Below are 414366 nucleotides of genomic sequence, written 5' to 3' on the forward strand. Positions count from 1 at the left end.
CAAGTGGAGGACGATTTGCGGACCTGTCCATTGTGTGGGACGTGAAGAGAAGTGTGCGAGCCGATGACCTACCGGATAAAGTTTGCCCAATTGTCCATAAGTCTACACTGACAGCTTTAAGCAGGATGAAATAGTTTGGTTCACATTTAACGCTCATAGAGTAGTGGAAACATTCAGTCTCCTACAGAAGATGCGCTGCGGATGGTCAAACAGCAAAATCAACGCCAGGTACATCAGCAATGGTTCAATCTAGAAATACTAGAATAATAGATCGGCAAAGACGCCAACTTGTTTCCAATCGAACCGTCAAAAACAGTTCCAATTCGACTTGTTTACTTTTTGCATCCATAAGAAGCCAGCAAAAAGTTCAAGTGCTGCCAGTATTATTTACGGTATTTCATGCATTTTCATACGTTGCCAATTCGACAGTTTTTCACTCCGCCGGTCTCTGGCTATAGGGTTGCTAGTTCAATCCTAGAGAACACTCTGAAAAATCTTCACGTCATATTTACCTGAAAACAAATGTGGTTCTCATCCACCATACTTTTCACGTAAGAGTGACCTGAATGACATGTAACCTGAACAAAGTTTAGCTTCGTTGAGTTACGTGATTTATCCGGTGAATCTGACTGGATTTACCAGTACTAATGACGTGAGCTTTTAGTGAAAGCTACATGAAATCAGGCAACCACTACATGGTTTGAAATATATTGCAAAAATGTTTTTTTTAATGAATACAAAATAAGTTAGTGACGCCCGCAGCCGTAAAACGGAGACCTCTTCGCATGTTGATGTATTGAAATGCATTTGATGCAGAACGATATTTTTATCATTTGACAGAGAATGCTGTCATTCGGCCATTGCGCTTCGAAGTTATCGCAAAAACACTGTTGGAGAACAAATCTCGCTTAACTTTTCAAAAGGACCTAAGTAACATTTTTTTCATGAATTAATTTGAGTACTGCAATCGAAAGCTTTCATGTTTTTATGTTGATTGCGCTATTCAAAATAATTCATGAAAAAAATGTTACTTAGGTCCTTTTGAAAAGTTAAGCGAGAAATCAAAGTTACTGACGAATATCGAATGGAATTTATCAGATTTGTTGAGAAATTATGAAACTATAGTTTCTTTCTAGGAAATTGCTGCTATTTCCGCTGTAAAATCATTCAAAAAGTAGTCCACCCTTGGAAGACTAAAATCTGGAATAACATTTCAAATTAACGCTATCGAAAAACTGCTTCGTCTTCTTCCATATCACTACGAATCTAATAAATTTCATCCGACTTCCGTTGATATTTTTTTCAAAATCCCCGCCTAGTTATACTTGAAATATCGCTTACTTCTGCGAAGCCTAAATATGTTTAGGTTATATGTCATTCATTCGTAAGTGAGTGTCAAGTCAATCTCACGTGAAAAGTATGGTGGATGAGAACCATATTTGTTTTCAGGTAAATCTGACGTGCAGATTGTTTAAAGTGCTGTTTTTCCGCAAATACCGAAGCTGCAATCACACGAATACAATCTCACTTACATTATATACGAGTACATACAAACATATTCACCATGATTTTTAGTACAAGTTACGTGAATTTCAGGTGAACATTACTAACGTCACGTAACAATCGTCGTTTGTTCAAGACAGATCAGTTACGTGATTTTTCACGTGAATATGACGTGATGATTTTTTAGAGTGAAGTGAAGTTGCGAGAAGTGAAAGGTGACACACACACATATAAATGGACCAGGCCTACGCCGCTGACCAGGGTGTGCTTACGACAGTTCAAAGGAGAAAGTGAAGACAACAGAATCAGCACAACAAGTCTGAGAGACGCACTGAGCTAAGGCGAGGAAAACAGCAAGAGATTGTTAAAATTCATAAACGAAAGAAAACTATACATGCAACTGTAAATGGCGGAGGAAGGAATGCAGAGTGCACAACAAAATAGGAAAATCAGGATATACGGCAGAGGGAGCGGTAGCCTTCTTTGCCCTGATCGCCGGCTGACATCAGTAAATGGAGCGCACCCAGCATCAAAAACCGAGGAAAGCAGCATATACAATAACGATGGAGTCGACAAAACTACACAAAGTATTCCCCAGTGCCGGTCGTTGCCGGTATTCCTGGAGCAGGAAGGAATCGTGTAGTTGTTTCGACACGGCTGGCACTGTGTGGCAAGTCTTACCACAGGCTAGTCCTCAGTTTTTTTCAAACCGCAAACGTATACACCATACCTTATCACCACTATAGATAGTGGAATATATAGATGAGCGAAGATAAATCCTCTGTCTCCAAACGAACTGTCAAACGTGTCTCCAAACGAGCATGACGTCACGATTTCAATGGAAACGTTAAGGGCTGTGACGTCATATGCGCGTGTGCACGGGCAAAAAAATCGACTCAGCCATGCTTTCGCTCATCTATAGATTCTACTATCTATAATCACCACTGTCACCCGAAGAAGCTGCCCTCTGCCGTCCTCGCCGAATTAATATCACACAAAACGTATCCCCAGTCGTCGGTGTTGACAAAACTAGTGTGATGGTAAATATTGATTAATCCTATTCGTATCCAGAAGCTACGCGGCACTTTTCACCGCACAGCTAATCCAACTAGATGACATGCATCCGTATCCTCATCCAGTACAGCAATTTCTCAATTTCAATGAGAGATGTCACGTAATGTTTACATATCTCCCCTTCTTATTCTCTATAGAAACGCGAAAGATGAAAGGAATGCCACAAAAATCTCGCCGGTTGAAGATGATGAGGAGAAGGGCTATCCCAGCTACTTCTGCCGGAAGATTTAGGAGGAAAAGATGATGGAAAAAGGAGATATCAGTAATATGACCCAGAGCAATTGTATATCTAGTCCCTTATTCCTGACATTAATGCATCAACCTGGCGTTAGGAGTCACAAATAAATCGACACTGTTGTTTCATAAGGGCGAAACGTAAACAATGCCTTGTCCTGCAAATTTCTCAACAATTAGGACCGCTCCCAGCTTACAACCACTTGGAACTGGTAGCGCTCCGCGCCTTTTTTCGAACGGAAATGGAAAATACCTCCAGAAGTCACTAATCTTCCTGAAATCAGCAAAAGAAGTTAATGTTCACGTTTGCGACTTTCGCCCTTATAAAACAACAATGTCGAAATAAACAAACAAACAGCGAAAATATCAATTGATATTTGTTAGAGCAGTTTAAGAAAGATAGAATGACTAAATCCTTACAAGTGCTTCATTTATTCTGTTTTAAGACGTGTTTCTGAAATGAGTTATAGACACATTTTATTTTGGTCGAAATATGTTCGCTAATTACTGGCGTGTGGTGTCCAACTTACAGAAATATCAAATTCATAGCTATCATAAGATAGCTTGCGAACGTACAATGCTGTCAATCAACAACGAGGCACCGACACTTCAAAATTGGCTTCATCGTCGTCGTCTGAGGACGAAAATACAAAAATATCTTGATGAGTGGAGATTTTACGGATTACCACCAACAGAATTTTGGACTGATTTATGACTCCCTGTGGCTACATAAATCAATTGTAATTCAACTCCAACCGATGTTCCCGCATTGAATGAAGTCACCTTGTGATTTCATCTTAATCATAATGCCTGGCTTAGTGGCCAAAAACACACCGTCAACGAACGGCAAATTCCCGCAGTTGTTATGCCCAACTAACAACACCAGATGATGATGCCACTAATGATGGCATGCTTTAAATTCACTCTCACTTTTCCGTCCAAGATCACTTAATTCGTTACATGAAAACTTCTGACGACGCTGCGTCCTGCTGCCTTTCCCCATCGTATCGTACACCGTACCATGCGTTCGCGTCAAATCGTCTCGCGAATCAAAACGATTTTCCGTGTCACACCACACAGTGCGTGATAGAATGAGGGAAGGTGGGTGGGTCATGTCACGATACCTATGCGACGTGAAGTTGTGAGTGGGTCCTACCGCAACGAAATCTTAAAGGCAACTGAGAAATGAATTTGTTGGCTCTTTCTGCTTTCTTTTCGACCGTCCGTGGTGGTTAACGAAAGAGAGATTTCCACCGACGCCTAAGCATGCGTCTTTTGTTGAAGGTAGAAAAGTAAATAATGGAAAATGGTTATCACGCGTTGTAGCCATGTTGAATCCTATAGTAGCACAATACTGCCCTTCTACGCATAATTGTCCCATGTTAGTTTTTGGAGAGTTTGACTTTTTATCACAGAGCGCTCTATTTCGATGGGTTTTTTCCGAGAACACTTGAAGATATCAAATTTTGCTCAAAAAATCTGTGAAAACAACATCAAGTCGATTTGTCCCATTGTTGAATTTCTACGCATATTTGCCTCGTATGGAATAAGCTCATCATTATGGCAGAATCTGTTATTTTAAAGAGTGTTGCTTAGGGATCCTATTTCAATATTTATTTATTTATTGTCGTCAATCATGTTTGTAGACCGTTTGATACAGATTTAGTCTTATAATATAGTTCTCCGTTACTTAAAATTACTAAACACTTTTATCCGATATGAAAATTATACACCAAGCATTTACTGAGTACGCAAGTATTGTTTCAATTTAGTCTTAGATGTATTGAAATCAATAGCATTCCAATGTTTATTATAAGCAGCCATCATTTGATTTATGGGTCCGAATTTCGCATAGTTTGTACGATGACTACTACAGGCAAATAAAGTTCGATTTCGCAAAGGTCGTTGTGGGATATAAAATTTAATTTAGATAATATTGCCTCTGAGTCGACCTTGTTCGAGATAACATCATTAATGAAAGATAGCATCGCATATTCCCGTCGTTCCTTCAATGTTTGTATACTAATTAGCATGCATCGTGCTTTATAAGACGGGAGTGGAAGTTGAGTCCACCCCAACTTGCGTAGTGCATATAATAAAATTGCTTTTGTACCGACTCAATTCTTGTGTCATGCGTGACTGTGTAAGGTGACCAAACTATGCTGCAATATTCAAGTATCGATCTGACATAAGCAATATATAATGTTTTTATAGTGTATGGATCGTGGAAGTTGTAGCCAAACCTTTTATGAATCCTAACATATTATTAGCTTTGTTTATAATAGTATTATAATGGTCAATGAACGTAAGCTTAGAGTCTATAATTATGCCAAGATCCCTAACTCTATCACATCTTGTCACCTTTTGGCTACCTAAAGTGATTGTCATATTTGGAATACTTCGTTTTCTGCTTATAGTAATTAAGTTGCATTTCTTTATATTGAGCTGTAACAAACTTTTTATACACCAGTTATGAAATATCTGGATCTCGTGTTTGAATGTGTTCATGTCTTCAGCGTCTTTGATCTCAATAAAAGTTTCATATCGTCAGCGTAAATCAATACTTTTAGATGCTTTAGAATGAAGGACAAGTCGTTTACAAACAAAATAAACAATAGCGGACCTAAATGAGAGCCTTGCAGGACTCTGATGTGGAATGAATAGCTACAGATTGCTTTCCTTTGAACCTAACTATTTGATTGCGACTGGTCAGATATGCTTCAAGCCATTTAAGGAGTCCAGGCTGGATTCCCATTTTTGCAGTTTAAAGAGAAGCATTGGTATATCAACTCTATCGAACGCTTTACTAAAATCCGTATATAAAACTTCAACGTGATTTCCTCTGTCCATGGCTTCAAGAGAATAATTCACAAATTCCAGTAAGTTCGTAGCTGTCGACCGACCTTTAAAGAATCCGTGCTGGCTTGTAGTGATCCTATTTTTATTTGGTTGAATATTTTCTCATTGACAATTGCTTCGAGTAATTTTGGAATGGTGGAGAGAAGAGCGATTCCGCGGTAATTGCGGATGTCGGATTTTTGCCAGACTTGAAAATCGGCACCAGAAAGGAAGTTTTCCACGGTTTAGGAAATTCTCCAGATTTTAGTGACATATTGAAAAGCCAAAACAAAGGAGCAGTGAGCTCAGCTGCCATAGTTTTCAAAAATACGGGGGAACACCATCTGGACCGGTACTCTTGGTTACGTCCAATTGTTTTAACGCGTCCAAGATGTCAAGAACATTAATTTGGTCGACGCTTATATCGTTTGAGAACTCAGGATAGAAATCAAAAAACGCGCGATCACGGTCCTCCTCTGAGTGTTCAGAGTAAATTTCACGGAAATTGCAAATCTCATCAGATCTCATCAGAATTAGTACCCACTTTGCTGTCTATGTACATTATTGAGGGAAAATTGTCAGTCTTTAGTTTGGTGTTCACATATTGGAAAAATATTTTGGGACAAGATTTAATTCCCGCTTCAGTTTTTGCATTATACTCATCAAATGCTGTGTGCATAGCCGTATTAAGTTGATCGCAAATGTTCAAATAATTTTCCATACTACTTGAATTATTAAATTTTTTGTGATTTCTATGCGCTTTTTGCTTTCGATTTTTTAAGTTCTTTATTTGCCTATTGAACCAAATTGGTTCTTTTGTAGAAAAAAACGTCTACGTCTTTTAACTGGAACTTCTTCTTTTATTATTTTGAACAATTTACTGTAGAATAAATTAGCAGCATTTTCGATATTATCTTGATTCCTCAAAGTTGTTTGCCAATCAATAATGTTTAATTTATTTCTAATGTTCTCGTAATTAGCTGCTTGATAATCCAGAACTTCCTCAATTTGATAATAGTCATTAGGTGGGAAACATCGTGTAAAAACAAAGAGTATTCGATTGCCGTGTGAAACACTTCATTTCTCCATAATGGTGTGAGTGATTCGTTCACACTAAAGTCATCATAAATGTTAGTTAGCAATAGGTCCAAATGACAGTTCTGTTGATTTTTTACATGGTTGACCTGATTAAGTCCCAAGCTTGAGATTTTGTCAAAAATAAAGTGCAGATATAGGATCCCTAGTGGTATCTATTAGCATGTACATCGTATTTTCACAAACATATTCTCCGCTTCATTCCTAAGTGTGTTGCTGCTAATGAAATCAATAGTTATTTTCATTTCACGTTTTCATTTTTCCAAAATTGAAGCAAATATTCAATACATTACAATCCTACGATTTTGCTTGCTTGGCTAACTGGAAACCGTACACAAAAAAATCAAGTCAAATCCAAGCTTAATTTAGTCCAAATCCAATTCAAATTCAATCCAAACCCAAATCCAATCCAACTATGACCCAAATAAATCCAAATCCAATCCAAATCCAATCCAATCCAAACCCAATCCAAATCCAAATCCAGTCCAAATCCTATCCAACTATAATTCAAATCTAATCCAAATCCAATCCAAATCCAATCCAAATCCAATCCAAATCCAATCCAAACCAATCCAAACCAATCCAAACCAATCCAAACCAATCCAAACCAATCCAAACCAATCCAAACCAATCCAAATCCAATCCAAACCAATCTAAACCAACCAAACCAATCCAAACCAATCCAAACCAATCCAAACCAATCCAAATCCAATCCAAATTCAATCCAAACCAATCCAAACCAATCCAAACCAATCCAAACCAATCCAAACCAACCAAACCAATCCAAACCAATCCAAACCAATCCAAACCAATCCAAACCAATCCAAACCAATCCAAACCAATCCAAACCAATCCAAACCAATCCAAACCAATCCAAACCAATCCAAACCAATCCAAACCAACCAAACCAATCCAAACCAATCCAAACCAATCCAAACCAATCCAAACCAATCCAAACCAATCCAAACCAATCCAAACCAATCCAAACCAATCCAAACCAATCCAAACCAATCCAAACCAATCCAAACCAATCCAAACCAATCCAAACCAATCCAAACCAATCCAACCAATCCAAACCAATCCAAATCTAAACCAAACCAAATTCAATCCAAACCAATCCAAACCAATCAAAACCAAACAAAATCCAATCCAACCAATCCAAACCAATCCAAACCAACCAAACCAACCAAACCAATCCAAATTCAATCCAACCAATCTAAACCAATCCAAATCCAAATTCAATCCAAATCCAACACAACCAATCCAAACCAATCCAAACCAATCCAAATCCAACCCAAACCAATACAACCAATCCAAATCCAATCCAACCAAATCCAATCCAAATCCAATTCAAATCCAATCCAAAAACGAAACCAAACCGAATCTAAATCCAATCCAAATCCAAATCCAATCGAAATACAATCCGAAACCAATCCAAAACCAATCCAAATCCAATCCAGACTCAATCCAAACCCAATCCAAATCCAATCCAGACTCAATCCAACACGGATACAAATTTCATCCATTTGCTTCAAAAATATACATGTTTATTTCCAAAATGGTAATATGTTTGAATCAAACATATTTATTTTTAAAACCAAATTGAATTCCTGTTTGTTTTATACATACACTGAAAACATTACACACGCCCATGCGACTGGTTTCACACATGAATTTTCACTAGTTGTATAAAATGGGAAAATAACGTGTATTTCCAGTTCCTAATGTCAGAAATCAAAACGTTCGATACATTTGAAGTACATGGAGAATAAAAATGGAAAACACGTTAAATCCGTATGAATTGTTTTTGTGGGAAACTTCAGAATGGGCACTTTGGGTATTTTACCAATTTTGAAATGTTATTAATCTTTAAGCAATAAATAAAACACTTTTGAGAAATATTTCATTAAAATATTCACGACATTTATTTTTAGATTGTTTTGAGAGGATATTATTGAATAAGCAAATATTTTGGATGGTGAAAAACGAGCCATATTGTGCTGTTTAAATGAACTTATTTGCCATATACTGGACCCGGGAAGCGGCACTGAACAGCTGGTCACTCATCTACCTGTAAATCAAGCTTCAAAATTATTTACTTTTCACTGAATTTTTCACACTAGATAATAGACTTACATTAATAGGAAACATGTTTAGCGAAAGACGCATGTTTACATGTTTAGCGCAACTCCCTTTTCTCTTGAAACGAGTTGAACGTTTAATTTCATTTTTTATATTTATAACTTAACAACACAAAATTTTCTCATCAGCTTAATGACAGCATACCAAAATTTTAACTATAAAAACAATGCTCAAAACACGTTACATTCAACAGAATTGGCAAGTGGTGTCGATTCAATTTTGTTTCTGATGAGTTTAATGTGAAACGTAAATGAAAATGAAAAATAATAAAACGCGATAGATGCATGTGAAAAGGAACATTGAGTTTAACGTGGAATATTAGTGAAAAAAAAATGTCATAAAACACGTTAGATTCACGTGGAAAAGCACGTTTAACGAACGTGTAGATTATTTTCAGTGTACACTAGTGGACAGCCCCTCGCTCGCTCTTGCAAAAGTAAACAAAACCTCGAGTTCGGATCGGATCCGATCGGAAGTCAGCAGAGGAGCAGGAGCAAAAATAGAAGCATATGTTTTCTTGCTTCCAAATTGAGGATAGAGATATTTTTCAGGTACAGAAAGGTAAGTAAATGAAATATGAACGTTTGTGAAATCTGGTAGTCAAATGCTACCAGAATATGAAAATTGGTAGAATTGATAAGAAAATATTATGAGGGGTCGAACCAAAACAATAATATCCATGTTTGCTTCAAACATTTAGCTGGTTAAAACAACTTGAAACGCACATTTGATTCAATAAAAAGTTTTTGTTCGCTTCAAATGCAACAATATGTTTGTTCCAAACAGATTTATTTTTGATGCCAGGACAAACTGAATTTATGTTTGGATTTACCTAGAATATGTTTGTTTTTAACGTAGTTTTTTCTGCGTGAAACCCAATCCAAATCCAATCCAAATCCAATCCAAATCCAATCCAAACTCAATCCAAACCAAATCCAAACCAATCCAAATCCAATCCAAACCAATCCAAACCAATCCAAATCCAATCCAAACCAATCCAAACCAATCCAAATCAATCCAAACCAATCCAAACCAATCCAAACCAATCCAAACCAATCCAAACCAATCCAAACCAACCAAACCAATCCAAACCAATCCAAACCAATCCAAACCAATCCAAACCAATCCAAACCAATCCAAACCAATCCAAACCAATCCAAACCAATCCAAACCAATCCAAACCAATCCAAACCAACCAAACCAACCAAACCAAATCAAACCAAACCAATCCAATCCAAACCAATCCAAACCAATCCACATCCAATCCAAACCAACCAAACCAATCCAAACCAATCCAAACCAATCCAAACCAAACCAAACCAAACCAGATCCAATCCAAACACAACGCAAACCAATCCAAACCAATCCAAACCAATCCAATTCAAACCAAACCAATCCAAACCAATCCAAACTAATCCAAACCAATACAAACCAACACAAACCAATCCAAACCAATCCAAACCAATCCAATCCAAACCAATCCAAACCAATCCAAACCAACCAAACCAATCCAAACCAATCCAAACCAATCCAAACCAATCCAAACCAATCCAAACCAATCCAAACCAACCAAACCAATCCAAACCAATCCAAACCAATCCAAACCAATCCAAATCCAATCCAAACCAATCCAAACCAATCCAAACCAATCCAAACCAACCAAACCAATCCAAACCAATCCAAACCAATCCAAACCAATCCAAACCAATCCAAACCAACCAAACCAATCCAAACCAACCAAACCAATCCAAACCAATCCAAACCAACTTAATCCAACCAAACCAACCAAACCAATCCAAACCAATCCAAACCAATCCAAACCAATCCAAACCAATCCAAACCAACCAAACCGAATCCAAACCAATCCAAATCAAACCAAACCAACCAAACCAATCCAAACCAACCAAACCAATCCAAACCAATCCAAACCAACCAAACCAATCCAAACCAATCCAAACCAATCCAAACCAATCCAAACCAATCCAAACCAATCCAAACCAACCAAACCAATCCAAACCAATCCAAACCAACCAAACCAATCCAAACCAATCCAAACCAATCCAAACCAATCCAAACCAATCCAAACCAACCAAACCAATCCAAACCAATCCAAACCAATCCAAACCAATCCAAACCAATCCAAACCAAACCAATCCAAACCAATCCAAACCAATCCCAAACCAACCAAACCAATCCAAACCAACCAAACCAACCAAACCAATCCAACCAATCCAAACCAATCCAAACCAATCCAAACCAACCAAACCAATCCAAACCAATCCAAACCAACCAAACCAATCCAAACCAATCCAAACACAACCAAACCAATCCAAACCAATTCAAATCGAATCCAACCAATCCAAACCAATCCAACCTCGAATCCAAACCAATCCAAACCAATCCAAACCAATCCAAACCAATCAAACCAATTAAATCCAAACCAACCAATCCAAACAACCAATCCAAACCAAACCAATCCAAACCAACCAATCCAAACCAATCCAAATCTAATCCAAATCCAATCCAAATCCAATCCAAATCCAATCCAAATCCAATCCAAATCCAATCCAAATCCAATCCAAATCCAATCCAAATCCAATCCAAATCCAATCCAAATCCAATCCAAATCCAATTCAAATCTAATCCAAATCTAATCCAAATCCAATCCAAAACCAAACCCAACCGAATCCAAATCCAATCCAAATCCAATCCAAAACCAATCCAAAACCAATCCAAATCCAAACTCAATCCAAACCCAATCCAAATCCAATCCAAATCCAATCCAAATCCAATCCAAATCCAATCCAAATCCAATCCAAATCCAATCCAAATCCAATCCAAATCCAATCCAAATCCAATCCAAATCCAATCCAAACCAATCCAAACCAACCAAACCAATCCAAACCAATCCAAACCAATCCAAACCAATCCAAACCAACCAAACCAATCCAAACCAATCCAAACCAACCAAACCAATCCAAACCAATCCAAACCAATCCAAACCAATCCAAACCAACCCAAACCAATCCAAACCAATCCAAACCAACCAAACCAATCCAAACCAATCCAAACCAACCAAACCAATCCAAACCAATCCAAACCAATCCAAACCAATCCAAACCAATCCAAATCGAACCAAACCAATCCAAACCAACCAAACCAATCCAAACCAAACCAACCAAGTCCAATCCAAACCAATCCAAACCAATCCCAAACCAAACCAAACCCAATCCAAACCAATCCAAACCAATCCAAACCAATCCAAACGCAATCCAAACCAACCAATCCAAACCAATCCAAACCAATCCAAGTTCAATCCATGTCCAGTCCAAATCCAAACCAAATCAAACCAAACCAATCCAAACCAATCCAAACCAATCCAAACCAATCCAAACCAATCCAAACCAACCAAACCAATCCAAACCAATCCAAACCAATCCAAACCAATCCAAACCAATCCAAACCAATCCAAACCAATCCAAACCAACCAAACCAATCCAAACCAATCCAAACCAATCCAAACCAATCCAAACCAATCCAACCAATCCAAACCAATCCAAACCAATCCAAACCAATCCAAACCAATCCAAACCAATCCAAACCAACCAAACCAATCCAAACCAATCCAAACCAATCCAAACCAACCAAACCAATCCAAACCAATCCAAATCCAATCCAAATCCAATCCAAATCGAATCCAAATCCAATCCAAATCCAATCCAAATCCAATCCAAATCCAAATCCAATCCAAGTCCAATCCAAATCCAATCCAAATCCAATCCAAATCCAAATCCAAACCTAATCCAAATCCAATCCAAATTCAATCCAAATCCAATCCAAATGCAATCCAAATCCAAATCCAATCCAAATCCAATCCAAATCCAATCCAAGTTCAATCCATATCCAGTCCAAATCCAATCCAAATCCAATTCAAATCCAATCCAAATCCAATCCAAATCCAATCCAAATACAATCCAAATACAATCCAAATCAAATCCAAATCAAATCCAAATCCAATTCAAATTCAATCCAAATCCAATCCAAATCCAATCAAAATCCAATTCAAATTCAATCCAAATCCAATCCAAATCCAATTCAAATCCAATTCAAATCCAATCCAAATCCAACCAAACCAATCCAAACCAATCCAAACCAATCCAAATCCAATCCAAACCAATCCAAACCAATCCAAACCAACCAAAACGTAAACCAATCCAAATCCAAATCCAATTCAATTCAAATCCAATCAAATCCAAATGCAATCCAAATCCAAATCTAATCCAAATTCAATCCAAATCCAATCCAAGTTCAATCCATGTCCAGTCCAAATCCATTCCAAATTAAATTCAAATCCAATCTTAAACCAATCCAAATGTTATACAATTCCAATCCAAATACAATCAAAATACAATCCAAATCAAACCAAACCAATTCAAATTCAATCCAACCAATCCAAATCCAATCAAAACCAACCAAATTCAATCCAAACCAATCCAAACCAATTCAAACCAATTCAAACCAATCCAAACCAATCCAAACCAATCCAAACCAATCCAAACCAATCCAAACCAATCTAATCCAATCCATTCCAATCCAAATCCAATCCAATCCAAATCCAATCCAATCCAAATCCAATCCAAATCCAATCCAATCCAAATCCAATCCAATCCAAATCCAATCCAAATCCAATCCAAATCCAATCCAAATTCAATCCAAATCCAATCCAAATTTAATCCAAATCTAATTCAAGCCAAACACAATCCAAGCCAAATCCAATCCAATCAAAATCCAATCTAATTCCATCCAAATCCAATTCAAATCGATTCCAAATCCAAACCCAAATTTTATCCAAATCCAATCCAAATCCTATCCAACTATAATTCAAATCCAATTCAAATCCATTTCAAATCTAATCAAAATCTAATCCTAATTCAACCCAAATTCAAACTTAATCCAATCCATATCCGATCTTAATCCTATCCATATTTATTCCAAAATCGATCCAAATGAAATCCATTCTGAATATAATGAAATATTGCTGAGATGTTGGCAAATACAATGATAAAACAATTCATTCTTATGGTTTGATCAATCTATATCCACTTTGCAGAACAAACCAGGTGGGTCGCAAGCAATACGGGATTCTGTTAGGTGAGTCGCATATCCAAAAAGTTTGGGAACCTCTGGAGTACCTTGGACATATCGTATTCAAGAACGTTGGGTTTACATGGTGCGCATATGCTTTTTGAACCGAATGTGGTATATGCCGATGATGAGGACATTGCAAAACTCTTGGTTGATCTGGTAGATACCGAGAGCTGAACTCGAGAACGTATTGGAGTAATTTGAATATACCGTATTCAGAAAATTAAGTTTGCATGATGCGCATATGCTTTTTGAACCAGATTGGGTATATGCTTATAAAAAGACAGAATTACCGTCTTCGACCAGAGGTCGTACAGACTGAAAACTTTATACCTAGCGTTGGACAACGGACAGGACATTCACACAACACCCTATGGACCAGTGGAGAATTTTTCGCTTTACGAAAAGTTTCCTCCTTACCAGGGCGGGAATCGAACCCACACTCCAAAGCACCGCAAGGGCATGAAGCCCACATGATGAGGACATTGCAATAGCTTCGGTTGATCAGGTAGATACCGTGGTCTGAACTCGATAACGTTTCGGAGAACCTTGAGTTCCTGAAAATTGATCACTGGCTTGACGTTCAGGATGACTAAAATTGATTGGGTGTTCAAAATTATCAAACAATGTGGTCTAGGATTCAAATATTTTAGATTCATTTGCATGCTCTCAAATCGAAATCTTCCCAAAGTTTCGCATATTTGATTCTTCAGGGTATAAATAGTCACACTTGACAGATTTTTCCTGTAAAGCCAACATCCTGATGAACAACTTTGCTTAAAAAAATGGGGGTTCTTTCACAAATTACGTAATGCTGAAGGGGGAGGGAGGGGGTCAAGCCGAACGTTACGATCCATACAAAAAAACTAAACCTTCCATACAAAAAATGTTACGAGGGGTAGGGTGGGGGTCCAAAATCACCAAATTTAGCGTTACGTAATTTTAGAAAGAACCCTGGGGAGCTAGCTCTCTTCTATGATTTACACAGCAAATCTAAAACCCATCCGTCCCGAAAGGGTGAACGTGGATCAATTAACACCCGGGTAATTTGAAATGAGATTACGATGTTTTTCGTCATTAATCCGGCTATTCAAGAAAAGTAGCATCATTTTAAAATCCAGCAATTACCTTTATTACACTCATTTATTGGTCTATTTGGACACCCAATGGACATGCTAAACAACATTCAAATATTTAAACTATAAACACCCGCTCACGCACTCGTTATCCCACAAAAAACGAATCACTACTAATTTTAGAATGAATCATTAGCCGTGTCGGCTACCAGATCGAACTGTTCCATTAGCGTGCTCAGGTTGGCCCGGAGCTGCTGGATCTCGATCCGTTGGCTATTAATAATCTTCACCTGTTGATAGATTCGTTCCTTAAGCTGGCGTATTTGCTGCTGTAGGACGGCATCCCCGGTGGCGTCCAGTTCGTTGCCCGTGGGGATGAATCGCGGCAGGATGGCCGGCGGTATCTTGCATACCCGCTTGTCGACATTGTAGATGATTTTGCGCTGGTGCACCAACTTCAGCAGCTGTTCGTAAGTATCACAGTCCAGTGAGTTGTGCTCGACGTCGAGAATTTTCAGCAGCGAGAAGCGCTGGGAGATTATCTGGACGTCCAGGCGTGTGAGCAGGTTGTCACGCAGAGAGAAATTTCCCAGACGTGGAAAATACCATTGCGCGAGGAAAGTTCCGTTAAACAGGAAATTGCCGGAAAGATCCAGATGATAGAGATTCGACAGTTGGATGTTGATGGTTGCGGCGATGGTTTTGATACGGTTTCCGCAGAGTAGCAGTTGCTTGAGGTAGGTCATGCCAGCAAATGTGTCGAAAGTCACGTGCTCAATTAGGTTGTCACAGAGATTCAACTCTATGAGATTGGTGAGAGACTTGAAGTTGGACGCATCTCGCAATTTGTTTACATGAATCCTGAGATATTTCATCGAATATTTTGTCTTGGGTTCAATTTCCACGAAAGTGACACCGTTATCTCGGAAGTAGAGTTGTTCGATCGTGTTTGGTAGCGTCAAATGACTGATCTTCGTTCCACGGGCAAATATTCTCAATACACCGGCTTTGAACAGTGCCAGATTCATGATATGAGAGAAATGTGGTATCGAGCCATTGAGAAACCCAATTTGCTGAACCTCAGGAAATTCTACCATTTGAAGATCTCGATCGGACCTGATCGTAACATTATGTAGTTGGCACCATGATAGCACATAATTATCACAACTGTACCGCTTCAACAGAAGTCCCACTGAGAACTGATGACTGATTAAAAGCGTGCTGCAACACACAAATGACACCGTTAGTTAGTCCAAGATGCTTTCATCCATAATAACAAGGTGGCTTACCCAAACAACACGAGGCAATTCATTGCGCCGCAGCACTTCCAGTTGCATCCCCCTGATGGGATGGCTATAAACTAACTAAACACTCGCCAAACCGCTTCTAATCCGATTGGAGAAAAACCGTTGTTATTTTTCGTTCGCATTCTATGCTCGCCTATTAGCGAGCATTTAAATTCAATAAATTCATCTAAGCGCGCCTAAGGTCACGACGACTTGTGAGTCTGTACAGTAACTGTCGAAGTTCCCGCGAAAAGACCCATTCAACACCGACTTGTTAAGAGATCAACAATTATGTGCAACTGGGGCAGTCTCAGGCTGCCAAAGGGTTGAATTGCACTTCGATTCATGCAACACACCTGCGGTATTATTTATCCGAGCATCTCTCGACGGTACCGGCGTACAGAAGGGTATTTTTCAAACTAGCTGGTTAAAAGTTGAATGAATAGTCGAATGTATTTAGGTATTAGGTACATGATTATAATTTGAATCCAGTGATAGTTATAGTGCGGGTATCCCAAAAGGGGACCTAGTGAAAGGAGTGAGAAAATTGAATGGTTGTAATAAAGGTCTTATGGATATGGGGCGATAAAGATGCCTTGTATGTCCAAACACGCTTTAAATATTTGATTCGATTACACAAGTTGAAAAGAAAATTACTTCAGGCTTTTTAGTGGATAATACTGACTGAGAGAAAACAAGTTTGTATTGCCCCACTTATTTTCTGGAAAATAATGACCTTTCCATTCATTCGTGATAAACGTGATAAAATCGACCAAACAGATAGAAGACACACCCCACTGTATGGACAGACATGGTATAAATTTTTTAAGCATTCTTTGAGACTATGCTGCTGCGACGTTGACTTATAAATGTCTAATCTCTGGAATAGAATCGCCTGCCAATAAGATGTGAGTCACTCAGAACGGAATGACCGTGTGTCTAGACACGTTTTGGTTGTCGGCGTGGTTTTACTTTCGATTTTTCAACCGTACTCCCTGGATACTCTGGAGGTTTAGTCAAGACCATTAGCTGAAATAGTATGCCGACTAGTTTCCACTACTAAGACGCCAGTTGGTTGGATAGCTTGCCATACTGCTGGCGGTGTTGTGAATCAGAATCTCGGTGTCATTACATCAATCGGCGCGGTGGATGACCGACGACAACAACGCCAACGGCGAGAGTGCATGGGAAAATTGGTCAGCCTCAGTCGGTTTCAGATGATTACGTTAGGTAATCTTTATGATTTGCTCATCGTAATCATCTTGAATTGTAAATTATAGAAGAGTCGTCCAAGTCAATGTGATAAGACAGATTCATCTTATGACATGCAACTTCAGATCGCATGTTTCGTTTCATGTTATTCGATCTCTTTAAAGGCGATAATTTGATGACTTGAAATGAGAATTTAGAAATACCTATAGGGGAGGCTGAGGAGACTTCAGGAGAGGAGAGAAAAAGGGATTTCTTATTTTCGATATATCACATAAAAAAATATAGTCTCATGCGGTTTTTGCACAGACTCTCTAAGAAATTTACAATTTAACTTTACTGATGTGTCACAGTCTTTGTTCGAACAACTTGTTTGAAGAAATCCCAACGTGAAATATATGACAAATGTTCAGCTTCTGATTTTTAGAATTTAACGTTAAATCGCACATTGACAATTATATGAACAATAAGATGAACAAGATGAACAATAATATAATAAACTAAAAATAATTTGTAATAAATTCAAGAATTTTGTAGATCAATGACAATGACTGAACGGAACGAATCGCATTGTTCACAAGACTTGTAGAGTACACCAGAAGCTTCCGTTTAGAGATTGTTGGGATGATTTTAGCCCAAAAACACTAAGGCCCGATGCCCACGTAGCGTCTTTTCAACAGTGCGTGCACACGGCGTTAAAAAGACGCATGTGTGCATCGGGAAAAAGCGGTAACGCAGCGTCGCCGTACCGATGCACACCTGCGTTTTTTCAACGCCACGTGCACGCAGCGTTGAAAAATCGCTACGTGGGCATCGGCCCTAAATCAACTTGAGCCACCTTCGGATTTTATCCGAATTAGCTGAAAATTTGACAGGAGGTTTATTTTAGCATAAGAATTGTGATTCTGGGCTGACCGGTTGAATTTTTGATACTTTTTGAAAACTTGCAGAAACATGCAAGAAGATGATGAGTAGCGGCGAATAATGAACCACGAGCTCGCTTAGCTCTACGGCGAACCCAGTATCCAGAAGCTGGGAGGATACAATGGGCAGGGCATGTTACAAGAATGCCGAACAGCAACCCTGAGAAGATGATGTTTGCTTGCAATTCGGCGTGTACAAGAAGGCGGGGAGCGCAGCGAGCGAGGTAGGCTGACCACTAGAGTGATTCAAATTTTGACTTTTTTGCTCCCCTATGCTTAAACGATGGCATTTGCTATTTTAATAATCGTCCTAAATTTTTAGCTAATTTGGATGTAATTTGACTGAGCAAAAGCAGTTTGTACCTTATAGGAAAATAACTATGAAAACAGTAACTTTTGTGAACAACCGTTCTCCATCATTGGCCATTAAGCTCTAAAATGTATGAATACGTTAGCAACATAGGGAATTTAACAAGGGAAAATATCGTCGTTGTTGCTAAACGATTTGATGCTGGCAACAAAAGTTATTAGGGAAATACTGAATTGTGGGAAATTCAATTCAAAGAATAATATCAATATCAATAATGAGCATTTCTGTTTTCTTTATAATTTTGCTCACAAAAGTCAAATTGCTTCGCAACAACAACTGCCTTTCAGCTCAGGATCTATTCTATGATAGCGATGCATTAAATATAGGGTATCTGTTCCTATATCAATAACAATAAGCCAATGCGCATATGAAATGCATTTATTTCTCACCCAATAATCAAGAAACATGAGAATAATTATGCTCAACTCACGTCATTTTGAATTGATAACAATTTGGTAACTTCAAAAATGAAATTGTTATCACATTATAGAAGTATTTAGCTAAAAAACATCATCACTGCCATGTAGGGTTTCTTACCCCATTCCCGGCCTAACATGCGCACGACTGCATTATTTAATTGATATTTATGACTAGGAACAACTTTTCCTGAATTTTGATGGCCGTGTAATATTGCGATGGGGTTCACCTATGCTTAAAAAATAGTTATTCTTGCTAAACACCGCTTGAAAAAGCTTTTATTTGATTTAAATTAACATGGTGCAGCACTCATTTCAGTCATAGGCGATTGCTTATCCGGCATACCCCAAGTCTCTTCGGCATACACGCTTAAAATCAATAACACAGAGATGTGTTTGCATCACACAAAACGGACCTAATGCGGAACATCCCCTAGATGAGCGATAGTTACACAGCCACAAAAATAGCTCGTGTGGTTTTATTGAAGCTTGGATTTCAATATTTGCAACAGTATTTGGTTCCTCATGAAACAAGGAATCTGTAAAAACGTTTACATGTTGAAAAGGACCGTTATCACGACCGTACGAGGCATTTTTGTGCCTGTGTAACTGTCGCTCATCTAGGGGATGTTCCGCATTAGGTCCGTTTTGTGTGATGCAAACACATCTCTGTGTTATTGATTTTAAGCGTGTACGCAATATTTTACTCAATCTCTCAACATCTTACTCTCATTCTCTCTCTCGGGACGGTAGAAAATGCGACGTAAACAAAAATATGCACGTTCCACGATAACGTGATGCCAGATGGTATTATTTATATTAATTTTTATTTGGTTAAGAAGATATATTCACTCATCCAAATTCCTTCCAAATACTTGAAGAAAAATTTTGTTTACTCTTTTAAATTGAGATAATTATAAATAACATGAAAGCGTCAACGTTTTAGACAGTTTTTCTATTAAGAATGAAGGATTATCTTCATACTGAAATAAGACTCCTGGCCTTTTGGCAGCACTGTACAGCTAGAAGTTCTTGGGCCGAGGTGATTTTTTGCTCGGTTTGAGAATACATTTTCAAATGTATTCCAATATGTTTATATAAGATCTAGTGATACGAACAATTAGGAAAGATTGAAGTGCGTGAGTGTAGCATTATTGTGTGGTGATAAACAGTCTGAAGCAATGGTTGTATCGAGCACTGTGACGATTTTCAGGTAGGTGTTTATTTGATGATACCGTTTTGTAAAAGTGGAAAGAATCACTTCGGCTCAGTGGTGTTGCAACGAAGAGCAAAAGTTTGAATTCTACATTTTTATTTTCTACAATTGGATCAATTAGGAGTGAAATAAGTGGTTGGAAAATATTGAGTATTGTGAGAAATAAATAGGAGACTTTTTTTAAATTAACAAAAATAAACCTACGGGTTCCAAACAGTATAAATCCTTTGTATTCTGTGCAGTGAGCCGGGAATCGTTTCCATAGGCCCAAGTAGTGATTTACCCTACCTATTTCAATAACATTCAAAAAAGTTAATCCTATGCCTGTACCTATATCAATAATACTGTTTCCAACATAAAATACGCACACTATTACTTGTGTGTGTATGTAACGATATGATAGCAGTGATGCCGAATTCTTCAATGTTTTGTATTTGAGTTGAAATATAATTACACGCAGCACAATTTCTCACGATTGAATTAATAATATGTATTATTGATTTCAATAATTTGTCTATTATTGAATTAAAAAGTTTTGATTGTTGTTTCAACAATATTTACTGATTAAAACAACAATAATAATTGAATTTCAACAATATTTTTTGTTGTTTCTTACTTGCTTGAATATGATTAATCGTGTATATTTCTACGTGTATTTTCTCTTCTTGTGTTCCTGTGTCAACAATTAAATTAAAAAAAAAAAGAAAGATGTTTTCCATCCTAGAGAACATTTTGGTTTTAAAAGATTATCATGTCTGGTTGGGCTGGCTCAGGTAAGTTCAAATATTTGAAACACATTGAAAATCAAATGTGGATTTTTCTTGAACTTTTTCAGAATAAAACGGTTCTAGTGGCCGGATTGAAAAATGATGGAAGCTGCACGCGTTGCCGAGAATAACTTTATGTTTTCCAATAAACAAATGGCGAAAATGTGCTGGTGAATAAAGATATAATTTTAATTTTGTAAGCAAAATCATAAATAGGTTTATAACAATATCTTATTTTCAGATTGTCTTCATTGATACAGTGTCACATCCTACAGATCATCAGCATCAGCATCAACAGATTTGCTACAATTGATAATTTGAATATGACCATTTGATTGAAAAATAAAGAATTTGCTTAACATTAATTCGTTTTGTTTACTTTTCTTCTAAATTGAAAAAAAAAATACAAGCTACATATAAATGATTATTATTTCAACAATATTTTATTGTTGCATCTATCGTATTCATATATTGAATCAACAATGCGGTTAGAATTATTTCAACAATAATATTGTTGATTTAACAATAGCGAAAAATTGAACTCTAAATATTTTGATTGTAGAAACAACAATATTCTGGATTAACTCAAACGGTAAATATTATTAGCCCTGAGCTAACAATATTTATTGTTGAATTTGACCCGAAATATTGTTGTTTCTACAATACATTTCTGTGCGTGGACGTTGTTCGAAATAAACCTATATCAAACTATAGGAAATCGCGTTAGTTTTTCAAATATGATTATATTTATAGTGAAATTGTGATGTGCTCTATATGTTGTGAAGTGTATTTTGAAAGGATTCATTCGTTTTAGCTTGAAATTGAGTGGAAAACAACGGCGTGAAATGAGATGAATCTGCTAGTAGCAATCGAGCAGTGCATCAAATCAACAGTTCAGAGGTAGGAAAATGAAAATGAATGTGTTTTATAATTTTGTTTTTAATAATTTGAGTCTTGTGAACTAAAACATTACTCAAACGGAATTTTAAATAATATTCCAAACATTGGAGAAGGTGGTCTATTCATTATTGTGTACATACGATGTGAGAAATTGTAATCAAATTGATTTTTTATTTGGTTTATCGACGGTTGAGATTAATATACGGGCTGTTATTAATATGGGAACAGATACCCTATTCAAATAGATTCTGGGCTGCTTTTCGAAACGATCCTTTACATAAGTGGCAATTCTCATAATAATTTTCATATAACCTTCAAATGGCACGTGCACAATCAAATTACATCCAAATCAGCTAAAAATTTGGGAGGACTATTAAAATAGAATAAAAAAAAATAGAAAAAAAAACAATCGTTTAAGCACAGGGGAGCGAAAATGTCAAAATTTGAATCACTCTACTGACCACGTACCTACGGAACGACTTTGCGACTGTGGGGCGCAATCGAGGATGGTGAGATGCAGCCTCGAACCGTGTATTGTGGGTTCAAATTGTTGATTCAGTGTTATCTGTTTAGATGTGCGCTAAATAAATAAAATGAAAATTGATACACAATCGATTTTTAGGAATGCTGTTAAAAAACGAATTTGAAGATATTCGATATTGAAGATATTCCCCAATCTCTCTCTCCAAAAACTTGCTATGATAAAGGTGCTCTTTGGTTTTTTTTTATAATTTTCCTCCAAAATACGCATATTTTCCGACTTACTGTGAGTATTCATGAACGATTTTTGTAATGGAATTCGACATTGCACGCAATCTTAGAATTTGGGGATAATTGTACCCCTTTCTATGATATCTACGCGATAAATATTTTTTTCGAGTCAATCCTTCATCAAATCTGTCAAATCTGCTAAAATAAATGTTTAAAAACACATTTTTTATTTTTTTTTTCGCCTGATTTGGAAATGGATGACTAATGAGCGATCATGTGTCCCCATATTGAGGCCTAACATCCAAATATTCTAAAATTTTGATACAATGTTGACATTTCTATCAATACAGATCATTTAGCATATTTATAACTATGCGCTGTTGAAAAATAAAAGCATTTGGTCATCTATAGGATAAATTGTTCAAATTTTGCGCGACAGCTTAAAACAATCTTTAGGTGACTTAAAACAGACAAACTGGCCTGTAGAAAAAAAGATTGTCAATTCCAAAACTAGCTCACCACTCAACGATCATTTGTCTAGAGCAGCAATTCTGAACCTTGTCCTTGAGAGGTACCCCTTCGATCTTTTGCGTATATTGAGGTGCCCCCTATTTTTTAGTTGTAAATGAAAATAAGCGTAACTCATAAAGTATATGGAAAACGGACCTGAAAACTAACGAGATATATGGCTCCCCAAGAGGCTGTCTGAAATTTTCGTTGCTCCGTGAACGAGTATTTATCAAACTTCTAACAAGACTTTAAGGATTTTTGGATGCTTCCGTGCCTCTTGAAAGGAGGCTTCCGAGCCTCTTAAAAGGAGACTTCCGAGTTTCTTGGAAGGAAGCTTCCGAGTTTCTTGAAAGGAGGCTTCCCAGCCTAATGAAAGGAGGCTTCCGTGCTTCTTGGAAGAAAGTTTTCAAGCCTCTTGAAAGGAGGCTTCCGAGCCTCTTGAAAGGAGGCTTCCGAGCCTCTTGAAAGGAGGCTTCCGAGCCTCTTGAAAGGAGGCTTCCGAGGCTCTTGAAAGGAGGCCTGAGCCTCTTGAAAGGAGGCTTCCAGGCCTCTTGAAAGGAGGCTTCTGAGCCTCTTGAAAGGAGGCCTTGAGCCTCCTCTTGAAAGGAGGCTGGAGCCTCTTGAAAGGAGGTTCTGAGGCCTCTTGAAAGGAGGCTTCCTGAGCCTCTTGGAAGGAGGCTTCTGAGCCTCTTGAAAGGAGGCTTCTGAGCCTCTTGAAAGGAGGCTCCTGAGCCTCTTGAAAGGAGAGGCTTGCGTGAGCCTCTTGAAAGGAGACTTCCGAGCCTCTTGGAAAGGAGACTGAGCCTCTTGAAAGGAGACTCTGAGCCTCTTGAAAGGAGACTTCCTGAGCCTCTTGAAAGGAGACTTCTGAGGCCTCTTGAAAGGAGGCTTGCGAGCCTCTTGAAAGGAGGCCTGAGCCTCTTGAAAGGAGGCTTCTGAGCCTCTTGAAAGGAGGCTTTGAGCCTCTTGAAAGGAGGCTCTGAGGCCTCTTGAAAGGAGGCTTCTGAGCCTCTTGAAAGGAGGCTTCTGAGCCTCTTGAAAGGAGGCTTCTGAGCCTCTTGAAAGGAGGCCTGAGGCCTCTTGAAAGGAGGCTTCTGAGCCTCTTGAAAGGAGGCTTGAGGCCTCTTGAAAGGGGAGGCTTGAGCCTCTTAAAGGAGGCTTCTGAGCCTCTTGAAAGGAGGCTCGAGGCCTCTTGAAAGGAGGCCTGAGCCTCTTGAAAGGAGGCTTGAGGCCTCTTGAAAGGAGGCTTCTGAGCCTCTTGAAAGGAGGCTTCCTGAGCCTCTTGAAAGGAGGCTTCTGAGCTCTTGAAAGGAGGCTTGAGCCTCTTGAAAGGAGGCTTCTGAGCCTCTTGAAAGGAGGCTTCTGAGCCTCTTGAAAGGAGGCTCTGAGCCTCTTGAAAGGAGGCTTCTGAGCCTCTTGAAAGGAGGCTCTGAGCCTCTTGAAGGAGGTTTCCAGGCCTCTTGAAAGGAGGCTTCCAGGCCTCTTGAAAGGAGGCCTGAGCCTCTGAAAGGAGACTCTGCAGCCTCTTGAAAGGAGACTCTGAGCCTCTTGAAAGGAGACTCTGAGCCTCTTGAAAGGAGACTCTGAGCCTCTTGAAAGGAGACTTCTGAGCCTCTTGAAAGGAGACTTGAGCCTCTTGAAAGGAGGCTTCCTGAGCCTCTTGAAAGGAGGCCTGAGCCTCTTGAAAGGAGGCTTCTGAGCCTCTTGAAAGGAGGCTCTGAGCCTCTGAAAGGAGGCCTGAGCCTCTTGAAAGGGAGGCCTGAGCCTCTTGAAAGGAGGCTTCCGAGCCTCTTGAAAGGAGGCTTCCTGAGCCTCTTGAAAGGAGGCTCTGAGCCTCTTGAAAGGAGGCTTCTGAGCCTCTTGAAAGGGGAGGCTCTGAGCCTCTTGAAAGGAGGCTTCTGAGGCCTCTTGAAAGAAGGCTTGAGGCTCTTGCAAGAAGGCTTCTGAGGCCTCTTGAAAGGAGGCCTGAGCCTCTTGAAAGGAGGCTTCTGAGGCCTCTTGAAAGGAGGCTCTGAGCCTATTGAAAGGAGGCTTGAGCCTATTGAAAGAAGGCTTCTGAGCCTCTTGAAAGGAGGCTTCTGAGCCTCTTGAAAGGAGGCTTCTGCGCCTCTTGAGATGAGGCTTCCGAGCCTCTTGAAAGGAGGCTTCCGAGCCTCTTGAAAGGAGGCACCCAAGCCTTTTGAAAGGAGGCATCCAAGCCTCTTGAAAGAAGGCATCCAAGCCTCTTGAAAGGAGGCATCCAAGCCTCTTGAAAGGAGGCATCCAAGCCTCTTGAAAGGAGGCATCCAAGCCTCTTGAAAGGAGGCATCCAAGCCTCTTGAAAGGAGGCATCCAAGCCTTTTGAAAGGAGGCATCCGAGCCTCTTGAAAGGAAGCATCAGAGCCAATTGAAAGAAGACTTCCGAGCCAACAAAATTTAGGATTAGTTTATGCAGTAATTTCGGAAGAAATTTCATATGGTTTACTACAAGAATTTCCGAAGGATTTCCTGGAAGTTTCTAACGAATTTTCAGAGAATTCTGGGAGGAGTTCTCAAAAGAATTTCTGAAGGATTTCCAACATATACCGAAAGAATTTTCGAACACATCCCAAAAGAAATCAAAAGAAAAAAAAATAAAATAAACATTTTCTGTAGGTATTCCTGAGGAATATCTGAACGAATTTCCTTAGGTATTTCCGAAAAAAAATTTCAAGGGAATTTCAAATCAATTTCAAATGATTTTTTGAAGAAACTTAAAGGAATTTCCGAAGAAATTTTCGAAATTTTCTTAGAATTTCATCTTTGATTTTTGTCTTTGAATGTCTTAAGGAATTTTCAAAGGAATTACTGGATTTATCTCCGAAGTAATTTTCAGATGATTTTCTAGAGAAATCCCTAGAGTAAATTCCGAAAAAAATATTTGGAGAAATGTCCAAACGAAATTCTTGGAGAATTTTGATAATTTTGGAAATTCCTTCAGTCAGTATGAAAGATCCGTTAGGTATTTTCTTAGAAACTCTTAAGGAAAATCCTGAAGTTTTGTCCTAGATTTGTGGAAAAAAAAATTACTGGAAATTCCGGAGGAATGACTGGACAAATTGCCGAGGGAATGGAATTTCCGATGATAGCCGAAGGAACACCTAAAATAATTTTTGAATTCAAAGTTTTTGATACACATTCCAAAGAGTTTCTAGAGTCGTTTTCAATAATTTAGTACACGATAAAATACAATAAAAATGTCGGTTGGTTTATCGCTTGACTGAATAATGCCTCCAAGTATAGTTCTTACTAGTGACGCCAAATTATAGATAAACCAATTACGCCAAAAATACTGGTGCATACCAGTACCAACCCTCCTCCACAATTTCTCTTGGATCGGACGGCCTCTTTATCTGTCAGTGATGACTGTATCAATCAGGACGATCCAAGTTAAACTTTTTTTCATCAGAAAAAATCGCTAGTGGCGAATATGAGGCACTGTCCCTCAAGCCAAAAAGGCAAAAAAAAATCAGAAAAAATCATATGGTCCCATTCATTAGTCCAGTTTATGTGGTTCTGTGCGAATTCACAACCTTTTGACTTTGTTCTGGGGTGTATGTTTTTGTTTCGACTTTGGTTTTGTCCATTTTATGTGTGACGACGCATTAGGAACGACTAATTGTACTTTTGTGCACCGTGAGATCAAAGTTTGATGATGATCTGGCGGTAGAGGTGTGCGCCGGCGACATTTTTGCATTGGTGCGCCACTGTTCAAAATCAACGGTGCAGAATAGCTAGTAAATCCCAACCTCTATTCACTTGAATGGTGTGCAATGTAGTGTAGTGCAATTTACACCAGCTCTGATCAATCACGGAGTAACAACCATTCACAGTGTGCAAATTCGAGCCAAAAAACGGACGCAATTCAACCACGGTATGTAAATATCTGGAAATTACCTTAAAAAAATCACAAAAATCCAAAGAATCTGATAGTGCCGACCCCTTTGCCGTTAGAATACTGGAAGTGTCCTATTTTGTCCAATTTCCCCTACAAATAGAGGATTTTGCTAATGCATATGTTCACATCAATCGAAAAGACAGGGAAAACCTTGACTTGTGTTATGGAAATATCATAATAGGCCTCCCATATATTTTTGAACACGGATAAGTGTCTCATTTTGTCTAATACCCCCTATAAAATGCTTCAGATGATACACATTTAAGATACGAGGAGATCATCAATTGAGTAACTGTCAGTTATGAAATTCAGGACGATGAAATAGTGTTATCCTCGGACAATTCACTGGGAATCTGTTTAGTGTCTGTTTTTGTCTGATGCCCCCTATAATTTAAAAATATTTTTAAAAGTATAACATCAAATCAATTTTCATTTTAGGAAAATGTACTAAGATCCTTGAAGACTTTTGTAGGCATATCAAAAGGCTAAGGGGCTAAGGCTAAGGGGGTATTAGACAGAATGAGACACTGGACTATGCACTCTAAAATAGAAAAAAAGAACATCTCTTTATTATGTCTACTGGGAACGTCCACAAATTACGTAACGCTCAGAGGGGGGAGGGGGGGTTGAGCAAAGTGTGACGGTCCATACAAAAATTTCAGATGTTTTATACAAAAAGTGTGACATAGGGGGAAGGGGGGGTTGAAAATGCCCAATTTTTGCGTTACGTAATTAATGGATCTTCCCAGTGAACAAGGATGCCAATATAATTTTCATAGTTATTAATTAATTTGCTCTATCTGATTTTAAAATTTCATTTAACTATAGGGATATTTGACAAAATCAAAATTTTTAATGAATGCAAAATTTTGATGAATGCCCAGAGAAATTTCGACGATTTTTTTTTTCGTAATTTTTGTTCCTGAGAAAACTATCAAGAATTTCCAGAAGGAATTCTGAAAAACTCCACGACCAAATTTCAAAGAAATTCTGAAAGATATTCCGTAGATTTTCAAAGAATATACGAGAAAATTGCCGTGTATTTTAACAAATTTGTCATGGAAATTGAGATAAACTTACCGAGGAAATTTTGAAGAATTTGCCGAAAAATTTACGTAGGGGGCTTAAGTGATTAGAAATGCGTATTATTGAAAATAAAGCGGTTCTTTTCAAGAGAACCATTTTATACAGAAGAAGCCTGATCTGAGAAGAATTTCTTTAAAGTACAATTCACAATCGCTTGGCGACGGCCAAAAGATCAATCGCAACAAAGGCCTCACGTTGTCCAACGTCTACCTTTCGGTAGTGTCTTGTATGTACACAACACTTCTAAAATGTTTTCACTGATGTGGCGTGTGAGACTGAGACATGATTCCACTGGCACTGATCTATATTCCAGAAAATGAGATCGGCGAAAATTTCCTACAGAAGTGAATCTAGATCAAATCTAATACATACTCAGTTTTTCGCCGGAATCTCTGCAAGTTTTTGTACTTTTGACGAGATTCGCACAACCATGTTCTCAGCACACGTCTATGCGGTTTTTTTACGACCTATAAAAAGAAAAGCCAACTTTATTCACCTATTGGTGATACTGCCTTTCTCGCATTTAGGCAAGACACCAACATTATATGGCGATTATATAGTTCGATTCCATTTTCTTAATTACTTTTAAACGCAATGGTCGATCGTTATCAAATTCAATAGTGATCAACAAGGCTTTGTCCCCTGTCGAATGCAACTTGTTGCGAGAAAATCGGTTAAGAATTACTATATGAAAAAGTGGCTTATGTTTTTCGGTTTCGTGTGCACACACACACACATACACACGGACAGGCAGACATTTGTTCAGTTTGACGAGCTGAGTCGATTGGTATATAACATCATGGGTCTCCGAAACTAAAGTTCGATTTTGGAGTGAAATGATAGCCTTTCGGTACAACTTTGTTGTACGAGAAAGGCAAAAATGAATGTGTGACACCCTCAGCTTCATACTTGAAGAAAGATTCATACGTTCACTGAAATAGCATTACTAGTTAATTAAAAGCTTAGAAATAGCTCATCCATTTAAATTTTTATTTAGTGGAAGCTGAATGTAAAAATATCCACGCCACCTGGTATTTGTCAAAATAGAGAAACATAATCTACCCATCATCCATATTGCATTCCACGCACGTCAAAACAAACCGGCAAATTATCCATTTACATCACTTGATCCCGAAGGCCCGCGTGGGGGAGAAGTGTGCGTTTTTTTTTATTACTCGATGGTTCTGGTTTTCTTATTCGTGTTCAGCCTAATCCTTCCTAATCTTCTCGCTGACAGGCGAGTTTTGCTTCCTCTGTCGCCGGACGTTGTTGCGGCTTTGATGGCGGCAGCAATGAAAAATGTAAACTACCTTTCAACCTATTTTTCCACTCGAACGCGCTCGGGGACTGCTTATGGGTATTCCGCCCGTCACGTTGAAAATGAATGTGCACACCTATAGGTATTTATAGGTTCTCTGTTCTCAAACAGCAGGTGATTTATAGGGGTAGTTCATTTCGCGCCAACGCGATTTTCAGATTTTCCTTTGGATTTGGCACTGACCAGTACAGGGCACGGTGACATTTATTATCTTAATAGGTAATATTAAAAAAACAGTTTTCAATGACAACTGAGATACAATGAGTAAGATAATTGGATTTAATTTACATGTTCTTGCAGTCATCTCATAGCTGGATATTTTATGATTTATTTTCTGAGTGTCCTCTATTCCCAGAAAAACTGACACGTGGATCAACGAGCAGCTTAAAAATGATAAATTGTTGAAATTGTTAAGGTACTTGATGCTATCATCTCCGGTTTGTTCTAAACTATGTTAAAGATTAGCCAGTGATGTGAAACTGTTTTTATTGCTCAGGCTAATTACCCACCAGTGACTGAGCATGTGTAGCTTAGCTTTTACAAATTCCTGATCATTTTGAGTTTAGTACAAATACGGGGACTCGCCTTAGGAGTGGTATTGACCCACTGCCGGGGACGGGCTATCCAGTAGTCGCGATCGAGGCGGAAGCTAAATTGCTCGATGGAGATCCAGAAGAAACGGAATCAGAGCCAAAGGGCTCAAACAAACGATGCCAGTTAGAACGAAGGAGGCGCAGAGTACGCCAATTTAAGAAGTGTGCTGAATGCACGAAGGAAAACCTTACTTTACAAAGTAGTACCGAAAGACGGTTCCAGGTGGGCCTAGGTTGGAGTCCAAGATGTTTCCTAAGTGAGTATTTCCTGGAATTTTCTGTCAGGACAAGTCCTACACTCTAGCGCACAAAACTGTAGGAAGAGGATTTATTACTTTATTCAAAGCTAATTTCATTTCCGTTCGAACCATAACTCTTATAACAGAACACACAGGTCTATAATCGACCCAATCACCCTAACCATGTCATGAAAAATTCTCCCCACAAAATGATCTTGTCGGAGGAACGCGCTCAAAAATTATAATAAATTCGTGTTTTGACTGCAGGCGTTTTGGTGGTAACTGCGCGACGCGCGGTTATGATTATGGCGCGCGATGGCTGGTGGCCAAAATGCTTAATTAATCTTTGGCGAGTGGGATACGGACAGCTATGGAAAATGAGCGAAACAAGTCATATTGGCTGCAACGCTATATTATACGCAGATATTTATATAGTCAATGCCGTAGAACCCATAAACCACTTTGCTTTCAAACAAAAGTGAAAAATAACACATTTTCCCGATAATGGATACCTACGGAGTTATGAAATATTTAATTACAGCTGTATGGAAATAACGGCGTGTGATGCAGCAAGTGAATCGTGGGCGGGTTAAAGACATACATATTAACTATATGTAACCCTTAAGGAGTTGGGACGACACTAACCTCGTTCAAAATCCTCGTTCTTAGTAACGCGATGACCTATTTTCATAACCTTGAGTTTTTCTCAAATTGAATTAGTAAAGTTTTGTTTTGACCTAGGTACCGCACCACCCGACCCCTCCCCTCGTGGATGAAATATATAACACACACATATAATACAGAAGTGGGCTGCAAAATGGTGGGTTGACATCTGGGAAGGAACGCCCAACAGAGCTCTGGTCCCCACAAGTCCCTATCTCACGCTTCCACGGGTCGTCCGATGACAAAAGACCGCCAGCTAAGGGTTGTGTACTTAGCTGGTAGTGCAGCCTGGGCACTGTTGTCCTTCTGACATCAGCTAGAGTGAGAAGATACGCCTCGAGCGTCTGTTCACCAGGAGGCGCGGCTCAAACAGCGTCTGCCTGGTACCCAGCGGCTGATTAACGAAATGCTGTATCGCGTCAGCTATACCTAAGGTGGCAGCCCCATCATCGCGATGTAGGTAACACGACCCCGGTAAGGTAGCTTAACCCTCTCTTTCCCACGACTTTTTTCAAAGATTTCAATAGGAAGGAATCATCTATGGAAAAAATGCTAGAGCAAAAGTTAATTGGCATAGCTTAAATAAGGGGAAAATGAAAAAAAAGTTTTTGATTGTAAATAAATAGTTACTTGATTGTTTTCAATAGTTTCACTATTTTTACTCAAAATTGATTATATTTGCAGTCTAATGAAACCATAAAGTTGTGCCAAATACTGCTCTTTGTTGTTGAAATAATTCGATGAATGTTGGAAGGTGCAAAATTTGATGGAGCTCTACAGCTACCATGGGAAGGAAAGGGTTAATGAAGCCTCTCAAATATCATGAAAAATGGATATAGAAGAAAAAGAGAACGTTATTTTTGGCAACCGATCCGGCAACGAAATAAGGACTATGATTGGAAACTCGGTACCTGGAATGTCAGGACCCTAAATGAACCTGAACGAGTGAGCCTTCTGGCTCGTGAACTGCAGAAGGTTGGAGTGAACGTGGCTGCTATTCAAGAAGTCCGATGGCCTAGATCCGGAGAACGTGAATTCCGAGCCGTGGACCCCACGACCAACACTGCATTCAAGTATAACATCTATCACAGCGGTGGTGAAAAAGCAGAGCATGGAGTTGGTTTCGTAGTGATGGGCAAGCAGATGAAGCGAGTGATGCGGTGGAAACCCATTAGCGAACGAATCTGTGTGTTGCGGATACGGGGCAAATTCTTCAATTACAGCCTAATCAACGTTTACGCACCGACAAACGATAAATCCGACGACGCGAAGGACACGTTTTATGAATGTCTTGATAAAGCCTATGGAGAGTGCCCAAAGCATGACGTGAAAATTGTTATCGGAGACGCTAACGCTCAGGTCAGTAGAGAGGACTCTTTCCGTCCCATAATCGTTAGGGAGAGCCTTCACTCCGCTACCAATGACAACGGCCTACGGCTAGTAAATTTTGCTGCTGCCAGAGGGATGGCCATCAGTAGCACCTACTTTGCACGAAAGAACATCCGAAAGCACACCTGTAGACACCCAAATGGTGAAACTTGCAACCAGATAGACCATGTTCTGGTGGATGGGCGCCATTTCTCGGATGTTATCGATGTGCGGACATTCAGAGGTCCGAACATTGACTCTGATCACTACCTCGTTGTCAGTAAAATTCGATCACGGTTGTCATTTCTATCGAAGGAAAGATCACAGCAAACGATGCGTTACAATATCCAGCGATTGTCGGCGGAAGGAGTATCGGCTGAGTACCGTCAGAAGCTCGACGAATGGATAAGTGCAATAAACTTTAGCGACAACATCAACGATCTATGCGAGTCGATCCATGGAGCGGTGAGCACAACAGCACGAGAAGTGGTAGGCACTGCACAGAGGCGACCCAGGACGGGTTGGTTCGATGTGGAGTGTCAGAGAGTGACAGACGAGAAGAACGTTGCCAGAAGCCGGATGATGGTGTCGGGTACCCGATCGAATAGAGATCGGTACAAGGAAGCAAGAGCAGCCGAAAAACGAACCCACCGCAGGAAGAAAAAAGAGTACGAAGAACAAGTGATTAGTGAGGCGCAGGAAAAAATGGAGCAGAACGATATGCGGAGGTTTTATGAGTCTGTCAATTGCGTGCGGAGAAAGACAGCGCCATCTCCCGTCATGTGCAGCGACCAACAAGGGAAGTCGCTGACAGATAAAACTGAAGTGGCTGCCAGGTGGAAGCAACACTTCGAGACTTTGTTGAATGGAGGAAAAGACGGTGCATCGGTGAACAGAATGAATATTAGCGACGATGGACAAGCTGAGGAGTCACCTACACTAGATGAGGTTAAAAAAGCTGTTAAGGAGCTGAAAAACAATAAGGCTGCGGGGAAGGACCAGCTCCCGGCTGAACTTCTCAAACATGGCAGTGAGCAGCTTTATGAAGTTCTGCACCATATTATGTCGAAAATATGGGAAGACGAGGAAATGCCTGCTAGCTGGTTGGACGGCCTCATTTGCCCTCTCTTTAAGAAAGGGCACAAACTGGAGTGCGCCAATTACCAAGGAATAACCCTCCTTAATTCGGCGTACAAAATTATGTCCCGTATTCTGTTCAACAGATTGAGACCGCTTGAAGAGTCCTTCGTCGGCGAATACCAAGCAGGTTTTCGTGAGGGCCGATCAACGACGGATCAAATGTTTACCCTCTGAGACAAATCCTTGATAAATTCCGGGAGTACAACTTGCAGACACATCATCTGTTTATTGATTTCAAGGCGGCGTACGACTCAGTGAAACGGAATGAATTATGGCAAATTATGCTTGAACATGGTTTTCCGGCGAAACTGATACGGCTGATTCGTATAACGTTGGACGGATCGAAATCAAGTGTAAGGGTTGCGGATGAAATATCGACGTCATTTGTTACCTTAGATGGATTAAAGCAGGGTGATGCACTCTCGAACCTACTGTTCAATATAGCGCTCGAGGGAGCGATTAGGAGAGCTGGTGTGCAAAGAAGCGGTACCATTATCACAAAATCGCATATGCTCCTGGGATTTGCGGACGATATCGATATTTGTTTATTTGTTTATTTGTTTGCTTATTCATCTGACATCAATTAGTCTTAATGAATATTTTAAATCTAAAAATTATAAAAACAAAACATCTAACTTCATCACATTCTTTTCAGACAATTATTTCACAAACAGACATAATTATACAGAAAATACTAATTCACAATATCATAATTTATCACAAACAGCAGTAAAACATTAACTCTCGTATTTAAAACTCAACAATAATTCACAAACCATTTAATAATTTCAAAGTTACAAGCATTTCTAACTAGGGTCGCCACGTATTATTATGCATTTGTACAAATTCCCTAAACTTAATGTTTACTGGCCAAGTCGATGCATTGAGAGCTTGAGTTTTCCATTTATTACTTACAATAACTTTAAATGAGATAAAATCTAGTGGTCTTCTGTCATTCCAATTTCTACTCAACTTCACTACATCAATGCGTTCGGATTCAGAGCTACCTAAAGCACGAGCAACCATTCGATGAACGTCCCACTCAGTAACGCATGGATCAATGTTCGAAAGAAACAATGAAAAGTTATCGTCGTCTGTTGAGTCGCGCAGTGGTTGAAGATTGCCATTGGTAGTGGAAGCATCGCCTTCATTTGTCCCGCCGGATAGTGTGTACGATGAGATTGGCGTTGAGTGTAGTACAGCACCGCATACAGCAGACGTTGGTTTGATTTTGGAGAGCGAAATCAAAATTTCTTCTACTGTGCCTCGCAGTTCTTTTACTTCTTCTTCGATCGTTTTCTCTTTCTCAGTATTCTCATCCGTTGTAGCAGGTCTAATACCATCTCTCGTCTTTCGAAACTTATCCATACACGCATCACACATCCATATTACATTTTGTGATCTTTGCGATAATACGTCCAAGTCGTGATCACGTAATCCAACACATTCGGCATGAAAAAGGCACGCACAATCACCTTCGCAAACAGTATATTGGTCCACTTGTCCATCAATACACATAGAGCATTTTTTACACACTCTGTCGTTCACCATTATCGACCGTGATAAATTTGGCAGGCCACACGAAATTAATTGTATCGATTCTTGGAAATAACTAATTCCAAACGAATATCCACAAATTACTCAGACGCAATGAAGGCTAACAAATGTCAAGTTTTGCTCTAGTCGAATTTTTAATAGATCACACACCCAAAAACACTAAACGAATTCAGATCGATAGCAATAACGACTCGCAACGATGGCACACACACAATATCATATTATCGAGATTGATCGCCGTGCCGTGGAAGAGGCCTTTGCGCCTTTAAAGAGGAAGACAGCCAGGATTGGACTCACAATCAATATATCAATAGCAGTACATGGTCGCTGGCAATCAACGTGGATTCGTTAGTGGTGGTGGTAGCGAAATGGTGCTGGATGGTGAAAAATTTGAAGTGGTAGAAGAATTTGTGTATCTTGGAACATTAGTGACGTGCGATAATGATGTTACCCGCGAGGTGAAAAGGCGTATTGCAGCTGCAAATAGGGCTTATTACGGACTTCGTAACCAGCTTAAGTCCCGAAAACAAAACTCGCACTGTATACTACTCTGATTCTTCCGGTGGCTTTATACGGCCATGAGACATGGACGTTAAAGGAGGCTGATCGGAGAGCTCTCGGAGTGTTTGAGCGTAAGGTGCTGCGGACAATACTCGGCGGTAAACAGGAGAACGGTATCTGGCGGCGTCGCATGAATCACGAATTGTACCAGGTGTATAAAGGGCTGGATATTATTAAGCTTATACAACACGGCAGACTACGGTGGGCTGGTCACGTTGTTCGTATGCCGGAAGAACGTCAAGCAAAGATAATATTTAGTAGAGAACCCGGAAGAGGCCGCAGGCTTCGTGGAAGGCCGCGTACACGATGCCTTTTTGCAGTTGAAGAGGACCTGAGGGCACTTAATGTTCAGGGCGACTGGAAGCGATTGGCCCAGGATCGAGTCCAGTGGAGAAGGATACTCCATTCGGCGTAGGTTCATCGAAGTGCTGTAGCCCATCAAGTATCAAGTAAGTATAATACAGAAGTAAATTTGAACATTTCTCAGTTAACTTATTACTGTAATTACTGTATGGTCATATTTCTTGACATTTTAACACGTGATATACCTTATCGTGATAGATAGGACGGAAAAATATCATAAAAAACTGTAGACATATATGCAATCAATTTTTATTTGATGAGGATGCTATTACGGACTATATTACGCAAAATATTCTAAGGTTCATCTCGTAAAGCATATGTAGCAACGCCCTCCAAAATGTCCTCGGCATCAATCAAAGTTCTTCCCAACAGACGCTTAGATGCGTGTAAAGATATGCGATACCGAACCTTCCTTACAGTTCATAATGTGCACATCACCATTGTAAGGCCGATACAAATATTAAATTTATTTCATCGAGGGGGGGGATAAAAAAATAACAAAGAAACGAAAAAAAAAGTCCAAAATGCAGTTATTGCTAAATTTGAAATATTATTGAAAAATGGTAGCAAAGAACGTTTAGAGAAAACAAAGAATATGAATATTTGTAACATATTTTTATCCAGTAGTGAATTTAACACAAAATTTTATATAAATTAAAAAAATACTGAAACTTATTTCTGTCGAAAATTTGCTTTTTCTTTTTGGAAAAGTGCAAGTTTCTGCATAGGTTCGGAAATGTAAACGGAAGAGTTCAGTGCGAGATTTCTCTTGTTTCGGACAGCAGAACGATGGCGCGATCGGACGAAATATTGTGTTCTGCTTTGCGCGGCCGGTAATAAAAATCAGTTCAGTCAGTGCGAGATTTCTCTTGTTTCGGACAGCAGAACGATGGCGCGATCGGCCGAAATATTGTGCTCTGCTTTGCGCGGCCGGTAATAAAAATCAGTTCAGTGCGAGATTTCTCTTGTTTCGGACAGCAGAACGATGGCGCGATCGGCCGAAATATTGTGTTCTGCTTTGCGCGGCCGGTAATAAAAATCAGTTCAGTCAGTGCGAGATTTCTCTTGTTTCGGACAGCAGAACGATGGCACGATCGGACGAAATATTGTGTTCTGCTTTGCGCGGCCGGTAATAAAAATCAGTTCAGTGCGAGATTTCTCTTGTTTCGGACAGCAGAACGATGGCGCGATAGGCCGAAATATATTGTGTTCTTTTTTGCGCGGCCGGTAATAAAAATCAGTTCAGTCAGTGCGAGATTTCTCTTGTTTCGGACAGCAGAACGATGGCACGATCGGACGAAATATTCTGTTCTGCTTTGCGCGGCCGGTAATAAAAATCAGTTCAGTGCGAGATTTCTCTTGTTTCGGACAGCAGAACGATGGCACGATCGGACGAAATATTGTGTTCTGCTTTGCGCGGCCGGTAATAAAAATCAGTTCAGTGCGAGATTTCTCTTGTTTCGGACAGCAGAAGGATGGCGCGATAGGCCGGTAGTTAGTTTGTACTACTTTTCGCGCCCGATTCATGGCTAGGTAAAATCACTTTGTATAAAGAATGACACGGTCGTATCGCTTATCAGAGTGAATCCAGATCCAACGATGCCTACCAATTAACTGATAATCCTTCCTGTGGTTTTTGTGGAGACGCAGAGGTAAACACGGTCTTCAAATAGCAAAAACCACCTACTAATATTCCTTCCTTCTTCCTAACTGACTACAAGGACGTGACCTGGCGCCGTTATTGATTATTTGAATTTTAGAGTCACTGAAACTTGCACACTGAGAATGCTTGAACAATCCCAGTCAATCATTCAGTTGATTCTTTGTGCAATTTCACTGATTCTGGTCAATCACGGAGTAGCAACCATAGATATGTGTAGTCAGTCAAAGCTAAGCTAAAGCTAAGCTAAGCTAAGGTTCGGAAATGTAAACGGAATACATAGGTGTTGCGGGAGTGACAAATTAGCAAGACCAATTCAGTAATTTATTCTACAAAATGAGATTAATTACAAAATTCCTGTAAAGACATATCCTTAGAGTCGAAGCCCGCATAAAACATGTATCGGTCTTACTATTTGTGATCTCACTGCAATCGAATTCTCTCGCAACTATCTTTCTGCTAGGTTTGGGAACCACTGTACCTATACTTGCATTGAACAGGAATACTGAGCACTGACTGTATGAGCCATAAGAATTTGATTCTTACCTTCGAACTAACTATCGCTACTTTATACTGGCAATCGGAATTCGGCAATCGGACTTAGTATTAAACGGTTCTTGGTCTGACTGGAATAGTTCGAATAATATAGGGTCCTGAGCCATCTATCACCTACCTGTTGGTGCAATATGGTGAATATAATTCTAAGTCAATAGATATGTCTCTAAGTCTCTAATACACAAACGGTAATATAATAAACCTAGAATACATCTGAATTCAATAAAGTTCATCTAATAAATTAAGCTAATATACAAACTTTGCTTTACTTGAGCTATCACAAAAAGAGAGCTAGGAATCTATCAGGGCACTATGATGGGATTTGTTGTGTGGTTTCAGTCTGTTTACAATGTCTTCTCGGCATTAGTGATATTTCTGCCTGAGCTGTTAGTATCAGACATTCTGTTGGCGCTGTGTGTGTTACGTAGTGATGCGGAGCTGGATGGGACTTTCGGTATGCTGGTGTTAGACGAGGCGCATTTAACAATAGGATAAGTATGAAGTAGAATCGGTGGAGCACGTCATGTATTCAGCATGCCCACGTTCCTAAAATTATTGGAATGCCATGCTTGTTAGCGGCATAGTTACGACCTCGGACAAACCCATAGACAGGATACAGGACGCTAAATTCACCCATGCAAGAAACACTGTGCATACGGGGTCATTGTGGCTCATCTGAGGCACGATCTGAGATGTCTTCTCAGGTGTCTGGTTGCAGATGCGCCTTTAAATGCCTTGCTCTAAGGAAAGGTACGATACACTGAGAACAACCTTGCTTTTTGGGAGTTAAAGTTCCACTTGTTTTATGAAAAATTAGCAGACTCAACGAACTTCATTTTGCCTAAAATTAATTAGTTCTCGAGTTATGCAGAAATTTATGCTTTATTTGTATGGGAGCTCCTCTTTCCAGAAGGGGGAGGAGTTTTGAACCATCACTGAAACATATCTTCCCTTCCAAAACCTCCACATGCCAGATTTGGTTCCATTTTCTTGATTCATTCTCTAGCTATGAAGAAATTGATGTTCCATTTGTATGGGAGCCCCCCCTCCTCCTCTCTGTACTGGGGGGGGGGGGGGGTCTCGAATAATCTTAAGAACCTTCCCCGGCCCCAAAAAAACCGCTGTATGCAAATTTTCACACTGATCGGTTCAGTAGTTTATGTCGTGCTCTTTGCGGATCATAATAATCCCAATCCTGATAACAAACACAATCACTTACTCGCAATCAAAACCGCACCACGTTCAAAATAGGTGTTCACTCGGCAACTGTTCTCCAACAACTCCAACTATTTTGAACGTGGTGCGGTTTTGAGTGCGAGTAAGTGATTGTGTTCGTTATCAGGATTGAGATTATTATGATCCGCAAAGAGCACGACAGTTTACAAGTTTATAAGGTTCAGATAAACAGAAATTCATTTTTATGTACCGTCGTGCGGGATTTTTTTTGACTCCGAGGGCTACTTTGGATTTTTGATTTTCTAAAAAAAAACTAAAACAACAAAATACCAAATTTGAAATAAAAAGCTACCATCCAACTATCAACAAGATATCCGAATGGTGATAATTGTAATTTGAGAGTAGTTAACGTTGTAATTCTTGTTTCAAAATGTCCAAAGTAGCCCCCGATTTGTCAAAAGAAGCCCCGCTCGACGGTATAGATAGATAAAACATTCTTCCAAACAAGTTTAAACTCTATTACTTTGTAAACATAGCGATGGCTATTGTTACATTGTTACATAGGCTACTATACGGAACTGGGATTAGGTTACTCATCTCTCCATCTTCATCCAAGCGTTCGTTGAAGAACTTGGAAGATTTAGGAGCGTAGAGTAGCAAAGGCTGAGAAACGGGAAGAACCAGAGGAGTAAATTACGAGTCCCGTCAACGGTATGTTTATCTGTAAGTGGGAGTCGGGCGCTGCTGCAGACAGGACAGTCGGGCATAGGTGGACATCCTGACCGATGAAGAAAGGATGGCTTAGCATCCGGATATTATTGCCTCAATTACTCACCGACTTGAACAGCTGAAATGTTGGTTCGAGCACTTTGAACAGCTTCTTCAAGTCTCAGCCAGTGTTCTTCAAAAATCAGCCATCCGACGAAGCAACTATTATGCAATATCCGCTCCGCATCATTCTGGAGCAGGTCAAACAGGTGGAAGTGTCCCTTTATTTGCTAAATATTCATTGACTACGGAAGGGATTTCTATTGTCTGAATCACGAAAATCTGTGTGGCGCCCATTGATGCAAGGGATTTTCAGATAGCTTCACCGACCCCATTCAGAAAGTCGCTGATGTGAAGTAAGGACGTATTTTATCTCCACTGTTACTTCTCATCGTAATCGATGAGATCTTGATAGGCACGTTTGACCGTGTGCCATACCTTGAGCTGTTTGACAGTTTATTTTTGTGAAACACCTAGACGACTCCGATTTGGCTAATAATCACGAAACACTATATCAGTACTCAGGGAATCATTTGTTTGGAATGCGCATGCTAAACAAGCGACAAAAAAGAATCAACGACAAAGCTTTGTTTTTTTTTTTTTTATCTTTCGTTTATTTGGAAGGCTCATTTGCCGTGAAGCGTTACGGAGCCGAAATCAAGTTTAACAATACATTTCTTGATTCTTATACATAGTGTTAGTTTTGGGGAACCGAAAGACTCGCGGTTTAGTCGAGGTTAGGGAATACAATTATACAGTAGGAAAGGAAAGGATTTTAGGGTGCTTAAGTAATTACTATGCTGATGTTCACAAAGTTGACATTCCTCGCATTTTTACATCTGTAACGGGACAAACAAACTTTTTTTTGGGAGACAACGACGAGAGGAAGACATACGGAAGGGATTAACGACAGACATGGAAATGTACAACAAGAGGAAGACATTCGATATGGGGTACGACAGACAAGGGAATGGGCAGACAATGATTACAGTTTTACATCAGCAACTTTCAAAAATTGGTGGACCAGGGACATGTACTCGAGATCAAGGCCCGACAACACTTCCCTAATAGGCTTTGGTTGTTTTCCTCGGACCCGGAGATGTTCAGTTAGCGCAGATCTGGGGCCACGATGCTCCTCGCACGCCCACACGACATGATCGATGTCCTGATAATCCTCGCCGCAAACACAGAGATTTCCTTCCGAGAGCCCCACTCTCAAAAGATGTGCATTTAGAGTGTAGTGATTGGACATTAGACGACACATGGTTCGAATGAAGTCTCGTCCCATATTCAATTTTTTGAACCATGGACGCTTCGACACCTGCGGGCGAATTGAATACAGCCATCTACCCAACTCCCCATTTGTCCATTTCTGTTGCCAGCTGTTCAAGGTTTCCTGACGAACTAATGTGAAAAATTCATCGAAGGTGATTTTCCGATCGTAAATATCACCTTCCATAGCGCCCACCTTAGCCAAAGAGTCCGCTTTCTCATTTCCCGGGATCGAGCAATGAGAAGGGACCCAAGCCATGGTGATTGTGTAAGATCGTTGTGATAAGGCACTCAAAGCTTTCCGTATCCCATTTAGAAGATACGCTGAGTGCTTAACTGGTTTCATTGACCGAACAGCCTCCAAGGAACTTAGACTGTCGGTGAAGATGAAAAAGTGGTCAGGAGGTAGGGATGCGATTTGCTCGAGTGAATAGTGTATAGCTGCTAGCTCAGCAGTATACACGGAACAAGGCTCTTTGAGCTTAAAGTAGGCGCTATGAAAAACGTTGAAAACACCGAAACCAGTGGAGTCATCAATTTTTGACCCGTCTGTAAAAAAGCTTCTCTCCTCACTGGCGTGCCCGTATTTGCTTGCAAATAATGGAGGAATGACCTCCGCACACAGAAAGCCTGGTATTCCATGAACCTCCTGCTTCATGGACAGATCAAAAGTAACAGAGGAACTGTAAGAGTCTAAGAAGTTAGCACGATTGGTATCTACCGAAGAAGGGCTTACCTCCAGCGTTATGTACCAGTGGTAAATACTCATGAATCGAGATTGAGGGTTTTGTTCGAGCAGCTTCTCGAAGTTATTAATGACCAATGGATTGAGAACCTCACAGCGGATGAGGAACCGGAGCGATAATTCCGCGAAACGATCTGTTAGTGGCAGTACTCCCGCAAGTACTTCCAAGCTCATTGTATGTGTCGAATTCATACATCCTAACGCGATACGGAGACAGCGGTACTGAATCCTTTGAAGCTTCAGCATGTGTGTTTTAGCCGCGGACTGGAAGCAGAAACTACCGTATTCGAGGACCGACAAAATGGTTGTTCTATACAACGTCATAAGATCTTCGGGATGCGCTCCCCACCATGTTCCGGTTATTGATCGCATGAAGTTGATCCGTTTCTGGCATTTTTGTGTCAGATACACAATGTGCTTCCCGAAGGTACATTTCGAGTCGAACCAGACCCGAGGTATTTAGAAGATATGCTATGAGTGATTGTCTTACCCATCAGTTGGAGCGGGAACTTTGCCGGCTTATGTTTTTTTGAAAAGACAACCATCTCAGTTTTCTCCGGAGAGAATTCGATACCCAGCTTCGTAGCCCAAGTAGACAAATTGTCCAAAGTATCTTGTAATGGTCCTTGCAGATCAACCGATGTTGGCCCCGAAACGGATACAACACAATCATCCGCAAGCTGTCTCAACGAGCAATTCGGCATGAGACATTCATCAATGTCTCTGACGTAAAAATTGTATAGTAGGGGGCTCAAACATGAGCCCTGGGGAGACCCATGTAGCTAATTCGTGAAGTTGCCGAGTCACCATGAGAAAAACTCATGCGCTTCAAATTGTACAAATAGTTGTTCAAAATTGGTGAAAGTCCACATGCATGGAGTTTGTCGGGTAAGACATCGACGCAAACAGAATCAAAAGACCCCTAATGTCCAAAAACATTGAGCCCATTTTCTCTTTTTTAGCGAAAGTAAGCTGAATTTCTGAAAAAAGCAACGCAAGACAGTCGTTCGTTCCCTTGCCCCTGCGGAAACCAAATTGTGTATCTGACAAGAAACTATTCGATTCAACCCATTTGTCTAGCCGGAAGTGCATCATCTTCTCCAACAGCTTCCGAAGACAGGACAGCATCGCGATGGGGCGATACGAGTTACAATCCGACGCGGGTTTTCCGGGCTTCTGGATGGCTATCACCCTCACTTCCTCCAATCATCCGGAACAATGTTGCACTCCAGTAACTGATTGAACAAGTTCAATAAGCGCCTCTTCGCGACGTCTGGGAGGTTTTTGAGCAAATTGAACCTGATTCTATCCATCCCTGGAGCGGAATTGTTACATGAAAGGAGAGCAAGTGAGAATTCAATCATCGAAAAGGGACGATCCATATCATCCCTGTCTGCAAAAGCATCACGTAGCTCTTGCCTCACCGGTACCGAATCCGGACAAACTTTCTTTGCGAAGTCAAGTATCCACCGCGACGAGCTTTCACGATCTTCGTTTACGGACGACGCGTTGCGCATTCTTCTCCCGACAGTCCACAGAGTTTTCATTGAAGTCTCGCGCGATAAACCTTCAACAAAAGTGCGCCAATATCCGCGCTTCTTCACTTTGACCAGTTTCTTGAACTGGATTTCGAGCGCGGTGTATCGTTTGTGAAGAACGATCGCCCCGTGTTTCCGAAATTCTTTGAACGCGGCGGATTTCTCGCGATAAAGTTGCGTACACTCGATGTCCCACCACGGACTGTAGGGTTTCCTACGAACCGAAGCTCCTGGCACCGGCCGACGTTGTGCCTGAAGAGCGCTTTCAAGAATCAACTGCGATAGAAACTTGTACTCTTTCCGCGGGGGAAGTGCTTCTATCGAATGTATGCCATCGCTGATGGCGTCCGCATATTTGCCCCAATCGATGTGCTTCGTGAGGTCATATGAAAGATCGATGGAAGCAGATTGCTTATGTCCATTGGAAATCGAAACTTCGATCGGCAAATGATCACTACCATGGGGATCTTGGACCACCTTCCAAGTACAGTCCAACGATAATGAAGCTCGAACAAATGGAAAGATCTAGACGGCTATCTCTTGCTGGAGGAGCCACTCGTGTAACTTCTCCTGTATTCAAAATTGACATATTGAAGTCGTCGCAGAGGTCGTATATCATTGATGAACGGTTGTCGTCGTACAGTTCCCCAGCCTGTTCCGTGGGAGTTAAAATCTCCCAGGAGCAACCGTGGCTCGGGCATAACCGAGCAGATGTGCGAGAGATCTCTTCGAGATATCGCGGTGTTTGGAGGAAGATATATCGAGGCGATACTGAGGTTTTTCCTCGAATAGTCACCTGACATGCGACAGCTTCGAGTGCCTTGAACATCGGCGCAAGATCGACTCTATAGAAGGAGTGCTGTTTTTTGATCCCTAAAAGCACTCCTCCATATCGATTTGCCCGATCGCGGCGGATTATGTTGAAATCAGGAAAATGAAGGTTCACATCTGGTGTTAGCCATGTTTCACATAAAGCAAAAGCATCGCATTGTAATTTATTAACTAAAAATTTGAAAATATCTAATTTTGGAAGAATACTTCGACAGTTCCACTGTAGAATCGAAATCATGTTACCCTTATTGACTAAGTTAGCCATCGAAGGATACAAATGACTCGAGGAGGGGCATTTTTGAAGCCAGCTGCTTCAGGAGAGGAGTCAGAATAGGAAGAACAGTTTTGACCATGTTCTTCACGGGGTCGGAAGCATCAAAGAAGTTGAGGATGAGCTCCACGATGCCAGAAAGTGTGAACATTGGAGCGCTCGGGAGTTCTTCTGCTCGCTCTGTATGCTCTCTTTCTGGCTGAGAAATCGCAAAAAATGGGGTATCTGGGATTTTAGATGTTCCCGGAAGCGGTGGAAACTCTCGATCATCCCGATGTGAAACCACAAAAGTTGATCGTTTTTGAGTATTTCCATGTTGGATTGGGGCTCACTTTGAGGCTGTTTTCTAGGCTTTTTCGAGGGTCGCTGGCTCTGTTTTATTCTCTTCCTCGTTGAGCCATTGAAAACAAAGGGAACCCCATTTCCAACCTCGGAGTCAGAGCTACCTTGATCGTCCAAAGGAAGAGACGAATAGTGTCAGAAACGACTGGAGGAGCGGCCTTCCTCAACATTTCGGCGTAACTTCGCCGAGAACGCTGCTGAAGAGAACGCTTCTGGTGGATTCGCTGCTGTATATACGTTGGGCAAGCTTCACGAGCATGTGGAGAGCTTTCGTTACAATAGACACATTTCGGTACCGTCTTGCACGCTCCCTCCACATGCCTCTCTCCGCATGATGCACAGCGAGGTTTATTACAACAGTACTGAGCGGTGTGGCCCAGCTGCTTGCAATTAACACAATTCATCACCTTCGGTACATACAGCCGAACAGGTAGACGAAGTTTGCCAATCACTACGTAGTCAGGCAGTGCGGACCCGGAAAAAGTGACGCAGAAAGAGTCAGACGGGGAATAACTCCGCTTCTCTCCCTCCTGCGACACCGAATACATTTGTTTGCAATCCAGTATCGCAACAGGAGGCAAAGAAACGTTCTTGAAACGACCGAAACCTTGTTTCAAATCGTCGCATGTCATACTTCCCTCCGTCACCACCCCGCGATCTCACAAACTGCTGACGGTAAATACACCTTATATTCGAGAGTGAAAAGCTCACAGGTGGCAATCTCGTTGGCCTGTTTGCGATCACTGACCGTGACACGGAGTTTACTGGACCCAACCATGTCAATGGTCGTGACAGACGAAAATCGCTTTTCCAGATCTTTGCTAATCTGGCTGATATTCAAACGTTTGCCTTTGGGTCGAAAGAAAACAACATACGGCCCACTAGAGTCGTGAGGGTAGACCTTGGGACGGGGGCTCGTAGAGGAAATTTTAGCGTTGCTGGTGTCCATTTCGTTTTGGTTTGGCACACCTGAATGCAACGAAACATCTGACATGGAATACGAAGTACCCCGCCACCTCCGCCTTCCCGCATTGCGGACCCGCAATGCGCCCCCGCAGCGAGGCACAATCTCTTTCAAAACTAAACACTTCGCACAAGGCCAGAAAAAAACACCCACACAACCAACATAATGATTTGAGACAGAGGGGAAGACGAGTAAAAAAGAAAGAAAAAACTATTCCAATAAGATGGAGAAGAGAGGGGAACAATGAGAGGGAGCTCAATTAAATACTTGCGTTCACACTGCTGTGTTGCCGGCTAACACACTAGCTCGATGGACACTCGCCGGTGGTGCGGTCGAAGCGAACCTCGCTATTGTTGGTGTTCTCGCCGCACCCAACACTGCAACTGGGTGGATGGATGGTGGCAGGACGGCGGCGTCTGTGTTGGTAGAGACGCACGATGGATGATGACTGTCGGCGTGGGACGATGATGCCTGCGCCTGCGATGGACGCCGAATAAACTGCAAAGTTTTGCGTAGTTGCAAAACCAACGAAATGGCTACTTAACTGCTACAGCTAAGCACCACTTCCACTCAAGCACTATGCTTCAAAACACTTTCGGAAAAAAAACCACTACCTGTACTTCAGGAAAAAACCGAATGAGAAGCAGACCGTACGCGGACTTACAACCGTCTCGCACGGATGCTCGACGTGGAATGAAGCTTTGTTTTTGTCGGAGATAATAATGACAAAGATCCGAAAAAAAAAATGTCAGCAACAAAAAAGAAGACAATCTTGTTGGTAACTTTTCATCCCGTTAGTTTGAATTATTTCTAGACCAAATTTCGGTTTTATGCTATCATAGTTTCTGCTTTTATGGAAATATTCGAGAATCGAACAATGATTACAAAATTAGCATCGTATTTTCGGAAATATCAGAGCATGCAAGGCAAATGATTCTTGTCATATTGTGTTCGGTTTCTGATAAAGGTTTGTCGCTAGGTGCGTTTGTCACAAACTCTGTTGATGACAAAGAGTAGGGGAACAGGTGGTAAAATGAACACGTTAAGTATTTGCGTTGAATTCAATCATAAAACGAGGATAATTTGCTAGTTTTACCACTTGGTTCAGCAATTTAACTCATATTTTTATTGCACTGAACATTTTTTTCGCTAATAAACATTGTTTTATGTAGTTTTTCATCGAAATAAAAAACATCGAAATTTCGTATGTACAAAAATAGTGCGGGTAAAATGAACACTGCCTGGTGGTAAAATGAACATTGCTTCTAAAACTCTTTTGAAACATTTAATTTTCTTTTTTTAATTCAAGCACTGTATATACAACCAGTTAAGATTATGAGAGCCTTTTAAAAAATCTTGTATAAATTTTGAAAAGCTCTTAATTATCAATATAATAAAAAGAAGAAAAAAAGTTTTGAAATATCAGTTATTTTTAAATTAAATTTACATATTCAAAGTTTTATCTTGGTTATTTGATATGGTTTGTTTCTTGAACTTCCGCTTCACAATTGCACAACTTTTATCATAAATTTGTGAAAGTTTGATACAAGTGTTCATTTTACCCCCATATGTGCCTTGTGATAAATAACTCTTCCTCTAACTATGCAAACCAATAATTTTACTATTTACCCCTGCAACATCTTTGTGAAGGTTGTCCTATTTGCCGCTGTGGTTAGAACAGGTTTGAATCAATGTTATTATGAATTTATTAAGAATTAAAGCTTGCGGAAAAATGGTTAAAAATTACATCAGACCCTATTTTTACGGCCTCGTTTGATATTTTGGATAGTAATAGCTATTCATTCGGTCTCAAAACCAAAATACTTGTTCAGGTACCTTATTTTATTTCATGTTTTGCATGATTAACATATGCCTAAATAGTGTTTTAATATAAATATATCTAACTGTTCATTTTATCACCTCTTCCCCTATATTATTAGGCGTTGCTCGAATATTGATTCCCTGTCAGTACTGCAACGCTCTTTTCTGCGGAGTGGGCTCAACGAGCTGACCGTATGCTTCTTTGGGACGTCTCACCATCAACGTCAGCAGGACCATGTGGTTGAGTGTCATCGAGAACAGCCCCTCAAACTTTGAAGTAGTCGAACGATCGAAAGATTTCAATATCTTGACAGTCTGATATCATCAGATTTCAAAATTGAAATCGACATGGAAGCACTAGTCAGAATGGCTACCTTCGCGAGTTTTCGAAATATTTGGAGACCCAACCGGATTGGATTGATAAACGCACCAAAATTCGAATGTAATACTCTATCGTGAAACGCAGATGATGTCTAAAATTTATAATTCCGACGAAAACAGTTGGATATCGTGTACCGATAACAATAGATGTTTGGAATCGTGGATGGAAATGGGTCGGCCACATATTGCAAGGGATTTTAGACGAAATTTGTAAGCAAAAGTTTAAAGAGAATCTCATCTAGTTAATTTTTATACTGGTACATTCTACTTATAACTAATTTATACAATTTATACAATAACTTCCAAACAATTTTATGGACTTCCAGAGATCTTTTCAGATTTCAAAAGAACTCTCTAGACTGAATTATCAGGTAAAGAAATTCTCTACGATTTTCAAAACAATATTTGCATCTTCACACAAACAAAACAAATATTACCATTTTTTGTATTAAATCTTGGCATATTCAATTCTTTAAGGTAAAAAATATGTTTTTCTTTTTCTAGATGCTGCATTAAACTAATGCAAAATTATATGCCAAAATTGCAAAATGCTGTGCAGGATTTATTATAGACTAGTCGAGCCTGCCCAATCTTGCTCGAGTTGTTTTTTTCGACCTGTCAATAGTTTAATTGATTACAGGCGACTCTTGACCGATTCCAGTTCGAGCTTGATGGTTTTCTTTAAAACTAATGGAAACGTTGTAGGGTATCTGTTCCTATATCAATAACAATAAGCCAATGCGCATATGAAATGCATTTATTTCTCATTCAATAATCAAGAAACATGAGAATAATTATGCTCGGCTCACGCCATTTTTAATTGAGAACAATTTGGTAACTTCAAAAATGAAATTGTTATCACATTATAGAAGTATTTAGCTGAAAAACATCATCACTGCCATTCACCTATTTCAATAACATTCAAAAACAGTTAATCCTATGCCTGTACCTATATCAATAATACTGTTTCCAATATAAAATACGCACACTATTACTTGTGTGTATACGTAACGATATGATTGCAGTGATGCCGAATTCTTCAATGTTTTGTATTTGAGTTGAAATATAATTACAAAATTCCAGTTTTCGTTGTAGTTTTCCAACTTTATGTTTGTCATAGCTTATCTCTTTTATTATCTTCTATTTATCTCGTTTAATTTTATGTTTGTCATAGCTTATCTCTTCGATTTACCTTGTTTTACAAACAAAATAGTTGAATTTCACAGTAAAAGTTCATTCAAGCATTTTTGAAATAAAAATCTAGGTCGGCAACCCTTGTCGATGCTGCAAGCCATGTAAATAGTTTGGAATACGGACAAGAATAATTTAGACGTTGTTCGAAATTAACCTATATCAAACTATAGGAAATCGCGTTAGTTTTTCAAATATGATTATATTTATAGTGAAATTGTGATGTGCTCTATGTGATGTGAAGTGTATTTTGAAAGGATTCATTTGTTTTAGCTTAAAATTGTGTGGAAAACAACGGCGTGAAATGAGATGAATCTGCTAGTAGCAATCGAGCAGTGCATCAAATCAACAGTTCAGAGGTAGGAAAATTAAAATAAATGTGTTTTATAATTTTGTTTTTAATAAATTGAGTCTTGTGAACTAAAACATTACTCAAACGGAATTTTAAATAATATTCCAAACATTGGAGAAGGTGGTCTATTCATTATTGTGTACATACGATGTGAGAAATTGTAATCAAATTGATTTTTTTGGTTTATCGACGGTTAAGTTTAATATACGGGCTGTTATTAATATGGGAACAGATACCTATTTTTACATTTGTTCAACTTCCCTGCGAAATATTTTACCTTTTCAATTATATAAACAAATCTGATTAATATGGAGAGAAATCATCTCAAAAATGCTTTCAAGAAGGCCAGGTTTAGAATGATATCTATTGTATATATCGTTTCTGTAAAATGGAACATGACACCTCAAAGCATCAACTTTCCAGTTGCGGTGCATTGTAAAAGTGATCATCTGAATTCCTGGACAGTGACTTCTTGCAACCACGAGAAACCTTGGACGCAAATCCTGGGAAGATAGCGGGTTTTATACCTTCAACTCCGCCAAACTGGGAGAAGACGCGTCTTAGGCTGTTTACTTGACAAATGAAATGGCCATCAGCTTTCGAGATGTCAATAGTAAACAGGGGCTTACCACAATTATTCAACTCAATGGGCGCAGTAGTTCTAAACACCAACATAAACATCAAATATGTCATGCCAGATAATTAGCTAGCATAGTTATTTATCTAGATGATATGCACTCACCATAATCATGGGTAGGACAATGCTTCTATTGTCCTTTCCTGCTACTTTTATGCGTAGGATATGTCCTACTTGTCCCACCCACTACCGGCGCCTCGGGTGGGACTAATTACGTGGGGTATCACTTATCCAAAATCTGTTGAGAAGAGTTTTGATAAATATTTTTTGTACGTTGGATATACTCAGACCAGCCAGCAATGCGGGTGCTGTATAATTATTTACGGTACTGTACTGTACTTGAGAAACCTGTACAATCTCATCGCTTTCGCCTCACTTCTTCCATTACTATTTCTGGCAATCAATTTGTTCTAAACAGGTAATTCTATGCTTTATTATGAGGGGTTCACATTTTTGTCTTAGTTTAATGAAATAGTTTAGTTTCCAACAAATTCAGTTTAAATAAAAATAATAATGTCATTACGAAGCCACCACTCCATTTTTGTGAAATGTTAAGTAAAAGAGTAGTCAGCCTTATTACCTAATCTAACATAAACTATCACAAATATTTGACTACCAACTAAAGAAGCTACACTTTCAAATGTCATATTCTGGTAACAGTTTTCTATTCAACTCAGTTCGTCTTATCCGTTCGCGTAAATCCCCCATCAACCCTTATCGTCGTAGCTGCGAGGTTTGGCATCCCAGCGGTACAGTCTCCGCTTGACCAGCGACAGGGCAAAGTCCTCAGGTTCGCTCGGTGGCAGCGAGAGACGGTCGAACACGATTTCGTAGTCTACGCCCTGCACTACGAAGCCAGTGGCAGTTTTCTCCAGGCGCGATGATCGTTCGATGTTCCGCACCTCCGATATGGCTTTGATTTTGTCAAGGTCTGAAAATAGACAATCAAACAAGTGTTGGTTATGTAATTCGTTGAAACTAATTCTGTGTTATATCTATAGGAAGTGGAGAACTGCAACTTTTCTCGTGCAAAAAAATATAAAAAATATGAGTAAGTGTTTTTAGCGTGTTTTGCGCATAAAAAAGTATTTTTTTATAACTTCAGATAGTCCAACCATAGTCCAGCCTGGCCAATTTTCAATAGCAAATAACAGGATTCCCCGTCAAATGGAATTTGTTGCAAGTTATCGGCCTCGCCCGAGTTTCCGGTGTGCGCAGGTTTAGAGGAAACGGCGGAACACGTGTTGTTCGTGTGCCTGCGTTTTCGCACAATACGTGACTACATGTGGTCTGGACACTACCCCGGACAACCTAGTCCGGAGGATGTGTAAAGATGAAGTTGGCTGGCACACCGTTTTATCGGCTATCGTCCAAATCGTCTCGGAGCTACACAGAAGGTGGCGCGTGGGCTCGAGGAATGGCTAGTTCAGGCGCAAATAAGAGGTGGTCCAACGGTTCGGAGTCGGCTTCATGGGTCATATCGGTGCCCTGTGGTCGAAATCGATCTTTTTATCGAACAAGTGGCCGCGCGAAGAACAACATGGTATCATTGCTTTCGCGGCGTCAGTCAACCGGGCGGGTTCCGAGCCCGAGGATGGAAAGGGGTCCTCGTCAAGGCTGGGGTAGGCGTAGGCACCGCGTCGGCAAGTCCCTCTATGTGCTGGCGAATAGGCCCTATCGCAGAGATGTGAGTTTGGGGTGCACGCGGCATCATCATTTTTGATACCAGTCGTGCAGAGGGAAGCAGGCCCCTTCTTCCAATGACATAGGGGCTGCCCTAGCAGCACACATGTTCCAGTTCGCTTAGTGCAACTAATATGTGACCAAATTTAGTCACAAACAAGTTGCTCCAACCATGTTTGTCTGAATTGTGCTTCTTGGGTGGTAAGGCCACCTGGAAAGCCGGCAATGCGCTGGCATGATACAATGGTGTTCTTCTAAAAAAGCGATTCACGATGTTCGATGCTGCAAGAACACGCAGCTAACCTCGAGGGTGCGTTGTGCACTGGCCCCCCTTTGAAGCATTACCTTCTGTTTGTACCGAAGAGACGATGGGCCTGGCGGCAATTGAAACGGTTTGGCGGATCGGAGATGTAGTCCTGCCTCCCTCGTTTGCTGTTGGAGGTGGTCCCTAACCCCGCACTTCCTGGACAACCCAGGTTGTCTGTTAAGCAGATTCCCCCTCCATTGCTTAACAAGAAAAAAACACACATACACGATCGTTCACACCGCGAAAATCGAATGTCGAGCAGTATCCCAGTGAAAATGCTTGTCGACAACGATTCGATGGGAACAAGAAGGCGGGAAGCGAGCAAAGCGAGCGTCAGGCGAAGACGATTTGCAGAAGACTTTTGTGCACTGCACAGACCACTCCGGCCTTAGCCTGAGCAAATTAATAATGAACTTATAGTGCCTTTTCTTTGTTAGCCATTATATTATATTGTTTGGTTAAAAAATCTGTAATGCTATGCATGTTAGTTTAAAGATTTTGACGTCTTTGTTGTAAACGTTTTAAACTAATGTTTATGATGAACAATTCTCTGGAGAATTTTTAAAGTGAATCATTCGTTGTTTGATTACATAAAAAATCTTAATCACTACAGTGTCGGATGATGTCATATCGAAAATGCGGAAATCAAATTAGTCAACATCGAACAAAATGTTCAGACCTGATACGTTATCGGTATATTTGAGAATTGTATTATTTTGCGCTTCCTAGATTACCCAATATGCGGAGTGCCCGAATATTCTAAGAATGGCTGATCCTGCAAAAAAAAATTTATTAGCCAAGGCAGGCCTGCAGTATAATCCAATCAGCCAACCAACTATTAGTGACCAGGCAAACAACAATCATGTTTACAGAAACGTACAAAGAGCTTCCGCACAAGGGTGGAATCATTACAGAATTAGCAATAAACACATTGCTGTTAAATGAGTAGTAGTTACTTCAAGCTGTTACATACAAAATACAAGTTACTACACAGGCACCGACGCAAGCATGTAAGTTTATCGGACGGTCAAGGTGTTAACATCCCGACCGAGTGAATATTTGACTCGAATATCTATTACTCAATATCAAAATAAGTTATTCGTCAAGAAAGATCAATTAAGTACGTCACGTAAAAAAACCTTATCTATGGACTGTCGTTTTACAATTCTTCTTATACACAGGAGTTTACATTCATTCGAGTATTTATTTACTTATGAAGCTTTCTCGATAAAAAAGCTTCCAGACGAACACTGGTTCGTAAATGTATTCTGGCAGTTACGGTGTAATACCAGAAATGAACATGGTGAACATACATTATTGTTTGCTACTCGGGCTAGGCGTCGCTCCCATCGCCTCTCATGTTCCTACCCCGGCATATTAGAACGAAGGAGATCCTACGCATCAACAAGATCTCCTGCCAAACAACCTAGGTACGAGTTTAACGTTAGATGCTGAATCGTAGATGAATGCCGCCATTCAGTCGCTTTTGATTATCGTTTTATTCCTCCATTCCCTTCTTTTCCAAACAATGTTTTTAATTCTACCAATAACAGGGCTGGTTACGAACGACTGTAAAAATTGTGATTAAAACATGTTTCAAGTTCAAACTGTCAATAGTTTTTTTTTAATTCCTTTCTTATTATGCAAATCTTTATTGAAATATTTGCTCAAAAATAGGAGTTTTGTTTTTGTTATTAGCTCAAGTTAAAGTTTTTTGCTCGCCTCAGCTCGTGTATGGCAATCTTAGTGCCTATAGTTCAAACAAGCGTCCACTAAATGATCTGCAACCAGCCCTGCAATAATGATTCAGAGCGTACGAGTGACTTGATGGCAAAACACCAATCGTTATCTAATCTTTGCGCATACATTCAAGTGCTATGCGATAAACGATGCTAGTTGGCCGCCAAGAAAGATAATTATGTCGCATTTGCACCGATTTTCAATCCCGTTTCTTATCAGTCGCTGTTAAACAAACCACCTGATTTGCTCACATACCTCTGACCACAAAGTACCAATGATTGGTGCCCCCGGTCTCGGTCAGCCTGGACTGACCTCTCCGCATGAAATTTTCCCACTGCAGCAACCGTTCGTTCTTTTTCAGCGTTACCAACGTGAAGAATAGGGCCACGCATATAGCAAACAGCAAACAGGTCACCAGAAACATCTTGCCGGGAGCACTGATCACCATTTTGCAGCCCTGGCCGACCGCTCGTCTTCACCGTTCAAATGATCGCGAACCAGCTGCTCTCAAAACTCTTCTCACAGATCAAGATCATCTGGTTGGTGGCTGCCTTATGTCTGCCGTTTTTTGTCATTTTTTGTTCATTCTTCTTATACTAAGGACACACCTGTGGTACTTGTACCATGGTACAAGAGAACAAGAAAATTATTCCAAGACTATCTTTAATAAAGACAATAATTGGTATGGTACTCATTTCAAGATTCTTGTACCATGGTACTTGTACCACTAGTGTGTCATTAGTATTACATAGCTAGCTTTGATGACCGGTTTGGCACATCACGTCAACTGGCAGTAATTGTCACTCGCGATCACCCTCTACAACAAGATCAAAGCGCGTTGTTTTGCTTTCTAACAAAAACAAAAACTATCTTTATTTGATGATCAAAATATAAACTAAACACGTCCGAGTAGGGCAGTGTGATGACGAATATTACTCTCGCGAGACGACGCGTGGATCGCGATAATAAACCAATCACGACGGCGGGTTTAGAAGCTTAGCCCACGAGTGAAGTGCAGCCGTGTATGAGCTGAGAGAGCAAACTAAACTTCGATCCATACTCGCCAACAAACACACTGAACATGTGGTTTTGCGAGCGCATGTGTGAACTGAACGCAGAAGTTACTGAAGTGTGTGCGATTCCTCGACATCTCCACGCACGTTTCTGGTGAGCATGTGTACAAGAAATCCGGTCAATATGCATGTTTTAGGCCCCGTGAAAGAAGCACACTAATGCGCGGTTATCTAATTGCAGGTGATGGATTACTAACGCGAATACAAATCGATGTTTGTTATACGGGCCGGTGTTTTCGTTCGTAGTAGGCCAGTAAAAATTGATTTACTGAGGATAAACATTGTAATAAATACCTATTGGAACTTTGATCCATTATCATAATATATGCACTATGCAGTGACTAACGAACGATTTTATGGACAATCCTTTCATGGTGCTCCCAGGTGCGAATATTACGGAACTCGCATGAACCTACGTGGTTTTCCCAGAACAGAAAGCTAGAATTATTAGGGAAAAACTGTGTATCGGGTATCCCCGAGCAGAAAAAAATAATTCAAGACATATCAAATTCTGTTATTGATACCCGATACCATATACTGGTATGAATTTGGTGTGTATAAGAGGAAAATTAACAAAGCAATAATACAAAAAAATTGTATGCCAAGTATGGGGCTGTGCTCATGCACTTCTTCTAAAATTCCGGCCTCTAGCTTAGGCTAGTTCGCCGACTGGCTTGCTGAGATCCACTGCTACGTTGTCTCGATCCCTCGGCGGTCGTGCCGCAAACTTCGTCACTCGAATCCTCCTGACTTCCCCCGGCGTCGAGGGTGGCCCACCAGTTCCGGCGAAGGAAACTTCCACACTGATGGTGCCCCGGCTACCGGCGGCTACCGCAGGGGACGCTTTCGCGCATTGCGCCGACTTCGTCTTCGGGTTGCAGTGGTCCGACAGTTCCGGTGGTGGATGACGTCCGCACTGGCGGTGCCCTACATACCCGAAGCACTTCCTTCTTCTTTCTTCTTTCTTCACCAGGTTGGCTGATCGAGTGCCAACGTCGGTCCGATGATTCCGGTTGGCAGAAGACTTCCGGTTCACCGGCACCCCGACGACCCGAGGCCAAACACTGCTCACTATGCTGGATTTTCCTCCGAGCCGACGCTTATTTGCTGGTCCCTTCTCCATCTACGCTGCAGCTCTGACAGTATTTGCCTCACGACTCTGCTTACCGTATTCCACGTATCTTCATCGTGACACATTCGCTCTGTTTTCTACGCTTAGGGCAGGCATTCCTCTACGACTCTACGTGCTTCCGCAAACCTCGGACAATCGAATAACACGTACTCTGGAGTCTCCTCAACGTTGATACACGCCGGCCAGAATGGCGATGACGCATGGCCACACTGGTGCAGATATTGGCGGAAACAACCGTGTCCAGATAGAAACTGAGTGAGGTGAAAGTTCACCTCTCCATGCTCCCTGTTCACCCACGTCGACACATTGGGGATGAGCCGGTGGGTCCACCTTCCAATGTCTGCATTGTCCCACTCCTGCTGCCACTTCACCATAGAATCCAGTCTCACCGTCTCCCTCACATTTCTGGTAAGTCTCCGTTGGTAGCACTCGATATCCTCTGCTAAGGTTATGCAGATTGGAATCATCCCTGCGTTAACACAAACTGCCTCTGACGAAATGGTTCGGTACGCTCTCGCCACTCGAATGTCCAATAGACGAAACACGCTATTCAACTTCCTGCGATTACGTTTCGTCTTGAGTGCAGCTCCCCAGGCTGGAACGCCGTACCTAAGTATTGAGGATGATACGGTCGCCAGCAGACGCCTACTGCTTTCGGTCCGCCAACGTTCGGCATGATCCTTGCAAGCGCAGTGACCATCTTAGCCGCCTTCTCGCAGGAATAGTCGACATGAGTGTTGAAATTCAAACGGTCGTCGATCATCACTCCTAGATGTCTCAAAGCCCGCACGGACGGTATGTCGTGCTCTCCGATGATAATCTGCATTCGCTGTATGATTCGGCAGTTGCTGACCAGCATCACTTCTGTTTTGTGGTGAGCAAGCTGCAGCTTGACTCCATTCATCCAGTTTTTAACTGCGTCGGTCGTCTCCGCCACCAGCATATTTACCTCTTCCAGCGACTCTCCGGTTATCGTTAGAACGACATCATCCGCGAATCCGAAGATCTTCACGCCTTTGGGCAACTTCAGTTTTAGCACTCCGTTGTACATAACGTTTCACAGCATTGGGCCAAGTATGGAGCCTTGCGGAACACCCGCCGTAACCCTAATTGACTTCTGTCCCGAATTCGTATCGTAGACCAGAATCCGGTTTTCGAAGTAGCTCTTAAGGATTCTACACAAATAGCCCGGAACCCGCATTCCATGCAGCGCTACTGTTAAATGCGTTTTTGACGTCAATCGTTACTACGACGCAGAACCGATTGCCGCACCTATTTTTCTTGGATGCTTTCTCTGCAACTTCAACGACCGCCTTAATTGCATCCACCGTCGATCTGCCTTTTCGGAATCCAAACTGCTTCTCCGACAAGCCGATCTCGCCCTCCGTGAACTGCGTCAGCCTATTAAGGATAATCCTTTCCAGAAGCTTCCCCACTGTATCCAGCAGGCATATGGACCTATACGAAGCTGGACTCCCCAACGGTTTTCCTGGTTTGGGCAGTAAAGTAGCCATCTGCTAGGCATTTCTGCAGCACCACCCTGAACAAATCTGGAAACGCCAGTATCGCAGTTTTTAAAGCCACGTTTGGAGTTCCATCCGGACCCGGAGTTTTCTTCATCTTTAGACCTTTTGCCACTGATGACAGCTCGTCGTTGGAGACTTGCATACCTGCAATGGTGACTCGGTCTTCATCCTCGTACGGTGGTGGCGGCCACATCGTAGAATCATGCTGCGGGAAAAAAACTGTCCACGATGATCTTCAGCTTGTCTTCACACATCTTCCCTGGCGTCGCTGGACCCTTGATTTTCGTTATTGCCACACGATAAACATTGCCCCAAGGATCAGCAACCTACACCGCGGTTAGCTCTCTTTTTTTCAAATTGAATATCTTTCGGATGCTTGATTTGTCCAATCTCCACATGTGCTTTACTGTTGTATATCCACAGTCAAGCGAGTGCACATTGTTTATTAAAGGAGGAGAGGATGTTGTTGGGGGCATGTAGTGCGATCCTCTCGTTTAATAAACAATGTGCACTCGCTTGACTGTGGATATACAACAGTAAAGCACATGTGGAGATTGGACAAATCAAGCATCCGAAAGATATTCAATTTGAAAAAGAGAGCTAACCGCGGTGGGGGTTGGTACTCGGGTTCTGATGGCTTTTCCGCAAACGTGACCTTTAAGTGGTCTTGTTGTGTAGGGGTTATCACGCCTATCTAGAAAGTAGGAGGCTGAGGGTTCGAGTCCCTCCAAGACACGTGGATTCTTTTTCGCAAATTTCATATCAATTTGTCCATTTCGAAACATGTGCTGGTGCTGTGCATATACACAGCCAAGATATTTAACAAAAAAAAAACTCAATAGTAACAAATTTTGTTATTGATACACTATCATTATTTTATTCATTAATCATCAATCTAAATCATTGCATACATTGCTTTTATTCATTAATCTTTGATCATAATCATATAACTTTTATACATTTTAATAACCTAATTTGGTAGCATTGGAGAAAGATTTCTTGAGTATTGATCACTAAGCGAATTATTCAATTTGATTATTCATATTTGATTGAAATCATTAACCATATAAATATTGTGTCAATTTTTGATCACGATCGGTAATCGTTAATCATACTCAAATCGTTCAAGTCATTAATCATAATCGTTAATCATTTTCATAAAATAATCTAATCGTTATTCATAATCATTATTCATTCTCACGGGGCAAATGCTGGGTAAAGCGTACCATTGGTACTACGCGTACCTGAAGGAATAAAATAGACCCCATTTCGCGGTCCTTTGCCTCTTACCCAGCAACTCCTATCCCTACCTCCTCATGGCGCTGGCCGGGATACGAGCAACTTTAGGGAAGATCGGGTAACCAACCCCGGTGGGAACTATGGTCGTATGCTGACAGGGAAGGAGGGATTTGCTCCTCCACGTTAGGAGCGGCACACAACAGCGTCTGTTCCCCATGTTAGGGGCGGCTGATCATCGTCCGAGTGCCAGCGAGGGACTCTAAACTAAACTGTGCACATCATGACTAATGGTGTTGGTGCTGAGGTAGTGCTCGATGGGGATGTGTTTGAAGTTGTTGAAGAATTGGTTTACATTGGAACGCTTGTGACATGTGACAATGACATTTCCCGTGAAGTGAAAAGACGTATTGCTGCTGCGAATAGGGCCTTTTACGGATTACGTAACCAGCTTAGGTCCCGCAACATGCAGATAGAAACGATATTTGCTCTATACAGTATACTATGATTCTACAAGTGGCCCTTTATGGACATGATGCATGGACGTTAAAAGAGGCTGACCGGAAAGCTTTTGGGGTTTTTTAGCGAAAAGTGCTGCGTACAATACTGGGAGGGAAACTAGAAAATATTGTGAATCGTATAAAATACGGCAGACTTCAGTGGGCTGGTCACATAGTGCGAATGTCGGAAGAAAGAATAGCGAAAACAATATTCAAAAGAGAACCAAATAGGGGCCGGCGACTTCGTGGAAGGCCACGAACACGCTGGCTGCACGCGGTGGAATCGGACCTGGGGACACTGAACGTTCGGGGAAACCGGGGAAACCCAAAACCGACGATTATGGAGCTCTACAATACGACAGACATAAGTGTATCGATGCTGTAGCCAACCAGGTATCCAGGTAGGAAAGTGCGAAAACCGTTGTAGGAAAATGTCTTTGTAAGGCCAACGGCCAAACATAAACAATTTTTTTCTTCTTAGAAATCCACCGGACATGTGGACAATGTTTCAAAAAATATGGTAATTGTTCTTAGGGAATTTAAGGAATTATTTCTGAAACACCTCCGGGAATTTCTACAAGAATTTCTTTAGTAGAAATTCAGTGAAACTTCTTAAAATTCAACTATTTTTTTAAATATTCCAAATTCTAGAATTTTTTCATCAGGTTTTTCAGGATTTTTCCGAGAATTTCTCCTGTGAGCGCATTTGGAAACTCACACATTACATTGAAAACTCATTCAAGAGTATATCCGGAAATCCTCCAGGGATTCAAACCTTAAATTTCTTTAAAATTTCTTCAGTAAATCCCCCTGGAGTTATTTCATAAAATCTTTCAGGACCTCCTTCAGATTTTTCTATAAAAATTTATTCGTGAATTCTTTTTTAAAAAATATTCCGGCAGCATTTATGGAATTTTCTAAGGAATACCTTAAGAAATTTCTGGGAGAATTTATAGAGGAATTTCTATAAAGAATTTTTGAAGTAAATTCCGCTGATATAACTGGATATTTTTTTTTAAAAATCCAGAAAGGTTTCCTGGTTGATCTGACAAACTGTTGGGGATTACCTGGAGAACTTTTTAGAAGAATTTCGGCTGTAACGTTTGGATATGGGTGGTATATTTCCATATAAGAGTTAATGACTGAAGTTGTACATTTAAGATTGATGTCTTCCGGCGATACCAGTTTTAATAAGTATTAAATATGTTTTTGTTCCGACATTTCGATTAGTAGAGAAATATCCGGGTGGATTCTCAGAAGAATATCCAAAGATGTTTTTATAGAAATTTTCGGAAGAATTTTTGAAACATTTTCTGCAGGAATAACCTGCAGAATTTCTTAAGGAACTCATTTAGGATTTTGTAGAATAAATTCGTAAGGAACTTTTTAAGCATTTCTAAACGTTTTCGAGTAGAGTTCTTGGAAAAATTTTGCGGTTAAATACCTTGTAGAATTTCCAGTAGAATTCTCAAGAGCTGGATGGGAGATGGGCTTAGAAAAATTCTGAGTAAGTGAATTTCGAAAGGAATTCAAAGGGAATATCAGGAGAATTCTCGAAGTAATTTATTAAAGGATCTTGTATCAGTAGCTTCTGGAAGATTTCCCGGAGGAAATTGTGGAACAAATACTGGACGATCTTCTGGAGAAATTGGGGATAAACTTTCGGAAAAAAATTCTAAACAAATTTCTGGATGAAATCCTGGAATAAATTCCCGATGATTTCCTTAAGAAACTTTTTTAGGAATTCGTGGAAAAATTTTCTGGATGATCTTCCAGATAAATTCCTGAAGGAACTTTTGCAAGAATTCCTGGAGAAACTTCCTGAGGAGTTGCTGGAGGAGCTTCCGGAGGAATTCTTGGAGGAACTACCTGAGGAATATCTTGAGAAAATTTCGAATTAATTCCTGGAGAAACTTCTGGAGCAATTCTTGCAGAAACTTTCATAGAAATGTTTGGAGGAACTTTCGGAGAAACTCCTGTAGGAACTTCTAGAGGAACTAACGAAGGAACTCTTGAAGGAACTACCGGAGGAGATTCCGGAGGGATTCCTGGAGGAAATACGTGAAGGGAATTCCTGGAGGAATTCCAAAAGAATTCATGGAGGAAATTCCAAAAAAAATCCCGGATATACTTCGGGAGGAATTCCTAGAGGATCTTCCGGAGGTATTCTTGAAGGAACTTCCGGGGGAATTCTTGGAGGAATTCCTGTGGAACTTCCCGAGGAATTCTTGTGGAGGAACTTCCGGAGGAATTCCTGTGCAGGAACTTCCGGAGGAATTTCTGTGGAAGAATTTCCGAAGGAACTCTTGTGGAGGAACTTCCGAAGGAATTTCTGTGGAGGAACTTCCGAAGGAATTCCTGTGAATGAACTTCCGATGGAATTTCTGTGGAGAAACTTCCGAAGTAATTCCTGTGGAGGAAATTCCGAAGGAATTCTTGTGGAGGAAATTCCAAAGGAATTCCTGTGGAAGAACTTCCGAGGAATTCCTGTGGAAGAACATCCAGAGGAATTCCTGGAGGAACTTCCGAAGGAATTCCTGGAGAAACTTCTGGAGCAATTCTTGCAGAAACTTTCATAGAAATGTTTGGAGGAACTTTCGGAGGAACTCCTGTAGGAACTTCTGAAGGAACTAACGAAGGAACTCTTGAAGGAACCACCGGAGGAGATTCCGGAGGGATTCCTGGAGGAATTGCTGGAGAAAATTCCTGGAGGAAATACGTGAAGGGAATTCCTGGGGGAAATTCCAAAAGAATTCATGGAGGAAATTCCAAAAGAATTCCCGGATATACTTGTGGAGGAATTCCTAGAGGATCTTCCGAAGGTATTCTTGAAAGAACTGCCGGAGAAATTCTTGGAGGAATTCCTGTAGAACTTCCCGAGGAATTCTTGTGGAGGAACTTCCGGAGGAATTCCTGTGGAGGAACTTCCGGAGGAATTTCTGTACAGGAACTTCCGAAGGAATTCTTGTCGAGGAACTTCCGAAGGAATTTCTGTGGAGGAACTTCGGAAGGAATTCCTGTGAATGAACTTCCGATGGAATTTTTGTGGAGAAACTTCCGAAGTAATTCCTGTGGAGGAAATTCCGAAGGAATTCTTGTGGAGGAAATTCCAAAGGAATTCCTGTGGAAGAACTTCCGAGGAATTCCTGTGGAAGAACATCCAGAGGAATTCCTGGAGGAACTTCCGCAGGAATTCCTGGAGAAACTTCTGGAGCAATTCTTGCAGAAACTTTCATAGAAACGTTTGGAGGAACTTTCGGAGAAACTCCTGTAGGAACTTCTGGAGGAACTAACGAAGGAACTCTTGAAGGAACCACCGGAGGAGATTTCGGAGGGATTCCTGGAGGAATTGCTGGAGAAAATTCCTGGAGGAAATACGTGAAGGGAATTCCTGGGGGAAATTCCAAAAGAATTCATGGAGGAAATTCCAAAAAAATTCCCGGATATACTTCTGGAGGAATTCCTAGAGGATCTTCCGAAGGTATTCTTGAAGGAACTGCCGGAGAAATTCTTGGAGGAATTCCTGTAGAACTTCCCGAGGAATTCTTGTGGAGGAACTTCCGGAGGAATTCCTGTGGAGGAACTTCCGGAGGAATTTCTGTACAGGAACTTCCGAAGGAATTCTTGTGGAGGAACTTCCGAAGGAATTTCTGTGGAGGAACTTCCGAAGGAATTCCTGTGAATGAACTTCCGATGGAATTTCTGTGGAGAAACTTCCGAAGTAATTCCTGTGGAGGAAATTCCGAAGAAATTCTTGTGGAGGAAATTCCAAAGGAATTCCTGTGGAAGAACTTCCGAGGAATTCCTGTGGAAGAACATCCAGAGGAATTCCTGGAGGAACTTCCGCAGGAATTCCTAGAGAAACTTCTGGAGCAATTCTTGCAGAAACTTTCATAGAAACGTTTGGAGGAACTTTCGGAGAAACTCCTGTAGGAACTTCTGGAGGAACTAACGAAGGAACTCTTGAAGGAACCACCGGAGGAGATTCCGGAGGGATTCCTGGAGGAATTGCTGGAGAAAATTCCTGGAGGAAATACGTGAAGGGAATTCCTGGGGGAAATTCCAAAAGAATTCATGGAGAAAATTCAAAAAGAATTCCCGGATATACTTCTGGAGGAATTCCTAGAGGATCTTCCGAAGGTATTCTTGAAGGAACTGCCGGAGAAATTCTTGGAGGAATTCCTGTAGAACTTCCGGAGGAATTCCTGTGGAGGAACTTCCGGAGGAATTTCTGTACAGGAACTTCCGAAGGAATTCTTGTGGAGGAACTTCCGAAGGAATTTCTGTGAAGGAACTTCCGAAGGAATTCCTGTGAATGAACTTCCGATGGAATTTCTGTGGAGAAACTTCCGAAGTAATTCCTGTGGAGGAAATTCCGAAGGAATTCTTGTGGAGGAAATTCCAAAGGAATTCCTGTGGAAGAACTTCCGAGGAATTCCTGTGGAAGAACATCCAGAGGAATTCCTGGAGGAACTTCCGCAGGAATTCCTGGAGAAACTTCTGGAACAATTCTTGCAGAAACTTTCATAGAAATGTTTGGAGGAACTTTCGGAGAAACTCCTGTAGGAACTTCTGGAGGAACTAGCGAAGGAACTCTTGAAGGAACTACCGGAGGAGATTCCGGAGGGATTCCTGGAGGAATTTCTGGAGAAAATTCCTGGAGGAAATACGTGAAGGGAATTCCTGGGGGAAATTCCAAAAGAATTCATGGAGGAAATTCCAAGAGAATTCCCGGATATACTTCTGGAGGAATTCCTAGAGGATCTTCCGGAGGTATTCTTGAAGGAACTTCCGGGGGAATTCTTGGAAGAATTCCTGTGGAACTTCCCGAGGAATTCCTGTGGAGGAACTTCCGGAGGAATTTCTGTGGAGGAACTTGCGAAGGAATTCATGTGAAGGAACTTCCGAAGGAATTCCTGTGGAGAAACTTCCGAAGTAATTCCTGAGGAGGAAATTCCGAAGGAATTCTTGTGGAGGAAATTCCGAAGGAATTCCTGTGGAAGAACTTCCGGGGGAATTCCTGTGGAAGATCATCCAGAGGAATTCCTGGAGGAACTTCCGCAGGAATTTCTGGACGAACTTCCGTAGGAATTCCTGGAGGAACTTCCGTAGGAATTCCTGGAGGAACTTCCGCAAAAATTCCTGTGGAGGAACTTCCGCAGGAATTCTTGGAGGAACTTCCGGAGGAATTCCTGGTAGAACTTACGGAGGAACGTCCGAAGGAATTCCTGGAGGAACATCCGAAGGAATTCCTGGAGGAACGTCCGAAGGAATTTCTGGAGGAACGTCCGAAGGAATTCCTGGAGGAACGTCCGATAGAATTTCTGGAGGAACTTCAGAAGCAATTCCTGGAAGAACTTTCGGAGGAATTCCTGGAGAAACTTACAGAGGAATTCCTGGAGGAACTTCCGGAGGTATTTCTGGAGGAATTGCAGGAAGAACTCCCTTAGGAATTTCGGGAGGAACTTCTGAAGGAATTTTTGGAAAAACTTCCGGAAGAATTCCTGGAGGAACTTTCGGAGGAACTTCCTCTAGGAAATCCTGGAGAAAATTTCGGAAGCTTCTGAAGAAATCTGCAGATTTGTATGCATAAAATTAGCCCGCGCCGGCACACGCCGCCGGTGGCTGAAAATGATCTATCACGCCACCGCCGATAAAATTTCAATCGGTGCACAGGTCTAGTTTTTAACCTCGACCTAGAACCCTAAACCGATGAAAAAAAATCCTTTAAAAAATCGCGTATATTTTTTTTAAGAAAACGTATGTCTAGTGCCACAATATTTAAGTGAAGAAATGTGAAATATCACGAGGAAATAAAAACCATTCGATTTTGCCAACATAAATGTTCCGAACGTGTTGCCAAAATCGAATGGTGTCTGTATGCCAATTCACTTAAAATGAATGTATTTGTTGAAATTACAATTTACTAAAATTTAGTTGCGTTTTTAAATCAATTGACTAAATTTAACTTTTACGAACAATACTATTCTTATATGAAAATTATTTTGCGTGTAGAAACAATAAGTGGGGAAGAGTTTATTCGGAAATATATTGTGAGCGTAAGATCTTGGGCGTTGGGTCATTCTTGGCTTAGTTGGTGAAAGTACTAGTCTAGCGTACGACAGCATAATGAAATTCACATGAAAAATTATAAATTTTCCATAAAAAATGAGAAAATTGCCAATAAAGAAATCAGATATGAAGAAAAATGTCCACAAATAATGGAAAATGTCCATAAACAAATGTGAATTTTCCGCAAAACAGAAATAAATTAGCACTTTTAAAAGCAAAAATAGCAATTATAAAAAATAACTTTTCCATAAAGAAATCTACATGCTCCACGAAAAAAATTCAAAATTTCTATGTAAAAAATCAATATTAGCAATAAACGTTAACAAATTTTTCGACAAAAAATCAAAATTTCTCACCATATAATCAATAAAGAACAATAAAAAAATAATAAGAAAATTCCCATTAAAAAACACAAAAAATCAATAAAAATAATAAAATTTTCCATGAAAGGCGTTTAGCTTTAAAGATGGTTTAATTCCAATATTGATTTATTTAAAGAAATTTATATTTTTTTCGGTGGAACATTTTGATTTCTTTATGGAAAATTCTTCTTTTGTAATTGCAATTTTTGCTTTTAAAAGTGCTAATTTATGTGTGTTTTGTGGAAAATTCTTAATTGGTTATGGAAATTTTGCATTATTTGTGGAAATTTCATATTCATTTATTGCTCATACTCATATGGGAAAATTTCCAATTTTTTAGGGGGAGTTTTTATTTTAGTCCTAGCGCACTGAGGATCGTGGGTTCAAACCCCACAGAAGGAAAGTGGTTGCCTCCAATATTTTTTTTTAATATAGGATTTTTTTCATTTATACTTCCATTAAATATCGCATGCTTGTTACCAATAACAGTCGAAAATAAACCCCTAAAGAAGCATATGCAAGAACTTTATAATCCGCTAAGGCGCTCAAATGTAAACATTTTTCGAATCAAATCCCTTACTCGCTGTGCATATGCACATCGATCACATTTGCCATTTTTGCAGCGCTTCCAAATTTGAGCTAATTTGATTATAATTTGACTGCAAGCATGTCATTTTAAGTTTGTATGAGGATTACTATAGCAATAGTCGCCATTGCGAAAGCCCGATCCATGAGATCGTTAACTATTCAAAATTAATTTTGTTTTTCACTCGACTGTAGTATTGAACTTATTTTGATAGATTTTTGGCTTCGCAATCTTGAAGGGAATTGAAAACTATGTTTTTAATCCTTTAATCTGAACTGGGCCGAAACGTCGAGAAAAGATTAAAAACATAGTTTTCAATGCCCTTCAAGACTGCGAAGCCAAATATATTAGATCTTCAACTAACGTGTGCACAGTCAAATAGCAATAGAATTCACTCAAAATGTTGAATGATGCTATTCAAAAGTGTCAAATGTGATCGTTTAAGACTAAAGTCAAAAGTTGAATAACTCTAGTGAACATAATCAAAGTTGCAGTACATAAGACACACGAGAGCACACTTTAGACGGAATTTTTTACAACAACTTTAATGCGACTGTTTTTAATCCCAAAGCAACACATCAAGCGCAAGTTTGCTGCTTCTTTCATACTCCCAGCATGTTTAGAAAACACCAACGATAATTTGAATTTCAATCACTTTATTTAACAATTCTATCGGTACAGAGTTTCTTTTTCTTTATTCGGCACACTTTACGTATTTCTAACGAAATACGGAAGCATATTCAGAGGAACTGCATAGTTTCTGATCCATTTGGGTCCAGAATGTGTCGTGCCCGAGTTGCCATCAACCCAGTTACCGGCCGGTAGATAAATATCCCTAGCCCGAGCGTTCTCCTTGGTCACTGGCGCCGAAATGATGTTGTCTCCCAGCAAGAATTCTGTTGAAAATTTGGTTCCACATAATCATCTATTATTATCCAAAATATTTGATACTTACGGTCGTAAACTTTTTGAGCTTCTGTATCGTTCGGCGATATCCACCAAAGAGGTGGGTTCACCGGGTAGCCATCGGAAACAGCCAACCTGAAGCGTTCCATAATCTGCGGAGTATACCTCTCGTGTAGGTTAGTCATCGCCTTGGAAATCTGTACCGTTTCATTATCGTAGTTCCACGGTACGTACGAAAACTGGATGCTGGGCATGAATACATTGGCTTGCAACCAACGGATGAACATCTCTTTGTTCGGGGGATGATCGTTGTATCCATTTCCCCCGACCATGTCCGGAAGTACCAACGGGTATCCGACCATGTTCATTTGCAACAGGGTTGTGATCAGAGTTGGCAACCCGTTGTTCCAGTTCCACTCGGAATCCTTGTCAATCATGCGGACGAAAATTGGTAGATCCTGACTGAGATGAGCGGAACGTACTTCAACCAAGTCACCAAATTTCGCTACTGTACGAACGTAATCGTCTACGATCATATTCGGCTGGTTGGACCTCGGCCCATTAAGCACCGGATCTGGAGGAGTCCAGCTGGTCTCTCCGGCGTCGAACTTAAAACTATCGATCCCACTCTCGTCTAGAATTGCCTGCAATCGGTTTGTAAACCATTCTGCCACTACTGGTTTAGTGAAGTCTACGTAAGCGGCCTGTCCCGTATTGCTGTTCCACCACTGCGTATCGGTATTTCCGCTACGATCCGCTACCAAATATCCATCTCGTTTTGCTTGAGAATATATCGGCTCACATCCCTTGTTGATGAACGGGTGAATCCAGATCGTTACTCTGGGGAAACCTACCGCTCGTATGGCATCGATTGTCTGTCTAATATTGGGAAATTTCGTAGTGTTGAATTTCAACGCCCCGTAGCATGTTTCCCAATCATCGTCAAGCTCAAATTGACTGTTGGGCCAACCATTATTGACTATTTCATTTGCAAACTCCAAAACAACATGTTGATCAATATCCCTTTTGTATCGCGCCCACGTAGACCATATTGGATATTTGACCATCGCTTCAGCGGGATGTCCAGTGGGTTTGCCCAATATATTGCGTATTGCAGCCATGTGCGCTTCCTTCGCGTCATTTGCTACTCCGATCTGGTATACGAATGAGTACGTGAAATCATAGATATCATAGGGTAGAGATTTTTTCGCCTCCAAGCACATGTATCCAGGTTGACCGTAGTTCTGATCGATGAACAGCGGAGTTTCATCGTGCACGTAGACAAACGAACCCAACGAGTTCAGCCAGTACCGATCGGCCACAGCACAGTTGTCCGCTTCCTTGGTCAAAAACGAGTACTCACTAAATCGTAGCTTTTGTATCGGCCAGTATTGATACTTTTGTTGCGGTCCGCCGTACCAGTTCGAGCCAGAAATCCGAACGCAATCCGCTACTACTTTTGAACGGTGTCGAACCCTTCGTGCAATCGTAAACAACGAAAAGTCCGCTGTATCTACATCCTTTACAAACTCAATCTCTTCACCATCTGCGTTGGATATCTTGAATCCATTAGCGATCTCCTCGTACTTCGCCAATGACACCAAGTCCTGTCCCAAGAGGACACTCTGCACCACTCTACCACTTCTTTGTACAGTCAGCACCCTCGAAGTAGTATTCAGCGTTGCGCCTGCATTGGCATTGTTGAACTGCAATGTATAAGTCGCGGCCCGAACCGTACTCACTAGAACCAGTGAACTGGCAATTATCAAAAAGACACTTTTCATTGCTTAGCATGTATCTTCCAGCACTTCATAATTAGTTGAAGCGTATCGGTGGATCAAGATCTTTCGTCACTAACGAGTTTTTAACGGCTACCGAACGTGTTTTACGACAGATTGTTGATTACTGGACGACTGAAGGGATCTTATATAGCATTCAGCTACCGGTCGATAAGCAAATGACAATATTTGAAAAAATTGCAACTTCCTATCATTGTGCAAGCAAAATACGACAAGTGGCTCACTTCAATGTTATTCGAATCTTGAGTATATCGAAAGATGTATACACAAAAAACAAACATTCACTACCTGGTTGAATCATTGCCATAGAATCGCGCGGGACGTATGATGTAATGTAATTGTAATTAGAGAATTATTCTTTCCGGCAGATTATCATCCGTTACCGTAAATGCTACAAAAGGTGTGGATGAAATAAATCCCAGGTGGAGCGTGCCTGTGTTTTCTACTGCACGTGCATTTTATTCTACAAATCTCATTATTTACCATCGTAATGGTACCGAGGCTTGCTCTATATATGGAAATATAAGTGATGTCCAGCTTGTAATCTCTATTTATAAAAATGAAATAGTTTGTGTTCGTATCTGCATAATTCGAAACCGACTGGATTGGTTTCCTTCATTCCTTCAGCAGAAACGTTCGATACAGTTTCCGACGGGTTTATATGATATTTCTTAATGCAAAAATCAAGAGTAAAGTTCAGAACGTGAAAAAACTTAAATTTAGATTCGTATGGAAATTTCGCATGGGCAGTTCACAACGCGTATTTTTGCCTACTATGCTGGACAACGTCTGCAATGTGAACTAGTAGTTAATAGTGCTACTTTTGGAGTAAGTCGAGAGCAACTGTTCTCATGTACTTCTTCTGAAACTCCAACCCCTCGCTTAGGCTAGATCTCCGACTAGTTCGCTGAGATTCACTGCTACGTGATCTCAATCCCTCGGCAGTTGTGCAATAACTTCCTGACTCGAATCCGGCGTCGAGGGTGATCCAGCAGTTCTGATAAGAGAAACTTCCGCACTAATGGTGCCCTGACTAGCGGTGGCTATCGCCGGGGACGTTTTCACGCATTGTGCAGCCTTTGGGTTGAAGAGATGCTCCAACAGCACTGGTGGTGGATACCGTCCTCACTGGCGGTGCCCTAAATAGCGGAACCGCTTTCTTCTTCTTTCTTCAGCAGGTTGGCTGTTCGAGTCCTGAGGTCGGTCCGACGATACCGGTTGGCAGAAGACTTCTGGCTCACATGCGCCCCGACGACCCAAAGCCAAACACTGCTACTTCACTACGCTGAATACTGCACTTATTTGCAGATGCTGCAGATCCGACAGTATTTGCTTCACGACTCTGCTTACCGCATTCCACGTGTCTTCCTCGTGACACATTCGATCTGCGATATTATCGGCCCTTGAAACAGCCATTCCCCTACTTATTAAAGCGCGGACAATCGAACACCCCGTGCTCCGGCGTCTCTTCAACATTCTCACATTCTGGACTTAACGGTAAATTAGTGTGTCCGATCCGATGTAAGTAGAGCAGAGTGGGGCAAGAGTGCGCGTGGGGTATGAGTACGTTTTCGATTTTTTGAAGTAATAAAAAAAGATAAACTAGTAGAACTGCATCAGTTTGACAGGTATTCTGGCCAACTATTATCATGTGTAATTGTGAACGATTTGAGATAATTTTTTGGTCATTTTGCTAAAAATAATTGTGTTTTCGCAACTAGTTTTTCATTACCATATATACAATCAGGTGAACATTATACCATTTCGATAACCTATTGTATAGAGTACTTTATGGTGCAGAACACCAATCCGGTTGGTTTTCCAAGAAGTGAAAACCATTACTTGAATAAATTTTGGGACTGTGGGGTAAAAGTACGCAGGAACGGGTGGGGCAAGAGTACGCATGTGAATCTCCAAGTTCTGATGTCAAACCCGTATCTCCGGCCGAAATAAGACTACTTCCAAAGCGTAAAGATCCACAACTAAGAAAAAAGGGACAGAAATCGATAATTATCACAAGTTTTAAGGATAAGTTGAAGTAATTTGGTGTTAGAAAGGACTCAGCGAACAAAGCACTGAAGCGAAATAATGTAATTGTATTAGATTTCATCTAAATGATAATTTCATTTAATCAAAAGAAACATTCATAAATTACGCAACGCTTAGCAGGGAGGGGTTGCGAGATGTATGACGATCCATATAATTTTTAGAGGATTCATACAAAAAGTGTAAGATAGGGGGGAGGGGTGATGAAATAGCCAAATTTAACGTTACGTGATTGGTGGACTTTCTTTAAGAAAAATTCCTTTGTTTAAGCCACGCGAGGCCTGATAAATTTTTACCTCTGTAGTATTTTTTGTACATAAAAACAGAGGTTTTTCGTATGAAAGTGCACATTCACAGCAATGTGATTGCGCGGTAGTTGATACAATCCAGCTTATCGCCCTTTTTATAGATGGGACACACGACACCTTCCATCCACTCCTGCGGCAAAACTTCCTCCTCCCAAATCTTGGTAATCACCCAGTGCAGCGCTCTAGCCAGTGCTTCACCACCGTGTTTAAATAGCTCTCCTGGTTGTTGGTCAACCCCAGGGGCTTTGTTGTTCTTCAGCCGGCCAATCTCCTCCTGGATTTCCTGGAGATCCGGAGCCAGTAAAATTATGTCCTGCGCGCGTTCTCCCAGGTCCATCACCATACCGCCATCTTCGTCTGCCACATCGCCATTCAGGTGTTCTTCGTAGTGCTGCCGCCACCTTTGGATCACCTCACGCTCGTTCGTAAGAAGGTTCCCGTTTATGTCCTTACACATATCAGGCTGTGGCACGTGGCCCTTACGTAAACGGTTCAACTTCTCATAGAACTTTCGTGTGTTATTAGCGCGGTACAGTTGCTCCGTCTCTTCATGGTCTCGATCTTCCTGCTGGCGCTTTTTCCTCCGGAAAATCGAGTTTTGTCTGTTCCGCGCCTGTTTATATCGTGCCTCGTTCGTCATCGTGCGGTGTTGCAGCAATTTCTCCCATGCTGCATTCTTCTCTTCCACTAACTGCTCACATTCGCCATCATACCAGTCGTTTCTCTGATCCAGGGGCACCGTGCTAAGCGCAGTGGTTGTGGTGCTACCAATGGCGGATCGAATATCTCTCCAGCCATCTTCAAGAGATGCTGCATCTAGCTGCTCTTCCGTTGTACACCGTCGAGAGTTTTGAGCGCAGGCATACTGCAACGAGGTAGTGGTCGAATTCAATATTCGTACTGCGGTAAGTGCGTTCGTGATGTCGGAGAAGAATTTACCGTCGATTAGAACGTGGTCGATTTGGTTTTCCGTTACTTGGTTACACACTTAATTTTTTTTAACGGGCTCGGTAAGTGAATTACCGATTTCTCAACAGCTGAGCTCTCGGTAGGCAGCTCAGTGAAAAGTTGAACATTTTACCGAGCCCTCGGTTCTGCTTTTTCGTTGGCGAAATGTCAAATTTTACTGAGCTGATCTGTAACGATTACTGAGAACTCGGTAAAAAGTACAGGTGGATTTGTAAAAAGAATACGGATCACCGTAATAAAAATTACTGAAGAAAATGCAATTTCACAATTGAAATGAAAGTAATAAAAACAAAGTTGATTAATTTTTTGATCATAATTATTATTTTAAATTTATTTTAAGTTCAATGCTTTTAGTTCAAACAACACTTATAGCCCCTCTCGATTTGAAGACCACACCCGATGGAGGATTCATGTGAATTAGCGGCACGGATACAGAACGGCAATTTTCTGAAAAATTTGAATGATTTTACATTTAGCTGGCACGTTGGTTTGTTTCTACTTACCGGAACTTCTAATATTCCATTTGAACCTTGATGATCTTCACATGCTGTTCTGTTTCATAATTTCGCTCTCATGGGGGATAGCTTACGTGTGTAACAAACCAAAATCCGGAAAATCGGAACAGCTCCATCCACTCCGCATGCATAATTCTCAGAGAAGATCATCAGGTTGTTCGGATCGTCCTCAAAAGTCTTCATTGTAAGTAATTTTGTCACTTTTAGTGGCGATTCGCACTGCTAAATGTTGAAATTTCACTTGAACTATTTTTTCCACACGCGAGGATTTTTAAATATGGCGCCACATCAAGCGTCGTGCAAGTATTCTTGGAACAGGGCTCGGTGAAATTATTACCGAGAAACTCAGCAAAAATAATTTTTTTGCTGAGTGATCGGTATTTTTTTCGACAACTTCAACAGATGTTTGTTGAACTGGCTAGCTCGGTTATTGGTTTTACCGATATCCTGTAACCCGTTTCATATTGCTGAGGTATCGGTATACTTCATTACAAAAATCAGTAAACACTTCACAAATTACTGATTTCTCGGTTAACATTTCAGTTTACCGGATGAAATCTGTAAAAATTATTACCGAGCCAAAGTTTTGGATTTAAGTGTGTAGGTGATCTCGATGTGGCCTTGTGGATATTTTTGCGGAGAAAGAAGGTGCTTCGGACTACCATTCCGCGGGAGGCTACGAAGTTTATGCATCGTTGGCCGTTGTCATTCAATACGGTGTGCAGACTATCCGGTGCGATGATTGGTCTATACATTTTCTCCCTTCCTACCTGAGCGTTCATGTCACCGATGACGATTTTGACGTCGTATGTATGTCGTACTGTCGTATGTACATCCATCGTATGTCTGCTCCAGCTGTGCGTAGAACGCTTCTTTCTCGTCGTCGGGTCTCCCTTCGTGTGGGCAGTGCACGTTGATGATGCTATAGTTGAAGAACGGCCTTTTATCGTCAGCTTGCACATCCTCGCTTTGATTGGCTGTCACCCAATCACACGACGGCGCATCTTACTCAAGTACCGCAACCGCTGCACTAGGCACGATGGCTCCAGATCAGAGAAACGACTGGTATGACGGCGAATGTGAGCAGTTAGTTGAGGAGAAGAATGCAGCAGAGGCGAGATTGCTGCAACACCGCACGATGTCGAACGAGGCACGATACAAACGGGCGCGGAAAAGACAAACTCGATTTTTCGGAGGAAAAAGCGCCAGCAGGAAGATCGAGAGCATGAAGAGATGGAGCAACTGTATTGCGCTAATAACGCACGAAAGTTCTATAAGAAGTTAAACCGTTCACTTAAGGGCCACGTGCCACAGCCCGGTATGTGTCAGGACATAAACGGGAACCTTCTTACAAACGAGCGTGAGGTAATCCAAATGTGGCGGCAGCACTACGAAGAGCACCTGAATGGCGATATGGCAGACAACGGTGGCGGTATGGTAATGAACCTAGGTGCACGCGCGCAGGACATGCGACTTCCGGCTCCAAATCTCCAGGAAATTCAGGAGGAGATCGGCCGGCTGAAAAACAAAAAAGCCCCTGGAGTTGACCAACTACCAGGAGGGCTGTCTAAACACGGTGGTGAGGCACTGGCTAGAGCGCTACACTGGGTGATTACCAAGGTTTGGGAGGATGAGGTTCTGTCGCAGGAGTGGATGGAAGGTGTCGTGTGTCCCATCTACAAAAAGGGCGATAAGCTGGATTGTAGCAACTACCGCGCAATCACATTGCTGAACGCCGCCTACAAGGTACTCTCCCAAATTTCATGCTAACACCAATTGCAAGAGAGTTCGTGGGGCAGTACCAGGCGCGATTTATGGGTGAACGCACTACCACAGACCGTTCGTCAGGTATTGCAGAAATGCCGCGAATAGAACGTGCCCACACATCATCTATTTATCGACTTCAAAGCCGCATATGATACAATCGATCGGGACCAGCTATGGCAGCTGATGCACGAAAACAGATTTCCGGATAAACTGATACGGCTGATCAAAGCAACGATGGATCGGGTGATGTGCGTAGTTCGAGTTTCAGGGGCATTCTCGAGTCCATTCGAAACGCGCAGAGGGTTTCGTCAAGGTGATGATCTTTCGTGTCTGTTATTCATCATCGCTTTGGAGGGATAATACGAAGGGCAAGGATTGACACGAGTGGTACGATTTTCACGAAGTCCGTCCAGTTATTTGGTTTCACCGACGACATTGATATCATGGCACGTAACTTTGAGAGGATGGAGGAAGCCTACATCAGACTGAAAAGCGAAGCTAAACGGATTGGACTAGTCATCAACACGAAGTACATGATAGGAAGAGGCTCAGGAGAGGTCAATGTAAGACACCCACCACGAGTTTCTATCGGTGGTGACGAAATCGAGGTGGTTGAAGAATTCGTGTACTTGGACTCACTGGTGACCGCCGATAACGATACCAGCAGAGAAATTCGGAGACGCATCATGGCACCGTACTTCTGACTCCGCAAGACGCTCCGATCGAAAAGAGCTCGCCGCCGTACCAAACTGACTATCTACAAAACGCTTATTAGACCGGTAGTTCTATACGGACACGAGACCTGGTCGATGCTCGGGGAGGACCAACGCGCACTGGGAGTGCTCAAAAGGAAAGTGCTGTGTACCATCTATGGTGGGGTGCATATGGCGGAGAATGAACCACGAGTTGCACCAGCTGTTGGGAGAACCATCCATCATTCACACCGCGAAAATAGGAAGACAGCGGTGGGCCGGGCACGTTTCCAGAGTATCGGACAGTAATCCGGTAAAAACGGTTCTCGGCAACAATCCGACGGGAACAAGAAGGCGAGGTGCACAGCGGGAAAGGTGGATCGATCAGATGGAGGACGATTTGTGGACCCTCCGCAGACTGCGTGGTTGGCGAAGTGCAGCCATGAACCGAGCTGAATGGAGAAGACTTTTATGTATTGCACAGGCCACTCGGGCCTTAGTCTGGTAATAAATAAATAAATTACCTATTATATGCAAATATCCTATAACGGTTCGCTTGCCGACATTGACTAGACCATGACTTTGCCTATTTCCTCGTCGGGCAACGAACGGAGTCGCACGCTAGATAAGACAGCACACTATCGATCAAAACCAATGGATAGCTCGTTCGGCGGAATTTATCCGCACATCATCTTGGTTGCTTCGTGCAGTCCCTAGCAATGCGTCCTTCTCCATCACATTTCCTCATAAACCGGATCTGTCCAGGCCTTTGCAGTTTCGCGTCTGGTGGCCAAACGTCATGCATCGCTCCATCTGTTTGGACTCGTGGGGTGAATCTCAACGGGCACGCCGACCATCCTGCTATACCTTGGATTCTTGCTGACGGATGATAATATTTAACGTTAGTCGTGAAATACGAAGAAGGCGCATCATCTGCATAATTTGTGCCTACTGGGGTCTTCTTCGGTATGACATGAGACTTGCCAGCACTCGCAGTTTTTGAGCGTCATGTGTTTAGGACACTGCGTGCAAGAGAACGTTGTGTGGCGACGAAGGATGAACAACGAGCTCACCCAACGACGTGACGAACCCAGTATCCGGCAGATAGCTAAAGATGGAATGATACGAAGAAAGTTGTTCGGGTCAGATCCTACCTGATGGATCGGCGTGAAGGCGAAGCCGAAGACGTGAAGCACTGCGAGCTAGGTGGGACCACGTGAAAACCAACTTGGCGAATGTGGGGCGCAGCCGTGATAGGGAGGATTTGACCGCAAGTCGAATATTGTGACGCCAAATGGTTATTTCATTGTTATCTGTTTAGGAATAAGCTGATGAAATGAAAAGAATATTATGAAATGGGATCTAATTGAAAATGATAGTCGTCTTGTGAATCAAGCACAGATGAATGCTGTTGAACGGTATGATAAACTTGTCACTCAAATGCAACCACACCGAGACGATTCGAAGATAACGGTAGATCACATCATTCATATAATATGATAATTTTAAACAACAATCACCATTATCTTTTCTCTATTTGCATTGTAAACCCGAACTGGAACATTGCCATGCTCTGTAAGCTAAACATTTTCGCAGCAGCACGAAAAACTATGGTCAGGGAAGTAGTGAAATTATCTCACCTGAAAATTTCATACACACCGAGTTGAGATTCTTTTAACATATGAGTATGTATAATATAATTGAAGCCATGGGCGTAGCCAGGATTTCGAGAAGGGGGGGGCCAACTTTTTCGGTCTTCTAAATCGTAGTTTTATAAAAACACATAAATAATAACACATGAAACCAAATCGAAACAATAATGATTAAAACAATAATGGATTTAAAAATGCGTGATTCATTGCTCATCAGATTTTTTTAAATAAAATGAGAAAAATATTAACGAACTTAGTATTCAGAAAGAATATAAAATCAGCTATAACAATTATTATAAAAATCCTGCATTCTTCCATAAGTCTTGTCTTATGCAATCTTCCATAAGTTTAAGAAAACTAGAACCATACATCTGAATTTCTAAACAAATCCTCTCTGAAATAATATTTATTATAAAATAGGCAGAAAATCAATATGTAAGCTTTCTCCAGGAATTCCTTCGACAATTGCTCCTGGCATTATATCCGAAATTCTATCAGGGATTCTTTAGGAATGCCTCCAGCAACTTATTCGGCAGTGTCTTCAGGAATTCCACCATAAATTTTGCCGGGAATTGATCCGAAAATTCCAACATTATTTACTCCAAGAAAATCTTCACGAACTTCTTTATAAGTTCTGCAGAATTCCCTGCAATAATTCAAATAATTTCGTGCTGTTTCCCATAATTTTCAAGAATAAGAATATTCCGTGGAAATTCTGCAGAATTGCCAGTAAACATTCCTGAGAATTTAACGAAAGATCTTCGAATTTCTTGTGTAAATTCCATAAAATTTTCCGTGAATTGTTTCGAATAATTTCTTGTGAAAATTTCAAAGAATTTCTCCAGGAATTCCACCGGAAGTTTATACAGAAATTATACCGAAAATTAAATCAACAATGGAATTTTCGGAGGAATTCCTAGATTAATTCGCAATAAAATCCTGAAAGAATTCCAGTAGAAACTTCAAGATTTCCACTGGGAGATCCTCCAGGAGTTTCTCCGAAAATTCCTCCTGGAATTCTTCCAGGACTTCCACCGGCATTTCCAATTTCTCTAGGATTTCCATCGAGAAATAATTCCGGTAGTTCTATCGGCAGTTCCTCTGAAAATTCTTCCGGGAATTTCGGCAGAATTGGAATTTATTTAGGCTTCTTCAGGAATTTATATAGATTTTCCACCAGAAGCTCCTCTGAGAATTTCTCTGCGAGCTCCTCAGGGAATTCTCCGGGAGGTCCTCTGATGATGAGGATGTTGTTTTGTTTGTTTGTGTATTTACGACACGTTACACCGGAAGGGTGCATGATGATTATGATGGTCCAGCTACAAACCCCAACAAAGGTTTCAGCTAGACGTGATTTGTCTATAAGATGAATTCTCTTGTTTCCGAGAATGCTTCTGGTAGTTTCCCCGGGGTTCCTTTGAAAATTCTCCCAGGAGTTTCTTCAGAAATTCTTCCAGAGCATTCCTTCGAGAGTTCCTCCGGGAATTCCATCAGCAATCCGGGAGTTTCTCCGGAAATTCCTCCGGGAGTTCCTATTCCACTATTCCAGGAAATTATTCAGACTTTTTCAGGAAATCATTTAGGCTTTCTTCAGAAATTAAGCTGGAAATTCCTCCAGAAGTTCTTCCGATAGTTGCTCTGGGAGCTCATCCGGGAGGTCCTCTAGGAATTCTTCTAGGAGTTCCTCCTGAAATTCCTCCGGGAGTTCTTACGGGAGCTCCTCCGGCAGTTCCTTCGGGAATTCCTCCGGGATATCCACCAGCAGTTTCTACGAGAATCACTCCGGGAGTTTCACCAGCAGTTTCTCCGGGTGTTACTCTGAAAAGGAACTCCCGAAGGAACTCCCAGAGTAATTTCCGGAGGAACTCCCGGGGGATTTTCTTTAAGAATTTCCGGAGAAATTATCAGAGGAATTCTCAGAGGAACTGCCGGTGGAACTTCTGGAGGAATTTATTGAAGAACTACAGGAAGAATTTCCGATTTTCGAGGAACTCTCGTAAGAATTCTAGGATGAACTCCCAAAGGAACTTCCGTAAGAAGAATTCTTAAAAGAACCTCCCGGAGGAATTCCCGTAAGAACTCCCAGAGAAATTCTCCGAGAAACTTCTGGAGGAATTTGTAGATAAATGCCTGAAGAAATGCTAAATGAATTCCTGGAAGAAAGCCTGATTGAATTCCCGAAGGAACTACTGGTGGAACTTCAGAGGAATATCCGGTGGAATACCCTAGAGAAAAAGAGAAAATATTTCTGAAGGAACTTCCGAAATTCCATTTCCCGTGAAATTCCTGCCAAATATCGTCCAGGAATTCCTTGTAGAGTTCTTGGAGGTATTACCGGAGAATTTCTTGGAAAAACTCCTGGAAGAACTCCCACAAACACTTCCGAAGGAATTCCCACATGGAAGTCCTGAAATAATTCTTAGAAAAGTTCCTAAAGGAATTTCCGAAAAAATATCTGAAGGAATTCCCAGAAAAATAGCAGGAGGAATTAATGCAGAAATTCCCAGATGAAATCCTGAAAGTATTCCTAGATGAATTTCTGAAGAAAATCCCTGCGGATTGTTCCGAAGAAATTTCTGGAAGAACTCTTAGCAGATATCCGAGTAAATTCCGAATGAAGTCCGGAAGGAATTCTAGTACACTTCCGCGGAAAATCTCCCAGGAAAATTCCTGGAGAAGTACCTGAAGAAACTCCAGAAAAAATACCTGTAAGAATTTCTGGGGAAATACTTGGACGAATTCCAGGAGAAATTCATTAAGATATTTCTAGAGGATTTCTTGAAGGATATTCTGAAGTAATTGCGAAAAGAATTCCAGATTGGAATGCTAGATGATTTCGCTATTGAATGTTTGGAGGTATTCCCGGAAATTTCCTGGAAGTAATCCCGGAGGAATTAAAGGAAGAGTTCCGAGAGGAATGCCCGGAGAAGTTCCTAGAAGAATTTCCAAAGGAATTTCTTATAGATTTACAAGTGAAATTATGGAGCTAAATCGGAGGATTTCCGTCATAAATTTTTGAAGAAATTTCTGGTAGAATTTTGGGAAGAAATTCCGTATGTATTCTTGACGGAACTCTCGAATGCATTCCTGAAGGAAAGCCTGATTCTTCCTGAAGAGAGAATAGCCGAAGAAATATCTAGAAGTAAATCTTGGAGAGAAGAAAAGAAATCTTCAAGGAATTTCCTCGTGAATTTCCTAAAAAAAAATTTAGTGGGGGTTTCTAGATAAGGAGGAATTACAATTACATGAGAAGGATTTTCGAACGATTTTCAGAGGAATTTGTGGATAACTTTCCGGAGGAATTCAGAAGTTCCCAGGGGAGCTTCTAGAAGGATTTCAAGGAGAATTTTTGAGTCCGAAATGTTTCGAGTTGTTTTGAACTTTCATATATTATGAATCCTGGATGCCCTAATAAGTTTTGGGAATCTTTTGAATTTCAACCACCAATTTCTGTATATGATTGGATCGAAAAGTGCACATGTTTAAGGGAATTCATTTCAGTACCCGTGCAATCTTTCCACTATTTAGGGGGGGGCCCCCCCTGCCCCCCCTTGACTACGCCCATGATTGAAGCCGCGGATCTTATCGGTGGGCTACGGGAGTTAAACAAAAATAATCATCCATGAGGGCGTATAAAACATCATCAGACATCAAATGATAACTACAGTGTTTAGATAGTTCCGTGATATATAGGACCGACTCGTGAAAGTAGTTTTAAGAAGTGACGAAATGGAAATAATATTTGTGTCACAATTCTTATTAATGATCCAACTTCTTATAGCAAGTGCTTACGCATCCAACTTCCAGCTTAACTTCCGTTCTTCGAATACTCATGTCATAATCAACACCAATCAAAGATCGCTAACAGTAGAACGGGATGGAAGAATAGTCCAAAATATCTTATTGGATCTCGATATTTTATCAGCAAACGAGTATGAAGAAACGCTCCAGGGATTCGTGTTGCGTAACAGACAGCGAGAACAAATTGAATTCCTCGTCAATGTAGACCGGCCCGATCTAGCTCTTTTTACCGTGGCCAGAAGAAGCAGATATCGTTCGACGGAATTATCCGATTGCGTGAAACTAAAAGGATCGAACTGGTTTGGAGGACCTGAACAGAAAAACCAACACTGGCCGATTCAGAAGCTACAACTGCAAAATTACTCCTACCTATCAAAGCAAGTAGACAACTGTGCGGTGGCCGAGCGCTACTGGTTGAACTCGCTAGGATCGTTCATCTTCGTAGACGACGAAACGCCATTGTTCGTAGATCAGAACTCCCGTGAGCCGGGCTGTCTGTGCTTAGAAGCGAAGAAACATCTGCCCTATGACACTCGCGAAGAGACCTTCTCATTCGTCTACCAGATCGGGGTCGGCAAGGATGCCAAAGAAGCTCATCTAGCCGCAGTTGAAACTGTTCTCGGAAAACCTGGCGGACATCCAGCTGAGGAGATGGTGAAGTACCCGATTTGGTCTACCTGGGCGCGCTACAAGAGAAACATAAACGAGAGTGTTGTCTTGAAACACGCTGATGACATTGCGCAAAACGGGTGGACGAATTCCCAATTCGAAATAGACGACTTCTGGGAAACGTGCTACGGCTCGTTAACGATGAACCCCACAAAGTTTCCGGACATGAAACAAACCGTTTCGGACGTCAAAAGCAAGGGACTCCCCAGGGTTACTTTGTGGGTGCACCCATTCATCAACAAGGATTGCGAGCCCTTCTACTCGGAGGCTAAAGAAAATGGATACTTGGTTACAGACCATAACGGTAACTCCGATCACTGGTGGTGGAACAGTGAAATGAATCAATCAGCCTCCATAGATTTCACGAACCCAGATGCAGCAGAGTGGTTCACCCGTCGTCTACTGAATATCCAAGAACTGTACGGAATCGATAGTTTCAAATTCGATGCTGGCGAAACCGATTGGATTACCTCGGATGCCATTCTTAATGGACCTCGTTCGCAGCATCCGACCGTATATACAAACGATTTTCTACGAACTGTTGCCAAGTTCGGAAACTTGATCGAAGTTCGATCTGCTCATCGCACTCAAGATCTTGCGGTATTCGTGCGTATGCTTGACAAGGATACCGAATGGCATGGTACAAATGGATTACCCACATTGATCACCACATTGCTGCAGATGAATATGGTGGGGTATCCGTTGGTTCTGCCAGACATGATCGGTGGAAATGGGTACGATCCTGGTGTTGCCGATGGCAATAATCCACCAAGCAAGGAGTTATTCATCCGATGGCTGCAGGCGAATGTATTCATGCCGAGTATACAGTTTTCATACGTCCCATTCGACTTCGATGAGGAAACCGTTACAATTTCCAAGGAAATGACCAACCTCCACATGAAGTACACTCCATTGATAATGGAGCGTTTCAGGGCGGCTGTTTCCGGAGGATATCCAGTGAATCCACCAATTTGGTGGGTATCTCCAGAGGATACCGTTGCTCAAGTAATCGATGATCGTGAGTAGGCTTGCGTTAAATGTAACCGAATATGTTTTGATCAAGAGTGATTGTGTTTCAGAATACCTTTTAGGCGATGATGTGATTTCGGCACCGGTAGTCGTGGAGAACGCACGTGCCAGAGACATCTATCTTCCGAAAGGCAAATGGATCGATGGAAATTTTGCAACCGTTTACGAGGGACCAATTTGGCTTCGGGATTATGAGGTCCCATTGAGCATGTTGCCTTATTTTGTTAGAAATACTCTATATGAGAAAATGCAATAAATATTCATAAACAATAACGGAGCTTTCGAGTACTATCTAATAATATGAAGTTTTCGTATCTGTATTAATTGTATTAATTAAAATGAATTTCTGTCTGTCTGATCCTTATAGACTCGGAAACTACACAAGCGATCAGCGTGAAAATTTGTATACAGAGGTTTTTAGATCCGGGGAAGGTTCTTAACATGGTTCGAGAGCCTTCAACCTTTGGGAAGGGCTCCCATACAAACGAAACAACAATTTCAGCATAACTCGAGAACTAATCAGAGAATACAGTTCGTCGGGTCCGCTATAGTCTAGAATAAACAAATAATATTTCGTTAATTCCGAATCAATATGGATTGGCCGTAGTTGTAACCGCTTCTCCGGTGTCTGAGGAACTTTTGAAACCGGATACAAGGGCCAGTTAAATGAGAAAAATCTAGGGATCACTTTAAAAAAAAAATTGAAAATCGACTTGAAAAATGTCTATCCTGGGCGATGCCCAGGACGTTAGGCAATGTCTTACCAAAAGGTACTGTGTGTCAAATCAGAATCTAAAATTGGGGAGCATCACGAAGTTAAATTAGATTTTCAACATTTCATTTCATTTATTTAGTTTACATCTACATAGATAACACTGAATCAACAATTTGACGCCACAATACACGGTTCGAGGCCGCATCTCTCCATCCTCGTATGCGCTCACGCTCGCTAAGTCGTTTTGCACCTGGTCTGCCCACCTTGCTCGCTGTGCTCCACGTCGTCTCGTACCTGCCGGATCGGGAGCGAACGCCATCTTTGCAGGGTTGCTGTCCGGCATTCTTGCAACATATCCTGGCCATCGTACTCTTCCGACTTTAGCTACCTTCTGGATACTGGGTTCGCCGTATAGCTGGGCGAGCTCGTGGTTCATTCTTCGCCGTCACACTCGTCTTCCTGCACGCCCCCAAAGATGGTCCTAAGTACCCGTCCCTCGAATACTCCGAGTGCTTGCAAGTCCTCCTCGTCCTCGTCTTGCAAGTCCATTCTCCATGTTTCGTTGCCGTAGAGAACTACCGGTCTTATCAGCGTCTTGTACATAACACATTGGTGCGGTGGCGAATCTTTTTTGACCGCAGTTTCTTCTGGAGCCCGTAGTAGGCCCGACTTCCACAGATGATGCGCCTTCAAATTTCACGACTAAAATTGTTATCAGCCGTTAGCAAGGATCCAAGGTAGACGAATTTCTCGACCACCTCAAAGGTATACCCGTCTATCGTAACACTGCTTCCCAGGCAGGCGCGGTCGCGCTCGGTTCCGCTCACAAGCATGTACTTTGTCTTCGATGCATTCACCACCAGTCCAAGTTTTGTTGCTTCACGTTTCAGGCGGGTGTACAGTTCTACCACCTTTGCAAATTTTCGGCCGACAATGTCCATGTCATCCGCGAAACAAATAAATTGACTGGATCTATTTATTGAAAATCGTACCCCGGCTATTACAACCGGCTCTCCACATGACACCTCCTAGCGCAAAGTTGAACAACAGCCACAAAAGTCCATCACCTTGAATCAGGCGCACACGGGCGGTTAACATGATCTTTAAGCTGAAAAAGGACTCCAAGAATAAGAGCTCATCAAATAAGGAGCTAACGGAAAAGGTGGTGGGCGATTAGGCACAGGTGAGAGCTATGACGCCTGAAGCGTGCCTCAAATGTGTGGACCTGGACGAAATTACCACGGCAGACAAGGTAACTACCGCAATGAATGAGCAACTCAAGTTGGGCGATGTTGACATAACAATTCGACTAATAAGGGGTCCATCAGGCACGCAGATCGCTGCTATAAAGCTTCCGGCAGATGCTGCTGTCAAAGCACTACGAATCGGCAAAATAAAAGTCGGTTGGTCGGTGTGTTCGTTGAGCCTCTCTCAGCAACCAGAGGTGTGCTTCTGGTGCCAAGAGTTTGGCCACTCGGCACGGAACTGCAAGGGCCCTGGTAGGTCAAAACTTTGTAGAAGATGCGGTGAAGAAAGTCATCCCAAGTAACAATTTCCATGCTTCTTGGATTTATCTAATTCTTATTGCAGACTTATGACAGCAATCACCAAGCTAATTGCTCAGTTTTATTGACGCTCTTATCGCTATCAATAAACCTTTCATAAATCTGCTGAAAAAAGCTTCAAACGTCAAATGCTTGTTGACCATATGAACAGATCTATGGTTGTGATAAAGAGCGTAATAAATCTAATTCTCAACACTCGGATAAAGCTTCAATTTTTGGTCATAATGTGGTCGAATGAATTACCCCCATAAGAATGTTTGCATTGCGAAGAGTTTATGACGGTGTTTAAAAAAAGCGGAAATTGTCTGATCAAATTCCATGATGGCCATATTGAAAATGGAAATGCATTTCGAAGTCAGTGAAAAATATCACTGAAATTTACGATTAAACGTAATTTTCACCGCGTATCATGCCTTTTCTGACAACAAATTTTACTTATTAATAATTTCGGTAAAAGTACTAGTCAATTTAGCAGATATCTTAGATAATGTGGTAATAAATATTTTCAATATATTTACCCGAGGGACGTTATATTGCCGGCGCGTGGTGTTCAACCTTATTTTTTCACCAGCTTTGACCATGAAATCGGACGCGCACCTCATTTTCAATGACAGTAAATCGAAAAACAAACCTGAAAGCAAATATTATTTTGTTGTCATTGTAGTAGGTATCTATCCGGGAGCCGATTTGCACCAGCCGAAACTCAGCACTATTAAAATGCACAGCACAGAACGCGCACTTCCGTTCGTTGGAAACTTCGTCTACAGAATGACCAACCTTCCATTTACACATTTCATTCAGCCTTCGTGAGTAGGCTTGCGTTAAATGTAACCGAATATGTTTTGATCAAGAGTGATTGTGTTTCAGAATACCTTTTAGGCGATGATGTGATTTCGGCACCGGTAGTCGTGGAGAACGCACGTGCCAGAGACATCTATCTTCCGAAAGGCAAATGGATCGATGGAAATTTTGCAACCGTTTACGAGGGACCAATTTGGCTTCGGGATTATGAGGTCCCATTGAGCATGTTGCCTTATTTTGTTAGAAATACTCTATATGAGAAAATGCAATAAATATTCATAAACAATAACGGAGCTTTCGAGTACTATCTAATAATATGAAGTTTTCGTATCTGTATTAATTGTATTAATTAAAATGAATTTCTGTCTGTCTGATCCTTATAGACTCGGAAACTACACAAGCGATCAGCGTGAAAATTTGTATACAGAGGTTTTTAGATCCGGGGAAGGTTCTTAAGCTGGTTCGAGACCCCTCCCCCTTTGGGAAGGGCTCCCATACAAACGAAACAAAAATTTCAGCATAACTCGAGAACTAATCAGAGCTAATACAGTTCGTCGGGTCTGCTATAGTCTAGAATAAACAAATAATATTTCGTCAATTCCGAATCAATATGGATTGACCGTAGTTGTAACCGCTTCTCCGGTGTCTGAGGAACTTTTGAAATCGGATACAAGGGGCCAGTTAAATGGGAAAAATCTGGGGATCACTTAAAAAAATATTTGAAAATCGACTTAAATAATCTCTATCCTGAGCGATGCCCAGGACGTTAGACATAATGTCTTACCAAAAGGTACTGTGTGTCAAATCAGAATCTAAAATTGGGGAGCATCACGAAGTTAAATTAGATTTTCAACATTTCATTTCATTTATTTAGTTTACATCTACATAGATAACACTGAATCAACAATTTGACGCCACAATACACGGTTCGAGGCCGCATCTCTCCATCCTCGTATGCGCTCACGCTCGCTAAGTCGTTTTGCACCTGGTCTGCCCACCTTGCTCGCTGTGCTCCACGTCGTCTCGTACCTGCCGGATCGGGAGCGAACGCCATCTTTGCAGGGTTGCTGTCCGGCATTCTTGCAACATATCCTGCCCATCGTACTCTTCCGGCTTTAGCTACCTTCTGGATACTGGGTTCGCCATATAGCTGGGCGAGCTCGTGGTTCATTCTTCGCCGTCACACTCGTCTTTCTGCACGCCCCCAGAGATGGTCCTAAGCACCCGTCCCTCGAATACTCCGAGTGCTTGCAAGTCCTCCTCGTCCTCGTCTTGCAAGTCCATTCTCCATGTTTCGTTGCCGTAGAGAACTACCGGTCTTATCAGCGTCTTGTACATAACACATTGGTGCGGTGGCGAATCTTTTTTGACCGCAGTTTCTTCTGGAGCCCGTAGTAGGCCCGACTTCCACAGATGATGCGCCTTCAAATTTCACGACTAAAATTGTTATCAGCCGTTAGCAAGGATCCAAGGTAGACGAATTTCTCGACCACCTCAAAGGTATACCCGTCTATCGTAACACTGCTTCCCAGGCAGGCGCGGTCGCGCTCGGTTCCGCTCACAAGCATGTACTTTGTCTTCGATGCATTCACCACCAGTCCAAGTTTTGTTGCTTCACGTTTCAGGCGGGTGTACAGTTCTACCACCTTTGCAAATTTTCGGCCGACAATGTCCATGTCATCCGCGAAACAAATAAATTGACTGGATCTATTTATTGAAAATCGTACCCCGGCTATTACAACCGGCTCTCCACATGACACCTCCTAGCGCAAAGTTGAACAACAGCCACAAAAGTCCATCACCTTGAATCAGGCGCACACGGGCGGTTAACATGATCTTTAAGCTGAAAAAGGACTCCAAGAATAAGAGCTCATCAAATAAGGAGCTAACGGAAAAGGTGGTGGGCGTGCCTCAAATGTGTGGACCTGGACGAAATTACCACGGCAGACAAGGTAACTACCGACAAGTAACTACCGCAGGAGCAACTCGAGTTGGGCGATGTTGACATAACAATCCGACTAATAAGGGGTCCATCAGGCACGCAGATCGCTGCTGTAAAGCTTCCGGCAGATGCTGCTGTCAAAGCACTACGAATCGGCAAAATAAAAGTCGGTTGGTCGGTGTGTTCGTTGAGCCTCTCTCAGCAACCAGAGGTGTGCTTCTGGTGCCAAGAGTTTGGCCACTCGGCACGGAACTGCAAGGGCCCTGGTAGGTCAAAACTTTGTAGAAGATGCGGTGAAGAAAGTCATCCCAAGTAACAATTTCCATGCTTCTTGGATTTATCTAATTCTTATTGCAGACTTATGACAGCAATCACCAAGCTAATTGCTCAGTTTTATTGACGCTCTTATCGCTATCAATAAACCTTTCATAAATCTGCTGAAAAAAGCTTCAAACGTCAAATGCTTGTTGACCATATGAACAGATCTATGGTTGTGATAAAGAGCGTAATAAATCTAATTCTCAACACTCGGATAAAGCTTCAATTTTGGTCATAACGTGGTCGAATGAATTACCCCCATAGGAATGTTTGCATTGCGAAGAGTTTATGACGGTGTTTAAAAAAGCGGAAATTGTCTGATCAAATTCCATGATGGCCATATTGAAAATGGAAATGCATTTCGAAGTCAGTGAAAATATCACTGAAATTTACGATTAAACGTAATTTTCACCGCGTATCATGCCTTTTCTGACAACAAATTTTACTTATTAATAATTTCGGTAAAAGTACTAGTCAATTTAGCAGATATCTTAGATAATGTGGTAATAAATATTTTCAATATATTTACCCGAGGGACGTTATATTGCCGGCGCGTGGTGTTCAACCTTATTTTTTCACCAGCTTTGACCATGAAATCGGACGCGCACCTCATTTTCAATGACAGTAAATCGAAAAACAAACCTGAAAGCAAATATTATTTTGTTGTCATTGTAGTAGGTATCTATCCGGGAGCCGATTTGCACCAGCCGAAACTCAGCACTATTAAAATGCACAGCACAGAACGCGCACTTCCGTTCGTTGGAAACTTCGTCTACAGAATGACCAACCTTCCATTTACACATTTCATTCAGCCTTCACAATCTTTCATACGAATATTCCACTCTAGCACACGTTAGAGTGAAATCAGTAGTGATTCAGTTTGGTTGCAAATTTTCGAATACTATTCTAGTTTAAATATGAGCCAAAATAGAACAAACTCACAGGCTTCCCCAGCAGTGTTCTATTCATGTTTGATTGTTTTTCCATTAAATGAAATGATTATGTTGCTGCTGAGGAAGGCGCGGTAAATGCAAAGTGGATTGATCCGTACATAAAACGACGCATTCATGCACCAAAACAATTGAAAAATATTTGAATCTCGTGATTTATTCGTGGTTCAAATCTGCAGAAAATAGAACTGAGCGGTATAACAGTTTTAAGCTTTTGAATCTCGACTGTTATAAAAAATGAATCCTGAGCCCCTGCTGGGAAAGTGCATGATTCAAATTCATATTCAAACTGACAGCCCCGAACGATTTGAATCACTGCTGATTTTACTCTTAACATTCGTCTTCATTTGATACTCCGGCACTCAGTCGTCGTCATATCCTCAGTGTGCTCATGTGCTCATGTGTGCAGTGTGATCATTAGCTCAACCACGGAGGTGACATGCACATTACTCTTCTTCGAAAAATCTTCTGTTTCGTATAATCATTTTGATGACAAATATCATTTTCTTTCAAGTGATTAAGGGAGACAAGCATCCAACTTTTTGACTTAGGACTTACGTCTTTCTTTACTATACTGGGTGTCATTTAGATTTTTGGAAATCGAGAGCGTTACGCTGAAGGGGAAGATTTCTAACGTTACTAGCGCCTTTATCTTTTGATGGATTTTGAAGATTCATATATCAATCGACTCGGACACTCTTCAGCAATTTGCCAATTTCATTGAAACTTAAGGTTGTAAACGATAAGCTATTGAAAATTTCAATTCTTGTCAAAGCCAGTAAAAATTTTATATGTAACCAATCTCGTGCATTCCTAACACGGACATCAGAATGCGCTGAGTCACGAGCCTTCGGGTCCACCGCAAGATTTTCTTTGTGAATAAAAGAAGCAGTGCGTGCCGTGTGTGCGAGTCATTACAATTCGTGACAGCAGCGCGTACTGACAGGCTTTTTGCTCGCGCATTTTTTCGTTTCGTTCGCTCGTTCGCTGTGTTTACCTGGTTTACCTACACAGCATGCAGTCGCTAGCGGGAGAGCTGCCGGTGGGTGGTGGGTCTGCGAATATGCATGAAAGAAGAGGGCGTATTTTTTTTATTCTGTGCTTGATGATAGTCGGATGCTGTGGTATCGGTTGCGATGGATGCAATCGCCCATCGCATCGCTCGGAGTTCACGGCTAGAGGCCGATTATATGACAGCGGTGGCGGATGAAGAAGAATAAAATTAGCACAGGGAGATTTGGTCTGCTCATTCACGGAAACTGATTGGTTTCATACTCCACACCATATGATACCGTGATTGGTACGCCTCATGGCATATGACTGACCATATGTTAAGTTGTGCTTGGTACTAAACAGGACGTACATTCAAACATGGTTAAACATGGTTAACAGTTCTGGTTCCCCAGCAAAAGAAATCAACTACACTGATGAAAATAAAAAATTGATTAAAATAATTACTTTCATTCATCCGCAGAAGAAATTAACAATTAAAGATGCACAATAAGCAATACCCAACAAACATTCACCAGTTTAACTAACATCAGTGTGATGATTCAGTTCAGCACTGTGTTGAATTATGTCTGTACTATTTCTTATCGCAACTTCTGTTCAGGCATTGTTCACACAATTTTGGAGAAGTTATACAGCCACAACATCTCATTTTGAAAAACAACTTTATTACCTGATTCGTTAAACCTTTGATAAGCATTTTACTTAGCCTTAATTCAGCTACATGTAAATTCTTCGAAAATAATAACGCATTGAGAGTAACATCATCAAGATCTCCATTGAACGTATTGCATTTGCTATTTTCATATAATCATTTTAAAATTTTCCTAAATCGGGTCTCGAACTGCTGACATTTGATCATCCGCCGGTAACGTTGCCATCCGCGCCATCCTTGATTTATAAGTTATGGCTTACTCAATGCAAAACATAAATAATCGTATGGCTGAATATGAATCATAATTGGACTCTTAATCAACAAGTCAATCTGTCAAACTACAGTTTGTTAATAACTGTACAAGATTTTTATTTCAACCATTGTTCAGCCAGTCATAACCATTCAACACTGGGAAAAATATAAGAAAATAATGTCAAAACGATAAAATAAAATTCGTCTCCAATGATGGGGTTTATGAAATTTTAATGAATTTATGTTCGACCTTGCTCGGATTCTCTGAATAATCGGATGCGATATTATTCTGCCATCAATACCACACATGCCGCGTGTAAATATAATAAAAAACAACTAATACATAGGAAATCTATAACAGGCAATAATATGGTCGATTTTTATGAATTTGTTTGTGTTCGTTTCCGCACAACTTTACAACAACTGCATGAATTTTCTTCATTGCACCAGCAATTTTGTTCGTTATAATCTCCAACAGCTTTTTCCTAGATCAGGAATTAATTATATATCACGAAACAACTATGCATTACCCCACGAATATAAAAGTCCTGAGTGTTCTTGACAATGAATCCAACAATGTCTTGAAAATAAATTATCATTTTCCTATCCAAATATTTTAAATCACGATTTTCTTTCAAACGGAAAAGCATAAACTAATATTATGATGTTTTCTTCCACTGTGCGATAGATCCGGTGAAGGTGAAATCCAATGGTTAAGAAGGACAACGGTTAAGAAGGATTTCTAATGCTTGCTTATTAATCTACTATTCAAACTCAATTCGACCACCCTTTTAGAGCATCACATCATAGTCGAACAGAGAATTTTGAAAAACATTAGTTCAGCACATTGATAAACTTCCCCAATGTGCTGAAATGTGATAAAACTAAAACGTTAATTAGACCTAAAATAAAGGTGGTAAACAAATAAAAATGCCAAGTCGAATATTAGTTGTATCAAATGCTGAGATGAAATCTGTCTAGCGAATGATTCAGCATCCATTTTATTCAGCTATGAAGATTACAAATAAACAATAATTCAACTTAGATGCTTATTTGTAGCTTGTCGTTGTTTGTTGGGTAGTGATAATATCCACTTTAGATTAGAAAATTTCGCCGTATTACATGTAAATGTTCTAACGAAGTCTGCAAAAATAATTTCCAGAATACTATTTAAATAAACATTATGTTACACTTTGGTTTTAATTTTCTGAGAAATTACATTATTATTAAGCTTGACTTAGACTGGAACTTTGGAGCCAAAACATTAAATAATTTTTCTTTTGTCATAAGACGAGTTTGTACAATCCCCTTGAATTCCACCACTTAATTGTATCTTGACATTCCACTAAAAAGCTCAAAATAATTTTCTTAATTTTTCTTTGCCGTTTTAGCAGTACCTCCCATATTTTAATAGGGTTACTGCTCCTTGACTTGTTTCTCATTGTTGTGATTTTTATAGCAATAAAGCACGTATGTTAGTAAAAAGAAGCATATAAATTGGTGCTGTATTTCTTTGTTTGGAAAACGGGACAGTTCCCCTAGAATAGCACATTTTGCATAAGTCTAAAAAAAAATATTAATACAGTCAAACCTCCATGCGTCGATGTTCTATGACTCGATATCGACTCATGGAAGCAAATTATGCCATATTAAAAAATATTTTCTGGTTTACTGCGATGGTCCCTTCAAACAGCTTTCAAAGGAATTTCTATTCCACATCTCGATATTTCCATGAGTCCTTCAATATCGACTCATGGAGGTTTGACTGTAGAATTTTAAAACTTTAAATACTATCGTCAATAAGGTATCTATAAATGCCCTACGTTTGCTTAAGTAAATAAGGGCTCAATAGTTAGAAACAAAGCAATTCTAATTATATATTTAATTATTAGTTTTATTTCCAGAAGTTTTGAATTAACAAATTGCTAATAATTGTACACAGCATGGAAGTTGTCGTTTCCAATATCAATACCTATAATCAAATTCCATAAATCCAAAAGTTAATAGTTAAATGTAAATACGTTACGTTTATACAAGTCCTACGTCTACTCGCGGTTATGTTAAAAACATTACCCATTGCTCGTTTTATTTAATGACTATTAATTACCTATTGCCATGAACCAATAATATATTTATTCATGATATAACCTTATCATAATTTATCTTCAATAATGAAATATTGATCAATACAAAATCAATGTTCAGTTACACATCTCTTCACTACAGTCATCATCATAACTTCCATCAAAAATCCATTTTGTTATTTTTTTTCTGCAAAGTTTTGTTTCTCTTTTTTCAAAGCAACATTTTGACAGCTGCCGCAGCCAAATTCCCTTTTTTGCTAGTGGTTTAAAAAAGGTTTCTAAATGCTTTTATGATAGGTTTATAGTGGTTATCTGGAGAGGGCCACTTGGCAATATCTTACTCTTATAGAGGTCATCCGAAGGTTGCCGTGTATTATTCGGTTTTATTGTTAGATCTTATAAATTGATCTTGAAAACCTTTCCTAGAGCGGAATAAAACTTGAAATGTTACTTGGGATAAGGCACAAAGTTGCAAAAAGCCACCGAAATGCCAGATCTATAAAAGCGATGGACGCAGAGACCATGTTACTGATTTTCAAAAATGTCCAGCGTTCAAACAGCCGATGTCAAGTAAATTACAGTGGAGGTAGTACATATTAACCTCAACCACTGTGATACTGTGCAGCACCTGCTATGGCAATCTGCGAGGGACTCGAAATGCGACGTTGCAATCATGTCTGATCCATACCGGATCCCATCAGGAAACGGTAATTGGGTAGCGGATGAAGCAGGAACCGCCGCGATATGTACGGTAGGAAGAGATTGTGTATCGTGCAGCTGAGGGCTTCGTGATCGCCAAAGTTAACGGAATCTATATATGTAGCTGCTATGCACCGCCACGATGGACGATTGATCAGTTTAACCGGATGCTGGATAAGGTAGCAGCGAAACTTATCGACAGGAGGCCAGTCGTCATTGCTAGGTACTTCAACGCCTGGGCAGTAGAGTAGGGCAGCCGTTGCACTAACCCTAGAGGTTGTAGTCTACTAGAAGCACTTGCCAGGCTCAATGTAGACTTGATTAATGAAGGTATGACGAGTACATATCGAAGGGACAGCAGAGAGTCCATCATCGATGTTACCTTCTGCAGTCCTACTTTAGCAAGGAACACGAACTAGAGAGTCTGCGAGGACTATACGCATAGTGACCATCAAGCGGTCCTATATTGTGTTGGAGGGAGGGTACATTCGGAACCACGCGAGAGCAGTATCAAGGAGCGAAAGTGGAAGACAGAAGCCTTTGACAAGGATGTGTTTGCGGAAGCAATGCGATTCGAGCGCAATCTGCAGAATCTGAGTCCAGACGAGATGGTTGCAGCATTGACCCGAGCCTGCGATGCAACCATGGCGGGAAAGGTACAGCCACGGTATGCACGTAGGCAAATCTATTCGTCGATCGAAACGATCGCTGAATTCCGTCGCAGCTGTTTTCGAGCAAGGAGGAGGATGCAGAGAGCCCACAGCGATGTAGAAAGAGAAGAGCACAGACCAGTGTTTAGGGCGACTAAAGCCGCTCTCAAAAAAGAAATTAGGACTAGATGGTATCCCCAATCTGGTCTTGAAAACGGACATCCAGGTTAATCTGGACATGTTTCGCACCACACTGCAGAAGTGCATAGACAAAGGAAACTTCCCCTAGTGCTGGAAACGGCAAAAGTTAGTACTGTTGCCGAAGCCGGGTAAGCCACCCGGAGATCCTATTTGCCTGTTAGACACGATCGAAGATGCAAACGGATTATCAAGCATGCAGCTCGGGTTTCGGAAGAGCAGGTCCACAGTTGACGCCATCCGGGTAGTCGTCGAAGCAGCTGAAGCAGCCAAGAAGCAAAAGAGGAGAGGAAACCGCTACTGCGCTGTGGTAACCTTAGACGTAAAAAACGCGTTCAACAGTGCCAGCTGGGAAGCACTAGCCAGCTCCCTACATAGGATGGGGGTTCCAGGGTACCTGTGCATAGAGATGTCGTAAAGTCCCGATTAATCGATTAGTTACTAATCGATTACTCTTGATTCTTGTCGATTATTGAATCGATTAATCATTGTATAGTAATCGATTCAAAATTAATCGATTATCACAATGATGAATCGATTAATCGAAATAATCAATTAATTTTCGACATCCTTATGATGTCGTAAAATTCTGATTAATCGATTAGTAACTAATCGATTACTCACGATTCCTCTCGATTATTGAATCGATTAATCGTTGGGTAATAATCGATTCAAAATTAATCGATTATCACAACGATGAATCGATTAATCGAAGTAATCGATTAATTTGCGACATCTCTACCTGTGCAGAATTCTTAAGAGTTACTTCGAGAATAGGGAGTTGGTCTACGAAACACATGAAGGCCTGAGGAGAATAGGCATAACAGCGGGTGTTCCCCAAGGCTCCATTCTGGGTCCGACGTTGTGGACCGCGATGTACTGTTGCAGTTAACACTACCAAGATGTGTGAAGATCGTTGGGTTTGCGGACGATGTGGCTCTCATGGCATTCTGAGAAACAATAGAAGAGGTGGAAGTACGAGCATGGCAGGTGCCCATCACAAAACTGAAGTGATGATGATCAGCAACCGAAAGGCAGTGCAGCATGGTACGATTACGGCCGGAGAAGTCACCATCGCCTCGAAGCGAGCGGTGAAGCATCTTGGGGTAATGATCGATGACTGGCTCAATTTCAATAGCCACACAAGCGATCACAACGTTGACCAGAATGATGTCAAACAGTTCTGCGATTAGTAGCAGTAAGAGAAGACTCCTGGCCAGCGTATATACGTCAATTCTCAGATACGGAGCTCCTGTTTGGGCGGCAAGTGTAATCACGAGGAGGAATCTGACTCGGCTCAATAGCACCTATAGGCTGATGGCCATGAGAGTGGCAAGTGCATGCCGTACCATATCGATCGTGCCATAGTAGGAATGACCCCCATAAACATTTTATCGAAGGTGGACTGTGAGTGCTACAGACTGCGAGGAACGGTTGGTGCTTGCATGATTGCGAGAGCCGATTCGATGAGGAAGTGGCAGCTGGCTTGGGACAGTAGTTCGAAAGGAAGGTGGACAAATCGGCTCATCCCGAACCTGCCGCTGTTGGTGGACAGAAAACACAGAAATTCCTGACACAATTCCTGTCGGGCCATGGATGTTTCAGAAAGTATCTGCACAGATTCGGACACGCAGAGTCCCCCCTTTGCTCGACCTGTCCGAACTGCGAGGAGACACCGGTCGATTAAGGACAGAGCGAAGTGTGCTCTCAGCGGGCAGCGTTAGTAATATAAACCCCGAGAACATAGTGCAAGAATGAAAATACGTGGAACGAAATAGGAAGAGCGCTAATGCAGATCGTGATGTTGCTGCAGCGAAAATGGCGTGAAGACCAGAGGGTATCTGGATGCGATCATAATAGCACGGTCGGTTACGGGGAAGCTTCCGTCGTCGGGGAACTTCCCGTTGGGGTAGGATAGATCCGCCGCCGAGGACTATCTGAGTAAACCGCGATCGAGTTGGGAGCTTAATGGCTCAAGAATACAGAAGATTGGTTTCGAAGAATTTCCGCCGCCGGGGAGCCTCTAGTCGGAGTAGGCTAGATCCATCGTCGGGGACTAGGCCGACTAGAACGTGACGCGTTGTAGCACTGGTTTCGAGTCGTCGGAGCACCATTGAACCGGATGCTATGCTCCACCCGGAATCTCTGGATCTACTTCGGCACTCGGATCGGTCACTCGCTGAAGTAAGAAAGACCTCCAGACCTGCGCCGATCTGGAAAACACCAGAAATATTAAAATTGGTAAAAGATATTCAAAAAGTCTTACACGGAAGCGAGTCGTCGGTTCCTAGGGAAATTCCAACTTCGGGGAACTCCCTGTCGAGTAGGATAGATCCGCCGCCGGGGATCATCTGAGTAGCCCGCGATTTAGCTGGGAGCTTAATGGCTCAACGAAAAAGTACAGAAAAAAGTCAAACAAATTATGCTGGAAGCCGAACGGCTCAATCTCAAGAAAAAATCCGTTCGAGGGAGTTTCCGCTACCGGGAAGATTCTAGTTGGAGTAGGCTAGATCCACCGCCGGGGACTATGCCGAATAGTTCGTGACGCGTTGAATAATCGGCTTTGGGTAGTCGAAGCGCCAGTGAACCGGACACTATGCTCCACCCGGAATCTCTGGACCGACTTTGGCACCCAACCGGTTTCCTGTTGAAGTGAGAAAATGCTTCGGACTATCTAGGTGAGACATTAGTGTTGGACACGCAATAAACTTCCACGGGTCGTCGGTTTTCGGGGAAGCTCTCGCCGCCGGGGGACTTTCCGTCGGAGTAGGATGGATTTGCCGCCGGGGACTATCTGAATAGGCTGCGAGCACGTCGAGAGCTAAATGGCTCAAAGATGCAGTGGTGCTGAATGGCATGAGAAAAAGAGACAGTGAGCGCCAAAGATCAAGAGACGCGCAAACCGAATAAACTATGCTTCGATGAGAAAAATGTAGCGAACTAGCTGTGCTTGCTAGAGGCTGAACGAACACGTGAAGTGCATGAGCACAGCCCCCCTCCGAAGTATTGAAATCCAGTAAGTCCCGGGGGAAACAGGGCATGAGAAGAGAGGGTAACTCAAGTAACCTTCTGTTACTCGGGTGGGTTTAGTGGGTCTGGCGGTCCGGCCTTCTGCCTAACGCGTCAACCCCACTCCTTGAGTGCAGATTTGCCTTCATCCCTCTAAAAACCCTGATTAATCCACCTAGCGGTGATGGTGCCTTTCTCGTGCATTATAAAAATAGTATTTTGGCCATTACTCTTGAGCCCATAGTCCGATCTGGCCAATTTTCAATAGGAAACAATGGGAGAGTATTCTGCGTCGAATGCAACTTGTTGTAAATCGGTTAAGGATAAGTGCCTGAAAAAAGAGTGACATTTTTTTACTCAATTTTTTTATAAAAAGTGGTATTTTGGCCATAACTTCCGAGCCCATAGTCCGATCCGACCAATTTTCAATAGGAAACAATGGTAGAGTATCCTGCGTCGAATGAAACTTGTTGCGAGTAAATCGGTTAAGGATAAGTGCCTGAAAAATGAGTGACATTTTTTACTCATTTTTTCTTTTAAAAAAAGTGGTATTTTAGCCATAACTTTCGAGCCCATAGTCAGATCAGACCAATTTTCAATAGGAAACAATGGTAGAGTATCCTGCGTCGAATGCAACTTGTTGCGAGTAAATCGGTTAAGGATAAGTACCTGGAAAATGAGTGACATTTTTTTATTGGGTAGGTGCGCACAGACACACACACACAGACATCACCTCAATTCGTCGAACTGAGTCGATTGGTATATAACACTATGGGTCTCCGGGCCTCCTATAAAAAGTTCATTTTTGGAGAGAACATATAGCCTTTACGTATACTTTGTATACAAGAAAGGCAAAAAACACACTTAGTATACGAGAAAGGCAAAAAATAAAAGGAGGATATCCACCTTTCCACGCTCACCATAATGGCGGCTGCTATACATAAATATTTCTGACAGTAACTGCTTCCGACGCCGATTTGTATTCGACGCTCTCGTATCTAGGCAACTATTTTCACTTTGTTTATTTATTGATCTCAGAGAAAAACTATCTGTACAATCGGGTTTGAAGTATTTCTTTATATTTAGAACATTTCTCATTATTTATTTGTATTTTGTAGGTTTTTGTGAAAATTGGTGATATTTTCACGAATGTCTGGTGCAGCAGTACCTGGATTTACCAAGGAAACTAAATTGCGAGAAAAGTTACTCAGGCTGAAAAGGGCGGATCCGAGTGCAGATTTAAATACAAATTATTTTGTTTTGTTCAAAACTGAATATCTCCGGCTACGAACCATTGACGAATACTTACGAATACGAATACGAATAATTCGTCAATGTACGAACTCTTATGATCTTCTTAAAGTTAATCACGGACGGTTCGTAATTTCTGGAGAAATCTTAAATAGAAAAGGAAACAAATAGCATAAATTAATTATTTTCTAATGCAATTTATGCAATATGCAATTACGGAAAAAATCATGGGAATTGCTCATAGGGGATTCTTATAATAATATAAAGTTATAAAAGAAAATATTTTTTTATATTTATAGTTAATAAAGAATTATTTCAAATACAATCTGGAAATACAGTATCCCCCCGCTTATCTGGACCTCGCTAGTCCGACGACTCGTTAGTCCGGATCTCACTAAAGGCTACATTACACCTCGGGAAAATTTTCCGCCGGATTTTGGTCCCCGTGCATTTTAAATGGGGCCGGGATTTTGGTTTTCCGTGCCCAAATCCCGAAAACATCGCATATGCAAAAATACATGGGAAAAAAATCCGCGGACCAAATTCCCGAGGTGTGAGGCTACCTTAATTCGGAATTTTCCGGATTAAAAAGTATCAACACCCATTTAAACACATTATGCTGTCAGTTTTCAAATTTGTGCTGTGATTTTGTTTTGGTTCGTTTGTATGGATTTGACAGTCGGATTAACGAGAGAAACCCCGATAGTTCGGCCATACATTTGTCGGATAAGCGGGGGTATACTGTATGTATTAGGGTTTTTTTTTGGAAATTTCTTGAGCAATTTTAATAAGTAACAACTTTTGGAGATTCTTCAGAAATATTACATTAAGATTGTGTGTAATCAATAACTTTCTAAGAAGCTTTTATGGACTGTTGAAAAAAAAATTTGTTTTCAGAATTAAACATAAATATCTGGTTATTAGAGTTTGTTGTTTGTAGTTTATGCAGATTCGTAGCTCTTCAGAAATTATTCATGCTCTATTATGGTTCAAATGTAATACATCAAATCGACTTCTTTTTCTTGCTGTTCGCTTCTTTTTTTTGCGGAGAGCCTACTCATTTGCTCAGATCTGATTTTGTCCAAAATACGCAAACATTTCAAAAGGTATCAAACTCTATATATTTCCACAAAATATTAACGTCCTTTTCAATACCTGTACAGCGCACAGATTATAGTGATACGCATAAACAACCTCAAACATGCAGCTGAGATTGATTTGTTGTGCATCCTTCTCCTAATTACACAATTTCCTACATGCATTTTACATGAATGTAAAATTATGATGCAGTTGACTACCTTCTCAAATGTTCGTCCAGATTCAATGGATCACACCAAATTTTTTTCGCTGGAAACCAGCAAAATTTTGCTGGATTTTGCCGAGCTGTAAAACCAGCAATCCATCCAGCAAAATTTAATTTGCTGTTCTTCCAGCAAACATGAAAACCATGAAAATGACAGATACTCAACTGTATTTTCAGAAATGTTGAAAATGCTTTGCTGGACGGACAGGAAAACCAAAATCAACACAATTTGCTGCATTTTCAGCAATTTAATTTTATTACTGAATATATCAGCTGTTCGGATCTCGAAAAAACTGGTTTTTGTAGCAGCTTTGTTGTTGCAGCTCAAAACTGAAAATGTTCTGTTTTTAATAATTGTCAACCATTTTGTGTTTCATTTCAACTTACATGAGTAGTTTTTTCCTCCTTCCAATACAATACAATTATTCCTACTCCGCTTCTAATTCTGTAAGCTAAATACACATTTCTTTATAATACACTCCTTCCAGTAGCTTTTCTAAAAATACCTTCCGCTAATTTACTAGCAACAACCGATTTAATTCAACTCAATCACTTTATCCAAATTCTAATTAACAATTTATTTCCTTTTCAGGTTTCCCAGCAGTTCACCGTAGTAGCATCAATATACAAATCGCCGTAATAAATCAACAGCCTCCAATCTTGTTTGTTTATATTTTTACCTTCAATGAATTCACCTACCAAATTGATCCACCCAATTCACCAACCATCACGCCGTGTTGCCGAGTGCCGCAACAGCCCCTCCCGTAACTCTGGCGAAGGGTCCTTTAAACGTAGACAGATGTTCCGTCTCCTATCTCAGGCACTGCAATATACTCGCCTATACAACTTTCCGCCGGCTCGAACTACCACTTGACGGACTCTACCATCAGCTCCTTTGAAAATTTCTTCCACTATTCCCCGGATCCAGCTTCTTCTGTTCGCCTCATCTGCCATATACACCAGATCACCTACGTGTACTAAACCTTGCTCTTCTCTCCACTTTGCTCTTAAGTTTATCGTTGGCAAATACTCCTTCACCCAGCGTTTCCACAGCTTATCAGCAAGCACTTGAGATCTCTCGTATTGATTTCGCAACGCTGCAGCTTCATTCCCTTGGGGTAGCCTTCCGTCTCTTTCGCACGATGGATACCCAAGCAAAAAATGGTTCGGAGTTAATGCTTCTGGGTCCGTGTTTTCCTTCGAAACGAATGTCAAAGGTCTTGAATTGATAATTCCTTCTGCTTCAGCCAACAGAGTCTGCAGAACATCATCCGACAGTGAACGACCGTCTTGTAACTTGTACAAAGCTTCCTTCACCGACCGGACCAATATTTTGCACACTCCTCCATGTGTGGGGCTGCTGGATGGTTGAAATTTCACCTCGTTCTTACGTTCGTGAAATTTTCACTGCACTCTTCCTCAATCTTCTCCAACTCCTTACTCGCTGCAACGAATTTGATGCCATTGTCCGAGAAAAACTCTAGCGGACTCCCTCGTCGACACACAAACCTTCGAATTGCCATTAGACAGGATGTCGAAGAAAGACTCCTAACAACCTCTAAATGAACTGCCCTGGTCGTGAAACAAGTGAACAAAGCCACCCACCGCTTTTCGCTGCGCCGACCGACTGTGACTGTAATCGGACCGAAATAGTCAACACCCGTGTATGTGAAGGGTCGCAGGAACGGTGTCACCCTTTGCACTGGTAGTGGTGCCATCTTTGGCACGGCCGGATGGCATTTGTACACCTTACACCATACGCAGTTTCGCATTACCTTCACCACCTCAACTCTAATCTTTGGAATACAGAATCTCTGCATCAGCTCATTTACCACGGCTTCTCGATGTCCATGCCCCAACTGCCGATGATAATGCTCGATCACTCGTGATGTTATCAAGTGTCCCTAGGTAGAATTACGGAAAACCGCATCTCAAATGGTAGAAACTCGGCTTGAGCTGTTCGACCATCTACACGAATTACATCCTTATCGTCCAGGATTGGTGAAAGCTTATAAAGAGGACTTCGCTTCTCGATCTTCGCGTTGCACTCACCGTTGTTATCCCGCAAACGGCGCAAAATACATATTTCGTCTGCGAATGCTTCCCATTGCGCTTGTTGCCACAATATCTCCTCCGCGCGCTGGAACTCTTCTCTCTGCAGGCCCATTCGTACCGCATTCACCTTATGTTGGTAATTGAAGTTCCGCAGAGCTCGAATCGTTAGTATTGCCTGATTCTGCACTTTTCTGCGTAGGTTTGCCACAAACCGTATGACTAACGCTACAGTTCGTACTATCACATTCCACTTTGAGATCCTGGACACATTTATGAATTGGAATTCCGTTTCCGTTCTATGGAACGAGCAAGCGGCTCGAAACTCTTCTGGGACGTTCGGTTCTACCACTGCGTCACTGGGCCACTCGCTCTCGGGGCGATACAAGAATGCTGGTCCTCTTTGCCATACGGTACTCGTCTGTAGGAGCGATTCTTTTGACCACTTCGTCAGCTTATCGGCGACGTTAAGTTTCGTCGGTATCCACCTCCAATCAGGGACCTTTGTTCGCGAGACGATATCGCCAATACGGAATGCGACGAACTGACGATACTTTCGTGCATCAGACGTTATCCACGACCGTACAGTTCGTGAGTCAGTCCAGAAGAATAGTCTTTTTACCTGTAGATTGTGACTTGTCAGTATTGTATCCTTAAGCCGGGCTCCCAACACCGCAGCCATCAGTTCCAAACGTGGGATAGAATGCGGCTTAATTGGAGCAACCTTGGAACGGGCTTGAACTAGCGAACAACGAGGAACCCCAGCTGCCGATATTCGGAAATAACCAACAGCCCCGTACGCGTTCTCACTCGCATCCACAAAAATGTGAAGTTGAAGTGAGTCGTAATCTAGCAAAGCACCATTTCCGAAGTAATATCGAGGAATACGAACTGCTGCCACATCGTTCAGACACGCCGTCCATCGAATCCACCTTGCCATCGCCTCTTCGTCGATCGTGTCATCCCAATTGCACCCGCTTCTCCAAAGATCCTGAACTATAATACGCCCATGGATTGTGAATAAGGCTAGTAATCCAAGGGGATCAAAAAAGCTCATCACACAACTTAACACAATCCGTTTTGTCGGCCGATGGCCACCGATCAAGAATGGCTGCAGGTCTTCTCTGATTTGCGTTGAGAACGTGAACACATCTTGTCTGGTATTCCACACAAGTCCCAGTACTCGCTCAAACTCCGTCTCTTTATCTCGGTGAAAGTGAATCTCCTGACTTGTTTGACGTTCTCCCAACTTCACCAGTACTTCTTCTGCATTTGAAACCCAGTTTCTAATTTGGAATCCTCCACGGAGTGGATATCTCTAACGTCTTCAGCTTGCTTGACTGCTTCCTCTACGGTATCTGCGCTGTCGAAATAGTCGTCGACGTAATGCTTCTTCACTACTGCTTCTACTGCTCTTGGATACTCCTTGGTGAACTCCTTCGCGTTCTTTTGCATAACGTACAATGCTTGACTTGGTGAGCATGATGCTCCAAAAATGGCACAGTCCATCACGTACACTTCTCCTCCAAATAGAAACCGCTGCGCTTGACGATCCTCAGGACGTATTCTCACTTGGTGGAACATCTCGCGAATGTCGCCACCGAACCCTATCCTTCGCTCACGGAACTGGCTTATCACTGACGGCAGGGAAACCAGCAGATCCGGACCCTTCAGCAATGCGGAATTCAAAGAAACGCCTTGCACAGCGGCCGCTGCATCCCAGACTAAACGCACTTTTCCTGGCTTTTTTGGATTCAGTACGATGTTTAACGGTAGATACCACGCCTTATGTCTCTCTGTGGTTTGTAGCTCCTGCTTTGTCGCTTTGTGGCAATATCCCTTCTCTATGTACTCCTCCATTTGCCTCTGTACATTCTGCTGCAGCATCGGGTTTCTTGCTAACCGCTTCTCCAGACTCTTCATCCTCTTCTCTGCCATTCCGTAACTATCTGGAAATTTGATTTCTGCCTCCCTCCACAGTAAGCCGGACTGAAAGCGTTGACCGATGCGCACTGTTGTTCCTTCAAGTATCTCCCTGGCTCTCCGATCGTCGTCTGACTCAGGTATTACGTCCACCATGACTGCCGAATCTTCCACCACGTAATGCGACTTCAAAATCCGATAAAGTTCTTCATTTGACACACTAGCGCATGTGTGGTGCCCAACGAATGTGGAATTCTGCTGCGACTTCTCTTGTGGGCCATACACTGTCCATCCTAGCGCCGACCTAACCGCAATTGGTTCCCCTGGATTACCAACCCGTGACTCTAAAGGTGCAAACAGGTGCAGATGCTTTAACCCAATTAGAATACGTGGCGTCTCCATAGGGTAATCTGCCACCTTCAGGCCACGAAGGTGCTGGTACTGCATTGCAAATTCAGCAAACCGCATCGTCTGCTTCGGTAATCCCAGCTCTCTAACAGTGTGCGCACTCCTCACTACGGTTTTCTGGGTTGAATCCAAGCTCGATAACGCCAAATCAATTATCTTCGACTCCCGCTCTAGTCTTGTCATTCCGGAAGTCCATGACACGCGCAATGGTTGCACGATTCCATCGCAACCAAGCTCTTCCGCGACCGAATCTTCGATCAACGTATACGATGAGCCTTCATCCAAGAACGCCAATATCTTCACAGCCTTGGAACCATTATACACCATCACTGGGACAACACGAAAGATCACCGACGTCTGTACTATGCTACTGTGCATGTTACATGACGAATGTGCGTATAGTTGATGCAACAAGGTGTTATGCGTTGCGTTGCAATTCGCCACCTTACAGCGAATATTCATTTTACACTTGGAATCTCCGTGTGCATTTAGACAGCTTTTGCAAAGCTGCCATCTCTCTACCGCCTTCAACCGCTGTGCTGGATCAAGCTTCAAAAAATCCTCGCAATTACGCAACCTGTGATTTGTCTCGCCACATTTCACACATGGAATTCGCTTCTGGGGCTCGGTATCTCGAACGGTCCGTTCGTCTTCATTATGAACGTTCACAAACGCTCCTTGTTGCTTCACCTTGCTTCGCTCTCGATTCCGCTCCGGATTGCACACACGACTACTACTGGGTTGCCCGTCCACCAGATTTATCGCCTCCGTAGCTACAGAGACTATCTCCGCAAGAAAATCTGCCATGGTACGTAATGTAACTCTCTTCCCGTCGCCTAATTGCCCGCGCTTGTATCGAATCCAATCCATCTTTGTACTCGGTGGAAGCTTCTTCGCCAACTCACTTATCAGTAACGGGTTGATCAGATGTTCTTCCAGGCGTGTTGCTTCCATGTGGTCGCAGAGTTGCTGGACCAATCGACCGAACGTAATGTACGACGCCGGCTTCTCCGTCTTCGGGGCGTCCGCGGATCTCACCTTCACCAACAACGTCTCCAAAATTTGTTCAGGTTGGCCAAACTGTTCTCTCAGCTCCTGAATCACCTTCGGAACAAACTGCGGCAATAGAAGTCGCGATCCTACCGCTTCCAGTGCAGCTCCCTTCAAGCACTCCTGCAGCCGTACTAGGTTTTCTAGGTTGGAGAAACCACACGCTTTCGTCGACGCCTCGTAGCTCGTGATGAAGATCGACCACTCTTCCGCTTTCCCGGTGAACGTCGGCAACCGTCGAGCCAAAAACTGACGCGCAGACAGCTGGGCTTTGGTTGGAACCACTTCCACTTCGTCACCGTTAGCACTGGCATCCTCACCACTATCACTTTCACTATTCGACGCCGATTCGCTAGTATGAACATTTCCCGCGCGAGTTGCATCCGCGTTGACTTTCGATGACCTTGCATTTTCTAGGGCATTACCTAAGCCTACTGTCGGAGTTGATGTCTTCCTACAGAATCGTATCGTACTTTGTTCCTTCTCTAACTGAACACGCTCCGCTAAAGCCTTATCTATTCTGCGCTGAATCTTTGACTGTTCTGCTTTCTTTTTCTTATTGAATTCTTCCTCAGCTACAGCCTTTGCTTCTAATTCCTGCTTCTCTAACTGCCACATCGCTTCCCTCTTTTCTTTCTCTAACTCTAGTTTCATACTTGCCACCCTTTTCTTCCGCTCTATCAAAGCAGCAAGACGCTCTCGCTCGCGAGCTATCTCCCTTTCTGCTTCCAGCAACTCATTCTCCTCGGCCCCGAGGGCAGTCGCTCCGTTTGAGTCACCAGCGCAGTCGTTACAAACCCAATCGTTGTCTTCCTGTACTGCTGACGTCACTCCTTGGCAGCCGAAATGGAACCACACCTGGCAGTTGTCGCAGAATACCATCTGGCTCTCATCTTCGTCCGGCCGGTGGCATTTCCCGCAATTGTAGGCCGTCTCATTCGGGTCGGAAAGGCGCGAATTCGATCCTTTACTCATTTTTGAGAATGTTCGGATCTCGAAAAAACTGGTTTTTGTAGCAGCTTTGTTGTTGCAGCTCAAAACTGAAAATGTTCTGTTTTTAATAATTGTCAACCATTTTGTGTTTCATTTCAACTTACATGAGTAGTTTTTTCCTCCTTCCAATACAATACAATTATTCCTACTCCGCTTCTAATTCTGTAAGCTAAATACACATTTCTTTATAATACACTCCTTCCAGTAGCTTTTCTAAAAATACCTTCCGCTAATTTACTAGCAACAACCGATTTAATTCAACTCAATCACTTTATCCAAATTCTAATTAACAATTTATTTCCTTTTCAGGTTTCCCAGCAGTTCACCGTAGTAGCATCAATATACAAATCGCCGTAATAAATCAACAGCCTCCAATCTTGTTTGTTTTTATTTTTACCTTCCATGAATTCACCTACCAAATTGATCCACCCAATTCACCAACCATCACGCCGTGTTGCCGAGTGCCGCAACATCAGCATAATTAAAACTGGACGGCGTATAAATTTTAAAAATATAAATAAGGAGAAATAATTTATCTGGACATATATCAGGGCATTCAGGCAAGAAAAAAAAGTTATTATAGATTTTGCTTGACTGCTGATACATGTAATGGAAAACGTGGGAAAACTTCTGATATATAGCGATTGTTGTATTTCATTCATACAAGTAAAAGCAGTATTTAGGTTAGTTAATAATGTCTATCGGAACCATCCGCTTATATGCGACACACGTAAAAAAACAACGAATTGCCGCAATTACTCCAGTGTTTCCGGTTCGTGTTCTGCAGGGCTTGTCCAAGGACCAGAGTTAGCTTTTTCATCATATTCTTCTCGTGTTTCGACATTTCCTTAGGCGACTTTGATGCCGGCTTGACTCTGATGTTACAAACCGTCAACATGTCCTTCCACAAACCGTTTGCAAAAAGCACCTTAATGCATCGCCTTCCTGTCCAGTACCCAATGTCTGCTAAGAAAAAATAACACTTTATTCACCTTCATAATTCTTCGAGATTGCACCTAATTGTCTCATTTCGGTGTCTGAGTAATAGATGGATGTTCTGGATCTATTTTAAAAATTTAAATTGGAAAAAATGCAACTTACACGCAAACATGTGGAAATGCAGATAATATGGCGATTGTGATCTTCTCGCATGTTTTTATCTCCAATTCGTGACATCAATTTGACACATCAACTTGATTGCTGGATTTCCAGCAGTAACATGACTTTCGCTAATTTCCAGTAAATCATTTAGGCAATTGCTGGATTTCAGCAAACATCTCTATTGCTGGTTTACAACCAGCAATCTGTTTTGCTGGAACGCGAAATGAAATTTTGGTGTGTATAATTATTGTGCCTTGCAACAAAATGACATCTTTCGTGATCATTTTCCAAGGCTCTCATAGATGTGGAAAATTCATCTGCAGTGCAAATAGCACGTGCTATCAAAACATTCATCGCCACAATCCATTACGTTGCGGCCGAATTTTCAAAAATATCAAAGTAGCTTCTTTTCTGGAGGAATATTTTCTTAGGCGATCATCTGGCGCTCATTTTTTGCTGCGATTATAAATAAGCAGATCTGGCGCTTGGAAGAAGAATCAAAAGGAATGAATTTTGACTGTTACGCCCTTTTCAAATGTTAGTCTAGATTTGTCGTTGCCAATCAACGATGCTGGCAATCCTTCGAAGAAACGAATGAAGCAGCAATCGCCGCTGCCGCAGGTGCAACCAGACCGGAAGGAGAAGTGCCCACCTATGATTGTGGAGAGCCACCAGATTTGCGCCCGAAAACTCAACAGCTGATCGCGAAGGGGCTGAAATATACTTTTCGGCTCTGCAGCGATGGCGTGAAAGTGATGCCGGCAAACGAGGGCCATCATCAATCCGTACTGGAGTTTCTGGAGTATGAGTACTACATTTACGACCACCCCGGAACGACGCCACTTAAAACTTTGGTGAGTGGACTTCACGACATGGAGGCGGAGGAGCTCCAAGCTGAACTCGAAAGTTGCGGCCTGAAGCCAGTAGCCGTTCACAAGTTCGCTCGTCACGACAAGGCGAGGAGATATCGCGAAAAACTTTACTTGATTCATCTGGAGCACAACGTCACGCAGTGCACCTGGGCACCGCATGAAGCCGCGCTGCAAAAAGTGATGGAGTTGGTGGATCCCAAGTGCGCCAACTGCGGCGACAAACATCGGGTCACCACAAAGGGCTACCCAAAGCAAACCGAGTTCCTGGAAATCCTGAAGAAGGCTTCCACCAGGACCCTACCGAAGAAGAACCGCCCAGTAAACACAAAATCGTATATGACGCAACATAAGCTGCTAAAGTGGAGGCGATATACGTACATGTTGTACAGTGATCGTTCGCTAATTGGGGCACGACCTCACCCCAACTAGCGAATGCCGTTCGCTAATTGGGGCGTTTTGACAAGCGTAAATGTTGTTTACTTTTTGCATTGAACAAAGGAAAATTTTACGTGCCAGAAAATATCGATCCCGCCAAACACGGAAGCAAAACGTCAACGCGTTTTTGACATCACTTTCTGACGATTAGCTGCTTTTTAATTGGGTTTCGCCCCAATTAGCGAACCCCCAACTAAAAAACACCCCAACTAGAAAAAACCCAATTAGCGAACGTTCACTGTATAGGGAAGTACCTATATTGCCTCCGCCTTATCGACTTATATGACATCATATACGATCTTGTGTTGACTGAGCGTGTTCCTGTACTCAACAAGCCGAACTATCCGGCCATCGCGGCTCCTTGTCGAGCGATTCCAATCCTTCCACCGTTACAAACGCACAAACAACTGGCAGCAGCAGCTGCGTCGGGTCAAGCTCCAGCACCGTCAACTCCATCCTTCAGCAAATGGCCCCCGCTCCCGCCGACAGCAAGATGAGCATCCTCTACCCCCGGAGGAATCCACTCCGCTCTACACCCCGGAGCAGCTGGCTCCGATATTCAGCCTACTTGCAGCTCGACTTCGAAGCTGCAAATCCCGGTTCGATCAGATCTACACTCTGGACTTTTTCGTCATTGAAAATGGCTTCTAGGTTGGGTCTGGTAAACTGGAACGTTTGCTCGTTCAAAATCAAAATCGTCGAGCTCAGCGATTTCCAGGTTTTAAGCTAGTGAGGTTCGATCGAACAAGCTCCAGATGATGGCAATCAGGTAGGAAGGAATAGGTCGTCATTGCCGGAGACCTGAACACAAAGCACCAATCATGGGGCAACACCATCTCAAACCGAAACGGAGTCGTCTGGTCCAACGACGAGTTGGAGGGCCACTACACCATCCTGAGCTCTGACAACCCTTCTCGGTTGACACGGTCCGGGGCACGTGAAACGCTCGACATCTTCATCACGAACATGAACGATCACGTTTCTCAGCCGGTCATCTTCCAGGAGCTCCAGCAACACCCTAACCATTGATACACTCACCAAACATTTGATCCGTCTGTGAAATGTCACTCGCAGGCAGTACCTACACACTGGGCTGCTTGCGCGGCGCAATCGCATGACCAAAACTATCCAGGCCAGAATAGTGGACCTCAGAAATAGTGATTTTTCCAATAAGATCCGCGTTCTCCCAGACTGTGCTAAGCCGTCCTGGAAACTAACCAAAATTCTAAAATCCAAGCCTCGGCCCATTCCACCTTTGATCCCACAAGACAACAATGACAGCAGAGAAGGCTGCCGAAATAGGTCGCCATTTCGTCAGCTGACATAATCTTGGACAGAACATCATCAGTCCGCATGAAGCAGCCGTCAGCGAGCTTGCGAACGACTTCACGGAGGAGTTGGAGATCACAGCTGACGAATTAACGGCCTATATCAAATCATCAAAAAAACATGAAGGCCCTATAGGCTTCGACAGCATCCCAAATCTCGAGCTCAAACACATGAGTGCTCCAAACCCTATCGTCCCTCAGACTTATTTCAGGGTTATCCGATCTGTTTGATAAAGCAATTTACCATCGTCTACTCGATTCTGCCGAACAACATATTATCTCTGAGATGCAAAAAGTCAGCTACGCCATAGCTCCGGTTAGCGCAGTAAGGGCTCAATACTATAAAGGATCCCCTGGTGCTCCGTTAGCGGTTAGTTTCTTTGTAGGCCCCCAAAGCCTAACATTCGTAGGCACGGTAATCATATAGCCGCGTCATACCGAGATCGTGCCGCTTGCCTTTGATGACAACCTCTGCAGTGTCAACCACCGATTTATTGGCGCTCAGTGCCGTACGGCGACAGCCTGTTCATGATTAACTTCTCCAGTACCTAGCTTTCGTACAGTATATATTAGACAGATTAGTCTGTACGCTTAGGGGTCTCCTGGTGGCTCGTCCTTGCACCCCTGCATAACTGACCCGAACATTTCCGGATTTGTGACATGCCTTCAACGCCATGTTTTAAATCCCATCCAGTGCATCTAGGTGCGTCATTAGCTCCTCTACCATCGCCCTCACCACCTCTTCTTCGCCTAGTCCTATTCTCGCTGCTAGCGATCAATGGGTTGGGCCGTGGTGTGGTAAGAGTACTTCAGCCGATAGGCGTCTCCCCATGGGTTCGAGTTAGCACAGTCTGTCGAAACAGGATTTCTTACTCTCTTTGACTCGTAATCAGTACCTCCGTCTCAGCTACTTCCCATTGTCCAGGAAGTCGTCGAAATTCATCCCCATTCGGAAGCTAGGGAAAGATCTTTCCCTGGGCTACATGAGTCGGACTACGATCCGATATTGTGATTTTCGACAACCCTCGTTGACATTGCTGTAGTACTGCTAGACCATAGTTTTCAAGCAACATTCTCCAACAATTAAAGAAGTACCACGACTTGGCGGAGGAGTTGAAGCAGATGTGGCACCTGGAGGACGTGCGTATAATCCCGATAAGTATCTCACCAGCCGAATCCGTCCCAAAATATCTGCTGAGATCCTTAGGAGAGCTATACTTATCTCAGTCACCCGGCGAATGAAATCCACAGAGAATAATTCCTTTTAGCATTCAGATTGCCCGGAGTAAATGAAAAATCCCAGCATTTTTGCTGAGGAAGTGCAAAAGATCTGTAGAACAAATAATACCTAATAAAAAATTTGGAAGCTCATATCTTCTTTCATTTAAACTCTCTCAGACATTTAGACGGTTTCTTCAAAATATTTCAAATTAGAAAACAATTTTAGCATTAAAAATGTTTGATTTTTTACGAGACTACTTTTTTGTAAATAATAAATAAATAATTTAATTAAATAAACAACAGTCTTTTACATATCCCATTGGTAAAGTTCAATGGGGGTCACCCTTTCCTGTCCTTTGAACAACACTGATGAGGATGGTGATGCTGTGAATGCTGGTGGTGCATCCATCGGTCTTCGAAGAGCAAATCATGAACGGCATCCATTTCCTGTTTTTCCTTTGCAGCAATGCAGTTAACGTCTTCTTCAAAATGATCGGCCCACCATGAACTCTTCTTTTTCTCCTTGTACTCCTTACCCTGGATCAATTCGCCGAGCTTTTGCTCGTCTTCAAGCTTCATTTTGTGCACCTGGCGAATCATCTTCGCCCATTGTTGCTTATAGAACAGCTTTGATTTCTCTAACTCTTGGTACTGCTGCTCGAGAGCCTTACGCTGGTTAGCATATTCCTGAAGCTCGCCCTTTAAATCTGACAGTTGGACCTCTAACCGTTCATTAGCTAGTTTTAGGATGTCGTTGTCCCGTATTAGCGAATCGTTCTTTTCTTCCAGCTCCTGGCAGCGTAGCTTCTGTAGTTTGGTCCTATGGGTGAGATCCTCTTCCAGGCGGGTGGCCTTTTCACGAATGTCAGCCAACTGTTGCTGATGTGACAGTGCAAGTTTGGTACGGTGGTCCTCTAGCGTCCTGTCCTGCTCGACCCTTTCTCTGATTTGCTGAGCGATGCTCTTCTTGGTTTCCTCGAGGGCTACCGTTAATGCAGATGCGTGTTCCAAGCGTTGTGAAAGTTCCTAAATTGGAGAATGTTAGTTTTCTGGGATTGAAAGGACTTAACAACTTTTACAAACCTCTCTTTCCTTCGCTTGCTTTCGCTTCCAGTCGGTAGTCAGTTTTGTCAAATAAGCCACCTCTTTTTGTTTTAACTCGATCAGAAACTGCTCCCGCTGTTGCGTCATCCACTGCTTCAGTTCCTCTAACATTTTGTACGATATTTGATCGTCCAGGTGACCCTTGGCAGATGGTTCCACAGCAACAACTTCGGGTCCAATATGCGGAGCTCTGCTGTTAAAATTAATTCCCACTTCATCCAGGAAGCTGAACACCGTTGCCATTCCGACACTCTCCCCAGCTTGATCTTCAAGAATCAGAACCCCGGCCTGCTTTTCCTTTGTTCCAATGACCAGACTTTGATTATCCAACCGAGCAAAACCAAACAACCCATGTGGGCCGTTTACGCTCAATTTGGAACATTCAGCAGTGATCGTTGGAAGCACTCGATCCGGAAGTGCGGAGAAATATAACTGAAGCTGAAGATTGGGGAACTCTACCGTCTCTGATTCAATCGAATCCAGTTCCATTGTCACCTTCGTGAAGGGTGTGTCCCCACGAGGATGGTAAAGAGACATCTGCCAGAGACCGGGAGGTGGACGGTGCGTAAATTTTACACTTTGAAGTAGCAGATTGTAGCTGAAAGTACGCGGAACGTCCCTGAGATCTCTATCCTCACAATGCAGGATCGATTCGATGTCGGTTTTCTCTGGTGGAGCTGCAGATGGCATCGGGAGTGGTCGAATTGGATTGAGATTTATGGATGGAATAGAAGGCACTTCTGGAATATCTACTATTGGTAAATCTTTTTCTGGGATTAAATCCAGGATCTTTTGTACAGGTTCCGGCACCGATTTACGATCCGAAGACAGGTATTTCAGGCTAAATTTGCATTTAATAGATGTCATTGTTGAGGAAGATATGTCTGAAATGTCATCCTCTTGTCGTTTATCCTCATACTTTGTAGCCACGGACTGGATCGGATAGAATTTTTCTACTTCCTGAGTTGCAGTTTCACGCTGTTTGCTAAGAAATTTTGACAGTGGTTCGTCCTGTATCAAATTGCCAAACCGGAAGTAACACCGACCTGAAATTCTACGATTTAGTAAATATGAAATATGTTTTTTATTTAACTAGAACTCACCAATAACCTTTTCAGCATACAACACTTCTAACCGAATGAGGAATATCTCTTCAAAATATCTTTTCAAAGAATGCAGCGTGGTCCTGAAGTTGATAACGATTTTCTCTTGAATGGCAAATGTCCCGTTTGGTCTTTTCTCCAAAGAACAAGGATAGTTGTCTCCCAGCAAATCGTACCGCATCCGAAAGTTGCCCTCTAACACCTCTTTCTCCCCATCCGGTAGCAGTTTGGCTAACTGTTTAGCATATTTCAGTACTATTTTTACCAAGAAGATATCACATTCCTGGTCCTCCGAGCCAAGCTGAAGCAATCCCCGCTCTTCCAGTAATCGAATCGGTAACCCTTCACCGGACCCTAGTCGTGACGGTTCCGGATTAGTGAAAATTACTAAATTCCGATCACCTTCCTTTTCCGAATCGACCTCGCCTGGTTTCCTCCTATCAGGATTCAAATATTCTTTGTCTGTTATGACCACAGCCAGTTGCACTTCCGGTTTTTGGCTTTTCCACTCTGGCGCAACAAGCCCGATCACCCGGAACCAGCGTGGTTTGACACTATCTGCTTTTGCCCACGGCAGCAACGGAACTGACCTTAGCGGTAGCACCAGATGGCCGATCAATGACCGTCTGGGCTTGGCTTCAGAGATCGCCGTTGTCGGGTCAACGGCGTAGCATTCCACCTTGATGGGAAGGTTCTCAGTTTTCATACGCTTGACCGAACGTCGATCGGTTTCCCAAACCAGGTTGCTGTCGAAGCTGGTAGAAGCGATTCCGGGAAGGCGACATTCGGTCTCCAGAACGTTTCGGTCCAGCGATGCACTCAGCATAATCGGGGTATTCTTCGACCGGTGGAAGTTAATGGCTGACAGTATTAAAACTTTTAGTTTGATAAGATCCCAATCAAAATGAAAAACTTACCGTCCAAAATGTGTAGTGCAATAACAAGCTGATCAGGTGGATGCTCCATTGAAAAATGTTTGATTTTTTTTTATTTTTAATGTAAATTCAGTATAACAAATAAAATTTATTATAAATTTTATTTTGTTTTCAGTTTTGTCCCTACTTTCCGTTAGGTACTTTCAACCCGACCACGAATCACGATCATAAACGTAAACAAACTAAACGAACGTGAGTGGCAAAGTTTCTGATTAGACTCCGGTGCGGGGGTGTCTGTCGGAGCTTTGCTGTTAAAGAGTAAAAGCTTTCCAAATTCATCCTGTGGTGAGCGAATGAATTAATGAACGCAATGGTACTCATTCTGCGGTGCTCCAGTTCAAAGATATTTTCAAAATGCCTAAAAACCCAATAAGGGATCGTACACTAATTACGTAAGCACTTATGGGGGGAGGGGGGTTCGACCATTTTCTTACGCTCCATATAAATAAAAATTAATTTATATGGAAAAAATCTTACATGGGGGGAGGGGGGGTTCAAAAACCCAGAAAAATTGCTTACGTAATTAGTGTACGGCCCCTAAGGGATTAGAAACTTTGCCACATTGTGGCAACACCGACTTTCGCACTACAAAAACACCCGTGTAGATTATTTTCAGTGAATTAAGCACGGGTTCATGTATGGGATATACAGTCGAGATTCGCTGGTTGGGATCTTAATACTTGGGTCACTTTTTAGTTGGGCCTCCGCTGGTTGGGCCATGGCCCAACTAAAAAGCAACCGTACGTCAAAATTCAATGTAAACACGGAAAACGGGATTGGGCGTCACTGGACATCATTTGTGATGTTCAAGTCGAAATACATGTGTTCAAATGGCTGTCAGTTGGTCCAACTAAAAAACCGAATTCGTTAGTTGGGCCGAGGTCGTGGCCCAACCAGCGAATCGCGACTGTATATTTCAAGCTAATTATCACGAGATGTATAAAATAAAACGTTGTTTTTAATGCATTCTATGTATATGTAAAGCTTTGAAAACTCATTAAAAAATTTCGAAGTAGTGGATAGGATCAAGTCGAGTCAAAATAGTTTAAAATGTCTTTCTGGCATTTGTGTCGATAAGATTGGAGTTGAATTCCAATTAATTATAGCACAGAGAACAGACATGGAGGCTCGAACAAAATTTCTTGCAAAACATGTGTAAACAAACACACCGAACCTCAATCAACCAGGAACTAATAACTAATATTAAATAGTTCCTGGCATAAACTTGCAGTAAAGTGATTCGCTTAGTTGCATTGCATTGTAATAGTCGATTGAAAAACAATGTATCGACGTTTGCGGCCGTGCGAGGACATCTTTGCACTGAGTGTTTCTGTTTTGCTTCCATGATTCGGTGGGTGGTAAACGTGGAGAGGTAGAAGGCGATAAGACAAAACGTCAGTTTTCATGTAGCAATAAGTTGTATAGGCGGCGCTAGCGAGCAGTGCAATTCCAACGTATTTGGATTTGAAAATTTACACAGGAAAATCGAATTCAAATGTATGAACTTAAACGTCTGTCTGCGCTTAAATTAACTCAAATTGGACTATCTTTTCTGAGATTAGAAATGCTTAGAAACGGATATTTTAGGATATTTTCGTTTACGATACTGTCAAGATGCTGTCAGAATGACAAACAAAGAGGAAATAATATCCATGGTTTTCTTTTGATACTGTTCTATACAATAACCTCTAGATTTTTTGCCAAAGCCAAATAAGTTCAATAATCGGCACCGAAGTCTCCACCTTGGATGTACGTGGGTGAGAATATGTATGTATGTTTGTTGTCGGTGTGCTCGAAGGTGAGTTAAATGTATTTCAAATTAGTGACATGGTGATAGAGACCGTCACTATCACGGCTTGAGATCGACGGGTGCTGAGGTTGCCACCTGGAAGTCGATGTTGTGTGTTTTGAAACGCATTGCGCGTTAGCAGAAGTCTGAGCGTTCTCAATAGTTCTTATTCCCCTTCATGTTTTGCTCAATTGCGAGCCGGGGGATGCGGACTAGAGGAAGGATTTGTGAAATACTATATGACATGACACCCAAGATGACACCTATCCCCACACTACCTGAGAACCTCCTCAGGTATCTTAATGCAGGTTTTCATTAACCCTTTCTCAAGAAAAAAAATATTCTTGTTTGTTTTTGTGTATCTCTTTTGTATCCTTTCATCACATCGTTTTGCCTTTTCTCATCTGACTTGACTTGTCAAATTTTGACATATGCTTGAAAGGAATATCTGGAAATATAAAGGGTTAGAAACAGATATTAAAAGGATAGACGAAGAAAGTGCACGCTTAGATTAATTTGATAGGATATTTTACCACAGAGAACAGACATGGATGCTCGAACAAAATTGTGTGTAAAGATTTAATTCGCACCTCAGCGCCGCCAACGCAGGCTGTCCGACATAAAAACTCAGTTCCACTAAGTGATGGCGTTGACATACACTTCATAAACAATGTAGTGCTGCCACCTAGGAGCGAGCCTAGGAGCAATTCGGAATGAACACTAGCGCTAAAAAGTAAAACGGCAAATTTTAACCATATTTATCAGCACACTAGCACCGCGTAACGGGGGCATAACGACATACTTTAAAATGACCAGTACAAACTTTTACACAACCACGCGAATGAAGATGAACGTCTGTTCTCTGTGATTTTACAAAGTGTTAAGTTTGATAGGGTTTTTGGCGATTTTTTCCAAAAAGGCGGAAGTGTCGTGCCCCTTCGTTAATTTCGGTATCATTTTAATCCATTTTCTGCTTTTGGACTACAGTAGCCTTTCGATAACTGCAAAATGTTTACTTTTCAGTTAACGAATGCCGTTCGATAACTGCAACTCATTCTGGACGTCAAACGGTTATCAATCGACGTCAGATGCAATAAAAGTGCATCTAAATGTGCAGCGCAATGCAGCTGTCATTGAGTTTGACACCAGTTTGAAGTTTAGCTGTCCGATAACTGCAAAACTGTTGCAACTATCGAATTTCAGTTGAAAAGCATTGCAGTTAAATGACTTGCAGTTATCGAACGTCTACTGTACAATGCACAGGGGATCAAGACGCTTGAAAAAGCATTGAATACACTTTTCTTTGCCTTGTTTGATCTCGTAATCAAGATACAGTCGACTCTCTACATCTCGATGTTCTATATCTCGATATCTCTCCCTATGTCGATGGTTTCCTCAGTCCCTTTCTTGAGCTTTCTACATCTCGATAACCTCCCTAACTCGATATCTCTCTATCTCGATGTGCTCATATCATATTTGGTTTAGGATTCATTCTCCTTATGTCGATATGTTCGAATTTTTAGGCTACTAGACCATCTTTGGACAAACACATCAACAACAGGAAACGACATTTGTTTTGTTGTCGTTTTTCATCGCAACGAGCTTTTTTGGATCTAGTACCCATTTCAACTTTCCTTCCATTCCTCGATCTCTCCCTATCTCGATGGTCCCTTCAATATCGAGATGTGGAGAGGCGACTGTATTCTCTCCAGTTATTGAGCTGGTACCGTTCCAGTGGTTTCGCGTGAAGGTATGGATGCTTGATACCTTCTTTGTGGGTCCACCGAAGGGGCATGACGACAGCGGTTATGTAGCTTCTTGTGCCGTGAATTTATCTTCAATGACTTCGGCCTTCTCTTGATTTTAACGAGATGCAGCCTTTTTGTTCGATAATGCCGCAACATCTGCATCAAAAATCCGCATTTTCTCAACGTTTTTAAAACTTTTTTTCGATATAATTTGAAAAATTCAAAATAAAAACAAAAAGAATAATTTTGGAAAGAGGAATTCGAAGAGCGGGAAGTATTTTCCAGCTTAGTAACTGCAAAATAATTTTGCTCATGGGAATGATTTCAAAATATCCCTCTATTCGCTTGAGAGTAGAAAAGCTGCTCTATCCGCAGCACCCAGCTCACCACCAGTATCTTGCTATAAGAAGACGTGAATCCGCACCTAGTTATTTACCACATTGATCAAAATGCTCGGAACGGTGGGTACAGTTGACACAAACGTCAAATCAGAGACTAGCCCACATGCAAGTAGCGGCTATTACTGCTCGTGGAGAACTGGATTCAATCTTAAGTTCCTGGAGGAACTTCCGGAGGAATACCTGGAGGTACTTCCGGAGGAATTCCTGGAGGTACTTCCGGAGGAATTCCTGGAAGAACTTCCGGAGGAATTCCTGGAGGAACTTCCGGAGGAATTCCTGGAGGAACTTCCGGAGGAATTCCTGGAGGAACTTCCGGAGGAATTCCTGGAGGAACTTCCGGAGGAATTCCTGGAGAAACTTTCGGATGAATTCCTGGAGGATCTGCCGAAGGAATTCCTGGAGGAACTTCCGAAGAAATTCCAGGAGGACCTTCCGGAAGAATACCTGGAGGAACTTTCGGAGGAACTTCCGAAGGAATTCCTGGAGGAATTTTCGCAGGAACTTCTGAATACTATGTAGGGTAGAATACGGCATTGGCAGGGTGCGACGGTTGTTGGCACCCTCAACAATATTTGCGTTTTCCAGCAAACATACACTTTTTATGAACATAATTATGATTCAATCACACAATTTCATGTCTAAGCTTTCATTTGAATAAGTTGTTTGTGTAAAAGTAGCAAGATTTGATGTTTTAATCACCGAAACAAATTTGCACGTACGAAATCCTTGCTATTATTGCATTGCCAAAGAAAGCAGCGCACGAAAAGCAAACTGTTACTTACTTTTTTGGATCGCCTGTTTCTCCTCTTTATTGCATATGACACGACAAATTAAGTACGTAAACTACTTTTTACACTTTATCAACACTTGATTATCACCACATAGAGCAAATTTATGCAATATTTGCTCTATGTTTCACTAAATAAAATCGGGACTGTTCGTTTTCTTTGACAGCAGCACACTTCGGAATAGAGCGAGAGAATGTGTTTGTGAGCATATCAAACACACGCTAAAAAGATACCACGCACAATTCTATGTGATTTTATTTTAAATTATTTTTATTATTTAATTAAATATTATTATTTAAAAAAAAAATGTTAAAATACAAATGCTTCTATTCAGATTTGGACGCAGACCATGAATTATATCAAAAGTGATAGCCACACCATAGTATTTTAACCCTTATGTGGCTGACAGGACCGTTTTCCATTTGCAACTTCAATACTTTCCAAGCTCTTAAAAACAATCATAACCATTCCCGTTCCTACATAGCGCATTTCAACCATAAATAATTGCCTACTTTTATCTGGGATTGGGATTGCCTATTATCTATTATTCAACTGTGAAACGTAGTGTAAGAATGGGGTGGCTCCAGCGGCTGGATAGGACAGTGCTGCTTATTATTCACATATGAAGACTCACGAGGTGGAATATATTTTTAATATACTATACTACCAGAACCGACGAGCTTCGTTTCACCTAACATTGATTAATTATATATTTTTTACATTATTTAAAAGACGATTAAGTATTCGAAATTTGCAAATTTTGATTCTATTTTTTGGATTAATTTTCGATAAAAGCAGAAATTTGTATTTCATTTGTATGGGAGCCCCCTTCCAGAAGAGGAGGGGTCTAATACCATCATAAGAGCCTTCATCGTTCCCAAAAACCTCTACATACAAATGTTCACGCCGTTTTCTAGTCTATAAGGACAGACAGACAAAAATTCATTCTTATGTGTATAGATTTGGTTTTATGTAGTTTACGTCGAGCGGTCGTGTCTTGTACACAACCACCATGATTTTTTTGATGAAACAAACATATCATGTAAGGACCGCAAAGAGCAAGTTGTATATTTGAAACTGGTTGATAGACTTTTGCTTACGACTCTAAGGCATTACAAAAGACAAAAGATGTAAATCTTGGCAGCGGACAAAAAGCATTTAAGTTCCCTTCTCCAAAATGGCCAACATTATTGAAAATAGGTTGAAAATGGTAAAAGTTATGATAATATCAATATCTGGGTACACGGGTACCCTATCTGCCATTCACGTCTGTTTTTTGTTGGCCGCATAAGGGTTAAATTTGTTTTATAATGTGTTTAAATGCTTTTGCCTATATGTCTACATCACATAAAATTGATGCCTACACCGAAAAAATTCTTTATATTGAATATATTTGTCGCACACATAAATTTTTGCAATTTGGCAACCCAAATATATGCTATTTGTACCCACACATAAATTCAATAACTGCATATCAGAGACCACACATACATTTTATTTGATTATAGATTATATTTGTACTTCGCGTGGAGAGTGGTTATGTGTGCACTAATTAGAATCATGAATTAAATTAATGGATTTTTGCCAATAAAAATGTGTGGAATTTTTGTAGTGTAGGCTAAAAATCCATTTTTTGTTTTAAGCCAATTTGATAAACAATAAAGTTTGTTCCAAAATTGAGTGAAGCGAGATGAGCGTGCGGCCGATTAATATGAATGAATTCTACTACTGGAGGATATAAACAACCAGCATTTGGCACCAATACATTACCAGTTTTCTACTTCCATGTCTAGTTGCTAAAGGGAACAAACTCATTGCTGATAATAGAAATTGCTATGCCAATAGAAGAAACGTTGACCTGTTACTTTACATTAAATTTACTGAGTTTGTGGTAAAAGCTGTTATATTTAGTGAACACCAATCATCAAAGAAAGAGCATACAAATGTATACCAGTTGAACTATACCTGTGTTTTAGTGTATTTATTCATTATTTTTATCATTCTATTTGGCGAATGTCTTAGACTGCCAAGAATAGGTATTTTCCCCTATTCAGATTGAAACAAAACTAAATGAAAAATTCAAACGATTCGATGAATGGTTAATTTATATTCATTCTTTTAAATGAAATCCATCCGCCCAGCAACTCTTCTCGCAACACTGCTAGGTGAGTGGTCATGTGAAAATAAAAAGAGCAAAAAAGCTCGGCCGCATGCACTTTTTTGAGTTCCGTTGTTCGAAGTCTCGAAGCTCACAGAAGCAAAGCAACCGAATTTGTCTCGTGCTCGAAATCAGAAGTGAACCAGCTAGAGCTCACGTCGGGTTGTTCCGCGATAATCTGCTGCCGTCTCGTCGTCCGAATTTCTTCATCGTTTTTTTTTCTTGCGTGGGACTAGCAGTTAATTAATGGGAAGAAGAGACCCATAATTGTGACGGATCTGGAGATTTTTATGACTAGCAAACAGGAAGTGGTCCAGAAAAATTGGGAGTGCCGTGGAACAGAGTGAAGGATTTTGGTCTGGTGTGAGGTTTGGCCTTTTTTTCCGGAGTGTAGTGGAAGTGAGAGCAGGAAGAAATATAACGGGATTAGGCTGACAGAGAGCCGAAGAACCCCCGTGCCAGTGTCAGTGGTGGTCCATTTTCAGTGAGTGAAGGGAAGAAAAAATTGCCTAGCTTGAATTGGTTGCCGAAGGAAATGTGACTTATTGTGGTAAGTGTTTATTTTCTTTTGTTAAATCCAGATTATTGGTTCTAAAATTTTAGAAGTTAGAATGGAAGGGCGGAGTAATGAGAGAAAAAATCGATCAAAATGAAATATTGAGCAAAAATTGTCTTCGACTGTGCGATGGCTTCCCGTTTGTTTGTGTGGGTTTGTGATGCGGTTGCACAAATAGTCGCACGCACACCGATAACGGAGCAACTGTTCACTCAACGTGCTTTCGAGCAGTTGCAGTCTGAGATACCGCGAGTTGTAAAAATTTTGATGATTGTTGAGTAAAGCCAGTGCTGCTGATTAGTTTTCTTTAAAAATTATTGGAAAATTATTATTAACTCGCCGGTGGTTAATTTGGTGGGGCAAGTGGGTAAAGGAAATCGTAAATAGTTCATGTTCTTCAAGTCATACAAGTAGAATATAATATTGAAATTGATCATATTAAATATATATAATATATATAAATTTTATGCCATAACGAATCATTTATCCAATCTTTATATGCCTGCGAACAAAATCTTTAAAAAATACTTTTAGGATACAAAATATATGGAAAACCAAAAAATTTGTTTGAATTTTTCACTTGCCCCACAAAAAGGATTTTTCAATTTAAGAACACATTTTCTGTCCATATATTTCAAGCAAATGATAAATATCATTATTATACTAAATAGAGCATAACGTGGCATAACTGTGATCTGTTGTGATGCTTTTTGACACTAACTTCATGAAAGTCAAAGGGCACTAGAGACCCGAGCAAAGCTTGAGAGCAAATCGATAACTGATTTTGTGAAAGCGCCTAATTTTGATAACTCAGGTTGATATCCTTTTGATCAACATTTTTTTTCATGAATTAATTTGAATAGCGCAATCAACAGGACAACATGAAAGCTATTGATTGCAGTATTCAAATTAATTCATGAAAAAAATGTTACTTAGGTCCTTTTGATCAACCGAGATCAAAATATGTTTTCTAAATGCTCTCATTATGTTTTCAGACTTTGCTCGGGTTGCCCCGCCAAGGGCGCCAGGGAGCAAGGAGAAGGGAGAAATGATATAGTAAAGATACTTTGTAAAGTTCCTTACATATGTTGCCATATTTGGCAAATAATAAAGACTCGCTTAACTTTTCAAAAGGACCTAAGTAACATTTTTTTCATGAATTAATTTGAATAGCGCAATCAACAGAACAACATGAAAGCTATTGATTGCAGTATTTAAATTAATTCATGAAAAAAATGTTGCTTAGGTTCTTTTGAAAAGTTAAGCGAGAAGAAATGTCACAAAATTTCAAAACTTTTCTGGGGTATACCGCCAATATTGCTTGTTGTTTGAAACATCTTCGATCCACTAAACTTTATCTTACTTTCTGTTGAGATTGAAAATGTTTACGGGAATGTAAAATATTGCACATTTTTTCCTTAGTATGAAAGTGGCGCCTAAATAAAATTCCGCCAAGGACGCCGGGAATCCCGCTACTGTTTGGACATTATTCTACAACGATCATTCGGTAATCGGAGCACGGCTTCAAACCAACTAGCGATTAGCGAATATCGGGTTTTGACCCAATTAAAAACGCTCATAAGAAACCCTAATTAGCTAATGTCTACTGTAAAAGATAAAGTATCAGCATCGAGGTCAACTACAGAAGCGGTTTTCATCATCGTGGGGTCGACTAAAACCCAACTGTTAAAAAAAAGAACTGGGTGTATTGTCCGTCGCGGTTATTAAAACAAACAGCGGACAAAAAGTCGATTCAAGTACGAGACACTGAAGACGGCTTCACAGTTGAGGTCGAAATACGTATCTGTAAAGATAACAAAACGTAGTGGAATTAAATGGACAGTACTAAACTCGTCTTAGACAGTTGAAGACATTTCACTAAAAGAGCCTAAATATTTTTTATTGAATTAAAGAAATTCGATTCCGTTATGCTTTATATCACATGATGGGGGGCTTGAGGGCTTGACAATCCCTCCCCAGGCCATCTGCGAGTTGTGGCGCCTGCCTAGGATGTGGTGGGGTTTGACAGTGGGCCCTGTTAAACCTCTATAAAAAGCTGCATGTATCCGCAAGTAGGCTCCGCCAAAGCGACCGTGTGCCGCTCAAAGCGCACAAGCCCAAGTCCTGGTGTTAGGTGGGACGCTAAACAGCCCTGACACGACGGCCCTCCGACGAGACAGGAGGTTTGCGCAGGCCCAATAAGCCGCCTTTAAAAACAACTATTACGAACGACATAGAAGATAATACGACTCGATACAATCGGCAACGACCTAGGCGACGAATAAAGGATCACGATTGGAAGCTTGGAACATGGAACTGCAAGTCGCTAGGGCTTCGCAGGTTGCGATAGGATAATCTACGACGAATTACATCCCGCAACTTCGATGTCGTAGCGCTGCAGGAAATCTGCTGGACAGGACAGAAAGTGTGGAAAAGCGGGCATCGAGCGGCTACCTTCTACCAAAGCTGTGGCACCACCAACGAGCTGGGAACCGGCTTCATAGTGCTGGGAAAGATGCGCCAACGCGTGATTGGGTGGCAGCCAATCAACGCAAGGATGTGCAAGCTGAGGATAAAAGGCCGTTTCTTCAACTATAGCATCATCAACGTGCACTGCCCACACGAAGGGAGATCCGACGACGAGAAAGAAGCGTTCTATGCGCAGCTGGAGCAGACATACGATGGATGCCCACTGCGGGACGTCAAAATCGTCATCGGTGACATGAACGCTCAGGTAGGAAGGGAGGAAATGTATAGACCGGTCATCGGACCGGATAGTCTGCATACCGTATCGAACGACAACGGCCAACGATGCATAAACTTTGCAGCCTCCCGCGGAATGGTAGTCCGAAGCACTTTCTTCCCCCGTAAGAATATCCACAAGGCCACATGGAAATCACCTAATCAAGTAACGGAAAACCAAATCGACCACGTTCTAATCGACGGTAAATTCTTCTCCGACATCACGAACGTACGCACTTACAACAGTGCGAATATTGAATCCGACCACTACCTCGTCGCAGTATGTCTGCGCTCAAAACTCTCGACGGTGATCAACACGCGTCGGAGTCGTCCGCCGCGGCTTAACATTGGGCGGCTACAAGACGGTAGACTAGCCCAAGACTACGCGCAGCAGCTGGAAGTGGCACTCCCAACGGAAGAGCAGCTAGGCGCAGCATCTCTTGAAGATGGCTGGAGAGATATTCGATCCGCCATTGAAGCACCGCAACCGCTGCACTAGGCACGGTGGCTCCGGATCAGAGAAACGACTGGTATGACGGCGAATGTGAGCAGTTAGTTGAGGAGAAGAATGCAGCATGGGCGAGATTGCTGCAACACCGCACGAGGGCGAACGAGGCACGATACAAACGGGCGCGGAACAGACAAAACTCGATTTTCCGGAGGAAAAGCGCCAGCAGGAAGATCGAGACCGTGAAGAGACGGAGGAACTGTACCGCGCTAATAACGCACGAAAGTTCTATGAGAAGTTGAACCGTTCACGTAAGGGCCACGTGCCACAGCCCGATATGTGTAAGGACATAAACGGGAACCTTCTTACGAACGAGCGTGAGGTGATCCAAAGGTGGCGGCAGCACTACGAAGAGCACCTGAATGGCGATATGGCAGACAACGGTGGCGGTATGGTAATGAACCTAGGAGCACGCGCGCAGAACATGCGACTTCCGGCTCCGAATCTCCAGGAAATCCAGGAGGAGATCGGCCAGCTGAAAACAACAAAGCCCCTGGAGTTGACCAACTACCAGGAGAGCTGTTTAAACACGGTGGTGAAGCACTGGCTAGAGCGCTGCATTGGGTGATTACCAAGGTTTGGGAGGATGAGGTTCTGCCGCAGGAGTGGATGGAAGGTGTCGTGTGTCCCATCTACAAAAAGGGCGATAAGCTGGATTGTAGCAACTACCGCGCAATCACATTGCTGAACGCCGCCTACAAGGTACTCCCCCAAATTTTATGCCGTCGACTAGCACCAATTGCAAGAGAGTTTGTGGGGCAGTACCAGGCAAGATTTACGGGTGAACGCTCTACCACAGACCAGGTGTTCGCCATACGTCAGGTATTGCAGAAATGCCGCGAATACAACGTGCCCACACATCATCTATTTATCGACTTCAAAGCCGCATATGATACAATCGATCGGGACCAGCTATGGCAGCTAATGCACGAAAACGGATTTCCGGATAAACTGATACGGTTGATCAAGGCGGCGATGGATCGGGTGATGTGCGTAGTTCGAGTTTCAGGGGCATTCTCGAGTCCCTTCGAAACCCGTAGAGGGTTACGGCAAGGTGATGGTCTTTCGTGTCTGCTATTCAACATCGCTTTGGAGGGAGTAATACGAAGGACAGGGATTGACACGAGTGGTACGATTTTCACGAAGTCCGTCCAGTTATTTGGTTTCGCCGACGACATTGATATCATGGCACGTAACTTTGAGAGAATGGAGGAAGCCTACATCAGACTGAAAAGCGAAGCTAAACGGATTGGACTAGTCATCAACACGTCGAAGACGAAGTACATGATAGGAAGAGGCTCAAGAGAGTTCAATGTGAGCCACCCACCACGAGTTTCTATCGGTGGTGACGAAATCGAGGTGGTTGAAGAATTCGTGTACTTGGGCTCACTGGTGACCGCCGATAATGATACCAGCAGAGAAATTCGGAGACGCATAGTGGCTGGAAATCGTACGTACTTTGGACTCCGCAAGACGCTTCGATCGAATAGAGTTCGCCGCCAAACTGACTATCTACAAAACGCTTATAAGACCGGTAGTTCTCTACGGACACGAGACCTGGACGATGCTCGTGGAGGACCAACGCGCACTGGGAGTTTTCGAAAGGAAAGTGTTGCGTACCATCTATGGTGGGTTGCAGATGGCGGACGGTACGTGGAGGAGGCGAATGAACCACGAGTTGCATCAGCTGTTGGGAGAACCATCCATCGTTCACACCGCGAAAATCGGAAGACTGCGGTGGGCCGGGCACGTAGCCAGAATGTCGGACAGTAATCCGGTGAAAATGGTTCTCGACAATGATCCGACGGGAACAAGAAGGCGAGGTGCACAGCGGGCAAGGTGGATCGATCAGGTGGAGGACGACTTGCGGACCCTCCGCAGACTACGTGGTTGGCGAAGTGCAGCCATGAACCGAGCTGAATGGAGAAGTCTTTTATGTGCAGCACAGGCCACTCCGGCCTTGGAATTTTGGCCATAACTTCGAAACCCATAGACTGATCTGTCCAATTTTCAATAGGAAACAATGGGACAATGCGTCGAATGAAACTTGTTGCGAGCAAACCAGCTAAGAGTAAGTGCCTAAGAAGTGAGTGAGAATTTTTCTCCCTGTCCATGGATAAGGGGCTTGACGTTGATATTTCAAGTGTCTTAAAAAGATTTTTATTTTATTTTTATTTTTGTTGTTTAAAAGAGTGCTTTTTTCAAACAAAGGTTAAGTTCAACACTAAATTAAAAAATTAATATATTTTTCCATTTTTTATATCTCCTTCACAAGAATATCGTTATTTTAATGGTAATGGTTTGAAAATAAGCTCCGTAGAGAAACTTTTATCACATCTTACTTAAATAAGGTCAACAGTTATACCAAACACTTAAGGTACCATGCCTCCAAGTTAACTAATGGTTAGTGTCGCACGATCTAACAACAACTGCCTATTGGTAAATTTGGAGGTGCCGGCAGGGCTCAGTAGGGGTCTAACTAACATAACTCTAATACTAACAAGACCCTGAAACAAACGCTTATCCAAATAGCATACATCTATTTAAACTTGTAGTAGTAGCTAACAATGATTCATTTTGTACCCGTATACTGCCGTCATACGTATATTTGTCCCATGTTTGCTGGGATTCCCTATATACATGGGACAGTTATGCGTATAACGGCAGTATAGCTGAAGTAGAATTTTAGTAGTGAAAAGTAGAATTTGTAGATTTACTAATTTGGCATTGGAGATAGTGAATGTATCTATTATATCTTCTCGATAATCTTTTTATTTTAGTCTCTCTAGCTGCATGGATCAACGCAAAAAAACTGTTTCTCTCTTCCTTCTATTAGGTTAGTTAGAAAAATTAGCGGACATATAGGGGACATGACTTAGTGTTTCTCGTATTAAGACAAATTCGCTGACCTTTACCTTATAATAAAATAAATGACCGATAGTAAAATAAATGACTGAAATTTAATGATATCAAATAAATAATAAAAAACGAAAATAAATACATGATCATCGGTGGACAGAAAGACAAGAGACAGAGTTCTGTTTAGAATAGTTAATTGAGACCATTGCACTCACAAGATAGAGAATAACTAGTACCACTATTATTGCTACAAGACTAATAACTTGACCACTTACGGAAATGAGGATAGACCATATGATGCGTTCATCCACTATTATATTGAATATTGTATACCCTGAATTTGAATAACTGAATTCTAGACCTCATTATTTTAATAAATAATAAAGGTTTGAATATTAGAACCAAAAAAATTGAATATTGACCAAAAAAAAGCAATTACGGAACAACTGGACAGAAATTTTGTATAATGATCACTATTAGACTACTGAAACTTTAACATATGACATTACTGTGACTGATAGGATACAATTAACTCGACGACGTATTGACAAACATCCGATACTCAACCGTGTTAAAATAAGGGAAGCTCTTCAATGTGTCCATTTATTACAATAGTACTTAAATTAATCTATTTTGAAACTACCCTACCAGAATGATATCATTACATCTTTATTCGAAATTGTTACTTGGAAATGGCAACAGTACCACCCGTTGTCAACATAGACTACTATTAGGTATTGAATGTCGGCTCCAAGTAACTAATAATTAAATTTACATGTTAACTACTTATTTAGAAAACATCTATGTACATGTTGAGCTTCCATTATTTGTTCGGTTTATAATTGACAGACTGTAGATAGAAAGAATAATGTATCGGTCTGATCACAATACAAACCCAGGCCGCAGTGACCTAGTGAGCAACATAGCTTGAGTCGTCTGCTAGTATTGTGTATCACATGGAGAGCCCAGCCGAGATACCAGTCTATTAAGACTACAACTGGTCAATTCTCGAAAAAAAAAAGAAGTGGGTGAGAATTTTTCTAGTAAAAAGTATATTTTGGCCATAACTCCGAAGACCATAGTCCGATTGAGCCAATTTTCAATACCAAACAATGGGACAGTATTCCGCGTTGAATGCAACATATTGAGGGAGATGAGGGAGATAGTTTGCGCGCACACAGACATCACTTCAATTCGTCGAGCTGAGTCGATCGGTATATAGCACTATGGGTCTCCGGGCCTCCTATAAAAAGTTCGTTTTTGGAGCGAACATGAGGCCTTTACGTATACTTTGTTTGTATACGAGAAAGGCAAAAAAAGCAAGGAAATTACATTTTTAACAACACTACAATTTTCATTTCAGACCTCAACCTCATCATCTTTTTCTTATTGGCATTACATCCCCCCTGGGATATTGCCGCCTCCTTGTTCATTCAGCACATCCTCAGTTATTAACTGCGAGGTTTCTATTTAAGCCAAGTTACCATTTTCTTATTATTATTATTTGTTCAGACTAAGGCCGAAGTCGCCTGTGCGGTATATAAAAGTCTTCTCCATTCGGCTTGGTCCATGGCTACACTGCCGTGAATCGCAAGTAAATCCAATCTGTATATGGCATGCATATACAGATGGGTCTGAATTGCGATTCACGGCAGTACACGTCGCCAACCACGCAGTCTACACGGAGGGTCCGGAAGTCATCTTCCACCTGATCGATCCACCTTGCCCGCTGTGCACCTCGCCTTCTTGTGCCCGTCGGATCGTTTTTGAGAACCATTTTCACTAGGTTACTGTCCTACATTCTGGCTATGTGACCGGCCCACCGCAGTCGTCCGATTTTCGCGGTGTGAACGATGGATGGTTCTCCCAGCTACTCACGCAACTCATGGTTCATTCGCCTCCTCCACGTACCGTCCGCCATCTGCACCCCACCATATATGGTACGCAGCACTTTTCACTTTCCAAAAACTTCAAGTGCGCGTTGGTCCTCCACGAGCATCGTCCAGGTATCGTGTCCGTAGAGGACTGCCGGTCTAATGAGCGTTTTGTAGATTGTCAGTTTGGTACGGCGGCGAATTCTATTCGATCGGAGCGTCTTGCGGAGTCCAAAGTACGTACGATTTCCAGCCACTATGCGTCTCCGAATTTCTCTGCTGGTATCATTTTCGGCAGTCACCAGTGAGCCCAAGTACACGAATTCTTCTACCACCTCGATTTCGTCACCACCGATAGAAACTTGTGGTGGGTGGCTTACATTGACCTCTCTTGAACCTCTTCCTAAAGCCTGTCCACGTTAAATTTCGGACAGTTAGATAATGTTAAATTGATTTATCGCCATTCCATCAAATTTAACAAGAGCTAAGACATGCTGGAAGCAGCAGTAAAGCGAAGAGATTGAGCTGTCATGTAAATAGATCGTGGTTGGTAAAAAAGTTTAAATATCGCGTTTGGAGATGGATGTCCGAAATTTAACGTGGACAGGCTTTATCATGTACTTCGTCTTCAACGTGTTGATGACTAGTCCAATCCGTTTAGCTTCGCTTTTCAGTCTGATGTAGGCTTCCTCCTTCCTTCCTTCCTTCCTATCAAAGTTACGTGCCATGATATCAATGTCGTCGGTGAAACCAAATAACTGGACGGACTTCGTGAAAATCGTACCACTCGTGTCAATCCCTGCCCTTCGTATTACTCCCTCCAAAGCGATGTTGAAAAGCAGACACGAAAGACCATCACTTTGCCGATATCCTCTACGCGTTTCGAAGGGACTCGGGAATGCCCCTGAAACTCGAACTACGCATATCACCCGATCCATCGTAGCCTTGATCAACCATATCAGTTTATCCGGAAAGCGAACCAAGTGATGTTGAGCTAATTGTACCCCCGCTGCCTCTCCTCATTATTGCCATTTGTTCTTCGCATTGACATCAATGACGCACATTTGAAGTATACTAGTGGAAGCTCGGATCAAACTAACAATTACGATTTTCAACGCTGTAACTTTGGTGAGCTGAACAAAGCTGTTTCTGTAATTGATTGGGCAGCGATGTTTTGCAGGCCTGGTAGCGGGTCACTTTTTAGTGACTTGGTCACTTTTTTCGGGCAAGTCACTAAAAAGTGTTTGTTTTTTGTTGTCCTTATTTAGGAGACTTTCAGCCCGAGGCTGGCTCATCTCCTCACTAAAAAGTCTCTTTTTTCGACCTCAAGTCACTAAAGTCACTTTTTCTAGCAAAAAATCACTATTTTATTGACTAAGATTATTTTAAATAAAGCTTTATGTATCCGTCGGATGATACTTTGATCATGGCGGAAATGAAATTACGGATCTTGGAAAAATGATCGCTCAGAAACTTCGCCAGACATTTAAATCGCTGCTTTTATTGGCATTTCACCAGTAGCTAACTGAAGTTGTTTTATGTCACAATTCATAGATTGGCATTCAGTCATGCAAGCAGGAGACCTGCCGATTCCAATTTTGTTTCAAAGCTTAAACTTTATACAGTAGGGGAAGGTGGGAAGACTTGATTCCTTGGGAGACTTGATCCCTTGGGAGACTTAATTCTCCGCTATTTTACCGAGAGCTATATTGCCGTGAATTGCATATCTCTCCCATCTTTGCTGATTTCCTATTCATATGGGACAAACATGCGATTCACGGTAGTATAATAGTATTGTTATAGCGTATTTTTATTACAGATCCTCTAGACAAATGATCGTTATGTGGCGAGCTATTTTTTTGATTGACAACTTTTTTACTCGATTATTCACTGTGTTAGGAGGGCCTAAAGATGTTTTTAAGTAGCCAACCAAAATTTGAACAACTTCTCCTAATAATGACAAAATGCTATCTTTTGACGTAAACTACGTCTAAGGGGAAGACTCTGATACAGGGTGTAAAACGGAAATTTCTAAATTCGAGACCGTCACGAAATTAGGATAGATTTCAAACGCTAATAACTCCTTTATCTTTAAATGGATTTTCGAGATTTTATTATCAATCGAATCGGCAACTCTCCGGCAATTTTTTGACCCTATTGGAACTTTTGATTATCAACGTAAAATCATTAAAAAATCCAAATCTTTTCCAAGCCAGTAAAATTTTACAGTTTCGTTACGAACACCGTCTGCGGTTGGTTCTTGCGCTCTACTTTTGTGCGGTGATCAGTGGTGGAAATACTCGCTTCACGAGTAAGAAAAGAGTGTAATTGGGCCTACCAAAAATGCCACACTCGCCCGAACCTACTGCCTGAATTTTTCTGACGCTTGCTTTGTTCGCGAGTACGGGCAGAGCAAAAACAAAAAGCCCGGCTGTATTTTGTTCGAGAGTAAAAACACGGTTGCGAGTTTTTGTGATTACTTCGAATACAATGAATAGATTCGACTCGACATAAACACAATAACAATAAACAATTGTGTTCTTGCTCGAATATCAGTGAGAAATAAGTTCCGAGGTTGTTTAATGACTTTTCGCAAATTAACCCGAATGACTCGCGAAGCTTCACGAATATTTTTCGGGGTTCGTTTTTTTGTTTTCTCTGCGAGTGGTAGGTAGGCAAGAAAAAGGCAAAACAAATGTTCGCGAGTCTTTTGCATTGCCTACTTCTTGTTTTGTGAGTAAGATTCGCAGATTTCCACCACTGGCGGTGATTCGCACAAAAAGTGCAAAATAGAACCACGGCAATGACCGCGGTCGGAGCAAAAAAGTAGTGTTTATGAAAAATTGCTACAGATGCTGGACATGTTCATGTAAGCAAGAGGTGAATATTAAAATTGATTACCAACTTTAAATAAGGTTACACTCTAACTTTTTTGACGGAAATTGAGTGAAATTTCTTTGGCATAGTAAGAGAGAGCAATGCAATTTTGCTCAGTCACTGAGTAAATGAAAGTTAGCGTGTATCCTACTATTTAGGCAGCATGGATTGGTGAGCACGTAAAAGAATAACATATCAATAATGAGCATTTTTACTTTCTTTAACTTTGCTTACGAAAATCCGATCGGTTCGCGACAACAATCGTTATACAGATTTAGCAATATTCTATAATCTTCGGGTTGATTATATTCAGGGGGAGATCCTCCAGTGCCGGATACATAAGCCATTTAACAAAAAAAAACTTTAACTATCCGGATTATGTTTCCTTTTACACCATACTAGCAGAACGTACCCTGCGTTGCTTGGGTTTTTACGTTCAACGTTCGAAATGTTATTTATTGCATTGATTGCGAGCGACGCCGCACTCTAGATCATTTTTCGAGCATCAGGTTTTCTCCAAACTCGCCCTAATATTGTATTTGGCAATTTTCCCAACTTTTCCTTTAAAATTTACTAAGCTTCTGCATATAGAAACACAGCTGATCCCAATACGAATCGATTAGTGAGGAAATCCCGCAAATCGGTCATCCTCTTTGTGAGTTATATTGCCTCAAGTGAAGAATAGATAGAAGAAAGAAACACAAAAAATGACTATTGACCATTGATGATTCATACAAACTATATTTGATCATTTGAACACGTTTTTCGACGATGAATTTTGGTGAAAAATTTTACGATTCAGAAAACGTCTCCTAGTACCGGACACTATTGCATCATGTTCAAATGTGACTAAGTTCCTGTTACATGAGTAAAGACATCATTCAGAATAGTAATATTATTCACGTGCTTTAAGTTGTGAATATTAAAAACTGTTAGTGGAGCTTATTTGATTCTTCAGCATTTTTTACATCCTAATCCAAATTCCCACCCTTTTCAATGTCCTCTTCAATTTTTGTTTCTGCTAATTTCTGTGGCTTCTTAGCAAGAAGAAAAACAATTGAATTAAAGTAAGTGTAACAAAACAGGTGTGAAGAATTTTTATTCAACTTCAAATTTTGTACAAAATTTATCACATGAAGATCTGATATTCCTTGCCGTTAGAAGCCTGGGAGGTGTCCGGCGCTGGGAGATCTCCCCCTAAATAGTTAATGATCCGCCTCACGAAACGATCTCTCACATACGGGGCGATTTCTATAGTAATTTCCATACAAACTTAAAACTGCTCGTACTCAGTTATATTATAACCAATTCAGTTGGTACACTAAAACAGCAAATGTTATCGTTCAAGCAAGCGCAAAAGTCAACATTTCAATCACTCTAGGCTCTAACCAAAATAATTATCTTATGATCTGTTTTACGTAGTTTACGTCGGGCGGTCGTATCTTGTATATAACCCTTCTGATTTTTTCACAGCACGAAGCCGTAAATATGCTAAATGATAATTAATTGGATTTTGATTCGTTGCCACACTATGAGGAGACTTGTTCCTTGAGGCTTGAGAAGTATGGAAAAAAAAAAAAAAATCAAGAAAATATAAATTGTTCTCAAGCGGCTATTTTTTGTAGATGTGACAGGTGTAATGAAGGGTTCGCTCAAAAAAAAATTATTGAGTAGACATCATAGAGAGAGGAGGACCAACGCGCACTTGGAGTTTTCGAAAGGAAAGTGCTGCGTATCATCTATGGTGGGGTGCAGATGGCGGACGGTACGTGGAGGAGGCGAATGAACCACGAATTGCATCAGCTGTTGGGAGAACCATCCATCGTTCACACCGCTAAAATCGGACGACTGCGATGGGCCGGGCACGTAGCCAGAATGTCGGACAGTAACCCGGTGAAAATGGTTCTCGACAACGATCCGACGGGCTCAAGAAGGCGAGGTGCGCAGCGGGCAAGGTGGAAGATGACTTGCGGACCCTCCGTAGACTGCGTGGTTGGCGACGTGTAGCCATGGACCGAGCCGAATGGAGAAGACTCTTATATACCGCACAGGCCACTTCGGCCTTAGTCTGAATAAATAAATAATAATCATAGAGAGAGAATCAAGGCTCCCCAATTTTGAAGATTGCATGCGCTATTGAATTCCATAGCAAAAATCTTTCATGAATACGCACAGCTAGTTGGAAAATCTGCGTATTTTGGAGGATAATATTTAAAGTTCAGAGAGCATGATACTGCAGGTCGTACGTTCAATCCCAGGCTCGTTGTACCTGAATCTTCAGGTAGCTGGCCACTTGCCTGCACAAACTGATAGTCAGAATCTGGGAAACCGAACAGCTACCGGAGGAGTGGAAGGAAGGGGTTATTTGCCCCATATACAAGAAAGGCGACAAGCTGGAGTGTGAGAACTTTCGAGCGATCACCATCCTTAATGCCGCCTACAAAGTGATATCCCAGATCATCTTCCGTCGTCTGTCACCATTAGTGAACGAGTTCGTGGGAAGTTATCAAGCCGGCTTCGTTGACGGCCGCTCGACAACGGACCAGATCTTTGCTGTACGGCAAATCCTTCAAAAATGCCGTGAATACCAGGTCCCAACGCACCATCTGTTCGTTGATTTCAAGGCGGCATACGACAGTATAGACTGCGTAGAGCTATGGAAAATTATGGACGAGAACAGCTTTCCTGGGAAGCTTACCAGACTGATCAAAGCAACGGTGGATGGTGTGCAAGACTGTGTGAAGATTTCGGGCGAACACTCCTGTTCGTTCGAATCGCGCCGGGGACTAAGACAAGGTGATGGACTTTCGTGCCTGTTGTTCAACATTGCGCTATAGAAGGTGTCATGCGGAGAGCCGGGGTACGATTTTCAACAGATCCAGTCAATTTATTTGCTTCGCGGATGACATGGACATTGTCGGCAATGCTCGAGGAGGACTTGCAAGCACTCGGAGTATTCGAGAGACGGGTGCTTAGGACCATCTTTGGCGGTGTGCAAGAAGACGGTGTGTGGCGGCGAAGAATGAACCATGAGCTCGCCCAACTCTACGGCGAACCCAGTATCCAGAAGGTAGCTAAAGCCGGAAGAGTACGATGGGCAGGACATGTTGCAAGAATGCCGGACAGCAACCCTGCAAGATGGAATTTTCGAAAGAATTGATGGATTCACTTCCGAAGGATTTTTTAAAGATATTCCGGGAATAATTTCCGAAAGAATTCCTGAAGGAAGAACCAAAGGAATTTTTTGAGGAATTGAAGAAACAATTACTGAAGGAATTTCCTGTGGATTCCTTGAAAGATTTTTTGAAGGTATGGTTGAAGAAACGAATTTCGGATTTAATAAACTTCGTGTTCAATCCATATTTTGCCAGCTGATCTGCTTTTTCTTGGCTCTTGTAACTTGAATTAAATTCATGTAGTCAATAACTGTGGAAGTGCTTCATACCGCTTCATAAATTGGCTACTTAACCTGAATTATCTAAATTGTTCGGATCCTAGACGGATGCAAAGATCTGCTTGATATTTCAAGTAGTATTTTACTAGATAACGTACCATACCATTAACTTTATGTAGGGGAACAGGTGGTAAAATGAACACGTTAAGGACTTGCGTTGATTTCAATCATAAAACGAGAATAATTTGCTAGTTTTACCACTTGGTTCAGCAATTTAACTCATATTTTTTTTGCACTGATAACAAACATTGTTTTATATAGTTTTTCATCGAAAAAAAAAACATCAAAATTTCGTATGTACAAAAATAGTGCGGGTAAAATGAACACTGCCTGGTGGTAAAATGAATATCGCTTCTAAAACCCTTTTCAAACATTAAATTTTCTTTTTTTAACTCTAGCACTGTATATATAACCAGTTAAGATTATGAGAGCCTTTTGAAAAATCTGGCATAACTTTTAAAAGCTCTTAATTATCAATATAATAAAAAGAAGAAGAAAAGTTTTGAAATATCAGTTATTTCTAAATTAAATTTACATATTCAAAGTTTTATCTTGGTTAATTGATATGGTTTGTTTCTTGAACTTCTGCTTCACAATTGCAGAACTTTTATCATAAATTTGTGAAAGTTTGATACAAGTGTTCATTTTACCCCCATACGTGCCTTGTGATAAATAACTCTTCCTCTAACTATGCAAACAAATAATTTTACTATTTAGGGTAAAACGACCTATTATGGAGGGGTTAAGCACCGTGTCAAAACAAAATTGATTTCAAAAATTCTTTAAAAAATACCTGTTGGTCTTTTTCTACATTGCAGTAGTCGAATAGGTTGCTCGTTAACTATAGATTCGTAAATATTGCGTCATTTGTGCCAAACTTATGTTGTTTTGTTTTTATCACAATAAAAACAAACTACCGCAATAATAGGACGCAGTTGCCTATCGTTGCGACATTTTTTCAAGGTCAGTCCTATTGTTGCGGTATTGCATGCAATTTTTATAAAAATCGATACCACAACAATAGGAGAATAGGACCTTAGCACTACCGCAATAATAGGCTCAAAGGATTCAAATTTTAAATGAAAAATGTTGATTTTTCATAGTTTTGAACGGAATTTTGTCAAACAAAAGCTGTTTTAGTCGTTAATTCGATGAGTTTTAGCGTATCCACAATTGTGTTTTATGCTATTATATCCAGAATGGACTATTTTAACACTACCGCAACATCAGGACATACCACAACGATAGGACGTTTTACCTCTGCAACATCTTTGTGGAGGTTGTCCTATTTGCAGCTGTGGTTAGAACAGGTTTGAATTAATGTTATTATGAATTTATTAGGAATTAAAGCTTGCGGAAAAATGGTTAAAAAGTACATCAGACCCTATTTTTACGGCCTCGTTTGATATTTTGGATAGTAAAGCCTGTCCACGTTAAATTTCGGACACTGTGTCAATGTCCAATTGATTTGTAACCATTTTATCACCTTGGATAAGAATGAAAACACGCTGAACGAATCACATAAAGCGGAGAGATTGAGCTGTCATGTAAATTGATCTTCTCAGTGGTTTGTGAAAATTTAAAAAAATCGCATTGGATGATGGGTGTCCGAAATTTAACGAGGACAGGCTTTAATAGCTATTCCTTCGTACTCAAAAACAAAATATTTTAGCTCAGGTACCTTATTTTATTTCGAGGAAAACGTGTGCATGATTAACATACGCCTAAATAGTGTTATAATATAAATATTCATTTTACCACCTCTTCCCCTATGCCGCCACGTCGGCGGCAACTTAAACAGCAATTTCAAATTTACGAATTTTTATAGGTGCAAAACGACTTGGCGAGCGTGGGGCGTATTCGAGGATGGAGAGATGCGGCCTCGAACCGTGCATTGTGGCGTCAAATTGTTGATTCAGTGTTATCTGTTTAGATGTTAGATCTCGCAGAGAAAATCTACCTTTTTGAACTAAAAAATAAAATTATTGAAATATTTTTTAAACTCAAATATTTTATCTTTAAAATCAAAACTGAAATACATTTAATTCAAAAAATTTTATTTTTGTTTCTTCTGCAATCCAGTATAAATAATACAGTATATTATAAACTAGTTTGTGAAGTAAATATATGAAAAAATTACAAATATAATTATTGTAGTTTTATTTGCCACACGACACCTAATCAAAAATTAAAATAATTGATAATCACAAGAAATTTAATATAACATTCAAAATAAATTTTTGTTTACAATATTTTTGTTTTTTTGAATTTAGGAAAAATTTTGTTGAAAGCAAAAATTTTTCTTTTTGGTTTAAAAATATTTTTTGTACAAACAAAAAATATATTGTAAATTCAACAATTTTTATTTTGAGTGCTGTTTTGGAACATTGTAGAAACAACAATATTTTTCGTCTAATCAAATCTGTTTTTTTGTTGAATTCAACAAATAAAATTATTAGCCGGGGAACAATAATTATTTTTGTTGTTTTTATACATAATATCATTGAGTTTAAAAAACATTTCTCTGCGTGATGTTAAATAAATGAAAATGAAACGAACTATTTTGTAGGCGCAAAACACGCTAAAAACACTCACTCATATTTTTTAGTATTTTTTTAGTATATTTTGAGGATATATTTTTCCAAATTCCTGAAGAAGAAATTCCTCTTAATTCTTGGTGAAGGGCTTTCTTAAAATTCTAGCAAGAGGGATTGTCATGATCTTTTGGAGGGGCAATTCCCCAAAATTTCTTAATGAGCATTCCGGAAAACTTCCGTAGCAGAAATTCTTGTAGGATGGAATTCTCCGAGTTCTGAAGACTCTAAAGCAGAAATATATCACAATTCTTGTGTATCGAGCTCCTATAATTCCTAAAGAAGAATTCCTCCGACATATCTTGGTGGGAGATTTCCACAGAAATTTAAGAGAAAGGAATACTTGGTTTGAGGTGAGTAAGTAGGCTTAAATTTTTTTGTGGAATAATTTCCCATAATTCCGGATGGGGTAGATATGGAAAAACCAAGAAGATTGGAAAATCTATTTCCTAGAATTCATGGAGCAGGAGTTTTCTAGAATTCCTGAGGAAGAATTTGTACGTTATTCAATGAAAATTACAGTCTGATGGAGTTCCCAAAAATCCTTGGAGGAAGAGTTCTCCATAATATCTGAAGGTGTACAGAGTACATAATAAGAACTATTGGGAAGGGATTCCCTTTAATTCATAAGGCAGGAAAAACTCTGGGTTCTAGTAATATGAGCTTCCCAGAATCCCTCAAGAAGGAGTTTCGCAGGATTCCTGGGGGATGATTTGCACAGGGGCAATTCTTCAAACTTCTTTGAGAGTAATTCCTCAGAATTCCTGTAGAAAGAATCGATGATGGAAGAGTTTCCAGAAATGAATTTTCCAGAATTCCGAGAGAACAAATTTTTCAGAAAGTAGTTTCTCAGTTAATATAAGATGAGTTTGCACAATCCCATTTAATTCCACCACTTATTTGTACCTTGACAGATACGTATTTCGACCACAACAGTATGGTCGAAATATGTATCTGTCAAGGTACAAATAAGTGGTGGAATTAGATGGGATTGTACAAACACGTCTTATGACAAGTGAAGACATTCCACTAAAAAGCTCAAAATAATTTTCTTTAAAAAAATCAGTCCTAGCAGCACAATCCAGTCCGATTTGGTTGCAGCAACTCTTATGTGACTGAATTCGGTTGCTTATGGATCAAGTAACCTTTGTGCAACATGTGTGCTGCTCGGGAGATTTCTTTAAAAGGGAGAGGAGGGAACTTTTGTATTAAGTTCGATCAAACAACTAAGAGCTATGATTCTGCTCGGCATTGTGCCTTCCGTCGTTCAAATACAATGGCTCACAATCTTTTCGTTTCCTAAGCTCCTTTCGAGCAAATAAAATAATAAACACAAAGTACCGTTCCCCAATTTTCACGAATAATTTGAAAGGACTCGTCCCTACCGACGTAGAATAAAAATAGATATTCCTTCAACATTGATTGCATCCCAGCTTATATAAGAATTCCCTGAAGTATAGGTCTTGACCTCCTTCAGAGCTGCTAGCTTTTCTACATCGTTTATGTTTTGGATGAACGTTCAAAAATGTTTCCATTTCATTTCATCCAATAATTCACTGGAATTTAGGCCTTAAGGTCTGCACAGGTATTCTAACAGTTGTGATCTGTTTTTAAAAATTGACAATGTTCCTTGTAATCTATAGAACCAAATTGGATATGCCCTCAAAAAGTATATTATTCCAGATCCTCTGAGATTTTCCTTGGAGTATAATACGCCCTATTGACTGCTTTTTTCTCTAAAGATGGTTCATGCTCTGTGTGATCCATATAACTAAATTGCATAAGCCTTAAATATGAAGTCAAATGCTATTTGATTCAAATGATCACAAACAGCGAGGTCTTTCTTAGCCATGCGGTAAGATGCGTAGCTACAAAGCAAGACCAAGCTGAAGGTGGCTGGGTTCGATTTCCGGTCTGGTCTAGGAAACTTTCGGTTTGGAAGTTTTCTCAAGTTCCCTTGGCATGAAAGTATTATCGTGCCAGCCTTATATACGAATGCAAAAATGGCAACTTGGCTTAGAAACCTCGAAGTTAACAACTGTGGATGTGCTTGATGAGTACTAAGCTGCGAGTCGGTAATATCCCAGTGAGATATGGAATGATAATTAGAAGATCACTAACCGCATGTTCATTTCTGAAAGATGTAAATGGATCTTTCATTATGCGTATTGGCCTTTAGATCTGTACTCCAATTCTAGAAAATTTTGATTTAGAATGAAACAGGAGTTCAATTGACCTTTCCTTGTGTATCGTTTTTATTGCTTCAGTCGATTCTTTGACTTATTTAAGGTCAACTTTTCCCAAGAACTTACATTTTTTAACCTTTTACCTATTTTGAAAATTGAAACCAAAAGATGAAAAAGTGCTTCACGTATGAACCGGCCTGAATAATTGAACTAATGTTGGCTCCAGATTGGGCAAATGCTAGGTCAAACTTGAAAAACAGCATTTTTCCGATTTTTGTTTTATTTTTTAAAATAGTTAGCAGTTAGTTAGTTATATGGATTCTTTGGAAAAGTTGATCTTAAATAAATTAAAGATTAACCAATTAAAAATATTTGACCGGAAGGGTCAATTCATAAAGAATTTGATTTAAATGAAGATTATGATCCATATCTGAAAGGAGCTAATAGATTTTTTGTTACGTGTACACAGGATTTTGTTTTTACACGATTTTTTTTTCGCTCGTATTTTTGATCGTGTGACTTCAATTTGCCCCCAAACTCTTCGCAACATGTTTCAAAAAATCCAGAATAAATCAAAGAAAAATCACGTGATAATTAAAATACGTTAAACATTTAGGATGAGTGGAAAATTGAGAAAATGTAAATCGCGTAAAAACAAAATCCAGTGTATTAACTTTAAGCCCTGTACTCCAATTCTTGGACTTCTTGGATTTCTTGGAATGAAACAAAAGCCAATTTGATTCAAATGCTCACTAAGAGCATGTTTCATTTCCGAAAGGAACTAATTGATCTTTCGTAATGCGTATAGACGATAAGGCCTGTACTTCAGGGAATTCTTGGGTTATCTTGAATGAAATATATGTTGAAGTTATGACCTATTTGATTTATGAATCGTTATATGGTCAGCTGGAAACATTTACCATAACAAAAGACCAAAATATTTTAGTATCCGCGTGGAGGTGTGAAAGCCTAAACTGCAGGGAAATCTTGAAAGGCCTGAAGCATTTGACGATAACATATTCAACACAAAAGTTCAACTTGTGGACGTAGTCTTCTTCTTCTGCTTCGATGGCTCTACATTTCAACTGGAACTTGGCCTGCTTTTCAAATCAGTATTCTATTAGCATTTCCTCAATTATTAATTAAAAGCTTTTCTATGCCCACCATTGCATGAGTATGTATCTTGTGTGGCAAGTACAATGGATACACTATGCCCAGGGTGTCGAGAATGTTTCCAACCCGAAAACATCCTAGACCGGACCGATAATCGAACTCGCCATATCCGGATTGGCAATTCTACGCCTTTGCTCGCAAGGCTACTAGAGACCCGTAGTGGAGTGGACTTAGTATCATATTTAAAAGAATCCAGAGATCCATACATTAAATGAAAAACTTGTATTATTATGTATCATTATTCTTTTTACGTCCTCCCAATAAGTGACGTAAAAAGAGGTTTGATGTACATGTTATTTCAGCGGCGCAGCCGAAATTTTTCAAACTCATAAGGGTTTGAACGGAATTTTTCTTCTAATAAATCGAGGGATATGAACCCCCAAGACCAAATTATTTCACCGGCTCGCGTAAAATTCACCGGCGGCATGGTCAAAAATGGTGGCGGCGGCGGCGCACAGCTATACAGCCGTGACGGTAAGGCGCGTACCCCAAACGCCACCGTATGGGCTGCTGATCCGGCGACTGACGAGGGTTTTGTGGAGGGGCTGGGAATCGAAACCCTGACCATTCGCTTGTAAGGCGAACGTGTAGCCAACTACGCTACGGGACCCCCCCCATCTTTCTCCTAATTCTTTCTTATTTTCTTCTTCCTTTTTCTTTCTTTTGCCATTCATTATTTTTAATTTTTCCTTCTATCTTCTTATTTCTTCCTTATTTCTTCTACTTTTTTCTGTTTGTTCTTCATTCTTTCTTCCTCCTTCTTCATTCTTTCTTCTTTTTTCCTGCTTTTCCTTCGTCACTTCTCACTTCCCACTAGATACTTCTTACTTCTCACTACTTACTTCGAACATCTCGTTTCTCATTTTTCGCTACTCACTCCTCACTTATACTTTTCACTTCTCACTTCATCGAACTGACTCGATTGGTAGAAATCTCAAAAAGTGATGATCGGCCCATAAATTTAGTATACGAGAAAGGCAACAACAGCTAAGTTTCAAATGATACAGTTTAGGATACCTATGAATGAAAAAAAAACTCACATTGCTCACAAATTTTATTACCCCAAAATATGACCTGATATTTAATTTGAGCTCAATCAATGATATGTATAGGGGTGCTTCTAATCCAGTAATCCCTAGCATTTTGGGTGTTTTAATCCTTCCTTCGTTTTTTCACAAATCTTCTGGTTAAATCCTATTTATGGGTTTCACGCATTATCACCCGGAGTGAAGGCACAGCTCGCTGAGTGTTAAGAGCGGTCCCATTCATGGAACGCGCAAAGGATATTTTTATTTATTCAGCTCAAATCTTAACAGATAGCTCTGTTATCTCGTTGCGCAACACGCCATTTGCTCGAAACAGCGCTGAAGCGAACAACATCTTTGCATGGTTGTTGTCCGGCATTCTTGCAACATGCCCTGCACATCGTATCCTTCCAGTGTTTGCTATCTTCTGAATACTGAAGAATTGAGAACGTATTCTCATGCACACCGCCAAAGATGGTCATAAGCACGCGCCTTTCGCATATCCCTATTGTGAACAGGTACCATATCTAATCATAAGTTCTACATCTCCCTGTACGATACATACCGCACTCATGTTCACACCGTGTTTCGTTGAAATCAACATTTGAATGTCTGACTGAATGTGTCTTGATGGTCCATAATGAAAAAAATGATATCCTATAGTTGATCTTCAATTTGATTCCCATGTTCCGTTTCAGCATGATCTCCTTCGATATTATGGATCCCTCATCAAATATTCCTATAATTGTCACACTCGTATTTATTTTTCCTAAAATTGTGAAAATGTTGCATTCTTTCTCCAATGCATAAATTTATGGTTGGAATGTGTCAAGTTGTGCCGAAGAAGTTTCATAGGAAAAAGTTCATATTGCGCTATAACAAAGTAATAATGTCCAGAATATCAAAGAATAAAATATTAGAAAATATAGTAAAAAATGTCGTCGTGAGTCGGTTATAATTATCATCGATTCAGCAGCAACATTACGTAAATATTTTCCATAAAATGACTGCCAAACAAACAACCGTTGCAATGCAGTATGACCCAATTTACCAGATCAGATTCCAAGCCCAGCCTGTTGCGGAAATTCTTCCATCTTGCATCCACCGTAACAGCGAACCATCATCCCATTGACCACGTTTATGTTTTAGTAAGTAACTTAACTTATGGCTCGGTCTGCAACTACCTATATGAAAACTCTATGCAGGGAATAAAAAAGAAACAAAACTGCGTTCATTACTCTTTCGATCTGACGACGACGGGTTGAACCGGACCAAAGGAACGACAACCACCATTTAGGAGTTTTCATCCGGCGAACGAACGTGCGAGAAGACGGCTGAACAAATGAGGCGCTTCGTGTGGGTGTTGGATCGCCGGATGAACGGACGGGAGGACAAGCACTGTTTCGTCTTAAACGTCACTCCCCTAGGGCCGCCGAAAGGTATATGGACAGTAACAGTTCGGCGACGAGCAGTCAGTGACTACACATTGTGGTGAGGCCCGTCCGTGGGATAAACCTTCGCCGAGCTGTGCTTTGAGTGTGAGTGGATGTCGGTAGCTCGATAAAGCTGAATGAAGTGAACGAATTTTGAGCAACACATTTTGCTCGAAGCAAATGAAAACAACAGCACAACCTGGTGCGCTGGTGTTTGTGTTTTGGTTTGCATTGCGCTGTTTGACAGCTCTGTCAGGTCGAACTCTCTCTCGCCGACAGATCATGCAAAAAACCTGAAGAGAATGACAGTATTGACAAGTGTGCCTGAGCGCAGAGCGGATTCGATTTTGTGCTAGCGCTGGGTCGATCGCTTATACATTTTTTTTCTTTTTACCTTTCAAGAAGTATCGAAAGGCTATATTTTCACTCCAAAAATGAACAGGCAATTGTTAAATTTGAAACTGGTACTGTGATAGTTAGGTTTATAAAAATTATCCTTCTAAGTAATTCTGTAAGATACAGAATAAATTTAAATTGTTTGTTTCGAATTTGAATGAATTATTTTCAACCTTTCCTGTTCAACGGAATTTGGCGCAATATCGCGGTTTTGTCAATTTCTGCAAATTATTGCTCATTGGTGAATGTTACATGAATTCTATTTAGATTTTTGAAAATAAATGTTTTGAAGAGATTTGCATGTTAGTTAGAAATTAGTTGCATATGTTTTGTCCAATATATTCATCTTTTTTGCTCGCAACAAGTTGCGTTCGACGTAAAATTTTACAAAGAGTAAAAGAGATTAAGTGAATTTTTTTTTTTTACCAATCTTTAGCCTAGCCTATGCAGACTGAATAGAATTTTCTACAATTTATCATGTCGATAATTTGTAGAAAATTCTATTCAGTCTGCATAGGCTGGGCTGCCCATTGTTATAATATTCACCATTCCACTTCAAATTGATGAGAACTACTCGAATAGAATTCATTTTCTGTTGTCGTTTTTTGATTATAAATCTTATAATTGATATATTTATGATACCGTAAAACGGGGGAACATTGACGACGAATTGAGGTGATGTCTGTGTGTATGTACTTGTGTGCGCAAAAAGTCTCGCCCAGTCTCAAGGCACTTATCCTCAACCATATTGCATTCAAAGCAAATCCATTGCTCCATTGTTTCCTATTGAAAATTAGCCGGATCGGACTATGGGATCAAAAGTTATAGCCAAAATACATTTTTTTTACGCCAAAAATGCGTCAAAAAGCCTCGCCCATTTTACAGGCACTTACCATCAACCGAATTGCTTGCAAACAATAGAATTCGATGCAAAAACCACAAACGTCAAATCAGAGACTAGCCCGCAGGCAAGCTGGCGGCCATTACTGCTCGCGGAAAACTGGATGAGGTTGTTGTTCTTGATAATTTGATAAAAAAAATTTCGGGTTGAATCGCGTCCATTTCATAGAACTTTTGTAGTATACCCGTGTCATTTGTTTAGTGCATGTCTTTCTGCTCCATTTCTATTGAGAAGAAATGAAGTAGTCGTTTTTTATTCAGATATTTCTCAAACTTAATGTAAGGCCTCTTAGATTAAGGTACCGCTATTTATACCCTTCGAAATGGCTTATACCAACTCGCGCCCGTCAATCAGTTTCGGCTCAACAATAAGTGGGATAATACTGATTTTGACCATGCATCGGTACTCAAACTCAAACAAATTTTTGCTTCTTATGAGTTCCGAATTCGTTTTGGTACAGAGATCTGATTTTATTGCGTTTGGCATTTCGGAATCTCACTTTTACACAGAGCTCTAATCAGTCAGAGGGTTCAGCAGATCCACCAAATTCGTATCCGCTTCTTTCCTAATCAATCAGCGCTCTGGAGCTTGGAGATTCATGTCGTCGGATTCGAAACCAACCTAAGATTGAGTTACGTTTTTATAAATCATAATTTTTAGAGCACAGTGTGGTAGATCTTACTCCGTAATGCACCACCAAAATGGTGTCTACCCAGCATTACAGGCTCCGTTAACTGCATGGCTATTTCTTTCATCCCCCAGGCCATTCATCCCCTCGGCACGGGTCGCCTGACACCTTGGGATTCGGGGTTAGGAGCGTCATATTGTCAGCTTCAGTGTTGTACCGAGTCTGGCGATATGAACGGATTCACACCGTTACGCACTACTTCAGAGTATCCATATCCCAGCTTAACGGGATAAATTTGACAATTTTAATCTTGTTTTAAAAATCATTTTTGCTATGCTTCTTGACTTTTCAATTTGGAATAACTTTGATCATCTAACCTTTCAATCATTTATCTTCAGAGTGTCTACTCATCTGTAAAAACAAAATTCCCTGATTTTCAATTCAAACAAGCAAGTATTGCAAAAAACGTGTTTCAAAAGAATCTATTGGTGGCCTTACAACATTTTTTGCTCGTAAATTACTTACCAACAGATGATGTATGGGACTAACATAATCTTCAATGTATAAGAACTGGTGACCCAAAATCAAGCAATACCAGCGCGGACCCGGGGGGGTACATAATAGGAAATTGCTTCCCTATAGTCGACACTTCATTTGATTTTTATGTTCCGTTTCGGGACGTTCTTCTTCCCTATTAGGGGCTCCCCAAAATATTCCAATAATGGACACTCGTGTTTATTTTTATAGAATTGTAAAAATCATCTTATTTTACTTTTCATTGCATTTCCAATAGGTTCTACCGATGGAATTTCATAGCAAAGAGAAATGTGAAATTCAGAAATCGTTTGGGAATCCCTTTGTAAATTTCTTTACGAGTTCCTCTAGAAATTACTTTAAACGTGTGTATGTCTGTATGTGTGTATGTGTTTGTGTATGTGTGTATGTCTGTACTGCCGTGAATCGCATATCTGTCCCATCTTTGCTGGGTTTCCTATTCATATGGGACAAATATGCCATTCACGGCAGTGTATGTGTACAAATTTTGTAGACACACTTTTTGGAACTTAGCATTACCCGATTCACTTGCAACAAGTTGCATTCGACGGGGAAATTGCATTTCGGAATTATTGAAAAATCCTTGTTTTTTTTCCCAAGGGAAAAAAAATTCAACATCGATTTTTTTCATGAATGGTGGCTATGCACAGTAATTAAAGCAGAAATGATAGGAAAAAATGTGATCTATACTCCTAAAGTGCTTTTTGACCTTTCTAATGTTATTTTTTCAATACATTTTAGGATGCACGAGAAAGGCATCATCGACGCTAGGTGGATTAATCTGGGTTTTAATCAATATTATCGTTTTCATATAATCGTATCATCGTTTTAATTTATCAATATAATAATATTTCATCAAATCGATAATATCAATAAATCATGAATTATTACATGCACAATTATTATTCCAAATATAGGAACTGAATCAATTTAATGATTTGCCAAATCGTTAACTTCTATTAGAGTACATTCTAAGCAGCATAAGGCAAAAAAAAGTTAACCTTCGACCACTAGGTGGATTTATCTGAATTTTTCATTTGGATCTGACGGTCTTTGAAAGTCTCTGGTCTGCTGTGGGTGCAGCTCACGCAAGCTGCTTCCGTCGAGTGGGATTTTCCCTCTGATTTAAGGTGCCCCGGTTTGATTGAGTGTGATTTTTCTGTGCCCGACTAATGGAAGTTTTATTTTCTGTTTCGATTTCCGTTGCAGGTTTGCAGGGTGAGTCCGATTAGAGAAAGTGCACAGCGAATTGAAGGTATATAGTTCGCCATCATTCGGATTTGGGAGCAGGAACACTAGCGCCACTACCATGAACGACGGCGGACGATATCCACACGGCGTTCACTCACATTAGTGCAAAGAAGACGTGTATCCGTGCTCTCGATCCGTGAGCTCGTAGGGTAGGGTAACGAGTGCACACAGGTCGTGATTGTGTGTGGATTCGGACGAAAGAAAAATCTAATTGCGAAAACAAACCGTGACAGAGTGGTGGAAGTGCGAACATTAAAATCCAAAAGAAAATCGATCTTGACCGTTCGTTCGCGGGAAATTTTAATTTTAGAACCAAGGCGCGTCAAGGGTAGAGCCCTCATCGCGACTGAGGGAGAACCACAATGGGTGATTTTCTAAACTTTTGACAGCAGCAGAAGCAGCACGCATATTTGCAGCGAAACTCACACAATTGAACAAAGGGTGTCTGCGCAAAGTGAGTGCAGCGAGTGTTGTACAATTTGATAGAAGTGAAAATCGTTTCTGAAGAAATTGATAAGGTCTGGTTGGAAAAGTGTGAATTGATAAGGATTTTGGTGCACTTAGAAACAGATGTTATGCTACACTATCTTCTAGGTAGCGGATGATTCTGAAGAAAGTGAATCATAATAATCTTACAAAATCCATTTCGATCTGTGCAGAGCTGGTGCCAATGTACGTGTGTCACATCCCATTCTGAAGATCGCTGTAGTTGTTGGTTGTGATGCGCTAGAAGACAGGTGAACCCTACCCAAAACACACATACAAAGGGGCAAACTGTCGTCGAAAAAATTACAATCTACCGCGGCAGACTGGCGACAAAGATGCGAAAAGTGTGCGATTTCATCTTGATCGGATGAAAAAAGGATCCAGTCTCCTCTGGAGGAAGTGATTATGTCTACCCGTGCGATTGAGTGACGTACATACGTAATCACAATCTCATTGAAGAAGGTAGATTGTGCGTTGTGTCAGTGTAGAAGTGTCAATCAGTGCGTTCCTTGCGAATCGCGCAAACTTGTCTTATCAAGGTGAAGTAAAGAAAAAAAACTATCACAAAGGTGAAAATCATCGCAGAGCATAACTGAGATCAACACCGAGTGAAGAAAATTAAAAAATAACCTTGTAAATAACGGTTTGTTACAGTTTCTGTTGAAGTAGACGGTGACGTCTCTGATTTAAGCTTACAAAAAAAAACGTGACGAGTTGAAAGTTGACCACTACGCGGTCAATTCCTTATCAGTTACGTCAACATAATCTACCGACCTTTTATCAAATTATTCTGGTTATCAAGCAGTGCAAATGTGTGACCGAGTTCCAAAAGAAAAACTTGTTTAAAACTGAATCCAACGGTTCCCGGGCGCCCGTTTCCAAATGTGGTTCATCGTTCCAATAGACGACGGTCGTTAATTTACGGTTCCGGAGAAAATGCAGCATAGCAAGGAACGTCAGCAAAAACAGCAACAGCAACGCGAAGGTCGCGAACGTGACGCTGCACGACAGACAAGGTGAATGATATGGATTTTTGTTTCGTTGGTTCTGTTTCCTCTATGAATGTGCTAACACCAGTAGCTAATGTGTATACCCCCACTATTATAGTAGTCATCACCATGGGCATTGGAGCTGTATTTAGATTTATACAACCTACCAACCAGCCTTATAGGATAGGAAGCTAGACGGTGGTGCCAAAATACGAATACCGCACTTCGAGCGTGGGTGGACTTGCGTGTTTTCTTTCTCTGCCTGGTTCAATGTCTATTCAGGAGAAGTGTTTCTGGTTTTATGGAAAAATGGTATTTTTATGTTGCGAAATAAGCACAATTTGTTTATTCAGAACTCAATACTTTATAAGTTGTATAAACAAAAATGGTTACATTTACGCGTACTGCTCGAAACTAGAACAGCTTTATTTATTATTTTCCTACGATTAATTTTTGGATTATGTGCAATGGGACGAAACATATGTTATAATATGATTTTTTTTGAAGCCAAAAGCTAGAAAACTTAAGTAACCATAAAATACTTCGTAGTACAAGTTTTTTTGTGAATAGCTGTTTTTGAGTACCTATTTATGAGTTTGAATAAGCAGTCTAATTTTCTCATTTTACAGTAATACCTAGATCACAACCAGTAAAGTTAGATAATGAATCAAATAAACGAAATACTGGGATTAGTCAACTATTCTCACTGCGCAATTCCAATCAATTTAGAATATCAATATTATGGTTTGAGAATCGATGCTTAGTTTTACGCCTTCTTCATTCAACAAAGTTGTAAAGAATGATCAACGGTCCATTAAATCTTAAGGTTTAGCTTGAATTTATTAAAATATCTGATTGTGTGTAAGTGTATGAATGTTATTATCAGAGATCGTAATTAATTCTTCGTCATTCTCACGAGCATGAAATACTCACGCAGATTTTCGCCGAGAAATCGTTTTACGGGAAGAAAAAAATATTAGAAGGTTTGTGTACAAGACACGATGTTTGTCATAATGAATCGCCTGCTTTGAGCGTGCTTACAGCGGCACACTAGGAGTTAACTTTCTGAAATCAGTATGGCGAAAGGCATCTAAGGTTTGATTTCTCAAAATTAAGCACCCTAATCAAAAAAATATTTGGTAAGCGTAGTAGCGGACACCTTCCTACATAACCGGTACCAAATAGTTTTTCATGAATAGTTCCTAATTTTGAGAAAACCCGCGTTAGATGTCTTTCGCCATACAAATTTCTGGCGGTTAACTCTTGCTGGCTATTTGCGCATATACGATAGCGCCTGGATGTGGAAGCGGCGAGTAGAAAATCAGCTACTGCCAATAATTCATTTTGGACGGTGTCAGCGTTTTCGGCGTTACACCAAGAACCATTTTAGCCGGCGGTGGCGTAAATTGGCGTGAAGATTTCTTATAGCATACGTTTCTTAAAGATTCAAGACATGATGAATCCTATATAAACTGCATATTGTATTTATGTGCCCCGCACTTATATTTTGACCAGTGTACTTTGCATTTGCAAAGTATGTGCGGCGCTAATAGATGTTTACTGATTCAATAATCAAAGGTTTTATGTGCAAATGTATTGTGTTGCCGATAGGGAAACCGAGTTTTTCAAAAAACTGTTTCGCTTCTCAATAATATTTCACAATCTTCGAAATGCGATGGCGAAAATTTGTTTATATTTTCTTCTGCTATTTACTTCCTACTATATCTACTCGCACTCACTTTCTCTCTATCTACCATTACAATCACGCGCAAGCTGTCATGTTGCAGCTATGTTGCGCGTTAGGCCTGTTCAATGCGGCGTCGCAACACCCCAGCCCGTAACATCCGGCCTTTCCGGATTTACTTAATCTCTAACGCCGCTAAGTTTACTACACCTCGTCTTTGTATCTTACCGTTAGCCATCCTTGCGTCGGCTTGTACTCGTCCGTCCGTACCTTTGATCACCGCTTCGATGATGCCTCTCCTCCAAGACTTCCGGTTCTTCCCGTCGACCACATATACCAAGTCGCCTTCCTGGAGCGGCTTTTGCTTGTCGAACCATTTCGACCGTTGATTAATCGTTGGGAGGTAGCAAGTGGCATTGTCGGAGAATACATGACTTGGCCTGCCGAATGGCCATTCGACACGACTCGGTCGTGAGACTGTGCACAACCTCCAGGTGCACCGCCCTCACGGCCAGGCAAGTTAAAACCGCAACCCAACGTTTCTCTTTCCATCGTCCAACTGTTACTTCCACCGAACCCAAATAATCGGCACCGACAGAACTGAATGGCCGACAATGAGGCGTGACTCGTTCGACAGGAAGTGGAGCCATCTTCGGTGAACATGGCCGGCTCTTGTTCACTTTACACCAGACGCATTTACTCACTACCGATTGTATTGCCGGACGCATTTTCGGAATCTGGAACCGCTACGTTCATCTCGTTAAAGACGGTCTCCGAATAAGCGTGTCCGAACTGGTCGTGGTAGTGCTGGATAAGTTTGTGTGTGACGTCATGGAACCGTGATAAAATGATCGGGTGCTTCTTATCGAAGGAACTCTCCTCGGAGTTCGCAAGCAGAACGTCCATTCGCAGAACGCCGTCGTCGTCCAATACCGGCGAGCTTTCGTATACTGGGCTCCCCTTTTTCAACCTTTCCATTCGTTCTCCCGGCTGGCGCTTCAGGTTGTTCGTGAGCGCACTCATTTCGTCCGGGAAACTATCTCATTGCGCCTGACGCCAGAGAACCGTTTCCGCTTGCTGGAGCTCTTCTTGCTCGAGTGGAGCCTTCACCGACGCGTAGTTTACGACGCGGCTTCGCCGTAGCTCGTATGGTCACTATCGGCTCTCCTTTCCTCTTTTGTCGGTAGTTGGCGATAAACCATAATACGCTGGCGGTCACCCGCAACAGAAATCAGTTCGGAGTCGATCACCTCGTGGAACAGTACAACCCCTCTCGCTTCTACCTCCGTCTCTTTGGTCTCTGGATATTGCGTTGGCCACTCTTCTTGCGGCCGATACAGGAAAGACGTTGAACCACTCACCTTCGCTTTGCAACGGTGGACCTGTTTTCCCCCACTTTGTCGCGACGTCTGCGATGTTGAGCTGCGTTGGAATCCATCGCCAATCTGCCACCTTCGTCAGTTCTTGGATTTCTCCGACTCTGAAAGCAACAAATTGCTTGTATCGGTGTTGGTCGGAATTGAGCCAGCTGTGCTAATATTGTAGGAGTGATTGCCCAGCACGGTTTGGCTCATCCGGGCTCCTAATACAGCTCCCATCAGCTCCAGACGGGAAATCGACTGACGTTTTATCGGTGCTATCTTTGCTCGGGACATCACCAGACTGCAGTGGACTTCGCCTTGGGTGACCGCTCGCACCACCGAGATAGCATCGAGGGATCCGGATCTCCTCTACTTGCGGCAACAGTTTTGTCCACCGCTTCCACAGATTCCAGGAATCGGAATCAATTTCCTCGTCCTAGTCACATTTGGAGCACCAGAGATGCTGGATGATGATTTTGCCGTGGATGGTAAACGGCGACAACAGTTCGAGCGGATCGAAGAATCCCATCACGCAGTTTGCGATGAGTCGTTTCGCAGGACGTTTTTCCTCATACAGATACGGCATCAACTCTTCACGGTGAATGAAAGAACGGTGAATGTTGAGAACGCGAATTCGTCCATACTCGGGTCCCAGATCACTCCCCGAACTCTTTCATTCGACGTCTGTTTATCGCAGCCGAAATGCACCGGCGTTGCCGGTTTTTCCTCTCCCAGACTTCGTAGAACGTCGGGCGAGTTGGACATCCAATCCGGATCTCAAAACCTGCTTTTCGGTGGACTAATCTAACCCCTTGTGCTAGGGAAACCGCATCTTCTACGGTGTCGACACTGTCGAAGTAGTCATCTACGTAGTATTATTTATTTATTCAGACTAAGGCCGAAGTGGCCTGTGCGGTATATAAGAGTTTTCTCCATTCGGCTCGGTCCATGGCTACACGTCGCCAACCACGCAGTCTACGGAGGGTCCGCAACTCATCTTCCACCTGATCGATCCACCTTGCCCGCTGCGCACCTCGCCTTCTTGTGCCCGTCGGATCGTTGTAGAGAACCATTTTCACCGGGTTACTGTCCGACATTCTGGCTACGTGCCCGGCCCACCGCAGTCGTCCGATTTTCGCGGTGTGAACGATGGATGGTTCTCCCAACAGCTGATGCAACTCGTGGTTCATTCGCCTCCTCCACGTACCGTCCGCCATCTGCACCCCACCATAGATGGTACGCAGCACTTTCCTTTCGAAAACTCCAAGTGCGCGTTGGTCCTCCACGAGCATCGTCCAGGTCTCGTGTCCGTAGAGGACTACCGGTCTAATGAGCGTTTTGTAGATAGTCAGTTTGGTACGGCGGCGAACTCTATTCGATCGGAGCTTCTTGCGTCTTGTCCAAAGTACGTACGATTTCCAACCACTATGCGTCTCCGAATTTCTCTGCTGGTGTCATTTTCGGCAGTCACCAGTGAGCCCAAGTACACAAATTCTTCTACCACCTCGATTTCGTCACCACCGATGCAAACTCGCGGTGGGTGGCTCACATTGTCGTCTCTTGAACCTCTTCCTATCATGTACTTTGTCTTCGACGTGTTGATGACTAGTCCGATCCGCTTAGCTTCCCTCTTCAGTCTGATGTAGGCTTCCTCCATCTTCTCAAAGTTACGTGCCATAATATCTATGTCGTCGGCGAAGCCAAATAGCTGGACGGACTTATTGAAAATTGTACCACTCGTGTTAATCCCTGCTCTTCGTATTACCCCTTCAAAGCGATGTTGAATAGCAGACACGAAAGACCATCACCTTGCCGTAACCCTCTGCGGGTTTCGAAGGGACTCGAGAATGCCCCTGAAACTCGAACTACGCACATCACCCGATCCATCGTCGCTTTGATCAACCGTGTCAGTTTATGCGGAAAACCGTGTTCGTGCATTAGCTGCCATAGCTGGTCCCGATCGATTGTATCATATGCGGCTTTGAAGTCGATGAATAGATGATGTGTGGGCGCGTTGTATTCGTGGCATTTCTGCAGTACTTGGCGAATGGCGAACATCTGGTCCGTGGTGGAGCGTTCGCCCATAAAACCCGCTTGGTACTGCCCACTGCACTGCAGTCCCTTGCAGTTGGTGCTAGTCGACGGCATAAAATTTGGGAGAGTACCTTGTAGGCGGCGTTCAGCAATGTGATTGCGCGGTAGTTGCTACAATCTAGCTTATCGCCCTTTTTGTAGATGGGACACACGACACCTTCCATCCACTACTGCGGCAAAACTTCCTCCTCCCAAATCTTGGTAATGACCCAGTGCAGTGCTCTAGCCAGTGCCTCACCACCGTGTTTAAATAGCTCTCCTGGTAGTTGGTCAACCCCAGGGGCTTTGTTGTTCTTCAGCCGGCCAATCTCCTCCTGGATTTCCTGAAGATCCGGAGCCGGTAAAATTATGTCCTGCGCGCGTTCTCCCAGGTCCATCACCATACCGCCATCATCGTCTGCCACATCGCCATTCAGGTGTTCTTCGTAGTGCTGCCGCCACCTTTGGATCACCTCACGCTCGTTCGTAAGAAGGTTCCCGCTTATGTCTTTACACATATCAGGCTGTGGCACGTGGCCCTTACGTGAACGGTTTAACTTCTCATAGAACTTTCGTGTGTTATTAGCGCGGTACAGTTGCTCCGTCTACGTAGTGTTGATGGTGAATGATGGTCGCCGACGCTTTGGGGTATTGTGCGGTGAACTCTTCGGCATGCCGATTCTTCACAAATTGCGTCGAACAGGGAGAGCTTATCGATCCAAATGTCGCCTCGTCCGTCATGGTAAATGCTTGGTGGATCCTCCGGCGTTTTCCGGAAGATGAACCGCTGCTTCTGCTTGTCCTCTGCGCATATCTTCAACTGGTGGAACATTTAATTCAAATCTCCACCGAACGCAATCCGCCGTTCGCGGAAACCGAGGAAAACCTTAATCAGCGGTACGAGCATGTCCGGTCCTGTTAGTATGGCTTCTTCGGGTTTTGGACGACGTTGATCGGGATATACCACACTTGGTCGGCGGCAGTGCCCGCTAATTCCTCAGCGGTAGCGAGATGTGTGTACCCTTTCTGCTGGTACTCCTCGATCTGTTTACCGACGTTTTCTCGCAGCTTTGGATTCTTGTCGAGCCGCTTCTCCAGCTGTTTCATTCTCCGCAAGGACAGCATTGGATAGCTATCCGGGAACCGTGGGTCGTCTGTCTTCCACAGCAACCCGGTCTCGTAGCGATCGCCGATACGTTTAGTAGTGCAATCCAGTATTTCCCGGGCACGTCTTTCCTTTTCCGTTTCTTGCGGTATCATCACCACCGACTCCTCCAGCGCGTAGTGTCTTTTGAGAAGCTCATGCATAGTGACCTGTTGATGGTAGCCGAGGTAGCTGCCGGCCGCCACCGTAGTGGACTGTCTGGGTCCGTAAACCGTCCAGCCGAGGTTGGTGCGAACAGCAATAGGCTCCATTGGTGTCCCTAATTGGCGCGAACGAATGAATGTTATTCGCCCCGATTAGCACCTGTAGCTGTCCGTCGTAGGACTCGATCGGCAATCCTCTCATGTGGTCCAGCTTTTGATGCGGCAACATCAGCTTTCCAACTGTATGGGCCGTATGCAGCAACAACTTGTCGCCGGCCGCTGCACTTGTACCCGACGCCCACAAACTCATTCTCCGGAACTCTTCCACACGCGAGACATTTCCCGTCCATTTGATGGCCAGCCGCTCTCGTACTCCGACTGCACACAGGCGATCAGCGAGCCTTTTCTCCACCAACGTGACCAAAGCACCTTCATACAGGAACGCCAACACCGTCGCCGACTTTCCTCCGCAGTGTAGCTGGACTGGAACAATCCGGAACATGACGGTGCAGTTTGTCCTTATGTGCGCACTCAACCCGACCACATTACCCACCGGATGCATTAGTGGATTGTGGAACGCCCTGCATTCGCCAATATTGCAGCGGATGGTGAATTTGCAATGCCCTTTGTGCTCGTTGAGGCAGACGTGGCACAACTTCTTCCAATTCACCAACTTCAGCCGATCAGCATGCCGCAGCTTCTTAAATTCTGCGATGATCGGTGGCTCGGCATTGTTGGTACGGTTTAAGCCTCCTTTTTTCGCTTGAGTTAATCACCGGACTGCTGCTCTCGCCGTGACAGTACAGCGCACCTTTCTCTTTCGGCTTGCTCTTCCCGGTTGGGAAAACTTTCCTCGACTGATGCGACGGCTGGACCTCGACGTCTACGTTGGCTTCGCAGGCGTCCACCACTATCTCCACGAGGAAATCCGTCAGCGTTCGTAGCGTGGTTTCGCCGTGTCCTCTCTGGTAATGAACCCATTCACGCTTCACACGATCCGGAAGCTTTGCGACTTAATGAGCAGAGGATGACGAGGTGTTGCCGTGTTTATGTTCTACACGGTTGGAAAAAAATACCTAATATTAGGTACTTTTCACTCAAATCGGGGGTTCAGTGTGGGAACCCAAAATTAAGTAATTTTTTCTTGGAATTAAGTAAAATTCACTTAATATTACGCAAAATATACTTAATTTTAAATAGAAATTAATCAAAAGTTAGGTAAATTTCACTCAACTTTTGTAAACATGAGATTACTCAACGTTGGGTTCCCACACTTTTATGCCCTTGTTGAGTGGTTTTGCTCTTCATTTTATGACAACAAAGGGAAGAGGGAGGGAGATGCAAGAGAAAAAAAGTACCTAAAATTAGGTACTTTTTTCTAACCGTGTATGTTCGAATCCCGTTGCGGTCAACAACTTTTGACGTAGGATTACGTAGCATTTCGTCGGGAAGATAGGTATTGAGGGGCCATTCTGCAAATTCAAATTTGACACAGTCACGAAAAGTGGTCAGGAACGAACTTTTTAAAATTCTGCCCAACTATTAAAAACAATAGGTTTAAAGCACTAATCTATTGAAAAATTATATCCGCGAGGCACTGTTGAAAATCGGTAAATTAATCAATCCCGTATGTGTATCGCATAATTCGCATGCACAGATATAAAAATCGTGCGATTCGCGGGCTTGACTCTAAGGGCGTTGATATACCGACGCGTGTGCGTACGCGAACGCTTCTAAGCACTCGTGAAGCAGAATATCAGCAATAGGATTCCTTTTGTTTTGGACGCGTTTGCGCACGCACACGCGCGCGTCAGTATGTCATCGGCCTAATCCTCAGTTCAATTGAAATTTCACGAAGAGCAGATAAGTGGATCATAAAGAGGCCGTCGTCAACAGCAGCAGCACAAGATAAATTTCCACGTAATGTTCGGTTCGGACCATCGTTTGATTGCTGTTAGTTGCGCATTGTGAAAAGAAAAACATATTTGAGGACCAAATTTTATGAGAAGAAAGGGTACATTGCGTCGGTTGCGGTCCCGGAGCATCAGTGGCTGTACTGAAAATGTATTCTAGATGGTGGCGACTTAGCGGAAAATGATCGAGTGACTGTCGGGCAGCAAAAGCAGCAGTCAAAAGAAATTTTCATCCAAGATTCGGCCTGACTTTGGTTTGGTTGCTATGAGTGGTTGGAAAGCCGCATTGTGGATCTTCTTCTTCTTCTTATTGGCATAACATCCCCACACTGGGACAGAGCCGCCTCGCAGCTTAGTGTTCATTAAGCACTTCCACAGTTATTAACTGCGAGGTTTCTAAGCCAAGTTACCATTTTTGCATTCGTATATCATGAGGCTAACACGATGATACTTTTATGCCCAGGGAAGTCGAGACAATTTCCAATCCGAAAATTGCCTAGACCGGCACCGGGAATCGAACCCAGCCACCCTCAGCATGGTCTTGCTTTGTGGCATTGTGGATAGAAAATCGATTTTTTGGGGTATGCAATTTTACACTAGAGAAGATAGAGCAAATCCGCATAACCGCTTGGCAACGGTTGAAAGTTGGAGTTTGCAGCAGTGAAAGCGCTCGTCGGAGGGAGACGCTGCAAAAATGGATGACATCTCATCATCAAGTGGCTGACGTTGGCGTAAGTAGCAATGAAGGTTTTTTTTTTCAAAATTCTTCTCTTCTGTGACCGTGGCTGGGGCCTCTCGTCCTCGTTAACTTGGAGTTGATGTACTTGGTGAAGGCTTTGATTCCTCACGAGACGGCATGCTTGGCCAGCTAGCCCGGCAGCAGAAGGCGGACGGCGGTCTGAATCTCGCGGGTGATGATCCTTGAACGTTTGTTGTAGTGCGCCAGACGAGAGGTTTCAGCCTCGATACGAAGATGTTTCCAAAGCTTTTCATAATGCTCATCGCCTTCGACGAGACGTCAGTGACCAGGTAAACCTGCTACAACAAATTGTAAATGTAGATAGGCATAACGTTCTTTCCTTCGCGCCTTCCGCTTCGGTTGTTTGTAGCCCTTGGCGATGTTTGCCGCCACTGCCCGTAGCAGCCATCGTCGATGTCACCTTTTGCGCTGCCTTTTCACCGCCGGCTTTTGGTGCCATTATGTTTGGTTGTTTGGTGCTTCGTTGCGGTCGTTCTGCCGATTCTGTCGGTATCTACCATTGGCATCGGCTCATTGACTCCGCCTTTCGTTCGTTCGATGCCAGTGCTTCCATGCAAAACCAGGGTTAAGGCATTTTCTTCAAAGTGCAAATTATAATTGCTTGGGGTCGTCAGCAGCGCAAGCGGAGGGAGATGCTGCGAACATTAATTCGTTTCAGCGGTAAATCATTGAGTGGTTGACGTTAGCGTCACTGGCAATGAAGTGTAATTTTCTTCAGATTCTGGTTTTGGTATTATTTATACACGCGACCACATGCGTAGAGCAATCACACTCATCAAATGCTTTAGCCAAGCAAGCCTTTGGCACAGCAGAGTGTGATTAATTCACACGCTATACAAATCCTCCCAACTCGTTGTTGGGGGCATAGAGTGTGATGCTCTTGAATAATAAACAAGATGCGCTCGCTTTACTGAGAATATACAACAGTAAAGCAGATGTGAAGATTGGACAAATCAAGCTATCACCTTGCCTTAACTTTTTGCACGTTTCAAAGGGACTAGAGAATGCTTCTGAAACTCGAACTACGCACATTACCCGATCCACCGGGCGGCGCTTTGACTAATCGTACCAGTTCATCCGAGAATCCGTGTTCGTGCATTAACTACAATGTCTAGTCTCGATCGACTTTATCATATGCGGCTTTGAGTTGATTAATAGATGATATGTGGGCATGTTGTAATCGCAGCATTTTTGCACGGCCAACATCTCGTATGCTGTTCGCCCATGAATCCCGGCGGTTTCTGCTCTACGAACTACTCGTTTCTCTAATTGGAGAACACCGTGTTTAGTCCAGTGGCTGCGGTCTGCGGTGCTTCCAATAGCAGATCGGATATCTCTCCAGCCATCTTCTAGGGAAACTGGGCCTAGTTGCTATTGCGTTGAAAGTGCCACTTCCAGCTGTTGCGCGTAGTCTTGGCCTAGTCTACCTTCTTGTAGCCGCGCAATGTTAAACCGCGACGTTCGACACGCGTTGTAACCTTCGTCGTCGAGAGTTTTGAACGCAGGCAAACTGCAACGAGGCAGTTGTCGGATTCCATATTCGCACTGCGGTAAGTGCGGACGATCGTGGTGTCGGAGAAGAACTTACCGTCGATTAAAATGTGGTCGATTTGGTTTACCGTTTCTTGGTAAGGTGGCCTTGTGGATATCCTTGCGCATTTCTTAAAACGCAACAATCATTTTTCAAAAATTGGTAACTCAAGTATCGGGTATAAAAAAATCGTTATGCTGAAAAAAGAAGTGGCTGCAAGCGTGCCTATTAATTCATAACTTTCCTAGGAATAATACAGAAGTAAAAACTAGGTTCTTCAGAAAAGCTCTATTCTTGAGAACACCCAAACCGAATGAATTCCAAGAACCACTCTTTTGGATGCAGCCTTCGGAACGACTTCCAAAGCAAAACAACGACCGACGTGTAAGTACCGGTTGGTCGTCTGGTGCGATGGTCATCTCGGTAGCAGCATTCGCGCAGCAACGAGCGACGACGACGCATCGCACAACCGGTTTCCCCAAACAAACACAAGCTATGCTCGCTTTGGGCTCAGATGGTGTGTGGGTCAACGGCATCACCTGGTCGGTCAGTTGCAAGTAGGTATGTGCGACACAACAACCAACACTGATAGTAGTGGTTGCAAGTCGCGCTAGTTTCCGCGGGTGAAAAATAAACTGATACCAATGGACTTCTTGCGAGAACTACCAAAGGTAAACAACGTAAAAGAAGACCAAGAAACAGTCAATAAAATTTGCAACTTTGTTGCGGCTGGCGGTGCGTTGCGCATAAGGAAACTTACCGCACCACACCAATACAGGCATCGTATCATCGCCCAACGATCGGGGAGCGAGCTGTGGTTGGCTTCTTGACCGGTAGATACTTGCTGCAGCGTGATGTGAATTTATGATTCACGCTTGTCTACACTTTTGGGCTGGTTATGGCTTACCGGCGCGGCGTAGTCATCCGCTCTGCCGTTATTGTAAGCCTAATGAAGGTTTATTAGTTCGCCTTTCGGGGGTGACTAGTATGTATGAAGGATTGCTTTCGGCAAACTTAGGCCCGCCGAAAGTTAATATTGTGTTTCCCATCAGCGCAGATTAGTGGAATTATGAGCCGGGGTCGCTGGTGTAGATATGCGGGAGGTGTTTGAAATGATTATATCGATTATGAAATTGCGTTCAAGCAGTTGAGTAAAACATTCAATGTGCTGTTTCCAATTCTTATCATGCGTGTGAAAAGAACAGCTTGGCTACACAGCCTAAGATTTGTTTACATGTGTGAGTTTGCGAACAACACAACCATTAGCGGTACCTAGTTATGTTTTGATGACCTTCAGTCAACTTGCCATGCAAGTTAGTTACATGATTTGAAGTTAATTGCATCAAAGCCGCACTCGTTATTTTGAAATTTATTGCTATTCTATTCATCAGACAATACGTGAAAATGAGCACTGTATTTTTCCGTATCTAATCAGCTCAGCACTCATGTTATACGATAATTACTCTGTTGAGGTATCCTGCATTACGGCTTCAAGTTCAAATCTATCTGACTGTTTTGAAAGAGTTTCAACTAAAGAAAGATAAGATATGTAGATAAGCGATAAGGCAGTTAGTTGACTTTGTTAAAGTTCACTATTATCAAGGCGAATGTTACTCAGAGAACACTATCTACGACGAAGTAAGGGAACCGTTTCGTTGTTCATCGGTTTTATTTGATTTTTTTTTGAGTTTTCAGATTGGCGGGCCCTCGTACAAAAGTTGGAAGAACAAAAGTTGTGGAACTGTTCTATTATTCATCTTACAAGCAAATTAGCCTCTCCTTAGGCTACTTAGGTATCAGCTAGGTAGGCTACTGCACGGAAGAAGCTGACAAAGCTGCAGAGGTTAGTGTCCATTGCTATAACAGGAGCGATGCGTAAAATTCCTTCAAAATCGTAAGATGCAGCAGAAAAAAGAAAAGCAGAAAAGAATATGCAAAAACTCAAACAATTGAAATCGTCATTCAATTCAGGAGACTTAGTTGGCCACTTGAGTGTTTTATAAAATTTTTAATATGAAATATGAATGGAGACTGGATGAAACCTGTGGAGAACTATGACATTTCTTATAACATATGTAAGCCATCACGTATGGATTGGCGAGTCGGAGGTTCCACTGTTCGTGACAGTTCCATACAATTCTATACAGATGGTTAAAAAATTGGAACAAAACCGGGAGCAGAAATCTTTGGTCCTGGGATAGCGCTCTCAGTGATAATGGGATACTATATCCAACAGTGTTCCAAACGGAGATTTTTACTATATTGAAGTGTGCTAATGTCTGTCTTAGAGGAATTATAGATATGCAAATATTTGTCAAGCAGCATTAAAAGCATTTAGTAGGGGAGGAGGTTCGGTTGTGGGCACCCTTTTGAATTTTGTCCTTAACTTTGGTTCTAGTTGACATTATGCCTACATTTTTATACCAATGGAAAGCTAGACGTACAACCTTACTGCTAGAGAAGAAATTGGTTTAATTTCATCGATTTGAAACATTTTATTAAAAATTTCGCAAATTTGTAATTTTTGGACATTTTAGTTTTGTGGTTCGGTTGTCGGCACCCTTGAGAATCCGGCTAATAATGATGAATAACAAATGAAATCCACCCAGTTCCAAAGAAAAAGAGTATTTTATTAGTTTTAATTGTCATGAAACAATAAAAATCCTAGATTAATCTACCTAGCAGTGATGATGCCTTTGTCATGCATTGAAGAAGGTAACGAAAACAATCACTTAAGAAAGGTCAAAAATAGCACTTTAGGAAGTTGGATTTAACTTTTTCCATCAATTTACATATATTGCATTCATTTATATACATCGCAAGCAAAACTTTTTTTTTTAAATTTCGCGTTCTTCTGAATGAGGGGTCCCTATGAAAATAAATGATAATTTGTCAACAACTTCGGAAGACAATGTCTAAAAGGTGCAATTTTAAATGGCAAACAATAAGACTGAATTTCCCGTCGAATGCAACGTGTTGCGTGTAAATCGGTCAACGCTTAGTTCCAAAAAAGCGATGCGCCTAAAAAACCAATAAATAATAAAACGTATTATTACAATAAATTATGACTAAATAATTCAAAGAAAATACATAAAACAGCATAACATTAAGTTTGTTGATATGTTTGTTGATAACCTCAGTGATATTGAACGATTTGTCAATAAAAAGAGGATGCCATAACCATTGGCGTAACTTGACTGTGAGTCTAGGGGGGGGGGCTTACTTACTTGATACTTGATGGGCTACAGCTCTTCGATGAACCTACGCCGAATGGAGTATCCTTCTCCAGTGGACTCGATCCTGGGCCAATCGCTTCCAGTCGCCCTGAATATAGTCAACTGCAAAAAGCCATCGTGTACGTGGCCTTCCACGAAGCCTGCGGCCTCTTCCGGGTTCTCTACTAAATATTATCTTCGCTTGACGTTCTTCCGGCATACGAACAACGTGACCAGCCCACCGTAGTCTGCCGTGTTGTATAAGCTTAATAATATTCAGCCCTTTATATACCTGCTACAATTCGTGATTCATGCGACGCCGCCAGATACCGTTCTCTTGTTTACCGCCGAGTATTGTCCGCAGCACCTTACGCTCAAACACTCCGAAAGCTCTCCGATCAACCTCCTTTAACGTCCATGTTTCATGGCCGTATAAAGCCACCGGAAGAATCAGAGTAGTATACAGCGCGAGTTTTGTTTTCGTTTGCAGACTACGGGACTTAAGCTGGTTACGAAGTCCGTAATAAGCCCGATTTGCAGCTGCAATACGCCTTTTCACCTCGCGGGTAATATCATTATCGCACGTCACTAATGTTCCAAGATACACAAATTCTTCTACCACTTCAAATTTTTCACCATCCAGCACTATTTCGCTACCACCACCACTAATGAACCCACGTTGATTGCCAGCGACCATGTACTTCGTTTTGCTGGTATTGATCGTGAGTCCAATCCTCGCTGTCTCCATTTTAAAAGGCACAAAAGCCTCTTCCACGGCACGGCGATCAATTCCGATAATATCGATATCGTCCGCAAAACCCAGGAGCATATGCGATCTTGTGATAATGGTACCGCTTCTTTGCACGCCAGCTCTCCTAATCGCTCCCTCGAGCGCTATATTGAACAGTAGATTCGAGAGTGCATCACCCTGCTTTAATCCATCTAAGGTAACAAATGACGTCGATATTTCATCCGCAACCCTTACACTTGATTTCGATCCGTCTAACGTTATACAAATCAGTTTCGCCGGAAAACCATGTTCAAGCATATTTTACCATAATTCATTCCGTTTCACTGAATCGCACGCCGCCATGAAATCAATAAACAGATGATGTGTGCAAGTTATACTCCCGGAATTAATCAAGGATTTGTCTCAGGGTAAACATTTGATCCGTCGTTGATCAGCCCTCACAAAAACCTGCTTTGTATTCGCCGACGAAGGACTCTTCAAGCGGTCTCAATCTGTTGAACAGAATACGCGACATAATTCTGTACGCCGAATTAAGGAGGGTTATTCCTCGGTAATTGGCGCACTCCAGTATGTGCCCTTTCTTAAAGAGAGGGCAAATGAGGCCGTCCAACCAGCTAGTAGGCATTTCCTCGTCTTCCCATATTTTCGACATAATATGGTGCAGAACTTCATAAAGCTGCTCACTGCTATGTTTGGGAAGTTCAGCCGGGAGATGGTCCTTCCCCGCAGCCTTATTGTTTTTCAGCTCTTTACAGATTTTTTAACCTCATCTAGTGTAGGCGACTCCATTGCTTGTCCATCGCCGCTAATATTCATTCTGTTCACCGATGCACCGTCACTTCCACTATTCAACAAAGTCTCGAAGTGTTGCTTCCACCTGGCAGCCACCTCTGGTTTTATCTATCAGCAAATTCTATTGTTGGTCGTTGCACATGACGGGAGATGGCGCTGTATTTCTCCGCACGCCATTGACAGACTCATAAAACCTCCGCATATAGTTCTGCTCATTTTTTTTCCTGCGCCTCGCAAATCACTTGTTCTTAATATTCTTTCTTCTTTCTGCGGTGGGTTCGTTTTTCGGCTGTTCTTGCTTCCTTGTACCGATCTCTATTCGATCGGGTACGCGACACCAACACTCTCTGACACTCCACATCGAACCATCCTGTCCTGGGTTGCCTCTGTGCACTGTACCACTTCTCGTGCTGTTGTGCTCATCGCTTCATGGATCGACTTGTCCGTTCGTCGAGCTTCTGGCAGTACTCAGCCGATACTCCGACAATCGCTGGATATTATAATTCCATACAGTTCCATACATTCGATACAGTTGACAACCAGGATCGAATTTTACTGACAACGAGGTAGTGATCAGAGTCAATGTTCGGACCTCTGAATGTCCGCACATCGATAACATCCGAGAAATGCACCCATCCACCAGCACATGGTCTATCTGGTTGCAAGTTTCACCATTTGGGTGTCTCCAAGTGTGCTTTCGGATATTCTTTCGTGCAAAGTAGGTGCTTCTGCTGGCCATCCATCTGGCAGCAGCAAAATTTACTAGCCGTAGGCCGTTGTCTTTGGTAGCGGAGTGAAGGCTCTCCCTATCAATTATGGGACGAAAAAAGTCCTCTCTACCGACCTGAGCGTTAGCGTCACCGATAACAAATTTCACGTCATGCTGGGCACTCTCCATAGGCTTTATCAAGACATTCATAAAACGTGTCCTTGTCGTCGACGGATTTATCGTCTGTCGGTTTGTAAACGTTGATTAGGCTGTAATTGAAAAATTTGCTCAACACACAGATTCGTTCGCTAATGGGCTTACACCGCATCACTCGCTTCATCTGCTTGCCCATCACTACGAAACCAACTCCATGCTCTGCTTTTCCGCCGCCGCTGTGATAGATGTTATACTTGAATGCAGTGTTGGTCGTGGGGTTCACGGCTCGGAATTCACGTTCTCCGGATCTAGGCCATCGTACTTCCTGAATAGCGGCCACGTTCACTCTAACTTTCTGCAGTTCGCGAGCCAGAAGGCTCACTCGCCCAGGTTCATTTAAGGTCCTGACATTCCAGGTACCGAGCTTCCAATCATAGTTCTTAAATAACGTGCTCTTTTTCTTTTTTCTCCACTTTTTGTGGTATTTGAAAGGCTTCAGTAAGCTACCTTACCGGGGTTGTGTTACCTACATCGCGCTGGTGGGGCTGCCACCTTAGGTATAGCTGACGCGATACAGCATTTCGTTGATCAGCCGCTGGGTACCCGGCAGACGCTGTTTGAGACGCACCTCCTGGTGAACAGACGCTCGAGGCGTACTTTCTCACTATAGCTGATGACAGAAGGACAACAGTGCCCAGGCTGCACTACCAGCAGCCTATAATCAATCATGTTATGACAATCATGAAATTTTGTTCCTCCATCTTAGACAGAGAATTTTGAGAAAAATTATTGCAAGTATGTATTGTTTTTTTTGTTACACATATTGTTATAATTGTGATAAAATTTTGTTATAACTAACTGGTCGGGTATCGTACCTGCAGTCAGGCTTGGAATTTACTCGCACAATGAGCTCAATGAGCAAAAAAAAGTTCATCAAAAATGAGCAACAAAACATCACGGACATGATCAAAACATAGAAAAAAGATGCTCTTCGTTGTGGGAAAAATGAGGAGCGGCTCTCTTTGAGAGAAACCGTTTGTCTCAATGTGTCTCTTTGAGGAGCATCATTTTTGTTGTTCTTTCCAACTGAACGTATGTACAGAGGAATGAAAGCACACTTCGGTCATACCATCGCTACCAGCACAACAGCCTCGCACATTCGTACCTTTATGAGACCAGCATGAGAATAGGAACCGTGTATAGTATCCATGAACGGGTAGAAAAGAACACCATTCTATGTTTACATTAATTATTTACTGCTTCTAAGCAATAGGCAGCTTTATGTTGCCAATTCTGCATTTATCTGGTTAGCAATTACAATTTGAAATGCAAAGAGATTATTGACGAAATTATCTTATACCTACTAGGTGAACCTGCCCGATCTCGCTCGGGTTTTATTTGTGATATGTCAATCATTTAGTTGATTGAGGCGTCGCACTCTAGATCGATTTCAGTTCGAGCTTGATGGCTTTCTTATGAAACCGTTGCATTTAGTCAACTTCTCAACTTTCCCCGGCAAATTGACCAACTATTAGTATGTACAAACACAGCTGATCCCAAGACGATTCGATTAGTGAGAAAATCTTGCAATCAGTCCATCCGTTCGTTCTCAAACTCGCAAACTCATTTTAATATAAAGACTAGTCGAACCTGCCCGATCTTGCTCGGGTTGTTTTTATTTCAACCTAACTGTCAACCGATTAGTTGATTGAGGCGTCGCCCTCTACATCGATTTCCGCTCAAGCTTATAGATTTCTTCACAATAACGTACTATTTTTACATTTGTTCAACTTTGCCAGCAAAATGCTCTATCTTTTCATACATATAAACACAGCTGACCTCAAAACGTATCGATTAGTAAGGAAATCTTGCAAATCGGTCCATCCGTTCATGAGTTGCCTCAAAGGAAATACAAACTCATTTTTATATAGATAGATGAAGATGATGATGATGATTAAAGAAGATGAAAAGGTAAGAGCCAGGGAGCGATTCCTTGATCTTGATCATAAAGGCACCAAGACCTTCTTAAAAATATTGTGTAAACGCGTTAAAACGCGTGAGACCCAAAATCCGCATAAAAAGGAAGCCTCATATCAAACCGCATGAAAAGCGACTTCAGTGTATACCGTTTTGACCAATTAATACAATATTTGTTCGACTGCTTCAATTTTGAATGAAAATTAGTAAGTTCTTTCAATGACTTCAACGTGTAAAAACTAAATGGAACAGTCCTAAACACGCATTATGACAGTGATTGAATTGTTTACTTTTTACTAAGCAAACACGATAAATACAATAACTTACTGGCTACCGTTAGATTAGCCAACTAATTATCATAAATTTATTCGTCACCACCAATTCCATCCGTCGGAAAGAGGCTCAAAGATACTCAATGAGCAACTTTTTCCTCACCTCATTGAGTCAAACCATTTAGTTATCATTGAGAAATGAATATATTTCGGAGCTACCCGAAAAAGAGAGAAACGCAAAAGTGCAAAAGAGACGAGCAAAGATTCGTGTGTCGAGAGCAGTGAGCATTTTTTTTCTTCTCCTGATTCGCTCTGAGGAGCATTCCATCCCTGCCTGCAGTGTCCCTACTTTTAAATTTGGATATTGACCATCTACTTTGTTGTTCGTTTCTCGCTGATTTTGATTTTTAATCGGCCTCAGTCGAATCATTAGTCGGGAAACGAATAGAGCCCAGCTGAACACTGACGTTTTTGCCTTTCTCGTACAACAAAGTTGTACCGAAAGGTTATCATTTCACTCCGAAAACGAACTTTTTATAGAAGCCACGGAGACCCATACTGTTATATTACCAATTGACTAAGCTCGACGAACTGAGCACATGTCTGTGTGTCCGTGTGTATGTGTGTGCACAAAAACTAAGTAAAACATTAGACAACTTTTCATATAGTAATCCTTAACCGATTTTCTCGCAACAAGTGTCATTGGTATGGTATGTATGGTAAGCCCTTGTAGATCACTATTGAATTTTGTGACGATCGGCCGTTGCGTTCAAAAGTTATTAAGAAAATGGTTCATTGAACCTTCGATTGAACCATTACCATATAAGGTTGGTGTCTTGGCTAGTAGGCAGTATCACTTTTCGGTGAATAAAGTTGGGTTTTTATCCACACTCAACCTCCATTCTGTATGTTTGTTCGCCTTGAACCGCCAAAGGAATCTCCTAGCATTAGCTCCTAATCCGTCGCTCTAACTACCAATCAGCCCTTAAGAAGGCGTAAAAATAGCCCTCTCTGGTAACTCAATTCTGACCGATTTTGTTACCGCAATGTGAAAATCCTGTATGACTCAATTTGGCTCAATATGGAGTTAGTAACCCGAGCAAAGTAATGTCATAGCAAATAGTAAACACATTTTGATATGGACATCAAATTGAAACCATACTTTTGCCTTTCTCGTACAACAAAGTTGTACCGGAAGGCTATACCAAACGACTTAACTCGACGAACTGAGGTGATGTATGTATGTATGTATGTGTACACATTTTGTAGGCACACTTTTTGAAACTTAGCATTGTACGAATTAATCGTAACAGGTTTCATTTGACCGAGAATCCAGTCCCATTGTTTGCTATTGAAAATTGATCGGACTATAGGATCAGAAGTTATGACCAAAATACTATTTTTATGCCCAAAACACGCTTAAAAATACTCATTAATATTTCTTTAGTATTTTTTTCGCACGAGAAAGGCATCAAAACCGCTAGGTGGAATAATCAAGAGATTTTTTTGATCCTTATGATTGAATTTTTATTTTGATTTCAGTTCGATGTTGATTTCTGTATTGTATGGACATTGCAGAACTGATTACTTATTTTGCTATGGGAAACCAATATTTTTATTTTTATGGATTTTGTTATTCTAATCGTTTAAACGACTAAAAGGATATCAATCTCTGTCATCAAAATCGGCAGTTCCACAACATCAAAAAAAGTTACCGATTTGATCTCGAACTTTACTTGGGGCCATCCAGAAACCACGTGGTCATATTTTTGAAGATTTTTAACCCCCCCCCTCCCCCCATGTGGCTTATCGTGGTCATTTTTTAAATTTTTTTATTGGTGATTTTTTTTTAAATAATTATGAAGTTTACCACTGAATATCCCTATAGATTCCTAAGAGTATTTGGGATATTCCGTAGCTCTGGAGGTAGGGGAGACTGGGTAGACTTGATCCCGTTTTTTGATTTCCGATGTATCACAGCCAAAAATAAATAAACATACGCGATTTCCACACAGACTCTCTAAGAAATATAGCATTTAACTATACTGATGTATGACACACAAATATCCTAAAACTTTGATGGAATGTTAACATTTTCATCAGTACAGATCATTAAGCATATTTATGGCATTGTGCTGTGAAAAAACGAAAGCATTTGGTCATTGTTATGAAAAGTTGTTCAAATTTTGCTTGGCAAATAAAAAAATCTTTAGGAAGGTCAAAACATACAAAACACCCTGCAGAATGAATAAGGTTGTCAATCCAAAAAGTAACTCACCACATGAAGGTCATTTGTCAAGAGGATCTATACTAAAAAATACGCTAGAACAAAACTACTTTAGTCCTCGATAAAACAGGGGGTGATCAAGTCTCCCCGGGGATCAAGTCTACCCACCTTCCCCTACTGGAAATTCTTAAGCGAAGCATCTGAACTGAACTGAAGGTTTTTCTAAGGGCATACAAGTTTCATTCAGAATCTCAAAACTCTCTTCATTATGCCAAGATTCTATGATTCTAATCAGAACCGTTACACAATGTCCTTAATATTCCTTTGCCTGAATTATACAGTTTTGGCTTAAAATGCAAGTTTTCATTTTAAATCTACAGTCTTTAATATCTTTGGGTTCCTTTTGATATTCTAGAATTTATTGTTATATTTTGGTATTTAACCCTCTCAGGACGATTTTTTTACAAGGATTTAACGTACATATTTAGGGGATTCCACTCGATCTTGCCAACACTAGTATAGAAAGAACTAAAAGTCGTACTTTTTCGGGTGTCATAGGCCAAACTGCTCTGAAGTACATATCCTCGAATGTATCAAAATCATGTCAAGAAACAAAATGTCACAAGACATGATATTACGGAGTTTTGAAACGATCCGATTAACCAAGTCCTGAGCGATATATCCGTGCATCGCTAAGCAGGTCCAGCAGGTCCATTGAGCCGATGCGATTTCATTTATTACTTTCAAGACCTTCCATGAGTCGATGTTCTAAGATACGATATCGACTGAAATGAAAACTCAGCCTAAAAAATTTAAAAAAATTTCCATAACAATTAGGAAATTTCCAATAAAGAAATCATGGAATTAGCAATATCAAATTTTCTACAAATAATGCAAACTTTCCATAAACAATTAAGAATTTTCCACGAAACAAAATAAATTAACACTTTTAAAACCAAAATTACAAACATAAAGAAGAATTTTCCATAAAGAAATCAAAATGTGCCACAGAAAAATACAAACATTCCATAAATAAATCAATATTAGAAAAAAAATATTACAAAATTTTCAACAAAATAAATATTTTTTTAACAAAAAATTAAAACCTTTCCATGAAAAAATCAATAATGAGCATTGAAAAAAAAGGAAATTTTCTATCAAAGAATATAAAAAAGCAATAAAATTAAGCATTTTTCCCTTATTAACCCGTTTGAAGTTCATGGAAAATTTTATCAATTTGGTTGCTTTTCTTTCTTATTTTCTTATTTTTTATTGCTCTTTATTGATGTAGCATTGCCCAGGTGTTGCAAATGTCACAATGAACTATTTGCAGCACCGCACTCTAGGTCAATTTCCGTGCGTTTGTTTTCTTTTCCTCAAAAGCTGACCAAAAATTGTATTTTAATGACTTTTTACATTTCCCCGTTAAATTCACTAACTTTTTGTATATACAAACCTTGCGGATCCCAAAACGAATCGATTAGGGGAAAATCTTGCAAATCGGTCAACCCGTTCGCGAGTTAAATCGTCAGGAAGGAAATCTCATTTTTATTATATAGAGATTATGTGTAGAAAAAAATATCTATTTTGTGAAAATTTTTGTAATTGTTTATTGCTAATATTGATTTATTCATGAAAATTTTGAACTTTTTTCGTGGAACATTTTGATTTCTTTATGAAAAATTCTTATTTCACAATTGCAGTTTTTGCTTTCACAAGTGCTAATTTATTATTGTTGAAATTTTTTTCGAAATTTACCCTGGAGTTGTTTTGTTTTTTTTTCATTAACAATTTGTAGCAAAATTTCCAAGCAAAATTTTTCACAGAGAATTGTTCAAAAATCATTCGGAATGCCAGCACTTTATCAGGATTGTATGAAGTAAAGTCAAAGTTTTTACAGGCAATTTCTTTACTGGATTTTTCCTGAATATCCACAAGAAATTCTTTTGAAGTGTTTTTCTTGGATTATTGTAAAAACATGAACATTTTTCAAAATTGTAGCTGCAGTCCGCTAATGCAAAAGTGTCGGCGGCGTGATGCCAAAAACCGATTTTTTCTTTATATTTTCCCATTTTTCCTTTCCAATTTTTTTGTGGAAATTGAGACTAAATCGCAACCTGTTTTTTCGTTTATTTTTTTATGGAAATGGGCTAAGGCTAAGATGGTCAAATAACGCAGATACGCATCGACGTTGCGACCGACGCTGCGTTACCGGTTATTTTCGATGCACACCTACGTCTTTTCAACGCTGAGTTGAAAAGACGCTACGTGGGCATCGGTTCCAAGATGCGCTTTGCGTTTAATGATTTGTATTTTTTACACCGCTATTGTTATTCACCAAAAACTTTTCGTATAAAAAAAAGACCACGTGGTTCGAGAGCAACACCCCCCCTCCCCCCATGTGGCTTATCGTGGTCATTTTGCAAACCCCCCTCCCCCCATATATGACCACGTGGTTTCTGGACGGCCCCAACTGTCAGCCACTCTGCTGTTTCATGATCCTTGCAAACGAAGACCAAGTAATCATTCTTTTATAGACATCTTGATCTTGTAAGCTGCTGCTTACGTGAGCAAAGTCTGACTTCATAATGAGAGCAAATAAAAAACATATTTTAATGTTGACATAAAATTAAAATCTGAATTTATTTTCAAATTTTAATATTAATTATTGAATTATATATTTGATCTTATTTTACCATGAATTTCTAAATAGAATGCCGTGACATCAAACTGATTCCATATTTTGTTATCAAAAACAAACATCAAAATTAGTTTTTGATTTACTCTCATCGACAGCATGAAAAGTTTTCGATTCAATGTCAGAGTGAGATTCTTCTGTTTTACGTTTTGTCATTTGGGATCAACCTTCGAATTGTTTCTCAAATACGTATTTCACTATATTTAACTAGGATTATCAACAAAATTGCAGTTTGAAATCTAAACAAATAACGCTTTTTTGAAAACACTCTCTGACAATGTACGATTGCAATTCTTTCCCAACTTTATCTTCCTCAGTCACCGAATCGCACACAATGCCAACTTGCTCGAACGTGCTGTCGCCGGTCGTAATGACTCATTATTGAGTTCAATCAACTTAAATCATAGATCTCATCTTTCGTCCAGTGTAGTCGTTCGTCGGTCGTTGGAAGGTTCGGTCGGTTGGTCGGTTAATAGTCGGATCTGCAAAAGAAGTGGCAGCTTGCATTCATCGCTCACGCCGTCCATCTGTAGAGCAGCGGTAGGGTTGGGCATGATTTTTTTACGCATGCCAGATACAACTCCGTTCTTGATATTCCTTAAGAAATACATTTATTGCTATTTGGAGTGAACGTCTCATGAATCATTTTTGACCCGTAATGCTGGGTAGACACCTTTACGTGGTGTGTTACGGGGTAAGATCTACCACGGTTACATTGCCAGCTACAGGCAAATCCTGACCCAACGATTACCTTCCTCATTATCCAAGTCCGTGGTACTTATGAGGGTGTCGCTAAGTCGGTGGCCTCTTGTTAAGTAAGTAATACATCAACACTTCCTTCCTCTCCCTAGTTACGGTGAAGATGGGCGTGGCCAGGAGTAGTAATCCTCATGCTTTTGTTATTTTTGTTTAAGACTGGAATCAAGGACCACTCCCCTTCTTGATTTCTGATAGCATTCTAGATAAGGATCTCAAAAGTAAAACATGAGTATCACTAGTGTCCAATCTACGAATTACACCGTAACAATGCTAATGCTAATGAACGTCTCATGAATCATTTTTGTGTTCTACTTGGTTTCTGGTTTGGTTTCACTTTGTATTGATTGATTAGAAAATCTAGTTTCCATTTATTTTTAAACTTATATTCTTCCTGGTTTTTCAATATACCACCTAGCAGAACTCTGGCCAACAAAGCTGAATAAATTAATATTGAGCAAAAACCAGACGTGCTGGCGGGAATGCGAGTGAACGACTCGATTTTTGTTTTTGCTGAAATTTTATTTTCCCCATTATTTATAATTTGCTTTTATAATATAACCATTCACGTATGGCATCGAAATGTTTAGGTCATAAATAAAATTCTACTTCAATCAATGAATTAAACCAGACATAGAAAACATGAACCTTATTTTTCTCAATTCGGCATAGTTGGCTTTTCGCCCCTATTCATATGTTGCTCGAGAAATATGAACAGAATTTAATCGGTCAAACTTGGCTCCCAACCCTATCCACACACAGAAGAAAATCCCGATCCCAGTCTGCTGTGGTCATTATAAGTATGATATGCGCCGAACCGGCTCGACACGAAGGTGGTTTTCTTCTGGATGTGTGCCGTCGCCGTGTGGTGTTCTTTTGGTCGGACTGGTATTATAGATTGGTTGTCGTTCACAGAAAAGGCCGCTCGCTTCGTTAGCTAATGCGATGTCTGATTTGTGGGAAGTGATTATTTTTATTGGAACCGGCAACACCACACACTAACTGTGGTAACAAACAGACGGACGATTGAAATACACTTTGTTCACTGGTGAAACCACCACCAATAGCCTGCAACACTCCGGCTTGATTTGGGTAACCTAATCGTGCCGCATTTTGGTTTCGCTAAGTTGCGATTTTTCGCATAATTATAGGGTAAACGATAATTGTTAGCAGGTTTCGTTTTATTCTTGACAGAAGGATTTATTGACCACTTTTTTAAATTTGAAAAAAAAAAAAAATATTATTTGCCAGAACGAATTTTCTCTACAGTAATGGTACTGCTAGAAAGGCAAATACCCACAAATGTTAGTTGCTAAAATACACAGCATATAGTTATCGAGTTCCATGCTGCAATGATAAGATTAGGATACCTTCATGTTGGTCGAAATTGTACACCGATTTACGGTTTTTCTAATCAACTCGCTAGATTATTATTCAATTCGTTCAGATAAACAACCACAAAGCCTCCGTTTAGCCTCATTACTACAAGCGCCATTTCCGCCAGATCTATTTTTCTAACGTGATTCAAAAAATGAGTTGTTCATATACCACGTGGACAATTTTGTGGTGGAGAGGAGAGGGGTTTGGCGGATGTCTACGGTTCATAACATTTTTTTGAAAACTTGTATGGACAATTGCCCTTGCTAGAAAGGGGGTTATCTGAAATTGATCAAAACCTATCCACGTGGTATATGGACAGCCCCTAACGTACCCGACTAATGTTTATACTTGCCATAAAATATGTCAATTAAAATAGTTCTTACTCATCTTATAGTGTTGATGCGTCTTTCAATTATATAATATAATTATTTTGAGCCTAAGTGCAATTTGATATGTTGCTAATCTAAACGTGAATCTACGTGAAAACATTTTTCGTTATTTGAGTTTTTGGAATAAACATCTAAATAGCCTAAAATAAGCGTTATGGGCCATTTTCCCTTACTTCGTCTATGGAAATTGGAAATAGTGGTCATAATCATTGACATTGAAAATAATGGCTCGCATTACATCAATTGATTAGCATAATATGCGAAAAGCGCGTGATTCCAAATCGGGAAATGTTGAGTTTGATTCAACAGTCGGAGGAATATCGTTTTGAGTGCCAAATTTTGGTCTATGGTTTCGCGGAAATATGTAAATCTGAAAGCAATAACGAAATTGGAATACGAAAAAGGTGCAACATGCTAAGTTGAAGGTAGGTCTTGTCACAGTAGAAACGTCAACTTCAATCTTCTCCCTGCTTTCAGCATTCGAATGTGTATTAAATGTTGTAGGAGCTAGGTGGGTTTCGCAGTTCTGAATCGTAAATACTAGCTTCAAATTAAAGATTTACTATACTTCTTCATACATAATCAACATCGACTGAGTTTGGCGCCGCCCAACCATTGACCGCTCGATTTAAACCGAAGTTTATCCAAAGCTTCAGGGCATCAAATAGGGTGGAAAAAGAGGGCGATCCATAAAATAAATTGAAAAAGTGTTTTACTGAGTTGCCCTTCCTCTCAGTTACGTGTAGGAATCGTTTGCATACTAAAATTTTAATCCAGAAGCATTTCAAATCTTAATTACTTCAAGATATTGAACCGCTTCCAACCCGTGCGGTGATGCTGTAAGAAGCTTCCCCCTTGGATAATGACAGCCCATGACACCGATTTCGGACACGAGCAGTGCACACTTAATTATCGTGTTACACTTTTGTTCCGTTACTTCACTTTTTTTTTGTGGGCTGTTGTTGTTTCAGATAACGTTGCGCTGAGTGGTGTATCTTGCAGCTGCTTGTGCAAAAGACAGAGCCCGGCCGGTGACGTAATGTTTCGTTATTTCCATTACGACGTTATCAGCACTGTTTTCCCTGTACCTGTCTAATAATTGAAGTTTTATATCGCGTCAAACGCGAAGTATCTTTATCATTTTATAACTTTTTCTGCCATTGTGTTTTTCATTTTACTCCACGTTTGTCGTTCTTCGGATGCATCGAAACGAGTACTGGGTGAGTTTAATAATGGGATTTCAATTTCATTATTCAAGTTCACCGTATACTCAAATACAACTTTTGGATTCGTGACATAGTTTTATTGTTTCTCAGCATTACAGTTATGGTACCGTGAAATTAACCACGTGGGTTAAAACCAAATTTTTGAGGCTCCCGGAACCTGTTATGATATGACAAAAAATGATGACATTTTAATACAATCATTGCATTTGATTTAGACAATTTTGTACATATAAGAAAATCAGAATGTAATATTTTGAAGTAGACCTTTCATAATTTTATATGTTAACATTTTATACAGAATTGTAAGATAACATTTCTGGCTGAGGAAGTGAAACGCGATCTGGATATCCGACTCCAGCCATCAGATCAGCCGTCACGTTACCCGACACTCTACAGTGTCCCAGGTTCCAAGCATAGGTCGTAGATTGGTACGAGTTGGCTTGAATAGTTTGAATCCAGGGGAGTTTTGAGTAGTTACTTTAGTGTGCCGTGATGGCCCTGCCGGACCCGGATACGACAAGGATAGGCAGGGTTGTAAATATTCGATAACACTGGATGAAGGTGATGTTTTTCAATTGATTTTTTTCTTCCTTCTTTGAAATTAACTCCACTTTCCCGAAGAGGGAGAGGAGTAAACAACAGAACTCACATAACCCATTGCGCCAAAATTCACCACAGTGCACAGTGGTTCCATTACCCTAGAAGGGCGGTCATAAATTATACTGTAAAATGGTGTACTTTCATTATCTGTCGGGTTAACAGCCTATTTTTTAATTATTTGGTAGGCTCAGTCATTATCATACTTTACGGAGCCGATTTCAATATTATTTGCAAAAAACAAACAACGTTCAATTTACATTCTTGAGGAAGATGCGTGGGTAAGAAGATGCTTGTTATTGTGAAAGTAGTAAACGAAAATAAACCTGATTAATCCACCTAGCGGTGTTTATGCCTTTCCAGTGCATATGCAAAAATAGTATTTTTGCCATAACTTTAAGACCCATTGTGCGATCTGGCCAATTTTAATTAGAAAACAAAAGGATATGACTCCACGTCGAATACAACTTGTTCCGAGCAAATCGGTTAAGTAAAAGTGCTAAAAAATAAGTGATTCGCACATACTTACACACACATTTACACGCACAGACATATATTATCTGGTATCTAATACTATGGGTCTCCGGGCATCCAATAACAGTTCGTTTTTGGAACAAACGTATAGCCTTTACGTATACTTAGTACATGAGAAAGGCTTAAAGGTTTCATATTTCATTTTAAAGTTAAATATAAAAAAAAATCACATAAATCATTTGTAATCCACGATAAATTATTTAATAATCTGCACACAGATAGCTCTTGAATGATAGCTGAAAATTTAAATATCTTCTCTGAGATTTCTGAGAGTGGAAATCGGGGAGAAACATGCTTTTCAGTTTCATAAAGTTAAACATGATCAAGAAATCATAATACTCGTGTTTGTCAATTTTGGTAATTTTTTACCATGTTTTATTTATTTCCAAGCTCAGTCGCAGACTGTGGTAACTGAAATCTCATTTAGGCAGCAGACAGAAATATGAATACACTTAAAGGATATTCAAAAAGAAATTGAAACGGTACACGACTAAATTGAGCAGTACATATTATATCTGTTCAACAAACATAATTTTGTTGTTCGTTTACCCTCAGCTTTGTCGTAGACGGTTGCAGCTGAAATAGCCTTTAAATGAAAGATAGGAATGTAAATATTCACCCAGAGGATTTGTCTGGAGGGGATTTGAAGGGGAAACATACTTTCTTAGAGGATGAAGATAACAAAATTGAGTAAAAAATTGTGTTTCCGTCGAATAAACTTAGTAAAACTATTTGTTTACCATTTGTTTGGTCGCAGATGGTCGCAGCTGAAATAGCCTTTAGATGACAGATTAGAGTGTAAATATTTACTCACATGATGTTTCTGGAGGGGATTTGAGAGGGGAAACATATTTTATGGAGGATGAAAATAACAAAATTTAGAAGAAAATTGTGTTTCCGTCGTAGAAACAGTAAAGTAGTTTGTTTACCATTTGCTTGGTTGCAAATGGTTGCAACTGACACAGCCTTTACATGACAGATTAGAGTAAATATTTACTTAGTTCATGTTTCTGGAAGGGGAACATAGAAGATAAAAAAATTAGAAGAAAACTGTGTTTCCGTCGAAGAAACATAGCGAAGCTATTTGTTTACCATTTGCTTGGTCGCAGCTGAAATAGGCTTTACATGACATATTAGAGTGTAAATATTTACTCACAGGATGTTTCTGGAGGGAATTTGAAGGAGAAACATATATTTTGGAGGATGAAGATAACAAATTTTAGAAGAAAATTGTGTTTCCGTCGAAGAAACATAGTAAAGTTATTTGTTTACCATTTGCTTGGTCGCAGATGGTCGCAGCTGAAATAGCCTTTATATGATAGATAATAGTGTAAATATTTACTCAGGGAATGTTTCTGGAGGGGATCTGAAGGGGAAACATATTTTCTTGGTGGATGATATTAATGAAATTCAGAAGAAAATTGTGAACCCGTTCATCAAACACAGTTGTTCGTTGACCATTTGTTAGGTTGCGGACGGTCGCAGCTGAAATAGCATGTAGATGACAGATTAGAGTGTGAATAATTACTAAGAGGATATTTCAAGAGGGAATTCAAGGGTAAAACATAAGTTTCATGAGGTATGCCAACATTTTCACGTATAGTTTATTTACCTGGATTATCTCAAATTCGATGCCTTATACAGAGCCGTACAGCTCAAATTCTATAAAAATGACGATTGTATCTTATATAGTATACCATAAAGTAGCAGTTTAGGGATAACGTGTTTAATTTCGATAAAGTCATATTTTTGAATTTATGTCCTATGGGGGAACCACTGTGCAGTGAAAGGTACACATTCACCCAGAAAATAATAAAAAAAACACCATGTGTTCAAATGGGCCATTTACTTTCATACGGTAACGCACGAGTTGAGCAATTTGTCAGGGTGAGTTGTATGTGGTTGCCATTAAATTTAATTTATTTTTGAAACATTTTTCATAAATTTATTCACTTGTCATAAGACGAGTTTGTACAATCCCATTGAATTCCACTACTTAACGTCTGAGGGAATGGTTTTCCGTTAAAAAAGCACGTGGTAGCACTCTCTGAGAGAGGAAATTGCCCAATTCAGCCCGCCAGAATGATGCTGTCAGTGTCGCCAAAATTATTTCATCATTATGCAGTTTACAATAGCTTGATAATTTGCCGTAAACGGAGAGCAAAAGGAATTGGCAACAATGGGGAAGAAATTTATCACTTATGCAGTGGTTCGGCGAGAGAACAGCAGCAGCGCCGACCAATCACGCAATGAGGAAATCAAAATAAACAAACTCCAGCTGGTTTTGGAAAATGAAAACATGAGCCGTTTCTAGAACAACATTAGAAAATACCGTGGGAGGATTTCTGTACAAGGTTTCCACACAGGCTTTGAAAAGTATTTGGGTGATAACAGTGGTGCTGGTGTAAATAAGACAAATAAGACAAATCTCGCTTAACTTTTCAAAAGGACCTAAGTAACATTTTTTTCATGAATTAATTTGAATAGCGCAATCAATAGCTTTCATGTTATTATGTTGATTGCGCTATTCAAATTAATTCATGAAAAAAATGTTACTTAGGTCCTTTTGAAAAGTTAAGCGAGAATAGCTTAGCTTAGACTAACTGTACATATCAATGGTTGCTACTCCATGATTGATCAGATTTCAGCAGCTCGCAAATGTTGATCAATAACGGCGCCCGCCAAGTCCTTACAGTCAGTTGGGAAAAGGAGGGAACGTAAGTGTGTGGTAATTGTTGCTACTAGAGGCCAAGAATACCTCTGCATCTCCACAATTACCACAGGAAGGAAGTAGTGTTAGTTGGGTGGGGTAATCTGTAGCATAGATCGAGATTCACCATGGAAAGTGATGTGACCTATGCAACTTCTACACAGCAGTATTAGCATTTCCTTAATTTGTTCAATTGTTCATTCTTCGCGAGAATAAAGTGAGAAGATTGTTCATTTGAATTATGGATTAGGCGCCCGCGTTATCATTTCTTTAACGTAAGAAAAGTAAAAAAAGAAACAGGATTAAAATTGAAAATAATTGATATTAATCGGAAAGCTAATGTCATTCAGCAACCCTTATTTTATCTCTATTTGAGGTTAAATAAGATTGTAAATTTACGTTCATTTTACATGTCGTTTATTTTGCATTACTTTCGCGCGCGGGTGTGTGTCGCTTGCCGTGACCAGTATACCGTAATCAGGATCTCACTGGTATTAATCCTGATGTGCCGGTTGGCACTCGTGTTGGGCTTGTGCGCTTTGAGCGGCACACGATTGCTTCCCAGTCTACATAAATTGGATGCTAAATTGGAAACGATATACATACATGTTGTGTATCGCCTCTCTTCATCATCCTATACGACACCATATACGTTCATGTGCTAACTGGGTTTGATAGGGCTTGCTTATAGACACATGCAGCTTTTTGTAGAGGTTTTACAGAGCCCACTGTCAACCCCACCACATCCTAGGCAGGCCCCCTAACTCGCAGTGGCCATGAGGATGGGTCGTCAAGCCCTTGGACATAGTCCCTGCTGCCCCTAAATAAGACAAACAAGACAAATAACACAAATAAGACAAATAAGACAAATTAAACAAATAAGACAAATAAGATAGATAAGACTAAGAAGAAAAATAAAGTAAGTTCCTCCAGGGATTCGTTCGGAAGTTCCTTCAGCAATTCCTTCGGAAGTTCCTCCAGGAATTGTCTTCGAAAGTTCCGCCAGGAATTCTTTCAGAAGTTCCTCCTGGAATTCTTTCAGAAGCTCCTCCAGGAATTCTTTCAGAAGTTCCTCCAGGAATTCCTCCGGAAGTTCCACCAGGAATTCCTACGGAAGTTCCTCCAGGAATTCCTCCGGAAGTTCCACCAGGAATTCCTACGGAAGTTCCTCCAGGAATTCCTCCGGAAGTTCCTCCAGCAATTCCTCCGGAAGTTCCTCCAGGAATTCCTCCGAAAGTTCCTCCAGGAAATCCTCCGGAAGTTCCTCCAGGAAATCCTCCGGAAGTTCCTCCAGGAATTCCTCCGGGAATTTCTCTGGAAGTTCTTCTGGAAGTTCCTCTGGGAATTCCTCCGGAAGTTCCTCCAGGATTTCCTTCGGAAGTTCCTCCAGGAGTTCCTTCGGGAATTCCTCAAGGAGTTCCTTCGGGAATTCCTCCGGAAGTTCCTTCGGGAATTCCTCCGGAAGTTCCTTCGGGAATTCCTATGGAAGTTCCTTCGGAAATTCTTATGGAAGTTCCTTCGGATATTCCTATGGATGTTCCTTCGGAAATTCCTATGGAAGTTCCTTCGGGAATTCCTCCGGAAGTTCCTTCGGGAATTCCTCCGGAAGTTCCTTCGGGAATTCCTCCGGAAGTTCCTTCGGGAATTCCTCCGGAAGTTCCTTCGGGAATTCCTCCTGAAGTTCCTTCGGGAATTCCTCCGGAAGTTCATCCGGAAATTCCTATGGAACTTCCTTCGGAAATTCCTCCGGAAGTTCCTTCGGGAATTTTATTTGGCTTATTTGTCTTATTTGTCTTAATTTGTCTTATTTGTCTTATTTGTCTCATTTGTCTTATTTGTCTTATTTGGCTTACTTACACCAGCACCACTGTTATCACCCAAACACTTTTCAAAGCTTGTGTGGAAACCTTGTACAGAAATCCTCTCAACGATATTTTCTAATGTTGTTCTAGAAACGGCTTATGTTTTCATTTTTCAAAACCAGCTGGAGTTTGTGTATTTTGATTTCCTCATTATGTGATTGGTCGGCGCTGCTGCTGTTCTCTCGTCGAACCACTACATGAGTGATAAATTTCTTCCCCTTTGTTGATAATTTCTTTTGTTCTCCGTTTACGGCAAATTCTCAAGCAATTGTAAACTGCATAGTGATGAAATAATTTTGGCGACACTGACAGCGTCATTCTGGCGGGCTGAATTGGGCAATTTTCTCTCTCAGAGAGTGCTACCAATTGCTTTTTTAACGGAAAACCCTTCCATCGGACCTTAATGGCTGCTTTAACCGAATTCCAGCAGTCCTCAAAAGGGGCCCCATCGAGCTCACCCTCTCCCTCAACGCTGCCTCGAGATGCTGCGCGTGTGCAGTGGCGACATCAGGTTGCTTCAGTGCCTCTAGGCTGTACCGCGGCGTTCGTCGGTACCGAACATTGTTGATGACGGATAGTTTTGGGCGCAGTTTAATCATCACCAGATAGTGGTCAGAGTCGATGTTAGCGCCACGATATGTCCTGACGTCGATAATGTCGGAGAAGTGCCGTCAATCAATCAGAACGTGGTCGATTTGTGATTCTGTCTTCAGTGGTGATCTCCAGGTGTACCGATACGGAAGGCTGTGTTGGAAGTAGGTGCTGCGAATAGCCATATTCTTGGAGGCAGCGAAATCAATTAGTCGTAGCCCGTTTTCGCTCGTCAGCCGATGAGCGCTGAACTTTCCAATAGTCGGTCTAAACTCCTCCTCTTGGCCAACCTGAGCGTTCAAATCTCCTATGATGATTTTGACGTCGTAGCTTGGCAGCTGTCGTACTCACGTTCCAGCTGCGCGTATAATGCGTCCTTATTATCATCAGTGCTTCCGGAGTGTGGGCTATGAACGTTGATTATGCTGAAGTTGAAGAACCGGCCTTTGATCCTCAACCTGCACATTCTCTCGTTGATCGGCCACCCGATCACGCGCCTTTGCAAATCGCCCATCACTATGAAAGCTGTTCCCAACTCGTGTGTGTTGCCGCAGCTCTGGTAGATGGTATGATTACCTCTAAACGTTCGCACCATTGATCCCTTCCAACAAACTTCCGGCAGCTTAGCGCTGCAGAATCCATGGTCCTTGAGAACATCGGCGAGTATGCGTGTGCTCCCGATGAAGTAGAGAGATTTGCAGTTCCACGAACCGAGTTTCCAATCGCTAGTCCCTTTTCGTCGCAGTGGTCTTCGCCGATGGTTCCGGTTCGTACTCTCTTGTTGATTGTTCGTCGCGTGAGTTTTTTTTGGCTGGCTTGCAGGGCCTGACACCAAACCCCCTAAATTTCCGGAGGACCATTCCTCCTTATTTCCGGTGGACCATGGTGCACATAGTCACTTAGAGTCCCCCGCTGGCACTCGGACGATGATCAGCCGCCCCTAACCTGGAGAACAGACGCGCTCTTGTGAGCCCATCCTGACATGGAGAACAGACGCGCTCTTGTGAGCCCATCCTGACATGGAGAACAGACGCTCAGTAAGATTTGCACCTCCGGAGAGGAGCAAGACGACCCTCCCCCCCTTACCTTCCCTGTAAGCATACAACCGTAGTTTCCTTCCCTAAGGTTGCTCGTATCCCGGCCAGCACCACGGGGAGGTAGGGATAGGAGTTGCTGGGTAAGAGGTTAAGGACCGCAAGATGGGGTCTATTTTATTCCTTCAGGTACGCGAAGTACCAATGGTATTTGCCGTTACAAACGAATACTTATTAGTATTTTCAATTGATCAGCGATCCTAATTAAAAACTCCGATACAATAATGTTCATAATTTTTCGCGTGTAGTGAGATTGTTTTGTTGAAAATTACAAGACCTAATAATGATCCATAATTCGCATCCGCTGAACCATTCTGAACGGCCGTATTGAAAATTTTTTTTTTTTTTTTTTTTTTTTTAAGCTTTATTAAAGTGATTTTTCAAAAATTAGAGTTCATCACTAAATTGAGAATATCATCCATAACATCTTCTCTGCTTAAATAACAGACTCCTGATGTTGATTTTCCTCAGTCTCTGGTAATTAGCTTCGCGGGGGAACTTATATTGAGTGTCCTTCGGAAAGAATCTGTGCGAGTCTATTAAGGCAACATTCGTTTGAACACGGCAAATTTTAATTCAGTGCCAACTTTTCGGAAAAACTTGTCTGCTTTTGTGGGCGGGGACTCTGGCGTCCATTTGGGGAGTCTGGTGGCGCTCCCACGCGGACCAGCACTATCAACGGGTAGCAGAGACCCTCGCGTGCGTGTTGATGGTGTTGGTTTGCGTGGAGGAACTGTTGGATTCGTCGGGTCGCCGTTTGGGTCTTTATTTGCCGAAGGCTATGGGTGTATAGGGACGCAAAAGACGGAATTTGGTATTGAAATGCTATCCTCAAGCATTTTTCAGAATATCAGATTTTAAGCCATGAAAATCTTAAAAAATACACGTCAATTACTATACTAAGAACCCACAACATACGTAATCATACATGTACAAAATTAACCATCATATCAAATCATGTCATCATATCTAAGGTAAACTTTTTTGGTACTTTTACAATATTTTGACATCTCTTTAAACAGCACTTCGGGTCATTATCAATGAATTTTCCAGTTTATGCTTTTAATCCAGGCTATGATACCCTCCCGTGTATCTCGCTAAACTGAAAGGATGTAAGGAGGATGCGATGTCTATTTTCGTCCCAATAGGTACGATGTATTATGGAATAGAGGTGGGCGCTCCGCTCAGGAGCTGTTCCAAAGATTCGCTTCCTTACATTGAGCTGATGAGCCATGGATCTTTTTTAAAGAAGCCCAGCTCAGCAGCTCACTTTAAATTGATGAAATCATTGTCAAACACGCGCCTAGAGAAACTCCCTCGAGCGTACGCACTCGAGTACGCGCGCTGTTGTATTTTGTACAGCACAAACGAAAATACCACGCTCGCGGTACACAACACAAGCGAGCTTGTATGAGCATTCAATCCAGTACCGCGCACGTGCTGATCGTTTATTATTTGCACCTCAAGCACCATAAAGCCAAGCGACAGCAACATCTAGCCAAGCAACAGAAATCATTTCTGCTGCAGAGAGGAATAAGAAACACACAAGCAAAAATAATCTAGCTTGCCGCCTATTTCTTAACCCATACCCACATACTCGGCGCTACGAACGGACACACAAAAGATACCTAGTACTGCGGTAGCAAACGACTGTACTAAGCAAAAGATCCGAAGATCCGAACAACTCTCAGTTCCGCTCATGTCGTCGTCCAGCTCAAAATTGCTGTGACATGGAAGCGAGAGCTGCGCCACTAGCTCAGATCCGTGCGACACGGATCTCGATCCGGATCAGTCGCGACCGATTCTAGCGAGCGAACCGTGTGGTTCAAACGAACCGATGGCCGATGATTTTCGGTGAGTTCATTTTACACAGCGAGAGAGCAGTCGGAAATCGAACCTAACCTCAATTGTATGTTTTCAAATTAATGTTTAAGTAAGCCAACTTTTCCATACTTATTCGGAGGCTTCTCCAATTGGCGCTTTGATGTTGCATGAAGAAGAAGCGGCAGTAAGATGATATGTAATCGAAAAAATTACCACGAAGAAGATTTTAAAACTCTTCTCGAAAATTCTAAAAGCATTTTAATCAAAAACGATAAGCAGTACGAAGTTGGAGTTTTCTTATACTGTGTATTAAGTGTAATATAAGAAAATAAAATTTCGAATAGAAATATTGTGTTTATTAGTAGAAGAAAAGTCCAACCCAGTACTGCTTATCGTTTTTAATTAAATTGCTTTTAGAATTTTTGAGAAGAGTCTTAAAAACTTCTTCCTATGCTTTCCCGTGAATTTTTTTTCGATTATCATCTTCCTGCTTCTTCTTCTTCATGCAACATCAAAGCGCCAATCGTTTTGATCAACAAAACAAAGTGCGATGATTGTATTCGCACTTTTTTTTTGTTTCGCCATCAAAACAAAAGGAAAAACCTCCGAAAAAGTAGGATTTCTTGCAGCACATTCTGCACACGTTCGCCATCATAGCGACCCGAAGGGACTTTGACAGTTCGAGGCAAACTCACTTACACATATCATGCACATGTGAGACAGTACACAGCGACTGCTTATGTTTCACACAAAATTTCCACTCATGTCATAGTGAGAGTTGGCCAAGGCGTCGCCGGGATGTGTGAAAGCTATTCATGCGATGTGTACTTGACTTTAAGCGTGTAGATGAATGTGCTCGCTTGTATGAAAATGTCAACTACGCATGGTTAGAAGGGTTAGAAGCGCGCGCAAACAAGGCATTGATTTACTGCACCCAGTATGAAGAGAAAACTTATGACACGTGATATGGTTCATATACATATCAGAGACTAGGGACTGAATTATTTAAATTAACGATTTGAGAAACGTTATCAATAAAATGCAACTTAGAATTATGAATAGAAAATAATGTTGAGTTAGTTTTTTGTATAGAAATAAATGTTATGGTTCTCCTAGACTTTAAAACTAGACGGTCAGAAAAAAGCGTAATAAATGTTATTAGTTTAAAATTGTCGGTTTTTCAATAGAAATTATTACCTCACTGTAGCTAAACATTTTAAAAATTTCAAAGAAAGGTAAATAGATGAATGATGAATGAATGAATAAATTAATGAATGACATAAATTTTTCAAATTTTTGAACAATAATTGAAATAATAATATTAACAATTATGTTTTATTATATGTAGCATTAAAGAACTGAAGAGCTGATCCAAGGAGCTGACTCTTTTCAATGAGCTGAACGGATCAGATCCGCTCACTGCAATGAGCTGTTTTGCCCATCTCTATTATGGAAAGTACTAAAAATTCATGCTTGTGACTTGGCGCAGCCGACCCCCTTGTAGTAGCGCCTCCTTGCGGATGAATTCTAAATTATGCAGTTTCTCAACATATTGGTTTCTAATCCTCGAACAACTTTGTAGAAGACGGCAATTTTCTAAATCTCATAGATCCCGAGATATCGAACCAAACTGGTATTTTCGGCGCCGCTAAATGGGAGAATTCCACATTATTTTTTTTTCTTGATTTATAAGGGCGCAGAATTAGAATTTGTTTCACTACGCCATGGTTTTTAGAATTGTTATAAGAAATATCGCGCCATGTTCCGTAAGGTTCAGCAGAAGATACTTCTTCTTCTTCTTATTGGCATTACATCCCCACACTGGGACAGAGCCGCCTCGCAGCTTAGTGTTCATTAAGCACTTCCACAGTTATTAACTGCGAGGTTTCTAAGCCAGGTTACCATTTTTGCATTCGTATATCATGAGGCTAGCACGATGATACTTTTATGCCCAGGGAAGTCAAGACAATTTCCAATCCGAAAATTGCCTAGACCGGCACCGGGAATCGAACCCAGCCACCCTCAGCATGGTCTTGCTTTGTAGCCGCGCGTCTTACCGCACGGCTAAGAAGGTCCCAGCAGAAGATACATTGGACTTAAAAAATGTCCTCAATGAGAGTATATATCCCCTTTATTATTTTCCCGAAAAAATCACGTTGATCATTTTTATTGGCTTCAATATAACGGATTTTTGGACTGTTGTACTTTTTACAACACGTGAGTCCTCGTGTTATGAAAGTTGAAGCGAGTTGCGGAAGGTTAATGAATACTGCGAGCCGAATAGCTGCGAGCCGGCAAATGTCCCAGTAGGGGATGTAATGCCAAAGAAGAAGTAGAAGATATCTTCCGAAATAATCCTCCTTTAAGTAACAGCCATCCATGTTTTCCCTAATCCAATTTTATCTTTCTTCTACCATTTCAGGTGAGCTTCCCGCTTGTCCGAGCCCAGCAGTGCCCAACCCGACGACCACCCGCCAACTCATATTGGTACGCACGCGATCCTAGATGGTCCGCACTAGCCCGGTGTCCACGTGAGTTCCGTCGTTGTTGCTGTTGTGGTGGACACCTAGCTCTAGCTTCTAGCTCAATCCGCACGGTTAATCTTGGGGATTCTCGGTCGTTTCCAACGGTTCCGTACAACCGAAAGCGCTACCTAACTTGTGGTTAAAAGCTCCTATTGTGCAAGTGTATGAAGTGGTGCAAACGAAAAGAGGCTCGTTTCAAGTTGTAGAACGTTACACCTGCGGTGGTGGAATGGATGAGTGAGTGACGTGTCGTGCCGAAGAAGATCATTGTAATTAGTGTAGTGACGGAAAGCAGAATTAGAAAGTGATTCGACGTGAACAAACGGGCTCGGAGCGGCGGTTTGTAAGGAACGTTCACCACCGACATGAATGCTGAACGGTAAGATTTGCATTTTTATTTGCCTTTCATATTTTATGATTCTCAGAACGATATAATCTACAAAACTCATTTGATTTGGCTAAAGAAATGACCTCTGACAAACACACTGTACGAAATATCAAAGGCGCGTGCTACTTTCAACCAAATAATTCGACGTCGTTATGTTGCTGAGGGATGAATTCTGTGCATCAGGTGTACCAACGCGTGCTTTCATTATTCGACTTGAATACGCAGACCTGTACAGCTGTGGCATTCGTTTCGAGGGCACAAGGTAAAGCCAATGTGACCTGACGCACGTGTTCTGGCCGAATCTGAGCATGAACGATTCACTAGTTTTGTTACAGCTCCTTAGAAGAGGGAGAACTGACTTCCGTTCCGTTGCCTCCATCACCCAACCAAAGCCCTATAAGTAATGGGTTATACTTGCAGAATTCAGTCCTCACATTCCGAGTTACTTTTCTATTGGATCCAACCATAGGAAGGTTATTGGAAGTTGTACCACACCACCACTGTGTATGTAAATTTATTACAATGAGCCAACATTTTTCCTTTACACTGTGCTGTGTCGTTCCCCCAATATCCTTCTCGGTGGGCTCGTTTGAATCGGTGTGGTGGTGGTCAACCGGATTGAATCCAAAATGGAAATTTAGCTCCCAACCGGATGAGGTTGGTCATTCTCTCTCGGTAGTTGGCGTCGTAGATGGCGACGACCATCGCCGTCGTTGTTGGAAGAAATAAGAACCTTTGGAGAAGCACTCCATCGGGTGAAACGTGACCTCATCATCGCAAAACGGTTGCAGCTGGCATCATTTTGTTTGCTGTTGTAATACCATCAAGATATCAATTTCAAATCTTGTTGAAATGTTCATTTTGTTCTACATTAAGTGTTCGTAAAGGTTAACTCTTAACTGATATGCGGCTAATACTGTCGCTGGGTGCTTTTTGTAGTTTGATCGTTACTACTGATTCCAAAAGAGCAATGTCCAAATCGATTAAAAAATGTCAAAGTTATAAACATCTTAATCTGTGGATAAATAAAAGTGTACATTGATCCGACATACTACTACACACGTCAGTCTACGGACCATGAAACGCTCCCCGCAAGCTCACACTTCCTCTCGACAGCCTCCGGACGATTAGGCGCTCATTGCAGACTGTCACTTTCCATGCACAATGAAAGGGATTTCATTGTCATTTTAAAAAAAAAAAAATCTAAATAATAGTAGTGGCAGTTTACAAGAAATCACCATTTTGAGCGGCATTGACGCTACCAGCCCTGCATTTGTACCCTAACAACAGCAATGATAAATTATTTGATGTTTTCAAAAAGCCTATACTTCGTAGAAATAAATCCAAACCTGGGCGAAGAATAAATTCGCAATCTGCCTGCTGTCTGTGGCTGTGTTATTCGGGCTCTGTTCGTGCTTACGGGTCTTAACCAGAAGCACGGTTAACCGAACGGTTTCCATCTGCTTCGTCATAGTCATACCCGTCATCGTTCATCGCTGTGACGCTGTGAAAAGAACAACAAACAGGTCAAAAGTGCGAAACTGGATGGCGGTTGTGTGCAGCAGAGGAGCACATTTCTGCCAACGTATAACATCGAGGTGAAACATAACCGGTTCCATTCCGGGCCCGCTATGTGTCACTCACTCTGCACAAACAGGAGTAGTGTTAATTCGCAACTTTAGCGATATCACCTTCTAGATTAGTGTTACGATTAGGAAAGTATTTCGAAAAATTTGATTTTGCTCTTTTCTGAATCATGTTTTCTGCACGCGTTGCACGCATTTCTCGCCATCTGGTTGCTATTAATAGGCGAGATGAGAATGTAACAAGCTGTATATTTTTGCGGAAAAAAACACTCTAATATACGAGCAAACATCCAGCAAGATGGGGAAATTTCTTCTGTCATGTTGCTAGACACAAACACATAGAAACGTATTGCAGGAAGCATCGTCTCACTGACGCCGGTGAAGAGGCTGGGACTCCTCCAGTGTTTGATGATTCATTAGATAACACGAATTTCTGAGATATCTCAAGATGACAGCTTCTGGCGTTGTTTTCTCTGGAAGATTATTTGAAAAAATGCGAGCTGGAATTCATTGGAATGTGTTGTTAATCTCGTTAAGCTCATCGTACTGTGCTTTTAGACAATCGTCTTAACATTTTTAAAATTATCATGAGGTTTGGTGATATACATTTATTTTTTTGGCAAACCAATGTCTAAAAGTTTTCCTTTCAGAAAGGGCTGAATCGGTCAATCAATAATTAGGTAGAATTTTTGTTTGACAATTTCGTGCAATACTGGCACAACTAGATATTTTTTCATACGAAAGCTTACGGAAGTAACTCACAACTCGACACGGTTGTTTCATAAGGACCAATGTCGCTAACGTAAACAATGCCTTTTCCTGCAAATTCCTCAACAACTAGGACCGCTCCCAGCTAACAACCACTTGGAACTGGTGGCGCTCCGCGCCTTCTATCGAACGGAAGTGGAAAATACCGACAGAAGTCTCTAATCTACCTGAAACAATGTCGAACTGCCATTTTTATGATTTCACGCATGTTGCGACGCAGCAAAGCTGGAATAATAAATATGACAGTTGTGCGTTGCTTCCGTATTGAGTGCGGTGTCATTGAAAACGCGAGTGAAATTAGTTTCGGATTCCGGAGGCTTGTCATTCCATTCTCATTCTTTTCATTCCATTCTCATCCCCATTTGACCCATTGTCACCCCCGTTGACGGTATCAAAAGTTATTCAAATTTAAAAAACGATTTTTCCATAAATCCATTAATGTGGTCACTCGGATATTCAAAACAACTATTATTATTATTTCTCAGACTAAGGCCGGAGTGGCGTGTGCAGTAAATAAAAGTCGTCGTCAGCCCCGCAGTCTACGGAGGGTCCGTAAATCGTCTTCCACCTGATCCATTCACCTTGCTCGCTGCGCACCTCGTCTTCTTGTGCCCATCGGATCGTTGTCGAGAACCATTTTCACCGGATTACTGTCCGACATTCTGCCTACATGCCCGACCCACCGCAGTTTTCCGATTTGAACGATGGATGGTTTTCCACAGTCTTCACGAAAACATGAGCGGCGCTGAGCTTGAATGCAGTTGTTGCCAGTGCATGTTCATCCCGAGCGCGCGCTCTCCATCAAGCTCGTGTTCACCGTCAACATTGAACGTGGGTGCGAAAAATGAACCCGGTGTGGCTCTGCTCAGGCTCAAGCTCAAAACTTAGGCTGTGTGTTCAGGCTGTGTGCTCAGATCAGACTGTGTGCTTAGGCTGGATATAGTATCAGCATTTGTAGATAAACATGGCAGCATAGATTAATTAAACAATATAAGAAAAATAAACAATATTTTATTGAACTCTGTTAAACGTTATCCAAGATTGTGTTGCTTGAATATTTTTCAAATGTGTGTATATGACCTTGATAGAAATGAGTAGAAGTATGCGCAAACCTAAATATTATTGTGCAGAATGTTATGCATATTTATGATTTATTATAGATTTTAGTTTTTTTTCATGAAGGTTTATCAGAAGCAAATGAAAACAAACTTCTGAAAACTGGTACACCCAATATTTTTTTTACCGGTTAACCTGATTTTTCACAGATTTTTAGATATGACCTGAATTTTCTTTGATTTTATGTGAATTTTTTCATGGGGTTAACTCATAGTTTCATTAACGCTAAAGGTCATAATCGACTAAACCCGTGTAAAAAAGAACTGGGTGTATATGGAATTATTGGTTGTGTTTTTATTTTTGACGCTTCACTAGGTTGTAAATCCATTAGTACGTGGAGAGCGTGTTACGTTTTATTTATTAAAGATTGTTATTTACTGAAGCATGAAGCTAACTCACTTACACATAAAAAATAAGTGTGTTATCATTTAGCAAAGATACCTACACATAATATTATTATTTCTGTTATTAAAACTATTAAAATCAATTGGGGAAACGAATGATACATGTGCATACAATCTTTCCAGTAAAACGAAAAACGTAGAACATGTTCAATAAACGACACCAGCATGTTTCGGTCCAGTCTAAGATGTTTTCGGGTGGAAAACATTTTCGAAACTCATAGTTTATTCATTGTGCTTGCCGCAAAAGATAAACAATACACATTTAATGGCAGACATAATTTTAATTAATAACTGTAAATGCTAATAGGGAACACTAAGTTGGGAACTAATATGGAGCACTTGCAGTTGGAATAAAGATCTATTGAGGAAGGGATGAAGTTATTTCGATAATATTTCGATAATGTTGACTACGGCTCAACAGTCTTGACAGGGGGCTATCGATCCTCTTAAAAGAAGGCCTCCGAGCGTCCTAAAATGAGGCTTCCGAGCCTCTTAAGGTCACTCCTGACGGAATCCAAGTTTCAAAGTGCCCGCGTTTTCGGGAGCACACCACTCGATACGGAAGCAAAGCACAACTGTCATTTTTATTGTTTCACGCATGCTAAGCTAAATCAACAAAAATGACAGTTGTGCGCCACCTCTGTATCGAGTGGTGTGCCCCCGAAAACGCGAGCACTTTGAAACTTGGATTCCGTCAGGAGTGACCTTAAAAGAAGCTTCCTAGCCTCTTAAAAGAGGTCTCCGAGCCTCTTGAAATAAGGCTTCCGGGCTTCTTGAAAGGATTCTTCCAGGCCTCTTGAAAAGAGGCTTCCAAACCTCAGCCAAAAAGGCTTCTAACACTCGTGAAATAAGGCTTCCGAATTTCTTGACAGGCTACCGACCCTTTTAAAAGGAGTCTTCCGAGTCTCTCAAAATTAGGCTTCCGAGCCTATTACAAGGAGGCTTCCAAGCCTCTTAAATGGATGCTTCCGAGCTGCTTGGAATGAGGCTTCCGCGAAACGTACAAGAACGGGTGGTAGGTCATTTGGCATAAAGGTCGTTTGGCATAAAGGTCATTTGGCATAACGGCCGTTTGGCATAATGGTCATATGTTAACATCTTCTTCTTCTTCTTCTTCTTATTGGCATTACATCCCCACACTGGGACAGAGCCGCCTCGCAGCTTAGTGTTCATCATTAAGCACTTCCACAGTTATTAACTGCGAGGTTTCTAAGCCAGGTTACCATTTTTGCATTCGTATATCATGAGGCTAACACGATGATACTTTTATGCCCAGGGAAGTCGAGACAATCTCCAATCTGAAAATTGCCTAGACCGGCACCGGGAATCGAACCCAGCCACCCTCAGCATGGTCTTGCTTTGTAGCTGCGCGTCTTACCGCACGGCTAAGGAGGGCCCATATGACATAATAATTGTGAAATCACCAATTGCGGAACTAAAGTCGAATATGTTCAATTCTTTATAATTATCGTCTCTTTAACTACAAAGGAGAGATGTTGTATATAATAGCTCCAAGCCACTACCCCGAAATTCACAACCCCGAATGGAACACTTCCCCGAAATCCATTACCCCGAAAACATTTTGAATCTGTAGTATTCCATTATTATGTTTGACACCAATAGATATCGATGAATCGCAAAATGACAATCTTTGCAAAAAATAAAAAATTGAGTTGCTTAGAGAAATGCTTTAAACATGCTGTTGAACCAAAAAAAAACAGTCTACCCCATCATAACCTGGAAAAGTACTATTCTATGAAAAGGAGTGTGAAAGTCTTCATTCAATAGAGCGAATTTTCCCGGTATAAGGCAGACAGAGGAAATAGCACCTTCTTTAAATGGACGCGTTTGCCCGGTATAAGGCACACAGAGGAAATAGCACCTTCTTTAAATGGACGCGTTTGCCCGGCATAAGGCACGCAGAGGTAATTACAGGGCTGTTACAACAGTCGCGAATTTCGCGTTTTTCGCGAATTTTGCGGATTTGTCGCGGTTCCTTGAAATGTTGTCGCGAAAATCGCGGATTTATATTTGCACTCTCTTAAAAATCGCCTTTTCATATTAGTGTATGCTAGGCTAGCAAAACTTCATATCGCACGTGGATCTGGGTATTCAGTTCTATTTTACGGTTGGAAAGTAAAGAGTTTTCTATCGAAGAATGATCGTGCGATAATTTGAATGCTTGGTGCTGCTTTGTGCGGATTAGTAAATTACTTTGACATAACTTCGTATTTAATAATTATTTAGTCGCTTACCAAGGCGAATTTCCTTAGATTAAACTTTTATCTGATCCCTTTTCCATTACTAACTGTTGATAATGATGATATAGTTAGTACATATCATAAAGAGTCTCGACTCCGTTAAGTGTTATACACGCCGAATTTGAAGTAAACAACTTTTCATCTAACCATCCCTTTGCCGTGGCGCTCACGGAAATGCAGAGGACTCCCCGGACTCTTGTAGCAATTAGTATCGAACGAATTCTTCACTCCAAATCCTGACCGGAATCGTTATTTATCTTGAATTGTTGGAACTGCAACGCATGTACAACGAGAATAGTTTTCTTATCCCAAGAAACTTATTCCCAATTGCATATTTGTTGTTTCCCGGCCAACTACGAAATGTACAGACAATCAAGCGAAGCTGAGAGCTGGGATCGAAACACATCACATCTTAATCATATTTTATATTATTTTATATTTATTTATATTATATTTTATATGAACGATAGTTGTGAGTGATGCACACAATATTTAATAGACCGTCTGTTGCCTGGTGTTTATTTATTTGGAAATGCTAATATCAGCTTCCAAACTTAGACGTACATGTTCATGATAGAATTAGAGGCGAAAGTATAGAATTGATAGTTCCGTTAGGAAACGGCAGGCATGAAGAATGTTTTTATAGAAGTCGATTTGAAAGCGAGTGGAGGGCAATATTTGTGATGCCACATATCACACGACCTTCTTTCTGCCAAGCTCCCGTATGAAGGGGGAGGGAAGAATATCAGTGTGGAAGCTGATATATCTCCACTGGCCAGTGGACGTTTTTTTGAAAACGTCGTAAGTCCAAAAGAGAATTCTCTTTGTTTACTTTCTCTTTCGATTATTACGAAGCCATACTAACATTTACATCGGATTTTTTAACAGAGATCTGAAGAGAATTGCTTTGTCTAGCATGTTGAGGTGAAAACATTGCAATAAATGCAAAACTAGCTTAGATATTAGTGAAAGAGAGCGTAATGAAAGAGAGTCTCTCATTTGGACATACGACGTTTTCAAAAATCACGCGAGATATGATCCCTTTTTTCGAAGAGTGAATTTGCTCGACTGATGGTACGGTAGGTATAAAGCATATGGTGCCGTTGGTGAATAACATCGACAAATAATTAATAACTGATGAAGTGCTTATAGAAAACTAAGTTGAAAAGCAGGCGAAGTTCCAGTTGGAATGCAGAGCCATCGAAAAGGAAGAAGAATTAATAAAAGAAAAAATGCACAATTGGCAAGTTTTCCTTACATGGAAAATAATTCCACCAATGTCAAATTAATTCAAAGAAGATTTATCTACTAGGTGTGTCAACATTTGAAATATTTCTGCTTTTATAGGAACCTTCTTTATTGTTTTTTTGCTGCGTCGTACGATTGCATCTAATGTTTCATAGTAGAATTAACGAAGCTGAATGGCTGAATAATATTCATCAATCACAAAGCTTTAATAGCAAATTATGCCAAACGGGGTACACTCGAAGAATGCTTCCAATAATCTTCTTGGAACGAAGCAACTGAGCTTTTTGAAAAAAATCCCTTCATGCCCTCTCAAATGGAGGCTTTCGAACCTTTAGACACTAGATTTTAGTTCAGAATCATATTCCTAAAAATTATTCAACATTTTGTTTCAATCAGGTAGGGGAAAAGACGGCTTTGGCAGGTTTTGTTCTATTATTGGCAGGGGGTTTTTTTATGACTGACTAGGCTCAAATTAGGCCTAAGCATTCTTTGCATATCAAAAAATATTGTGGCCAAATTTCATAAAATTTGGTCGACAAACCCCCCCTGCCAATAATAGAACAAAACCTGCCAAAGCCGTCTTTCCCCCTAGATTGCATTGAAGATTTTTTTGATTTTTTGATCACAGCCCTTCTGTGCTGGTTATGGAGGGCAGGATTCAATTGGCTTTGATTTACTGATCACAATGTTTTGAAATAAAAAAAAATCACAATTATCACAACTTTATCAATAAGTTCATCCGCCATTACGCATTTTTATCGCTGATCTAGATGATAAGTTCTCGCTGCTCCTTTTAATATCTACGTTTGTCTACGAAGGGGGAAGGGGCGTATACCGAAAGTCTACATAGACTTTTTATTACTTTGTTTTTTTCCGTGTCTTCTGTCTTTTTGCCTTTCTCGTATACTAAGTATACGGTAAAGGCTATATGATCACTCCAAAAACAAACTTTTTATAGGAGACTTGGAGACCCATAGTGTTATATATTGATCGACTCAGTTCGACGAATTGAAGTGATGTCTGTGTGTGTGTGTGTGTGTGTGTGTGTGTGTGTTTTTTTTTTTTTTTTTTTTTTTTTATAGAGGGATGAAGGCAAATCTGCTTACAGACACCTGAAATTATCACTCAGGGTGTGATGTGTGTGTGTGTGTGTGTGTGTGTGTGTGTGTGTGTGTGTGTTTTTTTTTTTTTTTTACAAGGGTTAAAGGCCATCAAAAATCTGCGCGACAGACACCTCGAGCATCCACACTATGCTCGAAGGCGAACAGGGATGGGCTCCTCCCGACCTGCTAAAAATGTGCCTCCCGGATAAACCGGGTCCCTTATCCTCCTTGCCTCGATCCCCCCGGGACCACTGGATGCTGCGACTACTTCGGGGGGGGGCTGTGCTCATGCACTTCTTCTAAAATTCCGGCCCCTAGCTTAGGCTAGTTCGCCGACTGGCTTGCTGAGATCCACTGCTACATTGTCTCGATCCCTCGGCGGTCGTGCCGCAAACTTCCTCACTCGAATCCTCCTGACTTCCCCCGGCGTCGAGGGTGGTCCACCAGTTCCGGTGAAGGAAACTTCCGCACTGATGGTGCCCCGACTACCGGCGGCTATCGCAGGGGACGCTTTCGCGCATTGCGCCGACTTCGTCTTCGGGTTGCAGAGGTGGTCCGACAGTTCCGGTGGTGGATAACGTCCGCACTGGCGGTGCCCTACATACCCGAAGCACTTCCTTCTTCTTTCTTCTTTCTTCTTTCTTCAGCAGGTTGACTGATCGAGTGCCGAAGTCGGTCCGACGATTCCGGTTGGCAGAAAACTTCCGGTTCACCGGCGCCCTGACGACCCGAGGCCAACACTGCTCACTATGCTGGATTTTCCTCCGAGCCGACGCTTGTTTGCTGGTCCCTTCTCCATCTACGCTGCAGCTCTGACAATATTTGCCTCACGACTCTGCTTACCACATTCCACGTATCTTCATCGTGACACATTCGCTCTGCGATGTTGTCCACGCTTAGGGCAGGCATTCCTCTACGTGCTTCCGCAAACCTCGGACAATCGAATAACACGTGCTCTGGAGTCTCCTCTACGTTGATACACGCCGGGCAGAATGGCGATGACGCATGGCCACATCGGTGCAGATATTGGCGGAAACAACCGTGTCCGGATAGGAACTGAGTGAGGTGAAAGTTCACCTCTCCATGCTCCCTGTTCACCCACGTCGACACATTGGGGATGAGCCGGTGGGTCCACCTTCCATTGTCTGCATTGTCCCACTCCTGCTGCCACTTCACCATTGAGTCCAGTCTCATCGTCTCCCTCACATTTCTGGTACCTCTCCGTTGGTAGCACTCGATATCCTCTGCTAAGGTTATGCAGATTGGAATCATCCCTGCGATAACGCAAACTGCCTCTGACGAAATTGTTCGATACGCACTCGCCACTCGAATGGCCATTAGACGAAACACGCTATTCAACTTCCTGCGATTACGTTTCGTCTTGAGCGCAGCTCCCCAGGCTGGAACGCCGTACCTAAGTATTGAGGATGATACGGTCGCCAGAAGACGCCTACAGCTGCCTCTCGGTCCGCCAACGTTCGGCATGATCCTAGCAAGCGCACTGACCATCTTTTGCCGCCTTCTCGCAGGAATAGTCGACATGGGTGTTGAAATTCAAACGGTCGTCGATCATCACTCCTAGATGTCTCAAAGCCCGCACGGACGGTATGTCGTGCTCTCCGACGATAATCTGCATTCGCTGTATGATTCGGCAGTTGCTGACCAGCATCACTTCCGTTTTGTGGTGAGCAAGCTGCAGCTTGACCCCATTCATCCAGTTTTCAACTGCGTCGGTCGTCTCCGCCACCAGCATATCTACCTCTTCCAGCGACTCTCCGGTTATCGTTAGAACGACATCATCCGCGAATCCGAAGATCTGCACGCCTTTGGGCAACTTCAGCTTTAGCACTCCGTTGTACATAACGTTCCACAGCATTGGGCCAAGTATGGAGCCTTGCGGAACACCCGCCGTAACCCTAATCGACTTCTGCCCCGAGTTCGTATCGTAGACCAGAATCCGGTTTTCGAAGTAGCTCTTAAGGATTCTACACAAATAGCCAGGAACCCACATTCCATGCAGCGCTACGGTGATGGCCTCCAAGCTGGCACTGTCAAATGCGTTTTTGACGTCAATCGGCGCAGAACCGATTGCCGCACCTCTTTTTCTTGGATGCTTTCTCTGCAACTTCAACGACCGCCTTAATTGCATCCACCGTCGATCTGCCTTTTCGGAATCCAAACTGCTTCTCCGACAAGCCGATCTCACCCTCCGTGAACTGCTTCTGGATAATCCTTTCCAGAAGCTTCCCCAGTGTATCCAGCAGGCATATGGGCCTATACGAAGCTGGACTCCCCAACGGTTTTCCTGGTTTCGGCAGTAACACCAGTTTCTGAATCTTCCACTTATTCGGAAAGTAACCATCTGCTAGGCATTTCTGCAGCACCATCCTGAACAAATCTGGAAACGCCAGTATCGCAGTTTTTAAAGCCACGTTTGGAATTCCATCCGGACCCGGAGCTTTCTTCTTCTTCAGACCTTTCGCCACTGATGACAGCTCGTCGTTGGAGACTTGCATACCTGCAATGGTGACACGGTCTTCATCTTCGTACGGTGCAGGCGGCCACATCGTAGAATCATGTTGCGGGAAAAGACCGTCCACGATGATCTTCAGCTTGTCCGGACACATCTCCGCTGGCGTCGCTGGACCCTTGATTTTCGTTATTGCCACCCGATAAGCATTGCCCCAAGGATCAGCGTCAGCTTCTTGGCACAACTGCTTGAAGCAGTTGGACTTGCTGACTTTGATCTCCCGTTTGAAAGCCGCTCTAGCTTCCCGGAAAACTATCTTACGTTCTTCTCTTACCGTTTCAGACCTTGCCCTCTGAAAACGTCTCCTGGCCCTGAGACAGGCAGCACGAAGATTGGCAAGAGATTCGTTCCACCAGTAATTTGGGCGTCGGCTGTCTAATGGCTCCAGTTTTCTTGGCATCGACGCATCGCAAGCCCTTGCTAACGTTTCCGTCAGTTCATCTGCTTCCAGATTTATTGCGCCGCTGCTGTCAACTCGAAGTGCTTCGATGAAAAGCTCCTTGTCAAAGTCCTTCGTCTTCCATCTTCGCCCGGTAATCATTATCCGTGTTCCAACACTATACCGGATAGCTTGGTGATCACTATGAGTGTAGTCCTCACAAACTCTCCAGTTCATGTTTCTCACCAGCGACGGGCTGCAAAACGTCACGTCAATGATGGACTCCCTGCTGTCTCTGCGAAATGTACTAACGGTACCTTCGTTGCACAGTCTGACTTCCAGCTTTGCAAGCGCCTCCAGCAAACTGTAACCTCTGGCGTTGGTCAGCCTGCTCCCCAATCCACTGCCCAAGCATTGAAGTCGCCTCCGATGATTTCGGGTTTAAGGCCGATCAGCTTCTCCGTGAGTGCATCCAGCATCCTGTTATACTGCTCTAAAGTCCACCGTGGGGGTGCGTAGCAGCTACACACGAAGATCCCGTTGATTTTGGCGACAACAAAACCTTCGTTAGAGCTGTCTACCACCTCTTGGATAGGGAATCTGCCCGTCACTTGGATAGCCGCAATCCCCGTAGCATCCGCCACCCAGTTGCCGTTGTCAGAAGGGATCCGGTACGGCTCAGCAATAATTGCCACGTCGCACATTGCTTCTGTTGTCGACTGCCACAACAGCTGCTGTGCGGCAATGATTGAGATTCAACTGGATGATCTCCATTAATCTCGGCCCGCCATCGCCTTCTTGTATGCAGGGCATTGGAAGCCACCCGTCGTATGGTCGTTTCCGTCCTCCGGTTTGCAGAGCAGGCATCGCGGTTGCTTCGTACAGTCCCTAGCAACGTGTCCTTCTTCGCCACATTTTCTACATAGACCGGATCTATCCGGACCTTTGCAGTTTCGCGCCTGGTGTCCAAACGCCATGCATTTGAAGCATCTCTCCATCTCTTTGGTGACCCGCGGGTGAGTCTCAACGGGCACACCGACCATCCGACTTTCACCTTGCCCACCTCCACCATTTTGTTGGCAGCAACTGCTGGTAATCGTATCGCTGCTACTTGTGTACCACCGTACGCTTTCCTAAGCCGGATCGTCATCTGCACCTCACTCAGCATACATTGTGAGACAAGAGCCTCCCTCAGTTCGTCTTCCTCCGACGTAATCTCGTCCAGGTCTCTGCACTCGACTACTGCTTCCTGTGTAAGAGCTCTTACGTTTGCTTCACTGCCCAAGGAATTGGCAACGAGCTCCCGGAAGGCCGAGCTTTTGATTGTTGGATCTTTCTTCAGCTCGAACAGCAACTCCCCTTCTGGGTACGCCTAGTCCTCACTACTTTCTCTCCCAAGTCCTTGAGATCCGGGTTTTCTCTTACTTTCCTTAGGATTGCTGCATACGTCGTCCTGTCGCTCGCTTCGATGATCAGGGCGTCGCCCTTGACCCTCTCCTGAGGAGATCGACGTTTTTCTTTCTTCTTCTGTTCCTTCTTCTTTTCCACAGTCACCTTCTGCTTCTTCCTCTTCTCTCGCTGGCTTTCTACGGTTTGCCATTCACCGTTCTTGGCGCCATCCTTTAGTACGTTAGCACAATCGTGCACGTTCCGCTGCTTCTTCGGGACTTCCTGCTCCCTGGCGAGTCCCTGATTCGCTTCTCCGTGCAAGTATTTTGGATGCTCATTGGTGTCTGCTGTGTGTCTGCTGCATGCTCCGCTCCCTCTCTCAGCGTTTTTCAGCTGCCTCAGCTCTTTTTTGAGCGCGTTCTGTTCGTGCTCGGCAGCTTTAACGGCGGATTTGATGCTCGTCACTAGAACCTTTATCTTAGTGTGGACATTGTGTTTGTCCTTCACGAAGTCATAAAGCTCGTTGACTCGCTTCCGCACTTCCATCAGGTTGGACCTCCCAAGTTGTAGTTCCTCCTGAATAACACTACTTGCCGATTTTGGTGTGGACACCCTATTCTCGGATCCTAGCTCCTGTTGGCCTGCCTGGTTCTCAGAAGTCTTGGCCAAACTGCTGGTACTTGCTACTGCTGCCTGCGCCATCACTGGAGATCGCTGCAGCTTCCCACTCTTTGCGAAAACAATCGCTCCGCCTGCTCCTTCGTTGATTTTTGTATTCGTTTCCATGTTAAAGGGTCCCTCCGGGCCGTTATCTCTACCCGTTGTAGATAGTCGCCTTTTGTGATCCCATGGGTGCCTTTGTAAACAGTGAGGTCCATGCAAGGGTTGACTCCGGTGCCTTATAGCACCGTGTTCAGAGCCGGATCGACGTAGATCAGGAATGTTACATCTGAACCTACTACCCACCAGTCTAGGTGACAGGTGTTGAGCGTTACCGGAGGCCTGCCAGGTTGTTTACCGGGACGGAGGCAGTCGAACCATTAGCCTGCCTGCCATTTCAAAAAGATGTCACTCTTTTTTACTCAGGAAACAGAATAGCTCGACTGTCAGCCCATATACGCCTAATCCTATCCAAAACCGAGACTCGTCCAATGTCGTTTGCCGTGACCAGTATACCATAATCAGGATCTTACTGGTATGAATCCTGATGTGCCAGTTGGCACTCCTCTTGGGCTTGTGTGCTTTGAGCGGCGCACGGTCGCTGTGATAGGGCCTGCTTGCAGACACATGCAGCTTTTTATAGAGGTTCAACAGAGCCCACTGTCAAACCCCACCACATCCTAGACAGGCCCCCTAACTCGCAGTGGCCATGGGGGGGGGTCGTCAAGCCCTTGGACAAAGTCCCTGCTGCCCCTTGTGTGTGTGTGTGTGTGTGTGTGTGTGTGTGTGTGTGTGTGTGTGTGTGTGTGTGTGTGTGTGTGTGTGTGTGTGTGTGTGTGTGTGTGTGTGTGTGTGTGTGTGTGTGTGTGTGTGTGTGTGTGTGTGTGTGTGTGTGTGTGTGTGTGTGTGTGTGTGTGTGTGTGTGCAAAACTACTCAAAAATGTCACTCATTTTTCCGGCACTTATCTTCAACCGATTTGCTCGCAACAAGTTGCATTCGACGCAGAATCCTGTCCCATTGTTTCCTATTTGAAATTGGCCGGATCGGACTATGGGATCGAGAATTATGGCCAAAATACAAATTCATAAGAAAAAATCGCGTAAAAAAGTCACTCATTTTTCAGGCACTTATCCTCAACCGATTTGCTCGCAACAAGTTGCATTCGACGCAGAATCCTGTCCCATTGTTTCCTATTTGAAATTGGCCAGATCGAACTATGGGATCGAAAGTTATGGCCAAAATACAAAATCATACGAAAAAACCGCGTGAAAAATGTCACTCATTTTTCGGGCACTTATCCTCAACCGATTTGCTCGCAACAAGTTGCATTCGACGCAGAATCCTGTCCCATTGTTTCCTATTTGAAATTGGCCAGATCGAACTATGGGATCGAAAATTATGGCCAAAATACAAAATAATACGAAAAAATCGCGTGAAAAATGTCACTCATTTTTCGGGCACTTATCCTCAACCGATTTGCTCGCAACAAGTTGCATTCGACGCAGAATCCTGTCCCATTGTTTCCTATTTGAAAATGTCCAGATCGAACTATGGGATCGAAAGTTATGGCCAAAATACAAAATCATACGAAAAAATCGCGTGAAAAATGTCACTCATTATCCGATTTGTTCACAACAAGTTGCATTCGACGTAGAATCCTGTCCCGTTGTTTCCTATTGAAAATTGGCCATATCGGACTATGGGATCGAAAATTATACCATTTTTTTATGCAAAAATCTCTAAAAAAAAAATGTCGCTTATTTTTCAGGCACTCTTCCTCAACCGATTTGCTCGCATTAAATTTCATTCGACGCAGAATGTCTCATATTTTCTTATTGAAAATTGTCCAGATCGGACTATAGGCTTAGATGTTCTGGTCAAATTACTATTTATTGTGAAAAAGAGTTCAAAAAAGTCTAGCTCACTTTTTTAGCACTTAGACTTCATCTATTCCCCAAGCAACACAAGTTCAACAAATCTGGTTGCAGTAACCATATAGTGACTGTATCCGGTCATATATAAGTTCAATCACAGTTGATGTGCAATATGTGTGTTTCTCAGGTCGCTCGCAACAGATTGCATTCGTCGCAGAATCTTGTCCCATTGTTTCCTATAGAAACTTGGACGGATCGTACAATTGGGTCAAAAGTTATGGCGAAAATACTAATTTTAAAACTACAAAATTAAATGCCATTTTTGCTCTTATGCTAATCCGATTTGTTCGCAACAAATTGCGATTGGCGAAAAAATTTTTTATGCATATAAACAAATATGAAAAATAAGACCAATCCACATATTGGAGTTATTTTAGATTTTTCCAAACCTTTTGAACGAACGAGAAAGGCACCATCACCGCTAGGTGGATTAATCTGGTTTTTAGTCTGAAAATTATTCAAAAATTTGCATTGCCCGACGTTTCGACCCATTTATTGGGTATTTTAAAGTGAAAATCTGTCTGCCGTTCTTCGTAAACTTAAAATCTTTAAACATATGTTAAGTTTACGAAGAACGGTCGACAGCTTTTCCCTCGAAAAAGGCAGAATAAACGGGGCGGAACATCGGGCAATGCAAATGTGAAGCCGTTTGAATAATTTTTAGACTGGAAAAGCCAGAAGACAAGAACAAATATCTCAGTCGAACTACAATCATTTTTTGCCTTTCTCGTACAACAAAGTTTTTTATTATCCCTGCAGTGTGAAGTGAACGTAAACAGAATAAGGCCTATGACATACTGACGTGTGTGCGTACGCAAACGTGTCCAAGACAAAAGGAATCCTACTGCTGATATTTTGCTGCACAAGTACTTAGGGCGATGACATACTGACGCGTCGAGCAAAGCACTCGTAAAGCAGAATATTAGCAACAGATTTTTTTTTGTATTGGATGCGTGAGTATGTCATCGGCATTAGGCCGATGACATAGTGACGCGTGTGCGTGCGCGAACGCGTCCAAGACAAAAGGAATCCTCTTGCTGATATTCTGCTTCACGAGTGCTTAGACGCGTTCGCGCACGCACACGCGTCACTATGTCATCGGCCTTAGACGGGTTTGCGCACGCACACGCATCAGTATGTCATCGGCCTTAGACGCGTTTGCGCACGCATACGCGTCAGTATGTCATCGGTCTAACAGTACTCTGGATTGGTTCAGGGGTTGTGGAAATAGATTGACTAGAGGGTAGAAGAGGGATCAAATATGTGCTAGGTCCAAAAAATCGGCGACGGCGTTTTCGGCCTTAAAGCTGGTTTACAGTCCGAAAAACGTGTCACGGGATTTGGTCGCCCATATATTCTCAAAGGGCGGTAATATCGTTTTCCGTGCAAAAATCCCTTTAAAAATGCATAAGGTACCAAATCCCGTGACCGTGACACGTTTTCCGAACTGTAAACCAGCCTTTACGCTGAGAGCCTTCGTAGCTAGCGATTGCGGCGTGGATCGGTTTCGTAATTTTAAAATTGCATGATTTTCTTTATTTTTTTAGGATTTTCCCGAAATTCTTTGCAAGACTTTAACGATAAAATCATTTGAATCTCTCCAGCAAAAAAAAATCACTGGAGTAATAGTCTGAATTTCAGCGTGAAACTATCCAGAAAATTCTTCTGTATTAATTTTATAATTTAATTAATTAATTAATTTATTTCTTCCAAGTATTCTAAATAAAAAACTTCGGAAAAGTCTTTGGAATATCTGCGATGAGTTCTTTAGACAGTCACGGGACATTTTTCGGTACTTTCAAGACAATTTATTCGGGATTGCTAGTGAAAATTCTTTGGAATCAAAAATAAAATAAAAATTTCGTCGTAAATTATTGGAATTTCCCACCAAAAAATCTTCCAGGTTCCATAAAAAATCGCAATTTTTCAATCCGCAGGAAGCCATTGTAGTTTTCATGGAAATTTATCCAAAATTTTCACCAGAAATTCACTGAAAATTCTAAAAAAAATGAAGGAAATTTATTCTGAAATTCTTGGGAATGTCCATAGGACATTCTTTGGAATTTCCTCAGAAAATTGCTCAAAATTTGCATGGGAAACTCACGGGAAGTATTTTGGAATGACCCCTCAAATTCTAAAATTACACCTAGAAATTATAGGTCAGTTGCGTGACAGATTTTAAACAATGGTACGATGTTGCAAAAATGCACACCTCAGGAGGGAATCGAATCCACCGAAAATTCCATTAGTTGGCTTCGAAATCTGGTTCCAGCAGCCGTAGATAGAGGATTAAATTTGATTTTGTTTCATAGGATTTTATTTGGTTTGATTTTGTTCTGTTTGAAAATTGATTTCTGATATAATGTTTCTATACTAAAATGGATTTGAATAACTGGAATAATTCACATGATTGTTCTCCGTATTATATCGAAATGCACAACACTTGATATTTTGTAAAAATTGGAAAAGTCTACGTAGGCTTCAAGGGTGGGGAAGAGTTTCGGAAAAGTCTACTAGGGGGAAGGGTTCGATAATGTGAAAAATTAGTTTACGTGGTTTGTGGACAGCCCCTGAATGGTTATCAACGATCTGCTATCGAAGCTTGCCGTCAGTCTTCTCTCCACTACCAAAACAGCTAAACATAAAAGCAAATATTGATATATTTATTAGAGAGCATTTCGCAGCTGTAGATCTAACACTACACAGCAAATAGTTTTTAAACTTCAACAAAGTGTAAAGTTGCTGCGAATTCCAACAAACGAGTACGGTACAGTTTACATTTATTTTGATTTTAAAGAACGAATGAATTTTGGGTTTATTTGCATGCTCATGCATGTGCATGAATATACATTTAAATCATATTTTTATTTGTCTACAATAAGATAGATTACATTACAATCTAGTCATATAAACAAATGAATGATCGAACACCGTATCTGCAAATAGGTTCTCGGTCATCCGTAACACAAGTTTCGGCTTATTCTGCTCACGCTTCTGCATCTGGAAAGTGCTCATCTGACTACGCAATCTCGCTGATTGGATTCACGCGCTTCTTCCTCTCTCTCTATCTTTGTTTACCCGGTATTGCAACCAATCGATCCACCCATCCCAAACCTTGAGACAACGTCATTGATTGTTTACTTTGTATAGATGTGCGCGAACTCACTAAATGGATTACAGTCACCAACCAGCAGCAGCGGCAGTAGCAGCGCAGCACCGTACGGTTGGCGACGTAATAGAAATGGAACATTCCTGCATCGAGTAGGTTTCCCGTTCACGTTTTTTTTTGTAGAAGAAAGCCACCACATCGTGCGGGGATAGAACAATCGATTCTGTAAACGGAATAACGGATGGGGGTGAAGGTTGACCCTCGGAATGCCACCCTCGCCACCGTCCGATTGCCACAGCTCATGGCAATGCTGATTCGCGTGTGTCGCGGGAGGAATGGTGCTATTTTACAACCAAGTAAAACTGCCTACTGCAGGGCTGGTATAGGATTTTATTTCACTAGTTCCGATCTGTTAACATACTTAGTGAAGACTCACTATTTTCAATAATAAGCGACAGAGCGTTAGCGTGCCTTCGAGCAACATTGGTCACTACCAGCCCTGCTATTACGACAACGATTTGGTGGCAGGTGGGTGCCCGAACTCGCACTTCACTATTGAACCTCAACAACCGTCAGTGGGTTAGTTCCTGCATGGTGTCGAACGTAGTCACTGCCAAACTGCTGCTGGCAGTCGACCGTTGTCCATTACAGGGGCAACTTCGTGGCCGTCGTCGTCAAGCGTTGTTTCAGTTCAATTTCGGTTGCGCATCTTGTTGGCAGTTTTGCTTATCAGGGACCCGGCTAAGGTTGGGAAAGGCGCAACTGCGTTTTGCTGGGTCTTTCACAAATTATGCGAGGGCGTACCATGAGAGGGGTTCCGAGACTATCTTGGGAAGATTGAACGAAGTGAACGCCATGCGTAATTTGTGGACGGCCCCTGATCGGCGTTTTTCCGCTCGGAAAGATAACGTCACTGTTAGTCTATCACTGAAATACGAGCGGCGCTGCGTTTGGAGCTTGCTGCCGGCTGTGAGCGTGACGGTCGAAAGTGATTGATTGTGGTGGTACCAATCCGTTGGCAGTAATCTTGCGAGAAATCAATTTAGTTGCATTTGTAGTTTTGTGCGGTTCGGAGGGCTTGGTGTTCTTGGGCGCAGTTTTCGGTATTCCGCTTCACGTCAAGGAGATTGATTAGGGACGTGGAAATTTCACTACGATTGTGGTCACTGACGTGGCTAAATTGGCATCTCGGGAGAATAACATGATTTTTATGGTCGGAAATATGTACGAAAGTGTGGAAAGTTAAAGCAAAGCGGTATTGAATTCGATAGTGAAATCAAACCACTGTGATCGATTGATACAAATCCATAGGAAACAGATAACGCTGTGGAGGTTAGCTAACTAGTGTTGTGGCAAAATGTGATGATTTTTCCAGCGTTTCTGCAGTGAAACTGTGAGTTATCGGTTTGCAGAGGAAATTCCTTGAATGAAGAAGCGAAACATCGCTGATGGCGTGGTGATGGTGGCTAGCATGTGAAAGTGATGCGAAATGTGCGATGTTGCGTTGAAAAAAAAAGAAGGCTTGTACTTGGACGTAACATCCGCCCGGTCGGTGGTGTATAACACAATGTCTACTTTGTGGTGCAACGTGTGCAACGCGGTGCAACGAATCGAAGATGCGCCGTGGAATGAGATAATTTGTGCCACCACATCGTGGACCGGGAAACTGACTAATGCTTTGCCCTCGCTTGATAAATGTGAAGCCGTGTATGTGTGCGTTTCTGCGTCGAGGAAGGTTTTGACAGTTCGCGTTTATCGATTTGTAGATAACCGATGTTGTTTAAGTTGTAGAACCAATTCTTTGAATTGAACATGGAATCGTTGATATACTGATTTGTCTACGGAGAAGAGCATTTGAATATTTATATATTTTAAGTTCAACAAGGTTTTCTTATCCTTGTTCGGTATATTCAATCGTCTAGAAATTGGAAAGATTTGTACCCTATGAATAAACGTTATTGTTATTTGATTTTAAAATACCGATTTTGAACGATTTAACGATTGCAATGTCATCCAGTGGGAGTCTTATTCGACGATAATAAATTGCTCAACATTCCACGAGATTGTTTTGAAAAATTATCACAGTACATTTTGGAAAAGGAATCAACAAACATTAGATTTTTTTTTAAACTATTCAAAAAAACTAGGCTCATTTGCCGTGGAGCGTTACAGAGCTGGAATCATGTTTTTAAATATAGTTTTTCATGATTCTCATACACTAATTTAAGTTTAGGGGAACCGAAAAACTCGCTGTTTAGTCGATGTCTAGGAATGTATTTCTACAGTAGGAAAGGAAGGGGAATTTAGGGTGCCTAAATAATTACAATGGTGCTGTTTACATAGTTGGCATCCTAGGCGATGTTTCACATCTGTAACGGGACAAACATTTTTTGGGAGACAGCAACGAGAGTAACATAAGAATTAATAGTAATAATGATTAAATTGTTGATTCGATTGAAATTATAACAATCATGGTAAAAACTGATTGTGATTGCCAAGAAAGTAATACACATTATGTGTGTTTTATTTGTCCTACTTGATAACTCCAGGGATTTTTTTTTTCAAAAAGGGTAATCAATTTCGATCTTAAACAGTGCTGCAGCGTTCGTCCAAGAACTGAGAAAAAAGATCCAACTGCTCAAACCGCCGGTAAACATAACCACAATAGTGACGTATCTAGACCAACATTCGAAAAGGGCGTAACAGCCAAAATTTATTCCTTCTGATTTTTCGTCCACATATAAAGCTATATATGTAGACAAAGAATCAGAAGGAATAAAATTTGGTTACGCCCTTTTCAAATGTTGGTCTAGGTATTTGAATATTACTGACCGAACGACGACTACCAAAAGCAGTGGCACCCGGGCTAGTTTGCTGCCTCCGGGGCAACTGTTATCGTGCAATTTTAAGCTCATAATTGCCGTGCGGTAAGACGTGCGGCTACAAAGCAAGACCATGCTGAGGGTGGCTGGGTTCGATTCCCGGTGCCGGTCTAGGCAATTTTCGGATTGGAAATTTTCTCGACTTCCCTGGGCATAAAAGTATCATCGTGCTAGCCTCATGATATACAAATGCAAAAATGGTAACTTGGCTTAGAAACCCCGCAGTTAATAACTGTGGAAGTGCTTAATGAACACTAAGAAGCAGAATTGCCTATAAATACAACCCAACGCCTTGCAACGACCGACAGTTTTTGAAACGGTGATTGTGCACTTTATTCAAATTATTTCTATCAATTAGTGCGACCAACAGGAGTAATCGATTCCAATCTATCTGGTACTACCGTTAGTCGAACAAAATATCCATAATAGAGAGAGTATTAGTCATTCTAAATTCTAAGGTCAAATACAATTACGCCTTTTGGAAAAAGTTCCCAGAATTCATTATTTGCAATAATTTACGAACTAAGTATTCATAAGTAAATCTCAGTTTGAGCATTTGAGCCGAACTTCAGCAGACATTTAATTTCTATCACAATAGATCTACCAAATGATCGCTGTGATTGAAATACCCTAGAACAGCGGTTCTCAACCTTTTTCTCGAGAGGTACCCCTTCGAAGTTTTCAATTCATTGAGGGGGTACTATTTTATCAGTATAAATGAAAATAAGATACACGAAAAAAGGACCTGAAAACTATCTGAATGTACGGCTCTCCAAAAAGTTATCTGAAACCTTCGTTATCTCGGGAAAATGTGCTTCCGAGCCTTCCAAGCCTTTCAAGAGGCTTCCTAGCCCTCTTGAAAGAAGGCCTCCGAGCCTCTTGAATGGAGGCTTTCGAGCCTCTTGAAAGGAGGCTTCCGAGCCTCTTGAAGGGAGAATTTCGAGCCTCTTGAATGGAGGCTTCCGAGCCTCTTGAATGGAGGCTTCCGAGCCTCTTGAATGGAGGCTTCCGAGCCTCTTGAAAGGAGGCTTCCGAGCCTCTTGAAAGGAGGCTTCCGAGCCTCTTGAAAGGAGGCTTCCGAGCCTCTTGAAAGGAGGCTTGAGGCCTCTTGAAAGGAGGCTTGAGCCTCTTGAAAGGAGGCTTCTGAGCCTCTTGAAAGGAGGCTTCTGAGCCTCTTGAAAGGAGGCTTCTGAGCCTCTTGAAAGGAGGCTTCTGAGCCTCTTGAAAGGAGGCTTCTGAGCCTCTTGAAAGGAGGCTTTGAGGCCTCTTGAAAGGAGGCTCTGAGCCTCTTGAAAGGAGGCTCTGAGGCCTCTTGAAAGGAGGCTTCTGAGCCTCTTGAAAGGAGGCTCTGAGCCTCTTGAAAGGAGGCTTCCGAGCCTCTTGAAAGGAGGCTTCTGAGCTCTCTTGAAAGGAGGCTTCTGAGCCTCTTGAAAGGAGGCCTGAGCCTCTTGAAAGGAGGCTTCCAAGCCTCTTGAAAGGAGGCTTCCAAGCCTCTTGAAAGGAGGCTTCCAAGCCTCTTGAAAGGAGGCTGGCCTCTTGAAAGGAGGCTTGAAGCCTCTTGAAAGGAGGCTACCTCTTGAAAGGAGGCTTCTGAGGCCTCTTGAAAGGAGGCTTCTGAGCCTCTTGAAAGGAGGCCTGAGCCTCTTGAAAGGAGGCTTCTGAGCCTCTTGAAAGGAGGCTTCTGAGCCTCTTGAAAGGAGGCTTCTGAGCCTCTTGAAAGAAGGCTCTGAGCCTCTTGAAAGGAGGCTTCTGAGCTCTTGAAAAGAGGCTCTGAGCCTCTTGAAAGGAGGCTTCTGAGCCTCTTGAAAGGAGGCTCTGAGCCTCTTGAAAGGAGGCTTCCAGCCTCTTGAAAGGAGGCTTCTGAGCCTCTTGAAAGGAGGCTTCTGAGCCTCTTGAAAGGAGGCTTCTGAGCCTCTTGAAAGGAGGCTCTGAGCCTCTTGAAAGGAGGCTTCTGAGCCTCTCTTGAAAGGAGGCTTCTGAGCCTCTTGAAAGGAGGCTTCTGAGCCTCTTGAAAGGAGGCCTGAGTTTCTTGAAAGGAGGCTTCTGAGCCTCTTGAAAGGAGGCTTCTGAGGCCTCTTGAAAGGAGGCTTGAGCCTCTTGAAAGGAGGCTTCTGAGCCTCTTGAAAGGAGGCCTGAGCCTCTTGAAAGGAGGCTGGAGCCTCTTGAAAGGAGGCTTCCTGAGCCTCTTGAAAGGAGGCCTGAGCCTCTTGAAAGGAGGCTTCTGAGCCTCTTGAAAGGAGGCTTCCAGGCCTCTTGAAAGGAGGCTCGAGCCTCTTGAAGGGAGGCTTCTGAGCCTCTTGAAAGGAGGCTTCTGAGCCTCTTGAAAGGAGGCTTGAGCCAATTGAAAGGAGGCTCTGAGCCTCTTGAAAGGAGGCTTCTGAGCCTCTTGAAAGGAGGCCTAAGCCTCTAGAAAGGAGGCTTCTGAGCCTCTTGAAAGGAGGCTTCCTGAGCCTCTTGAAAGGAGGCTTCTGAGCCTCTTGAAAGGAGGCTTGAGCCTCTTGAAAGGAGGCTCTGAGCCTCTTGAAAGGAGGCCTGAGCCTCTTGAAAGGAGGCCTGAGCCTCTTGAAAGGAGGCTTCGAGCCTCTTGAAAGGAGGCTCTGAGCCTCTTGAAAGGGAGGCTTCTGAGCCTCTTGAAAGGAGGCTTCCAGGCCTCTTGAAAGGAGGCTTCTGAGCCTCTTGAAAGGAGGCTTCCTGAGCCTCTTGAAAGGAGGCTTGAGCCTCTTGAAAGGAGGCTTCTGAGCCTCTTGAAAGGAGGCTTCTGAGCCTCTTGAAAGGAGGCTGAGCCTCTTGAAAGGAGGCTTCCAGGCCTCTTGACAGGAGGCTCTGAGCCTCTTGAAAGGAGGCTTCTGAGCCTCTTGAAAGGAGGCTTCCAGGCCTCTTGAAAGGAGGCTCTGAGCCTCTTGAAAGGAGGCTCTGAGCCTCTTGAAAGGAGGCTTCCTGAGCCTCTTGAAAGGAGGCTTCCGAGCCTCTTGAAAGGAGGCTTCTGAGCCTCTTGAAAGGAGGCCTGAGCCTCTTGAAAGGAGGCTGAGCCTCTTGAAAGGAGGCTCTGAGCCTCTTGAAAGGAGGCCTGAGCCTCTTGAAAGGAGGCCTGAGACTCTTGAAAGGAGGCTCTGAGACTCTTGAAAGGAGGCTTCCAGGCCTCTTGAAAGGAGGCTTCCTGAGCCTTGAAAGGAGGCTTGAGGCCTCTTGAAAGGAGGCTTCCTGAGCCTCTTGAAAGGAGGCTCTGAGCCTCTTGAAGGAGGCTTCCAGGCCTCTTGAAAGGAGGCTCTGAGCCTCTTGAAAGGGAGGCTCTGAGCCTCTTGAAAGGAGGCTTCTGAGCCTCTTGAAAGGAGGCTCTGAGCCTCTTGAAAGGAGGGGCTTCTGAGCCTCTTGAAAGGAGGCTTCCTGAGCCTCTTGAAAGGAGGCTCTGAGCCTCTTGAAAGGAGGCTTCCTGAGCCTCTTGAAGGAGGCTTCTGAGCCTCTTGAAAGGAGGCTTGAGGCCTTGAAAGGAGGCTTCCAGGCCTCTTGAAAGGAGGCTCTGAGCCTCTTGAAAGGAGGCTTCCTGAGGCCTCTTGAAAGGAGGCTTCTGAGCCTCTTGAAAGGAGGCTTCTGAGCCTCTTGAAAGGAGGCTTCTGAGCCTCTTGAAAGGAGGCTCTGAGCCTCTTGAAAGGAGGCTTGAGCCTCTTGAAGGAGGCTTCCAGGCCTCTTGAAAGGAGGCTTCCAGGCCTCTTGAAGGAGGCTTCTGAGCCTCTTGACAGGAGGCTTCCTGAGCCTCTTGAAAGGAGGCCTGAGCCTCTTGAAAGGAGGCTTCTGAGCTCTTGAAAGGAGGCTTCTGAGCCTCTTGAAAGGAGGCTTCTGAGCCTCTTGAAAGGAGGCTTCTGAGCTCTCTTGAAAGGAGGCTTCCAGGCCTCTTGAAGGGAGGCTTGAGCCTCTTGAAAGGAGGCTTGAGCCTCTTGAAAGGAGGCTCTGAGCCTCTTGAAAGGAGGCTCTGAGCCTCTTGAAAGGAGGCTTCTGAGCCTCTTGAAAGGAGGCTTCTGAGCTCTTGAAAGGAGGCCTGAGCCTCTTGAAAGGAGGCTTCTGAGCTCTTGAAAGGAGGCTTCTGAGCCTCTTGAAAGGAGGCTTCTGAGCCTCTTGAAAGGAGGCTCTGAGCCTCTTGAAAGGAGGCTTCCAGGCCTCTTGAAGGAGGCTCTGAGCCTCTTGAAAGGAGGCTTCTGAGCCTCTTGAAAGGAGGCTTCTGAGCCTCTTGAAAGGAGGCTGAGCCTCTTGAAAGGAGGCTTCCGAGCCTCTTGAAAGAAGGCTTCTGGAGCCTCTTGAAAGAAGGCTTCTGAGCCTCTTGAAAGGAGGCTCTGAGCCTCTTGAAAGGAGGCTTGAGCCTCCTGAAAGAAGGCTTCCGAGCCTCTTGAAAGGAGGCTTCCTGAGCCTCTTGAAAGAAGGCTTCCGGAGCCTCTTGAAAGGAGGCTTCCGAGCCTCTTGAAAGGAGGCTTCCGAGCCTCTTGAAAGGAGGCTTCCGAGCCTCTTGAAAGGAGGCTTCCGAGCCTCTTAAAAGGAGGCTTCCGAGTCTCTTGAAAGGATGCTTCCGAGCCTCTTGAAAGGAGGCTTCCGAGCCCCTTGAAAGGATGCTTCCGAGCCTCTTGAAAGGAGGCTTCCAAGCCTTTTGCAAGGAGGCTTCCAAGCCTTTTGGAAGGAGGCTTCCAAGCCTTTTGCAACGAGGCTTCCAAGCCTTTTGCAAGGAGGCTTCCAAGCCTTTTGCAAGGAGGCTTCCGAGCCTCTTGCAAGGAGGCTTCCGAGCCTCTTGAAAGGAAGCATCCGAGTCTCTTGAAAAAAGAATTCAAGATTTCAATTCAGAAACAAATTTTTAATATATTACTCAACATTTTCTTTCGATCAGGTAAATTGTATTTGAATATTTTTATCTGATGTTTTGTCCCGGAGCCCTTCATACACTGTGTGGGTTGTGGTGGACCAGGATTCAATAGGCTTTGATTTACAGATCGTCGTGCATATTATGTACGATACAAAGTTTTGAAATAAAAAATTATACAATTATCAAATTTCATCAATATTTTTTTTTAGAATTGTAATACATCCGCCATTACGCATTTTTGTTCGAGGAAACCCCTGACGTCAGCGAAGGTACCCCCAGAGGTACATATACCCCAGGTTGAGAACCGCTGTCGTAGAGGGAAAAAATACATTTGCTCGGTTGCTTACCAACAAATGTGGCCGAGCAATCAAAATTAAGTGTGACGATAATGTGTTACGATTTATTTTTTGTTTGTATAGTTGTGTAAAATTGTAAGGGATAGAATACATACTTGCCACACCCCAGCGACTATCCGAACACAGCCAGACAGCATTCCCCGTGAAAATCCTGAAAAATTTGAAAAACCAAAATACCGTAGATTGTAAATTTCACAGAATTTCCGAGGAAATTCCGAAGATCTTTTCTAGGAAAAAAAAGTCTTCTAGAATTACTAAACGAGCTCAAGAGGTCAAATGGCTACCGCTTCTACTACATATACAAAAGGTCGTGGGTTCATCGGCACAAATTTCCTCTGGAAATTCTACAGAAGTTCATCGAAATCCTCTTAAGAAATTTTTCAAGAAACTCTTCGGAATTTCCTTGAAAAATCATCTGATTTTTCTTCTGGAAACTCTGATCAGTTTCTTCGGAAAATTCTTCGAAACTTCTTCGGGATTTTTTAAAAATTTCCTCAAGAAATCTTTCGAAAATTTCTCAGAAAATTCATCATAAAATTTTGCTGCTTTTTTCTCGGGAAATTCATCGATTTTTTTCGGAATTTTCTCGGCAAATGATTTAAAAGAAATGGAGGAAATACTTCTCAAGCAATTCTTTGGAATTTTCTCAGGCAATCCTTCGAAATTTTCTCTGAAGTTTTGCGGAGCTTTCCTCGGGATTTTTTTTCCGAATTGCTTGGGAAATTCCTGTGTATTTTCTTGTGCAAATTCTTTTTTTACTTTCTAAAGTAATTCTTCGGAATTTCTTTTAAATTTCTTCGGTAAATTCTTAGAATTTTTAATGTGAAATTTCTATGGAGCTTTTCGGGAAACGCTTCGGAATTTCCCTGAGGAAAACTCTGCAGAATCTCCCCAATAAAACTCCGCAGAACTTCCCGAAGAAATTACGAAGAGTTTGCCGATAAAATTCAATCGAATTTTCCTATAAAATTCCGACTAATTTCCCTAAGAAAATCGGCAGGATTTCGTAATAGTTACAACGAATTTCCTCCTGAAAAATTCCCAGAATTTCCCAAAGAAATTTGAAAGAATTTTACGAGGAAATTGCGACAAATTTTCTAAGAAAATTTCAAAGATTTTTTGGTAATTTCTAATAATTTCCCGAAAAAAAATCCAATGATTTTTCTCGTGGAAATTCCAAATAACTTGCTAAAGATGTGTTTGTAGAATTTTCCGAGAAAATTTCCAACAGTTTCCCGAGAAAGTTTCGAAGCATCTTCCGAGGAAACATTGTCAAACTTTCATAAAGATTTTCCAGGGGAAATTGCGCCGAATTTCCCGAGAAAATCGCAAAGGATTTCGCTAAAAACAAAAACCAAAAAAAACCTGTGGAAATTCCGAAAAAATTTCCAATGAAATTTCCGAAATATTAAAAAAAAATCCTAACAAGTTTATCAGAATTTCCCGAAGAAAATTCCTAACAATTTCTTGAGAAATTCCAAATAATTGTTGGAGAATTTTCTGTAGAATTTCTCTGAAAAGTTTCAAAGATTTTGCGAGGAATTTCTTAAGAATTTTTTAAAGTGTTTCCAAAATTCCAAAGAATTGCTTAAGGAAAAATCCTCAATATTTCACGAAAAACTTCTCGAAGAATTTCGCGAGAAAATTCCGAAGAATTGTTGTAAGTGTTGTAAGTAGTTTTTTAATGCTCTATTAGGGTAATTTTTAAAATATCAATTTTAAGTTCACCACAAAGTGTTGTAAGTACTGATGACTCCAGTAGCAGGAATATTAAAATAGGGTATTAGTTGCCATATGGTAACTTTTGGTTTTTTGTCTAATGACTCTAATGGCATTATACTCTCAACCCTTTTTTATGTCACTTATTGAATATTACGTAAAAATAGTTTTTGCCTAAATTATTAGCTTTCCACTAAATTCATTGATCTTTGACACTCTTAAATACCATACATAGGGTAAAACGACCTATTATTAACGGGTTAAACGCCGCGTCAAAACAAAATTGATTTCAAAAATTCTTTAACAATTATCTGTTTATCTTTTTTCACAATGCAGTAGTTGAATAGGATGCTCGTTAACTCTAGTTTCGTAAATATTACGTCAATTGTGATAAACTTATGTTGTTTTGTTTTATCACAATAAAAACAAACTACCGCAATAATAGGACGCAATTAACGAAAGATATTTTTTGAAGGTCAGTCCTATTGCTGCGGTATTGCTTGTATTTTTTATGGAGAGCGATACCACATCAATAGGACCTTAGCACTACCGCAATAATAGGCTCAAAGGAAGCAATTTTTTAATGAAACATGTTGATTTTTCATTATTTTGAACGGAATTTTGTCAAACAAAAGGTGTTCTAGTGGTTAGTTCAAAGAATTTTAGCGGATCCATAATTGTTTTGGATGATATTATATCCAGGATGGACTATTTAAACACTAACGCAATATTAGGACATACCACAACGATAGTACGTTTTACCCTAATAATAGCGATCCAAACCCAAAATCAAAAACCCAAATTAGTGTTCTTATAACATGTACTGGGTCATCCAAGAATTCCTAGGAGTTTAGGCTTTCAGACCTACGCGCACAACTTAACATCTGGTATATGCTCTGGCGGTCCATACATCTATAATCCTAACGCATCTTGAATCGAATTGGACATGCCTTCAACGTGTGCTTCATTTCAGGCTGTCAAAGAAAAGTTATTAGAAATTTGTGGTTATGCGTGTAGACCATAAGTCACATGCTCCAAGGGATTCTTGGATGACTTGGAACCAAACATTTGCTAATGGGCTATCCAATTTGACTCTTTGAATCAAAAAGGGCATAAACAATTATTAAAAGAGAAAACGGTCCTTTTGTTACGCGTGTAGACTTCAAGGCCTATACTCCAGGAAATTCTTAAGTGACCTGGAGCTGGAACGGAACGGTTGTTGAAGGCGAATTTAATCTGGTTTAATATGTCAAATAGGGCATGAATGAGGCCTGCCTTAGCCGTAAGATGCGCGGCTACAAAGCAAGACCATGTCTCGGAAATTTCCTCGACTTCCCTGGGCATGAAAGTATCATGTATCATCGTGCTAGCCTCATGATATGCGAATGCAAAAATGGTTACTTGGCTTCGAAACCGCGCATTTAATAGCTTAGCTGTAGAATGTTCGGCGCCAATGGAATGAATGTATGTTTTAGAAATTGAGTGTTGTAGCCATGAGCGAGCAAAATCAATACAAGGACTCATTCATTTCGGAAGGCCACTAAGTGATTCTTCGAAAGTTCTGGAACATCCGGCGAAATGGTTAGCTGAAAAAGTTCGTCGTTTGAAGCTACGATTTTTATAAATCGATTGTTGACGTAATGTGAGAGCAATACTCATTGACGCTGGATGGCCAATAAGTGTCCCTCCAGAAGGTTCAAAACATCCGGAGAAATGGAAAATTTTGAAATTCCGTCCTAGAAAACCACGACGTCAAAGATCCCTTATTTTAGCTTTTGAGAGCAAAATCATTGCAAGGACAACAAATTGAACCCGAATAGACATCAAGTGGTTCTAGGAAGTTCCGGAACACCCGGAGTAGTGACCAAATCGGAAATCGTCCTAGACTACTCTAGCAACGTGAAAGCCGAATTCCACTGAGTGGAAACTGAGAAACTCTGGAACATCTGTAAATGTAATCAATTCTAGAAATTCACCCTAGAAAGTTGCGACTTTTTTAACGTACTAGAAAGCTATGATTTTTTATAAATAAAATATTGAAATAGGTAGGGGTAATGACGGCTTTGGCAGGTTTTGTTCTATTATTGGCAGGGGGGTTTTTTATGACTGATTATGCTCAAATTTGGCCTAAACATTCTTTGCATATCAAAGATCATTGTGGCCAAATTTCATAAAATTCGGTAGACAAAAACCCCCCTGCCAATAATAGAACAAAACCTGCCAAAGCCGTCTGTTCCCCTATAAAGAAACTGATTAAACAAGCCAGTTTCTCCATTGAGTGAGGAGGAGGAACTTCCGGGGAAATTCCTGGAAGAATTCCTGGAGAAGCTCTCGGAGCAATTCCTGGAGGAACTCCCAGAGGAATTCTTGAAGAAAACATTCAGAGAAATTCCTGGAGGAACTCCCGGAGTAATTTCTGGAGAAACTCTGGGAGGAATTCCTGAAGGAACTCCCGGAAGAATTCCTGGAGGAACTCCCGGAGAAATTCCTGGAGGAACTTAGGGAGGAATTCTTGGAAGAACTTCCCTAGGAAATCTTGGAGGAAATTATTGGAGAACTCCCTGAGGATTTCCTGGAGGAGCTCCCAGAGGAAATCCTGGTGGAACTTCCGGAGGAATTCTTGGAGTCACAGCTGTTTAGGACGAATTTCCGGAATTGATAATTTCTCCAAATGTCCTGAGTCTTTTGGTGGACCACTTGGTGGCGACCGGGGGGTCAATGATTTTCATTGGCATCCACATAAGCTGCGAGGCGGTAATGTCCCAGTTATTTATGTAACACCCATAAGAAGAAGAAGAAACATGAACCAGATTTAAAAAAAAAGATATCAGCCATTTGGTTACGCGTGTAGATCCAGGGAATTCTTGGATGACCTGGACACTCGTTGAAGATGCAAAACTGCCACTTAGTTCTTTGGGTTTCGTGAGTGCCTTCTTATAGGGTTACTTTTGGATGACAATGCCTAAAACTTTTTTACATTGAATATTCTACCAGTATTCTAGAACAGACTGTCATTAAATGCCTTGGTATGGTTTCAAAAGTCGTTAAAGTAATAATGTTAACAAAGGTAAATACTGATTAGTATTTACCGGAGTGAACACTTTTATATTATTTGATCACTCATCCCCTGGATTACTTTTCGTCATCTAGCGATTGTTGACATAGTTAGTAAAACGAAGCGCTTACAGCTAGATTTAGGCGAACGAGTCAAGGATTGATCCTACATTTTTCTAATTCCTACTTTGTGATACGCCATTTATTGTTTATGCATATTGATTCAACTGTGCAGGATGAACCAAGTGAAGTTTCAATAAACAATCACTTAACACTTGAAATTGGTTGAAAACACATCACGTTGCAGTAAATTTAATAAAACCAACAAAACTGAACGAAAAAAAAAAACACCTTTTCACGTGCACATGAAAGCCATTCCCACAAGTTGTTTCCAGAGTGTTTTTTCGCCCCGCTGATAATGGATTAGCGTTTGTGTCACGTTACCAATCAACTTGCCTCGTTGCCTCAGTAGTCAGTGACTGACAGCCAAGTGTCAACAACACTTGTGTGGAAGCGATAGACAGAGAGACGCAGAAAAGGAGGGACAGAGAGGGAGAGAGGCGAAGACACTAATAACTACAGCCAATGATAAGCGCAAACTGTCGTCACGACTGGGTGTTTATTTTGCTGTGTTATCTGCTGGACACACAAATAGTGTATGGAAGAGAAGAAAAAACAGAACAATGCGTTGCGTTGTCGCATCGATTCTCCTACTACGAAGAATTTTAAAATTGATTCTGTAGAAATTAAACTACATTGCGTGAAGGTTACATTTTCGTTTTTCAAAAGCAGGATTCTTATAATATTTCAGTTTTAAACCCGAATGTTTGCCCTGTGCTGAGCTCAAATGCGATACGTATTACAAAATGCAAATGAGTGGCTACTAGAGAAGACATTGGAATGCCAATTACGTCGTGTTCAAATCCCGTTTATGAATTAAATTGACATTTAATGACAATATTTGCATAAATATACGCAAACTAGTAAACTGGCAGTGGCTAGCCACTTTTGAGCATAGGTAATCGGACGGTCATAGCGTTAGTGAATCGTTTTGTACGACCAACCACTTGTCATGGTAGACGGATTTAAAATAAAAATTGACATGATTGAAATTATTTCAGGAATTCTACTGACCTGATAAAACATACGACTTTGAAACAATACCATTTTAAAGATGGCTTGGTTAGAGGCCTTTAACCAGATTTAAGCGTTATCAAGAAATTGGCCCTTAAAATTGTTGCTTGATCCGTAGACCTTTCAGTTAGTATCAGTGGGAGTGCTTATTAAATGCTATGCTGTGAAACAATAAAGTTAAGGACAAAAAGAGTAGAAAATAGACTGCAGCACCACTATTTCCGTATCCATCATTTATGACTTAGCCGCAATCCAATCAAATTATTTTATATTAAGTAGGTACATGTTCTGTAGATTTTTAGTAATTTAAAATAACAAAAATTAATGGATTTCCATTTGGATGGAATGCGACTGAGTAATTGAAGCCGGGATAGAAAAATGGGCGCCACCCATGTAGATCTACTCTCTATATTCTAAGATGAAAATCCGCACCAGATACGACTGTTTGTCTGAAAGCGCGGAGAAAAAAATACTACTACATAATCACGTTTATTAAGGTCACTCCTGACGGAATCCAAGTTTCAAAGTACTCGCGGACAACTGTCATTTTTGTTGATTCAGCTTTGCTGCGTCGCAGCATGCGTGAAAAAATAAAAATGACAGTTGTGCGTTGCTTCCGTATCGAGTGGTGTTCCCCCGAAAACGCGAGCACTTTGAAACTTGGATTCGGTCAGGAGTGACCTTAATCTCTTACATTCGAAGATTGAATACTTCTCTACACATTTAAACAAATCTATCATTAATCAGGATGTATTTTTTGTGTTTATTTATGCATTGCTAAGGTCAATTAAATAATATTGATCTAATGTTCAATTCACATTGAAAATGACAGACAATCTCGCAACAGATGAGTCACCAAGCCAGCAGAGTTTTCCCATAACGAATATAAAGATAATTCCATCATTCAAGAAGTAGCATACCACTCATATCAAATCAATTTCGAGTTCAAACAACATCATCAATCAATCGCAGTTCGTAACGAAACGCGCATTGCATACACAACACTTATCAATTGGCTCTCGACGAATCGGGGCCAATTTCGGTTTACTCACAATCAAATGGGATCACTGTTATAATTATTGTAAAACAAAAAAACATATTGATTCTATTGTGTCGCAAATAAAAAAAACAAACCCACTCGGTGACAGCTTTCGTTATCTTTCCGATTGAAGCGTCTGGTGCAATTGTGTGGCGCGCCGTGTATGTGTTCGAGAGCGCTTCACCGACGAGCTCATTATCCGATAGGCAATAATAATGGAAACAGAGCTGCATAATTTGTCAGGGCTCGCCATTTTTCGGACTGTTCGGGGACTGTGATTTTTTTTTCTCGTTTTGTTTTCGTAACTATTGTACCGGAGTCGGAGTCAGATTTGTTGACAAGCAGACTGAAAAAGTGCATCATTGTGGTGGTGGCCTGAGGAAAAGCGAGCCTCTCTCCGCCCGTGCAAATGTTATGTGTTCCGATGAGATTTCGACCGAAAAAAATCACTGACTGCAGGTAATGTGAACAAGAAAAAAAATCCGTTCATGGAGTGCCTATTCACTGCATTGCACAGCACCGGCACCGGCTACAGCGGTATTTTTTGTATTGATCTCACTACATTTTTTGTTTTCGTAAAAACACACGCTTGAGCACCCTGACTAAATTTGTATCTACATTCAATAAATTAATGGTTCTTTAACGATGGGTGTTGGCTTTTGCTTTCATTCTGTTCACATCGGATATAAGGCTCTTGTTATATTGACTGCTTGCCGTAATATCAGCAGATGAAAAAATCATAGATATGTTCGAATATTGCTATGAAAGTAATCAAATTAGTGCATATAATTATTTTTAATTCGTACACTACTCTTCCGAGCCTCTAGAAAGGAAGCTTCCGGGCCTCTAGAAAGGAGGCTTCCGAGCCTCTAGAAAGGAGGCTTCCGAGCCTCTAGAAAGGAGGCTTACGAGCCTCTAGAAAGGAGGCTTACGAGCCTCTAGAAAGGAGGCTTACGAGCCTCTAGAAAGGAGGCTTCCGAGCCTCTAGAAAGGAGGCTTCCGAGCCTCTAGAAAGGAGGCTTCCGAGCCTCTAGAAAGGAGGCTTCCGAGCCTCTAGAAAGGAAGCTTCAAGCCTCTAAAAGGAGGCTTCCGAGCCACTTGAAAGGAGGCTTCTGAGTATTTTGAAAGGACGCTTATGAGCCTCTAGAAAGGAGGCTTCCGAGCCTCTAGAAAGGAGGCTTCCGAGCCTCTAGAAGGGAGGCTTCCGAGCCTCTAGAAAGGAGGCTTCCGAGCCTCTAGAAAGGAAGCTTCCGGGCCTCTAGAAAGGAGGCTTCCGAGCCTCTAGAAGGGAGGCTTCCGAGCCTCTAGAAAGGAGGCTTCCGAGCCTCTAGAAAGGAGGCTTCCGAGCCTCCAGAAAGGAGGCTTCCGAGCTTCTAGAAAGGCTTCCGAGCCTCTAGAAAGGAGGCTTCCGAGCCTCTAGAAAGGAGGCTTCTGAGCTTCTAGAAAGGAGGCTTCTGAGCCTCTAGAAAGGAGGCTTACGAGCCTCTAGAAAGGAGGCCTGAGCCTCTAGAAAGGAGGCCTGAGCCTCTAGAAGGGAGGCTTCCAAGCCTCTAGAAAGGAGACTTCCGAGCCTCTAGGAAGGAGGCTTCCGAGCCACTAGAAAGGAGGCTTCCGAGCCTCTAGAAAGAAGGCTTCCGAGCCTCTAGAAAGGAGGCTTCCGAGCCTCTAGAAAAGAGGCTTCCGAGCCTCTAGAAAGGAGGCTTCCGAGCCTCTAGAAAGGAGGCTTCCGAGCCTCTAGAAAGGAGGCTTCCGAGCTTCTAGAAAGGCTTCCGAGCATCTAGAAAGAAGGCTTCCGAGCCTCTAGAAAAGAGGCTTCCAAACCTCTAGATAGCAGGCTTCCAAACCTCTAGAAAGCAGGCTTCCTAACCTCTAGAAAGCAGGCTTCCTAACCTCTAGAAAGGAGGTCTCTTGAATCCCTTGAAAGGAGGCTTCCGATCCCCTTGAAACGAGGCTTCCGAGCCTTTTGAAAGGAGGCTTCCGAGCCTTTAGAAAGGAGGCTTCCTGAGCTTCTTGAAAGGAGGCTTCTGAGCCTCTTAAAAGGAGGCTTCTGAGCCTCTAGAAAGGAGGCCTGAGCCTCTAGAAAGAAGGCTTCTGATCCCCTTGAAAGGAGGCTTCCGAGCCCTTTGAAATAAGGCTCCTAACCTCTAGAAAGCAGGCTTCCTAACCTCTGGAAAGGGCCTTTGAGTCCCTTGAAAGGAGGCTTCCGATCCCCTTGAAAAGAGGCTTCCGATCCTCTTGAAAGGAGGCTTCCGAGCCTTTAGAAAGGAGGCTTCCGAACTTCTGGAAAGAAGGCTTCCGAGCCTCTAGAAAGGAGGCTTCCGACCTCTAGAAAGGAGGCTTCCGAGCCTCTAGAAAGGAGGCTTCCGCGCCTCTTGGAAGGAGGCTTCCGAGCCTTTTGGAAGGAGGCTTCCGAGCCTTTTGGAAGGAGGCTTCCGAGCCTTTTGGAAGGAGGCTTCCGAGCCTCTTGGAAGGAGGCTTCTGAGCCTCGTGGAAGGAGGCTTCCGAGCCTCTTGGAAGGAGGCTTCTGAGCCTCTTGGAAGGAGGCTTCTGAGCCTCTTGGAAGGAGGCTTCTGAGCCTCTTGGAAGGAGGCTTCTGAGCCTCTTGGAAGGAGGCTTCTGAGCCTCTTGGAAGGAGGCTTCTGAGCCTCTTGGAAGGAGGCTTACGAGCCTCTTGGAAGGAGGCTTCTGAGCCTCTTGGAAGGAGGCTTCTGAGCCTCTTGGAAGGAGGCCTGAGCCTCTTGGAAGGAGGCCTGAGCCTCTTGGAAGGAGGCTTCTGAGCCTCTCGGAAGGAGGCTTCTGAGCCTCTTGGAAGGAGGCTTCTGAGCCTCTTGGAAGGAGGCTTCTGAGCCTCTTGGAAGGAGGCTTCTGAGCCTCTTGGAAGGAGGCTCTGAGCCTCTTGGAAGGAGGCTTCTGAGCCTCTTGGAAGGAGGCTTCTGAGCCTCTTGGAAGGAGGCTTGAGCCTCTTGAAACAAGTCTTCTGAGCCTCTTGAAAGGAGGCTTCCGAGCCTCTTGAAAGGAGGCTTCCGAGCCTCATGAAAGGAGGCTTCCGAGCCTCATGAAAGGAGGCTTCCGAGCCTCTTGAAAGGTTTCCGTGCCTCTTAAAAGGTTTCCGTGCCTCTAGAAAAGAGGCTTCCGAGCCTCTAGAAAAGAGGCTTCCGAGCCTCTAGAAAGGAGGCTTCCTAGCCTCTAGAAAAGAGGCTTCCGCGCCTTTTGGAAGGAAGCTTCCGTGCCTCTTAAAAGCAAGCTTCCGAGCCTCTTGGAAGGAGGCTTCCGAGCCTCTTGGAAGGAGGCTTCCGAGCGTCTAGAGGAGGCTTCCGAGCCTCTAGAGGAGGCTTCCGAGCCTCTAGAAAGGAGGCTTCCGAGCCTCTTGAAAGGAGGCTTCCGAGTCTCTAGAAAAGAGGCTTCCGCGCCTCTTGGAATGGAAGTTTCCGTGCCCCTCGAAAGGAGGCTTCCGAGCCTCTAGAAAAGCGGCTTCCGCGCCTCTTGGAAGGAAGCTTCCGTGCCCCTTGAAAGAAGGCTTCTGATCCCTTGAAAGGAGGCTCTGATCCCTTGAAAGGAGGCTTTCGAGGCTCTTTGAAAGGAGGCTTCCGCGCTTTTTAGAAAGGAGGCTTCATGCCTCTTGGAAGGAGGCTTGAGCCTCTTGGAAGGAGGCTTCTGAGCCTCTTAAAAGGAGGCTTCGAGCCTCTTAAAAGGAGGCTTCTGAGCCTCTTGAAAGGAGGCTTGAGGCCTCTTGAAAGGAGGCTTCTGAGCCTCTTGAAAGGAGGCTTCTGAGCCTCTTGAAAGGAGGCTTCTGAGGCCTCTTGAAAGGAGGCTTCTGAGCCTCTTGAAAGGAGGCTTCTGAGCCTCTTGAAAGGAGGCTTCTGAGCCTCTTGAAAGGAGGCTTCTGAGCCTCTTGAAAGGAGGCCCTGAGCCTCTTGAAAGGAGGCTTCCGAGCCTCTTGAAAGGAGGCTTCCGAGCCTCTTGAAAGGAGGCTTCCGAGCCTCTTGAAAGGAGGCTTTCGTACCTCTTGAAAGGAGGCTTCCGAGCCTCTTGAAAGGAGGCTTCCGAGCCTCTTGAAAGAAGGGTTCCGATCCCCTTGAAAGTGGCTTCCGAGCCTCTTGAAAGGAGGCTTCCGAGCCTCTTGAAACGAGGCTTCCGAGCCTCTTGAAAGGAGGCTTTCGAACCTCTAAAAAACAAGGCTTTCGAGCCTCTTGAAACAAGGCTTCTGAGCCTCTTGAAAGGAGGCTTCCGAGCGTCTTAAAAGGAGGCTTCCGAGCCTCTTGAAAGGAGGCTTCCGAGCCTCATGAAAGGAGGCTTCCGAGCCTCTTGAAACGAGGCTTCCGAGCCTCTTGAAACGAGGCTTCCGAGCCTCTTGAAACGAGGCTTTCGAGCCTTTTGAAACGAGGCTTCCGAGCCTCTTGGAAGGAGACTTCCAAGCCTTTCAAAAACAGGCTTCTTGGAAGCAGGCTTCCGAGCCTCTTAAAAGGAGGCTTCCGAGCCCCTTGAAAGGAGGCTTCCGAGCCTCTTGGAAGGAGGCTTCCGAGCTTCTTGAAGGAAGGCTTCCGAGCCTCTTGAAAGGAGGCTTCCGAGCCTTTCAAAAAGAGGCTTCTTGGAAGGAAGCTTCCGAGCCTCTTGAAAGGAGGCTTCCGAGCCTCTTGAAAGGAGGCTTCCGAGCCTCTTGAAAGGAGGCTTCCGAGCCTCTTGAAAGGAGGCTTCCGAGCCTCTTGAAAGAAAGCTTTCGAGCTTCTTAGAAAGAGGCTTCCGAGCCTCTTGAATGTAGGCTTCCGAGTCTCTTGAAAAGAGGCTTCCGAGCCTCTTTAAAGGAGGCTTCCGAGCCTCTTGAAACGAGGCCTCCGAGCCTCTAGAAACGAGGCTTCCGAGCCTCTTTAAAGGAGGCTTCCGAGCCTCTTGAAACGAGGCCTCCGAGCCTCTAGAAACGAGGCTTCCGAGCCTCTTGGAAGGAGACTTCCAAGCCTTTCAAAAAGAGGCTTCTTGGAAGAAAGCTTCCGTGCCTCTTAAAAGGAGGCTTCCGAGCCCCTTGAAAGGAGGCTTCCGAGCCCCTTGGAAGGAGGCTTTCGAGCCCTTTGAAAGGAGGCGTCCGATCCCCTTGAAATGAGGCTTCCGAGCCCTTTGAAAGGAGGCTTCCGAGCCTTTAGAAAGGAGGCTTCCGAGCTTCTTGAAAGGAGGCTTCCGAACCTCTTGAAAGGAGGCTTCCGAGCCTCTTGAAAGAAGGCTTCCGAGCCTCTTGAAAGGAGGCCTCCGAGCCTCTTGAAAGGAGGCCTCCGAGCCTCTTGAAATGAGGCTTCCGAGCCTCTTGAAACGAGGCTTCCGAGCCTCTTGAAAGGAGGTTTCCGAGCCTCTTGAAAGGAGGCTTCCGAGCCTCTTGAAAGGAGGCTTCCTGGCCTCTTGAAAGGAGGCCTGAGCCTCTTGAAAGGAGGCTTCGAGCCTCTTGAAAGGAGGCTTCCCAGCCTTTAGAAAGGAGGCTTCCGAGCCTCTTGAAAGGAGGCTTCCGAGCCTCTTGAAAGGAGGCTTCCGAGCCTCTTGAAAGGAGGCTTCCGAGCCTCTTGAAAGGAGGCTTACCAGCAGCTTGGAAGGCGACTTTCGGGACACTTATTTAGAAGGAGACTCTCAAGTCTCTTGTAATGAAGGTACTTTACGAAGAAGCTTTACGGACAAAGGCCTTCATGTCTCTCAAATGAAGGCTACTGAACTTTAAGATTGTAGATTTTAGTTCTGAAGCATATTCTTAACATATTATTCAGCATTTTGGGTCGATCATGTAGATTATTTACGTTGTAGATTTTTAAACTTCATTAAACGGTTTTGTCTTTTTGACTCACAGCCCTTTATACACTACGGTTGAGGAGGGCAGAATTCAATTGTCTTTGATTTACTGATCGCCATGCATATTATGCACAATACAAAATTATCAAAACATTATCAATAGGTTTTTATTGAAATCGTTCTTCATCCGCCATTACGCTTGTGCAAGGTACCCGCTGGGGCCAACAAAAGGACCCCCAGGGGTACATGTACCCCAGGTTGAGAACCGCAGATATAGTTGAAGAAACGGATTTTTATCCGCAGCTTGCACATCCTTGCGATGATTGGCTGCCTTCTAATCACTCGTTGGCACATCTTGCCCAACACTATGAAGCCGGTTCCCAGCTCGTTGTTGGTGGCACAGCTTTGGTAGAAGGTAGCCGCTCGATGCCCGCTTCTCCACACTTTCTGTCCTGTCCAGCAGATTTCCTGCAGCGCTACGACGTTGCGGGATGTAATTCAACGTAGATTTTCCTGTCGCAACCTACTAAACCTAGTCGCCTAGGTCGTTGCCGATTGTATCGTGTCGTATTATCTTTTATGTCCGTTCGTAATGGTTGCTTCAAAAGGCGGCTTATTGAGTCTGCGCAAACCTCCTGTGTAGTTGGAGGACCGTCGTGTCAGGTCTGTTTAGCGTCCCACCTAACACCAGGACTTGGGTTTGTGCGCTTTGGGCAGCACACGATCGCTTTGGCGGAGCCTGCTTGCGGATACATGCAGCTTTTTATGAAGGTTCAGCAGAGCCCACTGTCAAACCCAACCACATCCTAGGCAGGCACCACAACTCGCAGATGGCCTGGGGAGGGATCGTCAAGCCATTGGTTATCCACCATCTTATGTAATGCGGAAGTAAGCCATGGTTACTGCACCTCGATTTCATCGCATGGCTCCGATATTCATCCGAAAAACAAAGCAATGAGGTATTTGATTTGTTTCTTAGTTTTGTGATTTTTTTTCATCAGTGAACACGCATGTTAGCAAAAAAAAAAAGCGGCGAAATTGGTGCCGTATTTCTTTGTTTTGCGATTAGATTAATAGTGAAATGGAAAACGGAGCAGTTCCCCTAATTGAAGTCCTTTTACCTGTATGGAATATCAGATCATTATGTGGTAAACTAAATACATATGTATAAAATTTGAAATCGAAAAAAATGCTCAAAATGTAATGCTTCACCTTACCTTAGAGCTACATATTTCGAGTGTATGAACGAGTTTTTCGTTAAATGGCCTATGTCAGGCACTGGAGGGTCTTCCCCTAATGTATTTTATTCCGACGTAACCGTAAGCAACATTGTTTTGTTCTATGACATTTACCGTGTCAATCCGAGTTTGTTCGGAATCTTAGCAAATCTAACCAACTAATCCACCACGAGCTCTGTTAATCTGTTCCTTAAGCTGCTGATAAAAGTCGAATTCGATTAGTTGTTGTTCGATACTACGTACAGAGACACCCCCATTCCTGACCTCGACCTCTATTACTGAGCCGTACAGCATTGCTTGATTTTTATTACATGGTTAGTATCGTTAGGTAGGTACACTGCGTAATTCCATCATTTCTGTAAACATTGATTTGTTAGGATTACTATATATAGCGGCAGAAAATACTACCCCTACTAAGACAGGCATTATTTCTAATACCTTGGTTCCGTAACTAGGATTTGCGGGCGGACCAGAAGCGTACATCCTCCATCCATTGCCATAAACCTTGTGTGCTCTTCTTCTTCTTCTTTCTTCCATCTAGTTCACGGACGAATGATCGTCGAGTGGAATCATCCCGACGTCGTCGTCGTCCGTCGAACGTTAGAAGAAGACCAAAGTTGTTTGTTTTATAAATTGGATTTTATTGCACAGACACACACACCGCGGGTTGGCAGTACCATGGTGGATGCGCTCCTACCGGTGTGGTGCGGCGGTCGAACCCCGTTGTTAGCAGTAAATTTTCTCCTCGTTCGACTAATTTACGATGGATTGAAGAAGTGTGCTAGCTGTCGTCGATGGTTCGGCTCACCGGCACGGACAGGTGATTGCGGACACCTGTGTGGAAGAATGTGTTTCGCAGAAGAACTTTTGGTTAGGAAAAATGTTTCGTGTGGCTATGGTTGTATCAACTTCGTTTCAACACATAGCGGTCATTTGAGAAACTGTTCTTGTGCATTCTATATTTGCTCATAAAATTTACAAAAAAAAATACAAGTCTGCATCTCTCATCATCAGTATTCAGCATCTTACTTGTATTCAAAGCATTTTTACGTATGGTTGCTCATGGTTTGTATGGCTTATCAAAAACTTTTAAGTTTCAAAAACCGGTACCTCCAGAACGGCTTGTACACCATCTCCATTTTTTATGTTATGTACTTAAAATTTAATGATTTTTCGATTTCGATAAAAATATATTTAAAAATCAAAGATGCATAGAATGGAATTTCAACCAAAAACAACTTCGACAGGATGTTGTTTCACTCAGCCTGTCAAAGTTGTTTTTATTTACCGCGTTATCGCTAATGTCAATAGCATATAGAGTAAAATGCCCAAAAGTGCACCCCCTTGTAGCGTAATTTGCTCTTCCTGCCGTAAGGAATATATTAAAATCGTGGATATTTTGTTTTCTTCCTTTATTTATGTGAATTTTAAAATATAAGTTCTCCATCGTGTTATACCGAATATCAAGTTCTGCATCTTCTCTTCACGATACATACATAAAACATTAAAATACTCAACGTTATTCGTTGAAATTAAGATTCCAAAGTCTGACTGAATTTGCCCTATAGTAGACCCTCTTGGGGTCCACAATAATAGGAAGTTGCTTCCCTATAATCGACAGTCAGTCGACACTGCATTTGATTTTCATGTTCCGATTCTAGCTGTTCTTCTTTCCTATTGAAGACCCCCAAAATAGTCGTACAATGAACACGCTCGTGTTAATTTTTTACAAAATTGTAAAAAATCATCTATTTTTACGTTTCATAGTATTTCCAATGCATGTAATCAAATCATTAGAAAGAAAGGTAGGTTCTCCCGATTGAACTTCATAGAAAAATGTTTATATTATGCTCTAATAATGCAAACATGGCCGGAGGGTCGGTCCACTATTGATGAGAGGTTCCCCGTTGGACATCATACCCTATCAAGGAACTACGAACTTAACCGTTCCACTGCAACAGTGATGGGCTTGCGTGCGCGTTATCGCAAAAATAAAAATAAATGGTTTTTCACACCTGCCACAACGCAAACATCATACCTCGCACTTTACCGTCACCTCATGAATGGCAAATCCGAATAAAAATATTGCAACGAACCTGATTTCGTCATCGCCGTACCCATACGATAATCATCCCAAAAAGTTGCCACGCGCGCGCGCTCATTGTGCTCACGTTGACTCTCCGCTGATTTGCCCAGTTTGTTTTCATTTATTGAACGCCACACCGCGCGCACCGCACCACGCTCGGGGTCTCTATCTTATGCAACGTGGTTATTGTTTTCGTTTTTCAACGGTTGCAACTCCTTGCATCGCGAAACGCACCTTTTCTTGCACCCTCGCACACGTACACGTTTTCGCATACACACAGACAGGAAGTAACAATGAACTGTGAACAACTGAACAGCAGCAGCAGCACGTCAAAATGAATGCAAACCCCGGTGTGTGCAACAGCAGCACCATGATGATTGTGACGAACGATTGCTTTGAGCAGCAGTAGAGCAGTAGGTAGTGCAACGGCAGCGTAGCAGTCGGTCCCTTTTTCCAAACAACTGCTTGAGTGAGGTGCTCGGTGCTGCTCTGCTACTGCACTCACCCGTAGTGATAAAAATTTAATCAACAACACAAGTTCGGAGGCCCCGAGCTGGGCCGGCCTCACGTCCGCTGTCGGCAGATAGTCGACCCTCGTCAGTAGAGTCCAACAACCAGTCAGAGTGGTGCTTGCGAAACAAAGAAGTTTGAACTGCCGAGGCCGGAGATTGCCGCTCTGGTCGCTGCTGGCATGAGGCTGTATATCTGGTAATGTTTTGTTTTGTGCTTTTCTTTTGTTGTGGAAGAAGATTTTCTTTTGTGTTTCTATGTTTTGTAGGTAACTGATGGTAGGGGCGATACTGGGTCGAATGAATATATTTTATTGTGCGAACCTTTTGGAACCGTGAAATATTTGACAATATGTATCCTGATTACTGGCAGAAAGGATTGACCGTTTGTGTTTGATGCCACCAGCTCTAATATTTCCCCACATAGGGGAACGGTTCGCCACTTCATCTCATAGCTCCTATTTCCATCCCATCAAAAACAAAGCAATGGTAAAGAATTTGGTTTATTTATTATTTTTGTGATTTTTTTCAGCAGTGAGCACGCATATTGACAAAAAGAAGCGACGAGTTTGGTGCCGTATTTCTTTGTTTAGCTATGAGATGGATATACACCCGATTCTTTTTTTACACGGGGGATGCGTTCCGTGTGGGGCCCTTCTTAGTCATACGGTAAGACGCGCGGCTACAAAGCAAGACCATGTTGAGGGTGGCTGGGTTCGATTCCCGGTGCCGGTCTAGGCAATTTTCGGATTGGAAATTGTCTCGACTTCCCTGGGCATTAAAGTATCATCGTGCTAGCCTTATGATAAACGAATTCAAAAATGGTAACCTGGCTTAGAAACCTCGCAGTTAATAACTGTGGAAATGCTTAATGAACACTAAGCTGCGAGGCGGCTCTGTCCTAGTGTGGGGATGTAATGCCAATAAGAAGAGAAGATGTGTACCGCGTAAAAAAAGTTTTCAGTTCAAAATTTGAAAATCCGTGTCAAAAAAGTTGTATGATTCTCGACGAATCATGCAAAATGAAGCAACATTGTAAACATTTTGAATGGGATTTTTTTTACATGGCCGTGTAAAAAAAATCCGTGTAAAAACAGAATCGGGTGTATGTACAGTGAGATTGAGATCGGAATATTTCCCCACATATTCTCTATCCATTCGACTTTTTGCAAAATCAGGAAAATCGAGATTAAATTCATCACAAGTAACATCACTTGTTTGTTATTAATTAATAAAAATGTTGGATAATAAAAGTATAAATGATAATGGAGCAATTGACATTATCATCAAGGCCACACCGAAATAATATGGGATGAAGAAAAAACTTTCTCGTGTGACATTTAGGGGAGAAGGGGGTGAGCCCAGCCCCTTAAGCATTTGCTGCTTTTAAACATAGCAAGCACGAATTTATGTAATCTGTATACATAATCTTTTTTTAGGTCACAATCTTTCATATGTAAGCGTTGTAATCATTGAAGTTTGATAATTTTAACATACAGTTGAAAAATTAAAACACAATGGAAATGGATGCAAAAAGGTGCGGATATGCCCGTCATAAAATAAAATAAGCCTGAATTTTGTTGTCTTGCATGATTTTTCGTAGATAATTAGTATGGAGTATGGAAACGGCAAGTATTCCCGCCTGGCTGTTGCAATTTGGTTCATCCCTTTAAAACAACAATAGTAGCGTAATATTGAGTTCAACAAGCTGGATCGTAAATTTTCTAGTAAGCAGTGAAGTTTAGGCAAAACAATATCGCTAAGATTGAGTATCTGTCTGGAATGAAATCCGTGCCAAGAATATCCATCGTTTGTGAAAAAAATACTTTTTTGTCATCATCAATAAACAAAATTAGATTTGTGCGCTGATTGAAATTTTATCGGCGGCAGCCTGATATATCATTTTGAGCCAGCAGTGGCGACGTAAGTTAATTTCATGCTTCAAAAATTTCCCGAAAATACCTCCATGAATTCCTCCGGAATCTGTTCCAGGAACTCCTCCGAAGGTTCCTCCAGAATTTCTTTCCGAAATTCCTCCGGAATCTCCTTAAGGAATTTCTCCGGAAGTTTCTCCAGTAATTCCTCCGGAAGATTGTTCAAAAATTTCTCCATACGTTCTTCTTGAGATTTCTCCGGAAGCTCCTTTAGGAATTCCATGATTTCTTCCAGAAGTTCGTTCAAGAATTCTTCGGGAAGTTCGTAAAAGACTTCCTCCGATAGTTTGTCCAAAGATTTCTCTAAAAGCTCCTCCAAGAATTACTCTGGGTGTTCTTTCATTAATTCTTGCGGAAGTTGTTCCAGAATTTCCTCTAGAACAGGGTGTCGACTCTGGGGGTCCCGTAGCGTAGTTGGCTACACGTTCCAACGTTGCCCGGATAAAATGGCAACCGAACAATGCAACGCTCATTGGATGCACGACATGGACAAACGGACACAATGGACTTACGATGAGATGGACCGGCAACGACAACAATAAATGAAAATCTGAAAACCACAGTAGATCTCAGCTCAGTAGCGGTTTAATAACACAGAGTACCTATCAAATAAAGAAAAGGAATAAAAAAACAGGGTGTCGACTACCTGGAAAACCTGTAATTATCAGAGAATTATTGTCAACTTGAAAAATTCAGAGAATTGTCAGGGAATTCTTGGGACAATCAGGGAAATCAGCAAGTGAGAAAGTGAACATGTTGTATTTACATAATTTATTCAAAGGTTCAATTGAGGAGTCGTAAATACGCGTTTTAATGCAAGAATAAATAATGCATATGTCATAGGCCGGTAGTGAGTCACAAACAAGCTGTCAAACAACTCGCCTCACAATTGAAGAAGGAAAGAATTTGTTTCTTCACTGGCGAAGTTTAACTGGGGCACGCGACCCACCAAATTGAATATTTTCCGTCAAATTTGAACATATACGCCAAGATTTTTCTGGATATTCTGGATAAAATTATTTCAGGGATTCTTTCGGATATTTATTCTAAAATTTCTTCAGGATTTTCTTTGAAAATGTATTCCAAATATACTTTAAAAATTCCTTCGAAAAGTCATTTAGAATTTCCTGAAATTATTTCCGAAGGAATTCCTAGAAGAATTTCCAAAGTAATTCCAAATTCCAATTAATTCCTAAAGGGAATTTCTAAAAGAATTTTCGAAGAAACTTTTGAAGGCATATTCAAAGGAACTTCTGGGAGAATTTTCGGAGGAATCCTTTAGGAATTCTTTCTGATTTTTTAAATTAATGTATTCGGAAATTCCTTTAAAAACTTTTTAGGAAATTCCAAGAATTTTTGAAGGAATTCCTGGAGGAATTTCCGAAAGAACAGAATTTCCGAGGGAATGGATTCCTTCTCTTTGGGGGATTTACAGAAATAATCTCAGAAGGAATTTGTTGAAGAATATCTAAAGGAATTCCCGAAGAAAATTTTGAAGGTATTTCCAAAAGTTTCCTTCGAAGTATTTTTGTAAAGAAATTTCTGAAAGAAATCCTTAAGCAGTTACCTAAGGTTTTCCTAAATAAAATTAATTTTCCGATGAATGTTATGGATTCATTTCTGAAAGAATTCTCGGAGAAGTTTTAGAATGAATTCCTGGTATAATGACTGAAATAATTTTCAAATGAATTTCTTTTGCATTTCCTAAAGAATTTCTTAAAGGTGAATTTATGAGATAACACCTTGATGATTTTTTCAAGACATTTTAGGAGATATTTTACTGCTGAAGGAAACTCCTAAAGAATTCCTGGAATTTTAAATAGAATATCTGAAGATGTTCCATGAGAAACATGCCAAAGAATTCCCGGAGGCTTTCCCAGTTGATTACTTAACTAGACGATAAAATAAAATTATAAGTTCGTAATGTTGAAAACTGCCTAAAGCGAGACAAGAAAGGGTTCAAGCATTCAATGTTATTAAATTTTCATAGGGGGGGAAATGCTTATCTAATCTTCCGGTGTCAATTGCATCTTATAGTGTATGTACTCCTGTATATACATGTGTGTGATGCATCACCTGTGCTAAATATGCACTTAATACCTGACAATCTAACTTTTCAGAAGTCTCAATAAGATTCCGTTGGAATATCACAAATGATGGTAATTGTTTGTGGAAAGGGAAAGAAAAGTGCAATGGGTACTGGCCAAGTTCCCCTGGCGGTTCTAAAATGATAGCCAACAACAATGCCTGATTCCATTCAAATCTTTTAGTATCGTTAGTGATTGGCAAACGTTATTATTTTATGTGGGGGCACGTATGGAACACATTTTTCAACGCGGGTATCAGACGGCTGACCCACGTTCGACCAAAATAGTAAAATTTAGTTTAAATATTTCAATTTTATTTGATTGTTTTTTATTTTAATTTAATTTTTTTTTGCCATCAAATGATTAGGAGCTTGTTTTCAGCATCACATAACGCAAGAGAGGGTGAATAATCTGCGTTGTATAGTATAGTCAAGGTTGTTACGACTACGCGGATTTCGCGATTTTCGCGGATTTGGCGCGGATTTACATAACGATTTTAGGTCTTCGCGCGGATTTAGTTTTAGGTGAAAATTTAACAAAAAAAAACTAAAGCTGAGGATGTTTATTTGAAAATTAGTTTTATGTCTATCTAGATGGGTTTTATTTTCGTTATCAAATGTCATTGAGAACAAAATTTATGTTTGAATTCAATTACTCACATTATCTTTCGGATTTTTACAAGCCCTTATTAAAAGCCATGATTACATTTTTGAGCACTCATTACCCTGTCCATGGATAAGGGGCTTGACGTTGATATTTCAAGTGTCTTAAAAAGATTTTTATTTTATTTTTATTTTTGTTGTTTAATAGAGTGCTTTTTTCAAACAAAGGTTAAGTTCAACACTAAATTAAAAAATTAGGATATTTTTCCATTTTTTATATCTCTTTCACAAGAATATCGTTATTTTAATGGTAATGGTTTGAAAATAAGCTCCGTAGAGAAACTTTTATCACATCTTACTTAAATAAGGTCAACAGTTATACCAAACACTTGAGGTACCATGCCTCCAAGTTAACTAATGGTTAGTGTCGCACGATCTAACAACAACTGCCTATTGGTAAATTTGGAGGTGCCGGCAGGGCTCAGTAGGGGTCTAACTAACATAACTCTAATACTAACAAGACCCTGAAACAAACGCTTATCCAAATAGCATACATCTATTTATACTTGTAGTAGTAGCTAACAATAATTCATTTTGTACCCGTATAGCTGAAGTAGAATTTTAGTAGTGAAAAGTAGAATTTGTAGATTTACTAATTTGACATTGGAGATAGTGAATGTATCTATTATATCTTCTCGATAATCTTTTTATTTTAGTCTCTCTAGCTGCATGGATCAACGCAAAAAACTGTTTCTCTCTTCCTTCTATTAGGTTAGTTAGAAAAATTAGCGGATATATAGGGGACATGACTTAGTGTTTCTCGTATTAAGACAAATTCGCTGACCTTTACCTTATAATAAAATAAATGACCGATAGTAAAATAAATGACTGAAATTTAAAGATATCAAATAAATAATAAAAAATGAAAATAAATACATGACCATCGGTGGACAGAAAGATAAGAGACAGAGTTCTGTTTAGAATAGTTAATTGAGACCATTGCACTCACAAGATAGAGAATAACTAGTACCACTATTATTGCTACAAGACTAATAACTTGACCACTTACGGAAATGAGAGACCATATGATGCGTTGAATATTGTATACCCTGAATCTGAATAACTGAATTTTAGACCTCATTATTTTAATAAATAATAAAGGTTTGAATATTAGAAAAGGGAATAGAACTTGACCAAAAAGCAATTACGGAACAACTGGACAGAAATTTTGTATAATGATCACTATTAGACTACTGAAACTTTAACATATGACATTACTGTGACTGATAGGATCCAATTAACTCGACGACGTATTGACAAACATCCGATACTCAACCGTGTTAAAATAAGGGAAGCTCTTCAATGTGTCCATTTATTACAATAGTACTTAAATTAATCTATTTTGAAACTACCCTACCAGAATGATATCATTACATCTTTATTCGAAATTGTTACTTGGAAATGGCAACAGTACCACCCGTTGTCAACATAGACTACTATTGGTATTGAATGTCGGCTCCAAGTAACTAATAATTAAATTTGCATGTTAACTACTTATTCAGAAAACATCTATGTACATGTTGAGCTTCCATTATTTGTTCGGTTTATAATTGACAGACTGTAGATAGAAAGAATAATGTATCGGTATGATCACAATACAAACCCAGGCCGCAGTGACCTAGTGAGCAACATAGCTTGAGTCGTCTGCTAGTATTGTGTATCACATGGAGAGCCCAGCCGAGATACCAGTCTATTAAGACTACAGCTGGTCAACTCTCGAAAAAAAAAAAAAAAAAAAGATTACATTCTTGAGCATTCATTAAACAAATGTTATGAGGAGAGGGGCGCCACTTGTTGTCATTTTTAAACCATTCTAAAGCATGACACATGCGAAACATGTTTGTTGAAGGATATGAACACTCGAGATATTGGGCAGTTTCTGATTGATTATCGTAAAAGGAACCACATAGCATGATATATTTTATAAAATTTTTTTCGTCAGGAGTTCTGATATAGTGTCTGTGATTTTATATTGCTTTCATAGCATTCATTTAAAACGAATAAGGGGTTATACAACAATTGATAATATAAGAATATTCCTCAATTTGATTCGGTGCCAATTTGATGCCTCATTCAAATAAATACTTCACCAGAGATTCAATCAAACATTAGAATGTAATTTTCAAAAGGTAATTCCGAAAAAAAACGTGGTAATTCTTGGAATATTTTTTTTTTTGCGATACAGGCATACCTCGATAGTACGTACACCTGCGTAATTTTAGTGTACGTACTATCGAAGCAAAAAATTCGAACAAAACATTTTTTTTTGCCTTTTTGTTTATTTAGGAATAGCAGAATGTTCATAAAACATCCGGAAGTCAAAATTTCGATAGAAGGCTCTGTACTCTAAGCATATTTGTATTTGGTATAGTACACAAGGGACCAGCAGGACCCAGATTTTTTCTTGAAATGGTGCCTACATGTAGCATTGAGCTAAATCATCGTCTTTGTACATGTGAGGCTTTTTCTACAAAATTTGTACGCTTTTTTATGCTTTAGAACATCCATAAATTACGTGACATTTGCAGGAGCAATGTTTTAAATATATGTTACACATCGTACATGATTATGCATGTTACTACAAAAAACGACGATTGGGGGTGGTTGATAGATTGACGCATTTTATGGATTTCCAGATGAAATTTCAGACGGATTTCTCAAGGAATTTCCGACAGAATTCCGGAAAAAAAAATTATGAACAATTTTTCGGGACAGTTCTTGTAGCAATTTTTATAGGAATATCCAGGGCGTGTGTGGGAGATGTCTATCAAGGGCTTCTACGTGAGCTTATGAAGAAATTCATAAGGATTTTTTGGAAGACCTCGAAGTAATGAATGAGAGTTCTTGGTAGATTTTCTGGAGTAACTTCAAAGCGAATGCCAGGAGGAATTTACATGGAAATTTCTGCATGATTTTCTGGTTAAAGTTCTGAGAAAGTAGACGTGGGAATTTCTAAGGCAACAATTTAAGATGGAATTTTGAAAGATTTTTGAAAGGATTTACGGAGAAATTTCTGAAGTAATTCCTATGCGTCCTAGTTGAATTCTTGAAGAAACTTCCGGAGGAATTCTGGAAGAACTTTCGGATAAACTTCTGATGGAACTTCCGGGGAACTTTCAAAGGAATTCCTGGAGGAACTTACGGAGAAATTTCTGAAGGATCTTTCGGAGAGATTCCTGGGGGAACTTTTGGAGGAATACTTATAGGAACTTGCGAAGGAAGGCCTGGAGGAAATTGCGGAAGAAGACCTGAATGAACTTGCAGAGGAGTTCCTTGGGGAACTTGCGGGGGATTCCTGAAGGAACTTGCGGATAAATTCCTGAAGGAGCTTCTGGAGAGATTTCTGGGGGAACTTGCGGAGAAATTCTTGGAGAAACTTCCGAAGGAAATCCTGGAGAAACATAAATGCACGAAATTGATTCACTTACTTACTTACTTATGGATCCTGTACACCTCCGGTGGTGCAAAGGGCCGACTTGAAAGATCTCCATCCTGAGCGATGCCCGGCTATCGCTTTAACCTGTTGCCAGGTTAGATTTCGGTCGACTTCTTTTATTTCTTTATTGAGGCTTCGCCGCCATGAGCCTCTGGGTCTGCCTCTGCTGCGATGTCCCGCTGGGTTCCAGTCTAATGCTTGCTTACAGATTTCGTTTCCGCCCCTACGTAGAGTGTGGCCGACCCAGCCCCACTTCCGATCCCGAATTTCTGTTGCTATCGGCCTCTGGTGACAACGACGATGGAGCTCGTTGTTTGAGATCCAGTTGTGAGGCCACCAGGCCCGAATTATATACCGCAGGCATCTATTAATGAACACCTGCAGCCGTTGAGTGTTCTCCACTGATACACACCATGTTTCGCTAGCGTATAACAGCACAGATTTCACGTTAGAGTTGAAAATTCGTATTTTGGTGCGTTCACTTATCTGCCTGTTTTTCCAGATATTTCTTAAACTCGCAAAGGCAGCCCTTGCTTTCTTGATCCGTGCGCCTATGTCGATCTTGGTACCGCCGTCTGACGCCATTTGGCTACCAAGATATTGGAAGCTTTCAACATTCTCCACTGGTTGCCCGGCTACTGTGAAACTGGAAGGAGTCACCGTGTTTACATCCAACGATTTGGTTTTGTTGACGTTGATGACTAAACCTGCCGAGGAGGAGCGATCGGCAAGGTCGTTGAGCTTACTCTGCATATCAGAGCGCCGTTGCGCGAGTAGTGCAACGTCATCCGCCAATTCGAAGTCGTTTAGGTGCTCCATGGTTATAGGCTGCCATAACAGCCCGCGGTTTGGTTCACGGTCAATCGCATCTACCAGAATCTCATCGATTACGATGAGGAACAGTAACGGTGATAGAATACATCCTTGCCTCACACCAGCTACGACCCGGATAGGGTCGGACAGGACCCCATTGTGCAGCACTCTACACGAAAAGGCCTCGTACTGTGCTTCGATGAGGCCGATGATTTTCTCAGGAACCCCTTGCGTCTCAGGGCGCCCCACATATTCTCGTGATTGAGACGGTCGAAAGCTTTTTCGTAGTCAATGAATACCAAGTAAAGGGACTCTTGGAATTCGTTGACCTGCTCCAAAATGATGCGGAGCGTGACAATATGGTCCACACAGGATCTTCCGGCACGGAATCCGGCTTGCTGCCGCCGGAGAGTCGCATCGATCTTCTCCTGAATCCGGGCTAGGATAATTTTGCACAGAACTTTGAGAACGGTACACAGCAACATAATGCCTCGCCAGTTATCGCATACAGTCAGGTCACCCTTTTGGGCACCTTCACTAAGATACCTTGCATCCAGTCGACCGGGAAAGTTGCGGTGTCCCAGATATTACGAAATAAACGATGCAGTAGTTGAGCGGATGTCATGGGGTCAGCTTTGAGCATCTCGGCTGATATGCGGTCGACCCCTGGGGCTTTATTCGATTTCATGCTTTGGATGGCTGTTTGAATCTCTAGCAGTGATGGAGCTTCGGTATTGACACGTGTTATACGTCGGATCCTAGGCAGATCATGCCGAGGTGGTGATGGCCTGGTTGGCACTTGAAAAAGTTGTTCGAAGTGCTCGAACCAGCGTTTCAGCTGGTCAGTTGGGTCGGTCAATAACTGATCATTCGCGTCTTTCACAGGCATCGTTGCATTCATCTTCGCCCCGCTTAAGCGTCGTGAGATATCGTAGAGGAGGCGAATGTCCCCGGTTGCGGCGGCTCTCTCCTTCGTCGGCCAGAGAGTCTGCCCACGCTCGCTTGTCCTGTCGACATGAGCGTTTTACTTCCTTCTCAAGAACAGGGTATCGTTGACGGGCTAGGACTTTGGCTCCTCTGGTTTTCGATCGCTCTATCGCGGCTTTGGCTTCTCTTCGCTCCTCTATCTTCCTCCAGGTCTCATCGGTGATCCATTGTTTTCTCTGGGTGCGTAGTTCACCCAGATTGTTCTCGCTGGTGGCGATGAAGGCATTCTTGATGGCGGTCCATTGGTCTTCCACGCTGCCACCTTCCGGAATATCTGCAGCACGCGTCTCCAGTTCTTCAACGAAGGACCGTTTCACCGTGGCATCTTCCAGTCGGCGTGTGTTGAATCGTCGTCCAACTCTTTCCTCCTGCCGACGAATCCGCGCAATGCGCAGGCGTATTTCGCCGATGAGGAGGTGATGATCAGACGCGATATCGGCACTACGTTTATTCCGTACATCAAGAAGGCTCCGTTTCCATTTTCGGCTGATGCAGATGTGGTCGATTTGATTTTCTGTAAAGCCGTCACGGGAGACCCACGTGACCTTGTGAACCGGTCGATGAGGGAAGAGCGATCCCCGATCACCATGTCGTTATTACCACAAAATTCTGCGAACAGCTCTCCGTTTTCGCTCATTTCTCCGAGACCATGGCGTCCCATAATGCGCTCATGGTTCGAGTTGTCGGATCCGATCTTCGCATTGAAGTCGCCCAAACAGATCTTGATATCACCCTTCGGAATTCTATCTACGACGGCATTGAGTTGACTGTAGAAGTTCTCTTTGTCTTGCAGATCGGCAGCATCGGTTGGCGCATAACATTGGATTATAGTAAGGTTTCGGACCCGTGTTCTAAATCTGGCAACGATTATCCTTTCACTTATAGGTTCCCACTTCATAAGCGCAGAGTGTGCCTGAGCGCTTAGTAGGAAGCCAACTCCGCGATGCCGGGGAGCGTGTTCACCTCGTAAACCAGAGTATAGCAGAACTTGTCCCGACGGCGTTCTGTGTTCTCCAAAGTTTGGCCAACGGACTTCACTCAGTCCCAGGATCTCAAGCTTCATGCGGCGTGCCTCATTGGCAAGTTGTGCCAATTTACCCTGCTGGGCTAGGGTTAAAACGTTCCATGTTCCTATTCGTGTCCGTTGTTTCGCGCTAAGAGTCGTCGCCGTAAAATCAGTCCGTATTCTTTCATTATCGGATTCTCGAACAAATTGATGTTTCGGGAACAGTAGGTTGTTGGCCCAAGGTTCCCTATCCACCGGGATGGGGCTGCCATCTTAGGTATAGCTTCCGGGGAATAGCATTTCATACTCAGCCGCTGGATGCCAGAACAGACGCTGTTGGAGCCGCACCTCCTTGGTGGACAGACGCTCGATCAGTCGGGTCAAATTTGTTTAAAGTCCCACCCAACACCAGGACTAGGCTAGTGCGCTTTGAGCGGCACACGGTCGCTTTGATAGGGCCTGCTTGGGGACACATGCAGTTTATAGAAGTTCAACAGAGCCCACTGTCGAACCCCACCACATCCTAGGCAGACCCCATAGTACGCACCCTCTCACTCTAGCTGATGTCAGAAGGACAACAGTGCCCAGGCTGCACTACCAGCTAAGTACGCAACCCTTAGCTGGCGGTCACTTGTCATCGGACGACCCGTCGAAGCGTGAGTATTGGAACTCGCCACGACCAGAGCTATGTCAGGCGCCCCTTCCCGGATGTCAACTCACCATTTCGCAGCCCAATATTGATTCACGTTGCCGCAAATCACCAGCGGCATGACGCCGCCACTCCATCGCCGCTGGCTCTGGCTGAAAATGATCTGGCACGCCAATATAATTTCAATCGGCGCACAGGTCTTGATTGAATACCAAGTGAAATCCTGTATGGAATTGTATGGAAGAACCCTTGGGAGATTATATCAAATAAATGACTGAAAAACATAGCAAAATAAAAATAACTATTCAACCAAAAAAATATCTTAATTTTAGTAACGCTGCTAATTTGTTTCTCAGGAAAAATATTGCCACCAACAAGTGGATAGATTGGAACTAAACTTACTGTGAACTGAATTATACAATTGAACATCTCGCCGTAAATTCATTTTTGAGAAACACTATTCCCATGATGAATTTAATATACTCCTCGAGGAAATGTTCTCTGGTCTATAAGGTGAATTGGGGACGGGTTGTAGAACTGGAACTAACTTCCTTGATAGATAAAATAATTCATAAACATAATAATTGTTCAATTAAGTGGATAGCTATTCTGCTTTCTAAGAAAATCATCTATACATCCATACCCATACAATTATGATAATATGTTTAGAGAATGTAATCAGCTGTTTCAGATGTTCCTTGAATTGTTCAAAATAATAGAATGATGTGTGCTACGTGAGACTGTCAAACATTAATGAAACGCTGCTTTTTTAAAGTACTGCAAATAAATCCGTTATAAGTTCACGATGGCGTTTAAATCAGATGTAAAATGATTACGTAGCATATAAAGGACCCCACGCATGTGCCATGATCAAAACATATCAAAATTTTAACTAAAATCGTACAGAAAATAGAACAAAAAAATATTTTTTTTTGTGTACATAGTACGTACGAGGTAAAATGTACGTACAATCGAGGGTACGTACTATCGAGGGTACGCACTATCGAGGTATGCCTGTATAAGTAAAATAATCATCAAAAATTACTGTTTTTGTACCCTTGTTCACTAAAACCCCTCCCCGCGATGTACCCGCCCACCAATAGTCAATCTTTAATTACGAAAAATAAAAGATGATTAAATTATCTTCCGAAACAGCCCCAAAAATCCAAAATCGGCCAAACAATAAAAAAGTTATAGCAATTTGAATTTGGAGTGCCCGTGGAGTTTTGTGCCCGTCGTTTTCAATGATCCGAGAACCATTTTCACCGGGTTACTGTCCGACATTCTGGCTACGTGCTCGGCCCACCGCAGTCGTCCGATTTTCGCGGTGTGAACGATGGATGGTTCTCCCAACAGCTCATGCAACTCGTGGTTCATTCGCCTCCTCCACGTACCGTCCGCCATCTGCACCCCACCATAGATGATACGCAGCACTTTCCTTTCGAAAACTCCCAGTGCGCGTTGGTCCTCCACGAGCATCGATCTCTTATATTGTTCGTAATGATTGGTTTTCCAGGCGGCTTATTGGGCCTGCGCAAACCTCCTGTCTCGTTGGAGGGCCGTCGTGTCAGGGCTGTTTAGCGTCCCACCTAACACCAGGACTTGGGCTTGTGCACTTTGAGCGGCACACGGTCGCTTTGGTGGGGCCTACTTGCAGATACATGCAGCTTTTTATAGAGGTTTAACAGGGCCCACTGTCAAACCCCACTACATCCTAAGCAAGCCCCGCAACTCGCAGATGGCCTGGGGAGGGATCGTCAAGCCCTTGGACATAGTCCCTGCTGCCCGAACAAAAATAACAAACGCATGAGGATTACTACCAGTGTTGTAAAATGTCATTTGCATTCGTTTGTATAATTTTCCCAGAACTTTTTTCAGAAGGTAGCTATCAATTCATGTTGTATGACGAACTTATAGCGGTTAAATGGGCCTACAACTTTGTCTAACGAGACTTTGCTGTAAATATGTAATCTGGGGCGTGGGAGGCAAAATGTCATTCAAATGACATTATGTCAAATGACACGTGACATTTTGGAGAGTTTTCACTCTCCAGCCTTTGATGTTATACTTAGAGCAATGTACCCTTGGACAAAATATAACCCTACTCAAGCGTTATGAGTACATTCAAAATTATGGAAGAAATTTTGCTTCTAAAGAAAGTTATGAACAAATTAGTCAAATGACATGCAGATGACATTTTACAAGCCTGATTACTACTCCTGGACACGCCCATCTTTACCGTAACTAGGGAGAGGAAGAAAGTGTTGATGTGGTACTTACTTAACGAGAGGCCACCGTCAATGGACCATTTTATATTCATATGTACTTCGCTTCTTGATCGAGAACCATGAAAAAAGAGCCGTCGAATGACTGGTTTGGGTGCTATAACTAAAATGTCCCCTTCCACAGGTTCCTTGGGGCCAATCCGTAGGTCCTGGAAGCGGTAAGAACCGTCAATTGATCATTTTATATTCATACTTCGCTTCTTGATCGAGTACCATGAAAATATAGCCGTCGAATGACTGGTTTTGGTGCTAAGACTAAAATTTCCCTATTCACAGGTTCCCCGGTGACATCCCAGCGACTCCAGGATCCGTTTATTCAATTGGTTTTTCATTCTTGACACATTAGAAGCCTTCTGGAATAAAATCATAGTGGACGATCTATCAAAAAGAGAGATTCAAATGGAGTTGTGGCCTGACCCCTTTGATAAGTATCGATCGGAACCGATTATAAAGAAATGGCCATATCTCACTTGATTCTGGTCCGATTCAAAATCTCAATATATGGTTCCAATCAGCAAGAGCCCTACTTCATTTGTGGTTAATAATATCATTCAATTTTTAGCCACAACTTCTCCTGATTTCCGCCTCAAATTAACGGTTTTGAACCTACCTCCGAAAACCCCGGGATCCGGTGGCCATAGTCGGTTCCATGGACTGCATCAGTTTTCTAGTTCAGGCATGCCTGAATTGTCAGAATGGGATGATAATTAAGGTAGTTGCAACACATCTAATTTTACCCAAAATTTGCCTATCCTAATTATTTTGTCCATCCCCTGTAGCTGAATCATGCTTTACCTTGCCATTCCCTATTAAAATGAATGTTCATTCTTACATCGAGTGACAATAAAGTAGAACCAAATTATTCTTCTTACAAAGGGCATAATATCTGCATTTATGCTCAAAAACGGCCCATCTTACCTCGTAACCCATCAAGATGGCCCCACCTTACCCTACGTCTAGAGGTATCCGTAGTATTTCTTCTTTTCAACTTTCCTCAAGCGCATAAGACGAAGAGCTTCAAACGCATAATAGGAATTCATAATTTTCCAGTTCAACTTTGCAAGAAATCGATTCCATCCAGGACAATCGTCTCTTTTTAGTATGCGCCCAGCTGATGCGGGTGGTTTCTAATTGAGTCACGTAGTCTTTCCCCATGATGTTTGGAAAACGGACAATGAATGACTCATCATCTTCCCTTCACTCTCGCTTCTAGCAGCATCTGCCCGTCCGTTAGTGGCGGCGAGTGTTGATATAACGTGTGCTAACGACCCTTGGCATCCTTCTTTTCTTTCCATTTACTACGAGATCTACATAGGTAGTGAGCTGTTTGGCGAAATGAAAAGTTAAATTGCCGGTGGAGCTGGATGCTAAATATAGAAGTCCGGCCGGCCTGTATGGGCGGGAGGGAAGTAGAAAACGTGATTGGCCTTTTCCAATTGACGAGAAAAAGTTCCCATGATTGTGGTTTGCTGGAAGTTCAAAGCGATCAAGTGAAATTCATCAAAGTTGGTGTGGTTGAGATTGCTTTCCAGAGAATAGATGATACCAGTTTGAAACTTTATGCGGTATACATCAGTTAGTAGTGTAGTTATCATGGGTTGATATGAATTAGCTGTTCATTTCAATCCGTGATAACTTCATTTAATGTCAACTTTTATTCATATCGTAACAGTTTTTAGACCTCAGTTTCAAAATTCAGAATCGTCTACATTTATGCCATAGTAGCAGTGTTTTATTTCGATCAGACGAAATCAGGCGATTTTTGGTTTCATTTGCAGTTTCAAAATTCCCTGTTATTAATTGTTTTTATTTTTGTCTACATTTTTGTCGTTGTTTAGAATTGAAAATTTACATTTTTATTTAAGGCTTCGTATGCATGGATATGATTCTTGGACTTAGTGTCCAACTCGCCATCTTCTAATTTACTACGATTTTATTGACAAGGAATCCTTGTATGATACATAAATTATCACTGAATATGAAGTAGTACAAGTATTGACTTTTCATCTTCAGTTTTTTTCAGATCAGATTAATTTATCACGATATCATTTATATCGATATCAGCCTTGAGTTCCACATCTGAGTAGTCCTGTGATATTTAATCATAAATATTTTACATTTGAAACAGAGGCGTCGCGTGGTCAATTCTACAACCTGTGCACCGAGCGGTGTATTTCGGTTTTCAGTTGTTTGATGTAGCTGTCAATGTATCAGCATTAAAATTACGAGTAAGCACGGCACGCGCCGGTGATACTTTTTTTTTAATTATATTTGTTGTAGAAAAAAAGTTAAGCATTCAATAATGTAAATTTTGACGAGTTGATAATTGTTCGTGCTTCCCGTATCAAAGTGAAATATTTTGAGAAAAAAACCTGACCTGAAAAAGGGACCTTAAATGACACATCCAATATGAACGTGTTTCCCATATGTTTCGTCTATCTACTTCTAAGCTAAGATGTTTATCGAATTAAGCTCAAACTAAACTTAAAGTGAAAGTGTGTTTAATTGAAAAACAAACAAATCTGGGGAATCATAATGCTTTTCAATATGACATATAAGACAACTATTCAATGAAACGGTATCTTTTGATTTTAATTCAAGTTATTTCGTAGAATGAGACAAGTCTTAATAATTATGTGTTCATAAAATTGAAATATATTAAGAATGATTAGACAGGTAATAAACATTTGTAATTAGCATCTCATACATATCAAAAAAATTTTTTATACAGATATTTTCCGTTTTCATCAACACGGTCCGTGAGTTTCAGTTGATAAAATCGGAACAGTGACAAAATCAGAATAAGCCTTTCGCTATACTGCCGTAATCTGAAAAAGTGACGTATACGCCATTTTCCAAAAAAGGTGTTAACGACTACTACTCATCGAACTATTTAACAGAAAAATGGAAAACATGCATGTTGTAAAATGGCTGTTACGTCACTTTTCCAGATAACGGCAGCATACTGATTTGAGAAAGTTAACTCCTAGTGTGCCGCTGTAAACACGCTCAAAGCAGGCGATTTATTTATGTCTTATGATCACATAAATATTTTTAGGCATATATCTCAGCATAGGAAAGGACAGTTTTTATGTAGACATATTTCAAGATGCATTCGAGGATATGTACTCCAAAATAGTTGGGACGTCCTAGAACATCCGAAAAAGTATTTCAACGATTTTTCAGTTATATCAGAACGCTACATAACAATTCAATCCGTCTTCCTGAAGTAATAAAGCCGCATCTTATCACTTTTATTTCGATGAGGGGAAGTCGGTGAAAAAAATCCTCTGTTGTTAGTTACGGTCTTAATACCGCTAGTGCTTGAAATATTATAAATACAACATTTAACCAAAAACTAACCCAAGTTAGTTTACTTTAAAGGCTAAATCTCTAAAAAATGATAGAATTTTCTTGTTGATAACAACGGAATAATTTTGTTGACGAAATCGGAGCGTGACAAAATCGGAGCGTGATAAAATCGGAACATATCTGTAATCTAAGCGTTACTCAAATATTAATTATTCTATTTTAGTTTATTTCTGAGATGAATCTTTTTTTCCAAAGGGCTGTTTTCATACCACGTGGACAGATGTCGAACATTTTTAGATGTGTAGGTATACTTCCCTCCATCAGCGTACACATCTGATCATGCAATTTTTCATTAATTTGTGTTAACCATAGACATTTTTCCTACCCCACTACCCGCTAAGTTGTCTACATTCGCGAAGTCGAAGCAAAATTCTTCACACAAACAATGACAGTTCTTTATGGGTTTTTACAGTAGAGCAACAGAGAGGAGGAGATGGCGGCCATGTTTCACTCAAACTCTGACAGATAGCAATGGGATTTCCCATAGGAGGGAAGAGCAGAATTTGCTTCGACTTCGCGAATGGTATACGAATAGCTTTTGGATATTGGATTTGACGAAAAAATCATCATAAGCCATAATCCCGATCACTATGAAATATTAAAACGCTTGTGATCCAATGTGCTTATTCAAAACCGGGCTTTCGCCATGGAACGCTTTGAGAGAGCAGAAAATTCATTTAATTACCGCCTCTTTTCTTTTTCTATTTTGTTCCGATTGCGCGCTCTTCAACCAAACGCGCATGCGCTGTTTGAAGTTGTATGGGTTACCACCTACTCGGTAGGCACCAAACCGACGTGCTTTTCTCCATCGGCACCAAACCATGCACTGCTAACCGATGAACGCCTTGGCTACCTGTAGGGTAAGACGGTATAATGTGCCCCACCTGGCCAAAACGCCCCCCTTTGATTTCTAGAAAACTATAACTAACTAGGGGTCAAATTCAGTTGGTACCTATAAATATTTGTAAAACCATCATCCTATGTGAATATGGGAATATTTTTGTATTACTTAATGAAAATATTTGCAAAATACAAAAAGTCACAGTTTTGATGTAACTTTTAATGTTTGTTTGCTGAACATTCTGGAGCGACTCTGGCATACTATCCGCAAAACTTGCACTGGAACACTCAGTTGGGCAACAAAATTGCTTTTCTCAGTGGTTAATATGGTATAAAATTGCTTCCATCTTCAGAAATGTAACGATTTTCGAAAACATGTTTCACTGGCCAAAACGCCCCAGTGTAGGCAGGACGATATGCCCTTACCAACCGGACACAAGCGCAGCGAGCCTGCAGCAGTTGCTTCCAAATTGTATGGAAAATATTGAAATGTTATTCATACCTGCTTGGATGGACCTATGTTGGTTTTTTAATGTCAAGCACATAAGGATTTGTAGCCTTTTTATTATGGGATTGATAAAATACTAATGAAGGGCTATTAAATGATTTTGGTTGAGGTGGCGTATTGCGTATTGCCCAGGCACTTTTTAATTTCATTTTTCACGACTTTTCAAAAAAGCTTTATTACGTGTTATCTGTAATATTTTTATGTGACTACTCACGGGCAATGCATTTGTGACTTCCTGCACTACCAAATAACACAAAGTTTGCATAAATAGCGTTGAAAAATAAAAAGTTATCAAGGAGTTGCCTTAGGGGGGGCATATTATACCGTCTTACCCTACATTGCCGATTGCCGTTAAAGCGGATGACCTACACATACAAAATAATGCGTGTATGATGCATGGCAAACCGTTCTCTGCTGAAAGTGCACGTGATGGACAACATGTGGCGGTGCGTCGTTTCGGGATCGTGGAGTAAAATATAACGCGCCCCCATCGTACCATTTCGGTTCCCTCATATCACATGTCGCCTGTAAAAATTCCGTGCATATTTTACGATTATGTATTTATACTCAATTGTTAAATTTGTACTAAACATATGATAAATGCACATGCTCCAAATATTTGTATAAGAATGACAAGAAATCTATTGAGAGTTTAAATGTTAGGGACAAAATTGCTACCTGTGCAGTCCACAGGTTGCACATGCGGACGCGACGCCTCTGATTTGAAATAAATTTGTTCCGTCGATATACCTGATTTATAACCATGTATTGTGTATTGGACTACCAATTCTGGCTACGAAACCCACAATACCTACCACATTTATCGTATTCCATTTTTTTATATGTAAGTGCAAACGATATCGTTAATTTATTAGTCTGCTGCCTTGCATTAAGACGCCTACCTCTTTTTATCGCAACATAATTAACACCCAAAAGGCCAAGCTCTTTGAGAAAGCGATTTTTGATTTTGAAAAAATCATAACTTTTTTATTTTTCGTCCAATCTTGATGAAATTTTGACACAAGGTCCAATTTTTATTCTAGTTTTGGCTGCGCATTGAGTTTTCCGGAAATTCTGGATGGTTCCGGAATTATTCCAGATTCCCTTGGGGTACCAGCAAACTGGTGTTTGGGGTATTTCACCAGTTATTCAATTTTTCTCCATGGAACCCATATCAAACAGTATAAAACAATATTGCCACACTAATAACGAGTCTCATAGCGATTTTTCCGAAAGTTAGTCTTCCATACGGACATTCCCAGGAGCTTCCAAATGTCCCCAGGGAACCTGTAAAGGGGACAATTTCGATTTTGCTCCGAAACATGTCGTGCGACGGCTCTTTCTTCACAATGTTTCAAGAATATACTCGCCATTGTTATAAAAGTGGTCTATGGTCAGTTTGGCCACTCTTGTGACGCCCGGAATGCCCCCAGGGAACCTGTAAAGGGGACAATTTTGATTTTGCTCCGAAACATGTCGTGCGACGGCTCTTTCTTCATAATTTTTCATGAATATACTCGCTATTGTTATAAAAGTGGTCTATGGTCAGTTTGGCCACTCTTGTGACGCCCGGAATGCCCCCAGGGAACCTGTAAAGGGGACAATTTCTATTTTGCTCCGAAACATGTCGTGCGACGGCTCTTTCTTCACAATGTTTCATGAATGTACTCGTTATTGTTATAAAAGTGGTCTATGGTCAGTTTGGCCACTCTTGTGACACCCGTAATGCCCCCAGGGAACCTGTAAAGGGGACAATTTCGATTTTGCTCCGAAACATGTCGTGCGACGGCTCTTTCTTCACAATGTTTCAAGAATATACTCGCCATTGTTATAAAAGTGGTCTATGGTCAGTTTGGCCACTCTTGTGACGCCCGGAATGCCCCCAGGGAACCTGTAAAGGGGACAATTTCGATTTTGCTCCGAAACATATCGTGCGACAACTCTTTCTTCATAATTTTTCATGAATATACTCGTTATTGTTATAAAAGTGGTCTATAGTCAGTTTGGCCACGCCTGTGACATCCGAAATGCCCCCAAGGAACCTGTAAAGGGGACAATTTTGTTTTTTCTCCGAAACATGTCACGCGACGGCTCTTTCTTCACGATTTTCCCTGAATAGGCTCGCTGTTCTTATGAAAGTGGTCATTGGTTCGTTTGGCCATTCTTGTGACATCCGAAATGCCCCCAAGGAACCTGTAAAGGGGACAATTTCGATTTTGCTCCGAAACATGTCGTGCGACGGCTCTTTATTCCAAATTTTTCATGGATATTCTCGCTGTTGTTATAAAAGTGGTCATTGGTCAGTTTGGCCACTCTTGTGACACCCGGAATATACCCAGGGGACCTGCAAAGGGGACTCTTTCGAGTTTGCCCCGAAACATGTCGGGCGACGGCTCTTTCTTCACGATTTTTCATGGATATACTCGCTGTTCTTATAAAAGTGGTCTATGGTCAGTTTGGCCACTCTTGTGACACCTGGAACAGCCAGGAACACCAAGGGAACCTGCAAAGGGGACAATTTCGATTTTGCTCCGAAACATGTCGTGCGACGGTTCTTTCTTCATGATTTTTCATAAACAGACTCGCGATTGTTATAAAAGTGATCATTGGTCAGTTTGGCCACTTTGTTCAGATTCGCTAACGTATTCTTTTCAGAATCCTAAATAAATTCTGTTCAGAAAACCATTAGTTTTTTTTTTTAGAATCGCAAACAGATTCTGTTAGGAACCTTCAACGAATTCTATTCAGAATCTTAAACGGATTGGGATCCAAATTCCAAACAAATTATGTTCCGAATCTCAAACAGATTCTTTTCTGAATCCTAAACGGACTCTGTTCAGAATTCTGCACAAATTCCGAAAGAATTCGTCTCCAAATCTCAACCGAAATTATGTTCAGAATTACGAACGGATTCTCTTTAGAACTTCAATCCAAACGGATTCTGTTTGAAATTTTGATTGGGGCAGATTCGTTTCGGAATCTCAAATAGAGCCTGTTTACAACTCCACACGGATTTAGACTAACGAATTCTGCCCATACTCCTGAGTCGATGCTTCTTACAATCTCGAGCCGCTGCTCAACAGGATCCCAAGAGGCATTATCTCAGAACTTCACCCTAATTTTTTACGACAAGTTATTGTTTACTAAGCCTCGAGTATAAAAAACATAAGGGGAAAAAACAATTTCTCGTGTCAAGTCCGCTACTGCAAAAAATGTACTATAGACCTGGGTGCTGCTGATAGAGCCGTTTTTTTGCTCTCAAGTGAAGGGGTATTTTGAAAATATTCCCATGAGCCAAAATATTTTGCAGTTACTTAGTTGTCAAACATTTCCCGCTCTTAAGATTTATCTTTTCATGCTGCATGAGGGCGCACAAATGCGCGATAATTATGTTTTATTTCTGAGACTGCTGTTGGTAGCGAGGACTAAATACGATATATCGTAAACCGTAACACACTACGTTAAATTGATTACCGTGTTAAGGGGAAAAAATATATGCCATCATTATTTTCCATAAACTTTCACACAGTTCTGTTTTTCTTGAATATCTGAAACAACATAATTCTGCTCCTCAGATTCCCCAGTATGTCCTAGTTGAAAGTTTATTTTTCCTCCGACTTCAAGACAGTACACTAGTGTTCTTTAAACTATTTATATGTGTGCACATTTAGATTACTCCGAGGCTACTGCAAGTAGCGAAGGGCAAGTAGGATATCGTAAGAGACAATATACGGAATATCAAGTAGAAATGACAGAATGCTTCATTACTTATTCAAAACTCCCATTGCTTGTAACTATGAAACAATCAGCTTTTGGCTTTGATTTTACTCTAAACATTCTAACGAATACCGTAGTTCTACTTGCTTTCATATATATTCACGATGTCAAGCGTGAATAATAGCGAAGACTGTTTTTATTTGTTCCTCTTTTGACTGGTGCCGCATCAAAATCAATGACTGGCATCGTCAAAATTCTTGGAATTCTATAATCCCATTGTATTATATTATGCGGGCATCGATGAAACACAAGGTATTCGGCGATACATCATTTACAGCCTTTTGCAATATCTTTATGTAATGAGGCAATGTTTTTCTTGAGTGCGATGAACTTATTTGGCTCTGATGGCAACCAAGCCTTGTAATGGCAACCAAGCCTTTTGCAAATAGAATGCCGGTTGCGACAGTATATAGATGCAAAAAGAGCTTGTTTTTATCTGAATTTTAAATCTTACTTTTCTTCGTATCGATAAAATTTTCAAATCCAGTTGTCAAGTGATATTGAGATTTTCCTGTTGTGAAAATAAAGAGCTCATCGGAGTCGGATCTAGTCAATGTGAATTCTGATGTCGACGAATTCGTCTGTGATCTGAACAGCGACGAAGAGCTTTTGAAGAGCATCCGTTTGCATACGAAGAGGATGAAACGACATTTTTAACAAATAAGGAGATTTTAAGTGGTCAACAAAACGACCTTTCAAAGTTCGTAAAAACAATGCAAAACTTGAAAATGACAAAAGTTTCAATCTAAGTTAAATTAAAATAAGTTCAACTAAAAAAGCATTTACGGAGTTTTTCGACGAGGAGATGATGGACAGGTTAGTGCTGTACACAAATACGGAAGCTGCTGCAAGGGGTCCAATTATCGTCCAATCATGAAAAATTGTGAAGAAAGAGCCGTCGCACGACATGTTTCGGGGCAAAATCGAAATTGTCCCCTTTACAGGTTCCCTGGGGGCATTCCGGGCGTCACAAGAGTGGCCAAACTGACCATAGACCACTTTTATAACAATAACGAGTATATTCATGAAAAATTGTGAAGAAAGAGCCGTCGCACGACATGTTTCGGAGCAAAATCGAAATTGTCCCCTTTACAGGTTCCCTGGGGGCATTACGGGTGTCACAAGAGAGGCCAAACTGACCATAGACCACTTTTATAACAATAACGAGTACATTCATGAAACATTGTGAAAAAAGAGCCGTCGCACGACATGTTTCGGAGCAAAATCGAAATTGTCCCCTTTACAGATTCCCTGGGGCATTCCGGGCGTCACAAGAGTGGCCAAACTGATCATAGACCACTTTTATAACAATGGCGAGTATATTCATGAAACATTGTGAAGAAAGAGCCGTCGCACGACATGTTTCGGAGCAAAATCGAAATTGTCCCCTTTACAGGTTCCCTGGGGACATTTGGAAGCTCCTGGGAATGTCCGTATGGAAGACTAACTTTCGGAAAAATCGCTATGAGACTCGTTATTAGTGTGGCAATATTGTTTTATACTGTTTGATATGGGTTCCATGGAGAAAATTGAATAACTGGCGAAATACCCCAAACACCAGTTTGCTGGTACCCCAAGGGAATCTGGAATAATTCCGGAACCATCCAGAATTTCCGAAAAACTCAATGCGCAGCCAAAACTAGAATAAAAATTGGACCTTGTGTCAAAATTTCATCAAGATTAGACGAAAAATAAAAAAGTTATGATTTTTTCAAAATCAAAAATCGCTTTCTCAAAGAGCTTGGCCTTTTGGGTGTTAATAATCGTCGACACTTAGTCCAGTATTCTCTTCATTTCATTATTCGTTATGCACCTACCAATCTACCATACCGATGGGGGCAACGCCAACTAAGAACCCATACGGAAGGTGCTTACAATTTATGATACGTCTAGTGGTGACCATCGACTCGGTGTGCAATCCATCCTCGCCTGTACTCTACAAATAACTCTATAGATGGAAAATATGCATTCTGCAACCATCATCCGTTCATAGACAAACGCCTTCGCACGCACTGTCACACATAGTCCTCGGAGAAGATGAATGTATCTCACCGTTTCCCCTTTTTCTCTTTTGCAGTGGAGTTCCCGGTGCCGGAACATCAACAACAGCCGGTGGCGGAGGAGGTGGTGGAGGCACCACCCGGGGAGGCGGCACCAGCATGTACTCCGCCCGGCACTCGGTCAGTTCGTCGTCCAACGTGCTGATGGTTGGACCGAACTTCCGGGTAGGCAAAAAGATCGGCTGTGGCAACTTTGGCGAACTAAGGCTGGGTAAGTAGAGTAACTCGTTCGTAAATCATTTTGAAACACCTTGACAATATTTATTGTACAAACTGGCAAAGCACTACTTGAAGCCCGATCCTCGCGGAAACAGAGGCAACTTCTACTCCAACACCGGCAACGCAGAGTCCCACTTGGGGTTGGAAATTGGTTATTGCGTTGCTCGTTCTAATCGTCAAATTTGCCCATCGCATCGGAATGTCCACCAGCTTTCCCACCGAATTGGCAATGGTCTGGAATAGGAATATTGTTTCAATCTGCAATATAATAACACTTGACTTTTCTTACCTGAACATAACAATTCCGCTGCGCAGTATCCAGCGCCGTTTCATCAATCCCCACAAAGTTGCTTGCAGTACAACCGTTCAACGACCGTAACCATCCACCGTAGGCTTCCTCTGTGTCGCTAACTACGGTGAGAAATTGGTTCGCAATGTCTTCCAACTCGTTCCACCGTTCCCGTACGCATCCGGTGGACTTGTTTACAATCGAAACGGTAGCGTCATCAGGCACTTGCCCCACGCAGCTTTGTCCGGTTTGGGTGAGTGCCTTAAATAACTGCGAAACGCCACGAATGCCGGAATCAGCTTGGTCCTCTATGGTGTTCAGTCCCGAGTTGACGACGCCCGATAGGGACTTCAGGGTTGCGTTGAGCGTGGTGATGCCAGTATCTAGCATGCTTTTCACCGTTGATGAATACAGCTGCGATAGGAACGATACGGCGGTGTCCAGAGTTTGCATCGGTAGGCGGCTGTTGATGGAATTTTGCAGATATTGCCAGGGTTGAACGAAGGTTCGAGCATTGTTTCCTAGGTTGGTGATTGCGCTCGGAAGTGGAAGGAAGTTGCCGTTGAGAAGTGCCTGTGTGTCGTTGAGTGTTGGGATTGGAATGGATGGCAAGGATGCTGGAGTAAAAATTGGGCTGGACGGCAAGGATGGTGGCGAAAAAACTGGGATGGATGGTAACGAGGCTTGCGGGAAAATGGCACGTTTCTTGCGACTAGTCGATCCGGTTGAGTTCGATACGCTGGTTGAATTAGTGGAATTTCGCTGGCTTATAGAGTCTGAATCGAAATCTATGTGGATAGTTGTGGTTCCGTCGTTGCCTCGAGTGACGGAGACATCGGCCCCACTCTTCTCAAACGTCAGGTTGCCTCTCCATTGCGAAAGGTTGAATGTTAGATCTCGGATGGTAGTACCCGCATCGCTTGAATTGGTACTGGTGTTGAATCGATTTCCAATGGAGATGTTAATGATCGATGGATTACTTCGACTATTCCAAGGCCAGAACCACGGACTTGCTTCCAATGGTGGTATCTATAATTACAGTTATTGAATCGGTATGGAGATGCTTCAAAAGAGGTATATTTACCAGTAATAGTAAGCGTACACCACAGAATAGTGTGATAAACCGGAAGAGATGCTGTGCCATCGTTTTACTTCTGTACTATGAAAAGAAGACTTCGCAAGACAAAGGTTTATATTTGTTTGATGCAATAACGTTCACACGTGAACTGAATTCGAGACGGTTGTTTTGCAAGATAAATATGTTTGAACAGTTTATCTGAGGGTCTGGATAATTACCATATGATAGCGTGTTAACCAGATGTGTATTTCTTATTTGCTACCTTTAATTTTATGGTCAAGATCTCACAGCAGTAATACGTAATTATAACATTAAGCTCTGAGGGAAGGGTTTTCCGTTAAGGAAGCACGTGGTCTTTGAGAGAGAAAATCGAACGATTTGGTCCGCCAAAATTAAGCTGTCATTGTCGCCAAAATTATTTCATCATTTTCATATTAATACAATTGCAATTTGCAGTAAGCGGGTGCTAGTCCCTTTTGATTTTCGTGTTTATGCAAATTTTCAAGCTACTGTAAAGTGAAAATGATGAAAATGATGGCGAAAGAAATGGAGAAGAAATTGATCACTCGTGCAGCGGATCGCCAAGAGAAAAACGGCAGCGACCAATCATGGATTGAGGAGATCAAAATAAACAAACTTCAGCTGATTTAGGAATATGAAAACATGTGCGTTTTCTGGAAAAACATGGGAAAATATCATAAAAGATTATAAGGTTACAAATAAGCAGGATTCGAGTGATGATCGTAGTGCTTGTGGAAAAGGATGTGAAATACAAAAAAAAAACAAATAAGACAATTACAGGCATACCTCGATAGTACGTACCCTTGATTGTACGTAAAATAATTATTTACCTCGATAATACGTACAAAAAAAACTGCACATTTTTAGTAAAAAGTTTAATATGTGTCAAATCATGGCACATGCGTGGGGCCCTTCATATGCTACGTAATAATTTTACATCTGATTAGACGCTTTCGGGGCGTATGGGTCATATATGCCCAGCGTTTTAGATTGGCTGTGAAACATCACAGATGAAAGCTAGTTCCCCACTTTCTCCAGCTTTCTCCAAACGTTTACCAGGATGTCGGTTTTACAGGATATCGGAGGCCAAGTGGAGTCCCAGATATCCGAAACCTTGGGAAGATTTCGCTTCTGAGAGCATGCAGATCATTCAAACATGTTTGGATCCTATACCATATTGTTTGATAATTCTAAATACCCAATCACGTTGAGGCATCCTAATTGTTGAGACAGTGATATATTTCCAGAAATACGGCATGTTCAAGGTTCTTCAAAATATTTTCCAGTTCAACCCAAGTAATCTACCATATAAACCAAGGCTTTTGCAATGTTTTCATCCAATCTAATTTAATAGCCATAAGCACATCATGTAAACCCAATTATCTTAAATAGGGGGGTGGGGTGGTGTTTCACCTAATAACGGGAAAGAAAAAAATGGCTCGGAAAGAAAACTACAAAGAAGTACAGTTCAATCTGTTCTGATTCTCTCTACCCGTGCTCTTGAAAAAATTCGGCAAAAAGCACGTGGTTTCCAAGATGGCAAACATGACCGCTGCTGGACGGCTGCCATTTCCGGATGATACTTCTGATCCTATTGATGAGTTGCTTCGTTTTTTTGGTTTTCCAATCTCCTTGGAATACAATGGAGCTCGGTCTACTTAAAATCCTTTAACAGTTTTCGAAACGTTCAGAATTATCCACCGTATACTTTTCCTACGATCTATGTACGCTTGGAAAAATTGTACAATTCGGCGCGCATCCTTCTTGTTTTGATGGCATGTTTGAAACTACTGAACGTGTTGGAGTAAAACTGTGTGGGCGACAATTTTCTGAATATTCTAAGGATTCATTTACATAAGGAAATATTTCTCTGAAAGCCTTAATGTTCTCATAGAAAAGTATTGAAGTATTGAAATTCCTGTTTTTTAGTGACCACCCGTTACAAGATGTTCATGGTACAAATCGTTCTGAAGTTCCATCAAAAGTATCTATCGAATCAACCACGGCTTTTGCAATGACCTCAACATCGATATGCACCCAATTAATTCAATAAGCATATGTGCACTAGACTGATCCAGGATACGAAAAGTTGTCGAATTATACTCCCTAAGGAAGTTCCTCCAGGTATTCCTTCGAGATTTCATCCAAAAATTCGACTAGGACTCATAGGAGTTACTCCAGAAATTTCTCCGTGAATTCTTTTAAAAATTCCTCCGAAATAATTGAAAAATTCCATCTTAAATAATTGAAAAGTATTTCTACGTTAATTCTTTCAAATATACTTAAGAAATTGCCTATTTTCCTTGATGACTTCTTCAGAAATTCATTTAGGAATTCTTCAAGAAATTTCCACGTCTCCTTTCCCAGAACTTCCACCAGGAAATCATTCAGAAATTCCCATGGAAACTCCTCCTGACATAGGGAGTGAGTGCTAGTAATGGACCCCGTGCGTATAATGGACCCCCTGAACAAAACCCCAAATTAAACGCTAGAATCGACTATTTTCTGCAAACTTCCGTCGGAAGGAGTTGCTTCATGTAACAGGACAGCAGTTCCATACATTTGTTATGGACTGAGAAGCAGGAATTTAGTTCAATTAACTAAATTGTTGCGTTGCGTTGCGTGGTAACGGAGTATTTCGTAGATTGCATACTGATAGCTGTCATGTATATTCTTTAACTTTCTTACCCCAATTGCTTATGGATTACTATTTGGGATATAATAGCAACCCAATTGGAGGTCCAAAATGATAAAGCATGAAAGCTACCATTGCCGGCCACGCCCATCTTCTCCGTTACTAGGGAAAGGAAGGAAATGATGATATGACATCTACTTAACGAGAGGCCAGCGACTCACCGACACCCTCATAGATGTCAAGGAGTTGGATGGTTGGTAGGGAATATAGTTTGGGAATATCATCATAAGCAAATGATATTAGTTTGTACAGACGTTGGGAGTGACAATGCTAAGAAATTTACGTCACTCCGTTCTCCATAGTGTTGCTTCTTCTTGGGGTGGGACAAGGTATTAGACTTGCCCTGGCTAATTAGCCTAGGTTTAAGCGCCAATACTCGCTCTCTGAAACGAGAAAGAAAAGAAAATAATTGCCCCACCCACCTCCCAATACATGTCAATAGTCACTTTTCTAATCGACTCATCGACCGCACTTAGCAAAACAAAATATTTCGATGATCGCGCGATCGCTTTGCGTACTAATAAAAACACGATAGAACACGCACTTATTTATTATTTGTTAATTAATTTAATTACCCGCACAACGCAGAGCCAAAAATAACAATGATCGCGCGATTGTTCTGCTTATTAGAGGAAACACGATCGGACGCGCACTAATATTTGATTTGCTAGTTAATTTATTTAACCACACAAAACAGAACAAAATATTTCAAAGGTGGCCTGTAATATTTTCAACATATATCATACCTTGATGAAAACGTATACTTGATTTTATGTAGCATGGAAAAGTAGTAAGATGCCATATTTGTCATTTCCTGTTCTACTATGTTTCCAACAAAACTATTTGATATATAGGTTTAATAGTGAAAATTGTTTAAAGAATCCTAATATAGAAAACTGATCTGATTTTTTCTTGTGTTTCAGTTAATGTATAGATTTGCAGTTAATGTATAGAATCTTTGTGATCAGACGCTGTAAAGAATATTTTAATTAGTCAAGAATTAATTGAGCGTTTTAGCAGCTCATAGCGTTTCAATAGATATTATGATAAGTATTGCTTTCCTGTATAGTACAAATATATGTAGCATTTAGAAGACAGAAGTCTTAAGCTAGCGGAGAAATAAACAAATCAAATCAAATCATTGCTGTAATTTCTGGCCACCTGCTTTTTAAATTGTCCCAATTTGATTCCTGGAAAATGTTTAAAAAAAATTATTTTCAGAGCACAACGATTGTTCCAGAGATTTTTTTCAGAAAATATATCTCTGGAAGGCAGCTTAAATCGAAACGATCGAAACTAACTCCGACAATACGCCGTATTTTTCTCCTATCGTTAGAAGAGACTCCACCCAATTCTATTCGCCGACCACTTATCTCGTATAAGTCGTATAAAGAATAAAAAAAATATATACATATTTTCTTTTACTCCCAAAGAACGTATTTAAGCCTGATTAATCCAATTATTTATGAAATTAATTTGACTTCTGAAGAACTTATTTGAGCTTGATCAAATTACGCTTTGAAAACGTTGTTTTTTTACACTGTGCACAAATTACGTACACCTTTCAGGCGGAAGAAGAGAACCTGAAAAAGTGTATGTGTGTCTACGTGGGAAGAGGTTGAGTTTTCGATGAAGTCTACGAGCACAAATTTTTATCTTGAAATTTTCAATCGATCAGCTTTAGAGACCAAGAGACAATCAAGCCCTGATTTTGTGTGGTATATGTGGTCAAGATTCAGATAAGGATTCCATCCATCAAGTATAATTAATTGGAACATACTAACCGGAACTTCTTGGACCTACTACAGAAAGCGTGGTATTGTCGTTGTATCGTCCCCAAAAGAAAGCGATGTATTGTCCTCGCTTCTCGGGAAAGACTTCGGCGAAGTTGACGGCTTTACGGGTAACATACAGTAGTGACGGCATTACGATTTTAGACTTCCGGTTATAAGGTTCATTGTTTTCTTCCATCTATGGCATTCTAATAGTCCTCTTCGCATTTTCGAATATGGACGCGTCAGATGTATGAATACATTCACGCATTTGATGAGTCTTGTGATGATTGGCACTTTAACTTTCACGTCTACTGGGCAAGGGTGTTCTTGTCTTGAATTAATAAGTTTACACTTTTCGTTCTTGGTTATTGCTTTTTTTTCAAATTAATTTCTTTGTCGGATCATCCTTATACAGCAATTCACAAATCAACCGAACGCGTACCTAAGTTCTAAAATTTTCAAGGCAATATTTGACAGCTAGAAAAAGCTTGCGACCGCTTGCAACCGAGGCTTACTTCGATCTCTCAATTAACTAAATTGTAAATGCACATACACTAAAGGGTCCATTACTAGCACACAAGGGGGGGGGGGTCCATAATAGGCATCAGGAATATATGGGAATGGAACATGTAAATCAAATGGAGGGGACCATTATACGTATATAAACAAACCCGACGTTGCGTAACCTGGGGGTGTCCATAATAGGCATGCTAGCAACATAATTTTAAAATGCTTGCTTTAGTAGTTAAAATGAATGTTTTGGCTAGTTTTATGTACGAAACACGTTGCTGATACCTGTTGCTTGTCATCTGGTGCAGCAGAACTACAATTTATCAAGAAGCTCGCTCTAGCGGAGCGACTGAAGCAAATTTCAGTCGTTAAGGGGTCCATTACTAGCACTCACTCCCTACTCTCTGGAGTTACTCCAGAAATTTCATCAAGATTTCTAATTACTTTGAGGCTCTCCAGAAATTCCCTACGAATTTTTCAAAAACTCACGTGAAAGCCGAAAACCACCTCCTACTCACGCCTGAGAATTCTTCCGAAAATTCTTCCAAGAACTCTCGCAGAAAATCGTCCAGGGATTTTTTTTTGTGAATTCTCCCGGAAATTCCTTGAAAAATTCATCTGGCTATTTCTCCAGATATTCTTCGGAAATTTCGTCAAAACTCTTTCGGAATAACCTCCAAAAATTCCCCCTAAAAATCCTCTGGAAATTATTTAAGGAGTTCTCCCGGAAGATCCTGTCGGAATTCACAAAATTTCTACTTTCTAAAAAAAATCATCCAAAATCCTTCAGGATTTTCCCAGAAAATTTTCCAGGAATTCACAGCAATATCTTAAAACAATAATTCCGAAAATTCTTCTAGAAACTCTTCCCCTTTTTCTTCCAGAAATTTCCCCATGAATTCTCCCAAAAAATCCATCGAGATTATTCCCGAAATTTACCTCAAGAATTCCTCCAGAAATCTCTTTAAAAGTTCTCCCGAAAATTTCTTCAAGAATTCCCGGGGAGTTTGTTTTGGAATTTCTCACAGAAATTTCTCAAGCTATTCTGTCGAAAATTTCTTCAAAAATCCGAAGAAATTTTTGTGGAAGTATCCGAAGGAGCTCCCAAATGGTTCATAAGGAATTTTCAGAGGAAAATATTTTTGAATTTCCAAAAAAAAATTATATAAAGTTATGAAATAATTTCAGACTGAAATACAAAAGAAATTCTAGTAGGAATTCAGGGGCAACTCCTTAGTTTCCTGGAGAACAATTCCCACATTTTCAGAAAAAGTATCTTCATGTTTGGCTGAGAATATGTTGAATAGAAAGGGATCTAGTGGCCATGTTGCCAAAGATATTTTCTCACTTCGCAGTTTTTAGTCAGAGATCAGCTCCACACTAGTTGTAGTTGTGAGTAGATCGCCATCCAATGATTTAGATTCAAAGACTCCATCGATTATTCAGATTTAAAGGTCGGTATATGAAAGTCGCCTGCTATTAAAAATTCGTTTTCCGAGTGAACATAAAGCCTTTTTGTTACACCTTGGTGTACGAGGAAGGCAAAAACGATTCTAAAGACGAGAAAATTAAAATAACTTATAAGTTACCCTGTTTTGCATTTTCGAAATCAGTCTTAGTGTTATGTACTCATATAATTACGAATCAAAATAAAGGTTCCTTCAAATCAACGCGATGCGACTGTTATTATATCCGGAAGTTTGTCGCTTTGGTAAGGAAGTTTCAATAGAGCCAATAGAGTCGCAACAACAGTTTTGCGAGACGCCCCGCTTCAGCTCGAGGATCATCTCGCCCATCCGGGAACGTCTTATTCGACGTACGTCGACGCCGAGTTCACCGAGCTTGACGTCACTCCTCATCGCCTTCAGGACGTCCGAGTACTTAGCCTCGTCCGTTTTGATGACTAGGGCATCGCCCCTGGAGTGATTGGAGCCTACCCTAGACTTCTTGCTACCCTCATTCGCCTGGGCCTTCTTTTCGGCTCGTGACCTTTTCGGTTTCCTCTTAGTTTTTGACCAGGGTCCAGGAGGCGTCATCCCCCTCTATTTCTCTGGTCTGGTGCGGCTGAGAGCTCTCAGCCTGCCGTAACCCCTTACCATCGTCTTTCCTGGGTGGACGGACCTTTTCAGGTCCTTCCTCCCCCGGTTTTGGAGGTACCTGGACGGGGTTCAGCATCCCAGCCCCACTACCCTTGTTCGGGGTAGTAACCCTCCGCGTTTTGGAGCGGTCCCCAGGGAGCTCATCCCCTGGAGACTGTCTCCCCCGTTTTTGTGTCTGCTTCGTTGGAGCAGTCACCCCCGACGTGCCCCTTGAGCCTCAGTCTGGGTAGACTTTGGCATTACCGTCTTCGCTGGCACGCCCTCGGTCGATTCGACCTTGCCCGAGTCCGCGAATCCTTGGGCCTCAGTCTGGGTAGACCTCGACTCCACGGATTTCACGGGTTTACACTTGGCCGTCCCGACCGCCCTCTCCAGCTTGGCGTCCAACATCGACTTTCGAAGTTTCAACAAGCTCCTCTTGAGGTCCTTACTGATATTATGCTTCGATGACGCAAAGTCGATGATGGCGTCCAGCTGTTCCGTCGCCACCTCGAAGGCCGAAAGCCCATCGCGTTTGCGGTTCATCGCCTCCACAAGCCATGGGCCGTCAATAACCTCAACAGGCGTTTTTTTTAGCCGAGATGAAGGTTAAGTGACCCACGCTGGCGCTGCGCACTGAGTTGCCGACTATTGCCTCTGGCCTCCTAGGCGGAGACCTGAACAACCTACCGCTTGCGAAGGGGTTGTCGCCTACACTACTACCACTAATTGAAGAATTGACTTGGTTTTCCATTTTGGTCCCACGAGTTGCTCGGGAAAAGAGGTCCACCACGCCAGAGCCCAGCATGACGCGGTAAGGGACAATTACTGTGGAAGGTGCCCAGGTACCCCACAGGCTCCGTTAAAGGCCTAGCTCATTATTTCACCCCCCTGGCCATGCATCCCCTCAGCACGGGTCGCTTAACGCCTTGGGATCAGGGATTAGGAACGATGGTCCCTTTGGTCGCACCCCCTTACATGAAAAATTCTCACTCATTTTTTGGCATTTATCCAAAACTGATTTGCTCTCAACAAGTTGCATTCGACGCAGACTCCTGTCTCATTGTTTCCTATTGAAAATTGTCCAGATCGGACAATAGGCTCAGAAGTTATGGCCAAAATACTTTTATTTTCATACCAAAAATTGCGTAGAAATTACTCACTCGAAAGCAACGAGAAAGGCACCATCACCGCTAGGTGGATTAATCTGTTTTTTTTATTCTCAATGTTGTGTGTCCAGATTTTGTCGCGAACAAACCTTAATTTAGTAAATTGTTATGAACATGTATGTATGGATGACGTCTTCTTATAGAGTCTAATTTTATCACCTAGAGATATTATTGATGCCGTCATCGGGGCTGACAATGGGTCTAGGAGGGGGTGAGAATGAGTCAGAATCAGTCAATGAGAATGGGTCACCAACAATATTGAATCAGATTGCAAAATCCTTTAAAAGATCTCTTGTAATTCCATTTTCTTGCCCACTGATAAATTCAATTTATTTTAAGTACTTGAAACAGTAACCCATTCTCACCCCCCATTTGATACATTGTCACCCGACGACGGTACTGTTTTCTTCTGGTCATTTGATTCTCAGATTTTTTCCGAGATATTGGAAAATATTGAGTTAATTAGGTTTTAAGCATGTTCTATGTCGAACAAATGTCTAGTCGATACTGGGAATTTTAACTTTCTTAAATCTTTCCAATTCATTTGAACATTTCTCGCTTAACTTTTCAAAAGGACCTAGGTAACATTTTTTTCATGAATTATTTTGAGTACTGCAGTCAAAAGCTTTCATGTTTTTCTTTCATTCAAATTAATTCATGAAAAAAATGTTACTTAGGTCCTTTTGAAAAGTTAAACGAGATTTATTCAAAATTTTCTTTAAAAATTCATCAAGTGGTTCTTTTGATTTTTTTTTTATAAATAACTTTGTAAATAGATCTAAAAAAATCTAATTTTAAGAATTACTTCAGGGTTTACCTCAGGAAATCTTTTGGAATTAAGGACCTCCTCCTAGAGTTCTTCTTCGAAATTCTCAAAATTACTCATTTTGATATACATTTACGAATTCTTTTAGATATTTCTACATGAGTACCTTCCAAAATTCCTTTAGAAATAACCACGGAAAAAATTTAAAATTTCTTTAAAATTCCGTTCTTCGAGTATTCCGTTAAAAATTCCTTCAAGGATTTTGTTGGAAATGCCTTCATAAGTGTTTTCTCACGAAGCTACCTTCTTCGTGAGTATATTTGGTGCTGAAGCGTCTGTTATCATTTTCATTGCATTCATCACATCCCTGAATTTCTGTGGATTGTTCTTCTGCATCTCCGAAAATAAACAACAGAAGTGATGCTTTACATTGCTATTAGAGGTAATTGGCTATTGATCGAGATGTGTACCAGAACGGGTTGTATGACATTTGCCAGAAGGCATTTTGCCAGAATCAATTTGCCAGGATGGACCATTATCCAGAAAGTCGTTTGCCAGAATGCACCATTTCCCAGAAAGCCATTCGCCAGAATGCACCATTCCCCAGAATTGGTCATCTTCTATTTGCCATGCGCGCGTTTGCCCAGTATGCGCAATAATTCTTAACGCCATGAACTTTTGGCATAACTATGAACAGCGTCAAAAGGGAGGGTCATTTGGCATAAGGGACATTTTTCATAATTTTGCTTTGTTGTTGTTTTATAGTTGTTTTTTTTTTATTGAGGAATATAACACCGCACCGGTCGTACATAAGACGTAAGCATACATAAGCCGCGAATAGCAGCTTGCCGGATTAAGGCAAAAATGACGGATGTAATAATTTCTTTCAAATAGGTGTTCGCCCTCAAAATAGGTGCTTACCTGGATTAAAATAATGGTGGATGTGATCCCTTCTGGGATTGCTGGGATTAATGTAATGGAAGATGTGATTCCTTCTTTGAAAGTAGGCGCTTGCCTGGATTAAGGCAATGGTAGATGTGAACCCTTCTTTAAAAATAGGCGTTTGTCAGGGTTAAAGCAATGGTGGATATGATCCCTTTTTTTAAAAAAGGCGCTAGTGCAGATAAGGGCAATGGTGGATGTAATTCATTCTTTAAAAGAAGGCGCTTGCTCAGATTAAGGCAATTGTGGTCCCTTCTTTAAAAGTAGGCGTTTGCCACAAATGAAGCAATGGTGGATGTGACTCCTTCTTTAAGAGTAAGTGCTTGCCTGGACTAAGGGAATGGTGGATGTAATGTCTTCTTTAAAAGTAGGCGCTTGTCCGGATTAAGGAAATGGTGGATATGGTCCCTTCTTTGAAAATAGGTGTTTGTCAGAAATGAAGCAATGGTGGATATGATCCATTTCTTTATAAGAAGGTGCTTGTTCGAATTAAGACAAGGATAGATGGTATTCCGAGGTCCTTTTTAGCCAAGCGGTAAGATGCGCGGCTATAAAACCATGCTGAGGGTGGCTAGGTTCGATTTCCGGTGCCGGTCTAGGCAATTTTCGGTTTGGAAATTGTCTCGACTTCCCAGGGCATAAAGTATCATCGTGTTAGCCTCATGATATACGAATGCAAAATTGGTAACTTGGCTTAGAAACCTCGCGGTTAACAACTGTGGAAGTGCTTAATGAACACTAAACAGCGAGGCGGCAATGTCCCAGTGGGGATGAAATGCCAATGAAGAAGAAGAAGATGTCCTTTCTTTTAAAGTAGGTGCCCGTGCCCGTGTTTGAATATGACAATTCTGGATATGATTCCTTCTTTAGAAAAAGACATTTTGCCTAGACTTGTAGATATAACTTCTTTAATGAAAGAAAATGGCGTCTAGTGTGACTTAAAATGACATTATCCAATTGTAGATATGATTTAATTTTTGAAAGAAGTCTGCGTCTGGCGAGGCGAAGAAATATGATAACCATTCGTAAGAAGTTTCTTTAGTATAAGACAAATATGAATTTTATTTGCTAAATAACATCTTTCTGAAAATTGTCTAATATGTTAAATTAGTTTATTTGTGGACGCAATAGCGCCTGTGGCAAGTGTTTTTTATTCATTTTTTAAGAGTGATAGATTCTTTTCTGCATTTAAAAAAATCAAAATTTTCAACGTCTGTTGTCTGTGATTTTTTTATCAAATGCTGTGTCTGGTTGTCTAAGGTTGTCACTGGTATTGTTTTCTGCATCTGATAGTAAAAAAGAATTGAAGTGTCAAATATTTTATTTTTTGTAGGAATATCCCCGCGTGCTGCGTTTGGTTGACTAGTCACCGGACATACAAACAGGGCTATTATATACACCTGTGTTCAGAATAATAGCAGCGGAAGCCGTTTTTCATACAAAATGGTTAACTTTGACAAGCTGTAACTTGGTAACTGTAACCCTGATGACCGATTGAGCTGAAATTTTGGCAGTGAACTACAAAATTTTTGAAATTTGCACATACTCAGTATCTATTTTTTCGAATGATGCGTTCAAAAATTACGCACTAGGTCAAATTGCTCAAAATAATAGCAGTTTTTGTTTGGGAAATATCAGGAAAACAATTAATTGGAATGTTATCAATTTGAGTTCAGGTGCTGCGAGACACTTAGTTTATAATTTAAAAAATACAAATTGTGGAATTTGACATTTGAATTGGCCAATATACCAAAAATAAAAACTGCTATTTTTTGAACAATTCGACCTTGTGCGTAATTTTTGAACGCGCCATTCGAAAAAATTGATACTTCTGTAAATTTCAACATATTTGTAGTTCACTACCAAAATTTCTGCTCAATCGGTCATCGGGGTACAAAGTTACAGCTTGTCAAAGTTGACCATTTTGTATGAAAAACGGCTTCCGCTGCTATTATTCTGAACACAGGTGTATATGATAATCCCTTTTATGTAAATTAATTATACCACAAATCCCTTCATTACTAAATAATGCCAAATCCCCGTTATGCAAAATTACCTTCTTTATATATTTTTTTTTTCTATTCTTTAGCCATCAATAATAATCGGAATTTCCAGTTTTACTATTTCTGGGGAATGGTACATTCTGGCAAATGGTCTATTCTGGGGAATGGATTTCTGGTATATGGTCCATTCTGGCAAAAATCAAGCAAAAATGGTTTTCTGGCAAATGTCATACAATCCCAGAACGAATGTCTAAAGAAAATTTTGATCTCGTTCCTACTAATATCATGCAGATGGACAATACGTCACACATTACGACAAAAAAACACAATTGTTTCTGAATACCCATTGATTGTCACCCCATCAAAGATTTCTTCGGGATTTTGAACTCCGCCTCCAGTAGCCTTGTAAGCAAAGGCGTAGGATTGCCAATCCGGAGATGGCGAGTTCGATTCTCGGTCCGGTCTAGGATGTTTTCGGGTTGGAAACTTTCTCGACACTCTGGGCATAGTGTATCCATTGTACTTGCCACACAAGATATATACTCATGCAATGGCGGGCATAGAAAAGCTTTCAATTAATAACTGAAAAAATGCTAATAGAATAATAAGTTGAAAAGCAGGCCATGTTACAGTTGGAATGTAGAGCCATAAAAGAAGAAGAAGAGAAGAAGATGTACAAAAATAACTGGAGAGCCACGAATTGCAAACACCCAAGCAGCAGACTTGTCATTCATTTTTCAGTTACTAAAACCTATGTTAAACTAAATCAAGTTATAAATTAGTTACTTTAACCTAATCATCCTTAATTGTGCTTCCACTGAAGAAATTAAGTTGTCGTTTGGTGATAATGGAGACTATAAAACGATAACATAAGTAGTTATCCGTATTATGTTCTGGAAAAATGTTGCCTATGCTCATTACATTCCAAAAATATTGGTAAAATTTTCAGATCCAATCGATTCTGAAATTAATGGGACAAATTGACGCCAGTTTGATTTTTTTTTAAATATTAGGTACCGTCGTGCGGGGCTTCTTTTGATAAATCAGGGGCTACTTTGGACATTTTAAAACAGGAATTGTAACGAAAATTACTATAAAATTGTCATTATCACCAATCGGGTGTCTTGTTTATAGTTGAATGGTAACTTTCTGTTTCAAATTTGGTATTTTTTCCGTTTATTTTTTTCAAAAAATTAAAAATCCAAAGTAGCCCCCGGAATCAAAAGAAGCCCCGCACGACGGTAACATTGGATAGTTTTAGTTATGCGTAGAACGGCATTGTAGGCATCAGATGAACAATGGACCGCTTCCACCAAATAAAAGGAACCAGTTTTATCAATTATGGTTTTTACTTAATAGGTAACTTTCAGAACAAGTTTTCTATGAACTACAAATACCCGCAATACTAATATGGTCTAATCACTTTGCCCAATTTCAATCAACCCAGCCAGCGCAGTAAATTTCTCCGTATCCGTCGCTATAATCCATCAATTTAGTAGCGGGTCGGGCCCCCGTTGTGGGTTGGGTCTAACAGTATTTCGATCAAAGCATAGATTAGTGTGGTGGCAAAACTTTGTTCATCCTTTGCACATTCCTAACCCGGATTGAGTCAACTTTGCCGCCTACCTGCGGGAAAATTGTTGCGAAAATTCGATTCGTTCAACAGGGTCGATTTTCTTCGCCCGGCCGGGTTTAATTCTCAATTTTGTGTTTGTTTGGCTCGACGGTTCTTTCCGCTGTGCATCAGTGTCTTCTTTCTTGGTAAGAACAGTATTTAAAAATTGTAATTTGATATCAGATCCCTGATATATTATGAAATGAATCAAATGTCAATATTTTTCTTTTAATATATCATTTATCTTTCTGGCAGGATTGGTTTTTTCTATTGGAGTTTATCTCCTCCTATGATGTGCACTCATTTATTCTTTGACGTAACTCCAGAGCAGCATCAAAAGCATAGGATGCCAAGTTAGCCAAACACTCCAGAAAACCGGCTTTAGCTAGTCCTAGTGTGGGTTCAACGGCGGCTGTTAAACTACTGACGGTATATCCCAGTTTGAGTGAATCCATTTCGACTTGCAGGATAATCTAAAGTATACCAAAATGTTAGTTATGTGGTAAAAAAAATCAAATTATTAACTCTCTAGGCTTACCGATGAAACGCATGCTTCCTGATACAGTTCGTTCGTTTCGTCATCGAAGTCCGGATCAATGCAAGCCTCTATTCGATCTTCAACGTCTTCGACGTTGCCAAGAAACTCTGTCAAATTGCTCTTAACTGCTTCACGAAGTTCAAACAAGTCCTTGAGCCTGCCTTCTAGGCATCCGGTCGTACTGTAGTTAGTCACGTCCTGAATTATACCTTCAACTATTCTATTCTGCTCCAGACAGGTACGAACGGTTGCATCAAGCTGGGCTACCTTTCCTCGAATATTCTCGGCAAAGTCCTTTAACCAACGGTTGTTGTCATCACGGCGCAATGCTTCAGCGTATTCTACAATATCCAACATAACTTCGTCAATCCATGCCAGGCGACTGTCAACCGCTGCTTCCGAACGGTTACGATAGTTCTCCAATACGGTCGATATCGCTAGACTCAACTGATCATCGGTGGCCTCTCCCTTCAAAGCAGTTCCGTTAAACCGCGCCAGGTTGATCTGCAGGTTGTTTATCATCGTTCCGTAGTCGGTTAGTTCGGCGTTTGTGTTCTCTCGATTTCCAATGGAAATGTTATACACCGAAGGGATGGATGACGTTCCGGATGTCGATGTGGAGGATGTTGTCGTGCTGGTTGTTAGCCTAGGCCAGAACCAACCCCACCCAAAAGCTTCCGTTCCGTTCTTCGGGATGAGCGAGATCATAATTAGTACCAGGATTTTGTTGAACGAAGCCATCCTGCCGAAGTGCTTGACTGAAATATCGACTGCAACATTTGCTTCAAAGCTTTTATGAGTTGCATCTTAAATATTTTAGTTGTGTTTATACAAGTGCCATCTTTTATATTACATATACCGACGAACCGAGAAGTCCATCTAATTCGAACTTCAATGTTTAAATAGCTCAAACAACCCATTGTCGCTCATCGAACATGAAGGACAACAGCTGTTACGCCATCATCATCGTCATCATCATTTTAATATTCATGACGACATCCGAAGCCTACTTTCCACGTCCATTAGGGCGATAATGTTCTCGACTTCCATTCGCCGCCGGACGAGAGCTAGAATTTTCTAATTAGGATATCATAAGGGAAGCCTCCGTGCTTTTCTTCAGTTTTGTTTAAGATAGACTGTCACGCGAAGTTTCAATTTTGAAAGGTTTTCCCTTGCTGTGTGCCTGTCGTACATAAATATGTAAATTTCGGACACATCATATTGTTTCCGTTTTAAGCCAGAAAACATCGTTTGATGGGATCTAATAACCCTGCTTGTAACGCGAAGGTCTTTGGTGTTAAGTAAGTTTCGCCTATTCGAGATAGAGGTTGTCAAATTTAGAGTGTTGTGGTTCATTGAATAAAAACTGAATGTCAATTACAGGGAGAAACGGAAAAGGAACTCTGTTGATTTTATCCCCATCTGCAAAGATTTTTATAATATCAAGTCAGAAAAATCTGTTCCTCTCTAAGAAATCGAGTCGAGTTCGAGACACTGAAGACAGCCTTACAGTGGAGGTCGAAATACGCACCTGTATAGATTCCAACGTGGTGGATTTAAAATGAATACAGATCCTATACGATTTAAGCAACAAAGTTTTTTTTAAATTTTATTTTTTTAAATTGCTTATAAACCGCGTATATCTGGTTATCCCTAAACTGACGTAAAAACCCTGATTCATCATTAGGGTGGCTCAAATTAGTATGGGAAAAACTTTTTTCAATTTTTTTGATGGGCCGCTCTCTTATTCGGTTCTATTTGATGCCCTGATACTCTGGACAAAATTTCAGCCAAATTGGTCAACGTTTGGGCGGTGCTAAACTCGTTGGAAGTTTATATGGAAAAATGTATGCAGAAACATCCAAAAACAGTAAATTGCAGCTTGACTACACAACTTACGATGAAGAACTATGATACTCATTCATATCTTGTAGAATTAAATACAGAATATTATGCTGAAAACCGCGAGAAGATTAGAGTTCGCCCGGCTAAGTTATTAGCATTTCTCCGAAGTGGGGTTTGAGCAAATTTCGTTTCTTTTACCTTTGAAAAGAAATAAATTCGCCCCTACAACACTCCAGTAAAATGCTAATAACTTTGTGTAATAAACTCTAATCTTCTCGCGGTTTTCAGCGTAACATTCTGTATTTAATTCTACAAGAACTGAATGAGTATCATGGTTCTTGATCGTAAATTGTGTCTTCCAACTGCAAATCAAATCAACATTCTAGCGGTGTTTGTGCCTTGCTCGTGCATTATATACACAGCAAAAAATTGTAATATAACATCTGATTTGATGCACATAATCGCCGTCGCAGATCGTATGTTTTGTGTTACAAAAAGTGACGTACTTGGAAATTCCTTTTCAAAATAATGCGATTTGCGATGTAATAACAAAAATAACGTAAAAATCAGTCAGCAGAAACCTCGCTTTCAGTAGCTGGGTTAGGGGTGTTCGGAAAATATCTTTCATGCTTCCGAAATACATGTTGAAGAAATGCAATACATTATTTATTTCTTAAATGTTGTACAAGAACATAAAATATCATAATAAATAATTTGTTGTTCGAAACACGTTAACACGCTTTTAATATAAAAGTTTTAAGACTTTAGGCTTTCAAGAGTTTTTATTGTTCTTTGGAGTTTTTAAATGTGTTAGGGTTTTTAGTCAGATAGATCATTTTATTCGGCGGGCTATGGCCTTCGCGCGACGGCAGCTTGGCGGTGTCATGTCGTTCGCATACATATTCATAGATCAATTTCAGCCAGCGGCGGCGGCGTGGCGGCGTCACGCCGTTAATGATCGGCGGCATTAGTCGACGTGGGCTAATTTTACGCATAATATATTCTGCCGAAATCTAAGGAAGCTTCAAGGAGTTCCCTCGTAAGTTCATTCAGAAGTTCGCTCGTAGGTTCTGCGGAGTTCCCCCGTAAGTTCCTCCAGGAATTTCTTCATGAATTCCTCATAGAATCCCTCCGAAAGTTACTCCAAAAATTCCTCCGGAAGTTCCTCCAGGAATTCCTCCGGAAGTTCCTCCAGGAATTCCTCCGGAAGTTCCTCCAGGAATTCCTCCGGAAGTTCCTCCAGGAATTCCTCCGGAAGTTCCTCCAGGAATTCCTCCGGAAGTTCCTCCAGGAATTCCTCCGGAAGTTCCTCCAGGAATTTCTCCGGAAGTTCCTCCAGGAATTTCTCCGGAAGTTCCTCCAGGAATTTCTCCGGAAGTTCCTCCAGGAATTTCTCCGGAAGTTCCTCCAGGAATTTCTCCGGAAGTTCCTCCAGGAATTTCTCCGGAAGTTCCTCCAGGAATTTCTCCGGAAGTTCCTCCAGGAATTTCTCCGGAAGTTCCTCCAGGAATTTCTCCGGAAGTTCCTCCAGGAATTTCTCCGGAAGTTCCTCCAGGAATTTCTCCGGAAGTTCCTCCAGGAATTTCTCCGGAAGTTCCTCCAGGAATTTCTCCGGAAGTTCCTCCAGGAATTTCTCCGGAAGTTCCTCCAGAAATTTCTCCGGAAGTTCCTCCAGGAATTTCTCCGGAAGTTCCTCCAGGAATTTCTCCGGAAGTTCCTCCAGGAATTTCTCCGGAAGTTCCTCCAGGAATTTCTCCGGAAGTTCCTCCAGGAATTTCTCCGGAAGTTCCTCCAGAAATTCCTCCGGAAGTTCCTCCAGGAATTCCTCCGGAAGTTTCTCCAGGAACTCCTCTGAAAGTTCCTCCTGAAGGTATCGATAATCTAAAACTCTCTCTAACTTGATGTACTGTAGCTAGATATTTTCCCTTAATCGATGAAATTTGAAGTCCCTCAAATCTAGTATACTGCGTTCCCTCCGTAAGTTGATACCTCCCTTGGGGGTCGTTCAAAAATGACGTCACAGGTTTGAGGGAAAGGGGATCTAAGATTCTGTGACAGTACATATGCTAGGTATACAAAACAGCGCGACAGAGGGGGGAGGGGGTCTTAACATCTCGAAAAGTAGTTGACGTCATATTTGAATCGTCCCTTACTCGATATCGTCGAGTCGAAGTAAATTTTTCCAATGCCTTTCAATGAAGGTAATCGAGTTATGTTCTCAAAAACGGTTCTCATGGACTTACACGGTGTCGGGCCATTTGACCGAGTTCCGTTTGGCCGAATGCCATTTAGCCGAATATCTGAAAATAAACTTAGATCGTGAATAGTGAAAAGTGAGTAATGAGAAGCAGTGTTGTGCTGAATGATTCTCAGACGAAAATGATTGCAGTTTTCACGTGAAAATTTTTCAGGTGAAAACAGTAGGCGAGTTGTCGCCGGCGATAACTTCTCAAATGATGGAATCAAACGATAATAAATACAGAATTATCATTCAAAAATAAACCAAAAATAAACCAGATACGATTTTTAAACGATACGCACTCGCTGGCGAGTTTTTATCAATTGATAATTTAAATGTGTGATCGCGTGTGAGTACTCATCAATCTCGGTTTTTTGAAAAAAAAAATTTCTCATCCCTGATGAGAAGTGAGAAATTCGAGATGAAAGTGCGACGTATAAAGTAAGAAGTGAGAAGTGAAAGGTAAGAAGTGAGAATTAGGATTTAAGAATTAGGAAGTGAGAGGTGAGTAGTGAGCAGTGAGAAATGAGAAGCAAGAAGTGAGAAATGAGAATTGAGAAATGAGATGTGAGTTGTAAGAAAGAGGAGATGAAAAGTGTGGAATGAGGAGTGAGAAATGAGAAGTTGGATGTGATTGGTACGAAGCGAGATGTGAGATTTGAAAATTGTGAAATTAATCCTTATTCTACCCTGTTTCCTTCTTTCTTATTTTTGCTCCCTTCTTCCCTCACATATTTCTTTCTTTCTTCTTCTTCCTTATTCCCTCTTTCTTCTACTTCCTTCCTTTTTCTTTTTCCTTTATCTTTTCCCATATTTTTCCTTGCTCCTTCTACTTCCTTTCCTTCACCCTTTCCCTTATCTTCTTCTTTCTTCCTTTTATTTTTTTCCAGTTTTCTTTTTTCTTCATTCCTTTTTTCTCTTTCCTTTGTCCCTTTTTTTCTTTCTTTTTATCTCTTCCTTGTTCTTTCTTCCTAATCCTTCCTTAATATCTTCGTCTTTCTTTCTTTTTCCCTCTTACTTCTACCTTCTTTTTTCTTGTTTCTTTCTGTCTTATATCTCACCACTCACTTCTCACATCTCAATTATCATTCTTCACTTCTCATCTCTTGCTTATGATTTTCTCACTACTCACTTCTTACTTTTCACTTCGCATCGATCGCGTATCACCAGTCACTTCTTACTTCTCATTTTTCACTTCCCAATACTAACTTCTCAGTTGCTACTGTACGCATCTCACAACTAAGTTCTCAATTCCTTTACTCAGCACTCACTTCTCACCACTCTGTACTCACTTCGAACATCTCTCTTCTTAGTTCTTTCTTTTCACTGTTCACTTTGAACATCTCACTGCTCCCTTTATTTAATAAGGAAACAATTATAACGTTGGCTTTCTCAGTCTAATTTAATTGAGACGGCTAGTTTGGCATATCCTGACGTTTCGGTACCGTGTATTGGACCTTTTTCAAAGGTTAAGAAACGAGAGTCAGCTGACAGCTCAACCCTTGTTTTCAATTAGACTAAGAAAGCCAACGTCAAAATATTCATTCTACCAGTCGCAATCTTCTGCGACCAAATGACCTAAGATATATTTCTACATGCTATGAAAAGAATTTGATATTTTGAAAACAGTGTTTATGCCTTTCTCGTGCATTATTATACAACCAATCAATTAATCAAATATATTATTGAATAATTATTTGAAGTGCTATTATTGGCGTACGCGTTTCCTACGAAAAAGGCACCATCACTGCTAGGTGGATTCATCATGGTTTTTGAAACAATGACTATTTTCAAAAAAAAAAACACATGTATTTGACGCCGAATTATGATTCCTGGATCAATTTTGAACAACAAAGATGTTTCGTATTTTCTTCCTTTATTATTACCGTTTTCAAGATGTTTCAAATTTTATTTTTGAAAACTGAATAAATATTTGTATTCCGCCCTATTCAAAACTTTTTCTTAGAACATTCTTAGGATTAGAACATAAAATTGCCAAAATGTATACATCAACATCAAGACAGTTGTGCACACTATTAAAAGCTTCCTGTATGATCTTGAAAAAATAAACTTGATTCAACAAAATTGAATCAGCTTAAAGGAATAATCCTTTTCTATTATTGTATAGTATTTCTCCAAATCAAACTGTTGTATTTTGTTATTTTCCTCCGCGTCGATGCTACTGATGTTGCTGACGGTACTTCCTCAAGATAGTTCTTTGATCCAGATGGTTATGCCTCAGCTACTGGTGGGTGTGGTTCAGCTAATGGTTATTATTGTTCAGGTACAGATGGTTGTGGTCCCTTCACTGATTGCACATCACCATAAACATTTACAGTCACTTGTTTTAGCAGTCTACACGAATCACAAATAAACAAAGACGTGTCCAAAGGAATATTACATTCCATTGATTTCAATATGGATACTTTACCATATGGCTCGGTGATTGTCACAGAGGTGAGAAATAATTCAACGCGATTAGTTTCTTCGTTGTCAATCTTCTGAAGGTCGCATATTTCTCAATCTTCAATACGATATGCTGTCCCTAACTACGTTAGGAATAAATAAGATTAGCGTTGAACCTTTCATGAACTTTCCTTCCACCACTCGACAGTAGAAAGGATAAAAATTTAATCAAATCAGCCACCGTTTCTCGGTGTCCAATCGTTCAATGTGTCGCATGTATAGTGGCGGTAAGCGCCGCGTGGGAAGGATGTGGGATTTGCAACACAGAGCGGAATGCAATCGAACGAGTTGTTGCTTCTGCTGAATCTGTCATGTCTGGAAATTTTATCTATCATCAGGGAAATTTACCGTTCTGCGCATATGGTGTTCGTTTGCCAGTCGGAATAGCGACCCATGAGGTAGATATCATACAACATGTTCATTGTTGGTTGATGTAAAATCGATCCATGGACGTATTTTCCCGCACGATGAGACCGTTCTGACATCCGTATATATGTATCCAGTTTTTTATATATATCTTAAGTTTTGATCTAGCAGATTAAGCAATTTGGTTACACTTGCATATACTTCATGGAGCTAGCAACAATATCACTCGTTGTCAACGTAGTGTGTTATTTGGTATCGGAAACCATCCACAAGAAACTCTTAACTCTACTTTACATTTAAATACTTAACCAACTTTAACTTGATTGTTTGAAAACAGTATGTGAAAGATTTAGTTCGAAAAACTTATTGGATGTAATCTCTTCCTTCGGTGGGATGTAATATCGATTTTGTAAACACCGATTTATTTTATAATTTCACTCATCGCTACGACAGAGTCGGAAAAATCAATTGTTTTGTTTACAATGCTTATAAACATGCGGTTTTCGGCTAAATGCTTCCGGTGTCAGTAAGGAAGTTACAGTCAAGATTAGCACTCAACTATGATAGTATAGTGAGACTCACAGTCAATGTTTATTTGTTTGGATCGTGATATAAATATGAGATAGCAAGAGTCTGTTCCGGCTTATCATGGGGTGATATTGAATTAATAACCTTCCCTTTTCGAGTGGTATAAAGCTTGGTAAGTCACAAGACAAATAAACTGGCTTCATGGTTGAACGTGTCAAAATATATATTGTGACCATGAATGCGGTACAATAAACGACACAAATCAAAGTGATTCATGTTATCATGAATATAGCTTGTTTTCATATTATTAAAATGTATTCTGAATATTATTCAAGATTTCATCAATGATTTTCTGTATACAATGCATTGAAGTTTAAATTGTTGACATTTTTTTCTGTTTTTGCAATATTGTCCTTTTTACTTAGCTGGAGTCAATCGAAACAAATTTATCACGCAAAATTTGAAATTGAGCTCAAAACTGTAACAGCTTGTCACATTTTTGTGATACTGATGAAGTTTTATATGAGAATCTATTTATTGCGATAATCCACTACAAACTTCAGGAAATTTTTGGCATAAAATCAAATGATTGACCTTTTGCCCTCCAGTATCCCGTCAAATCATTTCATGTAACTACTCCCATTCACCTCGAACGACCTTGACGCCACCAACGTAAGAAATCTTATTTTCTTTAGGAGTTTCCAAATAAAAACGCATTTAACGGTGTTGTATAAAACATCATTCGAAAAGGAAATCGCCCAAATCGAATTAAATCAACTTTAAGTTCGACCTCCCTTAACAGCTAATTTGAATCCTCACATTCCAACTACTGCCCACCGACTGCTGGAAGAAAAAAATGGTACTTTTATTGTGATCCAACACGCCATCCGGACCGGACCACCTCACCCTTGTTCTACTACAAGCTTGCGCCCCATTGCTAATTCCGTAGTCAAACTCAGTAAATGTTCAAAAGAAGAAAATCAAACCTTTTGTAAAGCGATTTAGGATTTGAAGTGGCGGCACGTATCGGGAGACTGAGCTGGATTGCCGGTCAGTGTTTCCACCTCTGGATGTTTTTTTTTGTTGATTGTTGGATAGTATATTAACCAATATAACCCCGCGTCTTATAATTAGGATAGCCCTCGTGAACGTTCAGCGATATTTGGCTACACTCCAGGCGTCAATTGGTTAAGGAGATTTACCATTAAATATGTGATTATATATTTTATAGTCGAAATTTAACTGCTTTTAATAATGGGTACGTTCAAATCATAATCCCTAAAAATACAACGCCGCAACCCAAACATAATAAAAACATATTTTTTAACTGGTTGGAATCGCGAATATGGTGTGATGATATTTGGTTGACATTTGGAAACTAGCTGAGCATTGTTGCTAATAAGCGGTGCGATAAATATCAAATTTTGATAATTCTAACCATCGTTTTGACTCCATGGAAGGTTATATATACTACCAACCGACCTTGTTCGACCTGTTCATTAACAATTTACACCCATGCCATAGAGATCCTTATCGACGATTCCTTGTGCTGGGGCAAACGCACACCGGCAAAAATCCTTTTACTTCTTCCATTGCGGCCGACCGCCAGGAAGAGGTCAAGGATTTATTAGGGCATAGATTTAACGCTACTTAGTTCAATGGCGCTTGATAAATATGTACGTAGCATTCAACCAAGGTGGCATAAATTATCAGGAAAGTCCTCTGCATCTAAAATCATCCTTCAAAATTGAAAAAAATACATCCGTTCATTCATACATTCGGACAGTTAATGTTTATCGAGATTTGTGTCACCGTTAATGTGCATAAGACTATAACTTTCATGCTGTGCGTTTATTTTTGGATATGAAGCAGTTTATAGTGGCAATAAAAAGACTTACACGCCCCACAATAATAAAAAAAATAATGTCGAACAGTTGTTAAAAGTACATCATTATCACGGTGTCTTTATGGAAAAATAATATTGTTATAATAATCAGTCTTATGAAACACCTACCAAGTAGATGTTTATATTCTCTTTTGTTTTCTTTCCTTTATTTGTTGTAATAAAAGGCCCTGGAAGTGTTGTTCATTATGAACCACTTGGCACAGCGGCCAATAAATCCGCTCTTTTTTCATCCGAAAATAAATATACCTAGAATTTATTGACATTTCCAGTAAAAACATTTTCTCTTTAAAAAAAGCTTTGAAGAAGACTAATCTATTTCGCATCGCGATGCGTTGGAAAGTTTTGTGACAGTACTGGATGAAAGTAACGACTTCGCTTGAACCAGTTATCGAAGCATAGCAGTGAGAGAGGCGGCTGGAAGCTTTTGTTGTTATGGGAAAGTAACGGACGTTACCGGGAAACCAATTCTCGGTAGGACTGCTGAAGGCGACCTTCATAGGTTGGCTATAGGAAGCTGTTTGGTACTGGGTGGAGGGTGGCGTGAAAATTGATGTACTCAGCAGTCGAACCACTGGAACCAGATTATTGGTAGATTTCTGTTGAAAACGACTCTACAGGGGTGGGCGATGGGAAATTCTTTTGCACCATCTCTCTATATAAAAATGAGTAGGCAATACAACTCACGATTTCTTTCACGATGCAATTTTATATCACCAATCGATTTGTCTTGGGCACTGTCGTGCTTTGTCAATATTTTCCCTGGGATAGGTCGAACACAACGAAAATGCAAAAAAGTTGTCCTGATCATGGTGCTAATACTTTATACGGAAATCAAAATAGCAAACGAGGGGATTTTGCGTGAATAATAATATTATGAGCTTCGTGTGGATTTAAATTCAGTTTATTGATAATCAAATCATAAAAGTTTTCAAAATAAGTCACCTATGTAAAAATAATATTTTTAGAAACGGAATTTAACCTAGAACAACATTCATATTTTAAGCCCATTTTTGACCCATTGTTATAATATGTTCAAGCTCAAATTGAAAAGACGTATTAATGTAGTAAACATTTGTAGTTTTGATTACACTTTACACATGAATTGTCATATCGTCACTGCAAGGGCTTAAAATGATGAAACTAAACACCTAATGAGTGAAAACATTTTATATTTTTTGGTTTTGACACTTTTCTCGAGCTTCATCTTAATTCAGCGGTTCTCAACCTGGGGTACATGTACCCCTGGGGGTACCTTCACCGGGCCCAGGGGGTACCTCGGACAAAAATGCATAATGGCGAATTTTAATCAAAACTTATTGATACAGTATATTTATTTTTATTTCAAATTTTTGTCTTGTACATAATATGCATGGCGATAAGTAACTCAAAAACTATTGAATCCTTTCCTCCACAACCAACACAATGGATGAAGGGCTGTGGGACAAAAGATCAAAAGGACAGAACGAAATTTCAAAAATCTTCTATGCTATCTACTTGATTAAAAAAATAGTTGAATGATAAAAATACGAATATTAATATGTTTCTAAACTAAAATTTAGAGTCAACACGTTCAAAAGCCTCCATTTAAAGGACATGGAAACTTCGAAAAACTTTGTTGCTTCGAAAGCCATCTATTAAAAAGTTCGGAGAACTCCTTTCAAGAGGATCGGAGGACTTCTTCCAAGAGTTTCGGAAACCTACTTTCAAGAGGTTCAGAGGCCTCGAAAGCCTTTCTTTTAAGAGGTTGGGAAACCTTCTTTCAAGAGGCTAGGAAACTTTCTTTCAAGAGGCTAGGAAACCTCATTTAAGTGGCTTTAAGAGGCCTGGAAGCCTCCTTTCAAGAGGCTCGGAAGCCTCCTTTCAAGAGGCCCGGAAGCAGATGAATTCAGTGAGATGGAGATCGGGACAGTTCCCCTATACCCTGTTAATTTTTAGTTCCAGTTTTCATATGTCTTATGAGTTACACTAATTTTCATTTACAGCAAAAAAAAATAGGGGTACCCCAATTGATGCAAAACTACGAAGGGGTACCTCTCAAGAAAAAGGTTGAGAACCGCTGCTTAATTGAATACAATCCGCACGACATGATAAATATTATTGATAGTTTTAAGCAATGAGATCATTCTCTAACAACTTTGAAGATTTTATCTTGCTTTACAAATTTAACGTAAATAAAACTAAAAACGTAGCTTGAAATCAGATGCAAATTCCATAAAGAAATATAAAAAAGCCATAAAACTGCATTCTCCCATAGATGTAATTGTTTATAATTGCTAATATTGATTTATTTGTGGAAATTTTGTATTTTAATAATTGCCTACATTACGGCTCTTGCAAACGCTATATAGCTGGGGGAGGCCCACGTGGCATAATGCTTTTTGGGATAATGCTATTTGACATGACTTAAGTGTCTAATGACCATTTGGCATAGAGACCATTTTTCATAACGACCATTAGGTATAATAATTATTTGGCATAATCCTTGGAAAGATGTATCCAATACGGGTCTGGGTCATTTGGCATAGTCATTTGGCATAAAGCCATTTAACATAAGTTCATTTGGTATAACGGACATTTGGCATAATTTAAAACTGCAATAAAAGAGTGAATCAGTTGGCATAATTTGGAACTTTGAAAGAGAAAGGGTTACGTGATGTATTTTTTCACACAGATAAAGTAGAACGAGGATATGTTTTGATAAATTTAGACTGATGGTAGACATTTTATGAAAGGACGGTCAAATGAAACAGCAGAACTACTTCCGAGGAAAGGATCACATCCATCATTCCAGGCAAACAGCTACTACCAAAAAAGAAATCTCATTTCTCACTGTTTGATGTCGGACAAACATCTACTTTTGAAGAATCGAATCCAACATTGCCTAAATTGGAGCAAACGCCTACTTCCAAAGAAGGAATCACAATCACCAATCCCTTATACACGTTTACATTTAAAGGACGAATTACATCCTTGTTTACTTATTCTGAGCAAACTCCTAATTTTAAAGAAGAGAAAATATCCACCATTGCCTTACACCGAGCAAGCACCCACTCTAACCCGGTCAACGCTTATTTTTAAAGAAGGGATCACACCCGCAATTGCTTTAGCCGGGGCAAGGCCCTACTTTTAAGTAAGGGACCACATCCGCGACTGCCTTCAACCGAGCAACCCCCCATTTTTAAAGTCCAAGCAAGCAAGCGCCCACTTAAGTCGAGTCAAGTACAAGACACTGAAGACGGCCTTACTTTTGAGGTTGAAATACGTATCTGTCAAGATACAATTAAGTGGTGGAATTCAATGGGATTGTATAAACTCGTCTTATGACAGGTGAAAACATTCCACTAAAAAGCTCAAAATAATTTTCTTAGTGAAAAAATTCTACGCGTCCGTTTTTGGTATAAAAAAATATATTTTGGCCATAACTTCTGAGCCCATAGTCCGATCCTACCAATTTTCAATGGGACAGGTTTCTGCGTCGAATGCAACTTGTTGCGAGCAAATCGGTTAAGAATAAGTGCCTAAAAAATGAGTGAGTTTTTTGCACGTATTTTGCGCACAGACATACATACATACCATACACACACAGACATCACCTCAATTCGTCGAACTGAGTTGATTGGTATTATAACACTATGGGTCTCTGGGGCTTCTGTAAAAAGTTTGATTTTGGAGCGATCATATAAGAATTATGCCATATGTTCGTTATGCTAAATGATCCACTCTTTTATTGCAGTTTGAAATTATGCAAACTGGCGTTATGCCAAGTGAATTTATGTTAATGTTTGGCATAACGACCATTTGACACAACAAGAAAAAGTTAATCGTAGGAATATATGATTTTAATTTTTAGAAGTATGTATTTACCCGGAATAAGACAAAAGAGTATATGACTCCTTCTTTAAAAATACGCATTTGCACATAATAAAGCAAAAGAGTAGATGACTCTATCTTTAAAAGTACGCATTTGTCTGGGATAAGGCAAAAGTGTAGATGACGCCTTCTTCAAAAGTACGCATTCGTCTGGAAAAGTCGAAGCGTATATGATTTCTTTTCTAAGCATACTATCGGAATAAGACAAATGAGCAGATCATTCCATCTTTTTAAGCACACGATTTGTCCTTGTAGCGAGAAAATGAATAGATCATTCCTCCATTCGAAGCAAGGTAAATAAGTACTTTATTTCTCCATTTAAAACCATTTAAATTAAAATTTACCCGAAATTAGGCGAACAAGTGAATCACTCCTTACAACACGCTATGCCCAGAATAAGGCAATAATACATATGACTCTTGGTGAAATGGTCGTTATGCAAAATAGCCCCTGGTTATTCAACTCGTTATGCCAAATGGCATTTGGGGTAGCACCGTATAGCGAATCAACCAACCAAGCGTATATGGCTCAACACTCCGTTTTCTTAATAACTTTTGAGCGCAATGACCCATCGTGACTATATTCAATACTAGCAAACCCGACGAACTTTGTTACGCCTAAAATTGATTTATTCTTAGATTAGTTCTCGAATTATGCAGACATTTATGCAGCCCCCCTTTTCCAGAAGGGTGAGGGGTTTCGAACCACCACAGAAACCTGTTTTCTCTTCCAAAACATTCAAATGCTAGATTTGGTTTCATTTGCTTGATTAATTCTCGAGTTATGAAGAAATTGGTGTTTCATTTGTATGGAAGCCCTCCTTTCCAAAGGGGGGAGGGGTCTTGAACCATCTTAAGAACCTTCCGCGACCCCAATAACCTCTGCATACAAATTTTACGCCGATCGGTAAAGTAGTTTCCGAGTCTATAAGGGTCAGACAGGCAGAAATTCATTTTCATGTATATAGATTGATGAACTAGGGTTTTTCCCCCGTCGAATGCAACTTGTTGCGAGAAAATCGGTTAAGAATTACCATATGAAAAAAATGGCTAATGTTTTTTTGGTTTTCGTGTGCACACCAGTGCACAGTCAGTGGGACCAATTCCAAAAAAGACGGTCATAAATGTTAGAAGTGAATAAAATGGTCTAGCAGGCCACATATTGTGATTTTTCATTGAATAGATGGTTCATCTTCTCGGCATCAACGACCCGTAAGATAAAGTACAATTATCGGAACAAGAGGTGGGGCACCAGTCGTCGCAAGCACGCTACAGTTCTCTACGACAACGTGCTTGCACCAAGTGGGGCCCCATCAAATAACCATGGCTGGCGCCGCCAATGTAGCATTCACCATTTATTTAATTACCGATTTCAGTCGCCTCACCGCAGTGCTAACGAAAAATTTATTTAGTTTTCTTACGCACCATGTAAATAAAAAAATCATTCGTATGAAAGAAATCGTACATGAGGGGAGGGGAGTCGAAAACCCCAGAAATAAAAGCTCACGTAATAAGTGTACGACCCCTAGACAATTTTAAGCTGATGTCACACCATTGCATAGGGGCAAATGAGAAGTAGAAAGAGAAGTGAAAACAAATTGTGCGTTGCTGCACTTATCAAAATTGTTTGGCAAGACCGAAAGGACCACCGTCAGTAAAACCGAAATAAATGAGCGGGCGGAGGGTAGCGGAACCTAATTTCTTCAGTATTGGATTCCTGACAAAAAAATGAAGCTTCAGTGTGAATTTCATTGATGGGTACCGGCCCTTTTGAATTTTACAACGAATACAGCAGAAGATGATGCAATAATAATTTTATAGGGGAAAATACCTATTCTTGGCAGTCTAAGACATTCGCCAAATTGAATGATAAAAATAATGAATAATTACAGTAAAACACAGGTATAGTTCAACTGGTATACATTTGCATGCTCTTCCTTTGATGATTGGTGTACACTTAATATAATATCTTTTACCACAAACTTAGTAAATTTAATATAAAGTAACAGGTCAACGTTTCTTCTATTGGCATAGCAATTTCTATTATCAGCAATGATTTTGCTCCCTTCAGCAACTAGACATGGAAGTAGAAAACTAGTAATGTATTGGTGCCAGATGCTGGTTGTTTATATCCTCTAATAGTAAAATTCATTCATAATAATCGGCCGCACGCTCATCTCGCTTCACTCAATTTTGGAAGAAATTTTATTAATTATCAAAACTGGCTTAAAACAAACCATGAATTTTAGCCTTGGTATCAATTTTATGTCATGTGGAAGATAGGCAAAAAAATTTAAACACATTGTAAACAAATTTTACCCCTTATGCGGCCAACAAAAAACAGACGTGAATAGCAGATAGGGTACCCCTGTACCCAGATATTGACAATTTCATAACTTTTACCATTTTTAACCTATTTGAATAATGTTGGCCATTTTGAAGAAGGGAACATACATACTTTTCGTCCGCTGCCAAGATTCACATCTTTTGTCTTTTGTAATGCCTTAGAGTCTTCACGCGTAAGCAAAAGTCTATCAACCAGTTTCAAATATACAACTTGCTCTTTACGGTCCTTAGATTTGAAGGTCCTTACATGATATGTTTGTTTCCTCAAAATAATCATGGGGTTGTGTACAACGACGTAAACTACGTAAAAACAAATCTATACACATAAGATTGAGCTGGAGCCACCTCATTCGTACACTACGTTTCACAGTTGAATAATTGATAATACCCTAAAAGTAGGCAATAATGTATGGTTGAAATGCGCTATGTAGAAACAGGAATGGTTATGATTTTGTTTTATGAGCTTGGAAAGTATTAAAGTTGCAAAAGGAAAACGGTTCTGTCAGCCACATAAGGCTTAAAATACTACGGTGTGGCTATCACTTTTGATATAATTCATTGTCTGAGTAAAGATCTGAATAGAAGCATTTGTATTCTAACACTTTTTTAAAATAAATGCCAACGCCGGATATTTTGTTCGTAGATTTGCTAAAATCAAATCACATGGAATTGTGCTTGGTATTTTTTTAGCGTGTGTTTGATATGCTCACAAACACATTCTCTCGATCTATTCCGAAGTGCGCTGCTGTCAAAGAAAACGAACAGTCCCGATTTTATTTAGTGAAACATAGAGCAAATATTGGATAAATTTGCTATTTGTGCCTTGTGGTGGTAATCAAGTGATTATAAATTGTAAAAAGTAGTTTACGTACCAAATTTGTCGTATCATACACCTCACACGCTGCCCACAGTGATAGTCTACTCAGTTCACCACTCATTTGAAAGAAAAAGACAGAAAATTTGTGTCCAATGATCATCAGCTTCAGCCCGCTGTTGGCAAACCTAGTTGAGTAACCTATTCCTGCTTTACTGAGAGGCATTCTCATAAGCAGTGAAGAGCAGAAAAAATACACGGTGTCTTTGTCCAAAGAGACTTATTTAAAAAAAAATCAGTATCCAAGCGCATGATCCACCGAATATCAAACAGATATTCTTTCTTCTGCTCGCGACGAATAATACACGCACTTTACTTACTTTCCCGATGGCTACTCATTTCGCGACGACTAAAACACGCACTGCCTACTTTACTTACCCGCACAAAGCAGAACAAAATTTCGGTGATCGGCCGATCGTTCTTCTTACAGAAAAACATGACCGGAATCGATACACATTATGGTGGCTCAAATTAGTATGGGAAAAACATTTTTCAATTTTTTTATGGGCCGTCCTCTGTTCTATTTGATGCCCTGATGCTCTGGACAAAATTTTAGCCAAATCGGTCAACGTTTGGGCGGTGCTAAACTCGTTGGAAGCTTATATGCAAAAATGTATGCAGAAACATCCAAAAACAGTAAATTGCAGCTGGACTACACAACTTACGATGAAGAACTATGAAACTCATTCAGATCTTGGAGAATTAAATACAGAATGTTATGCAGAAAACCGCGAGAAGATTAGAGTTAGCCCGGCTAAGTTATTAGCATTTCTCTGGAGTGGGGTTTGAGCAAATTTCGTTTCTTTTACCTTTGAAAAGAAATAAATTCACCCCAACAACCCTCTAGTAAAATGCTAATATCTTTGCGTAATAAACTCCAATCTTCTCGCGGTTTTCAGCATAACATTCTGTATTTAATTCTACAAGAACTGAATGAGTATCATGGTTCTTGATCGTAAATTGTGCCGTCCAACTGCAAATCACTGTTTTTGGATGTTTCTGCATACATTTTTGCATATAAACTTCCAACGAGTTTAGCACCGCCCAAACGTTGACCGATTTGGCTGAAATTTTGTCCAGAGCATCAGGGCATCAAATACAATCGAATAAAAGGGCGGCCCATCAAAAAATTTGAAAAAGTGTTTTTTGAGCCACCCTAATACACATGTTTACTTTCTGATTAATTTACTCACACGCACAAAGCAGCACAAAATTTCGATGACCGGCCGATCGTTCAGCATGCTAAAAAAAAAAACACGACCGCACACGATACAAGTTTTTTTACTTTCTGATTAGTTTACTCACCCGCACAAAGTGGAACAAAATTTTGATGATCGGCCGATCGTTCTGCTTACTGAAGAAAACACGACCGGACTCAATACAATTTTTTACTTTCTGATTAGTTTACTCACACGCACAAAGCAGCACAAAATTGATGACCGGCCGATTACCGGCTGCTTACTGATGTTTCGTATACTGGAGGAAATCCCATAGCTTGATCGAGGAACGTCGTATTTCAAACACCTGTAGATTACATGTTCGACGGAGTTTAACATCCCGCAGATTTTACAAACGATGCGGAATGGTCCCCTACCGAAATTATGTAAAAAAGCGGGTGTGGCCGGTACAGAGACGAAAAATGATCTGTTGAACCGGTTAAACCTTTACTCTGCGAAATTGTGTTGTAACGTCCGCTATAACGTTCCCTGAGATTCAACAATGCCCGGAGTGCAGGCCAAGGTGGTCGCTATCCAGGACGTTTGCCTGGATAGCCTGAATCCAGGGGATAAATATCGAAGCGATTTCTTCCGCCGTCGTGGCCTCATCCAACAGTTTGCAAAGCCCTCACTTATTCACCATGCTTCAGGACTGCTTGGGCTAGCGCTCCGTATGAGATACCGCACGCCTGCGCGCCCTTTCTTAGGACGAGGACCGGTTCGCCCGGTCCCGTTCACCTTTTACTACGAACACGCTGTGTATAGTTTTAAGTACATTGGCGTAGCGCTTATTTTTGATCTTCACCAGCAACGCTCGCTCGCCTTCTTCACTTTCTTAGCTACCGTGTATCAGGTACCATCCATAATCTGATTCATTTGATTGCAACCTGGTCTGCTGATTCGCACTATCCCGACGCTATTCTGTAGGTAACGATATGTGCCGGGATAAGGATGGGAGCATCTTGACGGACGAACGTGTGGTGATCGAAAGGTGGAAGCAGCACTACGAGGAGCATTTGAATGGCGCTGAGAGTACAGGCAGTGGAAGTCAAGACAGCGGAGGAGATGACTACGTCAGTTCAGCGGACGATGGAAGCCAACCAGCCCCCACCTTGAGGGAAGTTAAGGATGCCATTCAACAGCTAAAGACCAATAAAGCAGCTGGTAAGGATGGTATCGGAGCTGAGCTCATCAAGATGGGCCCGGAAAAGCTGGCCACTTGCCTGCACAAACTGATAGTCAGAATCTGGGAAACCGAACAGCTACCGGAGGAGTGGAAGGAAGGGGTTATATGCCCCATCTACAAGAAAGGCGACAAACTGGAGTGTGAGAACTTTCGAGCGATCACCATCCTTAATGCCGCCTACAAAGTGATATCCCAGATCATCTTCCGTCGTCTGTCACCATTAGTGAACGAGTTCTTGGGAAGTTATCAAGCCAGCTTCGTTGACGGCCGCTCGACAACGGACCAGATCTTTACTGTACGGCAAATCCTTCAAAAATGCCGTGAATACCAGGTCCCAACGCACCATCTGTTCGTTGATTTCAAGGCGGCATACGACAGTATAGACCGCGGAGAGCTATGGAAAATTATGGACGAGAACAGCTTCCTGGGAAGCTTACCAGACTGATCAAAGCAACGGTGGATGGTGTGCAAAACTGTGTGAAGATTTCGGGCGAACACTCCAGTTCGTTCGAATCGCGCCGGGGCTAAGACAAGGTGATGGACTTTCGTGCCTGTTGTTCAACATTGTGCTAGAAGGTGTCATGCGGAGAGCCGGGTGTAACAGCCGGGGTACGATTTTCAACAGATCCAGTCAATTTATTTGCTTCGCGGATGACATGGACATTGTCGGCCGAACATTTGCAAAGGTGGCAGAACTGTACACCCGCCTGAAACGTGAAGCAACAAAAGTTGGACTGGTGGTGAATGCGTCAAAGACAAAGTACATGCTTGTGGGCGGAACCGAGCGCGACAGGGCCCGCCTGGGAAGCAGTGTTACGATAGACGGGGATACCTTCGAGGTGGTCGAGGAATTCGTCTACCTCGGATCCTTGCTAACGGCTGACAACAACGTTAGTCGTGAAATACGAAGGCGCATCATCTGTGGAAGTCGGGCCTACTACGGGCTCCAGAAGAAACTGCGGTCGAAAAGATTCGCCACCGCACCAAATGTGTCATGTACAAGACGCTAATAAGACCGGTTGTCCTCTACGGACATGAAACATGGACAATGCTCGAGGAGGACTTGCAAGCACTCGGAGTATTCGAGAGACGGGTGCTTAGGACCATCTTTGGCGGTGTGCAAGAAGACGGTGTGTGGCGGCGAAGAATGAACCATGAGCTCGCCCAACTCTACGGCGAACCCAGTATCCAGAAGGTAGCTAAAGCCGGAAGGGTACGATGGGCAGGACATGTTGCAAGAATGCCGGACAGCAACCCTGCAAAGATGGTGTTCGCTTCCGATCCGGCAGGTACGAGACGGCGTGGAGCACAGCGAGCGAGATGGGCAGACCAGGTGCAGAACGACTTGGCGAACGTGGGGCGTATCCGAAGATGGAGAGATGCGGCCTCGAACCGTGCATTGTGGCGTCAAATTGTTGATTCAGTGTTATCTGTTTAGATGTTAACTAAATAAATGAAATGAGGTAACGATTGGTTCCCGTCCGGGTAATTCCGGGGCACGTTCATCCGTCATCTGCTCTATCATTCAGAACATACTCTAGCCTGTAGCACTTTTTACACCATAGTTGTGGTGCTTTGGAAGGAGAACGGGCAGTTTGCTTCCTCTTCTCCGTCTTATATAGTTTTCCAAACTAACCAACCGCCTGCACTTCCTGTTCCTAGCAGCAATAACCGACTTGGGAAACTGCAACAGGTCCAGCTTCTGCTCCTTCACTATGGTGTTCCGTCCATATTGGTATCCTCGATTATAGGGGGAATGACGGCTTTGGCAGGTTTTGTTCTATTATTGTCAGGGGGTTGTTTTATGACTGATTATGCTCAAATTTGGCCTAAACATTCTTTGCATATCAAAGAATATTGTGGCCAAATGTCATAAAATTTGGTCGACAAAAACCCCCCTGACAATAATAGAGCAAAACCTGCCAAAGCCGTCTTTTCCCCTATGTCGTATTGTTGCACTTCCGATTCCGCTTGACCGTAATGATAATTTTGCAACCCCCCCCCCCCCTTTGTCACGCTTTTTGTATTATATCTCTAAAAATGTTATAAGGATCGTCACGCTTCTCAAAACCCTCCTCCCCCAAAAAGCGTAACGTACATATTTTGAGGATGATCCCTCATTGTCGTATTGTATCTAAGCGATCTATTATTTTGAAAACTAAAGGAGGCGAAATGTTCCAATTGCCAATTCAAAAAAATATATAATTACGCTATGACTGACCTCCTGTTAGAGCCAGATCAGCAATAAAGGACAGCAGTCATCATTTCTGCATATCGGACGATCGACCCATCAGCCAATCATCGACGAGGTGCATCAATGTGCCGCATCAGCATATCAATATAATAAATACTGCCATCAACCCCGGCATGCTTGTTCAGTTTTTCTTTATCGACGACCGTGATTACTTCTGTTCGCGTTTTAATTAGTGAATAAACGTAGTTTCTGTTAAACTTAGTGTTAGTGCTTTTTAAAACACCGACCTGTCGTCCCTGGTCAAGATTGGCGCAGCCGTGCGGTTTTAGTGCGTTTAGTAAGGACTAAGTGTGAATAACAGTGCAAAGGTTAGGATTGATAAATCCAACCAGAGTGAGGCCGCGATTCACCGACAAGTGTAAGCATCTGACGTAACCTGAGAGGATACCCAGAGTTGAGCCTCCGCCGTACACTTTATACGACGACTAAAGAATAAGCACCCGAGAACCCCGCACACGATTGCAAGGTAAGTGTCTTTTTCTCCTCTATTCTTAAATCGAAATACGAGTTAAAGCATTGCCGCTCGGTGGGCAAGTTTACTTTTACGATACGTATTGTGCCCGTTCTAAGAGAAGGCGCATACAAACTGCAAAGTATAAATTGCTAACCATTCGGAGTAGGAATTGTTCCAAGAGAAATTCCACTTCAACTGGAAAGTACAGTTCTAAGAGAAGCACATTCCAGAAGCATCACGAGTTCTAAGAGTACGTGTCTGCTTACCTAACCAAATTCTAAATTAGTTGCTCTTCTCAACGGAAACGCATGTAACGCCAAAAGGGCAAAAAGTGAAAAATAGTCTGAAAAGAGCTCGTTATCTTTTGACAAAGTCAAACGAGTGTATTTCTTCTGACTCAGAAGATAGTCTAGACTCCATAGAATCAGGAGATCTAGCACACATTCCCGTAGAAAATCCGCCTTTACTGGAAGACCTCTCTTTGGGAGAAAGTACGAATATGGAGGAATTTAGTTGTAAATTAGAAACACTCATGAAAATGATGGAAAGTCTAGCCACTAAACAAAACGAACACGATACATTCTTCACTCAGATGCAAACTCAGCTAAATTCTCAAACTGCTAGTAATTCAGGTAGCCAAACTCTCCCAACGATTCAACAGCAACAACACTTTAACGTTGATCACATTTTTAAAATCCCGGATCCAATCAAAATGATCCCAACGTTCGATGGAAATAGAAAACAATTAAGTTCTTGGTTATCTACCGCTGAGGAAATCTTAAACGCCCTTCAGCCACATGTTTCTACCATTCAATTCAAGATGTATGTGACAGCGGTGTCAAACAAAATTATCGGAAAGGCTAAGGATATCCTCTGCTTGGCAGGAAACCCTGACAGTTTTGAGGATATCAAGGAAATCCTCACCAACGCCCTTGGCGACCGCCAAGAACTGTCTACTTATAAAAGCCAATTATGGCACTGTAAGATGACAGAAGGTATGACAATTTTTCGATATTACCAAAAATCGAAAGAAATTGTTCAAAACATTAAAACTTTGGCAAAACAAAAACAAAAATATAGGGAACATTGGGATACCATAAATGACTTTATAGAAGAAGATGGATTAGCAGCGTTCATTTCAGGACTATCAGAACCGTACTTTGGTTACGCACAAGCGGCGAGACCAAAAGACATGGAGGACGCATATGCGTTTCTCTGTAAATTCAGATCTAAGGAAATATCAGCAGAAAACCTAAATAAGGACAGAAATGAAAAGAAAATTAGAAACAGAAATTTTGAACAAAAATTTTCAACTCACGGAAACACAAACCAAAATCAGAACAACAAAAAAGGAAACATCATACACCTTCCAAAAACCAAACCAACAGGATGAACCAATGGAAACAAATTCGGTTAAGTCAAAATTAACATTAAATAGGCGTGTGATTAACAATCATGAAACAGAACCAATTGAAGAAGAGTCGGCTGACGAACAAGAACAAGAAGAATCATCTGAAGAACTCGATCTAAATTTTCAAATAATTGCAAGACACAACATAACAACCTGAATTTCCTACCATACTTGAAATTATGGCACCCGAAAACGAAACAACGAATCAAAATGTTGATCGACACTGGCGCGAACAAGAATATTATCTCTCCGGAATCTTAGATGAAACCCTCAAAATTTCAGATACACCCATAAAAACGTTCAAGGTACTCAACAGGTTTGCGAAAAAGGTAAAATCGACTTTTTAATGGATTGTGTAAACCTCTTACATTTTATGTGCTCAACTTTCATAATTATTTTGATTGCATATTAGGTTCGAGTCTTTAGGAAAACTAAAACACAAATAGATTACGTTAATGGAACAATCACGCTTAACAACAAACAGTTTTCATTTTCAAAATTTTACCCATTGAAAAACTTTCAGAGTCATACTGTTACAATCAAAACATCAAATAATGGTGATTGGCTTGTCCTCTCTCCAAAAATTAGGAAAACACACCTATATTCAACCTGGATTGTACAGCGCCACAAATAACAAATCCACTATCAATATTCTTTCTAACTTAAAAGAGTTCTCAAATTTGCCAACAATCTCCCTAACGGTGAACAACTTTGAAACAATTTCTCCATACCCTATGAAAAATCCACAGAAAACACCTGAGTACGATTTAGAGTCTTTAATCAGAACGAATCACTTATCAAAATTGGAAAAATCTGAATTGATCCGTCTGCTTTGTAAAAATCAAGAAGTAATTCAGAAAAACGGGGAAAAATTAACCTGTACTTCAGCAACAAAGCATAAAATTTTAACAACGAACGACTCGCCCATTTATACTAAAAATTATCGTTACCCCACCACTTCAAAGAAGACATAGAGGAACAAATCCAAGAGATGCTTGGCAATGGTATCATTAGACCATCGAAAAGCCCATATTCCTCACCGATATGGGTAGTTCCAAAAAAATTAGACGCATCAGGCAAAAGGAAGGTCCGAGTAGTAATCGATTATAGGAAGCTTAACGAACAAACTGTGGACGACCGGTATCCTATGCCCCAAATCGAGGAAATCCTTGACTCTAGGAAAATCAGTCTATTTTACGACCATAGATCTGAAATCTGGATTTCACCAGATAGCTATGGACCCGAAGCATGTTGAAAAAACAGCCTTTTCAACAGACAAAGGACATTTTGAATTCACCAGAATGCCCTTCGGTTTAAAAAATGCCCCTGCGACATTTCAAAGAACAATGAACGATATTCTGGGAGACTATGTGGGGAGAAAATGTTACGTGTATTTAGATGATATAATCATTGTCGGATACAATTTGGAAAATCACTTAGAAAACCTCAATCTAGTTTTGAAACGCTTATCCGAATTTAATTTGAAAATACAACTCGACAAGTGCGAGTTCTTAAAAAGAGAAACTGAATTTTTGGGTCACATTGTCACTAGCGAAGGGGTAAAACCTAACCCCGATAAGATTGAAAAGATTATCCAATGGCCGATGCCGAAAAATCAAAAGAAATAAAACAATTTCTAGGGTTGGTTGGATATTACAGACGCTTCATCCAAGATTTTTCTAAAATTACTCGACCAATATCTAAGTATCTAAAAAAAGATTCAACAGTAGATGTCAAAGATATTACATACATAAATGCATTCAACACTCTTAAGAAGATCATTTCTACAGACCAAATACTAGCATACCCACAATTTGAGTTACCTTTTATTTTAACAACGGATGCATCTGGCTATGCCTTAGGGGCCGTTTTGTCACAAATTCAAGAAGGTATCGAAAGGCCAATTGCATTTGCCTCTCGTACTTTGTCTGAAACGGAATCTCGATATGCAACTAACGAAAAAGAAGCTTTAGCAATAGTGTGGGCAGTCAATAAATTCAAACCATACCTTCATGGGCAAAAATTTACACTCATTACAGATCATAAACCGTTAACATTTATTAAAACTTCCGATAAGAATGATAAGATTCTTCGCTGGCGTCTAGACCTAGAAAACTATGATTATGACGTCAAATACAGAGAAGGCAAATCAAATGTCGTGGCGGACGCACTAAGCAGGATGCCGATTGAAACAAACATAAACGAAGCGGATAATAATATGAATCCCTATTTTTCAGGTTCCGAAGATGAGGAAGATGAAGCAGAATCCACTGCTAGCAATCCACCCCAATCATTTGACTCCCAAACAATTCACTCCGCTGAAGACTCGGCTGATTATTTTATCCACTTTTCCGATAGACCCTTGAACTATTACCGAAATCAACTAATAATCAAAACCTCTCGTCTCGACACTATTATTCAAGAATCTCTCTTCCAAAATTTCCACAGAACCATAATTTCCCAAAAGAATTTTACAAAAGCAGAAGTTACACACTTCCTGAAAACTTTCCATAACGGTAAACAGACAGCCCTTATGGCGCCGGAAAACCTTATACAAATAATTCAAGAATCATTCAAAGAAAATTTCAGTCAAAATGGTCACTTTGTGTTTACAACAGTCATGGTTGAGGACGTTCAAAATGAGAATAGACAGAATCAGATTATAATAAACGAACACAATAGAGCGCACCGCGGCATCGCAGAAACGGAAGCAAAATCAGAAGAACATACTTTTTCCCAAATATTTACGCGAAAATCAGAAAATATGTAAATTCTTGCGAAATTTGTAACACCCATAAATATGAAAGAAAACCGTTTAATATTAAAATATCGCCTAGGCCAATTACTGACAAACCGAAGGAAAGAGTTCATATGGATATATTCATAATTGACAAATGCAGTTTTCTATCACTTATCGACTCATTTTCCAAACACCTTCAAATGATTTTTCTGAAATCTAAAATTTAGTACACGTGCAAAAAGCGCTAGCAAAGTACTTCACTACTCAAGGAATCCCTAAGGAAATTGTTACTGATCATGAAACCACATTCCAATCAATCCAATTAAGAGACTTTCTCGCTCAATTAGGAACACAAATCCGATATGCCGCTTCCTCTGAATCTAATGGTCAAATTGAACGCACACATTCTACAATTATAGAAATATTTAATACAAATAAACACAAATTTAGAACAATGGGCACAAAATCAATCATTCAATTATCAGTTGCATTATACAACGACTCTGTACACTCTTCCACACAGTATACACCGAATGAAATTATATTCAACCAAAATAATATTGTAGATCCGGAAGTAATAGTTAGAGATGCTCAAGAACTTTTTCTCAAAGCTAGGCTTAATATGGAAAAGCGCAAAACAAACTCTTACACAAAATTCAAAGAAAGAAGATCCCCGTTATAGAAGAAGGGAAAGAAGTTTTTGTCATCCCTAATATACGCACAAAAACACAAGCCAGGGCAACTAAAACGAACGCGAATGAAGTAAGAGAGAAGACATTCAAGAACAATCGAAACATTAAGCGTCACAAAACAAAATCAAAAGATTGAAAAAATTGTAATGAACTATACCTTTTTAAATTCTGATTACAGATGCTTTTCCGTTATTTTGGAACCATCTTTCTACTTTTGGAAATCTCATGCCATGAACTAACCATTAGGAACCTTCATAAAGATCTACTACTGATGCAGAAAAGGACCCCTTGTCGTATTCAAACTGGAAATATTCGCATACTACATCCGATTAATCTAACAGAGATAGAGTTCACTATTAACCAGCTTACTAATTTAGTATACCATAAACGAATGAATAACAATGCTCTTATCGAAATTAGCAAATACAAAATACGAGATTTATATTCCAACTTCTTACAAATTAAACCGTCATCGCACAAACGAACTAAACGGTGGGACATCATAGGCACCACCTGGAAATGGATAGCGGGCAGTCCTGACGCCCAAGATCTTAGAATCATCGACAAAGTCTTCACCAACTAACCAACGAGAATAACCATCAAGTCAAAGTTAACCATCAAATCGGCAAAAGAATCTCAGAATTAACGACCACTATCAACCAAATTATTGAAAAACAACAAATCAACAAAATAATCCTCGATGAGCTCGACATTGTCACCACCATCCTGAAAATAGACACACTCAACAAAATCCTGATAAGTATTCAAGAAGCTATACTTTTTCTAAGATGCACGTCGCAAATAGCAAGATGTTATCCAGCAAGGAAATTTTTCTTATCAAAAACATCTTAACCAATCAAGGAGTCCAGTTAGACATACCAGAAGAAGCATTAAACTTTGTTACACCAAAATGGCGACTAGCGAAAACACCTTACTCTACATTCTACATGTTCCAGAGTTAGAGAAAGAGGAATCCACAATTATTCGAATCTTCCCATTGAGCCAAAACAACACTGTTATCAAAACCTACCCTCAATTTTTAATCAAGCAATTGAAACAACTCTTTACAACATCTAAACCCGAAGACTACGTTCAGCTGCACAGCTACATCAAAGAGTTTGAAGATTCATGCATTTACCCATTGATTATGGGAACAGAATCACAATGCATCATGGAAATCAATGAAAAGAACACATTTAAGCTAATAAACCCCAACAAACTACTCATTACAAATGCGAAAAGTGATGAACTACAATCTGACTGTGGACCAATCAACAGACACCTAACAGGAAACTTTGTAATATCGTTTTCCAACTGCACTATTTCGTTTAAAGGTCACAACTTTACATCAAAGGAACAAATTAGCGAAAGCGAAACCATCCAAGGAGCGCTTCACAATATAAGGATTACCAGCGAAACATTTAAACAACATGACGTTGCAAAGATAGAAAAAGTTACACTTCTGAATAGGAACAAATTGGATCAAGTACTTCTTCAGCACCAAACCGACCACATCTGGAGATGGAGCCTACTAGGAGGAACCTCCATGACGTTTATCCTATTAACCTTCACGTTATACCTAATCTTCCTTCATTTAAGAACCATCCATAAAAGGACATCGAGGAAAATCAACCCCAAGAAATCAACAAATTCTGAGGAAACCACGCAAAGCGCCGAGGACGCCACTTTTTCCCCCCCCCGGTGAATTACGCTATGACTGACCTCCTGTTAGAGCCAGATCAGCAATAAAGGACAGCAGTCATCATTTCTGCATATCGGACGATCGACCCATCAGCCAATCATCGACGAGGTGCATCAATGTGCCGCATCAGCATATCAATATAATAAATACTGCCATCAACCCCGGCATGCTTGTTCAGTTTTTCTTTATCGACGACCGTGATTACTTCTGTTCGCGTTTTAATTAGTGAATAAACGTAGTTTCTGTTAAACTTAGTGTTAGTGCTTTTTTAAAACACCGAACTGTCGTCCCCGGTCAAGATTATATGCTTTGCATTGCAACTACATAACTTAACATCTCGTTTTCTCATCTTATCTTTCCAGGGAAGAACCTCTACAACAATGAACATGTAGCAATAAAAATGGAGCCAATGAAATCAAAAGCACCGCAACTGCACTTAGAGTATAGGTTTTACAAATTATTAGGATCACATGGTAAGTCCATTCGTGTGTGAACACTTTTTTTTTCAATTCTTAATTATTGCCCTCTCACTGTTGTCAATGTTTAGTTTGGTTCTTAAACTATACGATTTAAGTTCCGCCAATTGTGCACAACAATGTTGCGTAAAGTTTTGAAAATTTCGCTTTGTTCCAACTGACAGTTTCCAGAACCCGTTCCTTTCACAAAAAAAAATCAAATCCTCTCTGTTACTTCCGAACCGTTCGTGTTGCTCTGGACTAATGTCCCGGCCTCGAAACGTTTGTCTTCTGTTTCTCTGTTTCCCCCCAACTTTACTCTTCTTCTTCTTCACAGATACACAGTCCCCTCCCGAGGGGATCCCGCGTGTGTATCACCTAGGTACGTGTGGTGGCCGTTACAATGCAATGGTACTAGAACTGTTGGGACCATCGTTAGAAGACCTTTTTACGTTATGTGGAAGGAAATTCTCACTCAAGACTGTACTGATGATAGCTAAGCAACTAGTAAGTGACGGGTCGGCAAACACCCTCCTCAATATATATCTATATTATCTTGTTATAGTTCATTATTTGATTTTTCGGTTAATCTTAACCAACTCTGTTACCGTGTCTTAATTTTCATGTTCTATTTGCTACTTTGCAACCTTATACATCCGTTTTCCTCGTTTCCACTAAGTTCCCGCTTTGTGTTGTTCTGTTCCTTAGTTCCATGCCATTTACTTTCTGTTTTACTTTCAGTTCACCTATTCTCCTATTCATTTCTGTGCTATTGGTTGTACGTAGCTGTTACTGGTTTATCGTTTCATTCATTGCCATTTCATCTGCTCATTGTTTGTAAATACTTCCATTACATTTCAAATCGTTTTAGAATAAACTTCTTGAACAAAACAGAAAGAAGCAACATTTTCGTTACGTAAATTTATAATTTGTGTGTCGTGTGTGTGTGAGTTGTTCCGTTTTAATAGTAGAAAACGTTTTATTCGCAAAAAATATGAACCGGCAACCATTGGTAGGACAGTCAATGGCTTACCTGTTGTTTATCGCTTCTTTTTTCGTTGATGGATTTTCTTGTTGAAGCTTAATAAATCGATTTAGCAAATGCAGCCTACAATGTAATCGTTTCCTCGATGATCTCTTTTGACCCACAATTATAAAATCAAACAAATTCGGAATAACTAATTGTGGCATTTTTTAGCTTTTTTAAGTAGCAATTATGGTTCTTTTATGGTTCCGTTAATTTAAATAAAAGAAGATTTTTATCATACGACAATTTTGCAGTAGTGTTCTTTAGTTTCAAAAATCATTAATTTTTCAAATGTAGATGGCTCTTGTTAACTTTCATTTTGTGAGCTAGTGTATGGTCCATACCCTTATAGGATGTCCGACGAAGCTGCTAGACGTGATAAACTGACCAAAAGAATATACCTTCTTTCGCCTCCCCCATTTAAATAATGATATGCTTATACAAGTATTGCATTGATTGTGTGATAACCAATCTGGAAATCTCGGTAAGAGATGACGCTAGTGACAGCTTCACAACATCAGCGTCATCTTTTTGTCAAAAAATTGTCAAAAGCACCACCATTGAGCAACTGTCAATCATTGAAGTAGTAACCCCACTCGTATTCCTTTGTTATTAAACGCTATTTCCAACGGTTGAACCCAATTGAAAAAAAAAATGCCAGAACTCATCCAGTGTAGATAACCAGACGCATCTTTCCTTGGTTTTCTCATGTTTCGTTTTTAGATCTTTCGTTTTCAGTTTCTAACCCGTTTTATTTCCCCAATCTTTTTACCACACCAATACACACACATCTTTCGCTTGACTAAACTTTCATCTTTAGCAGAGAGAATCAAATCGATGAATTCAGAAACAGTTTAGTTTCTTGACGAATCTAACATATTAGTTCCTAAGCCGACCCGTACTTAATAGTCATTGCCAACAAGAATAATACCAAGTCACTCAGAATGAAATGTGATTAAAATATTTAAAAAAAATAGTTACATACATTGTTAACATACATTAAATTGTTATCATTTTCCTACTTCTCAGAGAAAAAGCCGCATTCATCCGGGCAGAATGAAACCCAGATAAATTATCCTTGAAGAGTACAGCTGGCTATTATTACGTTCCATGCCGCCACACGCGCCCTGCTTTTCCCCTTAGCCAACCTATGGAGAAAGAATTGCAACCTATCTTTTTCTTCCTCGTTTTTCTCTTGATAATTATTTTCTTCGGACTTTCCACCATAGACACATAGCAGGTGGCATCACTTGAGTAATTGCTTCCGTTTCCGCAAGCCATCTATTACACCAGACTATATCTCGCCTTCCTTCGAATGGAGTAGCAATTAATTTTTCTTCTGATAGCGCTCCCCCGTAACTATGCAATCGTGATGCATTTTCAATACTGCAAAGCAAAGCAAAAAATTCAAAACTTTTCGCCGCGTGAGAACTCGTTTCCCGAAGTGACACTTTTTCATATAATTTGTACCCTCTGTTTCATTCCCGTTCGTAATCACACGCCCGTTCCGTGGTCGTTGGCTATCTCCACTTGCCAAAAAAAAACCATGCCAACCCAGCAGAAGGTATACCGGAGGTGTACTACTTCGGTCCCTGTGGCAAATACAATGCACTAGTTATGGAATTACTCGGCCCTTCGCTCGAAGATCTGTTCGATCTGTGCGGCCGGCGATTCTCGCTGAAGACAGTACTCATGATAGCAATACAATTAGTAAGTAGTTACATTTCTCTCTATTTCTTCTCTGTCTATTTTCCTTTTTCTCACACGTTCTATCTTTCACTCTCTATTTTTATCGCTACTGATCACAGAAACATTCCACTTTCTCTTTATCACACCAATAGAATAAAAAAAAATCTGGTCATTTACTTACTAAAACACTATTTTTCATACATCTCTCACTTTGTTGATTTTTAATGTGATTGATTAATTTAATAATTTTTTTTTTTATTTCAATGTGACATGAGAGTAGATTAATCTCACTTTTGTCAATGCTGTTTCAATATCTGGATGTCGTATTCCCGTTCTTTTCACAACAAGATGTCGTCATTTTCGTTTTACTTATCTTATCTCTTGATGTTATTCGGCTTCTTGCGTTGCAACGAGGGAAATCGTCTGAGTCACTACTTCAATGTGCTTATTGACCGTGTCCTGCTCGATAGCCCAGACAAACAGAAGTAACAACCGGTAAACGTGATTGAAACATTCAATCAATCCTGCAGCTACACACCGGTGTGCATGTTTCACGAAAAACAGTATTCTCGATAGTGAAAATGTTGAACTCCAAATAAGCGATGCGAACAACTCTGGATGTGATACTGACAGCATTGAAAACGTTAGTTCAATGCGTGCTCGGTTGAAATTCATGATCTGTTGCATCTGTTTGTATGTGTTTTCTGTTCTGTTTTATTGTCAGTGAACAATGTTTAGAGTAGTTCAATATATTATAGTAATTTATTTCTACAATTACATTCAAGTAGGACAAAAAACGAAATAGTTACTTAATTAGCAAGAGCAAGTCTAATACCTTGTCCCATCCCAGAAGATACAACATCTAGGAGAACGGGGTGACATAAACTTCTTAGCATGGTTACTCCCAACCCAACGTTTGTTCAAACTTACTATTTAGTGATGATGATGTTCCTCAACTATTTTCCCTCCCAACCACCTAATTCCTTGACATCTATGAGGGCGTCGGTGATTCGCTGGCCTCTCGTTAATTATATGTCATTGGGGCTACCCCAAATGGCATAATGCCATTTGGCATATCAAGATTCTAATAGCCAGGGGCCATTTGGCATAACGACCGTTTGGCATAATAAAAAAAATCAATGATTTTAAGGCCATTTGGCCATTTGGCATAAAAATTTAAAAAAATATAAAAACTAGAAAGAAGCTCAATTTACATCTGTATTATTGCCTTATTCTGGGCATATGCGTGTTTTAAGGAGTGATTTACTTTTTCGCCTAATTCCGGGTAAATTTTAATTTAAATGGGTTTGAATGAAGAAATAATGTGCTAATTTGCCTTATTCCTGAAAAATGCGATGTTTTCAATTTTGTTTTCAAATGCGTGCTTTGAATGAAGGAATAATCTTCTCATTAGAATTCTTCCAACCAAATGCATGCATGCTTTCTCGTTATAAGGAGAAATCGAGTGCTTTTAAAGATGGAATCTTACGCTCATTTATCTTATTCCGATTGTATGCGTAGACAAGAAATCATAGTTCTTTAGAAAAAGGGGTCATCTTGTATTCTCTCCATAAAAGGTAAGAAGGGGTCATTTACTCCTAAGTTTTTCCGGGAAAATGCGTACTTTAAAAAAAGGGATCAACTACTTTTTTGCCTAATTCCAGGCAATTGCGTACTTTTAAAGGAGTCATCTACTCTTTTGCCTTATTCCGAGCAAATGTGTACTTGAAAGAAGGAGTCATTCACTTTTTTGCTTCATCCCGGGCAAATGCATACTTTTAAAGAAGAAGTCATCTACTCTTTTGCATTATCCAGGACAAATGCGTACTTTTGAAAAATGAGTCATTTACTCTTTTGACTCTTTTCCGGGCAAATGCGTACTTTGAAAGAAGGAGTCATCTACTCTTTTGCTTCGTCCCGGGCAAATGCGTGCATTTAAAAAATGAGTAATTTCAAGACAAAATTTTTAAAACTACTTATTTGCTTTTGTAAGCAAATATGCAAACGAATCTGATAGCTTTTCCACGCAAATTAACACCATCAGCAGGCAGCGGAAACCTTCACCTACCTATTGGTGGGGTCTGGGTCATTTGGCATGAAGTAAAGTAAAAGGCATAAAGAAGGAGTCACATCCATCATTTGCCATAATTCGGGCAGGGCCTACTTTTAAAGAAGCGATCACATCTACCATTGCTACAATTCGGGTCACACACCTACTTTTAAAGAAGAGATTACATCTACCATTGATTCAATCCGGGCAAGCGCCTACTTCCAAAAAACGAATCAAACCCTACATTGCCATATTCCGTGCAAGCGCTTATTTAAAAAAAAAAGGTATCACATCCATCTTTGCCTCAATCCGGGCAAACGCTTACTTTTATAAAAGGGATCACATCCACCATTGTCATAATCCAGGCAAGGGCCTACTTTAAAAAAAGGGATCACATCCTCCATTGCCATAATCCATGCAAGCGTTTACTTTTAAAGAAAGGATCACATCCACCATTGCCTTAAACCGTGCAAGTGCCTACTTTATAAAAAGGGATCACATCCACCATTGTTTCAATCCGGACAAGCGCCTTCTTTCAAAGAAGGAATTGCATCCACCATTGTCATCAGGGGCGTCTCGTGAACTTTTGGTACACCTGTTCTACCGGCCTGCTAAAAAAATATACATCAAGCTGAGGTTTCGAATGAAAGTTGCGTATTTGATCTAATATTATAACCTTTTCTTGTACAACGTAACCAAACATTATAAAAAAAAAACAATTTAAACAGAAAGGATTTATAAAACAGCTTCTTAATCTCACTACTAAATTAATCTCTTTTAGCATTAGCATTAGCATTGAGCATTTCGCACAAATTCGTAGGTGGTACAAGCCAAGACTATTGTATGAGAGTAGCATTACTTTCATCCGTTACCACAGATATTGATTTGGGACTAATCAATATCTCTTAGATATAAGCAATGCACTCTCCAATAGTCGAGATCTGTCCTGGCCACGTCCTTGCGAATGCAGAGGAAGGGGAAGGATGGTTTGTTGGACACCTGCTTAAGAAAGATGCAGAGAACTCTACGACCTCTCATAGGTGCATCTTCTAAATTAATTCATCATCTATATTAATCTCTTTTGTTCTAAAAATGTTTCAAATTAAGATGCACTTAAAATTTAAAACTCTCCCAAGTCGTCCGAAATCTAACTTGGTAACAGTTGACGATAACTGGATATTGCTCAGAATAGAGATCTTTCAAATCGGCTCTTTCCACCATTCGGGTGCGCAGGACCCATCGCCCCTAGCATTTAAAAACTCTCACATATTTTGTTGTTATGAAGGAAATGTAATTAACCATTATTAGTATCATCATTTGATGCGACCCCAGATTGAGTCCACTGAAATGTTTTAGAGTTATTTAGTTTTTCAAATTTAGTGAAAACTATGCCTTTTTTTCTATGTTGATTGATTTTGATTGTTTGAAAAAAAAAACATTATTAAATTAATTTCATTTTATAATATTTTATAATAATCAAATTTTGATGTCTCTTTTTAAAAACTCAAACATTAATTTAATATTGTTCTTGGTGCTGAATTGTTTATGATGCATAATCATCAGGAAAAAAAAAACAAACCGTTCCCAATCATCAAAGTATGAACGAAAGCGTGTGCGGTCGCGGTGCGCCCCAGACAACCACACATCGCATAAGAATGCACGATTTATATCGTTTACCGATCCATATTTCATCAAAATCGCATTGTGGTGGGAATTTCATCAGTTCATTTATATATTTTCTCGCACAGTAGGCTATTTTACGAGTTTATTCAAGCTTCATTTGTTGACATCGCATATTCCTGCAAACAAACCCAAATGAAATCGGATTATCTGTCAAACATAGTTTGTTATCACAAACTACATCGCAATGTATAACGAACAAACTCGCCTAAAAATCGTGCACATCGCATACACTACCGTGCAACGTCGGATAAGAAATACATATATATCGCCTCCACTTTTGAACGTAAAAAGCGTTTTCGCGACTATTATGCGATGAAATTTGTGCGCAAAGGCATCGCATAACAGAAAAACAATTCAATTATGCATGCATTCTGGTTGTCTGGGGCCTTTCGGCAAAGCACAGCCCGACACTCCGACCGAGTCTAACCGAAGATACGTCGCGTCGTTGATTGTTCTCGCAGCGCGTCGAACGGGTTGGACTCCTGCGCACATAGCACGCTCAACATTCATCTAAACGTGCCTGCATTACATGCGAAAGAGGATGATGTGAGGAAACGAAGAAAGCTGGCAACGCTCACGCTGGTTCTACGCGCGCAGAGAACGAGTGAGCATACCAAGGAGGAAATTATTTCAAAACTTTCGTCATGGCGCAGGCTTTAAATTTTACTTCTGACAGCGCTGCTGTTGGTTCTTTATGAATCGTACGACCTGCAAAAGCTTTTTATGTGATGTGGTGTGCTGTTATTCGTCCGAGAAACACATATTTAGCTGATCTTGTCTGAGTTGATCTGTCTACGCAATATTTTGTTTCGTCAGATATTAAACCATCATTGGAAACATTACGTGAAACTTTGTTTAAAAATTTCACTGAGTAATTATTTGACCTAATAAATAATTGCAAAGAAATTAATTGTAAGGACATTAAGTTTCCTACTTCTGAACTAAAAATGGTTACCTGTTCCATGAACAGGTAGAACATATGGACGAGTCGCCTCTGATTGTCATACTCCGGGCAAGCGCCTACTTTAAAAAAAGGGATCATAACCGCCATTGCCACAATCCATGCAAGAGCCTTCTTTTAAAGAAGGGACCACCATGACCTTAATTCGGGTAAGCGCCTACTTTTAAAGAAGAGATCATATCCTCCATTGCCATAATCCGGGCAAGCACCTACTTTTAAAGAAGGGATCACATCCTTCATTGCCATAATACGCCCACACGCCTACTTTTAAAGAAGGGATCACATCCTCCATTGCCATAATCCGGCCACACGCCTACTTCTAAAGAAAGGATCACATCCACCATTGCTCTAATCCGGGCATGCGCCTACTTTTGCATTGCATTGCAAAAGCATTCTTTCCACGAGAGGATAATGTCTTTTTAATATTGTTATCGACGGGTGTTATATTTACTATTCCGGGGTGTTTCCCGCATCACTTAGTCACCATTCACCGAACGCAAAGAAAATTATGCCAAATGTCCGTTATACCAAATGGCCTTTATGCCAAATGACCTTATGCCAAATGGCGTTATGCCATATGACTTTATGACAAATGGCCCGCTCCCCTATTGTTGGTGTTGGTTTGCGTGGGAGGGCTTTCAGATTCGTCAAATCGTCGTTTGAATCTTTGTTTACAAAAGCAGATAAGTCATTTTGAAAATTTTGTCTTGATTTACTCTTTTGCATTATTCCGGGCAAATGCGTACTTTTAAAGAAGGAGTCATCTACTCCTAATCCCTAGTTTTAAAGTAGGGAATAAGTCAATGATGGATGTGATCCCTCCCTCGGAAGCAATTCTGCCGTTTTGTTATTTCATTCTTCCGGAAAATGTCTACCATCAGTCTAAATTTATCAAAAAACAGCCTCGACCTACTTTATCTACGCTAAACATTACATGAAATATCCCTTTCGCTTTCACAGTTCAAAATTATGCCAAATGTCCGTTATGCCAAATGACCCACTCTTTTCTTGCAGTTCTAAATTATGCCAAATGTCCGTTATGCCAAATGGCCTTTATGCCAAATGACTTTATGCCAAACGACCCAGGCCCATTTTTTCAAGGATTATGCCAAATGGTCGTTATGCCAAATAGCCTCTAGGTACCCAAAAGTATGTCAAATGACATCATGCCATATGGGCTTCCCCTTATGTCATATAATCATTTCCTTCCTTTCCCTAGTAACGAAGAAGATGGTCGTGGCCGGCAATGGTAGCTTTCATGCTTCATCACTTTGGACTTCCAATTGGGTTACTATTAAATCCCAAATAGTAATCCATAAGCAGTTGGGGTACAAAAGTTAAAGAATATGCATGACAGCTATCCAGTATGCAATCTACGAAATACTCCGTCACAACGCAATGCTCCGCAACGCAGATTAATATATTTTTATTTGAGTATTTTTCCACAATTGGTCTAAAATAATAAAAGGTTATGGTGGTGAAAGATTCACTCTAAAATATTCCTCTATTGCTATAAAATTGAACGAAAAATGAAAAAGTGTTCCAAAGTTCCAAAATTTTTAAAATCAAATAGGGTAGAATACGGCATTGGCAGGGTGCGACAGTTGTTGGCACCCTCAAGAATATTTGAATTTTCCAGCAAACATACACTATTTATGAACATAATTTTGATCCAATTACACAAATTCAAGTCTAGGCTTTCATTTGAATAAGTTGTTTGTGCAAAAGTAGCAATCTTTGAGGAATTAATCACCGAAACAAATCAGTATCTGCGAAATCCTTGCCATTATTGCATTGCCAAAGAGAGCAGCACACGAATACAAATTTTTTTTACTTAGTTTTTTTTGGATCGCCTGTTTCTCCTCTTTATTGTGTATGGCACGACACATTTTTGATGTAAATCACTTTCACACTTTATCAAAACTTGATTATCATCAGAAAGAGCAAATTCATGCAATTTTTGCTCTATGTTTCACTAAATAAAATCAGGACTGTTCGTTTTCTTTGACAATAGCACACTTCGAAATACAGCAAGAGAATGTGTTTGTGAGCATATCAAACACACGCTAAAAAGTTTTTTTATTTATCATCAGACTAAGACCGGAGTGGCCTGTGCTGCACATAAAAGACTTCTCCATTCAGCTCGGTTCATGGCTGCACTTCGCCAACCACGCAGTCTGCGGAGGGTCCGCAAGTCGTCCTCCACCTGATCGATCCACCTTGCCCGCTGTGCACCTCGCCTTCTTGTTCCCGTCGGATCGTTGTCGAGAACCAGTTTCACCGGATTACTGTCCGACATTCTGGCTACGTGCCCGGCCCACCGCAGTCTTCCGATTTTCGCGGTGTGAACGATGGATGGTTCTCCCAACAGCTGATGCAACTCGTGGTTCATTCGCCTCCTCCACGTACCGTCCGCCATCTGCAACCCCACCATAGATGGTACGCAACACTTTCCTTTCGAAAACTCCCAGTGCGCGTTGGTCCTCCACGAGCATCGTCCAGGTCTCGTGTCCGTAGAGAACTACCGGTCTTATAAGCGTTTTGTAGATAGTCAGTTTGGTACGGCGGCGAACTCTATTCGATCGAAGCGTCTTGCGGAGTCCAAAGTACGTACGATTTCCAGCCACTATGCGTCTCCGAATTTCTCTGCTGGTATCGTTATCGGCGGTCACCAGTGAGCCCAAGTACACGAATTCTTCAACCACCTCGATTTCGTCACCACCGATAGGAACTCGTGGTGGGTGGCTCACATTGACCTCTCTTGAGCCTCTTCCTATCATGTACTTCGTCTTCGACGTGTTGATGACTAGTCCAATCCGTTTAGCTTCGCTTTTCAGTCTGATGTAGGCTTCCTCCATCCTCTCAAAGTTACGTGCCATGATATCAATGTCGTCGGCGAAACCAAATAACTGGACGGACTTCGTGAAAATCGTACCACTCGTGTCAATCCCTGCCCTTCGTATTACTCCTCCAAAGCGATGTTGAATAGCAGACACGAAAGACCATCACCTTGCCGTAACCCTCTACGGGTTTCGAAGGGACTCGAGAATGCCCTGAAACTCGAACTACGCACATCACCCGATCCATCGTCGCCTTGATCAACCGTATCAGTTTATCCGGAAATCCGTTTTCGTGCATTAGCTGCCATAGCTGGTCCCGATCGATTGTATCATATGCGGCTTTGAAGTCGATAAATAGATGATGTGTGGGCACGTTGTATTCGCGGCATTTCTGCAATACCTGACGTATGGCGAACACCTGGTCTGTGGTAGAGCGTTCACCCATAAATCCCGCCTGGTACTGCCCCACGAACTCTCTTGCAATTGGTGTTAGTCGACGGCATAAAATTTGGGAGAGTACCTTGTAGGCGGCGTTCAGCAATGTGATTGCGCGGTAGTTGCTACAATCCAGCTTATCGCCCTTTTTGTAGATGGGACACACGACACCTTCCATCCACTCCTGCGGCAGAACCTCATCCTCCCAAACCTTGGTAATCACCCAATGCAGCGCTCTAGCCAGTGCTTCACCACCGTGTTTAAACAGCTCTCCTGGTAGTTGGTCAACTCCAGGGGCTTTGTTGTTTTTCAGCCGGCCGATCTCCTCCTGGATTTCCTGGAGATTCGGAGCCGGAAGTCGCATGTCCTGCGCGCGTGCTCCTAGGTTCATTACCATACCGCCACCGTTGTCTGCCATATCGCCATTCAGGTGCTCTTCGTAGTGCTGCTGCCACCTTTGGATCACCTCACGCTCGTTCGTAAGAAGGTTCCCGTTTATGTCCTTACACATATCGGGCTGTGGCACGTGGCCCTTACGTGAACGGTTCAACTTCTCGTAGAACTTTCGTGCGTTATTAGCGCGGTACAGTTCCTCCGTCTCTTCACGGTCTCGATCTTCCTGCTGGCGCTTTTTCCTCCGGAAAATCGAGTTTTGTCTGTTCCGCGCCCGTTTGTATCGTGCCTCGTTCGCCCTCGTGCGGTGTTGCAGCAATCTCGCCCATGCTGCATTCTTCTCCTCAACTAACTGCTCACATTCGCCGTCATACCAGTCGTTTCTCTGATCCGGAGCCACCGTGCCTAGTGCAGCGGTTGCGGTGCTTCCAATGGCGGATCAGCCATCTTCAAGAGATGCTGCGCCTAACTGCTCTTCCGTTGGGAGTGCCACTTCCAGCTGCTGCGCGTAGTCTTGGGCTAGTCTACCGTCTTGTAGCCGCCCAATGTTAAGCCGCGGCGGACGACTCCGACGCGTGTTGATCACCGTCGAGAGTTTTGAGCGCAGACATACTGCGACGAGGTAGTGGTCGGATTCAATATTCGCACTGCGGTAAGTGCGTACGTTCGTGATGTCGGAGAAGAATTTACCGTCGATTAGAACGTGGTCGATTTGGTTTTCCGTTACTTGATTAGGTGATTTCCATGTGGCCTTGTGGATATTCTTACGGGGGAAGAAAGTGCTTCGGACTACCATTCCGCGGGAGGCTGCAAAGTTTATGCATCGTTGGCCGTTGTCGTTCGATACGGTATGCGGACTATCCGGTCCGATGACCGGTCTATACATTTCCTCCCTTCCTACCTGAGCGTTCATGTCACCGATGACGATTTTGACGTCCCGCAGTGGGCATCCATCGTATGTCTGCTCCAGCTGCGCATAGAACGCTTCTTTCTCGTCGTCGGATCTCCCTTCGTGTGGGCAGTGCACGTTGATGATGCTATAGTTGAAGAAACGGCCTTTTATCCTCAGCTTGCACATCCTTGCGTTGATTGGCTGCCACCCAATCACGCGTTGGCGCATCTTTCCCAGCACTATGAAGCCGGTTCCCAGCTCGTTGGTGGTGCCACAGCTTTGGTAGAAGGTAGCCGCTCGATGCCCGCTTTTCCACACTTTCTGTCCTGTCCAGCAGATTTCCTGCAGCGCTACGACATCGAAGTTGCGGGGATGTAATTCATCGTAGATTATCCTGTCGCAACCTGCGAAGCCTAGCGACTTGCAGTTCCATGTTCCAAGCTTCCAATCGTGATCCTTTATTCGTCGCCCAGGTCGTTGCCGATTGTATCGAGTCGTATTATCTTCTATGTCGTTCGTAATAGTTGTTTTTAAAGGCGGCTTATTGGGCCTGCGCAAACCTCCTGTCTCGTCGGAGGGCCGTCGTGTCAGGGCTGTTTAGCGTCCCACCTAACACCAGGACTTGGGCTTGTGCGCTTTGAGCGGCACACGGTCGCTTTGGCGGAGCCTACTTGCGGATACATGCAGCTTTTTATAGAGGTTTAACAGGGCCCACTGTCAAACCCCACCACATCCTAGGCAGGCGCCACAACTCGCAGATGGCCTGGGGAGGGATCGTCAAGCCAAAAAGATACCACGCACAATTATATGTGATTTAAAAACTACGAACAAAATATTCGTCGTTGGCATTTATTTCAAAATTGTGTTAAAATACAAATGCTTCTATTCAGATTTTTGCGTAGACCGTGAATTATATCAAAAGTGATAGCCACACCGCACCACAGTATTTTAACATTATGTGGCTGACATAAACCTCTACATACAAATGTTCATGCCGATCGGTTCAGTAGTTTCCAAGTCTATAAAGACAGACAGATAAAAATTCATTCTTATATGTATAGATTTGGTTCTACGTAGTTTACGTCGAGCGGTCGTGCCTTGTACACAACCCCCATGATTTTTTTTATGAAACAAACATATCATGTAACGACCTTGTTTATTTGAAACTGGTTGATAGACTTTTGATTACGTGTGTAGACTCTAAGGCATTATTTACATACTTCAAGGATTTCTTGAATAACCATAGACAAAAGCTGTAAATCTCGGCAGCGAACAAAAATTATATAAGTCTTCAAAATGGCCAAAATTATTCAAATAGGTTGAAAACTGTAAAAGCTATGAAAATTTCAATATCTGGGTACTCGGGAACCCTCTTTGCCTTTGGGTTAACTTTGATTTTCAATGTGTTTAAATGCTTTTGCCTATCTGTCTACATGACATAAAATTAATGTCAAGGCTAAAAATTCATGTTTTGTTTATGCCAGTTTTGATAATTAAAATAAATTGTTCCAGATTTGAGTGAAGCGAGATGAGCGTGCGGCCGATTAAAATGAATGAATTTTTGTACTGGAGGATGTAAACAACCAGTATATGGCACCAATACATTTCCAGTTTTCTTGTCCCATGTTTAGTTGCTGAATGGTGCAAACTCATTGCTGATAATAGAAATTGCTATGCCAATAGAAGAAACGATGACTTGTACTTTAATATTGAATTTACTGAATTTGTGGTAAAAGCTGTTATATTTAGTGAATACCAATCATCAACGGAAGAGCATACAAATGTATACCAGTTGAGCTGTACCTGTGTTTTAGTGTAATTATTCATTATTTTTATACTTCAATTTAACGACTGCCTTAGACTGCCAAGAATAGGTATTTTCCCCTATTTTATCAGTGAATGGGAATTTGCAAACTTTTGATATTATGAAAAATCAGCTATGATGAATTGGACTTAGAGCCTCCTAGTTCTTCCTCCAATGCATAACAATGAAAATTTTCTTCTTAAATCCACTAATTAATATGATAATTTTAGAGTAAATTCCTCCAACCGGGAAAAATCCGGGAATCTGAGATTAGATTTTGAATGGACACCCGGTACGGAACTTTGAAAACTCGTTAACTCCCCCTAAAAGTTCAAACCCTAGCGACCAAACCCCGCACAACTTGGTACTCCGACAACACATAGCATCAGGGGTTTTTTATTACAGCCAGATGATGGTCTCAGTGACGTTCCTGTTGCCAAATCAGATTCGGAAAATATTTTATTGATTTTTTTCTCGAAATCCATTTTTCGAATTTACTGATCTATAGCGGTGCCTGATTTTGCCGAGCAGAGAAAAAGTAAAACTTGCACTAAGTTGCAGTAAGTACAACTAGCCGAACCATTCAATTCGATATGTGGATGCAAAAGTCATATCAAAATTTCTTGTCCCTGAAATCCATTACAATTCCACACAGATAGTAAAATAAATTACATCGAGCAATATGAAAGCACATAATCACCATCCAACGAATTGGAACAGCTCAATCAGGCCGCCCGTCTCACATCCGTCCTAGTCCTTTTCTAAATGATTGCACATGGACACGGAATGTCATTGTCCGAAAAATGGCCAAAGCCTGCACATGTGCATGCAGTTCCCAAATCGATGGGCAGAAGCTACCATCGTTATATCATCACCATCACCATCATCACAATTCACGACACCGCACAGCAGTGTCTGTCTGTCCGTCGTCTGTCTGGGGGTCTGCCCAGGTCTGTGGCATGCGTTTTGTGGTTGGATGCATTTCCGGTTCGGTACGTTCTTCCATTTTCCACGTTCCAAACGAGGCACTAAATGCCACATGTGGCATGTGGTCGTCGGTTTTCCAACTATTTTGCCTTTGCTTCGTGTTTGGCAGTGCCTGAAAGGCGTTAACTGTGCTTCGAAATTGGTTTTTTGACATCGTTACAATTTGATCAATAATAGAATGATCAAATCGACGGATAACAGCAATCGTTCTTGTGGGAAATCTACAGTAAAGTTCCGTCACTTCTAAGAGGATTAATCAGAGTGTTTGTTGATGCATGTCATCCCGTTCAGTTTTGATTCCGACTCATAAACCAGCACTGTACTATAGCGAAAAAGTGTCGTGACAAGCATTGGCTCGAATTTCTAGTAGGGCCTGTCACTTACACTTTGCGAAAGGAGACAACTATTCTAGGAAATTGTTATTTTGTCGAAGTACTGCTTGATATAAGAGAACGTGTTTTACATGTTTTATAACACATTTCACGGCATTCTAGTACATAGAATATGTTCATATTATCTATGTTTTTCCAAGCAGACATTTTTTGTTTTAGGCACAGTGCGAGATAAAGCGATAGTTTGAAGCATTTGAGAAAAAATGCAAAAAACGTCGAAAATGTAGAAACAATTGAGAAAATGCAATTAATCGTCAAGTTACTCAGGTAATTGAATCTACAAATTTTTGAAAAAAAAAATGATAGAACTGAAGAGATTCCCGGAGAAAGGCTATAGGGTCTGCACGCGTAACCAAAGATGGTTCGAATGGTTTCAAAAGTGGTACATGCTCTTTGTGGTCCTTGGAAAAGAATACGAACACAACATATGTACTGCGTTATCCAAGAAATCTCTGGAGTAAGGCCCTAGGATCTACACACGTTAGAACAGAATGTGACCTTGTCATTTCTTGGACGAATCAGAAAATATTCCCTGAACACATTCTGTTCCAAGTACCACAAGGAATATCTTCCATATTTGAAGCAAGCTGGTAGATCTTCAGTTACGAGTGTAAATTTTGAATTCTTGAATATCATGGATTTCTTGAATAGCTTTGAACATACGATGAGAATATATTCAATTCTAATCTAGGCTTGACGCGCAACATCTTTTAAATAGCAACTTGTTTCTTATAGATTGCATTGGATACTTTGAAAATACACCAAGTCTCATTAAAGTTACTTTCCAGGTTCAGATACACACTAGATTTCATTTTCGTTCTTTTGACGTTGCGTCGCAAATTACTTGATTATTAGATAATTATGGGTTGTTGCATTTCAGAAAAAAAAATAAGTTGCACAAATAGTTATTTTGTTAATTGTTGTTTGCCAAAAGATTTATAAAATACTTTGTGCTCTACTAAGTAGCATTTTATATTTAGTGATCCACTGCATGTTCCCTAAAATGTATTTTGAAATACAACTAACTTTGTTGTTTACATATGTTGTGCTTTTGTTGGCAGATTCTTCAATAAAATTATTGGTTCGCGGATGTTTTTATTTTCATTGAAGCCCCAAGAGCTTGCGCTTTCTGTGTTACAAAAAGCTTCCACATATGACGCATTGTGTCAAAACTGGTTAGTCACACCACAGCTACTGTAACTTACTGAGAAACAAGTCGTGTGGCTTGAGAAATAATACAACAGGCCGTTGAACCTTTACCTATGCATGTAGACTATAACGCTTCATTCCAGAAATAGCTTGGATAATGCGGAACATACGTTGTGATCACAGGGGTTTCCAGTAGCCTTGCGAGCAAAGGCGTAGGATTGCCAATCCGGAGATGGCGAGTTCGATTCCCGGTCCGGTCTAGGATGTTTTCGGGCTGGAAATTTTTTCGACACCCTGGGCACAGTGTATCCATTGTACTTTCCCACTTGTACCACCTACGCGTGTAGATCTTAAAGGTGTAGATCTTTCTTGGATGATCCGGACTATACTGTAAATGTATTCTATGCTAAGTACCATAACGGGCATGTACCATATTTGAATCTGGATGATAAACCTTTAGTCACGCAGGCAGACCACAAGACTTTACTCCAGGGTTTTTTTTTTGTAGATGCTGATGTCATATTAGAAATTTGGAGACAGTACTCGTCGATAGAAAATCCTCCCGCACGCGATGGCATATGAGCAATTCAAACTACCTTCCTTTTGCCACTGGAGATATATCAGCTTCCACACTGATATTCTTCCCTCCCCCTTCATACGGGAGCAGAGTTGAGAAATGTACGTTAAAACACTCTGAATATGCGAATATTTACATTTTATCCAGCCAAATTTCATGCACCAAACAAGCCGAAACCCTTTGCAAAAAATGTACCCGATATCGTGACATCCGGCGTGCGGTCAGCATTTGCATGAGACTTTTTGTTTCGGCTCGTGCGCAGCGCAAACAGCACAGAATCCAGTTTAATTACCTGTGGCGCAAATCCTAGAAGGAGTGCTATCCGTAGGTATTGATTTATTCGTTCTTATCTTTAAAATGAGCAAGGACCCGAGTAGACGAAAATAACTCATTAATATCAAATGTTGATAAGATAGCAAAATGAGATATTGACATGATTGATATAAGAGATAAAAGATCACACGACAATATCAATATTTTGCACTAAAATATCATGAGGAGATCAAGTTGTGCTATTTGTAAGAAGTGATCAATACCATGTGCCATTAGTTTTTTCTTATCCATATCTTGATGTTCAAATGATATTTCGGTGCAAATTTTTGATATTGTTGCCAGTTCTTTTATCTCTTATATCAATCAAAACCATATCATGTTTAGATATTCTGTTCATGGCTTCTACCCGGGGAGTAACGAAATGATTTTTTCCCACCGAAAACGGTTATACGTTGTGAAATTATTGTACGAAAACATTAATCGTGGGGAGAGAAAATAGTAAAAAGCATGTGCTGACTGTCGTCTGCTTGGCGTGGCTGCTGCTGCAGCTGCCGTGGTTTTGTTTTTATTTTTTTGCATGGAAGAATGAATGGTAAAAAGAAATGTCAACTATTCCCGTCAACGGGAGTTTGGCAGAAGGAAGGTCGTGCGATATGTGCTATCACAAATATTGCCCTCCCTTTGTGAGATCCATTTTTCTTCATTTGTCAGTTCAGATTTCAATTAATTTATCAATTTGTAGAATGTGCATAAATAAATATTCAATGAATAATATTCAACCGAATATGTATTGACATTCCAGAGACGAATATGAATGTGTTTGGAAGTGAGCTGCCAAGTGAAGAAAGGTGGACCAAAAAATTTCGATTATTGTACACTCTGATCCGCAGATCTTACAGTCATTTCTGTCCGCCCCTGCTTCCTTTCGTCAGAGAGTTTTCCAAGTTTTGTTGGGTGGAATTTTAAGATGTCAGTTCAGAGTCGGTTTAGATAAATCGAGTTTTCAAAGAATCTTATCCTAAGAAGTCGACGATTTTTTTTTATTACAGTTCTTCAAGGATGGCGAAGAAGAGCATAATATGATACAACGCACAAGAAATTGTGCTTTGTGGTCTATTTTGATCCCAACATTATTTCGAAGTAGCCACGTGTTTCAATCAAATTCATATATTTGCAGGCCTTGAACCAGGGTTGTAAATATTCGGCAGCACTGGATGAAGGTGATGGTTTTTTATTTCAATTTTTATTTTCTTTCTTCCTCCCTTCCTTTTTCAACATTCGATGGTACAATAGGATTTTTGAAATCATTAGGAATTTCAAAAACAGTATTCAAAAGTATAGAATTATTTGAGGCGTCGTGAGTATTTTATGGTTTCTGCTGTTGTACAGACTTATCACGATTCACTACTATGTTAATTATGTTTGAAATCTATTAATAGAATTCTCTTTAATTGATTTACATTGCAATTTCTGAAAGTTTCAGAATTATGAGACTCTGCCTTTTTTCAATGTGATGATTGTATGAAAGTAAAAAAATACAAAAATAAAGCCTTAAAAATTTGTATTAACGAATTCAACTTAAACAATCGCTTAAGCTATTATACTATGCTTAAGAGTCTGTGTTGAACTTAGTTAATAATTAAAAAAACACTTAGCTCAGTACACTTACCCTACAATCATGGGTCACACACTAATATGGGTCGTTTCCATTTGATCAACATGCACTATGGAATGACTTATTATTGCTACAAAGTGACCGTGTGGACTAGAGGGATTATATTGCTCTATACATCTATCATCTATTTCGTTTCCTTTGAGGTGTTTGTCGAAAATGATTGAACGCTCAATCCACTACATCAACTGAAAGATCTTTATCCTGGTCTGTTGCTAGCTATCGCCTGGTTCAGTTACCAGAAATTAATGAGTAAATTTCTCGAGGACTCGAATAGCAAGAAATACTCCAGAATTAATAATGGAACTTATTGATTATTATTATTATTTATTCAGACCAGTCTTGCAAAATGTCGTGACCATCACCAGATGATCAGATATGAAAACAAAAACCACCACGCTTTTAAACGATGTTCTTTACTGACAATCACTGCAAGCGCATCGTGACATGTAGAAGCTGACACGTGAGTACCTTCGGTAAGCGTGACACCCAGATTGACAACCAAAAGCTGAGAGCCATAAAGAGCATCAGGTCGGTCAGCTGTCAAAAGTGCAGGTGAGCACCGTTATTGATTGATTTTGTTGTCGTTTGATTGGACTGACGTCGTTTTTAATTGATAAATTGGATAAATCAATAGTTAAATTAAGGGTTCATTCACAAATTACATAACGCTAAAATGGACCTGGGGCTGAAAGCTCCAACCCACCTCGTAACGTATTTTGTATGGGAGGGTTCTGAAATTTGTATGGGCCGTATTTGTGAATGGCTCTAACTAAGTTTTTACGAATTTGATCCAGACTATCTTTTGAAAAAGGCCAAATTTTTTTATTGATTTTTTCAAATGGATACAATCAAAAAACGACGCATCCTACAAAAAAATGTTATATGGATGACTATCGCAAAATCAGTCAAAGTTTCTAATAAAGATATCGGAAACAATTCAAATTGAGCCTTACACTGAAAAAAATCAATTTCAATGTCTCAAGATAGGTGATTATGTTCCCTACCAACCGTCCATACATCGCAAGCTGGGCACTTTGAAGGAAAAAAAGTTTTTCTAACAAAAACTTTTTATTGTCAAAATTATTTTCAGTGTATTTTTATCCGTTGCGATTAGTTACGACCTAAATATTGTACTCTGCTTGACTGTACAGGAATATTTTAATATATGTATGTATGTTAAATCCACTGACACTCCTTGACACTGAAAAAAAATCTAAATAAAAAAAAACAATCCCTTAAAAGTGTCAAGCTTGCGATGTATGGACGGTTGGTAAGGAACATAGTCACCTATCTTGAGACACAATTTCATTCAAATCAAAAAGGGCGGTTTTTCGCAAATCGAGTTTTAATTTTTAAAACTATTTTTTTCAGTATAGGGTTCATTTTGAATTGTTTCCAATATCTTTATTAGAAAGTTTGACTGATTTTGCGATAGTCACCCATACAACATTTTTTTGAAGGATGCATCGTTTTTTAATTGTATCTATTTGAAAAAATCAATAAAAAAAAATTTGGCCTTTTTCAAAAGATAGTCTGGATCAAATTTGGAAAAACTATGTATGTACTTTTCTTTTAACAGCACCTCTTGAAATATTGCACAAAAAGTCAATATAAACAATAACAACACTTAAATGTTCCCAAAAGTTCTATTTTGGCTTCATGCATTTTTATCACAGCACAGCAAAAATCCATTAATTCCGCTAAGTGGATTATTCCATTGCTGGCGAGCGTTGATTTCGAACCAAACACCGCATAGGTCATGTGATCATCACGATAGTCAAGATGACATGGATATGACAACCACAACATCAGGAAAGTTTTCCTATCATTCATGCTGGTGATCACAGGCAGAAGAAGTGAAGACATGGTGAGTGACCAAGCGCTAGTTGATAAAATGTCACTTTCATTGTGATCGTTACACCAAGCATGTGAGATCCACATTGAGCATCACAATTGAGTACTTGACACATGACCTGGATTTTGTTATTGTCACGCTTTGCGTGACTTGTACGGTGACACTTTGCAGCACTGATTCAGACTAAGGACGAAGTGGCCTGTGCGGTATATAAGAGTCTTCTCCATTCGACTCGGTCCATGGCTACACGTCGCCAACCACGCAGTCTACGGAGGGTCCGCAAGTCATCTTCCACCTGATCGATCCACCTTGCCCGCTGCGCACCTCGCCTTCTTGTGCCCGTCGGATCGTTGTCGAGAACCATTTTCACCGAGTTACTGTCTGACATTCTGGCTACGTGCCCAACCCACCGCAGTCGTCCGATTTTCGCGGTGTGAACGATGGATGGTTCTCCCAGCAGCTCATGCAACTCGTGGTTAACTCGCCTCCTCCACGTACCGTCCCCCAGCTGCACCCCACCATAGATGATACGCAGCACTTTCCTTTCGAAAACTCCAAGTGCGCGTTGATCCTCCACGAGCATCGTCCAGGTCTCGTGCCCGTAGAGAACTACCGCTCTAATGAGCGTTTTGTAGATTGTCAGTTTGGTACGGCGGCGAACTCTATTCGATCGGAGCGTCTTGCGGAGTCCAAAGTACGCACGATTTCCAGCCACCAGTGAACCCAAGTACACAAATTCTTCTACCACCTCGATTTCGTCACCACCGATGCAAACTCGCGGTGGCTGGCTCACATTGCCTTCTCTTGAACCTCTTCCTATCATGTACTTTGTCTTCGACGTGTTAATGACTAGTCCGATCCGCTTGGCTTTCCTCTTCAGTCTGATGTAGGCTTCCTCCATCTTCTCAAAGTTACGTGCCATAATATCTATGTCGTCGGCGAAGCCAAATAGCTGGACGGACTTATTGAAAATTGTACCACTCGTGTTAATACCTGCTCTTCGTATTACCCCTTCCAAAGCGATATTGAATAGCAAACACGAAAGACCATCACCTTGCCGTAACCCTCTGCGGGTTTCGAAGGGACTCGAGAATGCCCCTGAAACTCGAACTACGCACATCACCCGATCCATCGTCGCTTTGATCAACCGTGTCAGTTTATCCGGAAAACCGTGTTCGTGCATTAGCTGCCATAGCTGGTCCCGATCGATTGTATCATATGCGGCTTTGAAGTCGATGAATAGATGATGTGTGGGCACGTTGTATTCGCGTAATTTCTGCAGTACTTGGCGAATGGCGAACACCTGATCCGTGGTGGAGCGTTCGCCCATAAAACCCGCCTGGTACTGCCCCACGAACTCCCTTGCTATTGGTGCTAGTCGACGGCATAAAATTTGGGAGAGTATCTTGTAGGCGGCGTTCAGCAATGTGATTGCGCGGTAGTTGCTACAATCCAGCTTATCGCCCTTTTGGTAGATGGGACACACGACACCTTCCATTCACTCCTGCGGTAAAACTTTCTCCTCCCAAATCTTGGTAATGACCCAGTGCAGCTCTCTAGCCAGTGCCTCACCACCGTGTTTAAATAGCTCTGCTGGTAGTTGGTCAACCCCAGGGGCTTTGTTGTTCTTCAGCCGGCCAATCTCCTCCTGGATTTTCTGGAGATCCGGAGCCGGTAAAATTATGTCCTGCGCGCGTTCTCCCAGGTCCATCACCATACCGCCATCTTCGTCTGCCACATCGCCATTCAGGTGTTCTTCGTAGTGCCGCCACCTTTGGATCACCTCACGCTCGTTCGTAAGAAGGTTCCCGTTTATGTCATTACACCCCTTTAGCCAATCACTGTTAAAAATCTAATAAAAAACCGATATTTAGAGTGAATTTGAAGTCACTAAGAAATTGCGTACAGCGTTCGGGCCAAAAGTACTAAATGGTGATGGTTTTCTAAATCCGTTTTCTAAATGTCCGTCATGAGTAAAGCATTTGCCGACGGATAAAGCTTCAAATTTCTCAACATTTTTTTCATTCCGCGTCGATGCTCTTAACGGAAACCGTGTCAATAATTTCAAAAAAGTTTCCTAGAAAAAAAAGCTTTAGTGACTTTAGGTCGAAAAAAGAGACTTTTTAGTGACTGACCCGAAAAAAGTGACTCGCTACCAGGCCGGGCGTATCCTGGAAGTCACAGTCAATCTTAGTGTGTAAAGTTAACAAAGGGGCTGACTATTAGGGTGGTTCAAAAAATTGATTTTGCTCCACAGTGCTCATCTGATTCTTTACCATGTTCTGAGTGTCCTCTGAAAATTTGAGCTCATTTGGATTAAAACTGATTTAGCACAAGCCGTTTCAAGTTTGCATGCAGATTAGTATGGGGAAATTCATTTTTTCATTATACTGTTAATGACGTTTCCCCATCAAGCGCATGTTAAAAGAAAACCTACATAGCTAAAAGGAATACTCAACAGCTTTCACTCAGTGAAAACCGCATCTCAATTAATCGTTCCAATAATTAGTAATCGAATTTAATCTATACCGTGGTTTTCTGGAGCTAATTGCATAACTCATCAACAGGCAACATTGCTGCTCGTGGCGCGAAAGATAGCACACACAAATTCAGGCTACTATGTTGCACTGCACATTTCAGTGATGCCCTCAAAGAAGTTTAACGATCACGACTAAAGATTCGCAACCTGTCTTAAAATCGATTACTAATTATTGGGACGATTAATCAACATGCGGTTTTCGTTGGGTGAAAGCTGTTGAGTATCCCTTTTAGCTATGTAGGTTTTCTTTTAACCTGCGCTTAATGGGGAAACGTCATTAACAGTATAATGAAAAATAAATTTCCCCATACTAATTTGCATGCAAACTTGAAATGGCTTAAAGCTAAATCAGTTTTAATCCAAATGAGCTCAAGTTTTCAGAGGACACTCAGAACATGGTAAAGAAGCAGATGAGCACTGTGGAGCAAAATCGATTTTTTGAACCACCCTACTGACTATGTTATTGCAAGCAGCGTCAGTTTTGGAAATATACGGCTTGCTGACGTTTAATCAACCGCGCACAGAAATGTTAAGATTTTTTTGTTTTGATGAGTTCATGGAATCTTGTGGATAATACTTAATAACATTGCATAATTATTCACAAATATTTAGATTTCAGTTCTCTTTATTTACTCTCTTTTGATAAACACCAAAACACGGTTCTGCCTGTTTATGAATCGGTTGATAAAAACAAATACCAGATACATAGTAGACCGATTATTTGATAGACTAAGTATGCAACCGACAATTCCCGATTTTTTTGTTGAACAAATTTGGCGAGAAAAATAAGTAACTAATGACATTGAACGTCGTCGGAGTAGATGAGTAAAAATATGCAATTCATTTTAGAACCCAAGTTATCATTCATAACTGTCAAGCGATGAGTACCGAATGTAATCGCAAAAGACTAGCAAAAAAAGACACAAAAATAAGATTCGTTTCGATTTTTGTTTTTCTTTTTTTTTTGGATTTTATCATGTTTTCAAATATTACCACCTATGAGTCGTAATTTTCAGGGAAAATCGGCCACCTTGATGTCTTTTTTCGCCGCTTTTGCGGGAGATAGAAGTTTAATGGAATGCAGATAATTTATTGCGATATAAGCGACAATAGATCTTTAAATCAGGTGGATTTAAGCAGTAAGCTTATTCTGCTTGGTGAAGATGTGATATTCCTCGGAGAATAAACTTCTTATGGTGGCCTCGCGAAGCGAAACCGCAAATAATGTTTTCAATATGTCGTGTCTCATATACGATTATGTTCTGCGTTAAACTGATCCATCTTTATTTGAGTTTTCTATTTTTGGCTTTTCATTCTTTACACTAATAACAAAAAGGAGGAATACCGATCATATAGGACACGGTGATACCAAATGTACGAAAGTAAAACGGTTTTTTCATACAACCAAACTTGAAATGTCCAACGAATCATCATCACATCGCCTGGTCGTTTTGAACAGTTAGTCGAGAATTCGTTCTTCGGAAAACGCTGCTATTCGGATAAAATGGAAAGGATGGCCCAACGAGAAATAAACAATCCACTTCTATAAATTCGTATCACCCCGTGCAGCAGCGGCAGGGATGGCCCCATTTAGTGCGGCATTTCGTAGCAATTAATGTAAATTTGAGGAAATTTATTCATGAACCTGCATCAGCAGAAACCGCGCGAAGGCGGTAGCAAACCCATCATCGGTTGTGGCGGCGCGGCGCGGACGCATACTACAGAGGCCCAACCAACGCTACATGTCATGAGGTTTTCTGCTTCTCTATTTCAAGGTGAATGCGAAAACCATCACTCGGCTCGGAGGTGTACCGCCTAGTTTGCCTCGGGTGGTGGTCGTTTGGAGTTTAGCACTGCCGCCACCAAGCAGACTGCCCGCCGTTAGCTCAGCTGCTTGCTGGCGAGCGTTGTTGTGTTGTAAGGCATCGCCAGCTAACTATACACCCGTGATGCACTTGATCCATATTATTACTATGCGAAAATCGATCCTTGGAAACAAGGCCTTATGGCAAGCGTACTCATATAAGTATGCGCATTCGTTTATTTGCGATTTATAGGTCGGTCATTGGCAGGAATGCGGTTTGAACACGTTGGAAAAATGTGGATGCTCTAATTTCTTACACAACAACTATGTTTTACTGTTGTAGAAATAAACCAGAATGTAGTAGAATTCTATTATTCTAAACTTCGCGAATATTTTTTTATGATGTTACGTAACAGGAGTGAAAATCACCTTATTTTTGTATGAATCTGTGGTTACACAATCTAAAGGTCCATCATATTGTGATACAATTTTTAAAAAATCTGGAGAGTTTTTCGACAAAATTTTTAGTGATTGATTTTTAGTTGTCTGGATAGTTTCATTCAAAAGCAATATGTATATTATGGGAAATTATTGGAACGAACTCACCAAATTGACCAATTCCCTAGCGAATCGTTTCAACTGCTATGAAAAACCATTCAAAAAAACTCGAAAAAGGAAAGCGAAAATGCAACCAATTAAATTTCTATAGAAACCAGAAACAAGACACTCTACAATGACGATTGAATGATTTATTTTTAAATCAAATTACCTTCAAATCGATTCCCACCCCTATGAGCATTGGCATTCCGAAAATAGGCTATGAAAAAATCGATATCCCATCGAACGAATTCCTCGTTTTAGCACTCGCAAGAGAACAAATGCGCAGACATATGGCAACAATTGAACTAGTTCCCGCACACATTAGGGCACATACCAATCGAATTGCATTTAACTACAACCTTGCACCTTTGTGCCGTTCTTGCTAGCTGATTATTGTTTCGTTATGTTGCTGCTTTCTCGCCACGCGGCCTGACACCACAATACCCGAACGGCGAAGGCAGGTACCAGCAGGTGTGGCAATACCAGCAAGGGATTATTTTTAAATCGGGAAACCCATCGCTTACCGCTTGTACATATTAGCATATTGGTCTGCTTGATTGTCCATCCCACACATCGAGGTAGGTCGGTCCGATGGGGGTATGTTCTTTTGCTTTTCTGTAAGCCTAGTGGAAGCCCAATTCATGTTTTCCACACGAGGGTTTCACAGTACCGTAATCTAGGGGTCAGTGCGGTAATATGGTTCACTCTGGAGCCAAGTTGTATTCAGCTTATGAATCCTACAACTATTTAATAGCATTTAATACCAAATATAATAGCATTAAATTTCTCAGAAATTGTACGTACATTACATTACTATGTCTGAAACTCGATTATGCATATGCACAACATGTGACAAATTTAGTTCAGAAAAGGTATTGGAGGGTAACCGCTCCCTTCGGTGGGGTTTGATCCCATGAAACCAGTACGCTAGACAGGTGCTTTCCCTACTAAAATACTGATGAAACCAAATTCCCAGCAACGGGCACTTAGCCGAACTCTCGCAATACATTTTTATGTATTATAATTATGTTGTAGACCTCTCAAGTATGACACACTGAAGATTACGTTACTGCTAAGGTTGATCAATGTATCTATAAAGATACATTTGAGTAATATGGAATTCAATTAAAAGGTGCTAACTCGTCTTGTGACAAGTAAAGATGTTCCACTGAAAAAGATTGAAGAATGGTCAGAGTTTGGACGATGTATTCCATTATGAATAACTCCAAAAATGCTCCAGACCATATACCGTTGCTGATAATGTTACAAATATTTTATATAGAGCTTCGAGATAAAGATTACCCAATATGTAAACGAAAACGTTTATTTTAGCTTGTCAGTGGGAGCTGTTTTTTCGATTACACTTTTATCAGGTTGCGATTATTTTTTGATTAGCAACAATTGTGATTGATTGGATTATGCCTCTCTTTAATTGTATGATTGGGCTTAGAAACCTCGCAGTTAATAACTGTGGAAGTGCTTAAGGAACACTAAGCTGCGAGGCGGCTCTGTCCCAGTGTGGGGATGTAATGGCAATAAGAAGAAGAAGAATTCTATGATTATTGTCAAGTGAGAGCGGATTTTTTAGCCCCAAGTGATATCATTTATGTTAGATGGGGGATTGATGCAGTTTCAAGCATTATGAATTGGAAAGTTTCAAGAAAACAAGTTGTATTAAGTTTTCTCTATTGTCTCTGACCTTGTGACATTTTTACCATCATTTTTATCATCTTTACCAATCAAATTCAAGGCTCCGCTCAAACCATCGAATTGCGGTTGAAATAATAATTCTTTTGGTTATTTCCACTGTGTAACACCCAGTCGGTACCATTCCTTTGCTTACAAAATAAAACAAAATGATCTTGCCCTAGAAACTACTCCATAAACAACACCCAATTGAAAAATTTGTTTGCGTTCCCAGTTCCAATCTACATCGCCGCTAACCCCGTTCTAATAAAACGGAATTGCTAGATTGGGACCGGCCAACACCGATTCTTTTCTCTTTAGCATTTTGACGCACGTAAGCATAGAATGCTCACGTTTTAACATACCTACGAAGCACAATAGCACTACGCTTGCTGGATGCTATCGAATGGAGCGAAGAAGATTGTCTTGATATGATAAGTGCTCACCTCCGTTTGTTAGCTGTGAACTTGGCCTTCACCTTCGACCTACGCCATACGAAAGTTGCCTTGTCACGAGTTGTAGGCCAAATATTGTACGAATAGAATAAAAGCGGCCCATGTAAATTGTCAAAATGCCAATAAATTAGCACTTATCGAACAGTTGCTCATCCGATTAATTGATTTTTCTGTTCCATAGCAATAAAAGTGTTTTATTAGTGGTTTGATGGTTTTGGTACGGGAACAATTAAGGAAAAAGAATAGAAAATTCCTTCTACTACATTTCTTTTGCTAATAAATCGAATCAAATAAATGGAATTAAATCAAAATTAAAATCGTTACATGACCATGATGGAATAATGATTGATGCGGTATAATGAGCCATTCGAAATAGTAGCTGTTCGTCCACGATAACGGAATTTGTAATACATAGTAAGGTGGAGTCGTATACCTAATTCAAATCGCGTACTGAGTCGAATTCTGTTCGAATGCAATTAACAATCTTTATGCACTTGTCAAACCACCTTCTCTTGGAAACAGTGGAGATGCTCTCGGTTTCTATGTTAGCCATAGATAACCATAGAATAGAAAACCATAGATTTGTAATTTTTTTTTATAAAAAAAATCATGTTCGCCAACATCCCGATTATTTTTAAATGAGTTCCCGCATTCCTAATAGCCCAGTCAAACTACAGGCTTCATCACTTGATAAATAAATGTATTTGTATATTGATGTCAAAGTTCACAGTTGACCCGTAATCCTGGGTGACACCTTTACGTGGTGTGTTACGGGGTTACATTACCAGCTGAAGGCAAATCCTGGCCAAACGATTACCTTCCTCATTATTCAACTCCGTGGTACTTATGAGGGTGTCGCTAAGTCGGTGGCCTCTGGTGAAGTAAGTACTACATCAACACTTCCTTCCTCTCCCTAGTTACGGTGAAGATGGGCGTGGCCAGGAGTAGTAATCCTCATGCTTTTGTTATTTTTGTTTATGACTGGAATCAAGGACCACTCCCCTTCTTGATTTCTGATAGCATTCTGAATAAGGATCTCAAAAGTAAAACATGAGTATCACTAGTGTCCAATCTACGAATTACGAATTAATTGAAAATTCGTAGACTAGGCTAGTAGACTAGAAACTCAGGGGACCGGATTCTTTTGTAACTCGACCTTTCATAACTGATTCTGAATAGAAATCCTAAAATCTTAGCCAACTAAGCTTGAAGAACTCTGACAAAAGGATACTGGATACAAAAATTACTGTACACTGTACAGTCTGCGGATTCTCTAACAAATCAGTCGAGTGCAGTGGTGGAATTCTGCGAATCTTGCTCACAAAACAAGAAGTATGCAATGCAAAAGACTCGCGAACATTTGTTTTACCTTTTTCTTGCCTACCTACTACTCGCAGAGAAATCAAAAAAACGAACCCCGAAAAATGCTCGTGAACCTTCGCGAGTCATTCGGGTTAATTTGCTAAAAGTCATAAAACAACATCGGAACTTGTTTCTCACTGATGTTCGAGCAATAACACAGTTGTTTATTGTTATTGTGTTTATGTCAAGACTATCCATTCATTCAAATCTATCCATTATATTCGAAGTAATCACAAGTACTCGCGACCGTGATTTTTACTCCCGAACAAGATACTGCCATGCCTTTTTGTTTTTGCTCTGCCCGTACTCGCGAACAAAGCAAGCGACAGAAAAATGCAGGCAGTAGGATCGCCCGAGTGAGGCATTTTTGGTAGGAGGCTGTCCATATGCCACGCGGACAGGTTTTGACCAGTTTCAGATACCCACCTTCCCCAGCGTGGACAATTGCTCATAATAATTTTTCAAAATTTGTATGGGCCGTGGACATTCACCGTCCCCCCCCCCCCGCTCCCCACGAAACTGTCCTCGTAGTATGTGGACAGCCCCTAGGCCCAATTACACTTTCTTACTCGTGAAGCGAGTATTTCCACCACTGGTCGAGTGTTCAACGATGTGAAGAGTCCCTGCGCATATTGGTCTCACTGTGAAGAACGCCAGATATTCAACAGAAAGATATCGGGACGCTGGTGATAAGCTTTAGCAAACTGAATTGTTGGAAAGCAGCATTTTCAGTAAAAAAGGTACGGTAAAAGACCAGGGAATTACGTTAATTAGTTAAGCGACGGTGCTAGAAATCATGAAGTGCGAGCCCTCCCCAGCTGACCTTGTTGAAGTTCGTAGAAAATGTTGCGGGGGACTTAGAACCTGGGTTAAGGTCCTCGTGCTGCCTGACAATACAAGCAAGATAAAATGAACCGTAACAACCTCCAGTGGCCATTCAAGTCCATAAATATGGATCAAGACAATCATTTCTTGCTTAGAATACGAAAATAAAAATAATAAATCGACGTGCTTTCTAAAATGCGTTTCATGAATGGATCACTTTTACGGATGATCCGGACCTTCCGGAGTACCTCCGCTGGTCACTAATGTCCATGAGAACATGTCACAAGAATTATTTCTTGCTCGGAATACGACAACAAGAAATTTTGAAGAAAAAGAATCGCTCTTACAAGAATGACTTCCATGAAATTGTTGTCACCGTGGACGTCCTCACGTCCTGTGGTGCCGACGTCCACACGCCTCGGCCAGCTCACCTTGGTTGCTTTCTCAGGGTCGGCTTTAGACCTCACGGAAGACAGAACAATCTCCTACTTACCTGCCAACCAGCGGACAACATGCAAGGCCAATTAACTGTGGGAATGCTCTATTTCTTTTAGCAAGAGTAAAAGTTATTAAGAGTTATTCTACGTTTATTAAAGGGGGGGGGGGGGTGGAAATCTAACAATTTTGTTTTTGCCTATTCTTAATAAGCAGCTGTTCGTTGGGGCCCTTTGATGTGTCGATGCGAGGAGGAGAAGGAGAACGATCACATACCTGGTTGCGCACGTGGTACGCAAGTTCGTCATACAATCGGGGCTACGACGATCAGCCGACTCGAAGCCCGCCGGGCTGTGTTCCACACAGCCGACGTACGTTGCTGTAGCTTTGGTGGTCGGCTTGGTTTCCGCCGCTGGCTGTCGGACTTGCTCTCGTTCGTACTGGGGTGCTGGGTTCACCAGTGAGGGGTCGGTCGGTAGACGGCCGTAATAAATGCCACTAACAGGGCTGTTTTCGCCACGCGTTGGTGGCACGGTTGAACGAATTCTGCGAACCGTTAACGGTAGGTTCGGGATTCAGTGTGTCCGGGTGTATTACTATCCGGGGGCACGCCTGGAAGCGGCGGGGCGTGTTCCGGAGCGTCCCGTTGAGTTTACGCGCAGATTTTACGGATTCACTCACTATTGCAATAGTAATCCGGACCTTACACATCGAGCGCGTAACTTGCTCGGAACTAGGGAAGAATTCCCAACTTAATCTCGCACTCAACTAGTCAGTAATTCTCACACCTCGACTTAAAAAAACGACTTAATTGCTTCCAAACCCGGACTCGAATGAACGAGCCTCTCCGAACTCAATCTCCTCCTCCTCATTTTTTCTCATCTCTTCTCTTCTTCCATCGTATTCCTCTCCTTGTCTCGTCCATTCCCGAGCTGCCTCTCTCCGGATTATGTGTTGTTGCATTTCATTTTATCTCTTTAGATAATAGCTTGCGTTTCGCGAGGGGTACAGATTTATTTTTCAGACAAATTTGAATTCAAAATTAATTTCACATTCTCCATTAGATATAGGTTTTTTCCTTGCTTTTTTACAAAATAGGTTTTGTATTCGTAAGATTAACAATAGAGGTAAGATTTAATTTTACTAACAATTCAATGTTTTTATTTATTTTAATTCACAACTTTTGAGTTTTTTTTTTAATTTTTAATTACTGTTCCCAAAATTTGTTGAGCCTTATTTATTGTAACCGAAATCGTCGGTAACAAAATCAATACTTTTACCAATATTCCGGATCTTCTGAAGGACCTTCGGTGTCCACTCAGGCCCGTGAGAATGGGTCACGTCAATAATTTCTTGCTTAGAACACAACGAATTTTGTAAAAATTGCACTATTTTAGAATTAATACCATGAAATGACCACCTCCGGTCTATAAGAAGGCGTCACAACAATTATTTGGTCGGGGTTCAGCGAAACCGCACCTAGCGCCTTTTTGACTGACTTGTGATATTTTGTTCGAAGAACTAAAACGGAAATAAGTTCATATCAGTTCAATCGTAAATTTATTGTTGGTTATAGGGTGGATCTGCTGTTCAAAAACTCGGGCAAGAAAACGGGTATTTTTTTATTGCCGCTTGGTGCGATTTAAGGAAATCTAAGCATTTCTTTGGATATTCCTTTAGAACTTCTTTCTCAAAGTTGTTCAGAATTTCCTTCAAAAGTTCCTTTGCAAACTAAGGAATTATTTTAGAAATTCTTTCGGAAATTCATTTGGAAATTCTTTTAAAAATTCCTCCAGAAAATCCCTCAGGAATTCTTTCGAAAACTCCTCCAGGGATTTCCCCTAGGAATATTTTAGAAAATTCCACCAGGAACTCTTGAACATTCGTGCAGCGATTCGTTTAGAAAATTATTCGAAAGTTCCTTAGATTTCTCCAGAAATTCCTTCGTAAGTTCCCCCAGGAAATTCTATAGTTAAACCATACACAGTTCCTCAAAGGATTTCTATTCTACAATACATTGGAAGAATTTATCCGAAAACTAAATTTTTAACTGTGCTGAAAATTGTATAATTACCTGTCATAAGACGAGTTTGAACAATCCCATTGAATTCCACCACTTAATTGTATCCTGACAGATACGTATTTCGACCTCAACGGTGCTTCAGTGTCTTGTACTTGAGTAGCACCGTAGTAAGATAAGTACCTAGATAAATTATTATACCTACGCATAGGTATAAATAATTTATCTGCGATCATTTTCTTCAAGTCGAGTCAAGGACACTTATTTCTACTGTTGAGGTCGAAATACGTATCTGTCAGATACAATTAGTGGTGGAATTCAATGGGATTGTTCAAACTCGTCTTATGACAGGTGAAAACATTCCACTAAAAAGCTCAAAATAATTTTTCTTATTGTATAATTAAAAAAATTAAATAGTTTTGGATGCAAATCCTAAAGAAATTCCTTAATGAAGGAAGGAGTTTTAGAAGCACTTTACAAAAGAATTTCCAAAAGAAGCGATGAAGGAATTCTAAGAAAGCTCTAATGGAAAATAAGAGTAGAAGCAAATTTGAACAAACATCCCAAGGAAATTTCTAACGAAATCCAAATGAATTCCAAAACGTATTCCCTAACAAAATTTCCGAAAAAAATCATTTTCAAGAAATTCAATTTCCGGAGGAAGCTCTGAATGAATATTCGGAGAATGTTTCAAAGGAGTTCTAGAAGAAGTTCTGAAAGAGTTCCTGAGGAAAATTCATCAAGGAATTTCCGAAGAACCTCCCAGTAAATTTCCCGAGAAATTATTTGAACAAATCGAAACTCGAAAGATTTTCTTAATCAGTTTCCGAAGAAATTCCTGAAACAATTTACGTACGTAGAGGAATTTCTAAAAAAAAATCCTAGAGGAATTTCTAAAGGAATACTTGAAAATCCATATGGAATTTTTTAATGTTTTCCTGACGAAGTTTCCCAAGGAATTCCTGTGGAAAACTATAGAAAAAAAAATAATCTAGAGGAATTTTCGAAAGAATTGATGGATTCACTTCCGAAGGATTTTTTAAAGATTCTTCTTCTTCTTATTGGCATTACATCCCCACACTGGGACAAAGCCGCCTCGCAGCTTAGTGTTTATTAAGCACTTCCACAGTTATTAACTGCGAGTTTTCTAAGCCAAGTTACCATTTTTGCATTCGTATATCATGAGGCTAACACGATGGAACTTTTATGCCCAGGGAAGTCGAGACAATTTCCAAACCGAAAATTGTCTAGACCGGCACCGGGAATCGAACCCAGCCACCCTCAGCATGGTCTTGCTTTGTAGCCGCGCATCTTACCGCACGGCTAAGGAGGGCCCATATTTTTTAAAGATATTCCGGGAATAATTTCCGAAAGAATTCCTGAAGGAAGAATCAAAGGATTTTTTGGAGGAATTGAAGAAACAATTACTGAAGGAATTTCCTATGGAATCCTTGAAGGATTTTTTTGAAGGTATGGTTGAAGAAACGAATTTCGGATTCAATAAACTTCGTATTTAATCCATATTTTGCTAGCTGATCAGCTTTTTCTTGGCTCTTGTAACTTGGAAAAAAAATCATGCAGGGTGGGTGCACCAATTGTCGCCATACATAAGAAGAACTGTTTTTGAAAAATTGGGAAAAGGCATGCGGGTTGACTTTATATATCAAGCGAAATGTTTTAATTCCTGCTCCTTAGAACAGCTGTGAAAACCACAATAAAATTTGTTATAATCCTCAAAATTGATTGAGCCATAATAGGAACGCTTGCACAAGTTGTGGCACTATTCTTAATTTTGGTAACTTATTTGGTAAATCCCATTGTTTTCTTATGGGATTGGCTAAATTGGGACCACTAGTGCGACAAGTGGTGCAAAGGACGTCAAAAATTAAGCAAAATCAATTCTTACAATTTTGCTTTGCTTGTTTTGGAGGAGATCAAAGGGGTTACCCGACTAAAAGGTCATATCAAAATTAAATCAACCTATGTTATTATGTTATACTAAATTTTTATAACAAAATTTGTTAGAAACATGGTGCAGGATGTTGTTAAAATATCTAAATTTCTATCAAAAATTACACTACTGGAAACAAAAAACTATCAAATTTTGTTACAATTTTATCATAAAAATAACATATTTTGTTAGAAATTTATAACAGAATCAGGTACAAAATATATTATTTCTGTGAAGTTGCAAATTTGTACAACTCGTGATAGGTCTCCAGATTGTGATCAACAATCAGAAATTTTTGTTTTTGTCTGAACAAGAATATTTTTCGAGAACATGAAATTAACAACATTACAAATAAGGCAACCTTTGCAAATTATATTTGCGTTGTGATATCCATATGGCTGGAAGACTTTGCTACATCTATTTTAATTGCCTACTGTTGGGCAATTCGGTGTTAAGCATTTTTTAAATCATATTATGATAAAATCCTGTTACAACATTTGAAAGATAATGGCTACTAAGAACAAAATTCTATCAAAATAAGCTATAAATATCACAATATGTTAATATTGTGTTCAGTTTCAGTTATGCTCTCCTAGTCGGGTATCGTATCATATGAATATTTATGCTTTATCAATCTGAACTTGTTTTGTGGTGATTTGATTGGCCATTTCGCATATAAAGCACTAGTGTGACAACCGAGGTGACAACTGATGCTATAGCCACAACTCAATCCTAGAATTAAAAAAAACACATTAATAAAATAAAAAAAAAAAAAACAACTGGAACATCTAGCCTAGTCAATAACTGTGGTAGTGCTTTATCACTGCTTCATAAATTGGCTACTTATCCTGAATTATCTAAATTGTTCGGATCCTAGACGGATGCAAAGATCTGCTTGATATTTCAAGTAGTATTTTACTAGATAACCATACCATACCATTAGCTATATGTATGTATGCCGCCACGCCGGCGGCAACTTAAACAGCAATTTCAAATTTACGAATTTTTATTTCTAACAACAAAAAAATATTATTTATACATCTAGAGAAAAATATTGAAACAGTTACGAAAATCTTTGAATGCAAATTTTGGTTTCTTGACTTGATTAAAAAAACATTTTTCATTGCAAATACCTAGTAGTCGGCGTGATAGAATTTTGATCGGCGGCGGCGCACAGCATTAAACAAAATCCGTGTCAAGATAAAAAGTCAAAAATAATATAGCCCTTCAAAAAAACTTTTTTTTTGGTGACAAAATCTGGTCAAAAGCGTGATAAAAAAATTTGGTTCAACACTGTATCACTTCTCCTACTGTATTCAATTTGACGATCGATCCTCTTCAAATATTACTCGAGGTATAGCGTTCGACTTCCACACAATAGTTATTTTTTGTAATCTTTTTGTTGCAATCGACGGCTATCGAGCGTTATTATTGTCAACGCCCGACCAACCGGCATGACAGACCGAAACAAGAAACGAGGTGATTTGCATTTTTTAATCGTTTCGCCAAAAAAATATGACTACCGCGCTTCAACTGCTGTGCCTCTAATGGGACCGAATGCGGCAAAGCGTCTTGAATTTTATAATTTAATTAAGTTTGCGTTTATTTTTTTTTCTTGCATTTCGTTGCGATGAAATGAGCGACCGAAGCGCTTGAGGTGATTTCATCTTCTACTTGAAAATTTGGGTTGAAAAATGAAATTGGTGTGATTTTCGAATCGTCGTCATAGCTCCAAGTTCGAACCACTCGAAAACCTCATTATACGATAAACTTTTGCAATGAACAAAATCACTCTACTTATTCAAGTAAACGTCGAAAACTTTCTTCCAATCATGTATACTAATAAACGCCATAGAAAAAATATACCCACCAAAATATCATTTATCAAATATTAATATTTCATCATGAGTTATGAAGTTTTATTTCTGAGATACACCGAATCAATTCCTGCCAACCAGAGCTTAATCGAGTTGCATCATCCTACCAAAACCCAATCACAAAGCATCATAAATCATCTATTAACACGTGTCAGATTCTCTTCCGTCGATCGGCTGGCCAGGAACAGAATCGAAGAAATTCGAAACTCACATATCATATCAAATTAACCTTTTTGTGGTTGACCTTCCCCCCATTTCTACGTTTGCTTATCCAACCTTCACTGACCGCCAACCGAACGCAACCGTTTTCGACCATCCATTGGGCATGTCGCATCGCGCTTCCTCGCTTCTTGATTTGTTTACATAACTTCGTGCGATACATTACGTTGTTTATATTCACCATCATACCACCCATCATCGTTTATCTCGCCTCCTTATTCACTTTCTTCTTCTGCCATAGATTGGTACATATGTATATGATTTTCTTCCTATGTGCTATGTTTGTGTGATCTGATCCTATCTTCATTAACATACATCGGACCGGCGCCAAATACACACAACGTCTTTGTGCCAGCAAACAACCAAATTGACCCAAATATCAATCACTAATTGAGTATTCTTTTTCTTGTTTGTTCTTTTCTCTTCTCTCGCGCGGCGCCGCTTCTCTTCCACAGCTCCACAGGATCGAGTATGTGCATAGTCGTCATTTAATTTATAGAGATGTAAAACCAGAAAATTTTCTAATCGGTAGAAGTTCAAATAAACGTGATAAAATTATACATATAATAGGTAAGTACGGCTTTTTAATACATTGTTGAAATTCTTACATTCACTGGATATCTAGTGCAGAGTATTTTCAGTTAAAATATTAGAATTTTTGAAAAGGGTGATATTATTGAAAGAAAATTATTATTTTTATTACTTTATTAGACTTTACTAATAAACTCACATAACAAATCTCTTACACTCAATTTATAAACACAGTTGGGTTTTCCCATTTTGTACGACCATACAGTAAAAAAACTAAAATTAACATCGATGATACGGTTACTATTCACACGGAATAATTTCTACGATTAGCTACTATTAGCACAATGTGATCATACGAATGACAACTAAAACGTATCGATTAGGACGGTGGACGAGAAAAAAAACTATTATTTTTTAGTGTCTAATTGAGAATTTAAAACTTAAAATGTATGATCTTTTTCTATTAGATTTGCGTTGAAGAGTTAATTAAAATCAAAGGAGATATTTGAAAAGTGACTGTGCTTCCAATAGACCGAGAAATTAACACCCTAAAGGATGTATACTTTCAACTTCAACTGGGTCATGCGAAATTTTAAGACAAGGTACATTTTTTTCTAGTTTCGCTTCCACTATGAGTGATGTCCAGATATGTTCCGGATTAGCTTTGTTACTGTCATGGGGGGAGATAATGGGTTAAATGGGCTTGAGAATGGATCAGTTTTTCAAATACTTAGAATGCTTGAGGAACAGGTTGAATGTATCTGAGGGCAAAAAAGCTAAATTATAAGAGTTTTTTTTAACGATTTTGTTATCCGTTGTTCGATATCTCTCGAGGAAGAGTGATGAACCATCATCGATCACAAACGAACCTATAGTATATTGTGGATTTTAGCGCAGCTCTCACAGACCGCTATATCGAATTTGATCACAGGGAGTATGATCTACTTGTAGACAGCAAGCTTATCTCAAAAGTAGGACAATAACGACAAAAGATATTTTAGTTACTAGATAAAGATTGTCACTGTCGTCGCTGTCCGGAACATCTTTTGCTGGCGAGGATAGGGGAGCTAAATGTCAAAGAAGGAAAATCCATACGATTTGACAGCTTGGTACCCAACATGTTCCGTACAGCAGAACAAAGGGAACCGAAGTGACAATCTTTATATAGTAACTAAAATATCTTTTATAACGACCTACCACGGTTGATCAGAGGGTACTGGAACCAAACATAAAACGGAAGGATGGAAGGGTTCGGGTTAAGGACAACTTTAGTAAGACTATGGGGAGTAGTTAAGTCAGCGATAATCATAAATGGGGAATGAAGGTTGGCAACACACCACTACATAAATCCGTATGTTTTGAATGAGTGTTTGTGATATTGCCCGGTGTTACACTAACACAATCACAATTTTCCGAAGGACGGAAAGAGACAGACGACACACCGCCGGTGGTGAATCATTCAAAAAGCTGTTTTCTTTTCAGAACTTTCCTTGAGCCTTAACTTAATGCGAGTTTACGACCAAATTCCTCGGGCTACAGGAATTCAAGCGATCCGTACAGCCATTTTGTCTAATGGGACCAGAGGTGGCAAAGACCCAGGCTTGGATGTTAGAATTTTTATCAACTTCCAGATCTGCTTTGTCCAGTTTAGGTGACCACTGGTATTGTTGGCCATGCTAATTTTCGTCGTGCGATTGCAACGTCAGTGAGTTACATTTCGCAGACGAATCAAATCTTCAGTGAGCGAAGCAATGGTTTCGGATTTGCTTATCTGATGAGCCGTTGGTACGTTTTGTTCGCGAGCCTCATCGAGGTCTTCAAGTATGGCAGGATGTAGCTGGTAGTCGATGTTATCGTACGCACGTCTTTGAACCTGGCTTCAGTCGACTCGGTGATAGCTCCACGGGGATAGAAGGCGCACCGCCGTACCAAGTCATCACCGGTTATTGATCTTGGCGGACGACCGACCTCGAGATATTATTGCTCATGTTGGTGATGCAGATGTCGAGTTTAGCGTAATCTAGGATGGTATTGTGGTCCTTCAACTTGTCGTCGCATCAGAATACGCCAGTCTTGCAAAATGTCGTGACCATCACCAGATGATCAGATATGAAAACAAAAACCACCACGTTTTTAAACGATGTTCTTTACTGACAATCACTGCAAGCGCATCGTGACATGTAGAAGCTGACACGTGAGTACCTTCGGTAAGCGTGACACCCAGATTGACAACCACAAGCTGAGAGCCATAAAGAGCATCAGGTCGGTCAGCTGTCAAAAGTGCAGGTGAGCACCGTTATTGATTGATTTTGTTGTCGTTTGATTGGACTGACGTCGTTTTTAATTGATAAATTGGATAAATCAATAGTTAAATTAAGGGTTCATTCACAAATTACATAACGCTAAAATGGACCTGGGGCTGCCACCCACCCTCTCGTAAGATATTTTGTATGGGAGGGTTCTGAAATTTGTATGGGCCGTATTTGTGAATGGCTCTAACTAAGTTTTTACCAATTTGATCCAGACTATCTTTTGAAAAAGGCCAAATTTTTTATTGATTTTTTCAAATGGATACAATCAAAAAACGACGCATCCTACAAAAAATGTTATATGGGTGACTATCGCAAAATCAGTCAAAGTTTCTAATAAAGATATCGGAAACAATTCAAATTGAGCCCTACACTGAAAAAAAATCAGTTTCAACAGTTTCAAAAATTAAAACTCGATTTGCGAAAAAACGCTTTTTTTGATTTGTATGAAATTGTGTCTCAAGATAGGTGATTATGTTCCCTACCAACCGTCCATACATCGCAAGCTGGGCACTTTGAAGGAAAAAAAGTTTTTCTAAGTTTCTAAGTTGACGGAATCCAGAGGGACGTAGGAGGAAGACGGACTATGTTGTTACTTGTTCGGTGACCTGAGAGACAGCCTATTCCGCAGTTGCAGCGTTGGAAGGGCTGAAATCGTTCGTCATTGAGCCGGGATGACAAGAAATATCATCTCGTCGATCGATTACTGGGGCACGGTTCTTCTTTGGAAGGGACCTGGTGAAAGCCTTTTTGTATATTTCCAAGAACTCCGCTCGCTTTGGACATTCCGTTGTGTTGGCCAGATGTTTGCCCTCACAGTTGGCGTAGCTACCTCCGTCATGTCGCACTGGTTACTAGAATAAGAGTCGCCAGTTGACACACTTATTGCAGCACGAGGTCATGTGGAGATTCCTGGTGTCATATCGATATTTGTAACAGCTTGTGCACTCCCGATCAAGAATGTATAACAAGAGGAGTTATTTATTTCAGAAGAATATAAAATAACAAAAGTCCCTCTAGCCGTAACTTATTTTTACAGAGGCTGATACCTTTATATCAACATTATAACAAACGTTGACATAATTATTAGACCTGTGCGCCGCCGTTTGAAAATTGACCACGCCGACGAATATAACTACGCCGATGGCTATTAAATGCGGTAGGTTAATGGGTTTCGTATATTGTTTTCTAGAACTATATTTTGAATTGCTAGTTATTACCCTAATTGGTATTTCCTGACTTAAATACATATTTTTAGCCGAGCCCAGCCCAGCAAAGTCTATGAATTATGGATACAAAGTGTTTGAAAAATTTTTCTTTGCAAGTGCAACTTGGCCACAAGATTTCTTTCTATTCAACATATTTTCGGCTAAACATAAACATATTCGTTTTAGATACTCTTCAGATATACTCTTAAGCAACTTTTCAGAGAATTTCTGCATTGGAAAATCCATCCGCTGTTCCGCCGGAAATTCCTTCAAAAATTTATTCAAAAATCTTCCAGGGATTCAAACTAGGAAATCCTTCGCCAAATACTTCAGGAATTGCTTTGGAAACTTCTTCGGATACTCAAACAAATCTGGAAAGGAATTTTCCCGAACAGTTCCTGCAGGAATTTTATTCAGAATAGCTTGATGAATTTCTGTGAGAATTCCAGAACGAGCTCCCGGGGAAATTTTCAAATAAATTGCTCCGGGAAATTTATTAAGCGAATTTAGCGAAGTTAATTCCGTAGAAATTCTTGGAGGATTTTTGTGAGAATTCATGGAAATTTTTGTGTTAAAATAGTGATAGGAGCTTTTGGAAGAATTTCCGGAATAATTGCTTCAAGATATGGGGTCGTTCAATAATGACGTCACAGGTTTGGGGGGAAGGAATCGAAGATTTTGTGACAGTAAACGGTTAGAAAAAAAAACAAATATTAGCTACTTATAAGACGAACAGAAGGGGGCTCCAAAAATCTCAAAAAGTAGTGGACGTCATATTTGAATCGCCCCTGATCCTGTGAATTCTTGGAGACTTTTGGACAGATCTTCCGGGAGAAATTCTTAAATAATTTCCAAAGGAAGTCGAGGTGGATTCTCTGAAGAGTTTCCGTAGGAAATCTTGTAGAAATTTCCGGAAGAATTCCTGACAAAAAAAAAATTTCCACAACAATTCCCAGGTTATAGCAATTATAACACTTTTAGTTGCACATGGGTTACAGAAACTTTTGTGCAACATGTGTGCTGCTCGGGTGCACGTTCGTTTTATAAGCGGACGGCAAGGGTTCGAATTCCAGCCGCTCCACCAAAACCCTCGTCAGTCGCCGGATGCAACCCCTTACGGTGGCGCTTTGGGGAACGTGCCTTATCGTCACGGCTGCCTGATGACGATTGACAACTTGTTCTTCTCGGTGGAATTCCTCCAACGTACCTGTATAAATGGCAACCTAACAATGCAATGATCATTGGATTCACGATATGGACAAATATGGATACAATGGACCGGCAACGAAAACAGTAATGAGTAATAGAATCTGTGTGGATTCTGAACTGTTGAACACCACAGTAGATCTCGGCACAGTAGCGGTTAAGTAGCACATAGTGCCTACAAAATAAGGAAAGAAATATACAAAAAAAATCCCAGGGTGTGGGTGGTAGGGGCCTAAGAAGAAATTCAGAGGGCATTTTTGAAGAATTCGCAAGGTAGAGTTCTCCTCAAAATAGTGAAACTATTGAAAACAATCAAATAACTATTGATTTTCAATCAAAACAATTTTTTTTTTCGTTTTCGACTAATTTTAGCGAAGCCAAATAACTTTTTTTCTAGTTAAGAAAATTATTTTGAGCTTTTTAGTGGAATGTCTTCACTTGTCATAAGACGAGTTTGTACAATCCCCTTGAATTTCACCACTTAATTGTACTTTGCCAGATACGTATTTCAACCTCAACAGTAAGGTCGTCTCGTACTTTTTTTTCTAGCATTTTTTGCATCCTATTGAAATCTTTGTCGAGTCAAGTACGAGACACTGACGACCGTACTGTTGAGGTCGAAATATGTATCTGTCAAGATACAATTAAGTTGTGGAATTCAAGGGGATTGTACAAACTCGTCTTAAAACAAGTAGTCAAAGATGCATTTTCATCGAATTATTTATTTATAACACACGTTGTTTTAAATAACAACCATGGATATAATTGAGCTAAAATGTTGATATGCCTTGGCGGTCGGGCTGTGTGACGTCGCGATGCTCAGGCCCGTAGCGCAGCCAATCAATGACAATGAATAGCTTGAGCTTGAGCCACGAGATAGGCCGATGGTTGAAGTAGGTACAACCTGAGACGAGACCTGCAAAGAGGAAAAAATGTAACTTCAGCTGCTGCCATTCAACTGCTGTCACGAACTGTCAGGTGCAACCAGCAGCTTTTTGAGTGAAAGTATTGGTATCCCAAATAAAATATTCCACATCATTTTTGTTTTACCAAGACTTTTCTACTTTAACGAGTATTCCAAACCTTCCGTTTAGCTTGTTAATAATCAGTAATAAACCTGTGTTTTGTTCCCGGTATAAAAATCCTTATGAAAATGAATTAACTATTTCGTGAATTGGATACACTTTTATTGTGCTCAGAAGGGTCCACCTGGGGCTTAGGTGAAACAGTCAAGTAAACAGTTGAAACTCGATGGTCAACTGTGATGAAAAGAAGAACAAGTGTCAAAACAAGAGAAAAGAAGCAGCGTCTTTGCAGGTCTCGTCTCAGGGTACAACAGGTAGAGCTGATTTCGACATTGTCTTATCCGGTCATGGCGAACAATCTCACTACTGTCCGTGAGTTATAACTCTCAGGTTATAACCCACAGTAGCCACAGTCCTCTTACTCGACAACAGGGTCTTCCTTTTTATATATCGTGGAGACGTACGGGAACGAGCAAAAAAAAGGAGAATAAAACACACATGAAAAACGCTTACGATACGCCAGCTCAGTAAAAAAAGAAATCCGTTGAAATGCCGAATCCTTAAATTACTACACCTAACCAGCGGTTGTTAGATTTTCTAACAATTCTGAATAAGAGCCTGTCAAAATCTGTATAAGAACTGGAAAAGCCCAGTTCTTATACAAGTTTTGGTAAGTTTTCATACAGAATTGGGTGGACGCCTTTTTTAACTTTGATATATTTTCTCTTAATTAAAATTATGTCCTACCGGCCTTCGAAAGGTCAAGGGGGATAATAAAAAAAAGAAATAAAATTTAAAAAATCAAAAAACTCCTCGGATTTGTTAAAGTATGTTTTGAAAATCCAAAAAATTATTCCAATTTTTGTTGTTGCCTTCTCAAAATATTATTTTTGGGCAAAAATTGCAAGGGGGATACAAAATTGTTTTTTAATATTTGTATCGGCCTGAATAAAATGATCACAAATTAAAACGAATAACATAGGGGGAATGACGGCTTTGGCAGGTTTTGTTCTATTATTGGCAGGGGGTTTTTTATGACTGACTAGGCTCAAATTTGGCCTAAACATTCTTTGCAAATCAAAGAATATTGTGGCCAAATTTCATAAAAATCGGTCGACAAAAACCCCCCTGCCAATAATAGAACAAAACCTGCCAAAGCCGTCTTTCCCCCTATACCATTTCGCTTTCGGTCATAACCGTGCTCGAGACTACAATGTAAATGGTACGGGTTGAACCAAAAACATAGATATAGGCTGTTTAAAGAATTAGAATTTGTCTCATATTGTCGCAATCGCAACATTCAAACAAAATCATTTATTGTCTCCCTTATATGTGTCATGTTCTCGATCGGAGCTGTGGTATAGGCATTACGAGTGCCATACTACAATCTGCTCTCAATATGTTTTCACATGGTTTGTAATGTCTGCCTGTCTGCCATCGTATCTCAGTTTTCTTATCAGATGTCGAAATCCTAAAACCCCATCTGAACTCCATCGAAGCATACAAGATTGTCTCAACAGAAAAGCATAGCAATTTCAACATCATACAACTTTTCGATTTGATAAATTTTAGTAACAGGGACTACTACCTAAGCATGAGTTTTCATGTTTACAATTCCGTATTACTTGTGGAGCGTATCAGCTCAATTCGATTTCGATTTTCCCTTTGTCAATTCGATTAACCAAACGCTGGATGCACTGGTCTATCTCAAGTGCTATCTTTCAGACGGTGCATCCCCCACGGATAACGCACTGACTCACCCATCGATTGTACGAAACGTCACTGCTTCGATTATACAAACGGCATCCACCCGAACGTGTTCCACACGTAGCGAAGCTACACATTCGACGAACCGATATACCACCCCCTTCAGTGCGCATGTGTCCGTAGAATCACACCACCTCAAACCAGAACGTGAAGCTATTTTCCAACATAGCTATCTACCACCCCACTGGCGGCTGCTGGTAGACCCATCTTCATTCATCGTGTGCAGTGCATAAACAAGCAGCATAAAATGAGAATCTCTCTTATGTGGTAGACTCTCGCAGCAATCTATTTTTAGACCCGGCTCATTCATACGACTGCGCATACGCACACTACCGCTGTGCAACGTTGGCTTTCGTAGTCGCAGTTGCCGGTTTGATCATCTCTCCTCCAGCTGCTGCTGCTTGCTGCTGCCAAAACGGCGGAACGCGAGGAAAACGAATGAACTTGTTTTGAATCGAGTGAACCGTTCGAGCCCCGTTGGTGTTGACTCTCGCTCTTACTCTCCGTACCTGCAGCTACTCGCCATTCAACAACCAAAACAAATCAGCTGATTACGGAACGGCGAGCGTACCGAACGGCGACAGTTGTACCATACAGGCAAACATCGTATTGCGGAGAGCTGCTGCTGTCGCTCTTCGTTGGTTTATGTTTTACGTTTGGACGGACTTTGGCTTTTGACGGGCTTTGGGCGCTCACTTTCCGCATGTCCCTTTGGCGCAGCGGATAGCGCGTTGGACTTCTAATCCAAAGGTCGTGGGTTCGATCCCCACAAGGGATGCAAGTGTAGGCTTGAATACTTTTTTTTAAACGTTAGCTTGTTGGGCGGTCGTAGTCGAATCGCGACAGAACGGTGGTACGATGAGACAACGTAAGTAGAGTGTAGTGTGGCTGGTTACCTTTTTATTGCTTTCCATGGCGTGGGTGGTAGTAGATATCAGCGTCGAGCTTCTATGATGGTAATGGACAGATCAATGAAATGTATAGGGAGTGAATGCTGATAATAGTAAGACCCCGTGCATATAAATGGACTACCTGGACAAAAGTTATATTTAACTCTGAGGTCAACGTTTTCCTGCGAGCCTGGGAGAAACGGATACTGAAATAGAGGGATTTCAATTTACTTGTAAACGTAAACATGCTAGGTCCTCTATAGAGATGCAGAATATTGGAAGTGAATGTTAAACAGTTATATAAACAAATTCCGGAATGTTTATATGGATTCGGTGTGATTCCCAGGTCCATACCAGTTAAATGATAATTTTGACGGAAAATCGATTGCTCTCGTATGTAACACGTGACTCCCAAGTCTGTGCTTAACAGTTGCAAAAAAAACTCTTGGCTGCTCGATCGAAATTCTAATCGCTTTACATCTGGGTAATATACATACTGCCAGTTCCTATAAATGAATCTGCTTTTTTTTCAGCATATAGTCTCATTTATCTGGATAGGAGCATACAAAGTTAAGTGATCGAATGTCGATAATAAATCGATAATTTCAACTGCAGTTAGATTAAAAGAAATGGATCATGTTTATTCTCGGAACCATCGCATTCAACAACGAATGCGCGTATTATTCAACCTTTGAATGTAAACAGTACCCCTAGCCTCGTCCAAATGTGCACAGAAAAAGTATAGAACCTAAAAAAAAGTTTGAAAAACTCAACTTTGAGTATGAAGTTCATATTTTTGATTCAATATTGGGTAGTTTCCTTACTCCCTCTCATGGGTAATATTATAAACAAAGATAGCTGCATCGACCCAACGTGTGTTATTCCGTGGAAGAAGCCAAATTTGAGTTGTTTTCACCATAGTCCTGTGTGAGTGAAAATAACATAAATTTGAGTTGGTGAAACTTCATAGTACTCACCGGATTTTTTCGCATTTTACTTATTTTTGGCTTCTTCCACGTAAAGGCGGACTTGAGTGAAAGGAGCCATAAAGTGAGATGTTCCGTGTGTGATATTCTAGTTCAAATTGGGGGCAGTTCACAAATTACGTAACGATGTAGGGGGAGGGCCGAGCGGCACGGTTCAAACGAAAAAATAAGCTTTTCTAAACGAATCAACGAAATATTTTGAATTATGAAGCTTTTCATGTAAACAGTGTTACGAGGGGGAGGGTGGGGATTCAAAACCAAATTTAGCGTTACGTAACTTGTGAACGAACCCTTGATCAAATTATGGATTTTTTCAAATAGAAATATTTGTGTTTGAAAAAAAAATTAAAGTGCATTCAATGACTGGAAATTTTCACTTGCCCCACCCGTGGTAAAAATCAGACAAAGTCATAAAATATTTTTTCCAAGATTTTTGTTGTTCACATCAATATTGTTGTTGCTGGGATTCAAAACTATAGTTTTTTATTCTTTATTAAAGTGTTTTAAATAGTTCAAAACTATAGAGAAAATCAACTTATCAATGCACCAATTTCAACGTGTTTGAAAACCAACTAAAAAATATTCGTATTTATTGACAAGCAAAACAACTTGTGCAAAAGATAAACTTGGCAGGTTAGAAAAAACATTTACTCTCGTTTGTTGAAATGGTTCATTAATTCATGTTTTACTCATTCAACACATTGATTTGAATGGCCATGTATGATTGTGAAGTGAAGTGGATTAATTCTATGCTTCATTATTGAAACCTTTGCGATTTTTTCACTTACCCCACTGTAGCTTATGCTGTTTTGGTAAAAAGAGCCTATACAACTAATGAATATTCTAGTACGGACCTCACTAACGCGCAGTAGAGCAATTTAGGACAATGAATTATGAATATTATCAAAAGATCGAAATGCTTTGTTATGCGGAAAATAAATTCGAGTGTTTCGACGCTGGAAGTCTAATAACACGCCTAGATCCTTAACAACATAATTTCGTCTAGTAGCTGTAGATCCGATTTCCTAACAAAAGTCATTCGTAGAGCGCTTGTGGGAAAATACAATTACATAGCATTTATGTATTAGCGTTGAGAACCATGCGATTAATCTCACAATATTTGACGAGAATGTCGAATTGATGTTGCAAAAATAGTGCATCCTGATCATCACTAATAGCTCAGTACAAACAGGTCTCCAGTTAGCCTTGCGAGCATAACCAATCTGGAGATGGCGAGTTCAATTCTCGGTCCAGTATAGGCTGTTTTCTGGTGGGAAACATTCTCGACACCCTCGGCATAATGCATCTATTGTACTTTCCACACAAGATACATACTCATGCAATACACATTGGAAAAATCCCATTTCAAAGGTGAAAAAATTTGATAACTTTCTTGACGGAAAACTAATCCTTTGATCTCCAAGGGTCATTCAAAAGACAATTTTCTAAATAATTCAGTGAGTGCTGTTTCTTGGACCCTGAACACTTTTTTATGTAATTATTAATCTCTTTTTGCCCCAATGTCTCATATAACACGATTTTTTTTATATTTTTCGTGATTTTATCTTTATGATACTGTACTAAAAATGTGTTTTCCTCTTCATTGGGGATCTACATTGCAGGGTGACCAGCGAACCGGGAAAACCGAGAGAACCGGGAGAAAGTCGGGAATTGAAAATCACCGGGAAAATGTCGGGAAATATGCGGGAATATTAATAACCACCGGGAAAAGTTTTAAAATCTGCATTTGTCTCTTTGTAAAAAAGTGTGCAGCAATCTCAAACATCACGAAAGAATTGGTAGACTCGTTCCATTCTTTTTCAGAGCTCACATATCGTACATACTGAAAAGTCAAGCAATTTAACAAAAAAATAGTTTACTTTTATTAATTTTTAATTATCTCAATCGGTTTCTTTTAGGTTGTCCAAATAAGTATGTTTTTCATTCCTTTTCATTTTTTAAATTTAGTATTTGGATCGTTTTCAAAGCCATTATTATAAAAGCTGAAAAACACCTTCGTTCTCAACAATAATCTTGTTTTATACGATTTGGGAATTCAAGAAAAAAAAAATTAAATTTGTCTTTCACGATCCTCAGGATGCACCAAAGAGTTGTGGTGATGGAAATTTGAAATTTGATTCACAATTACACACCGTAATGTATGACATCATTACACTGACTCCACCTATATGGGTTACTTTGTAACAATAATTCAAGACAAAATTTTCAAAACGACTTATCTGTTTTTGTAAACAAAGATTCAAACAACGATTTGAAGAAATTGATAGCTCTCCCACGCAAACCAACACCTCCAATAGAAAGTCGTCGTTCGTCGTTTGAATATTTGTTTACAAAAGCAGATAAGTCGTTTTTAAAATTTTGTCTTGAATTAGTCACTCCAATTTGCATGTTGGTTAAATGGAAATGACTCATATTAGTGTGTGACCCATGATTGTGGGGTCAGTGTATAAGGTTTCGGTAAAGAAGATTTTTTTATTTCATCCGTATTCTTGTTTATGGAAGAACTATACTTTAAACACTTTAAACGTAACTATACTCAAACGTAAACAAGAATAAGAATGTTTGACTTAAAGAACATTGTTCATATGTTAGAAAATTATTTTAAATATCAAACTGTCGATTGGTTTGAATGAATGCGATACAGAGATGTTTAAAAATCGTGAATTTGTCATACGTAATAAATTAACGCTATTGCACCTTAGCAAGATCTTGTTCACAATTCCTTCCAAACATTTTGCAATGAGCGATAATTTTCGGATTAAAATATGTTCACAAGTTATATAGCAAACTTAGTATTGAAAGGCCCTGTTTCTGATAGCCCATTGATGGACACATTTTAAGGTGATTATAGAATTAAGCCCGTGGTGAATTTCAAATTCACCACACGTTTATCTACATACATTTCCAAAACCCCAAATCTGGCATAATAGTTTTCGTACAGTGCCGAAACTCAAATTATGATTGTTCAGCATAATTAAGCAAACGATCTACCATTATCTCAGCCCCATACGCGTTATGGTTCTTTTATCTCGTGCTCTAGAAAAAAATATTGGAAAAGCACGTGGTTTACAAAATGGCCGATTTCTGGCTTCATTCTATAATCACCTTAAAATGAATTTAAATAATTTTTAGGAGTATGCATAATAAGTTTTCTAAAGTAATCGGACAATAAGCTTTGTTGCTATTTGAAAAAGTTTATATAATTCTATCAAAATGTTTAATACCAATTCGTGGAAATATTATGTATATTTCAGTTATCAAATTTTCAACCAGCATAATTTAGAAAAACTCAAAATCTTAGGTAAATTCAATCAACCGTTTGCATGATTTGTGTTATTCGTTACTTAATGCAGGTTGATTTTATTTTCTTCACTCATTTAGCAATTATAAGATTTAATTAGCCAGCAGGAATCTACTCTTTTACATTTAATTTTGCAGTTGCAGTATATTTTCTTACATGAAAATTCTAAAAATTCGCGGTTTTTCAGTTGATTTTTTTGTATCGGGAAATTTTCCAAAATATCGGGAGAAAACCGGGAATTCTAAATCCAATATTCACTGGTCACCCTGACATTGGGATTTATCTCGTTTCAGAGAGCGAGTAATGGCGCTTTCATTTCATTTCATTTATTTAGTCAACATCTAAACAGATAACACTGAATCAACAATTTGACACCACAATGCATGGTTCGAGGCCGCATCTCTCCATCCTTGGATACGCCTCACGCTCGCCAAGTCGTTTTGCACCTGGTCTGCCCATCTCGCTCGGTGCGCTCCACGCCGTCTCGTACCTGCTGGATCGGAAGCGAACACCATCTATGCAGGGTTGCTGTCCGGCATTCTTGCAACATGTCCTGCCCATCGTACCCTTCCGGCTTTAGCTACCTTCTGGATACTGGGTTCGCCGTAGAGTTGGGCGAGCTCATGGTTCATTCTTCGCCGCCACACACCGTCTTCTTGCACACCGCCAAAGATGGTCTTAAGCACCCGTCTCTCGAATACTCCGAGAGCTTGCAAGTCCTCCTCGAGCATTGTCCATGTTTCATGTCCGTAGAGGACAACCGGTCTTATAAGCGTCTTGTACATGACACATTTGGTGCGGTGGCGAATCTTTTTCGACCGCAGTTTCTTCTGGAGGCCGTAGTAGGCCCGACTTCCACAGATGATGCGCCTTCGTATTTCACGACTAACGTTGTTGTCAGCCGTTAGCAAGGATCCGAGGTAGACGAATTCCTCGACCACCTCGAAGGTATCCTCGTCTATCGTAACACTGCTTCCCAGGCGGGCCCTGTCGCGCTCGGTTCCGCCCACAAGCATGTACTTTGTCTTTGACGAATTCACCACCAGTCCAACTTTTGTTGCTTCACGTTTCAGGCGGGTGTACAGTTCTGCCACCTTTGCAAATGTTCGGCCGACAATGTCCATGTCATCCGCGAAGCAAATAAATTGACTGGATCTGTTGAAAATCGTACCCCGGCTGTTACACCCGGATCTTCGCATGACACCTTCTAGCGCAATGTTGAACAACAGGCACGAAAGTCCATCACCTTGTCTTAGTCCCCGGCAGGATTCGAACGAACTGGAGTGTTCGCCGGAAATCTTCACACAGTTTTGCACACCATCCACCGTTGCTTTGATCAGTCTGGTAAGCTTCCCAGGGAAGCTGTTCTCGTCCATAATTTTCCATAGCTCTACGCGGTCTATACTGTCGTATGCCGCCTTGAAATCAACGAACAGATGGTGCGTTGGGACCTGGTATTCACGGCATTTTGAAGGATTTGCCGTACAGTAAAGATCTGGTCCGTTGTCGAGCGGCCGTCAACGAAGCCGGCTTGATAACTTCCCACGAACTCGTTCACTAATGGTGACAGACGACGGAAGATGATCTGGGATATCACTTTGTAGGCGGCATTAAGGATGGTGATCGCTCGAAAGTTCTCACACTCCAGTTTGTCGCCTTTCTTGTAGATGGGGCATATAACCCCTTCCTTCCACTCCTCCGATAGCTGTTCGGTTTCCCAGATTCTGACTATCAGTTTGTGCAGGCAAGTGGCCAGCTTTTCCGGGCCCATCTTGATGAGCTCAGCTCCGATACCATCCTTACCAGCTGCTTTATTGGTCTTTAGCTGTTGAATGGCATCCTTAACTTCCCTCAAGGTGCGGGCTAGTTGGCTTCCATCGTCCGCTGAACTGACGTAGTCATCTCCTCAGCTGCCTTGACTTTCACTGCCTGTACTCTCAGCGCCATTCAAATGTTCCTCGTAGTGCTGCTTCCATCTTTCGATCACCACACGTTCGTCCGTCAAGATACTCCCATCCTTATCTCGGCACATTTCGGCTCGCGACACGAAGCATTTGCGGGATGCGTTGAGCTTCTGGTAGAACTTGCGTGTTCCTTGAGAACGGCACAGCTGTTCCATCTCCTCGCACTCCGCTTCTTCCAGGCGGCGTTTCTTCTCCTGAAAAAGGCGGGTCTGCTGTCTCCGCTTCCGTCGTCGAGCTCACCCTCTTCCGGCAACGCTGCCTCGAGATGCTACGCGTATGCAGTGGCGACATCAGGTTGCTTCAGTCGCTCTAGGTCGTACCGCGGCGATCGTCGGTACCGAACATTGTTGATGACGGATAGTTTTGGGCGCAGTTTAACCATCACCAGATAGTGGTCAGAGTCGATGTTAGCGCCACGATATGTCCTGACGTCGATAATGTCGGAGAAGTGCCGTCCATCAATCAGAACATGGTCGATTTGTGATTCTGTCTGCAGTGGTGATCTCCAGGTGTACCGATACGGAAGGCTGTGTTGGAAGAAGGTGCTGCGAATGGCCATATTCTTGGAGGCAGCGAAATCAATTAGTCGTAGGCCGTTTTCGTTCGTCAGCCGGTGTGCGCTGAACTTCCCAATAGTCGGTCTAAACTCCTCCTCTTGGCCAACCTGAGCGTTCAAATCTCCTATGATGATTTTGACGTCGTGGCTTGGGCAGCTATCGTACTCACGTTCCAGCTGCGCGTAGAATGCGTCCTTATCATCATCAGTGGTGCCGGAGTGTGGGCTATGGACGTTGATTATGCTGAAGTTGAAGAACCGGCCTTTGATCCTCAACCTGCACATTCTCTCGTTGATTGGCCACCACCCGATCACGCGCCTTTGCCTGTCGCCCATCACTATGAAAGCTGTTCCCAGCTCGAGTGTTTTGCCACAACTATGGTAGATATTATGATTACCTCTAAACGATCACACCTTCGATCTTTTCCAACAAACCTCCTGTAGCGCTACGATACCGAATCCACAGTCCGTTAGCACACCGGCAAGTATGCATGTGTTCCCGATGAAGTTGAGAGATTTGCAGTTCCACGAACCGAGTTTCCAATCGCTAGTCCCTTTTCGTCGCAGTGGTCTTCGCCGATGGTTCCGGTCCGTACACTCTTGTTGATTGTTCGTTGAGTGAGTTTTTTTTTGGCTGGCTTGCAAGGCCTGACACCAAACCCCCTAAATTTCCTGAGGACCATTCCTCCTTATTTCCTTATGGTGCACAATTTCACTTAGAGTCCCTCGCTGGCACTCGGACGATGATCAGCCGCCCCTAACATGGAGAACAGACGCTGTTGTGAGCCGATCCTAACATGGAGAACAGACGCTCAATAAGATTTGCACCTCCGGAGAGGAGCAAACCCCCCCTTCCCTGTCAGAATACGACCATAGGGGTTGGCTACCCGATCTTCCCTAAGGTTGCTCGTATCCCGGCCAACACCACGTGGAGGTAGGGATAGTAGTTGCTGGGTAAGAGGCTAAGGACCGCTGGGGTCTATTTTATTCCTTCAGGTACGCGAAGTACCAATGGTACGCTTTACCCAGCATTTCCCGTGCCATGTTTTTGTCTTATTTAACTAAAAATAAAAGGTGGCGAGATTTAGCATATCAAATTTGGTGATTTTTTAAGTAGTTCTGAAATTTAAACCTAAGTTAATTTTCAACACCATCAACAGAATCGGTGTCTTCTTCTTATTTTTATTTGGATTCGTTAATTTAAATCAATTTTTTGAGCGCGCAATACGTGTTGCCTAAGCTCCAGGCGTTAGTGGATTCAATATCCGTTCAAACCACAATTTCAAGAGAACAAGAAAGAGTTGGCGAAAACTAGATCTCGGAGGTGGCGAAAAGTGTAAATATGTGGCGAAAATTGAATCATAATATTAGCTAATTAAACGGCATTTTTATATAAATAAGCAATTATTTATCGTCATTATTTTGTCATAAAATCATAAGTCATAAAATTTGAAAGATGAGCGTACGTTTAGGATGGCGAAATATAGTGCTTCTACCCTATCCCCTATTTTTTTCACGAGAAACGCGGATAGGAAATGTAGCTCTGTCAATATTCCAGTTAATCTTCTTCATCATAGAACAACACATAATAAAGGAGACAAAGTAATTTAATTTTATTATATATCATTGATTTATTGCAAACACATGTAAAATGCGTTCAAAATATTTTCGCGTATGGCGTTAAATCGAATTCAGTCGTTTTCAGATGTTGAGCCAGCATATTGGCTGCTTGACAGATCTCTTGCTCGGTTGGTTGCTGTTTTTTTTTTCACAGTTCGATTGGCGGCACATTCGTATCCGCATTTCTTCTACCCAGGCCTCTACTGAAAACTAACGGGATATAAGGCTCGACAAAAGTTATCTGAAATTAAATATATTGACGTAACAACCATTGCACTGTTGCATGTATTTCGAATAATTTAGGGACAAACATAGGAAATTTAAAACATTTCAACCGGTAAGCACTTAAATGAGGCTTTGAACAAGCAACGTTTCGATGCTGCAACAACCTTAGCAAATGCGTGATAAGTTAAATTCGCTCTGAAATTTCGAATGGTTGATACGTCAACTATGAAATTATGGGGAGTTTTGGAAGTCTCCGAGCATCCTGAAAGTAGGATTCCGATCCTCTCGAGAGGAGGCTTCCGAGTCTCTCGAAAGGAGACTTCCGAGCCTCTTGGTAGAAGGCTTACTAGCCCCTTGGTAGAAGGCTTACTAGCCTCTTGTTAACAGGCTTCCGATCCTTTTGAAAGGAGGCTTCCGAGCATCTTGAAAGGTAGCTTCCGAGCCTCTTGAAAGGAGGCTTCCGAGCCTCTTGAAAGGAGGTCTCGGAGCTTATTGAAAGGTGACTTCAAAAGCTGTTAAAAAGAGACGTCGTAGCCGTTTGAAACTTTCGAACTGAATGGAAGTAGGCTTCCGAGAAACATAGAATATGCTCCAATGTGCTCCTGCTACTGTGTTTCACGGAAAATGTCTCTCAAATGGAATGAAAATAATGTCCGATATTTTAGGGAGAAGGGGGTCCAAGGTTTTGTACTGTCATGTATTAGGTATACAAAAAAGTATGAGAGAGGAGGAGGGTGGGTCGAAGTATCCCAAAAAGTAGTGGACGTCTTATTTGAATCGCCCCTTAGGCCGATTACATACACCCGATTCTGTTTTTACACGGATTTTTGCAAAGTTGCTCCATTTTCCATGATTCGTCGAGAAATCATAAAACTCTTTTTACACGGATTTTCAAATTTTGAACTTAAAACGTGCAAGACAAAAGAATTTCCCTTGCTGATATTCTGCTTTACGAATGCTTGGACGCGCTTCCTCCCCCAAGAGAGTCTATAAGGGTCAGAAAGGCAAAAATACATTTTATGTATATGGAAAAAGAAAAAGATTGTTCGCCTTCCCAATTGAATTGATGTTTTCAAGGTTATGGTTTGTATGGTTCTTAAAGATAACAACGTTCCTGAAAGTACTCTGCACTTAGTACAGTATCAAATAGATTATTGTTCCAGCACTTCACCATAACAGTTTCCCATTTCGACTGTTTCCAGATTTTGGTCTCGCCAAAGAGTATATTGACTTAGATACGAATAAACACATACCATATCGAGAGCATAAGTCGCTGACGGGCACGGCGCGGTACATGTCGATCAACACGCATATGGGCAAGGAGCAGTCCCGGCGCGACGACCTGGAGGCGCTCGGTCACATGTTTATGTATTTCTTAAGAGGTTCACTGCCATGGCAAGGTCTGAAAGCCGACACACTCAAAGAGCGATACCAAAAAATTGGTGATACGAAGCGGGCGACACCGATCGATGTGAGTGGACTTGAAAAATTGTTCTATTCTGCATTCCTGAATTCAAAATAGTTTTAATTTCCAACTATTTCGTGTTTTCAACGACACTAAATCTTCTTCTTCTCCGGAAAGAAGCTGTGGACTCCTGAAAACTTTACATTTGAGTTTTAATGCGTTTAAAAAAGCTTGAAAATGCGAGTAGTGATAAATTTAGCATGTTTGAATTCAGGATATTTCGTTTTTTTATGTCGATATTCCGATGCAAAGATCTTGCCTTATTACCAATTTCTATTCCATTTCATTCATCTTCCTAGGTGCTGTGCGAAGGACACCCAGAGGAATTTGCAAAATACCTGCGCTACGTGCGGCGGCTAGACTTTTTTGAAACACCTGATTACGATCACTTACGGAGATTATTTCAAGATTTATTCTATTTTAAGGGTTATGTAGACGACGGCGAATTCGATTGGACCGGCAAAACGATGGTGAGTACTGCCCCGCGGAAGCGCGGCACCCGATTATCTTTTTTGAGTTTTTGGCTACTCTTGATTTCAAGCGCCTATCTTTAGAATCTGCAGCGAAGGGAGAAGCAACTCATTCGAGAGTCCAAACTCTAACTTATGACAAACAGAAGAGGATGATGATGATGAAGAAGTTGAAACATATGAAGAACCCCCGTGAATCTCGCTGTGTCCTTCCCGTCAATCCTGATTTCAAACATATCCCGCCTCAAGACTTAAATTAGCTGTAGAATAGAAGTATCGAAATTAATTGTAAAATATCAAGTTGATCATGTGTTTTGTAAACAGCAATGAGTCTAATCAATTTCGACCTCCCAGTATTTCACCGTCTGAAATAAACTCACTTTTATCATCAACTCAAATATCTGCGAGTCCTACTAACATGAGTATTTGCTTTCCATCATTTCTTGTGTCGTTCATTAGCAGCCCTCAAATTTCTTCGCGTTACGTCAACTGCGCAATGCACCTCCGTCACATATTGTCAAAACGAAATCAGCAAAGGTTTGCGACAGATATTATACGCTTTGACGAAGATTGATTCCTTATTGCTCGGAGATGATCTATTTATTACGTCACACAAAGTTTGACCGTTTTCACATACCCCTTCCTTCCTTAGATACCTATTCAATTTGTATAGGAAGGAGCGACACGTTTCTCCGCACCTCCTCTGTCTAGAAGTGTGACGTAATTTTTAGGGTTCCCTCGATAGTTATTCAGCGTAGTTTCTCAATTGTGCTTTATGCTAGAATTGCAGTAGAAATCGAACTTTAACGTAGATGTGCCTTTTTGTGAATGGTTGAATATTGTTCTTGATGATAAGATTGCTTAAAAAATATATATTGAGCTCGAATCCACTGGTACAGAGTTGTAGGATTCTTCATGTATTCTATTCCTACATTATTAAACGCCTTTTTAAATTACTTCGACCGAAAATATTGTCCATAGGACAATGGGAATAAAAGTTATATTTGACGCTCGGAGAATAATTGAGTTGCATAAATTGTAATTAATTCATGCGTGTGTGCGAAAATTCGAGCCACACTTTGGTAATTAGTATTGTCCAAATTGTTCGTTAGGAGTTAAGGTTTGATTTTGATATTATTCAAAACCGAACATGGTGAATTATAAATTATTCAAAATGTTATCCGAAAACAAAATGGTAAATTATATTGTGGCCATGACTCGCAAGCGATCTATGCTAACAATGTTATCGAATTGTATTAGACTATCTCATTGACAGTCTCTCGTTCCCCTGCATTTCAGTTCAATACTCGTGTGACATAACCCATAATTGGATTGCACCTACACAATCCCTTTGTACCGGTTGATCTACCTTTCGAATCACATTTCCTGAACTGTTACAGTTGCCCGCCCTACTTCATCCCCAAATCGTGTGTAAAATAAACTGGGGTTGAACACACAAATTCAATTCCGCAGTACAACCTTACCGATGTAGATGATATTCATTAATTACATCACGCTTTCAGGGCACCGAGAAGCGTAACGAATCACAAAATTGTTGACCCTCCAAATTAAAAAAAAAATCCATCGCGAAAGCAGGAAAATAACTTAATTCGCGGATGTTTCTCTCTACAAGCTAACGCTAGAAAAATTGCATCAAGTCTAGTTGCCAATCGGTGGTACCATGCCAAATATTGGCCTTATGTCACTTCTCGGCTGTATAATTGATGCGCTCGAATGACCTAGAAACAGAATATAAGTATTCGGAATCATGCAAAAAATGTCAAACAATCCCAAGCAGATGGGTGCCCGCGATCCCTAATGTAATTGCTTCCGGGATTAGAATCTCCGGCAGAAACTCTATCTTTCCTCAGCTTAGAGCACGGTCCCACCATTTGGGTTGAATCCCGTCCGTGTGGGTGGAAATGTAATTCAGCGGCAACGAATGACGATAGGCACAAGAAAAATCGATAGTCCGTGAAATGATGATTGGTCTTCTCTGTCGGAAAAAGAAGCTTGCGGACAGCTTTTCCCCAATTCTCACATGGCGGTGTCGATCCCCATTTTTCTGTCCTTCAGAAGCGACGGTGATGATGAAGAAAACGATGTACGACGAAAAGCTTGATTCGTGTTTAACGTCGGATTAATTCCCAGCGAAATGATTGCTTCTGGGTAAACCGTTCCGTTTATGTATTTTTGCGTATCGCTAAAGATAATTGTGTTCCTTTTTCGTGGATGCTGGGGTTGTCATTTGATACTTGCTCTCAGAAAATTTAAATAAATATTATTCAATTGTGGACAACCCTGTCGTCTACGGTTAGCTACATTTAATCGTATTTTAATTGAATGCAACTTTTTTTTCAATCTAATTCGTATTTCTTTTTCCTGATTCTTATTTCTATGTTTCACAGTCCACACCAGTTGGATCGTTACAGACGGGCCACGAAGTAGTCGTATCACCAAACAGAGAAAGACACACACCTGTAAATAAGGTAAATTTATTGTTCTCACGCTACGAGTATTCAAAAAAATTATACTTAATTGCTGTAATAACGTCAAAACAATATAATTCACTTCCAAAATCACAATCCTATCCCAAAATGTATCCAAGACTAAAGAAAGCGATCTTGTGTAACTATGTTATGTGTCATTAATTAAATGTAATCTAAATGTACCTGTAAATGTTGCCATACCCCCCGGTCCAACTTTAGGACATGGGCCTTCTTTACAATTGCGCCAAAGGATTGCAAATTAGTCCATCCATTCATGCTCATTTTGAATGTTACCTGTGTTGAATGTGTAATCTAACACTCGGAACCCCTTCCCTTCGGAACACCCACCCCTTCTTCTTACACACTCGTTCATCCACAACACAGAATTAAGTCAACTGTCATACATTTTGAATCAAATCCAAAATTCCACCTTGCAGGACGGAGATTTATTCAGTTATTACGACGAAGAACTAGACGACGTTACCCTGCAGATATTGGAACAGGTTGGAACTGGAACTGGAAGTCCTTTCCGTCCATTATTGGCAGGAAATCCGCTCGGCTATGTAGTTGTTCGCACTCGCTAGGAAATGTTCACAATAGTAGGCTTTTAATTAGGATTCGGAATAGGGTATCCATTGTTGCATTGTTAAAATGACGTCCCCATGACCAGGATGTAGGCTCAATTCAAAACGAATATTTTCAACGGTAGATCCATATCAGTGTGTCGCACTTCTATGTTTTCGACAAACGTAATGATTCATGTAAATAATTATACGGGATGGAAATGTCATAATGACATCCATAATTGATCTTCTCTGACAAAAAAAAAATGTTTAATCCTTTGTTCTATTCTGGTTTTGATTTCAATACAATCATTGTATTGAAATGATACAATTTCTTGTATTAAAACTTTGCAAACTTGAATATGCTAAGATTCTATACACTAATTGTAAGATTTGTTTTTTGGGTGCAAGAATCCTATTAATTAACATAGTGTAAATCCTGTACTAACTACTATTTATCTAGCTCGGATTGTTAAACCCGAGCTAGATAGCATTGCCAGTTTTTGGAGCATTTAACATTTACTAGGATATTGCTCGCCCAAATGAAATATTCTGGGGAATTCCTCCTTTCTTCTCCTTTAATTCTGATTTATTTTAATCCTACTCCAGAAATTCATATTCTGGAAACATTCCCTTTCTAGAGAACACTAAGGAATTCATTTCCAGGATGTCTGAGAATTTACCTTTTAAAGAATTATGAAAAAAATCCAACAAGGGGTTTTGGAAATTATGACCCCTCTAGATGTTCCTTTTTCCTGAATTCTGAAGATATCGACAATGTTGTTTCGTAAGGGCGAATATCGCAAACGTAAACAATGACATTTTTCGTAAATTCCTCAATAATAAGGACTTCTCTCAGCTAACTATCATCGGGAACTGATAGAGCTGATGCTGGATCATTAGGCCGAATGAGAAGTAAGACATGGGAAATGAGAAGTAAGAAGCGAGAAATAAGAAGTGAGAAATGAGAAGGGAGGAGGAAGAAGGAAAAAGGAAGAAAGTGAACGGGAAGGAAGAAGAAGGGAGGAAGTGCACGGAAAAAAGGAAGAAGAAAGTAGAAAAAAGAAATGGGAAGCTGGAAGAAGAAGAAATGAAAAGAAAGAATAAAGATGGAAGAACAGATTTTTTTTACTTACTTATCATTCGACCTAATGACCGTTCGACATAATGGCCATTCGGCCGCTCCGCGTCTTCTATGGCATCGATGTGTAAATTACAGTGAGTAGGTCGCAATATTCGTGGAATTCTCTTCCCTCAGGAGTGGGGTTGTTCATCAGGGTTAGCGATGTTTTTGCGTATTCTGAATATGCTTGAAATGTATTTCCCATGAACGAAAATTTGGTGAGAGAATTCCATAATATATTCTTTATCATAATTCACATTAAAAATATATAAATATAAGTATTGGGAGGGACCATCAGGGCACCCGAATGCAGCGATTTTCATAGAAAGAGTAAGATTGCCAACTTCCTATTGTTAACATTTCGCGGATGAAGGGCGGGCTCTTCTCCCATTTGATCAATCTTAGAAATAAGGGCTTGATTAAAATATCGTTTGTACGAACTTTCTTCTTGAAGGATATTCTCTTTCCTTCCCGTGGATTTCGCATAAGGGTTATTTCACAAATTATGTAACGCTATTTTTTTAATTTTAGACCCCTACCCTCCCCCTTGTAACACTTTTTGTATGGAAGGTTTAATTTTTTGTATGGATCGTAACGCTCGGCCTGACCCCATCCCTCCCCTACAGTGTTACGTAATTTTAGAAAGGCCCCTAAGCGTCTTTGCTTATGGAACCACCCCATCCATTTTTGGCCTTTCATACAGGAGTTTGATATACTGTGAACTCTCCCTTACTCGATATTGATGAGACCATCGAGTCGAGTAAAGGAGAAATCGAGATAGGGAATAATTTTTTTTTTCCAAAATTCAAACATTCAAAGCATGTTTGATTTAGAATCATTTGGCCGAAAGGGTCATTTGACCAACGCCATTTGGCCGAATAGTTAACATATATTTTCTTATTAAGTGGTGTGAAAAGTGAGATGTTCGAGGTAAGTAGCGGAAAGTGGGGAATTGAAAGGTGACAGATGAGATTTTCGAATTGAGCAGAGTAGGTAGTTAGTAAGAAGTGTGTACTGAGAAGTGGAGATGTGCGCAGCAGTGCCGTGAAATCTCAATGTCAAATGAACTTTTTGACCTGAATTTGAATATAGCCTACGTGTGTAGATCATGAATTGAATAGCTACTGTCAATTCAATTGATAGCAGCCAACGTTTTCATTCGAGTGACTATAAGTACATGTCTTTTTCGAAAACTTGCCTTAAAACCAATTTTCGTGGTGAAATTTGCCGCCTTCGGTTCGGTAAACACATCAATTTGTCATCATTATTTTTTTCCTGACATTTCCCATTTTCCGACCACCTGTCAATTGAATGACTCGGTTCTCAATTCTCGCTCAACTTTTCAAAAGGACCTAAGTAACATTTTTATCATGAATTAATTTGAGTACTGCAATCAAAAGCTTTCATGTTTTTCTGTTGATTGCGCTATTCAAATTAATTCATGAAAAAATGTTACTTAGGTCCTTTTGAAAAGTTGAGCGAGAATTAACAAAATAGAATCGATACGCATAGGGATAAACTGGGGTAAAAAATGGCCGAAATGGCTGTTCAGTGTTCAAGTAAATTAGACGAAATTCATCAGCACTGGTGCTCAGTAATGAGTGAGAAATCAAGTGGTCTCACTTCGCACTTTCCACTTCTCTCTTCTCATTTTTCACTTCTCTCTTCTCACTTTTCATTTCTCACTTCGTACTTCGCACTTCTCACTGCTCACTTCTCATTTTTCACTACTAACTTCACACTTTTCCCTTCTCACTTCTCACTTGCTTTCTTCTTACTTTTCATTTCGCACTTCTCACTTCTCACTACTTCTCACTTCCAACTTCTCTATTTTCACTTCCATTCCCTGCTCACTTCTTCTCACTTTTTCTCACTTCTCACTTCTCGTTTCTCACTTTCACTTCTCATTTTTAACTTTTTATTTCGCAATTTTCACTTTTCATTTCTCACATCTCACTTGCTTATTTCTTACCTTTCACTTCGCGGTTCTTACTTCTCGCTTTTTATTTCTCACTACTCACTGTTCACTTCTCAATTCGCATTTCGTCTCATTAAACCTTCTTTCTTCTCACTTTTCGCCTCTCGCTTCTCATTTTTTACCTCTCGTTTCTCACTTTCACTTCTAATTTCTCAATTCACGTTTTATTTCGTATGAGATGTTAAATTTGTCTCATTCCTTACTTCTTGCTGCGCACTTAATGCAATTCTCACTACTTACGTTTCATTACTCTTTTTTCACTACTTGCAATCTAAGTTTTTTTTTTCTAACTATTCGTCCACATTACCCGGTCCGCCAAACGGAATTTTGCTGAATGGCGTTCGGTCAAACAATATTCGGTCAAATGGCTCAACACCGTGCATATGAACTGTTTCTGACATCTTCGAGTTAGCGAGGAAAATTACTTTGACTTAAAGAATATCGAGTTAGGGAGATATCGACTTACGGAGGGAACGCAGTACGGTCAGGGAATCAATATTCGAGCAACGCCCAACAATATACTTTTTATCATCAACGATGCTATTTTTGTAATCGAAGTTAGATTCTCGAATGTTTCAATAAAAGCAGAAACTATGATAGTATGAAATCGAAACGGGATGAAAAGCTAGCGACAAAATTATCTTTTTTTTGTTGCTGACAAGATTTTTCGAATCGATATAAACAAAGCTTTGTCGTTGTTTTTTTTGTCGCTTTGTACATGCGCATCCAAGAAAAATTGATTCCTTGAGTATAGGCTAGATTCAAGGGACATTGCTTTTCATCGAGTGAGGGAAAATGTCGAGTTACAGAACGTCGAGTTAGGAAGAGTTTACTATGCAAACAATAATCTAAACAGGATCAAATCATTTGTCAGATATGACCAGAGCTATAGGCAGGTGCCTAGCTACAATATGGTAGTACATCCCCAGAAATTGAGGCACACTTTTATATGGAGCTCCATACAAGTGGAGTGGCTTCATAATTATTCCCAACTAAAACGTGTGTTTTGAGTAAACATAAACATGTATGCACCATTATCAATTGGGTTCTAAAATGAAGTATCGATATTCGATTTTCTTTCAGGAAACGATGAAGTTAATCATCCTGAACGCGTCAGTTTTTCTTTCGACTCAAAAATCGAAAGGAACATTGTTTAATTTGTATTTCAAAAATAGATGAAAAATACTTCCTCGACATTATCGGTCTTGCTAACCATACGGTGCGTATGGTTCAAACGCACTAGCAAAACACCGCAGGGCACTTGACTCAACCTTCGACAGTTAATATCAAGCTCTATCTGGTAAAAGGGCGAATGTCGCAAGAGAGGATTCTCTTCGTCGACTTCCCCTCATTTAAATAAAAGTGACAAGCAGAGGATTCTATCGCGTTTATTACCTCAGAATGCAAGCTTTCATTGTTTTCTTTCGTTTTGAGGGGAGAAACCGCAAGGATATCCTCTGCTTGTCACTTTAATTTAAAAGAGGGGAAGTCGGTGAAGAAAATTCTCTCTTGCGACATTCGCCCTTATTACAGATAGGGCTTGATATATGGGACTGATGGTTCATTCGTGCTGAAAACTTGCACAGCCCAAAATTTGCCTTAAAATGTCTCAAACGCAAAAATATTATTTTTACTGATTTAGACTTTTACCAGAATTTTTATAACATCGGTTCAAGTATTCTTGACCGATGCACTATCGTTTGAAACCATAAACGAGGTAGGACTTTAGGAGCCAATTGAAAATTTAAGTGCAATCAAAGTTACTCGCCTATATTGCGGGTATTAGCCACCCGGAGTGGAAATTAATTACTATGTCTGAAACTCGATTTGTGCAATTGCACAACATGTGAAAATTTAAGTCATTTTAAGGTGGAATGCCGAAAATGTTCAATATCTATTCGCTAGAAATCGAGATTTTGGTCCACAAACATGACCATTTTGAATGAATATCACCGAATGCCCTATAATTGTTTCCGGTGTGTAACATCATCATTTTGAATTTGCTTTCGGAAATGGTCGAGGTTCTGCTCAAGTCCTAAACCGTGTGGTACGCGTGGTTGGCCCAATGCCCAAGAGGATGCCATCAATCCAAACTCGTAGATGGTTCTGCTAAGACTGATCTTTATTATTATAAAAATGACTTTCCTAAACTCAAGAGTACGATTGCTTACTACTTATTACTTACTACTTGAGGGAGATAGCATTCGTTCTGTTTGTTTTCTCATTTCCATGTTTCTTCACACGCTGGACAAACTGCCTGCCGTTGGCGCGACAATGCTTAAGATGTAATAAAAATTTATTACATCCTCTTGAAAAAAAAACACATGTAAATAATCTATTTAGGCAGACAGACATGTGGTGATGCTCAAATTAGTCCTTCCAGCTCATCACTACCAAATCTGGCGCTTTTTTACTGTGCCATAAATTACTTTTCGTACTCCTTCCAAATATTAATTTATGTCCTTTTTTGAAACAGAATATGTAGCCTCGATTATTGAGTTGAGAAATGTTTGTAGATAGGGTTTCTTACCCCATTCCCGGCCTAACATGCATACGACTGCATTATTTAATTGATATTTATGACAGGAAGCAACTTTTCCTAAATTGCGTGTGCCGTGCGATACTGCAATAGGGTTCACTTATGCTTAAAAATAGCTTTTATTTGATTTAAATTAACGAGGTCCAGCACTAATTTCAGTCATAGCGATTTCATTTCCGGCCCACTTCCAAACCGGTTCCCGGCCTAAGCAAAATTTCGCCCAATCTCTCAACATCATACTCTCATTCTCTCTCGGGACGGTAGAAAATGCGACGTATGCACGTTCAACGCCGACATGATGCCATATGGTATTATTTATAATAATGTTTATTTGGTTGGAAAGATATATTCGCTCATCCATATTACTTCCAAACGCTTAAAAACTATATTTTTTTCAATATTTTAAATCGAAAGAACTATAAATAATATGATAGCGTCAACGTATTAGATAGTTTTCCTATGAACGATGAAGGATTTTTTTTCATACTAAAAAAGACTCCTGGCCTTTTGGCAGCACGGTGCGGCTAGAAGTTCTTATGCCGAGGTGAATTTTTGTTCGGTTTGAGGATACATTTTTAAATGTATTCTAATATGTTTATATTAGTAACTAGAACTGTTCTAGTGAAACGAACAAATAGAAAAGATTAAAGTGCGTGAGTTTAGAATTATTGTGTAATGATTAACAGCTTCAAGCAATGATTGTATCGAGAACTGTGACGATTTTCAGGTAGGTGTTTATATGAAAATACCGCTTTGTAAAAGTGGAAAGATTCACTCCGGCTCAGTGGTGTAGCAACGGAAAGTGATTGTTCGGAATGCACATTTTTATTTTCTATAATTGGGCCAATTAGGAGTGAGAATAGAAAAATATTGAGTATTGTGCGAAATAAATGGGAGACTTTTTTTAAATTATCAACCTATTCCAAAAAGTATAAATCCTTATTTTTCTGTGCAGTGAGCCGGAAATCGGGTCCATAGGCCCAAGTAGTGATTTACCCTAATTAGAACTGCCGCCGCCGGTTCAAAGTAGATTAATGCCGTGCCAAGCATAGTTGTCCCATGTCATTTTTTACGAAGCCATTCACACTTCACTGGAGGTGTCGCTTTTACTCAAAAATGTTATTTCTCTGTCAGACATCATGGCTAGACTTGTCAGCATTCCATTCTAGTTCTTCAATCCATTGATGGATTCTTTTGTTGGCCACTATGGCAGCAAGAAGGCCGTCAACTAAAAACGACATGGTACAACTATGCTTGGGATGGCAGATCAGGTCTTCTTCGGAATTTCCTGTATAAATTCTTCATAATTTTCATCGGAAGTTTTTCTAAATTTCGAATAAAAATTCTTCGTTATGTTTAACGTAAATTATCCGCAAATCCAGACGGAAAATGTTTGGAGTTTGTTCGTGATATTCTTTGGAATATCCTTAGAAAATTTTATGAAAATTACCTTAATTTTCCAACAGAAATTGTTCTAATTTTTTCCAGGGAAAACTGTTTTTGATTTAAGTTTGTTATCCGTCAGCCTATTTTTTCGCAAGAATAGCTATGAAATGTCTATTTAACTATTTTAGCTATGCCAAATAACTTTTGTTCTAGCATTTTTTCCATAGATGATTCCTTCCTATTGAAAACTTTGAAAAAAGTCGTGGAAAAGAGAGGGTTAAGAAGTCCTGCAGTTCCCTTCTTTTTTCGCCTATCTAAATACCTGATAGGATGTTGTGAATTCGATTCCTATCGACATGTTGTTTTTTTTTCGTTAATTAAATATTATTATACTGTGCATATGCTGACTGAAGAAAATTTCACAACAAAGGTAAACGGCTGAAATCATCGGTGATGATTTATGCTGTTTTACTTATATTCAATAGTGAAAGTAAAACCAATATTTTTCAAAAAGAAAGATGATAATTAGTTATTGCTATTTGTCGCATTGTTTTCTAAATTTATTTTGTACAACTGTTGTAAGCTAACTTGTGGCAATAGTTTAGTTTATGCTCGATCCCTGTTCAAGTTTGTAATAGGTTTATTGTACTTCAGTAGAACACGATGTTTCTATCAACTGCAGAACACCGCGTACTATACTCTTCTAGTAAAGCAATTGAAAATCATTGCCTTTGGGTTGAAAGTTTCCCTTTTATTGCCAGCAACGACATCGCTTGGCACGATGCAATTTGTGTCTGTTGATATCCCCATCCCATCGTTAAAAGTTATACGACAGTCCCAGTTGATCCCCATTAATTAAAGATTTCCCCACTGTAGCCACTAGACCTTGAAAAGCTTCCCGTAACGATCCCATTTCGAGTTGCATAACTTTTCATGAACAAGTAGTTTAAATCCCGTTCCTAGCAACCGTTTTTTTCTCATAGCAATCGTCGAGTTACAGCACAGATACTGATTGTCTTGTTTTCTCTTTCTCTATTTATCTCTTTCTCGCCACTTTCGATTTCTCCGTTTTCCGCAATGTCGAATCGCCTTCGCCATCCACTCGATGTCGTGACATCCGGCCAATTCACTGAATAAAAAAAAAACCTGTGGATCAATTGAAATCCCGTTCGAAAACCGCACATCGAAACAACATTCCACCATAATTGGCATACGTGTACATGTGAACTAACGCACCCGACCGCAATCATTCCACACACTTACAAACACATGTTTACAAAATCACGCATACCACATGCACGCACACACACACACCGGACGCGGGGGTGTCACAGCAGACGAATTCGAAAGGAGGGGTCGCCGCTTGGCCGGACGTGCCCAAACAGACTGGAACCCTGGGCAACCTAACGCCGGCCGACCGACATGGTTCAGTTCAGGTATGTGTGTTCTAACCGCTTTTTTTCTGTTGTTCTGTTGTTCCGGGATATGGTACCCGTAGGAAAAAAAAGCCCCAACAGTCGCCCCCACGTCTCAGCTCAAACTCCCAAACCTAACTTTAATCATATGTGCTAACCTCTCTATCGTTTGATTGTTCTCAATGGTGTTTGTTTTTGTGTTCTTTTGGTTTCTGTTTGATTATCGGTTCTATTTTTCAATCTGTCCTCACGTCTATTAGAGGTATCCCCAAACATTTCACCTTCAGTACACGCCTAGAGTGGTTTTGGTTTTTGTAATAGAAACTGTCTCGATCCCAGAACGGTTGCCGTATGTTGTGTGTAGTATGAAGAAGTTTTTGAGCCTTAGGACAGAACTTTTGTATTGGTTCTGACTATATTTTAGCCTACTAATTCTAACACACAAACAGACTTTTTAATTAATATTCATTTACCTTTTGCAAAGAAGCAATCTAGTTGAATTTTACGAACTACTTTTCCACCACAGTTTCTACCGTCTGACTTCACTTTAGTAAATCTGGCGCCCATATTCTTGATTTTTCAATTCTTTTAATTGTATTTTTAAATGATATTATATCAAGCTTACTGTTAAACTTTCAAGCAATCCTGCAAACATGTTCGAATGAGAATCATATAATAATAAAATAGACGATATCGATTTTATTTGCTTATTTCGAAACGACGAGTCCTTTCTGTGATTGAACAAGATATAGGTACTGTGATTTGAATTTTGAAAATCAGCATTTTAAAACTTCCAAATTAACATCTTTTAACGTTTACTGATTTAGATGGAAATTAATTTAATGTTTACACTCCACTGTTTAAAATCTTCCTATAAAAGATTCATTGTTAGCAGTAATCTTGATACAATGTGCCCTTTCAGATAAATTTATGATGTTGCGTTCTTTGTTATCCTTAGGGTTATTCAATATTTTCCAATACTTTAGACATTCTTTTAATTTAGCATTTGTAATGTTTCAATTTTCATAATATTTAACCCGAGATTAGTATTTGAAGCTCGGTGTCACCTCTTTTGTGAGATTCGGAAACCTATATGTACTTTCCACCTATAAGAAATGGTTTGCTCTTTGTTTCTTCAAGAAAATCTACATCTATTTTTGTTCTTTTTTTCTTTATTCCAATAATCGTCGTATCATGATCGATGGTGCCCGTCCACCATTTTCGTCGTTCGTTTTGAGTGCCCGTGTGTGAGCCGGTTTTCTCACCTCCTGTGTTTTATATCTTTTGAACTCCCTTTTACTCCGAATGCTTGGAAACCGTAGAATTCATGTGTGCGTATTGGTGTCGATTTTGAGAACTTTTTTTTTGTTCATTTTTGTTCGACTTTCCTCAAATTTGTACTTCTTTCTTGTGACATTTTTTTAATCGATGGATAATCCATAGAATTAGTGAAACATCACATTTCATTGTGATGATATAAAAATATGATTGAAACATGGATTATCTTGAATGCTCTAATGTAGCATGAAATATTAAATATTTGTCAGTTGGATATTCTTTTATCACTCAAATTATGTCTTTAATTATATTGTGCTTTAATTTACATTTTAAGTTATTATATATTGTAGTTTTGAATTTTCTTCAAATGATGAAGGTGATGTATCCGTATCAAATGCTATTCGTTTATATTGTAGATCCAGTTGAAAACCGCACTGAGCTCTCGCTACAATCGCATTTTCTCCCATTTCCGAATGTCACAACTGCATCGCGAGTAGTGCGCATGATGGCGCACGGATATGGCACAGATGCGCCCTACTCGCGATGCAGTTGCGACATCCGGAAATTGGAAAAATGCGATTGTCGCGACAGTTCAGTTCGGTTTTCAACTGGATCTACAATATATATGTCATAATTCCAGTTAGAATTAAGTTTTTTTGTACTTATCCAAAAAATGTTCGTCGCTTCAAATTCGTTCATAAATGGCTAAGATTTTTAAAATTTCTCCAGAGCTCTGTAATTTTTCGTCTTCCACTTGATGATGATGATTCTATTATTGATAACAGTTTGGATTTTTATCCCAGAACATTATGACTAAGGAAGGTTTTCGCACTAATTCTAAATGTGCACACTCAGTTTTTATTTCTGCAGCTCGGCAAAAATCTGCACAGCCGTGCGCCAGCAAAATAAATAATCGATATTCCGTCAAAAATAGCGTTTGTTAGCTGATTTTCGCCAATTTATTTGCTGATTATCAGTAATTTTGACAGAAATCTCGGCAAAAAACATGTTTGCTGGGGCACGGCTGTGCGATTCTCGGTAAAAGTTCAAAATTTTGCTTAGATTCCGATAAAAAAAAATTAAGTGTGTGAACTTCTTTTGTCATACGACAGGTTAGTACTATCCCATTTAAATGCCTCCTGAATTACTGTTGAGGTCTACATACGTATCTGTCAAGATACATGAAATCTGTGGGATAAAATGGAATAGTACTAATTATGAAGATAAAAAAAATCTAGGAAAAATATTAGAAAACATTTGAAAATCTTGGAATGGAAATTTCAGGAACAATTTCTTGAATAATTCCTCTAGAACTACCCATCAGAATACCTCCAAGAAATGAAAATTCCCTAGATTTCTTTTAGAATTCATCTCACAGGAACGCTAGAAAAACCATTTGGCTCGTTTGTTGCACTGAACAAAGCGTGTGACAAGTAATTAAAAAATAAAGTAAGCCAATAAAGCTATTTATGTATTTAAATTGACACATAACAAAAAGCTTTTGAAGATTTGGCCAAAGTTGAATAGCGAAAACAAATTATGGATGTAGTTTTTGGAATAATTTATTAGAGTAAAACAAAACACATTGGAATCAAATGGCAAACTGATTAATCACCTTCAGCCTCTACGCTTTTTTGTTTCGCACTTAATTAAGTTCACTCTTTTGTATTTTTTTCTCACTCTACATTATATTAATACTACTGCTCTCAAAATAACTCAACTATCAGGTAATCTACCCCGATTATGAATGATTGATTACTAACAGCATTGTTGCCAGCTATCCATCCCGTCCCACATAAATTTGGTCGCCGTTTGTGAACGATAGATTAGTGATATGAACTTTGCTGCTTGTTGAATGAAAGCCCACAATTGAAAAGCTCGTACCCAGTAGTACCGATTGAATGTCACTGTGTAGTAGAATCGTGTCCTTTTTTCTTCGTTCTTCAATATTGCATTTGCCGAGATTTACCAAGCAAGCAAAGACTTCTTGATGCGTTGTCACAAGACTAGGAATGTCAAATTAAACTTTCACATTTGCATCATCATCCCCATCGCCATAATCAGCGTATGCTTCCCCACACATCCTATTTAATATCCGAGACGACATTAGTTACGGTATCCGGGCAAAGAACCCAACCAAAACGCCAGCAAGCGAGCGCTTGTATCTCGGCATACTTCTTCCTTGAAGAAAATTCATTTCCTAGATAGATAGGTATGGTGTGTAGCGCTTAGCCTACGTTGCTGTCACTTTTCCAATGCACTCTTTCCTTTCTTAACCATATAATAATTGTATACGGCTGGCTGGTTGAGCTATTGCCAGAAGTGGAATACATCCTTTTCCCTGTTTTCTTTTTTTTCTTTTTCATTTGACCCAGATCCTCGTCATTTTCCTATCGTTTACCCCCTCCTCTAACTGCAAACAAGAAACAGACAAAACAGTTTTCCTCTAAACCACGACTACGTCAGCGCTGAAAAGTTTCCAACAAACCAAAAGTTCAGCTTTTGGTGTTGTCGTTTCCACATTTCTCCTCTGTTGTTCCATTCTACTGAGCATCTGTATAGAGCATTCGAAGCGTGATTTGTTATGTGCCATATAAAAATTCTAGCCCTCATTCATTAGCACTATTGAAATCGTTCTGTTCTGTTAATGTTTTCGATTTTGTGGTAAATTTTCTGTTCTTTTTTTATTCAAACACCGAACAATGTGATGTCTCGTTTTTCGAGGTGGCTCCTCTAATAGGGTTTGCCATTATTTTCATAACACAAACCATCACCGTGTCGAACCCCTGTCTTAAAAAAATAAAAACAATCTACTACTTCTGCTACCACCACCCCTACTGACTGCAGCTGACTATCTTATTTTTGGTCGTTTATGTTCTACTATTTTGCCTTGATATGCTCTACATACTAATTTCAAGGTATTTGATGAGTGGCGTTCTTTCTCTACTTACTAAGCCTCAAAGGTCAAATGTAGATGGCCTTGCGTTACTCCCTCACGCGTTCACCGCCTCGCAACGTTGCTGTAGCTCTAGTAGACCCGATTCCCCTTAGATGCTAATATTTTCTTTTCTAACAATTCTGTAACTAGTATAATTTGTTAACTTTGAAATCTGAGCGATAGTAGCAATTCGCAATAAATATGTAGTATTGCACACTTCGGTAATAGCGTAGTATGCAAATTAGCACCAATGCTCTATAATTTCTGTTAGAGGCAATCGTTTCTGCAGCAAACGTAGGATTTGATAGACCGTTCCGATGATTATAAGCACTTAAACCTTTAACTGGCATTTGAAATTGTGTGCTTTTATGAAATGTAAATTGAAAAGATGTTTCCTCCTGTTGATGATAATCCGCCATAAACTGGGGTCGCTTATTACGCGGGTCGTTTTAACGAGACTATTTTTACGCGGATTTCAGAATTGACGCGATTTAATTACGCAGATTTTTCATCCAGTTTTCTTACGCTGTTTAAAAAAATCCGGAAACATGTGCCAACCGCGAAAAATCGAAAAATAGTTTGCGTGGGAGTACTATCAGATTCGTCAAATTGACGTTTGAATCTTTGTGTACAAAAGCAGATGAGTCGTTTTGAAAATTTGGTATTGAACTACTCTTCGTTAGTTATTCAATAGGGGTCTGAAAATATTTTTTAGAAATGATGCAAACAAGGGCGCGAATGTAGTCGTTTTGAAAATTTGGTATTGAGTTGAAGTTGGAATCTGACATATGGATTTACACTGTAGCTCAAAAATCGTCGATATAGCAGTTGAAAATGATGATGAGAATTAAAATGTAACACGACCAATGCGAAACACATTTATTGAAAGACATCATATCATTTTATTTCGCGTTTTTAACTATCTCAATAATTTTGCTTGGTGGACAGACATTTTTATGGGGCTGATTTTAAACATCGTTTTTAGTATTGTGCCTTGCAACTTGAAAGGAGGCTTCCGAGTCTCTTGAAAGGAGGCTTCCGAGCCTCTTGAAAGGAGGCTTCCGAGCCTCTTGAAAGGAGGCTTCCGAGCCTCTTGAAAGGAGGCTTCCGAGCCTCTTGAAAGGAGGCTTCCGAGCCTCTTGAAAGAAAGGAGGCTTCCGAGCCTCTTGAAAGGAGGCTTCCGAGCCTCTTGAAAGGAGGCTTCCGAGCCTCTTGAAAGGAGGCCTGGAGCCTCTTGAAAGGAGGTTTCCAGGCCTCTTGAAAGGAGGATTCTGAGCCTCTTGAAAGAAGGCTTCCGAGCCTCTTGAAAGGAGGCTTCTGAGCCTCTTGAAAGGAGGCTTCCTGAGGCCTCTTGAAAGGAGGCTTCTGAGCCTCTTGAAAGGAGGCCTGAGCCTCTTGAAAGGAGGCTTCTGAGCCTCTTGAAAGGAGGCTTCCAGGCCTCTTGAAAGGAGGCTGAGCCTCTTGAAAGGAGGCTTCTGAGCCTCTTGAAAGGAGGCTGAGGCCTCTTGAAAGGAGGCTTCCAGGCCTCTTGAAAGGAGGCTCTGAGCCTCTTGAAAGGAGGCTTCTGAGCCTCTTGAAAGGAGGCTTCTGAGCCTCTTGAAGGAGGCTTCCAGGCCTCTTGAAAGGAGGCTTCCGAGCCTCTTGAAAGGAGGCTTCTGAGCCTCTTGAAAGGAGGCTTCTGAGCCTCTTGAAGGAGGCTTCCTGAGCATCTTGGAAGGAGGCTGAGGCCTCTTGAAAGGGAGGCTTGAGCCTCTTGAAAGGAGGCTTGAGGCCTCTTGAAAGGAGGCTTCCTGAGCCTCTTGAAAGGAGGCTTGGAGCCTCTGGAAGGAGGCCTGAGGCCTCTTGAAAGGAGGCTTCTGAGCCTCTTGAAAGGAGGCTTCTGGGCCTCTTGAAAGGAGGCTTCTGAGCCTCTTGAAAGGAGGCTTCTGAGCCTCTTGAAAGGAGGCTTGAGCCTCTTGAAAGGAGGCTTGAGCCTCTTGAAAGGAGGCTTCTGAGCCTCTTGAAAGAAGGCTTCTGGAGCCTCTTGAAAGGAGGCTTGAGCCTCTTGAAAGGAGGCTTCTGGGCCTCTTGAAAGGAGGCTTCTGGGCCTCTTGAAAGGAGGCTTCAGAGCTTTTCGAAAGCAGACTTTAGAACTTCTTGAAAGGAGGCTTCTGAGCATCTTGAAGGGAGGCTCTGAGGCCTCTTGAAAGGAGGCTTCCTGAGCCTCTTGAAAGGAGGCTTCCGAGCCTCTTGAAAGGAGGCTTCCGAGCCTCTTGAAAGATGGCATCTGAGCCTCTTGAAAGGAGGCTTCCGAGCCTCTTGAAAGGAGGCTTCCATCCCTCTTGAACGATGGCTTCTGAGCCTCTTAAAACGAGGCTTCCAGGCCTCTTGAAAGGAGGCTTAGGAGCTTCTTGAAAGGAGGCTTCTGACCCTCTTGAAAGGAGGCTGTGAGCCTCTTGAAAGGAGGCTTCTGAGCCTCTTGAAAGGAGGCTTCCAGGAGCCTCTTGAAAGGAGGCTCTGAGCCTCTTGAAGGTGGATTCTGAGCCTCTTGAAAGGCGGCTTCTGAGACACTCAAAAGGAGGCTTCTGAGCATCTTGGAAGGAGGCCTGAGCCTCTTGAAGGAGGCTTCCTGAGCCTCTTGAAGGAGGCTTCCTGAGGCCTCTTGAAAGGAGGCTTCTGAGGCCTCTTGAAAGGAGGCTCTGAGCCTCTTGAAAGGAGGCTCTGAGCCTCTTGAAAGGAGGCTTCTGAGCCTCTTGAAAGGAGGCTTCTGAGGCCTCTTGAATGGAGGCTTCTGAGCCTCTTGAAAGGAGGCTCCTGAGCCTCTTGAAAGGAGGCTCCCAGGCCTCTTGAAAGGAGGCTCCTGAGGCCTCTTGAAAGGAGGCTCCTGAGCCTCTTGAAAGGGAGGCTCCTGAGGCCTCTTGAAAGGAGGCTCCCTGAGGCCTCTTGAAAGGAGGCTCCTGAGCCTCTTGAAGGAGGCTTCTGAGGCCTCTTGAAAAGAGGCTCTGAGCCTCTTGAAAGAAGGGCTGAGGCCTCTTGAAAGGAGGCTTCCGAGCCTCTTGAAAGGAGGCTTTCGAGCCTTTCGAAATAAATCTTTCGAGCCACTCGAAAGAAGGCTTTCGAGCCTTTCGAAAGAAGGTATTCGAGCCTTTCGAAAGAAGGCTTTCGAGCCTTTCGAAAGAAGGCTTTCGAGCCTTTCGAAAGAAGGCTTTCGAGCCTTTCGAAAGAAGGCTTTCGAGCCTTTCGAAAGAAGGCTTTCGAGCCTTTCAAAAGAAGGCTTTCGAGCCTTTCGAAAGAAGGCTTTCGAGCCTTTCGAAATAAATCTTCCGAGCCACTCGAAAGAAGTCTTCCGAGCCTATCGAAAGAAGGCTTCCGAGCCTCTTAAAAGGAGGCTTCCGAGCCTCTTAAAAGGAGGCTTCCGAGCCTCTTAAAAGGAGGCTTCCGAGCCTCTTAAAAGGAGGCTTCCGAGCCTCTTAAAAGGAGGCTTCCGAGCCTCTTAAAAGGAGGCTTCCAAAAATGCTTCGTTGGAAGCTTTACGGAAAAAGGTCTTCATGTCTCTTAAATAAAAGCTTCCGATCCTTTAGATTCTAGATTTTAGTTCTGAAGAACATTATTTTGCATTTTGCCTCGAACAGGTAGATCAGATTGAACATTTTTTCACACACTTTACTGGTTGGGGTGGACAGAATTCAAAAATCTTTGCCATGCATATTGTGTACAGTACAAAGTATTAGAATAAAAAAATCTTTATCAATAAGTTTTTATTGGGATTGATGTGGTCAAATGCAAAGGGGCAGTAAAGGATGTAAGTGTGGTTTTGTGATAGGCATTCTGTGTTTCTTAACCACTACTGTGCCTTGATCTACTGTGGTATTCTGTTGTACAGAATCTATTTTTAGACATTCGTTATTGGTATCGTTGCCGAGTCCATCTCAACGATCGTTGCCGAGTCCATTGTTTCCATTTATGCATATCGTGAATCCATTTGCTCGCTGCATTGATCGGTTGCCGCTTGGTACTCTGTAGGAATGCCTCCGAGAAGAACAAGTTGTCAGCCGTGTCGGTAAGACGCGCACCCCAAAACGCCACCGTTTGGGTTTGCACCTCCGACGACTGACAAGAGCTTGGTGGAGGGGCTGGGAATCGAACCCATGATCGTCCGCTTATAAGGCGAACGTATATCCAATTACGCTACGAGACCCCCATTTTTGTGAAAAATGGGTTAATTTTTTTCGATTCATACAAATTGTGACCAGTCGACCAAATACTTTCTTAAAAGGTGAAAGCTCATTTTTATTGTATGAGAAGCAAATTAAGGAAAAAAATGCCCAAGTGCTGAGCATTGGTCGATCACCTTGTTCTACTTCTTGCAGAACGTATAGCAATAATGTTTACGCGGTGGCGCGTTCCCGTCATACACAGTTTTGAAGCCAAAGCCTTCTTGCTTCCGCTTTAGGGAGTTTTAGAAACGGTTGCTCTAGTCGCTTTTTTTTCGCTGTGATGACAACTGTCTCATCTCGTTTTGAACTTAAACGCTTGGTCACTCTTTCTCCGCTTTAACACAACATTGTAAATGGCGCACATCGTACCATTCGCTGTTTCCGCCTAAAAGTAATGTGACCTGCAAGCGTCCTGCGAAACGCGGGAGGCCTATCTGGATTGCGTCACTGGCTTGAAAGTGGATCCTTCAAAAGTGCATATCGCATAGATTTTGGCCCAAAAAATTGGAGAAATATTAGTAAAGCTGTATGAGTTATAATAAATTTGTAAAACGAAGTTGAAAAATACAGCGTCCCGCAAAACGACGTCTGGTCACGTTACCTAAAAGTGTTCATATCTGCAAGCCGTATTTCTCCGCCAGGTCGACCATCTTCCCTTCAAAAGCAGTTTGCTCCGCTGTCTAACAGCGCCATTAATTCGTTGCCTGGCACTGTTACGACCGACGATGGTAGTTGAGTCCCGGCCCGATTTGAATTAGAAAAGCTGACCCAAATACATCCGTTCATATACCGGTTAATCCCTATATAATCCAATCCATGCTTAATCCATATAATCTGACACTCGATCTGCTTTAAATAAGATCGAAATATATTGAAAAGATTTCTACAAGAGATTTCAGAATATTATCAATATATGGAGAAAATATTTGTATTCAAAAAGTAACATATTTTGTAATTTCAAGAAAGAATATTATTCGATCTAGAATTCGAGACGATTAAAATGATTGAAACATGACCAATTAAAATATGGCCCTGCCTCATCCCTGGCTACGATTTTGGTACACACTAACTTTTTTTTTCTCGAGCTCGGCAAAATCGGGCTGTAGCTCAGTAAATTTCTGAACTGAACTTCGGCATAAAATTTGGTTTATTACTGATTTTCGGCAAAATATTTACCATATCTCAGCAACTGAAACGTCACTTTTACTGAGATCTCGGCAAAAATCGTGTTTGCTGAAACTAGGCGGTGCCCACCTCGGGAAAATAAACAAAAAATGCTGAGATCTCGGTGAAAAAAATTAAGTGTGTATTATTTTGAATATTTCTATGAAAGCAATATGAAACTTAAAGAAGAAACTTATTCCTAAACAAAGGGTATATAGAGCAGAAAAGGTCAGTCGAACAAACGTTGGTTATACATATCAGAATCTGCACAGAAATCATGATACTAGATAGGGTTCTTGATGTCCTCCATGTATTTCGTTCAAAAAGCTGAAGCAAACGCCAATTTTAGAGGAATAAGGCTGCATAACAATTCTGGAATGAATACTGAATACTGCATTATTTAAGATTTTTGTTGCTGCTGCTGGAGTGGTTTGGAGTGGATTTCTGGTTGAAAAAGCCAAAGAAAACCATTGAACTTCCCTGGCCAGGAGGCATGTCACCTTTAGCATTGTTTGCTTTATTAAAAATCACATTACGATAAGCTGAAGGTTCTTGAACTAAATGGTAACTCGTACCACTGCACTGAATGGCATTAACAAATGTTAGCTCAAACTGAAATAGTTTTGTATCGGTCGAATAACCTGAGGAAATTATGATAATAATAAATTTATTAGAATTAATATTTTTAAATATGCATGTCCTTCAAATGTTTAGGAAAAGGAAGAAAAATTGAGTTTTTTTTTCGTATGTTTCGATCAAAGCCCAACTGCTGCCTGACCTAGACCTTACCCGTTATAATCTGATCGGATAAGAAATGTTAATTCCCGGCAAAAGCACCTCATAAAATATCTGCCGGAGGTGGAAATGCCTCAAAAAGGAAACATATTTCCATATTTATTGATTCAAACCAAACTCACCACGCGTTCATTTTTTTTTTGACAGCTGTCATGACTGTCGACTCGTTATCACACTATTTCCTATATCGCTTTTCTTAGCTTCTTAAAGCCATGATAAAAGAAATACGACTGCGGAAGGCGTAGTTGATGGAATTCGTGGAACAATTAGTTACAAGGCTCAAATAAAATTGTTCTATTTTATCAATTTATTTGTATCACGACAGATACGCTTATTTTGACTCGAACTGCGAAATTGTTTTTTTATTGTGTCCATAAGGATTAGCTACAGTATAAGAATTAGGCATATCTGCGTTGTGAACAATGTTCCGTGATAAATTTGCACTAACATATCCCCGCTTTTGTTTAATTTATTACTTTTAGTAAACATATTTATTAAATCCCCTGAAAACTAAAAATAAAGCATGTTATTTTTTCAGCAAAAATCACGAGCACAAATCATTTATTTAGATTTCAGTATTCTCGGTTCGCAGTTGTGCTTGAATTTGTTTGAATCCTAAACATTTATCGTGAGAAAATTGATTTAACGGATCACCGGCATAGTTGATTGCTCCCCTTAATCGAAACCATGTTGCTATGAGCATTACGCGCTAGGCCTTTCACATTGAATAAATTAGTGCCATCCGAGTTTTTCATCAGCACAGAAAATGGAACAACAACTTGTAGCATAGGGATTTGCTTTCTTCTATCGGATGCCAAATTCAAGTCAGTCACGCCAAAAGCCAATCCTCCGATTAGATTCAATCGGTCGGTACCATAAAATTTGTTCCTTTTTTGAAAAATATATCATTATTATTTCTTTTTATATATACGTTTGTTTTCGTACAGTTGGGTATCCCTGGAATCATTTTTTGTTTATTTTATATCCCACGAAATTATGCGCCTTCTCACTGCCACCTGTTTGTTGATCGGGGCTGCCAAGTAGAAACTTCGTAACAATAACTAACTTTGCACCATTTTTGACGACTATTTTTATCACTAACCAATCTCCACACCTCGCTAAAAAACAAGAAGTTGTACCAAAATCTTGCGATTGCAAACTGCACCTTTGAAAAAATGTTGCCTAACTTCACGAGCTACCGATTGCACCGTGTTTCTGGTTTTCTAAGACACTCTAAAGCTACTCTTCCCAATAACTAACACCTCACACACAGTTAGACTCCCCCACGCCTTCACTAAGTCTGATTCTTTTTCTACTGTACACAGAAAATACCTCCCAGATCTTGTAGATTGAAAACGCTAATTACAGTATATATACCCACCACACTTTCTATCTCTACAACCAGTACTTAGTAGTAATATCGATTTTAGTGAGTCCAGTCGCGAAAAAACGCGGCTATCCGTCAATGAAAATCGAACTAATCAAATTGTTTTCTTCTCTTGTCCCCCTTTCCCGCCCATATCCTACCAAATCCTCGAAAATTATTCCCGATCGTTTCGTTTGCTCACCAAATCTCCGCACATGGCTGTCCCCAAACTCTGCACGTGCAAACGAACACAACAAAATGTACATTCAAAACCCCGACAGGTCGTAAGTTCAACCAACGGAGAATTGAATGCCGATGATCCGACCGCCGGGCATTCGAACACGCCCATCACGCAGCAACCGGAAGTGGAACTGGTCGACGAAACAAAGTGAGTATTCACTCTTCATTAATTTGATTGACAAGTATGATGACATACATTTTAACGCATTTTTTTAATGAGACAGTTGTTGAGATTCTGAATGTAGGGTCCAAATACTAATTCTGAATTTCAATTTACCCCCCTTTTTAGATGTTGTTGTTTCTTTAAACGAAAGAAGAAGAAATCGACCCGTCAGAAATGACTAGAAGCAGTGCAATGTAGTCCGGAACGTGAGGCTGTCAAGCTACTACGAGCAACGTCACACTCCAACTCGCGCGACAGCGTGTTGAATCCAAGCCAGGATTATATCCAGGCGTCGTCGCAGCATACGATCAGATATCCATCCACCTCTGTACTGGCATCGACACCGACCGCCCAAACGCCGACACTTCCATTGTAATTTATTGCTAACTATTATTACGCTAATCCAGATTATTAATTAATTAAATATTAAATTATTTATTATAATTTTTTTCCGCGCGGTGTTACGTCCCAACATCGAAAACTACACACAAATCGCAAAAATACAACTACTAAAAATGGTACTACCATTTCCATTCATGATTCATGGTCATCCATACGCTATATTGTCGCGTACCCGGTTTTTCCGAATAATGCAAAAATCGCACACACACCTAAACCGAATGCATCCTCCTAAATCGGAACAATCCGTCGTAAACCATTTTCTGTGCGCGCGCGTGTGTGCGTGTGTATGTGTCGAAAACGATCATCGCACTAATCAACCCCGTACCAATGATCACGATGAGTAGTGACTTTGATGATGACATCGATTTCGACCCTGACGACCTTACGATCCTGTTACACTTTTTCCGTAAGCTTTGATATCAACTTCCGGGTGTCCCGGAAGGGATCCTGCGGACGACCATTGCTACTGTTACCACAATATCGGCCATATTGTTGTTTATCCGACCCTCAGTAGCTCTAGTACATCATCATCTCAGCCACCACCAATTCTTCTTCCACCACTGCTACAACAAAGTACAACACAACAAAACAACCGATCACCAGCAACCTTTCCTTTGTACCACACCTTCTATTACTACTTTCCACTAGTACTACCACAAAAGGCATACGATATTCTCTTTTTAGAAAATCAAAAACTAGATCAATCCCCTCCCAGTATTGGCAGCTTCTTTCATCTCCCTCTATCTATCGCTCTCGAATCACTAGACCAGTCAGAAAGTTCAACTATAACCAAAAGCAATAGAATCTAACAATTGTAATCTACTACAAACATTCCGACTCCCCCGCCACACGCGTTGCACACCTCTTTGCAACAACCGCGATCCCACCCTGCAGCGAGTGCCTCCCGAAACAAAATATTGAACTAGCGCCTAGGATAGATAGAACAATAGTTGTCAGTCGTACACTGCGCCACTGTCGCCTTAATACAACATTCTTCTCCATCATATATCTCTTCAGAACTTTCCCCATTTATCCGTACTTGTTGCTCGTTGGTGGTTACGCCACTCGCAGTGTTGCAACAGCCGAAAATTTCCAACTGGTCGTAGCAGGATTCATTCAAATTCTGACAAAACAAATCTCAAAACGCGACGGTATTTTACTCGGATCTAGTCCTACTTGCTTTCAAGACAGTGCGGCAACCGTGTAGCACGAGATGCCCTTCAATCAGTATTGAGCACGTCGTCAGTTTCTTCATCTGAAAGTACGACTTGAAAACGGGCCAGAAATCGAAATCTACATATACGAAAACATGTTCTAGTACTACCTAGCGTTCTACGTTGTGTAGTACTAGAATTGAATGTGTGAGTGAATAAATTGACCTGAAATTGAAAACCAAGCTCAGCCAGCCATGCATTTATCGCGAAACCCATGCGTGCATCATCGTACCAGAGTTCACCTACAGCGACAGTAGCTGTTGGGTTCTAGTACTACCGGGACTAACCTATGTTTGTCCGCCTCATAGCAAAACCTATAAGAGCGAAAATAATATCAGACAATATCGAAATGGAAATTCGTGGCGTTCTGTCTTAGTCTGTTGAACCGTGTGTGTCAGTCAGGTGACGTGAACCGACTCAAAACGGAAGCCAATCAGTCATGTTTCTTCTTTGATTTATAAGGAATCGGAACCAGCAATTATGCTAGTTTTGCTAACACGTCATTAATGTCGAATTCGTTTTTAAACCTGGGTCAGTGCCAACCCGAACCCTGAATAAAAAAACATTTTCAGTTCCATCTGTCATTGGATATGTTGGTGTGCGTAGCATCGTGTTTGTTTTGATTCGAAACATATGATCCAGGACATCCGGTGCACTGGCAGTGCGTTGGCGTTGACTAATCAGATCATGATAAATAAATATGTTTAAGTGCGTGAACTGATTTTTGCGGATAGTGGAAATAACTTTTGGGTGGATATAAACAGGGAAACCGCTCCTGGAATTCATCTCATGGCTCCGATATTCATCCCACCAAAAACAAAGCAATGGAAAGGAATTTGGATTGTTTATTATTTTGTGATTTTTCTCAGCAGTGAGCGCGCATGTTGACAAAAGAGGCGACGAAATTGGTGCTGCATTTCTTTGCTTCCCGTTGAGATGAATATATGTTCAGTGAGATGGAGATCGGTACAGTTCCCCTATTTAATTATATTCAATAATCCCGTGCACATTTTTATACCACGAATTCCGTATTTCCGTAAATTCATCTATTTCTGCAAAGTTTTTTTTCCGGAGAACACTCAGAAGAATGTAATAAAAATTCTCCAGGATTCGCAAATTTTTTTTCCTCGCTACCTCTCCTGATAAAGGTAGTCTCACAGCTCGGGAAAATTTTCCGCCGAATTTTGGGCCCCGTGCATTTTCAATTTTCAAGAATCTCCCGGAGGAATTGCTCAAGGTACTTCCGGGGGAATTTATGTACGAAACTTGCGTAGCAATTTCTGAAGGATACTTCGAGTAAGTTCCTGTATTCTAGAAAGATTTCCTGAAGGAATTATATTGTAGGAATTTTCAAATTAATTCCAGGAGCAACTTCCAGAGAAAATCCTGGAACAGTATTCAAAGATATTCCTAGAAGAATTTTCAAAAGAATTCATCTCGAAAGGATCCCTTGGAAAAAATATGGAGGAATGTCTGAAAGATATCGCCAAAAATTCAAGAAAGAATTTCTGAAGTAATTTCTGGCAGAATTCCCGGAGAAAAGTCTGAAACGCACGAAAGAGTTTTTGGAAGATTTTCAAAAGAAATTCTGCATAAGAAATAATTCTATTCGGTATTCCTCAAAATATTTGACATAATTTAGGACACCATCTGTGAGGAAAACCTGAATGAACTTATGAATACATAACCTCCCCAACAATTATTTTTAAAACTGAATCTAGACAACAGTACCGGATTAATTTCATTTTAAACTACAATAACAAATATCACAAAATTCCCGGAAAAAAAGATTTTCAACGCGCATTTTATTTTAATAAACAGACAGTTTCGTTTCTCCCTTCTGCTTGTTTATTCCGCCCAGTCCCACCCACCCACGTGGTTTTGACAGTTGAAGTACAGTTGTATTGGTGAACCCGGTGCGAAACCGTGAAACAACACAGTGCGAACCCGACAGCTTTGGGGTTGGAACTAGTGCGAACCTAGTTCCAACCTGAGCGAATAAAAAAACACTTTGACAGCACTTAGGTTGGAACTGGTTCCAACCTAGGTTGGAACTTTTTAAAAACGAATTCGACATAACAAAACAAATCACACACATACAACGTTTGTCACGTGTCAGAGAGCGAGTGAGAGAAAACACGAAAAGATTACTTCTGTAGGCAGCATTATGTTTCTTTTTGAGTTCTTATATTCTATTTCCCGTTTGTTAAGACTACTAACTGCTAGTTGAAGCGTTTCTTTATCTGAAATTCTTTACAAAGATGTAATATTGTTCTTTTTTTAACGAATGAGAGTGATTTTCATGAGCGAGGAGATGTTGCTTTTACGTTTGTTGTTCTTTTCTATACGTAAGTTCAATCTCTCATTTATGTTTTGTCTTCATGAGCATGTACCTTTAGTAGACACAGCTAAAACAACAGAGAGTGAACAGCAGGAAGGAAACGAATAGGCATATGACTTTCTTTCTGTTCTTTTTCGTTTAATCTAATTGTGATATAAATAGTTTCTTTTGTATAGTGTATATTTTTACTGCGTACCAAGTAAGTGTAAGTGTATTTAAGTCAGCTGAAAGAAAACTATTAGACTAGCAAATGATGAGAGAATGAAGAGAGCGATTAAGGCGAGATGGAAGAGAAAATGTTTCGTTTAATAGGAAGCAGTTATCTAATGAGCAAACAAAACAAATTGAGAAAAAAAGCTAAACAATAATAAAAACGACTGTAGTAGCTAAATATTAATCATCGGCTGTCATTTTCGTTTGCGTTAATTTCACATCCTTATGTTATTTATTTTAGATGTTAGTTTCACTACATTCATTGTTGCGATATTATTTCTCCGCCAGACTTTGAAATTATATTTCAAGATTTTCACGTAACACCATTTTTTAAAGTAATGCACTCGTACCTACCAATTCTGCTCCTACTACGAAATAAAGGATTGGAAGGAAATTGGTTTGTTTATATTTGTGTTTTTTTTTTCAAGTAGTCAACAATACGAATTTGAGACTGAATCGTTTCAGCGAAAACGACTACGGTTTACGTGCGTATGAATAATTAAAGGTTAACCTATGTTCCTTGTTTTGTTTTTCAAGATGTTGGGGTAATTTGAGAAAGATATCCACATGGGTATGTGGGTGGAGCTGTAAATTGATTTTAATTGTGGTATATTCCAACCTGATCAAATTTTGTCATGATTTGTTATCAACTTAAGTCACCTCTCTGGGGCAAGATAGCCATAAACAGCGAATTATAAATCATGTGTATTCACCGGCTTACTCGATACTTGATGGGCTACAGCTCCTAAACCTACGCCGAATGGAGTATCCTCCACTTGATCCTGGGCTAAACGCTTCCTGTCGCCCTTAACATTTAGCGTCCTCAGGTCTTCTCCTCCGCGGCCTTCCACGGGTTCTCTACTGAATATTATCTTCGCTTGGCGCTTTTCCGAATTACAAACAACGTGTCCAGCCCACCGTAGTCTGACGTTGTGTATTAGCTTAACAGCCCAGCCCTTTAAACACCTGGTATAACGCGTGATGAATGCGACGCCGCCAGATACCGTTCTCCTGTTTACCGCAGAATATTGTCCGCATCACCTTTTACGCTTTACGAGTTCCAAGGTAAACAAATTTTTCTCCATCCAGCACCACTTCGCTACCGCCACCGCTAATGAACCCACGTTGATTGCTACCGATCATGTACTTCGTCTTTCTGGTATTGATCGTGAGTTCAATCCTCGCTGTCTCTCTCTTAGAAGGCACAAAAGCCTCTTCCACGGCACGACGATCAATCTTGATAATATCGATATCTTCAGCAAAGCCCAAGAGCTTATGCGATATTGTGATAATGGTATCCCTTCTTGCATACCAGCTTTTCTAAACGCTCTCTCGAGCGCGTATTCACCGGATCCTAGCTTCAAATGACAGATGGCCGACGTGGAATATTTCCGTCCTGAGCGATTACCTAACAATCACCTAACGTAAGGAATTTGTCTAGGCTGAGGAAATTTCAAAGGCTCTCCTCTGCGCATTTTCCCTTGTTTATTGTGCGTTTGGGTCGATTGTATAACCATTACGCTTTTACTTTCATTTTGCCAATGTTCCGAGCTAATTTTCATTTAAAAATGGTGTTCAAATTTAAGGATGGGAGGGCAATCAAAATTTTGTAACAATGCGTATTAAAAAAGCGTGACAGAGATGATCCGGAGATGGCGAGTTCGATTCTAGGTCCGATTTAGGATGTTGTCGGACTGGAATCTTTCTTGACTCCCTGGGCATAATGTATCCAGTGTACTTGTTGCCTCACATGAAGATACATACTCATGTAACGACTGGCATAGAAAAGCTTTAAACTGAGAATTACATGAAGAAACAGATTCCAATTTTTGTTTTGGGCAGCACAATTATCGAGCCATAGCGTTAGCTTTTCTACGTCACTGGACTGTGTAACAACCAACCCGATAGAAGCATGATGAAATATAGCTGAAGAACGATCGCTCACTGCTTCGTTTCAAACACACGCAACTACGGGTGTAGAATCTACTGTTGATTGTGCGTATATGCCTACGGGGGCGAATGTCTCGTTGCATGCAATTAGACGTTGATATTAAACTTACTTTCTGTAAGTCAACTGCCAGCACCACATGTTCAGGCGTGACGGACTCTCCATCCTGCTCGTACTCCACACGAGCTGCTGTGTATAGCCGCCTATTATGTGCGCCTATGTTCCTTGAAGACTTTTACCGTATCCTAGTGTATTGAGAATGAACTTCATGCACACGGTTGGCGCTGCATCATTTGTCACGGTTCGAATATGAAAATCGTACGAATGACGTTTCCGCAGATTTTCCTCGGTGAAAAGATTGCGACTGCGCTTCTGTACGTGTTTCTGTAGAACCCGTTCTCGGATAATGCTTTTGTCCAAGGCCGTGTCCGGTCATCTCTGGAGACCAAATTGCCACACTCTTTGAGGCATCCTCAATGCATGTGTGCGTGGGCACAAAGTAACCCCACTGGCTGGCAGTGATATTATGGAAAAAGCAGTCTGTTTTACATACTTGTACATGTACAGTCAGATTTGGTCCGGAAGTTAGAAAGTGCTAGCTCTATTGCAGCTCCAATTACCCATTTCAGACTGCCAGGTATTTTATGACCAGTCCGAGATCACTTTTGCTTACAATAAACCCCGCCTGTTTATGCTGCCTTGATAATGGCTTATGGATTCATAGACAAACTCTGGATTTTACAATACAGTGCGTATTTAGTTTTACTCGTTAGAGACATATTAAACACATTTTGAAACAATCTTAAGGAAGAATATCTGTCATTGATAAATACGTAAAGCAGAATTTTTGATCATATGCAGGGCTAATAGCAAGTCACTTTTTAGTGACTTGGTCACTATTTTGAGCCTAGTCACTAAAAAGTCACTATTTGCATCCAAAAGTCACTAAAGTCACTATTTTTCGGAAAATGGTCACTAAAGTCACTATTTTCGCACCACGTTTGTAAAAAAAAGTTCAAAATAAAAATCATTTGTACCTACCATTATCATCAACCAAATCAAATGTAAATCTGTTAGCAAAATATATAAAGTTTGAAAAATTGCTCTGAGGTCGTATTATGAAAGGCAGAGTGGGTTCGAACCATGGACTTCGTGATAGAGAGACACACAGACAGACCTTACAGCGAAGCTTGGGCGCGGTTTTTTGCTATTCTCGCGGATTTACATCACCGACGAATTTACATAACGGTTGAGGCTTCGCGCGGATTTAGTTTTGGGTGGAAATTTAATAAATAAGGAGCGTAGGGTTTTGTTTTCTATAGCAAAATGTCGTTGAGAAGGGACTCCACATTTGAAGTCTATGCTTACCCAATTTTTTTGGATAATTCCAAGCCATTATTGAATGCATTATACTCTTGAGCACTCGTTTAACAAGCATTATAAGGGTAAGAACTTCACTTGTTGTCATTTTTCGTCGTTTCTGAATATCCATTTTTTGGTCACGTCAATTTTGACATAATTCCGAGATATTTCTTAGTTTCTGATTGATTAACCCTTCTACGACGAACCACACAGCATGATATTGTCGGCGTAGCACCACATTAGAATTCGGACATCGGGACTTCCGAACCGAGCTTTCTTCCGAAGTTTTATCTGTCAAACTAATTGATGCGTTCTTTAGCGCATCTTTAGGCGAATCCAGCGCACTAATTTCTACGTTGGGTAAGTTCCCTGTATCTAGAGAAAAATCCACCTTCGTTATAAAAAGCTTCCTAACTTTGTTTCTCTTAGAGAAGCTTTCACTGTAATTTCTGTAAATTCCGTAAAAAATCCGCCTTGAATTTGGGAAATAATTTTCGGAAGGTTTTGCTTACGAATTCACCAAACAATATCTACAGGAATTCTCAAAAAGATTTCTACAGGAATTCATGAAAAAATCCGCTTGTATTTGAAGGAGATTTTGTTTCAGGGATTCGCGGAGAAGTTTTTATAGTAATTGACGTGCAGTTTCCGCGGAAATTCCTGAAAGACAGCAGGAATGTTTACAAAATATTCTGCCTTAAATTTATGGTATGAAAGAATTTCCGGAATGTTTTGTGCTGACATTCGCCATCGGATTTCTGTTGAAATTTCCGTTTGAACTCCTGGAGAAAGATTTCACAAGGATTGAAGTATTTTCTGCACAATTTCTGAAAAAAAAAATCCTAGAAGTTTTCACAAGGTTTTCCACAGAAAATTCCACAGGCGACCAAAGCATATTCTGCATCTAATTCAAGATTTTGGATCACATTTTACAAAACTTGAAACTAAGGAAACTTAGGTTCGGTAAAATTCATGTTATATATGAGTTAATGTTTTTAATGGAACCGAGATCAGGGTCTCGAAAAAAGCAAATGGCAAATGGACTCTATATGTATTTAAATTTGGTTCAATTAAAAATGTTATTTTCAACTATTAAAAATCGTATTTTAAAAATGTCATCATAATATTGGATTCTTTAGGTTTTTTTGACCAATTTTTCCTTATAAAGTTTCATAAGCTTTGTGATTCCCAATAATTCTCTGTCTAGTAATTGATTAGATCATTTTATTTCTTTATTGCCGAAAACCTGTGTTAATTTTTCAACGTGCCAAAACGAATGTTCGCACGTATAACTACATAAAAATTAGCGAAAGCTCAATCCAAAACATCGTTCTAGCACTTTTTCATACTGTCTTGCAGCTGAATCATCTATATATGGTGAAACTTTTGGGAATATATTTTGATCGATAGTAAAAGACAGCGCAAAATTTGTTATACTTCATTCTGCCTTTTTCATACACAAACTTCGAGCTCATGTTAAACTTTATTACCACAATGCTGTAGAACTTGCTTCAAAATCGTTGTTGAAATTATAAGCATGGTTTAGTGTAACAACTTGTAACTCGTTACCTGCTCCCGTGTGCTACGGAATAAGGTTTATCTTGGTCATATTGCTAGCCTCTGGATGTCCCAACGAATACCTTCCTCAATATCCAACTCTGTGGTATTTATGATGGTGTCGCCAAGTCGGTTGTGTCCTGCTAAGATCCATCCTCTCCCTAGTTACGATGAAGATGCACACGGCCAGCAGTAGTAATCCTCATGATTTTGTAATTTTTGTCTTCTCTTGATTTCTGATAGCATTCCGATCTACTACGAGTTACACATTAACAATACGAATGCAACTCAGCTCACTACCTGGTTAGTACTTCATACAAAAGTCACTAATTGGTCACTTTTTCTGCTTCTGAAAGTCACTATTTGGTCACTTTTTTCGTCATCGTTGGTCACTAAGTCACTATTTTGAACGGCATTTATCGCTACCAGCCCTGTCATATGTCACCAGTAATCAACTAAAATCCGAAAAAAACTGCACAAATAATATTCTTAGTGCATCCATCGCGGTGTCACTTGCCACTCGCGTCATAGTTTGAATCATCAAAAACATCTGAAAATCGTTAAAACGCTAAAGCGCGGACCGTCCGAAATTCAGATGATTGTTAGGCACCAAAAATTTAATGCTCAAAAAAATAACACAACCAAGCTGAATCTTGGATCTCACATTCTTTGAGGCATCCGCACGCAATCGTCCAAAATTGACTCATGCGCGAGTCGCCGCCGTTTCGCAACGTCACGTTTCCGGGTTTATTTTTGCCTTTCTTGTACAACATAGGCTATCGGATAACTCCGAAAAAGAACTTTTGATATAAGGCCCGGAGACCCATTGTGTTATATACCGATCGACCCAGCTTGACGAACTGAGGTGATGTATGTATGTGTGTATTTATATAATGTGTAAACACACTTTTTGGAACTTAGCATTGCACGATAAAAACATTCTTCATGCCTGCCGTATCCTAACGGAACTATCAATTCTATACTTTCGCCTCTAATGCTATCATGAACATGTACGTCCAAGTTTGGAAGATGATATTAGCATTTCCATATCATTGTAAATCGTTTAACTTCACGTAGAAGTAACACACACGAAATCATTAATTTAGTGTACTATCCTTGGTGGGGGCATCCCTCAATTCAGCTGTTATTGGTCGACGGTACAGCAGCAGTGCCTTTCTCTGCTTTGTTCTCTCCGAGGCAGCCAAGTTGGTTGCGACGAGACGGACGCAATGAGAAAACAGAACTGTGCAATAAAATCCTATTCGACTAAATGCTGATGTCATATTGGAAATTTGGAGACAGTACTCGTCGATAGCAAATCCTTCCGCACGCGATGGCATATGAGCAAGTCAAAACCACCTTCCTTTTGCCAGTGGAGATATATCAGCTTCCACACTGATATTCTTCCCTCCCCCTTCATACGGGAGCTTGGCAGAAGGAAGGTCGCGTGATATGTGCCATCACAAATATTGCCCCTCCGCTCGCTTTCAAATCGACTTCTATAAAAACATTCTTCATGCCTGCCGTATCCTAACGGAACTATCAATTCTATACTTTCGCCTCTAATGCTATCATGAACATGTACGTCCAAGTTTGGAAGATGATATTAGCATTTCCATATCATTGTAAATCGTTTAACTTCACGTAGAAGTAACACACACGAAATCATTAATTTAGTCGTTTGAATCTTTGTTTACAAAAGCAGATAAGTCGTTTTGAAAATTTTGTCTTGATATATTCTAACTCGAGCGTAAAGTGTCTGGTTTCCGCATTTGGACTAATTTGGTGGGATTATTTCAAAATATTGGGAAAAAAAGTCGAGTCAGGTACAAGACACTGAAGACGACCTCACAGTTGAGGTCGAAATACGTATCTGCAAAGATAACAAAACGTAGTGGAATCAAATGGAGAGTGCTAAACTCGTCTTAGACGGTTCAAAATATTGATTTAAATGCTTCTAATACGGAATAATACTAAATACGCGCTGGATGTTTAAGAATCCCGAAGTTTGCTTATGGATCAATTATCCAACTGATAATGGTAGCATAAACAGGCGGGGCTTATTGTAAGCAAATGTGACCTCGGACTGGTTCTGAAATACTAGGCAGTTTGAAATGGGTCACTGGAGCTGCAATAGAGCTAGCACTTTCTAATTCCCGGATTAAATCTGACTGTAAAAATATGTAAAACAGACAGCTGTCAGACAGTGAGGGTTAGTTTGTACACACACACGCCCTTGGAAAAAAAAATCAAATTCGACAAAAACATTTTTTTTTTCCAAAAGATCCCTCTAGGGTGGTTTTTCGACCTTTCTAATGTGATTTTTTCAATACATTCTATGATGCACGAAGAAGGCATCATCGCCGCTAGGTGGATTTGTTTTTTGTTGTACTTTTGGTTATTTCTGCATCCGGGGAAACCACCTTCTTACCGAGGAAGCTATCACACGAATCTTCGCCTTCCCTTGTGGAAAATGGGATTCCTCCTGATGGAGAGCGACTACCTTGCTCTTCATTCGAAACCGGTTTTACTTCCACTGCGTAACTACCACTACCTGCTTCTTGTTCCGGCGACGTCATCGAAGCAAAATAGACCGGAAACTTTCAATATTTTCCGCGTCCTTTCTCGGGAAGAATGCTCCGTCTCCTGCTTCCTTATCGAATCTACTAATTCTCCGTCTGAACTATCTTCACCGTAACCGTAGTTTATGATAGCTAACCTTAACGAGGACATAGCTCTGATTAAATCCGTAAAATCAACCGACTAGCCTGTGTGTGAATTTAATTTGTTTTTAGAGAAAATAACTGAAAATTGAAAGCTGACTATCGTCAGACAACGCCATCGCGTTTGCGCTTTGACAAACAAGAAAAATCCCAAGCATAACGAGCTACATCGAGGAATGAATGCTTGAAACTTTGTTGCCTGTTTTCTACGTTCGTTGATTTTCCATAACGGACTGATATGCGGTGCAGGGCAACAGACCTTTCTGGTCCTCCAAAACATCCTGGAGTACAGAACATGCGATTTATCCGATCACTCATTACTTGTACACGCTACAGTAGACTCTCCACGAGTCGATGTTCTATAACTCAATATCAACTCATGAAAGCCAATTATGCTATGCTACAAATATTTTCACAGTAACCCTGATGGTACACTCGAACAATTTTCCAAGGAACTTCTGTTCCACATCTCGATATATCCTTGAGTCATTTAATTTATTTCATTTATTTAGTTTACGTCTTAACAGATAACACTGAATCAACAATTTGATGCCACAATACACGGTTCGATGCCGCATCTCTCCATCCTCGAATGCGCCCCATGCTCGCTAAGTAGTTTTGCATCTGGTCTATCCACCTCGCTCTACGCCGTCTCGTACCTGCCGGATCGGAAGCGAACACCATCTTTGAAGGGTTGCTGTCCGGCATTCTTGCAACATGCCCTATCCATCTTACCCTTCCAGCTTTAGCTACCTTCTGGATACTGGGTTAGGCGTAGAGCTAGGCGCGATCGTGGTTCATTCTTCGCCGCCACACACCGTCTTCTTCCAAAGATGGTCCTAAGCACCCGTCTTTCGAATACTCCGAGTGCTTGTAAGTCCTCCTCGAGCATTGTCCATGTTTCATGTCCGTAGAGGACAACCGGTCGTATTAGCGTCTTGTCTTGTACATGACACATTTGGTGCGGTGGTGAATCTTTTTTGACTGCAGTTGCTTCTGGAGCCCGTAGTATACCCGACTTCTACAGATGATGCGCCTTCGTATTTCACGACTAACATTGTTATCAGCCGTTAGCAAGGATCCAAGGTAGATGAATTTCTCGACCACCTCGAAGGTATCCCCGCCTATCGTAAGACTGCTTTCCAGGCGGGCCCTGACGCGCTCTGTTCCACCCACAAGCATGTACTTTGTCTTCGATGTATTCACCACCAGTCCAACTTTTGTTGCTTCACGTTTCAGGCGGGTGTACAGTTCTGCCATCTTTGCAAATGTGCGGCCCACAATGTCCATGTCATCCGCGAAACAAATAAATTGACTGGATCTGTTGAAAATCGTACCCCGGTTGTTACACCCGACTCTCCGCATGACACCTAGCGCAATGTTGAACAACAGGCACGAAAGTCCATCACCTTGTCTTAGTCCCCGGCGCGATTCGAACGAACTGGAGTGTTCGCCCGAAATCTTCACACAGTTTTGCACACCATCCACCGTTGCTTTGATCAGTCTGGTAAGCTTCCCAGACTAGCTCTACGCGGTGTATACTGTCGTATGTCACCTTGAAATCAATGAACAGATGGTGCTTTGGTACCTGGTATTCAAGGCATTTTTGAAGGATTTGTCGTACAGTAAAGATCTGGTCGGCTTGATAACTTCCCACGAACTCATTCACTAATGGTGACAGCCGACGCGACGGAAGATGATCTGGGATATCACTTTGTAGGCAGCATTAAGAATGGTGATCGCTCGAAAGTTCTCACACTCCAGCTTGTCGTCTTTCTTGTAGATGGGGAATATGGTTAACGCTCCGAGTGGTCGGCTCTTGTTTTGTCAACAGATTGTTTGGGAAACTCTCCTTCTGCAGTTTATTATAAATTAATCTGGCTAGTGATTTGTAGTTGCAAAAATGTTCGTAACTTATAAGTCTATGATGGAAGAGTGCCTAAACCAGCGGTTCTCAACCTTTTTCTTGAGAGGTACCCCTTAGAACTTTTGCATTATTTGAGGTACCCCCTATGTTTTTTTTTTGCTGAAACTGAAAATATTCATAACTCTTACGATATATGAAAAATATTGAATACATATACATATTGGGAGTTCGGGAGCAAGGGAGTTCGTGGGGCAGTACCAGGCGGGTTTTATGGGCGAACGCTCCACCACGGACCAGGTGTTCGCCATTCGCCAAGTACTGCAGAAATGCCGCGAATACAACGTGCCCACACATCAGCTATTCATCGACTTCAAAGCCGCATATGATACAATCGATCGGGACCTAGGGACTATGGCAGCTAATGCACGAACACGGTTTTCCGGATAAACTGACACGATTGATCAAAGCGACGATGGATCGGGTGATGTGCGTAGTTCGAGTTTCAGGGGCATTCTCGAGTCCCTTCGAAACCCGCAGAGGGTTACGGCAAGGTGATGGTCTTTCGTGTTTGCTATTCAACATCGCTTTGGAAGGGATAATACGAAGAGCAGGGATTAACACGAGTGGTACAATTTTCAATAAGTCCGTCCAGCTATTTGGTTTCGCCGACGACATAGATATTATGGCACGTAACTTTGAGAAGATGGAGGAAGCCTACATCAGACTGAAGAGGGAAGCTAAGCGGATCGGACTAGTCATCAACACGTCGAAGACGAAGTACATGATAGGCAGAGGTTCAAGAGAAGACAATGTGAGCCACCCACCGCGAGTTTGCATCGGTGGTGACGAAATCGAGGTGGTAGAAGAATTTGTGTACTTGGGCTCACTGGTGACTGCCGAAAATGACACCAGCAGAGAAATTCGGAGACGCATAGTGGCTGGAAATCGTACGTACTTTGGACTCCGCAAGACGCTCCGATCGAATAGAGTTCGCCGCCGTACCAAACTGACAATCTACAAAACGCTAATTAGACCGGTAGTCCTCTACGGACACGAGACCTGGACGATGCTCGTGGAGGACCAACGCGCACTTGGAGTTTTCGAAAGGAAAGTGCTGCGTACCATCTATGGTGGGGTGCAGATGGCGGACGGTACGTGGAGGAGGCGAATGAACCACGAATTGCATCAGCTGTTGGGAGAACCATCCATCGTTCACACCGCGAAAATCGGACGACTGCGATGGGCCGGGCACGTAGCCAGAATGTCGGACAGTAACCCGGTGAAAATGGTTCTCGACAACGATCCGACGGGCACAAGAAGGCGAGGTGCGCAGCGGGCAAGGTGGATCGATCAGGTGGAAGATGACTTGCGGACCCTCCGTAGACTGCGTGGTTGGCGACGTGTAGCCATGGACCGAGCCGAATGGAGAAGACTCTTATATACCGCACAGGCCACTTCGGCCTTAGTCTGAATAAATAATAATAATAATATACATATTGAAAGTAGGCTTCCGAGCCTCTTCCGAGAGAACCTTCCTCTTGAAAGGCGTTTTTCGAGCCACTTAAAAGGAGGTCTCCGAGCATCTCGAAAGGAAGCCTGTGAGCTGCTTGAAAGTATGCTTCCAAGCCTCTTAGAAAAAGAATTCCGAGCCACTTGGAGAGCTCTGAGTATATTGAAAGGACGCTTCTGAGCCCTTTTAAAAATACGCATCCAAGCCTCTTAAAAAAGAATTCCGAGCATCTTGATGGGCGGTTTTCGAGCTCTTGAAAGGAAGTTTCCAAGCCTCTTGAAAAGAGTCTTCCGAGCCTATTGAATGGCGGCTTTTGAGCCCAATGAAAGGAGGCTTCGGAGCTGAGAAAGAGAAGACAGATCGCTTTATTTAAATTCATCCTAATGTCACCGCGATCCAGTCAGTGCGAACCGAAAAAGTAAACACTGCAATGCAACTTCAAATGGTCGTAACCAAAATTATTTATTGGGAAATTTATGTTCGCAACTTTTCTCATATCTGCCACAGTGAATTGAACCCGTAATTATCCATGTGAATAATCCCGTATTATGAGAAATAGGTTTTGTTCCACGTTAGGAAGTTCATAACCATTAAAATCAGCTAATTCGAACAAGTTTTTATTGGAGTGAAAAATGATTCTTCCGACGTTATGAAATGTTATTTGGATTTTTTGAGTTTCCACGGTTTCCACACAAATAAAGAAGAAGAAGACAAAGTAAATAAACGATTTGTCAGTGAGCTGGCTTCTCTTTCTCGAGTATAGTACACTTGTCATACACAAGATTCTGTAACTCATATACGACCAAATCGAGTCACATAAGTGCTGCTGCAACCAAAACAGTAAGATTTGTTGCTGCTAGGGAGTCTTCGAGCCTTTAAAAGAAGGCTTCCAAGACATTTACAAGGATACTTAGGAGTATCTTAAATGGACGCTTCCAAGCCTCTTGAAAAAATAATTCCGACCCTCTTAAAGGAAGACTTCGAGCCTTTTGAAAGAAGGCTTCCGAACTACTCACAATAAAGGCTTCCGAGCCTCTTGGAAGAAACCTTCCGACCCGACCCGGAGCCACGACCTTGATAACAGAAATTGGTATAAACAATTAAGTTAAAAAAAGTTAATTTTTAAAGAGAGCCTTCCAAGCCTTTTGGATGAAAGGATACTTCCAAACCACTTTAAAGAAGTTTCTAAACCTCTTGAAAGAAGGCTTTCGAGCCACTTAAAATGAGGCTTCTGAGTATGTTGAAAGGACGCTTCTGAGGATTGCGAGAGTACGGTTCCAAGCCTCTTGAAAGAAGAATTCCGTGCCTCTTTTAGAGAGAGCTTCCGAGCCTCTTAAAAAGAGCCTTCCGAGCCTTTTAAAAAGAGCTTTCCGAGCCGTTTAAAAGAAGGAGAAAATAAAAAAGAAAGTTTAAAGAAGAAAGCTTGAAAGAAGACTCCCAGGCCTCTAGAAAGGAGGTTTTCAAGCTATTGAAAGTATACTTCCGAGCCTTTTAAAAGGAAGTTTTAAAGCCCGTTGAAAAATGCCTTCCGAGCCCCTTGAAAAGATCCTTCCAAGGCTTTTAAAAGCAGCAGAAAAAACAAGAAAGTTTATAGAAAAAAGCTTAAAAGAAGGATTCCGGACCTCTTGAAAGAAAGTTTCCGAACTTCTTAAAATGAGGCTTACGGGTCACATGAAGGGAGGTTTCCGGGTCTCGTGTAAAAGGCTTCTAAACCTTTTGAAAGGAGTCCTCCGAGTTGCTTGGAAGGAGGCTTCCGAGAAGCGTAGAATTTTCTTGCAACGAAGCAGCTGAGCTTTTCGGGAAAAAGCCTTCATGTCTCTCAAATGGAGGCTTCTAAATCTGTAGACTCTAGATTCTAGTTATTCAACATTCTGTTTTGATCAGGTAGATTGCATAGAAGATTTTTTAAATTTATTCATTCGAGGTTTTGCCCTTTTGATCTTTTGTCCCACAGTCCTTCATCCATTATACTGGTTGTGGAGGGCAGGATTCAATAGACCATGATTTACTGATCGCCATGGATATTATGTACAAGACAAAGTTTTGAAAAAAAATATAAAAACTTTATCAATGAGTTTTGATTAAAATTATAATTCATCCGCCATTACGCAAATTTGTCCGAGGTACCCCCTGGGCCCGACGAAGGTACCCCCAGGGTTACATGTACCCCAGGTTGAGAACCGCTGGCCAAATGCGTCTTTCAAGCACACAAAGGTCCCGTAAAGTTTTGACTTAATTTGGCTAGCCTCCGTGACAACAGTGTGTATTACATGGAAATGTACGTCTTTGGCGCAATTGCCCTTAGTTTTCGATTTCATAGACTGTTTGACATATACCAAAGTCAGAAAAGTCTTAGAAAGTGACTCGAGATTCTGCATAGATAAAGAGATGTTGGAATGAAATGGCCTTCAACATGAGCTGCCTTTTTAGTGTAAACTAGGGATCCTATAATGAGAGATATGCGAAAGCGGCCATTGTAAGCCAATCGAGCATTGAGAACTGTCAAAACCTGAGCCAGATGAACATTGCTATTGTTGCAGATTGAGACAAGGTTGAGAGGTATTGAGATAGATTTTAAGAAAAGTTTCATCGAATAAACGATTTGTTTTACTTTCGCGAGTAGAAGTAATCTAGTTTATGTATCGTGTTTCGCCTATTGGTATTGCACTTTTATTTTAGTGATACATTAAAACACTTATTTAAACACTGTTAGTGGACAGACAAACATATTCCAAATCGTTATCAAATGCAAAGTCATATACAAGCTTCAACATTTTGCGCTGCGGCAAGTGCTGGAAGCGTTTGCTAACAAAAGTAACAGCGTTGCTAAATAGTCTGAAAAAGTATTTGCATATCTCTCATTATAGGATCCCTAATGAAGCACCATATAAAAATCATGGATCATCATCATTCATACACTTCACTTCATACAAAGATGGAGGGCTATATAGCAAACATACCTCGATGGTATGAAAATAGCAATGTGTGTTTTTTTCCGCAGATTTCTACAATGTCGAATGTTCTCATTCACTGCTCATTTCTTTGCGATAGAATTTCTAATTTATCATCCATGTGTTAATCACCTTTTATCTTTGAACTTTCAATATGCTACATGCTGAAAGATAATATCATATTTTGAAAAAAGGGTAAAATTTGTGAGACCCCCTTATTTACACCAAAAGAACTATGCTAAAATGTATTGAGTAATTGTTGAGATATAGCGATATAAACATAAGGTTTCCTCAAACCCGGTATTCAGCGTATTAAACATGTTAGCACGCGCGTTAGTCATCAGTCTTATCCGAAATTCATTTTTATTTTATCTATGCAGTCATATGCCGTTCATGTAAAAAAAACTTCAATTTGTTCAAATGTTTTTTTGCCATTGGAACCTCAAAGAGTATGCAGCATTTCGATCATGAATATCACTCTATATTATATTAATCCAAATACAATAGGCCCCAGCTTTTTGTTTTATATTTTATTAATAAATATTTTCGTTCGAATATTTTTTTTTCGTTCGGGTATGATTTTTGAAAATGTCATAAGTGTGAAATAAAAACTCCCATACGCCAAGCTGTTGATTTCAAGATACACATCGAAGGGCATTGGGATATAGAGTTATGGTTCGTGTACAGAAGAAAACAGTCTATATGGTGACTTTCTCAAAAATCGTTCTTGAATTCTACTGCCCGTTCTATCTTATTCATTAACAAATGTCGGACTACTGTCAGTGTACCAACAAACAAAAACTCACACTAGTTAGAACAACAAATTCTCTCCAGCCAAACAAATAGAATATCGATTAAAAATGGTGCGAGAAGGTGTGATCAACATGAACAGAGGAACAAAACGAGTTTAAAAGATCGCAATGGAGAAGATGCGTAGCTCACGCGTTGCCCGGACGTTTGTTGTCCTTGTAAATTCCAGACAAAAAAAAACAAGAAAAAAACATAAAAAAAGAAAATCTAACTTTATCCAACTTAGGCGTAAGCAAACACTTTTTCTCCGGACAGAGAATAAGAAGCAAGAAACGAAAAACTAAACAAAAAGAAAGTAGCTTAGCATTGAGTATGAGGATGAAAAAAAAGAAAATGAGGAAAAAAAATCAGAAGAAAACAATAGGAAGTAATTCGAGTAAAGTCGTTCAAATTGGAAATGCAAAAAGGCAACAACAGCAGAATAAGAAAGCAGTAGATAAAGAGAGGTGAAGAAAAAATGACAAAAAAGTAAATAATTTATTTACTCGGAGGGAGATTAAGCTAACAAAAAATGTATATTTTGTACCATTATTGACTAATTATTAAATTATGCTATGAATTAAAAAACGAAAGAAAGAAAAAAGTAATGAGATCGGAAATAAAGCAAAAACCAGTATTGAGAAGGCTTTTCTTGTATTTCATCTCAGTTTTCGATTCCTTTTGCGTCATCTACATTGGTTTATTGTTCCTCTTTTCGCGATAACCCAACCAAACCAATAAACTAAGCTTTAGGACACGCATCCCAGCAATCAATCGCCAACTGTGTCGCGTCTATTGTTCCCATTACTTGAGTAGTATTTAACGTGTTATTTAGGCTATTGTAAATGCAGCATATGAAGAGAATGAAAGAGAACGAGAGTGTGAGAGACCGAACAGTTTGCGTGAGGGACAAAACATTCAACTCAGTCATCCATCTTGAATTGCCTACGTACAATTTATCACTTGATCTGGAAATGCTGTTTACCTGATTGATTGTCGACAGATGTCCCAGAGATGTCATCCCGAAGCGTGGAAACATTGTTTAAAAATTCGAACTAGCAAACAGAACAAGACTGAAATGGTTACACTGAGCAGTCATCAAAGGAGATATCATTATCGCGTTGCTTGCGTACTACAAGGAAACTGTGGGGTCGAGTAGTACGGCATTATGCAAACTCGCTGTAAATATAGATAACATTATTACGCCAAGAGCGAGCCAGCTGAACTAACTCAGATAAGATTGGTATTTTTTTCTGTTTGAAAACGTTCCTAAGTTCAGTTACACAAATTGTGTTGAAGGAAAATTAGAAAACTTTGAAAAAAAGATATATGAATACTGAGGATGGAACAGAGTTGAAAATATAAATGGAAAATAGTGCGAAAGAGAAATAAAGAGGAAAGAATGAGTTTACAAATAGGCAGATGGCTTAAATCTTATCGGTAATAATAAAATTAGTTAGTGTCATTTATATATGCTTATGTTTCTTTTTCCTATTTTTATAGTATCCTAAAACAAGAACACGATTGATTCACGAAGCGAAAAAAAACTATTCAAGGAGAAATACGGGAGACAAAGAAATCAGAGAAATAAATTGTTTCAAAATAATATATGTTATGTTTAAATATTCAGGAGATATCACTTGTCCCAAAAACATGACTCAAATTTTATTAGATATTATCGGTTACTTCTCAAACTATATAATTCCTAAATAGAAAGTCCGATGCTGCCTGTAACCGCATAGTTGTCCTATCTTTGATAGGTTTTTTATTCGTATGGGACAATTATGCGATTACCGGCAGTATGTTTCTCGAAGAAGCGTCCAAGAAAGAATATATTGTGAATCGTACAACCAACGGATGCCATATTTTATTACAATTCTGTTTCTGTATAAGAACCTTCGAAAAAATTGTATTAAATTTTAGCATATAAAAATTTGCTAGATCATACAACCATTGTATTTTAACCTTGACCGTTTTGTATTACTGTTTGTTATACAAAATATGTATGAGAAGCAGGGTTCGGATTTCTCCCTCATTCCACGCGATAGCAGAATTCTCCACCATCCACTTTATCCAGAGAACTTACAGTGCAATGTGCCATGATAAGTAGTAGGTTCAATACACTGCCGTGAATTGCATATCTGTCCCATCTTTGCTGGGTTTCCTATTCATATGGGACAAGTATGCGATTCACGGCAGTACAGCAGGCTATCATTTCACTCCAAAAACGAACTTTTTATAGCAGCCTCGGAGACCGTACCATACCGGAGTCATACCAATCGACTCACCTCGACGAGCTGAACAAATGTTTGTCTGCGCGAAAGTTAAGGAAAGCATTAGACAACTTTTGATACAGTAATCCTTAATCGATTTTCTCGCCACAAGTTGCATTCGACAGAGGAGAAAGCCTTGTTGGTCACTATTGAATTTGGTAACGATCAACTATTGTGTTTAAAAGTTATGAAGAGAATGGCACATCGAACCACATAGGTTGGTGTTTTGGCTAAATGCGAATAAGGCAGTATCACTACGATGGGGTTTTCTTTGCACGTCATTTTGCTTCTAGTTCAATATTTTACAGCTAATAAATATTTTGCTCTTTTAAAAAAAGCCATTCATATTTCGTCTGAAAACTCTAATCCTTTAAACGATAATCAATATACTTTTTTTAGTCTCTTGGAGCGTCTTGGAATAAACTCCGGTAATTCTTCGTTTATCGAATTTTCGACCGCATTCTTACGCTTTCATTTGCTTTTCGCTGTCTGAGAATCTGTGAAACACCCCACTGTATGCTCTTCATGCTGGCTAGTTGCCTCAGGTTCTAACGGATAATCGTTTCGTTCCTTTACTTAAACGTAACTGCCCTCTATGGGCCTGGAATGGAACGCTTGCCATTTGAACCTGGATTGTGCTACGAGAACTCCTTTTAATAAAGTTTGGTTTTAGCCAATTAACCATATTGTAAGAATTATGTTTCTCTCCTTCTTTCAAATGTTCAAACCGATCCAAACCCTCTTCATGGTCAATGCGGTTGTCTTACACATCGTCATGCATCGCCAATCTACTAACTGCGGTAACCTCTGCTCATCTAGGAATGTTGGTGACCTGGCGTATCTAATGTCGAATTCGTTTTTAAAAAGTTCCAACCTAGGTTGGAACCAGTTCCAACCTAAGTGCTGTCAAAGTGTTTTTTTATTCGCTCAGGTTGGAACTAGGTTCGCACTAGTTCCAACCCCAAAGCTGTCGGGTTCGCACTATGTTGTTTCACGGTTTCGCACCAGGTTCACCAATACAACTGCACTTCAACTGTCAAAACCATATGGGTGGAATAAACAAGCCGAAGGGAAATACAAACCAGAGTAAAAACGAAACTGTTTGTGCATTTAATAAAGAATGCGCATCGAAAGCCGTTTTACGGAAATTTTTTATTCCCTATGATATTTGTCAACATTTGCATTATATTTAAATTCCCTTAGGATTTTTTTCAGTAATCCCAGGATAATTTGTTTTAAACGGAAATATTATATTGCAATTTGTTCTAAAATTCCCCCATTAATTATTTAAGTAGTTCTTAAAAAAATCATACGGAAATTCTTCAAAGAATTCTTATAATTCGTTCAGGTATTCCTCCTTGAAGTCTTGTATGCATTCCATTGCGAATTTATTTTAGATTATTCGTTAGAGATATATTTCAGGTTTAGAGCAATATTTCAGGTATCCCTTCATAATATTTTTCCAGAAGTTCATCTGGAAATTCCTCCAAGAGTTCCTACGAAATTTCTTCCAAGAATTTCTCTGGAAGTTCCTCCAGGAATTCCTCTGGAAGTTCCTCCAGGAATTCTTCTGGAAGTTCCTCCATGAATTCCTTCGGAAGTTCCTTTAGGAATTCCTGCGGAAGTTCCTCCAGGAATTCCTGCGGAAGTTCCTCCAGGAATTCCTCCGGAAGTTAATCCAGGAATCCCACCAGCTATTCCTCCAGGAATTCTTCCGGAAGTTCCTTCAGAAATTTCTACGGAAGTTCCTCCAGAAATTCCTCCGGAAGCTCCTCCAGAAATCCATCCGGAAGTTCCTTCAAAATTTCCCCCCTGGAATTCATCCAGGAATTCCTTCAGAAGTTCCTCCAGGAATTCCTCCGGAACTTTCTCCAGAAGTTCCTCCGGAAGTCCCTCCAGAAATTTCTTCGGAAGTTCCTCCAAGAATTCCTCCGGGAGTTCTTCCAGGAATTTCTCCAAAAGTTCCTCCTGGAATTCCTCCGAAACATCCTTCAGAAGTACATCCGGAAGTCCTTCCCGAAATTTCCTTCGGAAGTTCTTTCAGAAATTCCTCCGGAAATTTTCCCCGAAATTCCATCAGGAATTCCTTCGGATGTTCCTCCAATAATTTTCCCGGATGTTCTTTTGGAAGCTCTTCCAGGAATTGAATCGAAAGCTCCTCCACAAATTTCTCCGGAGGTATTTCTGGAGGGACTTCCTGAGAAATTTCGGGAGGGACTTCCGAAGGAATTTTTGGAGGGAATTCTGTAGGTATTCCTGGAGGAACTTTCGGAGGAATTTCTAGAGAAACTTTCGGAATGAATTTCTGGAGGAACCACCGGAGGAATTCTTGGAAGAACAGCTGGAGCAATTCCTGGAGGATCTTCCGGAGGAATTCCTGGGAGAACTTCCGGAGGAATTCCTGAAGGAACTACCGGAGGAATTTATGGTGGAACTTCCGGATGGATTTCTGGAGGAGCTTCCGGAGGAATTTCTGGAGGAACTTCCGTAGGAATTTCTGGAGGAACTTCCGGAGGAATTCCTGGAGGAACAGCTGGTGGGATCTCTGGAGGAACTTCCGGATGATTTCCTGGAGGAACTTCCGGAGGAATTCCTGGAGGAACTTTCGGACGAATTCTTGGAGGAACTTCCGGAGGAATTCCTGGAGGAACCACCGGAGGAATACCTGGAGGAAATTCTGGAGGAACTTCCGAAGGAATTCCTGACGGTACTTCTGGAGGAACTCCTAAATGAATTTGATTAGGATTTCATGAATGAATTTCCAAATGATTTACTGAAGGAACTTCCGGAAGAAGTTTTGAAGTATTTTTGGGAGGAATTCCTGAAGGAATGTTCCAAAGATTTTCTGAAGGAACTTCCGAAGGAATTTTTTAAGGAACTTCGGAACTTTCCTAACGAACTCCCGAGCTCCGAACGTAACTTCAGGAAGAAGAGGAACTTCTGAATAGATTCCTGAAGAAATTTCCGAAGGAATACCTGAAGAAACATCCGGAGGAATTCTGGAAAGAAACTCCGAGTAAATGCCTGCAAGAACTTGCGGAGGAATTCCTGAAAAAGCGAAAAGGAATAGAGAATCTGGGGTAGATATATCCATCCAAAAGTAAATTTCGTAATTCGCGAAAATCAGAGCGCGTACTTGATCATTTTTATCATGATCTGATTCGTTGTGGCGCACAAACTACCAGTGCACTGGTAAAGTCCGGTATGGTGTCGATCATATGTTTCGAATCAAAACAAACACGATGCCACGCACACCACCATATCCAATGACAGATGGAACTGAAAACGTTTTTTTATTCAGGGTTCGGGTTGGCACTGACCCAGGTTTAAAAACGAATTCGACATAACTTTCACCTACTCAGTGACTGAGTAAAATTGTATTGCCCTCTCTGTTTTTCTCACGGCAATTTTACTTATTTTCTGTGAAAAGCAGGACTACTCAAAACTATGAGTAGTCCTGCTTTTGACAGAAATTGAGTAATTTTTTTTTGTGGGTAGGAAAGAGACGGCAATACAATTTTACTCAGTCACTGAGAAGATGAAAGTTAAAGAGTAAATAGTTTTTGTAATGGTCCAGAATTGTTTTAGGTTTATAAAGACAACAAAAGTTGCGATGGGAATTTTCCATCAACATTTAATCAATTATTTCTATAAAATTAATAAAAACATATTTATTTGATCCTCCAAATGAGAAAATTCCGACATTTTCATAAAGCATCCTTTACCGTCCTTATCAACCTTTCCGTTTGTCCATTGCTGGAAGGAGTGTACGGTTGACTTTTCAGAACATGTATTTCCTGTTTCTTAAATCTTTATAAGACAGTGGTAACTATATTGCCACCAACAAATTATATGTTTTTTCTATTTATTAACAAGAGCTCTACTAATTATTTCCCATGTAGGGGCTTTATTTGCTTCCTACTAATACCCCAGATGAATTTGAGCCATGAAAAAATTGGAATGTCAATTTGAGAACAGTTTTTTTACGAACAGATCGTAAATTTCGAGTGGCAGAAGGATTTTCAGTTATAATTTGTTAAAAACCCAAATTTATCCCCCAGTGGTGATTATGCCTTTCTCGATTCAATGTGTTGAATTCGAATTAGTTGGTAAATGTAACGTAAATTGCCTACATTTAGGCGGTTAATAGCTTTGATGCGATTTTATCACGCTGCTTAAAAATAACTCAACTATGAGAGTAATGGATTGCGTCACGGCTAAATTGATTAATGATTTAAAATGTGCATGTACACAGCGTATTTGATAAAAGAAAAATAGAAATATTATTCAAACCGCATGAGATATTAGCAAACAAAAACAATAGTGTCCAACTAGGAAAGTTTCTCCGTCGAATGAAACTAGTTGCACTCGAATCGGTCAAGTCCTTCTATATGAAACGTGTTTAACAATAAAAAATTCCCGGGGCTACACACACACACACACACACACACACACACACACACACACACAGTCAGACATGTGCTCAGTTTTTCGAGCTGAGTCGATTGGTATATAACACTATGGGTCTCCGAGCCTTCTATCAAAATTTGGCTTTTGGAGTGAAATTATAGCCTTCTGGTACAACTTTGTTGTACGAGAAAGGCAAAAAATGACAAAGATATATTTTTTCCCGTTGGTATTAATTATTTTGCATTTCCTGTATTAGATTATTACGTGATTAGCGTGAAAAAAGCTTTGCCTTTCTGTATATTTGGTTTTTGGATTTTTGACAAAATTGTGTTTTTTTCCCAAGGGTCCCCCCTTGGGAACAAAAGCGTAAAAATTTTTTTTTCACTTATAATGCGTTTTCCGACTAAGACTCTTCACCAAAAAATAAAACGTGCCTTGATTTGATTGATTTTACGTAAAACCTAATTTTAAAAAAATCTTTTATTTATTTTTGTTGTTGCTGTTTTTCCGCTTGCCGGGCAGTGGCAACTATATTGCCACCAATTTTGCAATGTTTCTGAACGGTTCAATGTATAACTAACATACATTTGAGTTAAATACCATGTCAACTTTGTGTCCTATTGTTGTTTTTGTTAATTTATTGCTTAGATTCGTCTGCCTTATAAAGGGTTAAAGAAAACCAACAAAATTGAAAGCATTTCAAATATAGCGACTAGGGTGGGTGTACCAATTGACGCCATACATAAGAACAACTATTTTTTTAAAAATAGGGAAAAGGCTTGTGGGTGGACTTTATATATCAAGCGAAAAGTTTTACTTCCTGCTCTTGAGAACAGCTGTGAAAACCACAATAAAATTTGTTATAATCATCAAAATTAATTAATCCATAATAGGAACGCATGCACCAGTTGTGGCACTATTCTTAATTTTGCTTCCTTATTTGGCAAATCCCATTGTTTTCTTATGGGATTGGCCAAATAGGGACCACTAGTGCGACAACTGGTGCAAAGGACGTCAAAAATTAAGCAAAATCAATTTTTACAATTATGCTTTGCTTGTTTTGGAGAAGATCAAAGTTTTTTATCGATATTAACTTGGTTTGCGGTGATTTGATTGGCCATTTGGCATATAAAGCACTAGTGCGACAACTGGTGCTATCCAGTATTTTGCGCTCGATAATGGCGGCCTGGTGAGTGCCTTTTTGACATTCAGGAGGTAGAAAATATTTACATATTTTAATCAATGCAGGCATTGACTCATTGAAAAACATTGGAACTCACCTGGTATCAACAAACAGACGAAATGTCAAATATTTCCTTTATGTTATACATGGGTTTGATACTTTCATCACAGACAAACAGACATAACACTCGTCGAATTTCCATCGTTCACTGATTTACTGGTCGATTCAAATAATTATTAGCTGGCCAATCAGACACTCGTGGCGCGCGCATCGGATTTGCTGGAGTTTGACGTTTGCTCACTAGCGCCATCTGATTCGTGATTTGCCCAACTAACTGAAATCAACAGATGTCGTTAGTGTTTGAATGACGATGAATTTAATGAGTGAATGTTCAATGTGTTATGTCTGTTTGTCTGTGCTTTCATCATTTGATACTTTTTTGTAATGATTTTATTGTATTTTCTAGAAATAGTAGAAAAAACAGAATATCGACAAATGTATAATTACTATAATCAGTGATTTTAAGGGAAACGCAATCTGCAACCAGACACCTGGGTGAGACGATAGCCAGGAATGGATTCATTACGCTCGACTTACTGAATTCTTGCAATACTTCAAGGGGACTTCTGAGCATTATGGTCACTGATTTGCTGTACTTGGACATTAGACTTAGGCAGACACCTCTAGCATTTCCATGTATTTCCCATCATTATCCACTTATCCACCTTGATTAGGGTGGCTCAAAAAACACTTTTTCAATTTTTTTGATGGGCCGCCCTTTTATTCGGTTCTATTTGATGCCCTGATGCTCTGGACAAAATTTCAGCCAAATCGGTCAACGTTTGGGCGGTGCTAAACTCGTTGGAAGTTTATATGGAAAAATGTATGCAGAAACATCCCAAAACAGTGATTTGCAGTTGGACGGCACAATTTACGATCAAGAACCATAATACTCATTCAGTTCTTGTAAAATAAAATACAGAATGTTATGCTGAAAACCGCGAGAAGATTAGAGTTTATTAGGCAAAGATATTAGCATTTTACTGGAGTGTTGTAGGGGTGAATTTATTTCTTTTCAAAGGTAAAAGAAACGAAATTTGCTCAAACCCCACTTCACAGAAATGCTAATAACTTAGCCGGGCAAACTCTAATCTTCTCGCGGTTTTCAGCATACCATTCTGTATTAAATTCTCCATGATCTAAATGAATATCATAGTTCTTCATCGTAAGTTGTGCCGTCCAACTGCAATTCACTGTTTTTGGATGTTTCTGCATACATTTTTGCATATAAACTTCCAACAAATTTAGCACCGCCCAAACGTTGACTGATTTGGCTGAAATTTTGTCCAGAGCATCAGGGCATCAAATAGAATCGAATAAGAGGGCGGCCCATCAAAAAAATTGAAAAAAGTTTTTCCCATACTAATTTGAGCCACCCTAACCTTGATCCTTGGTCAACTTGGCACCACTATACTGTTACAGGCGCGTAACAAATAATTTATGATTACAGCGGCTAACAAACAAATCATGATTGTCGTGACCGGTCCTAGTCACTAACCGTTGCATCAACAACATAAAAGTTGTTGATGTTCATCGACGCTCCGATTAGCCACCCACTACTCGGCATCGGAGCGGATGCTCGCTGCTACCTCCGATGAGACATTCCGATATTGGCAGAGGGCGGTGCCACCCGCTTACTCACCATCGGAATGTCATCGGGAACTCCTTCGGATCCACTCCTGTGGATCCTGGGATGGGCCGCCTTGGCCCGTCGATGGTCCTGCTGCTGGATGTGCTTCAACACATCGGCCAAAAATTCAAATCATTTGAACCATTTTACTCATATCTATGGACATATGAGACATGGTTCGTTAGTGATGAGTTAGCACTCCATTCGTGGCATTCATACCCTGTTGCCATATTTTACCATGAATGCCTTCAAGTTCATTACGTGCAATATAATTGCCTACTTTATGGCGAATTATCAGTAATACGCATTGAGCTTTCATAACTTGGTTACATCGCATGTTCAAGAATTTGTGATATGGGCAGATTTATAATAAGTGCCTTGTATGTACTTTTTTTGTCAGTACATTAAAATAATATTTTTTTTTGTTTAACTTTATTTTCCTATTTTTTTAATAACCTCATTGCTATCACTACAATGATTACGGAAAAATAGAGTATTGTTAAGAAGTTTCAACTAATTGTTGGTTAAACTGGCAACTTTGAAAAAGGTGAAGTGAAGAATACGTTGGAAAGGTCCTTGACTATTTCAAACGGATATCATATTGTGAAATTGATTTACGAACTCCAACGATCGTTTATATTGATGCGCATGGTTCAGTCGATATATGCGCGAGGTGCACCATGTTCGATTACATTATTTGGTTGCCGAGTGGGTGACGAGATCCATTGATCCAGTTCAAGGATTCAAGAAGAGAAAAGCAATTGTTGGTTTGGGCGGGAAGGTGAAAACTTGGGAGTGGCAGTTGATGACATTGTGAACCTGCGAATCGAGAAGCACCAAAATAGTAGAATGGATATTGTTTAACCTAGAAAAGCAAATTTCGGTGACGATTGAGTTGAGCTGTAGTGAGTTTTATTTTTCCAAATTTCCAACCGGAAAGTTTCGGAAGTTCCTAATCGGAACTATTGTGGCCAAACTAGCCTCAAGTTTTTCCGTGCAGCTGAAGTGCAGGTGAACGATTATAGTGGTCCGCGTATCCGGAGGCTGCCATTCCGTAGTCTTTCACGTGCCTCTGAACGGTGTATCTAGCTACGTTGGTCCATCATACGGAGCCCCCGAAAGTCCACGATCTCCAGGGTCGTAATCATATACACTCCGGTATTACCAACCCTGCTGCCACGGGTTCCGGCGGAACGTGTTTATCAAATCCTTCCTAACATTGATGCGGCATTGGGATCACAAATAGACGCCATCCCAGGGAACCTTTGTTCTTCCCATTTGGGGTCTAATGGCCGTCGCCTACAAAGCCACGCGACTAGTAACATAAACCGGCGCCAGTGAATTACCGATCGAGCCTTCCGTCCTACGGCATTATTCGATGACCGTCAATACGAAATCATAATCTACACCACCTTACTCGCCGTTGACTCGCTCCAGTAAATCAGGGGTTTCGGGATTCTGCTCAAGTAGGTTTATACAGCAGACACATGCTTGTAAATTTGCAGTTATGCTTGAAAATAAAATAAATTATTACCAAAAATCCATAGGAGAATTACCAATTACTTGAATAATATAATGGAACATATTTGACATATATTTGTTGATAACAGATGAGTGCCAGTGTTTTGTAATGAATCAAGGCCTACATTGATTAAAATATATAAATATTTTCTACCTCTTGAATGTCAAAAAGGCACTCATTTGGCCGCCATTATTGAGCGCAAAATACTGGATAGCCACACCTGGTACATCTAGCCTAGTCCAGGGTTCTTATATCAGGGTTCACTCACTTTGACAGTAGATGGGAGAGACTAGCGCGGGGGTGAAAAATTCATTTTCAGTGCAAAACATAAACAAACTCGGTGGCTGCCCCATATGAAAATCCAAGATGGCTGAATCATGAAACTGGCATACTGCTACACCTGTTTGTATTCACCTTGGCCTAGTCTTTTTAAAACAGTTCCACCACAGACAAACAGACTTAACACATTGAACATTTACTCATCAAATTCATCGTCGTTCAAACACTAACGACATCTGTTGATTTCAGTTAGTTGGGCAAATCACGAACCAGATGGCAGTAGTGAGCAAACGTCAAGCTCGAGCAAAAACGATGCGCGCGCCACGAGTGATCGATTGGCCAACTAATGATTATTTGAATTCACCAGTTAATCAGTGAACGATGGAAATTCTACGAGTGTTATGTCTGTTTGTCTGTGGTTCCACAGTCAGTCCCATGCACCATCCAATCCGGCTTAATCCTTTTGGGAAAAATATCAACAGTCAACGAAAAAGGTATGGTGCCAAAAGTTGAAAAAACTAGGTTTATTCTGCTGTAAGGCTTCGTAGTTGATATCCAGCGAATAAAAAAACGTTTTCAAGATAGAACTCTTCCAAAACGACATTAACGTATACAACACAGCAATAAATTGGAGAGGAATAGTATTTTTTTTATGTCTTTATTAGCGAGACTTTCAGCCCAAGGCTGGCTCGTCTCGTATGGAGAGGAATAGTAAAATAGGAGTAGGATACTTGTTATTATTATTATTATTCAGGCTAAGGCCGAAGTGGCCTGTGCGGTATATATGAATCTTCTCCATTCGGCTCGGTCCATGGCTACACGTCGCCAACCACGCAGTCTACGGAGGGTCCGCAAGTCACGTCACCTGATTTATCCATCTTTCCCGCTGCGCACCTCGCCTTCTTGTGCCCGTCGGATCGTTGTCGAGAACCATTTTAACCGGGTCACTGTCCGACCTTCTGGCTACGTGCCCTGCCCACAGCAGTCCACAATGGTCGGATTCATGCTCAAGAACGATACTTTTGTGGCGAAATAGGAAACCATTATTTAATTTATTACGAAACCATAGAATTCAAGTTGATTTTTTATTACTAATTCACAGAACAATTTAATTTTCGCAATTTCTAGCTTGAAAAATGGATTAAGCTAGGGCTCGGTTTGGTAGATCTTACACCGTAAAACACTACGCAAAAGTGATCTACCAGCTTTACGGGATCACGAAAAGATATTTTAGTTACTAGATAAAGATTGTCGCTTCGGTTCCCTTTGTTCTGCTGTCCGGAACATGTTGGGTACCAAGCTGTCAAATCGTATGTATTTTCCTTCTTTGACATTTAGCTCCCCTATCCTCGCCAGCAATGTTCCGGACAGCGACGACAGCGACCATCTTTATCTGGTAACTAAAATATCTTTTGGATCACGTGACCCTTACTAGTAGCCGCCCAATGTTAAGCCGCGGCGTCCGACTTCGATGCGTGTTGTACACCGTCGAGAGTTTTGAGCGCAGGCATACTGCAACGCAACAATACTGCAACAGGCATATAGAACTTTCGTGTGTTATTAGCGCGGTACAGTTGCTACGTCTCTTCACGGTCTCGATCTTCCTGCTGACGCTTTTTCCTCCGGAAAATCAAGTTTTGTCTGTTCCGCGCCTGTTTATATCATGCCTCGTTCGCCCTCTTGTGGTGTTGCAGAAATCTCGCCTATGCTGCATTCTTCTCTTCTAATAACTGCTCACATTCGCCGTCATACCAGTCGTTTCTCTGATCCGGGGGCACCGTGCCAAATGCATCGGTTGCGGTGCTACCAATGGCGGATCGAATATCTCTCCAGCCATCTTCAAGAAACGCTGCACCTAGCTGCTCTTCCTTTGGGAGTGCCACTTACAGCTGCTGCGCTTATCCTTGTAGCCACCCAATGTTGAGCCGCCGCGTCCAAATTCGATACGTGTTGTACACCGTCGAGAGTTTTGAGCGCAGGCATAGTGCAACGAGGTAGTGGTCGGATTTAATATTCGTCGGAGAATAATTTACCGTCGATTAGAACGTGGTCTATTTGGTTTTCCGTTTCTTGGGTAGGTGATCTCCATGTGGCCTTGTGGATATTTTTGCGGAGAAAGAAGGTGCTTCGCACTGCCATTCCGTGGAGGCTGCGAAGGTTATACATCGTTGGCCGTTATCATTCGATACGGCGTGCAGACTATCCGGTCCGATGACCGGTCTATACGTTTCCTCCCTCCCTACCAGTGCGTTCATGTCGCCGATGACGATTTTGACGTCCAGTAGTGGGCATCCATAATATGTCTGCTCCAGCTGTGCGTAGAACGCTTCTTTCTAGTCGTCGGGTCTTCCTTCGTTTGGACAGTGCACGTTGATGATGCTATAGTTGAAGAAACGGCCTTTTATCCTCAGTTTGCACATCCTTGCGTTGATTGGCTGCCACCCAATCACTCGTTGGTGCATTTTACCCAGCACTATGAAGCCGGTTTGGTAGAAGGTAGCCGCTCGATGCCCACTTTTCCACACTTTCTATCCTGTCCAGCAAATTTCCTGCAGCGCCACGACGTCGAAGTGGCGGGGATGTAATTCATCGTAGATCACCCTGTCGCAACCTGCGAAACCTAGCAACTTGCAGTTCCATGTTCCAAGCTTCCAATCGTGATCCATTATTCGTTGTCTAGGTCTTTGCCGATTATATCGAGTCGTATTATCTCTTATATTGTTCGTAATTATTGGTTTTCCAGGCGGCTCATTTGGTCTGCGCAAACCTCCTGTCTCGTCGGAGGGCCGTCGTGTCAGGTCTGTTTTGTGTCCCACCTGCCACCAGGACTTGGGCTTGTGTGCTTTGAGCGGCACACAGTCGCTTTGGTGGGGCCTACGTGCGGATACATGCAGCTTTTTATAGGAGTGTATAGTTTTATAATTGTGCAAAATCATGATTTTGCACAAATTTTAAAATTATTTCTCACTTCTACTCAGAAGACCGAAACTCGTTAAACGCTCAAAAGTACCTGCGCACTACTAGGGATCTAAA

The 414366-nt window shown here is 40.9% G+C and overlaps 10 protein-coding genes and 1 non-coding gene across 29 annotated transcripts; 3 read left to right on the forward strand and 8 right to left on the reverse strand.

Annotated features, from left to right (window-relative positions):
- Positions 1 to 15159: 15159 nt before the first annotated feature.
- On the reverse strand, positions 15160 to 16547 carry LOC134220557 (insulin-like growth factor-binding protein complex acid labile subunit). Its single transcript, XM_062699646.1, has 2 exons — positions 16397 to 16547; positions 15160 to 16328 (listed from the first exon to the last, which is right to left on the reverse strand). The coding sequence occupies exons 1-2, from the start codon at positions 16417 to 16419 to the stop codon at positions 15287 to 15289; spliced, it is 1065 nt and encodes a 354-aa protein (XP_062555630.1). The 5' UTR covers positions 16420 to 16547; the 3' UTR covers positions 15160 to 15286.
- Positions 16548 to 51127: 34580 nt separating this feature from the next.
- On the reverse strand, positions 51128 to 55437 carry LOC134227006 (uncharacterized). The gene is made up of 3 exons (XM_062708175.1): positions 55202 to 55437; positions 54709 to 55069; positions 51128 to 51654 (listed from the first exon to the last, which is right to left on the reverse strand). Exons 2-3 carry the CDS (start codon positions 54899 to 54901, stop codon positions 51431 to 51433), a joined length of 417 nt encoding a protein of 138 aa, XP_062564159.1. The 5' UTR covers positions 54902 to 55069; positions 55202 to 55437; the 3' UTR covers positions 51128 to 51430.
- Positions 55438 to 67579: 12142 nt separating this feature from the next.
- On the reverse strand, positions 67580 to 69748 carry LOC134219225 (myogenesis-regulating glycosidase-like). Its single transcript, XM_062697924.1, has 2 exons — positions 67896 to 69748; positions 67580 to 67836 (listed from the first exon to the last, which is right to left on the reverse strand). Exons 1-2 carry the CDS (start codon positions 69628 to 69630, stop codon positions 67649 to 67651), a joined length of 1923 nt encoding a protein of 640 aa, XP_062553908.1. The 5' UTR covers positions 69631 to 69748; the 3' UTR covers positions 67580 to 67648.
- Positions 69749 to 81194: 11446 nt separating this feature from the next.
- On the forward strand, positions 81195 to 83361 carry LOC134219256 (myogenesis-regulating glycosidase-like). 2 transcript variants are annotated; one of them, XM_062697965.1, is made up of 2 exons: positions 81195 to 83082; positions 83156 to 83361. In XM_062697965.1, the coding sequence occupies exons 1-2, from the start codon at positions 81324 to 81326 to the stop codon at positions 83347 to 83349; spliced, it is 1953 nt and encodes a 650-aa protein (XP_062553949.1). In that variant the 5' UTR covers positions 81195 to 81323; the 3' UTR covers positions 83350 to 83361. The 2 variants fall into 2 exon arrangements, with proteins under 2 accessions (XP_062553949.1, XP_062553948.1); XM_062697964.1 differs by having other exon boundaries at positions 81199 to 83082; positions 83144 to 83361.
- An 18508-nt stretch (positions 83362 to 101869) lies between these two features.
- Positions 101870 to 103485, reverse strand: LOC134221803 (uncharacterized). Its single transcript, XM_062700983.1, has 2 exons — positions 102475 to 103485; positions 101870 to 102397 (listed from the first exon to the last, which is right to left on the reverse strand). The coding sequence occupies exons 1-2, from the start codon at positions 103483 to 103485 to the stop codon at positions 101870 to 101872; spliced, it is 1539 nt and encodes a 512-aa protein (XP_062556967.1).
- A 311-nt stretch (positions 103486 to 103796) lies between these two features.
- On the reverse strand, positions 103797 to 106901 carry LOC134221804 (uncharacterized). Its single transcript, XM_062700984.1, has one exon. The coding sequence runs from the start codon at positions 106899 to 106901 to the stop codon at positions 103797 to 103799; it is 3105 nt and encodes a 1034-aa protein (XP_062556968.1).
- A 5195-nt stretch (positions 106902 to 112096) lies between these two features.
- LOC134225505 (centrosomal protein of 120 kDa) lies at positions 112097 to 115227 on the reverse strand. Its single transcript, XM_062705660.1, has 4 exons — positions 115001 to 115227; positions 114084 to 114944; positions 112960 to 114026; positions 112097 to 112902 (listed from the first exon to the last, which is right to left on the reverse strand). Exons 1-4 carry the CDS (start codon positions 115047 to 115049, stop codon positions 112216 to 112218), a joined length of 2664 nt encoding a protein of 887 aa, XP_062561644.1. The 5' UTR covers positions 115050 to 115227; the 3' UTR covers positions 112097 to 112215.
- Positions 115228 to 122028: 6801 nt separating this feature from the next.
- LOC134227061 (casein kinase I) lies at positions 122029 to 385453 on the forward strand. 18 transcript variants are annotated; one of them, XM_062708272.1, is made up of 14 exons: positions 122029 to 122452; positions 148873 to 150416; positions 257237 to 257430; positions 301375 to 301485; positions 301805 to 301974; positions 338378 to 338492; positions 356734 to 357002; positions 357296 to 357466; positions 357926 to 358003; positions 359875 to 359955; positions 360393 to 360458; positions 368879 to 368980; positions 380978 to 381084; positions 381226 to 385453. In XM_062708272.1, exons 2-14 carry the CDS (start codon positions 150337 to 150339, stop codon positions 381275 to 381277), a joined length of 1596 nt encoding a protein of 531 aa, XP_062564256.1. In that variant the 5' UTR covers positions 122029 to 122452; positions 148873 to 150336; the 3' UTR covers positions 381278 to 385453. The 18 variants fall into 18 exon arrangements, with proteins under 18 accessions (XP_062564256.1, XP_062564258.1, XP_062564259.1 ...); XM_062708274.1 differs by lacking the exon at positions 301805 to 301974 and adding an exon at positions 304053 to 304204; XM_062708275.1 differs by lacking the exon at positions 301805 to 301974 and adding an exon at positions 304056 to 304204.
- On the reverse strand, positions 257451 to 258944 carry LOC134227062 (uncharacterized). Its single transcript, XM_062708292.1, has 3 exons — positions 258812 to 258944; positions 257728 to 258756; positions 257451 to 257672 (listed from the first exon to the last, which is right to left on the reverse strand). Exons 1-3 carry the CDS (start codon positions 258869 to 258871, stop codon positions 257481 to 257483), a joined length of 1281 nt encoding a protein of 426 aa, XP_062564276.1. The 5' UTR covers positions 258872 to 258944; the 3' UTR covers positions 257451 to 257480.
- Positions 272546 to 273687, reverse strand: LOC134227063 (uncharacterized). The gene is made up of 2 exons (XM_062708293.1): positions 272918 to 273687; positions 272546 to 272852 (listed from the first exon to the last, which is right to left on the reverse strand). The coding sequence occupies exons 1-2, from the start codon at positions 273656 to 273658 to the stop codon at positions 272667 to 272669; spliced, it is 927 nt and encodes a 308-aa protein (XP_062564277.1). The 5' UTR covers positions 273659 to 273687; the 3' UTR covers positions 272546 to 272666.
- Trnar-ucu (transfer RNA arginine (anticodon UCU)) lies at positions 346674 to 346746 on the forward strand. Its single transcript has one exon. It is a non-coding gene; the product is annotated as a tRNA-Arg (tRNA).
- Positions 385454 to 414366: the final 28913 nt, after the last annotated feature.

Source organism: Armigeres subalbatus, chromosome 3, assembly GCF_024139115.2.
Source record: "Armigeres subalbatus isolate Guangzhou_Male chromosome 3, GZ_Asu_2, whole genome shotgun sequence".
Taxonomy (NCBI): Eukaryota; Metazoa; Arthropoda; class Insecta; order Diptera; family Culicidae; genus Armigeres; species Armigeres subalbatus.

Excerpts from the sequence above, each read along its gene's own strand:
- LOC134219225 (XM_062697924.1), bottom strand. The coding sequence starts at position 69,630 with ATGAAAAGTGTCTTTTTGATAATTGCCAGTTCACTGGTTCTAGTGAGT. Across the intron at positions 67,837-67,895 it reads AGCTCAAAAAGTTTACGACC|AATTCTTGCTGGGAGACAAC; the intron begins GTAAGTATCAAA and ends AATTTTCAACAG.
- LOC134227006 (XM_062708175.1), bottom strand. The coding sequence starts at position 54,901 with ATGGTGATCAGTGCTCCCGGCAAGATGTTTCTGGTGACCTGTTTGCTG. Across the intron at positions 51,655-54,708 it reads TTGGTACTTTGTGGTCAGAG|ACCTTGACAAAATCAAAGCC; the intron begins GTATGTGAGCAA and ends GTCTATTTTCAG.
- LOC134227063 (XM_062708293.1), bottom strand. The coding sequence starts at position 273,658 with ATGGCTTCGTTCAACAAAATCCTGGTACTAATTATGATCTCGCTCATC. Across the intron at positions 272,853-272,917 it reads AGGAAGCATGCGTTTCATCG|ATTATCCTGCAAGTCGAAAT; the intron begins GTAAGCCTAGAG and ends GGTATACTTTAG.
- LOC134227062 (XM_062708292.1), bottom strand. The coding sequence starts at position 258,871 with ATGGCACAGCATCTCTTCCGGTTTATCACACTATTCTGTGGTGTACGC. Across the intron at positions 258,757-258,811 it reads GTGTACGCTTACTATTACTG|ATACCACCATTGGAAGCAAG; the intron begins GTAAATATACCT and ends CTGTAATTATAG. Across the intron at positions 257,673-257,727 it reads AGCGGAATTGTTATGTTCAG|ACCATTGCCAATTCGGTGGG; the intron begins GTAAGAAAAGTC and ends TTCCTATTCCAG.
- LOC134227061 (XM_062708272.1), top strand. The coding sequence starts at position 150,337 with ATGCAGCATAGCAAGGAACGTCAGCAAAAACAGCAACAGCAACGCGAA. Across the intron at positions 301,486-301,804 it reads CAAATTATTAGGATCACATG|ATACACAGTCCCCTCCCGAG; the intron begins GTAAGTCCATTC and ends TCTTCTTCACAG. Across the intron at positions 368,981-380,977 it reads ACCGACATGGTTCAGTTCAG|GTCGTAAGTTCAACCAACGG; the intron begins GTATGTGTGTTC and ends AAACCCCGACAG.
- LOC134220557 (XM_062699646.1), bottom strand. The coding sequence starts at position 16,419 with ATGAATTGCCTCGTGTTGTTTGG. Across the intron at positions 16,329-16,396 it reads AATTGCCTCGTGTTGTTTGG|CACGCTTTTAATCAGTCATC; the intron begins GTAAGCCACCTT and ends TGTGTGTTGCAG.
- LOC134221803 (XM_062700983.1), bottom strand. The coding sequence starts at position 103,485 with ATGGCAAGGTGGATTCGATGGACGGCGTGTCTGAACGATGTGGCAGCA. Across the intron at positions 102,398-102,474 it reads CAATCCTGGACGATAAGGAT|GGACACTTGATAACATCACG; the intron begins GTAATTCGTGTA and ends AATTCTACCTAG.
- LOC134225505 (XM_062705660.1), bottom strand. The coding sequence starts at position 115,049 with ATGGAGCATCCACCTGATCAGCTTGTTATTGCACTACACATTTTGGAC. Across the intron at positions 114,945-115,000 it reads TGCACTACACATTTTGGACG|CCATTAACTTCCACCGGTCG; the intron begins GTAAGTTTTTCA and ends TAATACTGTCAG. Across the intron at positions 112,903-112,959 it reads AGCAAGCGAAGGAAAGAGAG|GAACTTTCACAACGCTTGGA; the intron begins GTTTGTAAAAGT and ends TCTCCAATTTAG.
- LOC134221804 (XM_062700984.1), bottom strand. The coding sequence starts at position 106,901 with ATGAGTAAAGGATCGAATTCGCGCCTTTCCGACCCGAATGAGACGGCC.
- LOC134219256 (XM_062697964.1), top strand. The coding sequence starts at position 81,324 with ATGGAAATAATATTTGTGTCACAATTCTTATTAATGATCCAACTTCTT. Across the intron at positions 83,083-83,143 it reads TGCTCAAGTAATCGATGATC|AATACCTTTTAGGCGATGAT; the intron begins GTGAGTAGGCTT and ends ATTGTGTTTCAG.